This window comes from Anolis sagrei, chromosome 4 (assembly GCF_037176765.1).
Source record: "Anolis sagrei isolate rAnoSag1 chromosome 4, rAnoSag1.mat, whole genome shotgun sequence".
Lineage (NCBI taxonomy): Eukaryota > Metazoa > Chordata > Lepidosauria > Squamata > Dactyloidae > Anolis > Anolis sagrei.
The window spans coordinates 228,557,415-229,115,952 of NC_090024.1; the positions used below are offsets into that span (position 1 = coordinate 228,557,415).

General features: G+C 40.4%; 12 protein-coding genes, 2 long non-coding RNA genes and 2 pseudogenes across 21 annotated transcripts; 9 read left to right on the forward strand and 7 right to left on the reverse strand.

The window, feature by feature from the left end:
• The first annotated feature begins 20,603 nt into the window (after window positions 1–20,603).
• STX16 (syntaxin 16) lies at window positions 20,604–43,329 on the forward strand. Of its 3 annotated transcripts, none has more exons than XM_060772041.2 (8): window positions 20,604–21,411; window positions 31,394–31,501; window positions 32,614–32,754; window positions 33,078–33,240; window positions 34,882–34,973; window positions 35,456–35,599; window positions 37,460–37,540; window positions 39,576–43,329. In XM_060772041.2, the coding sequence occupies exons 1-8, from the start codon at window positions 21,280–21,282 to the stop codon at window positions 39,678–39,680; spliced, it is 966 nt and encodes a 321-aa protein (XP_060628024.1). In that variant the 5' UTR covers window positions 20,604–21,279; the 3' UTR covers window positions 39,681–43,329. The 3 variants fall into 3 exon arrangements, with proteins under 3 accessions (XP_060628024.1, XP_060628025.1, XP_060628026.1); XM_060772042.2 differs by having other exon boundaries at window positions 20,604–21,360; XM_060772043.2 differs by lacking the exon at window positions 20,604–21,411 and adding an exon at window positions 28,516–28,861.
• Window positions 43,330–49,879: 6,550 nt separating this feature from the next.
• Window positions 49,880–70,683, forward strand: NPEPL1 (aminopeptidase like 1). Its single transcript, XM_060772040.2, has 12 exons — window positions 49,880–50,068; window positions 54,788–54,973; window positions 56,695–56,865; window positions 57,502–57,591; window positions 58,920–59,001; window positions 59,743–59,885; window positions 61,283–61,360; window positions 63,966–64,066; window positions 65,673–65,796; window positions 66,445–66,621; window positions 67,259–67,369; window positions 69,629–70,683. Exons 1-12 carry the CDS (start codon window positions 49,919–49,921, stop codon window positions 69,785–69,787), a joined length of 1,572 nt encoding a protein of 523 aa, XP_060628023.2. The 5' UTR covers window positions 49,880–49,918; the 3' UTR covers window positions 69,788–70,683.
• Window positions 70,684–73,627: 2,944 nt separating this feature from the next.
• Window positions 73,628–142,134, reverse strand: LOC132772778 (piezo-type mechanosensitive ion channel component 2-like). Its single transcript, XM_067467115.1, has 47 exons — window positions 142,076–142,134; window positions 134,062–134,290; window positions 131,295–131,487; window positions 126,625–126,792; window positions 125,903–126,033; window positions 124,499–124,762; window positions 123,189–123,297; window positions 121,393–121,574; window positions 120,792–120,940; window positions 118,760–118,933; window positions 117,994–118,035; window positions 115,888–115,920; window positions 112,830–112,903; window positions 112,304–112,467; window positions 111,308–111,484; window positions 110,440–110,583; window positions 109,707–109,907; window positions 107,344–107,548; window positions 107,026–107,127; window positions 105,656–105,821; window positions 104,598–104,841; window positions 104,347–104,443; window positions 102,782–102,944; window positions 101,297–101,386; window positions 100,289–100,389; window positions 99,794–99,865; window positions 99,243–99,361; window positions 98,329–98,452; window positions 97,034–97,096; window positions 96,163–96,332; window positions 95,610–95,767; window positions 94,828–95,070; window positions 93,215–93,473; window positions 91,463–91,651; window positions 90,478–90,661; window positions 89,348–89,474; window positions 87,046–87,193; window positions 86,294–86,508; window positions 85,349–85,507; window positions 83,938–84,085; window positions 83,461–83,649; window positions 82,091–82,183; window positions 80,432–80,601; window positions 78,891–79,007; window positions 77,585–77,664; window positions 77,043–77,271; window positions 73,628–74,412 (listed from the first exon to the last, which is right to left on the reverse strand). Exons 1-47 carry the CDS (start codon window positions 142,132–142,134, stop codon window positions 74,157–74,159), a joined length of 7,173 nt encoding a protein of 2,390 aa, XP_067323216.1. The 3' UTR covers window positions 73,628–74,156.
• Window positions 142,135–162,743: 20,609 nt separating this feature from the next.
• On the forward strand, window positions 162,744–357,139 carry GNAS (GNAS complex locus). 4 transcript variants are annotated; one of them, XM_060772036.2, is made up of 12 exons: window positions 162,744–163,089; window positions 265,639–265,711; window positions 291,331–291,385; window positions 291,472–291,591; window positions 316,225–316,322; window positions 350,271–350,325; window positions 351,713–351,786; window positions 352,488–352,546; window positions 353,331–353,451; window positions 353,905–354,035; window positions 355,058–355,128; window positions 355,676–357,139. In XM_060772036.2, exons 1-12 carry the CDS (start codon window positions 162,759–162,761, stop codon window positions 355,820–355,822), a joined length of 1,335 nt encoding a protein of 444 aa, XP_060628019.2. In that variant the 5' UTR covers window positions 162,744–162,758; the 3' UTR covers window positions 355,823–357,139. The 4 variants fall into 4 exon arrangements, with proteins under 4 accessions (XP_060628019.2, XP_060628020.2, XP_060628021.1 ...); XM_060772037.2 differs by having other exon boundaries at window positions 355,061–355,128; XM_060772038.2 differs by lacking the exon at window positions 162,744–163,089 and adding an exon at window positions 256,717–259,480.
• Window positions 357,140–374,057: 16,918 nt separating this feature from the next.
• On the forward strand, window positions 374,058–392,245 carry NELFCD (negative elongation factor complex member C/D). Its single transcript, XM_060772034.2, has 15 exons — window positions 374,058–374,159; window positions 376,203–376,315; window positions 376,451–376,560; window positions 378,426–378,535; window positions 380,140–380,247; window positions 381,738–381,890; window positions 383,670–383,800; window positions 384,348–384,513; window positions 385,626–385,760; window positions 386,403–386,542; window positions 387,574–387,688; window positions 389,976–390,071; window positions 390,335–390,475; window positions 391,867–391,996; window positions 392,116–392,245. The coding sequence occupies exons 1-15, from the start codon at window positions 374,094–374,096 to the stop codon at window positions 392,148–392,150; spliced, it is 1,749 nt and encodes a 582-aa protein (XP_060628017.1). The 5' UTR covers window positions 374,058–374,093; the 3' UTR covers window positions 392,151–392,245.
• A 7,272-nt stretch (window positions 392,246–399,517) lies between these two features.
• On the forward strand, window positions 399,518–410,681 carry LOC132773092 (cathepsin Z-like). Its single transcript, XM_060772033.2, has 6 exons — window positions 399,518–400,061; window positions 402,279–402,442; window positions 403,741–403,920; window positions 405,996–406,146; window positions 408,502–408,664; window positions 410,003–410,681. Exons 1-6 carry the CDS (start codon window positions 399,946–399,948, stop codon window positions 410,159–410,161), a joined length of 933 nt encoding a protein of 310 aa, XP_060628016.2. The 5' UTR covers window positions 399,518–399,945; the 3' UTR covers window positions 410,162–410,681.
• A 7,117-nt stretch (window positions 410,682–417,798) lies between these two features.
• LOC132773090 (cathepsin Z-like) lies at window positions 417,799–430,072 on the forward strand. Of its 2 annotated transcripts, none has more exons than XM_060772032.2 (7): window positions 417,799–417,891; window positions 418,109–418,270; window positions 421,240–421,403; window positions 422,687–422,866; window positions 424,403–424,553; window positions 427,093–427,255; window positions 429,467–430,072. In XM_060772032.2, exons 2-7 carry the CDS (start codon window positions 418,149–418,151, stop codon window positions 429,578–429,580), a joined length of 894 nt encoding a protein of 297 aa, XP_060628015.2. In that variant the 5' UTR covers window positions 417,799–417,891; window positions 418,109–418,148; the 3' UTR covers window positions 429,581–430,072. The 2 variants fall into 2 exon arrangements, with proteins under 2 accessions (XP_060628015.2, XP_060628014.2); XM_060772031.2 differs by having other exon boundaries at window positions 417,806–417,915.
• A 6,819-nt stretch (window positions 430,073–436,891) lies between these two features.
• Window positions 436,892–454,110, forward strand: LOC132773089 (cathepsin Z-like). Its single transcript, XM_060772030.2, has 6 exons — window positions 436,892–437,168; window positions 444,135–444,298; window positions 446,732–446,911; window positions 449,097–449,247; window positions 450,015–450,177; window positions 451,355–454,110. The coding sequence occupies exons 1-6, from the start codon at window positions 437,029–437,031 to the stop codon at window positions 451,466–451,468; spliced, it is 912 nt and encodes a 303-aa protein (XP_060628013.2). The 5' UTR covers window positions 436,892–437,028; the 3' UTR covers window positions 451,469–454,110.
• A 2,094-nt stretch (window positions 454,111–456,204) lies between these two features.
• On the reverse strand, window positions 456,205–466,114 carry LOC132773088 (cathepsin Z-like; annotated as a pseudogene).
• Window positions 466,115–469,636: 3,522 nt separating this feature from the next.
• On the reverse strand, window positions 469,637–478,876 carry LOC132773087 (cathepsin Z-like; annotated as a pseudogene).
• Window positions 472,446–474,984, forward strand: LOC137097022 (uncharacterized). Its single transcript, XR_010909928.1, has 2 exons — window positions 472,446–472,792; window positions 474,543–474,984. It is a non-coding gene; the product is annotated as an uncharacterized lncRNA (long non-coding RNA).
• A 4,715-nt stretch (window positions 478,877–483,591) lies between the features above and the next one.
• On the reverse strand, window positions 483,592–490,697 carry LOC132773086 (cathepsin Z-like). The gene is made up of 7 exons (XM_067468212.1): window positions 490,540–490,697; window positions 490,248–490,454; window positions 489,804–489,967; window positions 487,816–487,995; window positions 487,290–487,440; window positions 485,029–485,191; window positions 483,592–484,061 (listed from the first exon to the last, which is right to left on the reverse strand). Exons 1-7 carry the CDS (start codon window positions 490,680–490,682, stop codon window positions 483,948–483,950), a joined length of 1,122 nt encoding a protein of 373 aa, XP_067324313.1. The 5' UTR covers window positions 490,683–490,697; the 3' UTR covers window positions 483,592–483,947.
• A 4,209-nt stretch (window positions 490,698–494,906) lies between these two features.
• TUBB1 (tubulin beta 1 class VI) lies at window positions 494,907–504,306 on the forward strand. The gene is made up of 4 exons (XM_060772026.2): window positions 494,907–495,088; window positions 498,866–498,974; window positions 499,833–499,943; window positions 500,699–504,306. Exons 1-4 carry the CDS (start codon window positions 495,032–495,034, stop codon window positions 501,781–501,783), a joined length of 1,362 nt encoding a protein of 453 aa, XP_060628009.2. The 5' UTR covers window positions 494,907–495,031; the 3' UTR covers window positions 501,784–504,306.
• A 1,947-nt stretch (window positions 504,307–506,253) lies between these two features.
• On the reverse strand, window positions 506,254–510,150 carry ATP5F1E (ATP synthase F1 subunit epsilon). The gene is made up of 3 exons (XM_060772025.2): window positions 510,019–510,150; window positions 507,424–507,554; window positions 506,254–506,378 (listed from the first exon to the last, which is right to left on the reverse strand). Exons 1-2 carry the CDS (start codon window positions 510,048–510,050, stop codon window positions 507,431–507,433), a joined length of 156 nt encoding a protein of 51 aa, XP_060628008.1. The 5' UTR covers window positions 510,051–510,150; the 3' UTR covers window positions 506,254–506,378; window positions 507,424–507,430.
• Window positions 510,151–515,561: 5,411 nt separating this feature from the next.
• Window positions 515,562–521,233, reverse strand: LOC137097023 (uncharacterized). Of its 2 annotated transcripts, none has more exons than XR_010909929.1 (3): window positions 521,097–521,231; window positions 518,572–518,752; window positions 515,562–517,607 (listed from the first exon to the last, which is right to left on the reverse strand). It is a non-coding gene; the product is annotated as an uncharacterized lncRNA (long non-coding RNA). The 2 variants fall into 2 exon arrangements; XR_010909930.1 differs by lacking the exon at window positions 515,562–517,607 and adding an exon at window positions 517,614–517,959 and having other exon boundaries at window positions 521,097–521,233.
• A 3,491-nt stretch (window positions 521,234–524,724) lies between these two features.
• Window positions 524,725–536,740, reverse strand: PRELID3B (PRELI domain containing 3B). The gene is made up of 6 exons (XM_060772023.2): window positions 536,694–536,740; window positions 532,294–532,462; window positions 529,872–529,961; window positions 529,302–529,372; window positions 528,406–528,508; window positions 524,725–526,312 (listed from the first exon to the last, which is right to left on the reverse strand). The coding sequence occupies exons 1-6, from the start codon at window positions 536,726–536,728 to the stop codon at window positions 526,193–526,195; spliced, it is 588 nt and encodes a 195-aa protein (XP_060628006.1). The 5' UTR covers window positions 536,729–536,740; the 3' UTR covers window positions 524,725–526,192.
• Between the last annotated feature and the right edge of the window lie 21,798 nt (window positions 536,741–558,538).

Here is a 558,538-nt window from a genome sequence, read left to right on the forward strand (position 1 = left end):
TCCTTCAGCTGCTTGGAGTTTTGGTGACATTGCATACATATCAAATATATCAGTTGTATTGTTAAATATATATAGGTAATGGTAAAGGTTTTCCCCTGACATTAAGTCCATTCGTGTCCGACTCTGGGGTGTGGTGCTCTAAGCCGAGGAGCCGGCATTGTCCATAGACACCCCCAAGGTCATGTGGCCAGCATGACTGCATGGAGCACCGTTACCTTCCCACCGGAGTGGTACCTATTGATCTACTCACATTTGCATGTTTTCAAACTGCTAGGTTGGCAGAAGCAGGGGCTGACAGCGGGAGATCACACCGCTCCCTGGATTCAAACCTGCGACCTTTCGGTCAACAAGCTCAGCAGCTCAGCGCTTTAACCCACTGCACCACCGTATATATACTTTGTGTCTCATTGTATTTGCAGTTAGAAAGAGATCACCATCTGGTTCTAGCAACTGAAGCCTGCAGCTGCCCACATCTGGAAATGACTGGAGAAGGAAAGGTTGGCTAATGCTGGTCTGACACATACCAGGAGCCTTTGGGCCGCCCCAGTGTTAAATTGGCCATGCAGGGCAGGAGATAGCAGCCTTCCTGTGCTGCTCACTGTAGACAGGGTGAAACCTTATCTTAGGCTAAGGACTAATTAGGTGTACTGGGCCATTAGCCATCTCAGAGCATTGACTGATGAAAAACATAATTCGTGGCGACTTTCATAAACAAAACCCAGAATGCTGTAGAATTAACTTAAAAGGAAAGCAGCTGCTCCTAATGGAAACAGAGCCCCGTTTTCTCTCTTAAATACTTCCCTATCTTTCTGGCGGGAGCTACTACAGAACTGGAAGTGTGGCTGGACAGACGATAAAAGAAAAATCTAGTGACAGAATTTCCCTTGGCTGCAGAGAGCTAATGCTGTAGTTTTCTGATATAACCTAAAATTAGGACACCCCGCTTTGTGCTTATTGTTACCAGCAATTTGGTTTGGAATGAAAACTGTTTTACACATTATTACTTCACAAAATTAAGTGATAGAATTTCGAATTGTATCAATTTAAACAATAGATGCCTGAGTGTAAGGTATATTTTATAATGTTTTTCTCAGTAAACTAATTACCCTGCGGTGTCATAAAATATCAAGGAGAGGACTTCGTTACACCGTTTGCTATATGCTAGAAGCATTACAATTGACTCTCCATTTTTGCAAATTTAACTTTGGTGGATTTGATTAAAATGTTATTTCTAGGAATATCTAGGGCCTCCAGGGAGATGTTATAGCAGGCATGGGCAAACTTTGGCCCTCCAGGTGTTTTGGACTTCAAGTCCCACAATTCCTAATAGCCAGTAACAAAATTTAACACAATTTAACACAATTAAAACCCTAGCAGACTGTGCAAAAAAAATGTACAAACCCTACCTCCTCCAAGGTGAACTGAACCATCTAAACTGGGCTCTACAGGCCAATGGATACTCCACCACAGCACCAAGAACAAGCCATGAGAGTAACATCAAGGGAACCTCTGACCGCACAGGGAAGCTGATGAAGAAACACAACCTACAAACTATCTACAGACCCACTAAGAAAATCCAACAAATGCTACGTTCAGCAAAGGACAAGAGGGATCCTCTCACTTCTGCAGGAGTCTACCGTATACCATGCAGTGTGGACAAGTCTACATAGGGACCACCAAACGCAGCGCCCAAACACGAATCAAGGAACATGAAAGGCACTGCAGACTAATTGAACCTGAGAAATCAGTCATAGCAGAGTACCTGGTGAAGCAACCTGGACGCAGAATATTATTTCAGAACACAGAAATGCTGGACCACACTAACAACCACCATGTCAGTCTACACAGAGAAGCCACTGAAATCCACAAGCATGTGGACAATTTCAACAGAAAGGAGGAAACCATAAAAATAAACAAAATCTGGCTACCAGTATTTAAAAAAACTCTAAAATCAGGAGAGTAAATAAAGAACAACACTAAAAAACAGGGGAATTCCATACAAGAATCAATCAGGGCCAGCTAATACCTCCCAACAAAGGTTCCCCTGGCAGCAATCAGCCAGGCTTTGAAGCTACAAGGCTACAATGCCAATCAAGGTGGCCAACTGCAACATTCACATTTGCCTCAAGCAGACAAGAGTTCTTCCCTCCCTCCCTGGATATACCACAGATATATAATCTCAATTTGCTAAGTTTCCAACAGACCTCACAACCTCTGAGAATGCCTGCCATAGCTGTGGGCAAAATGTCAGGAGAAAATGCTTCTGGAACATGGCCATACAGCCCAGAAAACTCACAGCAACCTACATTTGTTCTCATTTTCGTACAGGTCCTGTGCCTCTAACCTCAGTAAAGGTGGAAGGCTGGCTGTACTTCATTATTTACTGAGGTTCTGCTTTGGAAGCCACAATCTAGTGAGGCTAGAAAGATAGTGAAAGGAAGCATTGACCACACCACCCATTGTACAAAAGACACAAGTTCACTAAGCAATCTCTTATTATTTTAAGATGATTTATGATATATTTATTTTGAAAGGCAATGGAAGGTCATGGTCGAATGCTTTTTTAATGATCTTTTAGCACATAGGATCCAGCTTTATCTCTTTTTTAAAAACTACAGTTTTATGTTGATTTATATATTTGTAAGCCCCAGCAAGTGAGGCAGAGCGTAAAAACGAATAAAAGTTAAATAAACACAGATAAGTAATCCTTTGTCTGCCAGCTAAAGTGGGACTGTGAAACTCCCGAGGGAGCCGTGTGGGAGCTGCGGGCTGGAGAGGATGAAGAGGGCTTGACCAAAGGAATTAGAAGTCCTTCCCAAAGATCAGTTGAGACAGATATAAATGAGGCCATTTGTCCTTGTACCACTCACTCTATTAGCTACAGCATTTTGCTGCCAGAGACCATGCTAGCTAAAAGATTGTGTCAACTGTAGTTTAAAAAATAACGTTTCTAAACTCTGGATGAGGAGGGTACAAGTTTCCTTCTGTCACAAAGTCATGGCCTGAACAAAAATCTTTTCCGTTGAATATGTATGGTGGTTCCATAAAACTTACCTCTACAAAATTTCTCCTTTGGAACTGCTGTGAACCCTTTGATTTGTTTCTAGAACCAGGTAGTCATGAGATAAACTACAATCGACCCTTGGTATCCACTGGCAGTTGGTTCTAGGAGTGCTCTAGCTGGAGGTCAGCTGAGACCAGCAATGCTGTAAAATTTGAAGAGGCACAAATGGAGGGTGAAAGACAGAAATGTACCATAAGGAAGGCACATCAAGCCAACTCTGGCCGGGATCACATTCCACCTGGAAACCGATGCACTCACTGCGGGAGAACATGCGGGTCATGAATAGGGCTCCACAGTCACCCACCGCCAGGACAACGCACTTGGAGGACAATCTTATTCGGACAACTAGGGATCACCTAAGTAAGTAAGTAAGGTCCTAGGACTCCACAAAATCTATGGATGCTGAAATCCCATCATATAAAATGGCACAGTAAAATGACGAACCATATATAAAATGGCAAAATTAAGATTTGCCTTTTGGAATCTTTTTAAATTCCAGGTTCATCTACATCCATAGATGTAGAATCTGTGGATATTGAGCAGTGGTTCTCAACCTATGGGTTCCCAGGTGTTTTGGCCTACAACTCGCAGAAATCCCAGCCAGTTTACCAGCTGTTAGGATTTCTGGGAGTTGAAGGCCAAAACATCTGGGGACCCATAGGTTGAGAGCCACTGATATAGAGAATTGACTACTGTCTTCAGTTCACTAATGCTTCTAAATCTTGGATCTTAAATAAAAGGGGTAAGTGTCCCTCACACAGGTGATCCTACCATTGTTGTCAAGGCTGGATCAATAGGTCAGCTGAAGCAAATGAGTTAGGTGAAAACTGGAGATTGCTCCCCTAATGTTAGTGGGGCAATGGGTTAAACCCTTGTGCCAGCAGGATTGAAGACTGACAGGTCAGAGGTTCGAATCCAGGGAGAGCGCGGATGTGCTCCCTCAGTCAGCTCCAGCTCCCCATGTGGGGGCATAAGGAGAGTCTCCTACAAGGATGGTAAAACATCAAAACATCCGGGCATCCCCTGGGCAACATCCTTGCAGGTGGCCAATTCTCTCACACCAGAAGCGACTTGCAGTCTCTCAAGTCACTCATTACATGAAAAAAAGTGAAGAAGATAGCATTTCAGCATTGTTGGGTTGTTGTAGGTCATTCAGGCTGTATGACCATGTTCTAGAAGCATTCCCCACTGACACTTCGCCCACATCAATGGCAGGCATCCTCAGAGGTTGTGAGGTCTGTTGGAAACTAAGAAAATAGTTTCCTAGTTTCCAACAGACCTCACAACCTCTGAGAATGCCTGCCATATATGTGGGTGAAATGTCAGGTGGGAATGCTTCTAGAACATGGCCATACATCCTGAAAGACCTACAACAACCTAATGATTCTGGCCAAGAAAGCCTTCGACAATACATTCAGCAGATGTTGTCTGTTAGTTGGTTTTATGACTATCAACATCTGCCGAAATTTCCTCTTTAAATGTACAAGAACACTGTCTAGTTTTCAATCTAGTGAAGCTAGGATTTCAATACATGATTCAGCTTGCGCTCACTACAGCTTTCTTTGTGCAGTGATGCTGCCAAGAGAGACAATCCTCTTAAGAAGAGATGGTAAGGTCAGTAGATGCATCTCCCTGAGCCCTTCCCAAGGAGTGATATACTTACCAGACACTTCTGAATGAAGAGGCGGGCAATGCACCAAGCCCACTGCCTTTGTGAGTCTATACAGCAAGCTCTCCACTTTAACAGAGATGTACTTTATCCTCTTGGTGGTACCAAAGGTTTTTTAATGTGTTCTGGGGGAGAAGAGAGGCATAGGATTTCTTCTTGTATTCACAATTTATCAACCACTTTCATCTTTCCATTTTCTTCCCCTCCTTCCTTCTCACTCCCCACCTGCTTCCATCCAGAAACCCACTAGGGAATCCTATTGTACTTGAATAAACACAAATGCACTTGACCGCCATAATGGCATTTCAGGGAAAAGGTTCAGGCAACCACAACAAGCAATTCATTTCCCTGTAATGATTTTATCAGGGCCTAGGAACATAATTCCCCAGCTTCAGGAGAACCTAATGGTCCTGCGGTGATGGAAACCCATCAGTTTTCCCTGACCCAGGATGCCTTGCTGAACAAAAAAGGTAGCGGCCTCAGGGATGGAAAAGAAATTATTATTATGGTGGAGAAAGAGTCTGTTTAGCAAAAAGGACAGGTAGTGATATAGCATAGAAGACTACATTTGTTGTGAACAATGAGATATTGGATGGGAGCTGTCCTTCTGTGTAGCCAGGGACACGCAAAAGGAACCCTTCAAGCCACACGCAGTGCTCCTGGGTTGCTTTATAGAATCATAGAATAATAGAGTTGGAAGAGACCTCATGGGCAATCCAGTCCAATCCCCTGCCAAGAAGCAGGAATATTGCATTCAAAGCACCATTGACAGATGGCCATCCAGCCTCTGTTTAAAAGCTTCCAAAGAAGGAGCCTCCACCACACTCCAGGGCAGAGAGTTCCACTGCTGAACGGCTCTCACAGTCAGGAAGTTCTTCCTCATGTTCAGATGGAATCTCCTTTTTTGTAGTGACCTTCATTTATTGCAAGCTTCTTCAAATGACTTTTTCTGTATTTTGCCTAAAGGGGTAAATTAATGCATGCAGAAGCCACAGAGCGGGAATACAACTTTTAAATAGGTTGAACAATTAAACATTTTGAAAGCATGTTTTTAAAACACAGCCAGATCCTGTCTGATCTTGGAAGCTAAGCAGGATAGGCCTTGGTTAGTATGTGTATAGGAGACTGCCAATGAATACTGTAGGTGCTGTAGGCTGTATTTCAGAGGAAGGAAATATTTCTTGCCTGAGAAAACTGTGAAATTCATAGAGTCGCTTTAAGTCAGAAGGCAACTTGGAGGCACATATAGTAAAGGTAAAGGTAGTCCCCTGACATTGTCCAGTCATGTCTGACTCTGGGGTGTGGTGCTCATCTCCATTTCTAAGCCAAAGAGCCAGCGTTGTCCGTAAACACCTCCAAGGTCATGTGGCCGGCATGACTGCATGGAGCGCCGTTACCTTCCCGCCAGAGCGGTACCTATTGATCTACTCACATTTGCATGTTTTCGAACTGCTAGGTTGGCAGAAGCTAGGGCTGACAGCGGAAGCTCACGCCGCTCCCCGGAATCGAACCTGCGACCTTTCGATCAACAAGCTCAGCAGCTCAGTGCTTTAACACATTGCGCCACCGGGGACACATATGCACACACAAATTTGTAATTTCTCTTTTCTTTGTGGGGCATGCTTGGCAAACCATGCACCTCAGAAGGGACCCAAGACTACAAAATGGCCTTAGAATCCATTTACACAACCAACTTTGGTGCCTGCTACTTGAAAACGCTTGAAAACATAATCAATAGTAAGGGTGTAGCTTATCAAGTCCATATGACCCTGCACCTTACCTCCTGAACATAAGTTTCCCAGTGCAGTTCATGTGCCCTGGCTAATCTTCCAGTACTGTCTCAGCCATGTTTGCATTGACTCCAATGCTTGCATCCCTGTGAACACACACCAAAATGCTTTGACAATCACATTCCTGAAACATGTCAAACAAGCAAAGCTGGAGATATTTACACTTGCCTTTTCTACTGAAGGTTTTAATTGTATGTAAGAGATTAAGCCCAGCCTTTAAGCAAACAGCTGTTTGTGACACCTCCGAATCCCCTTTCCCTTTTTATTAGTGCATGGAGGAATGCTGTCCTCATATCTGACATTTCTGATTTTTCCTGTTTTACTTATTTATTTAATACCTGTGAAAAGAAATGGCTGTGACTCTGGGGTTGTGAAATGTTTTCACAGACTGACTGATTGACTGACAGCCACATTGAGCTGTGCTTGCTCTTTGGCATCATCTGTATACGTGGCATCCAAGACATTCAGACGTTGTCATAATAATTTCCAGGGGCAGGAGCTACATTAGAGTGCATTTACATTGTAGGATTAATGCAGTTTGACAACACATTAATTGCCATGGCTTAATGATATCGCTCGGCCGACAGGGATCTCACTTAGTGAGGTCACTAAGAGTTGGAAGCGACTGAACAAATAAACAACAATGATATCACACAAAATGCAAAAGAATGAGCAGTGGGTTTGTTGGCGGTATGGACAACAGATTGGACCAGATCCAGTCTGATTGGGCTGCCTACACTTCCAAAACAGTAGCATCATTCCAGAGTCTCCAGGAAGTTCTGGAGGAAATCCTGTCATTTGGTTTAGTGGATTAATGACTGGATGCAATGGTCGTGTTGCAGATCTTGCTGTGTTATCATGTGAACTCTCAGGCCCCCATCTACACTGCCATATAATACAGTTTCTGAGTCCAGATTGTCTGCTTTGAACCAGATTATATAGCAGTGTAGACTCACATAATCCAGTTCAAAGCAAATAACTTGGATTCAGAAACTGGATTATATGACAGTGTAGGTCCAGCTTCTATAGTAGCTGAGCAGTGAGTTCACATTGTGTTGTTGAAGGCTTTTATGGCTGAAATCACTGGGTTGCTGTGAGTTTTCTTGGCTGTATGGCCATGTTTCAGAAGCATTCTCTCCTGACATTTCACCCACTTCTATGGCAGGCATCCTCTGAGGTTGTGAGTTCTGTTGGAAACTAGGCAAGTAGAGTTGATGTATCTGTGAAATGTCCACACAACCTTTGAGGATGCCTGTCATAGATGTGGATGAAATGTCAAGAGAGAATGCTTCTGGAACATGGCCATACAGCCAAGAAAACTCACAGTAACCAAGTTCACATTCTTTTAGCCATGTAGACATATCATGGAAGATATCATATTAATAAAATACAGATCTCAAGTTTCCATTCCATGGAACTATGAGAGCTAAAATGATATAAAACTTAGCTATATCATATGGCAGGTGCACCTCTGCAGGTTGAGGCCCATTTTATTACTTTTCTGCTACATCAATCCTGAACTAACAATTTCCAATGTCCCAAGGCATTTACCATTACCAAATAAAGATTCCAGGCTTCATTTATGACACTAATTCCAATTAATTTTCTTATTTGGGTAGTCAACCATGCCATTCCCTATAGCGACAGAGCACACATACATTCTGGATTTAGGAGCTTACGTATTTAGTTGATGACAAACTGGGAGAAACCCAACTTCTTGAACCACATATGCATTTGTCATGAAATTCTTTCAGCCTTATTATAGAGACCCACAAATCATTGCCACGCAGACTGTGGACAGAAAAGGATCGAATTTTCCATTCCAACCTAGAAACGAATGTCACCGTATTGGCAGGCAAAATCCTTCACTCGCTGTCACTCCGTCAGACCTCACCTCATAAGTTAAATGACACAACCAAGGCCAATCAACAGTGACCATTTAGATTGGCCAAAGTCAACCATTTTTCTTCTCTCCAACTCACAGCCAAATCATTAATAGCAAGATATTATTGGAATATGTACTGTATATGAAACCCCGCTAGGCAAGGGAGGGTTATGGGAAGGGGGGATTATGTACTTTTTCTAGAACATCTTCAGCCACAAGAAAATTATTGCAGCTGCTTTGGTTGTGCATTAAGGAGAAGGACAGCAACAAGAAAGATAGTGAAGCTTGTCCTATGCACTTTCCCAGGTATGCAGTTAGTCCAATACTCCACACATTCCTAGAGGCCACAGACTCTGCAGAACTTGAAAACGTTACTTTTGGCTCCCAAAATTCCCCTGCCAGTATTCAAGTTATTTTAAAAGTCTGCAGAGTAAACAATAGAGTAGCAACCTGAAATACACTGTAGAATTAGTGCATTTTAACACCTCTTTAAGTGTCATGTCTCCATGCTATGGAATTCTGGGAGTTGTAACTTTATTTGCAAAAGAGTGCTGGTATTTCACCAAACTACAAATCCCAGTATTCCCTCACATTGAGCCATGGCAATTGAAGTGCTGTGAAACTGCACTGATTTGATGACAATGTGGCTCAGACATGGACAAACTTCAGCCCTCCAGACGAGCACCAACCCCAAAGGGAAACTGTGACAAAGCAGCAAGCGTGGATGACGGAGGCAGAAATCCCGGGACCAACAGGTCTGTATCTGGACATCTTCTCAGGTCCTGTTTTATTTTAATTCTTTGTCCCTGGCTAAAACTCACGATTTGCTGCTGTCTAGAAAAGACCTGAGTCACAATTTTGAAAAAGACAGCAAAACTCAAAATTACGATAAGACCCATAGGCTTTGCCAAAGATGGATACATAAGGCCAAAGTTAAATACTTAGCAATGCCCCTGACAAAAACATAACCCAATGACACAACCCAAAGCTGGAGAATAAATTAACCAGTAATGAAAGAAACAGAAATACTGCCTTGCTGGATCATGCCAAGGTCTTCTTAGTTCAAACCATTCTGATTCCAACAAAACAATTCCCTCTAACATTTTGGAGACAAAAATTGAAGCACAAGTGGCCAAATCATACCAAAGTGTGGTCAAGATGGCCACCAGGATATTCACAGGGTTTTTTTGGGTTTTTTTTTTTTTGTTTTGCCATTTGTAGTTATTGTTTCCGCGTTTACAGGGAATGGCTTTTGGCCACCCTCCTGTTTGCTGCAGGAGCGCCTGGGATAAAGGTACTGTTCTGGATGGGCCCTCAGCCCCATTTACATTGCTAAATAATGCAGTTTCATAATGCATTATATGGCAGTGGAGATGGAGCCTCAGAACTCTGCTTATGCAGTAGCATATATGTGTTTAAAAGTGTATATATATACAGAGAGAGAGAGAGAGAGAGAGAGAGAGAGTTAAATATCAGAATTATCCACGACACAGTATTTATGATAGTGTATGAATGCTGGACTATGAGGACAGCTAATAGGCAGGAAATAAATTCATTCCAAATGCAATACTGGAAGTGTTCTGTCACGTACTGGGTCTGAACAAATTGTCTTTATTCTATAGGGCATATACTTTAAACCCAGTGGGAAGCCGGGGTGCCTCAGAGATTCTTAGGGATTTCCTGAAGTGATAGTCTTTAGTCTTTAATGGTACAACAAAGCTTTATTAAGGAACAAATAACAAATCTTCAAACAACACTTCAAGGCTTTCTTATTCTAGTCTTTAAGAGACTGGCACTGACTTGGATTAACTGTACTCTCTCAGCATGAGGAAGAACCCTTTATAATCTCTCCCAGGCTGACTATCATCTGGGCCTCACTGGTCTGGCTTTTACTACTGATCCCAAATGCGTCTGGACATCGAGTAAACCTACCAGCCAAGGCTTGATGATACTTCAGCTGGAATTCAGTGGTTCTGTAATGCTGTCCTGTGGGAACTTCAGGGCTGTTTTCCCCTCTGGTGCTGTGAGGCTGAGAGGCTGTGAGCTCTCAGCCAGAGCCTTTGGGATCTTTTCCTTCTGTTTCTACTTCCCTGAATGATCCCCAGATGATCACCAGATGGTCCCTGGATGATCCCCGGATGATTTTGAGGAATGAAGCTTTTCCTACGGGACGAGCTGTCTGCGTCCTATAGACTAGCTTCCTTGTGTGTGACTGACTATAAATGGCTCCCTTCCCTCCAAAACCCAAAAAGGGGGCGGAACTAAGGTGGCCTGCCCTATAACTGCAAACTTTAACAGGAAGCCACCCGTCTGCAAAATCCCAAGCCTTGGACTGCAAGCAAACACTTAATACAAGGCAAATAAAGTAGGAGCTTCTGGTACAGCTGTACCAGCACAGGAAGAGAGTTCTGTGTATACCCTGGACTGACAAAAAGACAAATAAATGACCCAAATCAACTCTCTCCTTGAAGCCAAGGTGACTAAGCTGAAGCCAGCATACTTTGGGGGTATCATCAGATGGCATGACTCAGTGGGAAAAAGGTAACACAAGTTCAGTCTCTATTATCTAACATTGTCGGAACAAATTTCATTTTTTCCCATTTTTTTAGTTAAACTACATTATATGAGTCTACACCGACTATGTATACGGCAGTGTAGATGGGGCCTTATTTGTAGGCTCACCATAACTTGAAACAGACTTGATGGCAAATACCTAAAGGAGCAACAGCTCCACAAAGTCCACATCATGTTTTACTTTCCCTGCTTGGCTCCCATCCACGCCAAGCCGCCAACGTTTGAAAGCGTTTTGATTAAAGTCTGCCATTGTGATAATTATACTGTAGCCCTTCATTAGACTGTTGATTCTGTGTCATATTTTCTTTCCACTGACTCCCATAATTTTTCTTCCATTTTATAGCTAATTAAAGTCTTTATAAATAAGTTCCAATTTTTAGTGCATTGATTATACCGCGTGAGTCATTTGTATTGAAATCAGCTTTATGTTAGAAATGAGAAAATTGATGTTATGTCAAGCCAATGAACCAGCTGGGTACAATATTATCATAGGAAAGGTCAGACCAAACACAGGGAGACCTACTCTTGCTTGCCTCCTGCTGCTTAGAAAGAGAAATGCCACCAGCCAGTGACCTCTTTTTTTTTCCATCACAGTCCTGCTGAAGATGATTAATGATGAAATGATATTTAATATAAAGCAGAGCCAGGCTATTTCCACTAAAGTTCCAAGAAGAAAATATACATTATGCAGTGTTTCTGAGCTTTAAAAATATCTTTGTTATTTCACTGGTTATTTTTACATTTAAATGAGCAACGGCTATTAATTTCTTTGGAAAGACATCTTTAAAGCAGTTGTTGCATGAAACAGATCCGTCCCCGATTAGGGCTGTTATTGCTGGAAAGAACATCAGACCACGTTCAAGCACATTAACTGCTGTATGAATCAACTTGCTTCGTTTTGCTAACAGGGAGAAACATTCAGATGCAGAAGATAAGCCCTCCGAAAGAAGGTGCCTGCCGTAATTATTAATGGAGACAACAGGATCAAAGGCAGCAAACCGAGAGAACACAGAAGCCTAACACTGTTCTTCCCATTGACACAAAAATAGGGTTGCTTTTTCATTGGAAAATGCACTAAACTTTCTCCTTAAAAGTCATCATGACATCCAGACATAAGTTGCAGCCCTGTCTGTTTCACATCAGGCTTGACAGCTAGATATAACTCACAGCTTTGAGACCTTCAGACTAGACTACAGTATATATTTCACATGGGACTGCCCTTACAGACTTTTCAGCCTCTGCTCAACTTGGTGGACTGTTAATACCTTGGGAAGTCTGACTTGGCCACGGTCTGGTTACATCCCATATAGACTACTGCAACGCACTCTACATGGGGTTGCCTTTGAAGACTGTTAGGAAGCTCCAAATGGTCCAACGGGTGGCACTCAGGTTGTTAACAGAAGCGGTGCTTAGGGAGCACACAACTCCTCTGTTGTGCCAACTCCACTGGCTGCCAGTCTGCTACCAGGCACAATTCAAAGTGCTGGCTTTAGCCTATAAAGCCCTTAACAATTCTGGCCCAGCTTACCTGTCCGAGCGTATCTCTCCCTATGAACCACCTAGGACTCTAAGATTGTCTGGGGAGGTCCTTCTCTTGGTCACGCCTTCTTCACAGATTCGGTTCGCGGGGACAGGGACAGAGCCTTCTCAATGATGGCCCCTTGGCTGTGGAACACCCTTCCTAGGGATATCAAATTGGCTCCCACCCTCCTAACATTTCGCGAAAAAGTTAAAACCTGGCTTTTTGAGCAAGTATTTACAAATGCAGTGTAACAGGCAAACTTTGATCTATGGAACAACTGGACAATGCGATTGGATAATGATTTTAGTAATGAGACGCTGAGGATTTATGTTTTTATTGGTATTTACTGCTTGTGTGATATTTTTTATGCTAATTGTTTAAATTGCTTTTTATGTTGGCGGACATCAAATTGTGCCATTTGTAAACTGCCCTGAGTCGCCTTCGGGCTGAGAAAGGCGGTATATAAATAAGATAAATTAATAAATAAATAATATACAGTAAGATCTCCATAACTGTGGGACCCATAGCCATGGTTTCACTTACATGCTAATGGGTTTTTATTATGTAGATGCTTTGAGCGTGGAAGGGCTCGGCCGTTTGACCAGAGGCAAACCAGATCATTTGAAATAGTTATACCTTCCTCTAAGAGCACCACATTGCCAGAGTCAAAACACAACGGGATGAGCAGAGGTATGAGATAGGATAGCTTGCCCTTTCAAAAGGAATGGGTACAAGCAGAGTTAAAAGCTTACTTAGCTATTGATCCCAGCACCCCATTAACATGCAAGGAATATACATTCAGAAATGCCAGTAAAAAAAAAGAAAACTCCACATCACCTGGTTAATGTAATAAATGATAGTTTACTCACAAATCCTGAGTGAAGGTTCACACAGGTACAGCATATCTTGGTTGCAGTATATCAAAAGATACAATCCAAAAATAGAGAGTAGAAAGGTAGCATTCTCTTCTACATCACAGTCCTGTGGAGTGGAGAACAGACAAAGAAAGCACCCCTCTTTTGTAGACTCCTGGGATCAAAGAACTATTAGACTTGTCTCATATCCTCAATGAAGAAGCTCCCCAAACCTCATGCAAATTACTTAAATGAGGGTGCCATAAAACTTAGCAAGGTAAGAGAGTTAGGTTAAACAGAAACAGAGACTACAGAACCATTTTAAAATCAATGCAAGATTGTTAGTTTGCCCAACACATGCATCAATGGAAAAACTGTTTCTCTGAGAATTTGCTAGGTTCTCCAGACAATTTCATGGCATGCTTCTCCCAGAAGTTAAACAAAATTGTATTGGAGGATATAGTAAATTCCTGGAGATAATATGTTGGGAATTCCTACATCCAGTGATGTCAAGAGGAATCTCCAGCCAACAGGAGCCCAGATCCAAACTGGGCCGTATTTTTAGCCAATCAGGGTATGGTGAAGGTGTTTGAATGTGTTACGCTAGAACCCTGAAACACTTTGTCACCACAAACCATACTCTGTACAGGTAATCTAGTAAGTAAAGGTTTATTAAGAGAAGAGTATATAAAAATAAGCAAATCTAAAAAGGGGCATCAAAGTTCAAACAGTTTTTTTTCTAAGAAAGCCAAGATTCTAAAACCCTTTCAAATATAGTCTCAAGAGTCAATCCCCAGATATATCCATAACATTATAGCATGAATCCAAGGCAGGCAACCTATGGCGCACATGAAACTCAAACCAGGAACAAAGTTAGAAACTTGAATACATGAATACACAAATGTAGGACTAGGAACCAAGAGCTGTTTACCTAAATACAATCTTGCTCTCACAAAGGATTGTATCAGTAGAAAACCACTTAAAAGACCTCAAAGTCTCCCATGACATAATTCCTCACAAATCTGCTTTTCCTCTTCTTATCTCTAAGTCACTGGGAAAAACGAATCTGTCTCTGCCTCCAAAGTTGATCTGGACAAACATTAAACTCTCAGCCTACATTTCTGGCATATTCTGATGAGAACTGATATTGCTTTCTCCAGTCTCATGGGAACTGCCAGGAGATTCTAAAACTCCTCTCTCCAGGCCACTTCAATCCTCCTCTGGGCCCTCCAAATCTATCCCAGCATCCCCTTCCTCATCATGTGAGGACTCAGATTCTGACCAGGCTACAACAGAATGACTGTCAAAGTGGATACAATGTTCTGTACTTCCATTCATGCTTTATGTCAGTTCTCTTGAGTGCAGATTCTGTACTGACAAGCTTTCTGGCTGGAAAGAACAAACCATTGTTAATTTTGCCTTCAAACCTGGATCGTATTTCTAATCTGGTCTTTGGAGTAGCAAAGCGCACTGGGCTCTGAACCCACGTGTTAGCAATTAGCAGACATCACTGACTGACAACTGGGCACCAAACAGGGAATAAGGCATTTTACTGTCACCTTATAGTGCTTTGATACCACTTTACCTGTCTTGGCTTCATTCTATGTCATCCTGAGATCTGTAGCTTCACGAACTACTTGGAATTCTCTGGCAGAGAGTGTAGTGTCTTGCCAAAGTACAAATCCCAGGATTCCATAACTATGAGAATTAAAATGGCATCAAAATGATACTCAGAACGAATTATACAAAACAGAAGACACTGCAAATTTATTGTATAAAAAGGCAAGAAAAAGAAACACAATTACTGCAAAACAAATCAGGCTGATATTAGTTGAATCTATACTTCACAACATCCAAACAACAACTCTTTCTCTTGCTTATAGATTGTTCCCACTTGTGAATTATACAATATAAATGATGCTTCAGCAAAATAAAGGAATTGGAATATCAAGAGTTTCATTTGTTTGCATTACCCAGTAGCACCCTCTACAGTCATTTCAATGCTGCAAAAAACATGTATGAAGAGGAAGCCATGCATTAACAGCCAAAAGAAGTTTTGTTCACTTTTTTTTTAAGGATGGGAAGCATCAGTTGTTTAAACTTGCATTATATGGCAGTGTAGATGGAGTCACAGTCCCAAACAAAGCCTGGACTTTTCTGAAGTGACATGTTACATTTCTGAATTTGGGCCTTGACCAAAGCAAATGTACAGTCCTACCATTGGCTCTGTGCACAACTATTCATTCCTTGTCTGTTCTGGCATCTGGCTTTATGTTCCTGGATCCATTTGATTTCCCACATATTGCTACTTATGACTCAGGACTGACTTTAAGCCAAAAGCAGCAAAAAAGAGACAACTTACTCGCTCACTCGCTTCCAATAGTCATGCTGTGCATTGTCACATTTTTACTCAAGATTTGGCTGGACATTCTAAGAATTGTTCCTGTAGCATCCAAGTTAACAAGGTGCTAAAGCACAAAACACAGGTAACATGAAGACATATATATCTGTCTGTTTGTTTTGGCATATTTTTTGAAGTCTATCTGACCCCTGGGAATTGTCCACTTCCATTAATCTTTTTAGAATAGAATATTATGCTGTAGAATCATAAAATCATACAATTGGAAGAAACTACATGGGCCATAGAATCCAACCCCCTGCCATGTAGAAAAAGCATGAAGTATCCCTGACAGATGGCTATCCGGCCTCTGTTTAAAAGTTTCCAAGGAAAGAGCTTCCACCTCACTCTGAGGCAGAGTTCTGAAATACAGCAATTTTAAATGGCCACAGATAGTGAGATCCGAGCCGCGGATAATTAAACCTGAAGTGCAGGTACCAAGTTCCAATACTTGGTTACAGGTAATGGCAACAGGCCGTCCTGTAGGCCCATGCACCTGGAGAGACAAAGAAGTCCAATATTCTTAAATAAATCTCACCAAGTTGAAGAAGTAGCCACTGACATGTTTACTGAAATCAGCTGAAGTGATGCCAGCCTGCGATAATCCGCCAAAGTAAACTGAGATACCAAACATTGCAAATCATACATTTTTATACACTTTAACCCTCTGAAAATCCGTCTCCCGCCCAGCTGGACCTGGCTTCGCCAATGACGTTGGAATAGCTGTGGGAAGATTCCTTGCAGAGACAGGACTGTGGCACTCGCTGGTCAATAGGAGAGCATTCCCCACTCTCAATGCAGATAGTCGCTCTCCTAATGAGGGGTTGGTTAGTCCAGAAGACAAAGGTGCTGAAATGTGTTCTGAATGGATTATCGGGTCCCTGCCAAGAGATAAACAAAGGGGGGCGCATTTGGTCTCATGAGTGTTTATTGTTAAGATGATTGCCATCTGAGTCCCCAGCGAATGGATCCAGCGTCTCTGGCACTGTTATCCACAGAGCCAAAAGCAGAAATATTGTTCATGCTGATAGGATTAAGTGGTTTGTTCCTCAGAAAGGGGAAATGTCATTGTTGGAGATGGGGCATGCTCCGCTGGCATACTGGATGATCATGCCAGGTGAAGAATAGTATTGCTATGTCCAAGTGACTGGGACAAAGGATGGGCAGCCCAGCACATGGATCCTATCATCATCTGCTCAGTCGAGGGTCTATGAGGCCAGTATAGATGGACTGTCCTGAAGGTGATGGGTGATTGAGTTGTTCTTATGTAGATGATGCTCAGGAAAACAGCTGGATGCTGGATGGACTTCTCGGGTCAGGAAATGTGGGCAAAAGATCGTCACAAAGACTTGGTTGGTGGTATGCTTCTCCAAGAAGGATTTTATGTTGAGACATAAAATATAATATAGTAATGGCGCACAAAAAAGTTCCATGGATATCGAGGGAACCCTGTGAATGGATAGTTAGATAAATATTCATGGGGAAGGGAAGATGTATACAAGAGATCTGTGTATATCTGGGGAAACCAAGCGACTGGGTAGGTCTCAGTATCCATGGGGAAGGTTAGCATTGACACGGGGTTACTTGGGCAAAGTTTAAGTAAATGCAAGGGGAAATGGGAAGGAGAGTTCTGCTGCTAGGGCCGTGGAGGGCTGTGGGTCATGTGGCCCAAGCAAACACTTGGCCGACTGCAGACTGCAGAAGCGAGTAAGAAAAGGACTCAGAGAGCAAAAATAGAGACGGAGAGGCAAAAATTAAGGATAACCAGGTTTATTTAAGGATTAGAAACCATATAACTAGTAGTAAGGGGAACATTGAGGCAAAAAGTTTCAAAAAAGGTCTCCTGGGCGCCAGTAGCTGCTGCTGGGCTTCTTCCTACATCCCCAAGCTAATTCCTTGATCCCCGCTGTGGAACTCTTTGCTGCAGTGCCAACTTTATCAATTTAGTATTTTGACCCCCAGGGAGGGGGAGGGGTCTATGCTCGGCAACAGTTCTTCCGTTGAACAGCTCATACGGTCAGGAAGTTCTTTCTAATGTTCAGGTGGGATATCTTTTCCTGTAATTTGAGCCTATTGCTCCAAGTCCTAGTCTCCAGGGCAGGAGAAAACAAACCCGCTCCCTCTTCCTTATGACATCATTTCACATATTTATACATGGTTATCATGTCTCCTCTCAACCTCTCCAGTAGGCTGTTAGGAATTGTGGGAGTTGAAGTCCAAAACACCTGGAGGGCCCAAGTTGGCCCATGCCTGGCCTAAATCCATGCTAAAGATTTATTAGTTAGGCTGTTAGGAATTGTGGGAATTGAAGTCCAAAACACCTGGAGGGCCCAAGTTGGCCCATGCCTGATCTACACTGTAGAAGTTTATTTGTTGTGTCAGAGCAACCAGTCCATTATATTACATTTCTAACAGAACAAAGCAAACAAACAGACAAATACAAAACTTGTGAGTTTGGTAGTTGGTTAAATGTCCTTTGACCAGTGTCTGGCCACTTGGAGTGCCTCTGGTGTTGCTGCAAGAAGGTCCTCCATTGTGCATGTGGCAGGGCTCAGGTTGCATTGCAGCAGGTGATCAGTGGTTTGCTCCTCTCCACACTCGCATGTCATGGGTTCCACTTTATAGCCCCATTTCTTAAGGTTGGCTCTGCATCTCGTGGTGCCAGAGCGCAGTCTGTTCAGCGCCTTCCAAGTCGCCCAGTCCTCTGTGTGCCCAGGGGGGAGTCTCTCATTTGGTATCAGCCATTGGTTGAGGTTCTGGGTTTGAGTCTGCCACTTTTGGACTCTCGCTTACTGGTGTGTTCCAGCAAGTGTCTCTGTAGATCTTAGAAAACTATTTCTAGATTTAAGTCGTTGACGTGCTGGCTGATACCCAAACAGGGGGTGAGCTGGAGATGTCTCTGCCTTGGTCCTTTCACTATTGGCTGCTACTTCCCAGCGGATGTCAGGTGGTGCAATACTGGCTAAGCAGTGTAATTTCTCCAGTGGTGTAGGGCGCAGACACCCCGTGATAATGCGGTATGTCTCATTAAGAGCCACATCCACTGTTTTAGTGTGGTGAGATGTGTTCCACACTGGGCATGCATACTCAGCAGCAGAGCAGCACAGCACAAGGGCAGATGTCTTCAATGTATCTGGTTGTGATCCCCAGGTTGTGCCAGTCAGCTTTCGTATGATATTGTTTCTAGCACCCACTTTTTGCTTGATGTTCAGACAGTGCTTCTTGTAGGTCAGAGCACGGTCCAAAGTGACTCCCAGGTATTTGGGTGTGTTGCAATGCTCCAGTGGGATCCCTTCCCAGGTAATCCTCAGAGCTCGGGATGCTTGTCTGTTCTTAAGGTGAAAGGCGCATGTCTGTGTTTTAGATGGATTAGGGATCAGTTGGTTTTCCCTGTAATAGGCAGTTAGAGCACCTAGAGCTTCGGAGAGCTTCTGTTCAACCATCTCAAAGCTCCCTGCTTGAGCAGTAATGGCACGATCATCAGCACAGATGAAACTCTTTGTCCCTTCTGGCAGTGGCTGGTCATTTGTGTAGATGTTGAACATGGATGGGGCAAGCACGCTCCCCTGAGGCAGGCCGTTCTTCTGTTTCCGCCATCTGCTTCTCTGGCCCTGAAACTCAACAAAAAAGCTCCTGTTTTGTAGCAGGTTTCCTATGAGGCGGGTGAGGTGGTAGTCCTTTGTGATATTATACATTTTTCTCAGGAGGAGGCGGTGGTTCACAGTATCATAAGCCGCTGACAGGTCTATGAAGACAGCTCCTGTGATCTGCTGCCTTTCAAAGCCATCTTCTATGTGCTGAGTCAGGTTCATCACTTGCGATGTACAGCTTTTGCCTTTTCTGAAGCCAGCTTGCTGTGGGATCAGACAGGGGTCTATTTTTTCCATAATTCTATGCAAAATAAGTCTCTCCTGTAGAGACTGTAGAAGTAATACAGTTTAACACCACCAGAACTCTCAGGATTCCACAGCATTGAGTGATGCCAGGCTGCATTCACTTTACTGTGTGCAATCCCCAAACTTTGGTCCTTGGAGTGTTTTGGACTTCATCTCCCAGAATGCCTGATCAAGGGACAGGCTGCGTTAGGCTTCTGGGAGTTGAAGTTCACTTTTTGTTTGATGTTCAGGCAGTGCTTCTTGTAGGTCAGAGCATGGTCCAAAGTGACTCCCAGGTATTTGGGTGCGCTGCAATGCTCCAGTGGGATTCCTTGCCAGGTGATCCTCAGAGTTCGGGATGCTTGTCTATTCTTAAGGTGAAAGGCGCATGTCTGTGTTTTAGATGGATTAGGGATCAGTTGGTTTTCCCTGTAATAGGCAGTAAGAGCACCTAGAGCTTCGGAGAGCTTCTGTTCTACCGTCTCAAAGCTCCCTGCTTGAGCAGTAATGGCAAAATCATCAGCATAGATGAAACTCTATGAGTTTCATCTAAATCCATGCTAAAGATTTATTAGTTAGGCTGTTAGGAATTGTGGGAGTTGAAGTCCAAAACACCTGGAGAGCCCAAGTTGGCCCATGCCTGGTCTACACTGTAGAAGTAATACAGTTTAACACCACTACAACTCTCAGGATTCCACAGCCTTGAGTTCAGGATTCCACATCACTGAGTGATGCCAGGCTGCATCCACTTTACTGTGTGTAATCCCCAAAGTTTGGTCCTTGGTGTGCTTTGGACTTCATCTCCCAGAATGCCTGATCAAGGGACAGGCTGCGTTGGGCTTCTGGGAGTTGAAGTTCAAAGCAACAACTGCGCCTCTCTCTCCTTCCTCGTTTCCCTACATCCGGTCCTGGAACCGCCCGGAACTATTCTTCCTCGGCTCCTTACTGCGCGGGGGAAAGTTTTTCCCGGGGCACAATGCGGAAGTGAGCTGTGCTGAAGGGGTCAGAGGCAGATCCATCCGGGGCCGGGGAGAGGAAAGATGAGGGGTGCTGGAGGGGGCCGAGAATAGGGCTCTGCCTTGTCCCAGAAGGGATTATTCAAGGAGAGGAGCCTTCAGGGTGCCTTTAAGGGTCATGGTTTCCAAAAGATCCAGATATGAATCAAGGACTTTGTCCTAACTTAGGAATTGGTGGGGAGAGGGATAGAGGAATGGCCTCTGGATTGTTTTGGTTCAAGGGGATCTCTTGGATGCCCCTGTAATTCTTCCTAAATCTTCTCAACCTTCTGCTTTAAAAGAAGTCCAGATTTTGTCTTGAAGGAAAGCTCCTTTAGGGGTCTATAGAGAAAGAGAGAGAGCACACTTTTTGTGGAATTCATAGTTTATTTAGTGGTTTAGTCCTGATTTTTTTAAGGGGGAAAAGCTAACTTAAGGATCTGGGGGAGAGAAAGATAGAGGAAAAGGCCACAACTTAAAGGAGGGATCCTTTTCATGCTCCTTTCATGGTTTCCAAATCCTCTCAACCTTCCACCTGAAGGACTTTACACTGAGAGGAAGCCAACTTGGGAATCTGGCCCACCTGTGGGAAGCATAGGTTAATATATTTGGGTTTTTGGTGATTAAGGGAGTCCCTTAAGAAGCCTAGCGCCATGGCCACCCGGCGTTTAACAGACGCGTTCTTGTTGTTGCGGAACAACGCGATCCAAAGTCGGCAGCTGCTGGCTGAGCAAGTGAGTAGTTACAGCTCCAGCCCTCTGACTTCACGTAGCATGGCTGCTGCGGTGAGTCCCCCTTCGTCCTACTGTATCCCACATTTCGCTGTTTTTAGAATTGTCTGATAGCAAGCATCTCTCTCTCGCTCTGTATCTCTCTTTGTTTCCTCTCTCATACTTTCCTCCCTCTTCTGTTTATTTATTTTACTTTGGGGGCCCTGGTGGTGCAGTGGGTTAAACCACTGAGCTGCTGAACTTGCTGACCGAAAGGTTGGCGGTTCAAATCCAGGGAGTGGAGTGGGCTCCTGCTGTTAGGCCCAGTTATTGCCAACCAAGCAGTTTGAAAACATGCAGATGTGTGTAGATCAATAGGTACCGCTTATGCGGGAAGGTAATGGCCCCCTGTGGCGCAGTGGGTTAAAGCACTGAGCTGCTGAGCTTGTTGATCGAAAGGTCACAGGTTCAATTCCGGGGAGCGGCATGAGCTTCCTCTGTCAGCCCTAGCTTCTGCCAACCTAGCAGTTCGAAAACATGCAAATGTGAGTAGATCAATAGGTACCACTCCGGCGGGAAGGTAACGGCGCTCCATGCAGTCATGCTGGCCACATGACCTTGGAGGTGTCTACGGACAACGCTGGCTCTTCGGCTTAGAAATGGAGATGAGCACCACACCCCAGAGTCAGACATGACTGGACTTAATGTCAGGGGACTACCTTTACCTTTAATGGCACTCTATGCAGTCATGCTGGCCACATGACCTTGGAGGTGTCTACAGGCAACGCCGGCTCTTTGGCTTAGAAATTAAGATGAGCCCACCCCCCCAGAGTCGGACATGATCAAACTTAATGTTAGGGAAACCTTTACCTTCTTTATACTGTATTTTTCCCTGCTCTATCTCAAGCCCAAAGGGGGCTCAGAGCAGCTTCCAAATTGGCAATAATCAATACAGCAATAAACATAAACATACAAATACAATATGCATTATACATTGAAATCAACAAAAAAATCATAAAAACCATAACATGTTTATTTTCTCCATAAGGATTTGTTGCATTAAGAGATTCATTCCCCCAGGTGGGGTTTTTCATTCTGTTATGGGACTTGCCTGTTATGAAGTTATGTAGAATGAATGCAGCTTGACACCTCTTTAACTAACAAGCAAGGAAAGAGGCAGTGCAGCCTATGCCCCCAAACTATATTTGATCCCTGATAATGTCCCAACCATCTTCCCTTTTTTCGGTGTTTCAAAAACATGGAACCTTGATCTATGCCTGTTCTCGCCGCCTATTGTTTTGTTATTGTTATTTTTAAAGCTAATTGTATTGTTTTAATCTGCTTCTGTAAACTGCTCCGAGCCAAATTGGGAGTAGCGGTATACGAGATAAATAAATAAATAAATAAATAAATAAATCTACATGGGCTTTAAAGGAAACCCTCTTAAGGTGCTTCTGTACTATTGAGTTAATGCAGTTTGGCACCCCTTTGGCAGAGAAAACTAAACCTTGCAGGACAACAACTCCCATGATTCCATAGCATTGAGCCATGGCAGTTCGACTGGTGTCATACTGCACTCATCCTACAATATAGATCCGGCATGGGCAAACTTTGGCCCTCCAGGTGTTTTGGACTGTTAGGAAGGCTGTTAGGAATTGTTGGAGTTAAAGTCCAAAACACCCAGAGGCCCAGAGTTTGCCCCTGCCTGGTGTAGATTTTTTCCCCTGGGGAAAGAGTGCTGAGAGTATTTTGGCACATGCATTTCTGTCAGCATTTTTTAAAAAATGATAAAGGATAGTGATTATTATAATTCAAAATGCCCAGAGGGTGTAAATTTCTCTACCCATTGTCATATTTGCTTTTTAAAGGTAAGCAATGTCAAACATGCTTAGAAGCAAATAATTTTTGTTCCTGTGTATTCTTAACAAGGACTTGTAGCCAGTCACAGCTCCATGATGGGTGCAGGTCTTCAATAGTGTGTGTTATATTCCTTACAAATAGCTAAGGACACCTTTATTTTGTAGCTGACAGGAGGGAAGGTATGGGTCTTTTGGTGGCTGCAAGTTTCACTCAGGTTTTCTACCTTTTGCATTGCATTTGGAAGGGAGGTGAACTGGTTTTCTTTTCATTTTCTTATTTTGTACTCCTTTATTTAATGTTTATCCTGCCTTTCTCCCAGTACAGGATCCAAGGTGGCTTACAATTTATGGTAAAACAAATTGAAGGCCCATGATGGGGGATCCCATGATAGGATTGCAATAAGTTGGAAATAGCTTGAAGGCACAAAATAACAAAAACTGTGAAGTACAGTGTCCTCTAGAACATAGACATGTGATTGTATCCCTTCAGATGTGTTCTTGGCTTAAATTGGGAATCATTTGTAGCCAACATAGACAAGTATGATGGATTGTAATGAAAAGTTGCCATGTGTGCGAAATTTGTTCCTACCGTTTCATTTGTGTCAAGCCAAAATCTCCTCCTTGCCTGCATTTGGGCAGGCCTGGCTCTAGGCTGCAGGCACACTCTGGGCCTGTTTGCAGGCCCCACCACACACTCTCTCTCCGAGAATGTGGCGGGGCCTGTAGGCTGTCTGCATGCCCTGCCACACACTCTCCGAGTGTGGTGGGGCATGTGAGGCGGCTGGCGGGACCTGCAGGTTCACTCTGGACCTGCCTGCAGAGGAGCAACAGCGGGTGCCAAGTAAGGAGAACTTCAGGAAGAGGTGCCAGTGGATGGGAAGCCCCCCCCCCCCCCCCCAATATTGGTCCAAAATTCGGTGTCCCAATCCAAAAATACATCCCGATTTCGGGAGGCTTTCGAAAACAGATTGGGGGTCGCAATGAAAGCTGGGGTGCAAAACTGGGCAAGGTTTGCCCTGAAAGCACATGAGTAGTCAAAAGACATCTTGAAGGCCACATCTGCCTGCTTCAGAGACAAGTAAGCTTTCTGAATGGGCTACATTCCTTCAGAGCAGGCCTGCACCACTTTGTCCCTCCAGGTCTTTTGGACTTCAGCTCCTAGAATTCCTGACCATTGAACAGGCTGGTTAGGGCTTCTGGAAGTTGGATGCCCAAACACCTGGAGGGCCGCAGGTTGTACAGGCCTGCTTCAAAGTAATCTTAGCAGGCTTATATGCCTGTAATGTGTGGTTCTGAAGTAAAAAGTGGACAGAGCCAGAGCCAAAAGGAAATATATCTATTTGCCCCATCTGCCATTCATATAACTTTTAGGAAAAGTCAGATTGCTCTTACTGAGTCAGGTTACACATAGGGTACTTTTGGAAAGGTTGTTATTATTATTGGCAGCTAACAAATATAATACACCAAATACAAATTTAAAATAAGTCAAATACTTAAAAAAATGAAACATTTATTTATTTATTTATTTATTATTTATTTATTTGTAGGTGGATATGAAAGTTAATATACAAGGAATACCATTAAAATTTATTCAAAGCCCACAATCCCCCCTCCATCAAAGCCCACACACAACCTTCCTAGCAGTTTGCACCTCATCCACAAAGAAATGTCTTAATTACTTGTGGAAGGCCAGCAGGGATGGGGCCATCCTGGTCTGTCTTGGGAGGGAGTCCCACAGCCTAGGAGTAGGAACAGCCATTGAAAGGGCCCTCTCCCATGTTCTCACCAAATAGGCAGATGTTTGTAGGTTGCAGGCCACATGGCTGTAAGGTTGTAGGTTGCTGACCCTTTCTCTATGGCTTTTCTTGGCAACTTGCTTTCCAGAGCTATGTAGACTTCCCTGTTTTAGCGTGAGGCATGGTGGTAAATGCGTCCGTATTGACAGGGTTTTCTTATTGTTAAAAAAGTCAAACACAGTTCATATGAATGAAATATCCTGATGTTTTTCAGACATATTCAAATAACTAAAGCAGCCGGTTTGGCATGTCCTAAATTCCTTGCTTTAAAAATAACGCAGATTTTTCTGGCTAGTAACTGACAAGAACCACATCAGCTGTTTTCATTTCCTTTTTTAGTTCAGATCATTCATCTATCTGAGAAAGAGCCCACTAGTAGCTCTCTCTTCACGTCTTTTCCACTTGTTTGCATGAACACCACTTTCTGCATGAATAGGCATTTTTTATACTTAGGATTCAACTGTGTAAACAGTTTGCTTTGTAACTAGCAACTTGTGAACTTACATTTATACCATTTAAATAACGTTTTTACAGTGGCAAAGGTCACATCTGGCAATATATTTTCCATGGTGTTTCTTTTTTTGGCACTGCGCTCTAGCTCTTACCAATAGTTTCTCTTGATTATAATGTAAAGTCCTTGGATCCCCAAGGTTTCTTAGGAATCTGCAGTTTTAACATGTATTTGCAAAGTCTCTAGAAAATAGAGTAGCCACTAAAATAGGTAATAGGATAACAGTAACTAGCTACAAAAGAGCTTTATATTCTGAACATATTTTCCTAACCAGGATAAAAAAGAACGATTTTTCTGGGCTCTGGTTCAGATAAATTCAACACCAGTGTGGCCTGAGTCTGGTTTTTGCTTGTTCAGTATGAAATAAGTAAGACTGTCTTACTAAAATAAACATTATTTTAAACAACAAAATATTATAGAATCTTCCTCTGTATCTAAGGCTACTTTCATATAATAATAACATCCTATATTTCTATGATTCTGTGATTTTATTTGGAGAAAGTTTTGTGTATTTGAGCACTTAATGTGGTGAACAATTAAATTGACCTACACAGTTTGAATTGGAATCGTGTACATCTCAAATTTGGCTGACATTTGTCAGTAAACAGCCTGATAAGTTTGATCGATGCCTGAAAGCAAACATGTTATATCTCCTTTTTGGGCGTCTGCAAATGAATGCTACCAACCCTAATGATATGGCTGACTAATACTTACCGTCTGATTTGAATATTTAGATATTTGCAAAATTCATCTATATATATATGTTCACCCAATTTCTAGCATTACTGTAATTTATGTAAACAAGAGGCACAACCATCCCCATCTCCATCCAAAAATTAACCAATGCCAATGTATTACTATAGCTATGAAAACTATAGTAACTCCAGATAATAGATAGGATTACATCTTCCCTGGGATTTCTGGTTGTGTGTGTTGACATGTATCTTGTAAAAAAGCATCTATGTAAAAAGCAAAATGGTTTGTTGAGATTTAAATGTAATTTCATAGGTATCAGCATATTGAAAGCTCAATTAAGAAAAATCATTTTTTGTCCCATTAGCAGTATTCTGAGCATGGGATTTATGCAATAATCGTGTTAAAAAACAAAGTATGGATCATCAATTTTGCAATCCCAGGTGACAGCAGGATTGAAGAGGAACAACTGGAAAAGCTGACATGATATGAGGATTTAAAAATTGAACTGCAAAGACTCTGGCACAAACCAATAAAGGTGGTCCCAGTGGTGTTTGGCAGTGCCTAAAGACCTTGGCCTGCACTTAAACACAATCGGCACTGACAAAATTACCATCTGCCAGCTGCAGAAGGCCACCTTACTGGGATCTGCACGCATCATTTGCTGATACATTACGCAGTCCTAGACACTTGGGAATGTCTGACGTGTAATCCAATACAACAGCCAGCAGAGTGATCTTGTCTGCTGTGGACTCATCTTGTTGTGTTTATAATAATAATAATAATAATAATAATAATAATAATAATAATAATAATGGAACGCCCTTCCCATGGAGGTAAGATCAGCCCCCTCGCTGATGGTGTTCCGAAGAAGATTAAAAACCTGGATGTTCGGACAGGCATTTGGTTAATTCGGTGCAATGAATGTGATGATTAAAGGATTGGTAATATGGATGACGAAACTGGATCACGATTTTAGTCAGGAGATGCATTGGATTGTTATTGATGTACCAATATTGTGTATTATGTTTTTATGGTTTTAAATTGTATACTGTTGACTATTGTATTTGGTATTTTGTTGTAAACCGCGTTGAGTCGCCAGCTAGGCTGAGAAACAGCGGTATACAAGTACAGTAAATAAATAAATAATAATAATAATAATAAGTATTATTATTTATTTATAACCCGCCCTCTCTCCCCAGAAGGGCTCCGATGCAATTCATCTTAGATCTGCATTTGTTTTTCAGTTCTGTAGGAAAACAAAGGCATGTATTACTATCAGTCTTTTGATACAAATACATGTTAATTTTGTTAATATAAGGGAGAGGGCTGAATGGTTCTAGATAAATACCAAGCTGTGGACTTAGCTCATTGAGATAAAATGTTTTACAGTGAGTTTCTACTGAAATCCATTAACTAACTTCCCTGAAGAGGATGAAGTTAATAAATAACATTTATGTAAATTGATAGTATTAGAAGGCTGTGATTTAACAAATCCATGGATAAAGATATAACGTTTTTATCTTAACTCTAGGTGCTCACAGAGAAAATACCTGACTTTGACATGCACCAAAATTCTAGTTTCCAACCTAGACATTTTTCCTAGAGTGGTGAAAGGTGTTGCTAGAATTGTGTCTTCTGCCTATCTTCATATTTCACCTGCTGTGATGAGGCAAGAGAAAATACTGTTAGTTTAGCAGAGAAAGAAGCTTAAGGCTAAAATTAAAATTGGTGTGGTGGGTGTGGTGGTATCACAGAACTGTAGGAAGTGGCCTCAAATGTCCTCTAATCCAACTCCCTGCCCGTGAAGGAACTCCACTGCGAAGTGACCATTCAGAGTCTTGTGCAAAAATTTTGTAGCATCAGTTGTAAAAAAAAAAAAAAGATTATCCAAGCTATAACCTGTGAGCCTTTTTTTTAAAAAAAACCAGCCCTGAAGAATAGTTTTAATATAAATGCTATAAATAAATAAATAAATAAATAAACCCAAAAAAATGATTACTGAACAATATCTATATAGGTCTTTTTAGAATTTCTCATCCTCCACATAATGACTTGAACTTGCATATGCTCAAGCTCTCCCACCCAAATGTTCCACGCACTTTATACATTCCAATAAAATTGACAAAATAAAACATCATGGCTTATAAATGTCACCACAACGCCTCCATAGTTCAAATCAAAATATTTATTTCGGTCATTGACCAGCACAGGAAATAGTTTGCAGTGAATGAAATTAGAATATTGAGATTTATACTCGGATTCAGTGAGGTTCTGGATATTATGCTTAAAAATAATACAATGTGAAATCGAATTTTAATTTTCTTTCATTTACAGATATCTCTTTTAAAGTGTGTTGTGTAATGTCTCTAAAATGTGCATTTCATTAAGGATCAAGACAATGTTTTGAAATGTATTGAAAGAGAGAAGATGCAACAGCTCAGGAGGCTAAATAGTAGCCCACTGAACAGCTGATGACTAATTTTATGAAACTGTTTTGTTTCCTTTGCTAAACTGGCAGCTTTGAACAATAAAATCCCTGTGTACCTTCAACTGACTGTATCCTGTGCTCTGTCCTGTTCTTTTGTTTCCCTCTCTTAAAACTTTGCTGTCCCTATATGGATGGGGCTGATGGGATCCACAAACCACCTCAGGAGCTGGATGAGGTATAGTTGTGCTTGCCTAATACTGATGTTCTTTCAAGGAAAATGTTGTGCATGGGTTTGTTTATATTGGACACACCATTCCGTCCTTTAGCTCAGATTTCTCAGTTCTGAGTTACCTAAGAGAGATCACAGAAGACTGTTTTGGATATTGCATGTTGCAGCTCCATGTAATTGATTATGATTTCTCTGATTATTGAGTTTGGTCAAAGTTTTGCATTACTTTTAAAGAGTTTGGAGTGCTTTCCTCATGTCTCTTTATTCTGTGTAAATCTTCATTTCTCCATATTTCTTAATGGTCAGCTCAATGCAATCTGGTCAGCTCAATGCAATCAGACTGATGCCTTTGCTGCTTTGCAAAAGGGAAACAGGAGAAAGCCTTCTTCTCTTTGGTGGTTTTTGAATATACAGCAGCCAACTAAAGCTAAACAGAAATGTCCAGTGGGGAGTGTGATGTTTCAGAATGGAATAATAGTAAAGTGCCTTGATTTTAATAAAGTTTTAAATATATGAATTGTTAGATATGAGGCTCACTTTTCATTTGGAGTTAGTAATATTTTTTAAAACAAAAGGCTGTTCCAGTTTTCACATTTGTTCTGCTCTCCTGAAATTGCTTTCGCACACTGAGTTGTTTTGAGTATAACATCTCCATCAAATAGAAGGCACAAAAGGCCAAACAAAATAATTATTTCAAAATCCATAAATAATATAAATGCATTAAAATTGAGCGCCTTGTTCATTTTGAGGCCATTTGAGTCTAATGCTTCCTTTAATTTTTAGGCAAACATCAGAGCTTTTGTATAGTTTCCTGAAGAAACAATGCCTTTCCATGGGTTGTATTGTCAGGAGCAGCCTCCAGCTGGCTGTGCCTGAAAAGAGGAAGTAGACAGGATTTAATTGCAAAAAGCTCTGTCTCACAGTGATGGAGCAAGGGCTAATTAAATCCTGTTCTTAGGCTTGCTTTTTTCTGTATTTAAGGAAGGAATTTCCTCCCTCTGTGTTTCAATTTCCTCCATCTATGACTTGTTTTTAAAAATTGAGACATTACAGATTAGTCCTATGCTATCCCAAAGATTTGCGGTGGGTTGCAAAATGCACAATGAAAAGCTAGGTGAACACCATCAAAGCTATGGACAGTTGTGGGCATTTGGGGGAGAAAGTTGTGGGCGTTTGGGGGAGAAAGGGTGGCCCAGTTGCTACAATCATGATACCAGTATGAGTACATTCATGCACAGTTTTATTTTGTGTCATAAGCATTGCATAAATATATACATATAAAACTGATAAAATAAAGGAAACACAAGCTGCTAAGTAGTTTTAGACCAAAAACGGCCAACAGCAGTTGCATTATCTGTAGCTTCGAACAGTTCTTCCTCTGTGCATGAGGCAGAGCATTGTGGGTAAGCATACAGATGCTGAGTTGTTTATTCTGAGTCTGTTCAGGGACTTCCAAGTTGCCCATTCTTGGTTTGCACCTGGAGGAAGACGCTCGGTTGGGCCATCGAGTTGGAAATGCCTGATTTTCTTTCCCACAGGGATAAACTTACTGTTGCTGGAGAAATATTTAGAGGATTGAGCATCGCTTTGCAACAAAATCAAGATTTTATCTTCTTTGAACTGGATTATATGGCAATGTAGACTCATATAACTCATAGATTCATATAATTCAGTTCAAAGCGTTGATAATCTGGATTATATGGTAGTGTAGAAGGAGCCCTAGTAGTATTATTTAAAATCTGACAGTATTTCTTTGTCTTTAGGTGGATGATCACAGGCCAATAGTAGAATAAATATTATTATTCATTTAAATGGTGGTGCAAGCCTTCCTTTCCTTTTCCTTAAACCCATCATTTCTCTTTGTTTGCTTGCTTCTCTTGCTTTGCCTAGCAGGAAAACATGATGACATGTTGGTTTCTTTTTGCATAAGTGTATGATGCTTTGGCAAGGAATCAATAATTGTCAAAAAATTGAATGTGATGACTAACTCATAAGCATAAAGGTTTAGGTACTGCATATAACAACACTATTGTACTGTCAAAGGCTTTCATGACTGGAATCATTGGGTTGTTGTAGGTTTTTCGGGTTGTATTGCCATGTTCTAGAAGCATTCTCTCCTGACATTTCGCCTGCATCTAAGTCAGTGGTTCGCAACCTTTGGGTCCCCAGATGTTTTGACCTACAACTCCTAGAAATCCCAGCCAGTTTATCAGCTGTTAATATTTCTGGGAGTTGAAGGCCAAAACATCTGGGGACCCACAGGTTGAGAACCACTTCCCTAAATCATGTAATATGGGCCTTCCAATCTTATCTAATTCTTTATTGTATGGGTTGCTGTGAGTTTTCTGGGCTGTATGGCCATGTTCCAGAAGCATTCTCTCCTGATGTTTTGCCTGCATCTATGGCAGGCATCCTCAGAGGTTGTGAGGTGTGTTGGAAACTGGGCAAGTGCGGTTTATATATCTGTGGAACGTTCAGGGTGGGAGAATTGTATGTTTATTGTATGTTTAAATACAGATTGTTCTCTTTTTTTTACAGCTTGCGGATGATCGTATGGCACTAGTATCTGGGATTAGTTTAGATCCTGAAGCAGCTGTCTGTGTAACAAAGAGGCTACCTCCAAAGTGGATTGATGGAATAGAAGAAGTGAGTTCAAGTGTAGATAATGGGTATAGTTTCAAGTAAATGTGTCTCTTTGTAAAAATAGCAGCCAATTGTCCTAGGATCATTTGATTTGTTTGATCTTGATATTCTGATGTTAACCTGTCTGAACGTATCTTCCTCTGTGAACCGTCACGGAGGTTAAGATTTTCTGGGGAGGCCCTGCTCTCAGTCTCACCTACTTCGAAATGCGGTTGGTGGGGACAAGAGACAGCACCTTCTCAGTGGTGGCTCTTCGACTCTGGAACTCTCTCCCCAGTGAGATTAGATCAGCGCTCTCCTTCCTGGAACTAAGATATAGTTATGGAACCACGCTTTTGACTAGTAAAGTACACAGTACAACAAATAAATATGGAATATGTGTAATCGACATCTGGAATGGCTCAGTCTACAATTTTGGATCATGTGGTTTTAATGTTTTTATTAGGTGTTTTTAATTTTTATTCTTCATGTTCAAATGTCCTATTATCTTATGGTGAATTTGTCCTATTGTATTTTATGCTTAATCATATACTGTTTGATTTATGATTTGGTTTATGTATGTAAGGCATTGAATTTTGCCATTATTTTTTGTAAACCGCTTTGAGTTCCCCCAGGGGTGAGAAAAGCGGTATATAAATATTGTAAATAAATAAATAAATGTTTAGAATGGAATGCAAAATTATAAAAACCTATCCAGCATTAAAAATGCAATAGGCATTCCTAAAAGATAAAAGTTCAAAGTATAAACACACGTTTATGTAGAACCATTAAACTAGCACAGTAGAGGTTTCAATAGTGCAGGACCAAATGTGACTTTGAAATGTTGTCCACATTCTACTTTGTTTGAACAAGTGAAGCTCTTTGCTTCACTTTATTTCGAGCTATTTAAGGAAGGAGGCAACATAGGATTGAAAGTGATGTATTAAGGAAATAGTTGTGAAGTTATTGTCATTGATATAATGGCATAGTGTACAGTATTCAGTGCTGACAGTAAGATGCCACTTGTAAGCTATGTAATCGGTGAAAACTAGATAAGAAATTTCTTACTGTAATCCCACCAAGTTATTAGCCTGGTTTTATCTCAGCCTTTCTTTGTTTGACTTTTGCCCTTTTAGATTCGGTATGAGATCTCCAGGATAAAGCAGAAGATGAAAGAACTAGCTAGTCTGCATGATAAACATATGAACAGACCGACTCTGGATGATAGCAGTGAAGAGGAACATGCAATAGAAATAACTACCCAAGAAATCACACAGGTATCCGTGAGATTTTCTTTCAAACATGAATTAGACATCTTTTTTAGTTCTTGTGTCAGTGTTTCTCTTTTGGAATGAAATTGTGTCGCAGTTCAGTGGTTTTATTGCTCTGGAAAGCTTGTCTCTTGCTCGAAATGAACTCTTGAAGTGGCTTATAAAAATATTAAAAGCAGATGTAATGTATACAAGACAACACAGCCTCTGTGAGCTATCTTTGCATAAGTTTTTTTAAATGGTTTGTTTTACAGGTTGCAGCTTGAACTGTTCATTTGGTAATGGAAATGGCTTCTTCTTCCTCCCCTGCCCCACTTTCCATCTCCAAGCTATTCCACAGGTGTCAGAGAGCAGTCCAGACGTTACATGGCAGGTCTCGAAGCTGTACAGACCAAGAGCGTCGGCTTCTGAAGAATATTGTTTCTAGCTTAGCCCAGACGCTTCAGGATTTGTCCACCAGCTTCAGGCATGGGCAGTCTGACTATCTCAAACGTAAGCTGAGAATCAAATGACACTTGCATACTGGGCATCATCTTCCCCTCTCTTTGGGTTCGTCTATATCAGTGTTTCTCAACCTGGGGGGTCGCAAGGGGGGTTTCAGCGGGGTCACCAAAAACCATCAGAAAACATGAATTTCTACTGGTCTTAGGAACCCCTTTGGCAGAGAAGGCTGAAGATCTCACTACCTGTTTTTCTCTTCCTTTTTGGAAACAGACAGAGAATAATCCCATCAAAAGTCCTCCTTCGCTGGGATTGGCCAGCCTCTCAGCCAAGGGGAGGACTGTTTCTGAGATTCTCAGTGGGGTGGGGGGGGGGGGGGAGAGCAGACATGCTCAGCTAATGGCAGTGTGATGCACATGTGGGGCAATGGAGAGCACATGAGGCTGGAGGGAAGGTTCAAGCCAGCAAGTCCCTTCAAGACATGGGGTGCTGTGTGGAAAGTTGGCCCAATTCTATTGTTGGTGGGGTTCAGAATGTTCTTTGATTGTAGATGAACTATAAATTCCTGCAAGTGTTAAGGTCTATTTTCCCTAAACTCCACCAGTGTTCACATTTGGGCATATTGAGCATTCTTGCCAAGTTTGGTCCAGATCCATCATTGTTTGAGTCCACAGTGCTGTCTGGATGTAAGGTGAACTACAACTCCAAAACTCAAGGTCAATGCCTACCAAACCCTTCCAGTATTTTCTGTTGGTCATGGGAGTTCTATGTGCCAACTTAGATTCAATTCCATCGTTGGTGTTCAGAATGCTCTTTGATTGTAGGTGAACTATAAGTCCCAGCAACTACAACTTCCAAATGACAAAAGCAACCCCCACCCCACAAGTATTCAGATTTGGGCATATCGGGTATTTGTGCCAAATTTAGTCCAGTAAATGAAAATACATCCTGCATATCAGATATTTAGATTACGATTCATAACAGCAGCAAAATGACAGTTATGAAGTAGCAATGAACATAATTTTATGGTTGGGGGTCACCACAACATGCGGAACTGTATCAAGGGGTCGCAGCATTAGGAAGATTGAGAAACACTGGTCTATATAGGGTCAGGAAATTTTGTCATTTTGCTGCTGTTATGAATCGTAATCTAAATATCTGATATGCAGGAGACAGGAAAGCCTAGAGAAGACAATTATGCTGGGGAAAGTGGAAGGCAAAAGGAAGAGGGGCCGACCAAGGGCAAGATGGATGGATGGCATCCTTGAAGTGACTGGACTGACCTTGAGGGAGCTGGGGGTGGTAACGGCCGACAGGGAGCTCTGGCGTAGGCTGGTCCATGAGGTCACGAAGAGTCGGAGACGACTGAACGAATGAACAACAACAACAACAACATATAGGGTCAGTGTAGCCCGCACTTTAGTCCATTAGATAAAAAAGGGCTCTGTTTTGCAGGCTGTGACAGTACAACATTGATTGTTTCATTGAAATGACTGCTGATAAAGAACCTCTTCCATATGAGAAGCTAGTATTCAGGCTCAGCTTTCCTCCTTCCATTCATCTCAGAAATGTTAAGTCTGTGAATGTGTGCCCACATCAGACAGTACCTAGGTGCTGAAAATAATTCAGCCATGCTAAATATATAGCGGCAAATCCTTAATTTTAATCACAGTTGTTTCCCTGCTCTTGCAGGTGTAAAGAATCGTGAAGAAAGATCCAAACATTTCTTCGACACTTCAGTCCCACTTATGGATGATGGAGAGGACACAACACTATACGATCGGGTAAGTCTGGAAGCTGTCATGTTGAATGCAGATTTGATTAAATTCTCTGTCTTATAGCAAGAAACATGTGAAAAGCAAATTCATATTTGCCTAGTCTGATAGCTATTTGGATGTTTTACTTTTATATCTTCTTAAGCAATTATTCAGTTTAGTTATGGGTAATTTTTAGAGTCAAGGATATGAGTTGCCATTTGTAATGTAAAGTCAGAGTTTCTCAGCTTTCACCATCGAGGGCTAGATCGCCTTTTGATTCTTAATGAAAATGCAAAAGATGGGAATGGCAGAAGAGAAGAAAGTAAGAAAATATATGTATAAATAGAACTGGGGGGAAAGGAGGAGATCTCATGCTATAGTTTGAGCCAAAGGTGGTTTTGTCTGAGATAATTCGCAGGATTGGTTGAGTAACACTTCCAGTCTCTTTTATTTGCTATTATTACTATTAGGACAACTATTTACATTTCATATCTTCTTCCTTAAATCAGGGTTTTACAGATGACCAGTTAGTATTAGTGCAACAAAACACAGTATTGGTGGAAGAACGGGAGCGAGAAATCCGACAAATTGTACAGTCCATTTCAGATCTCAATGAAATTTTTAGAGATTTAGGAACAATGATAGTTGAACAGGTAAGTAGATCTTGGTACTGAAATATAGGTTGAGTGTCCCTTATCCAAAACACTTGGCACAGATGTGCCTGGGTATTTTTCCTTCCTGGATTTTGGAATACTTGAATATTTTTTCCTAGAGATGTGATCCGAGTCTAAATCCAAAATGCATTAATATACATTGCATGAAGGTAATTTTATACAATTATTTGTAATAATTTTGTCCATGAAACAAAGTTGTGTACATTGAACAACAAGAAACTGAAGGTGCTGTTAGCTCAGCCAGTCAAGTGAACAATATTGGATTTTGGAATAATTTGGAATTCTGGATAAGGGATGCTTATCTTGTATTACACTGTATAAAGTTTCATAGTTCTTCCATGTAATTTTTTATGGTTCCTTCCCCACCCACCCCAGTCTTGACCTTTTTTTAAGTGTCGGTGTTCTCTCTTCTATGACCATACCAACATTTGAGCTTCATAAAATTAACAACTGTTCATGACCATAAATAGTTCAGTTGCCTTAAGAAAAATCACTAGATTGGGTTGCTGTGAGTTTTTCAAGCTTGCATGGCCGTGTTCCAGCAGCATTCTCTCCTGAGGTTTTGCCTGCATCTATGGCAGGCATCCACAGAGGTTGTGAGGTCTGTTGGAAATTAGGCAGTGGGGTTTATATATCTGTGGATTGTTTGAAAAAGCAAAAAATCTTGCATTGGCCAAGGTGATCCAAAGAAACATTCCTTCAAAGGATTCAAGGATTATTCCAGCAAAAGATGACAGTGGTGTCTGCTTTCAAGTCACCTGTTGATTTATGGTGATCCCATACAATTCAAAACATTTTCTTAGATAAGGAAAATTCTGAGGTGGTTTTGTTCGTTCCTTTCTCTGAAATATAGCCAGCATCATGCTTTGGTGCTCTGCTATCCAAGTACTAACCAGAGCTGACCCTGCTTAGTTTCCATGATCAAATGGGATCTTGTGCCTTAAGGGTATTTAGGCCCCCAACTGCATAAATGGATGAGTCAAATCCATAAAAGTTCTTTCAAGAGGCGAAAATGTTTATGTTAACAGAAAATTCTAATTATGTTTAAGAAAGAACTTCCTTTTCTTACTTTTATCACCTCATGCTTTTTTATTCAAGACCTGAGGACATGATTCAGTTGTGCTTTCGAGGTAATCTTTGAGTGTCTGATGGGAATAGGGCATTCATGATGCCCTATGCAGCACAGCTTTATAATGTGGGCTGAAGAAAGACCCACCTAGGCATTAAATCTGTGATACTTAATGACAGAAGAGGTAGAGGTGGAAAAGATTCCATGTGAACATTAGGAAGAACTTCCTGACTGTGAGAGCCGTTCAGCAGTGGAACTCTCTGCCCCAGAGTGTGTTGGAGGCTCCTTCTTTGTGGGCATTTATTTATTTACTATACTTGTATGCCACCTTTCTCAGCCTATCGGCAACTCAAGACGGTTTACAACAAGTTAGTACACACAAGTTAGTAAAACAAAATAAAACCACAATAGGAACAATAAATCAGAGGCTGGATGGCCATCTGTCAGAGTGCTTTGAATGCAATTTTCCTGCTTCTTGGCAGGGGGCTGAACTGGATGACTTCGAGAACTCTATGATTCTATATCAAAGCCATTAAGTAACCTTTCCCATAGTCTGTTTACTTTGAAGTCAGGATTTCCTGCTTAAGTACTGGGGTTAACTTCACAATAATGGGACGATCTCATGGCTTTTCCTATCTGCTGCTGTCTTGATTCTAAAGACTTTCTTGGTTTTGTTGGCTTTAATTTTTAGAACAAAATCTTATTGATCCTTTAATGTCTTTCTTCCTTTCACTTCTATCTATGCAGCTAACATACTTTCTTTTCTTCAGGGTACAGTTCTCGACAGGATTGATTTCAATGTTGAACAATCATGTGTTAAAACAGAAGAAGGATTAAAACAGCTACATAAGGTAAAGCACCAAGAGTGTATTAAGATGTAATTCTGGATGTCAGTACTTCGTTCAGTGTAGTAACTATTTTCAAAGATCTGATAGAAATCTCATTCTATACATGTTGTTTCCCTGGATTTACTAGAGAGGGTCATAATCTAACTCAGGCCTGTGGTGAGGATAAAGAAGTGGTATGATAATAGTATGTCTTTAAAATTACCTGAAATTAATTGTTGAATATTTCCAATCCCTGGTGAGAATTTTTGTGTATCAGCATTAAGATTAGTGGGAATACAGGCAGTCCCTGAGTTGCAAACATCTGACTGAGTCCCATTTTGAAAGAAAATCAAGATATAAATATAATACCACAGTATGTACATTCGTATGTATGTTTTTGTCCTGGTCGGTGTTGAATAGTTGAGATTCTTCCAGGTGGATTCTATATACTTGTTTATTTTTAAAAGGTAGGTGGCAAGTCACTCAAATTTGAGGAATTATTTACAACTGTTCTGATGGCAATGCTGCAGAAAATGAGCACGCTGTGTCTAGTTTTATGCAGATTCTGCAATGCAACATTATTCTGTGGAGTTAAAACAATTTCCATCCTGGTACATGAAAGTTAAACATACATCTGGAATAGTAAATCCACAACTTATATATTCCAAGTAAGCACCATGTAATGGAATGAGACTTACTTAATAGAAATTGAAATACTTGTATCTTGCCTTTCTTTACAAGAGAAGTGGCAAGTGAAATATGGCAATACTATCTCACTGTTGCAAAACATTTAAGTTTCCACTGTTCTCAGTTGCTCAAAATAAACGAGCACTGTCCGAAGTAATAGTTAAGCATGTAGTAGATTGATTGTTCCAAAGTGGCAGCTGATATTACATATTATCACCAACTTTAAAACAATATAAGATGAAGGTTTTGCCCAATAAATAAATAAATAAATAAATATTTGTAATAGATGGCTTACTTAGGCGATCCCTTGTTGTCCAAGTATGATGTCCTTCTAAGTATAGTGTCCTGGCAGTGGATACATATGTAGATGACTATTGAGCCCTATCCTTGACCCTCATGTTATTCCACAGTGAGGACATTGGTTTCCAGGTGGAAGGCGGTCCTGATAAAGGTTGGCTTGGCATGTTTCTCCCTTTTGCCTCTTTGAATTCCACAGCACTGCTAGTCACACTTGACCTCCAGTTAGAGCGCTTAAGGGCCAGGGCTTCCCAGTTTTTGGTGTCTATGCCAGAGTTTTTAAGGTTGGCTTTAAGACCACCTTTAAATCTCTTTTCCTGTTCTCCAATATTCCATTCTCCGTTCTTGAGTTGGGAGTATAGTAACTGCTTTGGGAGACGGTGAATGGGCATTCGGACAATGTGGCCAGCCCAGTAGAGTTGATGGTGTAGGAGCATCACTTCAATGCTGGCAATTTTTGTTTCTTCCAACACACTGACATTTGTCTGCCTATCTTCCCAAGAGATTTGCAAGGTTTTTCAGAGGCAACGCTGGTAGAATTGTTCCAGGAGTTGAGTGTGACGTCTGTAGACAGTCCATGTTTCGCAGGCATATAGCAGGCTTGGGAGGACAATAACTTTATAAACAAGCACCTTGGTATCCTTACGGATGTCCCAATCTTCAAACATTCTCTTCTTTGGAAAAATGCTGCACTCGCACAACTCAGGCAGTGTTGTATTTCAGTGTCAATGTTGACTTTTGTGGAGAAGTGGTTGCTAATTAGTGGAAAATACAGCTTAATAGGTGGCACTGTAGTTCCAAAATGTCTACTAGAATAAATCAGGAAAAAAACATTAGAAAAAAAAAACTGTGTAGACCTGTGCAGGATTGGGCTATAAATTCTGCAAAATGACTCTGTGAATAAATAAAAAACTGATTTTTCATTCTTCAGTTCTTGCATTTTAGTAGCACATAGTACAGACTGAATTTAACTCATTGCTTATTCTACTCTCGGGTGCTAATTGCAGGTTACTGCATGTACATTACACAATCTGCCACAGTGAATGATTTGAATTTCTCTTTTTTATCTCTGCAGGCTGAACAATATCAAAAGAAGAATCGGAAGATGCTGGTCATTGTAATATTGTCTGTTATAATAATTGTCCTTATCATTATCCTCATTGCTGTAAAATCTCGCTAAGTGACACTCCAGTAACGTTTTTTGTGTATGTATATTTGGGGAGGCGGGGTGGATTTTTGTGTGTTGTGTTTTCCCCCCTTTCCTTTCTTGGTTTATTTGTTTCTGATACGAATGGGTTGAGCCAGTGCTTTGAAAGCTGACTTTGGGATGAATGTATAAACCCTGGTGGTGCAAAGTCTGTGCAATGTTCCTAAAGATATCCCCTCTCCATTTTATATGTTGAACGAATAGGAAAGTTGACAGTTTGCAAAAAGACTTGGAAGAAGTGCCACCAAATCAGATATCTGGTTATTTATTTCTGCACTTGAAACACTAAACGTGCTTTTGTAAAGAAACGGTTAAGAATGAAGGTATTTCAGGAACTTTAATTTCTTCATTGAGAAGGTGATGGTGTTGAATATCATCATTTATACTAGAGAGTCTTGGCTTTTGCAACCTTTCCAGGTTTCTATTTGAGCATGATACCAAAAACTATGATTTCGAGGTACAAATGCCTTAAAAAGTAACACATTTGATTTCACTTAATTTTCACCTACAGTTAATAATTAGTGTAAACTCATTCAAATTAAACCTTTAAAAAAAAAAAAAGCAGCAGATAACTCATACTCTGTGGCTTCATATCATTGCTATTCCCCTTCCTTCTAGAGTGATATCTAAGAAATGTAAACGTAAAACTCAACCATAATCAGTACTATAAATTTAAAATTAATTCCTAAACTTTAAGAAATTAGGAATGCCCTTCCTCCTCTCCAGCACTTTGCTTCTAAACTGATCATGCACTGTTTTTTTTAATTGCATGTATTTTAAACACTCAGCTATTAAGCCCAGGGTTGAAAGAAAATCCTTTGCTTTCCCGCTTTTCTCCTCCCGCCCCAAAGAGTCTGTGTCTTTTTATTATATAAGAATCAACTGTGTTGTATTTCAACCTCTGTTTGTAAATACTGAACTAGAAAGTCATGGTGGTATCCACACATGCTACTTCAACAGGATGAAATGAAATAAAGTGGTATGATTATTTGAATCGTATGTTTAGATAGAACATTTTGCTTTTTTAAATCATTTGACTATAGGGAGGGCTCAGGAGAAACGTGGCATACTGTTCAGCTGTGATGAAGTGCTATACTACTGGCTTATGTGCATCAGGATCCCTTGGCTCCATTAATGTAGCAGTTGACTCTGCAGACGGGTCATTTTTAGCGGTCAATAGTACCGGTTTAACTGGATCCTCAAACTGCTCTGCAGTTTCAGGGGCCTTGCTTAATCCTTAAACACACACACACATTCCACATCAAATAATTTATTGAAAGCTTTTTATGTTGCATCTCTTTCTGTTGTGATGTATTGGCATGGCTTGCCAGTATTTTTCAGCCCATCAGTATGATAATATCTGGTCATGTCGTCTATTTATTCTTTTGCAGCTTTCCCTCATTCATTGAGCTCTTTGCACCATTCAGGTTCTCTAGGCCACTGCTTGGAAAGGCTACTTTTGGGGCTTCAACTGGTAGCATGATTTCTGAAGATGCTGGGTGTTGAAGTCCAAAAGTAGTTTTCCATGCTCTGCTCGAAGATCGATCCTGATTGTGGAGCTAGATCTCAATGAGAGAATGATACCTGAAGTCCTGCATTTGCTGTCTTTCAGGGAATGACTCCACCCTTAGGTTTAAGCACAGCGGAAACTAGTGAATATTTACATACTCATGAGGAAGATGTTGTCTTTGCATTTGGATGTTGTTGCATTGGCCCTTGATCTGTTGCATCTCTGCTGAAAGTCGGGCAGGGATTCAAGGGCAACAGAGATTGGTTTTTGTAGAATCATAGGGCCCTTCCAGACATGCCCTATATCCCAGGATCTGATCCCAGGTTTTCTGTTTATCCCAGATTATCTGGCAGTCAGAACTCATATAATGTAGTTTAAAGCAGAAAACCTGGGATCAGATTCTGGGATATAGGGCCTGTCTGGAAGGACCCATAGAGTTTGGAGAGTTCTTGTGCTATTCCTTGACTGCCATATTTGCAAACATTGCTTAAACTGAAGGAGAACAAGTGGTTTAGAATTTGGTTAGGCTATGTTTTGACATCCTACTAAACAGTTTGGCTCCTGGACACACAGCCTCACCTACCGCATTGGTTCTCAACCTGTGGGTCCCCAGGTGTTTTGGCCTACAACTCCCAGAAATCACAGCCACTTTACCAGCTGTTAAGATTTCTGGGAGTTGAAGGCCAAAACATGTGGGGACCCACAGGTTGAAGACCACTGACCTACCTGCATTCGATAAAATATATCCTAAGAATTCTCTAACATCCAGGCGATTGTATGGTATGTTTCCACCAGAAGTTACTATAGAGTTGCCCTAGAGCAGGTTTTTCAACCTGCAGCTTTCCAGGTGTTTTGGACTTCAGCTCCCAGAATTCATGACCATTGAACAAGTCTGGCTAGGGCTCCTGGGATTGGGAGGCCTAAACACCTGGAGGGCTGCAGGTTGAAGAGGCCTAATTTTAGATATGGGGATTATGCTGTATTTAGTTATGTATCAACATATAGTTTTACTGTGGGCCACGGTGGCACAGTGGGCTAAACCATTAACCTCCAGAACTTGCTGACCGGAAGATAGGTGATTTGAAAAAACGGTGCTAAAAATGGTGAGCTCCCGTTTTTAGCCCCAGCTTCTGCCAACCTAGCCGTTCAAAAACTTGCAAATGTGAGTAGCTCAATAGGTACCACTTTGGCAGGAAGATAACGGCTCTCCATGCAGTCATGGCAGCCACATGACCAGGTGTCTACGGACAACACTGGCGCTTCGATTTAGAATTGGTGATGAGCATCACCTCTCAGAGTCAGACTCGACTAAACTTAATGTCAAGAGGAAACCTTTACCTAGTTTCAATGCAGTGATTGCTTTTGTTCAAGGGTGTGCAAAGTGGACCCATCCAGATATTGTTGGAGGACAACTTCCAGCATTCCTTATTATTGGCTGCACTGTCAAGGGATGATGCAAATTGAGATCAAACAGCATCTAGAAGGCCCCAGTTAACCTATGTCAGAGTGTGCTGGCAAGTCTCTGGATAATTTGTGGTAAATCAATGAAAAGTTTTCTGATGCCAAATCAAGGAAACTTAGTGATTTGACTTTTTAATTAAAGAAATCTGAGCTCATTTCTTGTATGTATTCTTGGGCTAAGTACATGCCCAGAAGCACTCTCTTCCTTACTCTGCTGCTGTTTTTCTCCCCATCTACCCCCATCCACAAATCAATATTTTATACCTGGCTCTGTTTAGTAGATGTAAAAAAAAGAAAATGGTGAGCCTCAAGCCTGCCGACTGATGATCTGGATCTCTGATCTATGTCTGAGATGTACAGATGTTTTTCTGCCCTGACAGCTCGTTTCATGTGTTCAAGAAGAGCTTCAACAGTGTGAGAGCAAGATAAACTTGATATGGCCCAGGCACATGCTACTCATTTTGGAGATAGACCAAAATCATGTGTTCGCCGTTAAATGAAGAATCAACCTCAAATAACAATTGCTTTCTGTTTTGTTTCCATTGTGATAATGTTCAACATGCCGATGTTAACATTCTGTTTTTTAAGCATTGCCACTGTCAAAGGAAATAAGAAATAAAGTATGGTAGGACACAGTGAGTGTCTACATTATGCCTGTGGTGTTAGCATTATTTATTTATACAGAACCATCAGGGCACATGGTGCTCTACAGCAGGTTTGGAAATCCCATGGCCTTGAAGATATTGTAGTACTGCTAGCATGGAAATCATTAAGCAGAGGTATTTGTTTCCAGTCTCTGAAGAAAAGGCAAAAATTGGTATGTTTAAACAGAAACTACTATTTGTGATTTACAGGTAAAGTAATTACATATATTTACATGGTTCCTGGCACTCCCCATAACTGTAATGTTGCAAAATATCTTACTGTAGAAATAGGCACTGGTCTACTGTTTATTGGAACCAATTATATACCAAAGAGACTGGATCAAAGAATGTGTCCATTCTACTGACCCCATCATCAGATTTCCAGCATTGGAGAAGCACCAGTTGTGGAGTTTTCCATAGAACTGCGAAGAGGCCTCCAAGATCTAATCTTGCTCACTAAATATTGACATTTCCGTCTTTGGAGCAGGTTGCCAATCTATTTCATAGACAAGGACACATCTTCTTAGGATCTTTTGGATTAGAGCTAATCATAGAATCAAAGAGTTGGAAGAGACCTCATGGGCCATCCAGTCCAACCCCCTGCCAAGAAGCAGGAATATTGGCATTCAAATCACTCCTGACAGATGGCCATCCAGCCTCTGTTTAAAAGCTTCCAAAGAAGGAGCCTCCACCACACTCCAGGGCAGAGAGTTCCACTGCTGAACGGCTCTCACAGTCAGGAAGTTCTTCCTCATGTTCAGATGGAATCTCCTCTCTTGTAGTTTGAAGCCATTGTTCCGCGTCCTAGTCTCCAGGGAAGCAGAAAACAAGCTTGCTCCCTCCTCCCTGTGGCTTCCTCTCACATATGTATACATGGCTATCATATCTCCTTTCAGCCTTCTCTTCTTCAGGCTAAACATGCCCAGCTCCTTAAGCCGCTTGTTCTCCAGACCCTTGATCATTTTAGTCGCCCTCTGGACACATTCCAGCTTGTCAATATCTCTCTTGAATTGTGGTGCCCAGAATTGGACACAATATTCCAGGTGTGGTCTAACCAAAGCAGAATAGAGGGGTAGCATGACTTCCCTAGATCTAGACACTATGCTCCTCTTGATGCAGGCCAAAATCCCATTGGCTTTTTTTGCCGCCACATCACATTGTTGGCTCATGTTTAACTTGTTGTCCACGAGGACTCCAAGATCTTTTTCACACGTACTGCTCTCGAGCGAGGCGTCCCCCATTTTGTATCTTTGCATTTCGTTTTTCCTGCTAATGCAAATACATTTCTCTGTGTTTCACACATTGTTTACTTTCAAAATGGAACTTTACAATATTCTTTTGCGGGTGGAACCCAACAGCTGCAGAATCGTTTCTGGAAACAGAGAAAGGCAAGGGCTTGATGATGCCATAGAAATAGTCAACTGACAAAACAGAGTAGCTGGTTTCCCCTCAAGATGCTGAAAGCATGACTCGCTTTCTTTCATATCCATTTCTCTCCCCACCCTTCCAATATATTTGTTTCATGACCTCGCATGGTGGGGAATGTATTTTCAAAACAGTCTGCCATGTTTTAAGTGACATGTTTTCCTAAGCAAATGTTACTTTAAGCACCTTCCTACCTTAACTTTGTATGATGATAAAAACGTGATTTTGTTATCCATCTAATTTAAAGAGTTGAAGACAACAGTTTGAAGACCTGGACCTTGGGGTGCATCAACACTACTGAATGAAATGCAGTTTGACATAACTTTAAGGGCTATGGCTCAGTGATCTGGAAATATGCGAGTTGTATTTGTACATGGTCTTTAGTTTTCTCTGCCAAAGAGTGCTGCAGTCTCACCAAACTACCAATCCCAGGATTCCATAGTATTGGGCCTTGGCAAAAGATGGAGGTGACCTTAGGTAAAGGTTTTCCCCTGACATTCAGTCCAGTCGTGTCTGACTCTGCGGTGTGGTGCTCATCTGCATTTTTAAGCCGAAGAGCCGGCATTGTCCGTAGACATCTCCAAGGTCATGTGGTTGGCATGACTGCATGGAACGCCATTACCTTCCCACCGGAGCGGTACCTATTGATCTACTCACATTTGCATGTTTTCAAACTGCTGGGTTGGCAGAAGTTGGGGCTGACAGCGGAAGCTCACGCCGCTCCCCGGAATTGAACCTGCGACCTTCAGTCAACAAGCTCAGCAGCTCAGCGCTTTAACCCACTGTGCCACTGGGGGCTCCTTGGAGGTGACCTTAAGTTAGAAAACTTAAGGAGGTGACCTTAAGTTTTCTAAATGTCCTATATCTGTTTAGTTTTGTGTCTGATTCCAAAGGATATTTGAAAGACCAATCAACTTAATGCAAAACATTTCAATCATAAAACTGCATAGGAAACGAGCAAAACAAAAGTGCCCATTTGATTGCAATTTGTCGCTTAATGGTGATCTGTCCCCCATTTTCTCGCAATTTCCAAATTGATGCTCTGCAGGGATGAGGGCTGTTTTACCTCAGTGTGAGGTGTGCTGTGCATAAACAATTACACATGGAAAATTTCTCAGCACAAACTCTGGCATTCCTAAAGTATGTTCCTTGCTATTTAAGGCAATAGACACATATTGTTGCCATAGAACTGTGTACTTTAAAACTGGGAATACAAGGTTTGTGCTTCGGGAACAAAATAAAAATGACTCTGTGAGTGATAACACATCACAGAAGATTCCTTCTGTCTCTATATAGCTTTCGAATGTGTGGGTCACTTGTGAAGGTGTTTGCTAGTACACTCAGAACTGATCAATGGCAAGGAGTTGGACTAGATGGCCTTTGTGGTTTTTTTCAACTCTGATTCTAATAGTAATAGTAATAATAGTAATAATAATAATAATAATAATAATAATAATAATAACTAGCCGTCCCCTGCCACGCATTGCTGTGGCCCACATGGAGGTTCTGTGTGAGATGTTTGGCCCAATTCTATCGTTGGTGGGGTTCAGAAAGCTCTGTGATTGTAGGTGTACTATAAATCCCAGCAATTACAACTCCCAAATGTCAAGAGTCTATTTTCCCTAAACTCCACATTTGGGCATATTGAGTATTCATGTAGAGTTTGGTCCAGATCCATCATTGTTTGAGTCCACAGTGCTCTCTGGATGTAGGTGAACTACAACTCCAAAACTCAATGTCAATGCTCAGCAAATCCTTCCAGTATTTTCTGTTGGTTATAGGAGAACTACGTGCCACGTTTGGTTCAATTCCATCGTTGGTGGGGTTCAGAATGCTCTTTTATTGTAGGTGAACTATAAATCCCAACTACAACTCCCAAATTACAAAATCATAAATTTTTGAGTTATGGTCACTCCTTGTGTTGTGAGATGTTTTGTTGCCAAATTTGGTGTGATTTCATTCATTGGTTCTTTTGTTTTTAAGGTACTCATTATGCACAGAGCATTTTTATATATATAGACAACAACAACAACAATAATAATAATATACTCCATCTGACTCCCTAAATTTGCCCACCCACTACCAAATGCTCAAAACACAAATAGCAGGAAGTTGGACTGGATGGCTCTTGTGATCTCTTCCAAGTCTCTGATTAATAAAAAATAATAACAGTAGTAGTAGTAAATGTCCTAATGGCAATAGGGTCCATCTGCACCCTGAAGTCCCCCTACCCAAAAAATAAATTGTGCTTTAAAAAATGACAAATGACAAGGAATTGTACTGGATAGCTCTTGTGATCTCTTTCAACTCTATGATTATATACCTACTACTACTACTACTACTAAGAACTTTGAAAAAGGAGACTGGGGGCCTGATTCTTGCAGCCTAAGAACAAGCAATTAGAACCAATGCCATCAAAGCCAGAATTGAAAAGTTGACGACAGATTCCAAGTGTAAACTCTGCAAGGAAGCAGACAAAATGATGGCTCACATACTCAGCTACTGCAAGGTGATCGGGCAGATGGTCTACAAACAGAGGCATAATACTGTTGCTGAGATGATCCACTGGAACTTGTGCCACAAATACCATCTGCCTATGACAAAAAACTGGTGGGATCATCATCACCATTATCATAAGTTTCCCAAGGGCAATAAAGTCCATCTGCACCCTAAAGTGATAAAAGAAGTAAGCTCAGAGCTGACAAATGGTAGGGGTGTGGACCATATGGCCCTTGTGGTCTCTTCCAACTCTACAATAGCTACATGGTCCATCACACCCTAAAAATCATCATCATCATTATCACAATTGTCCCAAGGGCAATAAGGTCCATGTTCACCCTAAAGTAACCCCTCCTCCAAATAAAAGTATGCTCAGATCTGACCAATTGTAAATGGTTGGAGGAGATGGCCCTTGTGGTTGCTTCCAACCCTGATGTTGATATTTCACAATAGCTACATGGTCCATCACACCCAAAAAATCATTCTCACCATTATCACAAGTTTCCCAAAGGCAATAAGGTCCATCTGCACCCTGAAGTAATAAAACAAGTAAGCTCAGAGCTGAGAAATAGGGGTTTGGACCAGATGGCCCTTTGGTCTCTTCCAACTCTACAATACCTACATGGTCCATCACACCCTAAAAATCATCATCATCATCACAAATTTCCCAAGGGCAATAAGCCCCATCTTTATTATTATTATTATTATTATTATTATTATTATCTTTATTTGTACCCCCCTAGCATCTCCCGAAGGACTCGATGCGGCTTACTAAGGCCTCAACAAACAATAGCATAGCAAATACAACCAAAAGCAAAATCAAAAACATTAAAGCAAAACAATACACCATAACACAATAAAACTAGGGCCAGGCCAAGTAATGGGTACAGATTTTTAAAAAGTTCTGGGTGTGACAGGTGGTAACCTTAAAGTTAGGTCACCCTAAAGTAACCCCTCCTCCAAATAAATGCATGCTTAGAGCTGACCAGTTATAAGGGGTTGGACTAGATGGCCCTTGTGGTCTCTTCTAACTCTGATGAAGATATTTCCCAATAGCTATATGGTCCATCACACCCTAAAAATCACCATCACCATTATCACAAGTTTCCCAAGGGCAATAAGGTCCATCTGCACTCTAAAGTAATAAAAGGAGTAACCTGAGAACTAATAAATGGTAAGGGGTTGGGCCAGATGGCCCTTGTGGTCTCTTCCAACTCTGATGAAGATATTTCCCAATAGCTACATGGTCCATCACACCTTAAAAATCATCATCATCATATTCCCAAGGGCAATATGGCCCATCTGCACCCTAAAGTAATAAAAGGAGTAAGCTGAGAACTGAGAAATCGTAAGGGGTTGGACTAGATGGCCCTTGTGGTCTCTTCCAACTCTGATGAAGATATTTCCCAATAGCTACATGGTCATTCACACCCTAAAAATAATAATCACCATTATCACAAATTTTCCAAGGGCAATAAGGTCCATCTGCACCCTAACAAAAGGAGTAAGCTGAGAGCTGAGAAATGGGAAGGTCTTGGAGTATAGAATTATAGAATCATAGAATCAAAGAGTTGGAAGAGACCTCATGGGCCATCCAGTCCAACCCCCTGCCAAGAAGCAGGAACATTGCATTCAAATCACCCCTGACAGATGGCCATCCAGCCTCTGCTTAAAAGCTTCCAAAGAAGGAGCCTCCACCACACTCCGGGGCAGAGAGTTCCACTGCTGAACGGCTCTCACAGTCAGGAAGTTCTTCCTCACGTTCAGATGGAATCTCCTCTCTTGTAGTTTGAAGCCATTGTTCCGCGTCCTAGTCTGCAAGGAAGCAGAAAACAAGCTTGCTCCCTCCTCCCTGTGGCTTCCTCTCACATATTTATACATGGCTATCATATCTCCTCTCAGCCTTCTCTTCTTCAGGCTAAACATGCCCAGTTCCCTAAGCCGCTCCTCATAGGGCTTGTTCTCCAGACCCTTGATCATTTTAGTCGCCCTCCTCTGGACACATTCCAGCTTGTCAATATCTCTCTTGAATTGTGGTGCCCAGAATTGGACACAGTATTCCAGATGTGGTCTAACCAAAGCGGAATAGAGGGGTAGCATTACTTCCCTAGATCTAGACACTATGCTCCTATTGATGCAGGCCAAAATCCCATTGGCTTTTTTTGCCGCCACATCACATTCCTGGCTCATGTTTAACTTGTTGTCCACGAGGACTCCAAGATCTCTTTCACAGGTACTGCTCTCAAGCCAGGCATTGTCCCCCATTCTGTATTTTTGCATTTCATTTTTCCTGCCAAAGTGGAGTATCTTGCATTTGTCACTTCATTTTGTTAGTTTTGGCCCATCTCTCTAATCTGTCAAGATCGTTTTGAATCCTGCTCCTGTAGATGTCCCTTGTGGTCTCTTCCAACTCTGTAGATGTCCCTTGTGGTGTCTTGCAGCTCTGGTGATGATGATGCCCATGATGAATGGAGAGCAGCAACAGGTTCCACCCCAAGCCCTTTGCTTTACTCCTCCTCCTTCCTGCATCAGGCAGGGCATGCCATTGCCTTCCTGGCCCAGAAAGCAGAGGACGGGAGGGAGGGGAGAGGGGAGAGGGAGGCGCCTGGCCGGGGAGGAGCTCAGCTTCCACGGCTGCCTCCTCCTCCTTTGCTGCTGCTGCTGCGGGGAAGATGGCGAACGTGGGTCTGTCCTTCGAGGGCAGCGCGGGCGAGGCGGACCCGCAGAGCCGCCCGGTGCTGGTCCTGGGCCGCCTGGCCAACCTGCAGCGCCTGCCTTGGACTCACCTCCGCGGGAAGCTCCAGCCACGCGTCTCCGAGGAGGTAAGGAAGGGGCCAAGCAAGGAGGGAAGCGCCTCCCTCTGCAACACCTTGGGGATTCCTTCCCAATGGAGACACACACACAAACCCAAAGGTTTCTGTCCCCTCTCCAAGGCCTATTCTGCATCTACACGGGAGAATCAGCCCAGCTTTGATCTGCCCTTGGATCAATGCGATTTGTAGTTTGGCCAGGCAGCAGAGAAAACTAAAAGGCCTGGTGTAGGAATACATCTCCATTGACTGCACAGCATTGAGCCTTGCTGGTTCAAGGGGTGCCAAACTGCATTCATGCCACAATGTACAGTCAAGCAGGGGAAAACTTCAGCCTTCCAGGTTTTTTGGACTCCAACTCCCATAATTCCTAGCAGTATTGTCAAAGGAACCAATGGTTGGAGCGTAAATACTGATCCATTCAATAATTGGACATTATATGTCATATATATGACATGATATATACATTGGATTTCTGTATTCATTCCGCAGTGTAGATCAGGCATGGGAAAACTTCGGCCCTCCTGATGTTTTAGACTCTAATTCCCATAATTCCTAACAGCATTGCCAAAGGAACCGATACCTGGAGCATAAATAGTAATCCATTCAATGATTGGACACAATATGTCATATATATGACATGATATATACATTGGATTTCTGCGTTCATTCCGCAGTGTGGATCAGGCATGGGCAAACTTCGACCCTGTATATGTTTTGGATTCTAACTCCCATAATTCCTAGCAGCATTGCAAAAGAAACCAGTGGTTGGAACATAAATATTAATCCATTCGATGATTCAACATAGTATGTTGGATTTCTGCATTCATTCCACAGTGTAGATCTGGCATGTGCAAACTTTGGCCCTGTATGTGTTTTGGACTCTAACTCCCATAATTCCTAGCAGCATTTCCAAAGGAACCAATGCCTGGAGCATATGTATTCATCCATTCAATGAATTGACATAATATGTCATATATATGACATGATATGTCACATTTATTTTTGGATTTCTGTATTCATTCCGCAGTGTACATCAGGCACGGGCAAACTTTGGCCCTCTGGGTGTTTTGGATTCCAACTCCCATAATTCTTAGCAGTATTCTCAAAGGAACCAATGGCTGTAGCGTAAATACTGATCCATTCAATAATTGGACATAATATGTCATAGATATGACATGATATATACATTGGATTTCAGCATTCATTCCGCAGTATAGATCTGGCGTGTGCAAACTTCGGCCCTGTATGTGTTTTGGAATCTAACTCTCATAATTCCTAACAGCATTGCCAAGGAAACCAATAGCTGGAGCATAACTATTGATTCATTCAATGAATTGACATAATATGTCACATAGATGTTGGGTTTCTGTATTCATTCTACAGTGTAGATCAGGCACGGGCAAACTTTGACCCTCCGAGTGTTTTGGACTCTCATTCCCACAATTCCTAACAGCCGATATGCATTCATTCCAGGTTGTAGATCAATCATGGGCAAACTTTGGCTCTCCTGGTGTTTTGGACTCTAACTCCCATAATTCTAAATGGTGTTGCAAGGGAACAAATGGCTGGAGTATAAATATTGATTTATTCAATGATTTGACATAATATGTCATGTATATGACATGATATGTCGTATTTGCTGGAATTCTGCATTCATTCTACAGTGCAGATTAGGCAAGGACAATCTTCAACACTCTGGGTGTTTTTGACTCTTCACTCCCATTATTCCTAACAGCATTACCTAGGGAACCAATGGCTGGAGTGCAAATATTGATCCTTTCAATGATAGGACATCATATGTCATATAAATGACATAATATTTCATATATATGCTGGATTTCTGCATTCATTCCACAATGTAGATCAGGTATGGACAAACTTTGGCACTCCAGGTGTTTAGGACTCTAATTCCCACAATTCCTAAGAGCCAATTGATGTGTTGATTTATATATATATATATATATATATATATATATAAACTAAAACAAACTTATTATATATACATACACACACACACACACACACACACATACAAACAAATATGTTAGTTTGTGGGATTAACATAACTCAAAAACTACTGGGTGAATTGACACCAAATTTGGACACGATACACCTATCAGGCCAACAAGTGACCATCACTCATAAAAACATTGAAAAACACAGCAGAAGAGACTTAAAAAGCCAAAAAATAAAAAATACATTACAACGCATGTGCAAAACCACATATATAAAGGCAAACACACATATATACACATATACACAAATATATGCACACACATATACACACACAAAACATATACATAGACTGGGCCACAGTAACGGGGATTTTTGGATTTTCTGGATTTTTGCATTCATTCTGCCGTATAGATCAGGCATAGGCAAATTTCGGCCCTGCATGTGTTTTGGACTCTAACTCCCATAATTTCTAACAGCATTGCCAAGGGAACTAATGACTGGAGCATAGCTATTGATCAATTCAATGATTGGACATCATATGTCATATATGTGACATAATTTGTCACATATATGCTGGATTTCTGCATTTATTCCGCAGTATACATCAGGCATGGGCAAACGTTGGCCCTCTGGGAGTTTTGGATTCTAACTCCCTTAATTCCTAACAGCCGATAGATATTATGTATGTCATATATATGCTGGATTTCTTCATTCATTCCGCTGTGTAGATTGGGCATGGGCAAACTTAATTGCTTGAAGAATGTTTATGATTTGGCCCCTTCTGACTTTGACCTGTTTGGACCTCTGAAAGACAACCTACGTGGTTTCAGATTCAATGGCTTGAATGATGTTAAAACAGCTTTACAATAATGAAACAAAACCCTGAATTTTTCCAAAATGGTTTTGATGCCTGGGTTAAACGATGGCACAGATGTGTACAAATTGAAGGTGACTCTGTTGAATGGTCGTTTTGCGTAGAGGACAGGTCAAGCTATGATCTGTAGCAACTTCTGCTGTTATAGGTTCATTCATAATGTTTTTAATGACATGGGAGGCAAAACGTTTTGACCCACCCACGTATAATATGTCATATATGCTGGACTTCGGGGTGTGAGTCGAAAGGGCGAGACACAGGGTCTGCTGACTAATGCATAGATGTCTTCACATGTCTTGAGAGTTAAGCAACACCAGTCAAAGCAAACTGTGGAAGAATTTGGGTGAAGATTTCAGTCATAAGGTCCAGCAGGTAAAAAGTAACATTTAAGTGATGTTCACGGTGATATTGAAGGGCCATTTTGAGGAATCAAGCAAAGAATGATGGGCAGTTAGGGTGAAAAATTGCTATATATTGAGAGCTAGAATTGTTGGCCCTCACAGGTGAAGCTGCACAGAAGAATTAATGCAGTTTGACACCGCTTTAACGATCATGGGTATTGCTTGTCATGCAAGCAAGTAGCAAGAAAGGTAGAGGGAGTGTTTCCCATTTTCATTCTGGCATCTCTAATATTTGGAGGGCCATAGGTCACCACTTCTGTTAACAAAAAGAACCGCAGAATCATAGAATCACATTCAAAGCACCTTGTTATACTACAGGGCAGAGCTTTCCAAATGGCATGTTGCAACACATTAGTGTGTCAGTGTGTCGTGCACACCTAATGAGAAATTTGAGTCTATGTGAAACAAGCAATCGTATATTTTGTTGAAAATGTACTTGAAAGGTTTTCATGAGATGTGTTGCATCCCCCTACATTTCGTTATGGCAATTTATTCCAGACTATTTGACAAACCGCATCTCTCTCTACAGACCAACTCGGACACTGCGGTCATCAGAGGAGGTCATTTTCTCAGTTCCACCCCTGTCCCAAGCACGGCTGGTGGGAACGAGAGAAAGGGCCTTCTCTGTGACTGCCCCCAACTTAAAGTTAAAGATGGCCCCCTTCCTCCCCGCTTTCAAAAAACAGCTGAAGACATACCTTTGCTCACTGACTTATGAGGAGGAGGAATAGTAGTTGGTAATACTACCATTATACCTCTGATTAATAGTTGCCATCCATATCCATACCCTGCTCATCCCACCAGCTCAGTAAAGATCTTGAGCAATGATTAATTGAATTGCCCCAAAGAAATGGGAAATAATTGTTTCCATTTGATGTTTTGTCTTATGTCTGTTATAACTGGCTGTGCCTTTTATTTAATTTTAGTTTGTTAAATTATAATTCGTATTTATATGTTGGGTTGTATAAATTTTGTTAGGCGATCCATCGTAGTCCGAGGATGATGGTCATTCTGACAACAGCTTGTGCTTTTTTATTATTCTTTCAGTTACCCTGCCGTGGCTGTAAATTATTAAATGCTTCCCAGGTGATTAAATCCTAAATACTTGCTTCTAGGGTGGTCATGATCCTTATAATTATTTGTTGTCACTTTAGAAATGATGGAATGTTACACAACTCTGAGACACCTATTAGTAGACCCTACTATGGGGTTACCTGATGACAGCAGCAAACAGTCAGGTGCTGTCATGAGGCCATCAATATTGCATGGGAGGCGGTTGTACTTGGTCAGGGTCCCATGACAGCATTCTCAATCGTTTTCCAAAAGAAAAGATCCACAGTGTAGTATCTACTTGTATGGGGAATGTCAACCCAGAGGTTCCTATAGTTGAATGGAAACATTCCTACTTGGCCAGAGGTGTGCCTGAGGAACAGTGGAAGACGAGGTGCCTCCCTCTAGGAAACCTTTGACCTTCTGTGCTTTTTATTTTGTACTCAGGTATGGCAAGCTGCACTGAACACCTTGAACCCCAACCCGACCGACAGCTGCCCCCTTTACTTGAACTATGCCACCGTCGCGGCTCTTCCTTCCCGAGTCACTCGGCACAATAGTCCATCGGCCGCCCAGTTTCTTACACGTCTCATTCGAAACTGTCTTCCAGGCGGGACTAACAGGTGCATCCTTGTAAGTGAAAGGGAGGGAGAAATTTAACATTTAAAACCTAAATGGTTGGTTATTTAATTAATATGGAGCCCCAGTGGTGCAGTGGGTTAAACCCCTGTGCCGGCAGGACTGAAAACCAACAGATCACAGATTCGAATCCGGGGAGAGTGTGGATGAGCTCCTTCTATCAGCTCCAGCTCCTCATGCAGGGAAATGAGAGAAGCCTCCCACAAGGACGGTAACACCTCAAAACATCCAGGCATCCCCTGGGCAATGTCCTTGCAGACGGCCAATTCTCTCTCAAGTCATTCCTGAAACAACAACAAAAAATTAATTAGTGTTTTACTTGTTTTCATGGCCAGAATCACTAGGTTGCTGTGAATTTTCCGGGCTGTATGGCCATGTTCCAGAAGCATTCTATCCTGATGTTTTACCCACATCTTTGGCAGGCATTCTTGAAGGTTGTGAGGTCTGTTGGAAACTAAGCAAGTGGGGTTTATATATCTGTGGAATGTCCAATGCTAATCAAGGTGGCCAATCAAGATGGCCAGTTGCAGCATTCACTCCTACCTCAGACAAGAGTTCTTTCTCCCACCCTGGACATTCCACAAAAATATAAACCCCATTTGCCTAGTGACCTCACAACCCCTGAGGATGCCTGCCATAGATGTGGGTGAAATGTCAGGAGAGAATGTTTCTGGAACATAGTCATACAGCCCGGAAAACTCACAGCAACACAGTTTTTTACTTGTAAGACATGGGGAGAGGTGTTTATAAGGTACTTCAAGTGCCAAAAATAATATTGAGTGTCACAAATGTTTATTTACAGTTAACCCTCCACATTTATGGGTTCAGCTTTAGCATATTTGATTTGTATGTTCTCTCCAGGAATCTTGAGGTCTTTTAGCATGATTCTATGGTCAACTTTTATTTTAATATATCAAACATGACTGATTTTTGGAAAATCAAATAATACTTAATGCATGTCATGTGCATATAATAGCACTTCTCAATCTATAAAGGATGATAATATATTTATATTGTTCCTCTTCTTGAGCTGAAAGGAGAGGCAGGTAATAAATTATTATTATTATTATTATTATTATTATTATTGGCGCCCTCGGTGGCGCAACGGGTTAAACCATTGAGCTGCAGAACTTGCTGATCAAAAGATTGGTGCTTCAGATCCAGGGAACTGGGTGAGCTTCTGCTGTTAGCCCCAGCTTCTACCAACCTAGCAGTTCAAAAACACACTCTGGTGGGAAGGTAACAGCGCTCCATGCAGTCATGCTGGCCACATGACATTGGAGGCATCTATGGACAACGCCGGCTCTTCGGTTTAGAAATGGAGATGAGCACCACTGCCCAGAGTCTGGCATGACTAGACTTAATGTCAGGAGAAACCTTTACATTTCATTATTATTATTATTATTTCTAATTATTTCAAAGAATTATGGGCATTTTTTCTCCCAGGACTCTGGATATTTGGAAATTTTACCTTCCAGAGTGTGTGGCCAATAACCATTTTTGCTGGGAATTTGAAGGCCAACATTTCTGGAGGTCCAAAGATTGAAAATTGCACATCAGTTTACACTTAATACTAGGGCCAGTTCTTCGCCTTCCCAGGTTTATTATAATTTTAAATCACTACGAGTTATTCTTACGTTGTCTTTACCTCTACCTATGTTTTTATGTTCTTTCTTAGCCTGGTGTAACCCATTGCTTTTCCACTTCTGTTTCAGATGGTCTGTGAGCGCTCGGAGGTCTTTGCTTCTGCCTGTGCCATAGCCAGGGCTTTCCCACTGTTCACGCGGCGCTCGAGTGTATCCAGGCGCATAGAGAAGAGAACCGTGATAGTGGAGTTTTTCCTGGTTGGGCAGAACAATGGCCCAGTAGAGTTGGAAATGCTGAAAGTAAGCTGCTGCTGTCTCCCTTGCAACAGAACAACTTCAGTCTTTTAGATGTGCATATAATGCCATTGGATAAGAATGTCTCATTCATCTTAGGTTAGAGAAAAATTTGCATAAAACCCTCGACAGCCCTTGTGGATTGATTGTCTGATTCAATATAACTTTGTCTGAAACGATCCTAAACTTGCAATTTGACACTAAAACAGATGTGTGCAGCTAAAGGTTCCACACAGCCCTTTATCCCAGAATATCAAGGCAGAAAATCCCACAATATCTGCTTTGAACTGGGTTATCTGAGTCCACACTCAGATAATGTGGGATTTTCTGCCTAGATATTCTGGGACATAGGGCTGTGCAGAAGGGCCCTAAGAGTAACTTTTACAGGGGCAGATAGCGTTTCCAAAGGGATACAGTAATGTAGTCACTTTCAGTTGTAGAAATTGGCTGGCACGCACTCTCATATCACAGTAAATACAACATATTCTCAAACATACTCTGATGTTTAAATTATCCTCATACCCTCCAAATGCTCAATATTTAAAGATGCAATGTTAGGTAAAGCAAATTCTCATAGTGTTATTGACATGCACATGCAAATCCCATTTTTCTTTCCTCCTATTTTTGTGTTATAATTCCTAGTGTCTGGAAAGTGCTACGGAAGGTGTCAGGCTGGCTGCTCGGATTGTAGATACTCCATGCAATGAAATGAACACGGACAGCTTTCTGGAGGTTGGTGATCTCTTGGGACAAGGCAATTTGTAGGGAGTGAGTCTCTTTGGAAAGCACTGGGCATTTGTCACTTTTGCAAGGGTCCTTATAAGGCTGGGCTTTAGCACAGCAGGTTAACCACCAGCTGCAGTACATCTTGCCAATTGAAAGGTTGACAGTTCGAAACCTGAGTTGGGGTGAGCTTCCTGGCCTTTCAGCCCAGCTTCTACCTGTCAGCATTAGCGTTAGCAGCCCACAGAATGACTTAGCCCCTCTTAGCTCTAAGTGTGATAAAAATAACTCATAAAAACACACGAGTCTTTCACTTTAAGTAGAAATAAAATGAAGTTCTATTCACTGTATACAAAACAAGACAGAAGAATTGCTCTCACCAAAATATAACAAAATAATATCTTCGGTGAGTCCTCTTCATTCAACAGCGATATGCAGACATGTAACAGAATAATATACAGTCTCTCTTACTTAGTTGTCTGTAGAGTGATCTTGTCTTTCTGTAAACAAACTTTATCTTCTGGATGCTGCAGAACTGCTCCTGGCACAAACCAAATGTTTTTTTCAGCTCAAAACGAGCCTCAAGCAAAGCTTAGAATGCAATGCTCAAAGTTTCCAAACACTTAGTTCTTTTCTATATACAGGAACTAATATCACACTCAACCCGTGACAGCTGCAAAAGAAAAAGCCCTGATCCTATCTAAGACTTAGAAAAACCCCATTGCAAACCCCTAGTAGCAACACTACCTACTTAGCAGATCGAAAACAGGAATGTGAGTAGATAAATAGGTACTGCTTTAAAGCAGGGAGGTAATTAAGTCACCCATAAGAAAATGCCAGAAAAATGCCGGTGATTCACTCTAGTACAATGGATCTCAACCTGTGGGTCCCCAGATGTTTTGGCCTTCAACTCCCCAGAAATCCTAACAGCTGGTAAACTGGCTGGGATGTCTGGGAGTTGTAGGCCAAACCATCTGGGGACTCACAGGTTGAGAACTACTGATCTAGGAGAAAGTTAATGAACAAAGCTCTTCAGCAGGGAAGATGGAGCCACAATACCCCCCTAAACGCACCAGTTCCTAGAACCGAGCACAGTCTCCAAGATGCCGAAGATGGGAAAGCCTATATATGTATCTATGTACAGTTTTCTGTCTTGTCATTGTATAACAATGCGATCTACTCTGAGTCCCCTTCGGGGTGAGAACAGAATATAAATAATGTAAATAAATAAATGGGGTAGCATACCTGAAAGAGAAAGAATATAATGATGAATGTGATGGAAGCTGATGTGTGTGGCCATTTTAAATCAAATCTCTTCCTTTCCTTTGTCTCTGAAGGAAATCAAAAAAGTTGGAAAGGACTTAGGAATTGTTCCAACCATTTTCCGAAATGCAGAACTGAAGGAGAAGGGATTTGGGGGTGAGTCAAGCCAAAAGGATTTATTTTTGTAACAAAATCGTTGTTTATCCATTTCTGATTTTAATCCAAGATCTCCTCTGAGGACATGAGCCCTTCCTCAGGGAAAGTAGAGATTTCATGGGCACTCTTCCAATACAAGTCCCAAGATTTCAAAGTATTGGGCCATGGCAGTTTAAGATGGCATGAAACTGCATTAAATTCTACAGTGCAGATGCACCTGTAGTAAATCAACATTATACTTTATATACTCAAGTATAAGCTGACCCGAATATAAACCGAGGCACCTAATTTGACCACAAAAAAATGGGAAAATGTATTTACTTAAGTATAAGCTGAGGGTGGAAAATGAAGTCGCTACAGGTCAATTTCAAAATAAAAATAGATACCAATAAAATTACATTAATTGTAGATTTTTTTTGAATATTTACATAAAACTGTAATTTAAGATAAGACTGCCCAACTCTGATTAAACCATTATTCTAACCTCCTTCAATGTAAATGTGCTTCCATATTCTTCCAATAATAATAAAGAGAGTAAAATAACAAATGTAATAATAATAATAACCAAAACAACATCAACAGAGTAAAATAATAAATAACCTTGACTCGAGTATAAGCCGAGGGAAACCTTTTCAGCCTTAAAAAAGGGCTGAAAAACTAGGCTTATACTTGAGTATATACAGTAAATTTGGCTTCCATGACAAAATGACGTTCTCAGTCCTTCTTGTCCTCCATTTCCAGGTATCTATGGTGTTGGCAAAGCTGCTGTGCATCCTCCTGCTCTTGCTGTGCTCAGCCATACCCCTGAAGGTGCCACTCAGACTATCGCTTGGGTCGGAAAAGGGATTGTCTATGATACCGGAGGACTCAGCATCAAAGGGAAGGTGTGTATATCTAGAATCTGATTACACCATGTAACACAATTTTTGTTCCTGGGTTATAAATGTGTTTTCCTAATTGGTTATATCATAAAAACATGGGAAAGGTGTATTAAACTGCCAAAACGTTGTTTTTGCGGGACACCATGCAGCTCATTTTTGTTACTGTTTTTCAACGAATCTCTCATTGAGTCTCAACCAATTCAGCACAGTTTGTGGCAGCCACAAAAACAAAGTTTTTTGAGTATAACAACTACTTTCAAAGTAAGTACACCACAATAAAACAGGAAATAACACCTTCAAAGCAGGAACAGAATTTCTTTTTCAAATTCTGTTACATAGTGTTATGAAAGACCTAGTGGTACCCTGGACAAATAGTACAGAAAGATACACATTCCAGTAGGTAGGCATGCCCTTATAATGACATATCCTTGCACACCTATGAACATTTCACATTAATATACACATTTAGACAAGAATCATATTGCACTCCCCCCATTACAGAAGGTTTGTCTCGACTGTTCCATCCCCTACGAGTTCTTATATTTTGGTCATTCCTATCTCATCCAGTGTTTTATCATTTTATGTACATTTGTGATTGTTTTCACTTTATTACTTTGCACTGTTTTATGTTTACTTATTTTATTGTGATGATATTTTTGCTGTTCCGTATTTTTTGTTGTTATGTATTACTGGGCTTGGCCTCCTGTAAGCCACCCCGAGTCCCCTTTGGGGAGATGGCGGTGGGGTATAAATAAAGATTATTAATAATAATAATAATAATAATAATAATAATAATAATACAATAAAGGAAAAGGATGAATATAAGGAAATGTAGTGTGTGGGCTACATTTGGCATGGCAATTTAAATGGCTGAGCTGCTGAACTTGCTGACCAAAAGGTCGATGGTTTGAATCTGGAGAGCGGGGTGAACTCCCGCTGTTAGCCCCAGTTTCTGCCAACCTAGCAGTTCAAAAACATGCAAATGTGAGTAGATCAATAGGTACCATGTCCCACTATCATTGTTATGTGTTAAAATTGCATATATATATATGGTACCATGTTGGTGGGAAGGTAATGACACTCCATGCAGTAATGCTGGCCACATGACCTTGGAGGTGTCTATGGACAACACCAGCTCTTTGGCTTAGAAATGGAGGTCAGCACCAACCCCCAGAGTCAGACATGACTAAACTTAATGTCAGGGTTTACCTTAGTGTGTAGGCATAGATTCTGTTTTAGCATTCAGACTAATAGCACACACTTAAATGGAGGGAAGTCCCTTTGTATTCATTACAGTTCACTACAATGTAAGCATCTATTGGTTTGCCCTATAAGTCTTTCAGTATTAAGCATTGCAGTTTCCTCTGTAAATTCATATTTGTCTTCTTGCATTTGGCTAGACAACAATGCCTGGGATGAAGCGAGATTGTGGCGGAGCTGCTGCTGTTTTGGGTGCCTTCAAAGCTACCATAAAGCAAGTGAGTAAATTTTAGCAGATTTACTTAAGTTGGGTCAAATATGTGTCTGCTTTAGCCATGTGACATAGACAGTGTTCAGTGAGATATGTTATCACTATTTTTCCTTGTTTTGAATGTGAGATAACCTAAGCCATGTCAGCTTTTCAGTTATTGTTGTTAACTACCATCAAGTCAGTGTCAACCTATGGTGACTCTATGAATGAGGGAGATCTGATCTTGCAGACTCAAGTATGGAAAATCCTAAACTATTTCAGTATCTTTATTGTCTGCTTTAAAATTATATGCTCAATCTGTGGTCATTATTTGAATTTTCTTTATAGTCATTTGTAAATATGTATTTAAACTTTTTCAGTTGTTTGCTATTGTCTCCAAGGGGTATGGCATTTTTTTGCATATATTAAATTGTGGTTGTTATTTCCTCCATTTTTCATGCCTCTATCCAGCTTAAGTGACTAGGGGATAAAACGAAAGGGCCTGAGGCTGTTAGGAATTGTGGGAGTTGAAGTCCAAATAACCTGGAAGGGGGAAATTTCACGAGCAATGGGCCGGCTAGGAGATTGGTGCAGGAGGCACTCATATTCTGTATTGGGTTTTCTCAGGACAGGGCTTTAAATGGCATAATTCATGGAGGCAACTGTATGAAATGCTTTATCTTCAACCCAGGATGAACCTCTCCCAAGTAAAAGATTAATGGTTTAGGTCTCTCATAGTTTACAACAACAAAGCGAATTTTTTTTTGTTAAAAAGGAGACAGAATCCAGCAAAAGTGCTAGCCTGATGCACTTTGGCATGATTTAACATCTACCCAGTTTAACACAGCCCGCCCACTTGTCATGTCTAGTAGTCTCCCTATATTTGCTGCCTGTCAAGAAAAGTGTCAAGCTCCTGACAAATTGCTGTCTGGTTAGTGGTTTATATTCACTATTGTGAGAAGAGATAAGAAGGTCTGGGTTAAAAAAAAAACTAGAAAGATTTGTGGTGGGGGGGTGGGGACTGGCTGAGATCCTTCCCCATGAACTGTCATGTATAACTTTGCAATGATAGAGGTATGTCGCCAACATGATATATGCAACCATATTAGAGAATTGAAATGGGACATTGCACAATAAGGCAGTCCTTGAGTTACAAACATCTGACTTACAAACATCTCATAGTTATGAATGGGGATGAGACAAAAAAAAAGGGGAAATGCATGTCAGAAATATTAAAAATTAACTAAGTATTTTTAATTACAAAAATTGAGCCCCCAGTAGCGCAGTGGGTTAAACCCCTGTGCCAGCAGGCATGAAGACCGACAGGTCGCAGGTTGAAAATCAGGGAGAGGCGGATGAGCTCCCTCTTATATCAGCTCCACCTCATGCGGGGACATGAGAGAAGCCTCCCACAAACATCAAATCATCCGGGCGCCTCCTGGGCAACGTCCTTGCAGACAGCCAATTTTCTCACACCAGAAGCGACTTGCAATTCCTCAGGTCGCTCCTGACATGACAAAAAAATTTACAAAAATGTGAGTCAAGCACTGAAAGAGTTAAATGGATGCAATGACTCAGCAAAAGCTATTGTTCAATATAAGCAGGTGTGCCTGTAGCTTAGTTGCCCTCAGTCTGTGTGGGAGAAGGGCCTCAGTATGAGAAGGCCTCAATGTTAGTTTGCCTCAGTGGGAGAAAGGCCTTAGTCTGAGAGAGCCCTCAGTGTGAGAAGGCCTCAGTGGGAGAAAGACCTCTGTGTGAGTAGGCCTGATGTGAGATGCTTCGGTGAAAGAACCCCCAGGTTGAAGGCCATCATGAGTAAAGCTCCACTGTGAGGGCTGCTGTGTGTGGAGGTACTGTATGGAGCTCCTGCATAACTTCAGTGTGAGGGGAATCTCTATGGGAGTGAGACTGTTTATCTGCATGACACAGAGGCCCAGCGTGGAAGCGAAGAAGGAGGTGTAGGGAATTTTGTTTGTGTTATGGAAACCTTGTTCTTGTAGATAGTCAGCCATATTGTTTTGCTGTAGGGAAGGGCCTACTATGGAGGACATAGCATTGGTCTGCCTGTTTTTCTCCTTTTTTTATCACTTTCGGCTACTAGTGCAGGGTCACGATGCTGCTAGTGGGTTGCTCTGCTGTGCATTTATGAGGAGGGTCTTTTGTTAATAAGCCCACTTGCCTAACAATTCACTCCGGAAAGAGTTATCATGGGGGGAAAATGTGTCTCCACTGAAACTTTATCAGCAATCCTTGTTTCCATAACAAGCCAAAAAAATCTTGCAATATAGAGATGTATTTGCCCCCTTATATATTTGTCTTTCAGGTGCAGTTATTAAAAATCCCATTTGTACATGGTTTCATAGAATAAGCAAGAGTGTTTTGTTAATTTGACTGCTATATTATTGCATTTAAACACAATTTTTACTTACTTCATTTATATCACACCTTTTTCCAAATATGGGTACTCAAGACAAGAGAGTCATTATTTGCTATTTTAAATGTATTTTTGTAAGGATTATGAGGAATCAAAGTGATAGTGATATTTCTCTTTCACTATATTCTAGTTGATTTGTTGATTAGAACTGTTTCATACCTTTCATTGGATCACACCTGTCTTTTCCTTGCACAAATAGGGCTTTAAAGATAATCTTCATGCAGTTTTTTGTTTGGCTGAGAATTCTGTTGGACCAAACGCAACAAGACCTGATGATATCCATGTTCTTTACTCAGGAAAGTAAGACTGATTTTTTTTCTCATTGTCATACATAATGCTGTTGCTTTTAATAGGGATTTAATAGGCGCAGCCGGCTGAGTGTCAGCTGCATTAAGATCACTCTGACCAAAAGGTCATGAGTTCGAAGCCAGCCCGGGTTGGAGTGGGTTTCCAACCAATTGTGTGTAGCCTGTTGTCGACCTTTGCAACCCGAAAGACAGTTGCATCTGTCAAGTAGGAAAATTAGGTACCACCTTAAAGTGTGGGGAGGCTAAATTTAACTGATTTATGAGGCCATAAAGAAAACTCCAGTAAAGCATTCCAGCAGAGAAGCATGTGGGGAATGCAGAAATGCTTCATCAGCGTCGCAGATGGACGATGAAAGCGACAGCTCCCCTGGTGGCCAGAAAAAGTTAAATAGCTTCTGTGTATGTTTGTATATGTTTGTATGTCAAAAATTGGTATTGAATGTTTGCCATATATGTGTACACTGTAATCCGCCCTCAGTCCCCTGCGGGGTGAGAAGGGCGGAATATAAAACCTGTAAATAAATACATAAATAAATAAATACCTTGAAAAGTTCTGTTGAGCCAGAACATGGGCTTCTTGAAATAGTGATTTGCTTCAAGGTGCCCATGATTGCAGAAGAAGTAGCGTTGGTTTCAGGGTTTAGTGACTTCTTTTATTTCTAATTTCTAACTCTTAGGATGTGCTTGACAGTGAATGGCCATGCCAGGTGAAATCTCAAGTGCCATAGGCTTAGTGAATACATTGTCAATAAGCAGTAACAACTTGCAAGGCATTAGTATCCTGCAGAGCTCTTTGTCCTTTCATTAACAGTGACAGGATAAATTTTGTCAAAAGCTCCATGAACAAATTATCAAGGAATTTGGTCCCAAGCGGAATCAATTTTGCAATATATGACCGATGATTGTTAGGAGTTAAGAGCTCACTTGGCAATGTTTTTGGTATTTAAAGAGTGTGGTCAGGTCATTCTTTATGTCTAGGAGAGCTGTAAAGCTAGAGATATGATTATTTTATTAATTATTATTTACAGTGTTTATATTCCGCCCTTCTCACCCCGAAAGGGACTCAGGGCGAATCACAGAATATACATATGCGGCAACATTCAGTGCCATTTTATACACAATTAGACAGACAATTATACACAGATAAGCCTAAAGGTATATCAGCTTTTCCCCATCTTTCGGCATCTTTGGAAGGTGTTGTGCTCGGTTCCGTACTGTCGCTCCATCTCCCTGCCGAAGAGCTTGTTCGTAACTTCCTCCTTTTTGGGTCAAATTGCTGGCATTCCTTAAGAATACCTCCCTGCTTCAGAATGCCTCCCTGCTTTTTTTTGAAGCAGTACCTATTTATCTAATCACATCTGCTTTCGAACCGCTAGGTAGGCAGAAAGAAGCAGGGCTAAAGGCTATGAGACCATCCTGACCCGGCTTCGAACTGGCAGCCTTTCAACTAACAAGATTGACAACAGCTGGTGGTTTAACCTGCTGTGCTAAATGGGGCCCTTTTATATTATATTAAGTGGAAATTGAATGAATGCATGTTGTAAAAGCAGGCCTGGAAATAGTGCCTGTTTTCTGAACGATTCCTCTCCCCTTCCCAGAACTGTGGAAGTCAACAACACTGATGCTGAAGGCCGGCTGGTCCTTGCTGATGGAGTGGCATACGCTCGCAAAGACCTTGGTGCTGACATCATTCTTGATATGGCCACTCTCACTGGTGCTCAGGTACTACGGGGAGGAAGGAAGGAATGCAAATGTTGTTTCTTGCTATATCTGGTTGTTGATATCTGCTTTAAGTCCAAAGTTCCTTTTTCCAGCATTTCATCCAAGTATTGGCAAATTTGCATGGTGTTCTGTAGTAAGCAGTGCTTGCAGAGGCAGTTGCAGAAATGTGTCACTTGGAGGCTCACTAGGTTGGAATCCAAACATAGTTTGCAAAGCTAAACAATTTAATTTGGACTGCTCTCACTTGCCATTGTAAGGAAAAGTAGGAAGTCGTTGATTTAGTGGTTACCAGCAAGAATTTGAATGTTGTTATTATTTGTCATCAAGCCAATTTTTATTTATAGCAAGCCTATACATGAGAGACCTCCAAGAGCCTCAGTCATCAACAGTCCTGCTCAAGTCTTTTCATTGACTAGAGATGTAGGAGAAAAATGGTGGAGGGGGCACATGCAATTTCAGTGTCTTCACTTTGTCTTCCTTATTTACTTTTTACTTTCCTGTTTCCCAGAATAATTACTTTTGACAAATAGACGCCAATATAGGATGCCATCAGTTAGAAGAACTGCAAGAATAATTTAACTTGAATCAGATTGAGGGACTATTCACTATGGCCTGGATCATCTCGGGCTTCATATTTCTCACTGCTAGGGAATTGCCACAGGGAAATACCATGCAGCCGTCCTCACCAATAACGAAGAATGGGAAAGAGCATGTGTTAAAGCGGGCAGAAATTGCGGAGACCTCGTGCATCCCCTCGTCTATTGCCCTGAACTCCATTTTACCGAATTTACCTCAGCTGTAGCTGACATGAAGAACTCTGTGGCAGTAGGTTTACTATATTCATTGTTATTTCATTACTGAATGGACTGTATTTTGGATGGTACACGAACTTTATGGCAAATTTCCATTGGCAGCTTAACCATGCTTAAAATCACATTGGTTTCTTGTGGAAATAATTTGTGAATGGTGGCAGAATTATAATGGAGGAGGTCTATAATGTACACATCATGGCGTTACCGAGTGAAAGAATCTGGTTTGTTTGTATTCTGCATCTGAGTTAGAGGTGGTTTCTCTGTTCCTCTTTATCCTCCGTGACTCACTATGGTTGGCCTCTCTAGAGTACCCTACATATAGCAGAAAACTGTAAAAAAAATGCTTTCAATGTCTTACTTTGCTTTAATTGTTGTAGAATTTTTAATGTACCTTTAACTTAAAGCCATTTGATAGGCCAAGATATCTTGCTGGCTGAGGCAGAGCAGAAAATATTGCTCCATTCTCATCTAAGTAAAGATGCAAAAAGGCCAGGCAAAGTATTTGGGGAACTGAGGTGTGAATGACAATCCCATTTCCCCATTCCTAGCAGTAGAAAATACAATATAAGTTGAGTATCTGTCAATGCTCTTTTGACATGTTTCAAAAATTGTTCTCGCTAAAGCAAACCTGCCTTTGCTTTTCCTCCCAGGACCGTGATAACTCCCCAAGCTCTTGTGCCGGACTTTTTATTGCTTCACATATTGGATTTGACTGGCCTGGTGTCTGGGTCCATATAGACATCGCAGCACCTGTCCACGCAGTAAGTGAAGGATGATTTCTTGCTGTGTCTGCCTGTCTTGAGGTGCCCATCCTTAACTTTAAGTTCGGTTTGCTCATTCTAAGTTTTAGAACTCTCACCTGCATAGTGTTGTTGGCCCTTCTACTCTAATATCCTCAGTGATACTTCTTTGTTTTGTATAGTTTTCCACTACTCTTTCATGATGTCCTGCGGTAAAATATTATCTGTTTGTAAGGGGTGGTTGAGAAGGGTCTGGGATGAGTCCACAGGTCAGAAAAAACATTGCACAGCTGGAAAAAAACATTGCACAACTTCAAGTGACCAGTGAGTGACATAATAATGCACCAACACCTGAAAAGTACAAGTTCCCTTCCAGTTGTGCAATTCTATAAAGCAGAAGAGATTGTGTGGTAGGTGTTTTTAATGTGACTATGTTACAAAACATCCTGCTTATACTGATGGTGGTTATGTGAAATGGACATTAAATTACCTCACTTCCATCCTCTGCATACCATTAAGTTGCACTGGAGGATCTAGCAGTTCCTAGAGGTGTATTCTTCCTAGGAATTTTCTATGCACTTCGACACAACGTTCGTAATTTCTGGAGGAAGTATAACATAGAATCACCTAGAGCAGGGGTCCTCAAACTAAGGCCTGGGGGCCGGATGTGGCCCTCCAAGGTCATTTACCCGACCCTCGCTCTGGGTCAACCTAAGTATAAAACTACTTGAAAGCACACAATGACAACAACAATCCTATCACATCAGCCAAAAGCAGGGCCACACTTTCCATTGAAATACTAATAAGTTTATATTTGTTAAAATTGTTCTTAATTTTAATTATTGTATTGTTTTAAAATGCTTTTTGCACTACAAATAAGATATTTGCAGTGTGCATGATTTTTTCGAATTACAATCCGGCCCACCAACAGTCTGTTTAAAAAGTTTGTGGACCCCTGACCTAGAGGATCTAGCAAATTCCTAGAGAGAACAGTTTTGCCCCGGGCACAAGTTAGTGACATTACAGAGATGGGTTTTGCAATTATAGGGCAGTCTTACTGTCTTCAGGCTGCTTGATACATAGCACCAACCTTTATTTTTTCTCTCACAAAACAATGACAGAAAATATATTGGACGGGATCCTTCATTTGCTCTATCATTGTAGCTACGTCTATCGATACTATCCCCAAAAACCTACATTTAGGCAGAAACACAAGGGGTTTCCAGTAAGGCTGAACAGTTCTCCCAGTTGCAGGGTGTTAAGCTGAGCAGTTGTTGGGACTGCTGAGGGTCCAGCTGCAGCTGCTTGTCTCAGGATGCCTTGCAACTGGATAAGAGTTGCAGTCGTTTCCCAGCATCCCAATTTGCAGTACCCTGGAAACCCTTTGGTTGGGGTGCTATAGAATTTTGGAGTCTTGTTCAGACTTAATTATCTCCAATGTGAATCCCAAAAATTACTGCATCATAGGTCTAGTTTATAGTTTATGAATATTTGAATTATGTGATTTTAATATTTATACTAGGATGTTTTTAATGGTTTTTGAAGCCCCTGGTGATGCAATGGGTTAAAGCTTTGTGCTAGCAGGACTTGGTCAGCAGTTCGAATCCGGGGAAAATGGGTTGAGCTCCCACTGTCAGCTCCAGCTCCTCATGCGGGGACATGAGAAAAGCCTCCCACAAGGATGGCAAATCATCAAGACATCTGTGCATCCCCTGAGCAATGTCCTTGCAGATGGCCAAGTCTCTCACACCAGAAGCGACTTGCAGTTTCTCAAGTCACGCCTGATATGATTTTTAAAATGCTTTTCTAATTCTTAAATGTTGTTTATGTCTCATATTTAATGGTTTTAATTATTTTAATTTATAGTTATGTTAGTGTTTAGTTATTATGATATGTACACTGACATTGAATTTTTGCTATTGGTATGTTGTAAACCGCCTTGAGCGCCCCCCCCCCTCCGGGTGAGAAAGGCGGTATATAAATATAATAAGTAAATAAATATTGAACAGAATATTAGCCAACGTTTCTACTAGTTGCACATGCACAAAACTTAATTGTGTTAAAGTGCAAAACTTGGGACTTGCTCATACATCATTGGAGTAGCATTGCAGCCATGGAGCAACTGGTGATGGTGATTTGTGTACCTCTTCTCATTTAGCGTTTATAAAACCAAAATCAAGCAGACACACTCCAACTTAATGTTGAAATCTTTTGCCTCTTCTATTAGAATCGGGGTTTAGCAAGGCTGATAAAGTAAAGTTTTGCTGTTGTTGTTTCTAGGGTGAACGGGCCACAGGTTATGGGGTGGCTTTGCTGCTGTCCCTGTTTGGCCGTGCCTCCGAAGACCCTCTGCTGAACCTTGTGTCTCCCTTGGGCTGCAATGGAGATTCCCCCGAGGACGACATGGGGAGAGACTCCAAGAGACGGCGCTTGGTTTAGGGCTCGCGCCTTTTGGAGATGGCACACTGGGGTTACCTCATTTTGCACTGATGAGTTTCCAACACCACGAGAGTTCCCTGTGTCAAAAACAGCCATTTTAAAAAAAGGAAAAGGAAAAAAATCAGTTTGTCATTGCTTAACGTTTCTCCATCTCATTCTCTTTGTTTCTATGAACACCTTATGCTTTGGATTTATACCAAACTTGTAATGACTTTGCTGCTTCCAGTTTTTATTGAGGAGCCTTTGTGTCCCTTTCACAAAAAAAATCTGAGCCTATTAATACAACAGCTTAACCTCTTGCTGCCCATAGAGCCTTCAAACGTATTTTCTTGGGTTTTCATTCTTCCAGGGCTTCCTTAGCTCCTCGGCCTCTCATTCTACAACAAACAAAAGGGAACATGTTGCAAACTGGACATTGGGTCCATACTTTATTCATGTCCTAAGAGTAAGGCAGACGAGGCAGTTTCCAAGCCATTCCTTTCTGGTTCTGTTCTTCCCATTTCACTTGCTGCGAGACACAACAGAAATCCCAGCAGGTCAGGAACAAGATAGATAGGAACTGCCGCTGCCTTGTCTCATGTCGCAGAGGGAAGATTGATGGCGTGCTTCTATTTCGGTGGAAACTTTGGGACAAAACCACTTTGGGCTCTGCTTTGTTCTGTAGCGGTGTTTTAGCATGGCACAAAGGGAGGCTGCATTTTCAGTATCAGCTGAAAAACTCCCTACGATGCCATTCTTGCATGTTAAAAGTTCTGCTCATTGTTGTTAATATGACTTGAAAAGGAAGGCGTTGCATTTCTCTGTGATGCTCTCTTCAGTTGATGAACTGCATTAATGTTTGGAATGAAAGTGTTGATGGGAAGTAACCACACTAGAATAAAACCCTTCTCCTCTCATCGCAGTGTGTATGGGCTCATTTAATGAGATGTCCAATATATGAGGGTTGTCTAGAAAGTTGTCTCACCTCAGGATAAAATCGCCTTGCTTAAGACACCAAAGAACACACCAGCAGTAGTCTTTATGGTTTATTAAAATAAAGGATAAAAAGTTCAAAAGGCAAAAGTATATTTCAAAAGATCAATCCAAGGTAACATAGGCAAACAAGATCCATGAAGACACAGGCAAGGCAAAGTCCCTTAAGTGCATGACAAAGTCCTGAAACATGAACATGAAAGCTGCAAGAGAAATCCAAAGTCTCTTGGATGAAGCGAGAAGTTGCTCTGACACTGAGGCATGTTCAAACAGCCTATTTAATACCCTTTGGACAACATGAAGGCATTTCTATGGCCTCGAGCCTCCCTCTCTCGCCTGTTGGCGATCCTGACACTCCTTCGGACCTTAAATTCCAACCGATCTGCTCTATCTAAGCCTCCAGCTCCATCAATTTCCTCGTTAGTGTTTTTCCCTTCATTATCAGGCTGAGAACTATCTTCCCTTCCTGAATCCATCTGGCTTTCAGTAGTTTCACTTTCCCCAGCGTCATCCCTTGCTGTGGGAAACAACTGAACTTCTGCCCCCTGTTCTTAGTCTTCTTGGTCTAACACAGGGACATGATAACTTTACACCTGACTGTGCATCTGAAACCCATAATCCCCATCAGAATCATTGACACTATCACTCTGAGATTCTAGCTGAGTCACAACAAAAGTAAGATTACAAGACTTTTTTTAACTACAAAGAATGAATATATTTTGATAAAACTTACATGGATTGTAGCATAGATGTTAATTATTTTTCCACATAATCACCATTCAGTTCAATACATTTTGCCATCTGTGGGATAAGTTTTTGAAGTCTACGTCATAGAAGTTTCGCTTCACCTTTTTCAGCCAGTTCATCACTTGGATTTTCACCTTGTCGTTGTCAGTGTTTTCTACCAAGGTGTTTCTTCAGTTTAGTGAACAGATGATAGTCACTGGGTGCGAGATCGGGGCTGTGAAGGGGTGGCTTAAAATATTGCAACCAAATGAAGTTAACAGGTCTTGTGTTGCATGAACAGTGTGTGGACTCGCATGTCATGAAGAAGCCAGACTCCCATTGTCGGCATCCCTCAAGGTTTGTTTTGGATGCTTCTGTGAAGTTTCTTAGTGGTCTCACAATATATTCCATACCCATTTTGTCACATGCTGTCTTGACATTACATCCTCTCCATAAACTGAAACAATTTCACGATGAATCGCAGCAGCGTTCATGCCCTTAGCATTTAGGTAGTGTATTACAGCACGAACTTTGCACTTGGAGGGAAACAGAATGGGAATGCTCATATCTAACCTTCACCATAATGCCAGTCAATGAGCTACCTCTGACTGGCACTGCACGTTCGCTTCCGCTGGCTTCCTGCTACATGGCAATGTTGCCAGCTAACCCCATGAAAATTCCCCACGAGAGCTACAGGCCTTGTAACCTTACCTTCTGGATAACCTTCGTATTTTTTCACGGCAGTTGAACAGCAGTAAGGGACCATGCTAAATGAATTCATAGAGGAAAAGTCTAACAATCTCTAAGCTATAACATAGATATAGGATGGGACATACTTGTCTCAACAGTACTATGTGCAGAAAGGACATTGGGAGTATTCTTGATCACAAGTGGAATATGAGTCAGCAGGGTAATGCAGAAACAAACAAACAAAAGACACGTTAGATTGGCTTTCATTAATAAAGCCATGATTTCCAAATCAAGGTAAGTCTCATTGTATTCTGCACAGATCAGAAAAGGAGTACTGCATTTAGTTCTGTGTTCATTTTAATAAAGGATATAGAGAAGTGGACACAAATTCAGAGGAAGGCAAGGATGATAAGAGGTATGTAGAACTAAACACACCAGAAGTTGAAGGAGGAGGACATATTCAGTGTGGTGAAGGCATTACTGCCCTCTAAATATCTCAAGACAAAGGTGAAAGCTAGTTCTCTGCTGCTTTAGAGAGCATAACTAGGTTAGAAGTTACAGGAGGCTGGATTTTGAACATTAGAAGAAACATCTTGACAGAAAGAGTGGTTCCGCAATGGAACCAATGGCAGTGGGCCTCTTTCACGAGATGTCTTAAAACAAGAAGTTAAGCAGCTCCTGAACAATAAATCAAATCTTAATAAATCCCATTAATTAAATGGGTTTACTTTAGATGGGACTTGCAGTTAAATTTAGTCTAATCTAGACTAAATAGACCACACATTTCCTATATTGGTGTCTGAGCACTGGCAATTTTAGATACAATGCTCCCTCACTTACCACTGATGTTACGTTCCAGGAACACCCACGATAAGTGAAAATGTGAAGTAGGAACGCTATATTTATTTTAATATTTTATACATTATTTTAGTTATACACTACTTTAAGTCTTTATAAACCTTCCCCACACACTTATAGACTACATAGCCCTTTTCTTTTACCTTATAAACAAAATCTTTCAGACGCTAGTTGAGCAGCAATTTTCAAAAAGCACTCCCATTCGGCATATATAAGAAGCATTCATGTGTGCATGTGGAGTCTAGCCCTCGTGCTTCCTTTCCCAACTCTGCTGTGAGTCGACCCAATAAACGTCTCCGGAGCCACTTCCGGGGCCGTGGTAGCACAGTATGCCGCACTTCGTGACCAGCAAGCCTCCCCCGCCCCCCGCCCCCCCGCCCATACCTCAGGGCCGGCCCGCACACCAGCCTCCCTTTCCGAGGTCCGTTGGCCTCAGAAAGGAAAAACAGCAAGTACGCGAAATGCAAACCGTGAAGTAGCAAGGGATTACTGTACTTCCTCTGCTTATTTGAAGCATTTCCCCATCATTGCACCCACCACTGCCAGCTCATCAAATAACGACCTGTTCATCTTAGCAGACAAAGAAATCTCCAGGATGTTGTAATGAATTTATTTATGCATACATAGTATATTGATTTCTTCTTAGTGTTATAGATATGTAGTGAATCGTTTGCTAAATCTCAAAAAACAGTTTCCATATTTTCCTAAACATGATTTCGTTGAAGTGGAACTTATGATTTGGTGTAAAATGTACATTTTCTAGTGAAAAAAATAGTACTGCTTTTGGGCACCTGTTGGGTAAAGAGTTCGGAATGCCAATTTCAGCTGACTAGTGTATCCTACTCACACTGGCGATTTAGGGTAGCAAATAGAACACCTCGTTTATACCAGGTATGGGAAGACTTTGGCCCTCCAGGTGTTTTGGACATCAGCTCCCACAATTCCTAACAGGCTGTTAGGAATTGTGGGAGTTGAAGTCCAAAACACCTTGAGGGCTGAAGTTTGCCCATGCCTGGTTTATACTAGTAAAAATATTGCACTGAATTTGCCTGAATGATATGAATATTCTAACATGCCACCTTTGTTCCTCAAATACCCAGATAAATGGATGAGTGCCCTGGTTCTATTTGTCCTTGGCTTCCCTGGTCCATTTAATCATTGTTTCAGGAGATCTGTACAAGAAGATGAGTTTGGCAAAGAGCTGCTCTTCCAGCTCAAGTTCTCCCGCCTCCCTTGCCAGGAAGATGTCGGTACAGAGTTTCAGGATGCGGTCCACATTTGGCAACTCTTCAAACATGATGGAACGCGAAATTCCATTGAAAAACTCTCGGATGAACTTTCCAACGACCAGAACAACAGACATGTAGAGGCCAACGATGCTGAAACAGGGCAGAGAGGGGAAAAAACGTTAGTGTTATCAGGAGAATATCTGCAATATGTGTGTGAAATGTTTCAAATGTATTTCATCTTAATAGTTTAGGCCTTTGTCCCAGTACTTTTCAAGTAGATTACTAGACACTAAATTGTCTTTCTAAGCCTCTGCTTTGCATCAAACTATTGACAGAGATTGAGAGACACGCTAGAACAGACATGTGCAAACTTTAACCCTCCAGGTGTTTTGGACTTCCAACTCTCACAATTCCTAGCAGCCGGTAGGTTGTTAGAAATTGTGGTAGTTGAAGTCCAAAACACTGGAAGGCCCAAGTTTGCTCATGCCTGCTCTAGAACAAGGGTAGGCAAAGGTTTCTTGGGAAGCCAATTCCTTATGATAGCTTCTTGAAACTTAGAACTTGCTTATCTAGTCTCCGAGAAATGTAGCCTACAACAATTGGGTAAGGCCAGTTATTTGTCTTCTACTGCTTGCTCAACAGACCATAACCTGATAACCATTTGCAAAAGTCGAGTCTTTGCATATAAGGAGGGAGAGTTGTCGCAAGGGTTGTGATTTTTAGAGAGAGAATGACCTAAATGCAGTCATGCACTAGCATTAAGATTCTGATTTCCCAGCAAATGTGCTCAAAAACTGTATTCCAGATATTAAATTCCACACTGTTATCAGGTCACATTTTTAGGATGAAACAGGAGACTATAAGAGGGAGAGTGGTTGTCCCTATTGATTCCGTTGGCAGAAGCAACTCATTCTCTGCCTCTGGAAGTAGTCCTCAATGTCATGTAGTAAACAACATGACAAGAGGGCACATGTAGATAAAACATTTGATCTCTTAAGCTTTCCAAATCCCCCAAAAGGGTTTTTTTCCCCCCAAATCTGTGGTAAAGAGCCTTTAACTTTATGAGACATATATCCCGAACCTTCAGTGGACACAGTAATCCTATGTGTTTACAGGTGACTGAAGTGGGCAATACTCTGTGGGGGTATCAGTAGCTCAGAAACAGCTGTTGTTAAAATTGGCTGGGCTGGATGGATCTGGATGGCAGTCCAACACCCAGAGGACCACTCATTCCTCATTCCTAGCATAAATTATTGAAAAGATGTGAGCCTTTGAAGAGTTTCTGTTAGAGTGAGCCTATTCTAGGCTACCTTTATGCTGCAGACTAGAGAAACCAATACTGAATTTCAAGAACTTATCACCAGAAGATGCAGGTACAAGACCTCTCCATGTTGTCATGTTTTCCAGTTTATGGTCTGATCTGGGAATTTATTTTTACAATCTATGAAGATTTTGTCCAGAGAAATAAGACACATGCACAAGATGTTCCGCTTAGCAAAAGCCACAGTGATGACAGTAGCTGATGTGGAAGAATATTGAAATACTTTCTGCAACAACAAGCACACCTTTCAGACCTTTCCAGATGTTTATTATTATTATTATTATTATTATTAGTAGTAGTAGTAGTAGTAGTAGTAGTAGTATTGGTATTGGTATTCTATGCTGGCCCAAAAGTACGTATGTATGTTTTTGTGCATATTTATATGCAGACACCTTCAATTGGCTTGTTGATTTACCACAACGGGAAACATTTGGATCCCAAAAGGGCTGGCCTTGGTCAGGATGAGATGGTGGATGGGAGAGAAAGGGAAGGAGGAAGGAAAAAGAGAAGGGGAAGGGGAGGGGTAAGGGGAGGGAAGGGAAGGAGGAAGAGAAGGATGGAAGGAAGGAAGGGGTGGAAGGGAATGGAGAGAGGGAGGAAAGAGAGAAGGAAGGAAAGACAAAAGGCAAGGAAGGAAGGAGGAAAGAGGAAAGAGGGAAGGAAGGAAGGACCAAAAGGTGGAGAGGAAGGATGGAAGGAAGGGAAGGAGGGAGGAAAGAGGAAAGGAAGAAAGGACAAAAGGGTGGAAAGGAAGGATGGAAGGAAGGAAGCAGAAAGAGGGAAATAGGGAAGGAAGGGATAGAAGAAGGAAGGAAAGAGAGAAGGAAGAAAGGATGATGAGAGAGAAGAAGGCCTGAGAAAAGAGCCCAAGGGGCCACATCTGAACCTCGGGCCTGGGTTTACCCATACGTGGTATAATAGCACCATTCTCTTGAACTTTTATCTTTTAAATGACTTGTGTGCATTCTATTACAGAAAGGATTTTTTTGTGTGTGTGTCAGGAGCAACTTGAGAAATTGCAAAAAGGTGATATTCACAGTTGCCAAATAAAAGTGGAAGGACCACACCAAGGCACCTGAGGGCTGACCTAGTTTGAGGATTACTTAACCTTGTTCCTCTTCATCACTTTTAAAGAGCAGAACAATACATTGGTATGATTCCCCAGTTAGAGAGATCAGACTCTTAAATGAATGAGTGACTTCCAAAATTTGCATATTAGCTCTTGGTCAACAACATCAGAATTCAACACATTTGAAATAGGAGTGAATTCAAAATGTGTCACTGGTATTGGACAGTATGTGTGGTTATATGCAACGTAAGGTATTTTAATGGGAGCAATTCACAAAATCCCCATGAGGAGAGGGAATGTATATTCCCTAACAGGACATAACAAGAATCTAGGAAAGGATAAGTCGTAATGACAATCTGGCGAATATTGCCTCCAGTGTGATATCCTTACCCATGTGCTGCCAGGAATCCCAGGCTGGAAGGGCTGGCCTTATCATTGTAGATAAAGAGTTCTATGTTTTTACTGCATTCCTTTCCCAAGCAGCCAGGTCTTTGCTCCTTAACAATCCACCATTCGGGCACATGGCTTGAAGTGCTCTTGTCAGGCAGCTGCTGCAACTCTATTGTTATGTTTCTGAAAAATGCCATCTTGTCAATGTCCTTTGGGTGACTAGAATGGGCTGTTCAAAATAAAATTACAGGGCAATGAGCTTATTGTGTATCCCTCCAAGACTCCCCTACTCATCCCATGCCTTCTGCCAAATCATCCACAGCTAGAACTCTGTGCATTTTTCACCATTCCAATCATCATAATGAAACTGAACTCTATTCCTGTTCCCACCATTTCATAAGCACTTGGTACTATCAGATCTTTGAAATTTGTTTGGCCTTTTTGCATAATTGTGTTATCATAAGAGGTGAGACACCTCTTTTTCACCTCATTTCAAAGGGGATAGCTTTGGTTTGGTTTAATATGAACGTCGGGATACTTACCAACTTGCAATCTGTGTGCCATTTTGGCTTCTGCTCCTCCAGTTGCTCTCACATATCTTGGTAATACACCAGGAAGTAATCTAGAAGGGGAAAGATCTCAATGAATATTGAAGTTCCTACTATCATATTATGATAATTATAGGCCCCAACATAGTTTTTAATTATTAATATACGTTGTAATCCTATACCTACTCAATTGAGATTATGGCCTACTGAACTCAATCAGACTGAGTAATTTTTATTGATTTGAACCTGGACTATGATTCTGGAGACCAGACTTGAGATTGCTATTCAACTCTTGTTGTTGTGGTTGTAGTAGTAGTAGTAGTAGTAGTAGTAGTTGTTGTTGTTATGGACCTTCGAACAGTTTCCCCAGGGTGATCTTGAGTCCCAGGGGAACACAACAAGAAGCCCCGTCTGAACAAATCTTGCTGAGAAAGTCCCATGACAGATTTTCCTTACAGTCTCCAAACATCAGATAACTGTTTTGAAGGCACATAACAAAAGCAAGAGGAGGAGGGGGTGGATAAGAGTGCTCTGTTAATGGCTTTGTCCAGGAAAACTAATTTGGGCTGAAATCAAATTGTGAAAAATTTCTAACAGAATGTAGAATGGCCTTGAAGCTCTTTTCAGTGATAAGAATAAGAATAATCCTATGACAGGAGCCATCATACTGTTTGAGGCTACAATTCTTATAAGTCTTAGTAGGGAGAAATCTCGGTTGAATGCAGTAGGAATTACTTCCAAATAAACATGTATACAACAGAGGAAACTATGTGAGAAATGAATATAAGAACACAGCTGAGGTGCTCACACTCCCAAAACTAAACTTTCAGTCATGACCACCAAATGACAACCCAGACTAGAAGGCTTGGAGATACTACTGAATGCAGTTCTAGTTTTGTCATGTCTCAAGTTCTGCTTGAGAAGCCCACAGCTATGAGAACAGTAAAAAGTCTTTCATTGTGGTCTTTCCTCAATAGCTTTTTTGGAGCAAATTCCAAGATATAGCCACGAACATGTTCAAACAACTTTGAGAAAGGATCACAAAAATCATAGAGAAGTAGGAGAGATCTAATCAATCACCATTATTAGAGCCTGAAAGAGCTCCTTTTTGGACGATAACTTGCAGAGGCCAAGTTCTCACCACTGATCATTATAACAAAGAGGAACTCATGTATGGAATACTAAAAGCTAATATGCCATATATTGGGGAGACACAACAGGGGAGAGTTACTATAAACCAGGGGTTGTTGTAATGACCTCTGAAATCAATAACAAGACAAAAATAAAATGTAATACTGACACTGGGTCTTTTCTGGTCCCACACAGCATTCCAATGACTTGCTCCCGTATTTCTTTCTCTTCATATCTCACAGTGTGTATGCCTGATGCTTCAGTATTCTTCACAAGAGAGGCATTTCTGATTTAATAAGAAAATGAATAAAAGTTGGAGAAGACAGATAATGGCATTTGGGGAAAAAACTTCAGAAAGAGACTTTGTGCCCTATGATTTGTGCATTTGGTGCTTGTATGAAAGGACCAGCCAACAGGAGTTTATTAGGCGCACCTTATTCAGAAAGGAAATTGACAAATTGTCATTTGGTGAAAGTACAGGTCACAAAATACTGCCCATGGCTCACAGTTCTCCAGAATTCTTCATCAGGTAAAATGATAAACCAAACAGGAAACATGTTAGGATGGGGAAAGGGTGGCTGATGATCAAACCATGCTTATTATGTCTGGGTACAATGCCATAGCTTGAAGTTGAACATCAGCTTACCACCAACCCTGTTTTGTGCTTTGTTTAACTTCTTGCCTCATGAAGATTTTTGAGTGTCTCAGAAGACTTGTTCAATATTTTGTGGGTACAGACCAGTGGTTCCCAACGTGTGGTCTGTGGACCACCGGTAGTCTGCAAGAACGAAAATATGGCCTCACCATTACTACACTGTTGCCTCAAAACATGCAGCAACATGAGTGGCTGGTCTTGTGAAAACCTCTTATAGTGACAAGGCAATGGGGATGTTGGGAGGGGAGAAGCTGACTACCCACGAAAGATTACTACTACCACATCAGCTCTAGATTATTAAATGTGGTTTTCTGTGGGTGAGCAGATGACAACTACTGGATGGCATATGTTCTGTATCAGAAACTAGAGCTGATGTGGTCTGTCCAATGCAATTTTCTGAATCAGCACCCCAAATAACCAAACCGAATCTAAAGTTGACCAAAAACTGATTCGTAATCCTTTTGGTACTAATGTTGGAGAGTGGTCCCTGGTCAACGTGGTCCCTGATCAACATGGTCCCTGGTCAAAAAAAGGTTGGGAACAACTGGTATAGAGAATAAAAGTAATATTCTGATCTGGATTTGGAATAATTTCTTCTGGCCAATAGGTAAACTTTTGATTTTATGTGGAAGAAGCTATGGGTTCTCCAATATTAGCTCTATCAATAGCTGAACTAATAGAATACAAGGACATAAAAACACTAATATTCATGCTAATATAGTGTAGTAGTAATACCGTTATTTCAAAAATGACAAATTACTATTAACAATAAATTAATGAATTGTAATATATTACCTTTAAAAAGAAAAGCTAAAATTATTAAAAATGAGATAATCCTTCAGTATACCTCCCCAGTACACCTCCCCAGAAAATAATAGGAAACACGCATAAATTGTGGTTTAATGAGTAAACTAACAGTTCTAATATAAAAAAATAACAACCTCACCATAATAAATCAACATTTAACCAATTATATCCAAGTTCTGAAAAACAGAATATGGCCTCATTAAATAAAACCATGAAATGGAGATGCCACAGCATGCTCCCTTTTTAACCTGAGAATAGTCCAGTGGAAGTTGACATAGATTGCAGAAGAGTTGGAGAGTTCAGCTATCATCGCTTTCCGACTTCCAGGACTAATATTCCATAGCAGACTGGCATTGCCTTTTATTTTCGCCACTACAATGTCCTCTGGATTATAGTTGACTATAAACTGCATGGCTGACTAAACAAGAAAAAAAAACAGAGAGGAAGTTTTAAAATAACAAGGAAGAGAAGAGAAAGACCACCTTATCTTATGTTCAGTCTTATGTCTGACATAACAGGTTGTGTTATTTAATTTAATTTTAGTTGTTAAGGCATTATTTGTATTTATATGTTGGGTTGTCAAATTTCATTATTATGGACGTATTGTTGTTGTGTTCGGGAATTGAATGTTTGCCTTTTATGTTTGGAATCTGCCTTGAGTCCCTCAAGGGAGATAGGGTGGAATATAAATAAAGTCTAATTATTTAATATTATATCTCTGAATAGATTTGAACCTTTTTCCTTACAATTCATTGAAAGATAGCAATTACAATTTTAGAGCAGTCCTTTCCTGGCCTCACTCCCAATCCATACCTACTGAACAGCAGTCACTGTGAGCAACTGATGTCTGTTCTCCTGCTGAATGGGAGGCAGCAGTTGATATTTCTGCTTCTCTCTCTCAAGTGATCCCTGGTGCAAGAGAAGCAGGAATTGTGCCATAATTCCTCTTCGAGCTGGAGATCGTTGGCAAGCATAAAGTGGAAATGTCAGTCTGCTGCTTCCTGATCAACAGGAGACCAGAATCCTTTCACTTGCAGTGGATGCTTCCCAGTAAATCCAAAATGAACACATAGAGATTATGAATAGAAACTAGTCATGAATGTGCATTTATACATGTGATTATGAATTGCAGCCACCCTCTGTATACAATTGCAGATGAGAATTATGATTAGGGCAAGATGCAAAATGGAGGCATACCCCCCAATAAAGTTTCTCTCCCCCCCCCATGCGATTTTCCCCAGTTTCCAAATTTATAGCATTGCAGTAATGCAAAACTTTAGTTTAGCATGTAGAAGTATAGGCTGGCTTCCTGTTAAATATTAATGAGATTGTGAGCCATATGTACTATCTTGCAACTTTTGGGGTTCTTGGACCAAAAAAAAGTATTTGCTGCTAGCAGGGGATAACAAAAAGGCCTATCTTAGCCTACCATGGTAAGCAAGTTCCTTCCTCATTAAAATGTAAAATGTAAACCAGACTCGTCTCTAAAAACATGCAAGGAAGGTGGTGAGTGACATATATAGGTCAGTTTGGTTCCAGTGATTCCACTCCATGGCTTGTATAATTATATTCCGTGATCCGGAGGGTCTGGCCTAATTTGAACTAAAACTTGCCAAGGGCAAAGAGGCAAAGAACATGTATTATAGTGTCAAAGTTTAGCTTTCGAATGAAATGAAATGAACAATAGAAAGATCAGCTTGCTTCTGAATAAGGTCAGTGTTATTTTCCCCCACGACTGCTAAGTGACCACAATCAGCTTCAGGGAAAACTCCATTAGTTCCCTGCGTCCTGGCATGTCATTTCCTTCAAACTGATAATAATTCCCGGCAGGGCTCGCAAAAGCAGCAGAAGGAATTGCTAATGATTTGGACTTCATTAACTTCATTGTGTTCAATAAATATACTTACAGGATAAAGAGCATATTGCGTGGTGAGTCCATTATAGGCTGCCTGAGTGAAAGGAACCAGGTTTTGCTGCTGAGCACTCATGGTAAATAAGGACTGGGCAAAAGTGGAGAAAAATGGTGGAAAAACTGTGTTAAAACCCACAGCTTCATTACAGAGGCAAGAAAATCACTCCAGTTAATAATTATGTCCAAATGCATTCTTATACCAGTGATGTGCTGATGATGTTTACCAAGCCAAGTGGTTTGAAATACTGACCATATGTGTGACAATATTTATAATAATTGTACAGATCTCACCTTCACTCTTTCAGTTTGTATTGAGCAGGGAAATGTATTTTTGTAAAGCTGGGAATCCCAGTGCCTACAATTGAAGGCATTTCTTTCAAGAATTTGCTAGAGACAACACTATTTATGATATTTTAGAAGGCACATACGCTTCAGGTTCTGTACTAAGCAAAAGATAAAGGTTTCCCCTTAAGCACCAGGATTGTGGTGCAGCTGGCTGAGTGTCAGCTGCATTAAGATCACTCTGACCAAAAGGTCATGAGTTCGAAGCCAGCCCGGGCTGGAGTGGGTGTCCAGCCATTGTGTAGCCCGTTGTCGACCTTTGCAACCCGAAAGACAGTTGCATCTGTCAAGTAGGAAAATAAGGTACCACCTTGTGTGGGAGGCTAAATTTAACTAATTTATGAGGCCATAAAGAAAAAAGACTCCGGGGAATGTGGAATGCGGAAGAACTTCATCGGTGTCGTTGATGGATGATGAAAAGCAGCAGCTCCCCTGGTGGCCAGAAAAAAGTTAAATAGCCTCGGTATTTGTGTGTTAAATGTTGTTTGTCAAACTGGCATTGAATGTTTGCCATATATGTGTTTACTGTAATCCGCCCTGAGTCCCCTGCGGGGTGAGAAGGGCGGAATATAAGAACTGTAAATAAATAAATAAATAAATAAATAAATAAATAAATAAACATTAAGTCTAGTCATGTCCAACTCTGGGGGGTGGTGCTCATCTGCATTTCTAAGCCGAAGAGCCGGCATTGTCCATAGACACCTCCAAAGTCATGTGGCTCACATGACTGCTTAGAGCACCTTATCTTCCTGCTGAAATGGTATCTATTGCTCTACTCACATTAGCATGTTTTCAAACTGCTAGTTTGGCAGAAGCTGGGGCTGACAGTGGGAGCTCACCCCGCTCCCTGGATTCAGACCGTCGACTTTTTGGTCAGCAAGCTCAGTGCTTTAGCCCGCTGCACCCCACGATATAATATAAACTGAGTTAGATTAGTATTATTTACTTTTACTGTTAGCAAGTTCCCAGATGAGACCTTCCTCAGTCTTTATTATGTTAAAAAAGTATACTGTAATTACTTACTTCATAACCACTGATGGTAATTTTGACAGATACGTCCAGAGGCTGATTTGTTACTCCTGCCACTGACTTCACCAGTGACATAAGAAGCAATGGGAACCACACAATGCAGATGAGTACAAAGACAATGAAGCCTCCCATCCCATATTTCACAATCTTTTTTTTCTTCTGCCCAGGAGGCTGGGGATATTTCTGCAGATCAGAAAATGCCGATTAACATTTGTTTTGGATGCCCATCCAGCTCTATCTTGTAAGCTCACAATTTTCTTTACAATTCAGTGAAACTTGTACTACTCCATTGTTGGAAAGCTACATGTTGTAGGCTGCCAGTCCCTTTATGTGAAACACAATGTGTAGGCTACTGTTAATCACAGAGTTGAATCCACTTAGGTCCTACTGATTTGCAAACTATCACATTATACTCTAAGTGTACTACTTGGTTGAGAGTGCTACAAGTAATCCAAGAAGAACATCACTCACCTTTTCAGATTCCCTCCAGCATTTCATGATAAAAATATTGGCATAGATATCCTCTACACAAATCCAGCTGGACAGGCTGAGGGTGGTGTCAGTCCAAACCCAATCCATGACAGCCCTCAGCTCGGTTAAGAAAGGTACCAGTCGAAATCTACCCACAGAAAGAAAAAGAAGGCTGGTTAATATAGTCATTTAGGGATTTGCAACAAGCAGTTTGAACAGAACATCTGGCAAAATTAGTTCTCAGAGAGGACCTTCCAGGAAAAAAAAATCCAATATTTTTACAGTGTACAGTAATATCAATTCTCAAACCCGGAAGCCCTACATGCTACATAATTCCTTTATATCAACTTGACATGAAGCCTAGAAATTATAGTTTGTATAATGTGCTGTCGAAGGCTTTCATGGCCGGAATCACTGGGTTGCTGTGAGTTTTCTGGGCTGTATGCCATGTTCCAGAAACATTCTCTCCTGACAGTAAATAAATAAAAGGACAGTAAATAAAGAGCAACACTCTGAAAACTGGGGAATTCCAGACAATAATCAATCAGGGCCAGATAGCACCTCCCAACAAAGGATCCCCCAGGCAGCAACCAGTCAGGCTTTGAAGCTGCATGCTAATCAAGGTGGCCATTTGCAACATTCACACTTGCCTCAAACAGACAAGAATTCTTTCTCATACCCTGGACATTCCACAGATATATAAAACTTCACTTGCCTAGTTTCCAAGAGACCTCACAACCTCTGAGGATGACTGCCATAGATGTGGGTGAAACGTCAGAAGAGAATGCATACAGCCCAGTAAGCTCTCAGTACCTTAGTTTGTTAAAGGTACGCATAATTTTGTTAGAGTTGTAGCCCTTCCAAGAGAACTAAAATTCATACAGCAAATTGCTATTATGCTAATTGAGGTCTACATTTGTATCTGTGCTTCATGCACTGTCACCTTTACCAAAAGTTCTCATGTCCAATGCTTACAGCAGAGTGAACATATCAGGCTGTGGCCCTCCCATCCCTAAATGTGTGTGCTAAAGGTCTTTCAACATTTGTTGCGGGGCAGAAACAGCTAACCAAGTCCATGCAAGGCAGAACTGAGCCACCAGAGTCAATTTTCATATCATCTGCAATGTAGTATAATTGAACAAACTTATATTGCACTTAAGTAGATAAAATCAACATGAAAATGAACCATCCTTGTTACAGATGTGAAGGCCCAAGAGGACCCCAAAGTTATTTCAATCTGTTTGTCTTGAGCAATAAAGGTCTGCTGATTGCTGTTTTCCAGGGGAAAGTGTATTATGTATATGATAATTGTGCAATTCTAGCAGTGTCCAGCTGCAGTGAATATCACAGCTTCTATTTCATGACCACACAATTTGGCCTTTCTACCCTCCCATGAAAAAGTGCTGCTTACCCTTGGAATAAGAAGAGATTTATGCAGTTGTATCTCTTAGTCAGAAAGTTGCCCAAGACTCGCTTGGGGTAGCCACACTTGATTTGATATGCTGACAAACCAAAATAAATGCACTTGACCAAGTACCACAGCTGAGCAACCAAATTCCGGTTAAACCTCCTGCAAATAAACAGAAAGCAACATGTTGTTGAAGGCTTTCATGGCAGGAATCACTTGGTTGCTGTGTTTTTTCCTGGCTGTATGTCCATGTTCCAGAAGCATTCTCTCCTGACATTTCACCCACACCTATGGCAGGCATCCTCAGAGGATGCCTGCCATAGATGTGGGCAAAATGTCAGGAGAGAATGCTTCTGGAACATGGCCACACAGCCCGGAAAACTCACAGCAACCCAGAAAGAAACATGGTTAGGACCTTCTTCATTTCCATCATTTACAGAATGATTCTCATCTATATGAATATCAATAACAAGCTAGGCTGAGTGTGCTCTGTAAAAGTAGCAACGTATACACTTCAGTAGACAAAGAGGCAAGCCAAAATATAAGTTTTAACACTGGTGTATATAGAATCACTAGAGTATGTGGCATTATGCATTGCGCAATACATAACAGATGCATATGACGGCTTCTGCAAACCATCTGTAGTCAACATCTCATTCATAAAATCCTTGCTGCTTCTCCAGTTAGATAATCCCTTATGATCTCCAAAACTTTGCATACAAAATATCTACAAATTTACTAAATTTAAACAATTTTTCTGAATGTGTTACTGAACTGGAATGTCTGAGCTACGGCATTTCCAGATCTACAAGACTGACACCAAACTTTACCTTCCATTATTCATTTATCTCTCCATTCACTTCACCAGAACTACTCAGGTGGATGCTTTTTCACTATCTGCTAAAATTTGTTGGTAGCAAAAGATACACACATACACAATTTTTCTACCTTTCTGTTACTCCAGGCAAGATGAAGAACATCCAAAAGTGGATGCCAAAGACAAGAACCACTTGAAAAACGCATTTCCCAAACATATTCTTTCTCAGGTAGATTGCCCGGTCAACGATCATTGTCCCAAACTGTATCAAGAGCATCACAAGGAAAGCTTCGGGCACCTGATCTTCTGAAAGGGACTCTGTGATATCAGCAGCAGCTGAGTGTTTCTGAAATAAATCGGAAGATAGATTGAAAACTCAGATTAATTTAATCCAGAGATAAAGAACAGGAGCAACCTAAGGTTTCAAATCAGAGTATTTGGATATATATATCAACACTACAAAGCTATAGCTGGTGCTTTAATTATACGGAAACTAAAGTTGGTATCAGTGAGTTCCATATAAGTTTCATTTATTTGAAAAATCTCTGAGACCCATTTTATGATTGTTTACATTGTATTGTTGAAGGTTTTCATGGCCGGAATCACTGGGCTGTTGTAAGTTTTTCGGCTGTATGGCCATGTTCCAGAAGCATTCTCTCCTGATGTTTTGCCTGCATCTATTGTAGGCATCCTCAGAGGCTGTGAGGACCTCACAACCTCTGAGGATGCCTGCCATAGATACAGGCGAAACATCAGGAGAGAATGCTTCTGGAACATGGCCATAAAGTCTGAAAAACTTACAACCCATTGTTTACATTTGCAGACATAATTGAAACAGAAATCAAAATATCCAAGGAAAGAAACAATGCATGGTTCTACTTACACCAAAGGCCCAGTAGCCAAATATGACAATAATGAAATTAATCACATCAACTAGGAACATGATGGCATAAACATCGCAGATTGGACTGCATTCAGGGTGAATAATGTCATAAAAGAATTGTTTGATGGGCCGGTAGATCTGCAGAGCACTGTAGGTAAAAATAATTGAGGTGAGTCAAACTGAAAAACAGAGACTATTTGTAGAAAAATAGCTTGCTTGCCTGAAGTTATGCATCCAGAATGCTTGGTTTATGAAATGTTTAAATCCCATCTTGAAACTGCCAAGCCTAGAATTCTATAGGACAGGGCAATGGCATTAAAAGGGCTATAACTGTGTAAAAGTGCTATACATTCAGGAGATCATGATTGTTTATGACCTCCTGAATATAGTACCCACTTTGAAATGTTATATCAGCTCAGTCAACATGACCAATGGTCAGAGATCACAGGGTTTGCAACCCAAAACATCTGCATGGCATCAGGTTGGAGAGAAGGCTACTTGAGACCCAAATGTTCTTAAGAGAAAACTGCCAAGCCTTTTACATTTGCTTCCTCATTTTTAAAAATATACAAACCACTGTCGCCTGAGAACCAAACTATATGTAATATGAAATGTGTGCAATAAGCAAATGCGTTTAGATGGCTCCCCTGCCAAGTAAAAACCTAGGCAAGGGAAAAGGCATCAAGACAGGGATGCCAGGAGTATAGAGGTTTAGATCATGTGGTTGTCATGATTCCCAAAGAAGATATTATTCCAATTACACAGATAGTTATTTGGAGGGGGGACGACTACATTTAATGCTATCATCTGATTTGGTTCATAGTCACGTAAGGGCATGTCTGTGCTTGCATGTTTTATTAAGGTAGCCTTTCTCAACTTGCTGTCCTCCAGATCTGCTGGATTATAATTTTAGCCATCGCCGCCATGCTAACTGGGACAGAAGGGTGTTGTTGTCTAACATATATGGAGGAAAACTGATCAGAGAAAGTTAGATTAAGGAGTTAAACTGTAAGATTTCTTTTATTGGTGCATGATCCAAGACTGCCTTAACAAAGTCTTGATCTGCATGGTCCAGATCCAGATTTAGGCATCTGCTGAATGATGATCACATTTTGAACAAGAAAGGGAGTTCTGGGGAAAGAAATGCATATCAGAGGTGAGTCTACCACCTCTGATATGCATTGCTTTCCCCAGAACTTCCTTACAGAGATCAGCAACATCTGATCTCTGTAAGCAAAACTTTCCAGTTGTCAGCAGACATGATCAAATTTTGTTTGTGTTTATAAAGGAAATGATGCTGACTTAAAACCCAGAGTTGTCTATAGTGATGGATAATGGTTGTTTGAGGGACAGGTCTCAGTAGCCCTGAAAGAGACTGAACTTGGGACTTTCCACATATAAAATATGTGCTCAGAGCTATGGCTCCTCCTGCTAGCCTTTGCTTTAGCTTAATCGGTGGCTTCAATCGATATTTCACCTAACAAGCCACTATGATATTCAGTTATCTTTTTTTTCTTACCTGGTGACACCATTAACAAATCAATTGAAGCAAATTCTCACTTAAGCAAAACATCCAAAATCTTTTTAAATTACCATGGCACTTTCTTTTCCAAAAATATGTATCTTACAATCCATCCTTATTTATTTATTTAAAACATTTATATTCCGCCCTTCTCACCCCGCAGGGGACTCAGGATGGAGCACAATATATATACGGCAAACATTCAATGCCGGGACATAAAACCATAAATATATACAAACATTAAAATCACTTATATTCACATTAAATGTTGCTTAAAAACCATCTCAGGACACCATTTTGTCTCACTGAACTGCCCCAAAGGCTTGCCCACAGCCAGGTCTTCACCATCCTTCTGAAGGACAGGAGGGAGGGGCTGATCTAATATTGCCAGGAAGGGAGTTCCATAACCGGGGGGCAATCACTGAGAAGACCCTGAATGCAAAAAAAACCCTCATAGGACAGAACAGATTTTGCTCCTTCCATCACTAAGTATGGGTATGTGTACCTGGCACCCTATGGTTCAAGTGAGGGGAGCTTCCCACGGCGATGGGATAAGATACATTCATCATGATGGAACTACAGGTTGTGAGTATATATAAATATGCAGACAGAGAGAACAAGACAGCATTACAATGCAAATGAAGTCTATGTTCCATCCCCATTTCCTACTAGCCGTCATACCCTGGGGCCCCCAACCCTTGGCAGCCTGGTTGTTCAAGTTCCAACATTTCATTTTCTTTATAGATACTCAAAATATTCCTTAAAATATACCCCATTTACATTTTAATCACCAACTTCTTTGCCTTTAGTATCTGCTGGTATAATGTTTCCTTGGTAAGTCTCTTCCTGCCCGTGGTTTTTTTCCTGAACCAGCTCCATTTCTTCTTGGCCTCTTTTAGGGCTTTGTCTGCCAAAAAGAAAAACAAACTCGCAGCTCTGAGAAGTATTTATTTCATAAAAGGAATTCCACTTCGTAAGCTCTTACTAACTCATGTGGGGTCCACTTGCTGAACACATGAGACCTCATCCGCCACCCACACAGGCATAAAATCTACTGGCAGTCCTTCAGGCATAATTTCACTGACCCCAGTGTAATATTAAAATGGAAGATCTTGTGCCAATGTTTACCCTGGATGCTGCCCTCCAATTGCTGACTCCATAACTATTTAATGGAGACAGGAAGTTTTCACTTTTTTTAAAAAAAAAGAAGTGTAAACAAATCAAAGCCCACAACACAAGCAAATAGCAAGGGGGTGATGGTTAAAAAGTAAAAAAAAGATAACAACAAAAATATCAATAATATATACGTATACCCATCTAATTCTAGTAAGTCAAGAAATACTCTGGAGCAACCACTTTGGATGACAACTCTCACATTTCCAATTAGCCATGCTTCTTTGGGGTTTTGGGAGTTATAGTCCTAAAGATTAATGTTTCAAAACCCTGGTTGAGTTGCTGTTGTGTGACTGTGAAATGTTTCTTCACTTCTTCACTTCACTTCACTTTATTTCTTAATTAGTCGCTCTCCGCCAAGGTGCTCTGAGCGACTTAAAATCTAAAATAGCATTTACACAATATAAAAACATTCAACATAAAAACATTCAACAGTGACTATTTGGCAAATTAGATCTGATTACTTGAATGCACAACCAAACAGCCAAGTCTTGAGTGCCTTTACAAAAGGTCGCAACTTTCTGACTTATGGTTACCCCAAAGTGACCCTATCATGGGAATTTCTGGAATGGAGAGTGAATTATTTTCTTGAAGTGTCTACTTCTGCTCCAGACAGTCCACATATGGAGTCAGCTCCAGGCCTGAAAAGGACCAAAAAGGTACATCCCCATATACCCTCCTATATACCCCATTAAGGCAAGAGAATATGCACGTAGACCCTCAATGCGTCCATTTACCTTCATTAGCCCTTCTAAATATATTCCTTGATAAACCTTGAGATCTCAAAAGATGGTGTGCTGATGATCCAGCCTGACCGTCCTTCAGATGGTCTCTGTGCCCTTTCTTCTTTGGTTTCTCTGTCCCACTCTTTTCTTTGGAGTTCTGTATGTTGATATCCTTAGAATCCCATAGCCCATAGCCCTGAAAAAATGTATATGTCAATAAAACAATATCACAAATGTCTTTTCACAAGCAGGAGACAGAAAATGAAACAGGAAAGTTATGCTTGAAATTTACACTAAGCACATATAGATCCCCAAAGAAGTTGTTTGTCATTGGTGCCTTCAGCTAGTAGGTCCCACATTTTACTGTTTTGATTGCTATATAATGTTGAAGGACATATAAAGTTGAAGAAGGTACAGAAAAAAGCAACCCATATATCATGGGATTGGAGCAAATTTCATATGAGAAAACATTACAACATTTGAGGGGAGGTTTCGCTTAAGGTAGAAAATAAGGTAAGATGCAATAGAAGTGTATAAGCATAGTGTGAAGAAAGAAAATAAGGTTTCATCTTTTACAAATGTGACATTGGAAACTGGGATCAATGGTGGGAGATCCAGTACAGATGAAAGGATGTACTGCTCACAATTAAACTGCAATTGTCTGTGACAGGAAGACTCATGGTCAACAATTTGGATAGCTCAGAAAGGTGTTTCGACTAATTCATGGAGATTAAAGCCACTAGTGGCTTCTTCTCATGATGGTCACCTCTAAAGATGGATTGTCTGTCTATCTGTTACTTTTGCATTTATGCCTCTTTGTTGGCTTTCCACAGACATCTGGATAGTGATAATATTGTGAACAGTATTCTGGATTAGATAGTCTGCTTCAACCCACATTTTTATAGCCTAAAGTTTGTATATACTCCATAAAGTATTTATTCATCCATGTTCTCAAACAGCTCTTAATCATTTCTTCAAACAGAATAAATCACAGTACCTTCAAGATATACCTATGGAAGAACAAAGCCAGTAGCTGTACCAGATCATAATGTACATAGCCATCCTTCTTCTCGATTCCAGCAATATTTGGCAAAACAAACGGCTCTTCGGCATTGAGGGCACAATATATCTTAGTGGTCCAAGGAAAGAATCCAAACTGGGAAAAACACTTCACCACAACTGTTATCTATTAGGGAAAGGAAATATGCATCCTAAATTAAAGAAATTATTCCAAAAGAAACTGGATTCACAGAGACATTTCTAAGCACACTGGGCTCACAGCAGTTTTCGATTATATGGGTTTTTAAAAAATCGTTATGATAATTTTTCAGAATATGTGGTCTATGTACAATTTCTTGTCCCAACTGCAGTAGACCTGCTGATAATTTATTAAATGGTGATAGTAAATCAACACTTGTGCAAATCCTATTATTTCAGTACTTCTGTTCTAGTTGGGACTAAGAACTGAATTTAGGTCTACAGATGGACAATAGACATATTATTTTCATATTGGGATTCTGCAAGCAATGGGCAGCACAGTGCAAGTGAAAAGTTACCGTAAAAAACACATCTAAGTAACACAAACAAAACTGCTAAAATTAGACACATATCAAGATACTGCAAGGTAATGGCAGATTGTTGAAAAACCTAAAGCATTTATGGATTTCTCTAGAAGGATATATGATGCAATGAAGTGTGCATAAATAACTATATATAAGCAATAGAATTGTAAAGACAAAGTCAAATAATTACATGCAGCATTGTTGCTCTAGTAGATATACTGTATCAGTCTCTCCCATAATTTATTAATGATTTAAAAGTCAAGGAACAGAAAACTGTGAATTATATTCTGTTAGAAATATATTCTGTCAAGTGGAAAAAATGATAAAAAAATATTGTTTGTGATTGAAATGATCTACAAATTATCATTGCTGAAGTGGTTTGACTTGACACCTCTCTATGGAGTTTGGCCATAAAGGGGGTATCTGTTGAAAACACGCACTGTGACGGCGCTAGTGGCGCCACCTATGTATAGAACTGTTAGTTGTAAGATTTAAACTGTTGTATCATGCTTAATCCTGCCCCTTTTTACACTGCTTATGTATAATTGTATGGATTGGTTGCTTGTAGCTGTCTATCAGTACTGTTTGGCTCCACCTCTTCCTGCAAGAGGGGAGAACTTCCTTTTCTTTTCATTCTGCCTTCAGAGTTCGTACCAGATGGACGTGAGTAAGATACTTGATTCTAAAGGACCCTGATTTAAGTTACCTCTTAGCACCAGTTCTGAGGTTTTTTACCCCTGGGACTCATGCTTTATGTCCAGATCGTCCTGGACAATTATTGAGGAGACCCAGGCACCTTCAAGCTGGTTCTTTTGGCACCAGAGGAAGATTCTGAATCTTCAAGACATAGGCCATCCGAACTGGGGTTGTGGTTTGCTCCAGCATTCACAGCCATTGAGGAAGGAGGAAACTTGGTAAGGCTTCTCAGCTTCAAACCCCTTGGACCCAGGACCGATTGAGACTGTAATGTATGTTTTCCTTCACCCCTCTAAAGTTTTCAAGCTCATTGCTTTAAAGAAATGACTTTGTGATAAATAAAACTTATCTTGAGCTATTTACAGCGTTTTGGGTTTTTGGGAGTTCCAGTTTCCTAGAGGAGGGCAAGAAGCAATCCCCTGGGGGAAAGATGCCATGTCCATCCCTCCTTTATTGAGGATAATAGCCCCCAGGCGCGACGGCACACGCACCTCAGTGTAAATTATGGCGGTCATCCAAAAGAACTTTGTAGGCCTTGGAATGGACAACATTGCCCACAGAAATATCAAAATAGGAAGTACCAAAGTGAGGATGGAAGCAGATACCATGTGATTTAGAATGATCACAAAATAACACAGCATTTCCGATTTAGACTCCATGGCGTTGTACAAAGCAATTCCCAGCTTCAGGAGGCGGGGAAGACGCTGGTAAAATTTATCCGACTGCTCCAGTTCATTGTCATGAAAAGTCCTGGACCCCAATAAAAGGAAAAACAAATGTGGATTAACCATTTTCAGTATATCTACTGGATTCTTCATTCTTGAATTAGTTGCATAAGGTAAAGGTAAAGGTAGTCCCCTGACATTGAGTCCAGTCATGTCTGACTCTGGGGTGTGGTGCTCATCTCCATTTCTAAGCCGAAGAGCCAGCGTTGTCCGTAGACACCTCCAAGGTCATGTGGCCGGCATGACTGCATGGAGCGCCATTACCTTCCCGCCGGAGCGGTACCTATTGATCTACTCACATTTGCATGTTTTCGAACTGCTAGGTTGGCAGAAGCTAGGGCTGACAGCGGAAGCTCACGCCGCTCCCTGGAATTGAACCTGCGACCTTTCGATCAACAAGCTCAGCAGCTCAGTGCTTTAACCCACTGAGCCACCGGGGGCCCATCCATCCATATTGGGGGAAGCTGCTATACACAATGCCATTTATGTATAAGCAGATTACAGAGGATTGCATGACTGCATGGAGCGCCATTACCTTCCCGCCGGAGCGGTACCTATTGATCTACTCACATTTGCATGTTTTCGAACTGCTAAGAATTAGTTGCATACATACATTAATTCAGACAGGATTATAATTCAGGATGTAATGAAATAAATTGTCAAAAATAACTAAGCGCACAATTATCAACACATCTAGGGCAGAGTTTTGTAAGGCGTAGTAGTATCTATGTAGTATCTGCCAGCACAACTCTTGATTTTGCCATTTTATATAAAGGAATGTTTTTTCCTTCTGTATTTGTGTACAATTGGACTTTAGCATTCACAGATTTTCGTATCCAATGGTGGACCAGAACTAAATCCCAGTTGATGCCAAGAACCAACTGCATTTGACAGCCCACAAACTCAGGCTAGACTTTATTTAGGCTATATTACTACATTACTACATTACTTATTAACTGTAAGTCCTAATATTAGTACCTGTTGAAGCTGCTTATAACTTATTAAAAATAATGCCATGGTGACAATTTTGAAAAAAAATTATGTTAAAATAGCTTTCTGTTTCTACAGTGGCAATTCAAGTGCCTAGAGAAAGCCCAAAGCTAGGACATAAGCATAAAAACTCCTTTCCAACAACAGGTTATCAGACAATTTCAGAAATTCAATGTGCTTCAGTCAGCTCACGGGGTAAAATGGAAACACTCAAGGCCTACCACTAAGTTTTCTGACTTGATGGTGCATAGATAATGTGTTGGAATAAATAGAGACCATCTCCTTTATATGGAGATGTCAGGATTTATGAGTTAACCACTTGAAAATTCAACTCTTCAGAAGCAGTAATACTTGGCAACACCATGTGAATAGATATTCTTAATCCTTGCCTAATCAGAAGCAGTTCACTGGCTGTCATCACAGCAGGAACTTTGTTCAGAGGCCAGCCTGCTTCTTTATCTCTAGCAAATGGGAAATCTATTGGCTCTTCCATGTCTGATGAAGACATCCTCAGACCGGGAGATTCTGCACACGAAGAGTCTGGTATTAAGCTGTGGGGTGAAGGTCTCGCAGGTCTCACTTCTTCTCCCTTCTCACTTCCAGAAGCACCTCCGACAGCTCTTCTTGAGCTCCTATTCTCCAAAGGGACAAAAAAAAAACCACATCTGTGAAATGTTTGGCTAAATTAATACTTGTAGTTTGGAACATTATTTCCCATATGATGTCTTCTTTCATCAAGGGAATGTTTAAACCAGAAGCGGGAGATGTTTGCTGCTCACAACATTGTTGGATTACATAGTTCACACTGGCTGGAGCTGATGGGAGTCTGACACCATCTGAAAGACATTCCTGATTTATCAACAATCATTCTGTAGCTGAGACAGGCATCCTTCCATTTCGTTCATCTAATCAACAGCAGGAGAAGTGGTGAACATTTGGTCTTCCTGATGTTTTGGACTGTGCATTCGACAATCCTTCAGCATTAGTCATGAGGAATGACGGTTCTGGAAACTGAAATCCAAAACACCTGGAGAACCAAGAATTTCTCACCTTCAATTTCCTTGGCTGGAAAGTACATAATGATGTTTTCATTCCCACAGGTAAAAATCTTTGCAGGAGATGGGAGAGAATTGTGTGCCTTTCTAACTTGATACAAACAATTTTTGCTCACCTAAGATGCCTATATGAGAGCTCTGTGTTCTCTTCAAGTGGGTACTTGAATATATTGCCTTTCATTTCTGTCATTTCAGTCTGACTTTCTCCATACTGTGGCTGGCTTTCCTTGAAGTTATAATACTGAAGAACAGTGTCTGCTGAGGCTTCTTTCCCCTTAAAGTAAAAACCAGAGAATGCAATTAAGTGAGTTGAATAAAATATTGTAGAAAGAGCTAGGGTGAACTGTTGGAGCTTGGAGTCAGTTTTTAATTTCAGGCTAAGACCAGTGGATCAATGGGAAACTGATAAGTCAACTCTTACATAAGTTCCATTCATCCAATAGGTCTAGTCTAGTCTAACAATACTAGATATACATTTTCAGAAGTGAGATGGGAACCCCTTAAGGTTGGGACATTCCTACCCAATTATGAATAAGGATATTTAATTTAGTGGGTAATCTTAAATACTGTGACTTTAAGGATGGAATCCAACATCTGTTCTTCAAACCAGATCAAGCTACTACCTGTTCTTCAATAGTGTGAAACTTCACAAAATGAAACACACCTCACCTTGTTAATCTCTCGCCAAAGTACACACTTTTCCGTTCTCAGCACATTTGCTATGTCCAGATCGCCTTTACACAGGGAATTCAGTGCTTCCGTGGTATCATCCAACAATGCTTGGATAAAGACCCAGATAAATCTGACAATGTTGATTACTCTTTGCACGATCGTTTCTACTAAGAAGAGAAGTGTGATTATGTATAAGAATAGATAAGAGCTCAACTGAAATAACCAAATAGCCTTTTTAAGAGGCCGCCAAAGCTTCATGCATGCACACTTGGGATATCCTATGCCTCCTTCATTCTGATCCCATGAGCGACGCATTAATCTTTCACCCAAGGTTAGGGATAGTTTGTTTAGTTGTGGAAGCTTGTCTTTCTTTTGCCCTCTACAAATCTGTACTTCTCAGATAGAGCCCTTTTTTGCTGAAGCTTATGCTTTAGTTGTAAAGTGATCCCACAATGATTTCTAAAAACCATGTAGAATTATGCTAGTACCAATATGTCTACTAGATTCATGGCCAAAGAGTAAGTCAAGACTTTAAAAATTCAACAGATTCAAGGTAGTTAGGACTACCAACTGCATTAAAACCATTGTTGTTTCAGTTAAGGACATACTAGATAATCAAAATATAATTAATAGAGGATGCTTTTGAACAGAGGACTCTGTAAAAAAATACGGCCATCTTAATCTTGAGCAAGACCTTTTCTGAGCATCTTATCCTACATGCAGTGCTATACATGAATTACTCTTTTTTGTAGGGATGTACGTAGAGCTCCTTGCACCACTGTAAAGGTTCTTCTGATGCCATAACTAATACTAAAAATTGTTTATTAAGAATTTCATTCATAGATTTTCAAATAGTGGAATTAATCACCTGGTTCATCTAGTTCTTCCCCAGTGTGTGATGCCTCCAAATTGTCTTCATTGGTTTCTGCTTCTTCATGGATAAAGGACACCAGAATAAAACATTTGAAGTATTCCAGAATTATGAACCCAACCCTGTATCTGATCTGAAATTACACGAGGATCCTAATTTTGCAATTGGAATTGTATTGAAAAAGGTACAAGGTAATGCTTAGTGATAAAGTGGATTCATACTTTCCATATGGAGAGTGTTTGATGCTACTTAAATGGTGAATTATTAAAACATGTGATCTTTACTTCCATTTTGATATGGTACTACATAATGGCTGCAATTCGGCATCACTTAGCATAGCCTAACAGCTCCATATGCAGAACTATGCCATGCTGACCCGCTTACTGCCACTATCCAGACCTACCATAAAACTGAAGGCTCCCATCATTGCCATTCAGTGCTTGAGGAATACAACAGCAGATAAGAGAAGTATCTGACTACATCCCTATAGTAAAGTACAGGCAGTCCCCAAGTTACAAACAAGACAAGTTCCTTAGGTTTGTTCTTAATTTGAATATGTATGTAAGTCAGAATAGGTACATTTTTAAGTATAACTCCAGTCTATCTATCTATCTATCTATCTATCTATCTATCTATCTATCAGCTTTGGGTAGCATAAGTTTAACAGCCCTGTGGTGTCTGTTTTGGTGCCTGTGCCCCTGTTCAGAATTATTATTATTATTATTTATTTATTTATTTATTTATTTATATTCCGCTTTTCTCCCTCACAGGACCCAAAGATTTCACCTCACTTTCTGCCCCTGTTATAACTGGATTTTGAAAATTTTGGCTTGTTGTGGAAACAAGGGTTGGTAAGAAAACTTCAGCTGAGGCACCTTTCCCCAGTGATAACTCTTTCAGGAGTGAATTTCCCTTACGAGGGGTACATTTCTCTCACTTCCTCTTGTCTCACCCCGTTCTTAACTATGAGTTGTTTGTAAGTTGGATATTTGTAACTCTGGGACTGCCTGTAATTACATCATGTACTGAAGCCCTTGATGCTCCTCCAAAAGTTGTAGTGGCTGATGTGATCATTTCATGTCTGGCTACAGGGACATAGCCAGATGGCTCTGCAATCTTTCCTGCTCTCCACAGACTTGTCTGGGAGGAGGGCTTCAGCAGCTCTATGGTGAGGAGAGGTTGCTACTGAAGGGAGAAGGGAATATACTTAGACATTTGCAGGTGTAAGGTTAATGCAACATATGTATGGCATTAATAGTGTGACAGTAATTGTATATAAGGTGTCTACATACCTTTCAATTGACTCTGCTTCTCTTCCTCCTCGTCTTCCTCTTTTTTCTTTTGCGCTCTGATTTCATCTTGCTCTCTCATTTTTAGAGCTGATTTTGAACTTGTTATCCAGGCTTCATATGCAAGCTGAATAGAGAGCAGACTGTTATTCAATAATAATATCAATTTTGGAGGTAACTTCTAACTGGTTTATAGTAGGGATCTATACCTTTGGGAAGCAATAAAAATATATACATGTACTGATCACTCCATCTTCTACATGACAATAGACAGTAGTGTTGAGCCTCCACCACACTTCGGGGCAGAGAGTTCAGCAGTGGAACTCTCTGCCCTGGAGTGTGGTGGAGGCTCCATCTTTGGAGGCTTTTAAACAGAGGCGGGATGGCCATCTTTCATGGGTGCTTTGAATGCAATATTCCTGCTTCTTGGCAGGGGGTTGGACTGGATGGCCCATGAGGTCTCTTCCAACTCTATGATTCTATGTTTCTAGGATTCTAGGATTCTTCAGATCATTGAGAACAGCAGTCCTCTTTTCAATTTTTCAGCCCCAACAATCCTCACAGTATTTCAATCAATCCTCATAGCACTTGGCTTCCACCTTGCAGATAAACCACACCACACTTAGCTTTCATGATACATACATCAACATTTCCAAGACTTGTGACCTTGAGAGAAATAGAACTAGAGTAGTCATTGGCCTCTCCTTGCAGAGGTTGTGGTCAAGGGATAAGAGGAACTTTAGTCCAAAATATCTGTAGTGCATCCATATTGGGGGAAGCTGCTATACACAATGCCATTTATGTATAAGCAGATTACAGAGGATTCTACTGCTAAAAACTTTGGGTGACTTTAATAAGTTTTTTGCTTGGTTCCTGAATTAGAACATGCACACATTACACATGAACAAATGCTGCACCTGAAATGCTGTTTTCTTCTTCTTCAGGGCGTCTTCTTCTTTTCTTTCAGCAACTCGTTCTTCCTCTTCTTCCTCCTCACTATCTGTCTCAAAAAGGCAGTAGTTCCCACCTCGAATCACTGAAATCAATGTTGGAAAATAGGCATGGCTAAGAACGCAAAACACTCTTTTGGAAGTCCATCATCCCACATGCGCAAAACTTGTACTCTCTACTGTACATCATTTTACAAGACCTGGTTTCAAATTTGAAATTACTAACATAACCACTAAGCCTATTCAGCCAGAACTTGTACCAAAAGAGTGGGAGGAAATCCATGCTTCAATCATTCAATGCTTTTTAAGTCCCTTGCATTAAAAATCATGTGGATTTTAATATCCAATGCTGCCCAGTTAATTAGGGACATGCGTCAGATAAATCAAAAAGTCTAATCAATTGATCTAAGTAATCAATTCTTTGAGATTCTGAAGTATAGAGCATTACATAGCAAAACATATTTGCCAAACCAAGGGAGACAGCAGTTCTATAGGCATTGTAAACATAGGAAAAGTACTTGATGTGTGAGTCACCCAGGGCTGCCACCATGACTTCTTGCCTTCATTTTCTTTCTTGCTACCATCATCTTCTGCAAAAGGTAACAGAAAAAAACACTTTTCAAAACAAAGTGAGCAAGGAGTAAATAATGAAAGATATCAACAGCAGCCCACTGGCCAGAGATACTCTATTCTAGTCCAGCCAGGAAGAAGGCATTCAAGTATCTTGTATAACTTTCTGAGTTCTGCCAGGTCTAGCCTGTTACAATGCTGGTTGTACCTATGCAAGGAACTACACACTTGAAAAACTGGATAGACTCACATAGGTATTCATGCTATTTGTATAGATACTTTTGTGAATAATTTATAATCCAAACTCACACTAAGTGTGAATTCCTAGTTCGCTGAATGCAAGGGGATACCATGGAATAGTGATTCATAATTATGCATAATTATCCAAGAAATGAGGTTGCATTCGCTGGATACATAATTTAAAAAAAAATTTTTTTTTTTACCAGAATCTTTCTCTCTTTCAGATTCCTGCATAGTTTCTGTTTCTGGCACTTTTTTCTCCAAGCTGTTAACCTTTTTCTGCTTTGGCTTCATCAAGTCCATTCTACAGGTTCAGACAGAACAAATGTTATCTTTCATACAAAGAACTTTCCATGTACTTTTAAATCCTCATTCCAGTTTCTTCACAAATTAGATTTATTCACACATATCCTGCTTTTTTTCCTCGAATCTATTTATTTACTTCACTTGTATACCGCTTTTCTCACCCTGGTGGGGGACTCAAATCCAGGGCTCATGGTGGCTGAGAAAAACTAAACAAATACAGTAAAAACAATACAGATGCATAAATTAAAATGGGACTAGCATGTGATTAAATTATCTGCAGAATTAATATAATGTAAAACAAAAAATAATAGAATGCCATGCTCTTAAAACCATTGCAATTACTTTTTAAAAGTTTTTTAGAATGGAAAACACTTCATCCTCAAGAGGAATGACAATAGGGAGGCTGTTTCCAAGCCTGTGAGCAGCCACTGAGAAGGCCTTCCCCTGAGTTCCCAACAGACAAGACTTTGAAGATGAAAGTGAATAGGAGAAGGGCCTCCTCGGAAGATCTCAGAGTGGCAAGATCACATAAGAAAGTATAATCTGACACCCTAAACCTAGGGTGTATAGGCCTTTATAGGTTATGATCTGAATTATAAATTGTGCATGGAAACTGGTCAGTAGCTAGTGCAGCTGTTTTAAAAAGAGAGCTGCATCTTCCTAATAACCAGCCTTTGTATGGAAATATAATATTAAAGACTGGTTGGCATTACAGTACACCAGATGAACATACTTCCAGATCAGAAAGTACAATCTTCATCAGCAACATTCCCTGTCACTCTTGCTATCAATGTTCATTCCAATGTTTATTCTGCTTAGTACAATGGGGAATGTATTGCAAACACCCATCTTCCTTACTTCTGAGCAAATTTCTGTATAGTCCTATGAATAAAAGAGAGACTTACTGTCTCTTCATAGTTTCCATTGATTTTCTCTCTTCTTCAATCCTAAGATCCACTGTTTTCTTCAGTTTTACTTCAAATAGGTGTGCTCCTCTGTGAAGTGACAGAAGTTAAGAGCCTTCCCTGTTGTCAGTTGCCATGTACTTAGAGGATCCATTCAATTAGTTGTGTCATGTTGCATTATGCCATTGCATTGTCAAAGTATATGACTACCAAACTATTCAAAACATGAATCTATCAGCAGCCTACAACTGATTAGTTTATTATATCTGAGTAAATAAAATTATTTTAAAAATCATTGGGACTTTTTTGAGGACCCCGAAGTAAGCAAACATTATTTCATTGGGTTTTTGTAGGTTTTTTCGGGCTATATAGCCATGGAGAGAATGCCTCCAGAACATGGCCATATAGCCCAAAAAACCCTACAACAACCCAGTGATTCCGGCCATGAAAGCCTTCAACAATACAGATTGTTTCATTGATAAGACCATTTATTTTACCAGAGAAATCAGCATTCATTGTTATTCAACCACTTTAAGTTTTATCACATTTGGGAAATCGGGACAGGGGGGAAATTCCTATTATTACAACACCCCAAGAAACCAAAGATCCTAAAATCAAATGTGTTGAAGGTTGATAGATATTGTGTGAAATCTAGATTTGTCCTACTGATGACTATAATCATAAAAATAATAGTAGCACTTATTTTGAAAGACAAATTATATACTAGGTTTTTTTACCTGTTTGTAATCAAACAGGTAAGAAAAAGGTAAGAGTATCATTAGAAAGGGTGCAAATTTGGGTGTCATGAAAAAGAAGCCAATTGTTTATTATTCTTACCGCTTTTTTTACTACCAGCAGATATTCTGTATTAATAGCCAAACTAGCATGTCTAACTTTAGGCATTTTTGTCTTGACTTTGTAATGGGAGTGCAACTTCCTTCTCCGTGTCTAGTATCAGGCTCATGCCTAGTATAGACAGGCATGGGTAAACTTCAGACCTGAAGGTGTCTTGGAGTTCAACTTCCACAATTCCTAACAGGTGGTAGACTGTTACCACCTGGAGGGCTGAAGTTTGCCCATGCCTGGTATAGGCACTATTTTGCAAGTACTCTTCTTCTGGAACATCTATCGAAATGAAGAGATCATGTAGAATGATATGGAAGAAGCAACTACTTCACTCACATGATCCACTGATTGCTTCACACAGAGATAATTTTATTTCAGTAAACTAGGATCTAGTCACAAGGAAGCAGAAACAACCACCTTCATCTATTAATCTGCAAGACCTAAACAATTATAGTCCTCACAGTGATGGACCAGCAGTCAGACCATGTCCAACCAGGCTGCATATTTCTCTGGCATATTCTGCTTACTAGTTGTAGTCTATGAACTTAGCCTGTGGTACAGCTTCTCCTCACCCCTGAAGCAATGAGTGAAATCTTTTTAGATGTAATCATTTGAATGATTGACACATATTGTATGTACCTGGAAGCTAAGATCTTAGCAGCCTTGAGATCTGCTGCAATATAGAGGTAATAGTAGCTTGTGAAAATCCGACGCTGGATCAGCAGAAACGTAAAGCATATTGCATCCCAACCGATCCCTGCATCCTTCTCGGGCAGTTCACATATCTCATCATCAGGTGGATCTATACAGCAGGAAAATATGCAAACATACCTTTCAAGTGATTAGTGCATAAGCAATTGACCTCACTATTATAATATTTTCTTATTATTATAATACTGTATCATTGATGCTAAGAATAAGAAGGCCATGATTGACCTCTGCATCTTTTACACATGACATATATGTGGGTTAATGGGTTATAAATGCATTGTTTTTTACATGAAGTGCTTTGGGAATTGGTAGGTAATGTGGTATATAAGAAATCTGGAATTAAGATAATCTCTTGTGTTTAAACAAGCAGCAATATAAAAATCATATTTGCCTGGAAATGTTTGGCACCACAGCTACATAAAAAAAACATTATATAACTGTTAGTTTTATGATTTCACTCTGAGAAGTTCTCTTTCTGGTGACAAAAAAGAAGTCTCCCGAATTTGTGGCATATATTCCAAAAAAGGGACAGTAAAGACATGAAAAAAGACTCTTATAGCTGGAAATTGTTGCACTCTAGCCTTGGAACACCTTTTCATCCAGCACCACATCAGAGTCCAGTAGTAGCTAACTACAGCAGTTTATTTTAAAAAGCATGTACAAAGGGGAAAGGGGGCATTTCCCAAAAAGCAGTAGAAAAGATGCTATAAAATATCAGTAGTCAAAAAATAGCAAGGTACATGGAATCCAGGAAGTCAAGATCATAGGCATGAAAACAGGAACTTTTCCAAAGCAAAACTCTTACAGGAACATAGGCAAACACAGGAGACTTGAATCATGAGCTTGAGAGCTGAAACACGAATTTGAATCTATGGCAACATTGTCTGTTCTGGAGTCACCAAGTGAACATCATTTAAGCTCAGGCCTGATCAAGTACCCATGAGGTCATGCCTTTGACACCTGGGTTTCAAGGACTTCTCACAGAGTCTTTCTGAATAGCTAATTAATCTATCATTCACTCCCTCCGTGCAGAGGTCTATTCTGATATCATGGGAAAACTCCCCATCTGCTGAAGGCTGATTCCCAAGAGAAACAGGCTTTTCCCCAGTTGCTAAAGAATGAACATTGGAATCCCAAACATTCTCTGTCTCATCTGCAACTGCTGGCATTTCTCTCTGATCTAAGGCCTGCACTTATCACACACAGACTCCTCAGTAGGAAACCCATCATTCCCCTTGTCCTCTGAGAAATCCCCAGCGTCTTACTGCTGAGACCCAACAGAAGTGTCCATAAGTACATTTCGTCAGACTCCCCTGCCATGCAGGAATACACATTCTAAGCACGTCTGACACATGGTCACCCACTCTAAAAACCTCAGTGGAGAGAAACTCCACCACTAGGCAGCCTATTCCACTGTAAAATATCTCAGCAATTGTTGCACATGGCTCTGTGAGACCTCCCATGCCATTGCAATAGAAAAGCACGCAACTTACCAATATTATATCCCGATATTGTGCAGAACATACCAAATGTATGAATCAACCAACAATGGTTTATTTGCAATTTATTAAGGTAGGCACAAGCTCCAATCTGCAGGCAAAAGGAGAAGGAAAAAATAATAGTTTAGTAGTACCCCCCCCTTTCCCTCCTCCCTTCCCAGCCTTGTGTCCCACCTAGGAAGATACTGTAGGGATGCTATTTCAATCTCACCTTACAATATATATACAACAATAATAATACATACAGCAAGGAGGTTCTTCACTGTTATGACCAAAGCTGTGTATGCAATCAGATAGTCCCATAGTTTGAGGATATCTTTGACTGGCTTCAGCTGAAGGCTTCCTCCAAAGAGCATGAAATAAAAACAGGCCGCAAGGTAGCCCACACAAAAGATGTTAATCCTTGTCGTCCCAGTCATAAAAATAAGACAAAGGACAAGCCAGAAGTGATATCTGAACACAAACACTTTCAACAAATCCAGGTAAGACCTGTACAGAAGGAAATAATAGGAAGATAATTGGAAGGATAAACAAACAAAAGTTTGCATGTGGCAGCTGAGGAACTTAGTAAAACGGAATCGTTACTTCTTGATGTGATAAATTGACTTTATTTATTTGTTTACTTAATTGCTTTCTTTTACCATAGAAACATCTCAGAGATCAATAATAGGCTCCAGATAGATTAAGAAATATAATCTCCTATGTGGTTGAATCATCCTGTGTTTTGATCAGTGTTTTGAGGCAATCCAGCTTTCGTTGAGTCTTATGTTTGTGTTTTTCCTAGACAACATCCAAAATGCAGTTTTATTTTATTGTTATTTATTCATATTTTGTCACATTTTTTCCTACTATTGAGTGGGACTTCTACCACTTCTGCAATATAGTGATATGTTGGCATTGTTTGGAAAGCATCCTCAGTCACCCAGATTAATTCATTTGGCAGAATGTGTCTTACAGCTTAGGTTCAAGCTATTTGAAGGATCCTATCTGAAGGATCCTATTGCCCTATATGAGCCTATTTGAGTTTTAAGATCATAAAGAAGCTCCTTCTTTTGCTCCCATTACCTTTCCAGGCTGATTTAACATTTTTTAATTCATTTTTCAAATAGAACATTCAAACTTACTTTACTGATATTTATATGTTTCTAATATATACTGGTTTTAATGATTTGTAATGATTTGTAATTCCAGATAAAGGATGTTCAACCTGTGATAGACTTGTTTCTGTTCTCAAAACCTAATCCCTCTATTTCAAGGGGAAAATACATGCATGCAAACCTATTCCCCACCTTTAGTTTCTTACCTGCAATGGATAAAGCTTGGTACTGGACTGTACTCATTGAGGTCCATCGGATCGAGCTCTCGGCTGATTTCTACATTATCTCCAGCTTGCATCCTCACAATAGGTTTATTCTCATCCTCAAACACCTGCCATTGGAGGGAGGCAAAGAGCAGAAGCAGGAAGTCATCTGCCAAAAGAGAGAAGGCAGAAAAAGTGATGTAGAAGTATTTCACAGGTAGACAATCTAGAATTAGTCACCAACGTCTTCAGTTAAGACAGAGAAAGATTACTTTCTGGATTCTCAGAGTATAATTGCTTTATATATATATCTCCCCCCCCCCCCATTTCCATTTTTTAAAACGTTTTGACTTGTACACAAACAATAATTGTGGGTTGTTTCAATTTTTTGACTTTTCTGCAATACTGTTGGAATACAAAATCATAGAATCATAGAGTTGTAAGAGACCTCATAGGCAATGCAGTGCTAACCCCTGCCAAGAAGCAGGAAAATTGCATTCAAAGTGATGGTCATCCAGCCTTTGTTTAAAAGCCTCCAAAGAAGGAGCCTCCACCACAGAGAGTTCCACTGCTGAACAAGTTCTTCCTAATGTTCAGGTGAAACCTCCTTTCCTGTAGTTTGAAGCCACTGTTCCATGTCATCGTCTCCAGGGCAGCAGAAAACACGGTTGCTCCCTCCTCCCTATGACTTCTTCTCACACATTTATACATGGTCCTCATCATGTTTTCCCTCAGTCTTCTCTTCCGCAGGCTAAACATGTCCAGCTCTTTCAGCCATTCCTCATAGGGCTTGTTCTCCAGACCCTTGAACATTTTAGTCACCCTCCTCTGGACACATTCCAGCCTGTCAACATCTCCCTTCAATGGCAGTGCCCAGAATTGGACACAGTGTGATCCCAGGTGTGGTCTGACCAAGGCAGAATAGAGGGGTAGCATGAATTCCTTGGATCTAGACACTAGACTCCTATTTACGCAGGCCAAAATCCCATTAGCTTTTTTAGCTGTCGCATTACACTGTTGGCTCATGTTTAACTTGTTGTCTACAAGGATTATTTTATTCTGTAGAAGCTGCTTCTTTCTGTAAACGTAAGAGACAACTACTTATATATGTTAAAAAGATTTAATAATAATAATAATAATAATAATAATAATAATAATAATATATGTACATAACATCACAGCACACATGCACATTAGGTCCAAGTGTCAGGATTCATCTCTGAATATTGAGTTCTTCCCAAGGGCCTAGGATATTCGAGGTATTTTCATAGAAAATATTATTATTATTATTATTATTATTATTATTATTAAATTCCACATTTTCTCCCTTTAAAGAGATCAAAGATATCAAATCAAGAGATTAACATACTTACACAGGAGGAAATTTGCATCAGGACTTTTGGCAAAATCAGGCAGATACAGCCACTTAATCAAATTTGAGTGGAGCAGCCAATGAGAGGTTCTCCATGGATAATCTGCCAGCAAAGAGATTATCTGCATTATACAAAGCATTTTAAACCAATTGATGGGCTTACTGTCCAGACATATTTGAATCAAAGGGAGCTGTCAAGAGGGAAAACATTGGAAAGCCACTGGATGGCACAGCCTACATTCAAGCTATCCAGTAATACCATGGTGTATTCTCCCCAAATGCATCTGCCCTCTTGCTACCCAGAATATCATTTATTTACCTTGGCAGAGAGCAGGTGGGAGACCAATGCAAAGCAGATACTGAAAAGCCACTATGTTGGCAAGGAAGCAGCAGTATTTGGGCCAGACTTCAGCTATGGCCTTCCTCCGATGGCAGCCCAACAGGTAAATTAGCCAGCTGGCATGAATAAGGGCAAAGAAATCCATGCGCTGTCTAATCACATTAACGGCAGCTACAAAACATGTCTGAAAGTACAGAAGAGGTCACTGAGCAAATCATTTCAAAAATGTTCCTTATTATCTATTTAAGAATGTTTAAAACCACCTTGCAATTCTTCCAAAAGAGGTTAGATCACAAAAGCATGAAAATACAGTTACAATTAAAATGCAGCTGGAATGATTTTTGAGCACTAAATGATGTTTAACATACATGTGTTTTCAGATTATTATTTTTAAAGTCAGCAATATTTAGTCCATTTGTATCTTCCTGGAAGTTTAATTCTAAACAAATGGCATGAAACCAGCAAGAAAGCAATATGCCACCCAAAGTCATCATAAGAAACTCAAAACTTGTATCTGTGATTTTATAAATTTAGTTATTAATTTATATCCTGCCTTTCTTCCAGCATAGGATCCAAGGCAGCATACAACCTTTTATATATACAGTGCAACCAAAAAATCTCTCAGTGCAAAGATAATCTAGACTTCAATAAAAAAGTGTGTTGTAGATCATCCAGGGACTGATGGTTTAACTGATCATTTAGAGGGGGTTGTCAGCTTTCTTGTGGCACAAAGTGATAGGCTCTCGAGTCTGGGAAATTCAGGTCTGGAAAATGATGGTTCTCTTTTTGAGGAAACTGGCTCAGAAAATACAGGACCTCAAGGCCAGTCAGGGGAGCCAGAAGTAGCAACAGCAGATAAGGAATTGAGTGAAGAGCTTAGTGATAAGGAGGGTTCCCAGGAGAAACCACCTGTAGCTACGGAGATTGACAGAAGTCTTTGTTTATAAATCAGAACCAAAGATAGATTACATGGTGGAATCAAGAGAAAGCCTTTGCACACAGATCTTAGAAATGTTACAACTTGACAGGGTCAAGCTGGATGTCCATTTTTGGTCAAGATTATGGAACCAAAATAAATTGCAACCATCCACTCCCTCTTCTGGTATTATAACTCATATCCTAGAGGACACGTTTAAGCGAGGCTTACATCTTTCTCTTCATTTAACCACAGCACAGTTTTATATAATAGCTTATTCCTCTTCCTGGACTATATCACCGTTATCATACTCTTTCTGGCTAACTTTGTATTATCAAAAGCACCTTGAGACCTTGAAAAACCACTGAAAGACTATCATTTTTATTCAATTTTGATGAAAACTAAAAGGCAAAACAACAACAAAACACAGAGATGCATTGATCACCTTCTCAATACCTCAGGAACCTACCATGCATGGTCTACCATAACACCCTTCACTCATCAACACTTCTCCAGTGAACCACTCCTCCTCACTCTGCCCATTCCAACCATCAAACACATGCTGGTCTACAAGAATTGTAGAGTAGTTTTGCATGACACTAGTTCCATTGGGCCTTATGTTTATTTATAAATAAACATAAAAACAACAACAATACTGCAACGTCTTGGGTTGACTTCTGTCCTTGTGATAAATGTATGCCTTGGCTCATTCCAGAGACTTCCCTGAAGAGAAGATAGGTGACAAATACATAAAATAGAAATAAATAAATAAATGAATAAATAAGCTAATTAGGCATAAGCCAATGAACATGTCACCAGTCCTAAAGAAAGGGTTAACCATTGTGCCCAGATTCACCGTCTATGCAGTCGGTTATACTACTGCAATTTACCATTCAATTGTATACAAAGTTTATCATTGCTCTTATAAAAGATGCAGTTGTAATGAAACCAGCACTACACTAGTCCAGTCCATATTCATCTTACTCCACATTTTTGTGGAGATCACAACCTGCTTTCTCCATCCTTGTGTGGGTGCACATACAGCAACATGAACTGGGAGTACAAACACTTGGCTTCTTCCCTTGATGTCTGAAATCATGACTCTTGTCAAGTAACTTTCTTTCCTCCATAACCTTGTTTGTGTCCTTTAAGCTCTCTAATAATATAATACAATCGGGGTTGTTGTAGGTTTTTCGGGCTATATGGCCATGTTCTAGAAGCATTTTCTCCTGACGTTTCACCTGCATCTATGGCAAACATCCTCAGAGGTTGTGGGGATGCTTGCCATAGATGCAGGTGAAACGTCAGGAGAAAATGCTTCAAGAACATGGCCATATAGCCCAAAAAAACTACAACAACCCAGTGATTCCAGCCATGAAAACCTTCGACAATACATAATACAATCTCTTTGCTAATGTTTTCTTACCTCTAGTCCAAATTTGTAAAAACTGTAGTTCATAAAGTATTTGATGCAACTTAGTAGTCCATCATCCAAATTCTCACGAGCAATGTTATGAAAAAGGCTCCCTGTGGCAGGTGACATCAACTGGTTCTGTATCCGGTAGAAACATTGGTGGCGATGCACAGTTGCTTCAAGAGCCATTAGGATTAGGATGGTGAGATGATTCTGTGAAACAAAGAAATAATGCAGCGATGCTTAGTATTTCTCAGTACTTCTTCAATTGCAAAGCAGGCATTGGAATTGTGAAGATCATAGGATGCAGAATCCCTTTGGAGCTCCACTAACTTAGCCAAAAAAAACCCCCAGTCATCACTTCCACATTGGCAAAATATGCATTTTGAGTCTGGAAGGAAATGTACACACAAAATAATTTGAAACATTCTCCAAAGGGGGTTTAGTCTTGTGGGGAGGCGCTAAAATAGCAATACCCCATTCTAAAGTGAAACAACACTATTTCCAGTCTCCCCAAATGTCAACCACAACAGTGCAGAGTAGCCTCCAAAGCTATACAGTAGCATTATTCAGTATCTGACCAAAATATGGTTGCTGACTGCTCTAAAAGAATTGTCTAGACATGCTAACATCTGGGATGAACATGATGAAGTCCATATTCCATAAACAACCATCTATTTTGGAGATGACCATAAAATCTAATTTCTTACTTTCCATAGGCAAAATGACTAAATACATTTCCTACCTTTAGACATGGAAGTACATTGTCATTACACTTCAAGAACCCTCCAACCCAACGCGCCGGGTCAACTGCTGCAGTGTACAGCAATGAATTCTCCATTAACTCCTCCACATTGGTATAGAAGTAGGATGTATTCAGATGCAGTCCCTGAGGAGAAAATAAAGTCTCGCAAATGCAAAATATATTAGAATTAAAAGCTAAGCAGGCAGAATGGGCTTCCCAACACCAGGCTACAGATTTGGAGCTATACTTTTCTTAGAAAACATTGAAATCTTTCTCTCTCATGTGTGGCTTTTTATTCATAGCTAGGTGTTGTATGGAGGGAGATGGTTCTGTACATTGTTGGGTTTAGGAAGCATGCTATTTTGTTTGATTGGTGTATGCTCACCATGTCAATTTATACATTAGCCTACATTTATCAAAATCACCACAAAACTCTGAAAATATCTTCTTCCAAAGGAAACCAAGGGCACACAAGAACTGCCTTTGAAACACTTCACCAGTTGTGAAGGTAGAGAAAGAATAAAAATACAAAATACAAAGGATTCATAACATTTGTGCAAGTTGCACATTCTAGATTGTGACTATCCGGGTCCAAGTTGTGAGAGCATTCACACAGGGAAACCCATTTGCAATAAGACGCTTATCATTTTTCAGCCCTATTTTTCTGTACTTCAAGCCAGAGCTTGGAAAAGTTACTTTTGGGAATGCCCATGCTGGCTGGAGAATATCATCCCAAAATTGACTTTTTCATGTTCTGCTGAATGTTTAATATTAATGAAGCAAACCACCAACATGGAAAGGCCTGCTACAAGCCTAACCAGAAAGTGCCTATGAAGTCTGGATCCTGAGAATTCATGAGTAAACTGACCTGTGTGCAGTTGGAAGAATATTCCATTGGCTTGACAAATTTCAGCTGGTATATCATTTTACAGATAACCATCATGCAGGACCAACATGTACTGATTCTTGAAGCATAAGGGCGAAGCTTCCCATATGGAAGAGAAAAGGTCCACAGAATGAAGAAAAGATAGTTCATCAAGGACACCTACAACACAATGTCGAACAAGTAAAACACTAAGTCAGTTTCTGACAAAGGATATCATAAGGAAGAGGGAGCAGGCTTGTTTTCTGCTTCCCTAGAAACTAGGACCCAGAACAATGGGTTCAAATTACAGTAAAGGAGATTCCACCTGAAAAAACTTCCTGATTGTAAGAAGAGCTGTTCAATGCTGGAACTCGCTCTCTTGGAGTGCAGAGGAGGCTCTTTTGGAGGCTTTTAAACAGAGGCTGGATGGCCATCTGTTGGGAGTACTTGATTGTGCTTTTCCTGGGCTGGACTGGGTGGTCCATGTGGTCTCTTCCAGCTATGATTCTATGTTCTGATTCAAGCCTTAATTATATGATTTGCATAATCTGTTTTGGTCTGAAGAGATGGATGAGAACAAGGGTGATACTCTACAATCAGGTGGATCCAAAGCTTGAGAACTTTTATTTGGTATAAGGTTTATAGACTGCACCCTGCTTATGTAATGTGGGATTAATGCATTAATGGAATTAATGAAGGCAATGAACAAACAAATCCTACAGTGTATATTACACTGTAGAATTAATATAGTTTGACATCACTTTAACTGCCATGGCAGAATGCTCTGAAATCCTGGAAGCTGTAGTTTTGTAATGTTCTGGTCCTTTAGTTTATTTCCTCATTTTGGAAAAAAAATGGAAAGGAAAGGGCCTAAGGTTGTTAGGAATGGTGGGAGCTGACATCCAAAACACCCAGAGGGCCCAAGTTTGCCCATGCCTGGGTTAACCACAACGAGACATGAAGCACAGGATGTCCTGAATAAGATACTTATTTACTAACCTCCTGAATAGTGATCCAGACAATCCAAACAGATGTAACCTTGAGGATGTGCAGCTCCAGAACTCTCCACGCAAATGCTTGCATTGACTGAACTGTTGTCAAGAACTTCAGGACATGAGGAACCAAACTGTCAACCACATCTGTCCATTTATTCATGTTTTCCTCTACGACAAGAGAGCAATTAGTTTTTTAAAAAACACAAAACAGTAGGTTTGCTCTTTTGAGTTTGCCTTAAGTAAGAATGTGGCAAAGAAAGATAAGACAGATCTGTTGCTGTGAATTCACATAAAAGCAATGTGACAAGTCCACCTTGTGCAACTATGGAGCAGAACAAACAACTCTGCATATGTATGCTTGTCCACAATGCTCTGCCTGACGCACAGAGGAATAATTATTTAAAGCTACGGACAATGTGGTTGTTTTTGTTTGCAAATTGCAATCTAAATATAATAGCATAAATTAAATGCTTTGCTGGTTGGTATGTTTCGTTATTCATTCAGCAGAAGAGTTAATTCTTCATCATTACCCAAATTAGTAGGATGACTCTTCCCCACAGTGTTCACAGATGGATCCAGCTTCTGTAATTGTTCAGCAGCCAGCCTGTTGCAGACAAAGAAAAAAAATCCAATAACTGACTACTTTGCTACTGTGGTTTTACTTTGGTTATTGATTAGGGCTCAGGACGTTCAGATAAACATTGGCCTTCAAAGCTATGGACAGTATGGGGAAATCTGGTCCTTGGATTACTTATGTCTTTTCTGGCATCTTTAAAAAAAGAAGGAACAAATAGGATTTGCTGTATATTCGATTCTGGATCAATGATTTTTAATCATCACAGAGTGAGATTGGTTTCAAGTTTAGGAAATATATCAATAGTAGAACAGAGACATGATGAAACCAAAGGTATACTGGTGGTTAATTGTCAGCAAAGTGTTGATACCACATTTGGATAATTCCAAATGTGGCCGAGGTAGCACAGCAGGCTAAGCTGCTAGCTGTAGGAAAGCTGCTGTCCGAAGGGTTAGCAGTTCGAAGCTGCGAGTCAGAATGAGCTCCCGATTGTCAGTCCTAGCTTCTTCCCACCTAGCAGTTTGAAAGAATGCAATGCAAATAGATCAATAGGTACAGCCTCAGCAGGAAGATAAAAGGGCGCCCCATGCAGACATGCTGGCAACAAGATCAGAGATGTCTATGGAAAGCAGGCTCCTCGGCATGGAAAAATGGAACAAGAGCTCCTCCCCATGGCTGGAGTTGAGCATTGCCTCCAGATGCCAGAAGGGGAAGGTCTTTACCTTGTCTGTATATTGTATGTTGATAGTCATTGTGTAAAAAAGGATTGAATATTTGCCTTATATGTATATTGTAATCCACTCTGGGTCCCTCCGGAGAGATAAAGTGGAATATAAATGAAGTGTATTATTATTATTATTATTATTATTATTATTATTATTATTGTATTGTCGAAGGCTTTCATGACCGGAATCACTGGGTTGTTGTAGGCTTTTCCGGGCTATATGGCCATGTTCTAGAGGCATTTTCTCCTGACGTTTCGCCTGCATCTATGGCAAGCATCCTCAGAGGTAGTGAGGTGATGATTATTATTATCATTATTATTATTACAGTGCTCCCTCACTTATCACTGGTGTTATGTTCCAGGACCACCCGCAAAAAGTGAAAATCCGCAAAGTGGGGACTCTATATTTATTTTATAGGGCTGGGTAACCACGGAAAAATTTGTTTCTAAACTCAATTCGTTTTTAGGGGGGTTTTGCGTTTCGTTTTTTAAAAAAATTCCGAAATTTTCCTTTAAAAAAGTTCGAAATGTACGAAATTTTGTAAAATTACGAAACAATTACGAAACGATTTTGAACCAATTACGAATCGATTCGTTAATGGCGGACGCGATTGCGCAATATGCTAAGAAACCCTCCAAATGGGACAGGGGAAACTTCTGAAGCTTCCCTCTCCCTCTGTTGTTGACTGTTGGTGTGATAATTTATTTTTTATCACTGATAAAACAAACAACAACCGTAAAACTTGCACCAGACATACGGAAATAATTACGAAACAATTACGAAACGATTTCGAAACAATTACGAAACAATTACGAAATAAATTGAAAAAATTCGTTTCGATTTTTAATTACTACTGCATGGCTCAATATCGGATCGTAAGCTAATTTAAATACGAATTAATAATGAATTACGAAATTAACGAACGAAACCGCCCAACCCTATTATTTTAATATTTATACATTCTTTTAGTAATTATGCACTATTTTAAGTATTTATAAACCCTCCCCACACACTTATACACTACATAACCCTCCTTGAATGTATTGTTCACATAATTCTCAGCTCCGGCATTATCCGCAGAGGCAACCTTTCCATACAGACAAACGCTCTTAAGTCCATATTGAAAAACCGCGAAACAGCGAGGCCGCAAAAAGCAAACTGTAAAGTAGCAAGGGACAACTGTATTATTATTATTATTATTATTATTATTATTATTATTATTATATCATTATGAGGAAAATCCACTGTGAAATTCTCCTGCACAATTCCCAATTTTTAAAAAAGAGGGGTGGGGGGAGTGAGGAGAATTCCTAAAATCCTCCACTGTACAGCCTTTCCAAGTGACTGTGTCCATTGTTTCCAAGACGTTCTTATTAATCTCAAATAAATCACACTAAATAGCTCCCCCTCCCTACCAATATTCAAATCTGATTTCCTACATTTAATGTTGTGTAAATATATCCAAGGCTGAGCAAGATTAACAGTTTTCACCACATAAATAACATATTAGAAACAAGAGTTTCTTTTATTCTGGTGATATCTCTTATGATGAGATGTACTTGTATTTTCGTAGACTGAATCCCTGAAGAAACAAAAGGAAACTCCTTACTATTTTTAGATGCAAATTGGAAGGAGTCTCTGACACACTATCAATAACAGGTTTCTTCTTCCATCTTAAGAAAATCACGCATAAAGAAATATTATTTCTTGTTGGTTTTTAAAAAGTTAGATCTTTAAATGGTAATGTTGAAATGCTGTGACCGGTTATTGGCTTATAAATATATACCATGCTTCCCTAGTTAATTGTCTATGGTCATTTATATCACTGGTTCACATAGGGTAAGCATAAATGAACAACATATGATCCATTAAGTCCAGCAGAGCCCTCTGGCCATGTATTGTGGCCTGATAACCATCTTGGGTTGGCAGCAAAATGCAGGACACTTATTGAGCCCCAACAATCTGTTGTACGAAACTTGCAATAATTTCCATTTAAGAGGATCACAAGTTGTGCAACCCTAACAGCTGCTCACTTCAGGGTATCAGCCTAAACACAATAGCTCTAATTCAAGTGGAGCCATGTGCAAAAATATGGGTGGAATATATGCGTAAAATAATGTGTACCCTCGGTTATCTGTCCAGCACATGATAGGCACATTTAATAGTATTTTGGAATTTCTTAAGGAGATAGGGACAAGGTAATATGATTTTCTCTGCACATCAAAAGACTACAAAGATTGAATTAAGTAGAGTATTGATACTGAACACACTTCTTAGTTTTAGGCTCACCTGTTTTGTAGTTTCTGTATGTTTTCCTTTAGCCTGAAAATGTCGAAGGCAAAATAAGCCGCATTAGGAATTGCAATGCAAATCGGAAAGATTTAAAAATGTATCTTTTTCATAATCTGATTCCTGATCCTATTAACTAGAGATGGCAAAAACTAAACTTGGGACCTCTTCTATACAGAAGTGTGCTCTACCACTGATATATGGCTGCTCTGTAAGAACTGCTGGTCCTCCCTATTAAAGGCCAGATAAAATATGCTGCAACCACAAACCACAAACTAGGCTTTAACAAGCCTGGTTCCCTTCTCCACTGCCATATAAAATTGAGATTTTATTTATTTAGTGTCAAAAGCATTGCAGAAATAAGTATAAAACTGATAAAATTAAGGGGGCACAAGCAGCTACATCATTTTAGACCAAAAACGGGCAACAGCGACCTCATGGTCTGTAACTTTAAAGAGTTTTTCCTCTGTGAGTGAGGCAGGGCATGGTGGGCAAGCATACAGATGCTGAATTGTACGTTCTGCTCCACAGTCACACAAGTTGGAAGATTCTTCCAGGTAGTGCCATTTTGCCAGATTATCTTTTGATCTGCCCACTCCACTTCTGAATCTGTTCAGGGACTTCCAAGTTGCCCATTCTTGGTTTGCCCCCGAAGGAAGACCCTCGGGGGGGGGGGGGGGGGGTCATGTTGTGATTGCCTGGTTTAGCTGCCCAGAGAGACATTCTTACTGTTGCTGGAGGAACATTTAGAGGATTGAGCAATGCTTTATAACAAAATCGAAATTATCTGCTTTGAACTGGATTATATGGCAGGGTAGACTCCGGCCCCTTCCACACAGCCCTATATCCCTGAATGTCAAGGCAAAAAACCCCACAGTATCTGCTTTGAACTGGGTTATCTGAATCCATACTCTGATAATGTGGGATTTCCTGCCCTGATATTCTGAGATATAGGGCTGTGTGGAAGGGCCCCCATATAACTCATAGATTCATATAGTTCAAAATTTTGATAATCTGGATTATATGGCAGTGTAGAAGGGGTCCTGGTAGCATTGTTAAAAACCTGACATTTAGTGCAACCTGTGCATGCCCTCCAACACTTTACAGATTAAAATTTGGACACATCTGGCCAACTAATTTCTAAATGGTGTAAGTCACAACCGACAAAGAATACACAAACTAGGAGTGGCTGCAGTAATTTGCTTTTGCCTTAGCCTCCCATGGACCACAGGTTCCCAACCTGTGGTCTATATGGACCACTAGTGGTCCGCAAGAACTAAAATATGGTCTGCAGCCTCACCATTGCTACACCGTTGCAACAAGAGCGACTGGTCTCGCAAAACCCTCTTACAGTGCTGATGCTTCTTAAATATGTTTTTTTTTTTCTGGGTGAGCAGATCGTGACTGATGGATGGCATATGTTCTGTATCAGAAACTAGAACTGATGTGGTCTATCTAATGCAATTTTCTGAATCTGGACCCCAAATAACCAAACCAAATCTAAAGCTGACCAAAAACTGATTCATAACCCTTTTGGTATGAATATTGGTCCCTGGTCAAATAGTTCCTGGTCAAAAAAAGGTTGGGAACCACTATTCTACTGTAGATACGGATGGGGGAAACCCAAGTCATGTGGGTTTTCTCCATCTTATGAACCCAGATAAGGCCTCCATCCTTTGGCATACAGCCAGCCCCCAAGTTATGAACATGATAGGTTCTGGAATTGAATTTGTATGTAAGTCAAAACAGGTATATTTTTAAAGTGTTATATATAGATATAGATAATATCTTTTAGCTTTGGGTAACATAAGGAAGGGTTAACACCTCTGTGATATTTGTGCCCCTGTTCAGAAGATTGTGGAAACAAAGATAAATGAGAAAGTTTCTGCTGAGACACCTTTCCCCATGATAACTCTTCTAGGAGAGAATTTCCCTTCGGAGGGGCAGATTTCACCCACTTTTTGTTGTCTCACCCCCATTTGTAACAATGAATCATTCGTAAGTCGGTTGTTTGTAACTCGGGGACTGCCTGTACTTGAGTATTCTTCTTCATTTTCCCTCCCTATTGCAGTCAAAGAAGAGATCCAACACATAAAGGTAACTTACATGTTTGCCAGAAGATATATCTGAGCCTCAGTCTTCTTATCACTAGAAAGGAAAATAATTTAAAACCTTACTTCTTATTCCAATCCAATTGCAGACAACATAAGTTTGGAAGAAATTACTTGTCTGGATTACAACTGCCAGAATTTTCCAACCATTTTGACCAGTGATTATGCCGGCTCAAGACTCTTGGGAGTTATACTTCAACATTTCACTAGTCAAACTTCTGTGTTATACTACTGAATATGATTTTCATACGTAGGTGTGTGTATGCATGGTAAATGTATATACTGTATATACTTGAGTATAAGGCTAGTTTTTCAGCCCCTTTTTAGGCTAAAAAGGTCACCCTCAGCTTATACTCAAGTCAATGTTATTATTTTGCTTTGTTGTTGTTATTCAAAACACAAGATTATTATTATTAAAATTATTATTTTACTCTATTATTATTACATTTATTATTTTATTCTATGTATTGTTGGTATTACTATATTTATTATTTTACTCTATTATTACTGTTATTATTACATTTCCACTATTATTATTACATTTATTATTTTACTCTCTATTATTGGAAGGCTACATAAGCACATTTACATTGAAGAAGGTTAGAATAATGGTTTAATTAGAGTTGGACAACCTTATCTTAAATTAGATTTATATCCCTTGGTTGGGATGTAAGGTGGACTCCACCACCACTATTTACATCTCCCAGAAAATAAATTAAAATATAAATTAAAAAGATCAATCAATAGATCATGCAGAATACCTCCCAGATGAAGAAGCTGCCCTTTTGGAAATTGTGCTTATATCTGTCATCACTAAGAAATCATCATGGAAGTAATGCAGTTGAAGGATACAGGCCAGAAGAAAGGCACCAGGAAGCAGAATCCTGGTGAACAACTCCATAGTGCTGAATCGCTCAAGACCCATATCTCTTAATCTATGAAGTGTAAAGAAGAAAGACATGCACAAGTTTGGTTAGTAGTAGGTTCCCATGATAGAGAACATGAAAACAAATCGGCACCTGGCCCAGCTGCAAAAATTAATGAGTAAATAGATAGAGGGGAGGAGATCTCTCAAAACAGGAGAGCCGAACAGTGGCTTCGGCCTTCTGCCAGACTCTGAGAGAAAAAGATAAGAAATTCTCAGCTAAAGCGAAACCAATTTCTGAGTGCTAGAGACATAGCTAACAAGGAGATAAAAGTCCCAAGTACAGGATATGTAGTCAGATGAAGCATCGTTTGGAATCAAGTCAAGACCTTGTCCTTGTTCATGGAAGCTTTGCGTGGAAAATTCATGTTTTAAGTGCCTTTGTTTCATGGTTTTGATTCTTGGATTTTATGCTTCTATATTCATGCCTTGGATTCATGTTTCCTCATTTCTTGCATTTTATTTGGGAAGTTTTGACTTTGTTTTTATGGACTTTGCTGGTCTATTACCCTGGACTACCTTGTTCCTGCTTATCTACCTACCTAATTGGATTACCCTACTGCTTTAAAGTGCTTTTTTACCTTACTGATTTTTAATTATCTTCAATAAAAGGATTGTTTTCCATCCAATGGTGTGATGTTTAAAGTCAGAGGGTTTTTTCCTGTCCTGGCGTGCAACAAGTAAGTAAAAAGGATATGCTTTATTAATACCACAAGTGGGCAACTTGGATGCCACCCAAGTTGCCCCAAAGCTATCTTAGGAGCTGTATAGCCTACCAAAAATGACCCCATCATTAAAATAAAGCAAAACTAGAAGCAGCTGTAAATCCATTTTTAATTTAGTTCATCAAATATAGCCAAATTCTGGTTTTGTGTTTGCCATCTGTTCATGCTCCTCAAAGTGAGAGCCCCTAGACCAGCGCTAGTCTGTGAAATACAGAGTTCCAGAAAAATAAGCAATTGTGGACAATGGACACAGATATAGATGTCCATCCCTAACACATTAGAGAGAAAAATATTCCAGACCACAACAGCAATAGGCTGAGAAGCACTGATCTAGATCACCTTAACTTTTCACCTGGAATTATTCTAGTACTTTTTAAAGGAGACAAGACATTCACTGTTCTGTTCAAAAGACTAAACTGAAGTTGCCATGTTTTGGACATGCCATGCAAATACATGACTCACTAGCAAAGACAATAATGCTTGGTAAGATGGGAAGTAGTAAGAAAAGAGGAAGATCACACTGCAGATGGACTCAACCAAGGAAGCAACTGCCCTGAAGTTGCAGGACCTGAGCAGGGTCATTGATAAAGGTTGATTTGGATGTCTCTCCTTCATAGGGTTGCCATAAGTCGAGGACAATTTGGTGTCAGTTAACAACAACAAAAAGGCATCCCCAAGATCCCTACAGTAATGTACCTCCCAGAAAAAAAAATTGATATAGAATATAACTTATCAGATTCACATATCCTAGGTCAATGCAGGAAAACTCCTGTGGTATCCTATTGTCCCAGTCCAGAAATTATTCACTAACAAGGCATTCTTTTTTGTAGGGAAGTAACATCATTTCATGAGAAGATATGGCAAGGCAACACCAAAAAGATTTGTCTACCAAGTTTGACCTATTCTGTCAAACCTTTAGAGAAAGAGCTTCAAGGTTTGAACAGTAAAAAGGGAGCAGAAAAGAGTTTGAAAAGGGGTTTTCTGGACTGACAACTCCAGAGAAGAACAGAAGACTATGAGCTCAGCTTGTACCATGTTGATCTCTACATTTACCTGTAGACATCAACATCTGATCTACTATTATATGTAACAATAAGATAAAATTGGAATTTAGATTAGTTTAGTTGCAATATCTAAACTTACCTCTCCTCTGATATTTGCAAGGTGTTTAGGAAAAAGGCAGAAACCATCTCAAACTGATAGGAATAGATAGCAATGAGTACCACCATTGAATAAGAGACAACTGTGAGCCAAAAGCCCTTTAGAATCTGTCTCCACGTCTTGTAATGAACCTGAAAAACAAGCAAGCAAACAAATCTGTTCCATTCATCAGTTAGTCCTGGATATCGAAATAAGATCTGACAAACATTCTAGAGATTTATAAGAGATATGGGCAGGACAAGTGGGTTACAACTGCAAAGTACCATATTAACATTAATATTTCTATGTTGACATATTATTTTCCAAGCAGAACAGCTATTTATTGTGAGAAAATGTTGGTTTCTGCACAATACAACTGCACATGAATTTTGTGCAATCTCAAACTGTAAAGGTTCTCATCAGTCCAGGGCTCTTTGTGTCACAATTTCTAAATACTCATAAAGCATATTTTTGATCAGTTTTAAATATTAAAAATATTCTTTCCATCCTTATTCCCCTCTACCAAGAAGAATTATTCTGAATACAAAAAGTTCAAAATTATAATCTCATGTAAACCTTCAGATGAATTAGATTTGAAGCTTACCTGGTACAAAGCAACGTTTAGCAGAAAAAGCAAAATGTAAAGAATTTTGTACAGGGCCACTTTGCCATTGAAGCTGACAATAAAAAACATCACGGCACAGAAGTAAATCCAGTACTTCACTAACATCCCCTTCAGCAGAGAACCAAGGATATCCAGAAGGATATTGTGCTGTTGATCTATTTCTGTAACAGGAATTTATATCCATTCAGGACCATCAAAATTTTCCAGTTGTTCACAATTATGGTACCATGGTAAAAAAAATTCATTTGTATTTATCATACAATGTCTGTCCACTTATAGTTTAAGGATATAGGCATATGTACAGCACCTAAGATAAAACCCTGAACACAATGTAAATTACATTTCATAAGACAGTGTTCTGTCATGCGCTGGGCCTGTAAAGAATTTCCTTTAGAACAGGACGTGCAATCTTTGCCCAGCGGGAAGCCAGGGGGCCTAAAGAGAAGTTCTCAGAGGTTTTTCACCACAAATAGTCTTTAGATGGCTTGTGATGTACAACAAACAGAAACTTCTCTTGTCTTCAGTAAAGTTAAGCAAATGATTCCAAGCTTTTAGGCAACTGGTGAATTCCCAATCTTGCCCATGAAGGACAGGCAACTGTCTTCAATGACTTCTTCTTTAAAGGAAAATCCCCTTTTTAACTCCTCCCAGGCTGACTGTAATCTAACCCTTACTGATGTGGGCTCCGCTACCGGGTCGAACTGCTTCTCGAACACTGAGTGGACCTACCAGTAAAGGCTTAGATGTTCTCCAGCTGAAGTTCTTTGGTCTTTAGGGCTGTTTTCCTGGAAATTCTTAAAGGTTGAAGCTTTTGTACAGGGGAAGCTTGCACACGTCCTATACATTAGCTTTCCTTGCTGAGACTAACTAAAAAATGGCTCCCTTCCCTTCTCAATTGCCCTGAGAAAGGGGTGGAACCAAACTTAATGATGATGGACAGGTGACTTGCCCTATGACTGCAGCCAAAAGAAGCCACCTATCTGCAGAGTCCCTGAAACCTGGGGCTGAAAACAAACATTTACTACAAAGCAAATAAAGTTGGAGCTCCTGGTACAGCTGTACCAGAAGAGACATGTATAGGATTGTATGGCTATAATCCTATGCACACTTACTCAGAAGTTAAAAAAATGATCTTCTATATCCACAGATTCTGCATTTACTGATTAATCCATCCACAGCTTGAATTCTAAAATAAAATTCCTCAAAGAAAACCTTGACTTTGCCATTTTATATAAGGGACACCATTTTACTACACTATTGTCTATAACACAGTAGTTCTCAGCCTGTGGGTCCCCAGGTGGTTTTGGCCTACTAAGAATGTGTAGGATTCATTTTAATGAGCTGCTATAGCAGGCATAGGCAGACTTTGGACCTCCAAGTGTTTTGGACTTCAACTCCTACAATTCCTAACAGCCTCAGGCCCCTTCCTTTCCCCCCTCAGCTGCTTAAACAGATGAGGGGGGAAAGGAAGGGGGCTGAGGCTGTTAGGAATTGTGGGAGTTGAAGTCCAAAACACTTGGAGGGCCCAAGTCTGCCCATGCCTGCGCTATAGGTTACTTTTGAAAGATTTCTGTGCAGACACAGAATGCATATCCCTTCCAAACGTTTGTGAGATATGATTTCAAAGGAATGGTAGTAAGAGCTATGCTATTATAAACTTTCAGGTATGACTGAGAATGACATTTTTTTGCAATATGTGTAAGAGAATCACTTCTTCCAATCAGCTGTAAAGAGCTCTCCTACCCAGAACTGTGTTTAGTGCTAAGTCACCTTACCAGTTTCATTTACTGCCACTTCCTTGAGGGATTCTTCTTCTTTCCTCTGCCTTTGCTTTTCTATCATGTGCTGCTTCAGCAAGAGCCAGAAGGTAAACAGATATAAAATCTGCAATGAAATTATAATAATATATCTATTTGAGGAGGAAAAGAAATTATCTGTATGACTCTGACATCTTGTGGAGCCTGAGGATGGAGTAGTCTGATATCCTATGAACCCATGTGTTTGTATACTCAGTATGCCTTAGATAGAAGCAGCAACCAGAATGATACAGAAATTATTTCAAATCATAAATTGCTTATAATAATTAATTTTAATATTTTTCCTGCTTTTCTGAGGAAATGTAGACAATCCTTGGAGAGTGTCTGGTAGGTAATAGGAGTGATCATATGGATTATATGAGGCCCCTTCTACACTGCCATATAAAATGCAGATTATGTGCTTTGAACTGGATTATATGGCAGTGTAGACTCATATAATCCAGTTCAAATGAGATAATGTGGATTCTCTGCTTTGATAATCTGGATTATATGGGAATGCAGAAGGGGCCTGAGTATACACTGGCATATAATCCAATTCAAAGCATATAATCTGGATTTTAGGATAATCCAGTTCAAAACACATAATCTGCATTTTATATGGCAGTGTGGTAGGGTTTCAGTGATTCCCAAACTTTAGTCCTCCAGATATTTTGGACTTCAACTCCCAGAAGCCTCAACTCCTTGGGCCAAATATAAAGGATTCTGGGAATTGATGTCCAAAACACCTGTAAGGCTAGAGAATGGGAAACACTGCTCTAAATGTTATCGCAAAGGAAGGGACACAGCTCAATGATGTAACACATGCTTTTGATGCACACGGTCCCCCTAGTGACTCCATGTGAGGGACCGGATGCAATAGAAATTACTCAACTGAATGGACCAGGCTGAGTAGGCAGCTATGGAAAACTAATTTAAGGTATAACCTAAATATAATGTACACGCAAATGACATAATTGGAAGCTTTGCCTTACTAGTTACCTATGTATTTTCTTTGTTTGTAATGTCTTATGTGTGAAAAAAATTCCTTATGCATGACTGCTCTTCTATGTGTATCAGGGCCCTTCCACAAGCCATATAACCCAGAATATCAAGGCATATCATCCACAGTATCTGCTTTGAACCGGATTATCTGAGCCCACACTGCCATATAATCCAGTTCAATGTGGATTTTATACAGCTGTGTGGAAGGGGCCTCAAGGAGTTCAAAGGGAATAAAAATAAACATGTATCCTTCAATAAAGCCCCAGAAATACCTGGAATATGCTCACCTTTGCTCCCAGATGAACACAGGGTAGAGAATAAGACTTCAAATCCAGGTCAACAAGCAGTGAGGTTGGCACTCTAGGAAACAGTTCCTCCTGTGTAACATTGATCCCAGCAAAATAAGTAAGTATCACCAAGACATTTCCATAGGTGACAAGGAAAGGTGAGCTAAGCAGGGCACAGAGGCGACGGTTGCGTGCCATCCAAATAATACAGGACCAGAGCAGCAGAACAAAAGTCAGCCAGCTATTATGAGTAATGCTCCAAACCTGCAAAAGAAGACATTAAAAGCTTTCAGTTTTGTGCAGATTTTAAAGAGAGACAGACAGATGATAGATAGATGTTGAAATGAGAAATAATAAATGTAAATATGGACAACATTTTTAAAAAAAACTGAGTAGAATTGTAGTTACAACTGCCAAATTCATCTATCCCTATTAATATCTTGCTAGCACTTGAGGGCAAACTGTGATATCTAGCAAAACGTCTTCACTATCCAAAAATATTGGGTTCTCAGTGTGGCAAAATTCTTCATTTGGAGGCTTGTTTGATCTTGAAAAACTTAACCTAGCTCCTATACCAGTAGTCATTTTCAGTTATACCAACTCCAAGTTAGCCTACTCTGCTCTTATTCAGTACTCCAAATACCATGGGCTATGGCCCCTTCTACACTGCAATATAATCCAGATTATCACATTTATCTATTTATATCATTTTTACCCTGCCCATATCAACTCAAAGGCAACTCAGGGCGGCAAAGAATTGGCACAATTCGATGCCACATACAAAATACATGCATCAATAAAAATAAAACATCACATTACATTATATCTAAAAACATCAAACCAGTGAACAATAAAAAAAAATTAAAACTATGTCATCATATTCAGTCCCCATGCATTCCATTGTCTTAGCTGTTCCTAGGTTGTTTTCCAATTCAAAGTTTATCTGACTAAGCTGAGGTTTCAAAAGCTTGCTCGAAGAGCCAAGTTTTCAGTTTTTTTTCCCGAAAGCTTAGGAGGAAGGGGGCCAATCTGATATCCCTGGACAGGGAGTTCCACAGCCAAGGGGCCACCACAGAGAAGGCCCTGTCTTGTGACGTGCTTGTGACGCAGGTGGGATCAAGAGCAGGGCCTCCTCCGATGATCTCAAATCCCTAGTGGAGATGCATTTGGATAGATAAGCTGGACCAGAACCGTTTAGGGCTTTATAGGCTAAAGCCAGCACTTTGAATTGTTAGATAATCCACATTATCTCATTTGAACAGGATTACTTGAGTCTACACTGCCATATAATCCAGTTCAAAGCAGATAATCTGGATGTTGTATTGGCAGTGTAGAAGTGGGTTTAAAAGAAAGCATGGGTGGCAATTCAAAAGCACAGAGAGAAATGTTATGTCTGTATCTTACCATCATGGCAATCAGGGCAGTGATGTAGCTCTGATTCATAATGAATTGTGCCAATGCTGAGAAGGCACTCGATTCATTTCCTTCACTGTCATATCCTTTATCAGGTGGATTTGCCAGGTGTATTGTATCTTCTGCAAGAAATGTACATTTTGGATCAATGGATAAAAAAAGCAGAGTGGCTGACTATTCGACATCAGCCTTGAGTTAATGACATCTTTGCACGCTGGATCTCACAGAATTTCACTTGAGGGAAGGCATCTTGTGATTAAATAGAATGTCCTTTGGAAAATAGAAGAAAAGCCCTTTCATCCCATTTTGGTCTCTGTACTCTGCATATATACACTCTTCCTGTCAAATGAGGATAATAGTTTAAATATTTGGTGAACTGGCTTCTGGTCTACAAAAGCATATCCAAATACAGATTTATTGGCCTTTAATTAAATTTGTCTCTTTCATTTTCTGTTTTTTACATCACTTAAGGCCATATAAACCAGAATATTAAGGCAGAATGACCCACAATATCTGCTTTGAGTTGGGTTATCTGAGTCCACCCTGCCATAAGGTCAAAGAAGGTAATGTGGGAATGTATTCAGCTGTATGGAAGGGGCCTTACAGAGCTACTCCACTAGATTTGGTGTTAATCTGGCTATGCTGTCTTATGAAACATTCAGATCTTCAATCTAACCATTCGTATATTCACCATACATACAGTTAACATATACCTGATAGGAAAATGCTGTCTCCTTCAGTGGTGCAAGCAATCATATCACAGCTGTTCCGGCTCTGACACTGCAAGAGAGAGACATCCTGCAAGCTTCCACACAAAGCAGAAGACACCTGGACAGAAAGGGAAACAATTTGGATTTTGTACAGCAGAGGTTTCACAAAATCTAGGACCAAGGGAAAATGGTGCTCTGCACTTTCCCAAGTGAAGAGAAGTTGCATTGGCAGCACTGAAATTGTGCTGGGTTTCTTCAAAAAGAAAGATTTCTGGCATTTTCTAATTCTTCTATTCACATTTTCCTTTTAATTTATTGTCTAAGGCTTTCATGGCCAGAATCACTGGGTTGCCCAAAGTTTTTGGATGTTTGAATGTTTCTGGAACATGGCCATACAGCCCGAAAAACTTACAACAACCCACTTCCTTTTAATTGTTTGTGCTTTTAACTACCTTTAAGTTTATGATGGTTTCATTACATTTTGAACTTGTAACTTGTGAATTTTTAGCTATGTTCTTTTTAATTATTGTAAACTACTTTGAGTCTCAAACTGGGAGAAAGGCATGACAACAATAACAACATCAATACTCATGGTTAGGGTGGTTTATTTACAAATAAAATTGAGCAAGGATGGAGATAAATAGCATAGTCCTCCCCTCTTAGGTGCAATTAAGGTCCTTTCCAGACAGGCCATGTATCCCAGGATCTGATTTCAGGTTTTCTGTTTATCCCGGGTCATCTGGCATATAATCAAGTTTAAAGCAGAAAATTTGGGATCAGATCCTAGGATATAGGTCCTGTCTGGAAGGGCCCAAAGATACTCTAAAATCATTCCCTCACTCTTTGATTCTTTACCACTAAGCAGACCTTGGAAAATTACTTTTTAAAGGGTTCTGTTGCTCATCACATTGAAAAGTAATCCTCTGTCATTACAATGTTTCAGCAAATGATATTTTATGTTGCTTGTTGAACTTTTTGTTACTATTTCTTATTTTGTTACAGTCTCGTTGCTTCCAAAATTAACTATTTATTTATTTACAGTATTTATATTCTGCCCTGCTCACCCCACAGGGGACTCAGGGAAGATTACAATGTACATATACATGGCAAACATTCAATGCCACAGTCACACAACAGATATAGACAGACACACAGAGACCATTTAACATTCCAGCTTCATGAGGGTATTCGCGCCACCAGGAGATCTGTCACTTCACCATCCATTTGTGACCCTGATGGAGTACTTCCTCATTCTTTGCATGCTTGCTGGAGATTTTTATGGCATTGTAAATTAGTTAAATTAGCCTCCCCCCATAAGCGGTACCTAAATTTCCTACTTTACAGATGTGACTGTCTTTTGGGCTGCAAAGGTCGACAGCGAGCTACAGTTTCATGTAATGGCATTCCTTCTAACTATTTTTGCTCCTTCTTTCAAGCAGTCATCCCACTCCAGATATTTCAGCGGTGTCTTTGTATCCTTGAATATCCAGTCATTCCCCAAACTGATCATTACAAGCAACAAGATGTCCATGACAAAGTTCATACTTAGTGCTTTACCTTGTCAGATTCATTTGAAGTCATCGATAGATCACTATCCATTTTCACGTTTATGTACACATCAGCTTCCCTATGCGGTCAGTGGTTCCCTTGATGTATGGCAAGTACACTTTTCCTCTGGGTCCACCCAGAGCATAGGGAAGCTGATGAGGAAACACAACATACAAACTATCTACAGACCCACCAAAAAAATCCAACAAATGCTATGTTCAGCAAAAGATAAGAGGGATCCTCTCACTTCTGCAGGAGTCTACCGTATACCATGCAGCTGTGGACAAGTCTACATAGGAACCACCAAACGCAGCATTGCCCAAACACGAATCAAGGAACATGAAAGGCACTGCAGACTACTTCAACCAGAGAAGTCAGCCATAGCAAAGCACCTGATGAACCAACCTGGACACAGCATATTATTTGAGAACACAAAAATGCTGGACCACTCCAACAACCACCATGTCAGTTCAATGTCTTCTCTGTGTAGTCTGGTTGTTAGAGTGGTCCAGTGTTTTACTCTATTGCAATTTCCATAGTGAGAATAGATTCCACTCTGCTATGTATTCCATTGCCTGTAATAGACTTCTAACTGCATTATTTTTGGCAGGCAGAAGTAACATACTACTAGTAGAACAAATTGCCAAATGTATTGTTGCTGTTCTTTAAAAAAACTGTCATTAAGAAATGCCTGATAGTAACCATTTTGGAAGGCGATAGCACAGACAATTATTATAGCATAAACTGCTTTTAATTTTAGTTTTCCATTGTTAGTTTTTTATTTGTGTTTAGTCATATTTTAATGTTTTAACCCAAATGCTCTCATTTAGATTTGTTTATAATTTTTCTGATAACTGTCACAATGTGCTAATAGGTGAAAAGTAATATGAACTCAACACACAATTGAGGCCTGAGGCTATGAATCAGCAAAAATACATTCTGAATGCCTTTTGCATTGTAATATATCCCATACCTTAGCAGGCAGTGCCCACTGCTGGAGCAATGTGACCAGTGTATAGTACAGAGCGAGGAGTGCAAAAGGATTCAAAGCTGCTGGCCAATTTAGTTGGGAATGGACTTGAAGCTTCCAAGGCATGGTAACATTTGTCATAATGAGTGGTACTATGCCCAAGACTCTAGAGAAGGAGAAAACAGTGATTATATTGTTGTTTAATCTTTTTAAACAAGGGAGGGATAAGTGATATCACATTGAAACAATTCATGTGTTATAATCACCATTTTGCACTTTTCCACTGTGCAAATTTTATCTTTTTACCTGACATAAATGTCCTCAGGGGGAACAAGGTACTGAATGTAAGGCAGCTGGTACAGATAAAGAGCAGTTAAGTGTCCAGCACTGAATACTGCAACCAGGACACACAAACTGTTAAAAGCAACTGGGCTGATTGGGCGATGGCAAGACCACCAGGAACATAAACCCATGAAGATGAAGAAATAAACAGCAGAAGTCGCAGAAGGTAGTATAATACCTATGGGTGAGAAAAATCAAAGTTCAGAGGGCAGAGTTATATGCTTGTCATAACTATATTTTCTTTGAAATTGGTTCTGTTGCAAAATCAAGTGGTACCATTCAGGCCCGTAGCCAGGATTTCGTTTTGGGGGGAGGCTAAACATTTTCAGGGGGGGTTGGGGGGGCTGAGTTTTGGGGGGGGCTGGAGTCTGAGTGAAAGAGGGTCTATCCTGGCAAACCTTTTGTATCATGACCCCAATACCCCCATGCATATGGGATATATTGAGTATGGTGATCAGATCATGATATGAATAAACATAACAGTTTAAATAATGCACCAGTAAGGCCTTTTCGCGAACCACCATGAGAATTTCGGGGGGGGGGGGGGCTGAAGCCCCTCAAGCCCCCCCCCCCCCCCCCCCGGCTACATGCCTGGTACCATTTCCCCATGACTAGAACCCAACAAACCCATAACTCCCACAAAAGTGGAGGGCCAACTGTAGTTACTTTCTCCTTGCTGTTGTTCCTTACCGAATTGTATTTAGAATCATACTTCCCAGGCAACCTACACATAGTCAACAATGAACATGCTGAGATGACGTTCTGAAATATGGATGCTCTGCTTGAGATAGGTGATCTACAAAGATCTATGGTCCCCCATTCAAGACACATTAGTTCAGCGTTTCTCAACCTGGGGGTCGGGACCCCTGGGGGGGGTCACGAGGGGGTGTCAGAGGGTCACCAAAGGCCATCAGAAAACACGGAATTTTCTGTTGGTCATGGAGGTTCTCTGTGGGAAGTTTGGCCCAATTTTATCATTGGTGGGGTTCAGAATGCTCTTTGCTTGAACTGTAAATCCCAGCAACTACAACTCCCAAAAGTCAATGTCTGTTTTCCTCCAAACTCCACTGGTGGCATGTATTTGGACCTATTATTTGTGCCAAATTTGGTCCAGATCCATCATTGTTTGAATCCACAGTGCTCTCTGGATATAGGTGAACTACAACTCCCAAACTCAAGGTCAATGCCCACCAAACCCTTCCAGTATTTTCTGTTGGTCATGGGAGTTGGTTCAATTCCATCGTTGGTGGAGTTCATAATGCTCTTTGATTGTAGGTGAACTATGAATCTCAGCAACTACAACTCCCAAATGACAGAATCAATCCCCCATCCACCCACTCAAACCCAGCAGTATTCAAGGTTAAAATCTCTAAAGGTCATGTCTTTCCAAAAGGTTATGATTATTCCAAATACTGTGAATACCAAATAATCTCCAAAAGGGTCATGTTTCCAAAAGCCTGTGGAGATTCCTGGTTTTCCCAAAAGGTTATGAATGTCATTTTCCAAAAATTATGTAAATGGAAGGGGCATCTTCCTTCAATGAAAAAAAACCTGGGATCCAGCAGAGGTTCCCTGTTGAAAGAAGGAGTCCAGTGGGATCTACATTGCTTCCCTTTCCCATGTTACGACCCTACTTTGGTGCTCCAAGTGACCTTCTTGGCAGCGTGGGCTGAGGGGAGGAAGCAAAGCTTTAAATATTGCATCTCTCTTCTTCCTTTCCATGCAAGAGAAACTCTTTTAAGTCCTATGTTGGATCTAGCTCAAAATGCAATAGATATGCTATGTGTGAAGATGCCCTTTAAAGCACTTTTACCTGCTAGTCCTAGCAGAAGCACAGCCACCACTTTGCCAGCAGTATTGAATATACTTTCACAGAGGATCTTCAAGCCAACTATGAACAACATGATTTTCTGAAGGAAGCCTGGCTGGCTGTTTCTCAGATTATCTTTTCCAAGTGACACATCCATTTCTTCATCCTCAGAGTCTTCAGTTTCTGTTTCAAATTCCTGTAAACATGGAATCAATTAAGCTAATCAAGGAAGAGCCAATGTAAAAGGAAGAAAACAGATACTGGGTGGTTGTAGGTTTTTTCGGGCTATATGGCCATGGTCTAGAGGCATTCTCTCCTGACGTTTCACCTGCATCTATGGCAAGCAGATACTAAACAGATATTACTATGCTTCCTTCTTGGTTATGAAGGCAATATTATATATTGATTCTCCAAATAGGTACTACTAATAAAAACCTGCAGATAAAATATTGTGTATTTTTAAAATTATGATTATTAGTATCCTATGTACACACTGCAGGGCCACGAAGGTGCAGCAGGTTAAACCACTAAGTTTCAGAACTTACTAACTGTTGGCAGTTTGAACTCATGGGATGGGTGTGCTCCTGTTGTTAGCCCCAGCTTCTGCCAACCTAGCAGTTAAAAAACATGCAAATGTGAGTAGATCAATAGGTGAGAAGGTAATGGCATTCTATGCAGCCATGCTGGCCACATGACCTAGGAGGCGTCTACGGATAATGCTACTTCTTTGGCTTAGAAATTGAGATGAGCACCACCCCCCAGAGTCGGACACAACTAGACTTAATGTCAAGGGGAAATCTTTACCTTATGTACACATCATTATGGCCATGATGACATGCCTGTTAGTGAAAATTATCTCCATGATCCCATAATAGTTTTAGAAAAAGCAGAGAAATATTTTGATTATTTGTTTACCTACACTGAAGTTCTCCTTGTTCAGAAGGAACGAAGTGAAATCACTAGTATTAAACACAGCTGCTCCCTTCTGAATCCTCATGACTTATTGCTTTATTTTGAATATTGCAGTTCTATCAAGCATATATATATATATATATATATATATATATATATACTCTCTAAGGACATTTTAAGTTTTAATGGCTACAGTCTATATAGGACTATGCACAATTAAGTTATGTAATCTCTCATGGTGCATTTCACCCCATGTCTCTGAGGTGAGGTACTTGCTCAGGTAACTGTTCCTGGATCACCTCAACGGCATCCACCTAAACATCCTATTCACAATGGAAAAAGAAAATGAATGAAAACTGCCATTTCTAGATGTCCTAGTCAGCCGCAAACCAATCAACATTTGGGCCATATCGTTTACAGAAAGCCTACACACACAGATAGATACCTACATAAAAACCCCAACCATTACTCAAGTCAACAAAAGAAGCACCATTAAAGCCCTGGCAGATCGTGCAAAAAGAATCTGCGAACCCCACCTACTCCTTAGGTGAACTGAGGCATCTAAACTGGGCTCTACAGGCCAATTGATACTCCACCACAGACATCAGAAGAGCTGCAAGACCAAGAACAAGCCACGAGAGTCAAGATGAAGATCCACCCAGAGGAAAAGTGTTCTTGCCATACATCAAGGGAACCACTGACTGCATAGGGAAGCTGATGAGGACACACAACATACAAACTATCTACAGACCCACCAAGAAAATCCAAGAAATGCTTCATTCAGCAAAGGACAAGAGGGATCCTCTCACCTCTGTAGAAGTCTACCAGCTGTGGACAAGTCTACATAGGGACCACCAAATGCTGCAGCATCGCCCAGACATGAATCAAGGAACATGAGAGGCACTGCAGACTAACTCAACCAGAGAAGTCAGCCATAGCAGAGCACCTGATGAACCAACCTGGGCACAGCATATTGTTTGAGAACACAGAAATGCTGGACCACTCTAACAACCACCATGTCAGACTACACAGAGAAGCCATTGCAATCCACAAGCATGGGGACAATTTCAACAGAAAGGAAGAAACCACGAAAATGAACAAAATCTGGCTACCAGTATTAAAAAATCAGAATAGTAAATAAAGAGCAACATTGAAAAAGCAGGGTAATTCCAGACAGGAAACAATCAGGACCAGCTCACATCTCCCAAAAAAGGATACTCCCAGGCAGGAAGCAGCCAGGCTTTGAAACTGCAAGGCCATTCAATGCTAATCAAGGTGGCCAGTTGCAACATTCAGACTTGCCTCAAACAGACAAGAGTTCTTTCTCCCACCCTGCACATTCCACAAATATATAAACCTCGCTTGCATAATTTCCAACAGACCTCACAACCTCTGAAGGTGTCTGCCATAAATGTGGGTGAAATGTCAGGAGAGAATGCTTCTGGGCCATGGCCATACAGCCCAGAAAGCTCACAGCAACCCAAAGTTAACTGTGTTTCTCAATAATTATAAATAGAACTTAACTCTGGAAACAAGGATTGGTGATAAAGCTTCAGTGGAGACACCTTTCCTCCATAATAGCTCTTTCAGAAGTGGATTTCCCTTCCGAGGGGTAGATTTCTCTAACTTCCTGTTGTCTCACCCCTATTCTTAACTATGAGTTGTTTGTAAGTTGGATGTTTGTAACTCAGGAACTGCCTGTAGTTCTCACTCTATCATTCTTGCTAGGCAATACAGCATTACATTGGTTTTCTCTACTCTGTGAAGGACAGCATGTGCCGCTCTGCTTTCTGGTTCTCATTCATGTTACGAGGTCAAGAAATTGAACAAATATTTATATCTCAATCATGTCCTCTACCTCTTCCTCCTCCTCCCATTCTTCTTCCTCCTCTTCTTCATCTCCCACCATGATGTCTGTTTCCTGATCAAGACAGAAAAGATCTTGGCTTTCCGAAGGATTTTGCAATTTCTGCTTCTGGCGTTTCACCATCTTTTTGCAAAGCTGTGTGACTGTGAGGCCTACAACAAATATTCCAATATCAGGGGCCAAAAGACGTGTGATATTTCCAGCACTGAGACGGCTAAACCTACAAGATAAAAAGCAAGTTAATATCCTAGATTAATAAAGGTTCTACACCATTTGCAGTTTCACTTCAACTGTAATAAGAGAGTGCTTCATAAAGTCATAAATATGTCCATCGTGTAATTTATGGACATAGACAATATATTAATTTTACAGAGAAAGGCATGACAAAGTTAACTGGAAGCAGTAAGTTCATTTGGTATGGAGCACAAACTTCCTGATATCAATCCTACATGTTATTAATTTTGATGGTTCCTTATTGCTGTGTTGCTATTGCTACAATAAATAATTGGACCATTGAACACAAATAAGTGATCAGTGTCTAGCATGTTGTGAGGAGCTCCTGGATAGCATAAGAAAGGGAACACTGATTGAAACAACATTTTTAACGGTGTCCTGTTATTTACAGTCTGCTTTAAGCCTTAACAAACTGGTGGAAACATTTTTCAACAAACAGAAGCAAGAGTATCCAATATTATACAGGATTGTCACAATAATGCTTCTTTTTCTGTTTTGTGAACAAAGTTCTCTCTCTCTCTCTCTCTGTGTGTGTGTGTGTGTAGCCCCTGGTGGCGCAGTGGGTTAAACCCCTGAGCTGTTGAACATGTTGACGGAAAGGTTGCAAGTTTGAATCTGGGGAACTGCGTGAGCTCCCGCTGTTAGCCCCAGCTTCTGCCAACCTAGCAGTTAGAAAACATGCAAATGTGAGTAGATCAATAGGTACCACTCCAGCAGGAAGGTAACAGCATTCCATGCAGTCATGCTGGCCACATGACCTTGGAGATGTCTATGGACAACACTGGCTCTTCAGCTTAGAAATGGAGATGAGCACCAACCCCCAGAGTCAGACTGGACTCAATGTCAGGAGAAAACCTTTACCTTTACATTCACACACTCTCTCTCTCTGTATATATCCTTGTCTATTATATTATGCTTTTAGAGGCAGGTCAAATAGAGAAGTGTATATATAAATATCTGTGAGGAAGCCACAGGGAGGAGGGAGCACGCTTGTTTTCTGCTTCCTTGGAGACTAGGACGCGGAACAATGGCTTCAAACTACAAGAAAGGAGATTCCATCTGAACACGAGGAAGAACTTCCTGACTGTGAGAGCCGTTCAGCAGTGGAACTCTCTGCCCTGGAGTGTTGTGGAGGCTCCTTCTTTGGAAGCTTTTAAACAGAGGCTGGATGGCCATCTGTCAGGGGCGATTTGAATGCAATATTCTTGCTTCTTGCCAGGGGGTTGGACTGGATGGCCCATGAGGTCTCTTCCAACTCTGATTCTATGATTCTATGATTTCAAAGGGGCCTGGAAATCAAGGTGGCCCTGCCAGTCAGCCTACAATGCAATCCTATAATCATGAGGAGTGAAACTGAATTTAAATTTTTAAATAATGTTTGAGGACATTTATGACAATTTATTTTCTATTTTTTTCAGATCTTGTAAAATTAGCTAGTCAACCAGAGTTGGGATTTTAGCCTGCATATATAGGAGTCTAGTGACTAGATCCAAGGAAGTCGTGCTACCCCTGTATTCTGCCTTGGTTGGACCACACCTGGAATCACATTGTGTCCACTTCTGGGCACCACAATTGAAGGGAGATGTTGACAAGCTGGAATGTGTCCAGAGGAGGGTGACTAAAATGAGGGACTGGAGAACAAGCCCTATGAGGAGCGGCTGAAAGACCTGGGCATGTTTAGCCGCAGAAGAGAAGGCTGTGAGGAGACATGTATAGATATGTGAGGGGAAGTCATAGAGAGGAGGAAGCAAACTTGTTTCCTGCAGCCCTGGAGACTAGGACAGGGAACAATGGCTTCAAACTACAGGAAAGGAGATTCCACCTGAACATTAGGAAGAACTTACTAACTGTGAGAGCCGTTCAGCAGTGGAACTCTCTGCCCTGGAGTGTGGTAGAGACTCCTTCTTTGGAGGCTTTAAAGCAGAGGCAGGATGGCCATCTGTCAGGGGTGCTTTGAATGCAATTTTCCTGCTTCTTGGCAGAATGAGGTTGGACTGGATGGCCCACAAGATCTCTTCCAACTCTATGTTTCTATGAATAAGCAACTAAGTGGTGAATTGCTGCCCAGATCAACCTTTAGTACAGAGAAAGTTCTCACAGAAAATCCATGGCTTTATTTCTGATGGAAGCAATTAATGCAGTTAAATTATAAATTATGCTTTGGGAAAATGGAAGGAAAAAGGAAGAGGGGCCAACCAAGGGCAAGATGGATGGATGGCATCCTTGAAGTGACTGGATTGACCTTGAAGGAGCTGGGGGTGGTGATGGCCAACAGGGAGCTCTGGCGTGGGCTGGTCCATGAGGTCACAAAGAGTTGGAAGCGACTGAATGAACAACAAAATGCTTTGAGAAAGAATTGCACCTCTATATTTCATATGCTTTCTCAAAAACTTTAGATGAGAAGGAGACATGTTTTGTAGGAGGACAAAGTGCCAAAGATCATTATTGTTATTGAACAAAAATCACTTTCACGCCAACAGCCCTTCCATACAGCCATATAGCCCAGAATATCAAGGCAGAAAATCCCACAATATCTGCTTTGAGCTGGGTTATCTGAGTCCACACCACAATGTATTCCTGTTCAAAACAGATAATGTGGAATTTTATTCAGCTGTGTGGAAGAGGTCTGAGTTGGTAAGTTCAACAGAGGTCCAAAAAGGGAAGTGATATTTAAGACATTAGAGAGATGCTTCCATGTGTAATTTCAGAAATTTGGAAAACATCACTTCAAAATAAAAATAGAATATTGTATTTCATTACCAATGAGATGATATGCGATTGGGATATAATGAGAGGGGAGGCAAACTGGTACTTACACCTGGGCATCCAAGGTGGTATGCAGTATTTAAGAAAGAAAGAAAGTAAATTACCATTTTAGACTTACCGTAGAAAACCAATGTGGCTCATCACTTCCTCCCATAAGAAATCTAGTATGGGGAAAACAGAAATTACAGACTATTTTCAGGGTCTTCAACATCACCTTTCAAAGTCTCTGTCTTGCTTTATTTCCCATTTTCCCAATATCATTTCCAAATGTTATTTAAGATGTTTTGTAGGGTACAGAGAAATATTGCAATATTACCAAGATTGTGGGGCCATGGTGGTGCAGTGGGTTAAACTGCTGAGCTACTGAACTTGCTGACCGAAAGGTCGGCAGTTCAAATCCAGAGAGCGGAGTGAGCTCCCACCGCTAGCCCCAGCTTCTGCCAACCTAGTAGTTCAAAAACATGCAAATGTGAGTAGATCAATAGGTACTACTTCAGCGGGAAGATAACAGCGCTCCTTGAAGTCATTCTGGCCATATGACTTTGGAGGCGTCTATGGACAACGCCGGCTCTTCGGCTTAGAAATGGGGATGAGAACCACCCCCAGAGTTGGACACGACTGGACTTAATGTCTATGGGAAACCTTTACCTTTACCCAAGATTCTGGGGCTGCTGAAGACTAAATTGTCATGTTCAACGGTGATTTGGAGACAAATTGATTAGTTTGGGGATGAAAAATCAACTGAAATAAGCTCAAAATGTGGAAGAGTGACTTTAGAGATTTTCCTTAAGTTAGGTTTCAGGGACTACGTAAACTAGAGAATGCAAAATGACACTTTCTCTACCTTGACCTACAAAGAACTCTGTTAAGCAATTGGGATTTACTACCAAAAAAAACCAAAAACACCTTTTTGTTTCTGGAACAAATTATTACTATTGGATTTTGAAATGACATTACCATTAGGTGGCAGGTAGTAGAATGCAATTTGAAAAGCCATTTGGACTGCGACGAAAATGAAGCTAGTACAGTTGATTGCTCTAAGCAGCTGCCCAGTAGACCCTGAAAAACAAGCACATAATATTTATTTTGAAAGATGTGGTGTGGATAAGCATTCCCTTCATTCCCTGACAGTACACAATACATAGTTTTTAGATTGAGTCAAACCTTACAGAGGTTTGTCTTATTTTAATCCTGTTGCTTCTGTAATTCCATACTATAGGCCAGGCATGGGCAAACTTGGGCACTCCAGGTGTTGTGGACTTCAACTCCCACAATTCCTCAGCCTAATAGCCTCAGTGTGATGGTGCAAGTGGCGCCACCTGTGTGTAGAACTTTAAAGTGCAAAGGTTTAAACTATAACATGCCCATACTTGCTTAGTTTGTAAATGTATAGTTGGATTGATTGATTATTTATAGCTGTCAATCAATGTTGTTTGCACCAGCTATATTTCTTCCTCAGCTCAATTGCTTGGCTCCATCTCTTCCTGGAGGAGGGCAGAGTTTTTCCATTTCCATTCTACCATCAAACTTTCTATTGGATAGACATGAGAAAGAGACTTGGCTCTAAAGCACTTAATTAAGTTACCTCTCATCACCAATTCTAAGGTTTTTACCCTTGGGACTAATGCTTCATGTCCAGATCACCCTGAACAATGTTGAGGAGACCCAAGCGCCTTCAAACCGGTCCTTTGGCATCAAAAGGAAGACTCTGTGCCTTCAACATAGGCCATTGGACTGGGGGGGGGGGGGGTTGTTCCGACCTTCACAGCCATTGGGAGAAGAGGAAACGGGAAAAGCTTCTCAGCTGCGAAATCTCCTTGGACCCATGACAACCAGAGACTGTGATGTATATTTCCTTTACCCCCTTTGAAACTTCCAGCTTATTGCCTTAAAGGAATAACTCTTTGTGAACAATAAAACCTATTTTGAGTTATCTACAGTATTTTAGTCCTTGGGAGTTTCAGTTCTTTAAATTAAGGCAAGAAGCAACCCCCTTTCGCTAAGAGTTATAGCCCCCAGACACGACGGCATACTCAGGCCCTTTCCTTTTCCCCCTCAGCCGCTGTTAGGAATTGTGGGAGTTGGAGTGCTCAACACCGGGAGGGCCCAAGTTTGCCCATGCCTGTACTATAGGCACATCGGAGCAGAGCACAATCAGCTTAGCAGTTCATGCAACTTATACATTCTACTACATTATTGAATTCATCTGCTAGCTAACCTGATTGCTGCTACCCCTCACAAAATTAATGGTTTTGGAACATAGTTACCTACCTTTCATTGTGACGGCATTAGGTTTCGGGCAGAGTGGCAGAAGCAGGAGAAAGATGAGGTAGACCACAGACAGTCCATTGTATCTGAAAGCTATAGCTGTGAAAGCAGGTACATATACTCATAACATATAATTTGAATAATTTCACACAGTAATAAATATGAAGCACTGAAACCATCTTGCACTGGGCTCTGCACAGTTATGGTGCTACAATTGTCCTTTAACTGCCATGGCAATATCCTATGGAATAATACATCTAAGAGTGTAAAATACCATCCATATTCTGCAAATCACAAAACTCCATCAGATGTGGCCATGGTAGTTGAAGTGGAATCATGATGCTATCACTGTGTAGTGTGGTCCCTGCTCAGTATTGACTGCTCTGATTAGCAACACTCACCATAATCTTAAGTCTGAAGTCTTTCACACTAAATGTGACTGGATAAAATTATTGTTGGGTTAGTGGGCTTATTAAGAAAAGACCCTCCTCATAAATATACAGCAGAGTAACATTAGCAGCAGCGTGACCCCACACCAGTAGCCCAAAGTAATAAAAAGGACAAAAACATACAGACCAATGTTATCTCTTCCATAGAAGGCTTTTTCTTTGTAGTAAAATGATATGGTTGCACTATTTACAATATCAAGGTTTCCATAACACAAATAAAGATCTTTATACTTCCTTCTTTGCTTCCATGCTGGGCTTCTTTCTCATGCAAATAAAAAGCTTCACTATCACAGAGCCTCCTCTCACACCGAAGTTACACAGGAGTTTCACAAAGAAGCTTTTTACACATGGCAGCCTTTACACACTGGAACCTTCACACACAAGGCCATCAACCTGGGGCTTCTCTCACATTGAGGCTTTCTCTCACACTGAGGCCTTCTGTGCTGGTACGGCTGTACCAGGAGCTCCAACTTTATTTGCTTCGTATTAAATGTTTGCTTGCAGTCCAAGGTTTCAGGGGTTCTGCAGAAAGGTGGCTTCCTTTGGTTGCAGTCGTAGGGCAAGTCACCTGTCCATCATCGTTAAGTTTTGGTTCCGCCCCTTGCTCAGGGCAATTGGGAAGGGAAGGGAGCCATTTTTTAGTTATAGGGACTCACAAGCACGGCTGGTGGTGACGAGAGACAGGGCCTTCTCAGTGGTGGCCCCTCGGCTGTGGAACGCCCTTCCCGCAGACATTAGATCGGCCCCCTCCCTACTGGCATTCAGGAGAAGAGTGAAGACCTGGCTCTTTGAACAGGCATTTAATTAAGCAGTGCAACCAACTGATTGATCTTGGAACTTGGAATAATGGACGAGGAGATCGGATTATGACTTTACTGATGAGACGTGATGTATTAGTTATATAGATGTATAGATGTTATATTGATGTACTGTTGTATTGTTATATCGATGTAGTTGCTTTAGTTACTGTTTTAAATGCTAATGTTGTGCACCTTGTATATTGTCCTGGCTGTAAACCGCACTGAGTCGCCTACGGGCTGAGAGAGTGCGGTATACAAGTAAAGTAAAGTAAATAAATAAATAAATAATAAAGTTAGTCTCAGTAAGGAAAGCTAATGTAAAGGACGTGTACAAGCTTCTCTTGTTCAAAAGCTTCGACCCTTAAGACTTTCCAGGGGAGAACAGTCTTAAGAGCATCCAAAGATCTCCAAAGATTTCCAAGGAAACATCACCAAAGCTTTGAAAAATTTCAGAGGGTGAACAGTTTGGAAGATCAAAGAACTCATGCATCACCGAGACCTGGTTGGACGAGCTGGGGGGAGTAAATCTCTCTCAGCTGTGCCCACCAGGTTTTGGAGTGCATCAGCAGGCCAGACAAGGGGGGCGGGGAGGAGGGGTCGCGGTAGTCTTTCGGCAATCCATCGCCGTGATCAGATGCGCTGTTCCGCAGGCTTCTGGGTTCGAGTGTGTCCACCTGAAAGTGGGGAGCCGTGACAGTGTGGGGTTCCTGCTGGTGTACCGTCCACCTCGCGATCCAGTAGCCTCCCTGTCTGAGCTAGCGGAGGTGGTCTCTAATTCGGCCTTGGTTTCCCAGCGCCTGGTGGTGTTGGGAGATTTTAACATCCACGCTGAGACCACCCTATCTGGCGCAGCTCAGGACTTTATGGCCACCATGACGACCATAGGACTGTCACAGATAATATCTGGCCCCACTCATCAAGCTGGACATACTCTCGACCTTGTTTTCGTGGCGGACAACGAAATGATCAGAGTGGAAGATCAAAACATCCTTCCGGTGTCATGGTCTGATCATTATCTGATCACTTTTAGACTTGCTGCGACTCTTAACCTCCGCAGGGGTGGAGGACAGATTAAAATGGTCCGCCCTAGGAGACTGATGGATCCAGACGGATTCCTGAGGAATCTTGGGGTTCTTCCTGCCTTGGAGCCTGGCGATTCTATCGACGCCTTGGTAACGCTCTATAATGGGGAGATGTCCAGGGCGTTAGATACGATCGCTCCCGAACGCCCCATCTCGTTGCGTCGTGACAGGCCATCTCCCTGGTTCACCGGGGAGCTGGCTGTGATGAAGCATACGAGAAGGGGGCTAGAGCGCAAATGGAGGAAATCTCGGGCCGTCTCTGATCGAGCACGGGCTAAAGCCTCTCTTAAGGCATACTCCGTGGCTATACGGGTGGCCAGGAAATCATTCACGACCACCCGTATAGCGTCTGCAGCTAACAGATCATCGGAGCTGTTTCGGGTCGTGGGAGAACTCCTCCACCCACCTGTGGTCGAGGAGGTCACTGACGACCCAGCAGCTCGGTGTCGCGATTTCGCACACCATTTTGCAGATAAAGTCGCTCAGATACGCCTCGAGCTCGACTCCAATTCTATCGCAGTGCCAGAAGAGGTGACGGAGGCACCTGCTTGTCCATCCTTGTGGGATTCTTTTAGGCTTGTTCTTCCTGAGACCGTAGAGGAGGTTCTTGGGGCTGTGATGGCGACCACCTCACCTCTAGACCCATGCCCGTCTTGGCTCATTAAATCAGCCAGGGAGGGGTTGGTTGACTGGTTTGTATTGATTGTCAACGCATCGTTGGAGCAAGGGATTTTTCCATCTGGTTTGAAACAGGCAGTGGTTCGTCCACTCCTCAAAAAAGCTTCCCTTGACTCCACGGTGCTGAATAACTACAGGCCAGTCTCCAACCTCCCTTTCTTGGGTAAGGTGCTGGAGCGGGTGGTCGCCTCGCAGCTCCAGGGCTTCCTAGACGATACCAACTACCTAGATCAGGCACAGTCTGGTTTCAGGCCTGGCCATGGCACCGAGACAGCCTTGGTCGCCTTGGTGGATGACCTCCGCAGAGAGCTGGACAGGGGGAGTGTGACCCTGTTGGTTCTCCTGGACATCTCAGCGGCTTTCGATACCATCGATCATGGTATCCTTCTGGGTCGTCTCTCTGGGATGGGCCTTGGGGGCACGGTTCTGTCGTGGCTCCGGTCCTTCCTGGAGGGACGCACCCAGATGGTGAAGCTGGGAGACGCCTGCTCGGACCCCTGGCCTTTGACTTGTGGGGTGCCGCAGGGCTCTATTCTGTCTCCCATGCTCTTTAACATCTACATGAAACCGCTGGGAGAGGTCATCCGGAGTTTTGGAGTTGGGTGCCATCTCTATGCGGATGACACACAACTCTACTACTCCTTTCCACCTAACTCCAAGGAGGCTTCTCGGGTGCTGGACGAGTGCCTGGCCGCTGTGTCGATCTGGATGAGGAAGAACAAGCTGAAGATCAATCCCGACAAGACAGAGGTCCTCCTGGTCGATCGTAAACCGGATCGGGGTATAGGGTGGCAACCTGTGTTGGACGGGGTTACACTCCCCCTGAAGCCACAGGTCCGCAGTTTGGGTGTCCTCCTGGATTCTTCGCTCACACTTGAGGCTCAGGTGTCGACGGTATCCGGGAGGGCCTTTGCACAACTGAGACTTGTGCGCCTGCTGCGACCGTACCTCGTGAAGGCGGATCTGGCCGGGGTGGTCCACGCCTTGGTCACCTCTAGAATGGATTACTGCAATGCGCTCTACGTGGGGCTGCCCTTGAAGACGGCTCGGAAACTACAATTGGTCCAGCGGGCAGCAGCCAGGATGCTAACTGGAGCTAATTATCAAGAGAGGTCAACCCTCTTGTTCAAGGAGCTCCACTGGCTGCCATTTATTTTCCGAGCCCAATTCAAGGTGCAGGTGCTCACCTACAAAGCCCTGAACGGTTTGGGACCACCCTACCTGCGTGACCGCATTTCCATCTACGAACCCACACGCTCGCTCCGGTCATCTGGGGAGGCCCTGCTCGTGATCCCACCTACGTCGCAAGCGCGCTTGGTGGGGACGCGGGACAGGGCCTTCTCTGTGGCGGCCCCCCGACTTTGGAATGCCCTTCCAAAAGAGCTTCGTCAGGCCCCTACTCTGGCAGTTTTCAGAAGGAACCTAAAAACTTGGCTGTTCCGATGTGCCTTCGCAGATTAGGAATCCCCATCCCAAGTCCTAGATGCACTTTAGCACAACTAATGTTGCTGCACACCGCACTTTTAATCCTACGTTCCTCCTGCCATCTCAGCACTTTTAACCCTGTACCTCATTGCGCTGGCCGAACCAGTTTTAATAGTGTCTTGATGTATTGTCATTGTGGTTATTTTGCTTAATTGTTTGATTTGCTTTGTTTATTGCTGTGTTATGTTTTCTATTGTATTGTGTTTTGTGGCTTCGGCCCCTGTAAGCCGCATCGAGTCCTTCGGGAGATGCTAGCGGGGTACAAATAAAGTTAATAATAATAATAATAATAATAACTCCAGCTGGAGAATCTACTGGCCATACTGGTAGGTCCACTCGGTGCTTGAGACGCAGTTCTACCTATTAGCGGAGCCCACATCAGTAAGAATTAGATTACAGTCAGCCTGGGAGAAGTTAAAAAGGGGTTTTTCCTTTAAAGTAAAGAATAAGTTATTGAAGACAATTGCCTGTCCTTCGTGGACAAGATTAGGAAGCCACCAGTTGCATAAAAGCCTGGAATCATTTGTTTAACTTTACTGAAGACAAGAAGTTTCTGTTTGATTGTTCATTAATAAAGGACTTCGTTATACTTCATAAGCCATCTAAAGATCATTTGTGGTGGAAAATCTCTGAAAACACCTCTTCGGGGGGCCCTGGCTTCCCGCTGAGCTCAAGTCGCATGTCCTATTCAAAGGCAATTATTTATAGGCCCAGCGCATGACAGAACACCTTCTCATACTGAGGCCTACTAACACTGAGACCTACCTGATACTAAGGCCTTTCTCCCACTGAGGCCTTCTGACACTGAATCCTTTTCAGCCACAGGCACACCTACCTATATTGAACTACAGCTCTTGCTGAGTCATTGCATCCATTTAACCCTTTCAATGTTTGACTCACATTTTTGAAATTAAAAACACCTAGTTAATTTTTAAAATTTCTGACAATAACAACAGTGAATGACATAATAGTTGTAAGCAGCAGGCTGGCCCTACTGTTTGGCACAGTAAAGCCTCAATCAGCAAATAGTTATTAATCTATTGTTTTTGTTGTGTTTTCAGTGCCAGCAATAGAGATTGTTGTGTGTGGGATTTTCCATCAAAACATCTTCATTGACCATGTATCATGAGCAGCTTAAATACATGAAGAGCATCAAATCCTATCTGATTTTGGAAGCTAAGCAGGGCCAGCCCTGGTGAATACTTGGACAAGAGATTACCAATAAATATTAGTTTTTGTAAGCTTTATTTCAGGGGAAGGAAATGGCAAAATTATCTTTGAGTGCTCCTTCCCTAAGAAAAACCTATGAAATTTCATGGGGTCACCACAAGTGGACAGTTAACTTGAAGGCACACACACTTAGGGCCCTTTCACACAGCCCTATATCCCAGAATATCAAGGCAGAAAATCCCACATTATCTGAGTGTGGACTCAGATAACTCAATTCAAAGCTGATATTGTGGGATTTTCTGCCTTGATATTCTGGGATTTAGGGCTGTGTGGAAGGGCGCACACATACACATAGTATGTATCATGACTATAGTGTGGATGAGGACATGATTTACAGCTTTGACCCAGGTAGCAAAATGTCATGAGCTGCTTTTAAGTGCACATTTTGAATACTTCCTTTAAAAAATCATTTCTTTGCCAATTAGAAACTACAACGTGAGGGGCAAAAGTTCTGGCCCTCTGAGGCCCCTCCTACACTGTTATATAAACCAGATTATCAAAGCAAATAATCCATAATTATCTGCTTTGAATTGGATTATATGAGTCCACACTGCCATATAATCCAGTTCAAAGCAGGTAATCTGAATTTTATATGGCGGTGTAGAAGGGGCCTTGGGCAGTGTAACAAGACAGTATTTTAAGACATGCCTCCATTCCTCAATATGCTCTGTGAAGTGGTGAAATGCGTTCATCTCTCATCATTCACCCACCTGGAAGGTAGTCTGAGTTTTTCCACTAGATCATCATCCAAACATGAAGGAGGGCAGGCAACAATCAGATGGAATTTTTATCTGTCCACACAAGAGGCAGCTGTGTTTAAATTATTACCACAACACCACAGCAAGACAATTTGGATAAACAATTTCCTTTGAGTTTACTTGATCCTTTTAGTCATTTCCAAGCAATCTTTTGTTCTAGGTTGTTATTCCATCCACTGTGTCACTACCAGAGTGAGTGCCCTTGCCTAATGCATTACAAATCCAAAGCAATGCATTGAATGTTACCCATCTGTGCATGTTGTTGTAATCTGCTTTGAGTGCCCTTGGGGAAATAGAGCAGAATATCAAATGTATTATAAAGTGTATTATTATCACTGCCTTCCCATTGATATTTATAAATATTGCAGGAAAAAAATCACAAAAATGTTTTTTTTTTAATTGTGAGGCCTCTGAATGTGAGTGAACTGTCCTGCATACCTGATGAACCAGCCTGGACACAACATATTATTTGAGAACACAGAAGTGCTGGACCACTCTCACAACCACCATGTCAGACTACACAGAGAAGCCATTGAAATCCACAAGCATGTGGACAATTTCAGCAGAAAGGAAGAAACCATGAAAGTGAACAAAATCTGGCTACCAATATTAAAAAACTCAAAAATTACAACAGCAAAACAACAGAGGGGAAACAAACAGGCACATAAAATCACTCTCAACAAAACATTCCCCCCAGGCACTTCCAAGCCATTGAATGCTAATCAAGGTGATCAACTGAAACATTCACATCTAGCCCCAGCAGACAAAAGTCCTTTGTCTCACCCTGGTCATTCCACAGATATATAAACCCATTTTTCCTACTTCCAACAGACCTCACTACCTCTGAGGATGCTTGCCATAGATGCAGGTGAAACGTCAGGAGAAAAATTGCCTCCAGAACATGGCCATATAGCCCGGAAAAACCTACAACAACCCATTGAAAAGATTGTTGGCAATTTTTTTTTGTTGCTCTCTGGGCACCATAAGAATCTATAAGTCCACCGCAGTCCAAGGCACTGACCCAATTTGGGGGATAGGATTCAGCACTAAGGAAAGCTACTTTGAAGTTTGCATGCAAATCTGGCGTGGAAGTCACCAGTCATCACCCAATACAGTTAATAAGATAATACAAGTCCCAAACACATTTGCTGAGCAAATGTCCTTGTAATTTCAATGGAAGACAATTAAAACAATTCCATTGACTGAACTATATTCATACTTTGTCTGATTGTTGATTCGTTTGATATAAGTTCATTAAATTAATATCCCCAGCTCCACCCCATGCCTCTCCTTTTCTCTTTCTCCATAAGCCCGATGCAATATAAAGTCTTTGGATAGAAATATAAAATTCTTACCTGCTATCAAAGAAAGCAACAAACCTAATCGGAAAATTAACCCACAAGCTAAACCATCTGCCATTGTCTCCTCTGTTCAGCACATGGAGGAATATCCAGAGATAGCCACAGAAGTAGAGTACATCATGAATGGCCAGGCTTCTGCCTCTGGTCTCAAGGAAAGGACTTTAGCAGAAGCCCTTTGCACTGTTCCTCTTTATAGCTACTGGAAACTTGTGCCACTTGAAACTTATTTGAAATGTGGCCAGTTTACTAATCGATTGCTCATATTAATTTTTCACAGAAGGATGGAATCTGGTGATTTCTTCAGCAACCTTCATGTTCTCTAAAATGGGAAGTATTGATTCATCTGGATCTCTCCATCTCCTCCTCCACATTTCCATCCTCTTTTTCCATTGCGGCAGAAAAAGCACTCTGAAATGGTTGTTGGATCTGCGCTGGTCTCTTTTTGTTTCCAAGTTTCCTTTATCTGGTTGGTTTCCACAACAAACTAAAGTACCAGAGTAGAAGCATCCTTCAGATGGCAAATGGGAATCTTGGGGTGTCCCTCTTGTGACATATTTTGGGGGAGATTCTTTGACTCTTATGTTCAGCCCCAATTTTGTAGCTTCCAGTGTGACCATTCTTGCTTGCAATTAGAGAGATTGTGAAATGACAGTTCCATCTTGTACTATTCTTTCATCCAGATTAATCAAATACAACTGTATGTTCATCTAGATCAGGCATGGGCAAACTTGGGTCTTGGACTTCAACTCCCACAATTCCTAACAGCCTCAGGCCCCTTCCCTTTTCCCCTCAGCCTTCTATATCTTCATCTTCAATTATTCCCATGTTGTACCATAAAAGTATATTGGTTTTATACTAGCATAAGTATCATACCTTTCTCTCAGTTGCAGAGGACACCATTTGCATGCAGAAGATTCTAAGCCTAATCTTTGGGTTCTCCATTGCAAGATTTCTGCTAGAAGATGTATACATACACAGGTCTTCAAAAAGTTACTTTTTGGACTGCAGTTTCTAGAATCTTCCAGACAGCATGAGGGACTAAAGGAGATGCAATGCAAGAGGAGATCCACTGTTAACCTTCATTGCAGCCAGGCCCATAGCCAGGATTTTGATTCGGGGGGGGGGGGGGGGCTGAGTCTGAGTGAAAGAGGGTCTACCCTAGCAAACCTTTTGTATCGTTACCCCGATACCACATGCATATGGGATATATTGAGCATGGTGATCAGATCATGATATGAATAAACATAACAGTTTAAATAATGTACCAGTAAGGCCTTCTCGCGGACCACCATGAGAATTTCGGGGGGGGGGCTGAAGCCCCCCAAGCCCCCCCCCCCTCAGCTACATGCCTGATTGCAGCAGTATTCATTTCATATCAAATATCTTGTTGAATATCTCAAAATATCTACGTGACAACACTGACTATATATTATAGGGGGTTGTTCCAAGCAACCATGCTAGCATGACCAGGAGGTTTCTATGGACACAGGCTCTTCAGCTTGGAAATGGAGAAAGAGCATATCCCCCAGAGCCAGAGATGAGCACCACTTCCAGAGCCGGAAATGAAAATGCCTTTGTCTGTGTATTTGTGTCCCATTGTATGTCATGTTACAAGGCACTGAATGTTTGCCTGTATCTGTTTATATATATTGCAATCCACTCTGAGTACCTTTGGGGAGAAGAGTGGAATATAAATAAAGTATTATTATTGTTATTATTATTATTAGTAGTAGTAGTAGTAGTAGTAGTAGTAGCAGTAGTAGTACTATTATTATTATTATTATTATTATTATTATTATTATTACAGAAAGTAACTATTGTCAATCAGAGTAGGCAATGCTGGTTTGATGACCAGAGATATTTCTACAAATCCATTTAGTTTTCCCAGAGAAATTACAGATTTTGGGGGGAAAGCTATGAGACTTTTTAAACATGATGTAAAGTAGGCTTGGTGTACATCTATACTGTAGAATTAATACTGTTCAACACCACTTTAACTACCATTGTTGTAGTTTTACCTGGTTGTAGTTTTACCAGGTCTTTAGCCTTCTCTGCCAAATAAGAGTGGTGTCTCACCAAACTAAAACTATTCCATAATATTGAGCCATGGCTGTTAAAGAAGTTTCAATCTAGATTAATTCTACAGTGTAGATACATTCTCAGTCTTTAATGGGGAGATTCTTTAAAAGTCTTATAATGGCGTCTGATCATGCAGTGTCTCCAAAGAGTCCACTGTGTATTTTTCAAAAGGTTTGTTGACATGGAAATATCTATATCTACCTTGGCAGGAAGTTTTTGGTGGAAAGCAGTTTTGATAATGGGAAAACATAAACAAAAATACCCATTGGGGAAACAGTGGAAGTCAGTTCGAGAAATATAGCAATTAGGCTGTAATTGATACCAAAGGAAAGGACATTTTAAAATGGAATGGAAAATTAGGGTGCTGATCATAACAGCAGATAAACGAAAAGCAAATCAAATGAGACAGTAATTGTGTAAGGAAAACAATGGCTAGAACATTCCTCCTTCTTTTGCAACAAAAGTGGCCAAACTATGGTTGGACAGAAGAGAAACGTCAACAAATATTGAATATCTGTATTCAAGAATGGCTCAGGGGTTCTCATGACTTTAAAATACCTAACAAGGAGTTGTTGTTTAAAAAGGAAGGAAGAAAGGAAGGCAGACAGACAGAAAGACAGATATCTAGCGTACTTATTTTCATAGAACAGAAGCCTTCATTTATATATAGTATTATCCTGGTATACCTGTCTTGTCTAAATCTGAAAAACCATGACAACCTTAAATGATTAACAGTACTGTGGTATGATCTTAACAAAGGTGCTATTTTACCATTACAAAGCCACTGGATGAACAAGAAACACCTGCATGGTTTAGAAAGAGAGATAGAAAGAAGCAGAAAAAAAACAAGGAGACAAGACATTAATTTTTTGAAAGAAAAATCCAGAAAATGAATATAAAATTCATGGAGTTGTTTCACACGATTTCTACTTTGAGGGGCTCATCTACATGGGCCAAATGAGGTGCGTCAAGAGTGAATGGATCCTGTGGCATCCACCTGATGCATGGGGTCAATTCATCCAGCTGCCTGCCACAGCTAGTTAAGCAGCCTTGTCCTGCATTGAAGTTGCAGAGCAGTGGTTCTCAACCTGTGGGTCCCCAGATGTTTTGGCCTTCAACTCCCAAAAATCCTAACAGCTGGTAAACTGGCTGGGATTTCTGGGAGTTGTAGGCCAAAACACCTGGGGACCCACAGGTTGAGAACCACTGCTCCAGAGCTTCCCCAAAGATTTGGAGCTTGCCCACACATTGCAGCAGTGTGAACTGTTGGGCCAGTTCATATTCCAAAAGAGGGAGCGACACCTCCTTTTCCAATCCTCTCTTTCACGTTTCTCTGGTGCAGCGACCAGCATCAATCTATACAAGTGACAACCACAAGAAATTCTACACCAGGTTTTTTTTTTCATGTTAGGAGTGACTTGAGAAACTGCAAGTCACTTCTGGTGTGAGATAATTGGTTATCTGCAAAGATGTTGCCCAGGGGACGCCTGGATGTTTTACCATTCTTGTGGGAGGCTTCTCTCATGTCCCCAACCAGCTCTCCCCGGATTCGAACCACTGAGCTGTCAGTCAGCAGTCCTGCCAACACAAGTGTTTAACGCATTGTGTCACCAGGTGACTGCCACTAAGCCAAGGACAAGAGAGGGATGGTAAGAGTGCTGTCCAATTTGGTGCTACTATCCCGTGCAGACTCTATCTGGCCACCGGGCTGACTCAATGCCATACAATGCAAACATCCACCAGCTACCAAGCCAGCTCAGTGGCTAGATCCGTATCAGCTCCTAGGTATGGGACCCATGTAGGTGGGCCTTCTGTACTGCTTTCTCCTCCCAGCACTGTGACATAAACATTAAATAATATCATCTGCAGGCAGCACTCCAGAGGTCTTTTGGTCCCCCTACTCCATTCTATGTCATCTCATACCACAAGGGGGGGGGGTACATTTTTCTATGCGTCATTGCACAGTTTAGATATGGTTGTGCTTTCCTGCATGGCAAGGGGTTGGACTGAATGGCCCATGTGGTATCTTCCAACTCTATTATTCTAATTTCTAAAAATAGCAACTCACCTAAGAGATCTGATTAACAATATAGCTGCCATCTTTCTTTCTGGGTTGATCTCCAAATTGTCATTTTTATAGATGTGGATTCCGAGGAACATGCCATTAGGCAAAGAGGATTATCTGATTTTGACATCGCAGCAATTAATTTCTTGTTAATTTGTTGCCCTCCTGTTTTTATTTTAGATCAGATCCCAAAATAAGTTGGTTTGTGGGGAGGAGAAGGGGGTATTATTTACTGCTCTGTCTCAGGAAGTAAAATGTCTTGGACTGGTGCTGCTTGGTTCTTATCATTGGTTTCTAGGAGGAAGAAAATCCCTGATGTCCATAAAACAGAAATTTCTGCATACAACTGCAGAATGATACAACTATCGTCATGAACATTCAGGTAAGTAAACAGACAGCTGTATAAAATTTTATTGCATCTAGCTGTGAACACACTTGCTTTTCTTTAACAGCTCTTTACAAGAAGCTCTACTTCTTAACTATTTCCACCTTAAGAACACCTGCTAGTGTTTTAGCATGATGTTTATGGCAAAATATTACGCATGTTGTGTGGACAGAGAGGGTTGCTCCCAGCAATTGTTGACTGGGAATATGCAATTCCCAACGTCATCATTCATTGACTAAGAAACCTGATTCCAATTGTTCCCAGCAGACAGATTAAATTACACCAAGGTGGTTGGACTATATTAGGGTCACTGAAATCTACTGTTTTTGTTGTTTCTCAATCACAGTTTGATATTGAGCAAAAGTAGCAGTGGGTTTTTTTTTTGGGGGGGGGGGGTTGCTTGCTGAACAAAAGCCCTGTTTTCTTGTGTAATGGTATGCCATTTAAGAACATCATGGTGCATCTTCATGGGCCAAATGTCTCAGACTTTATCCAGAATGGAGTACTCCAGATTAGCCCCAGGAATGTCCACAGTGACTGCCTCTATGCCACTGAGGCAGTTGGAGAAAGTCCACACCATCCTCTGAAAGCAAACCCAGTTTGGCACCACTGACTTGTCTTATGGCCAACTAATTTACAACGCCATAAAATCTTCCAGCAGCGTGCAGAAGAATGAGGAAGTACTCCATCAAAGGACTCGGTACCACAAGTGGATGGTGAAGCGGCAGCTCCCCCTGTGGCTGGAATTGAGCATACTCTCAGCCAGAAAAGCTGGAACGTTAAATTGCCTGTGTCTGTCTATATATGTTGTATGTCTAATTGGCATTGAATGTTTGCCATGTATATGTGCATTGAAATCCACCCTGAGTTCCCTATGGGACGAGAAGGGCAGAATATGAATATAAATATTGTAAATAAATAAAAATAGTAGTGGTGGCCACAGAGCTCCATCATCATTTAGAAATGCACCTGCATCATTTAGAAATGCTCCTTTATACATTGGTTTGATTTTTATTCTGGGTGCCTTTGCATGCCAGATAAATCTTGAAATCTCTTTCTGCCATTTTAGAAAAAACTATTCTATTTCTAATTATAGCAGGGTCTCCAACACCACACTAAACCTTGCCTGGTCCTCTTTTGCATTTTGCATTGCCATTTTCTGAGATCTGGCCCCTTTGAAATGTGTAGATTGGTTAAAGTATTATTTGGGCAATAATGCAAAGTCCATTCTCTCCAATACATGAACTAAGTTTTTCAATTATTAACTTATTTATTTATCTAGGCATGGATTCTAAGTAAATTGACTTGAGTATAATTATTAGAAAAGAGGCGGGAGAGACTTCTGTGAAATACACAAGTTCCATCCCCTTATATCCCCTGTTTTTATTCACAACATGAGATTCTTGAAATGTATAGTAAAGAGGCCAATAGCGAAAGGTTCATAGATGATAACTGGGACACATGTGGCCAAGCAATGCCAGAATGTAGTCACGATGATAAAAAGCATTAAGGAAAAAGAGCACATAAGCCAGAAGAGGCTGCAGCAATTTCCTTTTGCCTGAGTCAAATGAGAAGGGAAGGATTCTGTTCCCTCATCACATTCTGGCCTCCTTTACCCTCTCATTAAGTTCATTGAATGCAAGTTACTTCTGTATTTTGAATTCAATTTGGACCAACTGAAATAAGATGAGGACAGAGGGGGAAGTAGGATGAGAAATTGGGGCTTTTAAAAAAACATCTTAAAAGCTGGGAGAACAGGCTTAATCACTGTTTCAAGGGATATACTGGACAGGTTGAGCTACTGCACAAAGTAGGTTGGTGAATTGCCATTGGAAAAATACATCTTAAGAAGAACATCAGGGACATCATAGTCTGTAATCTAAGACTTACAATTATAGATGATGAAGCAACCCATTACTCTGGCCCGGCCCAGTTTTATTGTGTCTTAGTGTATTGTTTATTGCTTGTTGTTTATATTGCTTTAATTGTTTTAATTTGCCTTAGGTTTTGTATTGTTATATTATGTGTTGAGGCCTTGGCCTTTGTAAGCCGCATCGAGTCCTTCGGGAGATGCTAGCGAGGTACAAATACAGTTTAATAATAATAATAATAATGGGTTTTACTTCCATGTAAAACCTTATGCCAGGTGGGAACCATTTGGCCCTTCAGCTGTTACACTGTAGTTCCCAGTATTCCTCCAGATAATAATAATAATAATAATAATAATAATAATAATAATAATGTTGTTGTTGTTGTTGTTGTTGTTGTTGTTTGGTGAGTTCTGGAGCACCCTTACTCCTGACCTCACAATTGTGTTAAAAAACAAAGTATGGATTGTTGATGTTGCAATCCCAGGTGACAGCAGGATTGAATACAAACAACTGGAAAAGCTGACACGATATGAGGATTTAAAGATCGAACTGCAAAGACTCTGGCACAAGCCAGTAAAAGTGATCTCAGTGGTGATCGGCACACTGGGTGCAGTGCCTAAAGACTTTGGCCTGCACTTAAACACAATCAGCACTGACAAGATTACCATCTGCCAGCTGCAGAAGACCACCTTACTGGGATCTGCATGCATTATTTGCCGATACATCACACAGTCCTAGACACTTGGGAAGTGTCCGACGTGTGATCCAATACAACAGCCAGCAGATTGATCTTGTCTGCTGTGGACTCATCTTGTTGTGTTTCTAATAATAATAATAATAATAGTTTGCTGTGTACTAATCTTGTGTTTCAAATAATAATACCTTAGTTGTATTCCACCCTATCTCCCCATTGGGACTCATTAGCTGTATTGATTGGAACGAAAGACACTTGCAACCCAACAACTGGAAGACCTTGTGATCTACACCTAATATATAGTATCACTCCATTTAACATCCACATTGTCTTTCTACACTTGTATTTAAAACAGCTGAACAAAAAAAAAGTACAGTACAACATTCAAGTTAGAACTTTCTTTATCCAGCAAGACTTACTGAGGCTTGTAATCTATCCAAAAGAGAAAGAAAGGAGAGAGATACTTAAGTGTTTACGAAATGCTTATGTGCTGCATGGAAGAGGAAATAACATTTTATAATGTAACCAAAGAAGGGGAAACAATGTCTGCTCTTTCTTTCACTTCTGTGTTGTTCTTTGCTCTACATCTGGGTGTCAACCTCGTGTTCATCGAGGGCCACACTAGCCTTATGGTTGCCTGTTGAATCGATCGATGGAGAATTTGTGGATGCACAGGGACAACTATACTTTCTTTACATAGTGGTTGCTTTCCCCCAATTTGTCTTCCCAGATGTAATTGAATGACAACACCCATTATTTTATTATCCACCATGCAGACTGGGGATAGTGGGAATTGCAACCCAACAGCACTTGTGGCTCTGAGGTTGGGGAAAAGTTAAAGGACATTTTAAAGTCAGCTAGCATATCCACCAGCCTTGTTTCCAAACTCAAACCCCACTCTTCTGACTAAACAGAACAAACTGCAGCCTTCCAGATGTTACTGCATCATAGCTCCCATCAGCTCTAGTCATGATGTCTAATAATGAGGAACACAAGAGTTGTACTCCAGTATCTGGAGGGATACATAAAATGACTGCCTTTGACCCACGGACCTTGAGTTTGACTCATGTGCTCTATATACTCAGGTCTTCTGCTTGCTGATCCATTGAGGTCACTTCCCTCTTCTGCAAGAATACAGTTTGCCACCTTGTTCCCTTTTTATGAGAATGGAGCATTTATGGGACACTAGTCCAAACAATGCCTGCTAGGTAATCCACACAAATGAGACCTAGCTTTGATCTGTATAACAGCGCTTGTGCAACTAAGTATGTCTTCTTTTAACTGACTCTTTTTCTATTCCAATGTAGATTTCCTAAGTAATAAATGTAAGCTTTCTTTTTACCTTATGAGAGCATTCTGAGCATGTCTCTATCAGATATGTATATTGCATTAACCCTGCCACACTCTGCTTCATATAGATGACAAACATTCCTACAATAGCAACACTTACTTACTTAGGTGATCCCTCATTGTCCGAGTAGGATTGTCTTCCGAGATTAGTGTACTGGCAGTGGGTCCATAGGTGACTGTGGAGCCCTATTCTTGATCTGCATGTTCTCCTCCAGTGAGGGCATTGGTTTCCAGGTAGAAGGTGGTCCCAGTCGGGGTTGGCTTGATGCACCTTCCTCTCTTTCACCCTCCATTTATGCCTCTTCAAATTCTACAGCACTGCTGGTCACAGCTGACCTCCAGCTGGAGTGCTCAAGAGCCAGGGCTTCCCAGTTCTCAGTGTCTATGGCAGATTTTTAAGGTTGGCTTTTGGGCCCATCTTTAAATCTCTTTTCCTGTCCACCAACATTCCATTTTCTGTTCTTGAATTCGGAGTAGAGCAATTGCTTTGGGAGACAGTGGTCGGGCATTCGGACAACGTGGCCGGTCCAGTGGAGTTGATGATGAAGGACCATTGCTTCAATGCCGGTGGTCTTTGTTTCTTCCAGCACACTGACATTTAGTAGTAACAGCAATGAAGTTAAAATATGCTCTATCAAAGGGCTCTTCCACACAGCCCTATATACTAGAATATAAAGCAGAAAATCCCACAATATCTGCTTTGAACTGGGTTATCTGAGTCCACACTCAGCTAACATGGGATTTCCTGCCTTGATATTCTGGGATATAGGGCTGTGTGGAAGGGCCCTAAGCAAGCATTCATACACTGTCCTGCTAGATCCAAAATACAATAAATCCCAGGTGAACCCATGCATAAGCACACCAAAGCTAAACACAAAAACTCCTTTGAAATAAGACAGGCTGGTGCCAGGATTAAAAAAAGAATATACCAGCTATATCTCCCTGAGGAGAGTAATCCACAATCAGGACATAACCAGAAAAAGTCCCACTTCCTGATAGCTGTCTCTGCAAGCTATTATATTACACTGGCATTCAAAAAGAATGAATTGGTCATGATGACTGGCATTTACTACCAGTCCAAACTGATTAAACAAGGCAATGGGTAACTTTTATCCTTAACTTTTATCCCCCAACATGGCTTTATATCTTAATTTGCATCTTGAGCATTATAAAGCGATACAGAAAGATCAAAATGGACACTTTGTCTGAATACATTCTGCATCACAAAGACCCAAATTGGTGTTGGGATTCAACCCTACACTGCCCAAGTCTCAAGTCCACAATGAGGTGCAGTTAGTTAGTTTAGTATAGGCTGAGGAAATTCCCCTTTTCCCTCTCTTGAAACCTTAGAAGAGATGGGTGTTAGAGGAGCTCAGACCCAGTTCTTGATTATTAAGAAATGCAGTTATGGTTTATTGATGTAAATAAACCTTTTGTGATTTTTAAGAGTGGACGCTGCACCTTGGTCTGCCTAAGCTCTAAATTCTTTACAGCCACAACCAATGGCACTTCACACTCTGCTCATTAATGAGCTGATGCTCAACTTTTGTATCCTGTTTGATTTTTGAATGCTCTGCTATTTTAGGCACAGTGGGTTAAACTGCTGAGCTGTTGAGCGTGTTGACCGAAAGATCACAGGTTCAAATCTGGGGAGCGGCATGAGCTTCCGCTATCAGCCCCAGCTTCTTCCAACCTAGCAGTTCAAAAAGATGCAAATGTGAGTAGATCAATAGGTTCCTCTCCGGCAGTAAGGTAACGGCAGTCCATGTAGTCATGCTGGCCACATGACCTTGGAAGTGTCTACAGACAATGCCAGCTCTTCATCTTAGAAATGGAGATGAACACCACACCACAGAGTCGGACATGATTGGACTTAATATCAAGGGAAAACCTTTACCTTTTACCCTTCCCCTAACAATTGGGATGATTTCATTACATCAGATCTGGTCTATAAATGATTGGCTCAACTGGTCCTTAGAACTTTTTGATGTGTCCATGAAAAATGGGTGAAAAAAGAAAGAATTTATATATAGGTCCTCCAGGGTGACTATATGGTAACTCCCAGAATACATTGTTTATCTCAGTAGGGCTTGCTATTGTTTGTGGTTTCTTGTGTCCACAATAAGTTCAAGAATGTATCCCCTACAGATACAGGAGATGTGTTATATACAGAAAATCATAAAGTGCTGCTCAAAGTTCAACAATGTTTACATTTAGAGGAAGCTTTCAGACAAGGCTTTTATTGTCCACTTCCAATGCTTCAGTCATTGGATTTTTTGAAGAGTCCGAGTAATGTCATCTTGAGTTTGTAGTCTCACCAACCCTCTTCCATTACTTCTGCCATTTTATTTTTTCTCTTTACAAAAAAAACTGTTAAAGTTTTCTGTGGGTGGCATTCATCTGGCTCTTCCTCCTTGTACATCTTCCTGTTGCTTTGTTTTTCCACAATGAAAGTAATAGATGGATCTTGTTTCTTTGCAGACAGAAGAACACTCACAATGTGCCTAGGCACTAAATATAACCTTGCTCATATTCTAGTGCTCTCAGAAACCAAACAAAGGAGAAAGGAGAAAAGGCTATTCGGAAGTCGTGACCTTTGTCATTCTTTTTTGCATTAAACTCCTATTTTTCTGGTTCTCTTTAAGGATATCATGACTTGGAGCAGCTTGTTAGCCAAGGTCCAAGACTCCATATCAGTGGTTCCCAACCTTTTTTGACCAGGGACCACTTGACCAAGGACAACTTGACCAGGGACCACTTTGACCTGGGACCACTTTCCAACATTAGTACCAAAAGTGTTACGAATCAGTTTTTGGTAAACTTTCGATTTGGTTTGATTATTTACAGTATGGTGCTGATTCAGAAAATTGCATTGGATAGACCACATCAGCTCTGGTTTCTGATACAGAACATATGCCATCCAGTAGTCACCATCTGGTCGCCTACAGAAAACCATATTTAATAAGCTTCGGCACTATAAGAGGATTTTGCGAGACTAGTCACTCTTGTTGCAACAGTGTAGTAATGGTGAGGCAGTGGGCCGTATTTTGGTTCCTATGGACCACTAGTGGTCACAGACCTCAGGTTGAAAATCACTGGTCTATACTTTTGTCTGGAAAAAGTTATAGAATAGAACAATTCCCCAGAAACCGGATGCAAGAGTATAATGAGGTGGGGTAAAGATTACCTTCAGTAAGAATACTGTCCCCTATTATTTTTCTTTCAGCCCCCAAATTTCCAGCATTGCAAGTAATACAAAACTCCAGTCGAGCATTTAGAAATAGAGTTTAGGCATTCAAAAAAAGAGGCAGGGAGTTAAAGACGGAGTGCAAACATAGTAAATATGAGTTGTAGATGCAAATTCTTTTTTGATATTTCACTCTCCACCTTGCTAGAAATTTGGGGAGTGGAGGGACATTTCATTTGGCAGGGTATAATTTTTAGCGGAGGCTACAAACTTGGTTGGCGTTTCTGCAACCCACTGTCAAACATAGTTTACAAGTGTAATAAGAAACAACCCCCAAGGATCTTCAGGCCACTCTCACTTTGGCTGATGTTGAACATTTATGATTCAACAATCTGGAAAAGACTGAACAGATATAGCATTCACAAGAGTATAACTAGGATGAAAGCCCTGCTCTCTATAAGGAGCATTGCTGTCCATCTGAAATTTGCTAGAGATTACATAGACTTCCCCAAGACTGCATTCATATGTTTTTCTTCTTTTTTTTCTTTTTTGTTAATGTAATTTGATGCTGTTGCTTGTTGCTTATGTTTTGGTTTTATTTTTACTGTAATATGTTTTCCGGGCTTGGCCATATGTAAGCCGCTCCGAGTCCCCGTCGGGGAAATGGTGGCGGGGTATAAATAAAGATTATTATTATTATTATTATTATTATTATTATTATTATTATGCAGGTACAACTGTACCAGGAGCTCCAATTTTGTTTGCTTTGCATTGAATGTTTGTTGTAGTCCTAAGTTTCAGGGACTCTGCAGATAGGTGGCTTCTTTTGGCTGCAATCATAGGGCAAACCATCTGTCAATTATAGTTAGGTTCCCTGGTCCTGCCCCCTTTTTGGGTTTTTGGAGGGAATAGGAGCCTTTTTGGGTTCAGTCCACACAGAGAAGCCTTTCATGCAGGACATAATACCAAGAGCTCCTGTAGAAACCTTCGTCTTCTACAGCTTGGCCGGGGAGATATAGCCCCATAGCTTGGCCGGAAGATATACAGCCTTACAGCTACTTCGCTGAGGGACTTCAGTCAGCCATCACTGAAACCTGAACTCCTTTTTCCCTGGAAGTCTACAAATCTCTGCTTGGTAAGGGTCACTCGCGGAAGCCAGAAGCAGTTGGTACCGGGTGCAGGGGCTCCACGCCAACAGAGGCAAAGACAGACTGCCCAGATTAGAAGTTAAGGATTTCCCTATTAGCTAAAATACAGTTTATGAATATAGTGCCTGCTCCCTGTGGACAAGATTGAGAGAGAGCCAACAGGCTGTTAAGAAAGCTTTAAAGTACCTGTTTGTTTTCATTAATAAGGAACATTGTTGAACCTTTAAGCAATCTAAAGACTCTGTTTTAGGAAATCCAAGGGCCTTTAATCTGAGGCAGCCCTGGCGTCCTGTTGGGCACACAGAATTTATGTCCTGTCTACAGTTTTATGCACAGGCCCAGTGTGCGACAGCACAATTATTATTATTATTATTATTATTATTATTATTATTATTATGTGACAGCATTCTCTGGACAAGTGAGTCAAAGGCAGAACTTTGGGACCTGAATGACAAATTTTACTTTTAGGAGGAAGGGGGCACACAAAAATACTGAAAAGAAGAGCCAACTATCAAGAATTGTGTTGGGAATGTGATGTGATGGTTCAGGCTTGGTTTGTTGCCTCAGGATCTGGATGACTTCCCATCATTGACATGACCATGCATCTTGCAGTGTATCCGAAGAGTTTAAAGAATGTTGGACTCTCCGTCTGCCAAAAGAATACACTAAATACTTTTAGATCAGGAGGTTTTTTGTTGTTGTTCCACTGACCCATTTGCCAGTCATGTGAAAACCACGGACCCCTTCTCAGAATGTAGCAGCAGATAGATAAATGACACTCAGCAATGACACAAAATAACAGGACTGTTTTGGGACTCCTGTCATAGATCCTGGTTAAGAGGAGTGTTAACTGCACCAGAATTGTCACAAAAGTGACTGTCTATAACAGTACAGGCAGTCCCTGAGTTACAAACATCTAACTTACAAATGACTCACATTTCAGATTGGGGATGAGGCAGCAGGAAGTGAGAGAAATCTACTGCTAGGAAGGGAAATTCACTCCTGAAAGAGTTATTATGGGGAAAAGGTGTCTCTACTGAAGCTTTATTGACAATCCTTGTTTCCACAACAAGCCACGTTTTTCAAAATCGAATTTTCACAGGAACAGAAAGTGAGCTGACAACTTCTGAAAAGCAGCACAAACAGCAAAACAGGCACCACAAGGGTGTTAACCCTTCCTGATGCTCTCATAGAATCATAGAGTTGGAAGAGACCTCGTGGGCCATCCAGCCCAACCCCCTGCCAAGAAGCAGGAAAATCGCTTTCAAAGCACCCCCAACAGATGGTCAACCACCACACTCCGGGGCAGAAAGTGTCACGGCTGAATTTCACTGAGAGTGATCTCCAAATCTCTCTCTCTCTCTAATTAACACATACAAACACACACACACACACACACATATATGGCTGGAGATACACTTAAAGATGTACCTGTTGCAACATACATACAAATTCAGCTTAAGAACAAATCTGCAGAACTTATCTGGTCCTTAACTTGAGGGCTTCCTGTATATGATTTAAACGGGTTCCCTGCTGCCATCTTCCCTTCCATCCTTTCTCCTGTGTTGGAAATGCAGCAATTTTTAGCACTGAAGAGTGCAGAATGCCTAATAATTATAATTATAATAATAGACAAAATTGGGGGAAAAATTGACAAAATTACGCTCTGTCAACTGCAAAAGACCACCTTACTTGGATCTGCACACATCATTCAAAAATATATCACACAGTCCTAGATGCTTGGGAAGTGTTTGACTTGTGATTTTGTGATACAAAATCCAGCATATACAGTATATCTCATTTACTGTGTCAGACCGGCTAACAACAAGGATTCAGTGCTAACAATACTACAAACTAGGTTCTTGTGGGTTTTTTCGGGCTATAGAGCCATGTTCTAGAGGCATTTCTCCTGACGTTTCGCCTGCATCTATGGCAAGCATCCTCAGAGGATGCTTGCCATAGATGCAGGCGAAACGTCAGGAGAAATGCCTCTAGAACATGGCTCTATAGTCCGAAAAAACCCACAAGAACCTAGTGATTCCAGCCATGAAAGCCTTCGACAATACTACAAACATCGTACATCAACATTAAATTAAAATAGATATAGACTAAAATACATAAAAGTCAGCTCGTCAAGATAAAATCATGACCAACTCAGTCTGCATATGTGGTCGAGAACTTTAAGTCAATTGCCAGTCTCCGCCATCATTCTGGGAATGCCTCGTTCCATAGCCAGGATTTCACTAGGTCAAGTGGGAGGGGGCAGATCAGATCTCAATCGGGAGAGAGTTCCATAGCCGGGGGGCCACCACAGAAAAGGCCCTGTCTCTCGTTTCCACCAGACACGATTGCGAGGGTGGTGGGACCGAGAGTAGGGCCCCTCCAGAAGATCTTAACAGCCATGGTGGTTCATAGGGGAGAATACGTTCGGATAGGTAAAATGTGAGTAGATCAATAGGGAAGGTAACAGCGCTCCAAGAAGTCATGCTGGCCACATGACCTTGGAGGTGTCTATGGACAACGCTGGCTCTTCGGCTTAGAAATGGAGATGAGCACCAACCCCCTGCGTTGGACACGACTTAAGTAAAGATAAAAGGGGTAAAGGATGGGAGCTTTCATGCCCATTACTTAACTGTATTCTCAATTCGCTTCTGGCGCAATACATACACATACCCCTCCCGCCCCACTCTGGAGAATAGAGTTCACGCGAGTTTGGGAAAGGGAGGAAAAAGATGAGCTCAAGAGGGGTGTGTGTGTGTGTGTGAGAGAGAGAGAGAGAGAGAGAGAGAGGGTGCCCGATGCGCGCTCGGAGGCGGCTCCACCTTAAAGGCGTCCCTGGAGCGAAGGCGGGCAGGAGTCAGGAGTCCCTTCTGGGCGGAAGACTTGCCTGCGGGGCGCCCTGGCTCCCTCCCTCCTTCCCGGCGAGGATGGGGATGTGCTACAGCCTCCGCTCCGGGGGAGACCCCTTGCCCATCTCTGCCCACGTCGAGGCCGAGGGTCGCGGGGGCGAGTGGAAGACCCACCTGCGCCTCCAGGAGAAAGCCGAGCGGAAGCGGAGCAAGATCATCGACAAGAGCCTCAAAGTCGAGAAGAGGGAGTACAAGCAGACCCACCGCCTCCTGCTCCTGGGTAAGGCTTTTTTGAGGGGGGGGCTCTCTGGGGGGGGGGTGTCTTTCATACCCTGAGAAGGGGTGAATTCACTGCCTCCTGGTTGTTTCCTACTTCTCCCTGGACTAAGAAATCCCTGGAAACGTCCAGTTCCATAAAGTAGCCATGGGCAAACTTGGGTCCTCCCTCCAGGTGTTTTGGACTTCAACTCCCACCATTCCTCACAGCCTCGGGCCCCTTCCTTTCCCCCCTCAGCCGCTTAAACTACTAACCCCAGATTTCTGCAAGAGGCAGAAACCGGATTTAAAGTGGATGTGTGATGAAGTACTAGCAGAACAATGGCTTCAAACTACAGGACAGGAGATTCCCCCTGAACATGAGGAAGAACTTCCTGACTGTGAGAGCTGTTCAGCAGTGGAACTCTCTGCCCCTTTAGTGTGGTGGAGACTCCTTCTTTGGGGGCTTTTAAGCAGTGGCTATCTAGCCACTGCTATCTGTCGGGGGTGCTTTGAATGTGATTTTCCTGCTTCTTGGCAGGGGGTTGGACTGGATGCCCATGAGGTCTCTTCCAACTCTATAACTCTATGATTTTCACTATGACAGCCTTTTAAACTTGACTAATCCCCCCTTTTAATCTACGACTTAATCACATTGAGAGCCAAAAAGCATGGGTGACTGGCCCTTTAAGAGTAGAGAATTGCCCCTCTTATATCCCCAGCAGTCCCATTTCCAGTTCTGCCTCCCCATCACACTCATATGTGGAAATGTAAAAGCTGGCAATACATTCATCGCAAGATCAGTATTACTTTTTTGTTTTCAATCATGAGAAACAAGAATATCCACAGACGGAGAGATCCCTTGCCCTGCCCAAAAGCCCCTTACATTAAAGGAGACTGACACCAGTTTAAAACCATTTATTTCCATGGGATCCCATGGTTCTGTATCAAAGCCCATAGGATGCAAGAGACTGCCGATGCTTGAGCAGTGAAATAGGATGGGAAACTTTGCTTCCCATCCCACTCGTTTTTCAGTTGTAAAGATGTGAGTAGAGTGTGATAAGAGGTAAGAGCTCTGAACCCAATTGCTTTCCTGTGTTCAGAGTTCCCTCCTTTCAGGACTTTCAGCCTCTTTTCAGCCCTGTAACATGTGATAAGCTCCGTGCCTCTCCACTCTAGAAAAGAGGCTGAAGTGTCCTACCAGAGGGAGATTTCTCAATGTAATTAGGTTGATTGCCAGAGTTGTTGTTGTTATTGTCATTATCATCTGACACAAAAACACAGTATGTCACAGCAAATGAGATCTATATGCTGGATTTCGTATCACAAAATCACAAGTTGACCACTTCCCAAGCATCTAGGACTGTATGATGTATTTTCGAATGATGCGCGCAGATCCAAGTAAGGTGGCCTTTTGCAGTTGATAGATTGTGATTTTGTCAATGTTCATTGTTTCCAAATGCTGGCTGAGATCTTTTGGCATGGCACCCAGTGTGCCAATGACCACTGGGACCACCTGTACTGGTTTATGCCAGAGCCTTTGCAGTTCGATTTTGAGGTCTTAATAATGGCTGAGTTCTGCCTTTTGTTTTTCTTCAATGCGACTGTCACCTGGTATGGTGACATCAATAATCCAAACTTTTTTTCTTTTCCACAATTGTGATGTCTGGTGTATTGTGTTCCAAAATTTTGTCAGTCTGGATTCAAAAGTCCCACAGTATTTTTGCGTGTTCATTTTCCACTACTTTTGCAGGTTTATGATCCCACCAATTCTTTAGTGCTAGTAGGTGGTACTTGTGACATAAATTCCAGTGAATTATTATTATTTATATTCCACTCTTCTCCCCAAAGGGACTCAGAGCAGATTACGGTATAGAAACAGATACGGGAAAATATTCAATGCCTTTTTACAATGATATTCAATGAGACACAGATACACAGACAAAGCCAAAGGCTTCTACTTTCATTTCCGGCTCTGGAGGTGGTGGTCATCTTTGGCTCTGGGGAGTTGGTCTTCTCCTTTCCAAGCCAAGGAGCCTGCATTGTCTATCAACAGCTCCTTGTTGTGTGGTCGGCAAGACTGCTTAGAGCAGTGGTTCTCAACCTGGGGTCCCCAGATATTTTTGGCCTTCAACTCCCAGAAATCTTAACTTCTGGTAAACTGGCTGGGATTTCTGGGAGTTGTAGGCCAAAAACATCTGGGGACTCCAGGTTGAGAACCACTGGCTTAGAGCATCTTTTTTGCCTTTTCCTGCTGAAGTGGTACCTATTGATCTACTCACATTTGCATGTTTTTGAACTGCTAGGTTGCCAGGAGCTAGGGCTAACAGCGGGAGCTCACCCTGTCCTGCAGATTCGAATTGCCAATGTTCAGGTCAGCAGTTCAGCAGCGCAAGGGTTTAACCCATTGCACCACTGTAGCCCCTTGTTTCAGGACACTTCTGCCTCTTTTCAACCATGGAGGGCTATGCATGACATCCATAAGTGATTTAACTCATGTGATGAGCTCAATGCCTCTCCTTGCTTGAAAAGAGGCCAAATTCTCCTACAACTGGGAAATTTCTCAATGTGAGAACTCAACTCTTCTCATATAGTCCAATGTTGTAATCACAGCACCATATTGGCTCTTACCTCGAGCTTCCAATCTCTGAATTAGGACCTTATTAACTAACTTATTTTCCCAAGAAGTTATTACCATTCTTCTGACAAGAAATGTCCACCAATTTCTCCAGATTGATATCCTGCAAATATGTCAGGCCACTCCTCCCTCCCTCGTGTCTAGGAGTTACACCTTGGTACTTTTTGGAGGCATAAGACTGGGAACCTTTCCAGACAGGCTCTATATGCCACGATCTGATCCCAGGTTTTCTGTTTATCCCAGATTATCTGGCAGTGCAGACTCATATAATCCAGTTTAAATCAGAAGACCTGGGATCAGATCTTGGGATATAGGGCCTGTCTGGAAGGCCCCTGGGGGACCTTCCACACAGCCATATAACCCAGAATATCAAGGCAGCTAATCCACAATATCTGCTTTGAACTGGAATATCTGAGTCCACACTGCCATATAGAATCATAGAATCATACAGTTGGAAGAGGTCTCATGGGCCATCCAGTCCAACCCCCTGCCAAGAAGCAGGAATATTGCATTCAAATCACCCCTGACAGATGGCCACCCAGCCTCTGTTTAAAAGCTTCCAAGGAAGAAGCCTCTACCACACTCCGGGGCAGAGAGTTCCACTGCTGAACGGCTCTCACAGTCAGGAAGTTCTTCCTCATGTTCAGATGGAATCTCCTTTCTTGAAGTTTGAAGCCATTGTTCCGCATCCTAGTCTCCAGGGCAGCAGAAAACAAGCTTGCTCCCTCCTCCCTATGACTTCCTTTCACATATTTATACATGGCCATGATGCCTCCTCTCAGCCTTCTCTTTTTCAGGCTAAACATGCCCAGCTCTTTAAGCTGCTCCTCATAGGGCTTGTTCCCGAGACCCTTGATCATTTTAGTCGCCCTCCTCTGGACACATTCCAGCTTGTCAATATCTCTCTTGAATTGTGGTGCCCAGAATTGGACACAATATTCCAGGTGTGGTCTAACTAAGGCAGAATAGAGGCGAAGCATGACTTCCCTGGATCTAGATGTGATGTGGCAGGCCAAAAGCCCATTGGCTTTTTTTGCCGCCGCATCACATTGTTGGCTCATGTTTAACTTGTTGTCCATGAGGACTCCAAGATATTTTTCACACGTACTGCTCTTGAGCCAGGCATTGTCCCCCATTCTGTATCTTTGCATTTCATTTTTTTTCTGCCTAAGTGGAGTATCTTGCCACATTAATGGCAAGATGGCAATAATGGCAATGATGGCAAATACGACATTAATCCAATGTGGATTTTATACAGATGTGTGGAAGGGGCCTGGAGAACGTTGTCTCCCTCTCGATATAAGTAATTGGAGTAATCTGTACATGACTGATTTATCCAAGGTCTATTTAGGTAACAGCTGGATTTTGCAATGACATTCTTCCCTACCTTTTATTTCTGCTTGAACTATTAATGTCTTTCATGTGATTCTTATTAAACTATCATTTTTATTGCACATAATTCAGTTAACCTAGAACATGATTTATGGACATGGAACAAAATGTTTTTGTTGTTTTCTCTCCTCTTTCTTTTTTGATAATATTATACCAAGAAATTAAGTGGTATTTGCTGCTCCAAATTTTTTTTGTTTGATATATTTCTGCTGTGTAAATGGATCCTGGGCATGTTTGTTCCAATGTAATGCTGATTGAATTTATTTTTGGGACTTAATTGTTGAAAAGTGTGCAGTATTTAGAATTGTTGAAAAGTGTGCAGTATTTAGGAAAGTGTGCTGAAAATCTTTCAAGTTGTATTCAGACTTACATGAAGACCTCATTGATCAATGGGACATCCATCAGCCATGATTAAACATAATACATGTGGATTTAATTGAGTCTATCCTAGCTGTGACTAAGGGTGTAGCTACACTATAGAATTAATGCAGTTTGACACCACTATGGAAACATGGAAGTTGTAGTTTTACTAAGTCTTCTGCCTTCTTTGCCAAAGAGTGCTGGTGCCTCACCAACTAAAACTACCATGATTTCATAGTATTGAACCATGGCAGTTAAAGTGGCACCGAAGTGTATTCTATAATGTAGTTACACTCTTTGTCTGCAGTCCCAGACACACCTACACGGGAGGAAATGTCACTGAACCCAGGGAAACACATTTGTATGATTGCACTGGAACTCTCAGTTTTACCTTTATCTGAGAACAAGCTGTTCTGAACAACTGAAGATAGTGCATTTAGGAAGAATTTGCAGAGAAAGCATACTCATGTTCAATGAGTATCTTAGGCTGGATCTACACTGCCCTATATCACAGGATCTGATCCTAGATTATCTGATTTGAACTGAGTCTATTCCAGTGGTTCTCAACCTTCCTAATGCTGCAACCCCTTAATACAGTTCCTCATGTTGTGGTGACACCCAACTATACAATTGTTTTCATTGCTACTTCGCAAGTGTAATTTTGCTACTGTTATGAATTGTAAGGTAAATATCTGATATGCAGGATGCATTTTTATTCACTGGACCAAATTTGGTACGAATACTCAATACGCCCAGATTTGATTACTGATGGGGTTGGGGGGATTGATTTTGTCATTTGGGAGTTTAGTTGCTGGGATTTATAGTTCACCTACAATCAAAGAGCATTCTGAACTCCACCAATGTTAGAATTGAACCAAACTCGGAACAAGGAATTCCCACAACCAACAGAAAATACTGGTCTGATGGTCACTGATCTTGAGTTTTGAAGTTTACCTACATCCAGAGAGCACTGTGGACTCAAACAGTGATAGATCTGGACCAAATGTGGCACGAATACTCAATATGCCCAAATATGAACACTGGTGGAGTTTGGGGGGAAATCGACTTTGACATGTGGGAGTTGTGGTTGTTGGGATTTATAGTTCACCTGCAATCAAAGAGCATTCTGAACCTCACCAACGATAGAATTGAGCCAAACTTCCCACACAGAACCCCCCCATGACCAACAGAAAATATTGGTGGGATTTGGGATGACAGTGATTTCGGGGAGATATTATCCTCCTACATCTGGAGAGCACTGTGAACCAAACGACTATGCCAAAGGGATTCCTAAAGCCATCAGAAACATGTGTTTTCCGATGGTCTTTGGCGACTCCTCTCAAACCCCCTTGTGATCCCTCTGGGGGTCCCAACCCCCAGGTTGAGAAACACTGCTCTACACTGCCAGATAATCAGGGATCACATCCTGAGATATAGGGCAGTGTAGATCCAACCTGAGATGCTCTCATGGGGTGCATCTACATTGTAGAATTAATTCCATTTGACACAACTTTGCATCATGGGAATTGCAGTTTGGTGAGGTACCAGCACTCTTTGGCAGAGAATCATAGAATTGTTGAGTTGGAATAGACCTCGTGGGCCATCCAGTCCAACCCCCTGCCAAGAAGCAGAAAAATTGCATTCAAAGCACCCCTGACAGATGGCCATCCAGCCTCTGTTTAAAAGCCTCCAAAGAAGGAGCCTCCGCCAGAAGACTGAAGACCTTGTAAAACTGCAGCTCCCATGAATCCATAGCATTGAGCCATGGCAGTTAAAGTAGTGTCAGTGCATTAATCCTACAAAGCAGATGCAGGCATAGTGTGTCATCTTCAGCAGTTTAACTTCTAGTGACCTGAAGAATCAGCTCAGTCCTGGACATTTTGGGTTACTTGCATAGTAATGAAATATTTAAGCCTCCCCCCCCCCCCCAGTGTTTTTCCCAAAAGCAGAGACAGAAATAATTGTAAATTATCAGGAAGAAATGGAGGGAGGAGAAGGAAATTAATTCTGCAGAGTTGTAGTTTTTATTGAGGCCTGTAAGCACAAGTTGTAACACATTTCATTGTGAATGTTTGGAATGCTGTAACAGAATGACCTCCATACGGTATCAGCTGCTTTGAGATAACATTGCTAAGGATGTGATAACTTGGCCCCCTTCCACACAGCTGTATAAAATCCACATTGAACTGGATTAAATCCCCAAGGGGAGATGGGGCGGAATAGAAATAAAGTATTATTATTATTATCATTATCATTATCATTATCATTATTATTATTATTATTGAGGCAGTGTAATCTAGTTCTAATCAGATATTGTGGATTATCCTCCTTGATATTCTGGGTTATATGCTTGTTTAGAAGGGTCCTTACTGTCTTAAAACGGCCTTGACCAAAAAATTCAAAAAATGCAGGATTATGAAGAGCGAAAAAAAGTACAGTCATCTTGTTCCCAAGGTTTGGAAAACATACTACAGTAGTGGTCATGCTTTGTATTTATTGTGTCAGAAGCAAATTAACAGTACAGTTATAATGTATTTAAAAAACCACAAACAAAGTTAATTATACTAAATTTCCTTGGAGTGCTTCTGATGTCACTGAAAGACGGTCCTCTATTGTGCATGTGACAGGGCTCAGGCTGCATTGTAGTAGGTGGTCTGTGATTTGCTCTTCTCCACACTCGCATGTCGTGGACTCCACTTTGAAGCCCCATTACTTAAGGTTAGTTCTGCATCTTGTAGTGCCACAGCAGAGTCTGTTCAGTGCCTTCCAAGTCGCCCATCCTTCTGTGTTCCTAGGAGGGAGTCTCTCATCTGGTATCAGCCAACGAGGTTCACAGTTTTAGCCTGCCACATTTGGACTCTCGCTTGCTGAGGTGTTCCTGTAAGCATCTCTGTAGATCTTAGAAAGCTGTTTCTTGATTTAAGGCATTGGCTTGCTGGCGGATATCCAGACAGAGGATGGACCAGAGATGCCAAAGCCTTGGGCCTTTTATTGCTGGCTGCTACTTCCCTATGGATGTCATATGGTGCAATACCAGCTAAACAGTATAATTTCTCCAGTGGTGTGGGGCATAGACAGCCTGTGATAATGCAGCATGTCTCATTGAGTGCCACATCCATTGTTTTAACATGGACATGTGTATTCAGCAGCAGAGTAGGAAAGCACAAGGGCAGATGTCTTCACTGTGTATGGTTGTGATCCCCAGGTTGTGCCGGTCGGCTTTCATATATTATTTCTAGCAGTTACTTTCTGCTTGGTATTCAAGCAGTGCTTCTTGTAAATCAGAGAATGGTCCAGGGTAACTCCCAAGTATTTGAGTGTGCTGCAATGCTCCAGTGGGATTCTTTGCCAGGTAATCCTCAGAGCTTGAGATGGTTGTCTGTTCTTAAGATGAAAAGCACACATCTGTGATTTAGATGGATTAGGAATCAGCTGGTTTCCCCTTTAATGGGCAGTAAGAGCACCTAAAGCTTAGAAGAGCTTTTGTTCAACCATTTCAAAGCTCTCTGCTTGAGTGGTGATAGCATGGTCATCAGCGTAGATGAAGTATTTCAAAAACTGAAGTATAGCAAAAATCTGTCAGCTAAAGCTATACTATTCCTGCATTTTACTGCTTGGGAAATTCTTACCTGTTTACCTATTCTATAGAATTCTTCTCCATACAAAATTGGGAGCCATGGGGGGGGAAATGAAATGTAAAATATAATGCAAAAGATGCACTAATTGGTCCTTATTACCTTAAGCATTGTTATTAACAAACATTGTAGTTATCAGGAGGGAACATCTTACCTGCATAAACAGACATAAATGTAAAATGCTGAAAATCTTTCTTTTATCTATTTACAAGAGATGATAGTTTATCAGGTGAATTCTAGTGGGTAGAAGATTTTAATCCATAAAAGGAGACGAAACATAGATGGAAACAAATAGAGACAGTGAGGCTGTACTGATGTGGATGGAGGATTGTAAAGTGAGGTTCTATACCGGTTGTTGGCCGTAAATAAATATTTGATTTGATACAAACAGCGAGGAGTGTTCCAACAATGGTCATGAATTAGATTAATTTGATAGTAGTACAGATATATTGATGATCTGATTGACAGATATAATGAGATAAAAAGCCTTGCTCCCGAATTAAGCCATAGAAAATATAGCTGAACCCTTTGACAAATCCTTGTTCAACTGCTGGAGTCTAGGTTACTAAGGATGTGGTAACTTGTTAAGTTTTGAATACTGAACAACCTCTTTGACCTCTTCTACACTGCCTTATAATCATCAAAGATTATCAAAGCAGATAATCCACATTATCTGCTTTGAACTGGATTATCCGAGTTTACACTGCCATATAATCTAGTTCAAAGCAGACAATCTGGATTTTCTTTGGCAGTGTAGAATGGACCTAAGAATGTAGTGAACTGTGTGAGTAAGTTCCTAAATATGTTGTATTTCAATCGTAGATCATGTTCTTTGCAGAAAGAAGGCCTCCAGTTCTGTTGCTAGCGTCTCTGAGTTGGGTTGGGAAAGATCTTCTTTGGAGGTCAGCAAATGTTGAAGAAGCATCTGTGCTGTAGAATAAACACTGTTTGACACCTCTTGAATTTATAAAACAACAATACCTATGGCTCAGTTCTACAAAGTCCTGGTGATTGTACAATGCCTTTAGTCTTCGCTGCCAAAGAGTGCTGATATTTCACCAAACTACAAATCCCAGGATTCCATAGGATTGAGTTTTAGCAATGAAAGTGATGTCAAACTTGATTAGGTCTACAGTACGGTGGAAAACATTTGATGTTTTGGATGCGAACTTCCAGAAGCTTTCAGCTACCATGGCGGCAAGGGATTCTGGACAGGAGAGGAGGGGGCAAGCTTGTTCTCTGCTTCCCTGGAGACTAGGATGCGGAACAATGGCTTCAAACTACAAGAAAGGAGATTCCATCTGAACACGAGGAAGAACTTCCTGACTGTGAGAGCCATTCAGCAGTGGAACTCTCTGCCCCGGAGTGTGGTGAAGGCTCCTTCTTTAGAAGCTTTTAAACAGAGGCTGGATGGCCATCTGTCAGGGGTATTGAATGCAATATTCCTGCTTCTTGGCAAAATGGGGTTGGACTGGATGGCCCATGAGGTATCTTCCAACTCTTTGATTCTATGATTCTATGACAGACCTCGGACTACTATAAGGCATTGACCTTACAGAGGTAAATAAATTAGTGTTTTAAGTTGGTAGTGAAAGAGATTTGACTGAAAAGGTTAAGAAGAACTTCCAGAGAGTAAGAGCTATCAGAGAGTGGCATAGGCCGCCGGGGAGTGTGGTGGAGTCTCGTTCTCTGGAGGCTTTTCTGCAGAGTCTGACTACTCAGAGTGCTTTGATTGTGCTTTCCTGCATGGCAGGGGGTTGGACTGGATGGCCCTTAGGGGTCTCTTGCAGTTCTAGGATTCTAAGATTATGTATCAGGAGTAACCAATATGGGTCCCTCCTGTCCACCATCTCATCCTGACCCAGTCCAACCCTTTTGGGATCCAAACATTTCCTGCCTTTCTGTCTGTTTCTGAAAGAGAAGAGGAAGGGGAAGAAAGGGCAGGGAGGGGGCTTGGGGAGGATCCCCCTTCCAGCCTGCCCACCCCGCTCTGGCTCGCCATGTAGCCCCCATGTTGGAAAGTTTGCCCATGCCTGCTGTAATGGCTCAGTTTTTTCCAAGTTAAAGTCCAAAACATCTAGGGGTTGCAATTCCCCATCCCCATTTTAAAATGGGCTAAACGTTTAAGAAAGTACCATCATAAATGCTAAGAAAGATTTGGATTAATGTAGGTTTCAGTGGGAGACAAAAGTAGCAGCCAAAAAAAAGATACAGTGCGAACATGTTGAAAGAACTGCTTATTGTGTTTCATTCTGTAATTAAAAAAAATGGAGGAATGTCCAGGGCAGACTCACAGTTATATAGTTCAGTTCATCTCATTTCAGCAATTCACACAATCTGACCTGTGATTCGTTTTGATTTACTAGCATGCTTGCAGGATACACTGACACATGTTTCTAGTAAATGATTACTCCAGCTGCATTTTTGTGAGAACTTTGAAAGACAATTCCCAGAATATCTGGTTAGCAGTAGTAGATCTTTATGCCCAAGTAAATGGAGAAAAGCCAAGTGGTTTGGGGAGAGATTTATCTGGGAGGGTTGGGAGAAATTGTTTTGCTTTAGTCTGGATTTTAGAAGAGTTACTCTAAGTGCTAAACCAGTTTTGGGCAGAGTTCAGCCCTCTGGGTGGCTTCTTTAATATTTAGATGAAAATACAAAGATTTGCTGGCCTATTAACAGGGATTTTATTAACCAATGCAAATGTGTGAGAGAGCAGTGAACCGAGCATCTGCTCCCAGAAAGATGGGGGTTTGGGTGTTAGGCTGCATCTACACCAGGCAAAAGAGTCTGAAGCTGCAAGGAATCCACAAAGAGGGAGTTGACATGGACCTGTGTGGAAGTGCAGTCCATACAATTGGCCGGGCCAATGCTACATTGGCACCAATGCCCTCTCCTCCTAGACACCAAAATCAGCTCCCCAGTAAAGCCTTGCCCATGACGTCACTTCTGTAAGATCATAACAGGGTGACTGGCCATATAATATAACCAAAAGCAACCACCAGCAAGGTGTTTCTGGGAAACTTCTTTTGGCCAGTGAAACAGCAGTGTGTCTTTCTGGTATGTGAACATTGGATCACCCTGGATCCGCCTGTCCACATGTCAAATCACCAGGAGTCTTTCTGGAGTTTCCTGAAAGCTTCATTGCACACTTGCTGTTCTTGTCCAGATGAACAACTGGAAGTAGTGCTTCTGCTGCAGAACTGGCTGTAGGGTGGACTGCTCAGAGTGGGTTCATGTTGAATGTTTTATTTGACTCATAAAGACACAGATTAGTTAATTTTATGGCAATTGTTAGCAGTATCCAAAAATAGAAAGACTCAATTTGTATTAATGACTTTGTCTGATATTTTTGGGTTTCAGCCTGGAAAAAGATAGAGAATCTGGGAATGGAGTGAGGGACTGAATTTTTCTTTGTTGCTAACCTGTCTGTTCTCATACTTGTGCACTTTGATATAACTCTTGGGAATCCATCTGCCATCAGCCTTGCCTGAGGGATGGGACGTCACTCCAGCCAAGGGCCCCTTTGAGTCAGTGGGAAGTTGGGGGAATTGAATTGCTAGCTGGGGGTTGTTTTCATAGAATTCGTTGAGGTCCCAGTTCTGGCCTTGGTTGTGAGAGGATACTGGACCTTATCAGTGAAAAGGCTACAATACTTTTCTAATGTGTACCATTTATTACATCATTTACCTCCAGTACAGCACCAAAGTCTTGATAGGCCCAGGACTACACCTAGTTCTCGCACAGAACAGAGAGGGAAAGCAACTCCTCCTCAACTACTGCCCTTGTTTGAAGAGTGGAGAAAAGTTAAGATACTACATTTTGCTCTAACTTGATAAATATCATGGGAGTTGCATCACTTTCTCAGGGTTATCGGTAAGCAGTGAGCCTCTTTCCATACCACTGAATAAAATCCCACATGTTTGCTTTGAACTGGAATATATGACAGTGTGGACTCACAGTTCAAAGCAGATATTGCTGGATTTTTTGCCTTGATACTCTGGGTTATATGACTACGTGGAAGAGCCCTGGGTTTTACCACATGGGTTTGTTTCACCAGAATCATTCATCACTGTACCCAAAAGCAACAGGCTAGCTTAAGAAGTGCTACCAGCACTCTTCATCATTGGTAACATGATGTCAGTGAAAGAAAAACAACTATGCTGCCTTCAAAACAGTTGGAACGATTTTTTCCCCAAAATTCGGTTGTTATTTATTTTATTTATCTTGTCATCAGCAACCAGACATTTGTATTACAATTCTTTTGTCATTTGGTGGAATAATTATTTCTTCATAAATTGCATCCTTGTTGCAAAGTTGCTTTATTAGAACACATTTAAGTTCATTACAATGTTGAAGAAATAGTTCAATATCTCCAAGATGGCTCCAAGTATTGTTGGATTACTCCTTGAAACAGGGATGTAAAATTTATCTAAATGTGTGAAAATTTGAGGAAAATATTAAGAGGATGTTTTCCATTGGGAGCAAGCATTTGCCCCAGCATAATTATCTGTGCAATACAGTTGGAATTGACTCTGGATTGATGAATATGATTATTTGATTATCTGGCTTTGGGTCTATGCACAATAGTAATGTAATGTTTACATACGTTGTTTAACATTGTTTTAAATTGTTGTTTAATTGCTTTTAATGGTGTTGTTGTTTGGGCATGGAATAATGCCCATTTATGTAAGCCGCCCTGAGTCCCCTTCGGGGTGAGAAGGGTGGGATATAAATGTTGTAAATTAAAAAAAAATAACATGAACTAGGGCTGCTGAGACCCACCATCCAATAACATATGGGAGGTCACATTTCCCCCACCTCTTTTAATAATATACAATATACAAAATATGATGTACCACAGAAATAACACCCGGCCCATGTGTGGACTTAGATACATAAAATCATAGAGTTGGAAGCGACCTTTGGACCATCCAGTCCAACCCCCCTGCCAAGAAGCAGGAAAATTGCATTCAAAGCACCCCCGACAGGTGGCTATTCAGCCACTGTTTAAAAGCCTCCAAAGAAGGAGCCTCCACCACACTCCAGGCGGAGAGTTCCACTGCTGAACAGCTCTCACAGTTAGGAAGTTTTTCCAAATGTTCTGGTGGAATCTCCTTTCCTGTAGTTTGAAGCCATTGATCTGTGTCCTAGTTTCCAGGGCAGTGGAAAACAAGCCTGCTCCCTCCTCCCTATGACTTCCCCTCACATATTTATGTATGGCCATTACATCTCATTCTAGTTTCCTCTTCAGAGCAGCCATGTGTCTGACTGGTTCTGCTTCTTCAGGAATATCTGAAGCTGTCCATTGTAACAACCTTGTTGTATAAAAACAAAAAGCATTTACTTACAAGTAAATGTATTTTTGGAATGGATTAGTCATGGATTTTCAGTCCTGTTTCCTGCATTCTTGTTTCTCTTCCTCTTTAGTCCCTTTTTTGCTGTCTAAGAAGCCACATCTGTGAGACAAATTCTATAATTGACTTAGAAGCTAAGTTGTAAGAAACTCTGAGGAGGTCTCAGAACTGAAATGTGATTCACATTTAGAGCTTTTGAAGCACTGAATTTCTTGACTGAAAACCCTTCTTGACAATCTGTTTCCTAACCGTCTGTGGTTTAAAATTCTTTCTTGGGTTTCTCTTCTTCATCTTTTGCCTTTTTTCCTCTCCATAATTTTTTATTATATTTTAATAAGACAAACACTACAACAATAAGAAAAGGCAGACAAAGTACAAAAACACAAGAAGAATAAACATTCAAGTCGCACACAAGACTATCACCACTGTACCTCCAATATGCCCAAATGTAAAATGTATTTACCACCTCAACATCCAAAGTTTTCTTAAATAAAATTTAAACTTCTGCTTAAAAATCAGACAAGGAAACTCAGTTTTCAAACACCCAAAGTATTGTTATTTTTTCTTCTTAATGTGAAATCAAAATAGTTCCCAATATTTTTTTTAAAGTTTAGATATATCTCCTTGGTCTTCGTCTTTGTCCCCTGATAGGGGTGTTGTATAATTCCTGCTATTTGAAGATATTTTAAACATACACACACAACTTCTGCTGCTGCCATGGTGCAAGACCCTATCAGCAGATAAACAGCAATGGCAGGTAAAGAATTGCGTGACAATGTGATTGATAAGGAGGGTTCCCAGGAGAAACCGTCTGTAGCTATGGAGTCTCCGTTTACAAATTAGAGCTGAAAACAGATTGCGTCGGTCTGAAAGATTATAAGGGAAAGTTGGGGAGAAAATTCACAGGAGACATAATGCTTTCATGGGTGACTATTAAACAACAAGTTGTTTACCTTAAGGGCAGTTCAGGCAATGCTGCCTAAGAGTGAGAAGCTAAGCCTGAGTTCTCTTGTTCCTGGTTGAAGTCAAGCCTTGGTTTTGGATTTAATATATCCTGGAAGTTTTCTATGTTCTTGTTCATGTACTCCTGTTCAAGTTTTACTACTTATACCTTCTTGCTTGTGGACTTTTGCTGCATCTGTGATTTCTGTCTGTTCCTGGACCTCATCACCTCTGGAACTTTATGAGACATTTGCATTACTTTGGATTATCACCTTTTTGTATTATATATTTTACTTTCTTATTCCTGATTTTTATATGGTTTCCCCCCCTCTCAGACCAACACAATAAACCTTTTGCTTTTACAAGAAACTATTTGCTTTTACAATAAACTATTTGCCCAGCGTACCTGTACGAACATATCTCCTTCTATGTCCCACCTAGGAATTTAAGATCTTCTGAGGAGGCCCTGCTCTCGGCCCCACCTTTATCACGAGTGAGGCTGGTGGGGACGAGGGACAGGGCCTTCTCGGTGGTGGCCCCCCGCCTGTGGAATTCACTCCCCAGGGAAATTAGATCATCATCATCCCTCCTCTCTTTCAGAAGGAAGTTAAAAACTTGGATATGGGACCAGGCCTTTGGGTAATCTGGCAGGCTGAAAAGGACAATGATGACTATAGCTTTGGAAAGAATTACAATAATGGTGAATGGACTTACGGATTACAGAACTTGGCAAACGTTGGCCACCAGATTGGCTTTTCTTTTTATTACTTGTTATTGTATTAATTGAATGTTTTTAACTATTTAAAATTGTTGCTGTTATATATTTTACTATGTTGAATTGTTGGCATCGAATTGTACTGGTTGTAAGCCGCCCTGAGTCCCCCCTAGGGGGTTGAGAACGGCGGGGTCAAAATGCTCGAAATAAATAAATAAATAAATATTCCTGGACTCTTGTGTGATGCACTGGTCATAGACATTTCCAGGCCTGGAGTGCAACAGTTGAATACGTTTGAACTGATGGGTGCAGTTGATGCTTTAATTTTATTGAAGTCTTTTCAACTGATTTACATTGGTGTTTTGATTCATTTTGAATGTCAGTTTCCATTTGGTTGATGTCAGCTGCCTAGATCATCATTTATGGCGCAAAGACAGGATGAACATATCAATTGTGGTGATGGATGTTGTCCAGGTTCCTAATTTGATCTGTTCACTTCTGTACAAGCTAGAATCACCTCTTGATCCTCAATCTCTTTGGAACTTCAGGTTCAAGAATTCGTGAACATTGGCCACACTGGTCCGGATTTTGGGAGTTGAAGTCCAAAACATCTGGAGGATGAAAGTTTTAGAACCACTAGGCCAGAAAGTAAAACTGTTACAAGGTGTTCTCAGTAAGAGTTTGCCGTTGCCTTCCTTTGAGATTGAGAGAGAGTGACTTGCCCAAGGTGGGTTTACCTCTGAAGAACCGAATTCAAATCCACTGCTTGTCCTCGAGCGAGTCATGCTCTCTTGACTTAGAGAAGGCACTGGGAAACTCCCTCTGAACAAATATTGTCAAGAAAGCCCTTATGCTCACTGTAAAATGAACTGAAGATGCAAAATATATATTCTCCCCTCCCCAAGCACCTTCTCTGCTTTGCTGAATACTTCTTTGGGGATCAATTTAACACTGTCTGCATAATTATTGGCACATTAAGTCAACGATTTAGAAGGGCAGTCTATAAATACTTCCATACCGGTCGAGAGGGGTGTGTGGGAAGAAAGCATCACTCTGTTTTAATTTCTGTTGCCATTTTATTAACAAAAGTGGAATTCAGCAGAACTCCCGAATACCAGGAATCTACCCAAGTTGAGAGTCCAGTAATTCGAGATCTCAGATTCCTATTTTCCTTTCCTCCTACGTGAGTCATTTTCACACAGAAATAAAAGACATTCACATGCTTCTGACAGCATACTTGAAATTATTCTGTTCACTATTGCAATTCAATAATTTAAATGTTCATTATTTCATTTTTTTACACTATGTTAGGTTTTTTTGTAGTTTTGGGCTGATTTTATTGAGCATTTGTTTTTTTAAAAAACAACACACACAGATGCTCTGCTGTTTTTTGTTGAAAGAAAGATCATCAGCAGGGCCACAGGAATCTATTTGGTTTTGGGTAGAATTCTTGGGGGGGGGGGGGGCAGGGCCGTAGCCAGAAAAACATTTCGGGGAGGGTTGACAATTTCGGGGGGGGGGGAGGATTGAAAATTTCGGGGGGTGGGTTGAAAATTTTGGGGAGGGTTGAAAATTTGGGGGGGGGGTTGAAACCTGCCTCCTAGCTCACGCTGAAGCAAAGAGCACAGCAGAAGGCAGAGCAACCTTCAATAGCCTGCAGCTCCACCCCTGTCAACCACCTCCACCAAGTCTGGCCTCCTTAATGAGAGCATTCAACACACACACACCCAACTTGGTTGCTTCACTACATCAGCTATTGCTGCAAGTAATGACAGTGTGAATAAATTGTCAATATTTGCGTGAGATAGTGCTTACAGTTCTGGAGGGACTCTTTAAATTTTTTTGCATCTCATAGACTTAGCATGGGAATTTGGTTAACCAGTTAAAATTCATGAGTAAACCAGTTTTTTTAAAAAAAAATCTGAAACATTTCGGGGGGGGGGGGTTTGAACCCCTAAAACCACCCCCTCGCTACAGGCCTGGGGGGGGGGGTGCTCATGATCCAAAGACTCCTAGAGAATCCTAACTGCTGGTAAACTGGCTGGGATTTCTGGGAGTTGTAGGCCAAAACACCTGGGGACCCACAGATTGAGAACCACTGTCCTAGAGGATCCAAATAAAATTCATCAAAAGGCATCTTTTGGGCAAAATCAGCATATTCAAATGTTTTTTTTAAAAAATTGAAGTTTTTGAATTGAGTATACATTGAGGGAGTGTCAATCATCGACATAACTTCAGTTTAAAATAATATTAATCCTAAGAAGGGAAATAGTAAAAGGAAAGGAGAAAGAAAAGAAAAAAGAAGAAAGCGGGAGAAGAAGAAAAAAGAAGAAGGAAAAATGGGGAGTAGTGATGTGCTGGTGGAAAAGGGGTGAAGTAGCTGAAGAGTGCGGAAGGGGGTAATTAGTACTCCTGTTTACTGATTTACTCCAAGAGGTAGCGTTAGTTATTTAGTGATTTCTTCTTGTCTTCTCTCTCGTCTAACTATATCGGCTTAATGTTGAAGTATTTTTTGACCAGGGACCAGTCCATCTTGTTTTCACCAATTGTTTGTGTGTTCTTCAAGTATTCTGTCCATGTTCATTATATCTAGGAGTTTCAGCAACCATTCATCTGTTGTTGGCATTTCTTTATTCTTCCATTTTTTTGGCTGCCACTATCCTCACCGTAGTTGCCATGTGGAAGAAGAGTTTATCCTTGTTTTTTCCAATTTCAAAGTCTAGAATACCCAATAAATAATATTCCGCTTTCATCTCTTTTCTTATGTCCAGAATCTTACTTGTTATATCATTCACTTCTTTCCAGAATTTTTTGATGTTATCACATGTCCACCATAATATTCCAATGCTTTAATATACAATCCTTTGTGCAACAAACTCAGGATTCCATAGGACGTTGTCATGACATTTGTAGTGGGTTTATAATTCTACAACTGTTTTAGGATTTTATCAAACAATATGTTTGTTTCATGATTGCACTGGGTTAGTTTGTTTGACTTTTCCTTATCACATGACATCATGGCTCTCCTGTTGTTGCATTGCGTTTGTATCCCTTCTTGGATTGCACCTTTTCATTCACAGGAAAAGCTTCCAATGCCTCCAATAGTGCTGCTGTTCAATGATTGATTAATTTCATTGTAGTTCTTATATTTTGGCAGTCATGTGGTGTGAGTGGCTGTGATTCCTCTCTTCTCGCTCTGTCACCAAGAAGAGTGAAGACATTTCTTTCCCCATTCCATGTTTATTGTTAGTTTGTTTTTAATTTGTTTTGCCATAATTGTGCAATTGCACATCTGTATATGAACACCTGTTGTTTGAACACATTGCTATTTGTTTCCAAATACAATCAACATGATCCATCCAATAAGGAAATGCAAAATTATGTTAATACAAAAATCTAGGCTATTTAAAAAAAAGTTTATTTATCTCCAGGGTTTTTGATTTGTTCTGTTTTAGTTCATTAAAACTCAGAATTGGTCACTGACACAATATCCAAGGCCAGAAAATTCATTGATCAGAAGTCCAGTACCATTTTGCTGGTAATGGGATTAGCACAGTCTGTCTCTTAGTGTTTTATAATCCTTTGGAAGTTTGGCTCCAATCCATGAGACACTAAAGTTAAAATTAGAATCCATCTTGTGTTGTACAAAACCATAAACTCTCTTGACCTGTAGAGTACCAGGAATTTTACAATTTGACTATTGTCAGTGAAATAATGTTCTGTGCATCCTGACTCATAACAAACTTAGTTAACTTCACTACACATGCCATACCTCATGTTTTCAGCATCAATTCCCAATGGGCACATCACATTCTTTCCATTTGTAACTTACAGCCCTTTCAGTCATTGCCAGGAAATTTCATTATTTCACATAGCGAAAAAAAATCACTAATGGTCTTATGTTTAAACATATTCCATCATCTGCTAATAGTCTCAAGAATATCCTTCCTTATTGCAAGGCAATAATGATAAATATAGTAGTGATTTGCTCCCATATTATAACTTCTTCATGCAGGAAGGAGGTTTATGTGGAAATACGTGTTTTGTGTCATTTCTAGAAATACCCTTTGTTTCATTATCTAATTCATTTTGTTTCTCACTCATTTCATTTAGTTTTCTGTGTTGTTTCTGTATTGATTGAGGATAACATTCAAAGACATAGCCATGTTAGTCTGGAATATCAGTAGGCAAAAGAATTTTGGAACACTTTAGAGATTAACCAAGTGAATGAAATTTGTAAACTTTAGATTATTTATTTAGATTATTATTAATTTGTAAACTGTAGATTAAGGCCGCGTCTACACTCACCCAATTAATCTGGGCTAAATCACTCTGGAACTGTCCTTATGAAGAGTGGAAGCAACCCGGGAACTCTTCACATGTCCAATGGCCAGTTGCCAAGGACATTTTGAGGCTCCTGCTACATTACTGGCCGCAAGCAGCTCCCTCACAGGAACTTGCTGCCGACGTCACTTCTACTGTTCACATGGCTTGGTTCTGGTGTGACTTCTTCAGAAGCAACATTGCTAATGGGTTTATTCAAGGGAGCGGCTTGAGGCCAGCAATGCAGCGATGGGTCTGCTGGAGCTATGGACAGTGTCTCTTGCTGGATCCAAACTCATTTGACTCCGATATATGCCCTCAATTCAAAACTCCAACACAATTCTGAAGCTTTCCGTTTCTGCTGAGAATCCAGCCATGTATCGTGTGGACTCCCTGCTGTGTTTAAGGGGTGAGCCCATATTATTTGGCCATTGTAAACATAGCCTCAGCCTACTTCCTCAGCTGCATCAGTGCAAGTATATCTAGTCTTCAAAAGCTTATGCTACCAACTTCATTCTTTCATTCGTCTCTAAATTGCTACAAGATTCTTTTGCATCCAGATATTATAATAAAAGTTTAAAATTCTGTTTTCAGAACAGATTCTGACTAAATATCAGGAAATACATCTTGACTGTAAGAGATATTTGACAGCACAACAAGACTATCTTGAAGGATAGTGGACATTCATTGATGGTTATTAAGGGACTGTGAATAGTCATCTCTTAGGAATACTTTTGTTTGATATCCCTGCATGGCAGAGAGATGGATTGCCTTTACAGTCGCTTCCAAATCCATGATTCAGTGATTCTGATTTTGATTCTCCCCTTATTCTCCATGAGTGTAAATGTCATGTTGGGCAGTATTCTCAGAGGTCATCTATATGGGCATTATTACCTATCCTCACCCTGAGTTCACTCCTGGCTGTACTCACAATGTTTTACCACTTCTAGTGAATATTGTGAGTTAATCTAGTTTAGCTACATGATTTTATTTTTATTTCATATCAAAAGCATTGGATAAATTAGTATAAAACTGATAAAAATAGAAGGATCACAGGCAGCTAAATATCTTTTGACCAAAAATGGGCAACAGCAATGGCATTGTCTGTCGCCTCCAACAATTCTTCCTCTGTACACGAGGCAGGGCATAGTAGACAAGCATACAGAGGCAGAGTTGTCTGTTCTGCTCCACAGTCACACAAGGTGTGAGATTCTTTTAGGCAGTGCCATTTTGTCAGGTTGTCTTTTGATCTGCAAACTCCAGTTCTGAGTCTGTTCAGGGACTTCCAAGTTGCCCATTCTTGTTTTGCCCCTGGAGGAAGACCCTCATGGGGGGGGGGGCATCCAGTTGGGATTTCCTGGTTTAGCTGCCCAGAGGATTCCCCATGCTGTTTCTGGGGGGCGTCAAGAGGAGTGGTAGTTCTCATAAAGCTTTTCCTTGATTTGAGTCTATTGGGAGGAGGCCGGTAGCCATGTAGTGGGTGGCTTTCACAGTGTTCAACCTTATTTCTCTCACATTTAGCAGCAACTTCCCATCACACATCGAGGAGAGGGGGCAATGCCAGCTAGCTTGTAGAGTTTATCAACAGGTGTAGGTTTAAGACATCCTGTGATTATTTTGCATGTTTCATTCAATGCTATGTTCACCTGCTTTGCACGGGCAGACTTATGCCAAACAGGGCAGGCATACTCGGCAGTTGAGCTGGACTAGGCTGGGGCTGATATTCTTATTAATTTTAAGTCTACACACCAAGAGCTGCCAGTAAGATTCCACAGGATGTTATTGCGTGCAGCTCCATGATGCTCTGGAGTTTGCTTGATATGCTGGTTTAACCCTATGGCTTTGGGGCAGTGGGTCTGATTTGGACTGGTCCACTGTCCACATGGAGCACTGCTGCTATCCATTTTCCCCTATGCACATCAGCATCAGGAAAAGGCAACAGATCATGCCTGTGTTGCCGCCATCACTGCTTCCTTCTGGCTACAGAGCAATGTGTGAGCTGGCCATTGTGGCCACCCTGTGCTAACCTGGAGAGCAGCTCCCTCCTTCAACCTGGTTGTATGGATGCCTCTGTTGATGTCAGCATGGGACTCCTGCAACAGCCTGGTCCATCCCAGATTTATTGACCAGTGTAAACTTGCTCCATATCTGCTTATTGCCTTCATGTCTCCTTGACGGTCTCTTCCAAAACAGAATATCACAAAACTTAGTTGACATGTATGTGTTCTTCATGGTTTGAAGGCAGAGTATTGACTTACATGTATGAATGATTCCTTACAGGCCAAGCAACACAAACAGAACATTGTTTCCCACTATGATAAAGTATATACATTTTCAACAGAGTTTACACAAGCTGGGATTTATTTTGAAATCAAGTGATGGAAAGTCTAGCAATATGGTGGGACACTGGTAGGAAGAGCTCTAAAGTGCTGTGGAAGTGCAGCGTTCCTTTTTTGTCCATGTTAATTGAAATTGATTAGAAACCAGCTGCTTCAAGAGATTTGTACATGAATGAAATGCTGCTCGTGGCTTTATGTATATATGGCCATTCACAGAGGGTGGCTGAAGTTGAGGAAAGGCTTGCTAAATCATGTACTTGACCACACGTAGGTGAAAATATTATTTGAAATATAAACTTCCTTGTCTGAAGACTATGTTTTTACACCAAGTCAGACAGGACAAAAGGTACTTCTCCTGCCTTCACCCTCTAAACGTGTTTTAACATTGCTCAGACCTGGAAATTACACAGGGTGTGTTTTCTGAAATGTTGACTTTGACTCCTTGCCTGAGAGCAAATGTAAAGTCTATCTAAGGAGGCATTCTAACAAGACTTTCAGCAAGAACCAAAACCTTGTTGGTCAGTTTTAGCTTTATGGAAGGAAAGAGGAAGGGGATATCTTTGGGATGCAGGGGTATAGCTGTGCGGGATGACAAAATCAGAGCATAGACTCCAATAAGAATTCTGCTCCTAAATGAAATTTTACTTCAGTCACCAATTTTCTAGCATTGTGAAGTGCAAGACAGCAAAATTTGGTTGCATCCAGAACTCTTATAAATTTGCTATGTTCCCTGTCCACTTACTTTGGATATCAAAACTCTTATTTCCAAATGTTGGAAATATGAGGACTGAAATAAAATTTAATTGGGTTAGAAGAAACCCACACAAAGATGGGAATGAAGAGTTGCAGCTGGTGTTAGAAATTTCCAGCACAGAGTCCCTGATAACAGAAATATCGTATGTATGTTTCTACAAAAAATACAAAGTACAAAACCAAAGTCTACCATAACAAATAGCATAATCCCTCAACACATTTGCTTTCTTTAGGATTTGAGTGTTCAGTATGAGGGCAGAAATGTGAGGGGAAAAGTTCCCATTAATAGTTATTGGGTTGTTTACATTTGCACATTATTTTAGTGTATGCACCATCAATGCTGTCTTTCCCATCACCAATTCCAATTATTTCATCTCATTTTAAGGATATTTTGTCTGTAATTTGTTTTTTAATTGCTGGCAACTTGTCCTTGCCTTGATCCTGTTATCCTATAAGTTGTATGAAGGGATACATTCAGAAATGTCAGATAACAAACCAACAGAAAGCTTTATTATCGAAGGCTTTCATGGCCGGAATCACTGGGTTGTTGTAGGGTTTTTTGGGCTATATGGCCATGGTCTAGAGGCATTCTCTCCTGACGTTTCGCCTGCATCCTCAGAGGTAGTGAGGTCTGTTGGAACTAGGGGAAAGGGTTTATCTATCTGTGGAATGACAAAGGACTCTTGTCTGCTGGAGCTAGGTGTGAATGTTTCAACTGACCACCTTGATTAGCATATAATGGCCTGACAGTGCCTGGAGCAAACTTTTGTTGAGAGGTGATTAGATGTCCTTGTTTGTTTCCTCTCTGTTGTTGTGCTGTTGTAATTTTAGAGGTTTTAATACTGGTAGCCAGATTTTGTTCATTTTCAAGGTTTCCTCCTTTCTGTTGAAATTGTCCACATGCTTGTGTATTTCAATGGCTTCTCTGTGTAGTCTGACATGGTGGTTGTGAGAGTGGTCCAGATAGTTACTATTGCTGGGACACTCCGTAGAAGATCTTTCACAACGAATAACTTCATTCCTTCCCTTCCTTTACCCACTGTTTCCTGTTCCTCTCTCATCTGTATGAAACAGTGCCTTCTCCGTGATGATATTACGCATGGTGAATGTATGTTTGTTTGAACATTACAGCTCTATGTATAGGCATAAACAATGACTCATTTGGGAAAATCTATCTCCCCCCCCCCCCCCCCAATTTCTGTGTTGGAGCTGCTTGTCTTGCTAGTCTTTCCCAAAATGTCTTCGCCAAAAATCAGTAATTCACTTGAGATGTTTTACTGGTGGTAAATGGTGAAGCACTTGGTAAATAAATCATTCTAGACCTTTAGCATCCCCTCATAGCCAAAACTAGTGGTGGTGTTTATTATTTAACATGGCCAAGAGTCAAAACATTCATTGTTATGTTCCCACATCGAGAAAAACTTGGTTGCAGTGCTGTGTGATTAGAAGCATAATTATTTTTATTAGTATTTACAGTATTTATATTCTGCCCTTCTCACCTAGGGCGGAGCACAGAACATACACATGCGGCAAACATTCAATGCCGTTTTATACATTATACATAGATAAGAAATATATATCAGTTTTTTCCCCATCTTTTGGCATCTTGGAAGGTGTTGTGCCACAGGGGTGTGTGCTGTCTCTCCATCTCCCTGCAAAATAGCTTGTTCGTAACTTCCTCCTTTTTGAATTGAATCACCGGCATGCCTAATGGGTGTCTCAGAATATAGCTCCCTGCTTTTTTTGAAGCAGTACCTATTTATCTTATCACATTTGCTTTCGAACCACTGGGCAGGCAGAAGCTGGGCTAAAGGCCAGGAGCTCATCCTGACCCGGTCGAACTGGCAGCTTTTCGACTGACAAGATTGACTACAACTACAACTGGTGTTTTAACCTGCTGTGCTAAAGCCGGTCCTGTTTAGGATGCATCTTGGTGTTTACAACCACTGCCTGCTTTCTTTCCTGTGTTGTTGTAGAGTGCCTTTGGGCCATTTTGGACCTATGGAAACCCTAAAGCAAGTCTGTTGCAGGGTTTCTTTGCCACGATTTATTCATAAGAGACTTGCCATTACCTTCCTCTGAGATTGAGAAAGTGTGACTTCCTAATGGTTACCCAGAGGGTTTCATGGCATGGACTGGAGCTTTGGTCTGTACAATGATAGTTCAATGCTCAAACCACACTGCAGACTAGGTTTAATGGACGAATAATCAGTAGTACAGAGAGACACTATATTTGGCCACCAGAGGGCAGAATACAGTGCGCATATTGATCATGTTCTAGAGCCCCTGCCTTGTTCTTCACACTGTGTTTACTGCAATTGTGTGTGAGCAAACACTGATAGTGTGGAATACAGAAACACATACCACTGTAAGTTCTTATTTGGAACATGCAACCTGGACAGATAACTTTCAAACCTCTATTTATTCCTTCCTGCAAACCATTGGACAGTATGTAAAATTTCCGAAAGAAACTTTTCCAGTAATCTCAGGTGTTTAGAAGGACAGGTGAAAAGGAGAGAGACACAAACCTACCATGTTTGTAGCACTAAGAGAAAAAAAATTCGGGGGCGGGGAGCCTGCAAAAGTGCAGCAAATTAGACAGTGTTTTAAGTGGTTCATCCTGCATTGCAGAGAATGTATTATGTAAACAATATGACTAGCAAAGACATTATAATATATATTTAGTATTCATAATATTACCAGCTTTCATCGCGGGTACTCTTTATATGTTCTGTTTTGGAAATGATTCTCCATTTTTCAAAGAAATAAATGTCCTTCTCTTGCCAAATATAAACACGCCCTATCCCAGTTCCTAACTTGACATTAAACTGTAGCCCATAGTCATGCAGATCTATTAAAAATCAATTAGTCACACTTTTCTTAAATTATGACACTTCATAAGATCTCAGTTTCCCCCTCCGGGCAATTTCTGAATGAGCCACAGACCCAGAACAAGGCAAGGAATAACAGCAATTAATTTCTCAGTTCCTAAAAATAAGTCTGTTGTGTGTGTTGGGGCAAAACTAAGGCTGTACATGGGCTGAGGCCAAAGGATGCATACCCAAGTTGTCTCTGACCCAGAAAATTGTCTTTCAAAAAAGAATGTTCTCTTATTTTAAAGGGAAAAAAAACTATTCATAGACTGAAGGATGTTTGTGGCTTACACAAAATTTACAGGGTGTGTGTGTGGTCAATTTCACATTTTGTTCATAACCAGTACGCACATGTTGTTCTTTCATTATGTTTTCTGTTGTTTGATAGGACTGATGTGTACAGCTCGAGTTATTTCATGTGATGACTTTATCATTGGGATATATCATTGATGAAGATAAATCTAAGACATACGGGTTTTTAACCACACACAAAAGAGCAAGCTATTACTTAAATGGATGTTTGTTTGGTTGCATGCTGCAAGTAGCTTCTAGATGGATGTTTGTTTGGTTGCATGCTGCAAGTCGCTTCTGGTTGCTTCTGCTGTGAGAGAATCAGCCGTCTACAAAGATGTTGTCCAGATGTCTTGCAATCCTGTGGGGAGGCTTCTCTCATTGCTTAAATATTAAATTAAATAAGCAAAAAGTACTAGAAACAATATCATACAAAAGCTGTCTGGCACAACCTGAGGATCACAACCAGATACAAAGAAGACATATGCCTTGGCGCATTGCTACTCTGCTGCTGAGTATGCATGCCCAGTATGGAACACATCTCACCACACTAAAACAGTGGATGTGGCTCTTAATGAGACATGCTGCATTATCACAGGATGTCTGTGCCCTACACCACTGCAGAAATTATACTGTTTAGCTGGTATTGAACCATCTGACAGCCACCGGGAAGTAGCAGCCAATAATGAAAGGACTAAGGCTGTGACATCTCCAACCTATCTCTGTTCTAATATCAGCTAGCAAGCCAAAGTCTTCAATCAAGACAAAAATTTCAGAGATATTTGAAGGAACATCTCAGCAAGTGAGAGTCCAAAAGTGGCAGACCAAAACCCATGACTGATACTGAATGAGAGACTCCCCCCTGGGCACACAGAACACTGGGCGACTTGGAAGATGCTGAACAGACTGTGCCCTGGCACCACGAGATGCAGAACCAACTGTAAAACATGGGGCCACAAAGTGGAGTCCACGACATGCGAGTGTGGAAAAGTGCAAACCATAGACCACCTATTACAATGCAGTCTGAGCCCTGTGCCACATGCACAACGGAGAACCTCCTTATAGCAACACTAGAGGCACTCCAAGTGGCCAGCTTTTTGTCAAAGGACATTTAATATAATGCCAAGTTTTTAAACTTTGTGTTTTTTAAATACATTACAAATGTACCCTTGGTTCACATCTAATATGATAAATAAAATAAAATACTTAGATCGATCAAAATGGAGAGATGGGCAACTGATGCACCTGTGGCAAGTTTGTCCTAAGTCCACTATAGAAGGTGAAAGCCGAGGCCAGAATCAGAGGCTGTATTTCAGTGAGAATCTGCCAATACTCATACTTCAAAGGGGACCATCCTGAGAACAAGGTTAATCATGAAAAACTCTGCTTGGAACTTGGAAACATAATACATATTTTTGCCTTACAGTCCCCAAGACTGGTCCTGCTGGCTATGAAGATTCTTACAAACTGCATTTTAAAATTCTGCCTAATGTTATGGAATGCCTAATAGGCAGTTTCATTTGTTATAATTTGCTTGTAACCACCTTGGGTCACTAGGAAGAAAAAGATTATGACTTTTATTATCATACATCACCTTGGGGATGGAGGTACCATAAAGATAGTATGGTTCATAGACAAATAAGGAAGTAAACAGTACCACAAATCTCAGAATGCTGAGCAAAGTTTTTCCCAAATACGTTTATAGTATCTAAACAGATCTTGGGGGGAAAAACTTTTTGAAATGTAATTCATAATATGACTGGATCTACAATGCCATATAATCTAGTTTGGGAATCCAGATTATCTGTTTTGAACTGGATTATATGAGTCTACACCAGGCATGGGCAAACTTCACCCCTCCAGGCTCTTGGGAATTTGCTTGGATTTGGGCTGAACAAATGTGCAGTTCTGGTGGTGGTCTGATCTGGGAGAGAGGAGAAAGTGACAGCGAGAATTGTAAAAGCATGAGATTTCCATTTTGTTAAGTGGATTATTCCTGATAGAGCATCAGTTTTTCCACTGAGCAGCCCCCTTTAATGTTTTTTCTCTGATGCAGTTTCAAAAGTTTTATTGTTACTTGTATAAGCCAGATAAACATTTAAGACTGGCCCACAATTCTGCTCTTGTTGTAGAAATGTAATAAAGACCAAAGCTTGTGGCACATATTGACATAGTGGCAAAATTCCTTTTAAAACATAAATAAATGGGAATTAGATTTATGATCAGCTGCTGATCTTGCCCCCTTGGGATAAAGCCACCACTTTGTAATACAGCTCTCCTCTTTATGTGGCTGCAGTCTTGTGATACTTGCTCCAAAGCAGGACTGATTGGACTATGTCCCCATCTCAGTCCGTTCCATGGTGCGGCAATATTTCAGCATCCACCAAGTATACTAAAAGATCCTTTTAATTGACAAAAGAGAATGCTAGACATCCACTCCTATCAACAGAAGTGGGACCAGAAGTGTTTTGGATTTTCCCCTCCAAATTTTGGAATACCTGTATTTGCATGTGCGTCCATAATGAGGTATTTTGGAGATGGAACCTAAGTCTAAACATGAAATTCATTGATCATAGAATCATAGAGACCTTGTGGGCCATCCAGGTCAACCCCCTGCCAAGAAGCAGGAAAATCACATTCAAAGCACCCCTGACAGATGGCCATCCAGCCTCTGCTTAAAAGCCTCCAAAGAAGGAGCCTCCACTATGCTCCGGGGCAGATGTTTTATATAAACCTGTGCACATAGCCTGAAGTTAATTTTATACATCATACTTTCCATAATTTTGTGCATGAAACAAAGTTTGTGTATATTGACACCATCAGAAAGTCAAAGTATTACTATGTCAGGCACCCAAGTGAAGACTTGTTATATTTTGGAATCTGGAATTCTAGTCAAATGATGAGAGCCAGTCCTGTTTTAGCTGCCATGGCTCCCTGTTTCAAGAAGTCATGAGAACCATACTTTGATTATGTTGTGAGAAACTTTTCCTAAATGCACCTAGCCCTCTTTTAGAAAACTATGGAATTCATTATTTTCTGACAAGAAGGGTTTAGTATTTTAGCTAAGTTTAGTTATGAGTGTGGCATTTGAACTAATCAAGTTAAAATGTGGAGAATTTTCTCATAAATGGTTTACAACTGTCTTTTAGTTGTCTTCCTCAAACACCAGTCCTCCAGATGCATTGGACAATGGCATTCTAGATTGAGAATGACAGGAAGAGAGTGTTGGAATATCCCTCTGGAGTCACTATCACCAATCCCTAGTTTGCTGTAGAAACCCATTGGATCAGTGGTTCTCAACCTGTGGTTCCCCAGGTGTTTTGGCCTACTACTCCAAGAAATCCCAGCCAGTTTACCGGCTGTTATGATTTCTGGGAGTTGAAGGCCAAAACATCTGGGGACCCACAGGTTGAGAACCACTGCATTGGATGAAAACAAAAGCAAACCTCCTTCGAACAAATCTCACTTAAAAAATCCCTATGATAGCCTTAGGGTTTGCATACATCAGAAATGGAGACATACGTTGCGAAATATGATGTCATGAATTGTTAATATTCCTTGCCTGGATGTTCACCCTTCTTTTTTTCCATGTAATATGTTCTACATATAATCTTAAACAGTTTGATTGTGTGACCCCCCCATTCCAATTGGAAACCATTCTGATTCTTCATATTCTGTCCTGACAGTGGCCACTTGTCCAGAATTTAGACTACACAGAAAGTATAGGTTATGCTATTTATTTGTAAACTGCACAAAATGAAATATCCTGAGATCCCATGAAATCCAATCTAGTTTGCAAGTTGTGTCCCCAAAGCCTCTGTTGCATTATCTAAGTAACTGTAGCCTTGGCTTTGATTGGCTATTGGGACAGATCTTTCTTATTATTAAGGAAGGGACGTAGGAAACCATTGGTGAAATGAGGAGTACCATATTGCAAGGGATGCCACATGTCTAAAGTTTTCCAAAGAGGACTAAATGATCACTCATTTCCACTTCCAAATTGTGTGTGATTTTCAAGCTGAAGATACTGTTAGGATAACTAGGGATTCAATTTATCTCCTCTGCATATATTATCTTCTATATAAACAAAGGCTTTCTATTGACTATGATACTCCTCAATGCTGGAGAAAAGTCTATGTAAATCAAAACTAAAGCATCTTGTGTGCTTAATCAGAGGAAATCAAGTTGGATGATGGTTTCCAAAGCTCTTGCTTTATTTTGTGCAATGAAAGACACATTTCATACTTTTGTGTGCATTTTATTCAAAACTTTCCCTTAGTTTTGCAAAAAACTGTTCTCCGTCTTCTTTCCATTTATCACGTCTTCTTGCAAATATTTTAGATTATGTGATGTTAGCCTTGGATGATCATTCGTTGAGGATAGGCTTCTGCTCCTTGTTTGGAACAATAGCGGGGCCACTGTTTAGAAACAAGAATGTTAATTCAGGGCAAGAGTGAAGCACAGATAGCGCACATGAAAACATTGCATACCCACCAAAAGTTGTCCGGGAGTCTTCGGAAGTCATTTAAAGGTATCACAACAGCGCCCTCACGTGTCACAGTAGTTGAATATATTCAGCAAACGGCAACAAAAGAAGTTATTAGGAAACATTTAGAGTCAATGTAGTATAGTGGTTTGAGAATTGGACTGTGCCTCTTGAAGGTGCTTGGCTTGTCACACAGCTTCTAAATGCATCATTCTCTGGTGAGCAGTTGATAGCACCTCTGCAGAGTAGTGATTTTTACAAATTCTACATTTTCCACTAGCTGTAGTCCTGCCTGAAAGAGCTGCCCCTGACCATAGTTACCAATGCACAGCTTTCTTCCAAACTGGAGAACAGGCAGTCCTCAAGTTATGAACAAAATAGGTTCTGTTGGTTTGTTCTTATGTTGAATTTGTTTTTAAGTGTAACTCCAGCCAAAAATATATCTTTAAAGCTTTGGATAGTATAGGGAAAGGTTAACTAACACCCCTTCAGTGTTCGTTTTGCTGTTTTTGCCTCTGCTCAGAACATTTCACCTCACTTTCTGTCCCTGTGATAATTGGATTTAGAAAATTTGGGCTTGTTCTGGAAACAAGGAATAGTGATAAAGCTTCAGTGGAGACACCTTTCTCTGTAATAACTCTTTCAGGAGTGTATTTCCCTTCTGAGAGGTAGATTTATCTCACCTCCTGTGGTTTCACTCCCGCTCTTAACTGTGAGCTGTTTGTAAGTTGGTTAGTTGTAACTTGGGAACTGCCTGTTCTGGGATCTACTTTACACAGGGCTGTCGCTGAAGGTGGTTTCAGAGCTTCAAATTGTACAAAATGCAGCTGAATGGACAATGGTGAAGGCCAGTAAGTCTGGAAATTTCAGTGTTCTCCCAACTATAATGGATGTCAAAAAGTTTCATCATTCACTTCAGAAATATGGTCTTAATCTTTAAAGCATGACTGAGAAACCATCAGGGACCTGGGACCGCATTGTCCCACTTGGGACTGCCTGTCCGGAAGGCTTTGGAGGATGGTGGACTTTCCTGATAAACATTTGATACAGAAGTTGGATGATCATCTCTCTAGAGTGCTTTAGCAATACTTTATTCCTGTACGATGTGGCTGGAGTAGATGGCCCTTGTGGTCCCTTCCAACTCTTAGGATTCTATGATTTTAAGAATGGCTAGTGTGCGTTTGCAATCTCTTAATCGTTGTTTAGGGATGGGCAGCTGAAAATCTTTATTCAGAAATGCTTGGTTCATGACACAACTTTGTGAGCTATCCATGTGCATGCCCTGAATGTGCACTGTATATTTTCTTAAGAGTTACATTAAAATATTACTCAATTTTGTTCTTAATATATAAATAATTATTTGATTAGAGCTTATATTGGTTGACAACTGGCAAGATTTTGTTATTTTCTTTGAAATGTTATAATGGATGTTTAAAAAGCCGACAAATAATGTTGAAACAGAAACATTTAAACAATGTCGTCTGGGCCCCAGTAAATGTTACTGGCTTCCTCCCTGTAAACAGAGTGAAATGGCAAAAGTGGCAAGCTCAAAATTCACTTTTCAGATTTTATCTGGGCAACAAGCTGGTTCAGCAGCTGGTTTTTGATTTCGTATCTGCAATTCTAGCCAATGTTACCTTGCAAGTGCTTCTGAGATTGTATTGCTGTTGCATCATGCAAATTATTATGTCTAAAAGTTCTGCTCAAATGCTAAGTTGTTATGTGAAGGGGAGTTGCAACTGAATGTCATTCTGAAATGTTAATACCACATAAAAACCAATTATAAAAACAGCAGGCACAAAACTATCCTTACCTTTGCTCGGCACGGAGTCCTGCGCGTGTGTCTGTGTGTGTATATGCACGTGTGTCATTGTTTTTCCTTTGACTTGTTCATTCAGCCAAGATTCAAACATCATTGTTCATGCCCCATCACCTCAACATGTTTAATTCCCAGTAAAATATTCCAAAAATAGTTTGGACAGGCTTTTCCATTTCAGAGCTAAAAATAAGCCTGAGGACTCCAGGTGACCTGTAACTAATTGCTGTTTGCGGTTTGTGCCAATTAACTATGGGCGATAATGTGACCCCTGACTCAACCAATTTTCATTAGAATACAGAGGGTATTCCACATTTTGTTTTCCTGAATCAGAGTTTTGCCACGTGCTGATCCAAGCACCCGGGGCCCTTTCATCCAATACAACTTTCCTATTGAAATACAGAGGGAGAAAATTACATGTGCAACACAGGAACACACTTGCGTGTACGACTGAAGTTCACAGGACATAGTTTAGTCATATGTCTATGTCAGTGGGCACTAGGGATGGGGAAAATATTTTAAAATACTTAACAGTGATCGAAAAGGGGTTTCCCCTTAGTGTTGAAAAGCTCTAAAGGGGAGAATTCATCCTTGTTGAGAAACTCTGCAGTGCAAAACTTTTCTGTGTGAGAGAGCTAATGTTAGAGAGTTTTGTGCAGAATACTGCATTTTCTATGTATAAATTATGCTTTCTGTACAGAAATATTGTTTTCTCTGCAGAAAAATCACCAAACATAGTTTTCTGTGTATTTATTTATCATGTCAGGAGCGAACCAAACAGTTGTATTGCATTAAAAACAAACAAACAAACAAAACACAAGGTTTGCAAGCTTGGTAGTTGATTAAATGTCCTTTGACCAGTAGCTGGCCACTTGGAGTGCCTCTGGTGTTGCTGCAAGTAGGTTGTGCATGTGGCAGGGCATAGATTGCATTGCAGCATGTGGTCTGTGGTTTGCTCTTCTCCACACTCGCATGTTGTGGATTCCACTCTGTAGTTTCATTTCTTGAGGGTGGCTCTGCATCTCGTGGTGCCGGAACGCAGTCTTTTCAGCGCCTTCCAAGTCGCCCAGTTTTCTGTGTGCCCATGAGGGAGTCTTTCATTTGGTATCAGCCATTGATTGAGGTTCTGGATTTTAGCCTGCCACTTTTGGACTCTCACTTGCTGAGGTGTTCCAGCAAGTGTAGATCTTAGAAAACTATTTCTTGATTTTTTTCTGTGATTTATTATTATTTTTTTCTGTGTGAAAAACAAGAATCTTGTGCAGGAAATGCAATTTTCTGTGCAAAAAACCCTCAAATTTTATTTGTACCCTGCCACCATCTCCCCGAAGGGACTTGCACAGCATACTTCAAGGTGCCACATATACAATGAACAATACATAAACCTAAAAATGAATAATAACAATCACCCACACATATAAAATCACATAATAAAATATTAAAATTCATAAAACGCAATTGTAACCGTGGGTAAAACTGGTTGTTATCAGTTAACACATTCAGTGTCGAAATGAAGCCAACCCTAAATCCACAGGCTAACCCTTAAAATCTACACAAAATCAAAGACTTGTTTAAAAAGCTATGGTTTAGACTGGAAGGGAGAGAGGGAGCTAACAATATCTCTGGGGAGGGCATTCCAGAGCTGAGGGGCCTCAACCAAGAAGGCCCATTCTCTCGTCCCATATTTGGGACGGTGGTGGAACCGAGAGAAGGGCCTCCCCGGGAGATCTGAGAGGCCGCGTTGGCTCATAGAAGGAGATGCGGTCTCAAAAATAGGTTGGACCTGAAGCGTTTAAGGCTTTATAAGTGATAACCTGCACTTTGAATTGGGCCCGGAAACTTGTCGGAAGCCAGTGGAGCTGCTTTAATAGAGGCGTGGTATGCTTCCTATAACTAGCTCCAGTAAGCAATCTGGAATTGTTAGGAATTGTGGTAGTTGAAGTCCTAAACACCTGGAGGACCGAAGTTTGCCCATGCCTGGTTTAGATGCACCCTTTGACTCAATGCACCCTTATCCTCAAAGCACCCTTTGACTCAATATTGTGGGGAAAGTCTGCACGACTGAGGAGGAGGAGGAAAGTCCCAAAGTACAAAGAAATTTGCTAAAAAGAGTCATTGTTTCCATTGAGAATGAAACGATTGAACATTTACATCCCTAGTAGGCACATGGATTTGTTGTGCCTTGTAAAGAACACCTCTGGGACAAACTACAGCTTTATCTCTTATTGTGCTGTAACCATGTGGTTGTTAACTCATAAAGAGTGTCACGGTGTTCTCGGTATGACCTTTCGCTTTTCCCGGGGAATCTCCCAAAGATGTCATGCTTTGAGATAAAATCAGAAAATGGTTCAGTTGCCTTTTTTGGACGACAACTCCTTAGTGTCATAAAGCTGGATGCAGAATTCTGATTGTTGTCATTCCCATTCCCACGAGGGCATGTGACTGGTGGCAGAAAACATGCATGAGCCATTTGCACTTGTTTTTCTGAAACTTCCTCTGATGAATCTGTTCATTCTTCCTTCACACAGGTAATTATAACAATTTTGGTTTATTTTCTGCCACTTGAGCTTTTGATTCCTTTTGCACATGTAACTGATACTGATCAGTTTGTATTCCACATTTCTACTTCCCCATGAGGTAGCTAAATTTTGAAATTTATGGTAAATGTTAAATGCTAACCTCTATAGCAATTAAATACATACTAAGGAGCCCCCAGTAGCGCAGTGTGTTAAACCTTTGTGCCCGCAGGACTCCTGACCGAAAGGTCAGCGGTTCGAATCCAGGGAACAAGGTAAGCTCCTGTCTGTCAGCTCCAGCTCCTCATGCAGGGACATGAAAAAAGCCTCCCACAGGATGGTAAAACATCTGGGTGTCCCCTGGGCAAGCCTTATGGAGAACAAGCCCTATGAGGAGCGGCTTAAGGAGCTGGGCATGTTTAGCCTGAAGAAGAGAAGGCTGAGAGGAGATATGATAGCCATGTATAAATATGTGAGAGGAAGCCACAGGGAGGAGGGAGCAAGCTTGTTTTCTGCTTCCTTGGAGACTAGGACGCGGGACAATGGCTTCAAACTACAAGAGAGGAGATTCCATCTGAACATGAGGAAGAACTTCCTGACTGTGAGAGCCGTTCAGCAGTGGAACTCTCTGCCCCGGAGTGTGGTGGAGGCTCCTTCTTTGGAAGCTTTTAAACAGAGGCTGGATGGCCATCTGTCAGGGGTGATTTGAATGCAATATTCCTGCTTCTTGGCAGGGGGTTGGACTGGATGGCCCATGAGGTCTCTTCCAACTCTTTGATTCTATGATTCTATGGGCAACATCACTGTAGACAGCCAAGTCTCTCACACCAGAAGCGACTTGCAGTTTCTCAAGTTGCTCCAGACACAAAAAAAGAGAAATACTCGTCATTACATTGCATTTATTTATTTAACCAATTGTCTAATCATACAAAGCTATATTTAAGATTATTTTAAAACAATTTTGACAATAGTTTCTTCACATTTTATAACATCCTCCTATCAATCCTAGCAGCTCCTATCCCAAAAGAAGTCCAGAACAAGCAAAAAGTATCAACTAAGGTAGTTTTTAAAGTAGTGCATCCAAGGCACTTTTAACCGTCGCTAACAGTGACAATGAAATTTTTGCTGGGGATGACTTTTTCACTTTACTTTTTTAGAAGTAACTTTCCAAGCTGTGTGATAAACTCTCAGTCCCATTTGAACTGAAACATAAGCCCTCCCAGCTCTGAAGCTAACAGAAGGCAGTGGTGTTTCAGGGCAAGGGAACTGGGGCCCAGAACGGGTGAGTTTACGATGGCTCCTTTAAATGCCGAATGAGCTCAGGTAGAAGGAACGCAGAGCACTCCCCTCCTCGCCCAGCAACTCCAGGGCATGTCCGGCCAGTTATAAATGGATCATGAGTTGCTATTTTTAGCCTGAGAGAGGATTGTAAATATAAAAGGGTATAAAGTGCAAAACGTAGCAACAGTGGCGTTTGTTTGCTTCATTTCCCTTGGTTGCCCCCCCCCCCCCTTTGCACTTTTCTTGGCAGGAATGTGCTGGGAGGGTAGAATGAAAGCCGAAGTGAAAGGAGATTTGTTGGGCGATCAGGCACGGACTTTGCTCTCTTGCACAGCTTCCCCACCAGTTGAATGAGGTGGTGCCAAAGGGTGGGCAGTGGGGGGTAGGGGGGCTGCTTTGTTTTTCATATATTGTCTCATAGCTTGGCCAAAATCAAATGCACAAAAAACCCCTTTCAAAGAAAATGTCCAGAGGAGTGGGGGAACTTTTGTGAGAAGAGTAGAAAGGGCCAGTTTTTTGACGAGAGGGATACAGAGAAGAGGGAGGGAAGGTGGCACAGGGGTGGGTTATACATGTTAAAACTGCATAAATAAATTGAGATTCTGGGTGGGCATTTGGTGCCCAACAATGGCAACTTCAGTATATTTGGCACTGGATTGGTGTATAGACCAATGAGTATGTTGCGAATGGTTACTTTCTTGAACTCCAGCTCCGTACCTACAACTTTCATGTTTTGGCAAAAAGGTGCTTCTACACTGAATTAATGCAGTTTGACACCACTTTAACTGCTGTGGCTCAATTCTGTGGAATCCTGCGAGTTGTAGTTTTACAAAGTCTTTAAGCATTCTCTACATAATAATGCTGGTGTCTGATCAAACTACAAATTCCATTGTAGTTTGAATAAAATCCCACATTATCTGCTTTGAACTGGAATATATGGCAGAAAATCCCTGCTCTAAGCAGATCTTGTGGGATTTTCTGCCTTGATATTCTGGGTTATATGGCTGTGTGGAAGAGCCCTGAGCCATGCAGTTAAAGTGGCATCAAACTGCATTAATTCTACAGTGTAGATGTAGTCCAGGTGTCTGGAAATGTTCTGAATCCCCATTTCACCCAGAAGCATCCAATTGGGAAGGAAATTGCCACTGTATTGTCGAAGGCTTTCGTGGCCGGAATCACTGGGTTATTGTAGGTTTTTTTGGGCTATGTGGCCATGGTCTAGAGGCATTCTCTCCTGACGTTTCACCTGCATCTATGGCAAGCATCCTCAGAGGTAGTGAGGTCACTACCTCTGAGGATGCTTGCCATAGATGCAGGCGAAACGTCAGGAGAAAATGCCTCTAGACCATGGCCATATAGCCCGAAAAAACCTACAACAACCCAGAAATTGCCACTTTTTTCCAAACCATGAAAATACATACTTCCGTTCCAGGAACGAAACTGAATAAGGATGACTATTTGGAGGGAATCACAGAAAAAAAGCAGTAATTTGCAGGTGCTTATTTTCAGGGATCATGTGCAAGGAGAATTGAAGAAGAGGGATTTCAGGTGGGAAAAAAATATTTCTAAGGCCCCTTCCACACAGCTGAATAAAATCCCACATTAACTGCTTTGAACTGGAATATATGGCAGTGTGGACTCCGATATCCCAGTTCAAAGCAGATCTTGTGGGATTTTCTGCCTTGATATTCTGGGTTATATGACCTTCAACACAGTTGTATAAAATCCAGATTATCTGCTTTGAACTGGATTAAATAATAATAATAATAATAATAATAATAATAATAATAATAATGGAGCCCCCGGTGGCGCAGTGGGTTAAACCCCTGTGCCAGCAGGACTGAAGACCGACAGGTCGCAGGTTCGAATCCGGGGAGAGGCGGATGAGCTCCCTCTATCAGCTCCAGCTCCTCATGCGGGGACATGAGAGAAGCCTCCCACAAGGATGATAAAAACATCAAATCATCTGGGCGTCCCCTGGGCAACGTCCTTGCAAACAGCCAATTCTCTCACACCAGAAGCGACCTGCAGTTTCTCAGGTTCCTCCTGACACGACAAAATCATCATCATCATCATCATCTACTTTATTTATACCCCACCACCATCTCCCCAAAGGGGATTCGGGGCGGCTGTCATGAGGCCAAGCCCAAAGCTACAATACAGCAAAATAAAATACAAAATGTAGACAAAATTATATCAGAATAAAATACATACAGTACGATTTGGGACCAGCCTACCTGCGTGACAGCATTTCCATCTCCGAACCCACGCGTTCTCTTCGGTCATCTGGGGAGGCCCTGCTCGTGATCCCACCAGCGTCGCAGGCGCACTTGGTGGGGACGCGGGACAGGGCCTTCTCCGTAGTGGCCCCCCAACTCTGGAACACCCTCCCCGAAGACCTTAGACAGGCCCCTTCATTGGCTATCTTCAGAAAGAACTTGAAAACCTGGCTTTTCCGATGCGCCTTCCCAGATTAGGAAATCTCCACTACCGAGTCCTACAAGCACTTTACTTGAACCAATGATTGCTGCACGTTGCACTTGCCCTAGAAACCCTTTATACACCTCCTGTCTAATCAGCACTTTTAACCCTTGTACCCACCTTTTGGCCCGGCCCAGTTTTACTGTGTTTTAATGTACTGTGCTTGTTGTTTATTTTTGCTTTAATTTGTTTTAATTGTTTGATTTGCTTGATTGTATTGTTATGTTGTATTGTTGTGACCTCGGCCTGTTGTAAGCCGCATCGAATCCTCTGGGAGATGCTAGCGGGGTACAAATAAAGTTTAATAATAATAACAATAAAAAGTAGCAAAATAAAATAAATAAAGCAAATTGACATAATATAAAATCAAACACAATGGGCAGGCCAAAAGGTCGAGGTAAAATGATAAAAGCCTGGATGAGGTAAGAATAGAAAAAGTGTAATTGAGAGGAGCCCCAAAAGGATGAACAGTGGGGTTAGACTTTCAGTTTAGGATGGGGGAAAGTGCATCATAGGGGCAACTCTGTGAATGGAACAGTGTAGAAGGGCCCTATGTGAATGGAAATATGGTGCAATTGGATGTATTAATGTAGTTTGACACTACTTGGAACTGCCATGTCTCAGTGTTATGGAATCACGTAGTTTGGCTGCTGCCTTACCAAACTGCAAATCCCAGGATTTCATAGCATTAGGCCATTGCAGTCTAAGGGCCCTTCCCCACAGCCATATAACCTGGAATATCACAGCAGATAATCCACAATATCTGCTTTGAACTGGCTTATCTGAGTCTACATAGTGATTATATTCCAGTTCATTTTATACATCTGTGTGGAAGGGGCCTAAAGTGGTGTCAAACTGCATTAATTCTACTGTGTAGCTAGCTACACCCTTTGACTCAATGTTGTGGGGAAAGTCTGCATGGCTAAGGAGGAAGAGGAGGAAGAGTAGGAGGAGGAGGAAGGAAAAGTTAGTATATAGTTATGACTGAAAGAAAAGAGTGATTCAAAAAGAAATCAGGGTACAGTTCAGTGAAGTGTGTATGTGTGTGAAGTCTGCATGGCTAAGGAGGAAGAGGAGAAAGAGGAGGAGGAGGAAGGAAAAGTTAGTATATAGTTAAGACTAAAAGAAAAAACCAATTGAAAAAGAAATTAGGGTGCAGTTCGGTGAAAAGTGTGTGTATGAAGAAGTTAGTGAATAGTTGAAGGGAGCATGAAAGGAGAGCTAAGGGAAAGTGGTGTGGGCCACGGGAAACTGCCATGTGAGAAATGGATTATGAATTTGGAGCTGTGTGGAGGCCAAGCAAGGGAGTAGGATGAGGAAAGAGCAGGGAGGTGTGCGTGACATGGGGTGGGCTTTGGAGAGAGGGAGGGGGGAACAGCGGGTTGCCTGGGGGAGGTCAGAGTTCAGCACATGCAAAAATACTGCTGCTTCTAAAAATAGCAGGGACAGGTTTAAAAATAGCAGCTGCTGAAAATAAATGTGTGGCAATTTGGTGAAGCTCCCCAGGGAACATTTTTTCCCTTCTGTTCCAGCCCTGTCTTCCTCCATGGTCCGGCTGCAGAAGGGCGGCATCCCCCCCCCAGGCAAGAACCCCCTTTTTTACAGACTGAATGGCCCAATTGATGCAGGCAGCAAGGCTGAGCTTTTATCTTTTCTCTGCCTCCCCTACCCCCATTGGCTGTCCTCTCTCCACTTTGATTTACTTTTCAGCATGTAAAGTGAGTGTGAGTGTGTGTGTGTGTGTGTGTGTGTGTTACATGGTATCTCAAATAACATACCTTTTACTTCTGAGATGGGGGGGAGTTACCCCTAAAATGTATATACTCTTAACTACACTAAAAGATTCCAATCATAGGGAAGTGTTGTGAAATTACAATATAAACTTTAAAGTGAAGTTTTGAACTCTGTGCACCGACAATGTGAGCAGTGCATTGCTGTGTAGGGGACGATTTGAACACATAAAATGGGTATTCAACCAAGAATTTGTAATTGTGATTTAATCATTCTTACAATATTTATTCTTCAATATAAATGTATTTACTTATCTTTCAAATAGTTACCATAAAGAGTGCATTTCAAATAGTTACATATTAAAGAGTGTATACATGTTGTGTGGTGTTTGTTTCGCTCTCTCTCTATATATATATATATACATACACACACATGTGTGTGCACACACACGGGTACAAACATACACATACTTACATACAAATCCATGCACTCTAAGGACAAGAGAAGTCTGTGTTGAACTTTCGGCTACAAGTAGGGAGAGATGTGTATATACGCACACACACACACATATACATACACACACACACACTTATTTTTAGTGTGTTTTATCAGGGTTTTATATATTTTATGATGTCTTTATTTTCTGATTTTTTTTTTTTGGTTAAATTACAGTTAGGTTGTTCTGTATTGTCTAATGTGCTTTGCTTTCATGTAAATTGTTTGTAAGGTTTAATTTCTGGAATTGAATGGTTGCCATATTTGTTGGATCCCTTTGGGGAGATCGGGCGGCCTATAAATAAAGTTTATTATTATTTATTATTTATTTATTGATATTACACTTAGTTTAGATTTTTTTTAAAAAAAAGTGGTTTAGGGTTATGTTTTTGTTTTTAAAAAATTACTTTAAAATCTTGATTTGGTTTTTATTAAGACCAGCTTGAAATATAATTTTCCTTATCCGAGATTTCACTCGCAAGTTAGGGCCAAAGCAAGAGAGAAGCAGAAGAAGCGATAGAATGATAGTACATTAAAGTCTTGTTTATCCAACATAAATGGGCCAGCAGAACGTTGGATAGGCGAAAATGTTGGATAGTAAGGAGGGATTAAGGAAAAGCTTATTAAACATCAAATTATGTTATGATTTTGCAAATTAAGCACCAAAACATACTGTTTTACAACAAATCGACAGAAAAAGCAGATCAATACACAGTAATGTTATGTAGTAATTACTGTATTTACGAATTTAGCACCAAAACATCACAATGTATTGAAACAGCAGTGGATCTGGGCGGGAGGCAGACTCCGCTGGATAATACCGAACGTTGGATGAGCGAGGGTTGGATAAGTGAGACTCTGCTGCATATGTTTTACAGAATTGCATTGCTTGCCTTGTGATTTCTGGAGGGTGGGGAGCATTTTCTCTTTTCCTTTTATATGAAATTTCCTAGAGAAGTAGGAGTTAAGGTGAAGGCTCCTTTTTCCAGACTCTTGTGGCCAGTGAATTATAGGATAAGAAACAGCATGGAGACCTTGAAAACCTATTTTCTTTTTGAGGGAGAGTGTTGCCTGGCATTTCCCCAATATCTTATAAAGAAAGGGCTATTTAGGCACAGAATTGTGACTTTTTAAAGTGGTTTTTTTGAGGAAACTTGATAGGACAAGCTTTGGGATTAGGGGGGAATCAAGAGACTTGGGGAAGGGTCTCAAAACTGGAAGCAGAGTGTTGCAAGGATTGTGGAGACTTCGTTCTTTTTCTTCCATCCCCTCCTCTTGTTTCTCCCCTTTTGGTGGTAAATGCAGTGCTTATTTTGACTGGGTTAGATAAGGAAGGCAAAAACATACAGGAATCAGACAGTTGGACGTGCCGTTAATTCTGTGCTCACATCTGTAGCCGTGGATTTGAGAAGAGCAAAGTTTCTTTTAGGTTCTTGGAGTGATTGCTTCCCCCTTAAGACTTTCCTTGCTCATATTTAACTACCTTTTTATCCACCTGGATGAAAAGGTAGTTAACTGGTTTGGGAAGCAGTTCAACTCAAATTTGTGTGTTCTCATATGTGAGCATTTCCTAGTAGGACGGGTTGGCATTTGGGAGGCATTGTTCTTCCTAAACTACCCTTCAGATTGAAAACCTGGAGAGCAGAAAGAACACAGTCCCCTTCCTTAGAATTACTGCAGTCATAAATCTTTCGTATTTGCTTTGTTGCTCCTTCATAAGATGTTTGTACTTTTTGTGTCTTGTTCCTAGAGGGGTTTTTTTATAGTCAATACTTTCCAGATTAAAGATGACATATTTCTAGGAATTTTCTACATTTTTAATTGTTTTTGCGGCTTGGGTTAAAAAAGAAAAGAAACGGAGAGAAGGACTTCACCATCCCTTTCAAAGATGCTTCTTTTACATAGACTTAATATTTACCAGATTTTTGAAAACCACTGTATTGCTGAAGCATAAAGTACCTTGCTTCTAAGATAATATAGCTAAGTATGTAGTTTGACATAGAAGTATGAAGTAGCAAGTGTCAATATTTAAGGAGCTTAAGTGTTTGGTTAGTAGTTGCATAGTTTTTAAGTTTACTAATAGAATTGTACATTCTTCTGCCTGTTTTCCAATTATTTATATAAAAAATAAGTTACATCGAACAAGCAAACAAAGGCTGGTAACAATTTCATTCTGTACAAAACAAGCAAAAGGAGAAAACATTTTTGTCTTCAGGAAGAGGGACATACACAACTTTGTGTGTCATTTTTATTAACTTCCAGAGAAACACTTAATTTGATCTGCCACATACAGCCCTGGTTAATTGGATGCAGAAATTAGGTTGATGAATCCAAGCTGAATATTTTTATTTTGTGAAATAAAAGAAACAACAGCCCAGTATTGCTTGTATGGAAATGTATATAGCCCTCTTTTGCCTTTGGCACAGTAAGAAGGAACCGATTTACTTGTTTTGTTCCAGATCACTCAAGAGTCTGATAAAGTCTCTGCCCATTTTAATAATTCACATTTATCAACAATTGCTGGCTGTTTATTGGACATCAGAACATTTTGCACACCTTTAATCACTTGCAGATTTTGAAATAAATACTGTATATTTGTTGAAAAGTTAACATTGTTTTTAAGGGAGAATCTGTTCAGGCTTTAGAAACAGAACTTGCTGTAACAAGTTTTTAAAAGGGAAACAATAGCCCTCCAGTTATTGTTAAGGAAACTGGGAGAGCCAAGGGAAAAAATAGATTCGAAAACAGAATATTTGTGTGTGTGTAAATGCACAAAATAAACTATTGAATGCCTTATTTATCTATTTGTTGTCTGGCCCGACTCTCTGTTTGTTTACTCTGCAATGACTCCCACATTGTTCATTGTCTCTTAACTTTCAAGTTTGTATTCCTGGCAACGAAGCCCCAGAGTCCGTGGAACGTGTAAGCCTTCCAGTATATTGCAATTCCCTCATCCCTCCTTTTCACCCACAAGTGCAGGTTTCTATGCAAGGTTTTGGCTTTGACCTTGTAAGGTAGTTCACATTTTATGTATGAAATACATATTTCTGATATCCCTTTATATTGTGGGCACAGTGTAAAATATTGTATGTTAAGGATAAGCTATCCAAAGATTGTGAGAAGACTAACAAAACTCTACTAGGTTATTTAACTCTCTTTCTTTCTTTCTCTCTCTCTCTCTCTCTCTCTCTTCACTATTTGTTTAGGAAAAAGTCCTTGGTTGGTCTGCTATACAAATCAGCTCAAAAAGATTGCTGCTTTTTCCAGTTCTGTCCCTTTCTTTTTCTCTTGTCTCGTATTACTTTGGATTGTGACTCTTGTTTGTTGTGAGCAGCAGCAATGATTTAAATCAAATGAAGTGCATGCAATGTCAATTTAATATTTTTCATGTATTTATTCATGGTTATGTATAAAAAATGTGAAACTGGAAGCTAGAAGGTTTAATTGTCTTAACTGGTACCTTAATCAATGAAGACTGTAGTCATATATATAAGCTAATATATATAGGGCATGATAAGCTAATACATAAATATTAGAAAGTAATTGTTGAAGTTGGGGCAACTTGGTTATGAAATCAACAAGGATTGTGCTGCACATCATTCATGACAAGAAAGCGGATCTGCTCAAGGAGAAAATGTTAATTGTTGGAGCTGCAAATTAAGAACAAGAGGATTTGGGGTTTTGGAACAATTTTAGTTGCATTGTTCAAATTCATTAGAGAATGAGGAAGAAAGGGAAGGAAATGTAATTAATTCCTAATGATAAATTTTGCTTTGGTTTATTAAACTGTGGGATTTGGTTATTTTCTTTCTTTCTTTCTTTAAAGGGCATCTGTTGCCACTAAGGTATTTGTAATATTAAATTTAAATTTTACATTTGTAATCAGTTATTGATTCAACTATGAAGTGTTTAATTAAATCATGTGCAAAATGTGTATGTATGTTTATACATTACATATACATATATAAAAATATATGGTTTTAAAATTTTATTTCACATTTTCCTGTTATTGCAAACCTCAATGCTTTGTCTGCTCAAGATAATAACATTTGTATTTGTTCGCAAGCCTTGATATGATAAGAAATTGACATATCTATAAGATACTCAAGCATAATAGTTGAAGAAAAGCAGCATTAACAACTTCAGAGAATTTCAATGTACTATAACAACACAAGATAAATACAAAAATCGGGGATAATTTTAAAAATGAGATTTCTATTAGGAACATTTGGGGCATCTTATCAATTTTGTACATGTTAAATATTTTTCCATAAGAAGTGTTATATTTTCCCCTTCCATTCATTTGTTACATGAATGTAGGCCAACATATCTATCATCCCTCATGTTCCTTTAATATAGTTGTTCCCTACCTATGATTGTGAACCATCAGTGATCCACAAGAACTAAAATATGGTCTTCATCTTCACCATTACTACACCGTTGCTGTGCCGTCGCGCTTGGGGACTATTAGTCTTAATGAAGGAGGGATGGACGTGGCACTTTCCCCCCAAGGGATTGCTTCTTGCCCTCCTTTAGGAAACTGGAACTGGAACTGGAAATAAGTTTTATTGATCACAAAGTCATTTCTTCAAAGCAATAAGCTGGAAAACCCAAAAACCCAAAACGATATAAATAGCTCAAAATAAGTTTTATTGATCACAAAGTCATTTCTTCAAAGCAATAAGCTGGAAAACTTTAAAGGGGTGAAGAAAAACATATTCTACAGTCTCAATTAGTCCTGGGTCCAAGGGGTTTGAAGCCAAGAAGCCTCACCAAGTTTCCTCTTTCCTCAATGGCTGTGAATGCCGGAGCAAACCACAACCCCAGTTCAGATGGCCTATGTCTTGAAGATTCAGAATCTTCCTCTGGTGCCAAAAGAACCGGCTTGAAGGCGCCTGGGTCTCCTCAAGAATTGTCCAGGACAATCTGCATGAGTCCCAGGGGTAAAAACCTCATCTGCATGAGTCCCAGGGGTAAAAACCTCAGAACTGGTGCTAAGAGGTAAATTAAATCAGGGTCCTTTAGAGTCAGGTCTCTTACTCACGTCCATCTGGCAGGACCTCTGAAGGCAGAATGAAAAGAAAAGGAAGTTCTCCCCTCTTGCAGGAAGAGGTGGAGCCAAACAGTACTGATTGACAGCTACAAGCAACCAATCCATACAGCTGTACACAAGCAAGGTAAAAAGGGGGCAGGATTAAGCATGATACAACAGTTTAAGTCTAACATCTAACAGTTCAATACATAGGTGGCGCCACTTGCGCCGTCACAGTTGCAACGAGAGCAACTGCTGAGCCTTATTAAATATGGTTTTCTGTGGGCGAGCAGATGGCGACTACTGGATGGCATTTGTTCTGTATCAGAAACTAGATCTGATGTGGCCTATCCAATACAATTTCCTGAATCAGCACCCTAAATAACCAAACCAAATCTAAAGTTGACCAAAAACTTCGTAACCCTTTAGGTACTAGTGTTGGAGAGTGGTCCCTGGTCAAAAGGTGGTTGGGAACCATTGCTCTAATATATGAAATAATTTTAAAATATTTTAATTACTAAATGTTTTAATTTCTCCTAAACACATTTACCTAGGAATCAGTGGCATTGATAGTTCTAAGTAGACATGTACTGTAAGTTATTTTGGCTTGGTTACACATGACTACTTTGTCTCAACAAATAACAAAACAATTTGCAAAAATTCAAGTAATTTTTTGACCAGCTCTTTGAAAATAAGGCAACTTTTTTCAATACATTAAGGGATACTAGAAGAGTAAACAATGTGTTTGTGTATCATTCAACAGTTTCCTCAAGTAAAGAGGTCTCCAGTTTCTTACTATTACTATAAACTTCCTGGAATTTTTTGACCAGAGGTAACAGTTGGATGGGGAGGGGGGGACAGATAAATAATAACATACAGAACACGATGTCCCCATTTTAATTTAGTTTCTAATTCTCCTGCCTACATGAATGTTCCCCAGAACATCATAACTGAATGATAACAACAGAAACATCATGAGAAAATGCAGACCTGTGACCCTAACATTGTCACTTTGTTGAATAGCCCAGGACTGACTTATACAAACAACTTAGGGTGACATTTTATAGGGTTTTCTTAGCCAAGAGGTGTTTTGCCAGCCCCTTTGTCTGCAAGATAGTCTTGTTGTCCTTGGTATTCTCACATCCAAGGGCTAACCAGTGCTGACTTTACTTGACTATCAAAATCAGATCTTGCTCAAGAACTCATTTTCTCTTTCCATTATTAGTCTTGTACCTGTCTAAACACTATTGAGAAAGGGGTGGGCGGTGCAAAAGGATACATTAATACAGATAACCATACTGATTTGCTCAGAGGAGTATAGACGGGTTTTTTTAGAAGCAGTCAGAATATTTACTACACAAGGTTTCTTGACTTATACTTTAAAATTAATGTTTCATGCCTAGATCTTATGTGTTTAATAATCTCAATAAATGACATTAGTATTGCCATTCATTTTATGGGCTATCTATAGCCATGGCCCCAAAGTGCCATCTATCCAAATGTAGTCTTCTACATCAATGCAACTCAAAGGAGTGGTATGCGAACTCATACTGGTCCCTGAACTGTTGGCTGCTGTTCCCTGAAGAACTTCTAGGAAAGAGAGGATGAAAGAATAGAAGGAAAGAAAATGGGACCTAATATGGCACATATGGGGAAAATACTACCTGGTCTGCCATGTCAAATAGCGTATAGTAGCAGTTAGGTTACATAACTGTTAAGCTGGAAGGAGCCCCACTTGTTCCTCCCTCCATCTTATGATTTTATCCCAATTTTTAACCAATATTTAGGTCAATTAGAGGTCCATATGAGGCTGCATAAGGGCCACGGTTCATCTCAAGTAGCACCTCCTTCATGTTGAATATTGGTGTTCATTCTTTAAACAACATATAGTGGTTCTTTTGTATCTGCTGGAGTTTGGATCCAGGACCCCCTGTGGATATCAAAACCTATGGATTCAGAAAATTGTTTCACTTATTTTTTCAAATAACAAACTCAATGTTTGTTTTTTGGATTTTTTTTTTAAAAAATTAAGACATGGTTGATGTAAGCAGTGGATGCAGAATCAATGGATAAGGAAGGTCAACTGTACTTCAGTATCTAGCTACCTTTTCAGTAACAATCTCTCTGCCTATTACTCTTTACTGGGTCTATGGATTGATTGAATATAAGCCAGGCATGGGCAAACTTTGGCCCTCCTGGTCTTTTGGGCTTCAACTCCCATGAATCCCAGCTAGCTTACTGGCTGTTAGGAATTGTGAGAGTTGAAGTCCAAAACACCTAGATCAGGTAAGTCCCCATGCCTTATCTAAACCATGGCAGTAGGCAGAGAAGAGTCACAGGAGTGGACCAGGAAAAACAACTTTATAATGTTTGCAAATTTTTTTCAGGGAACTTCCAGACATAACTAAAACCCGGGCAGAAATGGGTTAAAATAACCCACTTCTACACAGGTTTTAATCCCCACCCCCGGGGCTTTCCAGCTGCATGACATCCTGAGTCAAATTGGGATGGCAGAAAGCCACCCCTCCAGTCCCCCATTTGGGCACCCAAACTTACCAGAAAGGCATGCTGGCAGCACAGTCCTCCTGGCATAAGAAAATGATGCATCCTAGCAGACATGTAGCGGGGGGGGGGGGGGCTTGAGGGGCTTCAGCCCCCCCCCCCCGAAATTCTCATGGTGGTTCGCAAAAAGGCCTTACTGGTGCATTATTTAAACTGTTGTGTTTATTCATATCATGATCTGATCACCATACTCAATATATCCCATATGCATGGGGGTATTGGGGTAATGATACAAAAGGTTTGCTAGGCTAGACCTGCTTTCACTCAGACTCACCCCCCCAAAACTCAGCCCCCCCCCCCCCAAAACCCCCCTGAAAAAAATTCAGCCCCCCTCCCCCCGAATCGAAATCCTGGCTACGGGCCTGCATCCTAGAGAAGTGCACTTGGAAAGTACCAGACGCAGGGCTTTTTCTATTTCTGCCCCTGCCTTATGGAATTTCTTGCCGCCCTATATGAGAGCCATGCGTGACTTAGGGCCTTTTACTCTAGCACTTAAGACCTGGCTTTTTACTAGAGCATTCGATCTCTGTTAATTTTTGAATTCTGTATGTATGTATTTCATCTTTTACAATTTAGCTGTAAATCGCCCAGAGCATTCTCGGATGGAGGGCGATTAATAAGTAATTAAATATGATGATGATGCATCAGGAGGAGGGAAGGAAGAGGGGCAAAATCTGTATTTGTTGAGGTGCTTAATTAATGCAGAGTAAACCAGGAAAACCCCGGTATACTCCACATTAATTCGCTTTTACTGGAGCTGTCATATGGATGCCTCTGGTAAAAGTGAGTCAGGTCCTGCATTTTGGTCCTGTCTGGAAGTGCCCTCAGAATTCCCATGATGCAGTCACTGAAGTGGCCACTCGGAGCCACCGGAGAGCATTTTATGTATTTTCCAATGATAAAATAATGGGTAACTTGGCAGATTACCTTTTCTGTAATGACAGTGATAAGACATGAGCTGCTGACTGATCAGTTAGTAGTATAACTTTCTGAAAGTGAAACTCCACTCTGTAACTCACACGTGCAGCATTTCACTATTACAGTCAAACTCCAGGTAGCACACCCACTCTGAGTGAAGCTCCTATTTACTAAGCACTTTTACATTTGCCCAGGCCACACTTTTTCCTCTTTATCAGCTTAATTTGATTTTTAGCAGTATCAGTACTCGGAGGAGTAAGAAGAATGGTTGGAGTAATACAGACTTTTGGTATCAGGTTGCAACAGCACAATATGATTGAACTGTTTCTGCCAATCTTTCCGTAGGGCTTTCCTACAACAGACATGGTAAGCAATAGCTGGCTCCAGAAAGAAAAGGGAAGCAGAGAAACAAGCTTTTCCATTTACTCCCAGCATATTTAAAATAGGCATTGGGGTTTTTTGTACAAAATTTTCTATTAAAGGCCCAGAAACACATGTACTGTGGCCCCATCAACAGTGCCATATAATGCACTTTGAAATTGCACTTTATGATCAGTGCGGATTCATCTAATGCCAATTCAAACTGCATTATATGGCAATGTAGATGGTTGCCTGTGATATTCCTATAGAGAGAGAAGGAATTATTATCTTGATTTATTTGTTGTTGGTTTTATTCTGAGGTTTCCTTGTATAGTAGTTTCTCAATGACCCTATTTTGTTTCCCATTCTGTTTGCACTCTCATTTCAGGTTTGACATAATAAATACTGACACGGCTTTTGAATCTCATTCCATAGGTTTAAAAATGAGGGAGCAGGAGAACAGAAGAAATTTACATTCTCACTTGCCTGGGCCTGATAAATAACCAGACCTTTGGATCTTCCCATCTGGTTTTTTGCCTCTTTTCTTGCAACTTGATTTTATTACTTAATTAATTGAAGAGTGAGCTTATCACACATACTGCAACATGCAGGGATTTCTACCCATTGACCTGGAAGATAAAGGACAGGTGAGGGACTTTGCCAGAAGGAAAATCGCAAAAGTTGAGTTCATTAGAAAACAGAGGGCATGGCGAACAATTACAGGAAACATTGAGCTAGCAAATAAAGTATTGGTTCTCTTATGGAAGAATTAGGAAAGTTGTGTGCATATCCTCAGTGTTGCCTTTTATCTGTTACAAACTCCCCATGTTTTGGCAAATTGAAAAGAAAAGCACTTATTTTTTTTCCTCTTTAAACCTACTGATTCACTGGAAATACAAAAAAGTGTAGTTAATGTTTGTCATTTGGCATGAATGTTTCTTTTATTCCATGAGTAATTTTGATCTGAATCCCACAGAACAGGCATTTTGGCTCAGCAGAATGGCTATAGCTTTGATGTCAAGCTGAACTGCGAACATCTTGGTTTTCATTTGCCCTAAATTTATGATAACTCTCTGTGTGTGCATGTGTCGATAAGGCCAAAGCTAATACAATTCTATTCAATTTGAATTAGTTGTTTTTTCTATAAAATGTCATATGGTTGGACAGAAAATTCCTTGAGATGTTGGAGATTTTTTTTCCCAAAGGAAGAGTTGGGGCTCATCTAGTGTACCAAAAATCAAGGAACAATCAGGAGTAGCAATACTCTGGACTGGCCCCACAGGTGGCCACACACACTGTGTTCCTCCTGCAGTTATTGCAGAGTGGTGTCCAGTCAGGCTGAAACAAGTTACTTTCTTCCTGTTCTGTCGATACAGCCAGAAGGCCACAGACGTTGAAGAGATATTACCCTTCTCCTGTCATGTAGGCATCTCTGCTGATGTCAACCAAAGTGCCTGATGATGCCAGGAGTTTTCCAGAGCTCTGTGGCAGTCTGCAGCTGTGATAGGGCACAACATAGTCCTGATCAATCTCTTTTTCCATACACAGTCAACACAAGGAAAAGTGGATGGTATTGTTAGCTCATGTGGACAGCAGCCTGATTCACTTTGGAACCAGTCATGCTATCCACACTCTGGTCTAAGTGCAGTGCAGCTCCAGAGTTTAACCAAAGCTCTGGAGAATTCCCCAAATTTCACTGCTTCTACACAGCTATTTAGTCTGGGTCAGAATGTGGATTTAAAAGATCCGTTTTGCTCTGGAGTGCCTACACAGGCACCTCATGAACCAGTTGGAAGCTGCGACAGTGGCTACAAAAATCCACTGAGTCCAGATTGATTCAGTCCAAGAAATCTTGGCAAAATGCTCCTGAAAAGAAGCAGCCTATCTGACAACAATTCCTTCTCTACATGGGATATACACTCATGGGCTTCAGCAGAGTTTATAACCTGAATTTGCAGTGAGTTTTTCCAGCTGGATGCATGTTGCAGCTCTCATTGGGGGTGAACATTTTTGTAGTCACCCTGGCCTCAAGCATGTCTCAAGTTGGATTTAGTGCCTGTGTAGAAGGTCCCTCAGCTTCCTAGCCATCTATAAAATTGGTAATTGTCATTATTCAGAGCGATCATATTGCTATTTCTACCCATAACCTGCAGGGCTGGGGATGGGTGTGCTTCATCAGTCTCAACTCAAGATTGCTTTGCTCATTATTGTTATTTGAAAAAAAGTATAACCACTTCTCATAGGTTGTAGAAGTTCTGCTTGTATTATCCATGTTTGTGATCCTAGACTATGGAATTGCACTAGTATGTCTAGTATCAATATAGTTCACTATATTTTTAAGGAGTGTAGCTGATTGTTCTTGCTGGCTTGAATTAGTGGAAAAAATGTGCTCGGAATTATTTAGTGACTAATCGGAACACTTCTTATGCATTATAAATCTACTTCAGCAGCCACTAAGGACAGCGGCAAGGAAATACAATTTATTGTCTTTGCAAGATATGGCCAATTATTATTCACCACCCTTCTCTGTCTCATCTGAAATTGGTGCTGTGCTGCATGGGGAGTGCACAGACTATCTCTGCAGTGGGATCCTGAATATCGTTTACATTGGGTGGAGATCAATTTTGAATGAAGGGAAGAAAGGCAGCGGAGAGGAAGCACAGGTTGAAATCCTATTCCTGTCATTTACATCAGTGGTTCTTAACATGTGGGCCATGGATCACCAATGGGTTGTGAGAACGAAAATCTGGTCCATGAGCCTCCTTCCTCTTTATTTTTTTATATTATTTTATTTTATTTCCATTCCTTTCGCGGCGCCTGCCACTCCTTCCCTGTCACTGATCATAGCATATGTTCTGTATCAGAAACTAGAGCTGATGTGGTCTATCCAGTGCCGTTTTCTGAATCAGTGTCCCAAAATGAATCTGAAGTTGACCAAAAGCCTTTTGGTACTAAGGCTGGAGAGTGGTCCCTAGTCAAGTAGTCCCTGATCAAGTGGTCCCTGGTCAAAGTGGTCCCTGGTTAAGTGGTCCCTGGTCAGAAAAAGGTTGGGAATCACTAATTTACATCAAGGATCAAACCATGTCCCTCTTAGCCTGAGTAATGTGGCAGTTCCTCCATTGTGATACATCTCAACAATCTGCTTTATAAGTAAGATGTAAAGAGACTACATTCTTGAACTTACTGTGGAGACAGAAAACCATGGATAATAGCAAACCCTACTGAAATGAATCAATTCCATAGTCACTCTGGAGAACCTAGAAAATGACTATAGACTTGGGTCTATAGCAAGCAAATTCCCTAGGGATCTGCATGCTTCTCCAATGCAAGTCTATGGTAATTTTCAATGGAAGCATGTCATAGAATCATCTGGAGAATGCATAACATTTTGTAGCAATAACCAAACTGCATTGTCTATACAAGGAAACGAGAACTGAAGGAGAAAAACAGGATACATCTATACTGATCCCTTAAGCCAGTTTGAAACAGTACTAAAGAAAGTGGTTTCACTGTGCAAATGATTACACAGGGAATCCTGGAACCAGTTTAAGGTCTGGATAGTTGAGCAAAGGAAGATAGATGCTTTTGAACTGTGGTGCTGGAGGAAAGTTCTGAGAGTGCCTTGGACTGCAAGAAGATCCAACCAGTCCATATGCCAGGAAATAAAGCCTGACTGCTCATTGGAGGGAAGGATAGTAGAGGCAAAGATGAAATACTTTGGCCACATCATGAGAAGAAAGGAAAGCTTAGAGAAGACAATTATGCTGGGGGAAATGGAAGGAAAAAGGAAGAGGGGTCGACCAAAGGCAAGATGGATGGGTGGCATCATTGCCGTGATGGGATTGACCTTGAAGGAGCTGGGGTGGTGACAGCTGACAGGGAGCTCTGGCATGGGCTGGTCCATGAGGTCACGAAAAGTCGGAAGCAACTGAAGGGATGAACAACAACAAAGTTGATTAGGCAAACCACCAATCATTGATATGCATTAAGGGCTTTCTTTTGCATGCTTTCACGGGGGTTTGTTGTCTAGCTGCCACAGTTTGAAGCTTGCTTCTAAATGCATTAAATAGTCAGTGAAGATGGGCCCATAGATGCGCAGAAAGTATAGAAAAACACTCTCTTTACTTTAAAGATAGGCTGCGCATTAGTCCACGCTGAGAAACTATTTAAAAATATCCCTAGAGAGTTGCTCATAGAAATCAGTGGAGAAACAAATAATTTTTAACTCAGCTAGGCGTGGGCACAAATGTTCCAAATCTGGCTTCTTCGGCGTGTGATTCTTGGCCCTAATGTTTTATACATGTGCTAGATGTGCATATGAGAGCAGCGGCCAGCTACGACAGGCATTCCTTCTGCGTGGTTTCTGCCCCCCCAAGCCAGGGAGAACACATTAGCGTAATCCCAGTCAGAAGACTAGGATGTGTCAAGGAAGTTCTGTGAGATGGTACCAGGGCTGCTTCTCTTAAAAGAATTTAATACACTCGGTTTGCTGTCGTTGGCCTGCCTGGCGCCTGCACAGCTTCTGAGCCAGAAGTGTTCAGAAGTACCTTGTGGTGCTGTTAGTGGCTATCCTGATGTTTATGCATTGATTTGGGGTTGCAGTAAAAACAGTCCTTTGATGGAAGGTTGGCTGAGTGACCTAGCAGTAGAAGTGCTAGCAGGAATAGAACAGGAGATTTTTTTAATGCCTCAGAGTAAAGTTCTTTTAAAATTACGGCTTGGACTTCCCACCTCTGTTCCAATTTAAACACCCCGTTCAAAAGACAGCTTGTTGATTTCTTGTCTCCCTTTCTTCTACTGTGACGTGCTTTTAAACCTCAGGAGTGAACAGATTTTGGGCTTGAGATATCTTCCTCTCCTCTCTTCCTCTAGACCCTAATATCCACTTACTGAAGCCTGGTAGAAAATGCATACACTAAGAATTAAAGGTTTGGGTCCTGCAATGCCTCCCTCCAAAGTTTCAGAACTGGATTGAACAAGATAAAATTAATGCGGTTTGACATCTATTTGATTGCCATGGCTCAATGCAGTAGAATCCTGATATTTATAATTTATTGAGCCATGAGCACTCTTTGGCAGAGAAGGTAACAAACCTTGTAAAACTGCAACTCCCATTATTCTATAGCATTGGGCCATGGCATTTAGAGTGGTGTCAAATTTCATTAATTCTACAGTGTAGATGTGCCCTTATATCTACACATCACTGAGCTCTGCGAGTGCAGCATTTTTTCGAATGAAGCAGAGAGTGTTTGAGGACTGGGACATCCACAGGGAGACCAAGGTGCTATTGTCCTCCCAAGCCTGCTATACGCCTGTGAAACGTGAACTGGGTTGTTGTAGGTTTTTTCAGGCTATATGGCCATGGTCTAGAGGCATTCTCTCCTGACGTTTCACCTGCATCTATGGCAAGCATCCTCACTACCTCTGAGGATGCTTGCCATAGATGCAGGTGAAACGTCAAGAGAGAATGCCTCTAGACCATGGCCATATAGCCCGAAAAAACCTACAACAACCCAGTGATTCCGGCCATGAAAGCCTTCGACGAAACGTGAACTGTCTACAGACGTCAAACTCAACTCCTGGAACAATTCCATCAGTGTTGCCACCAAAAAATCCTGCAAATCTCTTGGGAAGACAGGCAGACAAATGTCAGGGTGCTGAAAGAAACAAAGACCACCAGCATTGGAGTGATGCTCCTATGCCATCAACTCTGCCGGACAGGCCACATTGTCCAAATGCCAGATCACTGTCTTCCAAAGCAGTTACTATACTCCCAACTCAAGAAGAGGAAATATAATGTTGGTGGACAGGAAGAAAGATTTAAAGATGCGTTTAAAGCCACACTTAAAAACTGTGGCATAGACACTGAGAACTGGGAAGCCCTGGCCCTTGAGCGCTGTAACTGGAGGTCAGCTGTGACCAGCAGTGCTGCAGAATTTGAAGAAGCATGAATGGAGGGCGAAAGGGAGAAATGTACCAAGAGGAAGGCACATCAAACCAACCATGACCGAGACCACCTTCCACCAGGAAACCAATGTCCTCACTGTGGGAGAGCATGCGAATCAAGAATAGGGCTCCACAGCCATATACGGACCCACCGCTAAGACATAACGCTTGGAGGACCATCATCCTTGGGCTAAGAGAGATCAAGTAAGCAAGTAAGAAAGATGTGTCTTTGGTCTTTCCATTAAAAAAATCCATTCTTGGTTACTTCACCCCCTTCTGCTAACTTCCTTGGTTTTATAAGTAGAATTTAGAAAATCATTTCATTGTTGTTGATCAAAGAAATCCTGTGGGTACTATGCACAACATGGCCCAGGGACATATTTATAGATCCCAGTCAACCTTCTGCCCATCTTTTCTGAATTACACATTTCTTGGCTACTATTTGTTTCTTACATCCTGCAGCCCTCCTTTTTCTGACAAAATGCAGGGTGGTATATATGGAGGCACTCCATTTGGTTCCTATAAAATTATTCTATTTTATTTCATACAAGAAGTAGAAATAATGATGGGACTGCTTAGCTTTTGGGCTGAGAATCGATTCCAGATCTCTCTGGTAGAAGTCCAGGAATAATACCCTTTGCATCGTGCCAGCTGTTTTCAAATGCTGTATTTGTTGGACTACCTTTTCTTATCGACTCTGCTGGCGAGCCCTAGAACATCTGCCATTGATGCCTGGTTTTTTGTTAAGACACATGTCTGAACGTACCAAAACACAGGCAAGATCTCTTGACCTTCAGGATGACTAGAGCTAGTAAACGGAGTTGGGCTACAGCTCCCAAAATCCTCTGACCAACAATGTGAACTCTACATTGCTGCAGCTGATATTAAGGTAAATTGTTGCTCAGGTATGCCATTTTCCTTGCTGTTGTTCTTTTTAAATTGAACAACCAACCACTGGTTGGCTTTTGGGGAATCTTGCTGTTCTGCACTGATTGCAGTTTGAAGGGATCTGTAACAGTCTGTTTTTGGTGAGACAAATCCTATGTCTGAAAGTCTATCTGCTTTGAATTCGATTATATTCTGTTGCATGGGTACTGCCTGAAGCTGGATCTACATTGCCAAATAATGCAGTTTGAACTGCTTTATATGGTCAGTGTAAACTGGAAATAAAGCCCGACTGCTCATTGGAGGGAAGGATACTAGAGACAACGTTGAAGTACTTTGGCCACATCACGGGGAGACAGCAAAGCCTAGAGAAGACAATTATGCTGGGGAAAGTGGAAGGTAAAAGGAAGAGGGGCCGACCAAGGGCAAGATGGATGGATGGCATCCTTGAAGTGACTGGACTGACCTTGAAGGAGCTGGGGGTGGTGACGGCCGACAGGGAGCTCTGGCGTGGGCTGGTCCATGAGGTCACGAAGAGTCGGAGACGACTGAACGAATGAACACAGACTCATATAATGCAGTTCAAGATGCATTGTATGGGTCTACACTAGCCATTATCAAGTGAAGCAGTTCCAACTGCATTATTTGGCAGTGTAGATCCAGCCTGAGTTCCCTAATTGTTTAACTAGAAGGTTCAATTCTTTTCCAATTTCTCTCTTTTTAGTCGTCAAGGTCTATCCTGTTCATCCCTCCAGGGCATAACAGAGCTTGGGTAGTTATATTTCACAATTGACTTGTTCCCATTGTTTAGTCAGTGCATCAAAGAGCAATCCATTATCTGCCACAGCTTTGTAAAAGGCAGTTCTTTGCGGGATAGTTCATCAGGGCTGATAGGAAAATGGCATAGCACTCGCAGAAAGGGCCAACAGTGCCCTGGAAAAGTAACTTCAAGAGGAACTAGAAATGGTTCCTTTTATAATGACAAAACAAATTCAATTCCACGTGCTGCGTTGCTTTTGGAATGTGATTTTGCTATGTTTTGCCATATTTGACTGTGAATGTGCGGCTTTCGTGCAAACTGAAATAGAGGAACAAAAAATAAGAAAAAAGAAAAGCTGTTAGAGACTTTCTAGATAGAAGATGGATTTGTGGAAAGGATATTTCAGCCAGTCAGCAGTTAGTTTAGGGCTGCTCCTCCCGTAATGAAAAACTCCCAAAGCAAGTGCAAGGGGCTGGGGGAAATTCCAGCAAGGAAGTTAAAATCTACTGTGAAGGAGAATTAGCAGAGACCAGGAAATGTCAGTGGTGAACGTTTAACAATACTCATATTTAACAAAATATTGACTTTCTTATGGGGCTACGGCAGGTCACGGTTTTAGAATTACGGATGTAGCCAGCTCTCTATAAATAGACCTGCCTTTAAAAAAAACCCTTTTCTTTGGCTTTTGGTCTCAAAAGCAAACAAAACTACTTTGGGGCTTTTAAAATAATCCCATGAAACATCGAGCTCAAAGACACAATCTCCTTTGAGGAAAGTTTGAGGGAATTAATTGGCCAGGTGTCTCAGAGCTGAGGAAAACCTAATTCTTATTTTGGGAGCAAAACCTGACTTTATGCTTTGGGATGAAACTGTGGAGAACATGCATTCCTCTGTATCCCCATCAAGTGATTTGTTTAGTTTTGTTTGTACCCTACCTTCGGAACACAAGGAAGTGTACATCATATTGAAATGGCAGAAGTTGACCAAAGAATTCCCCCAGGCAGCAACCAGCCAGGTTTTGAAGCTGCAAAGTCATTAAATTCTAATCAAGGTGGCCTTTGCAATATTCACACCTGCCTCAAGCAGACAAGAATTCTTTCTTCCACCCTTGACATGCCACAGATATATAAACCTCATGTGCCTAGTTTCCAACTGTAAAGACGCCACCAATTTGTAAAGATGGCAACCAGTTTGTAACGATGCCACCAATTTGTAACCGTTTGTAAAGGAGCCACCACTTTGTAAAGACTTATTAAATTGATAACACAACTAATAGCTTGTAATGTTGATTTGGTCTTTCTTCAGCATGTAGCATAGCTTAACTTGAAATTATTTGTAACAGAGACTTAGCTTTAGAAGAAACTGTAAAAAGTTTATTGAAGTATAGAAGAAGCTTGATGGTTTCAATGTTTCTTAGCTCTTAGAGGCACATATCTTCAGTGATTACATTTATAACATTTCATAAAACAACTCTTGAGAGGACTATTCCTTCCATTAAACAGGTTTTTAACTTATTTTCCTTTAAATGTGTTTCTTTCTTTAACAGAATATTTCAGGTACAAGCTTAGTCTTTCCTTATGTTATTTAGTTAGTGTATGAGTAAAAAGGGTGAGAGAAACCCTAATAAGAATCTTTACTGCAACAGAAACAATATAAATAAATTAAATCGACCTATCTAAACTACACAGGCTTAAAGCCAAAACCTTCTGATTCTCAACACAGTAGAATCAGCCTTTCCCTGTAGTTCTTAGACTACAGACTACCTTTCTGGTTCTCAACACACAACAGAACCAGCCTTCTCTGTAGTTCGCTGACTACAGACTACCTTACTTGTTCTCAACACACAACAGAACCAGCCTTCCCTGTAGTTCGCTGACTACAGACTGACGGTTTTAAAATGGCTGCCCTGCCAAGTGGCAGTTGGCTCCGCCCCCTTTCCATGGCAACTCAGCTCAGAGTGAGCTAAGCTGGCTACCTTCCCCCAATTAAGCTAGTTTAAATACCCTTTTAAACACCTATCTATTATTATACATAACTGTAGATTAAAATTCACACTTCACCATAGACCTCACAACCTCTGAGGATGCCTGCCATAGATGTGGACGAAATGTCAGGAGGCAATTGCTTCTAGAACATGACCATACAGCCCAGAAAACTCGCAACAACCCAGTTGACCATAAATTTGCTCTGCAGGATCTAGATAGTTCTGAAGGGCTGTTATCCCATGTAAAAGAAAGAGTGGGTCTTTATTCAGTTTTCCCACTTTCACAAGGGTCCTACACCTCTATTCCCAGTTAGGATGGACTCTCAGAGAATGGAGGTGTATATTACTAGGAGAACTTTTTCTAATTGCAGTTAGGCTACTGGAGATAATGGATTTCAATTATATAATTTGAAATTTCTGGTTATACAAGTATATTTTAGGACAAAACTCTGGACCATTGCACCTGTCCATTTCAGGTTGCTTGAGGCCCCATCTTCACTGCCATATAATTCCGTTTCTGAATCTAGATTGCCTACTTTGAAGTGGATCATATGGCCATCTAGACCAGCCATTGGCAAACTTGGGCCCTCCAGGTGTTTTAGACTTCAACTCCCACAATTCCTAAAAGCCACTTCCTTAAGTGGCTTTGAAGGGGGCTTTGGGTAAAAAGAAAGGGCCTGAGGCTGTTCGAAATTGTGGGAGTTGAAATCCAAAAAACTTGGAGGGCCAGGTTGCCCATGCCTAGTCTATACTCATATAATCCAGTTCAGAGCACAGATAATCTGGATTCAGAAACTGGATTCTATGGCAGTGTAGATCCACCTAAGTCAGGCTATATGATATACCTTAATATCTGGAAATAGGCAGGTAAGCAGCATTTCGGAAAGACAATGACTGGAACGGCAATTCGACGGACAAGACTGTTTTATTGTTTTAATGATTGTTTTATTGCTCATGGATGTATTTTTTAATTTGATTTATGTCTAATTGTAGTGTATAATTGTTTGTACTGGCATTGAATTTTTGCCATTACTTTGAGTCCCCCTCGGGGTGAGAAAAGCAATATACAAATAATGTAAACAAATAAATAAATAAGCCAGCATGTGGTAGTGGTTTCAAAATTGGCATATGACTGGAGTCGAATACCTTCTTGGTCAGGGAAACCCACTGGGTAACTTTGAGTGAGTCACACTTTCTCTGTCCAAGAGAGAGTGTGAACAAATGTTGTCAAGAAAACCCTATGATAGGCTCGCCTTAGGCTCTCTATCAGTCAGAAATGACTCCAAGACACCTAGTAATAAATAGGCATATATTGAAAAAATCGTAAGAATTAGGAAAGGCATTGCACTCCTGCATTAATCTTATAGTACTGAAAAGTTACTTTGTAAAAGTACGCTTCCCAGAATCCCACAATGAGAAATCTTAAGAGTTATAATTCAAGGACATTTCTGCATGCAGGTAAAAAACTTTCCTTTTTCCCTTTAGTGATGGAAGAACATGGCAGGTGGTTGGACTGGATGGCCCTTGTGGTGTCTTTCAACACTATGATTCTAAAAATCACGTTTGCTGTATCTGGAGTTTTCTGGTTGGAGACAGAGAGAAAGGGTTACACAAAGTATTGTCGAAGGCTTTCATGGCTGGAATCACTAGGTTCTTGTGGGTTTTTTCGGACTGTAGAGCCATGTTCTAGAGGCATTTCTCCTGACGTTTCGCCTGCAAGCATCCTCAGAGGTAGTGAGGATGCTTTCCATAGATGCAGGCGAAACGTCAGGAGAAATGCCTCTAGAACATGGCTCTACAGCCCGAAAAAACCCACAAGAACCTGGTTACACAAAGGTTCTAATAAACCATATATTTCCTAATGGAGCCATTAGCTTGTCAGAAATGCATTTTTCTTAGCTCTGCACAACATTGGACTGGCAACGTATCTGCTGTTTCTCCTTAAGTGTGCAAATCCATTTCAGCAAATCCCAAAGAAAAGCTGATTTTCGTGGTTAGATATTTTTTAAGGGGAAGACTGTTCTCTTCTTGGAATGAAGTATTTTTTGGTTTGTTCAGTCTTTCTTATTTGAAGTTGCCTGTTAAGGCTCTACAGTGCCATATACAATCCAGATTATCTGCTTTGAACTGGATTATATGGCAGTGTAGAAGGGGCCTTTGTGTCTCCATAGGGCAGTTGCACAATCAGACAGAGGAATTCAAGCAACACGTTTTTGCACTAGTTAGATATGCTAAAAAAATTGTGTTCTCAAGCTCTTTTGCTTTCCCCTCCTAGGCAATTTAACCAGAACAACAGCTCCTTTTGTGGTCAGCTTGGAATAGAACAAATGTTCAAGTGGTGCAGCCTTTCTGTTAAGCATCTGTGTAAATTTTATTTATTTCTTAGGGTACTTTAATTTGTCTCTTCTGTTTTGTTTTCTCTGTGCCAGTAACAGCTGCACTCAAAGTGAATGCATTCATCAGTTAAACGTTTGATTTTTCAGAGGGACCTTAGAAAACAATTTTGTCTTTCATCAGCGCATTCCCACAACCTGCCACATATTGACAAGGTTCTTACAGGAATGTGGAATCAATACCCTCCAAGGCTGGATCTACACTGCCATATAATCCAAATTATCAAAGCAGATAATCCACATTATCTGCTTTGAACTGGATTATATGAGTCTACATTGCCATATAATCCAGCTCAAAGCAGATAATGTGGATTTTATATGGCAGTGTAGAAGGGACCATAGATGGTGCCCCAATTCAAATAAGATAATCTGGAATTTGTATGGCAGTGTGGATGGAGCCCTAGATGGGACCCTAGTTTCTTTCTTCCTGTTGAGCAGGACATTTGCATGCCCGTGCCTTCAAGTTACCTGTCACTTATGGCAATCCCATGAATTATTTATTTATTTATTTATTTATCATTTCGGGTACTTATACCCCGCCCTTCTCAACCCCCAAGGGAGGACTCAGGGCGGCTTACAGAAAGGCACAATTCAATGCCTGCACAACATACACATAACGTATAAAACCATAGTTAAAACAATTATCACAGTTAAAACAATCAGTATATAACACATCAATAAAACTGTTCTCATGCTCAGCGTTCGTCTTTCGGAGTTCCATAATTCCATTCCATTCCATTAGTCAATTCCTGTCCCTTGTCAAAGTCCTTTCTTTATCTGCCAGATTGTCCGAATGCCTGGTCCCAAATCCATGTTTTCAGTTTTTTCCTGAAGGAAAGGAGTGATGTCACTGATCTAATTTCCCTGGGGAGTGAATTCCACAGGTGGGGGGCCACCACCGAGAAGGCCCTGCTCCTCGTCCCCGCCAATCTCACTTGTGATAGAGGCGGGGTCGAGAGCAGGGCCTCCCCAGAAGATCTTAGATTCCGGAGTGGGAATTGTTCATGGTGTTTTCTTAGGGCCCTTCCACACAGCCCTATATCCCAGAATATCAAGGTAGAAAATCCCACATTATCTGAGTGTGGACTCAGATAATCCAGTTCAAAGCAGATAATGTGGGATTTTCTGCTTTGATATTCTGGGTTATAGGGCTGTTTGGAAGGGCCCTTAGACAAGAATGTTCAGAGATTGTTTTGCCAGGTTCTTCCTCTGAAATAAATAAAGGCTACAGCACCTAGTATTCATTGGTGACCTTGCATCCAAGTACTAACCAGGACTGACCTTAGGGCCCTTCCACACAGCTCTATATCCCAGAATATCAAGGTATTCTTTGGAAGCTTTTAAACAGAGGCTGGATGGCCATCTGTCAGGGGTGATTTGAATGCAATATTCTTGCTTCTTGGCAGGGGGTTGGACTGGATGGCCCATGAGGTCTCTTCCAACTCTTTGATTCTATGATTCTATGGTATAAAATCCCACAATATCTGTTTTGAACTGGGTTATCTGAGTCCATGCTTCCATATGTTCCAGTTCAAAACAGATAATGTGGGATTTTCTGCCTTGATATTCTGGGATATAGAGCTGTGTGGAAGGGCCCTTAATTAGGGGTTATCTATAGTCACTGATTAATTCATAGCCAGTATGAAGTAACAATATGCAGATCTAATCCTGGAAGTGGCCACCCATTCTGTGCCTGACAAACAGTAGTGGCAGGACTGAGGCCTCATATAATACAGTTTCTGATCTCAAATTATCTGATTTGAACTGTATTATATGGCAGAGCGCTCATATAATCCAGTTCAAAGCAGATAATCTTGGAGCAGATACTGGATTATATGGCTGTGTATATCCAGACAGAGTCCACATAGGCCAGCATAGCCAAAACTAACTTGGCTCATCTCAAGTGTCACCTTTCCTTTTCTGTTGGCACTTCTGAAACTATCCAGCAGTGGAAACATGGGCCAGATCCAAACCAGTTCACCCCAGTATATCATGCATTAAGGACCAGAAGTACCTAAGAACATTGTTTGGACTTCCTCTCCACTTTGGGTTTGAGACAAGCTTTTAGTTTCCAAGATCAGACAGAATCTGATGCTTTCAGTGCAGTGCTTTGAGCATGGTATCAGCGTACATAACTTCCAGTGGAATGCATGCAAAATGCCTATGGAGGAAGAGGAACAGATACTGCCTTCATAAAATGTTGGCCATGTTGGGTGGAAGAACATGGGAGTTATAGTTGCAATCCAAAAACTAACTTTCCAAGGCTTTCAACCTGTAGATGACAGTACCTAAGCGCCAGCCTTGCCTGTTTCATAATGTTATAGTTGTGGTGCTACAGTCTTTGGAAATGCCCACAAACTTCTAGACTGTATTGCCATAATATCACTCCACCTTATCACTGCCATAATGTTTATGATCCCTGATAATTGAACTCCCAGGTTGCAGAGTTCAGGTAAACTCTAAAGCCTTTGCGTGCTTGGTTACCAGAGGCACCAAAGAAGACTTCACCTTTGCTACTTGGAGTTTCCACCTTCTCTTTTGTTGCTCTGTTTCCTTCCACACTGTAGAGGTTGACACCTCCCAGCAATGTTGATTTTGCTCTTTTTCTAAAGGCAGAGTCAAACTTATGTTTTGCAGAAGAGAAAAATCTTTTGTCTGTACACACTAGTAAATACGTGTGCTGGCAACACACATTTCTGACTCCCCATCAGGCTGTAGGCAGCTGGGATTGCAATGCACAACAATTCCCATTTTTTAAAAAACCCTCTCAATACTGTGCATTTATAAATCTAGTATGGTCTCTGCAAACCATAATTTCAGAATTAGGAATCTTCCTTTTTGGCCACTCATCCCCAAGCTATTGGACTTAACCATATAATATTTTATCTGTGCTAATATTAGCTCCTGCTAATGTAAACCACCAAGGACTATGGGACTGTCATCTAGACATGCAAGGCCCAGCATTTCCAAGCAGGCATAAGTCCAGTCATGTCTGAGTCTGGGGTGTAGTGGTCATCTCCATTTCTAAGCCGAAGAGCCAGCGTTGTCCATAGACACCTCCAAGGTCATGTGGCCAGCAAGACTTCATGGAGCGCCGTTACCTTCCCGCCGGAGCGGTACCTATTGATCTACTCACATTTGCATGTTTTCAAACGGCTAGGTTGGCAGAAGCTAGGGCTGACAGCGGAAGCTCACGCCACTCCCCGGAATCGAACCTGTGACCTTTCGGTCAACAAGCTCAGCAACTCAGTGCTTTAACCCAATGCACCACTAGGGGCTCCACACACACACACATATAACAAGGCAACCTTAGATAAAGTTGGAGAAGTCTCGCACACATAAATTCTCTCTCCATTTTACTTGATTTTAGTTAATTTTAGGTTTGTTGCTAGCTCAGATACTGCTACACTGTGCAAAGTGAAGCTTCAAATGCTTGCCCCTGGGAAACTACTCTTCTTCCTCCCCGGTGCTCTCCCCAGTCAGTCCAGATTGCACACAGTTCTGCTCCAGCAATTAAAAAACAATTGGTAATCCAGACACAGCTGCAGCAATTTGAGACTGGTTGGAGCAGAGCGGTGTGTGCTCTGTGCAAAAACCAACAATAAACAACAAGCAGAAACAATTTAAAAACAAATTGCAGCCACACACATAGAATCTTTGAGAATCCTAGTTTTTTAAAAAAGACAGATCGGGAACCTAAACAGAACTGGACTGGAACCTAAAAAATGACTGGAGCAAAAGAAGACTTTTAGGGCCCCTTCTACATTGCCATATAAAATCCAGATTATCTGCTTTGCACTAGATTATGTGCCAGTGAGGCTCATATAATCCAATTCAAAGGCGATAATGTGGATTATCTACTTTGACAATCTGGATTACATGGCAATGTAGAAGGAGCCTTAGTCATCTGGCCTTAAGGAAGTGTTAATCAGTAAGATCAGGAGTAAATTGTAGTACAGGGCAATGACTACAAAAAATAGAAAATAGGTAAAGAAAATTGTTAAATCAACCATTTTGCCAATTACAGCCTGAAGAACATCCTTCTAAAATAGAATTAGGTAAACTGTGTCCAATGAACCATTTTTTGGGAGCCAGAGCCACCTCAGGGGTAAAACGTATCTGTTTTTCAGAATGCCCCCCTCCCCAATGTACTCTAGGGGCGAGGACTAGAGACCAAAACCCAATTTTTGCAAAAAATTTTAAAAAAATAACGATGCTCTAAAACGTCCAGTAGGGGGTGTGGGGTACATTTCCACCGAATGTTGTGACCCTCCACATTGTGTGGGGAAAATGCCCCCCTTGCCCCTAGAGGAGTTTGGGACCAATAAAAACGTGTTTTGCAGGTGTGGCTATGGCTCTTTAATGTCTCCTAGGGGAGGAATGTGCCCCTTAGCATTCCACAGTTGCCCACCCTTGCTCTAGAATTTGAAGAGTATGTAAAAACAGATTGGTTCTATTGAACCTAAATGATCTCTAGAAGGCATGAAAATTGGATGAAGGACTATCAAGAATTTAAGATATGTAGATGGCACCATAGGACTTGCAAAGAAATAACAAAGACTCAGAATGACAATTGAGAAAAGTTCGAGGAAGAAAGTGCTAAAGCAGTGTTACAACTAAATTTTAAGAAAACAAAAATAATTGCTGTAGACTATTCGTGTTTAAAGTGGATGAAGACACTGAAATAGTTAATTATTATTTATTCAAAATAATTTTTAAAAATGGAAGAGCGTAGTCAAGAAATCAGAATAAATCTAAGACTTGGAAGGGCTACTATTGAAGGAACTAGATATGGTCCTCAAGTTTAACGATACATCATTGAATACCATAGTCAGGATTGCCTGAAGTTTAAGATTTCCATGTATGGTGGTGAAAGCTGGACAGTGAAGAATGCTGATGGGAAAAAATCAACTCTTTTGAAATGTGATAGTGGTAGAGAGTTTCACAGATACCGCAGATAGTAAAAAAGACAAATAAGTGGGTCCTCGAGCAATGGAAACCAACCACAGACATAGACTGAGACACCCAGGCCACAGATATGGGTCATGAAAGGATAGCAAATTGCGCTTTTTTTCTTATTGTACTTTTTAATGTACAGGGATAGGAAGAGGATTTTCAACTTCCTCTACCCAAACGACGTGGCTGCCTTCGGGTACTGTGGGACTTGACTTGTGCAGGTGAAGTTCAGTACCATTTGTTGCTCTGCTTTAGGCTGCAAAGTGTCGTTTGGTCAGTTCATTAAATGGAGGAGAGAGAAAAAAATATCAGGTCCATGCCTAGAATCAGCTTCTTTTGCAGACCTTTGAGCTGATCGAATTTCACTGCCTCAGAGTAATTTTGTGCTTTCTCTTTTAATTCTGAGGTTTCCTTGCTGCCGACAAGTGGGTGTCTGTGCTCTGAAATAATCTTTCCTTACTTTTGCTTCTTATTCATTTGGAACAGAAGAGGAACAAAAGCAAATTAGGTAATGTGTTTATGAACAGAGGAGCTTCCTCTGTGAACAAATAGTTAGTATGTTAGTGGTCAGTGCTTTTTTTTTTAATCACTCAGAGTTAGCAAGTCCTTTACTGTGGCGCAGATGTAAAGATGCGTGTGCGCAACTCCGTGGCTAGTATTGAGTTTCCGATTCTTCTGAAACCCGAGGGAGCTACAGAAACAGCAAATAAATTCTTGGTAGATAAAAGTGAGAAGTCATGGTGTCAATACACAAGGCAACACGGATTGTGGCAGGTTAGATGAACAAAGGATTTCTCTAAATATATGCATTAAAGGTTAACTTGTCTTAAGAAACTCAGACATAAACTTTCAGCTTTGGAAAATTGCAGTGGCAACTGAACAGAACTAGCCAAGAAAACCCTGTGATATGATCACTATAAATCAAAATGGATTTCAAGGCACTTCAGAAATTTGAACCTTTACTCATGAAAAAAACACGAGAAAATTGTTTGAATTGCTTTCTTGGCCTAATGAATAATTATTAAAACGGCAAGTGGTCACTTTTGGCTCTTTTTATTCTTGCCTGTGGTCCCTACAGGTTTGTTGATTTTTGGGGGGTGATGGTTTTTTGTTTTTTTTTTATCGTGTCAGGAGCAACTTGAGAAACTGCAAGTTGCTTCTGGTATGAGAGAATTGGCCGTCCGCAAGGAAGTTGCCCAGGGGATACCGGGATGATTTGATGATTTTATCATCTTTGTGGGAGGCTTCTCTCATGTCCCCACATGAGGAGCTGGAGCTGATAGAGGGAGCTCCTCCACCTCTCCCCGGATTCGAACCTGCAACCTGTCGGTCTGCCGACACAGGGCTTTAACCCATTGCGCCAGGCCCATAGCCAGGATTTCGATTCGGGGGGGGGGGGCTGAGTTTTTTTTCAGGGGGGGCTGGGTTTCAGGGGGGGCTGAGTCTGAGTGAAAGAGGGTCTACCCTAGCAAACCTTTTGTATCATTACCCCAATACCCCCATGCATATGGGATATATTGAGTATGGTGATCAGATCATGATATGAATAAACATAACAGTTTAAATAATGCACCAGTAAGGCCTTTTTGCGAACCACCATGAGAATTTCGGGGGGGGGGGGGGCTGAAGTCCCTCAAGCCTCTCCCCCCGGCTATATGCCTGCATTGCGCCACCGGGGGCTCCGGGGGGTGATGGTGAGAGGGGGATACAGGGGGAAGAAACTTATCGCAATCACCACGCAAAACTGGGAAACATTACTCTTACAGGTTGTGACTCCCAGAATGTCCTATCCAACATTAGGAGTGGTTATCGCTGTATGGAGCATTCTGAGAGTTGGAGTCCAAAAAAAGTAATATTCGCCAATACCACACTGCCCAGTGGGCTCACAATTTTGTTACTGCTATTGCACCAGTTCAGTTACCTTTTGCTCTTTTGGTTCCCAAAAACCACCATCTCAAAAAGGAGATTGTATCCTTCCTAGTCTTGCACTTGCTTTTCATAAAATGGTGGACAAATGAGGCTCAGCAGCAGAGGCAGTGCCAGAGATTGACAAAATGGTTTCCAGTTCCACTGCCTTGTGAAAGATGTCCTACAAAGCCACCCTCACCCATCCTTTCTTTCCTTCTGTCATTCCCCGTGCAATGCAACTTCAAACAGTCCTGAGCCATCTTGTGGTTTTAATATTAATTATAATACAGAGAGGTAGCTACTCATGGGAGGGCAAAATTTAGTCCTTCAGCCTCCAAATTTCTAATATTGCAGAGAATTAAGTCATTGCCATAATTCCCATCTAGAATTCTTATATCTGCTGTGTTTGTATTCTCTTGTTAACTTTTCTTTGGAAGCCTAAACGATATTTTTACATGATTTAAATTATGGCAATGGTACAATTTTGGAGAAATTTTCATGGGGCCTGGGAACATAATTCATATAGGTGTCAATGCTCTCACATTGCTTAGTATGAGTTTTTCAGGGCTGGAGTCTATGAAAGCTTGCACTATCAGATATATGTGAGGCTTGTTATTTTCCCACAACTCTTTTGAGTGTATTGTCGAAGGCTTTCATGGCTGGAATCACTGGGTTGTTGTAGGTTTTTCTGGGCTATATGGCCATGTTCTGGAGGCAATTTTTCTCCTGACGTTTCGCCTGCATCTATGGCAAGCATCCTCAGAGGTATTGAGGTCTGTTGGAAGTAGGATATATAAACCCATTTTTCCTACTTCCAACAGACCTCACTACCTCTGAGGATGCTTGCCATAGATGCAGGCGAAACGTCAGGAGAAAAATTGCCTCCAGAACATGGCCATATAGCCCAGAAAAACCTACAACAACCCAGCTCTTTTGAGGCTTTTTTTGTTATAATAATTTAACAAACTATGCCTATGAATAGTTAATAATCTGAGCCTTACAGCTCTTTGGGGAATAGATTAATGATCCCCTTTCTCCCATCCATCTCTACCCCTTTCGTTCCTTATGTCAGACTGCAAAATTCCATGTTGATAAACTAAATGAATATTATTAATTATTGTTAGGAGATCAATATTGAACATATCTAATGTGACAAAATTGATTTAACTACAGTATCATTGAATTCATTGCAGTAGCCACAAGTTTTGTTCAGGAAGACCAAATTATTATTGACATGTCTCAAAATTCAGGACTCATTTGGCTTTGGGAAATATGTTGATGTGTTTTCAACAACATGTGGTTTTTATTTTACTTCAGTCAATCAGTTAGTTACAAGATAAGACACACAATTAAAGAATCAATCATTTTAATGGGCTTCCAGACCTATTTATTTCACTATTGCCTTTTCCCATGTAAATAAGGTAATATAGTAGGAGAAGTTTTCTTGCAAGAAAAACGTTAAAAAAAAAAGGTCAAAGAGCAGAAGAAAAAAGCTTTGCCACTGGTGAAGAATAGTGTGTGTGGATAAATTCATTTTCCTTGGAAGAGGAAGAAGTAATTCAGTGCAGTTTGCATTACTGTCAAAACTGGGGAGAGGGGTGTCAGAGAAGATGGGGTTATCATGTGATAGGATTTAGGGAGAATTTTAAAAATTGAAATAGGTTGAATGGGATTGAGGGGTGGGGAGGCAAAGCCTCACACACTGTGAGAAATGCCTCATAAAAATCCCTGAAATAATGGAAAAGATTACGATGATGCATAAACCAGTGGTGCTATAAACACGTTCAAGAGACAGGCAGAGGCTTTACAAAGTGTTCCAAATGCTTAATAACTCCTAAACAGACCTCCATTAATATTTATTGCTTGGTACCAGTGTGCTTATCAAAGGCCATCTCAGCCTTCTTGTGAGGTTTTCCTACAAATCTGACTATTAAAAAAATCCATATCCTTTGCCATCACCTTTTCCCTCTTGTCCAAACGCTTAACACAAAATTCCTCAAGAAAGCTACAAAGAGCAATTTGGGGAATGTAATCATTACGCAGCCACAAAGGAGAGACACACTGGGATTTGAGGCAGGGGACTTGACTATTCAGTTTCTTTTTCTTGGCATCATTTGGATTCCCTGGAAACAACTACATTGCAAATTTTCCAGTACAAAATAGGACATAATACTGTGAAAATCTATTGTATTTGATTTGATCAACATGGAATCCTGTTTATCTTAGAGATTTTAGTTTCTTTTCCCTCCATGGCTAAAAGTTCTCAGGATGCAATGATGTTTACAGCATGTTGAATTAAATAGCAATACCAAAGTAAGACGTGTATTCAGAAATGAATGGAAAAGTCACACACTGGTAGCACAGGATGAGAGCTACAAGTTTTGAAAGAAAGGGTACTGAATTTTGTAAATTGATTTTTGCATACCTGCCTAGCTAAACCAGAGAGAATAATGTTATTCAAGTGGTGGGTAGAAATAATATGGAGAATCAATATAGGAAAAATATTGTGATTCTGATCATCCAAACTGGAAAGTGAGTCTCTCCATATTATTATTAAAATAAACAGCTACCAGTCTAAATATAACATATGCCTCCTCTTTTCCCTGACCTGGCTCTATAACCCTATGTATTGTGTAAACATTAATCTCAATTCAGTATCAAATCAGTAAATATATCAGGGCTGAAAATGTTGTGTATTCTCATCAATTTTATTTCTTGAATAGTACACACAAGTTTTTTTGTAGCAGCAAAGCAGCAAAGTATGTTGTTTATTAAATTTTTGAAATCCTTAAGCTGTTGAAGGGATTTTCAAGAGACTAACGTGTTTTGTTGGAAATCAGCTACTGTTGCCTGCAGTCCAATTTACCATATGCGGGGAGTGGGCTGTGTGGTCAAAGAAGATAACGTTTGCTACTCTTGAAGGAGCCACAAGGATAGTTGTTGCTACTTTTTATTCTACTCTATTCTTTTCTCTTCTCCTTTATTTATAGCCCTCATTACCTAAACACAGAAAGGTGGGATTACAGATTGCTCAGAAAATAAAAAATACAGATAACAAAAACATGTAGCTAAACAATGACTGCAATAGTATTAAACTGTTTAACAAATTAAAACTATTTAAAATTCTGATTGAAAAATAAAGTGTAAAAGAACATTACAGAGCTCCTTTCTTGTAAAACATCAGTTCCCCAAAGTCTGCTGGAATAAAAAAATATCTTCAACTGGTAATAAATAGACTGGGAAGAAAGAGTCTGCTTAGGCCCCTTCTACACTGCCATATAAAATCCAGATTATCTGCTTGGAACTGGATTGTCTGGCAGTGTAGACTCATCTAATCCACTTCAAAGCAGATAATGGGGATTATCTGCTTTGACAATCTGGATTTTATAGCAGTGTGGAAGGGGCCTTAGCCTGCTTAGGAAGGGAGTCATTATTATAATCATTGTTTATATTCCAGCTTTCTCTCAATGCTGAGGTTCAGGATAGCTAATGATGCATTTTAAAACAATGCAAATAAAATATATCTCCCTCCCATAACAGTAAAATTAAAATGACCAAGTTTAAGCATTAAATTTCACTAAAAGGCAACATGACAATCTTGAAAACACCACCACACAGCATTAAATGTTGACCCTAGTCAGTTTCCAAAAGCCTGGTGACACAAAAATGTCTTAACCTATGAACGGAAGGAGAACAAAATTGAGGCCACTAGGATTTTCTAGTTGGGGGGAGTTCCAAAATCTGGGAGCAGTCACAGAGATGGTCCTCTCCCTGGTCTACATCAAACAAGCCTTGGAAGATGGTGGGATATCAAGAAGGGACTCTCCAGGTGATCCTAGAACTCCAGAGGACTCACAAAGTTCTAGAGTTTGGAATTAGCCTTGGAGAAGCCCCGCTCTTGTGTTCTCACCAAAGGTGAATGTAAAGATGGTGGGACTGAGAAAACTGCTTCCCCCAAACAGCCCATTCTTATGTGACTTCAATGAGGTTGTTCTTGGAAAACAGCCCTGCAAATCACAAAGTATAGGAGGAGGGCTCTGGCAGTTCAGTCTATATAGTGAAAGATAGGGCTCTCAAACTAGGAAGCTAAATTGGAGAGCCTAGCTCCATCTACACTGCCATATAATGCAGTTTGAAACTGAATTATATGGCAGTGTAGATAGGACCCTCGTCTATGCTGAGGGCTGCTTTCAAAGCAAGGCCATGACCTGAAAGCACACTGTTGTATGCATTAAGCCTTATCTGACATAAGCACTGTTGGGGGAAAGTCTGAAATAAAGATTGTAATACACACCAATGTGCTGTAGTGTAAACCACATTGCAGAGCAACATCGGCTCTACAAAATGTGCAGGTACGAGAAGCCCTCTGCTAATGTGCTCATACGCATTCCTGTTTGTTTTTCTAAAAATGCATTCTCCTGGAACTGGTTCTAGACCAGCCTCCGTGGTGAGTGTAATCAATATCTAGGCCTCCAGCCAGTTCCATGATTTCCAGTGTAATTATCTGCACCATGAGACCTCTTTCTTCAGCACCAGTGGACCGAAGTGGCCAGTGTAGAAGTGCCCTGAGAAAGCTTTTACATACAGTTGAGTGGGCATCTATTGGTTCCTGTAGTCCAGTGGTACTCAACCTTCTTAATGCCATGACTCCTTAATACAGTTCCTCATGTTGTGGTGACCCCCCCAACCATAAAACTATTTTCGTTGCTACTTCATAACTGTAATTTTACTACTGTTATGGATTGTAATGTAAATATCTGATATGCAGGATGTATTTTCATTCACTGGACAAAATTTGGCTCAAATACCCGATATGCCCAAATTTGAATACTCGTGGGGTTGGGGGAGGGATTGATTTTGACATTTGGGAGTTGTAGTTGCTGGGATTTATAGCTCATCTACAATCAAAGAGCATTCTGGACTCCACCAATGATGGAATTGAACCAAACTTGACACAGAGATCTCCCATGACCAACAGAAAATACTGGAATGGTTAGGTGGGCATTGACCTTGTGTTTTGGAGTTGTAGCTCACCTACATCCAGAGAGCACTGTAGACTCAAACAATGATGTGAACACTGGTGGAGTTTGGGGAAAACAGAACTTGAAATTTGGGAGTTGTAGTTGCTGAGATTTATAGTTCACTTACAATCAGAGAGCATTCTGAACCCCTCCAATGATAGAATTGGGCCAAACTTCCCACACAGAACCTCCATGACCAACAGAAAATATATGTTTTCTGATGGTTTTGGTGACCCCTCTGACACCCTGTCGTGACCCCCTTAGGGGTCCCGACCCCCAGGTTGAGAAATGCTGCTGTAGTCACTTGACAATCACCCTTCTCCAGGCTGTGGCAGAAGATGAGACGGGGATCACAACCGCTGAAGGCTAGACTTCGCCAGTGTTATCAATCATAGGATAAGCACCATCACCACCAAACCTAGCAAAACCTGGCATTAAACAAAACCTAATAAAGCTTTTCTTTCTTTTGATTTCCCATTTAGGTTATTAAAGCTACTATTGATACTTTCTCTGTGTCTCATTGCATGGCTCCCTTTGTGAAATGGAGCACTGCTCATTTCTCATAGATATGAAATGGGGGGGGGGGGGGTAAATTCAGGGTCATAACCCATGTTGTGTTGTGTTGTTATGTTATGTTATGATACAGAGTTCTGAATTTTTCCTTCACTTTTAACCTAGAAGATAAAGGGCCCCAAATCTCTGCATGTTGGCACCATGCTTGCCTATTAAGGTGGTTAGTTACCAGTTGTATTTGTTGTATTTATTTCCTACTATAGAGTCAAACCCAGGCATTAATAAATCATTATAAAAAGCAGCCTCAACAAATCCACACACACACACACCAAAACCAACAACTCCTGCTGATCCTGAAAGCCCTCTGACTCTCTGTAGCCCTATCTTCACAAAGCAGGAAAGAAGAAAGCAACACTCCCCTTGGCCTTGCAACACTATACAAATGCACAGTAGATTCATATGCGTATTTACTTAGAAGTAAGCCCCACTGAGTACAATGAGACTTGCTTCCAGTTATGTGTGCATAGGATTGTAGCCTTAAGCATTTCCAGCAGGCTTTAAGTTTTATTGCCATCACTAGAATGCAGAATGTGGGCACTAGAATGCGCAGCATATCAGCATTAAATTATTCCATAAACCCCGTGACAAAAATAAAAAGGAAGGCACCAGCTATTGATAGAGTAAGGATTTTACATCCTATTATATATCTTCCCCTCCCCAAGGTTTCTGTCCAGTTTATGAATTCTTGTTGTTGACTTGACAATTGCAAAGAAAAGAGACATTGAAAATCTTAGGCATTTTTTTGTAACTTGCAGTGGATCTGATTACTTGCAAAAATACTGCCTTCCATCTTAACTCCCAGAAAGCCTATCTTGACTGTCACACTATCTTTTGGTTCATTGCCAGTATGAGATAAACACCCATCAGAAAAGATGCTCTTTGCCAATAGATATCTCAAAGGGAGTTTGTCGCATGTGAGTTGTTAAAATATCAATATTTAGGGATAAATAGTAAGCCTGTGCTTTAAATATTTTAACCCTGCTAAATGAGCTCATAAATAAGATGCACATGTGTGTGTTTAAAGTTTAGTTGTAGAATGCCGTTTTTAAAAACATTATAGATGACCAGAATCACCAGCTTTATATATGCCAGATACTAGCCATCTCATTGTTTTCTGTAGAAACCCAGCAGCAAGCCAGCACCAGGGAGGGAGGGAAAACGTACATCTTCTAAACCTCTTGAGAGTGAGCCAAAACAAATGCTTATTTTATAAACTGCATTTCCCACCCTGAAAGATTTTAAAATAAACTGCATTATCCCCAACTGCATATCCCTTCCCTAAAGCAATTTTTTACCTGGTTTCAATCAGGAGAAGGTAGTAGCACTTTTCTTATCGGTTGCTGGGACCTTGCTATACGAATTGGCCATCTGCAATTAATTCGCACTGTATAAATAGTTTTGAAGACTGAATAGTTTGCATTCCGAATGGAACGGTCTATTTTTAGCCCTTAGAGCTGGCTTGTTTTGTGTTCTCAGTAGAGGCAGGGACATTCTTTTTTAAAGTGGGGTTGTTGTTGTTTTTTGGAGGGGGGAGATGTGTTTTAATGAAAAGAAATAGCAATCAGAGAAGACAACAAGGAGGTACATTTCTGCATAACCTTAAAAATTCTGCAAGAAAGTTGGAGCTGGCAGTACTGCAAAGGGACAGTTTGCGGAGAAAACAACAGTTCTTGCGAGGTTGTTTTCTTTCTTTTAGATTATATGAGTAGATGCATCTCCTGTACCTATTGATTGCAAGGAAAGCTTGCTTGAAAGGTGTGGCAAAATATTGAATGTAGCCAAGACTATTCAAGGGAGAGTTATATCTGGAAAACTTTGCGATAACAATTCAGGGCTGGGGAAAAAATAAAGAGGCTTGGTTTATGCAAATATTTGACAGTGTTTCTTTTCCATCAAATTACTGGTGGAGGATATGAATGTCTTGTTAATTTTTTGTTTTTGTTTACATGCAAGGCAATCATTTCAGGAGGCTAGGGGCCCTTCCACACAGCCCTGTATCCCAGAATATCAAGACAGAAAATCCTACAATATTTGCTTTGAACTGGGTTATCTGAGTCCATACTGAGATAATGTGGGATTTTCTGCCTTTATATTCTGGGATATAAAGCTGTGTGGAAGGGCCCTTGGATGCAAACTCCTCACATTTCTTTTCACTTGGTACTTATGTCTTTTGTCCCACATGAATTTACCTACATAACAGTGACTTACCTATGTATATCAAAAACAAGAGACAACTGCCCCTTACATTGCTGTGGTTTTTATGAGGTATAAGAAAGTAACTCATGAGGTATAAGAAACTCATGAGGTATAAGAAAGTAACTCACACCCTTAATTGAGTTTCGGCCATTAAGAATTTGCAGGGCTCGCAGCCTTACTGCGAATACGAATACTACAATTTCTTGCTTCATTTATGTCTTCACTTGCAACCCAGCTTATATTCTATATTTGTGGTTTGTTTTAAAGCAACAATGTGCTTTTGTTTAATCTTTTTTGGTAGCTGCAAAGTTTAATATCATTCCACAAATGCAAATCCCATTACAATTTTATACTAACAATCAGCAGAGCTTGCAGTTTTATATGAAATACATTTGTACTGCAATTAGTTGATACAAATTACTTGATTTATAGTGCAAGCTTATAAAAATGTCTTCACTGAACTGACTCTAAGTGAGTATGGGATTGCTGATCAAGTATTTGCCAATTCATGGGATTATTTTCCCTCTAGTTCTGCAGCATTTGGACATTTCTTTTACTCTGTCTCCTATAATCCTTGATTTTTCTTTTATTAAGGATCTTGGTGGATTACATAATAATTACAACAAAAGTGTAGACAACAAAATCTCACATAGAGCCCTCTCCCCCCATCTCTGCAAATATGTGGTCACGTCAAATATCTTTGATATTTCAGTATCTTTATGTAATTCTAAAATTTAAATGTTATATTCTGACCCATTCCAGAGGCTTGATATTGGTAACAGAAAAACATGCACATGGGACAGAGCAGAATACAATTTAGCAACATTTACTACTCAACGTAACCTTCACTCCTGTACAAAAAGAACAGAGTATACAGATAGGTTATTACAAAACTCTAAGAAGTTACAAAGTTTGGGACTCTTAAGAAATCTGTATTTTGAGAATGATCCCTCTAGATGTGGAACTACATGTCCTATTACCCTAACCCGTAGCCATGGGGTTGATGAGAATTGAAATCCCACTACTGTTGTACTGGGAAGGAATTCCATCTAAAGAGAGGCTGCATTTTCTCAAATGGCTCCCTCTTCACCCCAGTTTTACATGATAAACCACTTCCAGACTGAAGTGGCATGAAAAAATAATATGTGATTGTGGTATGTTCAAATTGTTGTGTTTAAAAAAATAAAAAATAAGAATCCCACTGTGCATGGCTAAACCACAGAAGAAATCTAAAGCATTTCAGTTGGCATTAGAACTCCTTTTCATGTACGAGATGGCTGCACAGAAAAATCAGTTCCAACATGCAGAGAACTGAAGGACATAGTTTGGAGACAAGCATCTTTGTGGATTGAAGTAATGAAAACAGATGGTCCTTCTAAAGCACAAGGTAAGCATTGTCAAGTGCACTAAGTTATGAAGGGATTAAAAAGTGCAGACCTGTCCAGCCAGCTCAGCAGTAACCAAATGTGCTTTTATATTAATACACCAGGATTGGGTTAGTTGAAAGTTCATAATAAGCTTTGGACTGAAATAACCAACAGATTAAACAAAAATAATATTGATATTGAAAGGCACATTAAAACGGATATTAGATCTAACTAGCTCATGAACCGGAATAGTGTGCACTTACACATGCACTTACGCTAAGTCTGTGTGTGTGTGTCTCTCTCTGTGTGTACTATTTGCCAAGGGAAGAACATACAACATGCTTTGTACTTTAAAAAAACACAGTCTGTGTGGAATTTATATATTTTCACTGGCTATTTTCAGATTGCTTTTTAAAGTAAATAAATAAAAACCGTGGGATTTTCAAGTTGGTAGAAGTCACAGCACCTCTGCCACATATTCTACCCCCTCCTTTCTGTATGTATATGTTTTCACCATTGGGAAGAGTGGATTTTATTCTCAGTACAGAGTAACAAAGCAATAGTTCTCTCTGTAACCCTAAATTATTTTTATGGCTGGAGAGAGAAAATTCCCCTTCACCCCCAGAACTGAAGGCAGCTTTGAGGAGGAAGTTTCACTGATATCATCTTGACTTGGTCAATAGGTTTTGTAGGTTTTCAGACTTTATCAATAGTCTGCTGGATCCAAGAAGTAAAAGAGATAGAATATATATATATATATATATATATATATATATATATATATATATACATACATACACACACACACACACACACACACACACACATACATACACACACACACACACACAGAGAGAGAGAGAGAGAGAGAGAGAGAATTGCTAGATGAGGAGCAGCCTGGACCCTGAGATGTCATGGCCAAAACCTGAAATCTAGTCACGTCCCTGTGCATACTTCTAAGCATGATGTGTTAAACATCAACCACAGTCGCTCAGAACATGTAATCCAAATAATAAACATCAAGTCTAGCAAATACAAAAATATTTGTCTGTTTGGAAATGATGTTTTCTAAGCTATGCACTGAACAAGATAAAAACCATTTTCCCCAGCTCTGTTTTTAACACTTCAGTAAACATTACTTTTGTGCTAAATACTCTGATCTCGGAAGCAATGTCAGAGAGAATGGGAGATCACCAAGACAATAAAGACGCTATAAGCGTATTTCAGAGGAAAGCAAGGTTAAACTACCTCTTAGTACCAGAGAGGTGACCTCTTTTCTTGCCTAAGAAAAGCCTATGAAATTCAAAGAATCACCAAAAGTCAACAGGTGGCTGAAAGGCACTTACATAAAAGTACTGCTTTTAAAAACACTTGGAAATTGTAGTCCATCTAAAAAGGTTTTTCAAGCTCTGCTTTGAAATATATGCATGGTAGCTGTTCCAGAGCAGTCAACAGTAGCTGTCCCAAAGCAGCCTATGTAATTTCTAAGGCAGTGCTCTTGTCCTGATTTTTCTTCTCCTTACGCTGAAAATCAGAGAAGGTTGTTTGAATTCAAGACAGGGCCCTGAGATCTGGTTTCATACATTTTCTGGAATTGTGTAGTGCAACTTTTGAAACTCTCATATAATGAATTTCCTTGCACCATTGAGTAAATGCCATTGATGAGATCTGAATCTATACATGCAACTATTTCTCATTGATGTTCTGCAAGAATGCTCTGTGTGGAGTACTTTTGTAGCAGATGACTTAAAATCATGGAGTTGTAGCATTGGAAAGGGCACAAGAGCCATCTACTTCAACTCCCTATCATGCAGGAATGCCAAAGCACTCAGGAAGTTGCCCATCCAATGTATTCTGTATAAAGATTTCCAGAGAAGGAGAATCCACCACCTACTGAAGTTACCTTTACTGACATATTGTTGTTGACATATTCTTCAAAAGTCAATAACCTGGACTCCTTCAAAAACCTATACTCCTCCCCTTCCCCTACTAACCACTTGTTCCATATGTGGATATGCAGATATTCTCATATAAAGTTGTCTGTGTGCAGTTTGCATCTCGAGACAAATCTGGAAAGAATAGAAAAAGAGGTTTTTGTAAATGTTTCATTAAGTAAATGGGGTTTTAGGGTGGGAAATTTTCCAAATTATATCCCCACCCCACACACATTTATCCATTGTGATCTTGACAGTTGTAGTACAGTTAATAATCTTAAATGGGCTAAGAATAGAAAATGAACCTCTAGTTATTCTTGGGGGACAGGTCTTGATAAATTTCAGTGCTCAGAGGTAGACTTAGAAATGAATACACTACTAAACTTGTTTCTATTGCTTCTCAATCAGTCATGAATAAATGGGATAAGCTGCCTTCATCCACAAACGCACACTCATCATTTAGTGCAAGAGAATGCCCAATTTGCTGTTCTGAATCAGATTTTTCTCAAATTTATAAGTAGTACAGAAAGTGAATGAAGCTGAAAATTACACCTCAGCAAAAGTACTTTAAATTGGTGAAGTTAGGGTCCTTCCAGACAGACCAAAAATGTGGGACCTATCTCGCTTTTACCTGAGGCGTCCAAACAACACCTCAGGTAAAAATGAATTAATTAGGAACAAATCAGGGTTCCTCTGCTTTGTTCCAAATTAATTAGACACCTGGTAATGTCTGGATCTTAGATAATATCTGGGTCTTACCAGGTGTGAGCCCAATGTGGATTGGGCCTGGGGACTGAGTCATGTGATCTCCAAACTCAATCCACACAGCCATGAGGCCAAAAAACCAAGAGGGTACCCAACCCCTCCCCACAAGCCCCCCAAAGCTACCCTTAAAAAACTTACCGGGCCATCATTAAGGTGGTCCTTGCATCCTCCTGACACTTAGAAATGATTCACCAGGAGACTGGGGTGGGGAAGAGCGATTTTATCTCCTGGCATATCATTTCTACCTTAATTGCGTCCTGGTAGGATTTTTTAAAAAAGTTTTCAGGGTTGTTTTGGGTTGGAGTGACTGGATGCTATCCTGGTAATTAATGGGATGGCATGTAACCACCCCACTGGGAAAGCCCAGGTTTTTTGGTGGTGGGGATGGGGACTTAAATTTGTACCAAAGTGGGTTTTTTAAACCCACTTTGGCATGTGTTTAACTGTAATGTGGAAGTGCCTTAGATCAGTGATTCTCAACCTGTGGGTCCCCAGATGTTTTGGCCTTCAACTCCCAGAAATCCTAACAGCTGGTAAACTGGTTGGGATTTCTGGGAGTTGTAGGCCAAAACACCTGGGACCCACAGGTTGAGAACCACTGCCTTAGATATATTAGATGCAGTTCTCTTTAAATGTGTGTTCCAAATTGTGGGTTTCTTTCACGTCATTTTGTGTTAAATGTAAGGAAATACCTGCTGTTCTCTTTCCAAATATTTTGATAAAATAATTTCCATTCAAGATTTGAATTTGCTTTATCTGTTTGTTATACTACACAAATCTTCATGCTTGATCACAGAATCATTAATATTGGTTTGTGATATATTGGAATCAAAGATTTGCTTCAGTTCTTTAACTTTTTTCCATACTTCCCAACGACTTCAATTGTGTCTTCTTTGGGACTGTTCAGGATTTTTTTATGGCTGCACTGGGACCTTTTTAATGGAACTTCTTATAAAACAAATATGACTGTGAATTGTTTCAGTCAAAGCATAAGCAAACCATCAACAACCACCTGGGCAATGCAAAGTTCACCTTCAGACTTGCTATAGTTATCTACTACAATTGTTACTTAATCAACAATTAATTCCGTCTTGTATGTCCATTTTGGGTGGCCCCTCTTTCTCCCCCCCCCTTCAAATAATTGCACTTCCTATTATACTAGAATTGTACTATATTGTACCATGGCTAAAACATGATGGACATCAACAGGTTTTATTCATTGATGGCAATTTGTTTTTCAGACATATAGTAGACGGTTTTATTTTGGCGACTGTCAACATTTTCCAGTATATGTCTTAATTTATGGACATTGGCCTAAATGTACTTCTAACATCCAAATATGAAAAGCAGTATACTATGTATACTGAAAGTTTGGAAAAGTTATTGTTGGACTGCAACTCTCAGAAGCCTCAAACCAGTCCTTGGCCATATTGGCTAAGAAATTCTAGAAATTGTAGTTATATTACAGTTCTCAGAATCTGCAGATGAAGGGTATTGGGAGTTATACTTCCAAACAAGAATGTTTACAAGCGCTGCATAAACTATAGCTGATCATTTATTCTGTCACATTCTGGCAAATATTCTAGTTCACACTGCCCTAAAAGAGATGGGGGAGGACTGCTCCTATAATAATATTTTAGCATCAATTTTGCTAACTCCGGCCTCAGTCAAAGTGCCAGATCCTCATCTGGGATATATCACTCTAACTCCCCCTGCCTATTTTATTTTGACAAAAGGCATTTCAGATGTAAAAATAGCTGCATTGTTTTCCTTTAGCTAATGCTCACCAATGTGCAGGGCTGAATTCTTGTGTGCGTGTGTGTATTTAACAAGTTAGAATTCTCAGCTTTATTAGCAGACTTTGAGCCAACGAGGTTAAAAAGTTATATGGAACTGCTATTCTATAGATGACTGAAAAGGCAACAGCAGAACGGTGTCGCTATGAATTATTTCAGTGCAATCGTTTTATTATTCTTCCTTATTAGACAAGGATAGAGCGGTGGAAAGGAGCAAGACAAGGAATCAAACCGAGTCCATATGTTCTTAACAGTACTCTTAATCCTGAATCGCAGGAATGGCTAGCATCTAAGAGACACTAGCCTTGGGCTACCCAACCAAGTGCAAGTCAGGGCATTCTTGCCTCTTTGGAGCAGTAGGAATGAGGGATAGCCCTATTTATTTAGTTATTTACTTACTTACTTATTTACTATATTTATATCCCACTTTCTTGCACACCAAGGGGGACTCAAAGCGGCTTCCAACATGGCAATATTCAATGCCACATATACAATCAGATAATCAAGATATTTTCATGCTTACAGACAATTAAAATCTATCATTCTAATTGATGATAAAAGATATAGTAACTCGCAATAGAACAGAAGGAAAGAAAAAACCTTTGTATCAAAGGTTTAGGAACCTGCATTGTAATCTAATAGCATAAGTCTAACACAAAAAATACAGTTAAGAGAATAACACCACAATATAAAAATCTGTGATCTGTGTTGGTCTGTTTGTTGATCTGTCTCTGCTATACCATCAAAACCGTGACATTTGAAATTTGGCGTTGATACTGAGGAGCCCCTATCATTTAATTTTGCATTTCATTGTAATCAATGTGAGTGGATCTATAGCGTTAAATGCTCTTAATATGTCAGAAGTTTCCTCAGTAGCAGAAAATCTTGAGATTGGGTTCAAATGTTGAGAGTTGTTTTGGGTGGAGAAGTGGAGGACAACCTACTTAAAACTTTTTAAATGGACCCTTGGTATCCACTGGGGTTTAGTTCCAGGACCATCCCAAATCCGTGGTGCTCAAGTCTCATTATATGCAATTGTGCCGTAAATAGGTGGTTCTGTCTCTTATATATATATATATATATACACACACACACACTTTGTAATGCTTTGCTAAGCGGAAGGGATGATGGTGGTGATTATAATTATAATTAACCCGCCCTCTCTCCCCGAAGGGACTTAGGGTGGCTTCCAATGAACAGCTAAAAGAAGGTGTCCAGCTTGGGAAGAATTCTCACTGTTATATAGAGTACTCTACTTTTAGTTATTTAAGTGTTTTCACTGTGATAACTTGCATCTTTCAACATTTTTTTTACTATCTTGTCACCATGTATATATTTGAGGACTAGTATACTGGGCATTCATAGCTGCAGTTTTGAGATGACTTTTCAGGCCAATAGTTAAAGCAATGGTATTCCCCTATGGATGCGAGAGCTGGACCATAAATAAGGCTGAGCGAAGGAAGATAGATACTTTTGAACTGTGGTGTTGGAAGGAAATTCTGAGAGTGCCTGGGACCGCAAGAAGATCAAACCAGTCCATACTGTAGCAAATAATGACTGACTGCTCACTGGAGGGAAGGATATTACAGGGAAAGATGAAATATTTTGGCCACATAATGAGAAGACAGGAAAGCTTGGAGAAGATAATAATGATGGGGAAATGAAGGAAAAGGAAAGAGGGTTGATCAAGGGCAAGATGGATGGATGTTATCCTTGAAATGACTGGCTTGACCTTGAAGGAGCTGGGGGTGGTGATGGCTGACAGGGAGCTCTGGTGGGGGCTGGTCCATGAGGTCATGAAGAGTCAGAAGTAACTAAACGAATAAACAACTAAGCCAGTTCCTGACTATGGAGAATAGTTTCCACAACTGGTAGAAGTTTCTTTCAGTTTCTTTCTGCTTTCTTCTTATTTCATCATAATGACAGATTACATCAAAAGATTACATTTTCCACTGTGAATTAGCAAGAAGTTTTCAGCCAAACACAAGTTGTTGCAATGGTACTTTTTTGTGTGTCCACTGAAGATTTGTTTCTGGTGGGAAGAAAAGTATGTGTGTGTTGTGTGTTGTAGTGGTGGTGGGGGGGGGGGAGGTTGAACAGTTCTCAGCAGTTATGCTAGACCCTTTTAGACCCAAAGACTAGCATTCCCTTCATTGTTTATCTGCCTGGAAATGATGAGTAGGAGGGAAAACGTTGTGACTCCTCCGTTCTAATTTTTATTTATTTTATTTTCTAACTTCTGTGTATTATTTTACAGACCAAGCTGCAATTAAGTCAGTGGAGGGAGCATGCACTAGTGAAAAGTTCTTTAGAACATGCAGTAGTGAAAAGTTCTCCTCACTGTTCCTATCCTCCTTTCTTGCCTTCTCTCACTCTTCCAAACCTCCCCAGGTTGTTCATCACACTACAACTACCAAGATTCTATATCATTGAGCCGTGGCAGCTAAAATGGTGTGGAACTGCATTAAATTCCTACACTGTAGATACAACCCTATTCTGCCTTCCTCCATCACTGCCCTGCTTCAGTAGGTCACCCGGTTTGGTTGGAGCTAGGTGACCTAGGTGGAGGACTAGCCGCAGAAAAAAAAGGAAAGGAACGCTGCCAGGGTAGATATTTTGGGCTGCTATAACAATTAATGTATTCATCAGTCCCTGGTCTTGATTCCTTCATGAACTTTTCCCGCAAACATTTCACATGTCATGTGAATCACAGACAGACAACAAAACAAGTAAGTACAAACATCACTTTATTTCATTAGTAAGACGAGGAGATGTAAGCAAACAAGTATTGAGGTGAAATAATAGCGAGTTCATTAGATACTTGATCTTTTAAAACTGGAAACGCCGCAGACTGAACTTGGTTTCTCTGGCTACTGCTTGAAAAAACATGTGCTCTGTCACTGATCTTTGTAGGCCTTTATTATGAGTAGGGAGTCAAAGGCTGCGGTGACTCAGTTGTGCAGGAAAATGTTCCTGTTTCCAGAGGTGTAGGGTTCTCACCCTCCTCAGATAACAATCATATTATAGGCTTTGATATCTTCCTGAAAAAGTGCTGTGGTGTAGGACAAGCAGTTTTAAAAAAGAACACTTTGGATGAAGCAAATAACTACAGTATAACCCTACAGATAACAATGTTCATGTCATTCTCTGTAACTCCTATCATCCATTTCAAAAATTAATATAATATATAATACATCAATGAGCAGTAATCTACCTAATTAAATTATTCCTTTTGTTAATGTGAATGACACTGGATTGAGCTTTCCAATTCAGTTATTTAGCACTAACAACTTAATTTAGTTTTCTTTCTTTCTGCATTTGAGTTTCCTGCAGTAAACCTATCCTTCTCTCACATCTATATTTCCATATATTTTAATAAGTGGCACTCTCCTATTGTAATCATACTGGCCTTGGCAACTGTGTTGGGCAGATCTTGAGATGGTATTGTTTTAAACAAATCCTCAGTCTCAACTTCATCAGTGATCTTCATAGTATGGGCATTTGGTTGAGGCTTGAATAGTTGGAAAACAAGATAACCACTTGGGAATGTATATATGTATTATACAAATAAATGGAAGAACAGATTTAAAAATAAAGGTAAGAAAATCTATCATGAAAGTTAAACAAAAGCTGACATTGTCATATTTGTCCATTTAGTGTGACCCTTGGGTTGATCTAGTCAACTACTTAGGGGAGGCAGGGGAATGTGACTTGATCAGTTTTCTATTTCTGTCCAATGTCAGAGGAAAAACCAAATTAAAGTTACCTCAAAGCAAAACCTTACTTTCCTTCAGATCATGTACATCATCCAACACTTTTGTTGTTAAAGGAAATTTGCATAGAATTTGGCATGTGCATTTTATATAAGATGTTCCAAAATGTTTCCAAAAACAATTAAGCTATGTTTGTTTACTATATTGATTTTCCAAAGTAGATTGTTGTGGTTGCTACTCCTCTTGCTTTCTGGCATGAGGAATATATGATAATCATGTAGGTTTGTTTAAACAGGTTATCATGTGCATCTTTCCTTGAGGAATATTATTTCAGGGTTTTTCTTTCTTGGCACCTGTGAGACTTCTTTATTTAATAGATTTTCTGTGTTTTAATAGTTATAGATACCAGACTTCATTGTGCTATGTTGCCAATTAATGGTTCTTCAAATATGTTTTCTTGAATCTGTTTTAAAGATAAAACACGTTAAACATTTGGGAAAATATTATTTATCCAGGAAACGAGTCACTCTCTGTGTGTTGACTGTATGGGTGACTTTTGACTTTTCTTTTGCAAGAAGATGGAGAGCATATTTTTGTCTAGAGCAAAAGATGCTTCCCAAGTACCTCTGTGAGGTGAATGTGTGGTTGACCTCATAACAAGATAAACATCGATCCAAGAGTTCTCTTTTTTACCTTTGTCCCTGAGCATTGCAATATAGAATTGATAGAATCTATAGAAAGAATTTATAAGGATTTCTTCATCGGACACTAAAATTGACAGTAGCTTTTCCCCAGCAAGTCTTCTATGAAGAAGGTCATTTTAGATATTTTCTGCCATCTTCACACTTGTCAGCAAAAATCAAGTACCCTTGTGTTTTAAAGTTATTTCCTTTGTTCTGGAAATATTAGTGAACAGTGTGTTGAGTAGCAGGGGCATTAGTTGAAAATGTCTTTAGCAGTAAGGAAAAAGTGGTACAGTATGCTTTATAGAGAGCTCTGGAGTTCTAGAGGAACTTTGATTATTTACTGTTCTTTCCCCATTGTTAGCCATTTTCACAGTAGCTTTTTCTTCAGCATAATGATGATTCAGGTGCTATTTAGTGTCCACTTATTTTATATACAAGTAATAAAGTAGGTGAGGTTCACACCCAGTCACATGCTGATATATGGAAATCTACACTATTAAATTGCAAAGGTACAGATACAGAATACAAAAGATGATGGTACTTTCCCCACTTTCTATTCCTTTTGTCTTTTTCAAAAGACTTGGAAATTTCTGCTACATATTATCTGATGTCACTTTGTTGGTCTACATTTCTTGGTTGTAAGAAATCCTGCCTTAGACATGTAGACATGTTGCCATGATGCGGCAACAAGCCATCTCTCAAAACCCACCTTAAAATCCAGGTAACTGCATTGAAGTATGGAGTTCTGGAGTATTGGCTAGTGGAGCACTCAAGAATGATATGGCCACTTGTTTCCATAAACAAGCAGTGGTGTGACCTGGAGCAGAAATAGTCTTATGGATGGGATCCTGTTACAATCTAACCTCAGATGCCAAAAGAAGATCTCCTCTGGATACCAGTGTTTGAGCTCATTTATACAGTAGAAGGTGAACTTTCAGGTATTCCAGGCTTCAAGAGGTATAACCCTTTTGAATCAAGACTGGAATTGAAGCTTAAGTGGCAATCAGTTCAGCAATTTAAGTATTTGTGAAATGTTGTGTTTAAAGCTATATAAATTGGTGAAATCATCAATAACATTTTGTACTGACATTTCCTTAAATTTTTAAATGGACACACACACACAGGCCCATAGCCAGGATTTCGTTTCGGGGGGGGGGGGGGGGGGGCTGAATTTTTTCCAGGGGGGTTGGGGGGGGCTGAGTTTCAGAGGGGGCTGAGTCTGAGTGAAAGAGGGTCTAGCCTAGCAAACCTTTTGTATCATTACCCCAATACCCCCATGCATATGGGATATATTGAGTATGGTGATCAGATCATGATATGAATAAACATAACAGTTTAAATAATGCACCAGTAAGGCCTTTTCGCGAACCACCATGAGAAGCCCCTCAACCCCCCCCCCCCCCCCCCAGCTACATGCCTGCACACACAGTATGCCCTAGTAAATTAGTCTGATATCACTGGGGAAGATTTGTCATCAATTTTTCTCTGAAAGATACCCATCAAGATACTGGATAGATGAATGAAAGGGAAGTTATGTCAGTATAGTACAAAATACTTTAAAAGCTAAAAATACCCAGATTGCATAAATATTAAAGTAAAACAACTGCTGTATTCATAGAAGAATATGTTTGAGTGACAAAGCATAAAACTAGAACTATATTGGAGAAGAGTCAGAGTTTTAAAATGTTTTTTAAAGAAAGATTTACTCATTTTTCATGAGAAGATATAGAGAATATGAAATCTTGAATTCACAGATTACACGTAAATCAGCAACGGGAAAATAAAGCTTTCAAAAGTATATATGGAAAATTTTCATTTTTTTCTACTTTGTTTGCTATTGTTTTAAAAATGAAAGCGTACTTCTACCATTATTGAAAATATTGAGACAATAGTTTCCTTTTCTCTATCTCATCACAACCTATAATCAACATTCACAAAGAAAATAAAAATTTAAGGTACACTGGAGAGACATTTGAATTCCCCTTTCCCAGAGATCTTGCTTGAGTCCTTTGCTTTCCATCTAAAGACAGAGATAGCTTTTCATAATGAGATCAGCAGATTATATACTCATGTATCAGCTGACACCGTATAAGTTGAGTGTAGGTTTGGGGGCCAAAATTATGGATTTTTATGTGATCGATAGATAAATTGAAGATCATTTTGTGGAAAAGGAAAAGGCCCAGCACTGTCTCAGGAGGAGGCAGCTGCCATTTTCTCAACCAGGCATTCAAAAAAGGCAAGAAGCAGTGCTGTGGTAAAGAGAGTCAATGATGTCAATGATGCTTTTAGGTTCTCCTTGGACTAAGGTCTTCACCTTCACCTTTTAAAGGGTTAAGATATAGTATTTGGTTAAGTCAGTGCAGGATCTGCACCAATTTTTAAACTAAAATTTCTAGATTTATAGATGAGCATATATGAGAAAGTATTGTTTAAGTCTCTGGGAGGTGCATTCTCGACTCAGCACCTATGGTTGCTGTATGAGCAACCTTTCAACATTTCTAATCTACAGTGATACTGACTTTGTACTTTGTTATTATGTTGTTGGGGGCTTTGAATAAAGAATCTATGAGGGTGAGATCACCCATGCATAGGTCCTAGAAACTATGTGTGGTTTATTATGTGTGGTTAGGTCACCAATGGAGAGTCTTTGGACCTCAAGTATTTTGAATTACAATCCCTATAGTACCGGCCATAATACATGGAGATGATAGGAATTTTAGGCCAAAACATCTGTAATGAATGAAACAGCTCTCCTGCTTAGAAGTAGTTTGATATTGCTTTCCCCTGAAATAGAGCTTGCAGCACCTGGTATTCCTTGGTGGCTCCCATTCAAAGTACTAACCAAGTTTGTCTTTTTTAGCATTTAAGATCTTATGAGGTGTGGTTTTTAAAAACACTGTGTGAAACTTTTTTAGAAAGGAATAACTTGAAATATCTAATTTCCCTTAGCAATAATTTGCTCCCAAGTCTACAATTAAAACCTAAGGATTCTGATGTGCTTTGGCCAGCACAAAAACAGTTTTTCCCCATGGTATTCAAATAACCAAAATGATGACAAAGTCATAAAAGGTTGTTAACAAGGCCAAGAGCACATGTTTATTTTCAGATTCCCATTATCCGATATATTATGAGTTCTCTGACTTCTGAGATCTTAGGAAACAGCTCTTTCTCAGCCCTATTGTACCCATAGGCATATTTAGTGAAGTCACAAGAAAGTCCTTCTTATTGGAACCCAACAAGCTGTGGGGAACTCTCTCCCACACACTGGTCCACTGTCTGATTACCTTAAGCGAGAAGCAGATTTTAACACATTAAAGAGACTTTTGACAATTAACTCTACAGAAAATTATTTTAGGACAGTACTACTCAAAGTTGTGGTCCAAGTATTGATGATGGCCCTCAGCCATTTGACTGCAAATCTCTAGCAAGTCTCCTGTAAAGAAAGGAAGGAAGAAAGAAAGAAAGAAAGAAAGAAAAGGAAAAAGGGAAAAAATAAAGAAAACATGGAAGGTTGTAGCCAATGGACAGACTTCTTTGGCTGTACATAATCTCTGCTTTGAACTGTCTTGTGTTTTATGGTAGTAGTAGTAGCAGTATCGTATATACTCGAGTATAAGCCGATCCGAATATAAGCCGAGGCACCTGATTTTACCACAAAAAAAATGGAAAACTTATTGACTCGAGTATAAGCCGAGGATGGGAAATGCAGCAGCTACGGGTCAGTTTCAAAATATAATAGATACCAATAAAATTACATTAATTGAAGCATCAGTAGGTTGACTGTTTATTAATATTTACATAAAACTGTAAGACTGTCCAACTCTGACGAAACCATTATTCTAACCTTCTTCAATGTACATGTGTTTACGTATCCTTCCAATAATAATAGAGTAAAATAATAAATGTAATTATAATAAAAATAATAAAGTTAACCTATAAATGTAATAATAATAATAATAATAATAATAATAATAATAATAGAGTAAAATAATAAATAATAAATAACATCTCTGCCTATGAACCCACCAGGAGTTTGAGATCTTCCGGGGAGACCCTGCTCTCGATCCCGCCTGCTTCTCAAGCTTGGCTGGCGGGGACGAGAGATAGGGCCTTCTCGGTGGTGGCTCCTCGGCTGTGGAACGCCCTTCCTACGGACATTAGACTAGCACCATCTCTAATGGTATTCCGCAAAAAGGTGAAGACCTGGATGTTTGTGCAGGCGTTTGAGTAATTTAGTGCAATCTGGTAATGGAACATAGGAATGGAACAATGGACGACGAACCTGGACTACGCTTGGATGATGAGAAGATTGGGTACGGTTGTTTTTTGTAATAATTGTGCATTGTAATTGCTTATTGGTAATTTATGGATAATGTGTTAAGTCAATTGTTATATGTTGTATGGAACCACTGCTGTTTCTACTGTTTTTACTGTTTGTGAACCGCCGTGAGTCGCCTTCGGGCTTGAGATACAGCGGTATATAAGCAAAGTAAATAAATAATAAATAAATAAACTTTGACTTTGAGTATAAGCTGAAGGGGGCTTTTTCAGCCTAAAAAAAGGGCTGAAAAACTAGGCTTATACTTGAGTATATACAGTAATTTATAACCTGCCTCTCCTTGCAAGAAAGATGGGATATAAGAATAAAATAAGTTTGTAACTAAAATGGATGTAAATGTGCCAATATTTATAGCTGTGCATATTATCAAAAAATCCATCAGTGTCTTTCCCATCTTGAAAAGGACTGGGCAGAACCTTCTAGTTTAAACATGATGACTATATCATTTAAAGAAATTATTTTTTAAAATGCATTTTCCTTTGATATAACAGCACAGATCTTGGTTCTGTGACAAGCACTTGAAAGAATTGATTAAAAGAGAGGAACATCTTTGTGTGTATGGCTGCTTCATCTTGCACCTTTATTCTAGTTCAGGGGAACAGAGACGATTACAGGAATACTCAGAATTTTTATTCTGCACCTGGGACAGGTGCAAAAGCTGTCATGACAATTTCAACACAAGGTTAATTCAAATCTGGCAGCTAGCACAATATTCAATGCCATCACATGCAAAGGCAATCACTTTCCTAACAATGAATCAGTTGTCAGTATATATTCTGATGTTTGTCTTGCCAAGTTTCCTTTGGAGCAAAACACATCTTTTCATCAAAGTTCATTTTTGTTAGAGAAAATGCTGTTCTTACTAGTTGTATGAATATATACCTTAGAGCAATGGTTTTCAACCTGTGGGTCCCAAGATGTTTTGGCCTTCAACTCCCAGAAATCCTAACTTCTGGTAAACTGGCTGGGATTTCTGGGAGTTGTAGGCCAAAACACCTCGGGATCCACAGGTGGGAACCACTGCCTTAGAGGAATTTATATCTCAAACCATCCCTCATGTCAATAGTGGGTACCAAAAGTGTGAAGTGGGTACGTTAAAGTGCGAAGTATGGAACCCTGTGCACAGTCGGTCAATGCAACTTAAGCAACATGCAGTCACTGAATTCTTGACAGCAGAAGGTGTCACCTCAAAGGAGATTTATAAGGAGATAATGCGCCATGTCTCATTAAGAGCCACGTCTACTGTTTTAGCGTGGTGAGATGTGTTCCACACTGGGCATGCATACTCAGCAACAGAGTAGCACAGCACAAGGGCAGAAGTCTTCACGGCATCTGGTTGTGATCCCCAGGTTGTGCCAGTCAGCTTTCATATGATATTGTTTCTAGCACCCACTTTTTGCTTGATGTTCAGGCAGTGTTTCTTGTAGGTAAGAGCACGGTCCAGAGTGACTCCCAGGTATTTGGGTGCACTGCAATGCTCCAATGGGATTCCTTCCCAGGTGATATTCAGAGCTTGGGATGCTTGTCTGTTCTTGAGATGAAAGGCGCATGTCTGTGTTTTAGATGGGTTAGGGATCAGCTGGTTTTCCCTGTAGTAGGCAGTAAGAGCACCTAGAGCTTCGGAAAGCTTCTGTTCTACCATCTCAAAGCTCCCTGCTTGAGCGGTAATGGCACGATCATCAGCATAGATGAAACTCTCTGTCCCTTCTGGCAGTGGCTGGTCATTTGTGTAGATGTTGAACATGGATGGGGCAAGCACGCTCCCCTGAGGCAGGCCGTTCTTCTGTTTCCGCCATCTGCTTCTCTGGCCCTGGAACTCAACAAAAAAGCTCCTGTTTTGTAGCAGGTTTCCTATGAGGCGGGTGAGGTGGTAGTCCTTGGTGATATTATACATTTTTCTCAGGAGGAGGCGGTGGTTCACAGTGTCATAGGCTGCTGACAGGTCTATGAAGAAAGCTCCTGTGATCTGCTGCCTTTCAAAGCCCTATGATTGCAGCCAAAAGAAGCCACCTATCTGCAGAGTCCCTGAAACTTAGGACTACAACAAACATTCAGTGCAAAGCAAACAAAATTGGAGCTCCTGGCAGGGCCGTAGCCAGAAAATGTTTTTGGGAGAGGTTGAAAATTTCGCGGGGGGGGGGGGGGGGTTGAAACCTGCCTCCTAGCTCATGCTGAAGCCAAGAGCACAGCAGGGGGCAGAGTAGCCTTCAATAGCCTGCAGCTCCGCCTCTGTCAACCACCTCCACCAAGTCTGGCCTCCTTAATGAGAGCATTCAACACCCCCTACCCCCACCCCCAACTTGGTTGCTTCACTACATCGGCTATTGCTGCAAGTAATGACAGTGTGAATAAATTGTCAATATTTGCATGAGATAGTGCTTGCAGTTCTGGAGGGACTCTTGATTTTTTGCATCTCATAGACTTAGCATGGGGATTTGGTTAACCAGTTAAAATCCATGAGTAAACCAGGTTTTTTTTTTAATCTGAAACATGTCGGGGAGGGTTTGAACCCCTAAAACCACCCCCTCGCTACAGGCCTGTGCTGTACCTGCACACCATCTGCACCCTAAAGTAATAAAAGGAGTAAACTGAGAAATTGTAAGGGGTTGGACTAGATGGCCTTTGTGGTCTCTTCCAACTCTGATGAGGATGAGGCCCCGTCTACTGTTTTAGTGTGGTGAGGTGTGTTTTAGCCTGCCGCTTTTGGACTCTTGCTTGCTGAGGTGTTCCAGCGAGTGTCTGAGGTAAAAGAATGAAGGTTGTGGCGTGATGGGGAGACAGGCATGGGAAGGGCCCTTCCACACAGCCATACAACTCAGAATATCAAGGTAGATAATCCACAATTGGAATATATTTATACAGCTGTGTGGAAGGGTGCTCAGAGAAACGGCCTCCTTGTTTACTTTGTGTTTTGTGGGGTGGTGATGGTGAAGGATTAAACTGTGGCCTAGGCATGGGCGAATTTAGGCCTTCCTGGTGTTTTGGACTCCAACTCCCACAATTCCTAGCGGCCTCGGGCCCCTTCCTTTTCCCCCTCAGCCGCTTTGCGGCTGAGGGGGAAAAGGAAGGGGCCCGAGGCCGCTAGGAATTGTGGGAGTTGGAGTCCAAAACACCAGGAAGGCCTAAGTTTGCCAATGCCTGCGTGTGGCCAATAGTGGGCCCTTGGGCCTCCCCTTTTTGCCTCCTCCTGCTTCCCCGCCCAGTTTCCTGGCGGGGCCATTCGAAGAGGGCGCCTGACGTCGGGGGATCATGTGAATGGCCTGCGCTCCCAGGGTTCCTTCGGAGGAGGAAGGGAAGGGGAAGGCAGGCCCGCCTCGCCTCGCCTGCCTGCCTGCCTGCCTCGCCTGGCCCCACCCGCCTCCCTTCTTCGCAGCGCTCCCCTTCCTTCCTTGGGAGGGCTTTCCTTTGAAACATCATTATCCTTTTGGAAAAGAAAGAGAGAGAGAAATGGAAACGAGAGGAGGAGGAAGAAGGAAATAAAAAGGGAGGGAAAGAAGAAGAAGAAAGAAGAAGGAGAGGAGGGGGGGGGGAGGCAGGAAGGCATTCCAGCCTCCTCATTTCCATAATATATTTCTTTTTGAAGGGAGAGGAGACAGACCAGCTTTGCCTTGCTTTCTTTCCTTTTCTGTCTCTCCCTCTTTTCTCTTTCTGTCTCCCCTCTTTCTTTCCTTCCTTCCTTCCTTCCTTCCCTGGAAAAGCAAAAGAAGGAGAAGAAGGCCTTGGATTGTTCCAACCACCATTAAGGAGCCTTCGCCGCAGAAGATCAAGACAGAGAGGAAATATATATAAATATATATAATATCTCTCTATTTTATTTTTCACTGCCCAGCTTATAGAAAGGACTGCTGGAGGAATCTTTTTTTCCCCTTTTGTTTATTTTTTTGGAGAGGTAAATATATATATAAATATATATAATATCTCTCTATTTTATTTTCATAAGAAGGACTGCTAGAGGACTCTTTTTTCCTAGCTTTACCCCTTTCTGTTTATTTTTTGGAGAGGTAAATATATATAAATATATATAATATCTCTCCATTTCATTTTCATAAGAAGGACTGCTAGAGGATTCTTTTCCTAGCTTTACCCCTTTTTGTTTATTTTTTGGAGAGGTAAATATATATAAATATATATAATATCTCTCTATTTTTCACTGCTCAGCTTTATCATAGAAAGGACTGCTGGAGGACTCTATTTTTCCTAGCTTCACCCCCTTTTGTTTATTTTTTTGGAAAGGGGGAAAAATAGGCCGTTTTGTTGCAAGAGGAAAGAAGAAGAAGGGAGGAAAAAAGAAGACATTTCTAAACCTTCATCGCCCAGGATTTGGGGAGGATTTTGTATTTTTTAATCACTCCTTTCTATTTGGAGCCTATTGCTGTGGATTTTGAAAATATAGAAAATATAGAAAAAGAAGAAGAAGGGAGGGAAAAAAGACATTTCTAGACCTTCCTTGCCCAGGATTTGGGAAGGATTTTTATTATTTTTACCCACTCTTTCCTTTCTATTTGGAGCCTATTGCTGTGGATTTTGAAAATATAGAAAAAGAAGAAGGGAGGAAAAAAAGACATTTCTAGACCTTCCTCGCCCAGGATTTGGGAAACTCTTTCTATTTGGAGCCTATTGCTGTGGATTTTGAAAATATAGAAAAGAAGAAGAAGGGAGGGGGAAAAAACATTTCTAGACCTTCCTCACCCAGGATTTGGGAAACTCTTTCCTTTCTATTTGGAGCCTATTGCTGTGGATTTGAAAATATAGAAAAGAAGAAGAAGGGAGGGAGGGGGAAAAAAAAGACATTTCTAGACCTTCCTTGCCCAGGATTTGAGGATTTTTTTTATTATTTTTTACCCACTCCTTCCTTTCTATTTGGAGCCTATTGCTGTGGATTTTGAAAATATAGAAGAGGGGGGAAAGGAAGAGGAAGAGACGCCTTGCACCCAGGATTTGGGAAGAGGGGTGTTTTTCCCCCCCTATCCTCCTCCTTTCTTTCTATTTGGAGCCTGTCCATTCAGCCTTTCCTTTCTATTTGGAGCCTGCTCTGGACCCCAAGGAGGAGTTTTTTCTGAAAATATAGAAAAAAAGAGAGGAAGAGAAAAACGCCTTTTAAAAATATATATAAATATATATATATATATCTCAACGCCGGCGTGGAAGTTGGAAATACTCTATTCGCCTTAATATTATTTCTTTGCTGTTTTTGCTGCTGCAGAATTGGGGAGGAGGAGGGAGAGAGCCAAGAGGAGGAAAGAAAGGCCTTTTTTCCCTTTCTTCTTTTTTTTGATCCCTTTTGTCGCCTTGGGTGTCTGCCAGACTCTTTCCTCTCCTCTGCACCCCATTTTGAGTATCTATATTGAGATATATATATCGAAATTGAGGATTGATCCGCATTGCGAGGCATTGGAGGGGAGAGAAAGCAGGAGGAGGAGGCCCGGCTTGAGCAGTAGCCGCAAAGTCATTGCTTGCTCCCTCCTTTTTTCCCCCCTTCCTTCCTTCCTCCTTTCCTTTCCCTTCCCCCTTTCCATGTCTCTGGGCAGGGAGTGAGTAAAAGGCCGAAATAAAGAGGGGGGGAAGGAGAGAGAGAGAGAGAGGCTTCCCCCTCCCTCCCTCTTTCCTTCCTTCCTTCCTTCCTTCCTTGGCGGCGTCCACACACAGCCTGCTCTCTCTGTCGCTGTCTCTCTCTCTCTTCCTGCTTTCTTTCCCCCCTTCTTCCCCTCCTTCCCTTTCCTCCCCCCTTCCCCTTAAACCTCCACCTCCCCTCCCTCCCCAAAATGGGCTGCTTGGGGAACAGCAAGACGGAGGATCAGCGCAACGAGGAGAAGGCGCAGCGGGAGGCCAACAAGAAGATCGAGAAGCAGCTGCAGAAGGACAAGCAAGTCTACCGGGCCACGCACAGGCTCCTCTTGCTGGGTAAGGGCTCGTGGAAGGCGCCCTACAAGCCCCAAATACAAGGCACCCCCCTTCTTCCCTTGTGTAACTGGGCCCAGCAGTGACTGTGCAGGCGGGGATACTAAAGGGAGGGAGGAAGGGAAGGGGTTTCTACTGTTGGGGAAAGTGAGGAAGTAGAATTGAATTGAATTGACCCTCCCCACTCTAGCCCCCCCCCCCCCATATTTAGATCTATCCAGATGCAATGTTCAAGGCTGGTGGTCGGTTTTTTTGCAACACCCAGATATTGTTTTTCGAAGGCCCCAAACCACCGCCGTCCTCGCTTGGCCTGCTCAGGCCCACCCAAAGGGCACTCACTCGCAGGGAGAAGGGAAAGGGGACATTGCAAACCAGTCGGTTCTAACCAAGGAGGGCCCTGGGAAGAAGGGGGAGAGGAGGGAGTAGGCCTCGGGCCCTCCCGTGTTGGCGCCTCGTATTGCAGCCGCCACGAAAAAAAGGGATCAAAGAGGGTGTTGGTTCTCCTGGGGTGGAAATCTTGGGCAGAGGAAACGTGTAAGAAGATTACTTACACGGCTATGCCCCCCCCCCCCCGCTTTGCTGTCCTTTATTATTATTATTTTAATGTCAAGAACGACTTGAGAAACTGCAAGTCGCTTCTGGGGTGAGAGAATTAGCCGTCTGCAAGGACGTTGCCCTGCTTCGGGTATGAGAGAACTGGCTGTCTGCAAGGACGTTGCTCAGCTTCTGGTATGAGAGACTTGGCCGTCTGCAAGGATTTTGCTCAGCTTGTGTGAGAGAACTGGTTGTCTGCAAGGACGTTGCCCAGCTTCTGGTATGAGAGAACTGGCCGTCTGCAGGAAGGTTGCTCAGCTTCTTAGTGTGAGAGAACTGGTTGTCTGGAAGGACGTTGCCCAGCTTCTGGTATGAGAGAATTGGCCGTCTGCAGGGACGTTGCTCAGCTTCTGGTGTGAGAGAACTGACCGTCTGCAAGGACGTTGCCCAGATTCTGTCTGCAAGGACGTTGCCCAGCATCTGGTATGAGAGAACTGGCCGTCTGCAAGGACGTTGCTCAGCTTCTGGTGTGCGAGAATTGGCCCTCTGCAAGGACGTTGCCCAGCTTCTGGTATGAGAGAACTGGCCGTCTGCAAAGACGTTGCCCAGCTTCTGGTATGAGAGAACTGGCCGTCTGCAAGGACGTTGCCTAGCTTCGGGTATGAGAGAACTGGCCCTCTGCAAGGACGTTGCACAGCTTCTGGTATGAGAGAACTGGTTGTCTGCAAGGACGTTGCCCAGCTTCTGATGTGAGAGAACTGGCCATCTGCAAAGACGTTACCTAGCTTCTGGTATGAGAGAACTAGCCACTGCAAGGATGTTGCTCAGCTTCTGGTGTGAGAGAACTGGCCGTCTGCAAGGACGTTGCCCAGCTTCTGGTATGAGGGACTTGGCCGTCTGCAAGGACGTTGCCCAGCTTCTGGTGTGAGAGAATTGGCCCTCTGCAAGGACGTTGCCCAGCTTCTGTCTGTTGCCCAGACTGGCTGTCTGCAAGGACATTGCCCAGGGGGACGCCCTGATGTTTTATCATCGTGTGGAGGCTTCTCTCATGTCCCCGCACGAGAAGCTGGAGCTGACAGATGGTAGCTCACCCCACTCCCTGGATTCAAACCTCCTACCTTTCAGTCAGCAGTCCTGCCTAACCCATTGCCCCAGTGGGGGCTCCCTGTCCTTCTAATGAACACAGTACATGACTGTTTCTTATGCAGGCATAGGCAAACTTCGGCCCTCCAGGTATTTTGGACTTCAACTCCCACCATTCTTAACAGCCTCAGGTCCTTTCCTTTGCCCCCTCAGCTGCTTAAGCTGAGGGGGGAAAGGGGCATGAGGCTGCTAGGAATGGTGGGAGTTGGAGTCCAAAACACTGGGAGGGCTAAAATTTGCCCATGCCTGCTCTTATCCAAAATGCTTGGTGCCAGAGGTGATCCAGATTTTGGATTTATTTATTTTTTAGATTTCGAATACCCGTATTTGCATATATGTACAAAATCTTGGGGATGAGGCCCAAGTCTAAACATGACATTCAAACATGCTTCATATATCCCTTATCTGAAATTCCTGGGACCAAAAGTACTTTGGATTTTCTCAGATTTAGGATACCTGCATTTGCATATATGTACTATGTATCTGAGGATATCTGCTTGGAGATGAGGCCCATGTCTAAATATTTTAAAATAATATATGTTTCATATATATACAGGTTGGGTATCTGTTATCCGAAATGCTTGCGACCAGAGGTGTAGATTTTGGATCCCCCCCCATTTAGAATACTTCTATTTACATACACGTACAAAATGATATATCTTGGAGATGAGGCCCCAGTCTAAACATGACATTCAAGTATTTTTCATATATGCCTGGGACCAGAAGTATTTTGGATTTTCTCGGATTTAGGATACCTGTATTTGCATATATTGTACATGAGAATATATCTGTCTTGGAGATGAGGCCTACGTCTAAATTTGAAACATAATATATGTTTTATATATATACAGTTTGGGTATCTGTTATCCAAAATGATTGTGACCAGAGTTGTTGGTCACTCTGAGAGAACTATGGCCGTCTGCCCCCCCCCAGCCTTTTGTGCCCCCCCAGCCTTTTAGAATACCTGTATTTGCATATACATGCATAATGAGATTCATGCTTGAACACAAAATGTGTGCATGTTTCATGTATACAGACAGAGTATCTCTTAACCAAAATGCTTTGGATCAGAAATGTTGTGGGTTTGATTTTTTTTCAGATTTAGAATCCCCATATTTGCATGTATGTAAATAATGAGGTATCTTGGAGGTGACACTCAAGTCTAAACATAAAATTCATGTGCATTTCGGATGTAATGTATATACATAGCCTGAAGATAATTGTATACATTATCTTCAGGCTATGCGAATAAATTACACCCTCAGAGTTTGGATTATAACAGATTTATAACCCTACCTGTGTGTGAAAGAGACCGAGAAAAGACAAAGATCAGCAGGTGTGGATAACTTACAGCTTCTTGCCCTTGTTGGTTATTTGGACTTCATCACCCCAGACATGGTTTCTGTTTAAAATCTTTACTATATAATTAACTACTGTGTGTAGGGGGCTGTTTGGAGCACTTGTCTTTAAAAACCACTGTTCTGGCACTATTTTCGATTGAGGGGGCTATCAGTGATGTTTTAAGTGGCAGTCTATTTCAATATAAGGCATAGTTTCTTGGGATCTATAATGATGGGGGGGGGGGGAAATGGGAGGAAATAGTATGGTTGCAAAAAGGGAATGGTCCTACTATCAGGATTTAAGGGGAAAGAGTAAAAGTGGGACAAGAAGGACACACTTTTGAAGGGTTTAGCCTCTCATTCTTCCATTTGTTGCTTTTACTATCATTTCTAATACTCCTAATAGGGTGAGTGACAGGTAACAAAACATTTCTTGGCACAGGGTGGCCTTTATGCTGCCATATCAATTTTAATATTAAATATTTGTCTTTTGGTGTATTTTCAGCAGTTTCTCCAAAAAGACTACTTGCTGAGCTGGCACAGAGTTAATATTTTATTTTCTACCACGCAGATTAGTTGTCCTGATGCTAATATGTGCCAGTACTTGATTATTGTTGATTAGTGGCCTCAAGTGTTCAGAGGAGTAGGATTGGCTAGGTGTGTTACAATCAATATTACTTTTGGTGATGGTTGGAATGACAAAAATGAGTGTTCCAGGCTTTCGATGTGCTATGGAATATTCTGTGTTCGGGGATTTAAGTAGTTAATGTGGAGAAACAAAAAGGTGTAAAATTGAAATAGAAAAGTAGTAGTAACATCTCCTGTGTTTAAAAAGTACAGTATGTCAGAACCCCTTTTCAACATACTTTCAAAGAAAATACTTAAATGTTTTCACTGTGCATATGCAGTGTGTCACAAATGACCTGTTCTTAATGAATAAATACTTATTTAAGTCTGCTTGAATAGTTTGGGCTCACTTCAGTGTAACTTTTTTAAGACTTGGGTTGAATATCAATTTTTTCACATTGACTATCCAATCAGAAATATTAGTTATTTATTTACTTCGTTTTTACCCTGCCTTTCTCACCCGAGGGAACTCAAGGCGGCCTACAGCTCTGGCAAAAATTCAATGCCTGTATAAACCAACAATAAACAGTAAAAACATATCCCACAGTTAAAACGATATGTAGAAATCTTAATGCATTTGTAAAACATTGGTCATTAGAAGACTGGAGAAGATTTGCAGGCTCTTACAACATGGCTTCCTTATGTGTTCAAGATATGATTAGCTCAGATGTGGTTATTTTAAATGTTGCACTTATATGCACAGTTTAATAAAACACAGACACAATGTGATAGTAAAAAATCTGTAGTGCTGCAGTATTGTAAATATGAAATTCAGAAATGAAAAGCACAAATGGACAACAATATTGCAGAGTAGTTGGGAACACATTAAGGATATTTAATAAAATTAGCATCTTTCATCTGATCAGTTTGTTCATAAGATTGCACACATTTTAGGGTCCTCAGTCTGGTGTCTAAGTCTCTGAAGCAGTTTATTTAACATACTAGCCAGAAATGTTCTCTGCTTTGTGATTAAAGAAAAAAATGGAACTCCTGAAAAAGTAATGATTAGATATTTGAATGATAAGATATTTAAATTCGTCTTTACCAAAGTACTGCTTTCTATGTAGTTTTAACTCTCTTGTAGAAGGATATCACAATCCATCTTCAGAAGATTGTGGGAAACACCTTTGCTTTTGATTAGCTTTCCTACGGTTTGGTAGGCTAGGCCATCCATTTTTGGATATATTAGGAAGCTGTAACAGGGAAGCACTTCATGCATTTATTTGCCATCATGGAGAAATACTACTGAACTTGTTTTTTGCTAGTATTTTTAAAGAATGAGGTGAGACTGGGGAAAATAGATCTCATCTTGGTAATAAAATGTTCAGACATTTTTGCAGAAGGCTGATGATATTAATAGTTTGTCGAGGTTAAAGGGGGTTTGGATTGCTGGGCAGATTGGGAGTAGTAATGGGAAAGGCCAAATGAGAATTTCTCCAGGAAAATATACTTTGATATATAGCTGCTGAAATTTAGGCTTGCGTGAGAGGCTCAAAATGGAAACTTGTACTGTAAGTAAGTGCTGGGAAAAGCCTGGCATCAGAAAAATACAAACAGTGTCTTTCGTGAGCCCTGTTCTGTCCCCCGTCCCCCAAGCTTTGGAAGCTGTGTAGAAAAATGAGCAGCCAAAAGATGCTAAAGCATCTAATGACTCTATCGCCAAGATAGGGCTTGCAGAAAAAGAAAATAAAAGAAACGGGAAGGGAATGAGCTTTCGTATAGAGATTAAAAACCAGATGCTGTAGTCTTTGAATATTTTGATCTGAGTAAGGATTGCAGACTGAGTGCAACATGCTGACTTGTTAAGGAGAAAACCTTGTACGTTGAGTGGGAGAAGGAGAAAGGGATTACTAGTAGGAAGCAGAATGAAGGGTGTTTTCTCATTCGGTGAACAAGACAGTATTCTCAAAATGTAGACTCCATATGCAGCTTAATGGTTATGAGTGGGACATATAGCATGTGCAGGTGATGAGAAACTGGGTGCAGGAGAACAGGAGAAGGCTCTTAGGTAATCCTGGAGTGGAATGGTGGCAGAGTTTTGTGTTTTCAAACAGTACTGTCTGTGTTCATTGTTTAAATGTGTGTAACTGGCTCTTGGTAGAAACCTTCACATCTTTGAAGATAGTAAGTGATTTCCTTAGTAAGAACTGTAGTCAATCCTTCTTTTTCTTCATTTGATTTGAACTTGTGTTTTCAGATCATTTTGCTGTTTATTTAAGATACTGAAGCTGTCAATTTCTTAGTTTCCTTGTTCTGCTTATTTTGATGAGGATACTGGGGGTGGGGAAAAGGATAGTGAAATATTTCAGACTTTGGCTCTGACACACGACTTCAGCTGGGCATTTATTTTTAGCTTCAATTGCAGTTTCCAGTGGCAATTACTTCTTTTTTTTCTTTCAGTTTTCAGTCTTGCATTGAATAACTCAGGTTTGTGGATTTTACCACTTGAATAAAAAAAAAAATACATGTGCTCCTGGAACTATTTCTTTCTTAAACTGATCTATTTTCATTTTCTAGGTGCTGGTGAATCTGGTAAAAGCACAATTGTCAAACAAATGAGAATCTTGCATGTGAATGGATTTAATGCAGAGTAAGTGTATTTATATTCATACTGTGTTATTTGAAGACCTGTTTATTTTTATTTTTCTCAATTTTACGATATCTACAGAAATTCGATGTGCCAGTTTAGTATGCATGCATTGATTTTTCAGTTCGATGTATGGAAAATAGAGTCCACAGGCATGTAAGGAAGTCTGTTATTAGCTCATTTCATCAAAATCTTTCTTGTCAGACTTTGCAGAGCCAAATATTTTTGCTGCAGTTTTCCCACAATATAGTTAACATACCAACTTCTACTGCAGCTGATTAATTTATACTGTTCTCAACACTTTCTGCACATAGCATTAAAACACAAAGTAAACTGCACACATTTGATAAAGCAGCATTAAGCAAATCATTGTATGCTAGTTTGATGTTTTGGACTACAGAGGGGCTTTTATGGTTGCCATTTGATATATTTAGTTGGAATAAAATTACTTTAAAGGGTTCTTTGGTCTCCTTGTTTTGATGAGCCAAGTACTGTGAAGACGGAAGGCATAGTCGTTATTTATTGTATAATGACATAAATAGTTTTATGTAACAACACCACTACTGTCTTGAAGTACCCTAAAGTCTTCTCTTTCTGAATATGACTTGAAACAAATCATATGACCAAGGAATTTCCTCTGCCCAGTTATTAAGCCAATTAACTTGTTTTTTAACTCTATACTCTAGGTTAACATTCTGTAGCTTGTGGTGAATTATGTATGCTTCTAATATTAAGTAGTGCCGTTAATAATCGGAATTGCAAGTCAGTCTAACTTTTTATAGAATTTTACTTTCATCATTTGAATTCCACAGTAATTCTTCTTAGTTCTTATTTGGAAACATCTGGCCAGGATCCAAAGATCTGCTTTGCTAGTTTACTATGCCCAAGGTTTTTGTTTTTTTTTTGGTTTGGTCTCACGTGTCTGGGACAGAAATGGTTAGCTAGCAAGTCTTGAAACTGGAGGCAGGAGGGGTGAATTGCAAAAGCAGATTGTGATATATTGTGGGGATAGGTTTTTTAAAGGATGTGTAAAAAAAATCTCATAAGCCCATTGGCTAACATAATGAGGGAATTGGAACTGGGCTCCATTAATCACATGATGGCTAGGAAATAACAAGATCTTCACTTGATCGAATAAAAGATTCAGCATTCTTTATCCCACAGTGACCAGCCCAGATTCTTGCTGGGAGCATAGTCTTTCCTAGAAAGACAAAAGCCTTAACTGCTGTGCCCGTTGACAACTGACATTCAGTTAAATACTAATAAATGTGGACAATCTGTGTAGATATATTTAATTGTCACTGAGAGGCTTATGTGTAAATTCACCTAATCCCTCTTTAAAGCAATCTAAGCTAATAGACATCAGTTCATCTCATGTCTGCAATTTCATTTTAAAAAGTGTGAGCAGATGTTGTTCTATGCCATTTTAATGTATTAATTTCTTTGGGTCAACCTGTTTGAAATATTTAATTTTAAAATAAAATTATATAAAAATTATCTTTCTAATTTTTCTGTTCTTTTTAAAATCAAAAATATTTTAGTTCTGCGGGGAAGCGCTTAATGATCTTTATTGCAAAGCTCTGTTGCCTTTCCTAACTTTACTACATCGTTTTTGAAATTGAGTCACCAGTAGTAGTTGTATATTTTATAATGGTTTTATACCTGCCATAATATGATTTTAAGTTGCCTTTTGACTTATGGTGATCCCATGCATTTCATAGAATTTTGTCAGGCAAGAAGTAAAAAGGGGTGGTTTTCAAGCATAGTACCCTGTCACAATGCTGGGCATTATTTCATACAGCTCCTTGTTTGTTTTAGAAGAAAACTGTAATTCCTGATGTGGCAGGGCTATTTTAGATTGTGTGTCTTGATTTGTTCCTTTATGGGAAAAGGGGATATAATACTTGTCTTCAAGAATCTTTATCTTGGTTGTTGTGTTTACTGAACTTCTGAACAAATTTATGGTTTCTCTTTCAAATGAAATTTTATTTTGAGAATGTAGTAATATTGCCTTAAGCCTTAATATACACAGTGTTTAGGGCAAATCAAATTCATTCCATAGCAGGAAAGTTTGCTTTTGTAGCATTCAAGTTCTTTTTTAAATTTTATTTTTTAGAAATATCCTGAATATTAACATTCAACAAATAGCAGCCCTTAGATTAAAATGCTATCAATGTGGTATGGGTAAAGAAGCATTGAATTTCTGAATACCATAGTTTATGCATAATGAATGCTAGTTTTCATTGCATAGCTTACTTAAACCACTGCTCTTCAAGTGTGAATTTGTACTGTTTCATGAGCTGTCAACTGTCACTTTATGGCAAGAATACCATAATCATAAGACAGCATTGTGGTACTAGTTCCTAGTATATTGGGATTTTTTTTTTGCCAGGGTGGCATATGAGACAACATGTTAATCACTGTTAATCATATTAAACTAGTAATCCAGCATGAATTACCATACAAACCTCTTATCTACAGCTTCAGTGTCCACAGGTTCAGTGTTCACTTACCCAATCTCCAAAATCACCAGTAAGTTTATGGGCCTCTCTAGGTCCTCCAGTCCAATTCTGTGATATACTTCCTGCCCAAGTATAGTCAAAATTTAAGAAATTTTGACTATACTTGGGCAGGAAGTATATCACAGAATTGGACTGGAGGACCTAGAGAGGCCCATAAACTTACTGGTGATTTTGGAGATTGGGTAAGTGAACACTGAACCTGTGGACACTGAAGCTGTAGATATCCATGGTTTCAGGTATGCACAGGGACTTGGTTACTAATTTATTGATTAGGTAGTATGCTAGATTTTGTGATGCATGCTACATTTCTGTTGTTTCTGTGTTGATTTTGGATTATTTTGTACTTGAACAAATGTATCTCATCATTTTTTAAAGTTACTTTTGAAAAAAATATCATTTTCACAAATTTTGCAGATGCTTGGAATTATAGTCCAAAACAATCTGTCTAGCTTTTACTATGCAATTTTGCTAGACATTTCTTTAAGAAGAAACCATGTTTACTAGGAGTACATGCTGTAGCAACTAGGCAGGAGTATAAACTTAGAGGTGAAAGATGCACCATTTAAAAACTCTTCACAGCCTCAAAGTTGCAATACACGATAGCGGTGACTTATTTTATGTGGTTATTTTTACTAAATAGCAGATGTGTTTGTGAAACACATTAGGTATTTGTGTGGAAACAATGGAAGAAGTAATATAATTGTAATCAACATAAATGTGTTAGATCTTTCATATAAAGGACATAATTGTGTATTAGATTTGAATATATTAAATAGTACATGTTTGGAATATTTTTTAAAATATTAAAATAAACTTCTTAATTTCAGTATATGAAGTGAAACTTTACAGTTCACATTATTTGTAATTTTCAGTTGTTAGCAATGTCATAATTGGTGACACCCTTTCTTAGTGTAAGGCCCTGGAAAGTGTACACATTATGCACTCTTTTTAAAAGAAATAATCCCAGTTATGTGGTGTCAGGAGTGGAAAATGTTTGGTGACGAGAGTGGAAAACTGTTGTGGTTGTTAATGTATTTTTCTCTTAAAGAGACTCAAAGTGGTTAACAGTGGTTAAATTAAAGTTCCTGTTCTTGTCTCCAATTTGTGTTAAGAGTGTTATAGTGTATCATAATTTGAATGTTGGTAACAGCTTTCCATAAATTAGAATGGCATTCCAACAGCAAAGGAGGGGCATTTTGTCATTGTTCATATTTTCTTGTGCAGTAGTAAAGTAAAGTGTAGTGAAGGAAATGGGCTGCTCTGAGTCCCTATATCAGGAGAAAGGCAGGTTACAAACGAAGCAAATGAAAAAAGTAAAATTTGCTAGCCCCACTTATGGAACATCCTCCACTGACAATTCCACATGGTTCCTTCATTGCAGCCGTTAAGCAGAGCATGTAGGCTAACTCTTGATTTTCTTGCTAGATATACATCTGTTTTTATTTGAAACCGCTTTTATTTTCAGTTCTACATTTTATTATCTTGTCTTCAACATTTCATTGATCAGTTGAGATGGAAATAAATGAATAGTAAAACTCATTTAGGGGCATACTAAATGCCCCTCAGATGTGCAGAAAAGTTTCACAATCGGGTATACCCTGCATTTTAACAGCTGGAAAATAGTGTTAGTATAGCACACATATTTTGGGTGCATCCAGTGATTTTGCCCCACTCTGCAGTTTATTGACCTTCTGAATTTTCAGCAGTCTCTTTTTCTCCATGCCATCCCTAGCATCCCTGCTCACAATTATTCCATAGGGTCTCACAGTTACATGATACAATGGGGTGGGTGTGCTGCAGGGAGAAATGACAAGATTGACTTGCTCGCCCTGTTTCAGGGTTTACTGTTTCTGCTTATTTAAATAGCTTTCTGTCAGAAGGGAAACACCATTAGATATGAGTCCAGTTATACCTAGTCTTTAGGCCTGAGCAGGCTGCTGGAAAACATAGCTAATTATAGCTGATCAAAGAAGACTGACTTCTCAAGGTCAGCACACCTTAGCTCATTAGTTGGTGAAAGATGAGATAAAAATGCATTTATTTAGAGCTGGATTGGATAGCTTCTCCCACCTTCATTGCATTCCCTCAGAAGCAGTCTGTTGAGGACTGCATCATCGTGTTGGATGAGGACTCAGACTTTCTCATACAATTTAACCATTCTTTTCTCTCCTCATCCTAATATTATGCTTATATAAAAGGAGATCTCACACTGGCACTACTGGGAGCTTTTCCCTTCATATGCCTAATTGCTGAATTAGTTAAAGAAAGAGGCAATGCATTGAAGTCAAACACATTGTAGAGTACGGACTACATCTGGATAGCAGTTCTCCATCCCTGATTAGAGTAATGTCATCATTGTGCCCCAGAATTGCTGAAAATGTTGTTTTCCAAAGGAAGAAGGTGTGCAGAGTATTGATTTCACAAGCTCAACCATTTTGAAGTTGAAGGGGCTCCGGAAATGCACTAGCCTATGTAAGTAGTAGGTTGCACTGCAGTGCTATATACCTAAAATAGACTAGTGGCAATGTCAGTAGCAGCCAGCCCATTTACAATAGGGAATGTGGTATATTTATTTACAGTGTGGATCCTGTTCAGTCTTTATCAGTCTGAAGCCTTCTTTTTCTCTGTGTGTGTAGGGTTGAACATCGAGAGATGATATGAGCGGGCAGAACTAAGAGCTTGAAAACAGGTTGTTTTTTTCGTGTAGTCTTGAACATTCAGTAAGGTAGCTAAACGAGGACAGATCTATTCCATATAGGAGTGATATTATTTGCTCTAAGCAGGTGATAATATGTAGAGTGAACCCTATGTATCTGTTTCCATGACCCCAGTAGATGTAAAAATCTGGATGTTCAAGTCTCATTATATACAGTGGCATAATAAAATGATGCTCCTTATATAAAATGGCAAAATCAAAGTTTACTTTTCTTTGCCTGTGTCTTTCCACAGACACTTTGTTGGAAGTAATGGGAAACTAGAGCTGTTGTGGCATTTAATGGTGTGATAAGTTTCTCACTGTCACTCATGCAACCAGCTCTGTATTAAAGCAAAAAACAACAGCTAAAAAAAAAGTTTACTTTTTGATATTTTTATTGTTGAATATTTTAAAGCTGTGCATAGTTAAATCTGAGGATCAAATTTATATCTGGATCAGAACATGTTGAATACATGGTTTCCTAAAATTACAATTCAACTAGTTTAAATGTCTGTTCCCATCACTCAAATTTATTTAACCAAATAAAAATCAGTATCCATACACTGAGAGACTTTAAAAATATTTTGGAAAAACTTTATTCTGTTCTGAGAAATAGAATGTTATTTTACTATTTACTCTCTCAGATCCTGTACTGAGAGAAAGGCCAGGATATAAATTGAGTAGCTGGAGAACAATTTCAGATAATGTGCCTCCGTATGTCCTTGTTCATAGTATGTATACTTGATGTGCACCACAAAAACCATGCAAGATGAATGGTCTCTTAGAATCTAGGATCCAGATTATTTCTCCTTACATTGTAGAATCAAAAGCTACTAAACAACAATATAAAACAAAGACTTACTGAACAACTTGGCAGCTCGCTGTGAAACATTTGCTCGGATATTTGCTGACAAAGTCGCTTTGATCCGTTCGGACCTGGACACCATGTTAATGGCAGTCTCTGAGAATGTAATGCGAGCACCTGCTTGTCTGGTTTTGGTGGATTCATTTCAATTTGTGCAGCCTGAGGATGTGGACAAGTTCCTTGGAGAAGTGAGGACAGCCACACGCATCCTGGACCCTTGCCCTTCCTGGCTGGTAAAGGGGGCCAGAGGGGGTTTGGCCGAGTGGGTTAAGGTGATGGTTAATGCCTCCTTACAAGAAGACAAGATTCCAGCAGGCCTAAAGAAGGCCGTCATAAAACCACTGATGAAAAAACCATCACTGGACCCCACTTAATTAGAGAACTTTCTGCCAGTATTCAATCTCCACTACTTGGGCAAAGTCTTGGAATATGTGGTGGCCTTGCAACTCCAGGTATTCTTGGAGGAAACTGATTATCTAGATCCCTCACAGTCTGGCTTCAGGCCAGAACATGGAACTGAAACAGCCTTGGTGGCCTTAGTAGATGATCTATGTCGGGAACTGGACAGGGAGAGTGTGTCCCTGTTGGTTCTCCTGGACCTCTCAGCGGACTTTGATACCATAGGCCAGGGGTCCTCAAACTTTTAAAACAGAGGGCCAGGTCACAGTCTCTCAAACTGTAGGAGGGCCAGATTATGATTTGAAAAACAAAACATGAATGAATTCCTATGCACACTGCACATATCTTATTTGTACTGCAAACAACACTTAAAAACAATACAATAATTAAAATGAAGAACGATTTTAACAGATATAAACTTATTGGTATTTTAATGGGAAGTGTGGGCCTGATGAGATAGGATTGTTGTTGTTGTTGTTGTTGTTGTTGTTGTTGTTGTGTGTTTTCAAGTTGTTTCAGACTTAGGTTGACCCTGAGTGAGGGCCGGGTAAATTACCTTGGAGGGCTGTATCCGGCCCTCAGGCCTTAGTTTGAGGATCCCTGCCATAGACCATAGTATCCTTCTGGGACGCCTCACGGGAATGGGGCTTGGAGGTACTGTCCTACAGTGGCTCCATTTTTTCTGGAGGATCGTTCCCAGAAAGTGTTGCTGGGCGACACCTGCTCGGCCTCACAGCCTTTGTCTTGTGGGGTCCCACAGGGCTCAGTATTATCCCCGAGTGCTGTTTAAGATATACATGAAGCCGCTGAGAGAGATCATCCGGAGTTTTGGAGTTCAGTTCACCTATATATAGATGACGTTCAACTCTATTACTCCTTTCCTTCTGCTACTAAGGAGGCTGTTCAGGTCCTGAACCAGTGCTTGGCAGCTGTGACAGCCTGGATGTGGGTGAACAAATTGAAATTGAATCCAGACAAGTAGAGGTACTCCTTGTCATTCGCAAGGCTGATCAGGGTATAGGGTTATAGCCTGTGCTGGACGGGGTTACACTCTCCCTGAAGACACAGGTTCGCGGCTTGGGAGTGATTCTGGATTCATCACTGAGCCTGGAACCCCAGGTCTTGGCAGTGGCCAGGAGAACTTTCGCACAATTAAAACTTGTGTGACAGTTGCACCCGTAACTTGGGAAGATTGACTTGGCCACGAAGGTCCACATTCTTGTTACATCCCAAATAGATTACGGCTATGCACTCTTTGTGGGGTTGCCTTTGAAGACTGTTCGGAAGCTACAAATGGTTTAACGGGTGGCAGCCAGATTGCTTACCAGAGCAGCGTACAGGGAGCACATAACCCCACTGTTGCTTCAGCTCCACTGGCTGCCGGTCTGCTACCGAGCACAATTCAAAGTGCTGGCTTTAGCCTATAAAGCCCTAAACGGTTCTGGCCCAATCTACCGACATCTCCCTCTATGATCTGCCTCGAAGGGGGAGGCCCTACTCAGGGCCTTCTCAGTGGTGACCCCTCGTCTGTGGAATTCACTCCCCAAGGAAATCAGACCAGCCCTCTCTCCTGGCCTTCAGAAAAAAAGCTTAAGACATGATTTGAATTTGTGTGATTTTAACTATTGAACAGTACATTTTTCCAAATTTTGTAAATACTTGTCAGTTTAGACTGTACCCTAACATCTCAAAGAACGTGTGAATGCTTCTCTGCTCTTTACTTTTCCATTCTCACCCCTGTTTGAAGTCTGCAAATTGGTATAATGCAACTTCTTCTTGTCTTTCTTTATGAGAAGAAGCTACAATGATTGGAACTCCATTGTATGTTTTTTCTAGGTGTACTAGATCTAACAGTAGGAGGAAGCAGTAACAAGAACAGTTTTCTCCTAGTGTAACCAGAAAAATAAATGATAACACACATGCTCCCATTTATTTTTGGGGATGGATATATACTTGGATCTAGGATATCAGATTGTAACAATAAAATGAGTGTGTCCTATGCAGGTAGAAGAGAAGCAAAGGTCAATTAAGGACATTCATTACTTTAATGAAGATTGCTACCACCATCAGTTTTTTAGAGGGAAAATTGAAAATAAACAGTGTGGAAGTTATTATTTTAAAATCCAACCAAAAACTGTGGACTGGAAATTTGTGAAATGGTGAATATTGACTCTGTGAATAAAGGGGTTGCATTGTGCTTATATAGTGAATATTTTAAATATTTAAATGCTTATATACTCGAGTATAAGCCTAGTTTTTCAGCCCTTTCTTTTTAGGCTGAAAAAGTCTCACTTGGCTTATATTTGAGTCAAGGTTATTTATTATTTCACTCTGTTGTTATTATTATTATTTTATTACATTTATTATTTTACTGTATGTATTATTTTTACACTTATCATTTTACTCTATTATTACATTTATTATTTTACTTTATTATTAGTTATTATCACATATTCATTATTTTACTCTATTATTACAAAGGATATGTAAACACATTTACATTGAAGAAAGTTAGAATAATGGTTTAATCAGAGTTGGGCAATTTTATCTTAAATTACAGTTTATTTACCAGTAGCTGCTGCATTTCCCATCCTCGGCTTATACTCGAGTCAATCTGTTTTCCTAGTTTTTTGTGGTAAAATTAGGTGCCTTGGCTTATACTCGAGTATATAGAGTATTTTTATTTGGTACATTGCCTGGAGGGCTTTGGTGAGGTGAGAAATGTTTAGTAAAGGTAAAGCTTTCCCCTGACATTAAGTCTAGTCATTTCTGACTCTGCGGGTTGGTGCTTATCTCCCATTTCTAACAGCCAGCATTGTCTGTAGACACCTCCCAGTTTATGTGGCCAGCATGACTACATGGAGCACTGTTACCTTCCTGCTAAGGCAGTACCTGTTGATCTACTCACATTTGCATGTTTTTGAACTGCTAGTTTGGCCTAACAGTGGGAGCTCACCCCGCTCCCCGGATTTGAACCACCAACCTTTGGGTCAGCAAATTCAGCAGCTCAGCGGTTTAAACTGCTGCACCACCAGGGGGCCCTGGTGGAAAAATGATTCATAAATACAAAAAAAAAATGAGATTTGCAAAGATCGCAAATTAGTTATTTACAGGATAGGAGGCACCTAGTTGTGCCTCCTAAGACAAAATTCATAATGACTGTAAACTATTTCTGCTGCAACTGAGATCTATCTGTTAATTCAAGCATGGGCAAACTTAATTCAGATTGGGGCTGCATTGCATTTTAAAATTTGACAGACGGGCTAGGCTGGAAGTGAAGGGGGGGGGCATGTGCTGTGGGGGTGGGGTTGGATAGTAGTAACTTATTCAGCTGGGGGGAGGGAAAAATAATGTGTTTGACCTCCCACTTTAAGTGCCACAGCTGAAGGCTTTGGTATCCTGGGAGTTGTAGTTTTTCAAGGTCTTTAGTCTTTTCTGCCAAAGAGTTCAGGTGCCTCATTAAACTACAACTCACATATCTTTAAGCAGGGGCTGGATGGGCACCTGCCAAGAGGACTTTGATGGTGTATTTGTGAGAGAGTGCAAGGTGGAAGGGAGGGGACGAGAGAATGTGAGGCAGAAGGGAGGGGGTGATACAGTGCAAGACAGAAGAAAGGGGCCAAGAGAACGTGAGGCAGATGGAAGAGAGTGAAAGAGTATGAGGCAGAAGGGAAGACAATGCCAGGTAGGAGAGAGGGGTTGAGAGAGTACGAAGCAGAAAGGAGAGGGGACAAGAGAGCACGAGGCGGAAGGGAAGGGCATGTTAGTGCGTGGACCTTCCACTCATCATGAGGATGTGGCGAACTCCGCAAATATTCATTAGTGATGTTCTACTCAAATCCAAATTGTAAATATTACTTGATGATTGAAAAGATTTTCCTTTGACAAAGGGATTTTGACGATATATTGAATTTAATTCAGTATAAGAAATCTGAGGACTGTTGCTGTGAGTCAGTGAAGTAAGATAGGTCCGGAAGTGACCTATAAGTGAATTAATTCCACATCATCGCTTCTTCATTAACTATCAATAAACATTCAATATAACAGTATGTACAATTTATAACTCCTTATAGAACTGCATTTGGTGGGGAGGGGGAAGTTTCATGGATTTCAAAGTTAGATAGGGACAGGAAATAGTAACCATGGGAAAAGTGGAAGGATATACACTAACCACTGAAGCTAAGAAATGTGTGGGAAGCCTGTTTAATTCATGCATCTTCATAACATTGGAAGTGTGAATGTATCCTAGCAAGCATCCACAAAAGATCAACGGAAGATGCAAGCTTCTGCTAATTCACCCCCACATTGGATATTTGTGTGATAATTTTTAGCTCAGCAGTTGAAGAAGACTGAGTAAATTGAGTGGCAGACTTTTTACCCTTTCTTTTATTGCATCTAGTATAACATGTTTAGCTGTGTTTGGTACTGAAAACTAGTAGAATAACACATACTGCATAAAACAAAATCCACAGAAGAGTGATGTTGCCCAGTCTGATGATCTGGAAAATAAAGTAATGAGAAAGTGTTGGTTTCTAATATATGTAAAAAAAATTATGCTTGTGGGTAAACAATATTTCTTGTTGTTTCTTTGTCAGTGTTGATGTAGAGATTGTCTGTTTTGTCTACTCTGGAACATGCAACATATAGTTGTCCTTCTTTAGGGGACTTTCTTTAGAGGTCCCTTTCAAATCTATGATACTATATCTGTCATATATGTGTGTGTGTGTGAATCATATATATCTATATGACTGGATGGCTCTTTGTCAGGAGGGCTTTGATTATGTTTTCTTGCCCTGGTGAAGGGAGTTGGACTGGATGGCCTTAAGGTAGCATTTCTCAACCTGGGGTCGGGACCCCTGGGGGGGTCACGAGGGGGTGTCAGAGGGGGTCTCAAAAGACGACCAGTAAAACACAGTATTTTCTGTTGGTCATGGGGATTCTGTGTGGGAAGTTTGGCCCAATTCTATTATTGGTGGAGTTCAGAGTACTCTTTGATTGTGGGTGACCTATAAATCCCAGCAACTACAAATCCCAAATCTCAAGGTCTATTGCCCCCAAACTCCACCTGTGTTCATATTTGGGCATATTGAGTATTTGTGCCAAGTTTGAGTCTACAGCGCTCTCTGGATGTAGGTGAACTACAACTCCAAAACTCAAGGTCAATACCCACCAAACCCTTTTGGTTTTCTGTTCGTCATGAGACTCCTGTGTGCCAAGTTTAGTTCAGTTCCATCGTTGGTGGAGTTCAGAATGCTCTTTGGTTGTTGTTTAACTATAAATTGCAGCAACTACAACTATCAAATGACAAAATCATTTTTTTTGAGTGATGGTTACTCCTTGGGCTGGTAGGTGTCTTGTGGCCAAATTTAGTGGCAATTAGTCCAGTGGTTTTTGAGTTACGATGTCACCCAAAATGAACAGAGCATATATATATATATATATATATATATATATATATATATATATATATATATATAAGAGAGAGAGAGAGAGAGAGAGATTATATATAATGTATATATATTAGGCATAGGCAAAGGTTTTGATGCATTGAGTTTTAAAATTTGACGGATGCTCTGGGCCAGTGGCAGATGAATGGAGAGTGTTTGTGTGAACTAACTGAAAAAAAAATGAATGCATTCCTATGCACACTGCACATATCCTCTTTTGTAGTGCAAAAATAAAGGAAAGAAAGAAAGAACAATACAGTATATAAATGAAGAACAGTTTTAACCATAGCACTGAATCATGGTATTCTAGGTGTATCCTCAGTGATTCCAAAGTCCTTGGTTGAAACCACACTAGAATTAATGCAGTCTGTCACCATTTTGACTGCTATCTTGAGAGCTGTAGGTTTACAGGATGTTTAGCCTTCTCTGCCAAAGAATGCTGTTGACTATGATTGCATAGTACTGAGCATGGTAATTAAGAGTGGTGTCAGATTGCATTACTTCTGCAGTATAGATGCATACTAGGACAGCCCCCAAATCTACTTAGAGCTTTACCAACATTGACTGCAAAAGGAAACCACAAGAACATCTCATGAAATAAGTCCCCCTCTGAAATAAGTCCCTTTATGTGGACTAAATACTCCAAAAGCACTAGGCCTTATGTGAGCCTAGAAACTAAGCAGGGTCAGTACTAGTTAATATTTGAATGGATGTCCATTAATGAATGCCAGTTGGTATAGGCAGTATTTCAGTTGAAGTAATTGGGGGAGGGGGGATCACTGTCAGGCCAGGATTGGCAGCTTCTCCTTCTCTCTTTCCCTCTGCTGCAAGAATGGGCTTCTTCCCTGCCTCCCAAGTCCTCCCTTCAACTTCGCCCAGGAGATTCAGTAATAGTCTAAGCTTGGGTTAGGCAGTAGCTTCCTCCTCATTTCTGTCTTTTACTTGTATTTTTACCATGATTGCTTCGAGTTTCCAAGCCACATGGCTCTCCTGAAGCAACTACCCCTTTTGTTATGGCTGATCATAAGCCAAAAAAAGATGCGCATTAGACTCAAGTAAATATGGTATTCGATCATGAAAGGGCAGAAGGATTTTTGTGTAGTTGCTCTTGTTCTAAAACTTCTGTTTCATCTACTCAAGTAGTATATTTTATGGTTCTATTTTATTTGCCATCTTTGATACTAGGAAAGTAGATCGTAAATATTTTAAATGAATACAAATATCAAAATATTCTTCCATTGGGTCAATACAAGAATCATTGTTTTATTTATCGGAAAGGCATGACACTGCCTATCGGAATGGCAGTGTTCGTGCAGCCAATAATAAAGATAGGATAAGATAGATGTCCAAATAGCACAAAAGTATAGAAACCCTTTCTAAACTATCTCTGTTGCTTTTTAAGTTAAAAGGGTTTGAAGTGTGAAGGTGATGAACAAGAATTATACAAAATCATTTCTCCGTCCCATAGTTTTGGATTGTGCTGTAAATAATCCAAAAGTTTTAAAATTTCATACATGGATTTTGGCTAGTTCTGTTAAATGTTTATCATATACATAATATTTGTTGATTGAGAGATGAGTTAAATGTAACCAAAACCTACATTTGTATTTGAAAAATGCCATAAGGTGCCCAAGTATGGGGCAATATAAGTGTTTCAGTAATTATTTCCTTTTATATTAATGACAAGTTATTAAGATGAATGGCCTGAGGTGAAAAGCTTTACCCTACTGACTTTTCCCCTCTGTTTTGATAATGGGCATTCAGTAATAAATATGCAGTTAAGTCAAATAGTTACCTTGAACATTTCCCAAGAGGCACAACCTTGCCAGCAGAATGCCTCCAGCAACTCTTGTTTACGTCACACTGTAACCATCATATCTTAACTGGAAAATTAAGTGGAAACAGTTTTATACTGACCTCGGGCTTCTGCAGGAATCAAAGTGGAACAGCTTACATTAGTATTTTCAGTTGATTAGTCCATCAATCACACAATCTTATTTTGTAAAGATGGCATGCCTTTTAAAGAAATGTATATATTTTCCCCAAGAGAATTAATAAGAGAAACTATTATGAGTATGTGTTATGTATTATATCAGTATGCATCTAAATGTGTAGTAGTATTCATCTGGCTTGAGGGAGATCCCCTAATATGATGATCCCCACATAATTTTAATTTTTTTTAACTAAACAGTGTTTTGCTTTCTTATTTGGTTTCATGAGAAACACAAACAGAGTGTGAGATTTTCATAGTGGTTGCTTTTTGTTGATTAGGAATGTGGACAAGGAATGGACTTGTCTGGTCAAAGTTTAGGGAAGAACGCTGAAATTTCTCACTGGTGACAGATCTCTCTCTGTCTTGGCATTAACAGTGAATATTGTGACATACACAGCAATATTGGTTTGTAAACCCATACTTACTGGTTCCGTCCCTCATGGCCAGGTTCCCTTCTAGTTTCGTTCCAGCCCACCTGGTTTCACTTTTCCTAACTTCGCTCCTGAAAACAGATTTTTTAAAGAAATAATAATCCTGGAATAAAATAGCATTTCCAGATTAGTATTGTGCCTTATGTTGGGGTATGTCTTTGAAGATGCTTCAGAAAATTTTCTTAAAATGTAACTGCCAGACTACAGACTAGAATTAGGTTGATAATATGTGCATTGCCAACTTCCCTACCTCATCTGCTTGCATTCCCAGTTCAAAGGGCTTGTCTTTTTAAATGCTTTTGCTGTTTGGAAGCTAGGATATCTGGCATATTTGTCTTTATATATGTTCAGATATTGTCACAAGCTGTGATCTGGGATCCTTAGCTATGTTAGGTTCAGTGGAGGCAACTGAGAGAGGATCTCCCAGAAACTTCTGCTTGTTGGTGTAATGTTCTTCCCATACAGTAAAGGATCCTTTTTATTTTCTCAGTATTTTGAAGATTTTTGATTTTGTTGATCTGGTTTATTTGGATGTTACTATGATAATGTTACATTTAAAAATAGCTGTTAGTTTATAGAGTACAATATTGCTATTTACTTGTAATCCACTTTAGCAATATATTAAAATGCTATGGTGTATATACGAAAACAGATAGTAATACAGTATTCATATAATTGCATACGATTTTGATAGGAGCCCCTGGTGGCGCAGTGGGTTAAACCCCTGTGCTGGCAGGACTGAAGACCGACAGGTCGCAGGTTCGAATCCGGGGAGAGGCGGATGAGCTCCCTCTATCAACTCCAGCTCCTCATGCGGGGACATGAGAGAAGCCTCCCAGAAGGATGATAAAAACATCAAATCATCCGGGCGTCCCCTGGGCAACGTCCTTGCAGACGGCCAATTCTCTCACACCAGAAGTGACTTGCAGTTTCTCAAGTCACTCCTGACACGACAAAAACAAACAAACAAACAAATGATTTTGATGATGTTGAATTTAAAAGCTGATTTACCCTTTGTTTTTTACTTGATTCTTTTTAGAAACCTATTTAAAAATAGTGTTTGCGGAGGTAAAGGTAAGGCTTTTTTGGAGCTGGGTAGGCATGAAGTTTTTCTTAGTCCCTTTCCAAGTTGCTTTTATATGTCTTGTGAGTGTTTAAAGGCTGTTAATGTCATGTGATGGAGCAGCTGACAGTGATAACTTCAGTCGGACTAAATTGCTTTAAAATGGTGGTAGAAAGGGATACAGTGGTCCCTCACTTATCGTGAGGGTTACATTCCAGGACTGGATGATTAAAATTTCAGAGATAAGAAATATGGATAGACTTACTTTTCTGATCTCAAAAAATGAGAAAAACCTAAGGAAAGAGACCGACTGGACCTGGATTATGGAATACCTGAACCGAAAAAAGAGGAAGATATGACCATGAGAAGAAGAAAAAAAATAACATTTTAAAGGAGGGAGAGGAAAGAAAAAAGAAGAAGGAAAGAAGGAAAATGCATGAATCTCAAAACAGATACTTTTAGGAGTCAAGGAAAGCTTCATTTTTTATTTTTATCTTTTTTATTTTTTCCACTTTCCTTTTCGCATTTTTTCCTTTTATTGTTTTACTCTATTATTCAATAAAGATTATTTGGGGAAAAAATCATGAATTCTGACAACACTCAGATTTTATTCAGAAGTGTATAATGTTGAGTTAATGGACTTCTAATTCCGGTGGGGGTTGGGTAGGGTATGAACAATTTTGTCCAGGTTGTTCTTGCTCTTCTATGAGTTACAAGTTAAAAGATGTATCCTTAATTGCTTAAATATCGGAATGAGGAAGGAAATGGAGGAGACCAGAAGGTTAAAAGTAATATTTTCGAAGCTTATTACAATCAGAGTAGCAAAGCTGGAACAGTTTGTATCCTATGAATTCGTTCCCGTAGCTGTTTGAATGTAGATTTGCAACTCTCTACAAGAAGTGGTTCATATTTCTGTGGAAATGAAGATTTATTGTATCTTTAAGACCAGTCACTTTGTTTAGGCATAGATTTTTGTCAGCTATAGTCTACCAGGTTCATAAAAGCGTATGCCAAAATTAATTGATTATTCTTAAAGATGCCACCAGACTTCTTTCCTTTCTTTTTATGTTATAACAGACTAATTGACTTATCTTTGTAAATAATGTATTGGAACAAATAATGAATTGTGCTGAGCACACACTTTTTTCATCTGGGGTATTTCCATATGTTTAGAACTATAATTCCCCTCTCCTTCACTGTTGACCAGATAGTTTCGAGCTAAAGAAAGCTAACAGGCACAAATATTAGGGACCCAGTTGGAGACACATTTCAAGGATTTCACTTTCCCCCATGTATTGTGTGTTGGGTTTCGTGCCTTCATATTGGTAGACGTTTTTAATCAGCAAGGATAATGAAGAACTCTTCTGTTTCCTTCTCAAAATAGTGAAGATAAGACATAGACATAGAAGTGATGAGATTCCAATGTAACACTGGAATAAGTGGTCTCTATAGTGGTCCATGATCAATTAGCTGCAGGAAAGAATATGGGAAAAATACAGTACCTGTCCTTGAAACATTGGAACATCTTCCTAACATTGGAAAAAAATAACTGCCTGTCCTTGACAACAGATAGCCCGAAAAGCTCAGTTCTGCAACCTGTGAAAAAAGCTGGTGTGTGTTTTGAAATACACCAAATCAAAAATAAAGTGTCATGTGATAACAGTAGAAAAGATTGTCTCAACCTGGGCAAACCTTTCATTTTGTAACATTCATGAAGAGTGGAGCTGAAGGATTACATAGATAAGAGAGTGAATCTCATTAAGCAAATTTTAATAAAGTTAGTGTTTTGTGAATGTTTGTTTTCTTTCTTCCGTTTCCATCAGCTCATTTTTGAAGATTTCTGTGTTTGGGATAAACTCTCATATTCCTTTTAGATCAACAACTTCAGGTTAAATACTGCTCAGCAAGGATTGTTTCGTCCATAAGTGTTTGCCCAAATTCTGGTAATATAGTGTACCTTGAGGATGATATTACTTTGACGAATTTTGTCACAGCACTTTTTCCTCCTGCCCAAAGAGGTTCTTCCATAACTGTATGCTGTGGATAGGAGGTTGTATCCAGCCATTATCAATTTGACCATTAAAGCTTATTGTCATTATTATTATTATTATTATTATTATTATTATTATTATTTCTTGGCTTCTTCTCACAGCTTGAGGTGGGTTACAACATTGCTAAAACACACATTCATCTAAGAACATTCTTTAAAATACACATTAAAACATTTTACCACAAAATACATATTAAAATACACAAAACAAAGATGAAGCGTAAGATGCAAGTTTAGAATTCATCATTAAAACTGTCAGTTTGTTCCTTTTGTTGTCTGTACCGCTTATGAGTTTTTCAGGCAGCGCTGATATAAAGGGTACCTCCTGTGTCAACGTTTAACTACATTTTCCTTTCTTTACGGTTAATACTGATTTCATAGGCTTCTTACATTTGATTTCATCATTCAAAATGGGTTGGGCTAGATTTTGCTTCCAAATATTCTCAGAGCCATGTAGTAGGTTTCAAGATATTTTATCAGTTTGGGATCAGTTTTCAGACCTGTGATTCTGTGAAGCTGTTTCCTGTTGTCTGGCTATAATCCAATGTATAAATCACCGATTTGGTTTAGTTAAAGCATAACCTTGTTACTGTGTTATAGACTTTCAATGATGTGATATGTTTTGGTTCTTTCATTTTAATTGAAGCTTTGATTGTGATATGTAGAATAGGACAGCAGCATAGTTTAGTTTTTGCAATGCTACCCCTTGGAGATTGAGGGTTTTTTGGTGCTTTCTGCTCAGGGTTCCAGTTATGGGGCAGCATTGCTTTGTTTTGTTTTAATTTCACAAATGCACTTGGAAAATTCAAAACTGCCCCCCCCCCCCTTTAAGATCAGATTACCTTTTTAAGAAGTAACTAAATTGTGACATGGTTCAGAATGCATCATTCATTTGTGGGCTCTCATCTAAGATTACTGGTTTCATGTTTTCAAGTGGTCCACCTCTTGTTCTGCTGGATCTGCTTCTCCTACATATGGAGGCTGCCTCGGCTGATGCTCCCTTTAGTGAGCATCAGCCTTGTCTTCCAAGCTCCATATATTATTGTAGTATCTCTGGGTTTTTCTGTATATGTATGAAATTCTTTTCTTTTTTGCCAGGTTTAGTCCCTTATGCTGTGTAGAACCATGAAGAACATATTTCTAGATTGGTATTCATTCACCAGTTTGCATAGTTTGTTTTAAATAACCTCTTTTGTCTTGAAATATCAAATCTCATTGTGTTATCCCCAGGGTTCCTTTGTAGCAATGGTTCAGAAAACTGGTGGTGTACTCTTTCAAGGTTTAGCTCAATATAGAATTTCCTTGGTTAACAAAGGTTGTTTCTACATGGGCCAAATGAAGTGGACTCACCTTGCAATCATTTTGGGAACTGCACATGACTTATGGCTGGATTCACAGCAGCAAGCACTGCTTAAAGTTATTGATCCTGCACAAGGGGAAATAGGATTTGCTCCAGAGTGGTCCCAGTGTTTTGACAGCTGGATCTGCTTGAGGCTTGCTAGTGACATTTCTTCTGATGAGGTCACAACAGGGTACCCAGCTATGTGGCTAGCAGAAGTGATGTCATCAGCAAGCCTCTGCGAGGAAGCAAAACAGTAATTACTCCAATGTGATGTCAGCTCAGCCAACTGTCGGGACACCAAATGAGCTACACGATGCTCCTGTGCTGCAGCCAGGCAACCAAAGTGTCTTGACAATGGATCTCCCTTTGTAAGGACCTTTGTATCTCCCAAGTTTCCTCTTTTCTCATCAACTGTGTTAATTTGATGGGTATTCAGCAGCATTGGCATTAGAAAGATGGTGAAAGAGGAATAGAGAAACACATAGTGGTGCAGCAGTATGTCTGCAATTAACAATTCAGTTGAAAAGCTGATCTTACTATAGTTCTGTGCCTGCCCACAAGGTAAATGCAGCTGCCTCCCAAATCAGAGAAAAGGGAAGAGCAGATAAGTCTGCCTCAGACACTCCTAACAGTACAGTAGAGTCTCGCTTATCCAACATAAATGGGCCGGCAGAATGTTGGATAAGCAAAAATGTTGGATAATAAAAAGCCTATTAAATGTCAAATTACATTATGATTTTACAAATTAAGCCCCAAAAACAATGTTTTACAACAAATAGATAGAAAAAGCAGTTCAATAGACAGTAATGTTATGTAGTAATTACTGTATTTCCGAATTTAGCACCAAAATATTGCAATGTATTGAAACAGTTGTGGATCCAGGCGGGAAGCAGACTGCATTGGACAATACAGATCGTTGAATGAACGAAGGTTTGATAAACAAGACTCTACTGTATATAAAGAATATAAAATATGTTTAGCCACAAAATAATTACATATCATCTAAACAATTTGACTGAATACAAACAATGGACAACATCAATCGATAAAATTTAAAAAAATTAAAATCTAAAACACCTGTGGGTCTTTAGGTTTCTTCAAACACAAACTAAAGTACCGAATAACAATGGTCAATATCATCACATGACCACAGTACATTATTATTCCAGGTCAAAGACCTGTGTAAATGGCCATGTTTTAGACTTGAATAGAAGGTTTGGAGATTTGGGGCTAATCTAATCATTCTAGGGAGGGCATTCCAGAGGCTGGGGGCCACCACCAAGAAGGCCCTCTCTCTTGTCCCCACGAACTGCACCTATGACAGTGGTGGGACTGAGAGGCGGGCCTCCCCAGCAGATCTCAAGGCTCACACCAGTTCATAGAAGGAGATGGGATCTCGAAGATAGGTTGGACCCAAACCGCATAGGGCTTTATAGGTAATAACCTGCACTTTGAATTGGGCCCGGAAACTTGTCGGGATCCAGTGGAGCTGCTTTAATAGGTGCTTGATATGCTCCCTATAGCTAGCCCCAGTTAGTGATCTGTACATGTTGTTGGACTTGAGTAAAAGGTGTGTTGAAATATGTTGAACTGGAACCCATCTCTATTTTTTGGATGTTATTTCTATCTTTGGTACTAAATTTATCTGTGAAACATGTAACACACAGGGATGTATCTACTTCGTTAACTGAACTATATCTGTAATGCCAGTACAAGGTAGAATTTTATTTACCCAGTCTGATTAATCAGCAGTTATGTTTTCTTCCTCTCCCTACTTACTTGAACCTTCTTCATCATATAATAACTACATAAATATAATGTGTTGTCGAAGGGTTTCATGGCAAGAGTCACTGGGTTGCATTGTGGGGCTCACCGGTCACAAAAAGGTCCATTGGAAGAATATGACCCATGGATTATATTTTATCTCTCTCTGCTTATCAATTCTAAAACCTACAAATATATGTTGGGGTTACTTTAAGCATCTTGAGGTTGTACTGTGACTTATTAAGTTTCTATTGAAAAACATTTTTTGGCTTTCTTCCTAAATTCACTCTTCATGTTAGCAGGGCTGCTGAAAAGATTTGAAGTACTAATAATTGAATTGGGGACATTTAGTGATTATATATTTAGCCAGCTCCTGGATCCATTACTACAGTTCAGTAGTTTTCCATATATAAGATGTGTAGATGGGAAGATTAAGTTATCAATTTCAAGGAAGTTTTTATACAAGTCTTCTGATTCTGACCATATCACATACTTGATTATCTTCAGCAAATATGCACAGGAGAAAAAATGTTCAGGACATAAGTTAATTTTAAATTGAAATTTAAGAGAAAGGTGGTCCAGTCTTAGCAGAGAATTAGGTTTGCAAGAAAATTCATATAGCATTGCTATGTTTGAAATAACTGTATTTGCCTTATGTGGGGGCATTTCACCCTAGTTTACACATTCTAGCCTTTTTATTCACCAGCAGACATTTTACCATTCCTCTCTATTTATTTTAATGTATAAAGCACATTAAAAAGGGTAGGGGGAAAAGGAGAAAAAATCAGTTAAAGTAGAATAAAAATATACGCAATCAGTAAAAAAAATAAGGTTTTCTTTCAAAATATTTTTATTTATTTACTATATATATGTGTGTGCGCATGTATCACCTTTCTCACCCCTGAGGGGATTCAGGGCACTTTGCAAAATATTAATGGCAAAGATTCAATGCCAAGTAAAACAAAACAAAAAAAATTCATAATTACTAATTGCTATATATAACTTTGACCTAAAATCATTAAATCCATTAAACTTGAGACATAAAATTTAAACATTAAGACAAAGCATTCACAACATCCTAGTATATATATTAAAGTCACATATATATGTGTGTTTTAATAGAGCAGCAGCAGCCTGAATAGTCTTATGATATACACTAGAAAGAAAGTGTTATCCCATCTGTGATTGAATGGTTGGCTAAATCTTTTAGCCTAGCAAAATTGGACAGACTGACTTGTCTTCTTAAAGATAAATAAGTACAAGGTTGTCTTCTTAAAGATAAATAAGTACAAGGTTGTTGAAGGCTTTCATGGCCGCAATCACTAGGTTGCTGTGAGTTTTCCAGGCTAGGTTGCCATGTTCCAGAAGCATTCTCTCCTGACATTCCACCTGCATATATGGCAGGAATCCTCAGAGGTTGTGAAGTCTGTTGGAAACTAGGCAAGTGAGGCTTATATATCTGGGGAACATCCAGGATGGGAGAGAGAACTCTTGTCTATTTGAGGCAGGTGTGAATGTTACAAATGGCCACCTTGATAGTTATTATTTATTTACTTCATTTATATACCACTTTTCTCAGCCCTTAGGCGACTCAAAGCGATTAGCATTGAATGGCCCTGCAGTTTCAAATACTGGCTGCTTCCTGCTTGGGGGAATCCTTTGTTAACTGAAATCTTTTTGCGGAATATATAAGTAGAATATTTAAAGATTGGTTGTTAACAATGTTTAGTGATTAAAATCATTAATAGAAAGAAGAACAATGTTAAGACAAAGACTGTACAACTAGGCTACTAAGAGGTTTGATAGTACAATGTGATGTAGGGTATTTACATGGGGTAGGGTCAGGAAGTTTTTCTAAAATGTTGCATATACTGTGTTATTACTAGAAAATTTAGAGTTACTACTGTTAGAATATGCATTCTATTGAGAAAGCAGTAACTGATGGTCCAAAGAATAGAATTAAAATGAATGGTTCAAAGGGAGTGTACTAACAAGGAATAACTGCCATCAGATACAAAGTGGAAAGTTTATTCTCTTTTTGTCATTGATTCTGTGTGTTCTACATGTTTTATTTCGCTCTTGCTGTTAAGTTATTTTTAATAACCGCCTGGTTGTATTTTAGTAGTAGTGGACACTATGTAGAAATGTAGTTTTTGGTGGTTTAATATATCATTTGTGTTTCTCTTCTTTTGTCTTCCTGAATAAAAACAGGTTCTTAAAAGAAGGAAAATAAATATAAATAAATCTATATGTAGCCTTCAGTAAAAGGCAACCAAATAGCCAAAGAGATAGCCCTATGAACATGCAGTATATATGCAATTTATTCAAATGTTGGAATTCGGTGCTTTGAATGATGTCAACATTTGAATAAAGTTTCAGTTTACCTGCTGCTGACTAATATTTTTTTCCCTAAGAGCAGCTAAATAGTTTGATAGCATATGCACATGTGCAGGTTTCAAAGACTGTATCAATACAAACTTAATGTGAGTGAAATTTTACCATCACTGTCGTGCAAGAAGCTACAGCTGGACATAACCAGATCATATCGTTAGGAGACACATGGAAACAATTATAACAGCAGCAGTTAGTTGACTTTGCAATCAAACCTTTATTGAAAAGGCCTTGTGATTGTCCAATTAAGAAGAAACGTGAGCTTTTGCTATGTAAGATCAAGTAATACACCTCCATTGTTGCTGTAGGCTAGATAGGATGTGGAAATTTGGTGACTTCTTGGTGAGTCCTTCTTATAAAGGGAGACTTCACAAGCTTTCTCCGAAGTCTGTCCAAAGGCCTGTGCATAACAGGGTGACAATCTGGGCGAATCAGTCTTGTAAGTTTTAGTTGTGGTCAAGGTATCAATTCTTACATACTGATGGAAGCACTTTCTCCCATTACAGCCTATTATATTGATCCACTGCATGCCTAGATTGCCTTTGACCATACTTGCAGATTACCTTTGTCCAAATGAATCTTTTTTGGAATCTCTTAGCTGAGACCTTGCTCTAGTTGGATATTTGGGAATATGTTCAGCTTGGGCTCCACCATGGAGCTTATTCACCATACACAAACCTTCTTCCATGTCCATGGAGTCATCAGAATCCTAAGACACTTAAGAGACCCTCTCAGGATATTAAGATTCAGTCCTAAAGGGTAAGGGATGGAAAGACATATTTCTGCACAAATTAGTGTCCTGCTGGTTTGCAGTTCAGCCTTCTTAGCCTGGTGATCCCAAATCTATTGGCCTAAGTATCCATAAATGTGATGGTAATGCTGGTGGCCATTCAGCTCTAATATGCTCTGCAAGTCAATTCTGGATGCTTCAGTTCCTTCACAGTACTGCAGATTAATGCATATTATATTATTACTATACTATGCTCTTAATACCAATAATTCATGAATGTTATTACTTTAACATGGGAAGCATTGTGCATAGGAACTATCTAGTGTAGGAAACAGTTTTATATGTAGGAGAACCACTGAAACCTTCTTGTGCCCTGTAAACATTTTGTGAAAACCTGTTTTTAAAATGTTCAAACTTTAAAATTGACATTTAACAGTATTATTTAAGTTGAGACAAGGTCTACTAATGATTGGTGTCATTCTTGTCAGTTCATATTTACATAAAGGAGTGCAATAATTGAGAGCTTTTTAAAAATGTAAATAATAAAACAGTATCTAACTTAGGTGGGAAAACCTGGGGTTCATCACACAAATTAAATCACAGTATTGGGGTAGAAAACATGATGGCATGGCAGCTCAACTCTGGCATGATGGTGCTGGTATCATGGTGCATTATTATGGGAAGGAAGAATTGTTTGTTTCCATTTTAATGGAGTCTCCTGTTCTGTCAGTGGATGTCTGCTGTTGGTTCTTGCCTATTGTCTACCAATTCGTAAAGTAAGCGCCCATTGGACAAAATTCTATTTTGAAAAGACACGGATAAGCAACATGAAAGCACATACTCAGAATCAAATTCTGATTGTCTTTTGATCTACATTCAAGCCTTCCTTGAAATATACAAAGCAGCAAAATGAGAGAATGTCAAAAAATTCTTGTGTTGGTGTCATGAAGAAATCTGTTATTTGACCTGGAAAAATTATGTTTATATATTTTAAAAACTGGCCATTTTTTGAAAAACTGCTATTTAGACATAGTATTTTCTTGAAGCACATTGCTGATCATCAGGCTAAAATGATTTTAATGCTAAGAACTTCTGTAAAGAAATACCTTCATTGTATTTTAAGCCCTTGAGCAGTTACTAAATTGTACTTGAAAAAGTTAATAGTCAAACTACTCACGTGCCACAGTCTTTAGGAAACCTGGTGCACAATTGTCATGGAAAACGTAGACCTAGTAAACATTTCAAAACACAATTTGAGATTATATGTTTATTGCTGCAATAAGACTCTTTGTTTACTGAACATGTCATAGGGCCATGGTAACACAGACAGAAATAGGGACTTGAATGCTCCTGTGGTGAAGACAATGATGACTACCTATCAGTTTGCCAGCTGGAAGATTTTTACACCACCTTGAAGTACATCATTATTTAATTATTAGCTTTTGGTGGTAGCTAGGCATACATTAACATAGCTGAAACTAGAGTACCAACTGAGCCCATTCCTGTAGTTGTCAGATCCGGCCATGGTAACACATGCTTTAATTACATCCCGCTGGGATTCCATCAATGCACTCTGTGTGGGGCTGCCTTTAGAAACATCAGCAGGTCCAAATTTCTCATTAGGTTTATATTTGTATTACGTCTTCCGTCCTCTGTGTGTATTATATATGTATATATATATAGATGTATGTATGTATATGTATATATAAGATTGTATGCTTTTGATAGCTGTCTGCATTGTTATTTTACTACACCATGTGTACTGTTGGTGCTATATTATTATTATTATGATTATTTCGTATATTGGTAAGCAATGGGGTAACTAGATGCCTTATTAAATATTACTTCTCATAATAAAAAAGTCACATTTCATTTTCCCTTTCAAAACTGTTCACAATCTAGAAATATAATTTTTATTTCTTGGTTACAGGGAGAAGAAAATGAAAATTCAGGATATTAAAAACAATATTAAGGAAGCTATAGAGGTAAGTACAACCTTTCCCTGGTTACTTTTCAATTAACCATTTAAGTCATCACTTTCTCATTATACCCCCTTCCAATTTCTCTACAGACAATAGTCACAGCAATGGGAAATCTGGCACCTCCAGTTGAGCTAGCTAATCCAGAGAACCAGTTCCGAATTGATTATATATTAAACCTAGCAAGTCAGATAGATTTCGACTTCCCAACGGTAAGTATAAATTCTTATTGACAATTATAAGGGATTTATTTTCAACCATTGTTGCTTCTGATTTTTTGCAAAAATGTGATATAGTTTGGTGAACTTTTAAGTGATTTTTTTTTTCAGTTAAGATTCTATTTAAATGTAGTTTGACTGGTAGTCAAGTGCTGGTAGATATGGAAGTAGGTTATTAACTATTTTCTGTTTGTATACTTCTTTTCATAAGCCTTCAGTTATGCATAATACACTTCAGTTATGATGGTGTTTATTGGACATCAGATCAAAATATCTTTTCCAAGTAAAATGTATTTGTTAATGGTCTTCGGTCTAATTAGAAGCAGAAGAATAGCTTGAAGTACAGGAGTGCATTTAAGTGTACAGACAGTGCCTGTAATGTAGTACAAATACAGATTTTTTTTCTTTTGTTATAGTGCTTTGCACTAGCCAATCTCTCTCTTCTTAACTTCGAAAAATTATTGGGGCTGTTGTTGCTATTGTAGTAGTAGGTAATGACTACAATTTGTACTTCTTTAGCATTTTGTATATGGAGGACTTAAGCTTATTTCATATATGATCTTTACATTTAGAATATTTATTTTATTTCACCTAATAAATACAGACCTTTTTTGCAAATAATCTGGGATTTGAACTCAGATCCAAGTTCAATATACAATTCTTGTCTTTCCTTTTTGCTGCTTTGCAAAAATGAGCCGTTGACTCAAAAGGGTTTATGTTAGTCGTACCTAGTTTGTCCCATTGATTAAACCATTCTCTAAGCATGATTGAGCCTGGATCTAATCCCATACATGGGGCACATACTCACAGATCTATGTTAATATGTTTTATATGTATCAATTTAGCTTTTAAAAAAACAATTTCACATTCTTTACAAAGAAAAATGAGAAACGAGAACACCTAGACATCATCTTGATAAAATTCAAGACTTGAGATGTAAACATGTAACATGGAAGATGATTTCTTTGTATATGTCTTCAATCCATGGAATCAATTCTTTGTCCCTTTTGTTTGTAATCAGCTGCATTTGTTTTTCCTTTTGTGGTGACATTATTTGTGAATAGTTCACAATAAGCAAAACCATCATTTTGATATCTGTCACAAATCTTTCCAAGAGAAGTGCAAGCAAACGTTTGCCTTCAGTTTGTAACAAATGATGCAGAAGATCTGTTCATTTCAACAAGCATGGATCATCATATCCAGAAGTGACATGCCTTTCCTTTGGCTGTAAACATTTTGTTGCTGTGTTTGTAATCTTCGTGGCCTTAAAACGACAAAATATCAAGTAATGTTTTGAGAGATAGCAATTTGTTCAGCATGGATGAGACAAACACATACGTAGCATTTTTAATTGGTGAAAATAGGTGTCCGTGTTAAAAGAACCTGTGATCTTCAGGATTATGTGTGCTCTTCTCTACTTAAAAGAAAACGAGTTGAATGTTGACTGCAAGCTATTGGACTGCAGTGTCAGGAGGTAAATCCATATTAGAGACCATATCCATACGCTTTCATGGGGACTGATGTGTGCTGCAAGTAAGATTGTGTGCATAACAGTGTACCAACATGAATGGTAGTATACAGTATTAGAACCTAGCTTCTGGAACTGGTGATAGCTGGTTGCTTATGAAGATAAGCACAATCTTTGTTAAGGTTGTTATCCATCAAAGAGGCTGTCATTCCTAAGTGTTATTACATAACATGGGCTAAACCAGTTGTATATTTTAACTGCACTGTGCTTACTGAATCTGTAGAACCAAATGTTTATCTACCATATTTGGGATGTCTCTAGTTGGGATTAAGAGTGCATTTAGCTTTTTAAATTTAAACAAAGCCTACATGTGTCTTGATGGTTGTATTGCTGTGGATCCAGTAAAATAATGAGACTGTGACAGAGAAAGAAAGAAAAGTAAGTGGGGGCTGTTGTATTTCTTTTGCGAATATTTGGTATTCAGATATTGTCTATTCAACCCCAATCAATCTTGAAATTTTATTTCAAGATTAAAAATAAGTTTTGATCACTGTTAGTATACCTGTTATGGCCCAAAATGCTGATTCTTGAACCGTGTGTTTGGTTCTTGCCTTTTGAAATTTAGCTTGAATATTCACTGTGGAAAGTATTTTATAATGGTTTAAAATAAGAAATACTGTTTTGTTGATGATTTGTAGAGAGGTGATGTTTGGAATAAAAGTTTAAGTACCATTGCCAGGGAGAGATTTTTGTCAGTTACCTCTAGATTTGTTTCAACAATTTGCCTCTGGGAACTAGATTAAATATTTGATTGAAATTTGCTTTTTGGTGGCAAAAAAAAATCATGGTTGGCAATTTTGCAATGCATTGCCTTCATCTCACTTGCTGACAAGAAGTTTTAATGGCCTTGCTTAGCCTCATAGCTGGTTAGGACTGCGGACAGATTTCCAACCATTTAAGAGCTTCACAGGAAGTCATGGTTAATAATCTTTCAATTGTTAGAAATTAATGAATAGATCCAGTTGGCACTACCCACTTCCAGTTTAGATTGAATGTAGGTCACTTCACATAGGGAGGTTGGCATAATTCCAGGATTACCTTTGTACAGTATCTTGAGTATTGCAGATATCTCTTCTAAGACTCTTCAAAAATCTTCCATGGAAATTCCTTTTCTGTTGCTGTTAGAAATTTCTTCTCCCCTCCTCTGTTAGTTATGAATCAAAATAGCAACTTCTTCATCATCCTCCTCCTCCTCTTCTTCAGCAGTTCGTAGGCAAGAAAATGTGACCTAGCAAGCAATCCCATTTTAGGAATATTTTACAGTTGCCCCAGTGACAAAGCTTTTGGTTGGGGGAACGCTGATGCTTGCGTTCTGCCATCCTTCCAGTTCTGTAACTTGGTGTTGCATCTGCTTATTTCCATCAGGGTTGTGGTTCTAGGAAGAACACAATGGCAGAATGTTGAGGCAAGAGCTCGGATCTATAGTATTGCCATTGTGGTTCTGAGTAATCTGTGATGCTCCAATTATCACTTATTCATTGCATTAGAGTTCTCTCTAATATATGTCTCTATGGGACATACAGTCAGTAATCCCACATGTATTCATTTGCTGGTGGTGTTCCTCTGTACCAAAAAAACCGAGCTTGTGTATTAATTATCCATAAAGTAATATCTGATTTGGAGTATCCCAATGCTCTTAACTCTCTAGGTACATTAATTGAAACTTGTAGTAATCCTCAAGAGAAAAATAGAGTATTTATAAACTTTAGTTTATGTAGTTTCCTTTTCTGTATACAGTTGGATAGTGGATAGTTGGGAGAGAAACCTTATTTTGATCCATTTTCCAAACTACAGTAGAGCTAGTCATTCTGCTGTTGTCTGTTGCAATTCAGCATTTATCTGATGCCCTTTTCACATGTTAGGTTGATATATTTTAATATGAAAAGTAACCTGTTATTTCAATGTATTGTTCAAACATGCAAAGAGGAGAGAGAGCATAGTCACCCCACCCTCTCTGTTATTTCCTTTACTCACATGAAACTTATATATCTAAAAAAGAGTATTTCTTCTAATCATGGAGATGAGTGAGAATCTTGATTGTTCACATTCCTTCTTACACAAAGAGCCTCCATGAATACAAGAGGCTCTCTTCTTTCAAATGTTGTTTTCTTTTGTGGAAAGCAAGAATGAAGGGGGCAGAACTAGAACACTCTCTTCTTTGTCAGTTTAAAGCAACATGCTCATGAAACAATTGAATGGGACTTGACTTTTTCTTAAAAGTAATACATGCAGCAAATACTGTCATTTTTATGTGCAAGTCAACTGACTTTTCACGGCCTTTGTTTTATCATATATTTGGGAAAGCATTTGTGTTCATTGCTTTGTGAAATGCATCCTTACATTCTACCTTCTAAAAGCATTGTGATGACCTTGCTTATTTGATGTAGAGTACTTGTTTATGGGAGTGAGATAATATGGTCTTAGTTTCTCAATACAAGAATTTTAGGTGAACTTTTGGGAAAGGGGGTGCAGAAAAAAAACACCTCTACATAAAAAACTAGGACAAAATTACTGGGAAGGGTGAATTAAGTTTGAAATATCCAAAGAATGCCAAGAGATTGACGAGAGATGCTGTTACTATCACGGGAAAGCAGTACAATTGGGGATATTTCTATGAGGATCAAATGCTATCAGATGTAAAACAAAGACTCTTTTTCCACCACAAACAGAGTTGTAGGGTTGGTTATAATGTCCATGGCACTTCAGGATTCTTATTTCTGAGGTTCCTGCCTCTTTGGCAGGATGCAGGATTTCAAAGACAGGTAAAGCTTGCTGAGTTGAGATGCAGAAGTGTGTGGTGTTGGATGTAAACAAAAGGTATCTCTGTTGGTACCAAGCACTTTAATTTGCTTTTCATCGCCATTGAAGAAGTAAATCAGGACAAAGGGAGGTCATATGAGAGATGTCTAAGAATGTTTTTCAAAGACCATCCTACCCTCTTTTTCATGGTAACTTAAGGTTCACGGTCAAAGAGGACTGGAATGATGCCATCTATGTAATAATTTCACACAAATATATGCATAATATGTTGATGCATGTTCATTTACTTGAAGGAAAAAAGATGTTCCCAGAAGCTGAAAATATGAAACAAATAGTGAATTTTAACATCAGCAGGCTGCTTAATTAAATTTATATTTAAGTAAAGCAACTGGAATTTTAATGTTCACTTAATTCTGGAATGAAATTATGAATCATTTAAATAAGACAGTGTAAAGGGGAAACAGGCATTTTAAATTTCACAGTTGATTCTTTAGTAAATCTCTCTTTTCTTTTCTTTTTTAAATAAACCATTTTATAGTTTTTGTTTGTCCTTCAGGTTTGGAGAATTATAATGATTAGGTTACAAGTTCAAGACCACCAGGAAGTATTATGAGCAATATGGAAACAGAGTGATCTGTATATCCAAATGATCTCCTTGTGTTTTTACCAAACAGAGGAAAGTGGTTGTTCTAGCTTTAAAATATGAGCCACTTAAGATCCATATGGAAATCAGTCAACTAAAGAAAGGCAGAGTTTTAAGAAAATGTGAATTTAGGTGGAGGAGAAAGGGGAAGAAGAACATTTCCAGTTATGTGTTTGGGGTCTACAAAAAACATGCATCTCTTTACATCTTTCCAAAGCTTAAAGCAGAAACGAGACGGCAAGACTTGAGTAAAATTATGGATTGTATTTTGCAGTTTTATTTTATAAGTGTTTTAATACAGGCTTGAATTTGAACAATTTAGCAGGAATTTCATAGCTAATCCCCCCTTGTGATGTAAATTAAATTAAATTATAAGCTCAACAAATAACTAAATGCCTACAGATTTTCCTATCTATCAATACTAGAAGCCGACCTCAGAATAGCCACTCTATATTACACTTCAGCCAGGTTAGACATTATCAGATGACAAAAGAATCACACAAGCAAAAGGGTTAGGTTAATTTCTTCATGAATATGGAGCAACAGTTTTCTTTAAGTGAAATATCTGCATAAAAATTCTTCAGATATAAGAGCTTCCTGAAAATCTTGTACCTTAAAATGAACTTGGATTTCAAGGTTGATTCTCTTTTTAAAAAATAGTGAAACATATTTTTGTGATTCACAGTTTTGCATCATTTTCATTTTATCTTAGAATAGTTTTCTTCTTAACTGTGAAACAGAGAAAAAGAACATCTATGTTTGAAATGAATATGTGTGCTATGGTACCAGGTTTAAGTAAGGATGTGGTTTATACCACAGAGCGAAGCACAAAACTGAGGTGAAGATAGTTTGTACTTAATAAAGAGTAGTGTTCAGCATGACCTTCTTGTTTAAACCATGGTCATGTTTGATGATGTGAAACAGTTAACGATTGAAGACATTTGGTAAAGGATTACTAAACCTCTGAAGTCAAAGTACTTGGGTTTTCTATTAGCTGTGACTTGCCAAATGAAGAATAAGGAATTTGGGTGCTTAATAGATGACAGTAACATCCCCTTTTATAATTATTGCTTCCTGTACTTTGTAATGGTTATACCACTAGTGAGCCATGGTGGAGTGTTGGACTGGAATAGTGGGAGACCAGGGTTAGAATCCCCTCTCAGCCATGGAAACCCATTGAGTGTCATTGGGCAAGCCACATTTTCTCAGCCTGAAAGGAAGGCAAAGGCAAACCCTTTCTGAACAAACCCTGTGATGTGTTCGGCTTTAGGGTCACCCTAAGTAATACATTACTTGAAAACACAAAAGAATACCAATAGTAAGCAGTAGTGGAGGGTTGGCAGTGAGGGGGGAAAAGGTCAGCAAGTAGATTTCAATCTTTGATATATCAACACATTTTCAAGGTGGCTAGCTGTTATAGAATCAGGATTGCCACATTGCAGAATGAGAGGGGCCTTATAAAGATGAGAAGTTCTCCTGCTTTTTAAGAGCAGCCTCATTGTTTCAACAGTGAAATAGGAGTTTTCCAACCGGGGGGGGGGGGGGGGGGGAGGAAGCTGCTATGATTGAAAATGTGATAAAGTTGGGTACACACTTTACATTGAAAAAGGAATTATATATTGGTGAGTCACTGAGTAGAAAAGGGTAGAGTAGTTTCATAGTTTGTTTGAACACTAATAGTTTTTAAAAGGTATTTATATTACAAAGCCCTTATGATCACAAATTATGCCCAAGAACGTAATGATAATAATAATAATTATTATTATTATCTATTTATACCCTGCTTTTCTCCCTCATGGGACCCAAAGCGGCTTACAGCATCTTGAAATCATACAAACAACAGAGCAAACAAAGATTACTCTTTCCAGGTAAAAAAAGAACAAATAAACAACTCATATTTGTAGTAGATCAACAATAAGCAATATCAAGACCATTTTGTGTGCCTGATCAAACTATGGACATGTTTCATTTAATAGGGGAAAGGGATTTTTTTTATACACAAGCTTGTATAAGTCTGTTTTGTCAACTAATTGAAGTAATATTTTAAGCAGACACATGTTTACTTTTGCTAAAGCGCCTTCGATTTCTTATTTTACTAATTTAACTGTGAACTTGTGATGCATTTCATAAAACAGCGTATCACAACAGCAATGATTTCATTTGACTGAAGTTTATGTCTGCAGAGAATGACACAGCAAGGGCAGCATTTGTGTAACAGGTTTTCTCACTGAACCAAAGAATTATCAAATGCATTTAAGTTTGCATAGTAAATGATTGGTCAGATTTAGTTCAGTATATTTGAAAGCCAGAGGAGAAAGTTAATGGCTTACTTTCACAACAATTCCATACAATGATGAGTGAATCCATGCCGTCTATTTAATGGAGTTTTTAGTCTTAGATCAGGGATGTTTCTGTTTAACTATTCCTTCAGTTATAAATTTAATTGGATAATCTTGGATTAGTCAGTCAACCTCAAAAGGTAGTAGTGTAATTAAATTTGAAATATTTTTGGAAAACAGGGTGGAATAAAGGAGGAGAGAGACTGCTGTCAGTTCATTCACTTTGTTTTGTTTTGATTTGTTTCCATGTTTTGGCCTTTTCACAATCAATGGCTTTTCATTTCTTTCAGAGAACAGAGCAAGAAGAGTGCATTTAAAAACTATATACTTTATCTTCTGCATATGTAAGGTTATACGCGTTTTTCACTGAGGTACCATTTTGGGGTCAAAATGAGTTGCTGTGAATCCATAAGGGGCCCTGGCAGAGCAGTGGGTTAAACCGCTGAACTGCTGAACTTGCTGACTGAAAGTTTGGTGGTTTGAATCCAGGGAGTGAGGTGAGCTCCCACTGTTAGTCCCAGCTTCTGCAAACCTAGCAATTTGAAAACGTTCAAGTGTGAGTAGATCAATCGGTACCACTTCTGCAGGAAGGTAACGGTGGTGCATGCACTCATGCTGGCCTCATGACCTTGGAGGTGTCTATGGACAACGCTGGTTCTTTGGCTTAGTAATGGAGATGAGCACCACCTCCCAGAGTCGGACACGACTAGACTTAATGTCAGGGGAAACGTTTACCTATGAATCCATAGCCCTGTAGTGGTATGAATTTACCTTAACAAAGATTGTGAACATAATGAAGATTATTTGGTATGAAGCTCTATGTAGACTTGTTGAATAAAATATCCCCCTTTTCAGCTTTAATAACCCTTGTTGACAACAGTTATCACAAGAAGGAATTCATAATTTATAATGGATGCCAATTGGCAGCTTAACTTGGGTCAGTACATAGACATTCTTGTCCTTATGTGTTAATTGACCCATGAAATGACTTGTGATGAGGGAATGTTTGAAGTGGGATTGAGATGATCCCAGGAACTTCATTTCAGAGACTTCAGAACTACTAGAGGTTGAACGCCCTTTATCTGGAATTCCAAAACAGTCCAAAATCCCAAATTGTCCACATGGGTGGTTAAGATAATGACATCTTTGCTTTCTTTGTTTCGTGCACAACATTTTTTATTTTTTTTGTATAAAATTGCCCTCAGGCTATGTATAGAAAGTATATATGGAACATAAATTAATGTTGTGTTTGTTTAGACTTGAGTCATCTCCAGTTATCTTATGTATATATGTGAAAATACAGGATTTCCAAAATCCAAAGTCTGGGCAAAACATTTTGAATGAGGGGTACGCAACATGTATTTATTTATTTATTTAGAACATTTATACCCCGTCCGTCTCAACCTCCAAAGAGGGACTCAGGATTGCTTCCAACAGGCAACTATTTGATGTTGACACAATATAATAACATAACATAAAAATACAATTAGCATACATTAAAAACAGTTATAAATATACATTAAAACAGTTTGCCAGTTCAAATCGTCATCCAAATCAGTCCATTGCTGTCCACTAAAACCTTATCACCAGTAAACCAGTCTATTTTGTAAACGCTTGATCCCATGAGAATATAACAAATGTCTTCTGCCCCCAAGTACTTGATTAGTCAAAAGACATTCTTAATCTAAGCACATGGCCAAGGGTGAGTCATTTTTCTCCCCAAATTTGCAAGCACCCAGCATAGATCTTTGCACAATTTTTGGTAACATTTTGGTGGTGAGAATTCCAGGATTGGTACTTATATTTATGCTTCAGGGTTGCTATTTGTATTTTATGCAGAATTATGCTTACGTACTTCAGTACAAGTGAAAATCATCAGGCAGAGTAAACTCTTAAAGCCTTTGCTCAACAGCACCAGAAGAGTTGTCCAGGTTACTTCAGTGGCATGAAGTATCTTTTACCAAATGGCCTGGCATGCCTTTTCCTAGGCAGGATGTCCTTGCTTATAGTTATTTGTTTATTAAAATTTTATATTGCCAAAAATACACTCAAGATATCAATGTTCTAGTAAGATCTTGGCTAGACAATTCGGTAGAGCAGTGTTTAGTGTGTTAGGCTTTTTGGAAATTGCATTTATTGAAGAATGCAGCTGTAAAGCTTTTTATTGGAATAGGCTGCAAGGGACTAAATGCAGGTATTGAAATAATATCACTGACTGCTTTCCCTTACTGAATCAAAATCAAGAGTGCTAGTGGAAACCTTTAAAGCAGTGGTTCTCAACCTGTGTGTCCCCAGATGTTTTGACCTTCAACTCGCAGAAATCCTAACAGCTGTTAAACTGGCTGGAATTTCTGTGAGTTGTTGGCCAAAACACCTGGGGACTCACAGGTTGAGAACCACTGCTTTAAAGGCTTAAAAGGCATAGGCCTCTAAGGAAAGTGCAGATCTTACACCAGACTGTCCAGGTATCAATCTTAGTTCTGTTTTATTTTATGTTAATGCATTAAATTTATTTATTTACTACATTTACATACCAATTTTCTCCCCCTGAGGGAACTCAAAAGTGGTTTCCAACAAATCATAAATCTTGTCACAGAGATTTTGCCTTGTTTGTTGTTGTTTTTCTAATGAATTGCAAGCCATCCTGGCTGTCTTGGAGGAGTGAATACTAAAGTAAAGTGCTTTTAAAAAATCGGCTGAAGTTCTTCAGTTTTTTGCCACCCACTCCTTCGTCAGAGGTATGGTGGGTGGTGACCAGGAAGAAAACATTTTTGGAGCCTGCTATTGAAACTGTCTTCCTGGGATCCTGTCTGGTGCCTACACAGTTATACATTCACCATCAGGCAAACTCATTTCCCCCAGTCTTTCTAAAGAGCTTATATCACAGTCTGTTGTATTAATTGGGATTCATTGTGTTAGTTTTATTATTGCTTTTATGTACGTGTTTCCATGGAAACATCCCTGAAATCTTATGATGGATAATACATATATTCTTAAATGAATAATTTAACGTTTAAATTGATAAGTATTAATCTTTTAAATATAATACAGTTGTCAAAACAATAGATTTATTCATCTCGATGATTTTAATGGGAAAGACTGAATAGGTCCTTTGCTCTGCAACTGAAGGGACTAGGATTTAAATTTTCTTGTTATATTCACAAGATTTTCTAAAAATCTTAATTTTTCTTTCTGCTTCATAGCTGCTTGTATCTGAAGAACGTGCAGGAATTGTTGTACTTCTGCTGTCTGGTTGAGAGTTTGCAAAAACAGAATTACCATTCTAGTGTGCTTACTCCACACTCTGTAAAATAGATTTGCTTCAACATGTGTTATTTATAATACACATGTGTAGTGAGAGAGTTAAGAAAAGAGGGCTTCTTCTTTGTGTGTCCGGAGATAAAATGAGGGCCTGTTAGAAATCCAGAGAGGCTGTGCAACAGTACTGCTTTTTTATACAGTGGTAGGTTGGCTGGCTGGACGGCTCACTGAACACACTTCCTGTTTCTAAAAAAAGCCTCTCATTTAGCTGCTAAATAAATATGACAGCACCTGCAGAACTGGATGTATAGCCTCACCTTTTGTGTTGAATCATCTGAATGGTTTGGTTAGCAATGGCAGTTTCCAGTTGAACCGAAGGCTGGAACGCAAGCAATGCAGTGCAGCTTTCATTTTAATTCATATATGTTTTTGTACTACAGTTGTATACATAGAAAATAAATACTGTCATCTGGAAAGTTGTTAACGACCTTATGAAGATTTCTGGCGTTTAGTATTGCTGGTCAGTGCCCACCTTACGGTTTTATAAGAAGGGAAGGAAACAATGTATCCTCAAACTACTTCAGCCAGTTACTTTGTTTAACAGTATATCAGGTTTTTACTGGAAATAATTAGAGTGAGAAAGAGGTTCCCTGCCAGCAAAGCATTTTGTGGCTTTTAGTGTTTTTACATGCTTAACCCTTTGGTGCTATTTTACAAATATAGGCATAAGCTTATAAAGAGCATCAAACAAAGAGTGCATCTACGCCGTGGAATTAATGTACCGGTAGTTTGTCACCACTTTACTCCCAAAGCTATGGAATCATGAGAGTTATAGTTTTACAAGGTCTATCCTTCTCTGCCAAAGACTGCTAATGCTTCACCAAACCACAGCATCCAGCATTCAGCTGCAACATTTAAACTGGTGTTAAGCTGCATTAATTCTATAGTGTAGATTCACCTTTAGTTCCTACAACTGCATGTTTTACTTCTCTGTTTATTCCTCTGAACTCTTGACCTCTCACCAAAATTTTAATCATAAAGGATTTGAAGGCTTACTGTCTTCTTTGGCTTTTGTTAATGTGCCACCTACACTGGAGATAGTTGTAAATAAGGGATTATATGATACAAAGGTTTATTGCATAATTTGAAACAAATATTGAACCCTTTGTGACTAAAAAAAAAACTTTCAGAGTGTTTTCACTCATAATCAAAAATTGATTTGAATTACTTGTGGGGTAATTCCAGTTTTGATTAAACTTAAAGTTTCAGTTTGCATTTAAAACTCATGATCTCAGTTGTGGGGAGCGTACAGTGGACCACAACTAGGAGCCTCACACACCTCTTGCTGGACATTGATTGCCATCCACACTTGTGTATTCTCAAAAAATGGTTTCTTAAAAATCAAAAAGCAACTTACTCCGTTTTGCTATTCTCCTTACGTTGTTTTAGGCACAAGATATGTCCCCCAAAACATTGTGAAATTGCCCTATAACATTAGAGGGAGCCAGGGACATTTTGAACGAGACAAATACTTTTAAAAATTGGAAATTGAAGGAAGGTACTTAGGTGGCTCTGGGCAACCTCTGAGCCATAAATGCCCCCCCCCCCCCCTTGTACTGCATCATTTCCCCATTAAGATTGTGACCACTTGCTGGAACAATCTTTAGCATGGAACAGGGCTTTAAAAACACTGATTTATAATTTTGAAGTCCCGATGTTGCAAGCTGAAGTGGAACCCTCACCTGTCATCATAGGCTGTAAAAATACGTTCAGTCAATCCTCACATTTGCAGATTTTACTTTTCTGGATTTGGTAATTTGTGGGTTTTGTTAAAATGTTATCTCTGTAAATCTCAAGGTCCTCCAGAGCAACTGAAAAAAAAATACTGAGAATTATTTAATTAAAATGGTTAGTGCTATGACATGTGCTAGACGGAGATGCTGAAATGGTGGTCCTCCCGGTGTTTTGGACTTCAGTTCCTAGAAGCCCTAGCTGACTTGGATGACAGTCAGCAGATTCTGGGAGGTGACATCTAAGACATCTGGACAAGCAAAGTTTGGGAGCCACTGTATTACACTGCATGCTCATGGTCGTTCACATGACATAGATAATTTTGAGTAATTTCTTGATTCATGAATTGAATCACTGACTTTTCAGGCATTGTGATCGCTCTTAGAAATCCTGTAAATAAGACCAGTTTAACACTTAAAAATAAACAGTAAAATCAAGAACTACAGTATATTCTGGCGTATAAGACTACTTTTTAAACCAAGAAAATCTTCTCAAAAGTCAGGGGTCGTCTTATATGCGGGTGTAGTCTTATGTATGGGAGTCGTCTTAACTCTATATTTTAACTGGAAAAGTTGGGGGTCGTCTTATACGCCCAGTCGTCTTATATGCCGGAATATACGGTATATTATTCTTTTCTTTGGACTTTTGTTATTACTGTTGTCCCTCCACGTTTGCAGTTTTGACTTTTGTGGATTTAGTTATTCACAGACTCTTCTCTCTGGGAATTTCTAGTTCCTCCAGCATGATTATGTGGTCAGCTTTTTCTCGTCATGATGGAAGACCTAGAGAGAGAACTTCTCTCTAGAAATCTTAGGTCCTCCACTGCAATTCTGTGCTCAACTTCCAGTGGAATTTAACCATAGAGTCATTCTGGAAGGCCAAGAAATTCCTATAAATGTTTTCTTTCAGGTTAAAAAATAGCAATTTGTTTATTAACAGATTTTCATTTTAATGGATTGGTTACTGTATTGTGAAATCAAAAGTCATGGCTAAAGTTTCTGTTTTTATTATATGCTTATTGAATCAGAAAGTGTAAAGCACTCATTAAGTTGCAAAGAGCACAAGGGGATCTGCCCTTCTTTTTCTCCTTGTTTCTCTGTTGTTTTTCCTTCCATTCCTGCCTTCCCAATTGCATGTGCACTTTGTCCTCTTTATACAAACTGTTCTTTCAGGAATGCATGCTCAGAATAGCTCTCGCAAAGCAAACGTGAGTAGGCGAGTTTTGAACAAATCTTCAATGTTTAAAAAATGAAACTAAAACAGGTTGAACTTCTTGCTAGTCTTCCATGTCTGCTTCAGGTGTACTAATAATAATATTTATTGCAACAACCCATTGCTTTTTTCACAATGTAGTCTTGGTTGGTTTTCCTGTTAATGTTTCCTTCATATCATTTCCCCAGAGTTAAGGGTTGCTTTTTATGGGGAGGGGGGGGACGGGACAAATCCGAATATTAAAAAACAATTAAACCCTTAGATATTAATTTATTACTTTCCAAAAAGTATGTAGATTTAGAGCAGCAATACCAGAAAACATGCTTGTGTGATGTTGGGGATGAACAATTATGAATGACAATCCTCTGAAATTGTTGTTTCTCTTAATGGTAACTTTCTAGAAGATAAATAATTTTCAGGCCTCTGTATTTAAAATATTATGAACTACTCAGAATTATCAGATAAACAGAGAGGAAAGTGCAGCGAATTAAAAGCACAAACAGAAGATGTGAAGAAGAAAAATAAAGCAATAATGAGGGACCCCAAGATGCCAATTTTCCTAAAACACTAGAAGTGTGGACAAGAAGCTGAAAGAGAATGGTCTGCCACTTAAATAACTATGCAAGCTAGTTGGATGTGTTTCCATTATATGCAAAGAGCTTTTAACTAGGCCTGTGCGGTTTCGTTCGTTAATTCGTTATTTCGTAATTAAATCGTTATTTTTAGCATATCCGACGCGATATCAAAACATATTTTCAAACCCGGAAGGGTTTGAAAATATCGAAACAGCAGCCCCATTTTTTTTACGAGCTTCAGCTCGTGTCGTTAATGGGATGGAGGCTGCTGAGTGCTGCTGGTGCCTGGGAGCCAATCCGGCGCTCCCAAGCACCCCAGCAGTGAGTGCAGGGTGAGCGGAGCGCGCGCGCGCCATCCAATCGGCTCGGGCTCCTGCGTCCTCCTCCTCCTCCTCCTCCTAGCACTTCCTGCAACACAGCTGGGAGGAGGAGGAGGAGGGCGCAGGAGCCGATTGGATGGCGCGCCGCGCGCTCCGCTCACCCTTACAACCGGCCTCCGCGCGCCATCCGGCTCGGGCTCCTGCGCCCTCCTCCTCCTCCTCCTCCTCCCAGCTGTGTTGCAGGAAGTGTCAGGAGGAGGAGGAGGAGGGCGCAGGAGCCGGAGCCGGATGGCGCGCGGAGGCCGGTTGTAAGGGTGAGCGGAGCGCGCGCGCGCGCCATCCAATCGGCTCCTGCGCCCTCCTCCTCCTCCTCCCAGCTGTGTTGCAGGAAGTGTCAGGAGGAGGAGGAGGAGGAGGAGGGCGCAGGAGCCGGAGCCGGAGGGCGCGCGGAGGCCGGTTGTAAGGGTGAGCGGAGCGCGCGCGCGCGCCATCCAATCGGCTCGGGCTCCTGCGCCCTCCTCCTCCTCCTCCCAGCTGTGTTGCAGGAAGTGCTAGGAGGAGGAGGAGGAGGAGGGCGCAGGAGCCCGAGCCGATTGGATGGCGCGCGGAGGCCGGTTGTGTGAGTTTTCAGGGCTGTATGTATGACCATGTTCCAGAAGCATTCTCTCCTGACATTTTGCCCACATCTATGGCAGGCATCCTCAGAGGTCTGTTGGAAACTAGGCAAATGGAGTTATCTAATATCTATGGAATGTCCAGGGTGGGAGAAATGAAAGCCATTCAATGCTAATCAAGGTGACCATTACTGCAACATTCACACTTACAAAATGTTTTGTAAATATTTACGAAATTTCGTAAATAACAAAACATTTTTTTGGAAAGTTTTGTAAATATTTTAAATATCGAAACAAAAAAACACCCCAATTACAAATCGATTTTAGAAACAAATTTTTTCTTGATCAAACAGGCCTATTTAATACCATAGTGAGAAGTATTCTTTCTAGGCCTCTAGTGAGATTCTATACTTGATCATAGAATTGCATTGGATTCCAAGAGATAACATTTCCCTATGCTTCACTAGGTCCTCTTGCACGATTCTGTGGTATGTTTCAGCTGGAATCCCAAGACAGTGCCCTTTGCAGATCAGAAAAAGAGGCTTCAAGATTATACACGAATTTCATATTGCATAAAGGATTTGCGATTTCGTGATGAATCACATTGACGTTCATGCCCTTAGAATGTAGGTAGCGTAATACAGTGTGAACTCTGTACTTGGAGGGAAACGGAATGAGGACGCAAATCTCTAACCTTCACCACTATGCCAGTTGATGAGCTACTGATGACCGGCACTGCTCATTCGCTTTCGCTGGCTTCCTGTTACACGGCAGTGATACCAACTTCCCCCGCGAAAATTCCCTGCAAGAGCTACGTGCTGTGTAACCTTACTTTCTGTATAACCCTTGTATATATATCCATACATATGTCATTATTTTCAGTGAAAAGCCTGACTTTGTTTGACCTTTAATCATAAGGTTTACTAGGCAGTGCCCTATTTAAAACTCCTGTTATGAAAGATGTAGTTTCACGGGGCACTGAACTTTGTTCTAACAAAATTGAATTTAACTGCAGAGTTGTGTAATCCTTGTCCACACTTTTCAGTAGGTTGTATATTTGTGTCTGTATCCTGCTCTTTTGTTTTAAAGCAACATTGATTTCTTAAGATATAAGTAATAAATAGCAAGCATTCAGAAAACAGGTCTATCTTGAGTTTTTACATTTTACCATAGAGATGTGTATTCATGCTAAGGTCCCTTTTTATGGTCAGTTTATGCAATATACGCATAGATGTTTGTTTGAAGATACCCTTCCTCATTTTGTCAGTATATAAAATACTGTATCACTAACAAATGCAGGTATCCCTCCCCAAAAAAACAAAACAAAAACAAAAGCATCCTTTCTTGTAAGTTTTGTTTGGAATGCATCTGATGATCTAGAAAATTGAACTATTCTAATTTGCATTTTCCAAAATGATAGTGTGAATCAGAACATACTCATTCTTCCATTGTAGCCCTTGGAACAGTATGATCTCAAATTTTCCAATGAGTCCTATAAGGAGGGGTCTGATGCCTTCCTTTACCACCCTGCTATACTCCAGGATAGAAGTGATTACTGAGTCTCGTTTGGTGGTGCATTCGTTTCAGGGTGTTTTTTAAAAAAATAGGCACTGTGTAATGAATGAAAAGGGGTTTGTTTTCAGTTGCGTGTGGATACCCCTTTATGGTTACTTTCCCTGTCATCTGGACATCTACATCCTCCTTTAAAATTTAAATAATACCCACCTTTGGAGTGAGCCTACTAACATTGGAAAGATCTCCAACAGTGGTTGGTATGCAGGCTCGCCCTGTTCTGTTGGCTGTCCTAATTCCTGAACTTCCAAGAATCTCATTGCTGTCCATTCACAGGGTCTTGCATTTAGCGCAGTTGATATAGTTGCAGGTTGCGTAGTTGTGTTGATCGAAGTCCAAAGTAGGTATTTTGCCTTTTTCCTGAATAAGTAGAGGTAAGACATTCTTATATGTTTTCTCCTTGTCTGGATGAGCAGGTTCTTCCTTTATAATCCCTTCCATCCCAGTTGGTTTATATTGTTTCAGGTGTTGCTTGTCTACTAAAACCAATCACAGCATCTCCAGGAGCATTAGAATGCTGTTTTACTCTTCGAAAAGTAAAGCAGTAAATGAGAAAACAAGAGCTTTCTTCGAATCAGAGCATGTTTCCTCTGTCTTGGGGGAAGCATGCTTTTGACTTAAAAGTAAGAGTTGGAGGATTTTGGCTTATTTGTGGAATGATTTTCACCTGATTTTCAGGGTGGGTATGGAAAATGTGAGGGCTTTGAAGAAGTTGGTAGACTTAGGGTGCAAAAAAAAGGATTAGAATCATAGAATTGGAAAAGCCCACAAAACATACCTGTGATGTAATTATGCCTAATCTCTTTCTGCTCTTTAAAAAAAATTTTTTTTTAAATCCTGGGTTTTTTGGTATGAATTCTACACTGTTTCATTCCGTGAATTGTTTTCCTTAAAAATGTGATATTAGTTATTGCTGCTCTTGTGGTTTTTCTTTATTTTCAACATTTTTGCAAATCTGTAATTTGATTTTCTTGGCACAGGTGGTTTAGGTGTGTTTGTGTCATTGCCTTTCTCTGAAGTTGAGAAAGCATGTCTTTCCCAAGGTCACCCAGTAGACTTCCATTACTGGGTAGGGATTTAAACCTTTAATTTTCCCAGAGTCCTAGTCCAGTGTTCAAACAGTACAGCACACTGACTGTATTTGCTGTTCATGTTTTATTTTTAAGTAGAAAAGCAGAAAGAAGTTGCAAAACTAAATATTGTCACTTGTGCAGATAATTGTTCATTGCTATAAATGAGGTAGTGGGTGAAAGATTATTTAGAAGATTATGTCATGCTATTCATATTTTAGTCTATAGCAGTGGCCCCCAAACTTCTTTTTGACCAGGAACCACTTTGATGAGGAACCACTCCCCAGCTTTAGCACAAAAAGGGTTACGAATCAGTTTTTGGTCAACATTAGATTCGGTTTGGTTATTTGGGGTGCTGATTCAGAAAATTGCCAGCTCTAATTTCTGATACAGAACATATACCATCCAGTGGTCGCCATCTCCTCGCCCACATAAAACCATATTTAATAAGTTGCAATGGTGTAGTAATAGTGAGGCTGCAAACTATTTTAGTTCTTGCGGACCACAGGTTGGAAACCAGTGGTCTATTGCAAGATTAACGTGGTTTCGTTGGTTCATGCCATCTACTGTATACACAAGTACACATTGATGTCATGTATAGGTCGAGGGCTGGGGCCAAACTTAGGAATTTGAATCTGACTCATGAATAAGTCAGGTCAGATAGGTTATTACACAGAGTGGGGAAGGCGCCAGCATTACCTTTTTACCTAGGGAACCAGAAAGTTGCATTGGCTCATAGATTAGTAAACCCAGTTTTTTTTCAGTGTGTTTTTTTATTAAAGTTATAGACTTATACATGAGTATATATAGAGTATGTTTGTTTTAATCGACTTTTGGAGAAGAGGGCCTACCTTATAGACAATGTTTATGCACTTGGAAACAACTCAGTGTTCTGATGAGATAGTAACATTTGGATCATGTTTTTCCACATTTGTACGATTGTGATCTTCCCCATGGTCAGAATTGTCCTGTTTTTGTGAGTAGCAGAATAGTATATCTAGAGTGCTTCTATTAAAAGGCTCCAATATATAGTTTCAGGAATACCTACATTGCTGTAGTTGTCTTGTGTGTTGTACTGGAATGTGACAGCAGATGGATTGATGTTATGGCAACAAGAATCATGAAAAAAACTAGTCTTTTTTCTAGCTAATGTGCTTATTACAAGATATGACAGGGATGACTTGGTAAGCTTTGGATTTATATTGCAAGCTTTCTGAAAGTGTGTACAAAGAAATAATGTATGTACTCAAAGCAGCTAACAATAAATACAAAATACTAATTAAAATAATACGAATATATTAAAAATATAAATGCAAAAAATACAAATAGCTAACCATTTAAGTTCTTAAAACCTTTAAACACTAAAATATTAAACTATATTAAAACTGTATACTCAAAGTTATAAGCCATTCAAGGCATGCCTAGCCCATTGGGAGGTATAGGCAGTTCCCAGGTTAAGGATAATATAGATTCTGCAGGATGGTTCTTAAGTTGAATTTATTTGTAGGTCGGAACAGGTGCATTTTTAAAGTGTACCTTGAACCCTTTTACTTTGGATAGCATAGGGAAGGGTTAATACTCCTCTGGTGGTGTTTGTTTTGCTGTCTGTGCCCCTGTTCAGAAGGTTTAGCCTCAATTTCTGTTCCTGTGACAATTGGATTTTGAAAAATTTGAGTTGTCATAGAAAGAAGGATTTCTGATAACATTTCAGTGTAGACGCCTTTTTTCCCATGATAGCTCTTAAAAGAAGTTCATTTCCCTTCCTAGGGGTAGATTTCTTCTCACTTCCTGTTGTCTCACCCCTCTTTGTAACTAGGAATCAGATGTAAGTCGGATGTTTATAATTTGAGGACTGCCAGTATATCACATTTGTTTAATGAGCCCAAACCATCTAAACCAGTGGTTCTCAACCTGGGGTCCCCAGATGTTTTTGGCCTCCAACTCCCAGAAATCCTAACAGCTGGTAAATTGGCTAGGATTTCTGGGAGTTGTAGTCCAAAAACATTTGGGGACCCCAGGTTGAGAACCACTGATCTAAACTATGGTGGTGTGATGAGCCCATTCTTCTAACAGTGTGTGAGATTGGCGAGATATTGGCCCAATATAAGAGGCTTTAGGCTTCAAAAATGTTAATTTACAACGTTAGGAACAAAATATTTTCCTCTATTTTTTTCATTCTTTGCACCCTCTACTGGTCATATTTAATGATGTTTTTATCTGAGTTGTTGGTTTTCTATGACTTTTCAGAAAGATAACTATATTAGCCTGTGAACCAGGAGTTGCATTTTTAGGTAATAGTAATAGCTATTGGCTCTGACAGTTGTTATGGCTAGCTAGGGAGCCCTATTTTAGCCCTTTCAGTATAGTGTCATTACCATTGTTTTTAAAGCATTCTTTTAGCAGTCCAAAGAAACAAGGAATTCCTCCTGCTTCCTTCCTTATTCTTCATATCTGTTTTCTGAAGAACTCCAGTAGTTCTGAGTGGATAGTGAGCCCTTGAGAGAATTGAGATGTGATCCAACAGATTGCAGAAATAGCTGCTCCTTTAGCTTCTTAATAGCTTTCATACATGTTGTTTGCAAGCCCTTGGTCAAAGTAAAATCCAGAAAATTTCTGGCTTTGATTGATGATCTGCCTAGTTTGAAAAATCCACATCTCTGTATTACTATTGTAATTCATTTTTCTTAATCTTTCACTTCAAGGATATTGGAGTGACGCAAATAAAACAGCTTGGGTATTTTTCCTCAGATATCCTTTCGAATCCCTTTACACACACACACACACACAGAGAAAGAGAGAGAGAGAGGTGGGAGCTATGCAGCACTCTAATTGTGCAACTCCCAACATTTGTCACCGTTAGTTATGCTGGCTAGGGCTGTTGAGAGTTGCATTTCAACTGTTCCTGGGAACCATACAATTCCTACCCCCCTATATGAAAAAGACAACCGCTAGCATCCTGTTAGTGACATATACAAGCTTACATTAAATATATGCCTGCATGTATCTTGTTAAATTGCTGTTTCAGAGCTTGGTATTTTTTACCTTCCTCCACATTAACCAAAGGCCACTTCTCTGATTCAGCGTTTTCTTTTTATTACCCCCCCCCCCCAATCCGCAGAGAGCAAGGAGAACAGAGAATTATCTGGCCATAGAAATTTAGCCACAGGCATAATGAGTACATCAACCCTTGAGACCTCTCAGGGACATCAGTGAATCTTAGGGGATGATGTCATCAATCTGTGACTGGCTATGGGGAAATAGCTAGATGTCAATCTCCTTGCTATTAATGGCTTAAGGGGATGGCAGTAGCAGTTAAACAGTGAGTGTTGATCACTGCAGCAGTGACACATTGAAATCAAAGCTAGAAGAGAGTAAGCTTTAGTTTGTAGTCTTATGAAGAGACTCATCAAAGCCTTGCAGGAGCCAAATGGCTTCTTAGCCAACTACTTCCTACTTTATAGAACCCTGTCTTCTATTCAAAGGGTTTTTTAGTACACTCCTCTATTAGGTGTTCTGTTTTGTAGCTAATTTCAGTTCTCCTTTAAATATAAACCTGAGATGGGGATGATGGGGTCTTAAAGTTGTTCATTAACAGTCAATAGCTGGACTACAGACTGCATACTCAAGTCACATGATCAAAAAATTCCTTCTATTTAAATTATAGTAATTACTATATATTCTTGTGCAGATGTTAACCTAATGTGTATAACTCAGAGGCAGGCTTGGGGGCAAAAATTATGGATTTTGGTAGTCATTCTGCATAGAGGGTAAAGCACCAGCACCACCTCAGGAAACCAGCCACTATTTCCTGTCACTGCCTCCATTTTTTTGCCATGGCATTTTTAAAGGCCAAAAGCAGTGTCATAGCAGAGAACATAGAGGGGGCAGATGTCTCTTTTAGGTTCTTCTAGAATGGACCAGGCTCTTGTCTTTTGCCACTCTACTCAGACAAGGGGAGACTCTTTTTGATAAGAATTAAATGACTTACATTGGCCTATGGATAAGTCAATCCAGGTTTTTTGGTTTTATTTTGTTACATTTCTAGACTTGTTACTAAAATTTCTATGTTGTAAACTAAAATTCTTTGGGGGGAAATACATTATTGTAAGTAAAAAAGACCACCTAAATTTTGACTGAATTGTAATTTTCTAACTGAAGAATTTGTAACTAATGTGGAACCACAATTTTCACTCATTACATTCAAATAATTTGTATTATCTTCTTTGAGAGTAGAAGTCATTTGGGTTGGAAAATTGCCAATTGAAAACATAATTCATGCAGTGAGTATCTCAGATATTTGTATATCACCAACTTGTAGTTACTTTTGGGGATCTTAGTCAAGAAGTTCAAAGAGTATGGACTTAACAACCTTTTCTCATTTCACGTGGAAAGTTAATAACCACATTAGAAAGATAGCAGAACTGCTCCTGGGGTATAGTCCAGTTTAGAAGATGTTGACATCAAGAAAAGTAGAATCTAAACTGATCTAACTTGTTAGCTATAGCTTTAACTCTGTGGTTCACACCCCACATGATTCTTCCTTCCGTGCCTCAGGGCATCATCTTTATGCTTTATCCTTTTGTCCTCATGTGTTTTATTACTTCTAGAGAGGGAATGCTGCTTGAAAACACATCCCATTATACAGAGATCAATTTAAGACCTGAAAAGTTTGCATTTAAATAATTAATTGGTTGAATAAATAACAGAAGTTTTGATCTTGCCGCATACCACACCTTATGCAACTGGTAGGGTAAGATGACAGGAGATTTTATATTTAATCTTAATTTAGCAGTACTTTTCAGACTAATTGGTATAGTGTGACTTTCTGAGGCCACAGTGCTGCTCTTTTAAGATGCAAAAGTGGAATAACTGACAACAAGCAGCACAAGATAGTTACCGGGAAGTTTAATTACATCATTTATCTCATTTTAAAAAGGACAATCAAAGCTGAGTTTTATATTTACAGCAGATCTTGCTTCTTCAGACAGAATTTTGTAACATCATTTGAGTAAGATAGAAGCCAGTTTGTTTCAAAAGCTTGCATAATATATTTTGTGCCTTTTCATTATACTAAAGAAGATATATCACAACTGTGTGCACTTGGATTTTGTTGTATTGGATTTTAAAACAAATAAATGCAGGTTTATGTTATGGAATTCTTACTCAGTACCATAAACTGCTCCTGGGGTAGTCTCTTTAATAGTTTCAAAATGCTTTCTCAAAATTCCTTATTGTTCAGGTTGATAATCAATTTTTCTATATTGTTCTATATGTTCTGTCCTGTATTTAAACAACGTTTAATTCAAGATTAATGACATTTGATTGTCAGAAGTTTCATGTACTTCACTTCCATTGTTATTGTTATCATCTCAACAAAAATTATTTGCATGAGAAATATAGAAAAGGTGTTAATTAAAAATATAGAAAATTACTGTTATATGTAGAAATATTAGCAACCATGTTGGGATTGCCACTTTCTGGAAAATCAGGTAAATGTGAATAATTCCTGGAAAGACGGGGAAAATGGAGTGAAAATCAGGGAAACCATGCCTTTTTCTATTGGGAAACAGATTAGCCTGAGGTGTCCAGATGATGACTTTGCAGGCTAATCCATTTAAAACTTGAGTAACTCGGTTTAATCCAGGTTTTAAAAATACCTCTAAAAATCCGGATCTTCCTTGAAGGCCCAGATTTTTGGATGTATAGGGCATGTGGAAGCAGACTCCTGGGATTATCTTCTGTGACCCCAGTGTCTATTTCCACAGCAATCCTTCCTCCCCAGGCTCAGGCAACCTGGAGAAGAGGGGTGGCATTGCCATCCTTGTCCCCCTGCTCTCCATTTACCCCTCAACTTACCAGAGGGAGACTCTAATAAGGCCTCAAGCCTTTTCCTTTCTCCCTCGGACAGCAACAGGAATCCCCCCTCTTCAAAGCCTTTTTTTGGTTCTTCCGAGGGAGAAGGGAGAGGGAAAAGGCTTCAGGCCTTGTTGGAGTCTTCCTTCAGTAAGTTGTGGGGAAAATTGAGGGCAGGAAATGAAGCCTCTGCTCACCTGTGCCAATCTTGGATCAGCACAGGAGAGCATCTAGTCACCTCCCATGCAAAATCCCAGGGTTTGGGCCAACTGTGTGACTTCGATCTCGAGAGGAACTGGGATTGAAAATCCCAGTTTCTCTCGGGATTTTGGCTTGTCTGGAAGGGTCCTATGATTAACATACATGAAGATGCTGACTGGCTTTTTGCAACCAAGTAATTGGTGCATTCAAACAGATGCAAATCAGTTTCAGTTGAGTAAAATATGTCAACATTTTGAGAGGGTGAGACGATTTTGTTCAGTTGGATTTAGTAGTCAAATGTTATGTTTTTTCCTCAAACATAAGCAGTAAAAAGTGTGTTAATACAGACTAATATCTATAAAACAGTTGCAAGTAAGCTAAAAATATGGAAACCTTCTTTAACTGAGGTCTTAGCTGAAATTTTACAGCCAAAGACTTTTTAACTTTGAGCCAAAAATAAGTCACCATTAATGTCCAAGAGGAGAGAATTCCACAATTAGGGTGTCAAAGCAGAGAAGGGGCCTTTTCCCATGTCTCTGCATTATGTGTTACTCCTAGTTGTGGGACGCATAGCAGCTTTACATACACTTTCTGTTTTCTTAGAACACATTGCCGTATTGATGGGAAAGCATTTTTACAGAGTGATTTCTTGAGACTTCACAAAAGATTTTAATCCTTTTTATTGTATCTGTTTTGACATATTTATTGAACCTAATTAACCGGAAGTCCAGATTGTTGGCTAGTTCAGGAACCCAATTGCGATTGAAATTTCTGAAGAACTATATCATTTAATTTGTTGTTTGTTATGTAAAAGCTTGGTGCTCTTTTTGTTTTGTTTTCCTGTACATTTTCCCTTGTTATTTATTCCCTCCTTGTTATCTTTTTTAGGAGTTCTATGAACATACAAAAACACTTTGGCAAGATGAAGGTGTGAAAGCTTGCTATGAGAGATCTAATGAGTATCAGTTGATCGATTGTGCGCAGTAGTAAGTATAGTTTCTCTTACTGTTTTTTTCTTGTGGGGTGGGAATAAACATGGGAAACATTTACTTTTTTAATCATCCACTCATAAAATACTTATACATTTATTGTCTGTAGAGGAAGATGATTTTGTATTGTATTTAATAATCTGGTTTTCATGTATTTATCTATTTGCCTTATATGTAAAAGGCTTATGGTCTAAGCATTGAAAAAACTTGAACTTGAAACTAAAACTATAATATACTTAAACTCAGGGTCAGAAACCGTGAGCATTGCTGAACTTGAGAAAAAAATGTTGTGGATTTTTTCTGCCCTCTGTCGTTTTGCTACTTCTGGAACAAGAGCAGTTAGTTTTATGTGTGTTTGTGATAGTTTTGTGTGTGTGTGTGTGTGTGTGTTTGTGGCTTTGTTCTGTTAATTTGTTTAAAAAAATAGACCTATTTTGTATTACAAGTCCGTAGTAGATAATATCTGCAGAAGGTATGAGTCTCTTTGTGGAGACTAATAGTAATAATAATTGCCCAAGCAATCTTATTTTATTATTATTATTTTACTGACACAAAAACACAGTATGTCACAGCAAACAAGATATATATCCTGGATTTCATATCATAAAATCACAAGTCGAACACGCTTGGGAAGTGTTTGACTTGTGAGTTTGTGATGCGAAATCCAACATATATATCTGGTTTGTTGTGACATACTGTGTTTTTGTGTCAGTAAAATAATAATAATAATAAAATAAGATTGCTTGGGCCATTCAGCAATTAGCGTGTAGTTTCTTCAGTTTGTGCAATCGTGTGTATATTAAGTATGGAGAATTAAATAACTGATTTCTGTACAATAATTTGCAACATTGATGTATGGAATCTTTTTTTTAAGACAATGGATTTTGATGAGAAGTTACTGTTGTGAGTTGATTTAGATAAAATGTAGAACTTTTTGCTAGCATGAAACTGTTAAAATAGAAGACACTTCGAAGTTTACTCGCTGGAATGAAAATATTAGCTAACCATCAGTATACAGAACTGTGTCTTCTTAACCAATATCTTGCGTCTCTGTGCTTCACAGAGGAGCCTCTTCAGAGGATTATGGGACCCTGCTGAGCAGTTTGGAATGGGTCCCATAGATCCTGGTGAAGCAGCAGGCAGTTGTTCAAAATCACACAAAAGTGCTTGATGCATGTGGAGCAGATTCCTGTTCCTAAAGCAGTTCCCATATCCCATTCACACTGTTTAACCTTCTCAAGGTGTACCGAGGGCTACAGCACAGAGATGAGAGGAAATTCCTTGTGTGAAAGCTTCTTCCCACTCACAATTCTCAGGATCCAGCTTTTTGTGTTTGCTATAGGAAGTAAATTATTCTCCTCCTTCAGAGTAAGGGGAGAAATAATCTCAGGCCTTCAGTAGTTTTTGGTTTTTGGTATAGCTTGAAAACAGTAGACATTTTCTTTTTCTTGGATTGCACTATCAGAAAATACTTTCACAAGAACATTTATTGAAAGAGGGAGGAAAAAGAGATTTATGTTCTGTTACTATTAGAGAACTGTAGTAAATGTAGCTGTCAGTTTCCTTTTCTTTTTAGAATTAAGAACCTGGAATGTGTAAGCATGTATTTTGGCTAGACTAGTTTTGGAGTTTATGCTGGCCTCTGGTAGCAAATCATATGAAAAGCAAATACATGCTATTTTGGGGGTGTTGTATATTTACTGTTTACATGTTTATATGTATGTATGTATGTATGTTGTTTTCTAGTGCCTTTAGTGCAGTGGTTCCCGACCTGTGGTCCGTAGACCACCAGTAAAATATGCAAGAAGTAAAATACGGTCCGCGGCCTCACCATTACTACACCGTTGCCTAAAAATCACATGGCAACAAGAGTGACTGGTCTCACAAAACCCTCTTATAGTGCCAAGGCAATGGGAATGTCAAGAGGGGTGAGGCCGACTACCCACGAAAGATTACTACTACCACATCAGCTCTAGATCATTGAATTTAGTTTTCTGTGGGTGAGCAGATGGCAACTACTGGATGGCATATGTTCTGTATCAGAAACTAGAGCTGACGTGGTCTATCTAATTCAGTTTTCTGAATCCGCACCCAAATAATCAAACCAAACCTAAAATTGATGAAAAACTGATTTGTAATCCTTTTGGTCAAAAAAAGGTTAGGAACCACTGCTTTAGTATCTTGTTTCCTCTCTCTTTCTCCAGGACACTGTTCCCAGTATAATATTTATCATATTTAATGCACCAACATATTAGACGTGGGTGCTACATAAAAAGGGTTTTTTTACCCATCAGCAAAACTACATTAGGAATTGAGGAATATTTATGTAATATTTAGTATTCTGTTTAAGAAACAGTCTAAAACCAATTTTCACCACCAACCCCAATAAGCCTGTTTAACCAGCGGGCCTATATAGGTGATTTACTTTCCAAGTCTATACTGATACTCTGTTTGGGGTTAAGTGTTAGTTTTATGCACAAGTATTAACATTTGTACAAGTGATTGCTTCTTATTCATGAATTATTGATACAACATCCAAAGCCAGCAGGGTTAGTTACATATTATTATTTAAACAGTTAAAAAAAAGAAACTTAGATTAAAATGTTTCTTTTTATTATTCTCCTGAATGTATTAATTTACTGTCCTGATTAGTAAACAAAACATATTTCATTGATTACATTTCAAACATGAGCCCTCGAGGACTTTGAGATCTTCCGGGGAGGCCCTGCTCTCGATTCCACCTGCCTCACAGGCACGGCTGGTGGGGACGAGAGATAGGGCCTTCTCGGTGGTGGCTCCTCGGCTGTGGAACACCCTTCCCGTGGACATCAGGCTAGCCCCCTCCCTGCTAATATTCCGCAGGAAGCTAAAGACCTGGCTATTTAAGAAGGCATTTGATCAATAGTGCAATTACTGGCAATTGACCATAGGAATGGAACATCGTCAAGAACACTCATGTGGCTTGACGATGAGACGATTCGGAATGTAGTAATAAATTTTGTTAATTTGTTTTTATGATTATGATTAATTGTACACTGTTTTGCACTATGCTCTGTAGATTGCACTTATTTTTTGTCATGTTGTACACCGCAATGAGTCGCCCTTGGGGGCTGAGAATTGTGGTATATAAGCGCAGTAAATAAATAAATAAATAAAGTGAAATTTTATTTAATTCACTGGTTTTCATTAGTTTTTCCCTCAATGATTTCATGTATCTTAATGTAAATAAATCCATTCTGCGAACTAATAAAACAGTGCTATAGACCACTTCCCTTTTAAGCAATGCATTGCCATAATGGTAGAAAAGAAAATTAGCGATGGATAAAAAGTGTTTCCATAGTGTGACTATGAGTTTGTGGAAAGGAAAAAAAAATGAAGATGTGCTGTTGAAAATTCAGTTAGCGCTCTCTGACTGCATTGTAGTGGTATGGGCTGGATAGTCCTTGTGTTCCCTTCCAGCTCTTATGTTTGTATTTTTCAGATTCTGACTTCAGGTTTACATACACTGGATATACCTTGATTCTACCCTATATATTTCTGTATTTGTAATGATACGGACATTCAAGAGATTGTATTCATATGTCAAAAGGGATGTTTATGAGTAGGATATGTTCAGGATTCAACAGTTTGCCTTTATATACTTTATGGAGCATTAAAGACTTTGCAAAACAAATGACCAGCTCTTACTTAAGTAGTCATTTGCTTTAAAATGTGTCTTTGGTAATTTTCATTCAGCTACTAACAAGCATGCTTAGTTACATATTATCTCAATAGTTTGTCAGATCAGAAACATGCCATTGGTACATGGACTACCATCTCCCCTTTCAGTGTATCATTTCTCTCATGTTCACTGCTTCTGAGATTTAACTCCCATTTTTATAGGATGACCAAGCTCTCAATAACATTGCTAGATGTTTCTTGTAGATTTTTTTTTTGGTTGTGTCAGGAGCAAGTTGCTTCTGGTGTGAGAGAATTGGCCGTCTGCAAGGACGTTGCCCAGGGGACGCCCGGATGATTTGATGTTTTTATCATCCTTGTGGGAGGCTTCTCTCATGTCCCCGCATGAGGAGCTGGAGCTGATAGAGGGAGCTCATCCGCCTCTCCCCGGATTTGAACCTGCGACCTGTTGGCCTTCAGTCCTGCCGGCACAGGGCTTTAACCCACTGTGCCACCGGGGGCTCCTTCTTGTAGATACCAACATGTTATATTTGTAATATCTTAAGAGTTCTACATTGTTTTCAATTTATAGCAAATAACACATTAAGTGTGCATGAGGAACTTCTCCACCCAATTCCACTTGTGAGAATGCATCCAGGAAGTTCCCAAGTTATGAATAAGATAGGTTCTATAGCTTAGTTCTTGAATCTGTATGTAAGTCAGAACAGGTATATTTTTAAAATATAACTCCAGCCAAAAATATCTGTTTTTAGCTTTTGGAAGGGTTACTACCCCTGTGGTGTTTCTTTTGCTGTCTGTGTTTGCCCTGTCTTTTCCCTGTTCAGAAAAATCCATCTCACTTTCTGTCCCTGTGATAATTGGATTTTGAAAAATTCGGCTTGTTATGGAAACAAGGATTGGTTAGAAAGCTTCATTTGAAACACATTTCCCCATGATAACTCTTCCAGGAGTGAATGTCCCTTCTGAAAGTATATTTCACTCACTTCCTGTTGTCTCACCTCTGTTCTTAACTCTGAATTGTTTGTAAGTCACATGTTTGTAACTTGGGGACTACCTGTACTATATATAATGGGAAACAGGCCCTAAAGAGTTATGGAGCCTGGCCCATGAATAATACATGCCATGTACTGCTTTGTAAAAAGCATTTGATGATAACCTCACACATTTTTGGGTGTGGTGCCTAACAAAGCAAAAAGATCAAACATGGCATGGTTCATTGACTATAGATTAGTGCATAGTGCATACTTTGTTTTATTTGGAAGAATATTTTAAGTACAGCCATAGCCAATGGGAGAAATGGCTACATGATCCCCTTGAGAGCTTCTGCTAATCAAACAGACAGTACAGTAGAGTGCTATATAGACAAACAATCTGAAAAGATACAAAGCAACTTTGCATACATCAAAATAATATGGCTGGCATGTTGCGCCTTTGAATAGTTAAGTAGATCCTTTCTCCAAAGCTTGGAAGAAGGTGGCTTCCATTCTATTTAGAGAGGGAGTTGAGAAAGTATTACAAAAGTATGGCTCCTATATATTGGGATGAATTGATACCAAGCGGCACTTGCTGTAAAATGATCACCTCGTCTTTTCATTCCCTACTTTTAGCGATTTTTTTGCTTTTGCTTTATTTGCTTTCATTTGCAGTCCTCAAGCTTGCCAATATATGACAGAGAAGGGCCCTGACCCATGACCTCTCATAACCTTCCGTTCTTTCAGAGGCTTTTAAAAAGTGAATCTGTGTAGACCTTGAAATTCTCCATAAATAAGAAATCAAGAGGATGAACTTTGATTAGCTTGCATATTGTTTTTCATTGTGTGCTCCTTTAATTTGCCGTTCTTTTAAAAAATATTGGCAAGTTATATCCTACAAGTTTTCTTTCTCCAGTCTTGTCATGGTAATGTCATGCACTTTGTGTTTGTTGGTTTACCACATTTATATACTGCTCCTCTTTGCCCAGAGGTGACTTGGAGCGGTTCACAATTGTTACAGTGATTCCTCAATTCTGGAATGTTTTCCAAGGAGACATTGGTATCTTTTGATGCTCTCAAAATCTAATGTAGTCACTTCGAATGCATATGCCAATTTAATTGAAGCCCACTGTGGTAGATATGTTTCTTCAGATGTTCAATGCTAGAATTCTTGATTTAAGTCACTGTGTTGATTTCTGCGGCAAAGTGAACAATATTATGTCCTTAGCTTTTGATAGCACTTCTCATGGAGACACAATAAAATAAGAATTGTGACAATAAAGCTGCCTAACAGGCATAGTCACGCCCATTTATGTAAGTAAATGGAGAAACAGTGATTAGATATCTTGAGCATAAAATGAAAGGAGATAATAAGAGAGAGTTGCCTTGCCCTCATTATCTTAATTTCCATCATGTCTTTGTCTTCTCCTCCCTTACCACATATAACTGTAAAGAGGTCTGTAAAGCACTGCATTTTCAGAAACAGATACCTCTATTCACATACTTCATGTTGTCAGTATTGTAACTTGTCAGTGCATCCTTACCCAGAATTCCAAAATTCAAAATTATTCACATGGGTGCTGAGATAGTGAAATGTTTGCATCCTGAAGATTCACTGTAGACAAATCCTATTTCCTGCACAAAATTATTAAACATATGGAATGAAATGGCCTTCAAGGGTTTTTTAAGGATAAGGTGTATATAAAACATAAATCAATTTTGTTTTTAGACTTGGACCCCAAGATACCTAATTAAGTGCATATATGCAAATACAAGTAGAATACAGGTATTCTAAACTAAAAGTATGGGGAAAAAACCTTGGTCTCAAGTATTTCAGATAAGGGATATTTAAATTTGCATTTTGCTCTAAATGTATTGACTGCTTTGAAAGATTTTTTGTCATGGAAATCTGCAGTCACCATATTTGAGGATAGGAAGATCCAGTTTGCCATATTATTATTATTTATGGTAGATATTTGTAGCACTTTTTATAAAAGCAGGTATAGGAAGTCCAAGACTATATGTTATCTTAATTTTACCATGACCATACTATGTCTTCACCTATGCTTTATAGACCTTGTTTGACTCTGTCTCCCTTCAGTTTGTTTGTACTTCCTGCTAGCTTATGCAGAAGTGTGCCACTCAGAAGGGGAGGACAATTTCCCTTCCCTCAACTGGGTCTACCAAACTAGTTACTTTCACTTCTGTGTTTTTTTTAAGTGTAGTCTTGAGCCAGAAATGGAAATTCCTTAGGGTATTTGATAGAGCTTGAATATTAGGAAGGAAGCTACAATCCTCACTGTCTTTCTAGTATATTTATATTTATCGTGTCATCAGCAACCATTGTCTTTCTAGTGATTGTGAGGGAAGCCTGCATAAATATATAGAATATAAATAATCAATTAAAAACTAGAGATTTATTGTGATATAGTGCCATGAATAAATCTGCCCATGTTCTTATGCCTCGCAAATGGCCCCAGCCTGTTCTCCCCGTCCCCCAAAAAGATGTCCCTATAATTTTCCTGGTGATTTTACTGATAGCCTCACTATTTAAAGTGTTTCTATGCATATCTCTCAATTAAGGTTTCCTGGATTTTAACTCAGGTGGAAAAGGAAATAGGGCAAGGGAAGCCATTTGCAAGCTGTTTCACACCCCTCTGACTTCAGGAAGGGCTGGAAGTAGCATAAGGGAGCTTATTCTCATGCTGCTTCCTGCATGTGTGCCTTAGTATGTTTACTTGCTGCCTGCTATTTCAAGGGAGTATGTGGTGCCTTAAAGAGGTTAGTAATGTAGATACAGCAGGCTGTACTGCTCTCACTTAAATATGAACAAAATCACAACAATAGTTTGAAAGGGATTTTGGGCATCCATGAAAAGCCTATAAGAGTCAAGAATTTGCAGAGTATTTTAGGGAGGTGGTCATCAGTTACAGCTTTTTTTTAAAAAAATATCCAAATATAGTTCTTCTAACAAACTAGATTTGCAATAATCAGACTGGTTACATAAATTAAGAATTTATCAGAATATAACAACAGCCTTGCCTTACTGGTCATGGTTTAGTGACAGTTGTGTCAGTTATCTTTCCAAATGACTATTCCAATCAGACCCTAATTGCCATATTCCTATTCATATTCCTATCCATTTCCTGCTATCTAATAAAAGGAGTGAGATCTCGGAGTAGAGTTTGTCCCTTTGGTTTTTATAACTGAGGAAAAAATGAACTGTTCTGGGAGAGGGGGAGCAGTAGACCTTACTTAGATCACAAGTTGCTAGTGCATGGTTTTGCAATGCAGTTATCCACAAACCATGAAAACAGGAAGGGAACTTATATGATTTGGCGTGACATCTGAATGGCGTCTGTTGCTCTCTAGGAAACAGTTTTCTGAGGCTGTTGTTTCAACTACATGATAGAATGCAGTTTCTGGCATAGTTTTCCATTTTAATGAATTTCAAAATAATTATGGATAGATGTAGAAAATAAAAATTCCAAGAATATATGACTGCTAAATGTAGTCCCCCTTGTGGAGAATCTAAAAAAATCTATCAGCAGTAAGAGAGAACGTGTTTTAACTTCAATCTGATATAATGAGATTGACGTTTTAAAAAAAGATTGGTCTTGCTTATTGTAAATCTAGCAATTTTCACAATGCACTATACGCAATTAATCAAATCTGTATTTTGACCTGCTTAAAATAATTGGTACTTTATGAAATTCTATTGAAAATCACAATGCAGCATTCTAAGAAATCATAATACAACATTTTCATAGAATTTTCAATGTGACAATAGGACTGAAAAACCTAGAACAAGAGTTCAGCAGTGTTTGATGCTTATTTGAGCATAGCAGGTTTCAGAAGGAAAGATTTAAAAGAGGAATACTCTTTGGTACATCATGATACTGTTCCACAAGCCTACCTTTATAATATGGGGATGTTTTCATTATTATTATTATATTTACTGTATCTACTCGAGTATAAGCCAAGTTTTTCAGCCCCCTTTTTAGGCTGAAAAAGCTCCCCTTGGCTTATGCTTGAGCCAAGATTATTTATTATTTTAATCTATTATTATATTTACTTTATTTAATCTATTATTATTCTGTTTATTATTTGGCTCCATTATTACATTTACAGTATTTTACCCTATTGTTACATTTATTATTTTAATCTATTTATTTATTATTACATTTGCAGTATTTTACCCTATTATTACTACATTTATTATTTTACTCTATTACTGTTTTTATTGCATTTTCATTATTTCACTGTATTATTTTTATTATATTTATTATTTTAATAATAAGTGCATTTACATTGAAGTAGGTTAGCATAATGGTTTAATAAGAGTTGGACAGTCTTATCTTAAATTACAGTTTTATGTAAATATTCAAAAACATTTAGCCTATTGATGCCTCAATTAATGTAATTTTATTGGTATCTATTTATTTTGAAATTGACCCATAGTGGATGCATTTCCCACCCTCGGCTTATACTCGAGTCAATACGTTTTCCCAGTTTTTTGTGATAAAATTAGGTGCCTCGGCTTATATTCGGGTCGGTTTATACTCAAGTATATACAGTATTTAAACCCCTCTTTATCTCGCCCAAAGGAGACTCAAAGCGGCTTAACATAAAAGCATCATCATAACCATTTAAAATATACAAGTATCTGAACTTAGGATATCTGCAAACCACCATTATACTATAAATCAGTCGTTCTCAACCCGTGGGTCCCCAGGTGTTTTGGCCTACAACTCCCAGAAATCCCAGCCAGTTTACCAGCTGTTAGTATTTCTGGGAGTTGAAGGCCAAAACATCTGGGGACACAGAGGTTGAGAACAACAGCTATAAACTGTCAAGAGCTTGAGCAGGTCAGTCAGCCTATCTCTTCCCCCCCCCCCTCAGCCCCCCCAAATCATGTAGATACACTATTTATTCCTCCAACAACATTGCCTAATTCCTTGACCTTGGATGTGATCTGTCAGATTCTTCTGGTGGGCAGCACCCATTCATTTCAAAAACCTTTTACACTGTCAGTTTTTTTGAAGAGTGCTTACCAGTCAGTATTTCATATAAAAATTAATTTAGAATGAATAGCTATACTGTATGAGCCTGTTTTGCTTAGTTGAATAGTACAGGCAGTCCCCAAGTTATGAACAAGATTGATTCTGTGGATTTGTTCTTAAGTTGAATTTGTTTGCCAGTCGGAACAACTACATTTGTGTGTGTGTGTGTGTGTCTGTGTATATATATATATAAGCTTTGGATGGCATAGGGAAGGGTTAACCCTGTGGTGTTTTTTTGCTGTCAAAGCCTCTGTTCCGAAAATTTCACCTCACTTTCTGTTTCTGTGATAATTGGATTTTGAAAAAATTGGGCATGTTGTGGAAACAAGGATTGGTTAGAAAGCTTCAGTTGAAACACCTTTCCCCCAGAATAACTTTTTCAAGAGTGAATGTCCCTTCTGAGGGGTAGGTTTCACTCACTTCCTGTTGTCTCACCCCCATTCTTAACTATGAGTTGTTTGTAAATCAGATGTATTGTGTAGCATATTGACCATGATAAATGTAATATGCTCTGTGTTGCATGTTACTACATTCTGTCTTGATAAAGTGGCATCTATATATTCTATTTTTAGATTTTATATGAGGAACAAAGAATAAACTGAATACATATTATACAGAAAAGCAAGGCTTGAACTCAGTTATACAGAGGTCCTGGAACAGAGTACAACAACTGTGTGAGGAATGATGAGACTTTACCTGTAATGTGTATCTGGAAGGCAGTTGTCAGTGATTGGATTTTGTTTCTCTCCGCCACAGAGAACCTTGTATCTACTGCAAAGGGCCCCTTGCCCTGAAAGTACTTATGTAAATGAGACGCAGAGCAACAAGCAAGCAAATGCATATTTTTAGTAAGCCTCCTTGGGGAGGGATGTAATGGCTGCTTTCTGTCAGTCAGGAGATTGTAAAAGGGAAATGCAGGAAAAGGTAATCTTCCCATTTCTTGCGAAGTACAGGTTCCTCGAACATGCATGAAAACTTATATTTCAAAACTGAAAATAATTCCTGACTGAACCATATGGGCTTGAATTAGGCATAATGGGATTAATTGACCATGCTGATCCATATATTGCAAATGCTGATGTTACAAATTTGTAGAACCAAAGTCAGTATGCAATGCAATTCCTGCTTGCCTTTCTACCACCTATATCATGAAGTTCATCTTTCTTTGGACATGCTAATGATTAGAAAAAACATTCTTTAAGTGATCAGTAAATATGGTCTGCTCTGATTCTCCCTTTCTACTGTCACCAATTGTACTCAATATGCCCAAATGTGAACACTGGTGGAGTTTGTGGAAAATAGACCTTGATATTTGGGAGTTGTAGTTGCTGGAATGTATAGTTCACCTACAATCAATGAACCTTCTGAACCCCAACAATGATATAATTGGGCCAAACTTCCCACACAGAACAGCCATGACCAAGTGAAAATACTGTGCTTTCTGATATTCTTAGGTGACCCCTCTGACACCCCCTCGCGACCCCCAGGGGTCCCAACCCCCAAATTGAGAAACGCTGCTCCAGATTTTGGGGACCTGACAGGATGCAATGCAGTTGTTCATCAGCTTCAGTATCCAGCACTTTGCTTTTGACCCAAAGTTCTTAATGTGTTCCATCCATAGATCATCTAGGCCAGCAGCTTTGCCATTTTTACATTTATTGAGAGCCATGTCCAATTCAGTACATGTAAAAGATTCATGAAGATTGTTGTTCTCATTATCTGGTTGTCTGGCTATTGGTTTCCTTCCTAGTTTGATGACAAGGTTGCATTTCCCATTCTTCAGAAGTTGATGTGCTATCTGATCTGCCTTTATGTTGGCATGAGTATTAGTTTGTGAGGGATCATTGCCCAGCCATCTTAGCAGCCTCCATGCCTTCTGACTGTTCTTGCCCATTTCGACTTCTGTTATCAGCTTTATCCACTGGCTTCAGAGATGGAGGAAAAAGTGCTCTCTGCTGCCTGAAGAGTTTGCTCATTAAATGGGTCTTTGTTTTAGAGCCTGTAATAATCTTCCAACAAGGCAGCTGTGTCAGGAGTAGTGACCTAAAGGCATTGTGTTCTTCAGCCTCTTGGTATAGAGGCCCGTGAGCAGGTTTTTACTTCACAAAATGAAGCATAGTGGTGAGTGACACAAACTTGGTCAAGTAGCCATAGGATGAATGCAAGCAAAGGCAATTTCTCTTAGAAGATAAAAGTGGCCTGCAGCCAATGCTATGAAAATAACCACTGACTGATTGATTTCCCAGTACAGTGTCTGCTATGGGCCTTTGTAGGCAGCAGACTCAGAGCTGCATTGACTGCGCTTCCCATTTTTGAAGATGACTTGACAGTTACTATATTTAGTATTTTAATATGCATACTATTACATTTGTCACTAAACTTATTTTTCATCAGGCTTCCGTTTTCTTTTTCAAAAGAAAAGATCTAAAAATAGGTTGGTGTCGCTACCACTCAGTATGTGTTACTGTAGCAACTGGAGTTGTCTTTCCATTTCATCTTTTTTACCGTTTTGATAGTTTTCACATGCTCTGCTATTTTGCTGTATTTACAAAATTGTTAAGCAGGCTGAAACTCTGCCAGATAAGTCTGCTGAGAACATTAAGGTGGTTTCCCTTAATAGATTACTAGTAGTTCAACTCTGCAGCTGAGCAGGTTCATGATAAACTGTGTTTAAGGAGGTTACCACACTACACTAAGTGCTGCCATTCCACTTTAACTTCTGTGGCTGCCTTCTGGGATTTGCAATTTAAGGAGGGGCCTCACTAAGCTACAGACCCCAGAATTTTAGAGGAGGCAGCCACAGTGGTTACAGTGGAATAACAGAGGATTAACAGTGTAGTGTGGTAATCTCATAAACGATAGTGATGTTATAGTCATTGTATCAATAAAATCATATGCTATCCTCTCTTTGAGAAAGTGTGCCGTTTTCTGTCAAATTCTAAAGGCTTCTTTTCTCAAATATTCAAATCAAAATATAGTGTGTGAATATTTAAAACAGCTTCGATGCAGCATTTGATTTTAAAATCCAAGGTTATGAAATCTACATGAACACAAACACAGATGGCACTTCAACTCAGCACATTTGACAGTTTAACAATCTGATTGTTTAATGGATTTAGTGTATGTCATCAATGGAGTATTGTTTTGGTGCTCATTTGTGTGTGTATGTGTGTGTTAATACGATTCCCAAAATTCCCTGAGTCATCTAAGTTCCCTGAACCTCTCAAGGGTATCTGATAACTTTAAATTAATGCAAAATATTTTTCAAACTGAATAATTTAACATTGTTGGACTTGAATGTTTTTACTATAATGCTATTTTAAAATATTAAAACTGCTAATATTGTTAGGCAAAGGCTCTGTTTCAACATTTCTGATGAGGACTTACTTACACTCCCACCTTTCCTACCCTTTTGTTAATCCCGTAAGGCACAACAGTTATCACTAGAGGAAAGTTTGCAAAACTGGGTCTAGTACTTATGACAGAGGATGCTATCTTTGTCATTAAGGTCCATACTCAACTTAAAAATGCTCTTTTTGTATTCTAATTCTCTGAAACTAGTAACACCAGTCATTGAGTCTTGATAACCTGAAACCAAGAATTTGAATTGATCATTGGGCCCTCAGTATATTTTGGAAGTTCAAGTTGAGGGATATCAGGGACCCATTCCTACTATACAATTATAGCACTATATATCTCATTTTAACAGTCATGGCAATATCCCATGAAATGTATTGACAAAAGCTTACATGGCCAGAATCACTGGAGTGTTCTGTGATTTCAAGACTGTATGGCCATGTTTTAGCAGCATTTTTTTCCCTGCCGTTTCGCCTGCATCTATGGCTTGTCATCTTCAGATTATGTCCACTGCACCTCTCTGGCTGACGTTTCTAAAATCCCTCCCAAAACTGACCAGTTCAGAGAAGGGTGCAAAGGCAATCAAAAGTGGGAAGCAGATCTACAGTTGTGTTGTGTGAATTGGTCCTATGAAAAAGGCTGGTATAGCTTAATTGCAAAACTAGTCTCTATGGAGGACAACCCTTTAATGTAGATGACAGCACAGCCCGCCTACAATTTTTCAGAACTCTAAAACACCTTTTCTCATAAGTGATTTTAGGGTGGAGAATTGTGATTTATTTCCCCTTCATCCTACTCCTTATCCAGCCTCTGCTTATGATAAGAATGCTGCTTCACTTCTAGTAACTGATTTTCCTAGTAATCAACGTAAGTTGATGAGGGCCCTGTTTGTTGGTCAGATGACTCACTTTAAAAAGTTGCTGTCTGAGTATAAAGAGCTTCTGTCCACCCTAATAGATACAGCTGACTTTTTCTCACCCCTTTTACCATGGAAGTATCCTTGAAATAGTTTTTGAGTCTCAGGGAGCTCTTGCATAAAAGTTCATACACTATTATATTAATTTTCAATTATAATCTCTCACAGAACCACTATCAACTTCTTGTGGATAACTGGGTTATAAAAAACATTAATTTGTACATAATATGGTACACTTCTGGAAAAAAATGTGAAAAGTATTCTGTAATTCTGTCCATTTATAGACAGAAACAAGACAATTTAAATACCAGAACATTCCCCATATATGAGGCTCAGTTGTGGGGCAGGGTGTTGCAGAACATTCCTGGTTTCAAGTATTTCAGATTTTATGCTTAATATTACATCATTATGTGAAAGGCCCTCTGACCCTTCTGCAAAGTACTTCTGACCCAAATCAGAGAGCTATCATGGGGTGAAGAATTTAAGCAGTACTTTCCAGCTATGTTCTCTAATTCCTCTGGTCTTTATCTGGGAAAAGATTTGGAAATATCCAGGAAAAATAAAACACGAGAATAACAGTAGAATAAATTTCTATCTCTACAAATGTCAGAAAATACAGTCTGAAATGTTGCATTGGAACTAGTGTACCTTAATTTGCTTAGCATACATAAAACAGTGTAGTGGAGAGGCTACAAAGCATCAGTGACACATGATCTTTTCCTCTTGAGTTCTATTTTTGGGGGGGGGGGGGTTGTCTTTCAAAGAATTGAGGTAATTCCTCAATATAATATAACTCTAACACTGACATTAATTCTTTTCTTATTTTCTCTGACAACAATAACTCCTTGTTGCACAGGGAAATAATTTGTTTCCTGTGTTAGGCAGGAAGAAAAGTGTTGTGCAAAACATAAAAGAGGGTAAAAACCTATAGTTAATTTGATCCTTGGTTATTATGGAGAAATTCACAACACAAGTTAAGTCACAGCGATGTTCTTTCTGCTTCCTATATTAATTGCATCATTCGGAAATTGTTGCAAATCACTACTTCTTGTTGTAGCAAATTTTGTAGTTGTCTCTGTTTGTCTTTTCGTGTTTCCTGAATGAATTCAGCTTCATTGAATGATGGTGTTTTGTAGTATGTTGTACCATATAGAATCATCAAATCACAGAGTTGGAAGAGACCTCGTGGGCCATCCAGTCCTAACCACTTGCCAAGAAGCAGGAAAATTGCATTCAAAGCACCCCCAAAAGATGGCCACGCAGCTTCTATTTAAAAGCCTCCAAAGAAGGAGCCAACACCACACTCTAGGGAGGAGAGTTCCACTGCTGAAAAGCTCTCACTGTTAGGAAGTCCTAGTTTCCAGGGCAGCAGAAAACAAGCTTGCTCTCTCCTCCCTATGACTTCTCCTCACATATTTATACATGGCCATCATATCTCCTCTCAGCCTTCTCTTCTGCAGGCTAAACATGTCCAGCTCTTTTATATACTGGCTTCTGTGTTTTCGGTTGTCTTGTTCCAATCTGCAGAGTGGCATTCAAGGACAATATTTTCAATAAGCTTTCAGCTTGATTTTCTAGTTGGTTACTGCTAAGTTGGCTCCTTTAAGCATAAATACAAAATTGGGAATATTGTTTCTGATGCAAAACCCAAACATGTTTTCAATATACTGGGTGAGGCAGCATAACTTCCTTTTTTAAAGTGTGCGGCATTCAGTCGGTTGAAGACGTAGCGGAGCGCTAGTGGTCTCGTTCGAGAGGCAGGAGTATAAAGTTTTGTCCTGACACAGTTCAGTCGCCATCATGCGTTGGAACAGTGAGGAGTGTGCTTTTTCCGTTGAGGCCTGCTTTTCGAGTGGATTTGGAGTGGCCGGCCCGTTCTCCAGATTTGGCCCCTTGTGATTTTTTTCTATGGGGTTTTTTGAAATCCCGTGTTTATGTGAACCGTCCAAGGACCCTACAAGATTTGAAGACCAACATCCAGGAAGAAATTGCCAGCATAACGCCTGCTATGCTGGCAAGAGTCATGACAAACGCCAGAAATTGGTTTACTCAGTGTATGGAGAATGGGGGATGTCATCTACCCAATTTGATCTTCAAAACTACGTAAAACAAAACTTTAGGTATGCGCCTACATTATAAAAAAATAAAAATTTCTGATTCATCCAATGGGTTTTATTAAGTTTTGAAAAAAGGAAGTTATGCTGCCTCACCCTGTATATCCAAACGGAGAGCAATGAAGTAAGTTTGAAGATGACTAGAATACAATGCAAGAAAAAATGATCTCTGAATCTACTTGAACACAGCTAAGAGCTCATTATCAAGCTTACATTGTGATCGTGATGGAGTAAAAGAAAAGATTTTACATCCACTGCATATCTCCCAGTGGAGCTGCCTGTGTGGTTTGTGTTTTGGAGATTATTGGCTGATGGGATTTTTTATCTGAACATTTAGTAGTGCACTAAGACATTTTGCTAGACAAAATCATTTACAGATATCACAACTGCAATTTTTATGCAGGCCAGCCTGTGAGGGTTACCAGAGCACTATCTGGTGAGATATTATTGAGTGACTTAACGTCTGTAAAACCTAAGAATGTGGTTATAGTATTTGGTCAGATTTGCCCACTTGCTTCCAAAAGCTTTGCAACCTTTGAGGCTGATTATATTAGGTAGGTAGGGGATCGCCTACTCTCTTCTTGACTTACACACTGTTAGATTCCAATTACAAGGAAAAAATCAGTCCTAAGACCACTTCAGGAGGTGGGGGAGGAGAAATCTTCAAGTCCTGAAGATGTTAACTTTAGAGAATGTGACAGAACCTCAGATTTTGTCGTTGGAAGTGTATCCAATAATCACAGTTTTTATGAAAATTATGGAAAGTCGACATTTGGATCAATTAACAGAAGTAGCATTATTATATTTTTGTGTCTTTATGAAACATGTTTTTGCGTAATGTATCTCGGTGTCTCATGTGTGGAACGAGCAATTACTTTCTTGCAGTGTGCCAGAGATTCACACTAAATTTATGTTGTTTTAGTACAATTTTTTTCTTGGAAACTTACCAGCGACCAATGGTTCAGATACCAGCACTGGTCCAGGGACCACCTCTCTAATTATCTAGCTCAGAGGTCTCCAAACTAAGGCCCATGGGCCGGATGTGTCCCCCCAAGGTCATTCACCCAGCCCCCACCCTAACCCTTAGACTTTTTTGCCACAATATTTGCACAAATTTAAGGGTTTTAACAATTGGGTAGCATTTTAACTTCTATTCTTGGACTGATTGATTTTAACTTACGGAAGTTGCACTAAATGAAATGAATAGTGATTATATTAACAGATAGGGTATAAAAGTCTTCTCGTAAGCATTCAGTCTCTTTAGGTTTCCCTGTATGACTTTTCACTCTAGAGATTTTAGTTCTTGTTATTCCACCCTTGAGTTGACATATTGGGGGTAATGTATATATAGCAATAAAATGATAACAGTTTGGGAAGTGCAATGTTTTGCTACCAAAGTTGGCATACAAATTAAACATAGTAGTGTGCACTTACACTTACCCTTTTACAGCTAGATTTCATACTTTGCTTTTTTCTGTTATTTGATTCCATATACTAACCAGAATCCCTGCTGCTCTTTAGAATTCAAGTCACAATCCGGAAGCTCTAATTATAGTACTGCACAACAAATGGAAATCCTGGAATTGTTTTGTGTATGCATGTGCACACACTGTACTTGAAACAGAGAGTAGTACAGGTATAATAGCAATAGGTGAGTCAGAAATCCAAAGCATTTCCCACTGCATATTTGTAGCAATTTGGGTCTTGACATACATTTGGGAAGGATCAAACAATTCCTTTAAAATAATTGCTTCAATAAATTGTAATTCATATGCACGATTGACTACTTCCCATGTATATTTATTTGCTCCCATAACCTTCCAGAATTATCATATTTTTTCTGGTCCTGGGTAGTACTAAGGCTGTTCTGCCAGGTAAGCTTCTAATTACTAAGAGGAATTACCCTATATACTCAAGTATACATCTAGAAATATTAGACAAAAATACCCCTCCCCCCCCCTCCAAAAAAAAGTCACCCTGGGTTGACTTAGTCACAGGTCAGTGTAAGTACTGCACCCTTAAGTCTTATATAAAAAAGGAACCCCTTATCTGCATAAAGTGGCAAAGTTGATAGATTAGTCCATGTTGAGAGAAGCTACAAGAAGCACTCTCTGCCATGGTGCCACTTCTGTCATTTTTGAATACTTTGGGATGTGGCGATGGTGGGCAGCGGTGGCTAGCTCCTCAGGGCAGCACTAGTGTTTTCCTTTCTCTGCAGAATGACCTTCAGCTTATCCAGAAGTAATACCAAAATCTATAGCTTGCCCTCAGCTTATCCATAAAGTTGACTTATAAAGTATGTACAGGGCTTTTTTGCAGAGAAAACATTTGGTAGTGCAATCTCAGAACAGAGCTCCACACAGACATTTGGTCTTCTTGGAATGATGTAATTCTACTGCTTCTCTGTGCTAAAAAGTGATTGAATGCCTCAATTCAGAAATAAGACAAAGTGTCAGCCCTCAGTAGATTGAATTATGCAACCATGCAGGGAGCATCTTCTATATGATACCCTTTATCTGAATACTTTCTAAAACATATTCATTTCATTATAGTTTTACTAGGTATTTACCAACCTTTCATTGTAATATGGCCATCCTTGTTAACTGATCTGTGTAGAGATAATTGTGAAGAAGAGGATTTTTAAAAATGTCAATCTCAAGATGTTTTCCCCGCTTTGTTTCCAATAATTATCCTTACTTTCCAGAATTTGAAACCCAATGTTTGAAAGATGAATTGTCTGTATTATTGATATGATAATGTTATTACACCATAATTGTAGGTTGTTACACTTTGTGGGAGGGGGTGCCTTCAAGTTATTTCTGACTTATGGTGACCCTAGGACAAACCTGTCAAAGGTTTTCTTTGCTAGATTTATTCAGATCGGGTTTGACTTTCTCTTTTTCTGATGCTGAGAGAATATCAAAGTCACCCAGTGGATTTCCATGGTTGAGTGAGAATTTGAGCCTTGGTCTCCAGAGTCATAGTCTAATGCTGAAACCGCTACACCACACTAACTCTACTAATATGATAAGATTACATACATGTATACACAAAGAGATAATATATGTAATAGATTTTAGATTCTGTGTTTCCTCTTTCTTTAATCCACGGTTTCTTTCCTTTTTTTCTTTGTCTCTTTATGAAGTTAAGTTCTGTCTATGTGGATACACATAAGTTACACTGAAATCCTTCAAGTGTTCGAGTATAATTTAGTAGAGAGCTCTAGAGCTAGAGATCTACAGGTAGACTGTAGAAAGCTCTTGGGAGTTACTGTTCCTGTCTGGTATCAGTGCTGCTATTGTTCTGACACCAAGTCAAAATATATGTTTCAATTTAAAGCTTTCAGGTGCAAATAGATTTTTATGTAATTTTCACATGTTCTGTGGTTGACCTTACTTTAAATGGTTTTAACTGTTTTAAAATTGTATGGTTTTAAATACTGGTTGGGGAACCCTTGTCTGGAAATCAAAAATACTCTGAAACCCAAAGCCACTCACATCCATCTTCGGGGAAATGGAGCTAGTCACATCTCCATCACCCACTTAATTTTTCCTCAGTGAACCCTTATAGGGGAAAGAGAAGAGGAAAAAGGGGGAGGACTGTGTTCACCCAAGACCATTTAAAAAAAGCAAACATCCAAAATGTTTCTATGCTTGCCTTCTATCCAGCCAGTGACAGGACAGGTGTGCTAGAAATGGCAGTGAGAGCAAAGCAACCATATTTGCCGCGGTGTGTATCCAACCCAACAAGAATAGAAAAGACTCACCATGGAGGAGCGGAGCGGAAGAGTTTTCCCTTGCTTCCCATCTACTTTGCTAAATGGACATGTAGTGTACTGATCGCCGAGAAAGAACTTGGGACGCCTGCTTTGTACACAGAGCTTGTGTAAGCAGGGTCTTCCCATCCTCCCCCTGTCAGGTCTAGCTAAGGAAAAACTCAACAGGCTCTGGACGTGTGGCTAGCCCCTTTCCCTCATCCCCCTCTCGCTTTGTATATGCAAATACAGTTATTTCACTCACCAGAAAAAAGAATCCAAATTCTGAAAAACTTCTGTTTGCAAGCATTTCAGATAAGGGAAAATGATCTTATAATAAATTATTTTTTATATATGTCCTAGCTTAGGTACCCAGCAATGCCTGGGTCAAGTCTTTTGTAAGGATAAACATTAGAAGTAGTCATTGTTTGGTTTTGGATTTTATGAATGTACCCATTAGAAAATACATAAGGATGTGGGTAAACTCCCATCACCATCTGTCATTGCCCCAAACTTCAGCAGTAGTTAAAGTTGGTCATGATGTATATGCGTGCCAGGTTTCATCCAGATCCATCATCAGTGGGGTTCAGAGTGCTCTCTGTATGTGGGTGAACTACTATAGACATTTTATGACATTTGTTAGTGTTGTTCTGGCCATAGTATCCTCAAGTTTCAGACAGCTACCATGTACAATTTTGTTTTGTTTTTAAAGACAAAAACTATGCTAATAGAAAAAAAACTTTACATAAACATCCTTTTCTCTCTCTTAGTGATTAAGTATCATGTAATAGTCTTGATTTTGTCATCACAAACATTACACTGGACATGTGGACTTGTATAATGTTATGGATCAGAAAAAACACTATATTAAGTAACTTCCTCTACCATATTTATTTGCCTAGAGTCTAAACAAATTCAAATTAATTTCCACTGGATTTTGGCAATGTTTATTTAATCTGTTTTATAAAAAATACTCCCTTTTGGTTAAAACAGTACATGATGAATTATTGCTAAAACATCTGTTGGCTGAATAATTTAATAGCACCTGCCTATCCTTCCATTATGTGCCTAGAGTAACTTTTCAAAGCTGTAATGCTGCAGTTTCTTTCAGTATCTGAAGCCCATTAAAAAGGAGATAGATAGAATTAGGGACATTTATAGTTGCAGGGTTTTGCTAGTCACTGTGTAGTCCTGCGCATTTGAAGAGCTGCCGGGAAGGAATGGCTCAGTCTCTGGCACAGGTTATATTTGTTTAAAACAAAGGTGGGAAAACCGTCCCTTTGAGTTATTTTTGGATTCTCCCAAATCAAACCTTCTTCCACCTTTTCTTGCAAAATTTGTTCATTAGATTTCAAAATGCCAAACGTTAAGAGCTAAAGAAGTAGCACAAAGCAGCCTCTCTCACCCCAAAAAACCAACAACAACCCCTATATTGAACCTGAAGTAACTTCTCATTTTATGTTTGGTAATGCAGCTTGCTGGCAGATCATGTGGGGCCTCTCTGAAGATGTAGGGTTTAAAAAATGGTAGTTGCCCATCCGTGCTTTAAAAGGATCTTGAACATTCAAGGCTGTAGGATGCCTGATTGATGGCCCCATATTTACTTGCTTGCTTCCTTTAATTTTTTCCTACCTTTCTCTTGATATATACTTAAGGAGGCATATCTCAATATATTATTCACCTTGATGCATTGGGAATTTGATACCCCCATTTCACTACAGCCAGAATACTTTAGATACAATATATTGTATTATGTATTTCAAAAGTGTTTGTACTTTGGGAATAAATATAATATTGATATGTGTTGACTAATTGTCCAAGGACTGTTAAAGGAGCATGAACTAGTTATTGGGTTCATGAGGATTTAAAAAAATAAAATCTAGTTTCCATTTATATCAGTAATGAAAAAAACAGCAGTCAGTTACAGGAAATATTTGGAGAAGCTTCAGAAATTGTGGTGTTTTGGGAATCTCCCTCACCTGTACCTTCTACATTTAGACTTTTACATCAGATATGAAGGAAAGCTTTTTTTTTTTTTAATTAGTATTTGTAATACTGTATTCACTCAAATCTAATGCTCACCTTTTTGGCTAAATTACCTTGCTAAAATTAGGGTGGGGGATGCGCATTCGATTCTTAGTACTGAGCTGAAGCAGAGGGAGAAGGTGCTTCAGGAGCTCCTCTTTGAAGGACGTTATCTCTAATTGAGACATCAGCCTTCTTTGACAGAGAAGGCTTAAGACCTTATCAAACTACAGCCCCCAGGATTCCATAACATTAACCAAGACAGTTTAAAGTGGATTCCTTCTGCATCAAGGCACACCTCAATTTTTTTCTTTCAGTTGCTGAAGGTTTTGGTATTCTAATTTTTTTGTGTTTTAAAGAAAGAATTATAAGCACACAGCAACTGTAATGCATACCTTTTTGGCCAAATAAAGAGTGTACTTTTTGCCACTGCACATCACATTTGCCAGCAAATGCTTCTTTGGGCTTCAGGGTTTTGAAAATTGAGGTGAGATTCAGTGGTGCACTAGACTCAAGTAAATATGGGTAACTTCTTTATGCTTACTACAGCTTTCCTGTATGCTTAGAATGAAGTGGGCAAAGATGCAGGGCCTAATATGAACCCAACTCTTTTATAGACCATGGCATTTGCTGTTCAAAATAAAATTTCATTTCTTCTTTGCTGAACTAACCACAAAAACATTTTTGGAAGCCCAACTTACCTGTACAATATCAACATATCTAGAAGGGTAAAATCCCTCCCTCCCATCCGTCCGTCCATCCATCTGACCCTTTTAATGTACGTGCACTCTTGTTGGAGCTGTCATTATTACCCAGTTACAATATGCTTCAAATTACGTATTTTCATTTGTGTCTGCTAAAAGCACTTGTTGTTTTTATAGCTTCTACTTGTTTATAATGCTGATTTTGTCAGATTTTCTGGTATTTTAGCTACAATACTGTGGTGTGATCTGATATAGGAGGAGGCCCATGAGCTTGACACCATGCCTATGTCTAGTATAAAAAGACAGAAATTGATAGAAACGTCCAAAATAACCTCAAAAGAAGCTCCCCTTATGGATATCACCTCAAGAAGTTTTTTGGGACAATATTTTCTTTGAAAAGCAGACTCTCCTACCATGTGATAAAATGACAACTTGCTTCAGGTTGTTATTCAAAGTGATATAGTCCTGCTGTTACTCAAGTCCAAGCTTTCATAGACATGTGGAACCAGTGCAATTAAATGTTCTGCATTCAAAGAGCAGGGTCGATTTCACAGAATACAAAAAAGGACAGTAATCAAATTAATCCATTTCTTTACCCTCTATTATTTTTTCCATTTGGGCAAGCAGATCTTATACATAAGCTTAAGGAGCTTGTATTAGTTATTTGCTCAATGTACATATTTCAAGAAGTAAAGTCTTCGGAATTAAAACTACCAAAATGTGTAAAGTGTAGCATGCCTATGTCTGGTCCATACAGTGGTACCAGCCATTAAGAAAATCACATTTTTCTTCCTCTTCCGCACATACAAAGGTTATTAACTGAAAAGTGTGTTCTGACTGTATAGTTTCTTCACTAAATAGCATTTGGCATTAACTATAGATGTTTAAATCCTTGGCACTTGGGTATGTTAGGTTCTACAGCAAAAACGAATGGAAATTTTGAATCCACATGTAACCAGTATGTTAACAGTGTAAAATTTTCCAAGGTATTTATATGCAAGCTGCTCCATTCTGAAGTGTACATTGTTCAGATTGTAAGCAGACAAAATTGTATGTGGTTTTGGGGAGGAGGGAGATGAAGTCTTGCATATAGACATGAGTGTGTAGGAAGCTTACTGTACAATTTTTAGAAATGAAAATATCCATGTAGGGACCTAAAGGAATCCTGTGGGCTGATGGTGCAGTTTGCATTGAAATTCTGCCTGTATTAGTTCCTTTATAATGTTTAGAGCAGCCTTTTATTTTTCTTTCAGTATTTCTTACAGCCATATTAGTTACAAACCTTTCAAACAAACCCCATTGTTTTTACACCAAATCCTTTTTAGTTTAACGTTTTGTGTATTGGCTCAATACTTTCCTACAGTTACTAAAAGAGCAGTTATGACACTCATGTGCCTAATTTTGTGACTATTAAAACTGCAATTACAATGTTTTGGAGCTCCTTGATGAAATGTGTTTCTTTCTTTATTATGCTATAATGTAAGATTTCCATAACTTGCAGATTATATTGATTTAGGATGCCATGTAGAACAATGAAACATAAAGTGGTTTGATTTCATTGCCTTCTGTGGACTTTGGTAGACTTACATGTATCTTTTCGATTCTCCATTCTTTAAACCGATTATCTTGTGATTCACTAGGGTGACTGAGATGATGTTCTAAAAACTCAATCCCTCTATTGTTTTGAATGAAACGTAGTTTGATTTTTAAAAAATCAGACCAAATGGCTTGAAATGCTTTGGTGGTTTTTATCAGCAGTGTTTCAGTTCAGATTTGCTTGGCACGGAAGTGAGAGAAATTGAGGTGTTATTGAAAGCACTATTCATTCAAATAGTTCCTATGATGGGTAGAAGGATTTTGAGAATGTTCAGAGGTCAAATTGATCCATAGTTTATATAAACAACAACAACAACTTCCAAGTATAAGTGGTCCCCAGTGGTCATCGGCACACTGGGTGCTGTGCCAAAAAATCTCAGCTGGCATTTGGAAACAATAAACATTGACAAAATTATGATCTGTCAACTGCAAAAGGCCACCTTACTTTGATCTGCACGCATCATTCGAAAATACATCACACAGTCCTAGACGCTTGGAAAGTGTTTGACTTGTGATTTTGTGATACGAAATCCAGCATATATATCTCATTTGCTGTGACATACTGTGTTTTTGTGTCAGTAAAATAATAATAATAACAATAACAATACTTTATTTGTATTTGTATTCCAACCTATATCCTCGATGGGGCTCAGGGCGGATTCCAACATAATAATGGCAAATATTCAATGCCTACATAAAACACACAATGCTAACATAAAATCCCAGAAAAACCCCACATATGAAAGTAATATTAAAACCTAACATCAAATTAAAGCCTAATATCAGTAAATTAAATCTAACATCAATAAATAGAACTACAAATCACAGAAAATTCTATAACATAAACCTAAACAAAACATCCACATTAGTGTATGACAGCTAGCAAAGGTTCACAAAATGGTGTGTGTTGGTTATGTAGTCAAATGAGGTCATTGGGTTGGCGTGGAGCCCAAATACAAATAGTTCTCAACCAGAGGCCCACAGTGATCTCTCAACCATCTAATCCTCCTCCTCCTCCTCCATATGCTAGTGAGCAAAAATAGGGCTTCAGTTGTTTTTTGGAGAGGAGGGAGGGGGCCAGCTTTATTTTTTTAGGGAGCAAGTTCCAAAGGTTGGGGGGAGACCACAGAGAAGGCCCTCTCTCTCGTTCGCACCAGCCGTGCTTGGGATGGGAGTGGGACCGAGGGTCTCCTCCGATGACTGCAGTGCCCGGGCTGGTTTGTAAGAGGAAATGTGATTGGTCAAATAGCCTGGACCCGAGCCGTTTAGGGTTTTAAACGTAATGGCCAGTACTTTGTATTTAGCCTGGAAGCCTATGGGCAGCCACATGGGAGCGGATCTCTCCCGGTACGTAGCTCCCGTTAGCAATATGGTCGCCAATCTCTGAACCAGTTTAAGCTTCCGAACTATCTTCAAAGGCAGCCCCATGTAGAGAGTGTTGCAGTAGTCCAAGCGGGATGTGACTACCTTAGTATAATAACAATGAACCATCGTAGACTTTCAACACAGATATTTTTCTTCTACACCATCGCAGTGTTTGTCATCTTTCTCTTTTTAATTAACCAGTATTCTGACTTTAATTCTGTTCACGCTGTAAGCATAAATCATTAGCAATATATGGGTTGTTGTGCATCTAAATTGACTGGGTCAGGACTGACTATGGTACTTTCTAGAAAAGAAACATTAAAATTGCATTCCCATGTTCATCTCTCCTTTTATATGGTAGAATAATTTGCCTATATCATGATATTTTTCCCCTGCTTCATTGGCCTGGATTGATGCAAATCTTCACCTTTGGGGGCAGGAAGTAAATTTACATCAGCTTTCCCATTTTTAAAATTCCTGAGCAATCACACGCATGGCAGAAGACACTTTGTAAGAACTAGAACAGAAATCACTTGGGTGTTTTAAAATAAATCTAAGCAGAATGAAGGAAGGACAGTTACACGGCAATTGAAATCTTTTGAACTCTGGAAAATTGTGGTGCCACCCAGCTTCTAAAACAACTGGGTTGTCATCTTTCAACCAAAATACTCACTAGCCTTTTCGGTGGTGGCCCCTCGACTCTGGAACTCCCTCCCTAAGGACATCAGGCAGGCCCAAACTCTGGCAGTCTTTAGGAGGAGTTTGAAGACGTGGTTGTTCCAGTGTGCCTCCCCAGAATAATGATCCCATAGCACTTTGTCCTCCAAAGCACTTTACATATTAGGTCTGCTTGTATGTTTTCCACAAACGCCACTTTCACCTTTTCTCCCATGTCCTGGCATCATTTCCAATTTTAACTTTACATTTAGCCTTCCCACAGTTTTTAATTGTGTGTTGTCTTATTGTTAATTGTTGCATACTTTATTGTCTATGTTTTTTATTTTAATTGCTTGTGTTGTTGTTATTATTGCTTGTATTGTTGTATTTGGGCTCGGCCTCATGTAAGCCGCACCGAGTCCCTTGGGGAGATGGTAGCGGGGTACAAATAAAGTGTTATTATGTTATTATTATTAGTCTCAGTCTATAATATTTAAAAATACTAGAAAACTAATGTCTTTCTTTACTATTCTTTTCTATTCTTTTGGCCTGCATCAATAGGAGCATAGTGTCTAGATCTAGGGAAGTAATGCTACCCCTCTATTCCGCTTTGGTTAGACCACACCTGGAATATTGTGTCCAATTCTGACCACACCTGGGAATATTGTGTCCACAGTTCAAGAGAGATATTGACAAGCTGGAATGTGTCCAGAGGAGGGTGACTAAAATGATCAAGGGTCTGGAGAACAAGCCCTATGAGGAGCGGCTTAAGGAGCTGTGCATGTTTAGCCTGAAGAAGAGAAGGATGAGAGGAGATATGATAGTCATGTATAAATATGTGAGAGGAAGCCACAGGGAGGAGGGAGCAAGCTTGTTTTCTGCTTCCCTGGAGACTAGGACGTGGAACAACGGCTTCAAACTACAAGAGAGGAGATTCCATCTGAACACGAGGAAGAACTTCCTGACTGTGAGAGCCGTTCAGCAGTGGAACTCTCTGCCCTGGAGTGTGGTGGAGGCTCCTTCTTTGGAAGCTTTTAAACAGAGGCTGGATGGCCATCTGTCAGGGGTGATTTGAATGCAATTTTCCTGCTTCTTGGCAGGGGGTTGGACTGGATGGCCCATGAGGTCTCTTCCAACTCTTTGATTCTATGATTCTATTCTCTCTTTCTCTCCTTCCCTCCCTCTCTCCCTCTTTTCCTTCCTTCTTTCTTTTCTTTTCATACGTGAGCCCATGTGTGCACACACAAACACACCCTCCCTCTCAGGCAAGAAATTATACTGTTAAGCGTCTCGAAATGACATGGTTTGCCACAGACTGCAAAAGGGGAAGGGGAAAAAACGGCATAAACACATAACTACAGCTTTTGTATAAATAATGTTGCTGTCGTGTTTTTATAACCCTACCCTAAAACCAATCCTGCATTAAAAAGCAATCAGAGTTATTTCACTGCCCGGTTTCTGATTGTCTTTGTACTCGGATTGAGAGATGTATTGTACCTTTCCAGCATCTCCAACCGCCTGTGCCTATTTTTATTTGTCAAGCTGGGGCTGGGCTGGCCCCGTTCCAGATGTGTCTCACAAGATTTGGTGCTGACGGGCTATTTATAGCACTGTGGTTCCATTGTCATGACAACCGTGCGACAGGCCAAGGCGGCTGGGAGCTATTTCTGGACTTGTGCTGTAATGTAAAACTGATTGGGAAAGTTAGTGCATCCTCTAAGCCAGACTAACTTTAGACAGGCAGAAAAAGATTGAAAGAAAAAAAGACAGACATCCACAGTTCCTTTAAATAGATTTTTTTCTCTCTCTTTGCCTTTCTCTAATGGTGTCCTTTAGGGCTTCAGCAATTTGTGGAAGGTGTGGATCTCCTCTGCTCTCACAGTCACAAAACACAGCATTTGCTGTCTTGTTGTGCATTTTGCATGTTTGCATTTGAATTATGCATTTGCGGAGGGAGGGACACAGTCTAAACAGAAGTCTTCTAGGAAGACTTGGGTTTTTTTAATCGTTCTTTTTCCCCCCAGCACAGTGCAATACAATTATTTTCTCAAATGCAGTAGTCATCAGCTTCACAGACATTATAGTTTAATATAGTTGCAGTGATTTTAATTCTTTTTTTAATACGCATTTTGTGCACTCACAGACCATATAAGGAACTTCAAAATAATTAACACAAGATGATTCCAGATCTATAGAGTCATACTTCATTGCTTCCTCATTATTTGCTTGAAATTGTGACCAGTGGTGCCCCTCTGCCTCCAAGTGGCTGGAATGTTCTCCAATGATTTTGTAATTAAATCTCATTCCTCTCTGAAAGCTATTTTTATGCCCACATTTGCTGTCTCTCCCACAAACCCAAAGTATATATATTTAATGCATGTAATTTTGAATACAGTTACACTATTTCAGTGTACTTCTGTTTATAGAAACATATTGCAAGATATCTGTGCGATTAACCTTCGCTATATGTCGTTAGTTTCAAAGTGTAGAACATGGAAGATATATAGAGTATGTTCCATGTTTATGTTTACATAGGAAATGTTAGTTTTTCTATCTACAATTATATAAATAGTATTATAATTAGGATGCTTTTACTGCGTCTAAAGTTTCGTGTGTAATCTTGCTTTACATGTCTCCTTTTCTTGTCTCATTTTAAATAATAGACTTTTGTTCTAGTAATTGATATTTCTAATTAGCTTTAAAGGCCTGCAAAAAAAAAAGGGGGGGGTAGAATTGGGCAGGTGTTTCAGTTGAACATTCCTCCTCTTTTAAGTATTTTAAGGCATGTCATTATTTTTGAGAACGTCAGTGTTCTTCAGTGCTTGATCTCTAAGCAGGGAAATTTCAAATTGATGTCTTACTGTAGCCATAGATTGATTGGCCGTTGTTCTCTCCCCCCCCCCCCCCCTCTCTCAATAGTGCAGTGTAAAAATAATTATAATCATATATAATAATAATAATTGCCTCCCTCATGGGGAAAAATATATTCATGTGCTTTAGACAATAAAAACCATGCCTGAAAAGCAAAATACAAATTGCTTCTTAGGTATTCACAATTACTACTGTTGCTTCTGGTGTGAGATAATTGACTGTCTGCAAGGACGTTGCCCAGGGGACGCCAGGATGTTTTGATATTTTACCATCTTTTTGTGGGAGGCTTCTGTCATGTCCCAGCATGGGGAGCCAGAGCTAACAGAGGGAGCTCATCCGCACTCTCCTCGGATTTGAACCTGCAACCTGTCGGTCTTCAGTCCTGCCAGCACAGGGGTTTAACCCACTGCACCACCAGAAGCAACTTGCAGTTTCTCAAGTCGCTCCTGACACAGAAAAAAAAATTACTACTGTGCATTTTAACAGTCTAAATCTTGTCCAAAGGGAAAGCAAAATGCTGTTTGTTGCATATGTACTGTGTTAATGCTAATACAATCTGAAGTTTTAAGTGAGCTATTTTTGGGACAGGTTCCTTCTTGATGAGACAAACAGTGTGTTATTGTTGGGAGTTTTGTTAGAAAGCATAATTTTTAAAGTTAGCAATTCTGTTTCATTTTTTATTGAGAAACTAAGAATTTATACTTCTGTTTTTTTCAAGTGAGCTAAATGTCAATATGTCTTGGGATCATAAAAGTTTGAAGTTTTAGAACAGATTTACAATTTCATTCTGTTGTGCAGTTGACTTGTCTGTGACCTTTTGCACAGCATGTTTTCACTAAAATAGAAGTGACCACCATATTTGTTGGGAGACATCTAGAATTGTTATTAATATTGGAAACGCATAGATTTTGCAAGAGGCAAAAAACAGTCACCTACAAGTATTTTTTTCAGACTTTTTTTTACCTTAGAGAACATCTCTCTAGGAATCTCTAGGTCCTCCGGGATGACTCTGTGGTCACTTTCCACTGGATGTTGGAGCCAATGGTTTTCACCAGCTACCAGACCTCAGACATGAGGGACCTGTGCCCAGCAACTCTTCTTTCCCTCAGAGGCCACAGAAGTGGCAGCTGGGACATTGAGGGAAATGCTCTCACCAGATAATGTCTTGCATTTCGGCCATCCCGAGTGCATAAAGTGGTCATTAGCTTACTGAAATGGACTACATTATTACCTAAAAGGCATTATAGTTTAATATCGTTGCAGATTTATTTCTTAATTCATCATAAGAATAAAGAGAGATAATATAATCTTAAGAGCTGGAAGGGAGTACAAGGGATTACAAGGGCCATGTAGTCCACACCTGACATTCAAGAATACCAAACAAAGGTACTTCTGAAAGATGCTATCCACTCTGGGTTTAGAAGGGAGAATTGCAACAGCAGAGCATTTAAGTAATTCCTCCGTTGATAATGACCATGATAGTGTACCAGGCCAGTATGAAACTTCTTCAAATAATGTCTTCAGAGTTGCTGGAGATACATAATTTGTGGAGAGCCTTCTGCTAAGAATATGATTGTCACATTTTCTGCATGTTTTACGCTCTTTGCCGCTTTGGGGCCTACTTCATCTACTGTGCAGAAGTGATCACCCATGCACACCTTCAAGTGAGAAAATACTCTAGCTGGGAATACCTTGGGCTTGCTTAGCAGTTGCTGCACAGTGTTAGGCTATTCTCTACACATATTTTGTTTTTGAATGCTGGCCAGTTGTTCAATGTAGGGACTTGTTTTGAGACAGAAGGAATGTTTATGGCATCCAGGCTTGTTTTACCTAAGATATGTGTATTCTTATAATTCCTTCTGCAGTTCTGCTCTGTTGCTACTGCTCTTGGATGGCTGGTGTGTTTTAAGGAAATCACAGGCCTAAAAATAGTCTGCATAAATAACAACAACACAGTTGTGCCACTGCCCTCTTCAATATTTAGAAATATCTTACTCATTCCCTGTCTGTGCCAGTATATGTAGAATCAGTGCTGCTTAAGAGGAAAGTAAAAACATTTTGAGTATTTGCTGTAAAAATTAAATGTCAATGTACTGTGAAAAACCTGAGGCCAAGAGCACCTACATTTTTGAGTTAGTATGTCCTTCAGTATAGTTCAAAGTCCATAATAATAACCTTGCATTTAGTATATAACATAATGACATCTGCTGGCTATACTTTCTCCTTCACAAATTTATGACTCACCAATCCCTTCCTTTCACTTTTGAACTTGTTTTAATTTGTGCTGCCAGTGAACTTGCAAAGTACAAAAAAATCTTGACTAGATCTGTTTATACATTTGAAGGGGCATTCGTACTGAAATTCCAGTCATGCTGTTTAAAAAAACAGATTAACTTTTTGAGACCAATAGTATATAGCATGCACACACACACATGCGCACACATATGCATATGCATATAGCCTAGTATAGTATAGTGGTTTAGTGTTGGATTACAACTCTGAAGAACATGCTTAAAACTCCTGCTCATCCATGGAAATCCTTGGTCATGTCACAGACTCTCAGCCACAGAGAAAGGCAAAAGCAAACCCTCATATGAACACCCCCCTCCCAACAAAACAATAAGTTCAGTCATAATTCACGTTTATATGTTGGGTTGTATAAATTTTGTTAGTATGGATGTATTGTTATTGTGTTCAGGCATTGAATGTTTGCCTTTTATGTTTGCAATCCGCCCTGAGTCCCTTTGGAGAGATAGAGCAGAATATAAATTATTATTATTATTATTATTATTATTATTATTATTATTATTGGATTGACTTAGAGTCACCTTAAATTGGAAACCATTTAAAGGAACAAAACATAGCTGTTGCAGCAAAAAAAGCCAACATCTCAACATCTGAGATTCTCAAAGGACAAGTTCTTCTCAAAGATTTTGAAGTGCAACCTACTTGTAAACTAACCCTTTTAAGTATATACTCCTCTTCCACAAGCAACAACATGACTGTTGCACCACTACTGTTAACAAACACTGGAAAAAAACATGCATTTTAGTAGTTGTATGAATGTAGCTATATATGGGTAGTATTTCAGCATGGCATCTAGATGGAGTAACATTCTATCCAAGAACCAGAATGCTTGGGAGAGCTCCAAAATTTTAATGAATGAGGTGAGATACCTTTAGCCTCATGAAGAATTAGTGTGTCCAGTGGGCATGGGAATCATACCAATTTACTGGAGTGATAGTAGAATAAGGTTTCCTGGAAAAAGGGCAAGACTGGGTTGCTATAATTTTTTATTTGCAAGCCTCACTTTCGTTATTCAGAATGTTGAGCCAGAGAATTTTGGTGGAACCTTTGTTATGTTATTTTTTGTAATATGTTGCAATTTTTAAAGAATTAGGTAATTGTCGAGGCACGATGTATGTGCCACTGTAAGCCACCTTGAGTCCCCCCCTGTTGGGGTAGAGAAGGGCGGGGTAAAAGTACGGCAAATAAATAAATAAACTTTTCTGTGTTGGGTTCTGTATGCATTCTGGGGCATTGGATGAGTAATCTGATTTTTTTCCACTGACAAGTATCACACAACTATTTCCTGCATATGTTGGAATCATAGGCTGGATTTACACTTCTATATAATCCAGTTTCAGAATGCAGATTAACTGATTTGAACTGAATTATATGCCATATACTCCAGTTTAATGCAATTAATCTGCATTCTGAAGCTAGGTTATATGACAGTGTAGACGAAACCATAGAGAATCATAATACGGTTTTAAAATGTGTTGCTGTGTGCCTGGTTGGCAGATATTGGAAGATAGAGGCTAAAGCAAGTTTACCCATATAAATATCATAATTTAGCATCATGCCAAAAACAGTCCTATCTATAAAAGTAGGAATTATTTTTAATACTCTACCTAGTAGCAATCAGTTCTTGCCTGTGATTACTTGTATATATTCACATCCCTTTAAAAAGCAATTTAGGCAAACATTTTCTGTCTCTCCAACATGTTCATTGTTTATTCCTTGTGCTTTCCCCACTCTCATTCCCTTTTCTGTTTCTCTCTTTTGGTTGGAATGGCAGGTCATGTATATAAATATTCTAAATATGTATCTCAATAGCAGTTGTGGGATATTTAGTGTGTATGGAGGAGAAACCTATACGTATCTACATTATAAACTATTCTAGTAACCAGGTTCTTTGAAGTTAAGTGTATTGAAAGCTGATGCTTCCTATGTGTAGGGAAAGTACCCTAAAGATGATGAAGCTAACTTTTTTTATATGCATGCCAGTAATTTAGGATTACTGCTGCTTAGACTTATTCCCAACCCATAACACTGATTCAAATTAAGGATAGGGCCTTCCACAGTTATGGGTTTGCCTCTTTGTGTGCCTTGACATTCTCTGTCCTAGTGGATTGGCATCTATTATTATGTAAAACATGCTCCAAATTTTGATTGCCATGTTTGTTTGGTGATTTACGAAGGAAGGTGTCTCAAGTATGAATCCTATTCCCTTAATCAGATAGAAGGATGTCTAAATACATGATATGTGCTTATTTCTACATGTAATGTGTGTCTAATTTCTTAATGTGATGATATAATGTTGAATTTGGCTTTATTTATAGCTTATCATTCATTACCGTGGCTATTTGAGTTCTGTGGTGTTAAAGATCATGTTCTTGGCCCTCTGCTGGATGACAGTACTAAGTACACTACATATATTAATGCAAACCTATAGAACAATCAAAATATAAAATTCAAAGATTATAAAAGTATTTGATAAAAGTCAATGAATCCCTGAAAATGCTATATTTAAGATATAAATGAATTTTAGTTATGACAGATTTACCAAGGAGACTTTTTTTTCTTTCTAGTTTTCTAGACAAGATTGACATAGTCAAGCAAAATGACTATACACCATCTGACCAGGTGAGGAAATATGTTTGCCCTGTATACCCATGTATATGTCTGGAAAATTTAATTTAAAAATCAACTCAAAAAGCCTGGAATGACTTTTCCATGGGTCAGTATGAGTACTGCATCTTCACTATTTATTTATTTATTTATTTATTTATTTTTAAAAAGGAACAGTCCTCTTCTCTGAATTGAGAGGCAAGAGCTTAGAGTCTGTTCTGGGAGAACCTAAAAGAGCTGCTGACCTCCTCTATCCTCTCCTCCACGGAACAGCTTCTGGCCTTTTTGAATGTCTAGATGGGGAAATGGTGGCTGCAGTCAAGAACATTTGGTTCCCAAGGCAGCCCTGACACTTCATATTCTCAATAGAATGACCCTCAACTTATCCATGGGTCATCTCAACATCTATAATTTTGACCTCAATACCTGCCCTCAGTTTGCACATGAGAAGTACTAAGAAAAATCATACTATTAGTAATGGAGATCTGTTTGCACATCTCACTCTCATTTTTTCTCTCTGTGTGTATGTGCACATATGCTACATTCTTACATTCTTCTTGTGGTATCACGTTACTCACATATAATACTAAAGATAAGCTAAAATTTAATCCAGACACAGGATCCATCTGATTGAGCTCACTACAGCAATTCTTGCTTTAAAAAAAAGCTTTACTATAACCATGCTTTCAGAAGTGATTTTTTTTCTTGCTGAAAGCCTTCAAAACCAGATGAGATACTAAAGTAGACCCATTGAATCAAGTTGTGAGTGGTGAGTCAATGCTTAATGGAAATCCTTTTGATTCGGTGGATCTTTTATAGTTAAGATTAGCAATTGGATTTGGGTTATTAATGCTGATAACATTTTATTCTTGTAGTTTTATCGCATATGCGTTGGAGTTTTTGCTTTTACTTTTGTTATTGTTGCAATAGTTTGTGTTTTCTTTTGCAAAAGAGTCTGTTGAACTCTGTTTCATTTATATATTGAGAGCTCTCTGGAGGACCTAGGAAATGGCTAGAGAAGGCTTTCAGCATAACAGAAACTGGCCATAGAATTGCACTGAAGGCCTATAGAAGACGCTTCTCTGGGTACAGAATCTCTGGGTGATTCTATGGTATGCTTCAACCAGAACCCCAAAGACAGAGTTCATTTCAACAAAAATATTGGGTTCCATGTTACACAAAAATCATATTTTGCAAATGACACTAGAAAGGATCCCTTTCATAGTATGCAGACCTAGTATACAAGTGGAAACCAAACAGTAACTAACAATGCTGCTTACTGTCTTTCCCCACCAAGATTATGCAGAACAATTCCTCCCTAAGTCCTGTATACTTTCCAGAAGTAACCGTTTTGAAATTAGAGGGCTCTGTAATAACTGGTTTATTTTCTTCTTTTTTAAAGGATCTTCTCAGATGCAGAGTTCTGACATCAGGAATATTTGAAACCAAGTTTCAAGTGGACAAAGTAAATTTCCAGTAAGTAAAAGCATGAGCTGGCATTGTGTAGTGGTTTGGGCCTTGAGCTAGGGCTCTGTAGGACCAGGCTTCAAATTCCCACTTAACCATGAAAACCCACTGGACCTTGAACAAGTCTAGGCTTCAGAGGAAGGCAATGACAACCCCCTCTGAACAGATTATTGCAAGTAACCCCTGTGGTCGATTTGCTCAGGTCCCATAAGTTGGAAATGGCATGAAGGTGCACAGCACACTTGAGTAAAAGTGGTGCTTAAGTTCAGAATGGAGATTAAATATAACATAAATCCAGTTTATTCAACCAAATTTCTCATGTAATAATTGCAAACTATCAGGTGGAAGTATGGAGGTTGAAATTACAATTGTACAAGGTCATTCTAGCTTTGAATTAGCTTTTCTTCTGAGTTTTGTCTTTGTTCAAGTTGAAATTTACAAATCCTTTTTTGTGTGTGTTGCTTTTGAACAACCACAAAATATGCCTCAGTTTTTATCTTTCAACTTGTGTGTTACTTGGAATAGCACTTTCAGCTCTTCATGTCCCTCATAAATAGTTGCATGCCATCTAATTCTGGCATTTTTAGACTGATTGTAGGAGTGAGAACACTGGAACTTGTTTCACTGGTTGTCTTTCTTTGGGTTAGATGCATATAGGTAAAATAAGGAAAACTCCAGTATGCTGCTGACAGTTCTAATTTTTTTTATAGTATGTTTGATGTTGGTGGGCAAAGAGATGAACGCCGAAAATGGATCCAGTGTTTTAATGGTAAGATTCAGCATGCATTAAACCAGAGCATAATGAAGATTTGAGTCTATTAAATTACATATATCCTCCATGCATAGGACACAGTACTTCAGTTAACTGCTTGTTGCATGTCTGCTAGCTGAAACATGGCTTCACTGAGACAGTTTGCACATCAGCAAACCTCTATTGCAGTCCATTGAAGAAGGAGAGGAGAGTACTTTTTCTGTTTTCCTCTCCAGTAAATACTACTTTCGAGATTATTTGACAGGAAGGAACACATGATGTTTGAAAGGGTCTGCTATCTATCAATATCTGTAGTACAAAAAAGGAATATCTCCTCTAATAGGTATCTTTGCTTTACTTTGAATTTTCCAGACTGTATGGCCATGTTCCAGAAGCATTCCACGTGGCCATACAACCCAGAAAACTCACAGTAACGCAGTGATTCCAGTAATGAAAGTCTTCAACAACACATATCTTTGCTTTCTCTCTTCTCTTTGCTCATTAGAACTTTATTTTAACTACTATGCTTTCTCCTTTTCATCAGCATATTTATTTTCTTCAGCTCTGCACATACTTGTTTTTTGACCTTGTTTCTTCTTCTCCTTGTGTAATTTTTACTGTATATTCTGACCTCCCCAATGTGCAGAGGAGACCTTATATTGCGTCATCATCATTCTTTCCAAGGTTCTCCTGATTATTTTTTTCATTTTAGAAAGTAGAATAATAAAAGTAACATAATAAGATGGGTGAGGACAGTCTTTAAGGTTATATAGTATTCTTGATGCTTGTTTTGTTTGTTTAGATGTGACTGCTATTATATTTGTGGTGGCCAGCAGTAGCTACAACATGGTTATACGAGAAGACAATCAGACCAACCGGCTTCAAGAAGCATTAAACCTTTTCAAGAGCATCTGGAACAACAGGTCCATCCTTTTCATTTTCATTTCAACTTGTATAAAATGCTAGAATCGTGTTTAATGTTAAATAGAAGGGAGTATGCATCGGTTTAGTAAAATAAGGATTGTACTAATTATATTTTTTGTGCATGCCTGTCCCTGTTGGGCAGCTCAACTCTGCTCTTCTTCCAAGTTTGCTTCCTGAATTGTAGCAGGGAAGGGAATCCTCATTCTTCTGCAATTATTGACTGCATATAACAAAAAGGTTTCTGCTTATCTTGTGCTCCACACACTGCTGAGGAATGAGAACAAAACCAGCCAAATACCTACATAGTCATGGCAGGCAATGATACTTCCTGGCATCATTTGTCTGTGGTGCGGTTGCCCCCAACTCCTAAACTAGGCCCCATGCTTTATACCTCTTTTACATGGTTGGTTTTTTTCACATTTTTAACAGAGTTTTGACATTGTTTTCTGTAGGTGGCTACGGACCATTTCAGTCATTCTTTTCCTGAACAAACAGGATTTGCTAGCAGAGAAAGTTTTGGCAGGGAAATCTAAAATCGAAGACTACTTTCCAGAATTTGCTCGCTATACCACACCAGAAGATGGTAAGGAGTTTGATGTTCAACACACATTAACTAAGCAAACAAACAAACCTTACATTGGGGGGTGGGGGTGGTGGAAGAAAAGAAGAACTGAATTAGGGTTTTTCTCCCCTTGGAGCCCTGTAGTTACTTCCTTCATTATTTAATTGGTTCATAATTTAATTATTTTAACTTTTCAAAAATATATGCTTTCTCTCATCTTTGAGAATTGTTAGATCACATTTCTTCAAAGCAGCTAACAGGATTGGGGGCTGTGCGGTGATGGCTGGAATGTGGAGGGATGGGTGTGTTGTTTTGTGATGTACGCTGGGGAAAGCATTTAATTTTGTTGTACAGTGTACAATGACAATAAAGTAATTCTATTCTGTTAATCTTGAGAACAACAGCTGCTCAGCCCTAAACAGCATTTATTTATTTATTTTATTCAATAAAGGCTGTTTTTCCTTGCCAAAATGTATGAGAAAGGTGCTCTCCAGGTCCAAAGAAACCCTTTCTAGCTGTCCACTCTACAAAAATATTCCTTTTTGCAAAGGGTCTCCCCACGTTTAGAGTTTGTAGGTATATGCCCTGTTCCTCCTGTTTCTGTAGTGTAATACAAAATATAGGGTATTTCAAAACGATGGACCCAATTTCAAAGCAGTATATTTCACAATGGCAACACGTTACAATTACACGAACAGTTACAAATGGTTTGAGTTACCAATTTTTACTAACCATTTTGAGTGAGAAAGAAATCTACAAAATAACTGTTATTGAGTCGCCATCTTGCAAATGACTGAGGCTGGGGAGACGTATTTAGCAGTAATACTTTGGAATGGAACTTTTACCTTTCAGGCAGTGAGAATTCTGTTTGTGGTTGCAGAGAGAGAGAGAGTGATTTCAAATTGGGTTCATCTTTCTGAAAAACCTCGTACACTGGCTTTGCAGGGCACTGAGATATTTCCCATTGTGTTGCTTTGGATGCAAAAGAAGATATTGACATGAGTTCCTATTTTAAGATAACTTTCATTCTTTTTTTAATTGAGCAGCAACACCGGAACCTGGTGAGGATCCTAGAGTTACAAGGGCCAAGTATTTTATTAGAGATGAATTTCTTGTAAGTATGGCTTCCTCATACTTGTTTTTCTGTTCTTTCCGATAACTTGTTTTAGAACAAGTACATTTTTGTTTTCATTCAAAAAGAGATTCAATAACTGCCTGAATCAGCCTGACTGCATAAGCAATCCAAGTAGTCATGAGATAGGGAAACATACATACAAAATGTTTGGGGACACAACATTCCATGAAAACCTTTCATGTATATTACAATATATGGTGTATTGCTTATTTCACATAGACTCAGATGTTTCTTGTTGTATTTACATAAGGCACACTGCAGCCAACACACTAATGTGTCGCGACACACAGTTTGGAAGGCTCTGCTTTAGCTCTTTCAGTGCAACACTGTGGTCAACTTCTGCCATGCTGGAAGAACTAAGTTCTAAAAACTGGATGGAGAGGCCTAGAGAACACATGAGATAAGAAGGGCAGTTCATATTACAGTATTCCACAAGTTGTCGATTATTTATTCTTTCCCACAATTACTCTGTTTTAAGAGTTGTCTGCCTGTTTTGACATCGTCTGTGTATCTGTTGCTCCTGCAGAGAATCAGCACAGCAAGTGGAGATGGAAGGCACTACTGCTATCCTCACTTCACGTGTGCAGTGGATACAGAAAACATTCGGAGGGTTTTCAATGACTGTCGGGACATTATTCAACGGATGCACCTTCGCCAGTATGAGTTGTTGTGATGGAGAGCATTTCTCTGTTTTGGACTCCTTATTCCTTATTAAAAAGAAAAAAACCCTAGTCCACATAGGGTGGAAGAGAACTATTGCAATCTCCCTCTGATTTGCATCCCTCGACCTTTTCTCCTTGCTGGACAAATAGCAGCACTTCTAAGCTTGCTTGTTTCACCCCCTTGGAACAGTTGTAAGTGGCCTGTGCAATGTAAGAGGCCATTTCTGCAATGAGGGGGTAGGTTTCTCTTAACACTGTCATTAACAAACAAACAAACAAAATTAATAACGCCCTGAAGGTGGAGTGCCTGAGAGGATTTGGGAGTGAAAGTTAACTATTAAAAAGCCAACGAAGGAAACGGGAGAGACAATGTTAGGTAATTAGCACTGCTGTGGGCGTCAATCATATATCCCATGATTTCAACTTTGTATCTATTCACTGCATCAGACTAAAAGAAGGTGCCAAGTCACAGACCAAGTTGAAAGGACAGGAGCTTGAGTTTGGTCCTCTGCCTCTGAATGTGACTTTTTGAGTGGAAAGACTGACAATTCAATTCTACAAGAAACCTAGACAGTACAAAACCAACTGCTACCTTCAGAAAGGTGTTGTTGAACCTTGGCGGTCTTAAGATGACCGGGGATGTTGCAAAATGAACTGCATTATGGCTTGTGATTGCAGAAAGAGTTAACCACACACTGTTTTCAGTTTGTCCACTGATGATCCTGTCTGCTATATATATATATATATTTATATTTATATATATAATATAAATATATATATAAAAACAAATCATTATCTGGACTGTAGTCCTCACACTCTACCCTTCTTTCTCTTCTCTTCCTGCCCTCCAATTCCCTCTTCCCACCCTCTTTTCTTCCCAATTTTTATTTTACTGCTGGATTATTATTCTTGTACAGACTGTAAAATGTATTATTTTGTACAACTTTATTGAAAAAAATAACTTGTAGAAGATCTTTGTGCCTTGATTATGGCTGTACCTGTGCAATGAGCTAAGATGTAAGTATGTTTGATTGCGCTGTACAGCTTTGTCAACCCTATCAGCAGCATTTGCTCAAGGTAGGGAAAATTTATCTGTAGTTTAGGGTTTTTTTCTGGTTTATAAAAGAAGGAGAGAAAAAATACTGTTTAGTATATTAAAAAAAGTACAAATCGTGCAAACTTAACCACTTTAAAAGTGAGGTCTACAACAAGTGACCAGATGTTGCAGCATCATGCTTTTTAATTTTTAGCTTTAACTCATTTAAATCTCTATCCAAATGCAAAACATGGCTTGTTTCTACATAAACCAAATTTTGCTACAAATTATACATGTTAGTCTTTGTCATTCATAGTCTTTTTTGTGTGCAAAAAGACAAAATATGGAACAAAAAAAAACAAATATACAGGCATTGCACAGGCCTCATTGGCCATCTTCATGCTGGGTCAGATACCTTTCCACCTTACGATATTTCTATAATGGGCATAAGATCCCCATAGTGACAGCATATACCTTGCCTCTGGATTTGGCCACTGAATTTCAGTTTCAAAATGACATTTTATTTCTCTTTCAATAAAGAGATACCTTAAAACCTTGTTTTATATTAACTATATAAGTAGCTTAAAGTGAAGATGTGTGGATATTTTTCTTAAACTTGAATAATTTATGCAAATTATATGCTTAGAACAACATGTGGTACAGTAAAACAAAAAGAGAGCAAAAATCACTGTAGCAATAAGAGCATGTAATTTTAGTAACTACTTCACTGCTTTATATTTTATACTTAGGTGTTTTATGTCTTTGTGAGCATATTACTTTTTCATGTGTCTTCTAAACATACATGTACAAACTTGTACATGGTCAAAAATTACAGCTATAATAACACGTCTAGAACAGTGTTAGCCTATATTCCTCAAGCCACCACTTTGCCCCATGCTGAAAAATGAAGGGTGGGTGGGACTTAATATAATAATAATTTTTAAATTGCTTCTTGTGCTTTAGTGTTTGTTTTTCACAGGACATCTCCCTTAGAGAAAGGTCCCATTATAGAACATCCAATATTTTTTACAGATGTGTCTTTAAGACCTGTGTGTATTAGGGGGCATAAGAAAGATAATTTTTGAATTAAAGCTACAGTGAGAAAATTAATTCCCCTACAATCAGGCATGGACACCTTTCAGCCCTCTGGATGTTTTGGAGTCCAACTTCCACAATTCTTAACAGCCTACTAGCTGTTAGAAATTGTGAGAGTTACAGTCCAAAACACCTAGAGCAGTGGTTCTCAACCTATGGATCCCCAGATGTTTTGGCCTTCAACTCCCAGAAATCATAACAGCTGTTAAACTGGCTGGGATTTCTGGGAGTTGTAGGCCAAAACACCTGGGGACCCACAGGTTGAGAACCACTGACCTAGAGGGCCAAGGTTTGCCCATGCTTTATCTGCATGACAGCGATGCCTCTTTCCCTACTAGAATGGGAACTATTGCATCGTCCTTCACAGACTACACATTTCAGCCCTGCTGCATGTAATAGTAAAGGGAAGAGCACAACATGCTCTTCGTCCTGGTTTCTATTGCTGTAGTTCCCAATGGGATCGTTGAGAGCCAAGCCATGTCTCAGTACAAAACCCAATGTGCCTCCTTGTTTGGGAGGAGACTTTGACCATGTGTGCCATTCCCTCTCACAACTATAAATAAGTTGCTTTGGATCGCAGCCTCTTATGCCTGAAGTTAAGCCGATGTAAATTACCAAACTCCCCTTTTTAAAACGTTTAAGGAGGAACGGCCTTGTGAGCATTTGGAACCGGTGGCAATGTCTGACCCAGAAATACACCTTTGCCAGTATATGAATTTTAGCTAGTGCCTATTGCGGGGGTTTCAGAGGTAAAGTCAGAGGTTTCAGAAGTATACATACATAATAATAGTATAAAATGTGAGCCTTAATTATTGTTACAAAAGCCAAAATCCTTTTTGAGTTTAGTGCCAAATGTATTTTATTATCTCGTAAAGCCTGGGAGGGAAGGGATTGGGAGTGGGATACGACGGCAGACAAACCAAACCAGAAAGCAAACTATTGGCAAGGAATGTAATATGTGATTTGAGAAAAAACAAAAAAGGTTATCACCTCTTATATAAGAGAGAGATCTTCCTTTGGTGAAAAGATGAAGCAAGCGTATGTAACAAAAGTGCGTGTGTCTGTGTGTGTGTGCAATGCATGCGCACATAGCACCCCATTAAAATTCACTTTCTATAAAGCTTTATCTGAATGGAAATGTTTGAGATGCTTGTTAAAGTTGCTGGAAGAAGGCAGTGTTTTTAAATGAATTTGGGCTGCACATTGTATGGGGAGAGAGTGAAAGAGAGAGAAGTGTGTGTGTGTGTGTGTGTCTTATTTTCATACTGCCTCTGTTAGTCTGTCTCTTAAGTTTATGCAGTTTAGTGGCCTGGTAAACACAAGTCTTATTTTTAACAACTTTTCTCTTTGTTTTGTTTTTATTTTTAATACAAAAAAATCCATAAAGCTTCAATGCTCGCTGTTCAATTCTGTGTTTTCTTTTGTCTCTACTTTAGTTGCCTTAATTTTGCAGTAATTTGAGCCATTCCAATCTAACACTTACCTTTATTTTTCCACTTATTTATTTGAACATCCTGTTCAATTAATTGTCATGATCCAAGAGAAATTTGCATCTGTCACCTCTTTCAGGAATGTCTGACTTTAAACAGCCATGATAATTTTTTCTTACCTTTTAAGAATTACTCACAATGTCTAATGTGTGCATTAGCTACAAATAAAGACACTATCATTTCTAATAAGAAAACCACCTCAAGAGTTTTAGGGTCACATATTTGCATCTTCACTATTGAGCAGGATGTGTCTCTATTCTACCTCTAACATTAATTGTGAAAGTCTTTTTGATACTATAGTAAAGTCTCGCTTATCCAACATAAACGTTGGATAAGCGAAAATGTTGAATAATAAGGAGGGATTAAGAAAAAGCCGATTAAACGTCAAATTACATTATAATTTTACAAATTAAGCACCAAAACATCACATTTTACAATAAATAGGCCAGAAAAAGCAGTTCAATATCCGTTCTGTAGTAATTACAGTATTTACTAATTTTGCACCAAACATGGCAATGTATTGAAACAGCTGTGGATCTGGGTGGGAGGCAGACTGCGTTGGATAATACAGAACATTGGATGAGCCAAAGGTTGGATAAGTGAGAATCTACTGTATGTGCAGATACTCTGTTTCCCTGAAAATAAGTCATCCCTGAAAATAAGACCTAGTAGAGTGGTCCAGGAACTGCTGTGGGAGATTATTGCAGTCTCCAGACGGTGTGTGGGAGCCAGGTACTTTACAGCCCTTATTTTTTGTGGCCCTGTGTGTGAGGGCCAGTAAATTTATTATATACTGACAACTACTAGTGTACAGTATATAATTAATGTTCACTTTTTTGTTGAACAATAAATGTGAATATTCTTCTTCATGGAAAAATAAGACATCCCCTGAAAATAAAACCTAGCACATCTTTGGGAGCAAAAATTAATATAAGACACTGTCTCTTTTTTTGGGGAAACAGGTTATTTAGTTTTCCATTTTTGAAAGAAAATTATTTCTGAGGTGATATAAGGGAATATTTTTATTGAAGGGTTTAAAGTTACGCAACTCTTTTTTGGTAAGCTAAAAATGGAGTTTGTTCGTTTGTTTTATTAGTTGAAGAGGGATGTTTTTGCAAACATGTAATTCAAAACCATTTGAATTACTCTGCTGACTTCCTGCAATCAAGTCTCACAACTTGAGGAATTTTGTATAAATAATAAATTGTAAAGATGCTATTGTTTTAAAAACCAATCATTGGGCTACTGAAGTAACATCTTAACCCAACATGGTTATTTGGCAAAATGGATTTTTAGAGTACTGAGCGTTTCCAGGAATAGTTGGTGCTGTTTCACCACCTTCCTTTTCATCATTATGTTGACAGGAAAAGCAGGGAAGGAAACAGCATTGAGACCTGACTGGATTCATTCAAAGCATGTTAAATATCACTAGACCAGGCATGGGCAAACTTGGGCCCTCTGGGTGTTTTGGACTTCAGCTCCCACAATTTCTAACAGCCTCAGCTGCTTAAGTGGCTGAGAGGGAAAAGAAAGGGACCTGAGGCTGTTAGGAATTGTGGGAGTTGAAGTCCAAAACACCTGGAGGGCCCAAGTTTGCCTATACCTGCACTAGACAATGGAAACTAGGAAGAAAAGATAATGATGTGCTATGTTTCCCCCCAATTATTTTAGCCCTTTTCCCCAGTGAATATTGAAATGGAGTGATACTTCATACAGCATTTTAGAGTGAAATTTTGATCATGATTTTTCAGGAATATAATCATGATCTGTCACAACGCCTCCCATTTTTACATCTTGTGTTCCAAACATCGTCACCCCATAAGCCATTGGGCCCAAATCATGAATCCACTTCACCAGCATAGGAGCTACTTTTATACCATTCGATCCAGTAAACTCTGAAAACAGCTCTGTGGCACAGACATTCCCTCTTCCGATATTGGAGAGAGACAGAACCAAAACATGGACAAGTGTTTCCGGCATTCCACAGGTAAGGTATCAATCAAGGAATAAGTCTCATCTACAAAACTCAGTAATGGTAAATATGGAGAAAAATCTCATTATCAAAAAGTCTTCTATGTCCTGCATCGTACCATAGAAGGGCACACAACACAATGTCTGTATTATAATAATAACAGAGATCACACATTCGATATTTTAAAAAATATTCGTTGTAAAAGTTTATATTCCTATTTTGCATACATCTTATGGTGATTTACATAAAATTCAACTACATTGGTGGTTCTCAACCTGTGGGTCCCCAGATGTTTTGGCCTTCAACTCCTAGAAATCCTAACAGCTGGTAAATTGCCTGGGATTTCTGGGAGCTGTAGGCCAAAACACCTGGGGACCCACAGGTTGAGGACCACTGAACTACATTTTAGCAGGGCTTAAAATACAGTTGCAATGAGATTCTTTTTTAAAGCATCCAAATATTATATATATTTTTGAAAGCCAGCAGAGATGAATTGGTAAATTTCTCCACCTATCATTTGTAAAGATGCCTATCAGTTGAAAGAGTAATTCTAAGCAGGACAATTTTTTGGGGTGTGAAATTATATTCCTGGTGGATCATCTGAAGTCATCCATCACTCAGGTCTTGGACACACGTCACAAATTATGGTTAGATATCGGGGATGGCAAACTTTGGCCCTCCAGGTGTTTTGGGCTTCAACTCCCACAATTCCTAATGTTAGGAATTGTGGGAGTTGAAGTCCAAAACACCTGGAGGGCCAAAGTTTGCTCATGCCTGTTATATACTGAGAAAAAATATCACGGATATGACTGCTCTTGATAAGCAGTACCCCAAGAACATTTCATTGCAACCTAAGAATAAGCTTCATTACACATTACAGATTAACACCCTAATTATTTTCCTTAATTGTGCATGCCAAGCCATGCTTGAAACAAAAGAACAATTTGAGAAGAATGACAAATTACAAAGATGGTCATTTTTAAAGTGCCCACTGTCATATACATATAACGTATGGTTCTTAACCAGGACAGGCAACACAGAAGTAAAGGCAGTTTTCCCCATCTTATTTCTGGCGTCTTGGAGGCTGTGCTCAACTCCGGCCACAGGAGTGTGTGCATGATGTCACGCCATCTTCCATGCAGAGCTTTCCTCCTATCAATGTCTTTAAGGGCACTTTTATTACCACCCCTCTAAAAGCGGCAGGTGAGGTCAAGCTAACGGCGTGAGCTCAACCCCGACCCGGGCTCAAACTGCTGACCTTTTGATCAGCAGGATTTTTCTGCTGCACAGTGGTTTAGCCTGTGTTAAGCCCAGCCTCTATCTATATAAATAAAAATGTAATGTTCGTTTGTGGGATTAACATAACTCAAAAACCACTGAACAAATTGACATCACATTTGGACACAATACACCTATCAGGCCAATGAGTGACCATCACTCATAAAACATGGAAAAACACAGCAGAAGAGACCTTAAAAGCCAAAAAATACAACTCGTGCAAAACCACACACACACACACATATTTACACAAACACACATACACAAATATATACACACACATATACACAAAACACATATACACAGACTGGGCCACAGCAACATGGCAGGGGATGGCTAGTTCAATTATAAGATGAGCAAAAACCTGAGTGGGGATGTGGTTTCTAACTTCTAAAACTGGGAACCTATTGGATCCAATATTGGGTTGTTGTAGGTTTTTCAGGCTGTATGGCCATGTTCTAGAAGCATTCTTTCCTGACGTTTCACCTGCATCTATCGTGAGCATCCTCAGAGGTTGTGAGGTTTGTTGGAAACTAGGAAAATTGGGTTTTCAGGGTCCAGGGTGGGAGAAAGAACTCTTGTCTGTTGGAGGTAGGTGTAAATGTTTCAATTGGCCACCTTGATTTGCATTTGATGACCTGACAGTTTTTAGGTGTGGCTTGTTGCTCCTTTGTTGAGAGGTGATTAGGTGTTCCTGATTGTTTCTTGTCAGGAGTTCCCCTGTGTTTGAGTTTTGTTTTTTATTTACTGCTATAATTTTAGAGGTTTTTTAGTGGCCAGATTTTGTACATTTTCATGGTTTCCTCCTTTCTGTTGAAATTGTCCACATGCTTGTGGATTTCAATGACTTCTCTGTGTACCTGACATGATAGTTGTTAGAGTGGTGCAGCATTTCTGTGTTCTCAAATAATATGCTGTGTCCGGGTTGGCTCATCAGGTGCTCTGCTGCTGAACCAACCTGGACATAACATATTATTTGAGCGCTTGATGAACCAACCTGGACGTAGCATATTATTTGAGAACACAGAAAGGCTGGACCACTCTAACAACTCTTAACTCTAAAACTATAGAAGTAAATACAAAACAAAACTCCAAACAATATTGCTTATCAACTGGTCGGAAGAAAACTGCCTAAGTGGAGTGAATATCTTGCATTTGTCCCTGTTGAACTTTGTGGCGTAATGTAAAATAAAGTTCACGTTTGATCGGCCCACGCACTGCCTTGCCAGAGAAAGAAAGCATGCCATGAAAATGAACAATAAAGAACAAGTAGGTTACTCTTCGTAGCGCAGAGCAACATATGTACAATGTGATCAGTTATATCAACTCACATAATGCCCTTTTATGAGAGATTTAAAATGGTATTTCCTTGTCCATGTAGATAAACTCCTTCAGCAACTCATGAAGCAAGACCACACTCCAAACTCTGTCTCTCTCTGCTTCTCTCTCTGCTGCTCCAAGCACTTGCATAGCTCAAGCCCAAACAAAAATGTAACAGTATCCAAAAGTCCCAGGCTCAGCCTGCTCCTGGGCATAGTCCAACCAATCAGCTTCATATATAATGCACCGGGACTGTGGGGCAGCTGGCTGAGTGGCATTAAGATCACTTCTGACCAAAAGGTCATGAGTTCGAAGCCAGACCGGGTTGGAGTGAGCTTCCGACCAATTGTGTAGCTTGTTGTCAACCTTTGCAACCCGAAAGACAGTTGCATTTGTCAAGTAGGAAAATTAGGTACCACCTATGTGTGGGGAGGCTAATTTAACTAATTTACGAGGTCATAAAAAAGACTTCAGCAAAGCATGTGGGGAATGCGGAAGTACTTCATCAGTGTCGCAGATGGACGATGAAAGCGACAGCTCCCCTGGCGGCCAGAAAAAGTTAAATAGCCTCTGACTGTCTGTCTATATCTGTTGCGTATCTTTGGCATTGAATGTTTGCCATATATGTGTACATTGTAATCCACCCTGAGTCTCCTCTGGGGTGAGAAGGGCGGAATATAAATACTGCAAATAAATAAATAAATAAATAAATAAATAAATATCTTTATTTCTACCCCGCCACCACCTCCCGATGGGGACTCGGAGCGGATTACATGGGGCCAAGCCCGGACAACATAATACAGCAATAAAATCAAAGCATATACAACAGACAACAACATTATCAAAATGACATTAAAAATAATAATAAAGTAATAATAATACTATAAAATAAAAATTCCAATAAACACAATCACGATAGAGATGACAATGGGCGGGCCACATATTCCGAATAAAAAAAACAATTAACAGACTATGATGAGATAAAATAGGAGCCAGACGTTTAAATGGAACTCGTAAAACACACAGAGTTGTGGGGCAGGACATCCTATTTGGAGGGCATGAACTCCATTAGCCGAAAACGTTGAGAGGGTGTAAAATATGCTGTGCACCTACTTGCCAAAGGCGCAGCGGAAAAACCAGGTTTTGAGATTCTTACTAAATGTTTCCAGTGAAGGGGCTTTCCTGATCTCCCCAGGTAAAGAGTTCCAAAGTTGGGGGGCCACAGAAGAGAAGGCTCTCTCCCTTGTGCCCACAAGACGAGCTTGTGAGATTGGTAGAGGCGAAAGGAGGACCTCTCCTGAGGAACGAAGGGCCCGGGTTGGTACGTGGAGCGAGATACAGTCACGAAGGTAGGTGAGTCCCAAACCGTTTAGGACACTGTTTCTCAATCTGGGGGTCAGGACCCCTGTGGGGGTCGCGAGGGGGTGTCAGAGGGGTCGCCAAAGACCATCAGATAACAGTATTTTCTGTGGTCATAAGGGTTCTGTGTGAGAATTTTGGTCCAATTTTATCGTTGGTGGGGTTCAGAATTGTAGATGAACTACAAATCCCAGCAACTACAACTCCCAAATGTTAAGGTCTATTTTCCTCAACTGGACAACTGGAAAATAGAGGGAGAAAATGTGGAGGCCGTGACAGACTTTGTATTTCTAGGTGCGAAGATTACTGCAGATGCAGACTGTGGCCAGGAAATCAGAAGACGCTTACTTCTTGGGAGGAGAGCAATGTCCAGTCTCAATAAAATAGTAAAGAGTAGAGACATCACACTGGCAACAGAGATCCGCCTAGTCAAAGCCATGGTATTCCCTGTAGTCACCTACGGATGTGAGAGCTGGACCTTAGGGAAGGCTGAGCGAAGGAAGATCGATGCTTTTGAGCTGTGGTGTTGGAGGAAAGTGCTGAGAGTGCCTTGGACTGCGAGAAGATCCAACCAGTTAATCCTCCAGGAAATAAAGCCTGGCTGCTCTTTGGAGGGAAGGATACTAGAGACAAAGCTGAAGTACTTTGGCCACATCATGAGGAGACAGGAAAGCTTAGAGAAAACAGTGATGCTGGGGGAAATGAAAGGAAAAAGGAAGAAGGGTCGATCAAGGGCAAGATGGATGGATGGCATCCTTGAAGTGACTGGACTGACCTTGAAGGAGCTGGGGGTGGTGACGGCCGACAGGGAGCTCTGGCGTGGGCTGGTCCATGAGGTCACAAAAAGTCGGAGATGACTGAACGAATGAACAACAACAAAATTTTCCTCAAACTACTCCAGTGTTCACATTTCGGCATATTGAGTATTCATGCCATGTTTGGTCCAGATCCATCATTGTTTGAATCCACAGTGCTCTCTGGATGATGGTGAACTACAACTCCAAAAATTCAAGGTCAATGTCCACCAGATCCTCACAGTATTTTCTCTTGGTCATGGGAGTTCTGTGTGCCAAATTTGGTTCAATTTCATCATTGGTGGTGTTCAGAGTCCTCTTTGATTGTAGGTGAACTATAAATCCCAGCAACTAATGCTCCCAAATGACAAAATCAATCCCCTCTCAACCCCACCAGTATTCATATTTGGGCATATTGGGTATTTGGGATTTGCAAACACATCCTGCATATCAGATATTTACATTACGATACATAACAGTAGCAAAATTACAGTTATGAAGTAGCAATGAAAATAATGTTATGTTGTATTCCTGATCATTCCAGCTTTCTGCACTTTTAATGTTTGTGTGTAAGAGAGCCATATGTAGCTTCCACATTTGGTAAACCTTTCCTGGTAATCCCCACTGTTCTGTTTCTATACTTTGTTATGGCTACAACACATTTTATAGGGCAAATTCCATAAGATTACATTACAGCGGGGTTTCGAAGTCCCATGAAGGGAGTTAGAAGAAATGGGGACAAACATCCCATGATATGCAATCATGCTGTGTGTAATTCGATTGTAAAAACACAAGCTTATAAAACCGGCAAAGGAAGTCAGCTGTTTATAAATTCGTTTTTCTGAAGCTAAATAGCATCTGAAACCGTACAATTTAGAAACATTAAAAGCTGCTTTATACCTAGATCAGTATTGCCTCTGGATAGAATTAATTCAGTTTCAGACTACGTTAATTGCCATGGCTGAGTGCTGTGAAACCATGGGATTTTGTAGCTTTGGGGAGGCACCAGCATGATCTCTTTGGCAGAGGATGAAGGCTTTGCAAAACTACAAATCCCATGATTGCATCTCACTTACCCATTATATTTAAAGGGGTGTCAAACTGCGTTAATTCTACAGTATAGATGCACCCAATGTTGATCCCTTTTATTGGACCTTGGTCATGGGAATAGGTAGCAGCCCCTGTGCCGGCAGGACTGAAGACCGACAGGTCGCAGGTTCGAATCCGGGGAGAGGCGGGTGAGCTTCCTCTATCAGCTCCAGCTCCTCATGCAGGGATATAACAGAAGCCTCCTACAAGGATGATAAAAACATCAAATCATCTGGGCGTCCCCTGGGCAACATCCTTGCAGACGGCCAATTCTCTCACACCAGAAGCGACTTGCAGTTTCTCAAGTTGCTCCTGACACGACCAAAATAATGGGAATAGGTTTGTTTTGAAAAGTTTTGATTGTTGGATAGGTGAGGCATGGATACAGTTATTTATTTGTTTACAACATTTATATGCCGTCCTTCTCATCCCGATGGGGACTCAGAGCGGCTTACAAGATATATATACATACAATATACTATATTATTAGCATAGTATAATATCAGTATATGGTGTAACATTAGAAAATGTTGACCATTTCCGCTACCTTGGCAGCCACCTCTCCACCAAAGTCAACATCGACATCGAAATACAACACTGCCTGAGCTCTGCGAGTGCAGCATTTTTCCGAATGAAGCAGAGAGTGTTTGAGGACCGGGACATCCGTAAGGATATCAAGGTGCATGTCTATAAAGCTATTGTCCTCCCAACCCTGCTAGATGCCTGTGAGACGTGGACTGTCTACAGACATCAAATGCAACTCCTGGAACGATTCCATCAGCACTGCCTCCGGAAAATCCTGCAAATCTCTTGGGACAAACGTCAGTGTGCTGGAAGAAGCAAAGACCACCAGCATCGAAGCAATGGTCCTCCGCCATCAACTCCACTAGATGCCCGGATTGTCCGGATGCCCGACCACCGTCTCCCAAAGCAGTTGCTCTACTCCAAACTCAAGAATGGAAAACTGAATGTTGGTGGACAGGAAAAGAGATTTAAAGATGGGCTCAAAGCCAACCTCAAAAACGCTGGCATAGACACTGAGAACTGGGAAGCCCTGGCCCTTGAGCGTTCCAGCTGGAGGTCAGCTGTGACCAGCAGTGCTGCAGAATTTGAAGGGGCACGAATGGAGAATGAAAGAGAGAAATGCGCCAAGAGGAAGGTGCGTCAAGCCAACCAATGCCTTCACTATGGGAGAAGATGCAGATCAAGAATAGGGCTCCACAGCCACCTACGAACCCACCCTCAGGACACCGAACTTGGAGGACCATCATCCTCGGACTACGAGGGATCGCCTAATGAATGAATGAATGAATGAATGAATGAATGAATCATGAATGAATGAATATATATTACTATATTGTACTATACCATTATATTGTAATATTATTAGTAATATTACATGTAATATAAAATATATAATTATAATATCACATTATTATTATATTGTACTAGCTGTCCCCTGCCACGCGTTGCTGTGGCCCACATGGGGATTCTGTGTGGGAGGTTTAGCCCAATTCTATCGTTGGTGGGGTTCAGAATGTTCTTTGATTGTAGGTGAACTATAAATTCCAGCAACTCCAACTCCCAAATGTCAAGATTCTCCACCAGTGTTCACATTTGGGCATATTGAGTATTTGTGTAGTTTGGTCCAGATCCATCATTGTTTGAGTCCTCAGTGGTCCCTGGATGTAGGTGAATTACAACTCCAAAACCAAAGGACACTGCCCACCAAACCCTTCCAGTATTTTCTATCGATGATGGGAGAACTGTGTGCCAAGTTTGGTTCAATTCAATTGTTGACTTGAACCATCAAAGAATGCTCTTTGATTGTAGGTGAACTATAAATCCCAGCAAATGCAATCCCCAAATGTCAAGGTCTATTTTCCCCAAACTCCACCAGTGTTCATATTTGGGCATATTGAATATTTGTGCCAACTCTGGTCCATATCCATCACCGAGTGCACCGTGCTCTCTGGATGTAGGTGAACTACAACTCCAAAACTCAAGGTCAATGCCCACCAAATCCTTCCAGTATTTTCTGTTGGTCATGGAAGTTCTGTGTGCCAAGTTTGGTTCAATTGCATCGTTGGTGGGGTTCAGAATGCTCTTTGATTGTAGGTGAACTATAAATCCCAGCAACTACAACTCCCAAATGACAAAATCATATATTTTTTTGAGTGAAGGATATACATTGAGTTGTTAGGTGTCTTGTGTCCAAATTTGGTGGCAATTCCCCCAGTGGTTTTTAAATTCTGTTAATCCCACAAACAAACATTAAATTTTTATTTATATAGATTACATTATAATATTATAAATATATGTATATACAATATATTATATTATATTATTAGTATAGCACAGGAGACAAGGTGATATTAGTGATATTAATAAGCAAACAGGACTTTATTCAAAACTATGGATGCGTCTACATTGTAAAATTAATGCGGTTTGGCACCACTTTAACTCCCCTTATGGAATGATAGTGGTAGTTTCACACTTGATTCCATAGTGTTGGAAGTGTCTGCAGATCAGCGACTGCTGCCCCCAAGCGGCCACATGAAGTCATTACAGATCCTTAAGAGAGAAGAGTCGCTTCTCTCAGGCAGGGATCCGATTGGCTTCGCTCTATAACCGGAAGTATTGTTGATAGGCTGTGACTGCATTCTCTTTGGCCTCGCCCACTTAATTCTCCTCCCGCCATTACCCACAGGCCTCGGCGGGAGGAGACCACCATAGATAAAGCATCCTAAAGAGGAAAACCTCATGCAGTCTGGCTACGTTATTCCGGGTTCGCTTTGAGAAACCATTCTGGGATTAGAAGTCAGAAATGTCATCAAGTAATTATTGGAAAGACAAATATGTTGCCTTAATAAAAGCACAAACAGAAGTCATTTTAAATATATATATTTATTGTTATTTATTATTACAGAATATGTTTTTAATTGAATATATTTAAAACTTTTCCAGTAATTATAATATTACATATAATAGATAAATAAATATATGTAAAAGTCTAAGACAATTAAAATTAAATCTATTTAAGACTTTCAAAATAATAACAAATATTATATTTAAATAATGGTAATAATAACAAATAAAGTAAAGAGTATTTAAAGGTGTAAAATAGTTAAAATTAAATATATTTAAGACTCCAAATATTAACATTATATAAATAATGGCAATAATAACAAATGAAACAATGATTATATTTTAATGCGTCTAAAACAATTAAAATTAAGTGTATTTAAGACTTAAAGTAAGAAATATGAATAAATAACGTTTGTAGATAGTTTAAAACATATTTAAAGTTCTTAATATGAAATGTAGATAGTTTAAAACATATTTAAAAATCTTAAAAGGAAATATACGTAAGGCTTCTTTCTAATAATAATAATAATAATAATACCTTTGAAAAAACAAAGGTAATACATGGATTAAAGTTATTGAAATTAAATATGTTTAAGACTTTCATAACAATAAATAGTATTTTGAATAATATGGATATTATTAAAATGAATTTATTTAAGAATTTTATAGTAACACTAAAAATATCAGTTTTAAATAGCAAAAATAATAAATGCATTTAAATAGATATTTAAAATTATGTTTTGAGTTTTAAAAATAATAATAATAATAATAATAATGGATAAAAGACCATAAATAAATTTAAGCTGGGGAAAACGTGATTTTTTTTCCCCCAAACACATTTGAACTCCAGCCGTACATTACTTCCCATCGCTCTGTGCTATGGAAAATTATATGTAAATATATATTTTATTTTATTTCAAAGGCCTACTAGAAGACTTTTAATTCCTTTCAACTCTTCGCATGATATTTAGCCACTTATCCTCATTCTATTTTTATCAGTTTTATACTAATTGATGCAATGCTTTTGATACGAAATTAAAAAATCTTACTGAATTACATCTTTAAAATTATTATTGCATTATGTATGTGTAGTATGTGTGTATATATATATATATATATATATATATATATATATATATATGAGGCCCCCGGTGGCGCAGTGGGTTAAAGCACTGAGCTGCTGAGCTTGTTGATCGAAAGGTTGCAGGTTTGATTCCAGGGAGCGGCGTAAGCTTCCGCTGTCAGCCCTAGCTTCTGCCAACCTAGCAGTTCGAAAACATGCAAATGTGAGTAGATCAATAGGTACCGCTCTGGCAGGAAGGTAACGGCGCTCCATGCAGTCATGCCGGCCACATGACCTTGGAGGTGTCTATGGACAATGCTGGCTCTTCGGCTTAGAAATGGAGATGAGCACCACACCCCAGAGTCAGACATGACTGGACTTAATGTCAGGGGACTACCTTTACCTTTACTATATGTATGTATGTATGTATGTATACACACACACACACACACAAATATATATTTATTTAAATGCCATTTTACAAGGCTATGAGTACATCTACACTGTTGAATTAACTCAGTTTGGCACCACTTGCAAGGCCTTCTTTGCCAGAGGGTGACTGCCTCACAACTCCCATGAGTCCATAGCAGTTTAAATGGTGTCGAACCGCATTTTTCCTCCAGTGTGAAAGTACTGCAGAGCAAACTAGAAATCCCACTGAGGCCAAGGAAGCAGCCAACAAAGAGACAACAGCTTTGCAGTGCGGCCCATTCACTTCCACAAACATGTTGCAGGTGAGACTTAGGAGAAACTCTCTCTGATTGGGACAGAACCTGGGAAGTGTCGCTTACCAGTAACTGCTTTGAATTGTAGTTTTGGGTGCTGAGTGTAAATCTAAATATCAACATCACACAGTTACTTCACAATATTCAATATTGGCTCAGTTGTTAACTTGGTTTTGATGAAGATATCCTACAGAGCAAATATCTTTTAGGTTTTTTTTGTGGCTTGTAGCGTTCCAAAGGCCGACTAGAAGACTTTAATCCCTTTCAACTCGCCACGCATTGCTGTGGCCCAGTCTGTGTATATGTGTTTTGTGTTTGCATATATGTGTATAATATTTGTGTGTATATATTTGTGTATGTGTGTATTTGTGTGGTTATGCACATGCATTGTAATGTATTTTTGTTTTTTGGCTTTTTAAGTCCCTTACGCTATGTTTTTCAATGTTTTATGAGTGATGGTCACTTGTTGGCCTGACAGGTGTCTTGTGTCCAAATTTGGTGTCAATTCGCCCAAGGGTTTTTTAGTTATGTTAATCCCGCAAACAAATATTACATTTTTATTTATATAAATATATATAATATTTAGTTCCAAAGGCCTACTAGAAGACTTTAATTCCTTTCAAGTCTTCTGAAAATAAATCTTACTGAATTACATCTTTAAAATATTATTACTATTGTATTTTACATTATATTTCATATAATATGTATTATATCTATGTGATATGTAAATATATATAATATTTCGTTCCAAAGGTCTACTAGAAGACTTTTAATCCCTTTCAACTCTTCTCAAGATAAATCTTACTGAATTACCTCTTTAAAGTATTATTTCTATTGTATTTTGTGTGTGTGTGTGTGTGTAATATGTAAATATATATTATATTGTTCCAAAGGCCTCCTAGAAGACTTTAATCCCTTTCAACTCTTCTCAAGATAAATCTTACTGAATTACATCTTAAAAATATTATTATTACTATTGTATTTTGTGTGTGTGTGTGTGTATCTAAAGGGTAAAGGTTGTCCCCTGACATTAAGTCCAGTCATGTCTGACTCTGGGGTGTGGTGCTCATCTCCATTTCCAAGCTGAAGAGCCGGCGTTGTCCGTAGACACCTCCAAGGGCATGTGGCCGGCATGACTGCATGGGATGCCGTTACCTTCCCGCATTGTATGTAAATATATATTATATTTAGTTCTAAAGGTCTACTAGAAGACTTTAATCCCTTTCAGCTCTTCGCAAGGTGAATCTTACTGTATCACATTTTACAGATTATTATTATTATTACTATTGTATTTCATATTATATTCAATATAATATTTTATATTATGTTATATTTAATGTAATATTTTATGTGTGTATGTGACATTAAGTCAAGTTGTATCTGACTCATCTCTATTTCTAAGCCAAAGAGCTGGCGTTGTCCATAGACACCTCCAAGGTCATGTGGCCAGCATGACTGCATGAAGCGCCGTTACCTTCCCGCGAAAGCGGTACCTATTGATCTACTCACATTTGCATGTTTTCAAATTGCTAGGTTGGCAGAAGCTGGGGCTAACAGCAGGAGCTCACCCCACTCCCCACATTCAAACCTGTGACCTTTTGGTTAGCAAGTTCCGCAGTTTAACCCACTTGTATCTATACACACATTTATAAGAAAATTATTATATTATTATATGATTCATCTTTCCCTTAAAGCCACAGCAGATTGCAAAACGTTTTTATGACTCCAAAATGGCCCAAAAACTGAGTTTGGGGTTCAATTTCCAAGATATCTCTCATATATAGATATAAAAATATGATGACTCCATATGGGTCCATCTACACTGTAGCTTTAACCCAGTTCCATACCACTTTTAATGTTAAGGAAATCAAATCAAGGTGAAGCAGTGGCAACCTTTAGTAGAGGATAAAAGTCTTGCAAAACTACAAAAATCCCAGGCTTTCATAGCCATGAGTCTTGGCAATTAAAGTGGTGTGAAACTGCATCAAATCCATAGTGTAGACGCAATCTTTTTCAGGCTTTAGAGGCTTTTTTTCAGGCTTTTGGGCGGTACCACTGTGCAGACTCAGAAGGGGGAGCCAGAGTATAGGGTTCTGCCACTCTTTGCCCCCCCCCCCGCTCAGCAATGGTTCAGTCCGAGTTGTAAGGAAGGGGCGTGGCTACAGCGGGAGGGGGCGTGGCCAGCGGAGTTCAATGGAGGAGCCTGAGTATTTCAGCGCCAGCGCAGCCGAGTGGGGCGACGACACCGACGGAGGAGCGGTGAGGCCATAAAGGCAGGCAAAGCGAAGTCAGGCCGGCAGTCTGTCTCTCTCTGTGTCTGCAAAACCAAACAGAGGGAGAACTCAGTACTGAGATCAGCTAGGATGGCGATATGGACTTCAACTCCCAGAAGCCTCAGCTGTCGTGGCCAATGGTGAAGGATTCTGGGAGTTGAAGTCCAAAACGTCTAGAAGGCCAGGAAGGCTTCCTTGGGGTCCAGAATGGATGCGGTTGGACTGCTTTGGCTCTGTGCTATGGAATCGTGGGAGCTGCAGTTTGAAAGGGCTGAAGGCTTTGCAAAACTAGAACTCCCATGATCCCATAGCATTGAAGCAAGGCTGTCAAAAAGTGATATCAAACTGCATTAATTCTATGGTGTGGATGCACTCATGGACAAACATCAGCCCTCCAGGTGTTTTGGACTTCAACTTCCACAATTCCTAACAGCCCAGGGGACTTCCATTTTTTTTGGATGTTGTACCACCCTTGTGGGAAGCTTTTCTCATGTCCCCGCATACTGAGCTGGAGCTGACAGAGGGAGCTCATCTGTACTCTCCCTGGATTCGAACCTTCGACCTGTTGGTCTTCAGTGCTGCAGGCATAAGGGCTTAACCCATTGCGCCACTGGGGGCTCATGGGTAAGAAAAATAAGAACAGACCACGGAACAACAGACTGGTTCAAAATTGGGAAACTGGTTCAAGATTGAGTACGGCAGGGCTGTCTACTCTCACCCGACTTATTCAACTTGTATGCAGAACACATCACGCAACATGCGGGGCTTGCAAATACAAGGCTGGAGTTAAAATTTCTGGAAGAAACATTAACAACCTTAGATATGCAGGTGATACCACATTGATCCGCTGGGAAGTAGCAGCCAATAGTGAAAGGACCAAGGCAGAGACATCTCCAGCTCATCCCCTGTTTGGGTATCAGCCAGCACGTCAACGACTTAAATCTAGAAATAGTTTTCTAAGATCTACAGAGACACTTGCTGGAACACCTCAGCAAGCAAGAGTCCAAAAGTGGCAGGCTCAAACCCAGAACCTCAACCAATGGCTGATACCAAATGAGAGACTCCCCCCTGGGCACACAGAGGACTGGGCAACATGGAAGGCGCTGAACAGACTGCGCTCTGGCACCACGAGATGCAGAGCCAACCTCAAGAAATGGGGTTGTTGTTGTGTGCTTTCAAGTCATTTCAGACTTAGGTTGAGGGCCACATCCGGCCCCCGGGCCTTAGTTTGAGGACCCCTGATTTATACCATGCTTTTCCTCACCACGAAGGAGATTCAAAGCGGCTTACATTAAAAGCATTTCAATATGATTTAAAATCCTTTAAAAAGTATTCAAAGTTATAAACCATGGCACCCCTTGATTTGATCTTAAAAACCTTCTTTAGACATGAGTAAATATGATGGCACAGCAGTTTAAACCGCTGAACTGCTGAACTTGCTGACTGAAAGGTCGGTTCGAATCCAGGGAGCAGGGTGAGCTCCCACTGTTGGACCCAGCTTCTGCCAACCTAGCAGTTAGAAAACATGCAAATGGGGAAAACATGCTAGCAGCGGGAAGGTAACAGCACTCCATGCAGTCATGCTGACCACATGACCCTGGAGGTGTCTATGGACAATGCCGGCTCTTTGACCTAGAAATGGAGATGTATATAGATACAAGTGGGTTAAATCGGTGAGCTGCTGAACTTGCTAACCAAAAGGTCACAGGTTTGAATCTAGGGAGTGGGGTGAGCTCCCCCTGTTAGCCCCAGCTTCTGCCAACTTAGCAGTTCGAAAACATGCAAATGTGAGTAGATTAATAGGTACCCGCTTTGATGGGAAGGAAACGGGGTTTCATGTAGTCATGCCGGCCACATGACCTTGGAGGTGTCTATGGACAATGCCGGTTCTTTGACTTAGAAATGGAGATGAGCATCATCTCCTGAGTCGGACACAACTAGACTTAATGTCAGGGGAAACTTTTACCTTAAATATGGTATAATCTAAGAAAATCACCCTAACATAAAACACTTCTCTCCTTTCAAACAGCAAGATGATGATTATGGGGAAGAAGATGATGCCGAGGTCCAGCAGGAGTGTTTGCACAAATTTTCTACCCGAGACTATATCATGGAGCCCTCCATATTTAATACTTTGAAAAGGTGAGTACAGGAAAAGAGCTGTGAGAGGAAGAGGAGGCTGTAGTACTTGTAAGCACATGAAGGTCCTTTAAAATCTGATAGTGTTGGATTCTTTGAGATTTGGATCCAGTGAAAATAACTTTATTTTCTTTACAGGTATTTCCAGGCAGGTGGCTCTCCAGAAAATGTGATCCAACTCTTATCGGAGAACTATACTGCTGTGGCCCAGACAGTAAATTTGTTGGCTGAGTGGCTCATTCAGACAGGTTTGTTCCCTTCTATTTTAATTATTTTCCTATTGATTCCCATCAAAGCCCCCTTTATAATAATATACCAAAAAAGAGTAGCAGAGCAATAGAAGTTTAATTGCTGTTGTCTTTACAGCCTTTCTTCCTTATTGATCACTTGGAAAAAATATGCTAAGTGTATTATTATTACTGTTTTTACTCGATTCTAGTGGTCACCTTTTTGACTAAATTACCTTCCGAAAATTAGGGTGCGCGTTAGATTTGTATAATATGATAAATACATTTTTGGGTTTTAGGGTTTTGAAAATTGAGGTGCGCATTAGATTTGATGGCGGATTAAACTCAAGTAAATATGGGTATTATTATTAGGAGTCCCCAGTGGTGCAATGGGTTAAACTGTTATGCCAGCAGGACTGCTGACCCAATGGTTGGCAGTTCAAATCCAGGGAGCAGGGTGAGTTCCCATCTGTCAGCTCCAGCTTCTCATGCAGGGATATGAGAGAAGCTTCCCACAGGATAGAAAAACATTCAGGGGTACCCTGGGCAGCATCCTTGCAGACAGACAATTCTCTCACACCAACAGCGACTTGCAGTTTCTCAAGTCGCTCCTGACATGACAAAAATATTATTATTATTATTACTACTACTACTACTAGGAGCCCCCGGTGGCGCAGTGGGTTAAAGCACTGAGCTGCTGAGCTTGTTGATCGAAAGGTCGCAGGTTCGATTCCGGGGAGCGGCGTGAGCTTCCGCTGTCAGCCCTAGCTTCTGCCAACCTAGCAGTTCGAAAACATGCAAATGTGAGTAGATCAATAGGTACCGCTCCGGCGGGAAGGTAACGGCGCTCCATGCAGTCATGCCAGCCACATGACCTTGGAGCTGTCTACGGACAACGCTGGCTCTTCGGCTTAGAAATGGAGATGAGCACCACACCCCAGAGTCAGACATGAATGGACTTAATGTCAGGGGACTACCTTTACCTTACTACTACTAACTTTATTTCAATCCTGCCTATCTCCCCATAGGGACTCAAGGCAGCTAACAAAGATAACATACCTAATAAAATTTAAAATAAGATAGCTACAAAAATGTAAAAACAATTAAGGCATGGTTGGATACAAAAGTTAAAACACAGTTACAAGTCAAGAAAACCATTAAAATTACATTCCAAGCCCACCCACCCCCATCCCTCCCTACTTTTGAGTTACTTTTGACAGAATACAAGGGACAAATCTATAATTAGGGAATTGACTGAACTTTGAACAAGCAAGTTAACTGAGTATCTGAAAATAGAAATAGGGCCCTCACATGAGAACTATTGTGTTAAATCAAATCAATGTAAAATGATCATCTTCTGACTATAATTTCCTCCTGGTTAAAATTGGTAGAGAATGTCTTCTCTTTTAACATAATTACATAATCACAGGGAGACTTAGGAATTCCTTCTTAACAAATGTACATTCATCTGTCAAATACACTTGTTTCTATTTTACTGACACAAAAACAAGGCGTGTCACAGCAAACAAGATATATATGCAGACAAGATCACTCTGCTGGCTGTTGTATTGAATCACATGTCAGACACTTCCCAAGTGTCTAGGACCATGTGATGTATCGGCGAATAATGCGTGCAGATCCCAGTAAGGCAGCCTTCTGCAGGTGGCAGATGGTAATTTTGTCAGTGCCTATTGTGTTTAAGTGCAGGCCGAGGTCTTTAGGCACTGCACCCAGTGTGCCGATCACCACTGGGACCAACTTGACTGGTTTGTGCCAGAGTCTTTGCAGTTCCATCTTTAAATCCTCATATCGTGTCAGCTTTTCCAGTTGTTTCTTTTCTATTATTATTATTATTATTATTATTATTATTATTATTATTGCTTCAGGTGTCGAACCAATTCAAGTCCAGGAGACGGTGGAGAATCACTTAAAAAGCTTGCTCATTAAACATTTTGATCCCCGAAAAGCAGATTCCATTTTCACAGAAGAAGGAGAGGTAAGGCACACAATGCAACTAAATAATGCTATACATCACAATCCTTCTTTCATTATTATTTTAATAACATGAAGGTCAATTATCATAGCATCATAGAGTTTAAAGGTGTTTTTAGGCATGGGCTAACTTCTGCCCTCCAGGTGTTTTGGACTTCAACTCCAACAATTCCTAACAGCCTGGCTGTTAGAAATTGTGAGAGTTAAGTCCAAAACACCTGGAGGGCTGAAGTTTGCCCATGCCTGTGCTATATAGAACATTAAGTCCAACCCTCTGCTCAGTGCAGAATCTCCAACTAGAGCATCCCCAGCAGGGGCTGTCTATCCAGATGCTTTCAAAAGACACCCAGAAAAGTAGATCTCAATACCCTTCTAGACGATGGGTTCCACTCTCATTGTCAAGAAGTTCCTTGCAATGTTCACTCATGGTCTACCTTGTAACTTAAAACCAATATACCTAGTTATATACCTTGAGAACCCACCTTGAGAACCTTCCTTTTTGTGGCTGCCTTTGAGGTGAAGCTCAGTGAAGAGAAGATTGAGGAGTGATAACTCCTGGACAACAAGTTAATCATTGGCCAACAATGTAATGCGGCAGCTAAAAAAACCGAGTTGGGTTTTTGGCCTGCATAAATGGGAGTCTAGTGTCTAGAGCCAAGGAAGTCATGCTACCCCTCTATTCTGCCTTGGTCAGACCACACCTGGAATACTGTGTCCAATTCTGTGCACTGCAATTGAAGGGAGATGTTGAAAAGCTGGAATGTGTCCAGAGGAGGGTGACTAAAATGATCAAGGGTCTGGAGAACAAGCCGTATGAAGAGCAGCTTAAAGAGCTGGGCAGAAGAGAAGGCATGATCACACTCTTTATGATCATGTTGTTCCTCAATCTTTTCTTCACCGAGTTGAACAAGCTTCAGATGTATTTGGGGTAAATTTTGTTTTGTCGCTCGTTGCTTGCATAGTCTGTCTCAACTCATTTTGAGCTTAAGCTTTCCTAATAGTTTTCCTCCAAGCTTGGACTACACATCTGCATGCTTCCTTGGTGATACATTCTTTTCTTTTTGCTTTCTTTTTTACATTGGCTTTTTCAGCTGTTTCGTCTTTCCCATTGAATTGTTTGTGGTTGTGCTTTCAGCAGTACCTTCTTCGTGAAATCTCACTGTTTCCAGTTGCTTTTTTCTTTTAGCATATTTAGGCATGAGGTTGTGCCCAGTATTTCCCTGAGCTTGATGAATCAAATTTCCTGGCATTCAAGATTCATGTTTGAGTCGATTTTTCTTTAGCCTATCCCTCTGTCATGAGTTCTGGCACTAGTTACTAGTTTCTCTCCTAAAGTACCAAATGTTTTGCTTCTCGTTACATAGTCCCTCCATTGATTTGGAGCAAGGGTTGTTGATCCTCTTTCTGAAAAAAATGCTTGATAAGGTGACTGGTAGTAACTTCATGGTTGATTATGCGTTTGAGCCCAGATCTCCAGTGTGCAAATTAATAATTTTCCGCTATGCTACACTGTTTCCTATTTTGGTTTTGCTGATGCCTTTCTAAAAGCCCGGGCTGGTTTTCCTGGCACCTTATTCCATGTCGTTCCCTTGTTTTCATTTTTGCCAGACTCCAGCATGGCTTGAGCAAATGATAGCACACACAACATGGCGGGACCTCTTCTACAAACTCGCTGAAGCTCATCCAGATTGCCTCATGTTAAACTTTACTGTCAAGGTAATGAATACTGTATTTTGGTCAGCTTGAAAAGTTAGTTCCTTACAATGGTCAAAAACAAGAGATTCGCAAATATGGACATGAACAGGTATTTCACTGGAGCTGTGTGTTGCCTTGAGTGCCAGCCAGAATAAATGAATTTTTTATTCAGTTTTTGTAGCAGAGATGTTAGTGAGAGTAGCAATAGCTGTTTCTCATTATTTGCAGTTGTGTGTTTAAGATCCAGTATTTGATCCAAGTGAAACCCTTCGAGTATAATAAGATAGTTTATTCACATTTCCCCTGGTTTTGATCAACATTTTTCATCTGGAAACTTGGCATTCTTAATCTGTCCTTTCACTTTTCATCTAGTGAAATGCTAACTGCTAAAAAGTGTATATGGATCTTGTAATGAACCGTGACTAACAATGGGATGCTGTGAGTTTTTCGGGCTATATGGCCATGTTCTAGAAGCATTCTCTCCTGACATTTCACCCGCATCTTTGGCAGTAATAATAATAATAATAATAATAATACTTTATTTGTACCCTGCTACCTTCTCCCCAAGGGACTCGGTGCAGCTTACATGAGGCCGAGCCCAAATACAACAATACAAGCAATAAACAACAATACAAGCAATTAAAATTAAAAACATAGACAATAAAATATACAACATTATCAATAAGACAACACACAATTAAAAACAGTGGGAAGGCCAAATGTAAAATTAAAATTGGAAGTAATGCTGGGACATGAACGAAAAGATGATAGTGGTGTTTGTGGAAGGCCATACGAGCAGACCTAAAGAAATGTAAAGTGCTTGGAGGACAAAGTGCTATGGGATCATTATTCCGGGGAGGCACACTGGAACAGCCACGTCTTCAGGTTCCTCCTGAAGACTGCCAGAATTGGGGCCTGTCTGATGTCTTTAGGGAGTGAGTTCCAGAGTTGAGGGGCCACCACCTAAAAGGCCCTCTCTCTCGTCCCCACCAATTGCGCCTGCGATGCTGGTGGGATTGAGAACAGTGCCTCTCCGAATGATCGAAGGGATCACGCAGGTAGGCGGGTCCAAAACCGTTCAGGGCTTTGTAGGTAAGAACCTGCACCTTGAATTGGGTCCGGTAAATGAATGGCAGCCAGTGGAGCTCCTTGAACAGGAGGGTTGACCTCTCCCTGTAAGGAGCACCAGTTAACAACCTGGCTGCCGCCCGTTGGATCATCTGAAATTTCCGGGCCATTTTCAAGGGCAGCCCCACGTAGAGTGCATTGCAGTAATCCAGTCTAGAGGTAACTAGAAGCAAGCATCCTCAGAGGTTGTGAGGATGCTAGAGATGCTAAAAGAAAAAGACATCGCAACCTCTGAGGATGCTTGCTATAGATGCAGGCGAAACATCAGGAGAGAATGCCTCTAGAGCATAGCCATATAGCCCAGTGATTCGAGCCATGAAAGCTTTCGACAATACATTGTGATGAACAATGTTACTTCAGCTGCTGGTCCTTTTTCTATGCAGCTTATATCTGACGCTGGGTACCAAGGGGAGATAACCAGCGTGTCAACAGCATGCCAGCAGCTGGAAGTCTTTTCTCGAGTGTTGCGTACTTCTCTGGCCACCATCTTAGATGGCGGAGAAGAAAACCTGGAAAAGAACCTGCCTGAGTTTGCTGTAAGTTTTGCTTTTTAGTCCTTTTCAGTAAGAATGGATGGGTTGGGAACTGTTGGGGAAGCAACCTTCTCAAGCCTCCTCTATATGATGTTTATCTGTTTTATTTATCATGTCAGGGGCAACCAGACCATTGTATTACATTTCTAACAGAACAAAACAAACAAACAGACAAAACACAAAGTTTGCAAGCTTGGTAGTTGATTAAATGTCCTTTGATCAGTATCTGGCCACTTGGAGTGCCTCTGGTGTTGCCGCAAGGAGGTCCTCCATTGTGCATGTGGCAGGGCTCAGGGTGCATTGCAGCAGATGGTCAGTAGTTTGCTCTTCTCCACACTCGCATGTCGTGGATTCCACTTTGTAGCCCCATTTTGTAGCCCCATAAATAAATAAATAATCTTTTTTATAATGTGTCATTTTATAACATGAAGTATATGTCTTATTTGATTTGCAGTTTCCTTATCTCTATATACCTAAAGCAGTGGGAAGGGCTGCAGATTGACTTAGTAACAGTTTAGAATGTTTAGTTTTAAACAGGATGACAGGGAATGTCTGTTTTAGCCTTGAGCCTGTTAGAATATTGTTGGAGCTGAGTGCACAAGCTTATGTTAGGAAGTTAGAAACTGTTGAGGCCTTTTATTTGAAAGTATATCTTTGTCCTTTTCAGTAAGAATGAGTGGGTTTGGAACTGAGATGCCCACAATGTCCCATAGTTCCTTGATATGCAAGGTATCTTGCGTGAAGAGTGCTTACCAGTTGTTCTCAACCTGTGGGTCTCCAGGTGTTTTGGCCTACAACTCCCAGAAAACCCAGCCAGTTTACCAGCTATTGGGATTTCTGGTTGTTGAAAGCCAAAACATTTGGGGACCCACAGGTTGAGAACCACTGGCTTAGATACTCTTTCCATTGCTCAGGACGTTACAGCTCCATGCCTCCTATCTCCCTGTTGATGCTGGAGAAGTAGGTATTTACTTCAGGACTTTGGAATAGTTTCTAACATAGTTCTACTTTTTTTTGTAATTTTCCCATACTTGGAAAAACAAAAACAAAAAACTAATCAGACAAAAAGTATCCCTAAACATGTTGATTAAAATATTTCAGCTTATATAGTGTTCACAGTTATTTTAAATATCAAATAGCAGGAACTGTGAAAGTCATGCTTGTGGATCTTTGACTTAATAAATGTTGATATCATCATGTGCCTTCAAGTTGGTTTCAGCTTATTGCAACCTCTCCTATTAGCTGGGTTTTCAAAGGCTGTATCATCTTGTTGCCACCACTGCCTCCTCCTCTTAAAGAAGCCCAGTATAATTGCCGATTATATTTCTATCCCAATAAATTCAGAACAGCACACATTTCTGCCCTCTTCCCCCTTTTCTCCTCATAGCATCCCTATGAAGTAGCATGGGGTGGGAATCTGACTGGCTCAAGTTTATGTGGGTGAGTTTCGTGGCTTCTGGGCACTAGGATTTGGATTTCCAAAACTCCCAGCCTAACAGTTTAGCTGCTGCATGACACTGGCAGTTAGGAATTATGGGCATTGAAGTTCAAAACACCTCAAGGATCGAAGTTTGCTCATGCCTGCAGCAGGCATTCATATACGATGCCAACAGTGAGACACTGTCTGTATATTTTGATAAAGCTCAAGTCATACAAATAGTCTACTTTCTTCAAGGTTTTGCAATCATCACAATATCCAAATGAGAAATAATAAAAATAAAACAGAATGAAACGTGCGCATTGAACGAGTAACTTATAATATGTCTCTTGGTGGATTTGCAGAAAATGGTGTGCCATGGCGAACACACGTATCTCTTTGCCCAAGCCATCATGTCCATCTTGGCCCAAGAAGAGCAAGGTGGCTCTGCAGTGCGTAGGATTGCCCAGGAGGTGCAACGGTTTGCTCATGAGAAGTAAGGTTTTACCATACTTTAAAAGTAATTCCTCATTTGCTCCACAGCCTTTATTCTTGGTTTAGTTCAACACAAGCTTAACACAAAAAGAAACATGAATTGTTACACTCTGAGATCAAAACCTTACCTCAGCTCAGTGGTTTTCAGCCTGTGGGTCCCCAGATGTTTTGGCCTTCAACTCCCAGAAATCCTAACAGCTAGTAAACTGGCTGGGATTTCTGGGAGTTGTAGGCCAAAACACCTGGGGACCCACAGGTTGAGAACCATTGTCTTCGGTTAATATGTTGAGATTCTTCATTACTTATTTTATATCCAAAAATGTAATGAGCTGTTAGGAATTGTGGGATTTGAAGTCGAAAACACTTGGAGGGCCGAAGTTTGCCCATACCTGGTCTTAGCAATGCAATTCTGTTCTTCTGAACATAGCCATCAAGCTTTGATGATTCCATAGTAATCCGCTTCTTGCGCCATCTGTCCAATGCCAGATTGTGGATTGCTTAAAACAAGCCCTCTCTGTTGATCCTTCCCTTGTTGTGTTCTTACCAAGGGGCCATGATGCCAGTCAGATAACCTTAGCGCTGGGAACCGCTGCCTCGTACCCTCGCGCCTGCCAAGCCCTTGGAGCCATGCTGTCAAAGGGAGCTCTGAACCCAGCAGACATCACGGTCCTTTTCAAAATGTTCACCAGCATGGATCCTCCGCCTGTAGAACTGGTTAGTAACAGCTTTATGTGCTTCTCCTTCAACAGCGTGGGCTGCATCCCCAGATTTATTCATAATTTTAGCACTTTCTAATTGTATTCAATGGGTGGTATATAACTTTCCTCTTACCCACATACCCCATGCCCCCTTATTATTATTATTATTATTATTATTATTATTATTTGATATACAACAAGATTGGTACAAAGCATACAAGATCTCTATGCTGGCTTTTGTATTTGATCACACGTCGGACACTTACCAAGGCGGGATAGAAATATTGTAATAAATAAATAATAAATAAATAAATAAACTACTTTTCCTTTTTCTTCCTTCTTTTCTGTATCTTTTCTGTTTTCTTTCTTTTTTGTTTTCTGTTTTCTTTTCTGTTTTCTTTCTTTTATTTTATTATTTGCTACATAATAAGATTAGTACACAGCAAACAAAACCACTACGCTGGCTTTTGTATTTGATCACACATCGGACACTTCCCAAACGTCTAGGACTTGTGTGATATATCAGTGAATAATGCATGCAGATCTGAGTAGGGTGGCCTTTTGCAGCTGACAGATGGTAATTTTGTCAGCACCAATTGTTTTTAAGTGCAGGCCAAGGTCTTGAGGCAGTGCTCCCAGTGTGCCAATCACCACTGAGACCAGCTTTACTGGCTTGTGCCAGAGTCTTTGCAGTTAAATCTTTAAATCCTCGTATTGTGTCAAGTTTTCCAGTTGCTTCAATTCTGCTGTTTCCTGGGATTGCAACATCGATGATCAACACTTTGTTTTTTTCCCCACAATCGTGAGGTCAGGAGAATTGTGCTCCAAAACTCTGTCAGTCTGAATTCAGAAGTCCCAGAGTAGTTTGATGTGTTCATTTACTGTAACTTTTTCAGGCTTGTGATCCCAGCAGTGTTTTGGTGCAGACAGATGGTATCATCATCATCATCATCATCATCATCATCATCATCATCATCATCTCTTTATTTTGTTTTGTAATCTTTTAACACTAGGCTGCTTACTTGCCAGTTAATGGTCTTCCTTGGGAATAAAAAGAACAGCTTTATTTTTTCTTTTTCAAATGCTGTTACGCAGAAGTTCACTCTTGCCATGCTTTTGCTCCTGCAGATTAGAGTTCCTGCTTTCCTGGATCTCTTCATGCTGTCCTTGTTTAAGCCTGGCGCTAAAATCAATCAGGACCATAAGCATAAATATATCCATATTTTGGCCTATGCAGCCAGTGTTGTGGAAACATGGAAAAAGGTAAATTTCAGTGGGCTTTTTTTCTGTTGCTTAATTGCCCCATAGTTGGTGAATCAGCCTGAGAGAAGGGGTGTATTAGGATTTTGGTCTGTCCTCATCTATATATTGTATTTCTTCAATTCTAAGACTCACTTTTTTCCTGAATAAACATCTGTCAAAGTGGGGTGCATCTTAGAATTTCGGGTGCATTTTCGTTGATAGTGGTGGTACTGAAATTTGGGGGTATCTGAAACATCTGTTTCTATCTTATATGTTTCTATTTTCTCCCTCTTTTTCTTTATTTTTATTGTTCTCACTCTTTTGTTGTATTATGTAAAATTTAATAAAATTCTTTTTAAAAATTTGGGGGCATCTTACAATCAGTGGCATCTTACAGTTGAAGAAATATGGGTGACATAAAAGTCAAAATATGTCTGTTTATAACACAAAGGCCGTTGTTAGGTGAAATGGCCCTTTGTTATATCACTGGATTAGGTGTTGCTCTAACAGTCAATGATTTCCCTTATCCCACATAATCTGAAATTGGAAAGTGGAATATGGGAACATGAAAAGCATTAGGTTTTTGGGAAAGCTGGCAAAATAAAGCTGCAAAAGCATTTGTGATTCTTTTTTGTCTTTTGAAACTGTATTTTATCTCCTTAGAACAAAAGGGTCAGCATCAATAAAGATGAACTCAAGTCCACTTCGAAAGCAGTGGAAACCGTTCACAATCTCTGCTGTAATGAGAACAAAGGAGCTTCTGAACTTGTGGCAGAGCTGAGTACCCTCTACCAGTGCATCAGGTATGGGCCTGTTGTAGTTCAGCCTTTGGTTGTGTCTGCACCAATTCTCTCTGGGGATTCTGGGCCTGTTATTCATTCTGATGACACTGGGGATTCTGGGTCTGCAAGTCAGCAGGAGAGCCAGCAAGAGATTTTAAGCCCTGAAAATGAGCGCTCTGTGTCTGAAGGCCACATTCCTGAAATACGGTTTGCTAGGAAAGCAAGTTCAGAAACAGATCTGAACTCAAAGGATGAAAATGGAAGTCCAGGTGGACAGACTAATGAGCAGTTAGATAGGAGATTTACATTCCAACAACATAGAGCTTTTCAGGAGAGTTTACAAAGATCAAGATGCCTTTTATCCAAAAAGTCCTCATCAGTTTCCCAGGGAAGAAGACATGATTTCCTTTCTAAATTAGCTAGCCCAGCAGATGGGCCTGTCAGTTCAGGCAAAGCTGGTGTTTTGAGTATAGAATTACAGTCGAGTCAAGGGATTTCTAGTTCCATGTTCCCTTTTGTTTATGTCTCATGATTCCAAGTTTTGAGGACACTTTATAAATCTCATGTTTTGGATTTATTCTGCTTTCGTATTCCTGGTTTTTGATGCTATTCCTGTACTATCATTTCTGTGGATTATTCCTGCTATTTGGACTTTGGGGTTTTTTTTAATATTATTTTTCCTGAATTGCTTTTCATATATATTTTTCAATAAACTGCTTTGCTAATTTATCTTGGACTGGAGTGTGTGTTAAGTACAGAGATGGTTCCCAGCCTTGGAGTGTAACAGGGCCTCCTTCGGAGGTGTTTTGGACTCATTCGCCTCTGCATTAAAGCATGTTGAGTAAATATATTTTACGGAAGGGTTCAGTTTTTATTCTGTATTTAAGGTCTTCTACAATATGTTTGGGAGCTGAGTTAGAGATTGTTCCCAAGAGTGGAAAAAATGTACCTAAGAGGGCAATGGAGAAGGGTTGGTATTCAGAGTTGGAATCTTCCAAGTGACCACAGATTTATCGGATTCTACTCTTTATGTTCATCCCTTGGATCTTTAGGTTTCCAGTAGTGGCAATGGGTGTTCTGAAATGGGTTGACTGGACAGTTTCGGAGCCTCGATATTTCCAGCTTCAGACTGATCACACTCCAGTGCACTTGGCGTTACTTGATGAGGTAGGACCAAGGGTTTGCCGTTTTGCTGCACTTAGAACGACATCAAATTTGGCCAAAAAATAAATGTGAAGTTTGTAGTGCTGTTCAATTTATTGTATTCCTGCTAATCTGAGGAGGGTTCATATTTGTAGTAATTTACCTTTGTTGATGAACTTTCAAACACAGTGATAAGGGACAGCAGTATATAATAATAATAATAATAATAATAATAATAATAATAATAATCTATATAAATAAAAAAGTAATGTTCATTTGTGGGATTAATATAACTCAAAAACAACTGGATAAATTGATACGAAATTTGGACACTATACCCCTAACAGACCAATGAGTGACCATCACTCATAACCCCCCCCCCCAAAAAAAAACATGGAAAGGACTTAAAACCCCCAAAAAGCCAAATGACAAAAAGCTAAATGACAATACAGGAAAAAGGGGAAGGAAGAGGGTGGAAAGGAGAGAAAGAAAGAAAAAAAGGAAAGAAAAGGGGAGGAAAGGAAAGAAGGACAGAGAGAAGGAAGCAAAGAGTGAAGGAAGGAAAAAGGTAGAGAAGGAAGAAAGGTGAAAAAGAGGGATGAAAAGAAAAGGGGAGGGAAAGAAAAAGGTAGAGAAGGAAGAGAAAGTAAGAAAAAAAAGGAAAGGAAGGAAACAGGTAGAGAAGGAAGAAAGGAGAGAAAGAGGGAGGGAAGGAAAGAAGGAAAGACAGAAGTATGGATAGAAGCAAAAAGCGAAGAAAGGAAGGAAAGAGGTAGAGAAGGAAGAAAGGAGAAAAAGAGGGAAGGAAAGAAAGCTGTTGAAAAGGATGGAAGAGAAAGTAAGAAGAAAGGAAGGAAAGAGGTAGAGAAGGAAGAAAGGAGAGAAAGGGAGGGAAGGAAAGAAAAAGGGGGAAGGAAAGAAAGAGGTAGAGAAGGAAGAGAAAGTAAGAAGAAAGGAAGGAAAGAAATAGAGAAGAAAGGAGAGAAAGAGGGAGGGATGGAAAGAAGGAAAGACAGAAGTATGGATAGAAGCAAAAAGTGAAGGAAGGAAAGAAGGAAGAAAGGAGAAAAAGAGGGATGAAAAGAAAAAGGGGGAAGGAAAGAGGTAGAAAAGGAAGGAAGGAGAAAAGGAAAGAAAAAAGGGAAGGAAGGAAAGAGGGAGCGAAGAAAGGAGGGAAAGAAGGAGAGAAAGAGGGAGGGAAGGTTGGCCACGGCAATGCGTGGTGGGTACAGCTAGTAATAATAATAATAATAATAATAATAATAATACCAACTGTCAACTGCAAAAGGCCATCCTACTGGGATCTGCACGCATTATTCACCAATACATCACACAGTCCTAGACACTTGGGAAGTGTCCAACATGTGATCCAATACAACAACCAGCAGAGTGATCTTGTTTGCTGTGTACTAATCTTGTTGTGTTTCAAATAATAATTATTTATTTATATTCTGCCCTTCTCCCTGATAAACAAACACAGGCAATCATTCAGTGCCTTGTTACAATGAAATACAATGAGACATAAATACACAGACAAAGGCAAATGTTTCTCCTTCCTTTCATTTCTGGCTCTGGAGGAGGTTCTCTTCTCCATTTCCAAGCCAAGGAGCCTGCGTTGTCCGTAGACACCTCCTGGTTGTGTGGCCAGCATGACTGCAAGGAGCGTCTTTTTGCCTTTTCCCGCCGAAGTGGTACCTATCGATCTACTAACATTTGCATGTTTTCGGACTGCTAGGTTGGCAGGAGCTAGGGCTAACAGCGGAAGTTCTCCCCGTCTCACGGATTTGAATGGCCAACCTTCAGGTCAGCAGTTCAGCAGCACAAGGGTTTAACCCATTGCACCACCCATGGCCCCTTAACTTATAAGCATGTTGGCTTTTAAGATAGTTTTCTCGTGACCATCTTTATTTATAAAAGTCAAAGTCTGTCTATCTTTTTATAATACAAAGGCTATTGCTGGGTGAAGTAGCCCTCTGTGATGTCATTGGATTGGCCAAAGGTGAACTGGCCCTCTGGGAAAGAAAGGTGATATGAGTATACGAGGAAGGAAGAAGTCACGAACAGGGTAGAACCTCTCAGAGATGGAGAAGAGAGAAAGGGAAGGAAAGGAGAAGAGAAAGAGCAGAAAGAAAGAAAAATGGAAAGAAGAAAGAGGAAGGAAAGTGAAAAAGGCATGAATAAAGGGAAGGAAAGAAAGAGGAAGAAGGGATGAAATCAGGGGATGGGATGCCCTCTCCAACAACCAGGCAAGATAGGTATATACATTAGTATGTTAATAAAAATATTTTTATAATTTTTTGTTTCTTTGTAGATCAGTACCTGCCATCAGCTGCTTCACCCTCTTGTCCTGCAGCTACTTGTCAAACTTTTTGAGACTGAGCACTCTCAACTGGATGTCATGGAGCAGGTGAGGAATAAACTAATCCATCATGGGATGTAGCCTACATTATTGGAAATTGTGATTCTGCAAAGTTGTCCATTTCTAGAACTCCAGGCATGGGCAAACCTCGTCCCTCCAGGTGTTTAGGACTTCAACTCCCACAATTCCTAACAGCCGAGAGATGTTTGCTAGTCTCCACTTCCTAATGTGTTGCTTTAGCTGCAATGAGTGTATAGTATCCTTTCACAAACTGAGCATCAAGCATCGTGTCCTCTTCTCTGTCCTTTCAGCTGGAGCTCAAAAAGACTCTCCTGGACAGGATGGTGCACTTGCTGAGCCGTGGATACGTCCTTCCGGTGGTTGGCTACATCCGCAAGTGCCTGGAAAAACTGGACACGGACATTTCGCTGATCAGATACTTTGTGACTGAGGTCAGTGAGTACATTTTCCTTGTCTAGAATTATTATATTAGTTGCTTCTTTGGTGAGAATTAAATTGGATAATGATAGTGCTTGCTTTTCCTGTGTTGATGTCATATTTTAATAACACGTTGTTTAATTTTTTTAAAGTACTATAGTATACTTCCTGTGTTGTTGAAGGCTTTCATGGCTGGAATCACTGGGTTGCTATGACTTTTCCGGGCTGTATGGCTATGTTCCCGAAGCATTCTCTTCTGATGTTTCACCCACATCTATGGCAGGCATCCTCAGCAGTTGTGGGGTCTGTTGGAAACTACGCAAGTGGGGTTTATATATCTGTGAAATGTCCAGGGTGGGAGAAAGAACTCTTGTCTGTTTGAGGCAAGTGTGAATGTTACAATTGACCACCTTGATTAGCATCGAATAGCCTTGCAGCTTCAAAGCCATGCTGCTTCCTGCCTGGAGGGATACTTTTTTGGAAGGTGATTAGCTGGCCCTGATTGTTTCTTGTCTTGTCAAAAACAGGGATTCCAGACAAGAAACAATCAGGGCTAGCTAATTACCTACGAAAGAAGGATTCCTCCAGGCAGGAAGCAGCCAAGCTTTGAAGCTGCAAGGCTATTCAATGCTAATCAGTGTGATCAATTGCAACATTCACACTTGCCTCAAACAGACAAGACTTCTTTCTCCCTCCCTGGACATTCCACAGATATATAAACATCACTTGCCTAGTTTCCAACAGACCCCACAACCTCTGATGATGCCTACCATAGATGTGGGTGAAACATCAGAAGAGAATGCTTCGGGAACATGGCCATACACCCGGAAAACTGACAGCAACCCAGTATGCTTCCTTTCAGTTCATCTCAATTCTCATAGGGTTGTTTTGTTTTGCTTCTGTTCTGAAGAAGTGAAGCCAAAAATGCATTTGAATTTTAAAGTGCAACTTTTGGGTGATCTTTGGATAATTACATTTCATAGAATCACAGAATCAAAGAGTTGGAAGAGACCTCATGGGCCATCCAGTCCAACCCCCCACCAAGAAGCAGGTATATTCACCCCTGACAGATGGCCATCCAGCCTCTGTTTAAAAGCTTCCAAAGAAGGAGCCTCCATCCACCACACTCCGGGACAGAGTTCCACTGCTGAACGGCGCTCACAGTCTGGAAGTTCATGATTAGTTCATGATTACAGCCTTAAGAGTGTTTGTTACTTATTTCTCTGTTGGCAGGATCAAGGTTTTTTTTTTTTGTCCCATGTTTTATTTGCATATAAATGGCAAATACATATATGGATGTAAAATTGTGAAATCCTTTCTTAAGAAAACAACAACAAAAAATACCAACCAGAGCCTTTGTTGCTGCTGTATATTGACTCCTGCTGAACCTGCGTTCTTTCATCAGGTTCTGGATGTGATTGCTCCTCCATATACTTCTGACTTTGTGCAGCTTTTCCTTCCAATTCTGGAGAACGACAGCATTGCCGGCACTATTAAGACAGAAGGGGAACATGACCCTGTCACCGAATTCATAGGTAAAATATTTCTCACACATTTTTGTGTATGGAATCTCTGTTTACTCCAATTCTAGCAATCTACATCAGTTCAAAGCTTCCTAACGCAACCTGTTTCGATTTCTGTTTTCTATTTTAAGCTCACTGTAAATCAAATTTCATTGTGGTCAACTGAACTGGAGAAAACATCCCATTCGCTGATGATGCCGTGGATTATATATCCCTCCTTGGTGCATTACTGCAAAGGATAATGCAAACATCCTTGGGGGGGGGGGGGAAGAAGAAAGAACAGTTTGCTGGTTGATGCTTCAGGTTACCTAGGAAGGTCGCTCTGGTGTGTTTCCCAAATTTAATTATACTTTTCTTGAATGTTGCCACTTCAGTGTACTTCACCTGAATTTTTTGGATGGCCTAAGCATTTTGAAGATGATCAAAAAAGCTGCAAGATGTTGCTTTTGACTCCAGGTTAGTTGTTAATCAAGGCAATAATGCTGTTGTTGATGACATAATAGTCTGAAAAAAAATAGCACGAATTCTCAGTTGCCAAGTAATTTCAAGACACTTGGTTTCGATTGCATTCCAGAAAACCACTATGAACCTGGTTCACAAATCTGTATCTCTTTGCCAGATTTCTATATCTGAGTACCACATATGTTTATGTGTTATCAGATTTTTTTTCTGTAGCCCCTCTAGCAAAGAATAACAGTATTTGCTGTTCTGTAATGATAGTTCTTTTTGTTGGTGATATATTACAACACTGTGTGAAAATACAGTTAAATTTCTTTGGCTGCATAGCAGCCACATAATAGTACAATAGTGCATCTTTGACATTACCTTTGTGGAATGAAAAACAGCATGATACACGAGAGACTAATTTAGAACCAGTTCTCTTTTGGGTAAGAATATACTTTGATCTTATAAACAGTCCGAGTGTTAGATAAGTCACGACAATATGAAAACTAGAAACTGGATATGAAGATGATGCCATATTAATGCAAAGGGGTTTTTTTTGTCATTGGTGCAGAAAGTGTTGTTCTACCAAGCACAGAATATTTTTCATTGGAGTTGATGTAAAGTCCCTTCCTCTTAACCCCATTTGTTAATTGCCATCCGGTCAACCTCAATGTTTATGAATGAAAGATTTCTAAGCCTTCTTCAGGTCTTGCAAACTCAAGGCTTTGTCTTGTTGACAGTCCACGGAATCTGTTAAAACTTTCCTTCTCAGCACATTTCAAATGAGTTAATTTTCAAATGAGTTCCTGCCAGCTCTTTTTTTCATTTTCCAGCTTTCACAACCAGACATAGAAATCAGAAATATTGTGGCATGGATGATTCTGACTTTGGTATTTAATGTTTTAGCTTTACACTTGAAGGTTAGAGTTTCTTCAAAGTGCCCTTCCAGTTCTTCGTCTTCTCTGGATTTCTTGATAAAGTTTCCATTTTGAGTGACGACTGAGCCGGGTTGTAGAAAGTCTTTTACCTGTTTTATTTTCACCATTTGCATTAAATGGAAGTAAACAATCTCAGTGGTCATTATTTTTTTGTTTCTAGCAACGTTGTGTTATCTTTATATGTGAAATAGGCTAAAATGCAACCTTCATCTTAAGTATACATTGCCTTCGATGGAGATAATAATAATAATAATAATAATAATAATAATAATAATATTTGGAGGGGAAAAAACACACCTCCAATTTAAAACATTTCAGATGTTTAAAAACAATGCTTTTGGGTTTGTAAAGATTAGCCGTTTACAAGAAATGTTGCCTGGGGGATGCCCAACTGTATTTACTCAGCAATGATAAAATAGTGAAGAGTAGAGACATCATGCTGGCAACAAAGATTCGCATGGTTAAAGCAATGGTATTCCCCGTAAGCAGGCATGTAGCCGGGGGGGGGGGGGGGGCTTGAGGGGCTTCAGCCCCCCCCCCCCGAAATTCTCATGGTGGTTCACGAAAATGCCTTACTAGTGCATTATTTAAACTGTTATGTTTATTCATATCATGATCTGATCACCATACTCAATATATCCCATATGCATGGGTGTATTGGGGTAATGATACAGGGTTAGTCAAAATGCATAGGCCAATAAGCCATTCAATTGAATGGCTTATTGGCCTATGCATTTTGACTAACCCTGTACAAAAGGTTTGCTAGGCTAGACCCTCTTTCACTCAGACTCAGCCCCCCTGAAACCCCCGCCTCTGAAAAAAATTCAGACCCCCCCCCCCCCGAAATCGAAATCCTGGCTACGGGCCTGCCCGTAAGTAACCTATGGATACGAGAGCTGGACCATAAGGAAGGCTGAGTGAAGGAAGATAGACACTTTTGAACTGTGGTGTAAGAGGAAAGTTCTGAGAGTGCCTTGGACCGCGAAAAGATCCAACCAGTCCATATTTCAGGAAATAAAACCCGACTGCTTACTGGAGGGAAGGATATTAGAAGCAAATATGAAATATTTTGGCCACATCATGAGAAGACAGGAAAGCTTGGAGAAGACAATGATGCTGGAGAAAATGGAAGGAAAAAAGGAAGATGGATGTTATTCTTGAAGTGACTGGTTTGACCTTGAAGGAGCTGGGGTGGGGTGGGGGCACGGCCGACAGGGAGCTGTGGTGTGGACTGGTCCATGAGGTCACGAAGAATCAGAAGCGACTGAACTAATAAACAGCAATTTCCAATCTATTGGCCATTGTTTTGTTTTCCATATTTTTTTAGAAATTCAGTGGCTTTTCCCTCTGTAACTTGAAATATTTTTATTGGTATAACATCTCTTCCTGGTAATTCATTTATCACAAAAGTGTTTCCTGAATTCTGAATTGTTTCCCATGGCATTATGGGCTATTTATGAAGCTCCCAGGAGAGAAAACTCTTCCTGAAGATCTATTACTCTCCAAAATGTGAAGAAAAGCACAAGCCAAACATACAGATGGTTAATAATGGGACCAACAGTGAGGGGGAAGAACCAGGAACCCCTGGACTCCATTCCTCCATTGTTAAGCTGCATGTGGTTTTCTATCTCAACTTTTCTATCTGAACCCATTGCCATTAAAACTAACCATCAAATGTATTGCAGCTGTCAAAATTAGTCCTCACTTTCTTAATTTAAAAACATCACTCATTAATTTTTTTCTTCTCCCACTTCTCATTACACATGGATCCATTTCTTTCTCCCAAGAAAAGCTTATGAAACTCATGGTGTCGTAAGTCAGCAGGTGATTTGGAGACACGTAAAGAAAGAGAGCGAGAGAAGGACATTGGAAGGAGCTTAAGTTGAAGCTACCTTTTCTAATTATGACTCTGCCCTGAAAATACTTATACATCCAGGTCAACTGAATGCAGGTAAGGCAAAGGTGGTTGTCCTGGCTTGGCCCCAAGCACAAAGAAGATTGAGGTGGGCATTTCAGTTTATGTGCACAGCATGGAACTGCAGACACACAACAACACCTGTTCAGTCAAAAAATTAAATATGAACTCAATTGTGTACATTAAGTTTGGCAAGGGGTCTAGAAATGGAATGAAGGAAGGAAGGTACAAATACTACATATTGTAGGCATGCCATAAAAAGATAGCATTAGGGCGTAGGAACAGTTCTGACATGCAAAGACTTGGTTCACATGGATACAGGATTCCAGTTATGCATTTGAGTCTCAGACAAATTTCATGTTTTTGTAGCTGTTTCTTACCTTAATCTCACTTCCTACTTCTCCATATATAATATACAGCCCTAGCTTCTGCCAACCTAGCAGTTCGAAAACATGCAAATGTGAGTAGATCAATAGGTACCGCTCTGGCGGGAAGGTAACGGCGCTCCGTGCAGTCATGCCGGCCACATGACCTTGGAGGTGTCTACGGACAACGCTGGCTCTTCAGCTTAGAAATGGAGATGAGCACCACACTCCAGAGTCAGACATGACTGGACTTAATGTCAGGGGACTACCTTTACCTATGTTTCTCTGTGTTCACATATGTGTGTCTGCAAGAAGTCTGAACAAGTCTTGATGGCTAAGATCCATACACCTTACTAGTTCCTAACTTAATATTAAATTTTGAACTTTTTACCAGTCAAGTCCTGTCATCAAGAATTTTGAACAATTCTTGATGACAGGACTTGACTGGTGAAACACACAACTATCTCTGGGTGCTGAGGAGGGTTTGAGGCTTTTGTTTGTTTATTTTGATCAGCAGGTTAATTCTTATTCTGAGGTAAGGGCCTTTCTATGCCTCAAGGCAAAATTACTTTCTGAAGCACAGGACAGCTGGGAAAGTGCCTTCCAAAAATGTCTACATCCCCTAACAGCAAATAGTAGCCCTGGTGCTACTATGGTGAAGAAAATGTTTCAGAACAGTGATTTAATCAGAGTTGCAATTCCATCTCAAATCACAATTTTACTGAAGATATTTGAATCATTGTCCCTGTGCAGCAAAGTCAAAGCACAGAGCTGCAACCCTCACTTACAAGTGTATCTGGTCATTCTACTCTCAGGTGTATAAACGTTTGGGGGAGACATTTCATTTTTTTTTTTTGTCATGTCAGGAGCAACTTGAGAAACTGCAAGTCGCTTCAGGTGTGAGAGAATTGGCCGTCTGCAAGGACTTTGCCCAGGGGACGCCTGGATGATTTTTGATGTTTTTATCATCCTTGTGGGAGGTTTCTCTCATGTCCCCGTATGAGGAGCTGGAGCTGATAGAGGGAGCTTATCCGCCTCTCTCCAGATTCGAACCTGCGACCTGTCGGTCTTCAGTCCTGCCGGCACAGGGATTTAACCCACTGCGCCACCAGGGCTCCGACATTTCAAATAATAATAATAATAATAATAATAATAATTAATAATAATACCAGAGTTATAAACCGTTTCAGATGTATAAACTTGGGAATAAAACTTTGGAATAAAGTAAAGTTAAATGTGTATATACACACACACATGTATCTATTCAAGCATATATTGGCTCCCACTTCCAGAGAGCCCTGTGAGCACCACCAATGACCGATCTGGGTCAAATTTGGCACACAAAACCCCCATGACCAACAGAAAATACTGGAAGGGGTTTTTTTTGGGGGGGGGGGGTTGACCTTGATTTGGGAGGAGTTCTAGTTCACATACTTCCAAAGAGCACTGTGAACCCAACTGATAATGGAGCTGGACCAAACTTGACACACAGACCCAACATGGCCAACTTTGAATTCTGGCAGGGTTTGTTGGGAATTGACCTTGAACTTTGGGAGTTTAATGGTTAATGTTTAATGGTTTCTAATTTATTTTAAGTTCATAGCTATGTATAGTAAATAGTTATTATGATTTCTTTGTGTACTGTATGTTGGCATCAATATTTTTGCCATTAGTATGTTGTAAACCACTAATTAGTATGTTGTAAACCATCCCCCCAGGATGAGAAAGGCAGTATAGAAATACTGCAAATACATAATAAATAGTTGTGGTTCACCCACATCCAGAAAGCATGGTGAACCCAACCGACAATGGATCTGAACCAAACTTGGCATGGATTTTCAGCATGGCCCACTTAGAAAACTGGTAGGGTTTGTTGGGAATTGACCTTGAACTTTTGGGAGTTATATTTCACCTACATCCAGAGAGCTGTGTGAACCCAAATGACAATGGATCTGGACCAGGCTGGGCATGTGTACCCAACATGACCAATTTGGAATACTGGTGGGGTTTGAGGGGAACTGAGAGAGGAGGAGGAGGAGGAGGAGGAGGAGGATAACCTTTATTTATACCCTGCCACCAGGCCCGTAGCCAGGATTTTGTTTCGGGGGGGGGGCTAAAAAATTTTCAGGGGGGGTTTCGGGGGGGGCTGAGTTTCGGGGGGGGGGCTGAGTCTGAGTGAAAGAGGGTCTAGCCTAGCAAACCTTTTGTATCATTACCCCAATAGCCCCCCCCCCCCATGCACATGGGATATATTGAGTATGGTGATCAGATCATGATATGAATAAACATAACAGTTTAAATAATGCACCAGTAAGGCCTTTTCGCGAACCACCATGAGAATTTCGGGGGGGGGGGGGGGCTGAAGCCCCCCGAGCCCCCCCCCCCTGGCTACATGCCTGCCTGCCACCATCTCCCCAAAGGGGACTCAGGGTAGCAAACATGAGGCCAAGCCCAAGAGTTACAACAAAGCAAAACAAAATACATACAACAGATAATAACATCAAATCAAATGCAAACAATAACAAAATAATGCAATAGGGTAAACACAAGATATAAAATATAATAATGAAGGCATTGAACACAGTGGGCTGGGCCAAATGCAAGGGATAAAATTATAAAACACTGGGTGAGATAGGTAGATAGAGTATCTGGTGGGAGATTCAGATGGGACAAAACAATGGGGTTGATTTTCATTGAGGGATGCACCAGAAAGACAAATTTGTACTGGGACAGTCATGGTATGGGGGTTTGTTGTTCATTCCTCAAAGGCACACTGGAAAAGCCAGGTTTTTAGGCTTTTCCTAAAGGCTGCCAGAATGAGTGCTTGCCTAATCTCCCTGGGCAGCGAGTTTCAGAGCTGAGGGGCCACCACAGAAAAGGCCCTCTCCCTCAGGAGAGGGAAGTCATGCTACCCATGCTCCATTTTGCCTTGATTAGGCTACATCTGGAATACTGTGTCCAATTCTGAGCACCACAATTGAAGAGAGATATTGACAAGCTGGATTGTGTCCAGAGGAGGGCGACTCAAATGATCAAGGGTCTGGAAAACAAACCCTATGAGGAGTGGCTTAAAGAGCTGGGCATGTTTAGCTGAAGAAGAGAAGGCTAAGAGGAGACATGATAGCCATGCATAATTATGTGAGAGAAAGTCACAGGGAGGAGGGAGCAAGCGTGTTTTCTGCTGCCTTGGAAACTAGGATGCGGAACAATGGCTTCAAACTACAAGAGAGGAGATTCCATCTGAACATGAGGAAGAACTTCCTAACTGTGAGAGCCATTCAGCAGTGGAACTCTCTGCTTTGGAGTGTGATGGAGGCTCCTTCTTTGGAAGCTTTTAAACAGAGGCTGGATGGCCATCTGTCGGGGGTGCTTTGCATGCAATTTTCCTGCTTCTTGGCAGAATGGGGTTGGACTGGATGGCCCATGAGGTCTCTTCCAACTCTATGAGTCTAGGTTGTTGTAGGTTTTTTCGGGCTATATGGCCATGTTCTAGAGGCATTCTCTCCTGACGTTTTGACTCTATCTATGGTAGTGAGGATGCTTGCCATAGATGCAGGCGAAACGTCATATAGCCCGAAAAAACCTACAACAACCCAGTGATTCCGGCCATGAAAGCCATTCTATCTGGTATTTCTTTTTTGCTTCCAATATCCTGCGTACCTAAGTCAAATATGTAACCAAGATATCATCATTTAGATCTAATGGTAGGTCCTTATGCCTTTTCTAATGGAACCGTTTATAAAATCCAAAAAAATGATATTTTTTCCCTAATATTTATACTTACCGAATTAACTAACCTGAGCATCCTTGGGTACCTCCTAAACTAGTTCAAAATCAAGGAGGAGGGCCAGAGAGAAGTCTTCCGCTTGTTGTCTCCTCCCTTTTCCCTCCAGCCAGGCACAATCTACACCAGGCATGGGCCAGCTTGGGCCCTCCCTCCAGGTGTGTTGGACTTCAACTCCCACAACTCCTAAGAGCCGAGATGTGAGTGAACACCTGGAGGGAGGGCCCAAGTTTGCCCATGCCTGTTCTCTACGCTGTCGCCTTCTCCTCTGCGTCCCTCTCAGGCCAAAGGGAGGGCGGTGGCTGCCAGCCTTGGGCGCCTGACCCATCCTCCTCTTCCTCCTCCTCCTCCTCCTCCTTCGCCCGACTTCTCCTTCCCAGGCTGCGGACGTGCCAAGAGAGCCTCTGGCCCCGCAAGACTCAGCCGACGCAGCCCTGGCTCCTCTCGACACCCGACCTGCCGCCACCGCCCTGCGAGGAAGAAGAGGAAGAGGAGGAGGAGGAAGGAGAGGGACCATGCCCGCGCCCATCCTCTTCCTCCTCTTGCCGCTTCTCCTCGGCACTGCCGGCCACTCCTGGGAAGAAGGGCGAAGCTGCCACCAGCCCAAGCCGGGGAAGACCCCGGGGCTCAGGTGAGGCATCCCTTCCGCCTTCCCTACCTCCTCCTCCCTCCCTTCCATCTAGCCCAGGCATGGACAAACTTCGGCCTTCCCTCCAGGTGTTTTGGACTCCAACTCCCACAATTCCTAACAGCCGGTAGGCTGTTAGGAATTGTGAGAGCTGGAGTCCAAAACACCTGGAGGGAAGGCCGAAGTTTGCCCATGCCTGATCTAGCCTCATCCCTTCCACCTTCCTCCCTTCTCTCCTCATCCCTTCCACCTTCCTGCTGTGGCTTAGACCAGGGCTTTGGAATGCTGTGCTAGAATGAGAATAAATCTCAGAAGCTCTTTAGGAATGAGAATGCTCAGAAGTTCTTTTGGACCAACAATCTCCAGCCTGGCCCAGGTGTTTAGACCAGTGGTTCCCAATCTTTTTTTTGACCAGGAGCCACTTTGACCAGGGACTACTTTGACCAGGGACCGCTTTGACCAGGGACCGCTTTGACCAGGGACCGCTTTGACCAGGGACCGCTTTGACCAGAGACCGCTTTGACCAGGGACCGCTTTGACCAGGCACCACTTTGACCAGGGACCACTTTGACCAGGCACCACTTGACCTGGGACCACTTTGACCAGGCACCACTTTGACCAGGCACCACTTTCACCTGGGACCACTTTGACGGAGAACCACTTTGACTAGGGATCACTTTGACCAGTCACCACTTGACCAGGGACCACTTTGACCAGGGACCACTCTGACCAGGGACCACTTTGACCAGGGACCATTTTGACCAGGGACCATTTTGACCAGGGACCATTTTGACCAGGGACACTTGAACGGGAACCACATTGACCACGGATCACTTTGTCCAGGAAACACTTTGACCAGAAAACACTTTGACCACGGACCCCTTTGTCCAGGCACCACTTTGACTGGGAACCACTTTGATCAGGAACCACTGTGATCAGTGACCTGCTTGACCAGTGACCAGTTTGACCTGCAACCACGTCTCTGTATACGGCTGCGTGTCATCGAAAATGGCGAACCTATGCATTTGCAAATGGCGAACCTATGCTTGAAATGCATAGGTTCCCCATCATGGACAATAGACCCCTTTTGATGCAGCCCAAAATCCCATTGGCCTTTTAGCTGCTGCATCACACTCTTGGCTCATGTTCAACTTGATGTCTACAAAGACTCCAAGATCTTTCTTGGACTGTTGTTGAGCCAGGCATCACTCATCCTGTATCTTTGCATTTCATTTTTTCCTGCCTAAGTGAAGTATCTTACAATTGTTCTTGCTGAAATTCATCCAACAGATAGGAAGGCAGTCTAAAGGGTCAAAACTTCTGCACAGCAAATCATTGGCTGCCCTCTCCCCTTGTTGGAAGAAGTTTATAATTCCCACTGCCTTAAAAAAAAGCTCAGAGCATTCTTGGGGATCCATATCACCTGGCATATTTTTTTTTAAATTATTGCCATCTGGCAAACAGTACAAAGTGACAAAGACAAGGGCAAACAGACTGAAGGATAGCTTTCATCCTAGCGCTGTGGCTATGGTAAACTCTGGTTTTGCACTGAGGTGGCATTGGGGGCTGTGCGGTGGTGTGTGTGTGGAGGGGTTGGTGTGTTGTTTTGTCTTGTGTGTGAGGGAAGGTGTGTAATTTCATTGTGCAATAACAGAATGGCAAATAAAGCTATTAAATTCTATATCAAGGCAGATTATCCAGAACATCTGTTGAACTGGGTTATCTGAGTCCACACTGCCATATAATACAATTCAATGTGGATTTTACACAGCTGTGTCCACACTGCCTATGTTTCCTTAACGTAAGATACTCAGTAGAGTTTCCTCCACAGTAAACGTACAGTCTTCGCTGTTCTCAAATAGTGCCAAATCAAAATTTCAATTTCTGAGACACCCTTCAAGGCACAGAGTAATGGACCACTTATCTGGAAAACCAGGTGCCTATTCGGAGACAGTCAAGTGGGTCTTGAAGGCAACACCATCATCCTATTGAGGCCCTTGAGAAATAGGATACAAAGGCACAAAAGTGTGTAACTCACTTCCAAAGCAAGTATGCCAGCATGGATATTTGGAAGGAAGTTCACTTCAAGGAAAAGTCTTGTGACTGCCAACCAAGCAAAGAAACGGAGGTCAGGAGAGGATGACTTTGTTCCTCATTCCAGAGGATGGGGGAAAAAAGTGTTAACTTGCTCTTCCTCTTCTTCCCTACATTTTCAAACAGAACATACCCTCGTCCACATGAATGTTTGAACATCTCAACGCTCCCAAAGAGCTGGGACTGGCGAAATATAGATGGAGTCAACTACGTGAGCTCCACTCGGAACCAGCACATCCCAAAGTATTGCGGCTCTTGCTGGGCTCACGGCAGCACCAGTGCCTTGGCGGGTAAGTGGTTTTCATAGTGGGATTTTGGTTGCTTTCTTGTGCTTTCTTCACATTCCGAACAGTAAGAGTGCTGGATGTGTGGTCAGGTTTTAGTCCCAGGATCCTCTGGAGCATGCGTGGGCAAACTTTGGCCCTCCAGGTGTTTTGGACTCCCAGTTCCCACAATTCCTAATAGTCGATAGGCTGTTAGGAATTATGGGAGTTGGAGTCCAAAACACCTGGAGAGCTGAAGTTTGCCCATGCCTGCTCTGGAGGTTACATAAACTGCCCATAATGCAAACAAACAAACACTGGTACCTATTTACAAAACTAATTGACACTCCAAGAGGCCTCAAGGAGAAGCAAATCATTCTTTCTTATGTATTTGCTTTTATTTACTTTGTTTTTGTCCCAGCTTTCTCCCAATTGAGGGATTCAGAGCAACTAACCATCACATAGAAAACAATGTTAATTAAAAACAATGTGAATACATAAAATGGAAATAGATAACTTGAAAAACAATCAAACAATTTATACTATTAAAACCATTAAACACTGAATAATATTAAAATGTATTCAAACTTTATATCAATTTATAATCCTAATCATACGGCTTTTAAAAACCTCAAAACTCGTCAGTTGTCAGATGGCAAAAGTTTTTACCTTCCACTAAAAGGTGAAGGGGAAAAAAGATGTTCTGGGAGAATCAAGCCTATGGCTACATTTTAGTATATCAGCAGAGATGTTCCATGAGTTCCGCCTGATTTTTGGGATTATGTTTGCCCTTTGGCTCTCTTTATTTGAGGAGAAATGGCTTTGATTAGCTTTGGAAATTAAACTGCCACATTTGCAGCCATTTGAAGTCAGTTTTGGCTTGTTTTCAGACAGAAAAATAACTCCAAAGTCAATGCAATTTTTTTCCGTATGGAAAGGTTTGGTAGCTTTGGGACCCAGAGCTGTACTTTGCCTGTCTTAGATTTAAAGCCAGTTGAAGTATTTTGCAGTGGGAGGCCAAACTCCCACAAACAGCCTTCCCATTTCTTGCAGTAATAATACAGTGCCAACAAATGATACATCAAAAGTTGCCACCCATCAAATGACCTGATACTTGTTCCTTGACTCACAGAGCTGTACTTTTTTAATTCATCTGCTCTCATTGCTTGGATCCTAAGTTTGTTTTCTGTTCACGTTAAAACCCTTATCTTCTTACCCTCCATTACCACCAATTCAAGCTTCTATCTTTCACTTCCCAGTATCTCCCACCATTGCCACACTTATCTGAACTTCAGAATTCTGCAATGGTTGTCTCCTCTCTCCAGATCGCATCAATATCAAGAGGAAAGGTGCCTGGCCCTCGGCTTACCTGTCTGTCCAGCATGTCCTTGACTGTGCCGAGGCAGGGAGCTGCCACGGAGGGGACCACCTGGCTGTCTGGGAGTATGCGCATCACCACGGCATCCCGGACGAGACCTGCAACAATTACCAGGCCAAGGACCAAAGTGAGATTATGGGGAAATCCTGGGGTGCATTCCCTCTCTCCTTTATTTCCTTCCTCTTTCTATTTGTAATTACCCCATCCCACCTGATGGTAGGGCAAGTTATAGTTGTATGTGCTAAGGATGCTTTTTCTCTAGATAGGGTTTTGTCATGCATACAGCATTGGGCATAGGGGCTTCCTTGTGAAGTGCTGAAACCTGTCAGCTGATCAGCTGAACCAGCCACACCAGTTTGGCCATCAACTGGACCAGTTACATCAGTTTAGTTGGCCTTGCCTCCCAAAAGACAAAGTCAGAAAACTACAGAGCCAAGTGTATGCATGACAAGTTTCCGGGCTCAATTCAAGGTGCAGGTTATTACCTATAAAGTCCTATATGCTTCGGGCCCAACCTATATTTGAGACCGCATCTCTTTCTATGAACTGTCACGGGCTCTGGGATCAACAGGGGAAGCCCTTCTCTTGGTCCCATCTCCATCTCAACTGCATTTGGTGGGTACGAAAGAGAAGGTCTTCTCGGTGGTGGTCCCCCAGCTCTGGAATACCCCCCCCCCCAAGAGATTAGATTAGCCCCTACTCTTCAATCCTTTTGTTCCAACCTGAAAACATGGATGTTCAAACAGGCTTTTGACCTTTTGGGCTGAATGGGTTCATATGAAGTTGACACTTAAAATAATAGAATCACAGAATCAAAGAGTTGGAAGGGACCTCATGGGCCATCTAGTCCAACCCCCTGCCAAGAAGCAGGAATATTGCATTCAAATCACCCCTGACAGATGGCCATCCAGCCTCTGTTTAAAAGCTTCCAAAGAAGGAGCCTCCTTCTGAATTGATGGCTGCTAGTTTTATCTACTGTTGTTTTTAAAATTGTATTATTTTGATGTTATGCTATATGTATTGACAGGGGTTGTTGTTATAATTTTATGTGACTTTTTAAATACTTATGTACCATTTTTATTTGTTGTATGTTATATATGCACCCTGGAGTGCCTTTGTAAGCTGCCCTGATGATGGCGGGATATAAATAAAGTTTATTATTATTATTATTATTATTATTATTATTAGTAGGAGTAGGAGTAGGAGTAGGAATAGTAGTATTAAGCGGAAGACACTGTGGTCCCAGAGACAATGCAATCACTACCAAGCATAAACTTTTATAACCACCCAATCTTGCAGAAATTACTTTTATGGGTTATGGTTCCTAGAACCTCTCAACCAGAATGTTTAATATCCTAGAGGATTTTTGGAAATGTAGACCAATGTAGTTTCAGGTTGGAACAGAAGGACTGAAGGGTAGGGGCTAATCTGACACTTACCAAGTATGCTTGGTACTATAGATAGTAAAATGCCCTGGCATTATTTATAGAATATTTTAAGATATCCAGTTTTCGATCTTTTAAGCCCTCTCATAACACTCATAGCACTTGAACTACGTACAACTGGGGGCACATCTACACTATGGAACTAATGTTATTGAATCCTGGGATTTATCCTTCGGTGGTGCATGAGCAGTCTTTGGCAGAAAAGGTTGAAGAGCATATAAAGCTATAACTCTTATGATTCCATAGTATTAAGCCATGGCAGTTAAAGTGGTATCAAATTGCATTAATTCTACCATGTAGAAGTACTCCAAGTACACAGGAAGAAACAGTGTAGACTGCTCAGTTTCTGCAACGAAGATCAAGCTGAGAAGGCCTGTCCTTAAAGTATTGTCGAAGGCTTTCATTGACAGAATCACTGGGTTGTTGTAGGTTTTTTCGGGCTATATGGCCATGGTCAAGAGGCATTCTCTCCTGACGTTTCGCCTGCATCTATGGCAAGCATCCCCAGAGGTAGTGAGGTCCTCACTACAAAACCTACAACAACCCTGTCCTTAAAGTTTTGTGTGTTCTGAGAGGCTGAGAATTTTAACCCCCCAGTTCCTTCTGAACACACAAACACAATATTGCTTGGATATGTCTACTGTGACAGACTAAAAATTAGAAAACAGTGTGTTGGAGAAGTTCATCCTATTGTGTACAGCAATTGGAAAAGAGATTACTTTCTGCATCAATTAAATATTTTTGTTAAATTTTGTAGAGTGCAAGAAATTTAATCAGTGCGGAACATGCATTACTTTTGACAAATGCCACGTGGTGAAGAACTACACCCTTTGGAAAGTGGCAGATTATGGAACGATCAGTGGAAGAGAAAAAATGATGGCAGAAATCTATGCAAATGGCCCAATCAGGTACAGTAATGCAGCCTCAATGGCAGGAAACTGTAGAACAACCACTGGAATCCCATGAACTATCTGCCAGAGTGTCCTGGTACACACTACACAACAAGGCAGGAAACCACAGGAATTCAAGCAGTGGGAGGCTCTAAACAAATAAGCTATGTTGACGTTGTGATTTGTTTAGCAAACCTGTCATGACCTGACACTCTGGATTATTTCTCCCCCAGCAAACCAGAAATGGTGCTGCTGGGAAGACTAGCTTGTTGGAACAAAAACAAAACAGAATACCATCTCCTGCTAGTCATTCTCTATGAATTGTTCAGTGGCACTGGTTTAGAGTATGCTAGCTAATCCACAAATGCTGAAATTCATCAGAATTCCATCTTCTGAGACATTTCTATACACCCAAATTTATATTAAAAGTTAAAAGCCCAGACAGTCCCCAAGTTATGATAACAAGGATTGGCAAGAAAGCTTCAGTGGAGACACCTTTTCCCCATGATAACTCTTCCAGGAATGAATTTCCCTTCCAAGGGGAAGATTTCTCACCCTTAAGTATGAATTGTTTGTAAGTCAGATCTCTGTAACTTGGGGACTGCCTATATTCAGGTGGTTTGAGACCCTGAAATATTCTATTTTATAAAGACTATATTGTTTGGGAATTAGCTCATAAGCTTTGCCAAAGAAAAGAACAAAGAATTTGGAGCCCTCACATCCACCAATTCAGCAAGGTCAAACATTCCTGTACTAGCAGACCAAGAACGTCTGTAGAAAGAAAGTATGCCAAAGCCAGGATTTGGTGCCTCAGTTCTCCTAGAGATTTACTGGGATGGGAAAACTCGTGATTTTTATTTATTTATTTATTTATTATTTTTTATTTATTTTTATTTTTATTTATTTTTTAAATTATTTAAAAAAATTATTTAAATTATTTTTATTTATTTATTTTTATTATTTTTTATTTATTTATTATTTATTTATTAGATGCACTTATTGACCGCCATTCTCAGCCCTTACGGGCGACTCATGGCGGTGTACAGTACACATAAAAAGACAGTTACAGAGGCCAGTATCAACAACATATGACTATACAACAAATACAAACTACATAAAAATCCGCTTCGTCTCTTAGTTGAATCATAGCCAGTCTCATTTTCCTTATACCATTCCAGTTCTCATTACCGTAATGTTGTTGCTTAGCACTTAATTAAATGCCCTCTCGAACAGCCAGGTCTTAAGGCTTTTTCGAAAGGACATGAGGGAGGGCGCCTGTCTGATGTGTGCCGGGAGAGTGTTCCACAGCCGGGGGGCCACCACCGAGAAGGCCCTCTCCCTCGTCCCCGCCAGCCGTGCCTGTGATGCAGGCGGGATATAACTTCTATCTAAGCTGACCCAACAATTCCAACCCCTAGGGCTCCTGTCATTCATTGTGCCCTTTTACCCTCAAGATCCCTCCCTGGATCTAGTACTCAGGCTTCATAATGACCTCTATATTGAATGAGAGACTATGGTGATCTATCGGTTCATTTGGGTTTGTTGTTGTTGTTCATTCGTTCAGTCGTCTCCAACTCTTCGTGACCTCATGGTCCAGCCCACGCCAGAGCTCCCTGTCGGCCGTCACCACCCCCAGCTCCTTCAAGGTCAGTCCAGTCACTTCAAGGATGCCATCCATCCATTTTGCCCTTGGTCGGCCCCTCTTCCTTTTGCCTTCCACTTTCCCCAGCATAATTGTCTTCTCTGGGCTTTGCTGTCTCCTCATGATGTGGCCAAAGTACTTCAACTTTGTCTCTAGTGTCCTTCCCTCCAATGAGCAGTCGGGCTTTATTTCCTGGAGGTTGGACTGGTTGGATCTTCTCGCAGTCCAAGAAGATCCAACCAGTCCATCCTTGCAAACAGCTAATTCTCTCACACCAGAAGCGACTTGCAGTTTCTCAACTTGCTCCTGACACGGGGAAAAAAGCCTTTTGTCCCCCAGGTGTTTGGAGCTAAAACTCCCAGAAACACCAAACAGCTTGACCAGTGGTCAGGAATTCTGGAAACTGAAGTCTAAAACACCCAGACAACCAAAGTTGGGAACCATTGCTCTAAGTTATTACTATTTTCTCCCCAATTGACTGTCTTTCATAGCATTCCAATGGCTGCAATTGGCTCTGAGCAGATTTGTCCAACATAGACTTCACCATTATTGTAAAATCTGTGGGGAAATTGTCAACAAAAGGCTTTTGAAGCTTGAATCCAGTTGGCAACATATACCCTCAATTGTGCCAGTGAACATGCAACTTTAGATATTGCAAGAAGAAGTATCTAGGACAATGTTTTCATTAGCACCCTAAAAGATTTTTGTTGTTGTTCATCATGTTTCAACAGTTGTGGGATTATGGCCACATCAAAGCTGGATGAATACACTGGAGGACTCTACTCAGAATTTAAACTATTGCGCATAATAAACCACATTGTCTCTGTTGCTGGCTGGGGAGTAGAAAATGGAACTGAATACTGGATTGTACGGAACTCTTGGGGAGAGCCCTGGGTAAGAATCCAAATACTTTCTGTAGGTTTGGTTGGATTGGGCAAAATCCTTTGAAGGAGGTCAAGATGGACCTCTTTCAGAGGATATATAATGAAAATGTTGGGGGTGGAGGTGTAGGTGCATTGCATTGGGATGGGGCTTGAATTTCCCAAATAGACCATGGTAGACTTTGGTAGTACAGAACAGTGGTTTGCAGAAGAGTGCGCCTGTATTTTCCTGCACAGATCTCTTTGCAGTAGGCATGGGTAAATGTGGCTCCTCCAGGTGTTTTGGACTTCAACTCCCACAATTCCTAACAGCCGGCAGGCTGTTAGGAATTGTGGGAGTTGAAGTCCAAAACACCTGGAGGGCTCACGTTTGCCCATGCCTGCTTTACAGTGTTACTGAACCAGCTTAGATAATTTGGGACTGGTAGGCCAAATGTACCACCATAAAATCCATGAAATAGGGCTATCAGCTAAGCTCTGGCGGACTACTGACCAGTGTTATGCCTGGAGAGACATCCATGTTGTGCTGCCTTAATCCAAACCACAAATATTATTTGCATTTTCCCTTAGGGCCTTGACTTGTCTGTCAAGAAATATGCAGACATTTTTTAAAATGTTGCCATCATAAGAAACACAAATTTTGGATCAAATTCATTAGTCCTTGTGGTCCTCATGGACAACGAGTTGAACATGCAGCGGCAAAAAAAGCCAATGGGATTTTGGCCTGCATAAATAGGAATATAGTGTCTAGATCCAGGGAAGTCATGCTACTCCTCTGTTCTGCCTTGGTCAGACCACATCTGGCTTACTGTGTTCAATTCTGGACACTACAATTGAAGAGAGATGTTGACGAATTGGAATGTGTCCAGAGGAGCGTGACCAAAATGATCAAGGGTCTGGAGAACAAGCCCTATGAGGAGCAGCTGAAAGAGCTGGGCATGTTTAGCCTTCAGAAGAGAAGGCTGAGAGGATGGCCATGTATAAATATGTGGGGGAAAGTCATAGGGAGGAGGGAGCAAGCTTGTTTTTTTGCTGCTCTGGAGACTAGGACACAGAACAATGGCTTCAAACTATAGGAAAGGAGATTCCACCGGAAATGAGGAAGAACTTCCTGACTGTGAGAGCTGTTCAGCAGTGGAACTCTCTGCCCTGAAGTGTGGTGGAGGCTCCTTCTTTGGAGGCTTTTAAGCAGAGGCTGGATGGCCATGTGTCGGGGGTGCTTTGAATGCAATTTCCCTGCTTCTTGGCGGGGGAGTTGGACTACATGGCCCACAAGGTCTCTTCTAACTCAATGATCCTATGATTCTACGATTCTCATATTTCTCTACTAATACAAATGGATATTTTACAGGGGGAACAAGGCTGGCTTCGGATTGTGACGAGCGCGTACAAAGGAGGAAGAGGAAAAGAATACAACCTGGCCCTGGAAGAGAACTGCGCCTATGGGGACCCCATCCTTCCTGGTGGCCACAACGGCACTTCTACTTTTGAAATGAAAAGCATCTTGTAGCAAGATTTTTTCCCACTTCTTAACAAAGGGGAAGGATAGCGTTTCAGTTGTGCTTCACACATTTTTTTTCTTTAATGATCCAAAGTTTTACATGAGAATCAAAAGGCTTTGCTGTTCTCTGTAAAAGCTGTAGGAAGAGAGGAGAAACTGTGTTACAGGTAGAGAAGGAAGCCACAGCCCTGAGTTCGCAAGACCTAATAGGGAAGATCATGGCAGGGAGCCTTGGAAGCCTCTCATTCACTGTCTGCCAAAGCTGACTTGATGGCAGTCATGGAGTGACATGATATGTCATCTCTGAGATAAACATCCCCAATGAGGGACAGGTATTATTTATACAGGTAAAGGAGACGAGGCTATGAAATGCATGTATATTCTGTTTGGAAAAGTTTGTGTTCAAGATTTGTAACAGAATGGGTTAAAATGACTTTTTTGGTATGCAGTGCATGGATCCAACCCAGCTAAAGATTTGGTGAAATGAAATATGATTCCACAACACCCATAAATAACTTGTTATCCTTTATGGTGTGTTCCTGCCTCAATTTATTTATTTACTGTATTTGTATACCACCTTTTTCAGCCTGTTGGCAACTCAATATCATCATTCCATATTTAACTATTGATTTCTATATTCTGATCAGTTTTTAAGAAGTTTGGAGTATAGTCATACTGATGAAGTGAGTAGATTCAATCTGCTAACTGGAAATGTAACAGAGGAATGAAGGCTAGAAAACCTCTGGGATAAAGGTCATATTTATCCTCACTACCTCTGAGGATGCTTGCCACAGATGCAAGCGAAATGTCAGGAGAGAATGCCTCTAGAACATGGCCATATAGCCCGAAAAAACCTACAACAACCCAAAGGTCATATTCCCCTTCCGAATTTCTTCTGTGAGAAAGGAAAATATGGTGGGAAGAACAGACAGCAGACATCTGTAATCTCCCCTGCCCCCAGCTCTATTTCAGAAATGCCAGAAAGAGAAGCAACCTACATTGCGTGCAAGCTCTCTTATGTGTTTTGCATACACCTTTGGAAGTTCCTCCTGGATTCATCTATCCAACAGAAAAAAGAAGTTTACAGCATGTGAAAGTACTTACGAATACCCCAAGAGATCACAGCAGGAAAAATGTTGCTGTACTCTAAAAAAATTATTATCACACTCGATTGGGGCATTAAATATATATGCAAACCTATATACCAGTGGTTCCCAACCTTTTCTTCATCAGAGACCACTTGACCAGAGACCACTTTCCAACATTAGTACCAAAAGAATTACGAGTCAGTTTTTGGTCAACTTTAGATTCGGTTTAGTTATTTGGGGTTGTGATTCAGAAAATTGCATTGGATAGACCACATCAGCTCTAGTTTCTGATACAGAACATATGCCATTCAGTAATCACCATCTACTCACCCACAGAAAACTATATTTAATCATCTAGAGCTGATGTGGTAATAGTAATCTTTCGTGGGTAGTCAGCCTCTCCCCTCCCAACATCCCCGTTGCCTCAGCACTGTAAGAGGGTTTTGCAATTCTAGTCACTCATTGCCACATTGTTTGAGGCAATAGTATAGTAGTGGTGAGACCATGGATCATATTTTCGTACTGGCAGACCACTGGTGGTCCACAGATCACAGGTTGGGAAGCACTGCTATATACATTTGGAATCTGAATGAAAGGAACACATCCCTCAGGACTATGAGAGGCTGGAGTGAAATGATTCTATCAATAGGAGAAATCCTTCCATCTGTAGCCCCAAGTCTAGAAACAAGGACATTTAAAGAAATTCCTTTATTCAATTTTTAATGAAGAAACATACAGAAGTACAGCATTAATCAATTTAAAAACCCTTGGTTCTAGATAGTGGGGTACCCAAGAATAAAAGACCCGGGATGCAGACAGAGATACTCCACAAAAGAAGCTTTATGGAGAAAATAATTTAAAGGCAAATGACGTATCATTCTTGAGGTGGGGAGGAGTTAGGATCCTGTGTTGGGGTAAATTAGAAAGGAGTAGGAACCATGGTATGACCTTAATTGGCCAGATGAGGTTTGTGGGTGGAAAGGTGGACACTCAAAATAGGAGGATGTTGGTTGGAAAAGTTGCCATGCACAGGGAGCAGAAAACCTAGGAAAACGTCAAGGGACATGATGAAACTTAAGTTCCTTAAAGCAAGTAGAGTGGGATGGGGAAGGGACAGGACTCAAGGGTGGAGGGCATGCCATCCATACAGGTGGTCCCGGGTGTTTTTCACAGATTGGTTTGGAGAAGATTTCTCTGCAGCAGCACAGTGTGGCTATTAGTGTTGATACTGGATTGGTTTACAGACCAACAGTCTAATTCAGTACAAGGCAGCTTCCTCTTGTCAGGAGACAACTTCCAATCAAGAATAAAGAAAAGACAGAAGAGTTTGAAGGTAAGACTACAGAATTATAGAGAGAATCATTGTCAGAAGAGACCGCAAGGTCCATCTAGCCCGATTCCATTTTGCACTCTCGACATGGCAATTCAATTTCTGCAAACATCCAAAGAAGGCAGCATCTAATATTTAGGCAAAATCTCTCTTCCTGAAATTTAAATTCATTGTCCTAGTTACTATAGCAGCTGAGAACAAACTTCAATATGTCAGCCCTTCAATGTTTAAAGCTATCATGTTCCCTTTCTACCTTCTCTTCTTCAGGCCAAACATACCCAACTACTCCTCATCAGACTTGCCTTCCAGGCCTTTCACCATTTTGGTTTTCCTCCTCTGGGCACCTTCCAGCCTGTCAATGTCTTTCCTGAATGGTGTTGATCAGAACTGGACACTGTATTTTAGGTAAAGTCTGACCAATTGTGGCCTTAGAAGAACCTAAAAGAGAAATGTCCAGGTCAAACAAAAGGAGTTGACAAAGATTATCCTTTTCTGAATGACGGCTGTGATCCACTCAAGAAGGAAAATTTTTAACACTGCTTCAGATAGGTACAGAAGAGCTTGTGATAAGTGGCCAGTATCAGTAGCCAAGCGAATAGCCTTGTCACGATTGCATCAAGGCACAGAGGACACATGCCTTCTGTACCTTCAAGAGTCTCTTATCCCAAGTCCAAGAATGCTGTCATGGTCTTGCGTCAATGTCCAAAGAGATTGGGGGTGACTCATCCTGCAAATACATTCTTGCCCTGAATTGTCAGCCCTATGTGGCGAATGTTGTCGACAAGACAGAAATCGTGGGTCAAAGTGATAAAGGGCAAGATGGCAGTCTCTATAAATATTTTTGCTCCAGATTACTGCTGAAATTTGTAAGTTTATTCTCCCCCCCCCCCCCACCCCCCACCGAAAAGGTCAAGACAATTACAACCTGACCTTTGCCAGCTTGGCTTTCTCTGTAATTACAGCGCAGTCACATGAGCAGTTGAGCTGCAAACCAGTATTAAGGGCAGTAAGACATCAACCGCCACTAAGAACTAGCCAGATGAAGGCAACACACCAGTGACACAGCACAGGTCAGGGCCGGATAACATGTGACATCCTGGATGTTGTGGGATTCCAGCTCCCATTATCCCTCAATACTAGCTGTTATGGTTAAGGTTGATGGGAGTTACAATCCTAGCATTGTTCAAAAACCACATGCACACATAGTTTTTTTTATTGAAAGAGTGTGTTTGTCTGTCTGTCTATCTATCTATCTATCTATCTGACAGTGCTGCTCCCCATCTGCTTTCACCATATTCTTTCTCTTCCTTCCTTCCTTCCTTCCTTCCTTCCTTCCTTCCTTCCTTCCTTCCTTCCTTCCTTCTCCCTTCCCTTTTATTTATACCTTTGATCTTACCTTTCCTTTCCCCCTACCACTCCTTTTTCTTTCTTCCCCCTTCCCTCTCTTCCTTTTCCTTTCTTTCTCTTCCTTTCTTTCTGGTCCTTTCCTTTCCTCTTCTCATATCTTTTCCCCTTTCCTTTCTCTTCCTTCCTTCCCTCCTTTTCCTTCTAGATCAATCAATCCATGTAGGAGCCTTTGTCATACAAACCAACCAATAAACGAATCAACAGAAATTGATATTTTGACATTTTATATATATATATATATATAATTTATTTATTTACTTTGCTTATATACCGCTGTATCTAAGCAAAGTAAATAAATAAATAAATAAATAATATATAATATATATATATACATACACACACTATCTTGAATCATAAAATCATCAAGTTCAGGCCTCCTGTCACGAGGAAATACACAATGAAAGCACTCCATCACTTGTTGGCTGAATTGCATCTGTGCAGGTACAGCTGTACCAGGAGCTCCAATTTTGTTTGCTTTGCATTGAATGTTTGTAGTAGTCCTAAGTTTCAGGGACTCTGCAGATAGGTGGCTTCTTTTGGCTGCAATCATAGGGCAGGCCACCTGTCAATTATAGTTAGGTTCCCTGGTCCTGCCCCCTTTTTGGGTTTTTGGAGGGAATAGGAGCCCTTTTGGGTCAGTCCACACAGAGAAGCCTTTCATGCAGGATGTGAAGATCCCTTACCTTGCCAGCCGGGGTGGCAGGGCCTAGGAGAGACAGGCTAGGTAGTTTCAGCTTAGAAGGCCTGGCAGGGAGCGGCAGGAGCCATTTTGGTTTAGGGAAAAGCTCCAGTTCAGAGAGGGGGAGTGGCCTAGGCCTGGGCCAGCCCTGAAACAGCCAGGATTGGTTTGTTAAAGGGGGGCGGAGTTAGCATGTTGGAGGGAAAGTGAGAAGCTTCTTTTAGTCAGTTCAGTTCAGTTCTGGTTGATGTTAGAGTCAGAGTGGGATCAGAGAAGCTTGTAGGAGTTCCTGATTAGAATAGGCAGTTTGCCTGAAGTTTGCACAGCGAAGTAGGCTGTGGCAAACTAGTTACAGCTATTTAAGAAAGAAATAGCTGGGTTTTGTAATAGGAACTGTAACAAAGATAGAACCATTCTCTCATGCAACCGTTACGCTTTTAAGAACAAGAACACTTTAATTGTAACAACCAAGCTTATGAAACTGCATTCCCTTCATTCTGTAACTTTTACTTCAATAAACTTTCCTTGTTATTTTTAAAACTTAAGCCTGAGTCACGTGCCTTTTGTGGATTTAGTTCCTTTCCATTTAATTCAACCTCATCTGTTTTCTTATAAAGAAGCCCTTCTAAAAGACACAGTACTTGGTGTAATAAAAAAGCCTTTTCTTAGTTTAAATAGCTAGAGGGTTCCTGATTCTTTTAGTTTATGCTGGCAGCGAAGGTTTTAATAAAGAGACATCCCCTCAAGTGTTATCTAGGGGCCTAAGTGGTGTGAATTCCTTATTAAAGGAGGGACAGTGGTGGGATTGTTTGACCCCCTGCCCAAATAGCATAAAGGAGTGTATTATACAGGACATAATACGAAGAGCTCCTGTAGAAAGCTTTGTCTTCAATGGCTTGGCCGGGGAGATATACAGCCCACAGCTTGGCTGGGGTTATACAGCCCTACAGTTCCTTTGCTGAAGGACTTCAGTCAGCCATCACAGAAACCTGAATTCCTTTCCCCCTGGAAGTCTACAAACTTTGCTTGGTAAGGGTCACTTGTGGAAGCCGTTGGTACCGGGTGCAGGGGCTCCACGCCAACAGAGGCAAAGACAGACTGCCCAGATTAGAAGTTAAGGATTTCCCCATTAGCTAAAATACAGTTTATTAAGATAGTGCCTGTTCCCTGTGGACAAGATTGAGAGAGAACCAATAGACTGTTAAGAAAGCCTTAAAGTACCTGTTTGTTTTCAATAATAAAGAACTTTGTTGAACCTTTAAGCAATCTAAGGGCTCTGTTTTAAGGAAATCTAAAGGCCTTTAATCTGAGGCAGCCCCGACGTCCTGTTGGGCACACAGATTTATGTCCTGTCTACAGTCTTATACACAGGCCCAACGTGCGACAGCACAGCATCCGATTGTCTATCGTTTCTCACAGCTTCATTCCTTCGATTTGCACAGAACTACCAGCAACCCATCATGTCATATTTCCTACGGTTTTCTGGAGCAGAACTTTGTGAATTAGGGCATTGGACAAATTACAAAGAGCAAATATTATAATTATTATTACACCCCGCAGGTCACCTGTCTAAGTACAAATCAGGGTGAGGAGACATGGGAACCCCAACGGGTTCAACACTTCTAAGGTTCATTTGGCGTTGGTACCAAGGCATATAGTAGAGAGCAGAGTTCTGTCCTAGTCTTCCATTTGAAGACATGCAGTGATTGCAAGTGGGACACATGGGTCTACAGAAGGCATTGGCAAACTTTGGCCCTCCAGGTGTTTTGGACTTCCACTCCCAAAATTCCTAACAGCTTACTAGCTGTTAGAAATTGTGAGAGTGGAAGTCCAAAACACCTGGAGGGCCAAAGTTTGCCCCTTTCCCTCCATAGAGTATTGTTTGTATTCAGCAGTGTAATGTGGGGCAACGAGGGCATTGTCTCCCCCGAAAATAACAGTTCTCCTCCCCTACATGGACTTTTCTTTCAATCCTCAAATTTCTGGCATTGCAGAGAATGAGACAGTGGAAATGTTCACACCTTGAATTCTTTAAGTAACAATGTCCTCACTCCCTTTATAACTCCCCCCACCCACCCATTTTCTTTGAATGTCTAGACATAATTTCAAAAGTTTTAACTTCCTGTAATGCTAGAAAAATTAGGACACGGACTAGGATTTCCAGACATCAAATCTGAAGCAATCTCTTCAGGTCTTGGCATATCTCAGAGTGCTGGAGTACTTGATTATAATTGGCACAGATGTGGGCAAACGAATAGCACTCCGAGATGCCATCTTGGCATAGAAACCTGGATGAAGGTATGCATCACCATAATTATTATATGGTTACATGGCTGAATGGGGATTTGAATCCTGGTCACCAGAGCTTGAGGGTGCATCCACACTGTAGAAGCAATGCAATTTGACACTACTTCAACCATCATGCCTCAATTATATGGAACCATGATAGTTGTAGTTTGGTGAGGCACCAAGACACTTTGGCAGGAAAGCCTAAAGATATTGTAAAACTACAACTCCCTGGATTACATAGCATAGAGCCATGACAGTTAATGTGTTGTCAAATTGCATCACACCTGTAGTATAGATGCACCCACGGTTTTGAGCCTTCTCTGCCAAAGAGTGCTGGTGCTTCATCAAACTATAAATCCCAGGATCCCATAGTGTGGAGCCATGGCAGTTAAAGTGGTGTAACACCACATTAATTTTACAGTAGATGCACCCATAGTCCAAAACTCAAATTACACAATGTAACACAATTTTGGTTCCTAGTTGTAAATGTTATTTCCTAATTGGTTCTTTCAAGCATGGAAAAAAATATTAAACTGCTAAAACTTTGCTTTGCAGGACATCCTGCAGCACATTTTGCTATAGTTTTTCAATGAATATCTTGTAAAGTCTCAATCAATTCAACATAGTTTGTGGCAGCCACAAAAACAAAGCTTCTGGAGTATAACAACTACTTTCAAAGTAAGTACCGCACAGGTAAAAAGGAAATAACATTTTCAAACCAGGAACTGAAAATTTCTCAAATTTTGTCTCAGAGTGTTATTGTACCACACTGGCTCTGTTTGGAGTGCCTCTTTGCAAAAACAAAACAAAATTAAGGAAGTTAACCCTAACCCCTTCCTCTTCTTTAGGCAATCTCCTCCTTGTTTAATGCTATCAAGCCTACTGTTTGCCAGGGTGAAGCCCCTGCTTCATACAAGGTGGATCAAGTGGGACGAAAGCGTCACAAGTAACTGTTTAACTTCTTATCATGGCAAGTTCTGCTACAGCTAGATTAGGATGAGCAAAGTAGGGGGGGAGGAAGCAGGCTTCTCTTTTGCTTGGATCATTTTATCTCACAGGTTTTGAGATCCAGGTTAAACTGGTCTGAGAAATCTCCAGTCCATTTCCAACCCTCCATTCACTTTGTTGCTTCTTCTTCCTCCTCCTCTTTAAAAACCCGGCAGCCGAAGAAGAGCCAGTACTGAGTTCGAGTCCAGTGGAACCATGGGCTTGACTCTCCTCCTCCTCTTCTTACCTTTCCTGAGGCTTTCTCTGGGCGTTGGACTCTTCTTCAAGAGAGGACAGAGCTGCTACAAACCGTTGACTGATGACCCTCCTACTCTCCGGTAAGAAACTGTGGATGATGGGTTAGGGTTCTGTGGTTTATTGGGGAGGGGGGGGGGAGGTGGAATCTGCATGTAGAAAGGCTCTCTTCCAGTAACCATAACGTAGCTGCAAGAATGCCAAACAAAGTCATTATCTTCCCAAAACCCTGGGTGCGTCTATACCAGGCACGGGCAAACTTTGGCCCTCCAGGTGTTTTGGATTTCAACTCCCACAATTTCTAACAGCAATAGGCTGTTAGGAATTGTGTGAGTTAAAGTCCAAAACACCTGGAAGATAGAAGTTTGCCCATGCCTGATCTATACTGTTGAATTAACCCAGTTTGGCACCGCTTTAACAGCCACAGTTCAATGCTGGGGAATCCAGTATAGATGTGCCTCCATACAAGAATTCTGCCTTCTAATGGAAATTTCCCTTCGATCCCGAAATGTCGAGCCTTGCAGCTGCTGAAAACATCAGCTCAGCATTTCGAAGTAAGCCTCTTGGTATCCAAAGATCAGGGGCCCTGCAAAGGTAGCAAAGCAGATGCAAACAGGAGAGGATCAGGTGTTAATGATTTTCAAAGTTTCTCCTTTTGCAAAGCTGGACATTTGGGGATGTTTGTCCTGATCCTAGTGATTCCTCCATTCTGTGCATAGATGGTGCTTGCAGAATGTAGTTACTAATAGCATACTTTGGAAAAGGTCCTTTTTTGAGTGGGACTATAACTCTCTAACAACTATGGTCATGCTGTCTTGGGAAACAGAGAGATATACTTCAGAATACAATATACAAAACAGAGAGCTGGACAGGAGGAGTGTGTCCCCATTGATTCTACTGGACGTCTCAAATGTTTCTATACCTTCAACCATGGTATCCTTCTGGATCATCTTGCTGGGATGAGATTTGGAGATACTGTCTTACAGTGGCTCCAGTACTTCTTAGAAGGCCGTACCTAGAAGGTGGTGCTGGAGGGACTCCTGTTTGAACCCCTGGCCGTTGATCTGTGGGGTTCCTCAGGGTTCTGTTTTGTCCCCCATGCTGTTTAACATATACATGAAATTGCTGGGAGAGGTCATCCAAAGTTTTAGAGTGTGATGCCACATATATGTAAACAACACCCAACTCTAATACTCCTTCCCACTGAAAGCCAACAAAGCTCTCCTGACCCTAAACAAATGCCTGCCATCAGTAATGGACTGGATGAGGGCAAACAACTTAATCTAGACAAACCATAGGTGTTCCTGGTCAGTTGGAAGGTAGATCAGAGAATAGGGATCTAGCCTGTGCTGGATGGGGTTACACTCCCTCTGAAGACACAGGCCCACAGTTTGAGGGTCCTCCTGGACTCTGCATTGAACCTGGAGGCACCAGTATCTGTAGTAGCCAGGAGTGCCTTTGCACAATTAAAAGTTGTGCAACAATTGCACCCGTTCCTTGAGAAGCCTGATCTGACCATGGTGGTCCATGCCTTTGTTACATCCTGTCTTAATTACTGTAACACGCTCTATGTAGGATTGCCACTGAAAAGTGCTTGCAAACTTTAGCTGGTCCAAAGAGCCACAGCCAGGGGCTGGCTACAGAGAGTGGACAACCACACTGGTGCAGCAGCTCCACTGGCTGCCAGTCTGTTACCGGGAAAAATTTAAAATGCTGGCCATGACCTTTAAAGTCCTAGATGGTTTATGTCCAGGCTATTTGGCTGACAACATCCCCTTGTACAAACCTGACCGGGATCTGAGATCTTCAGGAGGGGCAATTCCTTCTCTCAATTCCACCTCCATCTCAAGCTCAGTTGGTGGAAATGAGAGAGGGCGCCTTTTCATTGTATTGAAATGTTTCAAATGTAAGATGCTTTGTGGAGAAAAAAGCTGGGTATAAATAAACATAATAATAATAATAATAATAATAATAATAATAATATCAACTTTTTGAAGCTGAATTTGTCGTGCTAATTATTGTAAGCATTTTCTATGGCAGGTTTGTAAAAAGAATGTAAAGGCTGGGCAAGCCTTCTATCTTGAGTAGTGTTTCAAAAAGGGTTGTTATCTCCTGAAAGACCTGAAAAAATATCAGCCTCAAAGGTGATCACAGGACTGCTTAGACGCAATGGAAATGTCACAAGAGCAGTCATGTGGTGGCCAGAAAGAGGGAAGATTAAATCAAGACAGTGTGACGATAAGAGCGGGGAAGGGGAATTGTTAGCTTTCCAGACTACAATTCCCACAATCTCTTGCCCTTGGACATCCTAGTTGAGGATTCTGAGTGTACAAATCTGAACTATCCAAAGGATTAGTAGGTCTCCAGCATTGAACTAAACTTAGCATCAGAAATCAAAGTGGTGCTATATCAGCCACCAATGTGAACATTGTCAGATTCTTGAGTATTTAGGCGTTCTGGATAAGGGATGCTCAACCTGTATGTTCTTTCAGTCCCATTCTCTGCAGATGTGCTAAACTATATCTTAGGCATGGGCAAACTTTGGCCCTCCAGGTGTTTGGGACTTCAACTCCCACAATTCCTAACAGCCGGGCCCTGAGATCTTCAGGAGAGGCCTTGTCTCCATCTCAAGCTTGGTTGGTAGGAACAAGAAAGAGGGCCTTTTCAGTGACCGGTAGGCTGTTAGGAATTGTGGGTGTTGAAGTCCAAAACACCTGGAGGTCCAAAGCTTGCCCATAATTGCTATATCTTGTCCCCAGTCATTCCAACATATTTGGGAGCCACCAGGTTGGTGGGAGTCTGGGTTAATGTGTTAGATTCGGAGTTTGGAGGCCCAAGTCATATTGTCCTCAAGCTTACAGGTCAGTAAATAATCTTGGGCTGTTTCTTGCTTTTATCGTAACCTACCCTGCAGGGTTGTTATAAGAATAAGGGAGAAAGGGAGAAGCCTATGCAGGCAAATGAAATAAATGTAATAAATTAAAGCCTACTCCTTTTTGTTAAGCGTGGAACCAAGATTTAATCTGTGCTGTCTTTTTCTTCCACCGCACAGAACCTACCCTCGTCCCCATGAATATTTGGACATCGCTGAGCTGCCCAAGACCTGGGACTGGAGGAATGTAGACGGTGTCAATTACGTGAGCACTACCCGGAACCAGCACATCCCTCAGTATTGTGGGTCCTGTTGGGCTCATGGCAGCACCAGCGCTTTGGCAGGTAAGGCAAGTGGGCTGAGACTAGTAAATGCACACAGCTGTGTGCCAATTCTTTTTTGGTAGTGCCTTCGTTCATTTATTGTGGTTTGCTCTATTGGACCAGAAAAGCTTTTGCCAAGATTTTAGATCAGCTACTTTGCCATGGAAATGACTTGGTGTGTAGCTCAGGGCTCTATCACAGTGGTTCTCAACCTGGGGTCCCCAGATGTTTTTGGTCTTCAGCTCCCAGAAATCCTAACAGCTGGTAAACTGGCTGGGATTTCTGGGAATTGTAGGCCAAAAACATCTGGGGACCCCGGGTTGAGAACCACTGCTCTATCATATGACACTATTATTTAGTTGTTGTTCCACTTCACCTGGAATTCATAGAGAATGCTGAGACTTGCAGTTTAGGAAGGGATTTTTAGAGTTTTCAGACAGAAAGCTCTTGGGCCTCGCTATACTACAAATCCCAGAATTCTACAGAATGTTGTCATGGCAGTTCAAGTGGAACAATTGCACTATAACAGTGTAGTGTGATAAGGATCCAAGGGCCCTTCCACACAGCCTTATAACTCAGAATATCAAAGCAGATAATCCACAATATCTGCGTTGTAATGGGTTATCTGAGTCCACACTGCCATATAATACAGTTCAATGTGGAGTTAGGGGCCTAAGTAGCATCTCCCAGGCCAGCCACCTTAAATACTTAGAGGATAGAAGCCTCTTTGAGCAATAACAGAGTATTTTCTCCTGTTGATCAGGACACAGAGTTAACATCTCAGAGTAGAATGCATCCTGGCCAATGTCTAAGTTTTCTCCTTCAGCCTTGCCTGCTCCCCAATTCTCTTTTGGAATGGCCTTCGTTCATGAACTACAGTTTGCCTTGTGTTGCTGTTACTTTAGAGGGGGAGGGAAGGAACCTCAATTCCATAATCTCTTTGGGTACATGGAGTTAAGTCATGCTAAGCTCTTTTCCTGGCTCTGAATCCCTGATGTCAATATAAGCTTCTTCCACACAGCTGTACAAAATCCACATTAAACTGGATTATATGGCAGTGTGGACTCAGATAACCCAGTTCAAAGCAGATATTGAGGATTATGGGTTATTTGGCCTTTAGCCAACTTGTCAGACCAATTTCTTTTTTTATTTTTGTTTTACTAGAAGTTCATATTTTACTAATCAGTAGCAAGTGCAAAACTCTGTGTTGCATACGAGCCTGAAGTGGAAGCAGTGACCAGCTCCCCTCCTGATAAATCTTATAGTACAAATTGAAATATCATATTGTATTTATTCTTTCTCAGATCGCATCAACATCAAGAGGAAAGGTGCCTGGCCCTCGGCTTACCTCTCTGTTCAGCATGTCATTGACTGTGCCGGGGTCGGGTCTTGCCATGGAGGGGACCACAGTCACGTCTGGAGGTACGCACATGACCATGGCATCCCGGACGAGACCTGCAACAATTACCAAGCTAAAGACCAAGGTATGTGAGGACAAATAACATGGGGTGACTTCTCATATGAAGCTGATGATAAAGAAAGTAATGTAAACAACTTCATTCTTTTTTTCCAGTCTTGTAAATAAGCCCAGAATTTACTAGCTTTTAACGCCCACCTAATTGTGTATTATTATAAAAGAAGGGAAGAAGAGCAGAGAAAATCTTTCCTATGACCTTTGTCACATTTTTGCAAGGCCCTTATGAAATTGTTTTTGATTATTGTCTTTGTACAGTGCAGTTAAAGTTTAGAGCAACGTTTCTCAACCTGGGGTTCGGGACCCCTGAGGGGGTCGTGAGGGGGTGTCAGAGGGGTTGCCAAAGACCATCAGGAAACATATTATTTTCTGTTGGTCATGGGGATTCTGTGTGGGAAGTTTGGCCCAATTCTATCGTTGGTGGAGTTGAGTTGCTCTGTGATTGTAGGTGAACTATAAATCCCAGCAACTACAAATCCCAAATGTGAAGCTCTATTTTCCCCAACCTCCACCAGTGTTCACACTTGGGCATATTGAGTATTTGTGCCAAGTTTGGTCCAGATCCATCATTGTTTGAGTCCACAGTGCTCTCTGGATGTAGGTGAACTACAACTCCAAAACTCAAGATCAATGCTCACCAAACCCACCCAGTATTTTCTGTTGGTCATGGGAGTTCTGTGTGCTGAGTTTGGTTAAATTCCATTGCTGGTGGAGTTCGTAATGATCCTTGATTATAGGTGAACTATAAATCCCAGCAACTACAACTCCCAAATGACAAAATCAACCCCCCTCCCCCAACCCCGCCAGTATTCATAATTGGGCGTATTGGGTATTTGTGCCAAATTTGCTCCAGTGAATAGAAATACATCCTGCATATCGGATATTTACATTACGATTTATAACAGTAGTAAAATGACACTTACGAAGTAGCAACAAAAATAATGTTATGGTTCTGGGGTCACCACAACATGAGGGATCGTATTAAGGGGTCGCGGCATTAGGAAGGTTGAGAACCGCTGGCTTAGAGGGTACTAATTGGTCTTTGGATTTGGCCAAATAATAGTGTGATGCTTCTGGCTTCTAAACAACGTATTTAGTAAAGAAAGACTATCACTTTCACTGATAGGAATCTGCTTGAGATTGGTGTCAGAAAGTTGCCATTTCCCTTATCAGTGTCAGATAGCAGAACCTTCTTGGCGATGGATCACACAAGTGTTTAAAAAATCCATATTGAAATCAAACACATTCCCTCCTTTTGAATTTTTAGTTGGGCTTCTATTATGGAAGCTGTTTTGTTATTATAATTTCTACTCCCCCCCCCCCCTAATTTTTCTAAGCATGCTTTAAATGTTTGTTTTTATTTTGTTCAATGTTTTATTTGTTTTTTTGTAATGTAAGAACTTTATAGAGAATTTATCTGGCAAACCCAGGATAGAATTAATAAAGCAAGGGAATATGGAACAGTTCCAGCTTTTATTTGGTGAATACATTTGTTACAAGAGGGACATTATCACACATAACCCTTCTGTGCATCTTTTTTTTGCAGAATGTGACAAGTTTAATCAATGTGGGACTTGTGTTACTTTTGGGCAATGTCATGTGGTAAAGAACTACACCCTCTGGAAAGTTGGAGATTATGGCCATGTCAAGGGGAGAGAGAAAATAATGGCAGAAATCTATGAAAATGGCCCCATCAGGTAAAAAAAAAAAAAACTCTCATAAAGATGCAAAGAAATACGGTAATTGTGATGGCATTTCTTCATATCCATTTTTGTTTGTTGTTTAATTACAATATTTAGGGATAGAAACCAAAGTAGGGCATTTTTATTGTCATTGTTGTTGTTGTTATGTGCCTTTAAGTTGCTTCCAACTTATAATAACTTTTGGGAAATATGAATCTCTATAACCATTTTGGAAATGGAATTCATAACCTTTTGGAAAATCACTGGAAAGGCATGACCTTGTTAGAAGTCACAACCTTTTGAAAAGAGATGTTCACCACCACTTCATGCAAGGCAACTAGGTCTCTAAGCTGTTGAACTGATGTTCCTAGGTATGTCTTTGAACTGTCAGGGACAAAGACATGCCAATGCACAAAATATATATTCATTTAGCAGAGTTTCAGATCACATGGTCTGCAGCCTCTCCCACAACAAAGAGATTAGATAAAATTGCAAACCAATACACACATACAATACAGTAAGAAATTATAAACATAATAAATAACTAATGGAGGCTTCGGAAGGTTGCTATTTCCAAAAGTAACCTCAAAGCAAGCCTATCAGAGGGGCATTTACCTTGCCTTCCTTTGAGGCTGAGAGAGTGTGATTTGCCCAAGGTCACCTAGTGGGTTTTCATAGCTGAGTGAGAATTCAGATTGTAGTTGGAGTCCAACAAACCATCACATTATGCTAGATTCAGATAGATAGGTAGGTAGATCTTCACAAATACATATAAATGCACACATTATGTGAACTCGCTGATTTCAGTTATACATGAAGAACTTTGAATTGCGCTGGAGGACCAAATGATGGCTAGATGTTCTCTCTAGGCCTCCAGTGTGATTCTGTGTTCAACTTCTGCTGAAAGGTGATCAACTGGTACCAAAATTCAGGATGGTCACAACAAGCCATGCCAACTGAGAGTTGTTCAGAAGAACTTTTTCCTAGTTCTTATCAATTAAGAAGGAAAAAGAGGACATTTCATGGTCAAAGCTCCAAAGAATTCCCAGAATTCATAAAATTGTGTCCCAACCATGTTGTACTATTCCTATCCATGTAGTTGCAATGGGAACATAAGGATATACAAAGATCACAAAAACAGGTTCCTTTGGGAGATAAGAAAGTTGCTGCTCCTCTTGACTTTCTGCTCTACTAGTATGAGCTTGACAGGGCTTTGGACAAGGCATTACAGCAGATGTATTGTTCTGTTGAATTATCTTGTTTTCATCAACTACAAAGCTATTGCAATTTTCAAACAGTGGTTGAAATAGTAATTTTGTTCTTTACAGAATCAGAAACATAATGCATTCAACATCCACTTTTCTGGCTGACGTCCTTCCAGCAGATTCAATGGCCAATATCTGTTTAGTAGCTAACTCAGGCATGAGCAAACTTTGGCTCTCCAAGTGTTTTGGACTTCAACTCCCACAATTCTTAACAGTTGGTGGGCTGTTAGGAATTATGGGAGTTGAAGTCCAAAACACCTGGAGGGCCAAAGTTTGCCCATGCCTGAGCTAACTCCATTCTTGCACTGATGGTTAGATTACCAGTGATTTCTTGACAACTTCGTTATCATTGCTTTTTTGAAAAGCAAACCTTTACTATTGAAATGGCAACAATTTTGAGTTTGTCTGGCAATCTTTAACAGATTTTGTTACTATCTTTCATGCATTAAGACAGACAAATAGAAGACCCTTCCATTAAGTGAGCTTTTTTTGTTTTCTGAGAATCTTTAGCAGATATTGCTACTATCTTTCATACATCAAGACAAACAAACAGATAAACTTTCCACTGAGTGAGCAGTGCTTTGTTTTCTGATTTCATTGAAAGTTCAAGTGTGTTGAAGTTGGGGGGTCAGGTTACAGTTCCTGAATTTCCCAAAGTTAATTCTTGTGTCTTTCTGAATTGGGCCAGTCCACTGATGATCAAATTATGCTCCTTTTATTTTGATGCATCATGGTCTGCAAAAATGCTTTCCACATTTTGTCCCAATATGACAATTTTTTAATTAACTACCTTTCCTCACTGCAATTCTATACCTACTTCCCTGGGAATAATCTCTGAACTTGCAAAGGGAAGTGTGCCTCTCTTTTGAGTAGAGTCATATAGGACAGAATAATTGATTGTATGAAAACAACAACTGATTTCAAGGGGATACATAAACTAGCATTGCATCTTAATCTGCATCATTTTGCATAATACATGGACAGAACTAGAGAGCCACTGCAGCATAGTGGTTTGAATTTTGGACTACAGCTCTGGAGACCAGTGTTTGAATTCCCAGTTGGCTACGGAAACTGGTGATCCCAGGCAAGTCACACAGTCCCAGAAAGATCCATGATTGGAATTAGAACTGCCATAAACCCAAATTGAATTGAAGACACACAACAATGATTCGAATGTATGCGTGTATATATATTAAAAATTAAATTGGGAACTTGAAAGTTTTGCAAGTTGACCTCAGAGGAACTTGTTGGTTTTGACTCGCATTTTTAATATCACTTAATTTCAACAGTTGCTCAATCATGGCCACTCCAAAACTGCATGAATACACTGGAGGACTATATGAAGAATACAACCCCTCGCCTTCTACAAACCATGTGGTTTCCATCGCTGGCTGGGGAATAGAAAATGGGATAGAATACTGGATTGTCCGCAACTCTTGGGGTGAACCCTGGGTAAGCTGGAGACAAATTCTACTCCCAAAAATCCTTCTGTTTTTCCCTTTTTATTATTTTACTAAAGAGTCCTAAGGAGGAAGTAGAATGCAACATTATAACACAGAGAAGCAGGTTTTGAAACAACTAACCCTGAAACAGGGATCCTCAAACTTTTTAACCAGAGGGCCAGGTCACAGTCCCTCAAATTAGGGCTGGATTATAATTTGGAAAAAAAACCCCCATAATTTGAATTCCTATGCATACTGCACATATCTTATTTGTAGTGCAAAAAACACTTAAAAACAATACAATAATTAAAATGAAGAACAATGTTAACAAATATAAACTTATTAGTATTTCAATGGGAAGTGTGGGCCTGCTTTTGGCTGATGAGATAGGATTGTTGTTGTTGTGTGCTTTATTTATTTACTTATTTACTATATTTGTGTACCGCTTTTCTCAACCTCGGGCAACTCAAAGCAGTTAACAATAGCAAAATTCAATGCCCAGAATAATATAAAACAGTTAAAAACAATTAAAACATTGGGTATTAAAACAATCCATTATATATCAATAAACATCTCATTAGCGTCTCGTAATTAGAATAAGGATACAGTTTCATCATCCAATTGTTCCATATTCCTATATTCTTTACACTGCCTATTTCAGACTTAGGTTGACCTTGAGTGAGGGCCGGGTAAATGACCTTGGAGGGCTGTATCCGGGCCCCGGGCCTTAGTTTTTAGGACCCCTGCCCTAAAGGCACCAGATGCATCTGAGCTTGGGAGCTAAACAGAGCTGTCTCACATTAGTATTTAGCACTAATTAATATATTTCAAAAGGGGAAAAACACTTCTGAGGATTCCTTGCCTAAGAAAATCCTATGAAATTTATGAGTTCGCCATAAATCAACTGGCAACTTGAAGGTACACACACATCATTCACTATCCTCATCAGATCACATATTTAGGACTCCAGGAAAAGTCCAAATTGGTTGCTATGAGATTTTTGGGCTGTATGGCCATGTTTCAGCAGCATTCTCTCCGGCAGCAGAGAATGCTGCTGGAACATAGTCATACAGCCCGATAAACTTCAACCCGGCCATGAAAGCCTTCAACAAAGTCCAACATATTGGAAATATTGGAACTTTTATTCCAAAGATCTGGAATAAGTCAAGTTAAAGGAATAATAATAATAATAATAATAATAATAATAATCTTATTTGTACCCCGCTACCATCTCCCCAAGGGACTCGGTGCTTACATGAGGCCGAGCCCACAATACAACAATATAAGCAATAACCATAACAATACATGCATTTAAAATAAATCACATAGACAATAACATAAGCATTGACAATAGCACAGAACACTTTAAAATCTATGGCTGGGCCAAATGTAATTAAAAATTTAAAATGATGCTGGTGATGGACGAGATAAGGAAATGGGGCATAGTGGAAACATACAAACATACCTAAATCGATATAAAGTGCTTTAGAGGACAAAGTGCTGAGGATTCATTATTCTGGGAAGGCACACTGGAACAACCACGTTTTCAAACTCCTTCTGAAGACTGCCAGAGTTGGGGCCTGCCTGATGTCCTTAGGGAGTGAGTTCCAGAGTCGAGGGGCCACTATCGAGAAGACCCTCTCTCTCGTCCCCACCAATTGCGCTTGCGATGCAGGGCCTCTCCAGATGATCGAAGAGATTGTGTGGGTTTGTATACAGAAATACAGTCTATTTTACTCACAAAAGTCTATTTTACTCATTGAGACACCCCCCCCCCCGCCCTCAGGCTTTAGAGAGGTCTTTTCCCATGGAAGTTTGTGTCACTGGATGTGATATGTTCTCCATGGAAAGCATATACGATGCCACCAAGTTCTGAGCTTGGCACAGTAAACTGTAGAAACCTTGTTGCAATCTTTCTTTGTTCCTACTTTCCATATGCAGATATGCATGGCCAGTTTACAGTATGAGCTTCTCAAGATTTATAACTTTGCATAGTTTTGGATGTTGTGTTGGTTATTATTTGTTGCTAATTTTGTTATTCTGTTATGCTTATGTTATTTTGTAAAGCACCAGTTATATGGTAGACCATGTTAACTAGACTCTTTTGGGAGCTATAGCCCCCAAAGTAATGTTTCCAAATGCTGTACAAGACATAAAAGGTAGCTGAATGTGACTTCGTGATCATTTGCCTGTATAACTAATGCCACTTAATATCTTGCAGGGTGAACAAGGCTGGCTTAGAATTGTGACCAGTGCATATAAAGGGGGCAAAGGAGCAGAGTACAACCTCGCTGTTGAAGAAAAGTGTTCTTACGGAGACCCAATCCTTTCCTGAGTTTGCACTGATCTCTGTTTGCAATTGTGGTTTAGGAATGCAAGGACAGTTCCAGCCAGTTATCTCTCCTCTTCAAACAGATGGGCCGATTTACTGCAATATCATGGACTCAGGGAATGGTAACATAACTGAACCCATTCTCCCAGGTTCATTCTCTGAGGCTTGAAAGCCCCTTTCCCCCAGTAATATTACTCTCATAAACTTGTCTGGTCAGAATTTGAAACAGGGACTCTGCTACTACGATTTTTTGGACCACAATTCCTACATGAAATAAATTAGCTCCTTCTGTTAGCGGCTGAAGAGTTCTTTTTAGTGTGCTCTTCAATTTTTATTCCTTGGGGGTTTTTTTAGTGGCTCCATTTGAAATTGCTTGCAATCATATGTTTGCATTTGTACATTTTTACTGATACATCCTTTTTATCTGTATCTATTTTATAAGGCACCTTGCATCCAAGCGCTTGAAGGGGACCTGGGTGGGGGGAGATGTGGTATGAAGAAATAAATAAAATGACAATCATGATAACTGAGACTGAGTGTCGCCCTGCATTATTTAATGTCAAAATGTCTGCTTTTTTTAAACCAAAAGCGGACTGGGTCATTCGTTGTATTTTATTTTAGAGTCCACGTGGCTGCAGAAAATTAGAGTAGAATCATAGAGTTGGAAGAGACCTCATGGGCCATCCAGTCCAACCCAAGAAGCAGGAAAATCACATTCAAATCACCCCTGACAGATGGTCATCCAGCCTCTCTTTAAAAGCATCCAAAGAAGGAGCCTCCACTACACTCCGGAGCAGAGAGTTCCACTGCTGAACAGCTCTCATAGTCAGGAAATTCTTCCTAATGTTCAGGTTGAATCTCCTTTCCTGTAGTTTGAAACTATTGTTCCACTTCCTAGTCTCTAGGGCAAGCTTGCTCCCTACTCCCTATGACTTCCCCTCACATATTTATCCATGGCTATCATGTCTCCTCTCTTCTGTCTTCTTCTCTTCTGAAGGCTAAACATGCCCAGCTTTTTAAGCTGCTCCTCATAGGGTTTGTTCTCCAGACCCTTGATCATTTGAGTCGCCCTCCTCTGGACACAATCCATCTTGTCAACATTGTCCTTCAACTGGAGTGCCCAGAATTGGACACAGTGTGGTCTGACCAAAGCAGACTAGGGGGTAGCATGACTTTCCTGAATCTAGACACTATACTCTTATTTATGCAGGCCAAAATCCCATTGGCTTTTTTAGCCGCGGCATCACATTGTTGGCTCATGTTTAACTTATTGCCCATGGGACTCCCAAGATCTTTTTCACATGTACTACTGTCAAGCCAGGCATCATCCTCCATTCTGTATCTTTGCACTTCATTTTTTTCTGCCTAGAAGAATCATAGAATAAAAGAGTTGGAAAGGATGACATGGACCATCCAGTCCAACCCCGACATACAGGGAAAGCACAATCAAAGTACCCCTGATAGATGGCCATCCAGCATCTGTTTAAAAGTCTCCAAGGAAGGAGCTTCCACCACACACCAAACTTTGGCCACTGGACTTACTTTGGTTGCCCAACTCTAGCTTCAAGTTGAGTTGCCTTCAGCTTCCACTGGAGCCCATAGTTGCCATCTCTAACCTGGACTAAGGACAGGTGCCACAAATCTCTCACATCTTTTTTGACCCCATATCAAGTGATTGCTGAGAGCACAAAAGTTCTTGTGTAAACCTCTGATGAAACACACCCAGCCATTGTTTCAGGAAAGACAATCACTCTTTGCTTTGGTTTGTCCAAAACCCTTGGGTCAGGAGTCCTTCTTATCTTACCTTGGCTTTCTCTTGTACTGAGTCACACAATTGGTTTATCTAATCCTTTTACAAAGGTGGCACTCCTTCCCCTGGAAGTGGAAATCATGTGCTCTCCCATTGAACTGGGGCCTCTTCTCCTTCTCCTGTCTTCCAAAGACGGTTCCTACTAGTGGCTATCTTGAGACATTTGTGTCGTGCTTGAGAATGGGCCAAAAAGCAGCTCGCCTGCTCAAAGTGCTCATGGAAACGGCAAGGTTGGGTACCCATGTTTTTCTACTGTTCAAACAGGCATGGCAAAAGTTTGGCCCTCCAAATGTTTTGGACTTCAACTCCCACAAGGAATTGTGGGAGTTGAAGTCCAAAACACCTGGAGGGCTGAACTTTGCCAATTCCTGATGTAGAGCAACTCTGAAACTTGAGATGACATTTAACAAAACCTGAGGTACCATTACATGTTCCATGGTTTGTTGATTGCCCGGTGCCAGATGTGAAAGGAAATTCACCAGATTTATTTCCCTCAACTTATCTAACTTCTTATTCATAGGGATATCCCCCAAATGGTTAGTGATCACTACCTACCTACTTATCTAATACAGTAGTGTATTTAAAGATGTGTAATACATATTTAAAAATTGCAGTCTCGACATTTTTTGACAGTCCACAGAGGGTACATGGAGCACAAAATTGGCTCATCTCTGCTTTGCAGGGCGAGTAATTATAATAAATGGAAAAGTATAATCTCTAAGGATTTGCTAAGTTCTCCAATGCAGCTCTATGGTAACTCCTGGGGGAAAGCATACCATAGAATAACCTGTCCATGGAGGATTCCAGCAAATTCTCAGAGAAACCGTTTTCCCCTAGATGTGAAGTGAAGTTGCCAATATGTGTTCTAGGGATCTTATGGAACCCCTGGTGACACAGTGGGTTAAAACCTTGTGTTAACAGGACTGCTGGCTGATAGGTCAGCGGTTCAAATCCAGGGAGCAGGGTGAGCTCCTGTCTGTCAGTTCCAGCTTCTCATGCAGGGACATGAGAGAAGCCTCCCACAGGATGGAAAACATCTAGGTGCCTCCTGGGTAATGTCTCTCACACCAGACTCGGTTTGCAGTTTCTCAAGTTGCTCCTGACACACACAAAAAATGGTATATATGCAACCTTTGGTCAGCAAGTTATTTTTATTCAAAGGTCTATTGCTATGGTGTCAACTGTAATAAAAAGGGCCAAGATCCCAGTATTCATTCCAAAACATACATACATAGTATGTTAGAGCTAGCTATGATGCTGACTTTTTTTGTATTAAGGATCCCTATTAGTTACAAAGAACAAGCTGTATTTGTTGCCTTCTGTGCTCTCTGCTGATGCAGTTGCCAAATGTAGTAATCAAACTGCACCCAAATGTTTCCTACAACCTCTTACTACTATATAGCATCTAAGAAATTCATATCATGCAAAGTAATCTGCCCATTCAGTTTCTGTGCTTCAACCAACAGTGGGGTTGGTGGGCTGTGCATTTTTATGTGCAGAGGTTTTTGAGTTAATATGCACATTAATCCAGCTCTGGGCTGTTCAGCATATTAATCCAGCTCTGGAGCAGCCATGATCCATAGGTGTTTGGAGATTAACAACAACCACAACCAACAAAGCACTTTTAATATGTTAGCAAAAACAACTACTGTATATACTCGAGCATAAGCCTAGTTTTTCAGCCTCTTTTTGGGCTAAAAAAGCTCCCCTCGGCTTATACTTGAGCCAAGGTTATTTATTATTTGACTCTGTTATTAGTATTATTTTTATTATATTTATTTTATTACTCTATTATTATTACATTTACCATTTTACTCTATTATTATTACATTTACCTTATTTTACTCTATTATTTTTATTACATTTATTATTTTACTCTCTATTATTATTACATGTATTATTTTACTCTATTTATTATTTATTATTGTTATTATTACATTAATTATTTTGCTCTTTTTATTATTATTAGAAGGCTACTTAAGCACATTTACATTGAAGGAGGCTAGAATAATGGTTTAATCAGAGTTGGAGAGTCTTATATTACAGTTTTATGTAAATATTAAAAAACATTTAACCTACTAATGCCTCAGTTAATGGAATGTTATTGGTATCTATTTTTATTTTGAAATTGACCAGTATCTGCTGCATTTCCCACCCTCGGCTTATACTTGAGTCAATACATTTCCCCAGTTTTTGTGGTAAAATTAGGTGCCTCAGCTTATATTCGGGTCGGCTTATACTCGAGTTTATACGGTTGTCATTACAAAAAGCTTCATCTGACATACAGAGAAAAATATTTTCCAGGCGGGAGTTAAGACGACTTCCACAATCCCATTTAGAGGTAGAGTTCTAGTCTCCAAGGCCTTTTTTGACATTCCCCATCCCACCTTTTATATAAGTATCAAAACCCTATGTGTTCCCAGTGAAATTTTCAGATCCTCCATGTGCAGAGTCACTGGAGAACCTGGCAGCAAGATTCTCATCATTACAATTCAAAAACATAGTTTTACCAAACCAAATCTCACAAAAGAAATGCCTGCACTTTCCAAGTTTCTAGAGAGCTGAACTAAAAACAGATTAGACAACAAATTGTTGAAATCTTCCCTTAAAGAAAGGATAGTGAGATGAAGGGAGAAGGGGGGGGGGGGACACAGAAAAAATGACTCGCAGCATCAACACTTAGGATTGAGCCCCCGGTGGTGCAATGGGTTAAACCCTTGTGTCGGCAGGTCAGAGGTTCGAATCTGAGGAGAGCACAGATGAGCTCCCTCTGTTGGCTCCAGCTCCCCATGCGGGGACATGAGAGAAGCCTCCCATGAGGATGGTAAACCATCAAAAATATGCGGGTGTCCCCTGGGCAACGTCCTTGCAGATGGCCAATTCTCTCACACCAGAAGTGACTTGCAGTTTCTCAAGTCGCTCCTGACACGAGAACAAAAATCCACTTCGTCAGATGCACTTCAAAATTAAATTGAAGTGGCAGTAAAGTAGTTGAAAAAACTAGTTTTGCTCAGCCTTGGGCTTTCATGTGTCAAGAAAGGCCACTAAATGACTATTTCAGTCTCATTGTTGGCGGTTTTACTGCCAAGTGCTGGTCTAAACATCTCCATCTGATTTCAGAAACTAAGCAGGTTGTTAGTCCAGATCACCAATGAATAGCAGGTGCTGTAGGCTTTCAGAAGAAGGAACAGGCAAAACCACCTCTGAGTATCATTTGACCAGAGGGGAAATAACCCTGTGAAATCCCTGGGTTTGTTATTGTGTGGTGGAAGCTCCTTCTTTCAAGCTTTTAAACAGAGGCTGGATGGCCATCTGTCAGGGATACTGTGATTGTGATTTTTCTGCATGGCAGAGGGTTGAACTTGATGGCCCATCTGTTCTCTCCCAACTCTATTCTTCTATGATTCTATGCAGTCATAAAACTTCTGTTCTTGAGGAAGTAACTATTAGTTCTGGTTAAGGAACCAGGTATCCAAAAGCACAGTCATAGTGGTCTTCTACTCATACAACAAAACTCAAGAGACCTTTGTTCTTTCCAAATAAGCAGGAAGACTTTTCTTTCTCTATTGTTGCACAAAATATACAAGGTTTACAGCACCTTCTCTGTCACTACTCAGGGCACTAATTCTCCAATAGGCTTGTGCAAGGATTCGGTTTGATTGGTTCCCATCGGCCTATCCGGCTTGTTCGGCTGGCCATAACAGTTAGGACTCAGCCACCATGTTTTTTTTTTATCACCTGAAACAGCCTGAAACAGCCTACGTGGCTGCCGGGAAGGCTTCTTTCCTTCTTTTCAGAAGCATGTAGTGCATGCTTCCTTAACCCCATTCCTCAGGTCACCTTGAAAGGAAAAAAGGGAACAAGCCCTGGAACCAAAAGGAGAGTCTTGTAAGTTCCCCATTCCCACCAATGGGCCGAATCTTCCAGCTGCCTAGCCAAAAACAGATTTTTCGAATTGCACACACCTATTCTCCAACATTCTCCAAACCACCACTCTCCAAATCTCCCTCCTTCAGAAACTGTCATCAAATTTACTCACTAGTACTATAAGATTTACTCAGTACTTACAACTCCCATTGCATTAACCACCACACCCTAACTTAACTTTTTTACAGGTGGTTAGGCCAGAGGTATTAACTCTGCTATCACTTAGATAATGTCACATAATTTCCAAATCCGAACAGTTCTAATTGGACATTAGAATCATAGAATCCTAGAGTGGATGGGGCCATCCAGTACAACCCAATCCTGCCAAAAAGCAGGAAAATTACATTCAAAGCACCCCCAACAGATGGCCATCCAGCCTCTGCTTAAAAGCCTCCAAAGAAGGAGCATCTACCACACTCCAAGGCAGAGAGTTCCACTGTTGAACAACTCTCAAAGTTTGGAAGTTCTTGCTAATGTTCAGGTAGCAAGAAGCCATTATTCCGAGTCCTAGTCTCCAGGGCAGCAGAAAACAAGCTTGCTCCCTCCTCCCTATGAATTCCCCTCACATATTTATACATGGCCATCAAGTCTCCTCTTCTCAACCCATGGGTCTCCAGTTGTTGTGGCCTACAACTTCCAGAAATTCCAGCCAGTTTACTAGTTGTTAGGATTCCTGGGAGTTGACGGACAAAACATCTGGGGACCCACAGGTTGAGGACCACTAGTCTAGAGCCAGGGAAGTCATGCTATCCTTTTATTCTGCCTTAGTCAGACCACGCTTGGAATCGCACTGTTTCCAGTTCTGGTCACCACAATTGAAAGGAAATGTTGACAAGCTGGAATATGTCCAGAGAAGAGTGACGAACAATAGCAAACTAATTTTGATATTAGATTGCAGCACTTGAAATAAAATGATGGCAAAGAGGGAACGAGAGAATCTGAAGCTGGAATGCGTCCAGAGGAGGGCGACTAAAATGATCAAGGGTCTGGAGAACAAGCCCTATGAGGAGTGGCTTAAAGAACTGAGGATGTTTAGCCTGCAGAAGAGAAGGCTAAGAGGAGACATGATGAGGGCCATGTATCAAGATGTGAGGGGAAATTCATGGGGAAGAGGGAGCAAGCTTGTTTTCTGCTGCCCTGGAGACTAGGACCCAGGGCAGTGGTTTCAAACTACAGGAAAGGAGGGAAGTCCCATCTGAACATTAGGAAAAACTTCCTGCCTGTGAGAACTATTCAACAGTGGAACTCTCTGCCCCGGAGCGTGGTGGAGGCTCCTTCTTTGGAGGCTTTCAAGCAGAGGCTGGATGGCCATCTGTCAGGGATGCTTTGAATGCAATTGTCCTGCTTTTTGGCAGAAAGGGGTTGGACTGGATGGCCCATGAGGTCTCTTCCCACTCTAGGATTGTCCTCCGACTTCGGGCAGCAAAATGTCTCAGGCGGCCCTTGATATGTGCAAGTCTAGGCAAACCCAGGTGAGCTGTGTCCTTTCGCCTCTCTCTCTCTCTCTCTCTCTCTCTGTCACTCACTCATTCCCCCCAGCCTTGGTTTTGCTCCTCCCCCCTTCTCTTCTCTTCCCCTCCTCCCTCCAGACAAAGGCGCAGCCCATCGAAATCACGCGGCTAAGCCAAACTCTTCTCTTTGCTTTTTCTTTTCTCAGCCCGGAAGGAGACCTCCGACCGGCTTCTTCTTGCAAGGCGGGCTTTGGAGCGGGATCATGCCGGGGCGCTTCCTCCGTGCGGCTCCTCTCCTCTGCCTGCAAGCCCTCTTCCTGGGGCTTTCCTTGGGCGCCGGCCTCTATTTCCAGGAAGGACAGAGCTGCTACAAGCCGCTAAAAGGGAAAGCGGCCTCTCTCCGGTAAGGAAAAGAACCCGCCCTTGAGGAGAAGGACGGGATATGTATCCACACTTTAGAATTAATGCAGTTTGATACCACTTTTTCATTATGCTGCTTTGGAGTCATGGAGGTCGCACCCTTTGGCAGGGAAAGAGAAAGATTTCATGTAGACAGCGCCCGGGGAGGTGGCATTCGAAACCATAACTCAGCTCCAAAGCTGTTGCAAAAGTCCTTTGCACTTGGGCAGGTGGGGCGCAGAAGGACGGAAGGAAGGAAGGACCTGCTCTATGCAGCTTGGCTTCACTTGCTTGCTGGCCTGAAATGACCTTGTCACTAGAGTGGTTCAGAAGAGCCAAGGGCCATGGCCTCCCCCTGAGGCTGAGAGAGAGGGACTTGCCCTTAGGTTTCCTGGTCTCTAGAGGCCTAGGGTGCATCTACACCAGGCCTGGGCAAGCTTGGGCCCTCCGGGTGTTTTGGACTTCAACTCCCACCATTCCTAACAGCCTCAGGCCCCTTCCTTTTCCCCCTCAGCCGCTTAAGCGGCTGAGGGGGAAAAGGAAAGGGCCTGAGGCTGTTAGGAATGGTGGGAGTTGAAGTCCAAAACACCCGGAGGGCCCAAGATAGCCCAGGCCGAATCTACACAAATCTATTTACTTCCAAAGAAGTCTTAATCATCTATTACATGGGGGCAGGGAATTTCCCAATGGAGCAAATATCAGGTCATATTTGGATTGAGGAGGCCAAGATTTGATAATTGGTTCCAATTTAAGAGATACATCTACACCAGGTATGGGCAAACCCAAGCCCGGGAGCAAATGCGGCCCTTGGGGTATTTTCTCAGCCCCCCTCTTTCTCACCATCCTATCCTTCCTTCCCTCTTTCCTTACTTCTTCCTTCCTTCCCTCTCTCTTTCTCCTTTCCTCCTTCCTTCCTTCCTTCCTTCCCTTTTGTCTTTCCTCCCCTCTTTCTCCTTTTCTCCCTCTCTCTTTCTCCTTCCTTCCTACCTACCTTCCCTTTTTGTCTTTCCTTCCCTCTTTTCTCTTTCCCCCTCTCTTTTTCTCCTTCTTTCCCTTTTGTCTTTCCTTCCTTCTCTCTCCCTCTCTCTTTCTCCTCCCTTCCTTCCTTCCTCCCTTCCTCCCTCCCTCCCTTCCTCCCTCCCTCCCTTCCTTCCTTCCATCCCTTTTTGTCTTTCCTTCCTTCTCTTTCTCCCTCTCTCTCGTTCTCCTTCCTTCCTCCCTCCCTCCCTCCCTCCCTCTCTTCCCTTTTTGTCTTTCCTTCCTTCTCTCTTTCTCCCTCTCTCTCTTTCTCCTCCCTCCCTCTCTCCCTCCCTTCCTTCCCTTTTTGTCTTTCCTTCCTTCTCTCTTTCTCCCTCTCTCTCTTTCTCCTCCCTCCCTCCCTCCCTCCCTCCCTCCCTTCCCTTTTTGTCTTTCCTTCCTTCTCTCTTTCTCCCTCTCTCTCTTTCTCCTTCCTCCCTCCCTTCCTTCCTTCCTACCTTCCCTTTTTGTCTTTCCTTCCCTCTTTTCTTTTTCCCCCTCTCTTTTTCTTCTTCCTTCCCTTTTGTCTTTCCTTCCTTCTCTCTTTCTCCCTCTCTCTCTTTCTCCTTCCTTCCTTCCTCCCTCCCTTCCTTCCTTCCTTCCTTCCTCCCTCCCTTCCTTCCTCCCTTCCCTTTTTGTCTTTCCTTCCTTCTCTCTTTCTCCCTCTCTCTCTTTCTCCTCCCTCCCTCCCTTCCCTTTTTGTCTTTCCTTCCTTCTCTCTTTCTCCCTCTCTCTCTTTCTCCTTCCTTCCTTCCTCCCTCCCTCCCTCCCTCCCTCCCTTCCCTTTTTGTCTTTCCTTCCTTCTCTCTTTCTCCCTCTCTCTCTTTCTCCTTCCTCCCTCCCTTCCTTCCTTCCTACCTTCCCTTTTTGTCTTTCCTTCCCTCTTTTCTTTTTCCCCCTCTCTTTTTCTTCTTCCTTCCCTTTTGTCTTTCCTTCCTTCTCTCTTTCTCCCTCTCTCTCTTTCTCCTTCCTTCCTCCCTCCCTTCCTTCCTTCCTTCCTTCCTCCCTCCCTTCCTTCCTCCCTTCCCTTTTTGTCTTTCCTTCCTTCTCTCTTTCTCCCTCTCTCTCTTTCTCCTCCCTCCCTCCCTTCCCTTTTTGTCTTTCCTTCCTTCTCTTTCTCCCTCTCTCTCTTTCTCCCTCTCTCTCTTTCTCCTCCCTCCCTCCCTTCCCTTTTTGTCTTTCCTTCCTTCTCTCTTTCTCCCTCTCTCTCTTTCTCCTTCCTTCCTCCCTTCCTTCCTTCCTACCTTCCCTTTTTGTCTTTCCTTCCCTCTTTTCTTTTTCCCCCTCTCTTTTTCTTCTTCCTTCCCTTTTGTCTTTCCTTCCTTCTCTCTTTCTCCCTCTCTCTCTTTCTCCTTCCTTCCTCCCTCCCTTCCTTCCTTCCTTCCTCCCTCCCTTCCTTCCTCCCTTCCCTTTTTGTCTTTCCTTCCTTCTCTCTTTCTCCCTCTCTCTCTTTCTCCTCCCTCCCTCCCTTCCCTTTTTGTCTTTCCTTCCTTCTCTTTCTCCCTCTCTCTCTTTCTCCCTCTCTCTCTTTCTCCTCCCTCCCTCCCTTCCCTTTTTGTCTTTCCTTCCTTCTCTCTTTCTCCCTCTCTCTCTTTCTCCTTCCTTCCTCCCTTCCTTCCTTCCTTCCTACCTTCCCTTTTTGTCTTTCCTTCCCTCTTTTCTTTTTCCCCCTCTCTTTTTCTTCTTCCTTCCCTTTTGTCTTTCCTTCCTTCTCTCTTTCTCCCTCTCTCTCTTTCTCCTTCCTCCCTCCCTCCCTTCCTTCCTTCCTTCCTTCCTTCCTTCCTCCCTCCCTTCCTTCCTCCCTTCCCTTTTTGTCTTTCCTTCCTTCTCTCTTTCTCCCTCTCTCTCTTTCTCCTTCCTTCCTTCCTTTTTCAGTGTCCACTGATTCGTGTCATTCACCACCGAGAGACTGCTGATGTTTTTGGTGCATGAGAGGGAGGTATTGGCGTAAACTGAAGACTATGTGGTGTCAAACTGCATTTGATGCACCCATCTAAGACGGAACCCTTATTGGATTTCCTTGGGTAGATTTGTTCAGCGATGTAGTTTGCTTTGGGCACATCCACACAGCAGAATTAATGCAGTTTGACCCCACTTTAACTGCCACAGCTCAATGCTGTGGCATCATGGAAGTTGTTATAAAAGGTCTTTAGCCTTCTTTGCTAAAGAATTTTGGTGCCTCTCCAAACTATGGCTCCCAGGCTTGCACAGCATCCTATGATAAGTTCACTTTAAGAATTGCCATAAGTTGAAAATGACTTGAAGGCACACAATAACAATCTCCCCATCTTCAGTTCATTTGGAAGTGCTGACATGGTCCAAATAGCTGCCTTTCAAACCATTCTAAGCATTTCCTGGGACAGTTGTGCAAGAAGCCGGTCAAATTCCTGCTTTGGGGGAAATCACATGAGAATGAATCGGCCTCCAAAGTGATCACATGGTTGCTGAGGGGGAAAAGGTTAAGTTTGCAAGAGCAGTCATGTGATTCCCAGGCAAGAAAGGTCAAACTATGCCAGACCAGACTTCATGTTTGAGGGCAACTCCTAGTTTTTTTAATTGTTAGTAATGATATGGGCTCGTGGCTGGTCTAGAGAATTAAAAGGTCTCCATCTTTAAATTAGACTACTGGTGGTGCAGTAGTCTAATCTCAGTTAAACCACTGAGCTGCTGAACTTGCTGACCGAAAGGTTGGCAGTTCAAAACTGGGGAGTGGAGTGAGCTCCTGCTGTTAGCCCCAGCTTCTCCCAACCCAGCAGTTCAAAAACATGCAGATGTGAGTAGATCAATAGGTACCGCTTCTGCAGGAAGGTAGTGGCACTCCATGCAGTCATGCAGGCCACATGACCTTGGAGGTGTCTATGGACAACACCAACTCTTCAGATAAGAAATGGAGATGAGCACTACTCACCAGAGTTGGACACAACTACACCTAATGTCAGGGGAAACCTTTTCTTTTCCCAGGCTGTTCCCCTCTATTGTTTATAGATATCCTGCACTTTCTCCAAAAATGAAACACAAGAACTTGACTTATAATAATAATAATATAATAACACTTTATTTGTACCCCGCGGCCATCTCCCCAAGGGACTCGGTGCGGCTTACATGAGGCCGAGCCCAAACATAACAATACAGGCAATAATCACAACAATACTAGCAATTAAAATAAAACATAAACGATAAACATATAACATTATCAATAAGACAGCATACAGTTAAACTGTGGAAAGGCCAAATGTAAAAATTAAAATTGGAATAATGCTGAGACTTCCAAATGTTTAAAAAGATACAAATAGAAACACATTCAGTTATATTATTACCACATGATGAAACAGATTATCATCTTAAAGCATAACCACACAAGGAACAATTTAAAACCACAAATATAGTTAAGATCTCCTATTTAAGGTGGCAGTAGTTTGCCGAAATCTGAAAAAGAAAGGAAGACAGGTAGACTAAAAAAAAGTGTCCTGGTTAGTAAGTATGGTAGCATATTAGGGTAGCTGTTTTGGCCACATAGCAAATACCAGTAATGCCCAGAATCCACAGCATGCAATATCTTTATGCATTTAATACAGGATTCAAGCTTTTGTAGCTCCATTGGTTTCTTCATCAAGCAAAAATGTTTCAAATCTTATAGGAAAAGGAGAAAATGATTATATTAGAATCAAAGTCCTCCATTTTGTCAATATATTTTTGTTGTTGCCAGTTAAGATTGTTAGGGACATCCATATAGGCAGTAGCTAATCCTTTCTTTGACTCTATGGACTCTGGCAAACAAAGAGTCATGAAATCCAGGAAATAAATTGTAAATTCCTTTAGCAACAGAAAACAGCAACTTCCTTTAAAATCCAGGGTGTTTCTTTGCTTGGTGTGGCTTCCAGCTCCTTTCTTAGACAGAGATCATTGAACTACTCAAGAAGCCTTTGTATGGTTTCATATCGAAAACTGTTTCATGCTATATAGAGAAATAGATACAGTGCTCTTCCACAGAATATCAAGGCAGATAATCCACAATGGGCCTCATCACACTAGAGGAAAATCCACTTAAAATCCAGTTTCTGCTTCCTGCAGAATTCTGGGATTTGTAGTTTAAGGAAGAGCCTTTAACAGCCTCACTAAACTACAAACCCCAGAATTCTGCAGGAGGCAGAAACATTATTTTAAGTTGATTTTTTCTCTCTAGTGTGATGAATATCTGCTTTGAACTGGGTTATCTGAATCCACACTGCCATAGAATCCAGTTCAGTGTGGGTTTTATACAACTGTGTGGAAGGGGCCACAGTCTCAATTAAAAAAGCATTGTTGGAGGTACAAACCTCAGAGCCTAGTTCTAGTCCCTTGACTCCCACTTCTTTTGGATTTTCCTGTTGCAGCTAAAATGTGATATCCTCAAATCAAGAAAGCCTACTAGGGGCAGCTGTGTGAATATGGCATCTTGGTGTCCATTGGAAGGAGCTCCATGGACTGGGAACAGCCACTGAAAAATCCCTTTCATTGTATGTGCCACTGAAAAGTAGTGGAAAAGAAAAAAAAAGGGGGGGGGGTGTCTCTCCTCTGAACAGCATAAAATTTGTGCAGATATGGTGCTGTAACACCAGTCTGTAGAAGGCACCAGCTTTGGGGAAGGATAGGCCAATATACAAGACTGGGGTGTGGGCAAGCAGGGAAATAATGTTCCCTAGGTGACCTTAGCTAATCCTTTGCTTTTACTGTAACCTTCTTTGCAGAGTTGTTGTGAGACTAAAATGGGAAGGAGAGAACCATGCATGCCGCATTCTGCTTGCAAGGTTTCATATAAATGAGAGGAGATATGATAGCCATGTATAAATATGTGAGAGGAAGCCACAGGGAGGAGGGAGCAAGCTTGTTTTCTGCTTCCTTGGAGACTAGGACGCGGAACAATGGCTTCAAACTACAAGAGAGGAGATTCCATCTGAACATTAGGAAGAACTTCCTGACTGTGAGAGCCGTTCAGCAGTGGAACTCTCTGCCCCGGAGTGTGCTGGAGGCTCCTTCTTTGGAAGCTTTTAAGCAGAGGCTGGATGGCCATTTGTCAGGGGTGATTTGAATGCAATATTCCTGCTTCTTGGCAGGGGGTTGGACTGGATGGCCCATGAGGTCTCTTCCAACTCTTTGATTCTATGATTCTATGAAATGAAATAAATAACGAATGAGACCCAATAACAACGACGACGACGACGACTCTGGCACAAACCAGTGAAGGTGGTACCAGTGGGGATTGGCACACTGGGTGCAGTGCCTAAAGACCTTGGCCTGCACTTAAACACAATTGGCACTGACAAAATTACCATCTGCCAGCTGCAGAAGACCTCCTTACTGGGATCTGCACGCATTATTCACCGATACATCACACAGACCTAGACACTTGGGAAGTGTTCCAACGTGTGATCCAATACAACAGTAATCTTGACTGCTGTGATCTTGACTGATGTGGACTCATCTTGTTGTGTTTCTAATAATAATAATAATAATAATAATAATAATAATAATAATAATATGCCACTTTATCTTCCTGGAGAGACTCAGAGCTGATTACAGTACATATAAGGTAAACATTCAGTGCCTTTTTACATACAATACACAAATAAGGTTAAGGCCTTCCCCTCTCATTTCCAGCATCTGAAGGCAATGCTCAACTTCCAGTCATGGGGAGGTGCTGTTGTTTTATTTTTCATGCCAAAGGAAAATAAAAAATCTGATCATTTTGCTGGTATGTTTGCCTTTTACCTTCCCGCCGAGGTGGTACTTATTGATCTGCTCACATTGCATGATTTCGAACTGCTAGGTTGGCAGAAGCTAGGACTGACAGTCAAGACCTCGCCCTGACTCGTGGCTTCAAACTGCTGACCTTCTGGTCAGCAGCCTTTACTCATTCCTCTTTAAATGTTGAATAAAGATTTAATCTGTGCTGTCTTTTTCTTCCACCGCACAGAACCTACCCTCGTCCCCATGAATATTTGGACATTGCTGAGCTGCCCAAGACCTGGGACTGGAGGAATGTAGATGGGGTCAATTACGTGAGCACTACCCGGAACCAGCACATCCCTCAGTATTGTGGGTCCTGTTGGGCTCATGGCAGCACCAGCGCTTTGGCAGGTATGGCAAGTGGGCTGGGACTGATTTTGGTCTTGCTCCAGGATTAGTAAATGTGCACAACCTTCTGGAATGCATCAAAGGGAAGGCCTGGGCTTTCTTTCCTTGATTCTTCCCTGTGTGCCAATTCTCCTTTGGTATTGCCTTGGTTCATTTATTGTTGTTTGCCCTGTTGAACTGGATAAGCATTTGCCAAGATCCTAGATGAGCTACTTTGTCACGGAAATAACTTTGTGTGTAGCTCAGGGCTGTATCATATGACACTATTATTTTAGCTGTTATTCCACTTCACCTACAATTCAATGGGAAATCCTGAAATTTGCAGTTTAAGAAGGTGTAGTTAGGGGTTTCAGGCAGAAAGCTCTTGGGCCTCATTATACTACAAATCCCAGAATTCTACAGAATGTTGTCATGGCCGTTCAAGTGAAGTAATAGCGCAATAACAGTGTAGTGTGATAGGGATCTAAGTAGCATCTCTCAGCCCAGCCACAGCAGGATGTTTTCCTCTGTGATCAGGACACAAAGTTAAGATCCCTTAGTGGTCCTCTTGACACAGGATCCTGGTTGCAAGTCCTCCCCTTCCAGAGATCACTTGCTGGAGAGATGGTGGTGGAAATGCCAGTTTGCTGCATCCCAATAGACAGGAGAACAGAGCACTGTTCTCAGAGCAGCTGCTGCCTGGTAAACCAGGATTGGGGAATTGTGATGATCTTTCCAGGAGCCCCCGGTGGCACAATGGGTTAAACTTGTGCCAGCAGGACTGATCAACCGATAGGTTGGTGGTTCAAATCTGGGAAGCAGGGTAAGCTCCTGTCTGTTGAGCTCTAGCTTCTCATGCAGGGACATGAGAGAAGCCTCCCATAGGATGGGAGTCTTCCCTGGGCAACGTCTTCCCTGGGCAATGTCCTTGCAGACAACCAATTCTGTCACACCAGAAGCGACTTGCAGTTCCTCAAGTCACCGCTCACATGAAAAAAAAGATTCTCTACACTACATGAAAGTCACGATTGTGAATACGAACCAGTCACAAAAGTAAAGCTCTGGGTTATACATTTCTAATTGCAATCATGAATTCCAGACATAGATATCTGGAGAAAGGGTTGCTCAATTCCTCAACCTCAATGAATTTGGTAGCCATAACTATGGACATTATTATCTCCAGCCAGTTTACATTATGCATCTGAACATTGCCACAGTCTGGAAATGGCGATTTTATGGTCTGTAACTCAATGCCATGTGACCTCTGGAGACTCTGAAAAATGTAATCCCAAAGATTAAAATTAAGGTTAAAAATTATGATAGGAAGTTCTGCCAATAACTCATTTTGAGAAAAAAGTGACATAACCGTGGTAAGTGATTGAAGCCATAGAGGACTTTAGTGAGAGAAGAGCTGCGATTTGGAAAAAGGGGAAGGAAATGATGAAGTAAACATAATGCAAGCATCTGCTCAATTAGCAGAAGTGGGCAGATGTTGTTGTTTTCTTTGTTGCATCTACTTCTTTTTTTCACTACCTCTGTGGTTTACTAATCAGTAGCAAAGTAATTGTGTGGGGGGTAGCAATATGTTAGCTTCCACCCCACAAGTCACCCATTTTGGCTGCAGTCCTACATCCCTTCAACACAGCATAAATATCAACATAGGAATATATGCCACACTAGCATTATGCAAACCCAGTACAGAATACCAGCACTGTGGAATGTACATTTGTATATGGACCCTGTTACATAATGTGCAATTCATAGTAATTAAGTATGTGAATGGGGATGGTAGCATAAGATGTCAAATAATTCCTTTGCATGTACAGCACAATATATGCATACAATATCACTAACAAGATGCCACTCTGTATAACCAAATACAAAGGATTCAGGGATCGGAGAAATTACTTTTTGAACTACAAATCCCAGAATCCTACAACCAACATGGTGCATGTCCCTATTAACTTGTGAGAGTTGAGATCCAGTAAAGCAAATTCTTTCATTTATGGGGGTGGGATGGACATAGATCGTAAAATTGCCGAGTTGGAAGAGATCCAAGGGTCATCCAGTCCACCCCCTGCCATGAAGGAACATCCAATCAAAACACTCCTGACAGATGGCCACTCAGCCTCTGCTTAAAAACCTCCACAGATGAAAGCTGGGTATAAATAGAGTAAATAAAAAAATACATATGGCCCAGATATATTTTGGCTTGTCATACCAGATTTGGCACATGGAGTGCTGGTTACTCATTGGTGTCCCTAGTTGCATATTTATTTCAGTTACATCCCTTGTTTTCTCGAGGTATCTTCAAAACAGGAACTCTTGGCCAAAGTACAAAACTTGCACAATATGGTAGCACACTGTTTATCTGTTTAACTTTTCTTTACTTTTTTAATTGTCTCCACTTGTCTTGACAGATTAATTTGCTTCAAATTATTTCCATTTGTGCCTCAGATCGCATCAATATCAAGAAGAAAGGTGCCTGGCCCTCTGCTTACCTCTCTGTTCAGCATGTCATTGACTGTGGCAATGCAGGATCCTGTGAAGGAGGAGACGACAGCGCTGTCTGGCAGTATGCGCATGAACACGGCATCCCAGATGAGACCTGCAACAATTACCAAGCAAAAGACCAGCGTACGTGAAGTCAAAGCAAGGGCTACTCTCTCCTCCTTTTTCCTACCCAAAGCTGGTTGTACAGGCAGGAAAGAAATTCAGATGTCTTCGTTTGTTTGTAGTAGTCTATGCAAATAAATCCCACTGTCTATGCTTACTGGTAGAGACAGCATGGTGGAATGGTTTGGGAACTGGAACTCTGGAGAGATGAGCAGGTCATAACAGTAAAATAAGAACAACACTCAAAAACAGGGGAATTTCAGACAAAAAACAATCAGGGCCAGCTAATCACCACCCAACAAACGATTTCCCAGGCATTAAGAAGCCAGACCTTGAAACTGCTAGGCCATTAAATGCTAATCAAGGTGGCGAATTGCAACATTCATACCTACCTCAAAAAGTCAAGAGTTCTTTCTCCCATCCTGGACATCATTCCACAGATATATAAACCCCATTTTCCTAGTTTCCAACAGACCTCACAACCTCTGAGGATGCCTGCCATAGATGCGGGCGAAACGTCACGAGAGAATGCTTCTGGAACATGGCCACACAGCCCAGAATACTCACAACAACCCATATCTGAGCAAGGTTTGCCCTTGTCTTTCTCTGAGGCAGAGAGTGTGTGACTTGCTCAAGGTTACCCGGCGGATTTTCATGGCTGAGTGGGTTTCTAACTCAGGATTTCCAGAGTCCAAATCCAAGGACCATTTTGCTGGGATCAAAGAACCTCCACGTTTGCCTCTGTGGATGAATGACAGGGACTTACTGGTGGTGGCTCACCATATGGAAGTTTGTATTTAAGGAAGCCAAGCAGGTTCCATGTTTTCTCATTTTTGGATTTTGTTTTTGTCGTGTCAGGAGCAAGTTGCTTCTGGTGTGAGAGAATTGGCTGCCTGTAAGGACATTGCCCAGGGGACGCCTGGATGATTTGATTTTTTTTTATCATCCTTGTGGGAGGCTTCTCTCATGTCCCCGCATGAGGAGCTGGAGCTGATAGAGGGAGCTCATCCTCCTCTCCCCGAATTCGAACCTGCAATTCATTTTTGGATGAGAAACTTCCATACTGGAAGGTGTTTTATAACTAAATGTGTTCTGGTTTTTGTTTGTTTTCTTGGTTTGATAAAATGTAGCTGTATACTTTTAAATTTGTGTGTTATATTTGTTTTGCTTCTCTCTAGTGTACGATGATAAGGAGCAGAAACAATATAAAATAACATAACACTACAGCAGTGGTTCTCAACCTTTCTAATGCCACAACCCCTTAATATAGTTCTTCATGTTGTGGTGACCCCCAACCATACAATTACTTTTGTTGCTTCTTCATAACTCTGACTTTGCTACTGTTATGAATTGTAATGTAAATATATGATATGCAGGATGTATTTTCATTCACTGGACCAAATTTGGCACAAATACCCAATAAGCCCAAATTTGAATACTGGTGGGATTGGGTGGGATTAATTTTGTCATTTTGGAGTTGTAGTTTCTGGGATTTGTAGTTAACCTACAACCAGAAAGCATTCTGAACTCCACCAGCAATGGAATTGAACCAAACTTGGCACAAAGAAATCCCATGACTAACAGAAAATACTGGAAGAATCTGGTGGGCATTGACCTTGAGTTCGGGAGTTGTAGTTCACCTACATTCAGAAAGCACTGTGGACTCAAACTATGATGGATCTGGACCAGACTTGGCACAAATACTCAATATGCCCAAATGTGAATACTGGTGGAGTTTGGGGAAAATAGATCTTTATATTTGGGAGTTGTAGTTACTGGGATTTATAGTTCACCTACAATCAAAAAGGATTCTGAACCCCATCGATGATAGAATTGGGTCAAACTTCCCACAAAGAATCCCCATGACTAATAGGAAATACTGTGTTTTCTGATGGACTTTGGTGACCCCTCTGACACCACTTTGTAACCCCCCCAGGGATCTCTACCCCCAGGTTGAGAAACAGTGCACTACAGTATCCTCTATATGAGGCATGGGCAAACTTTGACCCTCCAGGTGTTTTGGACTTCAGCTCCCACAATTCCTAACAGCTGGTGGGCTGTTAAGAATAGTGGGATTTGAAGTCCAACACACCTGGAGGGCCAAAGTTTGCCAATGCCTGCTCTGTACAGTGAACTTTCCTTCCCAATTTGTTCTCACAAGATGGACTGCATACTGTCTGATACACTTTTCTTGTTTATTTTGCAGCATGCCAGAAGTTCAATCAATGTGGCACATGCGTTACTTTTGGACAATGTCACATAGTAAAGAACTACACTCTCTGGAAAGTTGGAGATTATGGAATGGTCTCAGGACGAGAGAAAATGATGGCAGAAATCTATGAGAATGGTCCCATCAGGTAAAGCCATGGCCAGTGGCATAATGTGACTATGATCTGTTTCTTTTTGCATTTCTTTAAGAAAATATCCTAAAATAAACCAGTTTCCTGGGAATAAGCCCCACTGAATTTACACAAAGGGGATTGCACTGAAGACCCTATGGAAGTTGTGGCGTAATGTAAAATAAACAATGTGTAGTTCACATTTGATCAGCCTACACACTACCTTGCCAGAGAAAGAAAATATGCCATACAGGTGAACATTAAAGAGCAAGTAGTTTACTCTTCTTAATTCAGAACAACATATGCACAATTTCATTAGTTGCATCAACTCATATATTGTCCTTTCATGAGAAGCTTAAAATAGTCTTTCTTTTGTCCATGTTGGATATACTCCTTCAGCAGCTTAGGAAGCAAGAGTATACTCCAAACTCTCTCATTCTCTGCTTCTCTCTTCAAACTGTCTCTGCACCTGTGTAGCTTAAGCCTGAACAAAAATGTAAGAGTATCCAAAAGTCCCAGGCTTAGTCATCTCCCTGGGCATTGCCTGACCAATCAGCTTCATGCATCTTATTTTATAATTGACACACACACACATTAATTGATTCTTTGCATGCTCTAACAGAAGTGTCACTTGGTCTCATTGAAATACCTGTCACAGAATTTACTCATACTGTGCATGTTTTGCATAAGATAAAATAATATTCTTTAGAGCACTACATTGAAAACTGTTGAACTCTGAGCAGATAATTGATGTTTAAATTAATATGTGATATCATTTAAAACAGTTGTGGGATTATGGCCACTCAGAAGCTGGATGACTACACTGGAGGACTGTATGCAGAATACCACCCTTCTCCTTTTATAAACCACATCGTCTCTGTTGCCGGCTGGGGAGTGGAAAATGGAACAGAATACTGGATTGTACGCAACTCTTGGGGCGAGCCCTGGGTGAGCATCAAAAAAAGAACAGGAAGAAAAATCCCTTGACGTCACTCTCTCCTTCCTTTCTAAAGACTTGTGATAGATGAGCAATGTTTACATTATAAAGTCTGGATGTTGTTCTTGAACTCATAAGACTACATCTGGTGTCCTGTTAGTGACATACACAGGCATAAGGGAATGTGGCTTTATTGGGTTGTTGCAAAAGCTGGTATTCCTTCCTCCCTCCCTCCCTCCACAATAACCAAAGCCCTTCCAAGTCTCCTGTAGTTCCCCAATGGCCATTTCATGGCTGGTGGAGGGTGTTGTGGATTGGATGCACATCGGTCAGCAGTTCTAATCTGGGGAGTAGGGTGAGCCCCTGCCTGTCAGCTCCAGCTTCTCATGCAGGGACATGAGAGAAGCCTCCCACAGGATGGTAACACAGTCTGTGAAAGTCTTATCTTACCAGCTTCTTTCTTTTAGTGCAAAAATATTGCATTTCATAATATCATAGTATTTGAGCTTTTTTGAGAAGTTACCACACTGCGCGACTTGTGTGTGCTTCTCATTCCACATTTTGCTTGTTAGTGTCCTTTTATTTTCTTGGAGACACATTTTGCTGGACAAACTGTCCATCGAAATCTGTCACTGTTCCAGGGACCCATATGCTATGTTGGGATGCAGTCCCCACTCACATAGTTTAAGCATGTTGTATCACTTTGTATTCAACATGCTTAAACTGTGTGTATAACTTTGCATTGTATAACTTTGCATTGGAGCCCCCAATGGAACAATGGGTTAAACCCTTGTGCCAGTAGGACTGCTGACTGAAAGATAGGCAGTTCAAATCCAGGGAGCGGGGTGAGCTCCCATCTGTCAGCTCCGGCTCCCTATGCAGGAATATGAGAGAAGCCTCCAACAGGATTGTAAAAAATCCGGGTGTCCCCTGGGCAATGTCCTTGCAGACAGCCAATTTTCTCACACCAGAAGCAACTTGCACTTTCTCAAGTCGCTTCTGACTCAAAAAAACAAAAAAAACCCAAAAAAACCCTTTGCATGCTATATATAAAGGAACTTGAAAAAATCGTGCCATAGGCATGTTAATTAGGAGGTTTGTGGACTTACAATTCGAATCTTTTCTGAACTTTAAATGACATTCAAACCTACTGTGCCTATATAACTAATACAACTTAATCTTTTGCAGGGTGAGAGAGGCTGGCTTAGGATTGTGACAAGTGCATATAAAGGGGGGAAAGGAGAAGACTACAATCTCGCCATTGAATCGCAATGTAATTATGGAGACCCTATTCTTCCATGAGCCTATCCTGCCTTCTGTTTGGGATCATGGTTTGGACTGCAAGGACTTCTCCAGCCAGTTGATTCTTCTTTTCAAAGGGATGAGGTGACTTACTGCAATATCATTTAATGAAGGACTTATGGAATTTGGAACCTAATTCAGACTTTATATCTTTCTTTGTCATTATTGTTTTTTTCATATATGTGTGTGATTTTTTTTTAAAAAAATCAGGGCTATTTTTGAAACAACCAAATTAATTACTTGTACTGATTGCACTGTGAAAGAGCACGAAAGCACCTTTCTGAACCTCAGTGAATTGTAATAAATGTCTTTGTAGTGAAATCTCAAACTCCAGGATTAAGGGGGCTTTGAGGGAGAAGACTTGTGCATATGGGGGGTGGGATCTATTATATTTATAATCCCTTGTTCTTTGGATCTGAGCTGTGTTTCAGGCTGAGATCAATTTTAAGATGCCTATAACCTTTAAGCTGGAGCCAGAGCCCCTGTGCTTTTGTAATTCTTTCCTCCCTGCATACTTAGTTCAAGAGACTAGCCTTTCTTCAGCAATTGTCAATATATTACTGTTGTCTCCTTCACACTTTTTATTGAGTTGCTGTGTCTGATGAAGGAGGCAGAGGACAAGATGAAAAGTGGAGAAATCTCTGGATTTTCTTGTGTCTGTCAAGTAAAACCAGATCTCTTCCTTGTGCCGCCTGGAGTCAGAATGGATGTAACTTCCTATATATCTTTCAATCCATGTATTGAGCTTCTCTTTCCATGCTATTTTAAATGAAAGAAGTTTTATGCACACTTACCTTGAATTTATACTGTTTCCTATGCTCAAAATGACCCCAAAGGTTCTTTGTGGCAAATAGGAGCTTTGTAGGAGTTGGTGGCTTCTCAGTGGGGAAAGGGTGGAGCCCCCTGTGGTGCAATGGGTTAAACCCTTGTACCAACAGGACTGCTGACCAAAAGGTTGGCAGTTCGAATCTGGGGAGTAGGGTGAGCTCCTGTCTGTCAGCTCTAACTTCTCATGCGGGGACAGGAGAGAAGCCTCCCATAGGATGGTAAAACATCCAGGCGTCCCCTGGGCAACATCCTTGCAGATGGCCAATTCTCTCACAGCAGAAGTGACTTGCACTTTCTCAAGTTGCTCCTAACATAATAAAAAAGTGGGGAAAGGGTGACAGCAAGAACAGACTATACCGACCTCCTGTCCCATTGTCCTAATTCCCACTTGCAGCCTGCAGACATTTTGGAAATAAGTTTTTTTTTTCCATGTCTGTGAGCGACTTGAGAAACTGCAAGTTGCTTCTGGTGTGAGAGAATTGGCTGTCTGCAAGGATGTTGCCCACGGGATGCCCAGATATGTTTTGATGTTTTACTATCCTTGTAGGAGGCTTCTCTCATGTCCCCTTATGGGGAGCTGGAGCTGACAGAGGGAGCTCATCTGCACTCTCCCCAGATTGGAACCTTCGACCTGTTGATCTTCAGTCCTGCTGGCACAAGGGTTTAACCCACTTCACCCCCGGGGCTCCTTGGGAATTAATTAAGTTGGCAACAACTTAATGAACAAGGGATGCAGAAATACTTCTGAAGTAATGTTTTGTTTGGGTCCATCAGAAGCATGACAAGGCACAGAACGGAGAAACTGTAATGTAGTGCAGACTAGTGGTGACACCCCATACTTACAAGAAAGGTTTGCCATTGCCATCACGTGTGTTGTCTCTTCATTTCAACGCCCAGATGCAACTCTTAATTAAATCAGCTTGGCACAGGGCAACTCCAAGGTACTTATCTGGCTTCTGCAGCCTTCATTCCACCCTCCCAGTCTCCACACATATCTGAACCTATCTAGTTCCAGAGGCCGTAGCAGGCAGCTGACCCCTAAATTGGGTGCTTGCATCTTTTATTAAATGTACCAGAAGGCCAGCATTCCTCAACCCAGGCATTGCTTCCACATAGCAATCCCTTTTCTGTTCCTCATTTGCAGAAAGCAATCTCTCAAGGAAGGGGAAAGCAGCTTCTATAATCCATCAATACACATAATTCCTAGGAAGTCTGTGCAACTTTGGCATGTTCCAAGCCTAACTATGTTTCCAAACTAAACAATTTTTCCCTGATAAAGACAAGGGTTGGCAAACAACTGGAAGGACATAATTGATGGCTAGTGTACACTTTTATTGTGCGGCAATGACAGATCTGGAGCTTTTCTGGATTGTACCTTGGTATCCTGGTGCAGTAGAAAATCCTGCTTCATTTCCCATCCCTGAGGTTGGAGGAGGACCTGTATTGCTGCCAAAGATCTTGCTTTGAGGCCATCAGCTAAATTTTCACTGGACATTGGTATCCACTCAGATTATGTTTTAAGACATACAGCCTGCCATAGCCTAATCAACATAAACCTGCTTGTCTTCTGTGTGTTGTCTAAGAACAGATTGCATGGGCAGTTTATGGCACCTTCCTCACCAACCTACCTTTTCCCAATCAAGTGCCTTTTATTATACTCATCTAACCATGCTGGCAAGGGCTGATGGGAGTTGTATTCCAAAATATCTTACAGGCTGCTGGTCTAGACTGCTGAAGACATTTTAAATTTTGCTCGCAATTTTGTGCCTGATGGTTGTATGTATGAGGTAATAAATATAGTGCTTGACAGTGAAGGCTGGCATTTTTTCCTTACGGACTAACATGAATGATTTTGTTTTCTGTGTTACTTTGAAATGATACATTTGACCCCTCATAACCATGGTTTCTGCATCCATAAAAATATATACTTTTTTAATTCTACAACGTAAAGCTTGATTTGCCATTTTATACCAGGGACAGTATTTTACTGCCAATATATATTTATGGGACTTGATCATCCATTGCTTTTGGCCTCCTGGAACCAAATTCCACTGTATTTCATCTTCTTTTTGACTAATTAGTATTCCATTAGTATTCCATCCTTCTTCCAATACTGAGCCTCAAGGCACTTTAAAAAAATTAAATCCCTTCCTTCAACAAGCTTGAGATAGTGCAAACCACTCCTTCCCAGTGGCCATGGTGGCACAAGGGGTGAAATGCATGAGTCGGAAGAACAGGTCAGCGGTTTGAATCTGGGGAGAACGGATTGAGCTCCTTCTGTCAGCTCCAGCTCCCCATGCGGGGACATGAGAGAAGCCTCCCACAAGAATGGTAAACATCAAACATCCGGGTGTCCCCTGGGCAACATCCTTGCAGATAGCCAATTCTCTCACACTAGAAGCGATTTGCACTTTTTAAAGCTTCTCCTGACACAAAAAAAGGGCCCATGCTGGTCAATGAATTCTGGAGCTCTTTTCCAAAGAAGTAATGTTTCTAAATTCTGACAGGCAGAAGACCATCCTTCTTGAATAATAATAATAAATATTATTTAATGTTATTGTTTGTTGTATGTATTTATTTTGCTTTACTGTAATTTTTGGGCTTGGCCTCATGTTAACCACCCCGAGTCCCTTCGGGGAGATGGTGGTGACACACACACACACACACACACACACACACCAAATAGTACTTTGTGGACTGCTACAAAATTGAAGTTTCCTTGTGCTACAACTTTCTCCTCATGAGTGCAAGTGACTTGTCCTTGATTGTTTGCAATTTTTGGGAGCTGGAGGCAGGTGTTTTGTAATCAGAAGCACAGAGACAGCCTTATTTTCTAAGAATCTAATTTTCAAAAGGTATTGTAGCTGAATATTTATTCATATCTCTATCAACCCCAGAAATGGAGAACTGTGGCCTTTCTCTGCACTCACACACACATGTATATCTTTTTGTTTTTGTTTGCAACTCAGTATATGCCATCAAAGGCTTAATCCTTCTCACCTGCTGCTGCTTGTCAAACTCTTTTGAGATGGAGGACTTTCAACATGATGTCAAGGAACAGGTGATGAAAAAGCAACACTGTTTTCGTGAGACTTACCTTTCTCCCCCATTCACTTCTGCTTCATCAAAGTGAAATGCATACCATGACTTTTTCTAACAAACCTTAGGAATTGTTAAATTGTTACAATACCTTCTCTGCCTTTAGAATTCCAGTTCCAGATGAAGTTGAATTGTAACTAACTGGCTATTTGTTGGGGATACTTTAATTTTGCTTTTTCTACATGGTGAAGGGTTGGACTGGATGGCCTTCATAGTCTCTTCCAACTCTATGATTCAATGATTCCTATTGGCCATGCTGGCTGGGATTGGCCCTCTCCACAGCCATCTTGCTTGAATTGCCCAGTCGGCTCTTGCAAGGTATCTAACAAAAGCCTGCTGGCATAATATTTGCCTAGACTGTGGTTTTTGGCATGTTTGCATAAATATATAGGATTGCCGAATCTCAAGCATCCAATATTAGAGAATTAGAGTTTTAGCCAATAACAATGCTTTCCATGTCTGAGTGTTACTGAATATAACAATGGGTGCCTTGCATGTCCTGAGTGACTGAATACAACTTTAAAGGAGTTATCCAAAGTGCTAACTCCCATTGGTTCAGCAATCTGGATTCACTGCCTCTCTGATACGGAAGCTATCAGGTGTTTTCTTTGCACCATCAAAGCACTCCCAACAGATGGCCATCCTAACTCTATTTAAAATTCTCCAAGGAAGAAGTGCCACCACAATTCCAGGCAGTGTATTCTACTATTAAACAGCTCATAGATTAGGATGACGCAGATAGTTCTAAAGCATATTCTTTCAGACTCCATAACTTTCTATCTCTTTCTGACCAACAGAGAGGCAGAGACTAATGAAATGCAAAAGAGTTATATTTGGAAAGCATATAGGAAAAAGATTGGGGAGGGGGTAACTTAGTAAATAATGATGTATTTCACCTCTCTTTCATTCTTAAGCTCTGAAACTTTCCCCAAATTAGACATAACCCAATATAAACAACATTGCATGAGATGCCACACAGGATACATTCTCCCTCCCTCTCTGCCCCTTCCCACTCCTTTGGGTGAATGTTATGTGTAGGTTTGAATAGAAAAGGTAACTAAACAAAAATATATTGCTAGACTATTATAGCATTGTTATTTTGCACAGCTGAAAAGCTAACCTTACTTGTTTAAGGAAAGGAAAAAACATTCTGTGGGATTTCTTTCAGAAGACATTCCTGCAAAGACAGCTCAAATGCAGGTTCAAGGTATGATAGGGTCTCCATAACTGCATTCCTCTTCCACGCCCAAGTTGAAGTAATTGCCTTTTCCATTTTTGTATTCACTCGTCACGATTCTAAACCAGCCACGTTCCCCCTGAAAGACATTAAATGGTAAAGGCATATTGGAAGGAGCTCAAGTTGAAGCAACTTGTTAGGATACTACTTTTAGAACACTTGTGCACCAAGAGTTAATTGAATTGTTCTGGGTTATTCTTGAAGGATGCAGGTGGTTGGGGTGGAATATTTAAGTGTTTATGTGTAGACACAGAACTACATAATATGCCAGCTGATCCGTTAAAGCCACAAGGATAGGCCAGGCATTATTCCTGAGATGCCTGGTATCTTGGACCTTGGCTGTTACCCTGGATTAGAATGCTGGACCCTAACCTTGTTCTTGCAACCCCCTTTTGGACACCACTTCTCTTGTAAACTTGTCTTGGACCTTATTGTTCCCTGAAACCTGGAATTTGAATCTTGGATGACCTTCTTGGATTTGGCATATGGACTTGGACTTTTCTTTGACCCTTGACCATCTAGCTCAACTTTGGAACTCTGAGTATGGATTGCACTCTTGAATTCTGGAATGCTATCCTAAGTGAACTCTTGCAACCTGACTTTTAGACTGCAGACTTAGGTACTGTTTGTTCTTGCCCCTGAACTGGCTTTGTAGTATTCTCAGCCTTAATTTGACTTTTGACCTTGATTTGTATAACCCTGGATGTGTGCTGTATTTCTGTTTTGGCAAGCCAGACAGTTGAAAGACTTAAGGCTTTTGTTCTCGGTTTAAATAAGTCTGGTCCTGTCTCATCCGGGTAGTTTGATAAATCTCTGGCAGAGTTATTGGGTAAGAGCTGCCTTGAACATGACAGCTTTCCAGGAAATCTGGTGGTTAGCAGAGTATGTTTTGGTGGATTCAAGATGTGAGCCTCCATTTATGATCAAGCTATATACATCCATGAATACACTACATATCGAAGGTCTCCAAGAACCTTATTCCAAAGAGTGAAGACAATGAAGACATCTGCCCTTGCACTTTGCTACTCTGCTGCTGAATACACATGCCCAGTGTGGAAAACATCTCACCACATTAAAACAGTGGATGTGGCTCTTAATGAGACATGCCACATTATCACAAGATGTGTACACCCCACACCACTGGAGAAATTACACAATTTAGCAGGTATCACACCAGCTGACATCTGCAGGAAGTAGCAGCCAACAATGAAAGAACCAAGACATTGACATATTCAGCCCTCCTCTGTTCAAATATCAGCCAGCATGGCAACACCTTAAATCAAGGAACAGCTTCCTAAGATCTACAGAGATATTCACAGGAGCACCTCAGCAAACGAGACTCCAAAAGTGGCAGGCTAAAAGCCAGAACATCAATCAGTGGCTGATACCAGGTGAGAAACTTCCTCCTGGGCACACAGAAGAGTGGACGAACTGGAAGGTGCTGAGCAGGCTGCACTCTGGCACCACAAGATGCAGAGCCAACCTTAAGAAATGGGGCTACAAAGAGGGGGCCACAACATGCGAGTGTAGAGAAGAGCAAACCACAGACTACCTACTACAATGCAACCTGAGCCCTGCCACATGCACAATGGAGGATCTTCTCACAGTGACACCAGAGGCATTCCAAGTGGCCAGCTTCTGGTCAAAGGACATTTCACATAATGCCAAGTTATTTTTTTAAAGCATTTGTGTTTTAAATGCATTTTAACTGTACCCTCAACTTTCTTCTGACATGATAAATAAATAAATTCTGAAGAAACAAAATGCAAGGAAACACTTGCACCAGTGAAGTTTGTATTGTTCAGAAATCTAGAATGCAAAAGTGCATAAAAACATGGACCACTTCCCTCAATGATAGGTAAGCTTCCATTGGTGTTTAGCACATTAAGTGATCAACATTAAGTGATCAACAAAGGTGTGACCCATGTCCTTTTATCACCAGCTGTAGCTCACAAACATCCAAGCCAAATCCCATCCAGCGATGCAGTGAGGACTTGTCAATGAATGTCCTTATTTTGATTTCAACCTCTTTATAGCTATTGTAACATGTGGCAGTGGAGTGTGGAATCGCATATGGCCTCGTGGCCTCAAATCATGTCAACCTAGTTTATGTCAGCAAAGGCTTCACATTTTGCACACTAAACATAAAAATCACCATCTGTGTAAACTCTTTCAGCCACTGGAATGATTCTGCACAGTGTGATATCTAATCTTATGAACACTAAATGTAACGATAAGGCTTCTGAGAAGTGCAAGTCATAATGAAATAAACTCTCTGTTGTTTATTTCTCTGCATCAGAAATACACAATCTACAACCTGGAGTCAGTATGACCCACCTCATGTTCTAGGATCCTTTCACACTATCCTATAGTGTTAATTGCCCTGGCAACATCCTAAACCTATATGCATGACAGATGTCGTTTTGGAGCCATCCACCCCAGCCTACACTGCTCAACACTAAAAAGGATCTGCCTCCCTCTTGCATCTCCTTTGATGGAACCTGTTCATAAACTCTTTAAGCTAACTGGCATTGCTCCCCCCCACCCACCCACCCATGATGTGTGACTGGATGTTGCTGCAAACTTTGAGAGAAATAAGGTTGAACACTGTGAAAGCCATCCACTGCATGGCTATCAGCCTCCTCCCAGTAGACTCAAATCAAGGAAAAGTTTCACGAGAACCACCACTCCTCTTTATGTCCCCCCAGCAACAGCAAGAGTATCCCTCTGGGCAGCTAAATCAGGAAATCCCAAATGGATGCCCCCTCGGGCAAACCAAGAATGGACAACGTGGACATGTCCATTACATGTCCTGTACAGACTCAGAAGTGGAGTGGACAGATCAAAAGACAATCTGGCTGAATGGCATTATCTAAAAGAATCCTCCACCTTGTGTGACTGGAGCAGAACAAACAACTCCACATTTGTATGCTTGTCCACAGTGCCCTGCCTCATGCACAGATAATTGTTTAAAGCTGCAGAAAATGTAATCACTGTTCTCTTTCTTTTGTCTAAAATTATTTAATCACTTGGGGTCACTTTCTTTTTTCAGTTTTATACTTATTTATGCGCTTTTGACACAAAATAAAAAGAAATCTTCAGACCTCCCATGGACTCCATTCATCCATCTTAAGACTTAAAGAGCCATTAATCCAACTCCATTCATCCAACTAGCCTTAGAGAGCTCATTTCATTTGTGTTTCCATCACCTATCTTACCCAGGGCTCGCCCCAAGAGTTGCGGACAATCCAATATTCGATTCCGTTTTCTACTCCCCAGCCAGAAACGGTGACAACGTGGTTTGCCATTGCTGTCTTATTGTATTCAGTAAAAATGCCTCCTTTGTAATCATCCAGCTTTGGAGTCTGCATAATTGCACAGCTGTTTAAAAACAATAATAAAATACAATTTTAAAGATGCTGCTGAGATTAAATGTACATTCTAGACACAGATGCTGACATAAGGAGTGAAGACATGGGGCAAGTGTAAATAGCAAATAACAAACAATAACATCAAAGACAATCTGTAATCCAAACGTTAGCATGTGGCAATAAAGTCATCATAACAACCCCATCAAGCACAAGGTGTTGGAAAAACTAACAATCTTGCATGCACATTGAAATGGTTCAGCAATCCATATGTTTCTATGTAACCTAACTCTCTTGCCATTTCAGGTTTTATGGCACCCTCATTTATTTGCATGAGGTTTTGGGGAGCTTCCTTCATTGCAGACATGGCTCAAGTTACATAGACAGGTCTTTGAAGTCCGAAGATTATAAAAAGAGAGGTGCTCCTTTGTCAGGGTGTTGATTTAGTCTTTTGATTTACTCTTAGCAGAGTGACCATCATCGTTTTCCCAGATATGTAGTTTTGCATGCCACATGGTCACCTCATCTTACCTTAGGCCAATGCTCTCCAGCTAGGGAATGCTACCTTTTTACTCTCTATTTTTTGGGATTGGACTTTTGATATACTGCAACGAAGTTATTCATGTACATGTGTGATCTTTCACTCAAGATTTCATAAGTAAACTACTTTTACTACATCAACCAGTTGATATGGAGTCTTTTGTTTTCTGGTGGCTCTGAATGTGTATTCCTTTGCATGCTAAATGGGGGTGCTGTGATCAATCATTAAGAAAGCTTTAACTCTGCCTGTAGTCCTCCTTGAAAGGCAAGCTGCCCTATCTCATACATCTGGCTCACCCGTTGTGGTTAACATTGCTAATGTAGTGCTTTAGAGCAGTGGTTCTCAACCTGGGGTCCCCAGATGTTTTTGGCCTTCAACTCCCAGAAATCCTAACAGCTGGTAAACTGACTGGAATTTCTGGGAGTTGTAGGCAAAAAACATCTGGGGACCCCAGGTTGAGAACCACTGATTTAGAGAAAAGTATAACTTTTTCAAATAATTTAGTTTGCCTCTGGTCAAACGACCAAGCCCTTCCATGCTGTAAGCATTTACATAACCTCAATACAAGGTACCATCTAGTCCAGCATTTAAAATTCTCGGCTGACCTGGGAATCTGTGGTTTTTCTTACAAGCGCCATGGTAATTAAAACTAGGCAGACCTATAAAAAACAGCAATAAGCCCCTCTCACCATTAATGTCCTCCCCCTCCCCTTAGGAAAGGAAGAGAAGAACAAAACAAACAGAGATAAAAGCCTCCTTCTCCCCAATAGTAAAAATACAGAAGCTGGAACAGAACTCCCCATTAGGTTCATCCCTGGGTTGGACCCTAAATCACTAGCCAAGGAATATTCAATCCCCATGAGAACTCAGGCATAAGCCTAGTTGAGGAGTTTGCCTTTGCTATGGATGGTTCAGACATTCCCGGTGGCAAGGGGGAGCGTAAGAGGTTTGTTCTGACATCCTCTGATGATGATGAGACCCTAAGAACATTACAGAGGGCTACCTAAAGACAAATTCAACAGCAGAGGTTCTTTAAAATCCAGTTATAGCGAATCTGGTCAACCAAATTACAAACATGAATTCGGACATCCAAGCGATTAAGTCATATCTTACAGAAATAAACACCCTTCTCACTACAATCACAATATTCATGGTTACACAGGAGGTGAGTAAGATCCCAAACCTAGAAATGGAGGTCAACAACTCCAACGAAGAAGGGAACCAAGTAAAAAAGACAAGATACAAAAATTCAAAAGTATCCTCTAAACTCAGCAAAGCAGATAAAAAGGAAAAGTCCAAATGCAAGTGACTGAGAAAAGTTAAAGAGGAGAAAAAGGGTTCAATTTCTGCCGTAAAACCATCTAACATGAACTTTCAAAAGCTTTTTAAATGTATGGATAAGAAGAAAGAGCAAACTATCACTATGAAGTCCTCTAAAGCCAAGAAAGTCAAACTCAGCCACAATCCAGAATTTGAAAATGAAGGGTCAACTATTCAGTCTAACCCAGGATCAGCTCTAGAAGTAAACCAAAATATACTTCTATCTGGTGAGCCTCCAGAACCAGAAGATCCACCACTTAACAGGACCTCTGGGAAAGTGCCTTTCTAAGGCAAAAGGAAAACAAGGTCAAAAAAAAAAAAAACCTTGATGGGGATTGGGAGTTGTGACTTGTCTCAAATAAGCTGGTGATTACTAACTATACCAACCATGGGGTCTCCTATTGCATACAGCACAGGTAGACCACCTTTTAAGGGTATTAGAAGACATAAGAGTGAAGCTATCAGTCCAGTTGAAATTACCCAGATAGAAGACCTATTTTATCATTACCATGCACGGGCAGTTATAATGTGTATAAACAAGCAAGCCAACAAAATATAACGGTTCTCCTCCCACTCCATTATTTAAACGGGAACTCAAAAGATCCTCTATGGATAACCAAAACCGTAATGTGGCCAGTCTCATAGATCTATTAGACACCCCTAAAACTTTAAGTCAGCTTCCTGTAACAATGCAGCCAGAAATAGCACCCAGAAATTGCCTCAAATATTGTAATTTTTCCCTACTTGATTTCAGCCGAAGGTTTATTGACTGAAATAAAGGCAACTGACTGACTGACCGATGGATTTTGTCAAATTATGATATATTAGTTACAATAGTGTGGTGTGCTCTGGTCTGGTATGTTACTGGTGCTGAAATTAGAGTGTGTCTTACGATTGATTGTGTCTCAGAACTGAAGAAATATGGTATTATCTAGTCATTGTCTATAAAGGCTTCGTTTCTTTACCTGATTGGTCCATTTTTGTAGATTTCTCTCATCATATCTTCTCGCCCATGGACATATCCATAATCTCCCACTTTCCAGAGGGTGTAATTCTTTACCACATAACATTTGTCGAAAATAACACATGTCCCGCACTTTGTAAACTTCTTGCACTCTGCAAAAATGTTGGTAAGAGAAAGCTTTGACCAACATGGAAACTTGCCTTTCATCCAATAACCAAAAAGATTGAAATGAAATTCTGCAATGCCTGGCTTTCACATGGATTAGATTCTTTTAACTTATTTATTTATTTCATATAGATACCTAAGCAGCCTCCTATTTAACTCATATAGGAATCGGGACACAATAATTAGAGAGCAGAGGAAGAAGCAGAATCATGCCCTTCTCTGTTTTCTACCAGCAAACTACTTTTCCATTTTCCATTTTCCAATTTGCAGCAAATGAAGAAAACCAAGAAGAAGGAGGGAAATGAGAGATGGAAAGGAAAAACTATAAGATTTTTAAGTAATCTGAAGAACCAGCCTGTGAAAGGGTTAATGGGGTCTACAGAGTCAGACCTCTGACCTCTTGCAGAAGGAAATGCCAGGCACCTTTTCTGTGTTTGCCAGGAACAGAATGCTTGCAAATTCCAACATGCATTCTCTCTATTATACTGTACCGTTTTAATTATTTTTGAGTTAAACACTTCTGACTAGAAAACATAATTTATAATTTATAATAAGAGTAGAAAAACAAAACAGAAATCCAGGTCTTACTTTGATCCTTAGCTACATAATTGCTGCATGTCTCATCCGGGATGCCACGGCGGTTGGCAAATGCCCACACGCGCATCTCATTACCACCCTTGCAACTCCCACCACGAGAACAATCCACAACATGCTGAACGGAGAGAAAAGTAGAAGGCCAGGCCCCTTTTCTCTTGATATTGATGCGGTCTGAGAAGTGGAGGCAAACAACAGTTGGTTAAAGGCACAGATAGAAACTTCCAATAACCTGCAGTTTGTGGAATATGTTACAGATCTAGGTTCTTGTGGGTTTTTTCGGGCTATAGAGCCATGTTCTAGAGGCATTTCTCCTGACGTTTCGCCTGCATCTATGGCAAGCATCCTCAGAGGTAGTGAGGTCTGTTGGAAGTAGGAAAATGGGTTTATATATCTGTGGAATGGCTGGGGTGGGGCAAGGAGCTCTTCCCTGCTGCAGTTAGGTGTGAATGTTTAGCTGATCACCTTCATTAGCATTTGAAGGCCTGCCTGAGCCTGGAAAAATCTGTTGCTGGGAGGTGTTAATCTGTGCCTGGTTTTTTCCTCTCTGTTGTTTAGCTGTTATAATTTTAGAGTTTTTTAATACTGGTAGCCAGATTTTGTTCATTTTCATGGTCTCTTCCTTTCTGTTGAAATTGTCCACATGCTTGTGGATTTCAATGGCTTCTCTGTGTAGTCTGACATGGTGGTTGTTGGTGTGGTCCAGCATTTCTGTGTTCTCAAATAATATACTGTGTCCAGGCTGGTTCATCAGATGCTCTGCTATGGCTGACTTCTGAATTTGCATCCAAGTTTCAATTGATACTAACATGTAGTGCCCAAAATATTTCCCTTCAATTGATTGGGGAACCACATGGAATGGTAAGGTTATGGTTTCAAGGTGGGGTGTAAAAAAAAGGGAATTGTTGGAATGTGTCTCCCTTAACATCATAATACTGAGGAATAGATCATACTGATGTCCAGAAGCATATAAAGTCCCTTCCTCTATCCCAACTGCCACCGCATTTATCTTGGAGGAAGAGAAGAAGACACGGTATCTGCTGGACTTAATGCCGCCCCACGCGGCCGTCCCCTTTCTCTTTATGTCATGTCTTAATTAGATTGTAAGGCTGAGGCAGGAAGCCTAGAGAAACATTTCTTCCATAAATATCCCACTGTAGTATATTCCTGTTACAGGAATGCACAACTTCAGAAGGTTTTTGAAGTTATTTGTTCAAGACCTTCAACTGTTCATTTTTCTTCAAACCTGCCTTATGATGCTCCAAAAAATAGCTCTTTGAAATGGAGACATTTGGGACATCATTGTGGTTGTTTTGATGGAGACGTTTTGGTATGGGATAATTCAGCAGCTTAAGGGGCTACATTGAGGGATACATACACCTTACAGGTGCACTTAGTCTACTGCTGCTCCATGGGAGCTGGGGACAAGGACAGGGTAATAATCACAACAGCACAATAACAGCCACATACCGGCCAGGGCGCTGGTACTAGCGTGAGCCCAGCAAGATCCACAGAACTGTGGGACACCCTGGTTGCGAGTAGGGCTTGCGTAATTGACGCCATTCACATTTCTCCAGTCCCACCTCTTGGGGATTTCAGACATCTTCAGGTATTCATGTGGACGAGGGTAAGTTCTGTGATGCAAGAAACAGAATGGAGACTGTTAGAATGTTTCTATAGTCAGACAAGGGTCATAGCATCTCCTTCTCCATCTTAACAAGTGGATGCCAAAAATAAATTAGAATCACACAGTTCGAAATGATCCCAAGAGCCATCCCATCCAACACCATTCTGCGATGAAGGAATACACCAGCAAGCCACACCTGATAGATGGCCATCCAACCTCTGTTTAAAAACTTCCAAATAAGGAGATTCAGCTTCACTCCCAGTTAACTGTTACTATCAACTTAACAGCAGCTAACAACAACAAAGCCATTGGTGGGCAAACTGCACCTAGTAAAATGTTCTCTTCTACCCAAATATCAAAGATAAAAGAGGCTTTTCATTCCTCATCTGAACACTCTGTTTGGCAGAGCAGGTTGCCAGATGTGAGGTCTAGGCTGGGCTATAGGGACAATGAGGAGTAGGTTTAGCTAGGATTGCCACCTTACCTAACTCCTTGAATCCTTTGTGGCATTGGTTTGTAGCAACTTTCCCCTTCCTTGAAGTGGAGAGTGGCAGCTGATGCAGGAGAATGGCCGACATAGGCACAGAGCAGAAGTGCCAGGAGGAAGGAGGGCACGTGGGCATTTACGGGCATGGCTTCCAGCTCTTGTGACAGCCCCAGCAAAAGTAGGGTGCACACAGCTACAACAGACCTACAAGAAAAAAAATCTTCAGAGATTTCAGCTTTTAAAATATTACAATAAGAAAATGTTAAAGCGGGAAATATGCTCCTACCTTCTGTTGTCGTTTCTTTGCCCTGGCTGCTATGAAATGCAGCTGGCTGGAGGGTTCCTTCCTTTAGAATATTGTCCAGTCTGCCATTGAAGTCAAAGATGGAACTGAATTGCTTTATCATCTGAGCAGCCTTTTAATATTGTTTCTGTTCATATGTTTTTTCCTATCTCAGCTTTAGCATCTGTATTGATTGCCATCTGCACTCATATGTTCAACTGCCAAAATACTCCCGCAGCCTTTCAACTGTAAACTTTGGATTACCCACAAGAATGTTCTTCTTTTTCACTGTATTCTGGCATATACTTGGCTAGCCTTTTGCTTTTGCTTTTCTTGGATGGGGTGTATTGCTCTCCTCTATGTCAACTGGCATTCATGACTGCCATGTTTTTCAATTTGTCTTCCAATTCCTGCCATTGTTTCCAGAGGGCAAATTCATAATCTATTTGCACACTCTTTTGCCCTTATACACATGGTCCATTAGGAGTGCTTTCTAAAAATTGTAATGTGATATTTGGTTGCACATGATTTTTTATCGCATCATTACCATCTGGACAGATTGCCATCTGAACTGACAGCCACATTCTTTCCAACTGGCAAAATAAATACTTGCCTATTCTTATTTTCAATAGCTATCCCTAAAAGTGTTTTTATATTCTTCATTTCTAACTACATTTATACATACCGCTAAAGGGAAATCCCTGATTCATCTTACATAAAAGCAGCAATCCATTTAAAAATGAGACTTCTGTGAGCAATAATATTTGAGTGGTGGCTGCTGCAATACAGAGAGATCCAAAAGTGTGTTTAGGGTGGAGGGCAGCCCATACATTCTTCACTAGAAATTTGACAATTTAAAAAACCGTCTTGGAGCTGAGCTATTCTTAATATTTCTCCCCTTACTGTGTGAGAAACTATATCAGTGTTTCTCAACCTGGGAGTTGGGACCCCTGGAGGGGTCGCAAGGGGGTTTCAGAGGGGTTGCCAAAGACCGTCAGAAAAGACATATTTCTGATGGTCTTGGGAACTCCTTTAGCAGAGAAAGCTGAAGATCTGTCTGCCTTTTCATTTCTTCCTTTTTGGAAACAGATGGCAAATCCTCCCACCAAAAGCTCTCCTCCTGTAATTGGCTGGCCTCTCAGCCAAGGGGAGGATTATTTCTGAGACAGAAAATGCTGCACATGTGCAGGTGAGGGAGAGCATGTGAGGCTGGAGGGAGGCTCATGCCAGCGAGCCGCTTCAAGGTGGGGGAAAAGCATCCATGCTACGTGTGACTGGGAGTGGCCCAGCAGCATCAGGAGGAGGAGCAGCAACAGAAGCAGCTTAGGTAATTGGTAACGCTGTTTATTAGAAAGAAGCCAGCCTTTCCTTTTGTTTTTTTTTAAATTGATACTTCAATTAGAAAATACATAAGGATGTGGGTGAACTATAGCTCCCAAAATGGTGGGTCAGTCATCTCCAAATCCCACCAGTATTCATAGTTGGCCATGTTGGGTCTGTTGTGCTCAGTTTGGTTCAGATCCATCATCGGTAGGGGTCACAGGGTTCTCTGGATGAAGGGAGAACTACAATATCCATCATTTTGGGTCAGTCCCCTCCCCAAACTCCACCAGTATTCAAGGTTGGCCATATTGGGTATTTGTGCCAAGTTTGTTCCAGATCCATCAGCTGGGTGCACATAGCTCTTTTGATGTGGGTGAAGTATAACTCCCAATTCTGAGGTCAGTCCCCTTGAAAGCCCACCAGCATTAAAGTTTGGCATGTTAAGGTATGGCAAGTTTACTAGTTCCATCACCAGTCTGGTACAGAGTGCACTCTGAGTGTTGGTGAACTACAGCTCCCAGAATTCAAAAACAGCCACCACTCAACCCCAGAGTGTATTCAAGGTTGGCCATGTAGGTAGTGTGCCAAGTGTGGTGCAGATCCACTGTGGGCTGGGTTCAGAGTACTCTTTGATTGTAAGTTAACTATAAATCCCAGCAACTACAACTCCCAAATGACAAAATCAATCCTCTTCCAGGAAATTATTTCACACTTAGCAAGTACAACATAGGGTCCTTTTTTTCCTGCCCAGGAGAAATCTTTATATAAAAACCTATTTGTTTTCTTCTTTCTAAGCTCAGCTCTTCTTAATTGTAACTTGCATGGATCCTGTGGTCACTCACAATACGCATAACCCATGAGTCTGGTAATCTGTTCTGCTTTCAAGAAATGGTGTGTCTTTCTGCGTTCCATTGTATTTCCACAAAACACTGAAAATATGTACAACTGCTGGTGGGGGGCGGGGGGAGCCTATTAATTCATGAAAAAGCATCTAATTTTCAGAAGGTATTGTAGCTGAACTTTTATTAGATGCCATCATCTTCACATCTGTATCTAACCCAGAAATGGAGAACTGTGGCCTTTCAAACATACTCCTTTCTCTGCACTCACACACACATTACAGACACACACTCACACAGATATATTTTTGTTTGCAACTCAGTATATGCCATCAAAGGCTTAATCCTTTTCACCTGCTGCTTCTTGTCAAACTCTTTCGGGGTGAAGGATTTTTAACATGATGTCAGGGAGCAGGTGATGAAAAAGCAAAATGTTGTGTTTTTGTGAGACTTCCCTTTCTCCCCCTTTCACTTCTTGGCACACTTCATCAAGGTGAAATGGATACCATGACTTTTTCTAACAAACCTTAGGAATTGTAACTCTATTAAATTGTTGGGATACCTTCTCCACCTTTAGAATTCCAGTTCCAGATGAAGTTGAATTGTAACTGGCTATCTGTTGGGGATACTTCAATTTTGCTTTTTCTGCATGGCAGGGAGTTGGACTGGATGGCCCTCATGGTCTCTTTCAACTCTGTGATTACATGATTCCTATCAGCAATCCGGCCTGGGATTGCTCCTCATCACAGCCATTTTGCTTGAATTACCCAATCGGCTCTTGCAAGGTATCTAATACAAGCCTGCTGGCATGAGATTTGCTTGGGCTGTGGGGTTGTTTTTTTTTTTTTTTTGCATGTTTTTATATATATATAGGATTGCTAGATCTCAAGAATCCAATATCAGGGAATCAGAGTTTTAGCCAGTAACGATGGATGCCTTCAGTGTTGTGTGTGACTGAACATAACTTCAAAAGAGCTATCCAAAGTGCTGACTCCCATTTCTAAAAGAGGTTCAGCAATCTATTCACTACCTCTGTGATATGCAAGCTATCAGTTACTGCTGTTAAGGTTCATTTGGAAAGTCTTCTTTGCACCATCAAAGCACTCCCAACAGATGGCCATGCTATTTCTATTGAAAATTCTCCAAGGAAGATGATACTACCACAATCCCAGGCAGTGCATTCTACTATTAAACAGCTCATAGATTAGGATGGCACAGGTAGTTCTAAAGCTTATTCTTTCAGACTCCATACCTTTCTATCTCTTTCTGACCAACAAAGAGGCAGAGACTAATGAAATGCAAAAGAATTATATTTGGAAAACATATAGGAAAAAGATTGAAGAGGAGGAAATTTAGTAAATAATGATGTACTTCACCTCTCTTTCATTCTTAGGCTCTCAAACTCTGCCCAAAAATGAGACATAACTGAATATAAATAGAACAATGCATGAGATGCCACACACAATCCCGTCCCCGTCCCCCCCCCCCCCCGGAACTTTCCTGCTCCTTTGGGTGAATGTTATGTGAAGGCTTGAACAGAAAAGGTAACTAAACAAACATATGAATCTAGGCTATTATAGTAATGCTATTTTGCACAGCTGAAAAGCTAACCCTACTTGTTTAAGGAAAGAAAGAAAATATTCTGTGGGATTTCTTCCAGAAGACAGGCATGCAAAAACAGCTCAAATGCAGGGTCAAGGTATGATAGGGTCTCCATAGCTGCAGTCGTCTTCTATACCCAAGTTGAAGGCATTACCTTTTCCATTTTTATATGCACTCGTCACAATTCTAAACCAGCCACGTTCCCCCTGCAAAACATTAATTGATAAAGGCATATTGGAAGGAGCTCAAGTTGAAGCAACTTGTTAGGATACAACTTGTTAGGATACACATATGCACCAAGAATTAATTGAATTATTCTGGGTTATTCCTGAAGGGTGCAGGTGGTTGGGGTGGGATATTTGGATGTTTATGTGTAGACACAGAACTACATAATACAACAGCTGATCAGTGAGAGCCACGAGGGTAGGCCAGACATCCTTCCTAAGAGATTTAGACCAGGGGTAACAAATTTTCTGGTGATGGTTTGTGTCATGGCCAGCATTTTGTCTGACTTGGCTTGGCTGCTGCTAGGTGCTTGGAAGGACTTGGAATCTGACTCAGCTTCTTGGAAGGGGTCAAGATGACCTTTCCCTTTGAGGAATGCATCACAGCCTTCTGTGATGATCTATACTTGAACAAGTTAGTAGCAACAGGATTCTCAGGAGAAATAATGGGTCTGGATGAGACAGCTCTTTGGTAACAGATGATGTAGTACCTTCATACTCGTATCTTAGACCTTAACTGTAACCCCAGTTTAGAATATTCGACCCTAATCTTGTTCCTGTTCCTAATTATAATGACTCTGAGAAGTACAAATCATTATGAAGTAACACCCCCTCCCCAATTGTTTATTTTTCTGCACCAGAAATGCACAATCTAGAGCCTGGGGTCAGAATTACTCTCCTCATGTTCTAGGGTCCTTTCACACTATCCTATAGTATTATGTTCCACTTTAATTGCCCTGGCAACACTCTAAGTCTATATGTGTGCATACATCTACATGCATGACAAATGTCATTTTTGGACCCAACCTTCCCCAGTCTATGCTGAAAAGGGTCTGCCTCCCTCTCGCTTCTCCTTTGATGGATTCGTGTTAATCATCTTCACACCTGTCATGGACTCCATTCATCCAACTAAAAACTTAAAGAACCACACACTCATCTCATTTGTGTTTCCATTTCCCGTCTTACCCAGGGCTCGCCCCAAGAGTTGCGGACAATCCAGTATTCGATTCCATCTTCTACTCCCCAGCCAGAAACACTGACAAGGTGGTTTGCCCTTGCTGTCTCATTGTATTCAGTAAAAATGCCTCCTTTGTATTCATCCAGCTTTGGAGTCTGCATAATTGAACAGCTGTTTAAAAACAATCACAAAATACCATTTGAAAGATGCTGCTGAGATTCAATGTATGCTTTGGACACTGCCACCAAAATAAAGGATCACATCCTGATTATCTCAGAACATTGGAACTCTCAATAAGAAAAATAATCTTACAGGCTCATAACCACACTCCAAGTAACAAAGCTCCTCTATTAACGTAAAGGTTGTGCCACAGAATAGTATGTCTACTACTTTTGGAGCTGTGGTGGCACAGTGGGTTAAACCCTTGTGCTGTTGAACAGCTCACCATCAGGCTGGTTGGACTGCTGACCTGAAGGTTGGCAGTTCCAATCCACGAGAGCTCCCCTTGGTCAGCTCCAGTTCCTGTAAACTTAGCAGTTCAAAAACATGCAAAGGTGAGTAGATAAATAAGTACCACTCTGGCGGGAAAAGACAAGAGACATTACAAGCAATCTTGCTGGCTATACAACTAGGAGGTGACAACGCAGGGTCCTTGGCTTGAAAATGGAGAAAAGCATCTCCCCAGAGCCAGAGATGAGCACCACCTCCAGAAGCCAAAAATGAAAGGAGAAGCCTCTGTCTTTGTTTGTGTGTCTCATTGTATGTGATTGCCCTTCCCACAGACATTAGATTAGCACCATCTCTAATGGTATTCCGCAAAAAAGTAAAGACCTGGTTATTTGTGCCGGCGTTCGAATAATTAGTGCAATGATTGGTAATGACATAGGAATGGAACAATGGATGACGAATCTGCATCGTGTTTTTAGTGATGAGACGCTAGTGAATGGTTATTATAGTAATAGTGTACTAACTGTGTATTAGATTAGGTTGTTAACTGTTTTTTATATTGGTGCATTGAATTTTGCTGCTTCCTGTGTGTTGTGAACCGCTGTGAGTCGCCCCGGGCTGAGAACAGCGGTATAGAAGTAAAGTAAATAAGTAAGTAAGTAAGTAAGTAAGTAAGTAAATAAATAAATAAATAAAAGGCATTGAAGGTTTGCCTGTGTGTGTAAATGCTGTAATCTGCTCTGACTCCCCTAGGGGAGAAGGGTGGAATCTAAATAAAGTGTATAATAATAATAATAATAATAATAATAATAATAACAACTACCACCACTGATTCCTCATCCTCATAATATAAAGCAATGATGATGTAGCCTGTTCTAACTTCTTTCTGTAGTTGGATTCACCACTCACTAGACAAAATGAAATGGAAGAAATGAAAATTGCTGGTGTGAAAAATGCTTATAGTTTAAACTGTATGGTTTCAGAAATGCATAGGTTAAAACAATAGAGATATGTAGAATTGGTAGAGTGTCACTTTTGGAGTTTCCTGTGCAGACCGGAAAAATAGCTGATCATGTGCTTCATGCAGCGTGCTAAGATGTGATCAGACATGATAGGAGATTTTGATGTATATTTTGTAAATAAAGATAAAAGGTGAAAGCTTAATTGAAGAGTCCGATGTTTTTACAACTTCGTGCCTTCAAGTAGAACTTGGAAGGTTGAAGCAACTGATATAAAAATGATGATTTATCTCAATTTTTCACTGACAAGGGTTATGGGCCCAGCACACTTCTGCTGCTCAAAGAAGCTAATGAGGACAATTATCAGCAATGAGATTTATGGCAGGTAATGGAGTGAGCTTTGGAGTAAACTGCAGATGTGGCGACAGCTGGCTACAACCTACGATCTAGTGGATGAGAGTGAGTAGAGTCTTGATTAGCTTAAACTCAGGTGCTGAGGGTCACAAAGAGGCAGTTTGAAGTTCAGTGGATTACAAAAGTATCCAAGCAGGCTTAACAGCCGCTTGGGAGAGCTGTGAGAGAAACAGCAGAGATGGCAGCTGGAAGCCATAGTACCAGTATTAGCCAATCTTCTTCTGCTCCAGGTCTGAAACAAATTCAGACCCATTCAATCAACAGAGCAAAGAACCTGAAGCAGTGGTGTCACCACAGCATGAAGGCAATACAAACCTCCACTAGAGGTTACACCAAGATGACTTGCCTATAAAATATTTCTGCAGCAGAAATTTACTGTTATTTTTTTTTTTAAAAAAACCATATCCTTGGATTAAGATGTAACCATGAAAATGTTTTCATAACCCAGCTTACCTACTCTATGCTAATTTGCTTTCTGATATCTTCTCATAATTTGTAAGCACTCTGTTCAGAACTGTCATTATTACCCAATGACAATGATGGTGTGAGATGGTTGGTCACAGAATTCGGATTTAAATATGGCCAATCACTTAGTACTAATTTAAATGGATTTTTAATTTAATTTAATGTTTTTTACTTATTGTGTAATTGTTGTGTTTTATTATGTTTGTATGTGTGAGTTTCTAATTGTTGCCAGCTGTAAGCTGCCCTGAGTCCCCCTCCGGGTGTTGAGAAGGGCAGGGTACAAATATTTCAAATAAATAAATAAATAAATAAATAAATAAATAAATAATATTAATAACAATAAGCAGTTTCATCTGTACATGCTGGTTTTTCAAAATTGTTGATTTTGTCAAATTATGATGTATTAGTTACAATATTGTGGAATGGTTTGGTCTGGTATGTTGCTGGTAGTGAAAGTAGAGTGTGTTTTACAATCAATGGTGTCTCAGAATTGAAGAAATATGGTATTATCTAATTACTGTCTATAAAGGCTGGGCTTTAGCACAGGTTTACCACCAGCTGCAGTAAATTTTGCCAATTGAAAGGTTGACAGATCAAAGTCTGGGTTGGAGTGAGCTCCTGGCCTTTAGCCCAGTTTCTGCCTACCTAGCAGATCATGAGTAGATAATACAATTGTGAGTAGATAAATAGGTACCACTTTAAAGTGAGGAGATATTTAAGGCACCCATAAGGAAATGCCAGAAAAATGCTGCTGATTTGAGATAGGAGGAAGTTTATGAACGAAACTCTCCAGCAGGAAAGATGGAGCGACAGCAGCTGCCCCCCTCCCCCATGGCCAGAACCAAGCACAAGCCTCCAAGATGCCAAAGATGGAAAAGCCTATATATACCTCTATCTATATACAGTTGTCTGTCTTGTCAGTGTATAACAGCATTGAATGTTTGCCGTATATGTGTTCCGTGATCCACCCTGAGTCCCCTTTGGGGTGAGAAGGGCAGAATATAAATACAGTGAATAAATAGATTTACCTGATTGGTCCATTTTTGTAGATTTCTTTCATCATATCCTCTCGCCCACTGATAGATCCAAAATCTCCCACTTTCCAGAGGGTGTAGTTCTTTATCACATAACATTTGTCGAAAATAACACATGTTCCGCACGCTGTAAACTTTTTGCAATCTGCAAAAATGTTGGTAAGAGAAAGCTTTGACTGATGTGGAAAGTTGCCTTTCATCCAATAACCAAAAAGGTTAAAATGAAATTCTGCAATGTCTTCCTTTCATCCGGATTTGATCCTTTTTTACTTACTTACTTACTTATTTATTCACAGAGATACCTAAGGAGCCTCCTGATCACAAGTCACAAGCATTAAAGAGCAAAGGAAGAGGATGAATCTTGCCCTTCCCTGTTTTCAACCACCAAACTACTTTTCCATTTTGAACTCCATTCGCAGCAAATGAAGTAAACCAAGAAGAAAGGAGGGAAATGGGTGATGGAAAGGAAAAACTAGAAGATTTTAAAGGCATCTGAAAAAAAGCAGTGAAAGGATTAATCAGGGCTACAGAGTCGGACCTCTGACCTATTCCAGGGGAAAACATCAGGCACCTTGCCTGTGTTTGCCGGGCACAGAATGTTTGCAAATTACAACATCCATTCTCTGTATTATATTCCATTTTTCTGTTTCAATTCTTTGTGAGTTAAGCAATTGTGACTAGAAAACAGAATCTATAATAGAGTAAAAAAATAAAGCAGAAATCTAGGTCTTACCTTGATCCTTAGCTACATAATTACTGCATGTCTCATCTGGGATGCCATGGAGATAGGCATATAACCACACAAACATGTCGTTTCCACCTTTGCAGCTCCCACCACCAGAACAATCCACAACATGCTGAACTGAGAGAAAAGTAGAAGGCCAGGCACCTTTTCTCTTGATATTGATGCGGTCTGAGAAGTGGAGGCAAACAGCAGTTGGTTAAAGGCACAGATAGAAACTTCAGTATTCTGCAGTTTGTGGAATATGTTACAGATCTAATAGCATGAGTGGAATTTGCAACTCCATCAAACCATGCCCTTGCCTGGAATACTCTATCCTACACACACTATCAGATTTTCTCATTTTCAATGGTTTAAGAATATTATTTTATATTTAATTATTTATTTAAAAGTTTTGTATACTGGCCTTCTCACCTCTCTTGAGGGACTCAGACCGGTTTCCAACCATAATATCACATACAATCAATAAAACATCATAATACATATTACAGTAAAACATTAAAACAGCAATTACAATCAATAACTATAATGGTCAGTCGTCACACTAAAATCGTTGTTCATCATCCTTCAATCCATATCTCAGGGTGTTGGCTCACTCGTCGAATGCCTGTCTCCATAACCAAGTTTTCACCTGTTTCCTAAATGTCAGGATAGATGAGGCGGTTCTGATCTCCAGTGGGAGAGAGTTCCAGAGTCGAGGGGCCACCACCGAGAAGGCCCTGTCCCTCGTCCCCACCAGACGCGCTTGTGAGGCCGGTGGGACTGGGGGCAGGGCCTCTCCAGACGATCTTAATAATCTTGATGGTTCATAGGGGAGAATATGTTCGGAGAGGTAAACAGGGACAGAGTCGTTTAGGGCTTTATAGGTTAACACCAGCACTTTGAATTGTGCTCGGAAGCTATTTGGCAGCCAGTGGAGCTGGTGTAACAACGGAGTGGTGTGCTCCCTGTACCCAGCACCCGTTAGTAGTCTGGCTGCCGAGCGCTGGACTAGCTGCATCTTCCGGGCAGTCTTCAGAGGCAACCCCACGTAGAGAGCGTTGCAGTAGTCTAAATGGGATGTAACCAAAGCATGGACCACCGTGGCCAAGTCAGACTTCTCAAGGTACGGGCACAGCTGGCGCACAAGTTTTAATTGTGCAAAAGCTCCCCTGATCACCGCCGAAACCTGGGGCTCCAGGCTCAGCGATGAATCTAGGAGAACTCCCAAACTGCGAGCCAGCCTATTCCCAGTTTTTCTCAAAGGGATATCTCCCTCTGAAACTTCTTCATGCTTCTCCTTACAGGGCATTGGGAGTCACATAAGGCTACACAGATATCTGCACTCAGAGAAATGATTTCAGTTACATAAGATGATAATGTTGGGATTTGCCCTGTTAAGTGATGGAAGATTTTGTCTAGGAGCAACATTCACTTTGCTAATTCCTCTAACAATCAGGAAAACCATTCCCACAAAAGTCAGTGAATGATAAAAGTATCACGTGGAACCACTCTGAGCGTGACCTCTGTGCGCCTTTGTGTGTGTGTGTGACCTTGCATTGAGAAGAAAAATACACATGTATTGCCCAACATATTCCACTTCAAGTGGCTGAGGATTCACGTGGAATGGTAAGGCTATGGTTTCAAGGTGGGTGTAAATAAAAGGTAATTGTTGGAATGTGTCTCTCTCAACAGCATAAAACTGAGGAATGAATTATGCTGATGTCCAGAAGCAGATAAAGTCCCTTCCTCTATATCAAGTACCTTTGTCTTGGAGCAATGGTTCCCAACCTGTGGTCTATGGACCACTAGTGGTCTACTAGAATGAAAATATGGTCAGTGGCATCACCATTACTACATTTTGCTTCGAAACCACACAACAATGGGAGCAATTGAACTCGCAAAACCCTCTTATAGTGCCCGGACAATGGGGCTGTCAAGACGGGAGAGGCTGACTACTCATGAAAGATTACTACAACCACATCAGCACTAGATTATTAAATATGGTTTTCTGTGAGCGAGCAGATGGCGACTACTGGATGACATATATTCTGTACCAAAAACTAGAGCTGATGTGGTCTCTCCAATGCAATTTTCTGAATCGGCACTCCAAGTAACCAAACCAAACATAAAGTTGACCAAAAACTGATTCATAACCTTTTTGGTATTCATGTTGGAGAGTGGTCCCTGGTCAAAGTGGCCCATGGTCAAAAAAAGGTTGGTAACCACAGTCTTGGAAGAAAGGAAGAAGAGGAGTATCAGTTGGACTGAATGCAATCCCACACAGCCGTCCCCTTTCTCTTTGTGTCATATCTTAATTAGATAGGCAGAAAGCCTAGAGCAACCTTTATTCCATAAATTTTCTCCTGTAGTAGATTCCTGTAACAGAGATTTACAACTTCAGAGGATTTGGAAATTAATTGTTCTAGACCAGGCATGGGCAAACCTCAGCCCTCCAGATGTTCTGGCATTTCAAGTCCAAAACACTCAGAGGTCAAAGTTTGCCCTTGTCTGGTCTTGACCCTTATCTGTTCATTTTTCTTCAAACTTGCATTCTGAAGCTCCCAAAAATAGCCTTTTGAAGGGTCAATGGTTCTTTGGAGACATCTGGGACATAGTTGTGGTTGTTTTGATAGAGACTTTTTGGTATGGGAGAATGGGCCACATTAAGGGATACATGTGCCTTACAAATGCACTTGGTCTACTGCTGCTCCATGAGAGATGGGGACCAGCACAGGGTGATAATCACAACAGCACAATAACAGCCACATACCGGCCAGGGCGCTAGTGCTGCCATGAGCCCAGCAAGATCCACAGAACTGTGGGACACCCTGGTTCCGAGTAGGGCTTGCATAATTGACGCCGTTCACATTTCTCCAGTCCCACCTCTTGGGGATGTCTGACATCTTCAGGTATTCATGCGGACGAGGGTAAGTTCTGAAATGCAAGAAACAGAATGAAGACCATTATTATTTTTCTACAGTCAGACAAGGATCATAGCATTTCCTTCTACATCTTGATAAGTGGAAGCCAGAAATAAATTAGAATCATAGATCTCCAAGTGATCCCAAGAGCCATCTAGTCCCATATGTTTCTGACATGGAGGAATACACAATCAAGCCACATCTGACAGATGGCCATCCAGCCTCTGTTTAACAACTTCAAAGTAAGTAGATTCAACAAGGGGGGCTAGTGTTAGCTTGGATTGTCACCTTACCTAACTCCTTGAATCCTGTGTGGCATTGGTTTGTAGCAACTTTCCCCTTCCTTGAAGTGGAGAGTAGCAGCTGATGCAGGAGAATGGCAGACATAGGCACAGAGCAGAAGTGCCAAGATGAAGGAGGGCAAGTGGGCATTTACGGGCATGGCTCTCGTTACAGCCCCAGCAAAAGTAAGGTGCAAACAGCTCCAACAGACCTACAAGAAAAAAATATTTCTGTAGATTTCAACTTTAAAAATATTAAAATAAGAAATTGTTAAAGCAGGAAATACGCTCCTACCTTCTGTTGTTGTTTTCTTTGCCCTGGCTGCTATGAAATGCAGCTGGCCGGAGGGTTCCTTCCTTTAGGATATTGTCCAGTCTGTCAGTGAAGTCAAAGATGGAATTGAATTGTTCCATCATCTGAGCAGCCTTTTTAAATGGTTTCTGTCCATCCTATCTCAGTTTCAGTATCTGTACTGATTGCCATCTGCATTGATATGTTTAACTGCCTTTCAACCGTAAACTATGGACTCCCCACAAGAATGTCCTTATTTTCCCCTGTATTCTGGCATATACTTGGCTAGTCGTTTTCTTTTGTCTTTCTTAAATGGGATGTGCTGCTCTCCTCATGACTGCCATGATTTCCAGTTTATCTTCCAGTTGCTGCCATTGCTTCCAGAGGGCAAATTCATAATCTGTTTGCACACTATTTTGCCCTTATACACATGGCCCATTGAGTTTCTAAAAACTGTAATGTGATTTTCGGTTGCACTTGATAGTTTATCACATCTGGATAGATTGCCATCTGAACTGACAGTCACGTTATTTCCAACTGGCAAAAGAAATACTCTCTCTTTTTTAAAGCTCAACCCAACCCAGGCTTTAGTGCAGTGAGTTAAACCACTAGCTACAGAAAATCTTGCCAATCAAAAGATCAACAGTTCAAGCCCAGGTTGGAGCGAGCTCCCAAACATCAGCCCAGCTTCTGCTCACCTAGCAGTTCGAAAACAGTAATGTGAGTAGATAGATTGGTACCACTTTGGCGGTGAGGTAATAAAAGGCACCCATGCAGACATCGGTATAGTGTATAAAGAGAACGTAACTCCTCGGCAGGCCTGTAGCAAGAGGGGGGGGGGGGTTAGGGGTTCAACCCCCCAGAAATGTTTCAGATTTTTAAAAAAACCTGGTTTACTCATGAATTTTAACTGGTTAACCAAATCCCCATGCTAAGTCTATGAGATGCAAAAAATTAAGAGTCCCTCCAGAACTGCAAGCACTATCTCAGGCAAATATTGATAATTTATTCACACTGTCATTACTTGCAACAATAGCCGATGTAGTGAAGCAACCAAGTTGGTGGTGTGTGTGTTGAATGTTCTCATTAAGGAGGCCAGACTTGGTGGAGGTGGTTGACAGGGGCGGAGCTGCAGGCTATGGAAGGCTGCTCTGCCCTCTGCTGTGCTCTTTGCTTCAGCATGAGCTAGGAGGCAGGTTTCAAACCTCTTCTGCGAAATTTTCAAACCCCCCCCCCCCAGAAATTTCAACCCCTCCCAATTTTTTTTTCTGGCTACGGCCCTGCTCCTCGGCATTGAAGATGGAGCACCAAAGCGCCCCCCCCCCCCCCAGTGGCCAGAGCTGAGCACAGCCTCCAGATGCCAGGGATGGAAAAAAGATGGGAAGCCTTTAGTTCTGTTTATGTATTGTCTGTTTTTGTTAATTGTATAATGGCATAGAATATTTGCCGTACATGTGTTCTGTAATCTGTCCTGAGTCCCCTCTGGGAGATAGGATGGAATATAAATAAAGTGTTTCCTATTCTCCACATCTAATTACATTTATGTGCTTTGGATGCAATATTCCTGCTTCTTGGCAGAGGGTTGGACTGAATGGCCCATGAGGTCTCTTCCAACTCTATGATTCTATCATTCTAAACACAAATCCATGGTTCATCATACATAAGGGCAGCAACCCATTTAAAAATGAGACTTTGGTGAGCAATAATATTTGAGTGGTGGCTGCTGCATTAGAGAGAGATCCAAAAGTGAGTTTGGGGTGGAAGGCAGCCCGTACATTCCTCATTATAAATCTGACAATTTAAATAAACACTCTTGGAACTGAGCTACTATTAATATTTTCCCCCTTACTGTGGAGCATCTATATCGTAGAATTAACACAGTTTGACACCACTTTAACAACCATAGCGCAGTGCTTTACAAGACCTTTAACGTTTTCTGCCAAAGTGTGCAGGTGCCTCACCATAGTTTTAGGGTATTTAGGTATTATTTAAATATCCTTCCTGTCAATTCTCTTCTGGGAAATTATTTCACATTTAGCAAGTACTACATAGGATACTATTTTTTTCCTTCCCTCAGGAGAAATCTTTATGAAAACCTATTTGTTTTCTTCTTTCTAAGCTCAGCTCTTCCTAATTGTAACTTGCATGAATTCTGTGGTCACTCACAATACGCATAACCCATGAGTCTGAGAACCTTATTACTTCGCAAATGCTTAAAACTACAGGTTCTGCTTTCAAGGAACTGTGTGTCTTTCTGTCTTTCATTGTATTGCCACAAAACACTGAAAACATGTACAACTGCTGGGTGGAAGGGGCAGCCTTTTAATTAGTGAAAAACCATCTAATTTTCAGAAGGTATTGTAGTGGAATGGCTCCAGGTGGCGCAGAGGGTTAAACTGCTGAGTTGCTGAACTTGCTGACTGAAAGGCTCGTGGTTTGAATCCAGGGAGTGGGGTAAGCTCCTCCTCTTAGTCCCAGATTCTGCCAACCTAGTAATTTGAAAACATGTGAATGTGAGTAGATCAATAGGTACTTCTTCAGCGGGAAGTTAATGATGCTCCATGCAGTCATGCTGGACACATGACCTAGGAGGCGTCTACAGACAATGGCGGCTCTTTGTCTTAGAAATAGAGATGAGCACCACCTTTTAGAGTCAGACATGACTAAGCTTAATGTCAAGGGGAAAGCTTTACTTTACTGTAGCTGAACATTTATCTATCAATCTATCCCAGAAATGGAGAACTGTGGCCATGATGTCAAGGAGCAGGTGATGAAAAAAGCAACACGTTGTGTTTTTTGTGAGACTTGCCTTTCTCCCCTTTTCGCTTCTGCTTCATGAAAGTGAAATGTATACCATGACTTTTTCTAACAAAACTTAGGAATTGTAGCTCTGTTAAATAGCTGGGATATTTTTTCTCCACCTTTAGAATTCCAATTCCAGATGAAGCTGGATTGCAACTGGCTATCTGTTGGGGATACTTCAGTTTTGCTTTTCCTGCATGGCAGGGGGTTGGACAGGATGACCCTCATGGTCTCTTTCAACTCTTGTGATTCGATGATTCCTATTGGCTAAACAGGCTGGGATTGCTCCTCACCACAGCCATCTTGCTTGAATTGCCCAATCAGCTCTTGCAAGGTATCCTACACAAGCCTTCTGGTATGAGATTTGACTGGGCTGTGGGGTTTATTTTTGCATGTTTGTATAAATATATAGGATTTCCAGACCTCAAGAATCCAATATCTAGTCCAACGGGCGGCAGCTAGATGAATCACCGGAGCGTCATACAGGGAACATACCACTCCTCTGTTATGTCAGCTCCACTGGCTGCTGATCCAGTTCCGAGCACAATTCAAAGTGCTGGTTTTGACCTATAAAACCCTATATGGCTCAGGCCCAGAGTACCTGTCCGAACGTATCTCCTTCTATGTTCCACCTCGGAGTTTAAGATCTTCTGGCGAGGCCCTGCTCTTGGCCCTGCCTCTATCACAAGTGAGGTTGGTGGGGATGAGGGACAGGGCCTTCTCAGTGGTGGCCCCTCACCTGTGGAATTCACTCCCCGGGGAAATTAGGTAATCAACATCCCTCCTCTCCTTCAGAAGGAAGCTGAAAACATGGATATGGGACCAGGCTTTTGGGTAATCTGGCAGACTGACAAGGTAATGACGACCAGAATTTGGAAAGGACTATGGTAATGCTGAATGGACTTACGGATTTTAGAACTCGGTGAACATTGGCCACTAGATTGGCTTTTTAGTTGTTATTGTATTAATTGAATGTTTTAATTATTGTGGTTATTGCTGTCATGTATTTTATCTGATGAATTGTTGGCATCGAATTGTGCCGGTTGTAAGCTGCCCTGAATCCCCCCTAGGGAGTTGAGAAGGGCGGGGTAGAAGTGCCCGAAATAAATAAATAAATAAATAATTACTACCAGGGAATCAGTGTTTTAGCCAATAACAATGCCTTCCATGTCCAAGTGTTACTGAATACAACTTTACAGGAACTATCCAAAGTGCTGATTCCCATTTCTAAAAGAAATTCAGCAATTTAGATTCACTGCCTCTCTGATATGGAAGCTGTCAGTTACTGCTATAAGGTTTATTTGGAAAGTCTTCTTTGCACCATCGAAGCACTCCCAGCAGATGGCCATCCTATCTCTATTTAAAATTTGTCAGAAATATTAAAAATCAACTAGGTATGTTTTGATTGCAAAAGTGTGAGTCAAGCACTGAAAGAGCTAGCAGGCTGTAGCCTGTTAGAGTTAGTGGGCCAAAGCTAGTGTCACCCTGAGGAGAGTGACCAGACCCAGGCCTGTTAGTGTTAGTTTGCTTCACTGAGGGAACTCCTCAGTCTGGTTGAGGAGGCTTCTCTGTGAGGTAGGCTTCACAGTATGAGAAAGGCCTGGTATGAGAGAAGCCTCATGTGTAAAGCTCCAGTATAAAGGCTTCTGCGTGTAAAGCTACTATGTATTTGTTTATTTGGGTTATGGAAACCTAGATCTTGTAAATAGTGTAACTCTATTATTTTACTACAAAGAAAAGCCTCCTATGGAAGAGATAACATTGGTCGGTGTTTTTGTTTATCACTTGGGCTACTGGTACTGGGTAGCACTGCTACTAATATTCATGGAGAGTGTGTTTTGTTAATAAGTCTACTCACCCAACAAAGGTTATGGGCCCAGTATAGCTAAGTATAACCCAGAGTAGCCCAGTACAGACCAGTAGAGATCATATTGTGGTTGAAGATAATGAGTTGAGGGCAGATCAGCGTTCAAATTGGCATCAGATCAGCGTTCTATCATATTGGCATTAGAGGACAGTCAACTGCCATTTCAAGATGAAGTTCAGCAATCTGGATTCACTTCCTCTCTGATATGCACGCTATCAGTTACTGCAGTTAAGGTTCATTTGGAAAGTCTTCTTTGCACCATCAAAGCACTCCCAACAGATGGCCATCCTATCTCTATTGAAAATTCTCCAAGGAAGATGATATTACCACAATCCCAGGCAGTGTATCCTATTATTAAACAGCTCATAGATTAGGATGACGCAGATCGTTCTAAAGCATATTCTTTCAGACTCCATACGTTTCCATCTCTTTCTGACCAACAGAGAGGCAGAGACTAATGAAATGCAAAAGAGCTATATTTGGAAACATGTAGGAAAAAGACTGGGGAGGGGGTAACTTAGTAAATAATGATGTACTTCACCTCTCTTTCATTCTTAAGCTCTCAAACTCTGCCAAAAAAGAGACACAACTGAATGTAAACAGAACATTGCATGAGATGCCACAGAGGATGCAGTCTCCCCCCCTCTCTGCCCCTTCCCACTCCTTTGGGTGAATGTTATGTGCAGGTTTGAATAGAAAAGGTAACAAAACAAACATATGTCTCTAGGCTATTATTTTTTTTAAGGAAAGAAAAAAAACATTCTGTGTGATTTCTTTCAGAAGACATGCCTGCAAAGAGAGTTCAAATGCAGGTTCAAGGTATGATAGGGTCTCCATAAGTGCAACGTTCTTCCACGCCCAAGTTGAAGTCATTGCCTTTTCCATTTTTATATGCACTCGTCACGATTCTAAACCAGCCACGTTCCCCCTGCAAAACATTAATTGATAAAGGCATATTGGAAGAAGCTCAAGTTGAAGCAAAGGGTTAGGATACTACTTTTAAAACGCTTGTGCACCAAGAGTGAATTGAACTGTCCTGGGTTATTCCAGAAGGGTGCAAGTGGTTGGGATAGGATATTTGGGTAGACACAGAACCACATAATATGACAGCTGATCAATTATAGCCACGAGGTTAGGCCAGGCATCTTTCCTAAGAGATTTAGACCAGGGAAAACCAATTTTTTGGTGGTGGTTTGTGTCATGGCCAGGAGTTAGTCTGGCTTGCCTTGGATGCTGCTGAATGCTTTGAAGGAGTAATCTGACTCAGCTTCTTGGAAGGGGTCAAGATGACCTTTCCCTTTGAAGAATGCAGCAGAGGCTTCTGTGATGATCGGTACAGGTTTGACTAAATGAGTAGCAACAGGAATCTCAGGATAAACAATAGGTCTGGAGGAGACAGTTCTTTGGTAACAGATGACTTAGTACCTCCATACTTGTATCTTAATCTTTGGATATTACTCCGGTTTAGACCCTCATCTTATTCCTGCAATGCAACTATAAGGCCTCTGAGAAGTACAAATCATTATGAAGTAAACCCCCATTGTTTCTTTATCTGCACCAGAGATGCACAATCTATAGCCTGGAGTCAGTATGACTCTTCTCATGTTCTACGGTCCTTTCAAGCTATCCTATAGTGTTATGTTCCACTTTAATTGCCCTGGCAACATTCTAAGTCTATATGTATCCATACATCTACATGCTTGACAGATGTAATTTTGGACCTAGCCATCCCCAGCCTACACTGCTCAAGACTGAAAAGGGTTTTCCTCCCTCTTGCATCCTCTTTGATGGAATAGTGTTGATCATCATCACACCCACCATGGACTCTATTCATTCAATTAAAGCCTTAAAGAGCCACACACTCATCTCACTTGTGTTTCCATTTCCTGTCTTACCCAGGGCTCGCCCCAAGAGTTGCGGACAATCCAATATTCGATTCCATCTTCTACTCCCCAGCCAGAAACGCTGACAATGTGATTTGCCCTTGTTGACACTCTGTATTCGGTAAAAATGCCTCCTTTGTAATCATCTAGCTTTGGAGTCTGCATAATTGTACAGCTGTTTAAAAACAATAACAAAATACCATTTGAAAGATGCTGCTGAGATTCAATGTACACTGTAGATACTGCTGCCGAAATAAAGGATCATAGTCTGATTATCTCAGAATATTGAAACTCTCAATAAGAAACATAACCTTACAGGCTCATAACCATACTAAAAGGCTGTGTAACAAAGCTTCTGTATTAACTTGAAGGTAGTGCCACAAAATAGCATGTCTACTACTTTTGGAGCTGCTGTGGCACAGTGGGTTAAACCCTTGTGCTGCTGAACTGCCGACCTGAAGGTCGGCAGTTCCAATGCTTGAGAGGTGGTCAGCTCCCATCTGTCAGCTCCAATTCCTGCAAACTAAGCAGTTCAAAGACATGCAAACATGAGTAGATAAATACGTACAACCAGCAGGAAAAGACAAGAGACATTACCAGCAATCTTGCCGGCTATACAACTAGGAGGTGAGAACGCAGGGTCCTCAGCTTGAAAATGGAGGAAAGCACTTCCCCAGAGACAGAGATGAGCACCGCCTCCAGAAGCCGGAAATGAAAGGAGAAGCCTCTGTCTTTGTTTGTGCATCTCATTGTATATGATTGTAAAAGGCATTGAATGTTTGCCTGTGTGTGTAAATGCTGTATTCAGCTCTGAGTCCCCAGGGGAGAAGGGTGGAATATAAATAAAGTGTATGATGATGAGTAGATGATTATCTGTCGGGAGTGATTTGAATGCTATTTTCCTGCTTCTTGGCAGGGGGTTGGACTGGATGGTCTCTTCCAACTCTATGATTCTATGATGATGATTATTATTACTACTACCACTGATTCCTCAATCAATAGAGTGAAGAACCTGAAGCAGTGGTGTCACCACAGCATGTAGGCAATACAAATCTTCACTGGAGGTTACACCAAAATGACTTACCTAAGAAATATTTGTACAGCACAAATTTACTGTTATTTTTATATCTATCCATCCCTCCATCCCTCCATCCCTCCTTGTAGTTAGATATAACCATGAAAATGTTTTCATAACCCAGTTTACCTTCTCTATGCTAATTTGCTTTCTGATTGATATCTCATAATTTGTAGGCACTCTGTTCAGAACTGTCATTATTACCCAATGATGGTGTGAGATAAATAGTTTCATCTGTACGTGCTGGTTTTTGAAAATTGTTGGTTTTGTCAAATTATAATACATCACTTAATATATTGTGGAGTGGCCTTGTCTGATATGTTGTTGGTACTGAAAGTAGAAAGTATGGTGTCTCAGAATTGAAGAAATATAGTATTATCTAGTCACTGTCTATAAAGGTCAGGCTTTAGCACAGCAGGTTTACCACCAGCTGCAGTAAATCTTGCCAATCAAAAGGTTGACAGATTAAAGTCCAGGTTGGGGTGAGCTCCTGGCCTTTAGCCCAGTTTCTGCCTATCAAGCAGATCGAAAGCAAATGTGAGTAGATAAATAAGTACTGCTTTAAAGCAGGGAGGTACTTAAGGCACCCATAAGGAAATGCCAGATAAATTCTGGTGATTTGATCTAGGAGGAAGTTTATGAACAAAACTCTCCAGCAGGAAAGATGGAGCGACGGCACCCCACCACCACCACACACACAATGGCTGGAGCCAGGCCATAGCCAGGATTTTGATTCGGGAGGGGTTGAGTTTGATTTTTTTTTTGGGGGGGGGGGGGCTGAGTTTGAGTGAAAGAGAGTCAACCCTAGGAAACCTTTTGTATCGTTACCCCAATACCCCCATGCATATGGGATATATTGAGCATGGTGATCAGATCATGATATGAATAAATATAACAGTTTAAATAATGTACCAATAAGGGCTTCTCACGGACCACCATGAGAATTTGGGGGGGGGGAGCTGAAGCCCCTCAAGCCTCCCCCCCCCCCCCCGGCTGCATGCCTGGCTGGAGCCAAATACAAACCTCCAAGATGCCGAAGATGGGAAAACGTATATATACCTCTATCTATATACAGTTGTCTGCCTTGTCAGTCTATCATAGCATTGAATATTTGCCATATATGTGTTCTGTGATCCGCCCTGAGTCCCCTTTGAGGTGAGAAGAGGGTAATATAAATACAGTGAATAAATAAATTTACCTGATTGGTCCATTTTTGTAGATTTCTTTCATCATATCCTCTCTCCCACTGATAGATCCATAATCTCCCACTTTCCAGAGGGTGTAGTTCTTTACCACATAACATTTGTCGAAAATAACACATGTTCCACATGCTGTAAACTGTTTGCAATCTGCAAAAATGTTGGTAAGAGAAAGCTTTGACTGACATGGAAAGTTGCCTTTCATCCAATAACCAAAAAGGTTGACATGAAATTCTGCAATGACTTCCTTTCATCTGGATTTGATCCATAAGAAAGGAAAAACTAGTAGATTTTAAAGGCATCTGAAAAAAGCAGTGAAAGGATTAATCATGGCTACAGAGTCAGACCTCTGACCTCTTCCACCTTTCCTGTGTTTGCCAGGTACAGAATGTTTGCAAACTCCAACATCCATTCTCTGTATTATACTCTACTTTTCTGTTTTAATTATTTGTGAGTTAAGCAATTCTGACTAAGAAACAGAATTTATGATAGAATAGAAAAATAAAACAGAAATCCAGGTCTTACCTTGATCCTTAGCTACATAATTGCTGCATGTCTCATCCGGGATGCCATGGCTGTTGGCATATGACCACACAAACATGTCATTTCCACCATTGCAGCTCCCACCACCAGAACAATCCACAACATGCTGAACAGAGAGAAAAGTAGAAGGCCAGGCCCCTTTTCTTTTGATATTGATGCGGTCTGAGAAGTGGAGGCAAACAGCAGTTGGTTAAAGGCACAGATAGAAACTACTAACATTCTGCAGTTTGTGGAATATGTTACAGATCTAATAGCATGAGTGGAATTTGGATTTCCATCAAGTCATGCCCTTCGCTAGAAAACTCTATTCTACACACACTATCAGATTTTCCCATTTTCAACGGTTTGAGAATATTATTTGTTTTTAACTTACAGTTTGTTAGCCTGCCTATCCCGTTTTCCTCTAAAGTTTTTTTTGTCTCCCTTTGAAACTTCTTCAAGCTTGCTGATATCTCCGTATGGGGCACTGGAAGTCACACAAGACTACACAGAGAACTGCACTCAGAGAAATTATTTCAGTTACATAAGATGGTAATGTTGGGATTTCCCCTGTTAAGTGATGCAAGATTTTGGCTAGGAGCAACAATCATTTATCTAATTCCTCTAACAATCAGAAAAGTCAGTGAATGAGTCATGGTGTCGGCATGATAAAAGTCTCACCTGGAACCACTCTGAGTGTGACCTCTGTGCACCTTTGTGTGTATCTGATCTCGGCATTGAGAAGAAAAATATGTTTGCACCCAAGTTTCAATTGATTCTAACATGTATTGCCTAACATATTCCACTTCAAGTGGCTGGGGAACCACATTGAATGGTAAGGCTATGGTTTCAAGGTGGGGTGGAAATAAAAGGGAATTATTGGAACATGTCTCCCTTAACAGCATAATACTGAGGAGTGAATCAAGCTGATGTCCAGAAGTAGATAAAGTCCCATCCTCTATCCCAAGTACCACTGCCTTTGTCTTGGAGCAGTGGTTCTCAACCTGTAGTCTGTGGACCACTAGTGGTCCGCAAAAACAAAACCAAAAAAGGTCAGCTGTATCACCATTACTACACTGTTGCCTTGAAACCACACTTCAATGAGAGCAACTGATCTCGTGAAACCCTCTTATAGCACCAAGACAACAGGGATGTTGGGAGGGGAGAGGCTGACTATCCATGAAAGGTTACTATAACCACCTCAGCTCTAGATTATTAAATATGGTTTTCTGTGGGTGAGCAGGATGGCGACTACTGAATGGCATATATTCTATATCAGAAACTAGAGCTGATGTGGTCTATCCAAAGCAGTTTTCTGAATCAGCACGCGAAGTAACCAAACCAAATCTAAAGTTGACCAAAAACTGATTCATAATCTTTTTGGTACTAATGTTGGATTATGGTTCCTGGTCATGTAGTCACTGATCAAAAAAAGCTTGGGAACCACTGCCTTGGAGGAAAGGAAGAAGATTAGTATCAGCTGGACTTAATGCAATCCCACACAGCCATCCCCCTTCTCTTTGTGTCATGTCTTAATTAGATTGTAAGGCTGAGGCAGGAAGCCTAGAGCAAAATTTTCCCCTGTAGTAGATTCCTGTAACAGAGATATACAAGTTCAGAGAATTTGGGAATTAATTGTTCTAGACCAGGTATGGGCAAAGCTCAGCCCTCTAGTTGTTTTGCCTGAACTCCTGGAGGGCTGCAGTTTGCCCATGCCTGGTCTAGAACAATTAATAAACCCTCATCTGTTCATTTTCCTTCAAACCTGCATCCTGAAGGTCCCAAAAATAGCCTTTTGAAAAAGTTAATGATTCTCTGGAGACATCTGGGACATCACTGTGGTTGTTTTGATGGAGACCTTTCGGTATGGGAGAATGGGCCACATTAAGGGATACATATGCCTTACAGATGCACTTGCTCTACTGCTGCTCCATGGGAGATGGGGACAAGGACAGGATAATAATCACAACAGGACAATAACAGCCACATACCGGCCAGGGCGCTGGTGCTGCCATGAGCCCAGCAAGATCCACAGAACTGTGGGACGCCCTGGTTGCGAGTAGGGCTTGCATAATTGACGCCGTTCACATTTCGCCAGTCCCACCTCTTGGGGATGTCTGACATCTTCAGGTATTCATGCGGACGAGGGTAAGTTCTGAAATGCAAGAAACAGGATGAAGACCATTAGTATTTTTCTATAGTCAGACAAGGATCATAGCATTTCCTTCTACATTTTGATAAGTGGAAGCCAGAAATAAATTAGAATCATAGATCTCCAAGTGATCCCAAGAGTCATCTAGTCCAACATGTTTCTGACATGGAGGAATACACAATCAAGCCACATCTGACAGATGGCCATCCAGACTCTGTTTAACAACTTCCAAATAAGTAGATTCAACAAGGGGGGCTAGGGTTAGCTTGGATTGTCACCTTACCTAACTCCTTGAATCCTGTGTGGCATTGGTTTGTAGCAACTCTCCCCTTCCTTGAAGTGGAGAGTAGCAGCTGATGCAGGAGAATGGCCGACATAGGCACAGAGCAGAAGTGCCAGGAGGAAGGAGGGCAAGTGGGCATTTACGGGCATGGCTTCCAACTCTTGTAACAGCCCCAGCAAAAGTAGGGTGCACACAACTCCAAGAGACCTACAAAAAACAAGGATATCTCCATAGACTTCAGCTTTAAAACTATTACAATAAGAAAATGTTAAAGCAGGAAATATGCTCCTACCTGCTGTTGTTGTTTCTATAAAATGCAGCTAGCCAGAGGTTTCCTTCCTTTAGGATATTGTCCTGTCTGCCATTGAAGCCAAAGATGGAACTGAATTGCTTTATCATCTGAGCAGCATTTTTATATTGTTTCTGTTCACACATTCTTTCCTATCTCAACTTTAGCATCTGTATTGATTGCCATCTGCACTGATATGTTCAACTGCCAGAATACTCCCGCAGACTTTCAACGGTAAACTATGGACTGCTCATAAGCATGTTCCTTTTAACTGTATTCTGGCATATACTTGGATAACCTTTTTCTTTTGGTTTTCTTGGATGGGGTGTATTGCTCTCCTCTATGTCAACTGGCATTCATGACTGCCATGTTTTTCGATTTGTCTTCCAATTGCTGCCATTGTTTCCAGAGGGAATAGGAGCATAGTCTCTAGGTCCAGGGAAGTAATGCTACCCCTCTATTCCGCTTTGGTCAGACCACACCTGGAATATTCAAGAGAGATTTTGACAAGCTGGAATGTGTCCAGAGGAGGGCGACTAAAATGATCAAGGGTCTGGAGAACAAGCCCTATGAGGAGCAGCTTAAGGAGCTGAGCATGTTTAGCCTGAAGAAGAGAAGGCTGAGAGGAGATATGATAGCCATGTATAAATATGTGAGAGGAAGCCACAGGGAAGAGGGAACAAGCTTGTTTTCTGCTTCCCTGGAGACTAGGACGCAGAACAATGGCTTCAAACTACAAGAGAGGAGATTCCATCTGAACACGAGGAAGAACTTCCTGACTGTGAGAGCCGTTCAGCAGTGGAACTCTCTGCCCCGGAGTGTGGTGGAGGCTCCTTCTTTGGAAACTTTTAAACAGAGGCTGGATGGCCATCTGTCAGGGGTGATTTGAATGCAACATCCCTGCTTTTTGGCAGGGGGTTGGACTGGATGGCCCATGAGGTCTCTTCCAACTCTTTGATTCTATGATTCTATGATTCTAGGGCAAATTCATAATCTATTTGCACACTATTTTGCACTTAAACACATGGCACATTTACTATTAGGATAGCACTTTCTAAAAATTGTAATGTGATTTTTTATCGCATCATTACCATCTGGACAGAAAACAATCTAAACTGACAGCCACATTCTTTCCAACGGGCAAAATAAATACTCTCTTTTTCTAATTTTCAGTAGCTATCTCTAAAAGTGTTTTCCTGTTCTCCATTTCTACCTACATTTATGCATACTGCTAAAGGCAAATCCGTGCTTCATCTTACGTAAGGCCATCAAACCATTTAAAAATGAGACTTCAGGTGAGTAATAATATTTGAGTGGTGGCAGCGGCATTAAAGAGAAATGCAGAAGCGAGTTTGAGGAGGACGGCAACTTATACATTCTTCACTATCAATTTGGTAATATCCAGTTGTATATGTTTGACATGTTGGTCTCCTTCCTCATGCCCCGTCCACCCCTGCTACAAAACACATGGATTTTGAGAGCCTTGTTCTGCTTGACATTTTGGAAGAAGTTCAAGAAAAGGGTTAAATAGAAATACTTTGAATAAAACGAACGTCTGCAGTCTTGTGACCAGCTGATAAGGGTTTCCACATTATTAACAACTATTGTCCATTTAAGGATATGGTTAAAGAAGTCATTGTACTATAATTGTATTTCCTGTACAAGTAGATGGCATTTGGGCAGGGTTGCCAGAGTGGAAACTTGAGCTGGCTCCTGTTTGTGCTAAATAAGATTTTCATTACGGGTTGCTTGTTACCAGCTTGCATGAAAATCAATGACAGCTGAAATTCCCTCTTCTAAACAATCATTTAAAAGTACAGGAATCATCTCCAGTTTTCACACTGGCAACATGAATACACCAAACATATATCAACTCGCCAGATAGCAATGGGAGAATCTACCAGGGAGACCTTGGAAGTATGGAATAAATACTACCCATCAATATACATTGGTCAAAGGGAACCGCAATGGCGCAGCAAGTCAAACTACTAAGCTGCAGAACTTGCTGACCGGAAGGGCAGTGGTTTGAATCCATGGGACAGGGTGAGCTCCCGTTGTTAGCCCCAGCTTCTACCAAACTAGCAGTTGGAAAACATGTAAATGTGAGTAGATCAATAGGTACCGCTTTGGCAGGAAGTTAAAGACGGTCCATACAGTCATGCCAGCCACATAACCTAGGACGTGTCCATGGACAACAATGACTCTTTGGCTTAGAAATTGAGATCAGCATGACCCCCAGAGTTGGACTCAACTAGATTTAATGTCAAGGGAACCTTTACCTTTACTATACATTGGCCAATATGTGTCTGGATATCAGCTCAACAAGGCTAGCTCTTGAACCAACTGTCTCAGGTGGCAGATATCGGAGGGCAGCTCCCATTAGTCTTCTTTAACTCTTCCTCCCGAGCACTAAAGCAGCCTGCTGGCCATAGGTATGGTCAATGACTTTATCCTTTTTGGAATATTAGAACAAAGTTCTGTGCCCTGCAGTGAAAGAGGACCATCTTCTTATTGTTTGCCTTAGCTGCATAATCACGCATGAGAGTTTAATATCTCTAATATCTTTAGCAAGAAAGGCAAGAAAGAAAAGAAGCAGAGGTGTCCTTCAGACCTTCTTCCTCGCTGCACTGAGTGAAAGGAGCTGAAGTCCAGGAAACCTTCTGCTCAATAAAACGTTAGATCCCTGTCGCACTAATCTGTTATAGTGCTATGATTCTTCTTGAACTGTTTTGGCAAAATCCTGTGGAATCCTGGGATTTGAAATTCAGAGATGGATATTTACAATTCTCTGCCAGAGAGCGACAATGCCTTCTCAAACCTTCAGGATTTCCTAGACACAAGCATCAACAGTTAAAGTGCAATATAGTATTTTAATTATGAAGTGTGAACGGGTCTTGTATGCCCCAAAAACAATTCTAAAGTTCCAGGAATGAGAACTGGAGAGGGCTCTTCTATTACTAATAGTTGTATAGAAGAGGGAATTTCAGCAGGTGCTTATTCTTATCTGTAATACCTACTAAACATCTCCTTCTACGACCATTAAAGACACAGTTGCACCCTCCACTTTTAGCTTTGGCAAACCTAAAAAAGACTGAGGGCATTTTCACACAACATATGTATAATGCCACGCTAACTTTTATGGTGTTATCCCATGGAACAAGAAAAGCTCAAGTGGGATTTGTAGTTTAGGGAGAAGCATTTAAACTTTTTTAATCAAATGTCACTCCACAGCTCTTAAGCTGCTGTCCCTTTTCCTCCAATGCTATTTCCATTGGAATGTATTTGTCCCCAATTCTGGCATCTGTATGTTTTAAAGGGCTTAATGCCTTCTTTCTCATTCTTCTTCATATAATCAGACTGTCATGTGAGGAAACCTTGTATGCAGAGCTTGCAAAAAATAACTTTCTGAGCTGCAGATTATAAAATCTTCCAGCCATTATGGATACTGTCATTGCTATGTGAGGGATTTGGGCAGTTGCAGTCATTCTGTTTTAAACTAAACTTCTTATTTTTGCCAGACTTTGCCTGCATCGCATATCACACTCCAATATGGCTAATGTGCAGAAGCAACAGAAATACTGTCAAAGAGTGTGCTGAGAGATAGCAAAACCACTCCACTATCAGCAGGAGACATATGTGGCTATGGCTTTTCCACTGGGGCTGGGACGTCAGGACCGTGGAACCTTGTTTTCAGGGCTCTGTTAATGGACAATGAGTGCTGAGTACTTTGGAGGAAGTAGCTATTATGTGTATACAAATTAACCGTCCCTTAATTGGAATTCCAAAATCTGAAATATTCCAAAATGCAAAATTGTCCACATAAGTAGTTGAGACAATGACACCATTGGTTTCTGATGGTTCAACTAAAACAAACGTTGTTTCATGCACCACATTATTAAAACTATTGTATAAAATTGCAAGGTGTTTCCATAAGGTGTATATGAAACATAAATGAAGGTTGTGTTCAGACTTGGATCCCATCTCATTATGACCAAATTTCTCATTATGAATATGCAAGTATTCATAATATGTAACTTTGACAGGGACAGTTGCTATTTTTCCCCACTTTTACAGCTGATTTTTAAAATGGCCCAGCTTCTCTCTTCCTCTATCTCTTTCCCCATTTGTACTCAGTTTATTTCAATTGATGCAAACTGCTCTCAAAGCCGAATTGTGCCTATATATATAAGCTGCTCGGAGTCCCTTTCGGGGTGAGAAGGGCAGGGTACAAATGTGGTAAACAAATAAAAAAATTAAGTGTAAAAATAGTTAGCGCTCCGTAAACTCAGCATGGATCTTGCAACTGCTGTGAATGTCATATCAGAGTTCTCGTTAGTCAGCAAAATGGGAGGTATCAGACACTCCCTCTCCTTGATGCATTTTCCCCCATTCACCATACAAGCCACATTTTGCAGGAGTGATCCTTTTTCCCCCCAAGAAAGGACATCTTAGGGGAGAAAACGGAGTCAATTCTCATTGCTGAATCCTATGCAAAATGCGTGAAATTGTCCATGTCCAGATTGGCCAATGTGGGAATCAAATTGGAGCAAAGGTAGGAGGCTTGTTTTAGTAATGTTTTCTGAAAGATAAGGGGAAGCAGTTAGTAAACAATAGTATCTGGGTTGTTGTAGGTTTTCCGGGCTATATGGCTATGTTCTAGAGGCATTTTCTCCTGACGTTTCGCCTCCATCTATGGCAAGCATCCTCAGAGGTAGTGAGGTCTGTTGGAAGTAGGAAAATGGGTTTATATATCTGTGGAATAGTATCTGGTGTGCATTTGGGGAGCATGGGATCAAGAAAATACAATTAACATTGATTGCACGTGCAAACCATGGGATTACAATGAATGAATGAATGGAGTGAGTGAGTAAATTAGAATAAATGAGATTAGGTCAAGGGGTCATCCATCCATTGAGGGAGAAATTTACTTTTTTTGGATTACAATTACCAATGCTGGTTGGGATAATTCTGTGAGTTGTAGTCTAGAAGAGTAACATTTCCAAGATCTGCCTCCATCTAATCCAGTATTCTGCTTCCATAAGGTTTAACCATATGGGGGAAAAACACACATAATTACCCTTTAATTTTATGATCTCATATAACCATCATGACCTCTAGGTCACTGACAGGTTTTAAAAAAACTGATACACACACACTTCTCTTAGTTTATTTGATCTCTTCTTGATTGTTAAAGTAACTGTATCATATGTATGCAGTGAGCAATATAAGACTAACAAAATTTGCTATTTTTTCATCCAACAAATTCATTCATTAGCTCAAAAGGAATAATTAGGTCCTTAGCAATACTTGCAGTACTATATTCATTGAGGACCAGTACATCCATATCTGACTAAGGAATTATTTGCCCTTTACTGCACCTCCAGCATTTTTACCTTGGGTTCTAGAATGCATTCAAGATTTAGTTCTGTTCTTTTATTTAAGAAATTAAAAAGAAACTACTATATAATTCTGCATGTGTACTCTGATGTGTGGTCACATGAGAAAGGAGGCAGAGCTCCTGTAACCTGAACAGTTGCGTGGTTATCCACAATGAATTTTAGTATTATATATAAGACTGTATTGAGGTAGACTGATTTAACAGGAGTCCAGGAGGAAAGGTGGGATTTGATGACATATTGTAGCACATTGTGAAGAGTTTTATTTGAACTATGGGTGATTGAAACTATCAATGTGGAATGTATAGCAAGACTCAAGTAAGATCTAAATCTTCTAAATGAGGATCAGTAATTACAGATCCCCGGTAATTGGAGCCCCCAGTGGCGCAGTGGGTTAAAGCACTGAGCTGCTGAGCTTGTTGATCAAAAGGTCGCAGGTTCGATTCTGGGGAGCGGCGTGAGCTTCCACTGTCAGCCCTAGCTTCTGCCAACCTAGCAGTTCGAAAACATGCAAATGTGAGTAGATCAATAGGTACCGCTCCGGCGGGAAGGTAATGGCGCTCCATGCAGTCATGCCGGCCACATGACCTTGGAGGTGTCTATGGACAACGCTGGCTTTTCGGCTTAGAAATGGAGATGAGCACCACACCCCAGAGTCAGACATGACTGGACTTAATGTCAGGGGACTATCTTTACTTTACCTTTTTTAATTACAGATCAGGTAAACTTCTACATCCAGAGGCAGTATACTTTTGAATACAAATGCAGGGATGGCCATCATCTTCACATTCTAGTTCCAAACACATCTGGCCAGCTGTTTTTAGTCTGATCCATCAAGACTATTTCTAATCATCTTTGGTTTAAAATTTCAGTCAGGACATCAAAAAGAAGACTCAATTGTGTGTGCATGAGTTTCCTTTTTAATATCCTGACTGAAATTCTAAACCAAAGATGATTAGAAATAGTCTTGATGGATCAGACTAAAAACAGATGGCCAGATGTGTTTGGAACTAGAATGTGAAGATGATGGCCATCCCTGCATTTGTTTTCAAAAGTATACTGCCTCTGGATGTATAAGTTAGCTCAAGCAGCATTTGGAAGCGCTGATGTCCATAGAAGGAGGGTGTGTTTGCACTCACCTCCTGCCATTCCAGATAAGGGGACAGTAGGGTTGAATGTCCTCGTGGGCTGGCTAGATAGGCACGCTCTATTAGGAAACCAGCTCCGTATGATTCCTTCCAGTCTGTATCACTTTAGGCTTGTAGAGAAAAGGCACACTGGATATTGCATACTCACCAGCTGCCTTAACTTGAGAGGAGGGGCGGCTCAACCAATTATGCAAAGTAAGCATTTGCAGTATAGTTGATTTTGCCCAGGGGTGCTCTTGAGGCGATCTTGGGGGAAAATAGACCTTGACATATGCAAGTTGTAGTTACTGGGATGTATAGTTCACCTAAAATCAAAGAGCATTCTGAACTCCACCAATGATGGAATTGAACCCAATATGGCACACAGAACTCCCATGATGAACAGAAAATATATATCAATGATTGGTTTGGGGGGGGGGGGGGGTGCCAAAATACTGTTTGCTTATTGTTGAAAATTACCTAGAGCCACCTCTGCTTGGGAGGGACAATCCTGATCAATCCTCTGCCATCCAAATTTTTCAGCTGCATTTAAAATGGTTCAGATTCTCTTGTTCCCTCTTTGCCATCATTTTATTTCAAGTGCTGCAAACCAATATCAAAATTAGTTTGCACTCAGTTAACTCAGTAGAAGACGGGAAATAAGAGAGAGCCAGAATCTTGTCTTTTCAGTTGGGCTCAGAAAGGTGGTAGAGTCTCCCATATAGAAGGCTGTGCAGCAATCCAGGTAAAGGTAAAGGTAAAGGCTTCCCTTGACATTAAATCTAGTCATGTCTGACTCTGAGGGATGGTGCTCATCTCAATTTCTAAGCTGAAGAGCCAGCGTTGTCCATAGACACCTCCTAGGTCATGTGGCCAGTATGACGGCATGGAGTGTCATTACCTTCCTGCAGAAGCGCTACCTATTGATTTACTCACATTTGGATATTTTTGAACTGCTAGTATCTTTAAGGTCACTGTTTCATTCTGAATAACAAGAAAGTAAAGGGCTACTTTTAAATTGCAACTATAACATTAACTGTGAGGAGTACAGTACTTATAATATTTTTGCCAGCACAGCTTTGAAGTACTGGTTGCAACTGTGGTGTGGGCTTCATTTTGGCCAATGCTTTAGCTTTGCAGCCGTGCCTCACTCTCCCCCTGCTGTTTTCCTCCTTAACAGCATTTTAAGGGTTATATCTCTGTTGTCCCATGCTGAAAGGTTTAATACTGAGCTTTTAATTTTAGTTAATGTCACTTTCTAATTTTGCTGTCTCACACTCTCTCTTTACATTTATGGCACTGACTTTTTTTGAGCGATTTCTTCCTTCTGTTGCATTAATATTTAAGATGTATTATTTAATTTGAATTATGTCCTGAGCATGTTTTTAGTGAAAAGGCAAGGTATAAATCAGGGGGAGTGGTACGTAGACTGCATGAGGTATCCCAAGGGTGTCCTGAAAACTGTGCCGAATTGTGTTCTGGCATTATTGATGTCAACGGTGGGCTGAGAAACAAACCACATTTGGTACAATTAAATCTGTTATAGTGTGCTACTACATTTTGGCAGTAATGGAAAATAGTATTTATCCCATTTAAGGCAGGTAAATGCTGGCTTTCAATGACAAGTGGTTTGCCACATATTTGCCTTCTGTACCTGCTGAAGTTGCAATAAATATATTGAATGAAAGTTCTTGTCTGTCTTAAAAAAAGAGTAGGAAACAAATAATAATGTAAAGTTTCCTCTAATCATTCTTTCTGTTTTTAAAATAATTTTTTTTCAAACTATCTTCTCTGCTCATTTTTCAGTTCTGGGAAGTCATAAGTACTGAGCATGGAATCGACATCACAGGGAACTACTGTGGTGATTCACCGCTGCAAAAGGAAAGGCTTAATGTGTACTTCAATGAAGCCTATTGTAAGTACGGAGGGTTTTGGCTAAATTGCCTGCTGATGCAATTCTAAAAGATAAAAATAGCAAAGATTTTATCTTCCATGCCCTGAATGAAGTTTACCTGTATGTATATGTGCAGAACCATTTACAATAATAGATGGGCAGTTCGCAGTGTCAACCCCAGAAAGAGAAATCATAGCACTATAGCACAGGGGCTGTGCAGTTGAATTTAATGGAGCTTATTTTGAATACAGGAATCTTCCACTTAATTGATGGAGCACAACATTGTCAAAATGTGGAAATGGTTGAAATGCAGCCTTTTTTCTTGGCTTCATAAATATATTGGCATTGCGAACTTAAGTTTAGAGCAAACATTTAGCCTTAAAAATCTTGGAATAGGGTGGAAAGTTATTCTGAGCACAAATATGGTATAAGACAAGAGATCATGGTATGAGCCATGAACAAGTTCTATATAGTACTGTACACACTGGGGAATGGCTCTTCAGAACAAAGTCTTGGAGTTTGAGCTGCGGTGACTCCTTTTAGTAACTGGTGGCGCTTCCCTGCTGCTTTGGATCTCTTGGACAGAGGAAGCATTTCTCAGAGTGATAGCTCAAAATGTGTTCAAGTTGTCATGTTTATAGGCCTACAAACATTCGGCTGTTTGTAGGCCTAGCGTCACTGCTTGGCATGTTGAGGCTACTAGTGTGAGTCCATAGATTTCAGAGAGCTATTTTGAGCTCTTTTTAATATGTCAAAGGTCTTCTGTGAGATACAGCAGTTAAAAATAATAATCAGAAATTGAAATTTATATTTAAAAATAATTTTAAAAAGCAACCCCCAATACTTCTTGCACTAATTGTGGTTCACCTGTTTCTGCAGCCAATAAGTATGTTCCCCGTGCTGTCCTAGTAGACCTGGAGCCTGGAACAATGGACAGTGTGCGATCAAGCAAAATAGGTCCCCTCTTTCGACCTGACAACTTCATTCATGGTAAGTGTGATGTGTTAATATTAATACAATCTAATACTGTGGTTTCTTGGGATTCACTGGTTTGAATTCCAGGACCACGCAAAGATACCAGAATCCATGAATGCTCAAATCTAATATGTACAATGGTGCAGTAATAGTGTGCCCCTTATAGGAAATGGCAAACAACTGAAATGAATGCTAGAGCCCCTCCCACCCAAATATTTTTGAGATGTAGTTGGTTGCAGAATATGTGAATATAGGGGGATAATTGAGAATTCCCTGAAGGAAGAGGGGTGGTTTGTATAACCATTGTTTAAGAACACTCAACCCCAATCCATCTTTATTCCCAAAAAATAATGCAGTATTTCTAGCTTCCAAATACTCTGGGAAGGTTTTGTTAAAATGCTTGCTCACAAGAGCTCTTTTAATAATTACAGGTAGACAGAATCTAGGCAGTGCTTTCATACTGCAGTATTACTGCAAAATAGCATTGTTAACTGTTATGGCTGCATATTTTGGACAAAATATATTACTTAATACCTGCCCTTTTGCATATATGTGGATACATGTTGTTTCCAAAGTAATTACAAGCATCTTATATTGCCTGATAGAATTACTTCAGCAGTAGCTGGCTTGCTTTGGACCCTTTTGCATTTGGATGTAGCCATGTTTCCTTTTTAAATTAATTGTGAATTGATTTGTTTGGTAACCTCCTCCTCATCCCATTTCACTATCTAATAAAAATATATAACGAGGAATGTATGATTGTCTTTCAGGAAATTCAGGTGCTGGTAACAACTGGGCAAAAGGCCATTACACTGAAGGAGCTGAGTTGATTGAAAGTGTCATGGATGTTGTGAGGAACGAGTGTGAGGGCTGCGACTGCCTCCAAGGTTTCCAGCTTGCCCACTCTCTTGGCGGTGGAACGGGATCTGGTATGGGTACTCTTCTGATCAACAAGATCAAAGAGGAATATCCAGATAGGATCATGAACACCTTCAGTGTGCTCCCATCACCCAAAGTTTCTGACACTGTTGTTGAGCCATATAATGCCATCTTATCTGTGCACCAGTTGATTGAGAACACGGATGAGACCTTCTGCATTGATAACGAAGCTCTATATGACATCTGTTTTAGAACGCTGAAGCTCCGCTCTCCAACCTATGGGGATCTAAACCATTTGGTGTCTCTCACCATGAGTGGCGTCACCACCTCACTCCGGTTTCCTGGCCAGCTTAACGCTGACTTGAGGAAGCTGGCTGTTAATATGGTGCCATTCCCTCGACTCCACTTCTTCATGCCAGGCTTTGCTCCATTAACAGCTCGGGGCAGCCAGGAGTACAGAGCTCTCTCCGTCCCAGAGCTCACCCAACAGATGTTTGATGCAAGGAACATGATGACGGCCAGCGACCCACGTCATGGACGATATCTGACAGTGGCCTGCATCTTTCGAGGCCAGATGTCTACCAGGGAGGTAGATGAGCAGCTGTTGGCTGTGCAGACCAAGAACAGCAGCCACTTCGTGGAATGGATTCCCAACAACGTCAAGGTGGCTGTGTGCCACATTCCACCTCGTGGACTGAAGATGTCTTCTACCTTCATAGGGAACAACACGGCCATACAGGAGATCTTCAGCAGGATCTCCGCACAGTTCTCAGCAATGTTCAGGAGGAAAGCATTTCTTCATTGGTACACTGGCGAAGGAATGGATGAAATGGAGTTCTCAGAAGCAGAAGCTAACACTAACGACTTGGTGTCGGAGTACCAGCAGTATCAAGATGCCACAGCAGATGTAGTAGAATATGAGGAAGTAGAAGTAGAAGAGGAGGAAGTCAGTCAGGAAGAAAAGGAAGATCCTTAAGAACAGTAATTTACCCTGTAAAGCACCTTACTTCCCATAGGTTTGCGGGACTCACCTGTTTTCAGAAGGAATTGAATACATTTTTGTATATTAAACCAAAGAACATGGTTCATTCAAAAGATATACGCATCCAAAGAAATCCCTCGACATATATCTACACATTGTCTTCCTGGATGGATTTTTTCATATAATAAATTAATTTCAGCATATAACCAATCTTATAGGAGCAGCCAAGTGAATAAAGACTCTGTTTAGATACAAAGTATTATCCGTTTAAAATAAAAGGGGCAGCAATTTTTTTCACCAGCTGTTTAGCTGACTTGCACATCTATTCATCGGACAGATTTTACTGTGAGTCAGCATTCTAACCATGATGGACACGGAGCAACAGATTCAAACAATAGGAAAAAAGATTCTACGTAAACATTAAAAAAAACTTCCTGACAGTAAGGGCTATCTGACAATGAAATACTCTGGCTCTGTATATCAGGGTTTCCTTCTCTGGAGGTTCAGAGGCTGAAGTGCTTTCATTGTGTATTCCTGAATGAGATTGGACTGCATGTTCCTCTGAGTTTATTCCAATTTATTGATTCTATAATTGTGCAACTAAGAATGACGCTCTTGATGAAATCGAAAGCAATAGCAGCACAAAACTGTTCTCCATTTTTGGCATATTCTGAAAAGTTGCCAGAACAAGATATCAGCAGTTTTCCCACTGCCCCAACAATCTTTTGAAAAGCAATCAAAACTATTAACCTTGCCATACTTTGAACCACTGAATTTAACAAATTATGTAAAGTACTGTACTTCCTTGACTCACCCTAATATTGAACATGGAATGAGGATTCTTTTTTTTTCTTCAAGTGAGGAGCAATTTGAGAAACTGCAAGTCGCTTCTGGTATGAGAGAATTGGCTGTCTGCAAGGACATTGCCCAGGGGATGCCCGGATGTTTTACCATTCTTGTGGGGGTTTCTCTCATGTCACCACTGTTTCAAACTACTTAAGTCAAAGCCATGTGTGAACTTCCAGTTATTTCAGTGGGCTCAGTCCACTTAGAAAAGTAGCAGAGTAATTTGAGAACTTAAATTAATCTGAATATTTCAATAGTAATAAAATATTTGTAGGACATGGAGCTGGTCTATGTCTTACACACACCTGTTATTCTAAAATGCAGGTTTGCTTTTAACAAAATGAGTTGAGAATATCATTGTTAAAGATTTTAAGGAATACCTTAAATGCTTGAATTCATGAGATGCCTGACTTCTGAAGACTGGTAATCGTGTGCACTCATATTGTAGTAGATCCTACTGATTTCTGGGTTTAACTTTCCAGTAGACATAGATCAGGTTATGCTGTACAGTGGTATGTGTGTATACTTGTGTACGAAAAGGGAGTTTCCAACTATAGGATTCAAAGGCCAAGAAATGAAAGGAGAAATAGGATGTATTTTGCCCATGTGGTGCTTCCCAAAGTTCTTGGCTCACAACTTGTGTTTAATTCTGGGCACCACAATTTAAGAGAGGTGTTGACAAGCTGGAATGTGTCCAGAGGAGGGCAACTAAAATAATCAAGGGTCTGGAGAACAAGCCCTATGAGGAGTGGCTTAAAGAGCTGAGCATGTTTAGCCTGCAGAAGAGAAGACTGAGAGGAGACATGATGGCTATGTATAAATATGTGAGGGGAAATCATAGGGAGGATGGAGCAAGCTTATTTTCTGCTGTCCTGGAGACTATGATGCGGAACAATGGTTTCAAACTAAAGGAAAGGAGATTCCACTTGAACATTAGGAAGAACTTCCTCTATGAGAGCTGTTCAGCAGTGGAACTCTCTGCCCCAGAGTGTGGTGGAGGCTCCTTCTTTGGAGACTTTTAAACAGAGGCTGGATGGCCATCTGTCGGGGGTGGTTTGCTTGTGATTTTCCTGTTTCTTGGCAGAATGGGGTTGGACTGGATGGCCCACAAGGTCTCTTCCAGTCCAACCTTCCAGATCTCCCATCAGCTCCAGCTATCATGATCAATGACAATTCAATAGAAGTTTCATATAAAAAATATTAAATGTATATAAAGCAGTAAACAGAAGGCATGCACAAATGTCAAAAATGATATAGGCAGAGTAATAAATTCTTACAGTAAAATGAAAATTTAGCATTAAAATGAGATATTGGTAAACTGTTGCTCTTAGCATCGTATGCTCCTGGGATGGAGCTCTGATACGCCACCACTGGAAAAGCACAAGGTGCCCATTCTGGCTTTAGAGAAATGGATGACCCTTTACTGCAGCTCAATATTTGTTTTCCTTTTCCTCAGCTGACAATTAAAATTGTGCTTTTATTTCCAGGCTATTTTATGGACTCATAAGTGTACACTGAGAGCACCATTTGAGCTTTTTAGTGCACACTCTTGAATGTTTATATTACTTTTCCTTTTTTTATTGAAACCCATTTTGCTAGCTGAAAAAAAGTGATGGATACCAATGTCAGCTTGTGTGACAAGCTATTTTTTAGCTGCCATTGTTACAGTATGCCTTTTGCTGCATGTACTATGCAATAAAACGTAATTAAAAGTATGATAAAATGTTGTGAATGTTTATTTGTTCCTTGATCTTTCCACTAATTAAGGATGAGAGGGAAGACAAACTTTATAGCTAAAGGAAAGAATTGATTTATCTCAAAGTCATTGTGCAGCATTTAAACACTAGCCAAAAGAATTCAAAGACAAGCTACAGAGTATACACATGGATTTGGCATTTGTCTTAATAAAACTATAAGGAAGGCTAGCCTAGGAGTACTAGTCTACCTTTTATAATGAAAGTAAAAAATTTGGGCTGTAGGTATAAATTGGTCCAGTCAAAAATTAAAGAAAATGTGAGTTCTTATCTCCTCGTTACAAATGAAATCACATTTGAATTCCTAAGCCTCATAATTTTAAATGGAAAATATTTCAGCACAGATCCCATTGTCTTTTTGAAATTGACAGAACTTGATTACTTTCAAATTGAATTGGTCCTCCAATTCACAATGAGAAAAAGAAGCATCATTGCATTTTGTACATTCTAGAAACATAGATAACCACAACATATCGAAGGACTTCCCAAAATAATGCTGTGTTCAAAGCAATATCAGGTATTACCTGCCAAATTAAGGTCAAGAGTAAAGGTTTTCCCTGACATTAAGTCTAGTCGTGTCCGACTCTGGGGGGAAATAAAAGCATTTCTAAGCCGAAGAGTTGTCCGTGGACACCTCCAAGGTCATGTGGCCAGCATAAATGCATGGAGCACCGTTACCTTCCCAGCAAGGCGGTACCTATTGATCTACTCACACTTGCATGTTTTCGAACTGCTAAGTTGGCAGAAGTTGGGCCTAACAGAAGGAGCTCGCCCCTCTCCTCGGATTAGAACTGCTAATCATTTACAATTTAAAACTAGCTATTAGAACAAAGCTGCAATATTGTAGTAACTTACTTGGGAATAAGCCCTATTGAAATCAGTGAAACTTCTGAGCGCAGTATTGTTTAGTAAATGAACAATATAATCTTCTCTCAATCTGGATGTTGTTTACTGAGATCTTTGAAGGTGGCTTTAATTATATTTTAAAGCATATTACCACAATTGATTGAATGCTTTTATCCAAATAACTCTTATTATCCCCCTTTTTGTTACACAATTCCCCAAAAAGTGCTGTATCATTATACTAAGTAAGGGAATATACATTAGAACAGTGGTTCTCAACCCCCCTGATGCCGTGACCCCTTAATGCATTTCCTCATGTTGTGGTGACCCCCAACCATAAAATTATTTTCGTTGCTACTTCACAACTGTAATTTTGCTATTGTTATGAATCATCGTGCAAATATCTGACATGCAGGATGTGTTTTCATTCATTGGACCAAATTTGGCACAAATACCCAATATGCCCAAATTTGAATGCTGTTGGGGTTGATGGGGGTGTTGATTTTTGTAATTTGGGAGTATTATTTGCTGGGATTTATAGTTCACCTACAATCGAAGAGCACTCTGAACTCCACTAACAATGGAATTGAACCAAACTTGGCACACAGAACTCCCAGGACCAACAGAAAATACTGGAAAATGTTGGTGGGCATTAAGCTTGAGTTTGGGAGTTGTAGTTCATCTATATCCAGAGAGCACTGTGGACGCAAACAATGATAGATCGAGACCAAACTTGGCAGGAATACTCAATATGCTGAAATGTGAACACTGGTGGAGTTTGGAGAATCTAGACCTTGACATTTGGAAGTTGTAGTTGCTGGGATTTCTAGTTCACCTACAATCAGAGAGCATTCTGAACCCCAGCAATGATAGAATTGTGCCAAACTTTCCACACAGAACACTCATGAGCAACAGAAAATACTGTGTTTTCTGATAGTCTTTGGTGACCCCTCTGACACCCCTTCGTGACCCCTCCAGGGGTCCCGACCCCCAGGTTGAGAAACACTGCATTAGAAGCATGTTCATAAAGTTCCATTTATTGGCATGCTGATTTACACATTTACAGATAAACACCAAAGAGCACGAAGCAGTTGTGTCTAGGTGCATAACCACCAGCTGTCATTTTGCCTGCTAGAAGATCAGACCCTGTAACACAAATAAAACTTGGAATAAATACATGTTACACTGCACAATTTGGCTCAAAACTCCTAATACAATAATTAAGAAATTATTCTCTATACATCTGAGGTTTACAACTTCTCCAAATAAGTTATTAAAGTGAGCTACTTTGCACAACAAATCAACATAACTCATAACAGTTCCTAACCATATTTCAGTTAGCCAATGACTTTTAATTTATTTGTTTATTTCACTTGTATACTGCTTTTCTCACCCCAGGGGGACTCAAAGCGGTTTCCAATATATCTATGGCAAAATTATTGCCTCACATACATATGAAACCTAACATAAAACAACAATAACATATAACTATCAATTAGATCATAACAATGTAACAACATTTAAACATTAAAACGTGGAGTTAAAAACATATTAATATAAACATTAAAAACACATAATCCAGAAATCATGGTCCAAGGCCATTCCAAATATCAAATGCGCATAATTGATGCAATATTACATGGCCTAGATAGAATTCTTTCTGCAGCAGACTCACTGAATCATTGGAAATTTGGTAAGTAGGTGTTTTTAAGGTCTATGATTCAATGTTTCTAATTGGGTGAGCATAACAAATCAAATTAGATTCCTATTGAATATGCCATTAAAATAAAGATTTTATGTTAAATAGCCAGTAAAGGCTGGCTTTGGAAACCCATGTTTGACATCCCTTTATCAGATCTATTGCAACTGCAACAAAAGAAACTTAGCTGAACATCTCCATTGCCACATAGCTGTATCCTCTCATAATATAATATCACAATACACCCAAATAATACTTGAGTCTTTATAAACTCTCATTTGAACAGTTAAATGGGATGAACAATTTTGTGGTCTTAAAACACTCAACTCTCAAAGAGGGTTACAAGGACATTAAAACCCGAATTTTATCTTTGTGAGTGATGTATGAACCATCTGTAGCATTTAACACAGAGGACAGTAGAAGATACTATTTGGTCCTGTAAAAACGTGTACCACTACACTGAAAAAGGGTTCCACGAAATTCTTCACTTACTTCCATATCATTCTTTTTTAGGTTTCACTATTTTTACATTGGCTCCTGCTGTTTTCTCTGCCTCTGCTTTAAATTGTGGTTTCAGTGCATCTCTTACTGCCTTGGCGCAGATTTGTGAGTATCGGATGTAGCTGTAAAAAGGAAGTACATATCAATGGAATACTCTCCTAGTATCAAGCTTTGTTAAAGTAAGACAACATACAGCTTTGCTTCCACACTTTCTCAAGACAGAAGCAAGTTCACACATACATTAATCACTGTGAGAGAGGACTAGAAATATTATTTATTTACTTCATTTTCATTCCACCTTTCTACAGATATCAGGATTCAAGATGGCTAAAAAATTACGACACAATGTAAATTAAAAACATAACATAAAAATGTAGAACAATTAAACCCTTTCTCTCTGTAATCATGATAATATTTACATGATAATATTTCAGCCCTGCAGGTGTCCTGGACTACAACCTCTTGATAATGGTTAAGAGTATCAATCATCTTATCAGACAGGACTTGAAAGGTGTTGTCGAAGGCTTTCACGGCCAGAATCACTGGGTTGCTGTGAGTTTTCTGGGCTGTATGGCCATGTTCCAGAAGCATTATCTCCTGATGTTTCACCCACATCTATGGCAGGCATCCTCAGAGGTTGTGCAGTCTGTTGGAAACTAGGCAAGTGTGAATGTTGATTAGTATTTAATGGTCTTTCAGCTTCAAACCCTGGCTGCTGCTGCTGCCTGGGGGACTCCTTTGTTGGGAGGTGTTAGCTGACCCTGACTGATTCTTGTCTGGAATTGTCTGGCAGACATCCTCAACCTCAGAGGATGCCTGTCATAGATGTGAGCAAAACATCTTGGGTTAGACACCTACTAACCCAAGGAGTGACCATCACTCAAAAAATTGATTTTGTCATTTGGGAGTTGTAGTTGCTGAGATTTATAGTTAATCTACAATCAAAGAGCATTTTGAACTCCACCAACCATGGAACTGAACCAAACGTGGAACACAGAACTTCCATGACCAACAGAAAACACTAGAAGGGTTTGGTGGGCATTGACCTTGAGTTTGGGAGTTGTAGTTCACCTACATCCAGAGAGCACTGTGGACTCAAACAATGATGGCTCTGGACCAAACTTGGTACGGATATTCCATATGCCCAAATATGAAAACAGATTGAGTCTGGGGGGGAAAGACCTTGACATTTGGGAGTTGTAGTTACTCGGATTTATAGTTCAACTACAATCAAAGAGCATTCTGAACCCCACTTACGACAGAATTGGGGCAAACGTCCCACACAGAACCCCCATGACCAACAGAAAACACTTAAGGCCATCTAGTCCAACTCCCTTCACCAGGGCAAGAAAACGTAATCAAAGCCCTCCTGACAAAGCGCCATTCAGCCATAGATATATATATATATAATTCACACAAAGAGAGATAATAGTATCATAGATTTGAAAGGCACCCCTAAAGGACAATTATATGTTGCATGTTCCAGAGTAGGTAAACCAGAAAATCTCCAAATCAACACTGACAAAGAAACAACAAGAAATATTGTTTATAGAATCATAGAATCAAAGAGTTGGAAGAGACCTCATGGGCCATCCAGTCCAACCCCCTGCCAAGAAGCAGGAATATTGCATTCAAATCACCCCTGAGAGATGGCCATCCAGCCCCTGTTTAAAAGCTTCCAAAGAAGGAGCCTCCACCACACTCCGGGGCAGAGAGTTCCACTGCTGAACAACTTTCACAGTCAGGAAGTTCTTCCTCATGTTCAGATGGAATCTCCTCTCTTGTAGTTTGAAGCCATTGTTCCGCGTCCTAGTCTCCAGGGAAGCAGAAAACAAGCTTGCTCCCTCCTCCCTGTGGCTTCCTCTCACATATTTATACATGGCTATCATATCCCCTCTCAGCCTTCTCTTCTGAAGGCTAAACATGCCCAGCTCCTTAAGCCGCTCCTCATAGGGCTTGTTCTCCAGACCCTTGATCATTTTAGTCGCCCTCCTCTGGACACATTCCAGCTTGTCAATATCTCTCTTGAATTGTGGTGCCCAGAATTGGACACAATATTCCAGGTGTGGTCTAACCAAAGCGGAATAGAGGGGTAGCATTACTTCCCTAGATCTAGACACTATGCTCCTATTGATGTTTAGTGCCTTCCAAGTCGCCCAGTCCTCTGTGTGCCCAGGGGGGAGTCTCTCATTTGGTATCAGCCATTGATTGAGGTTCTGGGTTTGAGCCTGCCACTTTTGGACTCTCGCTTGCTGAGGTGTTCCAGCGAGTGTCTCTGTAGATCTTAGAAAACTACTTCTAGATTTAAGTCTTAAAGGGGCTAGTAAATAAATAAACTTGGAAGTTCCTGAACAGATTTAGAAGTGGAGTGGGCAGATCAAAAGACAACCTGCAAAATGAGACTACCTAGAAGAACCCTCCACTTTGTGCGACTGTACAGCAGGACAAAAAACTCAGCACCTGTATGCTTGTGCACTATGCCCTGCCTCATGCCCAGAGGAAGAACTGCTTAAAGCTACAGGCTACCCTTGGGCCCTATCACTGAGCAAGAGGAGACTGGGGAGGGAGGGAGGAAGAAGGCCTCACCTGAGCCCGGCCTGCCTCCAATACGCCACCATGGCTGCCACACAACCGACCGCGACCCCAAACGCCGTCGACTAAAGCCGCAAGGTCAGGCTGAGGAGAGGAGAAAGAAAGCTTAATCCGGAAGAGCTTCAGAATTCGGAAGTAGAAGCCCGGCCGACCAATCGCAAGCAAGCTCGAAGCCCGGCTGACCAATCACAAATCGCTCGCTTACTCTCGCGCTCCTCCTTCGAAGGAGGAGGAGCGCGAGAGTAAGCGAGCGATTTGTGATTGGTCAGTTAAGGGAAAAGCCGCAGCCAATCAGATGACCGCTGCTGTTCGACTGGGCTATCCTATTGGCTGGGCACCTCGGCGCTAATTCGGAGAGCTTTCCTGCGCTTCACTGAGAAATGAGATTGCGTCACTTCCTCTTATCAGGGTTTATCTGTGGATAGTAGATAGAAGGTAGGTAATATAGAAGTGTTCCCTATACTTTGGTCTTCCAGGGAGTTTGGACTTCACCTCCCAGAATCCCTGATCATTGGCCAAGGGAGCTGAGGCTTCTGGGAGTTGGAGTCCAAAAGCCTTGAAGGACTAGAGCAGTGGTTCTCAACCTGGGGTCCCCAGATGTTTTTGACCTACAACTCCCAGAAATCTTAGCCAGATTACCAGCTATTAGGATTTCTGGAAGTTGTAGGCCAGAAACATCTGGGGACCCCAGGTTGAGAACCACTGGACTAGAGCTTGGGAATCACCCAGGCATGGGCCAACATGGGTCCTCCAGGTGTTTTGGACTTCAGCTCCCACAATTCCTGACAGCCTGAGCCTACCGACTGTTAGGAATTGTGGGAGTTGAAGTCCAAAGCACCTGGAGGACTCCTTCTTGCCCATACCTGGTCTCTGGCTTTTTGCAAGGTAATACCTTAAAGTGTGTGGAGTGGCAGGAAACCTAAGTCACTCTATCCTTCCTTAAGAAGTACATCTACTGTTAGCAACTTGATTATTTGTGGATTTGATTAATATGAGGTTCCTCTGGGAATCTCTCGGTCCTTCAGTGTGTCATCTTCCTGCAGAAGTTGACCATATTTGCAATCTATATATATATAAATGCTCAGTGCATAATGAGTACCTTAAAAGCAAAAGAACAAATGAATGAAAAAGCACCAAAATTGGCAACAAAACATCTCACAACACAAGGAGTGACCATCACTCAAAAAATTATGTTTTTGTCATTTGGGAGTTGTAGTTGCTGAGATTTATAGTTCACCTACAATCAAAGAGCATTCTGAACTCCACCAGTGATGGAATTGAACCAAATGTGGCACACAGAACTCCCATGACCAGCAGAAAATACTGGAAGGGTTTGGTGGGCATTGACCCTGAGTTTGGGAATTGTAGTTCACCTACATCCAGAGAGCACTGTGGGCTCAAACAATGATGGATCTGGACCAAACTTGGCACAAGCACTCAATACGCCCAAATACGCCCAGATGGAGTTTGAGGGAAATAGACCTTGACATTTGGGAGTTGTAGTCACTGGGATTCACAGTTCACCTACAATCAAAGAGCATTCTGAACCCCACCAACGACAGAATTGGGGCAAACTTCCCACACAGAACCCCCAAGACCAACAGAAAATACTTAAGACCATCCAGTCCAACTCCCTTCACCAGGGCAAGAAAACACAAACAAAGCCCTCCTGACAAAGAGCCATCCAGCCATAGACATAGATAGATATAGACATAGATAGATATAGATAGATAGATATGATTCACAAAAACAGAGATATAGTATCATAGATTTGAAAGGGACCCCTAAAGAAGGACAATTATATGTTGCATGTTCCACGGTGGGCAAACCAGACACTCCACATCAACGCTGACAAAGAAACAACAAGTAATACTGTTTACCCACAAGCATAAAGGAATTACATATTTTACCATTACTTTATTTTCCACATCACCAGACTGGGCCACAGCAACGCATGGCAGGGGACAGCTAGTTTGCAATATTTGTATACCACCCTTCTCAACCCAAAAGGGGACTCAGGGCGGTTCACAGTGTTGGCAACAATACAATGCCATTGATAAAAACAGCATAAAACATTAAAATTGACCCTCCCCTAATAAAACAATAAACAAGAAGATGATGAAATGACAAAAAGGCTATTGTTACGTAACTCTTCCACACGTAAGTATTTCATGAATTAAGGACCACAACTCAAGTTCTTCCCATGAAAAGAAATCATTTCCCAATTTCCTCAGTTTTGACACTGAAGGTGCCCCAACAATCATCTTAATGCACAAGCAGCCATCTATGGAAAGAGGTGGTCCACCAGATACACAGATTTAAGATACTTTTAGAGATAAAAACCAGCACTTTGAGTTGTGTTGCGGAAAAGATTGATAAGCAGAAAAGGTGTTTCAGAATTATCATGGTTCAGTTTCATCTAAGATCTATTGGCAGCTAACACCCAGGGCCCTTCTACACAGCCATATAACCCAGAATATCAAGGCAGAAAGTCCCACAATATCTGCTTTAAACTGGGATATCCGAGTCCACAGTTCAAAGAAGATAATGTTGGATTTTATTCCGCTGTGTGGAAAGGGCCGCAGACTTATCTAGCAGAAAGTTTTGCATGCTCAGTGACAAAGTCAAGTTAGCAACCCCCTAGCACTATAGGACCTAGACATATTTAAGAGAAGTATTTTCTTAAATAAGAAAAAGTAATTAAAAATATTTTATGAAATGTGAAAAATGCCAACAAACAAGAAACACAATTTTAAAAACCAGTCATTGTATTCATATTATTATTATTATTATTATTATTATTATTATTATTATTATTTGTTTTCAAAGGGGAAAACCACAGTGAATGTAGACAGCTAACTCTCCAGATGTAGAAACAATCCCCTGACCTGAAGGAAAGAAATACTATAATGTTTTTCTTTCTCACCTTGATTTCTTACAATGTTTTAAATTTATACATTTGACTGTTTTTTGGTGTTGTGTTGTATTTTTAACATGTTGGAAGCCACTTTGGGTCCCTACTATTGAAGAAAAGTGGCATAGAAATAAAGATTTATTATTGTTATTATTATTATTATTAATAATAATAATAATAATAATAATTATTATTATTATTATTATAATTATTAGAAACAAAACAAGATGAGTCCACAGCAAACAAGATCACTCTGCTGGCTGTTGTATTGGATCACATGTCGGACACTTCCCAAAGTGTCTAGGACTGTGTGATGTATTGGAGAATCATGGATGCAGATCCCAGTAAGGTGGCTTTTTGCAGCTGGCAGGTGGTAATTTTGTTAGCATCAATTGTGTTTAAGTGCAGGCCAGGGTCTATAGCAGTGGTTCTCAACCTGGGGTCCCCAGATGTTTTTGGCCTTCAACTCCCAGAAATCCTAACAGCTGGTAAACTGGCTGGGATTTCTGGGAGTTGTAGGCCAAAAACATCTGGGGACCTCAGGTTGAGAACCATTGGTCTATAGGCACTGCACCAAGTGTGCCGATCACCACTGGGACCACCTTTACTGGCTTCTTCTTAGGTGATTGTGTTTTTTGTGGTTACATCATAGAATAATAAAGTTGGAAGACACCACACAGGCCATCTAATCCAAACCCCTGCCATGCATGAAAAGCACAAGTACCCCCGACAGATGGCCATCCAGCCAATGTTTAAAAGCTTCCAAGGAAGGCACTTCCACAAGTCCTCCCATGCACCACCACACTTCGAGGCAGAGAGTTCCACTGCTGAACAGCTCTTAAAGTCAGGAATTTCTTCCTAATGTTTAAGTGGAATCTCCTTTCCTGTAATTTGAATCCATTGCTCCCAAGTCCTAGTCTCCTGGGCAACAGAAAACAAATCTGCACCCTCTTCTTTATCCTTTCAAATATTTATACTTGGCTATCATGTCTCTTCTCACCCATCTTATCTGCAGGCGAAATACCCAGCTCTTTAAGATTTTCCTCATTGGGATTCATGGTCTCCAGACCTTTGATCATTTCAGTCGCCCTCGTCTGGACACCTTCAATCTTGTCAATATCTCTTTTAAACTGTGGTGCCCAGAATTGGATATAGTATTTCAGGTGAGGTCTAACCATAGCAGAATAGAGAGGCACCATTCCTTCCCTTTAGACACTTTTGATGCAGCCCAAAATCCCATTGGCTTTTTCGCTGCTGCATCTCACGGTGGGCTCATGTTTAACATGTTGTCTATGAAGACTCCCAAGATTTCTTTCAGATAGACTACTGTCGAGGCAGCCATCACCCATCCTGTATCTTTGCATTTTTTCTGCCTAAGTGTAGTATCTTACATTTGTCCTTGCTGTAGTTATTTGATAGTTTTGGCCCAGCTCTAATCTGTTAAGGTCATTTTGAATTCTGATCCTGTCCTCTGGAGTATTAGCTATCCTAATTTGGTGTCATCTACAAACTTGATAAGCACGCCCTCTAAACCTTCATCCAAGTCATTAATAAATATGTTGAATAGGACCGAACCCTGCAACATTCCACTAGTCACTTCTTTCCAGGATGAAGAGAAACTATTGGTGAGCATCCTTTGGGTTTGGTTGCTTAACCATCTACAGATCCACCTAATTGTAGCATTGCCTAGCCAACATTTTACTAGTTTGTTGGCAATAAGATCATGGGGGACCTTGTCAAAGACCTTCCTAAAATCAAGTTATGCTACATCTACAGAATTCCCTGCATCTACCAAGCTTGTAACTCTATTGAAAAAAGAGATAATATTAGGTCCTCTAAACACTTGCTTATTTTTGGCAGTGACGACGGGAATTTTAAACTTCAGCCACAGAGCTCGATGGCTCCCACCACATCCCAGAGAACTATTTCCGGTGCAGCTCTGTAGCTGAACTACTACTGCCACTAAAAAAATGGCTGGTGGACAATGGCAGGCTTCTCATCCTTCCATTAGGAAAGATGGGTTGAGCTGCCAAAAACAGGCTTCCCCCATGTGATGAGGCAGGGGGGAAGCTGCGACAGAGCGGGGCGCAGGGGATTCCCAGCCCCCCACTCCCCCCGTGCAGTGCCACTGGGACGTGGCAAAACACCATTCTGATGGTGCGTGTGACGCGATCCTAAGTTTGAGATGACTTGTTTTTGAGAAAACCATGTTGACTTAGTAATCACAGCATTTCTTTCTATGTGATTGTAGACTGCCTACTTAATGATCAGCTCCAGGATCTTTGTTGGTATTGATATCAGGCTGACTGGATGATAATTGTCTTTTTTCTCCCTTCTAGAATAGCCAGGTGTTTTGGACTTCTTGAAAATAGGTATTCCTGGACTACTTCTTTATCTATTTTGGGTTGCATTTCCCCTATTACCCTGTCCATATTGTTCAGGTTAAACACCAATCTCCTTTTGGGAGACGACTAAAGCAAAGAAGATGTTGAGCAGCTCTGCCTTTTCCCCATCCCGTTAGCATCCAAGTCGTGGATTGCAATAAGCCCATAGAATGCAAAAAGGAGATATGGTTCAGATATATTCTGGACACAGCATAGTGCCTAAAATATGTGCTCAAGGGTCTGGAGATGTGCACTTTCTTTATTTGTTAAATTCTGAAATAAAATGGTGCTGCAAGTACAAATTTCCATTTGAATTGTAACGGGCTCTAGACAGGAGCACTGAATTCTCATTGTTTGACAAACCAGGGTCTGTGTCTAGTGTCCGTTTCATAGTTCTTGTCAACCAGGTTCTAGATCTTCCAAAATGTGATTCTTTCCTATTAGGATGTCCTTGCCTAGGCCTTAATTCATCTGCTAGTCTCAACTAAAGTAGACCTACTGAGTTTTGATTCAACAACTCATTTTGGTCCAGTAGTTCTAATCCTGTGGGTCCTCAGGTATTTTGGCCTACAACTCCCAGAAATCCTATCTAGTTTATTAGCTGTTAGGATTTCTGTGGGAACCCACAGGTTGAGAACAACTGCTTTAGTGGATCTGCTCCAGATGGGATGAGCAATTGGATGGGGGACCCTTTTCAAGTTCTGCTAGGAGTGGAAGAAGTAGTGAATTTATAATGAAATATTAATAAAATGTAAACTGTTTTAAAGAGGCATATATGGTATAGTGCAACAAGAATTGCCAGAACATAGAAAGGTACAAGCATAATTTTTCATAGAAATACTCAGACGAAGTGCTAGAGAAGTAGCTGGTCTAACAGTATTGTAGCAGTAAGTCAACAAGCATACAGGCATTCTGTATTGTTGATAAATCACACCTATGTTTTACGTTTTGCACAGAGAAACAGGAGACATATTGCAGTATTATTGCATACATAATAGTCACTTCTAAAAATCAGGTTAATTCCACTGATTAATTCCAAGTAAAATGCAAGTCTATTGGTAAAAGATAACAAAGGGAAATAAGCTGGACAGTTAGCAATAGACCATAAAAATAGTCTTTTGTAACTATCTAAGGTACCTATATTAAGGCAACTTTTAAAGATATGAATAAACTTATTTAGGACTGCCAACTTTTTTCTGGCAGATCTATCATTTGCTATGTTGGTAACTTTACACATTCTTTTGCACACATATTTATGTAAATGTTATAATTCCGGAGTCTCAATGCCATTTGTTGTGCGGCACACCGCATAGGCTAGAATGGGTAGGCTGAAGATGATGGAAGGCTTAGTTCTTTGGAGTGGCTGAAAGTTGTAGTAGAAACCTGGTTTGAAAAATCAGGAAAAGTGAGGTTTGTATCTTCCTGTTCAGCTGCAGAAGCAAAGTCTGGATTATCCAGAGAGACTGGGGTGCTAGTAGGGGCATCTTCTACATAAACTTTGGAAGTGTCCAGGATGGTAGGAAACACAAAATCAGAAACATCCAAAGAGCTAGAAGATGATGAACCAGAGGAGTACTGAGATATCAATGCATTAATATCAGTTAGATCTAATGAACCAGAGGAGGAGGAGGAGGAAGAGTGTTCTGGAACCTCTAGAGGAGTTGAATGTATTTTATAATGGAGATCTTGCAAGTCTGAAGAGGATTGGCTGGAGAGTTCCAAGGAGGAGGGTGATTTGGGATCAGAAAGATCCAGCGAGGCTGAAGTAAGACTAGAGAGGTCTATGGACACTGTGGAGCTGACGCTAGAAAAGCGGAGAGAGTCAGAGGAACTGATGCTAGAAATGTCTAATGAGATGGAAGAGCTGAGACTGGAGCGCTCCCAGGAACTTGAGCAGTCAGGACTGGAGAGGTCTAAGGAAATGGATGAGGAGGTGCTGCAGGAATCCAGGGAGGGTGAAGACTCGGGACTTGAGAGTTCTGGAGAAGGTATGGAAGCAAAATCAGAGAGGCCCAGAGAGGAGGAAGTGCTGTCACTGGAGCAGTCCCCCGACTCCGATGAACTGGGGCTGCTGAGGTCAAGAGAATCAGAGAAGGCAAATCTGGATGCAAATTCCAAGGACGGCAAAGACTCAAGGTGTGACTGGTCCAGGGAGGCAGAGTAGGCAAGGCCAGAACGATCCAGGGGGGCAGGAGGTCAGACTCACAACGGCAGGACAAACCCACAGATTAGTTTGCAGTCTTACAACATCCAGGGTAGTTTCATCATTTTCATCATTCTAAAAGCTAGGAAAACATGAAAAAGAACAATAATTTCAAATGCAATTCACAAATTCAGTATTCCACGTTTCAATTTAATTATTAAAAGTGGTACGCTAACAATAAAGAATTGTAAACCCTTCAGAGAGCAAGTGTATAACAAAAGGAGTATACAATGCAGACTCGCCCTTCAGTCAATGGCAAAGGCCCCCCTGTTTGTTGAAGGTTCTGTGGTCCAAGAGTCACTAGCTAAGGAGCAAGGAAAGGAAAAGGATTTTTGTCAATTCCCCTTGCAGGTCATCACACTGCATCCCATCCTCTCCCTATTGCTTTGGAGGGTTCTTGCATCCTCTGGGGTCTGTGGCATGATCAAGGTAACCTATGAGAACCCATAACAAACATAAATAACTGCCATTTCAAGACTTTGTAGCATTTTTAGACTGTAAAATAATTCCTGCTTAATTTGTATGACTTGCAATTATACTACAATGTAGGGAAATCTATTGGACAGTGTACCAGCTCCAACCTCTGAGTTCTGGAAGGGCACAATAAAGGACACGAAAACACATTTGTTTGATTGCACCTCCCCCCCTCCCCCGACTTTAACCTGATGTTTCAGTATTTATTTTTTAGGATTTCTGGGGAAAGGAGTAAAACCTCTGGGAAAAGTCTCAAATCAAGGAAGGAAGATTGTTTGTGCTTGGATAGTATCATTCTAACATTCACTTTTCTTTTCCAGAGTCACAACTCTTACCTAAAAGTAGGCTTTCCCCTCACAAGTTCTCCCAATGTTTTCTGCATGCCTTTCCAGTTGCGACTAAGGTGTATCAGGTAGCTGCCGTTATGTTATTTATATCCCACCATTTTCCCAGACCTGTAAGATACCTAATTCCTAAGCTGCTTTGTTCAGGTCTAAATTCTCATTTCTCTTTCCAGATAAGGGTAGAACACTCTATATATACTCACTGAGGTCTATTTATGATTGTGTTACCTGCTCCTAGATGAAACAATATTAGGAATGCTTTTCTAGGGCTTAAATCATGCAAGCCTTCCGGGTCCAAATGAAGCCTTGAATTAAAAAAGAAGAAGAGGATATGTCTGAAGAACTGCAGAAGCTGAGTTCTGTATAGTGGAGGTCCTCAAAAGCCCTGCTGGCTTGTCCTGCAGAAAGACTGAGAAGAGCAGTTTTGAGAGTTTATCCATGCATATATTATTTCAGTACCGTACCTTAAGAGAACATAAAACAACCTCAGAAAACTGAACTGCCAAATCTGTTTTGAGTATAGAATGACAACGGATAATTAAGCCGTAAGTGGATCCCAAGTAGCTGGAATGTGTTTGAAGTGCTGCTTTGTCCATGGATAGGAATGCCTTCCCCACATGGCAGGGAGAGGCTTTAAGTGTAAAAGGGGCTTTGAAGGACACCTTCTATCCTCTTGTGACATTCCTTATCTCACTGCATTGTCTTGGCACAGCTCGTGCCCAGATGTATTTATAATCGAATTAACGTAAGCACCATGTACTGAACTCCTACTGAGGTCAGCCTCTAGTCTCGACAGGTGTCTGCAATCCTTCCTTTGTGGGCAGAGGAAGCTGTTTTCTTACCACCGATTGTAGGACTAGCGTATGCGAATCATTTTCATGAAACCAGCATCACCTAACATCAAAAGCCATGTCCCAATAACTTTTCAATGCTTTCCAAAGTGCTCCCAATTTTACTTGTAATTTTGCACATAAGGTGCTATATATGAACCATTGGTCTCTTTAGTTTAGAATTGTCCGTTTCAGTTGATGGGAATGATCCTAAATCCTATGAAAAGTCCTCCTCACTCTAACTATATATACCAGAGAGGTTAGCTTCTGAACATGTTATTCCCTCTATATAAAACGTGCCATGAACATTTTTAACAATCCTTCCAAATGTGAGGCCTCAGTCAATGATAATAAAAAAATAAGTGTGATTTACTCCAACGACATTGTCTTTCTTTCCTAGATGACCATCTAGTGAAAGTTAAGCATGTTTTTGTCTCATTTTTTTCAGTGGAAGGGACTATAGCTCAGTTGTGCTTTTAACATTGACTGCAATGTAAGTAAAAATGGCAAACTAATGAATGAAGATCTTTTATTATTAATTTAGAGTATTTATTTATTTATTTACAACATTTATATTCTGCCCTTCTTACCCCGAAGGGGACTCAGAGCTGCTTACAAGTTATATGTAAATACAATATATTATATTATTAGCATAGGACAATATTAGTGACATACATTCACATATTGTTCTATACCACTATCTTGTAATATTATTAGTAATATTACATGTAATATGAAATATATAATTATTATTGTATTATTATTAGTATTATATTGCATTACATTATAACATTATTATCAATATTACATGTGAATACAATATATTATATTATACTGGCTGTACCCACCATGCGTTGCTGTGGCCAACCTTCCCTCCCTCTTTTTCTCCTTCTTTCTTTCTCTCCATCCTTCCCTCCCTCCCTTGTTCCTTCCTTCCCTTTTTTCTTTCCTTCTCTCCTTCCTTCTCTACCTCTTTCCTTCCTTCCTGTCACTTTTTCTTTCTCTCCTTTCTTTCTTCTCTGCCTATTTTTGGACTGTTACTCCAGGCAGTCCTTCTGATTGATCTGTCTACCTACTATCTCTATCTAATCTATATATCTTATCAATCTGGAGGATTTCTGGGAGTGGCAGTCCAGGAATAGGAAATAGGAAATATGTATGGATTGGGAAGCTCTCAAACAAATCCAAGAAGAAGCAAGCTTCTAGCTTGGAAGCAGTGCATTTGGAGCATCCTCCTCCCCTAAAGGGCCTGGTCTAGGGGATGCTGGGAGTGGTTGTTTTCGTACATGCTTTCATCATTTTGCTTTTTTGGGAGGGGTTTATGAGTGATGGTCACTTGTTGGTCTGTTAAGGATATAGTGTCCAAATTTTGTGTCAGTTTGTCCAGTGGTTTTTGAGTTATGTTAATCCTACAAACAAACATTACATTTTTATTGATATAGATTATTTAAGTATAATTTCTCAGCCTGCCAGCTCCCCTGAGGTCATGTACGATGGAGGATGTAATATATTGAGAGAGAAAATGGATAAAATGACGTAAATAAATAAATAAAAAAATAAAAATACTAATGTTAAAATAAATAAAAACTCTCTCTTTTCTGATGGTAGTTTTGAAGAGCAACAGGGGAACTGACACCTTCTCTTGATGCTTGGTAAGAGAAAATGAATAAATAAACCAACACCCATTCTAAATCATGCACGCCTGATGCCTAGCAGGCAAACGGTCACTATGATTAGTCAGAAAGGTGCCATCCTGAATTCCAACAAGGTGAAAATCCCTGTGCCCCTTCAACTGGCCCTCTTTTCCAATATAGTACAGCTGTGAGCCCTCCACTGATGAAATGCCTGTTTTGAAAAAATACACCATTCGGGACTATGGCTATTAACACAAACCACAGAGAAAGATTTCAGAACAGCACATACCTTGGATAGCTGGGGATTTGCTTTCGTTCTCCTCTGATGCGAGCCATGTTCAGCTGGGCTGCTAAAGCTCTGTGCTTTTCTCCTGCTAATGACCCTAATCTTTTTTGCCAGCTCCTGGGCGGGAAATTGTTTCCTGCTGATTTAAATACAGGTCATCAGGGAATAAATCTCTTGTGCCTTCAAGACAGGAGTTGGTGCCATGCAGAGGTGTTGAATGCCGTTTGACATCAGCTGCAGAAAAGCCTCTGACATTTTCTGTTACAAGGGAGAGGACTTTGAAAGGTGGAGGCACTGAAAATATGCTGGTGTTGTTGTGTGCCTTCCACGTTGACTTTTTCAGGGTTTTCATGGTAAAATTTGTTTATAGGAACTTTTAAATTGTCATTGTTTGAGGCTGAGATAATGTGATCTGCTTAAAGTTACCATACCTGCTTATGGCTCTTCCAAAATAATATAACAAAAGGACTCATCATAGAGAGTTTTGAATCCAGGAAAACATCATTTAGGTAAGCGGTAATGTCAATGCTAACTGACCACTGAAGTTCTGAAAGACCTGTATCACCTTACTCAGCCATTTGAAAATTTAGGTCAAAAGACATGGTTTGCAACTTTCCTATTACATTCTGTCCCACTCCTGCAACTGTATACATATGCTTTATACCTGAGAGTCTAAATATTACTTGGCACTGCCTCTGAAGAAGTGGGTTTATATCTATAAGAGCTCATGCTAAAACCAAATTCTATCCAAATAGTTTTAAAGGTGCTGCCACATTATTATTTTCAATCTCTCCTTTTTAGATTGGAATCCAGTGGCCTGTGAGCAGAATTATGGGCTCTGTAAATTGCATAGCAAGCTAATGTCATGGAGAAAGTATTGCCATGGCACTCTCTCCGGACACTTTAATTCAGGCTGAGTTTCCAGCCAAACTACACATAACATTTATTTATGACATTTCTATCCTGTCTTTCTCACCCCAGAGGGGACTCAAGGCGGCTTGACATACAGGCAATGATTCGATGCCTTAAAACACAATGTAAGGTAAAGGTAAAGGTTTTCCCTGACATTAAATCTAGTTGTGTCTGAGTTTGAGGGTTGGTGCTCATCTCCATTTCTAAGCTGAAGAGCCAGCGTTATCTGTAGACATTTCCAAGATCATGTGGCTGGCATGACTATGGAGCGCCATTACCTTCCCGCCGGAGCTGTACCTATTCATCTACTCACATTTGCATGTTTTCAAACTGCTAGGTTGGCAGAAGCTGGAGCTAAAAGTGAGAGCTCACGCCACTCCCCAGATTCAAACTTGCAACCTTTTGGTAAGCAAGTTCATCAGCTCAGCGGTTTAACCCACTGTGCCACTGGGGGCTCGAAAACAATGTATGCTTAAATATTAAAATAGAATTAAAAGTACATTTAAAACAAAACATTTTAAAAACAATACATTCAGAGTTAATGTGTTCCTATTCACAGGTATAAGTGTACTTTGTGTTATTAAACATTAGAACTCTTGCTAATTTCACTGTTTTTTTTTAAAAAAAGCTTTCCTCATTACATTCTCAATTAATTTCAACTATTCTATCCAACTCTAATTATTCTAGCACAGAAGCTGGTGGTGGCACCGGAAGTGATGGAGTGGCAACATTTTCATGTGAGAAAGGAAAGGATTGACGTCCTTATAAAGACATCATTGTCTGAGCCAGAAACCCACACCATTGATGCTTAACATTTTTCCAACACACACGTGTACACATATATGTTTACTATAGAATTAGCTTGGCCTTGATGGAGGTACAGGGGAGAACATCACCGGAGACCTCTGGAGGGTCAATCCAAGAATCCTGCTAACAGGAGAAGGAATCATGTAGTCCTACAGATGTTGCTAGACTGTAGCTCTCAGCAGCCATTGCTAGTAAGCCAGTTGTGAAGAATGCTAGGAAGAACAATCTTGCACCTTCTGAAGGACCAGTTTCCATTCCACACTGTAATTGCCAGGTTAGCAGGAAATAGAAGTGCCATATCCCATACTTAACTGTTGTACCTTCAGGCCCTTAGCCATGGTCTTTCTTTAGGTGAAACAACATAGAAAACGTTGCTTACTAGGCAGTATATAATAATAATCCAATGTGTGGTCAAATACAAAAGCCAGCAAAGTGATCCTGTTTGCTGTGTACTAATCTTGTTATATATCAGTAATAATAATTTTATTTCTTACTCAGTTCTCCTTGTGGTTTGAGGCGAGCTACAATGTTGCTATATATATATAGATAGGTATTGTGAATATATAAGAATTTTCAGCTCTAACAAAATGGCAAATTATTGACTAGCAAATGTAAAATCTGAGACATACAGGACAGGTAGGTTGCCCAAGAACTGATGCTCTGAATTGGTCAGAGTCACAAATTGAAAATTGGGAGATATTAGGGAATTTCCTCCCTTTCCTTTTCCTTCCCTTCCCTTCACAAAATGATGGAATTATCCAAGTAGAAAACATTCCAGACAAAGTATATAATTTTGTATGAGATTCCAAGCCAGAAGCCTACATCTTATATTCCAGATTTAAACATAAAATTAGCACAGAATGCTTTAAGTCTGCAGATGATCAAGACACTGGCAGAATGTGATAATCATAAATTTGGAAATATAACTATCACATTTTCAGGAGTGTCAAACTCATTTTAATTGAGGGCCACAAGAGCCTTATGGTTGTCTTCAAAGGGCTCATGAATCCATAAACAGAATTCATGGGAGGCAAATATAATTGTTTACATAGTGGTCAGTGCGCTTTAGTTTTAACCCAATTTGAGTCCCTAGATATTATTGAATGACAACTCCCATCACTTTTAATTATCTGCCATGCACACTGAGAATAATGAGAATTGTAACGCAGCAGCTCTTGTGGTTCTGAGGCTGGGGGAAGGTTGAAGGACATTTTAATATCAGACATTGCATGCAAAAGCCTTGTATCTAAACTCAAAACCCACTATTAGAACAAATGGCAGCCTTCAAATGGTATTGTATCACAACTCCCATCAGCTCTAGTCATGAAGTTTAATGTTGAGGAATACAGGCGTCATCATCAAGCATCTGGAGGGCCGCATAAAATGACATTGAGGGCAGGATTTGGATCACAGTCCTTAAGTTTAACATGTATTCTACAAGGTATTTTAAGGCTGTTACGGGGTTTATGATTAAACACAAACTCTGAATCCTATTCTCACCTGAGTTCTTTAAAAATCATTAGAGCAAATGAAAAAAATAAATGTTTCCAGTAGTTCCATTTTGTTGTGGTGGGAAGCATAGTGGTGGATCTACCCCATATCTATGGCCTTCTCAGTTTGTGTTGGCCACAGAAACTCGGCATATGGTTTTCTCTGGCTTTTCATCTTGTTCGTTGAGGGAACTGAACAGTCTTGGAACCAAAGCCACTTTTATCTCATTCCTGCAGGAATATATAGGTGGTAGTTCACAGGCCACTGGGATAGAGGGAGTGGTCCTTCCTTTTAGCAGGAAGGGCTCTCTATCCTGTCTTCCCTCTTTACCAAAACTAAAGGTTAGGATTGAATTGTTTCATGAATACTGGAAATTTTATCAAAAACAGTGGTAATAACTTACTAAAATTAAAACACAAAATTTTGGTATCAAACATTGACAACATTTTAATTAAATTAACATTGTTGTATGTAAAAAGCACCAGGTATTAATATGTTTCATTGCTTTTACAAACTCAATAAAGACAAAATACAACCCAAGTAGAAAAACAGATAAAAAATTAAATACATCAGTAAACATTTGTAAGCTTAGGATATTCACGTCTCTCCCTCATCCTTACTGGCTTTAGATTTGCATTACTGGCAGATAATTCTTACGTACTGCAGAAAATGACATGCATAAAGAAATTAGGAAATAGTTCAAAATGTACCTGCAACCTACAAGTTCTCCCATAACTTGGTGTCATATCTTGAGGACTGATTTTATTGTTTCATGAAGGAGACTAAAGCATTGTTTGTTAGAAAATCTCGTATTAACAAAGTACATACTACTTAGATTTGGCATTTCATTGTAATTTTCTACATATTTTTCTATGAAGAAATGGGAGGCAAAGGGAGGAACATTGGCTTTTGCCACCCTTTCAGGAATTCAAGATTATTTAGTGGCAAAGTTGCCCTGCCCACCCATTACGTTACTCTTTAGAACAAAACAAAAAACAAAAAAAAAAAAACAAACCCACAAATTACTATTTAAGAAATGTCAGATGATTGAAGTCTTGCTGAGAAATGATATAAATCATAATTATGCAATTAGTATAACAATGCTGCAGCTTGTTTGAAATGGAGGTAGTGAAGCACTTGTTTCAGAGCATTCTTTCATATAAATTCAAGTTCCTTGTAGTGTCAAAAAACAGTATCATGACAGCAAATTACATCGCTTTTCTAAACAGGGGATCTACAAAACCAAAATAACAGACTTTCCAACCAAATGCCCACACTCCCATTATATAACCATACAAATTTCCCAAAATTCAGGATTTGGCTAGGGAAAATTTTTAGCTGCTTAATTTCTCAAAATTAAGCATCACACATTTCATGTTAACACATCATACACATATAACAACAAAATTAGTATAAATTGCATTTCAAGTATTAATGCTGCTCTTCCCAGACATCTTACAACAAGCTGCCTGAACCACTGTGCCCTGAAAAATTCTACTTCATTCAAGGAAGATCCCAGAAGTGAGTGAATCCAAGTATGCCTTAATCTTATGAAAGCAGGAATCAACAACAGACTGTCCTTCCATAGCTTGGTGCATCAAAGGCCTGTCATGGGATGAAAGTTTAAGACCGACTCCTCCCGATACAGGAATTGTCATGAACACTTGGATTATTTTATCTAAAAGGAATGTCCATCAGCATTCAAGTTATGAATATTACTTTCAAGTACAGGTCTGTGTAACTTCTCTCCAAGTTGAATTTAAAAATCTAATTTACAGATTTGCTTTCATTAAACAGATATAAGAGTAGTTGTCTCCAGCTTTTAGGAAATATGCAGTTCTTTGCTTCAGACACTTGGGACAGATCCCTGATATAGGCAGAAATAAATCTTATTTCTCTACAAATGCTGCAGCCGCCATAGAGGACCTCATGTTTCCTCTTGCCGAAGAAGTGAATCCCTCTATTTCAGCTTTCAGTTTGTTGATCACCCATTCCAATGCTTCACGACCCTGTAAGAATACATATTTTGTATTAGGAAGCCAAGAAATAATATCTTTGATCTAGTTGTGAAAGAAAGTTACTTGTTACAACAAATGTAAAGTCTGTAAAGCAATTGTCACATATAATACATTTGATCTAATTTATGATTCACCTTCCTGGCCTGTTAAAGTCATTTAAACAAAGTAGTCCTAAGTAGTCTAAGGACTACCTGGTGCCATATTTTAAGGAATGTTTTGTGTTTTTCTGTCATTGGACATAAGAACATTCCCCTTCCTGAGTAGCCAATTCAAATTTTAGATTAACAAAAATGTAATTTGGTATGTGTGCTTTGACTGTGTTGTACACTGCCTCAAACCATGAGAGTTGCGTAACAAAATTTCTTATTATTAAGAGACGCACTCCTGTTTACTTATTATTTTACTTATCTGCTGCATTTATACTGGGAGTGACACATTGTGTCACCTTTACTTGCCTGAGTAATTAAATATCTCTGAATCATTAGGTGTAGATACGATTTCAGGTAGAAAGCCAGAAAACATATTCTAAATATAGCAGGAATACTAGGACCAGGAAAAGTTCACTCCAAAAAATTATAGTATGACTACTATATCCATAAGACCATTCGTGGTTCCATTTATCCACATCTGACAAAGTCTGTCGGGTGTGCTTTGAATGCTATTTTCCTGCTTTTTGGCAGGGGGTAGGACTGGATGGCCCATGAGATCTCTTCCAACTCAATGATTCTATGTCTTCTCCAGACATTTTCTAATTTCCAGTGAAGCTCTATGGTCTTCTTTAGCAAGAAGACTCTAATTTCAATTGGGATAGTGATTATCCCTCATGTATCCAAGTGAAAACCAGGAACATATTCCCCAACAGATATGGGGGGTGTACTATAATTGTCTTTATAGACATCTCCATAGCTTTGAGATGTCCGTATTTCCATGCTAAAAGGGTTCTTTTTAACCCAGAGGAAAATTTGACGTAATAGAGATTAGCAATTAATATCTGGAGCCCCCAATGTCATTTTTGGTTCTCCAATACTCCTGATTTTTTGAAAACAGTATTTTAAACTGCAAGGCTTGCATACTGCAAAGAACATTGGCCCATTTCTCACCTCTATAAGTAACTTGATTTCTGTGAGTTAGACATTTTGTTGTGCTTCGTAGAAGAAAATAGTTTTTCTTCATGGTAGCACAGCATTTAAAACTGTTAGCTGCAGAAAAAGCTGCTTATCGGAAGGTTAGCAGTTCAAAGCCGTGAGTTGGGGTGAGCTCCCGATTGTCAGTCCTAGCTTCTGCTAAACTAACAGCTAGAAAGCATGCAATGCAAGGAGATCAATAGGTACCACCTCGGCAGGATGGTAAAAGGGTGCCCCAGGCAGACATGCCGGCAAAAAAGATTAGAGATGTCTATGGACAGCAGGCTCCTTGGCATGGAAAATGGAACAAGAGCACCTCCCCGTGGCTGGAGTTGAGAATCACCTCCAGGCACCGGAGTTGAAAAAGAGGGAAGGCCTTTACCTTATCTATGTATTGTATGTCGTTGTTTGTTGAGTAAAAGGCACTGAATGTGCCTTTTACACAACATGATGCCGATCTGGAGCATGTGTACTGTAATCCGCTCTGAGTCCCTTTGGGGAGATAAAATGGAATATAAATAAATTGTATTATTATTATTATTATCATTATCCTCATTATCATTGTAATTATTATTATTATTCTCTGAGGCTGGGACTCCACTTGCACTTGTTTCTTTGTTTTGTTGTTAAGTCTTTTCAGTTTATCTTTTCTAAAATGGGCGCTGAAGCAGAAAACTATGGATTCAAAATAGTTTCAAATCTGCTTGCAGTGAAATCAGTCATGCAGTGGTGTCTTTACATGTCTCCCTATCACAGGGCAGTTACAGAAGTATGCAATATTATCTCTGTACCACAACAGCAGGACCCAAGGTTAGATATGTCTATTTGGCCAAGCTTCTGGATATTGTGATATTTAAGACAGGAACTTTTCAAGTTCATATCTCATACTGGATTGCAAGACCCTCCCAATTATTACAAAGTTCAAACATCAGCCCTTCAGAAACAGATAGCAATACATACGTTTTTAGCATTAGACGATATTGTAGTTTCTATTAAGCCTTCTAGGTAACTGCTGACTTTAACTCCTTTCACACATATTGTTGCTTCTTGAGTCAAAATGGTTCTAAGGGAACAGAAAAACAAAAACAGAGCAGTTCATCAACTCATCTCCAAAACTTGAATAAACAAGTACTTTCATTGTCCACCAGTTCTGCCCTTCTGAAAATAAGTGTGCTATAAGCCATGAATGCAACTAACCCTTTTGGAAATAGGTGGGATAATACCAGACCTCTTTGACCTGTCTCACAAGTTATAGACTTCAGCTCTCAGAGGTTCCAGGCAATATAACCAGTCATCAGAAGTTGTGTGAGTAGAGGTCCCAAACATTGGAAAAACCAATTTTTGAGAGCGAATATGTTTAGGTAACAAATAGAATATCTGGCTAATCAAGTATCCAGGGCCAGATGAACTACACACAAAAGAATTAATAAAAGAACTGGCAGAAGTAATTTCAGAACCATTGGCAATCATATTTGAGAATTCCTGGAGGAGAGGAGAAGTTCCAGCAGACTGGAAGAAGGCAAATGTTGTTCCTATCTTCAAACTGAGAAAAAAAAAGATTTACTGTCCAGTCAGCCTGACATCAATACCAAGAAAGATTCTGGAGATTGTTAAGGACACAGTCTGTAAGCACTTGGAAAAGAATGCCATACTCATAGAAGGCCAACATGGGTTTCTCAAAAACAAGTCATGCCAATGGGAAATTCTAGTCAATTGAATGGTTTAATAAGCTTTGTTCATCTTTTAAGTATCATAAGACACAGGTTTATTGTTTCGCTTATTTCATAAAGACCCACTAATCTGCTCACCAGTCTAGAAAGTTATCTAAAGTAGAACAATGAAGAAACAGCACTTACTTATCTGGCTCTTGAGGGTGTGGTTTATATATCAGTGTCTCATCTACTGACACCAGATTTGTAAATGAAATCTAGAAGAGATTTAAATGTGTTTTAAGTCTTAGAGTAAACACGTGACATTCAGTAAAAAATTAGTAGAAGGATAAACATTAATTTAATCTAAAGTTACTAGGTCTAAGTTACAATATTCTCCTTATAGACTTCATAGCACTACTTCCTAAAGACAACATTACACACACTACACCACAAACTGGAAAGAAATACGCAGTTATTGACTGCCAGACTCATAAAAGCTTATAGCTAAACAGAAGGCAGCACAATTTGGCACAGAATCTAGCATACAAAATACTTCTGAAGGGAAAAATCACATTGTGTCGCTAAAAAGTGTTTCTTCTGCTCAGCTTCAGAAAAGATGCAATGCTGGAAATAAAACAATAGTACCACATAATTTATCTGAATAACAAATATGCCTGTAAAAAAACTATTGTCAGTGACTTTTGCAAGCCCAAAGGCACAAGAGAACAGTCTACTAAAGTTATTTAAGTTAAAAGCAATTTTTGTAACACTTACATTAGTAGACTTGAGCTCCATTATTTTTTCCACTGGATCGACTATGGAGTGTTCCTGTACATATGTTTTTTCTCTACAAGATCCAATAAGCTAGAAGAGAAAGAGCCAGGATTATTTAACTTACTACTATGTTAACCATCAACAGGCCTGCGTTTCAGATAGATATTCAACACTGCTCAGTTTATGTACACTGTTTCACCTTTCATGTTATGGACTTGAAATATTACTTTATGTTAACTGAAGGCATTAATGGCTACAAGATAGCTGCATTTCACCTTCAAGATCATATGACAGATAGAGCAGTTGCGGTCAAGAACTTAGAATAATAGAGTTGGAAGAGACTGCATGGGCCATCTAGTCCAACCCCCTATCATGCAGGAAAAGCACAGTAAAAGTATCCCTGGCAAAGGGCCATCCAGCCTCTATTGAAAAGTTTCCAAGGAAGGAGCTTCCATCACACTCTAAGGCCGAGAGTTCCACTGTTGAATAGCTCGTACAGTCAGGAAGTTCTTCCTAGTGTTCAGGTGGAAACTCCTTTCCTGTAATTTGAACCTATTTTTCTGAGTCCTAGTTTCAAGGGCAGCAGAAAAAAAGTCTACTCCCTCTTTCTTATGATGTTCTTTCACATATTTATATATGGCTATCATGTCTCCTCTCCACCTTCTCTTTTGCAGGCTAAATATACCCAGTTCTTTAAGATATTCCTCATAGGGCTTGGTCGCCAGACCTTTGATCATTTTAGCTACCCTCCTCTGGACACCTTCCAGCTTGTCAGTATCTTTTTTGAACTGTGGTGCCCAGAATTGGACACAATATTCCAGGTGAGGTTTAACCAAAGCAAAATAGAGAGGGACCATGACTTCCCTCGATCTTGACATTATACTCCTTTTGATGCAGCCCAAGATCACACTGTCGGCTCATGTTCAACTTGTTGCCCACAAAGACTCCAAGATCTTTCTCACGTGGACTGCTGTCGAGCCAGGAATCTCCCATTTTGTATCTTTGCATTTCATTTTTTTCTGCCTAATTGCAGGGTTTTACGTTTGTCCTTTTGAAATTCATTTTGTTAGTTTGGGCCCAGCTCTCAAATGTTAAGGTACTTTTGAATTCTGATCCTGTCCGCTGGAGTATTAGCTATCCTTCTGGAAGGCATCTCATGGAATTGAACAGAATGCTAAATTTGACAGTCTTGTTGTCAAAATGCCAGACTACGAAGTGTGAAATATATGTTCTCAACTACAGTACTGCTTCTTTGTACTCTTTCACTTTTCTCTGAATATTGTTTCAAATTAAGAAGTTCTCGCATTCTGTATTTTTCTTATTTTTAACTAATTTTTAAAATCCTGTAATTGGAAAAGAAAACCCACCATTCTATAATACTGATTCATCCTGCAGCTGTTAAAATTTCACAATGGAAATGACCCAGTTATGCCAGCTATTTGCAATCACTTTTTTGGCTGCTAAGCACTGTTTTTGGTCCTAAATAGCCAAAACAGTCAGAGTTTTTGCTTGTATATACCTAAACCCTATAGAATAGTGCTATTGAACAGAAATGCTTAGCTGAATATTTGATTTTCTTTCCATCTTATTTTTCCTATACCAATATTTGTATACTGTAGCCAAGTGAACTTTACATAGAAAATGTTTGCTATGTAAACCTGTAGCTGACATTCACAGGTTTTTTAATGTACAGAAGATCAATCAATCTAAACAGATGGTATCATTATACCGCTCCCTGTATTACAGTATGCTGACATTAATTCGAGATATAAAACATGTGTGGGAAAGAAACTGTTAGGAAGAGTTTCATAGGACCCTTCTACACTGCCAGATAATCCAGGCTATTAAAGCAGAAAATCCACATTATCTGATTTGAACTGGATTATCTTAGTCTACACTGCCATATAATCCAGTGGATTTTATTCCGCTGTGTAGAAGTGGCCTTAGATGCCATTTCTGCCACCATGGGAATAAGGGATTTTGAAAGCAGACTAAACAAATACCAGTATACCAGCTGCTTCCATTATAAAATGGGAAATGGACAGCTCAGTCCAAGAAGTCAGCCCCTTACAATGATAAGAAACATTGAACTATGGCTGATCCCCTCGAAAACAGAATGAATTTACTGCTTCGTGTTATGAACATTGGCAGCAAAATGCAGAGATGAGTAAACTAGGTGCTCAAAAATGCGATTTCAAAGTGAGTCCCAATGTACTGTTGAAGGCTTTCATGGATGGAATCATTGGGTTGTTTTGAGTTTTCTGGGCTGTATTTTCTCCTGACATTTCGCTTTAATCTATGGCAGGCATTCTTAGAGTCCCAATGTTGCTTTCAGAAAAGACCATCTAGCTATATTTTATAAAATGAAGACTATATGCATATTTTAGACCGCTTCTGCCTTAAATTCCAATATGACACTTACCGCTTTTGCAATTGATGGCATCCCCCATACTGTACTGAGTAATCTGCGGCTATGTAACTTTCCACTGGGATCTACATGTCGGTCGAGGACATCGACTCCAACCACATTGGGATTCATGGGGTTGGGATATTTCTGCATGGCAGCTGTTGTAACCATCTCCCAGGGGTGACTGCCAGGGATAAACAAAAACACCAAGCCAGTTTTCAGTACATTGTATTTAGATGGTTATACTTTAAGGACATTTTGAACACTGACTATTGTAAAAACAATAATCTTGTTGGTATTTCACAGCTTAAGACCAGGGAGATCACAAAAAAGACCCCTTAGTGTTCCAGCAGTTCCAAAAATACATAATCAACTCAATCTGCTCCAGCAATGCAGTAAAGGGGAATCACCCATCACATAAAGAAAATTCTGCATAAATAGAAAATTCTCCAGTGAATGAGCAATGAATCTTGAACATTGTGCAAGTTTGCTTCTGGCCTGTAGATGTTAAAAGATCTCGACAGTGGGGGAACTGAGTGTTACAAAGTGTTTCAAACGGATGGCCCCAATTCCAAAGCAGAACAATGGCAACATGTAACAGTTACACAAAAATCAAACGGTTTAATGACTTATCATGTTATCATGTTGTACTAACCATCTCGACCCAGAATCATATCTTTTAAAAAAATCACTCTGCAAATGGAGAATACCTCATTAGGTCTTATCTTGAGACTGTGGCTGTTTGTGCACTGGAAGAGGCATCAGGCTGCCATTATCTGAAAATCTATGCCCACCCTTTCAAGTGGGAAGAAGAGCTCATTTATGGGTGGCTCCTGCTTGCAGAGATAAGAGCGATTTCAAATCAAGTCCATCTTTTTGAAACATGCTGTGCACAAGGATAAGACAAAGCTCTGTATCAATTTCAATTTGAAAGAGTGTATGCTTTGATAAGCTGATATCATTTGGGATGAGGCGGGAGGTGAACAGAACTCAAGCTGTAATCACAACTAAAATGTGATCAAACCTAGTGACTGCAGCAGGCTGCCGAATCCACGTTCCCCAAACAACAGAGGCTGATATGCCTCATGATAAGACACGTGCAGCCTTGATAGAATGAGAGACTCAAGGGGCTGAGACAACATGCCACAACACTGTTTAATCAGTGGAGCAACGGAACCACAATTAGGAGAATTTGCACACGATAATAAACCCAGATGGATGGACTATAGCCATACAGTTGCCAGCACACTAAGGGCAACTTAAAACTTGCGTGATTATTGCTCAACTTCATTCAGGCCCACTGGGAAAGAGGGCACTGACTCTAAATGGATGGAGGATGTCTGCCAAAATTAGCCTAAGATGAAAGACCTGTTTTTCGTGTTTTCTGTCCTATTTTAGAACCCCCCACGTGTATTTTGCAACCTAATCGTACATACGTACATCTTCCCAGCTATTCTCTCTTTTTGGAAGGAAGGTGGGGAAAAGGAGTTGTTATCCTAAATCCACTTTTGATAATCTTTCACATTAATTCTCCTCCGCTCCCACTGTTACTATAGAGAAGAGACCACTGGGATGTCATATGTGCTAAGTATGAACACTTTACATAAAGGTCAGAAGACCCAAATCCAGGCAGCAAAAGAAGTAGGAAATTTCCCAGGGGTTGAATAATAAAGAGCAGCCTCATAATGGAAATAATTCAGTCATGTGAACTATTTGTAACCCCCTTTATTCAGCTGACAGAAAGATTTGGTTCTGGATAACCAAAACCCAATCATTTCCTTGGAATTTGCAAGTCCCAGGTTAGATCTACATTGCTAAAAAATACAGGCTGGATCTACACTGCAACTGTATTATATGGTCAATGTGGACCCCATACAATGCTGTTCAATGCAGTATGGGTCTACACCAGGCATGGGTAAACTTCAGCCCTCCAGGTGTTTTGGACTTCAGTGCCTACAATTCCTGGCTGGGAATTCTTAGGGTAAGCTGGCTGGGATTTCTGGGAGTTGAAGCCCAAAATACCTGGAGGGCCAAAGTTTACCTATGCTTGGTCTACACTGACATATAATGCAGTTCCAAGCTGCATTATATGGCAGAACAGATCCAGCCTGATTCTCTCTGCCTCACAGGAAGGAAATGGCACCTCTGTTCTGAACAAAATTTGTCAAGAAACCCATGAGATCCACACTGTCATATAATGCAGTTTGAAACTATGGCTAGATCTACACTGCAGTTTGAACAGCATTATGTGATCAGTATAGACCAGGCATGGGCAAACTTCGCCTCTCCAAGTGTATTGAACTTCAATTCCCATAATTCCTAACTGCCTGCCGGTTGTTAGGAACTGAAATCCAAAACAGCTGGAGGACCAAATTTTGCCCATGCCTGGTATAATAATAATAATAATAACAATAATTGATAATAATAATAATTAACCGCTCCGAGTTGCCCCTGGGCTGAGAGGGGTGGTATATAAGTGCAGTAAATAAATAAATATTTATTTATTTATTTATTTATTTATTTCTTGTATTTATTGACCGCCACTCTCAGCCCTAGGGCGACTCGTGGCGCTGAACAACAACATAGAAAGACAGTGTACAGTAAATCACGACAATACAAACCAAACTACTACAACATAACATATACTTATGCTAAAAATCCGCTTCGTCAAGTCCTGGGGTCATAGCCAATTTCATAGTCCTAGTCCATTCCAGTGTCGTTCCAAAGATACACTCAGCTGAAGGCCTGCTCGAAGAGCCATGTTTTCAGGCCCCTACGAAAGGCCATCAAGGACAAGTAATAGACTAATAAAATGCAATATATGGCAGTGTAGGTCCAGCCTAAATTATATGTTCAGTGTTGCTGAACATAAGCAACCTTCAGCCCCCCAGGTGTTTTGGACTTCAACTCTCACAATTCCCAACAGTCTAAAGAATTAAGTTTGCCCATGCCTAGTGTAGATCGTTTCCACCTGATGCCAAATCTATCACGGGCTGGAGCTACTCTGCTGTATAATGCAGTTTTAAACTCTACCGGTTGTTAGGAATTGCTGGAGTTGAAGTCCAAAAACTCCTGGAGGTCTGGTTTGGCCATGAATGATATAATAATAATAATAATCCCAGTGGTGATCGGCACACTGGGTGCAGTGCCTAAAGATCTTGGTCTGCACTTAAATACAATCGGCGCTGACAAGATTACCATCTGCCAGCTGCAAATATTGGGATCTGCACGCATTATTTGCCGATACATCACACTGTCCTAGACATTTAGGAAGTGTCCGACATGTGATCCAATACAACAGCCAGCAGAGTGTCTGCTGTGGACTCATCTTGTGGTGTTTCAAATAATAATAATAATAATAATAGACCAATAAAATGCATTTCAAACTATATTATATGGCAGTGTAGATCCAGCCTAAATTATATGATCAGTGTAGATCCATCATGGACAAACTTCAGCCCTCCAGGTGTTTTGGACTTCAACTCTCACAATTCCTAACAGCCTACTCATGAAGAATTTTAGAAATTTTAGCCAAAGAAACAACCAAAAAACTGGGTTGATTTATCTGTGGGTCATTGTGAGTACTGTACCTAATGCTTATTGAATAAAGAAACACCCCCTTCTACGAGTACAGCCGAAAAAGACAGAAGCTTAGTTCATCCCTGGAGAACGTGAAAGAAGCACCCACCTCCTCTAAAACTCTCCATGGTGGTGTCACCTCTGGCTTTTTGGAATGGCTGAAAATGGCAGAGACAGCAGCCTGGGACAGCTGGCCACCCAAGGCAGCATTGGTGCTTTTGGCTGTTAGGAATTGTGGGAGTTGAAGTCCAAAACACCTGGAGGGCTGAAGTTTGCCCATACCTGGTGTAGATCCTCATAATACAGTTTTAAATACACAGAAGTGCATTATGCAGCATAAGTGATATGGTAAATCCACATAATGCACTATATGGGTTTAAAACCGAATTACATGGCAGTGTAGATCCATCCCGTGATTGGGTTGGCATCAGTTGGAAATGACTTGCAGGTGCAGAACAATGACACCTGAACTATGTAGCCTCGAATACTAAAAGTGTCCATTATTGTCAATTCCAAAATTGTCCATGCGGGTGGCTGAAATAGTGTTGTTTTTAAATATTTCAGTATTTTTTTTAAAAAAGTTGAGTAAAATTACACAGGCTAAGTGTATTTGGTGCATATGAAACTCATAGTGTCACCTCTAAGATTATATCTATCATTATATCTGCCTAAGCATTCCAAAATCCATGCCTGGGCCAACTTGGGCCCTCCAGCCGGTAGGCTGTTAGGAATTGTGGGAGTTGGAGTCCAAAACACCTGGAGGGCCCAAGTTGGCCCAAGCTTGCTCTACACTGTAGAATGAATGCATCATCATTATCATCATCACTATCACTCACTCGAAGGTATGTTCTGAGGTCCAGATCTTCATCATGGGATGTGGAATGGAAGCCTTGAATATGCTTCTTCTTCTTCTTCCCGACTCCTCACCAGGTCTGCACCCGTTCCCACACCGGCTCCGTCTGAGGGGGAACGGAAAAAACGGTCCATGAAAAGGATGGGGAGAGGAAAGTGGGCGGGGTCTTGATCAAGGAGGCCCCGCCCCCGGTCCTCCCGACACCTCTGATAGGACGGCGCTCGACTAGCGGGCGGGTGACGTAAAAAAAAACAACCAAACCACCGCCTCCAACTGCTGCCGCACGCGACTGGCGCGTGCGGCGAGCGAGCCGAGCGTGCGCAAGAGCGCGCGCAGGGTTTCTCCCCCCCTCCCTCCTCCCTTCCCCCACACACACCGCTTCTAAGTTCTGAGGAACCGTTAGGAGTGCGAAGCAAAATAGGCAGGCAGGCAGGCAGGTAGGCAGGCGCGCGCGCGCAGGCGCAGGCGCAGTCCGCTTCTCTCCAGGCGCGCGTGCCCGGGAGCGTGACTGCGGTTCCTTCAGAGCTGCAGTCAGGCGGGTGAAGCACGAGGGAAGGGAGGGGTGCCCTTGCCACGTCTTCCTCCTTTGGGCATGGAGGCCTCCCAATTTGGCATTTCAAGGATCTTTGGATAGATAGGTAGATAGACAAGGTAGATAGATAAGGTAGATAGATAGATAGAGTAGATAAGTTAGATAGATAGATAAGGTAGATAGATAAGGTAGGTAGGTAGATAGAGTAGATAGATAAGTTAGATAGATAGAGTAGATAGATAAGTTAGATAGATAGATAGATAGATAAGTTAGATAGATAAGGTAGATAGATAGATAAGGTAGATAAATAGATAAGGTAGATAGATAGATAAGGTAGATAAGATTAGATAAATTAGATTGCTAGATTAGAATGCTAGATTAGATTGCTAGATTAGATAGATAGATAGATTAGATTGCTAGATTAGATAGATAGATTAGATTGATAGATAGATTTATTTATTTATTTACTTTATTTGTATACCGCTCTTCTCAGCCCTTAGGCGACTCAGAGCGGTTTACAACAGTTTAGATATACAGAATACAAAATCATTATGCATTTAAAAACAATTACTAGTATTATATTGCATTACATTACAATATTATAAATATTATATGTATATACAATATATTATATTATAACATATTATTAGAATAGCACAGGAGACACGGTGGAACTGTCCCCTGGCCCCTCTTTCTTCGCTCTGGCCCAGAGCGGCAGTTGGTGCTGTGGGGAGGGGTCCCCAACGGATGGCAAATGCAGGAGACAAGATGGTGCTGTCCCCTGGCCCCTCTTTCCTGGAGATTGATTGATTAGAAATTGGGGATTTTTTAACATGATCGTAGGTGGGTAGGTAGGTAGATAGATATATGGATAGATATATGGATAGATAAGGTAGATAGATCGAGTAGATCAGTGGTTCTCAACCTTCCTAATGCCACGACCCCTTAATACAGTTCATCATGTTATGGTGACCCCCAACCATAACCCTAAAATTATGAATCGCCGTGTAAATAATGATGTGCAGGATATATTTTCATTCGCTGGAGCAAATTTGGCACAAATACCTGGTATGCCCAAATTTGAATACTGGTGGGGTTGGCAGCGGGATTGATTTTGTCATTTGGGAGTTGTAGTTGCTGGGATTTACAGTTCACCTGCAAACAAAGAGCATTCTGAACCCCACCAGCAATGGAATTGAACCAAACTTGGCACACAGAACTCCCATGATCAACAGAAAATACTGGAAGGGTTTGGTCAGCATTGACCTTGAGTTTGGGGGTTGAAGTTTGCCTACATCCAGAGAGCACTGTGGGCTCAAACAATGATGGATCTGGACCAAACTTGGCACAGAAACTCAATATGCCCAAATGTGAACACTGATGGAGTTTGGAGAAAATAGACTTTGACATTTGGAAGTTGTACTTGCTAGGATTTATAGTTCACCTACAATCAAGGAGCGTTCTGAACCCCACCAATGATAGAATTGGGTCAACCCCCATGACCAACAGAAAGTACTGTTTTCTGATGGTCTTTGGCGACCCCTCTGACACACCTTCACGACCCCCCAGGGATCCCGACCCCCAGGTTGAGAAACACTGGAGTAGATAGATAAAATGATAGATAGATAGATAGATAGATAGGCTAGGTAGATAGGCTAGGTAGATTGATGGATCAATTAGCTAGATGAAATAGATTAGATAGATAAATTAGATAATAAATAAAATTTATTTATCGTGTCAGGGGCAACCATACCATTGTATTACATTTCTAACAGAACAAAACAAACAAACATAAAAAACCTACAAAGTTTGCAAGATAAAATAGATTAGATAAATAGATTTGTATTTCTAGGTGTATGTATTTCTAGGTGCAAAGATTACTGCAGATGCAGACTGTGGCCAGGAAATCAGAAGACGCTTACTTCTTGGGAGGAGAGCAATGTCCAATCTCGATAAAATAGTAAAGAGTAGAGACATCACACTGGCAACGAAGATCCGCCTAGTCAAAGCCATGGTATTCCCTGTAGTCACCTACGGATGTGAGAGCTGGACCTTAGGGAAGGCTGAGCGAAGGAAGATCGATGCTTTTGAGCTGTGGTGTTGGAGGAAAGTTCTGAGAGTGCCTTGGACTGCGGGAAGATCCAACCAGTCCATCCTCCAGGAAATAAAGCCCGACTGCTCACTGGAGGAAAGGATACTAGAGACAAAGTTGAAGTACTTTGGTCACATCACGAGGAGACAGCAAAGCCTAGAGAAGACAATTATGCTGGGGAAGGTGGAAGGTAAAAGGAAGAGGGGCCGACCAAGGGCAAGATGGATGGATGGCATCCTTGAAGTGACTGGACTGACCTTGAAGGAGCTGGAGGTGGTGACGGCCGACAGGGAGCTCTGGCGTGGGCTGGTCCATGAGGTCACGAAGAGTCGGAGACGACTGAACGAATGAACAACAACAAATAGATTAGATAGATAAAATAAATTAGATAGATAAAATAGATTAGATGGATGGACTTGATAGATAAAATAGATAAAATAGATTAGATGGATGGACTTGATAGATAAAATAGAATAGATGGATGGACTTGATAGATAAAATAGATAGATAAAATATATATTTATTTATTTGTCGTGTCAGGAGCAAGCCAAAAAGTTGTATTGCATTTTTAACAAATAAACAAAGCACAAAGTTTGCAAGCTTGGTAGTTGATTAAATGTCCTTTGACCAGTAGCTGGCCACTTGGAGTGCCTCTGGTGTTGCTGCAAGAAGGTCCTCCATTGTGCATGTGGTAGGGCTCAGGTTGCATTGCAGCAGGTGGTCTGTGGTTGCTTCACACTCGCATGGTGTGGATTCCACTTTGTAGTCCCATTTCTTGAGGTTGGCTCTGCATCTCGTGGTGCCAGAGCGCAGTCTGTTCAGCACCTTCCAAGTCGGCCAGTCCTCTGTGTGCCCAGGGGGAGTCTCTCATTTGGTATCAGCCATTGGTTGAGGTTCTGGGTTTGGGCCTGCCACTTTTGGACTCTTGCTTGCTGAGGTGTTCCAGCGAGTGTCTCTGTAGATCTTAGGAAACTATTTCTTGATTTAAGTCGTTGACGTGCTGGCTGATACCCAAACAGGATGAGCTGGAGATGTCACTGCCTTGGTAGATAGGTAGAGATAGAGAAGAGATAGAGTAGATAGAGAAAATGATTGATTGATTGATTGATTGATTGATTGGATAGGTAGATAGATCGATTAGCTAGATGAAATTAGCTAGATGAAATAGATTAGATAGATTAGCTAATAAATAAAATATATTAGATGAATAGATTAGATAAAATAGATGGATTAGATAGATTGATTAAATAGATAAAATAGATACATTAGATAAATAGATAAAATGGATTAGATAGATTTGATAGATTAGATAAAATAGATACATTAGATTAGATTCCTTCCTTCCTCTCATCACTTAGTACTAGCCAATCCGTTTCACTCACTTTCCCAGTCACTTTACAGGGGGCTGCTTCACCTAGCAACAATCTTATCTGCTTTATTCCTTCCCCTCTGCTCTGGGGTGTTTTTTTTTTAAGTCCAAACCCCTCCATAATTTTAAATTGGATCATGAAGGGTATATGTACCAAGTCTGGTTCATATCCACTATGCCACGTAGGAGCCTTTGTGGTAGACACCAACCAACATACATGCTTTGATTTAGTAGATTAAAGTAGCAATTATAGTCTCTTTAATCATTTTTATATTTAAATGTGAGGTAGCACTTAAAGTGACAGTTCTCAGTTCAAAATCTAGGATAGATACCTGGGGGTATCTATACTGTAGAAATAATCCAGTTTGGCACCACTTTAACTGCCATGCCTCAGTTTTATGGAATCTTTGGATTTGTCTTTAGATTTATCTGCAAGATGGTGCTTCACCAAACTACAAATCTGGGGGGAACCGTAGTCCTACTATTAGCAAGTCGGAACGTGTCCAGAGAAATGCGTCCGAAATGATCAAAGATTTGGGAACCAAGCCCTATGAGAAACAGCTTCAGGAGCTGTGTATGGTTAACTTGGAGAAGATAAGGTTAAGAGAGAACATGATAGTCGTGTTTAAACATTTGGAATGATGTTACATTGAAAAGGAGGCAAGCTTGTTATCTGCTTCTCTAGAGATTGGATTCAGATCAATGGATTCAGATCAATGGATTCAGATCAATGGATTCAGATCAATGGATTCAAACTGCAAGAAAAAAAGATCCCACCTAAGTGTTAAGAAGAACAACCTGACAGAGCTGTTTGTCAGTGGAATATGGAGTCTTCTTCTCTGGAGGTTTTTAAGCAGAGACTGGATGACCATCTGTTAGGAGTTCTTGGATTGTATAGTTCTGCATAGCAGAGGGTTGAACTGGATGGCCCTTGTGGACTCTTCCATGAGTCTACCTTGGGCTTAGTAATGGAAGGAAACATATTAGAAATGAATAAACTGACATAAAAGATTGATACATTGTTCAAGTTGGATGCTAAACAAACTGATCAACTGTGGAAGGCTTCTTGCTCTGTGCCTATAGATATTTTTTGACTTTTAGCAATCCTAAGGAAATCTATTGTGAGGGTTTCTTCACAGAATTTGTGGAGAGAGGGCTTGCGCTTGTCTTCCTCTAAGGCTGAGATAATGTGACTTGTTCAGGATCACCTAATGGGTTTCTTTAGTTGAGTGAGCATTTGAATCAGTCTTCTCATGTCCTAGTCTAAACCAGAAACCAGTAGACATGTTCGAAGGTTGGCGGAGATGCATTGATTCTCTAGGGAACCTCTGAGGGTAGCACCTGTTCCTGAAAGAAAGGCCAAAAAGATTTTGTCCTCCAAAATCCTCTGACGTAGTTTGGGGGCATCTTTACCCTCTTTTTGGTTCCAAAAAAGCCTCTTTTAGGTGTCAATTGTCCTGGAGGTCCACAAATGTGACGGGAATGATCCTGCCCTTTAGGGGACATTTTGATTGTGTGTTCCTGCATGGCAATGTTGGACTGGATGCCCCTTGCAGTTGCTTCCAACTTTTTACTTCTTTGATTCCACAATTTTATTTTGAAGTATTTGGTAGAATTTTTAAAACCAATGAGATGAGGTGCCTCCCTACACCTGCTAAAGTGTATTTGGAGGCATTTTGGAACAGATTTTTTTTTTATTCCTGGGGGTCACAAACACAGTGGAGCACATGCTTCTCTGATTAGCATTTAGCTTATGGAGAGCTCTAGGGTTAGGGAAACCAGAAAGCTGCCTCTTATTTTAGTTGTGTGTGTGTTTCCTGTATGCCAAAGTATGTATGTGTGTTAGTTTGTTCCACAAAGGCTCCTACTTGGCTTAATGTGGACCAAACAGAGACAGCCTTGGTCGCTTTGGTGGAAGACCTATGCAGAGAGCTGGACAGGGGAAATGTGTCCCTATTGGTTCTCCTGAACCTCTCAGAGGCGTTCAATACCATCGATCATGGCTACCTCGCTGGGATGGGACTTGGAGACACTGTTTTAGTGTGGATCTTTCACTTCCTAGAGAGGCGTACTCAGAAGGTGGTGCTGAGGGACTCCTTTTTGAACCCCTGGCCATTGTCCTGTGGGCTTCTGTTTTGTCCCCCATGCTGTTTGACATGAAATTGCTTGGAGAGGCCATCCAGAGTTTTGGAGTGTGGCGCCAGCCATCCAACTCTACTGCTTTTCCCACCTGAAGCCAAGGAAGCTGCTCTGACCCTCAACCAGTGTCATGTCCTATTATATTGGGTCAATTGTTCATCAGATTACAGCCTCATGTATGATTTTATTTATTTAAGAAGATGTAAATCCATTCACCCACAAGTGCAGTCCATGTGGCTTATGAAATAGAAGCATAACTATGTATGTGTGTGTATTCTTAGTGTAATAGCATGGAAAACAATTTACCTATTGTAGCAAAACATCTAAGCTTCTTCCAGTAGTTTACTTTATTTAAATATCTAGATTTCGCATATTGAAATATGTTCCAATAGTTCTAGTGGTTAATTACTGTCATAAAGAGATATTTAAAGTAACTCTTATTTGTCAGATGTGTTGGAATCACCAACTTGCAAAGACAAAAGCACAATAAAGTACAAGAAAAAAGCTAAAATCCAGAGCAACAGTAACTATATAAATATAAATATTTTCCAGCAGTTGGCTTTGTAGTTAAAACAATTCCAAAGAAACCCTTTTTATTGTGTATGAAAATCCAGTTATATGGGGTGACATCTTCAGCAACTCCAGACATTTCTTCTTTTGCTAGATTGAATATATAACCCCTGAAGAAGACCAGTCAGTAATGTAAAGCCCAAAATGCATTGGGTTTTTCATAAAACAGGATAATCAAAAGACATTGTAAAATAATACAGCACAGGGCTGTATTACAAACACAAAAAGTCCATGACTTCTTTTGCCCTTGGATCTTTATTGTGTGCTAACCACTAGAGGGTAGAGTGGTGCTGTGGATTATCCAAGAAGGACATCTGCAGTATCTGTTGTCCATCTCATCATAATTCCTCCTAGCTGAAGAGGCTGCTCTTGGAGCCATGAGTGGTGTCTTCCCATTATTCATAGTCTTCATATTCCACCCAGGATGCCGCTTTGGCCTCTGCCAACTTGTTTTATAACCTTGCTTGCTAATGGCAGTTTTATAACAGTTAGTTATAAAACAGTTGGTGGCTTTCATTATTTTCTCAAGCTTAGCATAGCATAGCATCCATGTTTATGGAATTAGAATACCTATCCAAGAGCATCAGTGCCTGTTTGTCATCCATTGTACTCTCAAGGAATCCCCCATACCTATAAAAATTACTGTCACCACATCACGTTGCTGAGTGCTGTGAAAAAAAAAGGAACAGAAAACAATCTGGAAGTTTTAGATCTCTTAATGGAAAAAAGAAAACCAAATTCTGGTCTATTCACCTACATTTCAATTTAAATCCCAAAGTTAAAAGACATGTCTTTTCTTATTTTTTTAAACCAATATCTGCTTTGAATCACTTTGAAGCAGCCAATGTTATTTTATTTAGTTTTGTTGTATAGAGAGACTGAGTTTCAGGTCCCTATATGTTTCACAATGTGAAAATAGTAGCAGCTTTGGAAAGAGGTCGTCCCTCAATGCCACAATCCGGACTATGCTCTCCTTCAAACATTATGTTTGTAGCTTTTACTTTGATGTAGAATAGCCCATATCGTTAACATTTTTCAGATAAAAACTGGGACACATGTAGCCAAAGAACATCAGAATGTGCTTCAAACAGGAGAGGCTGCAGCAGTTTGCTTTTACATGAGCATACTGGAAAGGGCAGGAATCTGTCTCTTTCTTTTCTTTGCTGAGTTAGTTAAGTGCAAACTCAGTTTGCACGTTGAATTTACTTCACTGAAATAAAAATACTCTAAACTTGTAGGGAAATGTGTGAGAAAGAAAGAGACATTTTAAAAGCAACTGAAAAAGTAGGGTGACAGCAGGTTAAGTGGACCTGCTGTTCCCAAATTGGGACAGGTAAAGGGCATGAGATACCATATCATACCATTGCCTCTTTCTCATTTACTTGGTACTAAATTAAGTGAATCTGGTGCATTATTTACCTTTCCCCCTAACATTTAAAGCCCAGATGTGTAGTTACCTTTCTTAGAGATTTTATCATTGTTTAAGTAAGTAGTGTAGTGATCAGGGCAGCAAGCAGGGCAGCAACCACCTGGCTAGCATTGTGAAATTACAGCCAGGATGAAGTAACTGCTGGATTAATGAAGGAGTTGGAAAGTTGGAGTTTACTGAGGGTAGGACTTTGCTGAGGTGTTAGAAGGTTGGAGTTATGAGAGATTTGTGTTTTGAGGAGACTGAAGGTTGGTGTATCAAAAAGAATTAGACTACAAAACTAGCCTGTTCCAAGTAAGAAGTCTCCAGTTATCTGGAAGTATCAGGAAAAGAAGGCTGGAGAAGTATTCCAGTCTTCCAGTCTTCAGCCACTGCAAATGGACTCTCTCTGTATTTTTGTATAAAGTCTGCTGCAGACACAAAGGTGTGAGTTTATTCCTTGATCAGAAGGGGAAAGCTTCTGTGACTGTTTGTGACTACACATATTAATCTTCATCGCGACAATCTTCATAGAGGAATTGCTCTTCCCTTGATCATTTTGGCTGCCATTTTCACAACCTTTTCACTTTCTACATTTTTGAAGTGCAGTTGCACAACTGTTCATGACAGAGATGGTGTTATTATAATTTGTAGATAAGAATTTATGGTAGCAGTTTTATTTTTAATTCACTTCCTAATTATTTCTAATATATGATTTGACCTTTTTGCAGTGTACATTGGATTTTTTTTAACTAACCCATCCACTCTAACCTTGGGAACCCTGTCCTCATTGATATATGCCACTCCATCAGCATATAAGTTGTTGTTTATTTGTTCAGTCACTTCCAACTCTTTGTGACCTCAGCATATAAGATCAGGAAAAGTATACAGTACAGTAATTCTAATGGCCATTATTTGGAGAGTTTATTAAAATGAAATCTGTCCATTTTTAAAATACCTCAAATAATGTTATAATTATGGCATTGAATGTTTGCTTTTTTATATTATGTAAACCACCCTGAGTCCTCTCGGAGAGAGAGGGCAGTCTAGAAATAAATCATCATCATCATCATCAATCATGCATTGTTAGCAAAAAAAAAAAAAGCCAGTTAACAAATTATAGATTTATAAATAAAAAGCACCAGTGCTGTTTGTCACCATTTCGTCATGGAAACTGACCCTTTATTCCTACTTTCTATTTTTTAAACAGTCACTGATCCATAGAAGGACCACTTCTCTTCTCTTGACAGCTAAGTTTATGCAAAAGTGCCATGCTGTGTTTTTAAAAATGACAGTTCAGGCATGGATATCTATTCTACATCTATGCTAAAACAATTCAACCCCTCTCAAATTTCTCTATCCTCTTAGAATTATATGATCGTAGAGTTAGAAATGGCCATTTAGTGCATTCTTTTGCCATGTAGGAATATACAGCCAAAGAGCCCCCCCCCCCCCCTCCCGGCCTTCAAGATGGTTATCCAGTCTCTATTTGAAATTTCACAAAAGGAGATTCTACCACATTCTGAGGCAGCATATTTCACTGTTGAAAAGATCTTACTGTCAGGAATTTATTCCTAATGTTTAGGTGGAATATCTTTTCCTGTCATTTAAATGTCCTAATCTTGTGCAGCAGAAAACAAGTCGATTCTCTCCTTGATATTATATGCTTTCAAATATTTAAACATTACTGTAATGTCATCTCTTCACCTTCTCTTCTCCAGGCTAAACATACCGATCTCCCTAAGCTACTCTTCACAGGTTTTACCATTTTGGTAACCTTCTTCCAAACACTATCCTGCTTGGCAGTGTTCCTCTTGAATTGTGGCGCCCAGAACCGGACACAGAATTCCTAGATCCCTTTCACGTGTACTATTTTCAAGCCAGGGGTCACCCATCTTGCATTTCTCTCCCTGCATGTAGTGCCTTACACTTCTCCCTATTGAAATTCATTTTTTTCAGTTTTAACCAATTCTCCAATCTGTTAAATTCTTCCTGAATTCTGTTTATGTCCTCTGGGATATTACCCATCCTTCCTAATTTGTTGTCATCTGCTAATTTGATAAGCACACCTCTATCCCATCATCCAAGTCATTGAAAAAGATGGTGGATAGCATTGGGTGCAGGACAGAACCTTGTAGCAGACTACCAGTCACTTCTCTCCAGGATGAAGAGGAGCCATTGGGGATCACTCTTTGAGCTCAGTCAGTTAACTGATTACAAATCCACAGTATCATTATCTAACTCACATTTTTTCCAAGCTTTCTTTGTAAGAATATAATGGGGAAACTTGTTGAAAGCCACATCCACAGCAATATAGTGCTGATACTGAGTTCTTCAAACACTAGGCTATTGTGCAATACATCTTAGCACTGCAGTTCTTTTGCTTCCACAACATGGTCCTGGTCCTATCTTGCTATTTCAACACTTTCATTATGGTAGATTTCTGAATACTGGTTTTTAAAATCACATATGACTAAGTTACTCTTGAAGGATAGGGTCACATAGGGTATTTTATACTGTTTATGGGGAGGCGGGGAAGACAAAGCAAAGAATCAGGTCATTTTAAACATTAGCTGATACTGGTCTTTTAAGCATATTAATATTTTTGTAAGCTAGTACTTCTATGCTTTTGAACTGTGGTGCTGGAGGAAAATTCTGAGAGTGCCTTGGATTGCAAGAAGATCAGACCAGTCCATATTCCAGGAAATAAATCCTGACTGCTTCCTAGGATAGGATATTAGAAGCAAAGATGAAATAATTTGGCCACACAATGAGAAGGTGGGAAAGCTTGGAGAAGATAATGATGCTGGGGAAAATGGAAGGAAAAAGAAAGAGGGGCAACCAAGGGCAAGATGGATCGATGTTATCCTTGAAGTGACTGGCTTGGCCTTGAAGGAGATGGGGGTGGCAGCGGCCGACAGGGAGTTCTGGTATGGCCTGGTCCATGAAGTCACGAAGAGTTGGAAGCTACTGAATGAATAAACAAAAAGTACTTCTTCTGTAGAGCTCTTTTTATATAGTCATACACTTCAATTCATGTTATCACAGATATATTCGTTGTTCCAATTTCTTAATACAATATATATTTTTCTGTGTGAAGGCAAAACTGTTACAATTTGTGTCTAAGAATGCCAGCAGATGATTCATAACCTGAATGGAAGGAAATCTGGGCAGATAATGAATATAAATCATCAAATCATGTGAAAAAGAACATGATTCAGAAGTCATTATAATATATTGGGTGGAATTTGCTTTGGAAAAGTTTGCTTTGGAAAAATACAGCCACATCTGTATTTTGCTCCAGAGATGTTGATCTTTTTTCTTCAAAAATAATGTCAATTAGAAATTGTTGGTTTTGTCGACTGCATTCTTGTATGGGTGTTTTTGTGTTGCAAAGAATTCATATCAAAGCCATAAATCACACGTGTTTAGCCATGGCAATCCTTTCAAGATGTTACATCTTCTTTAGTAGATATAAGGACCATATGGCACAAAATGAAATATGTGGTGAAATATTCTTTCCCTGCAAACAGATGAACCCCAGATGGAAGGATTGCCGTCCTTTTGAAGGCAAGGTTGAGCCCTTTGTGGAAGGAAATTATGTTCTTTTTATTTAAAAAAGACTCCATATTTCCTGCTTAGAGAAGTTAAAGGGAGGTTATCATCTATAGGAAGTATCCTATCTCCATTAACAATGCTAGCTCCAAAATCAGATGAGTTCTTCCTCCCCAACATTGCCACTTTGTCCACTAGCTTTATGTCTGCTCTTGGGTTCGTGTACACTGGGAGAGGCGAAAGCAAATGAAGTCTGATGCCCTTTCTTTGGTTATTCCTCACTCTTGTCAAAGAGAGAAACTAAACACAGACCATAGAGTAGCTGGACTGGGAATGTAAATGTACTCCAGGGAATAACAGAACTTTCTGATTAGGCTCTAGGCTTTGCCGGATGCCTGATTATAATAATCCCAATGACTGTTTTAATTACTTTAATCCAGTGCAGTGGTTCCCAAGCTTTGATCCTCCAGCTTTTTGGGACTTCAGTTCTCAGTAAACCCAGCCAGCTTGGCCAGTTCTTAGGAATTCTGAGAGTTTAAGTCCAAAACAACTGGAGGACCAAATATTAGGAACCACTGATCTAATGAGATGGCTGGAATTTTGAAATGTAACACAGCATCACAGTGTTACCTCCATAGGAATTGGCTTTATACCAGGTTGAACTGTTTGTCCTCCTCACCTAGTACCTGATCTGCAAGATCTCAGGCAAAGCTCCTTTTAAACACCTGGAACAAATGTATCATACTCAAGACCCACAGGCTGAATCTAGACTGCCATGTTATTTTATGTGGCCCTCCAGGTGCTGGACTTTAGACATGACTAGAGTTGATAGGAGTTGTGATACAGTAACATCTGGAAGACTTCAGTTTGTTCTGTTTAGTCAGGATAGTGTGGTCTGAATTTAGATACAAGGCTTGTGGAGATGATGTCCTTTAACCTTTCATCAACTTCAGAGCCACAGGTGCTGTTAGGTTGCAATTTCCATTATCCCCAATCCGTATGGTGGGTAATTATCACAAGTAATGGGAGTCGTTGTTCAATTACATCTGAGAAAATGGGTTTCACACCCCTGACCTGATGAGATTCTCAGGATCCAAAGGTTGTCTTACCATTGAAGTGTGTGCCCTCCAAATTAATGTCTTGTCTCCAATGTAGCTCCAAGACTGAAATCTAGACATCTGAAGCTTAGCAGGAGAGTAAAAGAGGACACCTTGGTGTTATATCACCAGAAATGTTGGTGATAACATAATTGCACTATATCATATGACAGAACTTTTAAAGGTACTCCTGAAGAACTAGACTAGCATAATTTTTGTAACTGCTACATATCAACCATTTACTTTATATACCTGTAAGCAGTCATTCTTGATGTTCTGTTTTAAGATATTTTCAATAAAAATAAATCTGTTTTTAAAAGTTGCATTTACAACTTATACCTCCTAATATTCTTTTGGACATATCTGGTATATTTCACAGTTGCTGCACAATGAATTTGTTTTAAAATTGAGGTCTTGGAAAGCCAGTGTGGTGTAGCCCCCATCTACACTACCATAAAATGCAGTTTCATAATGTAATTTAACTGCATTGCACTGCATTACAGTATAGGGACCCAAGAGAGGAAATATTATTCAGAAAGACTAACATATAGCAAGCATCCTCAAACTGCAACCCTCCAGCTGTTTTAGATTTCCAACTCCCAGAAGCCCTAGCCAGCTTGTTCAGTGATCGGGAATTCTGGGAGTTGGTGGCCCAAACAGCTGGAGCCTGTTTGAGGATGCCCAACATTCAGTATATGGTAGGAAAGGTTGCAGCACTTAAGCTTTGCTTGAGCAGGATTCTGCCTCCTCCTCAGTGAGTTGAGTATTTTTACACTCTCAACTTGGTTTGCAGCAACTGAAGTAAGCTGAAGACAAAGCGGGAAAGTGACACAAGGATAGAGAAAGTGGAATATTTTAAAAGAAGCTGAAAAATGAGACAATAGAGAATTGTGACGGTCCCTGCCAAATCAGGTGGATAGTAAGCCATGTGACTTATATTCTGATGTTTCTCTCATGTCCCTGTATGGGGAGCTGACAGGCTAAACCCACTCTCCCGGATTTGAACTGCTGACTTGTCGGTCAGTAATTCTGCCAGCACAAGGGTTCAACCCATTGCGCCACCGAGGCCTCTATCTTTAGATATTTAGGTATCTTTAGGAATTTAGCCGTTCATTATTATTGCATATTGAGTATTATATTTGGCCACCAAGCACATCATCTAAATTCAAACTGAGACTGGATGTTTGGGCACTTAAGATATTTGTCCTCCAGAAGCGACTTGAGAAACAGCAAGTTGCTTCTGGTGTGAGAGGATTGGCCGCCTGCAAGGATGTTGCCCAGGGGACGCCTGGACTTTTTTTTATGTTTTACCATCCTTGTGGGAGACCCCTCTCATGTCCCCATATGGGGAGCTGGATCTGACAGAGGGAGCTCATCTGCGCTCTCCCTGAATTCGAACCTCAGACCAGAGAAGGTGAAATTATATGAATAGGTAATTATTTCCCCAAGTAAATAATTGGATACTACAGTAAGTAATATAAATTTTCAAAGGCAGAAAAAAAAAGCTGTGGCTGTTTAGAATATCTGAGGAAAAAAAGACTATTCAAAAGTAAAATATAATTGGATCGCTTTTTTTTGGGGGGGGGGGGGGTGTCTGCCATAGAATAGAGCAAAACAAGACAGATGTTTGTAGAAAGTTCCAAAACAATGTAGCCAGATTTCTGCCTGAAGCATTACAATTGAGTGCGGTTTTGTGACTTATTTGTATTATTTTCTCATGTGCCCATATAATATATTAAAATAAATTTGCACCATTTTGTAACCTTAAAAGTCTGAAAACATTTCAAAACTATTTTACATAATGCAAGCCAGGGACCATTCCAAGAGTTTGCTATGGGACTGTAACAGACTTCTGTGAAGACGATTGTAGTTTTATTGACATCCCTTCAAAGCTTTATCAAAGACAAGTATTTGATCTAAGTGCCATGAAAGGAGCAAATATGCCAGATAGGCTGAACCACAGCATGTTATCAAAAATAAGTATTTGATCTAAGTGCCATAAAAGGAGCAAATACTGGTGTGATAGGTTGAAATCTGGAAGCCACAACAAAGAAACAACTGGAGTAAATATACTGGAGTTGTTTATCTTGAAGCAAAGTCAAACATGAGTGATACTGATGGACAAAAGGGATATGTACCATAATTTTGATACCATGTAATCGGATAATGTGGGAAAGAGCCTACAGAAATACGTGGAAACAACTATAGAACAGTTAATCTAATGTAATGTTTTATATTTTATGCACCCAAAAATTTAAAATATAAATCCCAACACCAGTACTACCGTGGTTCTCAACCTTCCTAATGCCGCAACTCCTTAATACAGTTCCTCATGTTGTAGAATTACTTTTTTTTTTTTTTTAAATAGTCTTTATTAATTTTCCATTATAAAAAAAAACATGTTTAAACATACATACATAGACATCCTATACATCGACTATACAAATACCTCTTTAAAAGTTACTTTCTCCTCCCCCCCTTGGCCTACCCTCCCCGCCTCCCCCCCCCACCCCCCTATCTGCAGACAAAATACCAGACACTTACTAACGACTGACACACGATTCATACTGACTTCCAGGGACGTCTGCGCACACATTGTCCAGTTGTTACTGGCTAATTGTAAGAGTTTGTCTTTTATTTTTAATTTCTTTAATCTTAGTGGTTCTAGAGGTCTTTCATTAACCTAATTTGTAGATCCCTCGTGGGTGGGTTTTACTTTGTATTCTACTAGTACTTTATGTTGTTTTTTTTTAGGAAAGTTATGAATTTACTCCAATCCGTTTTGTTGTTTGTTATTTCACTTTTCCTTAATAGCTGGGTCAGCCGATCCATGTTCATAATCTCTGTGGCTTTGATGATCCATGCGTCGAGCGTTGCTGTTTCTTTGCCTTTCCATGTTTTAGCTATACAGATTCTGGCCGCGGTGGTCAGGTAAAAAAGGATTTTCTCATCGTTTCTATTCATATCGTTGGTGTTCATTCCTAGTAGAAATAGTTCAGGTCTAAATTCTATTTCAATTTCCAGTATGTCTTTGATTTTTTGGTGTATCAGCCTCCAGAGTTTCTTGATCTTCTTGCACTCCCACCACATGTGACTAAAGGTTCCTTTTTTCCTCCGGCATCTCCAGCAGTTCTTATCCGATTTTCCTTTGCTGTATTTAGCTATTTTCTCCGGGGTCTGGTACCAAAAATAAAACATTTTGATCCAGTTCTCTTTGATTTCAGTGGCGTATGCATATTTAAGTTTTTTATTCCAGATTTCCTCCCACTCAGACATGGTAATTGTACGCCCGATCATCTTAGCCCATTTCACCATAACTTCCTTGACCTGTTCTTCTTCGGTAGCCCATACTAGTAGTTGTTGGTAGAGATTTTTGATCGTCTTTCTCTCCGTTCTTAGTATCTTGTCCCAAACTTTGTCTTTTGTTTCGAACCCTATTTTTTTGTCTTCTTTGAAGTTTTCGCTAACTTGCCAATATTGGAACCATGAAAATTTGGGGTGTAGCTGCCTTATTTCTTCGAGTGATTTTAGTTTAATCACCTGATTGTCCATCTTCGTTAGCTGTCTGTAGGTCAGCCACTTTTCACTTGGTGTTTCTCTCCGCTGTTCTGCCTCGTTTGGCGCTATCCAAAGTGGAGTTCTTGTGTACCATCGCTCCTTGTATTTTTTCCAAGTTTTTAGCAACGATGCTCTAAGCAGATGGTTATTGAAGTTCCGTTCTTTTGGGGTTTTCCCTTTCCAAAGGTAAGCGTGCCATCCTTTGGCCAGGTCTTCTCCTTCCAAAGCCAGTAGTCTTTCGTCATTTAGCGTAGCCCACTCCCGGATCCATGCCAATGATGCTGCTTCGTAATAGAGTAGGAGGTCCGGGAGTCCCAGGCCTCCCCTTCTAGGCTCGTCGCTAAGATTTCTGAATTTGATTCTGGCCTTCTTATTTTGCCATATGAATCTATTCAGTTCCTTTTGCCAGTTTGTTATCATTTTTGTTGTTTTGACCACTGGAATCATTCGGAACAGGTACAGTACTTCTGCAAGAATATTCATTTTTGCCACTGCGACCCTACCTAGGAGGGATAGATTTAATCTTGACCAGTATCTCATTTTTTCTTTTAGAATTTTCCATTTATTCTCGTAGTTATTTTTTACTAATTGGGCATTACTGGAGGTTATCTGTATCCCCAAGTATTTTACCTTTGCGGCAACTTCCACCCCCGTCTTTCCCCTTAATTCCTCCTTCCTTTCCTTTGACATGTTTTTAACTAAGAATTTGGTTTTGTCTTTATTAATCTTTAGACCCGCTACTTCACCGAAGTCGGTGATTTCCGCCCACCATTTCTCCCAATGACTTAGAGGCTCCTCGATGATACACATCACATCGTCGGCAAACGCTGCCACCTTATAACTATGTGATTTCACTTTAAGGCCCTTGATCTCTTTGTTGTTTCTAATACTGTCCAGCAGTACCTCCAGGGTCAGGATGTAAATTAAAGGGGACAGCGGGCAACCCTGCCTAGTTCCTCTATTTATATTTATTGGATTTGATGTTTGCCCATTCACAATAATGTGTGCCAGTTGTTGCGTGTAGATGGTCCTAATCCCATTTATAAAGTGGAAGCCCGCATCCATTTCTTTTAGTAGTTCTATTATGAATCCCCAATTGACCCTGTCAAATGCCTTCTCCGCGTCGAGGAACAGTAGTCCCGCCTCTTTTTGGTTGTGCCTATTGTAGTACTCTAATGCATTGAGAATTAGCCTTATATTGTTGTTTATCTTCCGTCCTGGTAGGAAGCCGGTCTGGTCTTTGTGTATTCTTGCACTCAATACCTTTTTTAATCTGGCGGCTATCACACCCGCAAATATCTTATAGTCTCCGTTAAGGAGAGATATTGGTCGGAAGTTTTTAGTTTTAGTGTTGTCTTGTTCTTCCTTAGGAATTAGGGTTATAAGTGCTACTTTCCACGTATCTGGAATTTTTCTGTCCTTCATTGCTCTGTTTACTACTCTAGTTAGCTGTGGTGTTAGTATGTCACTGAATGTCTTATAGTACTTATTTGTGAGCCCATCCGGGCCGGGGGATTTATCCGTTGCTAGACCCGCAATTGTTGTTTTTACTTCCTCTTCTGTTACTTCTCTGTTTAACATTTCTCTCTCTTCGTCGGATAGCTTCTTTATGCCTCGTTTTCCTAGATACCGGATTACTTTTTCTTTAGGTATATTATCGTCGGTGTATAGTTTTTTATAAAACTTACGAAATTGTTCTTCTATTTCTTTCTGCTTAGTATAGCACTTCTCTCCATCCTCTATTTTGATTATTTGCTGTTTAGACTTCTTCCTTCTTATTTTCCAAGCCAGAAACTTCCCTATTTTGTTAGCATTTTCAAATTGATTCTGTCTCATGTATTTTATTTTTTTACTTATTTCTTCTAGTTGTAGCGAATCAGCTTTTTTCCTTAGTATCTCAAATTGCAGCTTTAACTTCTTATCTTCTGGTCGCTTTTTAACTTGTAGAGAAGAAATAAGGAGAGAAAGAAGGAAGGAGAGAGAAAAAGGGATAGCAAGCGCCACAGAAAAATTATTGGGCAAGAATAACAAGCTTCTACCCCTCTCCTCAGGGAACGAGGAGGGGGTTTCCGAACATAGAGGTCACAAGGCACAATGTAAGAGTCTTTGGGAGAAGAAGAAAAACGAGGAAAACAGCTGAAAAGACGTGGTAAATTGAATCCAAAGACTGAAAGGCCGAAAGTATGCAAGAGAGAGAGAGAAAGAGGATCGTCTAAGGCTCTCTGTCAGTCTCTTTAAGACACTTTAATGAATCCAAAGCCCCCAACTGGATCTGGAGGAAGGAAACTGTGCGTTTCTGGGGCTCCTGTGAAGTTTTTTCTCCTTTGCACAGCAGTGCGGGGATACATACAATATTGTGGAACCAGGATATAAGTGTGAACATTACCAACTGTATAAATGCCCACTGGATAAAGGGATAATTGTGCAGATAAACCAGACCAGCTGTGAAAACCCCGGAGCGTGGAGGCGGCGCTGACGTGGAGCAGACGTGGAGACATCTTGATCCGGATCGAGCCGAGAGCAGAGAGGAGGGCGGCGCCGGGACCCGGACGTGACGCGCCGACGCACGGACGCTGGGAGGGACGTCGGAGCGTTGGAGCGCGCGTTGGGGCGCGCGCGCGGCTCCGAGCGCCTGACGTCAGACGCAGGGAGGAGCGGAGGAGCGGAAAACAGCGAGACCGGCGGAACAGGCCCAGCGGGTAGCGAACCTACCCAGCAAGGAACGGAGAATAGCAGAAGCAAAACTGGGGGATCCGGGAGGGGGGCGAGGGGAGGGAGGGGGAGAGACGGAGAGAAGGAAGCACTGTGAAGAGGAAGAGAACGACACACCGGAAAATGAGGTAATGAGGCAACCAATTTAGGAGGGGAGAAAGCAGGTGCAGAGACTGGAAAACCGTTGGAGAGTGGTGAGCAGAGGGGGAAGAGGAGTAGAGGAGGTGAGAGAAAGTTCGGAAACGAGGATACAGGCAAGGAAAGAAAGCAAAAAGACCCAAAGGGGAAGGGGGAAGTACCAAATGGTGACTCAAAGACTAAAATCTTAAACTGCGGGACGCAAGCCAGAGTCGGCCCCCGCACCCCTTAACACTCCCCTGCCCCATACATCGACTGCCCTGTACTGGAGAAAGTGGACTCTCTACCTAAAATAAGCGACGGATCAAACTGGCATCCAGCCAGGACGAAGGAAAAAAACTAAGAACTGAAAGCACCGGTGCAAGCTGCTCCTCATAACTTAAATATAAAGTGCGAGTTTTGTTTTTTTTTTTTTTTTTTTCTTTTTCCTTTTCCTTTCTTCTCTTTTCTTCTTTTTCCTCTCCTTTTTCTTTTCTTTTCTCTTATCTCTCTCTGTGTACTCTCTCCTCCCCCCACCGCTCCCTCCCGCTCTTTTCCCTCCCCCATTTCCGCCTGTCCTCCGCCCGCGTGCTCTTCCCTACCCATACCCCCCCATACCTATTCCTCTCTAAGTAGAAAGCAACGAAACCCCATTGAGAAATAGACAAAAGCATTAGTAGATCCAATAACAGAGTCAACCCACCAAGGCGGTTACTTTGCATTGTGCCCACCCTATTACTTATAGATTGTTATATGGTTGTTGATATGCAATATGTGTTTGTGTATGTAATATTGATGGTAAGCGAACGTGAATTGAAATAAGCAAAGGTGTCACAGCCTGAACTATTGGGAATTAAGCGAGTATATTATAGCACTGTTTATTATAGCACTGTACAATAAGATACATGTTGTAGAATTACTTTTGTTGCTACTTCATAACTGCAATTTTGCTACTCTTATGAATCATAATGTAAAATATCTGACATGCAGGATGTATTTTCACTGGACCAAATTTGGCACAAATACCTGATATGCCCAAATTGGAATACTGATGGGGTTGTGGGGGATTGATTTTGTCATTTGGGAATTGTAGTTGCTGGGATTTATAGTTAATCAACAATCAAAGAGCGCTCTGAAGTCCACCAATGATGGAATTGAACCAAACTTGGCACACAGTACTCCCATGATGAACAGAAAATACTGGAAGGGTTTGGTGGACATTGATCTTGAGTTTTGGAGTTGTAGTTCACCTACATCCAGGGAGCACTGTGGATTCAAACTATAATGGATGTGGACCAAACTTAGCACATATACTCAATATGCCCAAATGTGAACTGGTGGAGTTTGGGGAAAATAGACCTTGACATTTGGGAGTTGTAGTTGCTGGGATATATAGTTCACCTATGAACAAAGAGCATTCTGAACCCCATCAATGATAGAATTGGACCAAACTTCCCACACAAAACCCCCATGACGAACAGAAACTACTGTGTTTTCTGATGGTCTTTGATGATCCCTCTGACACCCCCTCGCGACCCCCTCCCCATTGAGAAACGTTGCCTTAGATTAGCAGATACTGTACTATTATCAGAGGGAGGGAAGGAGGTTGTATTTCTGACTGCAAATTATGCTTGCAAATAGCAGAGGGTAACAATGGAAAAACTTTGTTTGGCAATTAAAGGACAGACTATTTACTGTGCAAATTTCTGTCAATGATTCATACCAGACATGAGTCATAATATCCCTTCTAAAGCACATGTAGTTTACGAAAACACTGGAGTCTATTAATAAGTGCTCCCTGTTTTCTTTATCATTATCTTTCTGATAGACTTTAAATCTTGATGTAGAGTGAAGACTACCTGCAATACGACTGCCCTCCATATCAGAATGACACCACCTGCTCAGCACTGGAGTTCATTCAATTTAGCACTATTTAAAAGATGGCTAATGGTGACAAGGAAATGGCATCTCTGTTGGATCCTGCTGAACTAAGAACTTCAAGATATTTTGTGGTAAGCTTATCAGTGTTGATAATTATGTTGAAACTGTTAACGAGTTGTCAAAAGCCTGATGAATGGACACTGCCATGTTAGAAAATGGGGTTGAAAGCAGAATGCTCCATTGCACTTCTTTAGGATCAGGATGTTAACTATGTGGCTTGGATTTGGAGAATGTATTCTCCTTTGCACTATTTATTTTTTTCTAATACATTAGCACTTGTCATTCCAACTTGTTTCACTGAAAGAAGGCATGTTCTTCCTTTTGGAATAAATAAGCTTCACTGAAGACTGACAGGTCGGAGGTTCGAATCTGGGTAGAAAGCATGGATGAGCTCCCTCTTTTAGCTCCAACTCCCCATGCAGGGAAATGAGAGGAACCTCCCACAAGGATGGTAAAACATCAAAAACATCTGGGTGACCCCTGGACAATGTCCTTGCAGATGGCCAATTCTCTCACATCAGAAGCAACTTGCAGTTTCTCAAGTCGCTCCTGACATGAAAAAAGTGTGTTTACTTTCAGGCCAAGGCTCATAGTTTGCCTCCTACAGGAGTGTAGGCCAGACTCCTTCCTCCTGTGGGATTGTATTTATGTGACTTGTGGCTTCCACATAGGTAGAACATGGAGATGCTAAACATTCTGTGAGATGGCAATGTTTATTCAATGTTCATTATGCTTTGA

Excerpts from the sequence above, each read along its gene's own strand:
- STX16 (XM_060772041.2), top strand. The coding sequence starts at position 21,280 with ATGGCCACCCGGCGTTTAACAGACGCGTTCTTGTTGTTGCGGAACAAC. Across the intron at positions 21,412-31,393 it reads CACGTAGCATGGCTGCTGCG|CTTGCGGATGATCGTATGGC; the intron begins GTGAGTCCCCCT and ends TTTTTTTTACAG. Across the intron at positions 37,541-39,575 it reads GATTAAAACAGCTACATAAG|GCTGAACAATATCAAAAGAA; the intron begins GTAAAGCACCAA and ends TTATCTCTGCAG.
- TUBB1 (XM_060772026.2), top strand. The coding sequence starts at position 495,032 with ATGCGTGAAATTGTCCATGTCCAGATTGGCCAATGTGGGAATCAAATT. Across the intron at positions 495,089-498,865 it reads GGAATCAAATTGGAGCAAAG|TTCTGGGAAGTCATAAGTAC; the intron begins GTAGGAGGCTTG and ends CTCATTTTTCAG. Across the intron at positions 499,944-500,698 it reads ACCTGACAACTTCATTCATG|GAAATTCAGGTGCTGGTAAC; the intron begins GTAAGTGTGATG and ends ATTGTCTTTCAG.
- LOC132773090 (XM_060772032.2), top strand. The coding sequence starts at position 418,149 with ATGGGCTTGACTCTCCTCCTCCTCTTCTTACCTTTCCTGAGGCTTTCT. Across the intron at positions 418,271-421,239 it reads GATGACCCTCCTACTCTCCG|AACCTACCCTCGTCCCCATG; the intron begins GTAAGAAACTGT and ends TCCACCGCACAG. Across the intron at positions 422,867-424,402 it reads TTACCAAGCTAAAGACCAAG|AATGTGACAAGTTTAATCAA; the intron begins GTATGTGAGGAC and ends TTTTTTTTGCAG.
- LOC132772778 (XM_067467115.1), bottom strand. The coding sequence starts at position 142,134 with ATGGTGTGCGAAATCGCGACACCGAGCTGCTGGGTCGTCAGTGACCTC. Across the intron at positions 99,866-100,288 it reads TGAAAGAGAGAAAGATTCTG|AAGATGATGGTAGCAAGAAA; the intron begins GTAAAAAAAAAA and ends TACCTTTTGCAG. Across the intron at positions 86,509-87,045 it reads TTGGCTACTGGGCCTTTGGT|AAACACTCAGCTGCTGCTGA; the intron begins GTAAGTAGAACC and ends GATTTATTTCAG.
- LOC132773089 (XM_060772030.2), top strand. The coding sequence starts at position 437,029 with ATGCCGGGGCGCTTCCTCCGTGCGGCTCCTCTCCTCTGCCTGCAAGCC. Across the intron at positions 444,299-446,731 it reads CAGCACCAGCGCTTTGGCAG|ATCGCATCAATATCAAGAAG; the intron begins GTATGGCAAGTG and ends TTTGTGCCTCAG. Across the intron at positions 449,248-450,014 it reads TATGAGAATGGTCCCATCAG|TTGTGGGATTATGGCCACTC; the intron begins GTAAAGCCATGG and ends CATTTAAAACAG.
- NPEPL1 (XM_060772040.2), top strand. The coding sequence starts at position 49,919 with ATGGCGAACGTGGGTCTGTCCTTCGAGGGCAGCGCGGGCGAGGCGGAC. Across the intron at positions 54,974-56,694 it reads GGACTAACAGGTGCATCCTT|ATGGTCTGTGAGCGCTCGGA; the intron begins GTAAGTGAAAGG and ends CTTCTGTTTCAG. Across the intron at positions 64,067-65,672 it reads CATGTTCTTTACTCAGGAAA|AACTGTGGAAGTCAACAACA; the intron begins GTAAGACTGATT and ends TCCCCTTCCCAG.
- ATP5F1E (XM_060772025.2), bottom strand. The coding sequence starts at position 510,050 with ATGGTGGCGTATTGGAGGCAGGCCGGGCTCAG. Across the intron at positions 507,555-510,018 it reads TGGAGGCAGGCCGGGCTCAG|CTACATCCGATACTCACAAA; the intron begins GTGAGGCCTTCT and ends TCCTTTTTACAG.
- NELFCD (XM_060772034.2), top strand. The coding sequence starts at position 374,094 with ATGGAGGAGCCTGAGTATTTCAGCGCCAGCGCAGCCGAGTGGGGCGAC. Across the intron at positions 380,248-381,737 it reads TGTTAAACTTTACTGTCAAG|CTTATATCTGACGCTGGGTA; the intron begins GTAATGAATACT and ends TTTTCTATGCAG. Across the intron at positions 385,761-386,402 it reads TTGTGGAAACATGGAAAAAG|AACAAAAGGGTCAGCATCAA; the intron begins GTAAATTTCAGT and ends TTATCTCCTTAG.
- GNAS (XM_060772036.2), top strand. The coding sequence starts at position 162,759 with ATGCGCGCTCGGAGGCGGCTCCACCTTAAAGGCGTCCCTGGAGCGAAG. Across the intron at positions 291,592-316,224 it reads TAGATTTCGACTTCCCAACG|GAGTTCTATGAACATACAAA; the intron begins GTAAGTATAAAT and ends TATCTTTTTTAG. Across the intron at positions 316,323-350,270 it reads TTGATCGATTGTGCGCAGTA|TTTTCTAGACAAGATTGACA; the intron begins GTAAGTATAGTT and ends TTTTCTTTCTAG.
- PRELID3B (XM_060772023.2), bottom strand. The coding sequence starts at position 536,728 with ATGATGAAGATCTGGACCTCAGAACATACCTTCGA. Across the intron at positions 529,962-532,293 it reads TGCCATCAATTGCAAAAGCG|CTTATTGGATCTTGTAGAGA; the intron begins GTAAGTGTCATA and ends TTTCTCTTCTAG. Across the intron at positions 528,509-529,301 it reads CACCCTCAAGAGCCAGATAA|AACCATTTTGACTCAAGAAG; the intron begins GTAAGTGCTGTT and ends CTGTTCCCTTAG.
- LOC132773092 (XM_060772033.2), top strand. The coding sequence starts at position 399,946 with ATGCCCGCGCCCATCCTCTTCCTCCTCTTGCCGCTTCTCCTCGGCACT. Across the intron at positions 403,921-405,995 it reads TTACCAGGCCAAGGACCAAA|AGTGCAAGAAATTTAATCAG; the intron begins GTGAGATTATGG and ends TAAATTTTGTAG. Across the intron at positions 408,665-410,002 it reads ACTCTTGGGGAGAGCCCTGG|GGGGAACAAGGCTGGCTTCG; the intron begins GTAAGAATCCAA and ends GATATTTTACAG.
- LOC132773086 (XM_067468212.1), bottom strand. The coding sequence starts at position 490,682 with ATGTGTGAACAGAAACAATATAAAAATGCTGCTCAGATGATAAAGCAA. Across the intron at positions 485,192-487,289 it reads TACAAAAATGGACCAATCAG|CTGTACAATTATGCAGACTC; the intron begins GTAAATTTATTT and ends GTTTTTAAACAG. Across the intron at positions 484,062-485,028 it reads ACTCTTGGGGCGAGCCCTGG|GGGGAACGTGGCTGGTTTAG; the intron begins GTAAGACAGGAA and ends AATGTTTTGCAG.